We start from the raw sequence: 576,716 nt of genomic DNA, 5'->3' as shown, positions 1-576,716 counted from the left end.
CAAAAGTTATTTTAAACAGAAAATGAAAAATTATCTCCTAGGAAACAACTTAGAAAAAAAAGGAATTGGATTGGGTTCTTTGTGTTTCCTGTTTACACTTTGCCATTCCCCCTTTTCTTTTAACTATTATAAATTAATGTATTATGTATGGTCTCATTTTGTTTTCTGTATATAATTGGATTATTTGGGTTGTTACCAACATATGGTACATTTACTGAGAAAAACGTTGCTTTATTAAATACCTATTTTGCCCCGCTGTATATATGAGACCTGATTCTAAGGTTCACTCTCACTAGAGGAGATAGGAGGACACAAGTAATCCTATAAACCTTGCCTGGATTTCTTAAAAGAAACAAGAAATAGGTGCCTATAGAAATACCTTTAGAGAGATGTAGGTGGTCAAGTATGGGTAGGCCCTTACTATTACCCTGAATAATAGGACCTCTTTTTTTTATCTTATATGAAATTTAGAAAATCCTGATGGATTCTGATGGTGACCCTAGATAAAAAAAAACAAAAAACTGTAGCCTCTGTTGTGGTCAGTCACTATAAAGGAGCTCTCGGTATCTTCAGCAGGATGTGAACCTATAATCCAATACTGGATGTTCAACCTAATGTTGGATAGTACGGCAATGCACAATAAACCAAGGGCAAGCTAAAATGCAAAGAATACCTTTATTGTGCACTTCACTATTTGCCTATAATAAATCAAACAAATGCTTCTGGACCACTTGAGGTTCCTCCTCTCAAGGATATGGGTCATCAAGATGTATAATTGTAATTATACACACAAAAGAATTTAAAATAATAATAAAAGAACATTAGACCTTAGAACAATGAAGGATTCCTTTGATTTAGTTACTTGGCATGTTGACCCCTTTGGACCATTGGGTCATACCAGGGTTGCTAAAAGGTTACTGAATTAATGGGTAATAGTAGTCATGCTCATTCATCCACAACAAGAACTTGTTGTTTGAAGTAAATATAGGCTTTCTTGGTCTTATCAAGAACAGTTATCAATAGCATGCATGGCTTTGCTCCAGATACTCTGGTCATCTTGTACACCTCAAAATCACATTATAGATTACTTGAAACCAAAGTGAGATACTTATAATGACCCATAGTGCCAGGATAAAGCCCCCCCCCCCCCTCCATAACATGACTGGAAGAAACTAATTTCCCTTGACCTTTAAAGAATGTCAGCTGGCCCTTTTAATTGAAGCATGGCTCAGGTCAATTACACTTTGCCTCAGTCTTTTAGACTATTGAAAATGTAGATGTACAGTTTTTCCCATAGGTAACCCCTGATGGTAAGTATTTAATCATCATATGATCAGTTTCTATTGTACATGTATATTTCTAGGTCACTTTAATGTGATCATGCAGTGGGAGAGATTCACTCTTACCCATTACTGGTTACTGTTTCACTTGCAAGTCCAATGATTCCTAAGTGGTCTACTGGGAGGGAGCACATATTTATTGGAGAACAACCACACCTGGACTGTATCAACTAAGGTGATAGTCACAAGTGCAATTCCCATAAAGTCCATACTGGCAGTTGCCCACTTAGGCAAACAAGAAACTTGTAAGAGCCAGATCTAATTATTACAAATATACTTATCCCTTAACAAAGCACATTATGTTTCTCCCCTCCCTTGGGTGCCCTCCTGCCCTTTTTCTAATACATTTTCTTGGTAGAGGAATATTGTGATCTCAGTGATGGCAACAGTGTCCTCAAGACCTGTGTAGCATCTCCATTACTTATAATTATTGCCTTTATATAAAAAGTACGTATTCAGAGATTTGCAAACTCCTGATTGGCTGCCCTGTTAACAGATAAGTCACTGGTGGGGGTTCTCCCCAGGGACGGATCAAGACCAAGTTGCGCCTGGGGCAAGGTCAGGTTTTGGAGCCTAAAAGTCAGGTTTTGGCGCCTAAAGGTCAGGTTTTGGCGCCTAAAGGTCAGGTTTTGGCGCCTAAACTGCCATTCATTTTGCCGCCTTTTTAAGAATTCAACAAACTGCGCCTGGGGCAAGATACCCGCTCGCCCCCCCCTAGATCCGTCCCTGGTTCTCCCTTGGGATAATACCAAAATCAAGTCAATAACAGCTACATATTTTCACTATATTGGTGTGTCACAAAGTGACACAAGTGAAGGTGTCTGCTTAGTGCTTACATATCAGTACATGCAGTCTACATTATAGGAGAGCAGTACTACCACAATAAACTCAGCTTTTTATTCAAATTCATAAAAAAATGACAAACTGGCAAATCATATAAACAAGTTGATAATATCTGTAATAGTTTGTGCCACTCCATCTGTTTTTCTGAAGTGAAGTCAGCTGGAAAGACATCTGAAAATAGGTCCAAATTAACAGAGTAGCTCTGAGTTTTTCTCCTGAGTTTTCTCCCAGGATATAAAAACAAGGAACACCAAGAGCCCCAATAGTGTAATATGTACTGGTAAATGGTTACTAGATAGAGTAAATATTAATACTCACAAACCAGGGTTACCATTAGGAAACCACTGTAAAGGCAGGTGGGGAGATTTTCCTGACCCCACTCAGGAATAAGAAGTCGCTCTCTGTAGATGAGAAAAAGGGGGTTCAGCCCTCCACCCAGGGTAGACTCAATATTATGCAGGAGAACAGAAGTGCCAAAAGGATAAAAGGAAGCTAAATGAGCTTAAAAACCAAATTCTTCGATCAAAGAATTAGCAAACCAAAAATCTCCAGGACCTGACGGATATCCGGCAGAGTTCTTTAAAATATTAAAGAAGGATGTTGCAGAGCATCTCACTACACTATTTAATCATATTATGACCAATACGCAGTACCCTGATACAGGGAAAACAGCTTATGTAAAATTAATTCCTAAAGAGGGAAAAGAACCAAGCGAAGCAACCGCCTATAGGCCCATATCCCTTATAAATCAAGACGTCAAGATTTTATCAAAAATTTTAGCAGAAAGGTTATCCCACATAATGCCCAGTCTCGTGCACCCAAACCAGGTGGGCTTCATAAAAGGGCGTGCAGGGGTCACAAATGTTAGAAAATTTCTAACAATGATTGAGCATGTGCGAGCATATCCACACACATATAAAAAAGCAGCAGTCTTTGTGCTGGACGCCGAAAAGGCCTTTGATAGCGTGGAGTGGGACTGGATGCTGGGAATAATGACTCAGATGGGATTTACAGGAAACTATCTCCAGGCAGTTAAAGCAATGTATTCCAGTCCAAAAGCCAGAATAGTGACCCATGGTTTCATATCAGAAGCCTTTCCAATGCAAAGAGGGGTGAGGCAGGGATGTCCATTGTCTCCACTACTATTTAATCTGGCTTTGGAGCCTCTAGCTGTACTTCTTAGGAGGCAAATACAAGGAATAAAAGTGGAGGGGGTTGAGGTTCAGCAAGCATTTTTTGCTGATGACATGCTCCTTTTTATCAGAGACCCGATGATCCAGATACCGGAAATTTTCAAAATATTATCAGAATTTTCCAGACTATCGGGGCTAAAAATTAATAAAGAGAAGAGTGAAATAATGCCACTTTCGAGACAGGCAGACACTAGACAATGGACATCCCTGGGCCTCAAAATATCCCATACCCAAGTAAAATATTTAGGAATTAAAATCCCAAGAGACCCTACCCAATTATATAACCTAAACTATACACCTTTATTCCAACAGTTAAGGGAACAATTAGATAGATGGGATAAACTTCCCATAGGGCTAGCAGGGAGAGCAGCACTCATAAAAATGACTACGATGGGGAGACTACTCTATCCTATGCAGACAGTCCCACTTCTTATCCGGCACAAGGACATTCAGATGCTGGAGACAGCTTTCACCAAATTCCTTTGGCATGGAAAGAAACCCCGAATAGCACTGAAAAAACTTCAAATGTCCAAACCTTTGGGAGGCCTAAATCTACCTGACATTCGAAGATATAATTTGGCAGCACTACTTCGCCATGTACAAGACTGGGTAAAGGGAACCTGCAAATACTCTAATAATACCCTAGAAACGGAAATTGCAAAGCCATGGTCGCTCCTGGGCCTGCTACATTCTAAACCTACTGAACTTCCCTTGAGACTCAGACAAAATGTCATTTTCAAAGATACTATATTGACATGGAGAGCTGTGAGGAAAAAACTAGGCCTTCACTGTTTAATTTCTAAATACATGCCCATATGGGGAAACCCACATTTCCCAGTAAGTACTACTCAGCAGTCCTTCTCAAACTGGGACCAAAAAGGTATTACCAAACTGGGGAATCTTTTTCACTTAGATAAGGGTACCTGGGTATCCTTTGCGGAATTGAGAAGAGTATACTCCATTCCAGCAGCAGATTTTTTCCCGTACATGCAGATCAAATCCTTTGTGAAAGCACATATTACGACAATTTCAGATGTAGCGCTACCAGATGCCTTTGACAAACTAATAAGCCCGGGGGGACCTATTAAATCATTATCAGATTTGGTACAGGTGATGGTGGGAATAGAGGGGCCAAAACTAGCTCACCTTAGCTTTAAAGGGTGGGAAAAAATCTTTAAAGATGAAGACTTAGTAGAACATATCATACAAGGGTGGTGTGAATTTAGATCACACATACAAAATGAGCAACACAGAACATCACACTTGCTATTTCTCCATAAGGCAAAATACGCATTTAACATTAAGTATGCTCACCCCCCACCGCACTACACCCCAGCCTGCCCAAAATGCTCCTTGCCTAATGCAAACTTGATACACTGTGTGTGGGAGTGTTATGCAATTGACCATTTTTGGGATAGAGTATTCGAATATGCAAACAAGATGTGTAAAAAAAAAGTTAAGAAAAATTATCAACTTTGTTTATTTCACTATTGCGATAATTTAAATAATGATAAGCAGGAAAGCCCCTCAGCACTCTTTCATATTATCTTAGCTATGGCAAAGAGAATAATTTTTCAAGTCTGGATTCATCCGCAATTCCCTACACTGGATATGCTCCAAAAATAAATGCTGTCAGCTTTTGCTCTGGAAAGACTGCAAGTAACCCAGAGCTTGGAAAAAAGAGCTAAGAACTTCTTTAAAATTTGGAGAAAGTACATTTTGGAAACTTTCACACCAGCAGTTATAAATTACTTAATGGGAAACTTTGTACTTACCTCGTGGTATTGCTTAGAAGACCTCAGTGGGTCTCTGGGTGCGCTCAGACACTACCCACAGGGAAGTGTGAACTAACTGGGATAATAGCTTCATATAGTTTTGAAGGACTATAGTTATATGTACGAGAACTGCAACTACCTAGATTTAGGAAGCTGAATGCGGAGAGAGCTTTATGGGGTTAATTTTGGGGAAGGGGCGGGTTATAATTTCTGTTGGGATCTACGATACATATAGGTACAACTGTGATCTATGTCAAATTCCAATTTGAGCCATGCTGTATCTCCTGTTTGAAGATTCACTTGAAATGTTCACTGATCCTAATGTTTTGTTTTTATATGGGATAAAACTAAGAAAATGCTAATAAAATATTTTACAAAAAAAAACAAAACCAAATTCTTGGTAAATAGAGGAGGTAGTGGTGGACTTACCTCCTCCAAGTAGACACACAACGACTGTCTTAAAGACAGTCAATATATTTTATTTATGAACTCCAAATATGAAACGCGTTTTGCAGGTTTGATCTCGCTTCATCAGGCAATAACAATGGAGCAATAGCCTATGTGGTCAGTAAAAGAGCCAGGCACCTCTGTCAAGATCAAACCTGCGAAACGCGTTGCATATTTGGAGTTCATAAATAAAATATATTAACTGTCTTTACTACAGTCATTGTGTGTCTACTTGGAGGAGGTAAGTCCACCACTACCTCCTCTATTTACCCAGAATTTGGTTTTTAAGCTCATTTAGCTTCCTTTTATCCTTTTGGCGCCTCTGTTTTTCCAGGATATAACTTTCTATCTAGCCACACAATAATTTTCCAGCACCTGGCAACTGGAAAAGTTCTAAAAAGTAGGAAAATAAATTTCAAACTTATTTTATACAACAATACAATACAATACAATAAAATGTAGGCTCTCCTACAGGACTCAAAGTTCATAGATATATCTCAATCAATACATGGTTGTAGGCTGGACTGTATTACAGAGGAAATAGTCAGGCATTTGTAAATGCCAGACAAAACCGGTGGCTTTTCAGTTTGGATTTAAATGCTCCCAGGGATGGAGATGTCCTGATTGGTTGTGGCAGGGAGTTCCAAAGTGTGGAGGCAACATGACAGAAGACTCTGTCACCAATGATTTGAGATGGACACTGGGGGTGACCAAGTTATTACTAGATACTTTTTTTTTATCTAAGATTGGGTGAGGTGTGATGCAACTGCTACAAATTTCATCGGATATCCAGGGCCCAGATTGTGCAAGGATTTGAATGTTAATAATCTTAAATAGAAGTCTCCATTTTATTGGTAGCCAGTGGAGTGAACAAAGGATTGTGTTATGTGGCAACGGTAGGGTTGGCTTGTTAACAGCCTTGCAGCAGTATTCTGTACTAATTTCAGGCAGTTCAGGTCTTTGCTTGGAAGGCCAACTGTGATGTGATGAAGGCATGAACTAGGGTTGGAAGATCTGCTGTGTATGAGGTGCTTAATTTTTTGCAATGTGCCCCAGGTGAAAAGGAATGTTACACAGCAGCTGAGAATGTATTCCTGAAGCTTACTCTTAACTCCCCATCTATCAGTACACCCAGTGTGTGCACAATGTCTCAGCTGTTCAGGTCTGAACTCCTTATTCTAAGTGGTGTTGGCTGAGAGTGGAACTTCTTTGCTGTGGAGCACTGACTTTTTTTTTTCTTTATAGTTTTAGCCCGTTATTATTCTTCCACTCCTGAAGCTCAGCTAAATACATGTTTGTTTGTGGAGTAGGGTCTGTGACGCCAGGTTTGAAAGATAAATATAGCTAGGTATCAGCAGCAGAGCAGTGTTAAGTCAGGCCATGTTTTTGAACAAATTTTCTAAGTGGCGGCATGTATATGGTGAACAGCAAAGTGAACAGTATCGCGCTCTGGTACACCATATTTTACAGGTGTATGGTTGGAGAGGGAAGGTCCCAAGGATACCCTGTGTTCTGCCCGCTAAGAAGTAGTTCAAGCACTGGAGGGCTAAGCCATATATGCCACAGTAGCCTGTCAAGCAAGATTTTGCAATCAACTGTGTCAAAAGCCCCTGAGAGGTCAAGCAAAATCAGGATGGAACATTGGCCTCTGTCTTTTGCAATGAGCAGATCACTGGAGATCATAGAGAGGGCTGTTTCACACCAGTGATGTTTTTTGAAGCCGGATTGCAGAGAGTCAAGGATGTTGTTTCTTGAGAGCCTGGCTTCAAATCGGAGATGGACAGCCTCTTCAATATCTTTCAGTAGAAATGGGAGGTTAGAGGCAGGTCTGTAGCTGTTTAGAGCATCTGGGTCTAGAGATGGTTTCTTGAGTAGCCATTGATGATTGCTTCTTTCAGACAGGTGAGAAACGTCCATATTTGTAAGGATCAGTTGACTATTTTGTGGAATGCTGGTCTAAGTATCTTAGGGCATTTCAACATGAACTTAGTTGGGCCAGGGTCCAGGTCACAGATGGTCTGGTGTATGTTTAAGGGGATATCTAGGATACCTTCCTCAACAATTACCTTGAAATCAGACCATGGCGGTAGGCTATTTTTACTTCCAATCTATGGCCCTGCATAGCTTTTTGGTGCTATAAATTAAATGGCAGATCGTATGGAGGAAACTTTGTTTGAGAAGTGGGCAAATTTCTCAGGTCCTGTGAAGGTCTGATGCTGGGTTACCTGCAAGATGGAGAGCTGGAGAGTTACCTGCAGAGATACACACCTAGCGGCTCAATCCACTCCTCCAATGAACTTCGCCTGACCGTCCCCCACATCACCCAGTCCAATTCACACCTCCAGGATTTCTCAAGAGCCACTCCAACACTATGGAACTCCCTACCTCCACCCATTAGGGCAGCCCCCTCCTTCAACATCTTCAAGAAGGCCCTCAAAACTCACCTTTTTCACTCTAGCCTACCACCCCTCACAATTGCTCTAAACCCACAGCTGAACTCGTGTCCCTACCTCTCCCTCTAAATTGTAAGCCTTTGGGCACGGTCCTCCTCCTTTTGTGTCCTACCTGATCATGCACCTCCATTACTGTAAACCCATGCTATGCATTTCAGTGAACCTAACTTGCCTAATCTCCATCCAGTGACTGACTAAGCATTACCTCGTACTCATACTGTGCTGTGTGATCTGGTTTTCTTGTATTCCTGTATTGCCATATTGCTGTATGTCACCCCTAAATATTGTCTGTAACCTAAATTAATTTCCAGTGCTGCGTAATATGTTGGTGCTTTATAAATACAATAAATAAATAAATAAATAATGGGTTGCAGAGATCGTTAACTGTGCAGAAAGATGGGCAGGTATGTTGGCTGCATTTGAAATCTTCTGAGACAGGAATAAGCAGGGGCGTAACTAGGCCCCACCGGGCCCCCCTGCAGATTTTCTGAGCGGGCCCCCCCCCCCCGGGGCCCGCTCGCGGCCGTTTTGTGGGTGCTGGAGGGGTGGCAGCATGAGGGGAAAGCCTTGCCCACAGTCGGCGGGGAGAGGGGTAGTTCCCCCCTCTCCCTCGCCTCGGGGCTCTCCCCTCTGCGCTCCCCTCCAGCTCGTAAGTGTCTGTGGGGCTGTGGTGGGCAGCGAGCGGCGGGCAGATACATACCTGCTTCCGTGCGTTCCATCGGAGACTTCTCCCTCTAGCGGCTGACGTCACTTCCGGAAGTGACGTCAGCCGCTAGAGGGAGAAGTCTCCGATGGAACGCACGGAAGCAGGTATGTATCTGCCTGCCGCTCGCTGCCCACCACAGCCCCACAGACACTTACGAGCTGGAGGGGAGCGCAGAGGGGAGAGCCCCGAGGCGAGGGAGAGGGGGGAACTACCCCTCTCCCCGCCGACTGTGGGCAAGGCTTTCCCCTCATGCTGCCACCCCTCCAGCACCCACAAAACGGCCCCGAGCGGGCCCCAGGGGGGGGGCCGGGCCCCCCTGCGGGCGCAGGGGCTGCAGGGCCTATTCCTACGCCCCTGGGAATAAGGACTTTTTCTTGTTGATCGGTATTTAATTTTTTTTAGTGAGCAATTAGGGAATGTTTGTCTTCAGAGGACTGATGATTGTGCCTTTGTCATTCCAGTCTGCAACCCTCTTTCTTTGTTCCTTTACAGAGTTGCCTAACCAGCGAGCAGGATGTAGCGGTGTAGAACGTTTAATGCATAAGGGAGCTATAGAGTCAAAAGCAGCTGAGACATAGTGGTTATATTTATAGGGAAACTGAGGTGAGAGGGAAATGGAGGCTGCCATATTTATCTCCTTTTAAACAATTGCAATAATGCCGAATGATTGCACAGGGAATAAACAGAAGCAACAATTGTGCCCATTAATAGGTAAGTACAGTAGATAACTACTAGATATCAATTACGTATACAATGGTTAAAATAGTTTAAAAACAGCGAACATGAGGTAGACTGTGTACAGGCGACTGTCTTTGCTGACCCCCCCCCCCCCCCACATGCAATGCTCAGGACAGAGCTGAAGCGCCCGTAGCAAATGAGGTTTAAATAGGTAGCAACCCGAATTTCACTCCTCAATGGGTGTGTCCAGAACCACCCCCACGTCCAATGCTCAGTGCGTACCTGTAGATTGCAGCCCATGTATGCCATCAGGGTTCCCTGTGTTCCCTTTATGTTGGATTCCTGCATGCTAAACTTCAGGTGGCGTTGGCCAGATAATTCCCCGCCCCACTCCATTCAAACAGGTCAGTGCGTGTAAGCACTTCCTGTATAGATCAGTGTGTAGCAAGCACCCAGGGTGGAAAAATGATGTGCTGTGACTTGTAGTGCCTCTGCACACTCCGACACCTCAACGTCTTCTCCACAGTCAAGTCAGCACCATCCGAAAATATTCAAGCTTTTATTGATAAAAAGGTAGCATAACAAGCATAACAGCGCAGCAGCGCTGTTTCAGTCCACAGACCTTTTTCAAGCTGTATCAACATTGCTTGATACAGTTTGAAAAAAAGGTCTGTGGACTGAAACAGCGCTGCTGCGCTGTTATGCTTGTTATGCTACCTTTTTATCAATAAAAGCTTGAATATTTTCGGATGGTGCTGACTTGACTGTGGAGAAGCACTTCCTGTATAAACGCCAATGTAATTGTAGGGCTGGACTCTTGCCAGAGGAACCAGCTACGCCTCCATAAACAGCAGCAGCCAGCCGTTCAAGTTGGTACAGATGCGGGCAGCATTGCTAACATACTACAATATGTAAACCCGCAGTATGCAATGGCAGCCTCCTATACATAAATAAATAAATATATATACATGGCAGATGGCAGGCATGTAAGTGCCCACGAGAAAATAATTTGTGGTCTAGCCTATAAGCAGTAAACACCCCACACTATTGAGCCACGTCACCACAGACATAGCAATATTGCTCATTTAATTTGCCACACAGACAAGGAATACAGCTCAGGCCATACAATCCGGCCACTATAGAGGTGCATAGGCTGTCTGCCCACAGATTCATACATGCAAACACATCACATATTTATCTCCTTTTAAACAATACCAGTTGCCTGGCAGTCCTGCTGACCCTGTGTCTCTAATACTTTTAGCCATATACCCTGAACAAGCATGCAGCAGATCAAGAACTTTGACTCAGCTGGCTTAGGTTTTACTGGATTAGCCATATACTTGTTCCAGGGTTTTGACTCTACCTATACCATAAGATTAACAGGGTTGCAAGGCAACTGGCATTGTTTACAAGGAAATAAATCTGGCAGCCTCCCTATCATTCTCACCTTGGGTTCCCTTGAAGGACCATGGAGTCAAGGTCTAAGCTGTGATTTGTCAGCCCATCAAGATTGATGTTGTTCTGAAGGAGTTGGGGTGACAAACCTTTCAAGGAATGAAATGTTATTAGTTCTTTCGCCTGGTGTTTTACAACTATTGCTGCTAGCGAGAAGTGTATGGTGTGGTGGTCTGACCAAACTATTGGATCAATTTCCACACTGAATATTAAATATTCTGAATGGAATATGAGTTCCCCACAGTAAGTGTGGACTTCAGACTTACTTTAAAGAAAAGTTCTAAGGTTATTGCCACCCAGTTGGCAGGATATCACCAGATTGATTCAGCAAATGATAGAAAACAGGGAGGGAGTTGTGCAGGTTTTACATTTGTAGGGCTAGAGACAGTAGAGAAAGAGCTCAGGGGAAGAAGTTGGCATACAAACTGTTTAGACGCGAAAGTCCTTAGATATCAATATTTAATGCAGTGGAACCTTTGGGATTTAATGGAAGAAATTATTTATCTGTTTTTATCTCACATGGTTGACTAGCTGTCTAGGTTAAGTTTGTTTATATAGTAGATCTTGTGTATTCTATCTATCTGTATTCATGAAATCATGAAATCAAGACTTGTGTCCTTTTAATTTTAAGGCACCAGAAAGGGCTGAGGGCCCATTCACACCTAAATTTGCTAAACGCAAGCGCTAAGCAATTTTCTGGTGTTTTCCAACGTTTTTTATGAGAGCTTTCCAAGCGATTTTTCACTGTATAGAAAGCGTTTTTTCAGTGATTAGCTAATAGCTAATACTTAACATTGAAACGCCAATCGCTCAGAATCGCTCAGAAAATGCTGCATGCTACGCGTTTGCGTTTCAGCTAAACGCTTAGATGAGAACAGAACCATAGACAATACATTGAATAAGCGCTTTTTGAAACGCTAGCGCTTTTGAGCGATGCTGAAAGTGCTAGTAAAGCGCACAAGTGTGAAAGGGCCCTTAAAGCTGTGGGGGAGAAGGTTGGGGTTCAGCTTGAAGAGCAGGGACTTTGTTACCCAGAACAGTAAAAACTAACCATGTGTGTAAATACCAGGGATCTGTAACCACAAATATGAATGTAGAACAAGAACAATCTCACCCCCTAAAGCAGATACAGCCACTGAAGATAACACTTCTTTTTTCCCAAGTAACAGGTTAACAATACTGGATAACAGTGATGGATGCACAAACAAAATCCATCCTCATGGCTGGGTCACATGCAAAATGCCTTTTCAAAGGCTTTGGTCACTGTGCACAGGTAGTATTACCTTCAGTGACCAGATCTGAATGTGCTTTGGGCTGAGATTGTAGAAAGAATAATTGTATTCCAAGGATTACTGTAGCTTTAGATAATCTACATCTATTCAGAATCAGAATCAGAATCAGAATTTATTTTGCCAAGCATGACTGGGTCATGCCCGGAATTGGGTTTGGCACAAATACATAGCTCCAGACAGGTACATAGGCAAAAGCAGGAGAAAGCATCATATATACAATAAGGTTGTGGCAGAGATAGAGAAATACACAGATGCACAGTACATTTTGGCGTCAGTATGCATTTTCCGGAACAGAAAACATTTTATTTTTGCAGTACACTACCTTGCCAGTGGTGGTGCACTGATAGAAGGTGGAAGAATGTTAAGGGAGTTCAGGAGACTAACGACCGAAAGGAAGAAGGGGTTTCTGTGCCTGGTGGTCTTGGTGGCAATGGCCCGAAGTCTACGGCCCAATGGTAGTGGGGAGAAAAAACAATGGCCTGGGTGAGAGGGGTCACTTGCGATCTTCAGTGCCCTGGCACGCAGTCTTGTGTTGTACAGGAGGTCAAGTGGGGGCAGAGGTCTCCCAATGATCTTCTCCACTGACCTGATAATCCTCTGTAGGGTATGCCTGTCGCTAGCGCTGGCTCCTGCATACCAGACCAGGATGGAGGAGCAGAGGATTGATTCAACGGTGGCTGAGTAGAAACAAGTTAAAATCTCTGTTTCTCAGTTGGCGGAGGAAGAAGAGACTCTGCTGGGCTTTCCGCTGGATTGCCGTGATGTTGGCTTTCCAACTGAGATCGCAGGAGATGGTAGTTCCCAGGAGGCGGGCGCAGGGCACTCTGGTCACCTTCAATGTAGATGGGAAGCGGAGGGAGAGCAGACCTCCTAAAGTCGATTATTAGCTCAACGGTTTTGGCTGTGTTGAGTACCAACCTGTTCTCCTTGCACCAATGCAAAAGAAACTGATAGACTTAGTACACACATAACATTGATTAGTGTGATGATTTGCTCAGCTGCCTGTGCAGGCAGGCAGCTTTCTGACCATTGTGTAGGTTTGCATGCTGCAGGACTCTGGAAAGAAGAGCTTCTGTCAGTTTTGCAGCTTGTGCTTGCAGAGGAATTTGCATACGTTGTCATGCAAATTGCCTGGCCACATTCATTGGAGGCGTGTACTATAAGTACTATGTCTTTCCCACAATGCTTCGCTGGTCATAAGGATTTCGTCCTATGTAACACTCCTGGTGGGGTGTCAGCCTTACTCTCTGTTTGAAGATCAGCTTAGAGTAATTCCTGAATCTGCGCTAGGCAGGTTTTCCCTAGTGCAGTTAGGATTGTTTATCTGTTTGTTTGTTCTGTTGCCATTGTCCTGTCCCAACGGTGGTCGACAGGAAATGGTTCTGATCTCTGTTCTTGGAGTATAGCTGGTGCAGCGGTTGCTACCAGCTATCTCTTCTGATCTGTCTCTTTGGATCGCGCTAGCCACTTCTCGCCGGCGCTGTGGATCCTTCTGTTCTGTCTCCTTGGATCGCGCTAGCCACTTTTCTCTAGCGCTGTGGATCCTTCTGTTCTGTCTCCTTGGATCGCGCTAGCCACTTTCCGCTAGTGCTGTGGATCCTATCTCTCGCTTGTCCCTGTTTTCGTGTGTCTGTCATGTCTGCTACGCTTGCTGGAGGCTCGGTGAGGTAACCGTTAAGCAAGCGCTCGCGTCCTCTGTTTCATGTTTGTCTGTTAATGGTTAGTTAGGCGTGCTTGTCTCTATTGTGCTTATCACGTGGAGACCGCGCATAACCGCGTGCACTGTTGCGAATGAGTGCGGTGTTCGCGGTTAGCTAGCGTTTGTTATTTTCCGTATCTCCTCATTGTATTATTTGCTGTGCCTTTGCTAACCTCGTATTCTGTCCTGATCTGCCTTGTGTCACGTCTGGCGATCGCACCTTTAGCGATCGCGTTCCTGTTTCATATCTGCTGTTGTGTGTGCACTGTCGCGGGGTGGCGACCAGGTTGGCGCACACACATACAACCTGTCCCTTTGCTCGTTCTCATTCGCAATCGCCTCTCTTGCGATTGCGTTCTGCGCTTCGTACAAATTCCTGTCTGGCATTTGTGGAGGTACAGAGGATTGGTTCCTCTGCACTTCCCAGCGCCATCTGCCGACAGGAATTTTTCCTCTACGGGTGCGTAGCACCTTTTGCAGGGTGCCTGCAAATATACGCTTGTGGAGGATTTCCGCCGTATCAGCGCACGCGTTGTGCGCTGATCACGGAGAAAGTTCCACAATCGTTACAATTAGGGAACATAATATTACAAACAATCTCTGCATTCAACCACTTACAGCTGCCCTTTCTATACAGCTTTGCCTAGCAGCTGGCACGGGATATGGCAGGGAACGCATGTCACTTTAAAGCCTTTGACTAGGATAAAACGAGTGAAAATGAATTACTTTAATTTTGTGCTTCTAATTGCCTGTATCTCTGTAAAGGGGTGAAAATGACCATAGATTCCGAATTTCAAACTACTGCGCATGCACACATTCACATGCATACAGGGACATGCTGAAAATGTGCTTGCTAGGGCTCATGTCACTAGAGCATTTTAGCCACGTTTTGCAACAACATAATGTGATGAGATCTGTGGTGACATCAGTAGTGCATAGATTGCATCGTCTGATGTTCCCATTCATGTATTGCAATTCACTGCAGAATCATAATGCACGGCTGCTGATGAATTACTGCAGATGCATTAAGGTTTCCATTCATTACAATGATTGATATCACAATCACATTGCACTGCTGTAGAAATGTGCACACATGTGGGAACAGTCCTCTTTTTGGCAGTGAAAAAATGTCATCAAAGTGGATAAAAAGTTTACCAGTGATATTGATGTTAAAGTTGTTAATCTTTTGAGATTATATTTAAATCACAGAATTGAAAAATAATAAAAAAAAACTGTTATGTAGGTTACCATCATAAGCTGAGGATCCTTCATATTAATGTGGTTGCATCTTATGTATGGTCTGCTTGGTGCGGATGCAGGTGGCTTGGATTGCCTGATGATACTATTTGCTTATATTCAGCAGTGATGCACTGGGAGACATCTCAAGCTCACTCCAACCTGAATTATTGCAAATTCTTTCTGTTTTAAGAAAGCAAACTTTTGTTTTCCTGATGATAGTAAGTGAGCAATCACACTATTTCTTTCTGGAGCTTAGTTAATCAGATTGAGTCTGCCAATGATGAACTCCTTTTGAAAAACTGATTGTAATGAACATTATCTGCCTATAATATGTTCTAACTCACTAAGCTACAGCCACACCTATAATTGCTATTAGGCAGCTTGAGTTATTTCTCTCCGCTATGCATATCCATTCACCTGGTCTTACAGATCTCTGTGATGTCTGGCATTGACAGTCCATCTCTTTTAACACATAGTGAAGGCTAAATATATAAAAATAGCCTTTTGTTCCCCAGAATATTTATTTTATTTATTTATTGTATTTAAAAAGCGCCAACATATTACGCAGCGCTTGACATTAGTTAAGGTTACAGATAATATTTAGGGGTGACATACAGCAATAAGACAATACAGGCATACATGCAAACCAGATCACGCAGCACAGTATGAGTACAAGGTAATGCTTAGTCAGTCACTGGATTGGTGCATGGAGATTAGGCAAGTCGAGTTCACTCAAGAGTTCACTCAAATCTATAGGATTGGTTGCAGGCGTACATTTTAGTCCAGGGGGGGCGGTGTGCGCCACAGCGATTAACCATTCAATTGTACAGTATTGGGTCAGGGATGCGCAGCCTTCTACCTATATTTTGTATGAACAGGTAATGCTTAGTCAGTCACTGGATAGGTGCATGCAGATTAGGCAAGTCGAGTTCACTCAAGAGTTCACTCAAATCTATGGGATGGGTATACAGTAATGGAGGTGCATGAACAGGTAGGAGATGTCAGGAACCGGCCCGCGGCACGCCTGCGTATACGGTTCCCGACTGCGGGTTTGACCAGATCAAGCGGGAAGCAGCCTTATTCGAGCTACAAACAAGGCTATGACCCCTCAAAAGCTCCTTACTGCCACCACTAGCGGTTTGCTAGATACGTCCACTCAGCTGTCGAGTGCTCAGCACGCAATCCGCGTTTTCGTATTCGGGTCAGCTTTGTGCTTTAGGCCGAATACGGGAATGCCACGCACACACACGCACAGTTGCAATCTTACACTGTCGTGAAGCAAAACCACTAACAGTCGTTCCGAACGATACTTTTAGCCACTCTGCTGTCGAGCTACTCGCAGTGGCGTTTTCGTACGTTGGGTCAGCTGCGCGCCTTAGGCCAACGTATGACAAACGCCCCCACACACAATGCAATTACAATCTCATACGGTAGGGTTGCTCAAACGTACAATTAGGCATAGATTTATACACAGTTGCACTTCAGTCTCTTCTAGGCAGGGCCGTTTCTTGCCCCGTTCAGCCGGTTCTGCTGAACGGGGCGCCGATGAGAGACAGATTGGGGGGCGCCAGGCAGAAGGAGAAGGATGTGACGTCACCAGGTGGGGTGCATGCAGGTATGGCTTGTGCTATGGGCGCCATACCAGCCACCAGCCGCTGCCACCATTGCCTGCACCCCCCTCTCGCAATAATCCGATCAGTCAGTGCCGCCCCCGCCGCTTGAACATCCACGTTATTGCAGGCAGTATCTGCGCATAAGCAGTTTCAGAAGGACGCACGCTACTCGCGCACAGTGTACACCACATGCGGAAGGGACTAATGACGTCACTTCCGCATGTGGAGTACTCTGGGCGCGAGTAGCGTGCGTACCTTCTGTCACTGCTTACGCGCTGATACTGCCTGCAATAACGTGGATGTTCAAGCGGCGGGGGCGGCACTGACTGATTGGATTCATCAGCGGAGGACTGGTCGCCGCAGATCTGAGGTCTGTAATAACACCCAGTCAGCACCCAGCCCCCGAAGCAAGCCTGCACCCAGCCCCCCCCCAGCAAGCCAGCACCCAGTCAGCACCCAGCCCCCCCCCAGCAAGCCTGCACCCAGCCCCCCCCCCCCAGCAAGCCAGCACCCAGTCAGCACCCAGCCCCCCAGCAAGCCTGCACCCAACCCTCCAGCACCCAGTCAGCACCCAGCCCCCCCAGCAAGCCTGCACCCAGCCCCCCAGCGAGCCTGCACCCAGTCAGCCCCCCAGCAAGCCTGCACCCAGTCAGCACCCAGCCCCCCCAGCAAGCCTGCACCCAGCCCCCCAGCAAGCCTGCACTCAGCCCCCCAGCAAGCCTGCACCCAGCCCCCCCAGCAAGCCTGCACCCAGCCCCCCCAGCAAGCCTGAACCCAGCCCCCCCAGCAAGCCTGCACCCAGCCCCCCCAGCAAGCCTGCACCCAGTCAGCACCCAGCCCCCCAGCAAGCCTGCACCCAGCCGCCTCCCAGCAAGCCTGCACCCCCCCCCCCAGCAAGCCTGCACCCAGTCAGCACCCAGCCCCCCCAGCAAGCCTGCACCCAGTCAACACCCAGCCTCCCAGAAAGCCTGCACCCAGCACCCAGTCAGCACCCAGCCCCCCAGCAAGCCTGCACCCGGCCCCCCAGCAAGCCTGCACCCAGTCAGCACCCAGCCCCCCAGCAAGCCTGCACCCAGTCAGCACCCAGCCCCCCCAGCAAGCCTGCACCCAGTCAGCACCCAGCCCCCCCAGCAAGCCTGCACCCAGCCCCCCAGCAAGCCTGCACCCAGATCCCCCCAGCAAGCCTGCACCCAGTCAGCACCCAGCCCCCCCAGCAAGCTTGCACCCAGTCAGCACCCAGCCCCCAGCAAGCCTGCACCCAGTCAGCACTCAGCCCCCCCAGCAAGCCTGAACCCAGCCCCCCAGCAAGCCTGCACCCAGTCAGCACCCAGCCCCCCAGCAAGCCTGCACCCAGCCCCCCCCCCAGCAAGCCTGCACCCAGCCCCCCCAGCAAGCCTGCACCCAGTCAGCACACAGCCCCCCCAGCAAGCCTGCACCCAGCCCCCCAGCAAGCTTGCACCCAGCCCCCCAGCAAGCCTGCACCCAGTCAGCACCCAGCCCCCCAGCCAGCCTGCACCCAGCCGCCTCCCAGCCAGCCTGCACCCAGCCGCCTCCCAGCCAGCCTGCACCCAGCCAGCCTGCACCCAGCCTGCACCCAGCCAGCCTTCACCCAGCCGCCTCCCAGCCAGCCTACACCCAGCCGCCTCCCAGCCAGCCTGCACCCAGCCGCCTCCCAGCAAGCCTGCACCCAGCCCCCCAGCAAGCCTGCAGCCAGCCCCCCCCCCCAGCAAGCCTGCACCCAGCAAGCCAGCACTTTGCCCCAGCAAATCTGCACCTTGCACCCAGCCCAAGCCATCTAGCACTCAGCCCCAGCAAGCCTGTACCCTGCCCAAACCAGCCATCACCCTGCCCCAGCAAGCTAGAACCCAGCATCAGCAAACCAGCACCCTTCCCAAGCCAGTCAGCAACCTGCCCCAGCAAACCAGCACCCTGCTCAAGCCAGCACCCTGCCCCAGCAACCCAGCACCCTGCTTTAGCAAACCAGCAACCTGCCCAATCCAGCCATCACCCTGCCCAAGCCAGCCAGCACCCTGCGCTAGGCAGCAGTCTGCCCCCAGGCAGCACCCTACCTCAGCCTGCACTATTCCTCAGGCAGCCAGCATCCTACTCCAGGCAGCTCCCTGCCGACAGCCCTCAGCAAGCACCCTGCGCCAAGCCAGCAATTAGGGGACAGCTATGGCTACCTAATATCATGGGGATACATCTTGCAACCTAATACTAATACTGTATATGTGCACGTGGCTACTTAATTATTTTATCGGGGGAACATGGCTAGTTAATTTGTTTATGCAGGGCAAACTTGGCTACTTAATCATTTTATCTTGACGCACCTGCCTATGTAATTTGTTTGTTGTGAGACACCTGGCTGTTTCGTTATTTTATTTGGAGGTGTGTAACTACTTCACTATTTTATCTCGATGATTGTGACAACTTTATTTTTATTTTGCGGCACATGTCTACTTATTTTATCTGGAGGCATGGAAGTATTTGATTATTTTATCTGGAGGCATGGAAGTATTTGATTATTTTATCTGGCGGCATAGAATTATTTGATTATTTTATCTGGAGGCATGGAACTTATTAATTATTTTATCTGCAAGCATGTGACTACTAGTTTATCTGGAAGCAAGTGACTATTTAGTTTTGAGGCACACGGCTAACTAATTGTAAAATCTAGAGCACCATGGCTTCTGAATCTCTGTATCCTGGGGTGGTGGTGGGTGTGGGCATTTCAGTCTTTGCCATAGGCGCCATATTACCCAGATACGCCTCTGGGTGACCCCAGCCGCTTCCGTGGACCCCCGCCCGGACCCCCACTGATCCTGGCCCAGCGCCTTTTTCCAGAATCCAGTTCCACCTGCCATGATGGTGGACAACATCATGGTAAGTAGGCAGGCAGTCTATGAGTACACTGCACTGCCTCTCTCTTTCTGACGTGGCTGTTGGGGGAGGGGAAGGGGGGCGCTCTTTTTGCCCTGGGCTGGTGGTCAGAGCCCACCATGGTGATGGTCTGACAGTGTGACTCCCTGGCTGGGGGTAGGGGGTGCTCTTTTTGCCCTGGGCTGGTGGTCAGAGTCTGACCACCAACCAGCCCAGGGCAAAAAGAGAACCCCCCCATCCCCAGCCAGGGAGTCACAGTCAGACCATGGTGGGCTCTGACCACCGGCCCAGAGTCTGACCACCAACCAGCCAGCCCAGGGCAAAAAGAGTACCCCCCCAGCCAGGGAGTCACAATCAGACCATGGTGGGCTCTGACCACCAGCCCAGGGCAAAAAGAGTACTCCCCCTACCACCCACAGCCAAGGAGTCAAAGTCAGACCATGGTGGTCTGACGATCAGACCACCATGGTCTGACTGTGTCTCCCTGACTAGGGGGGGGAGGGGGCCGCTCTTTTTTCCCTGGGTAGGTGGTCAGACCACCATACTGTGACTCCCTGGCTAGGGGGCGGAGGGGGTCGCTCTTTTTGCCCTGGGCTGGTGGTCAGACCACCATACCACCATGGTCTGACTGTGACTCCCTGGCTAGGGGGGGAGGGGGTCGCTCTTTTTGCCCTGGGCTGGTGGTCAGACCACCATACCACCATGGTCTGATTTTGACTGTGACTCCCTGGCTAGACTGTTAAGTTATCTAAGCGGGTGGCTGTGGAGTCAGACCAGTGTGATTGCAATATGTACTGGGAGGGGGGTTGTGGGGTCAGGCCAGTGGGGGGGGGGGGGGCATATTTTTTACTCTCGAACTGGGTGAAACTTAGCCTAGAAACTGCCCTGCTTCTAGGCTATGAGTGTTAGTTTAGTACAGCAGAAGTCAACTTATTTAAATAACAATAAAATTAATATATACAAGAGATGTACAAAAAACAAAGTAAAAAAAAAGTTACATAGTTAAAGTTACAAAAATACACACAAGGCTATTTGCTTACCAATAACAGGGATCAAAATAGACGAATCTTGGACTTGGGTTCTGTGGACAGACACCGTTCTGATTGGATCAGGAGCCAACTTAGCTTAGACCGGGAGTCCGGCTCCAGCTACCGTCAGGAGTAGACTGATTTTAGGTATCTGCCCCCTGCTTTTTATGCTGGAATATCTGCATTGAGGCTGCAAGCCTGTTTGGACGGGGGGAACTAGTTTTCATTACATCCTCAGACATAATTTGATTCCCAGAGATCTAACATCCACACGTGAAAAGTGTATTATAGCACACACACACCAAAAGACTTCCTTAACATCCAATTTCCCCAGGTTAAAGGTGACAATTGATTAAGGCTTTCACATTGCAGCAGGATGTCATATGAGTCAGGCTGGTGTGATCTGCTTCAAAGCATACTGCAGCCAGTCCAGGTGACAATTGCTCCCAAACACAATACACCTCTGAGACATTATTCAGACAACATGGTCTGACCACCTGTATAGGCTTCACAGCAACTGTCTAATTAAGGGTTTCCTAATTAGAAGCAGACAATGATAGAGGTAATTTACATTTTATATGGAATTCCAGGAAGCTAGTTGCCAGCCTTCAAAGCCAGACTGGCTAACAGACAATCCCATATGATACAGTCAGAAAAATGAAAGAAATATGTTCCTGTATTCCTTACATCATCAGCCTCATAACTAGCTGCTATTTTCCTGACACAAGGAGGAGGACCCTGCCCAAAGGCTTAAAATCTAGAGGGAAAGGTAGGGACATGAAAGGTAGGGGACCAGAGTTCAGTTACGGGTTTAGAGCACTAGTGAGGGGGGGTAGACCAGAATGAAAAGGTGAGTTTTAAGGGCCTTCTTGAAGATGTTAAAGGAGGGGGAAACCCTAATGGGGGAGGTAGGGAGTTCCATAGTGTTGGAATAGCTCTTGATAAGTCCTGGAGGCATACATGGGATTGGGTGATGCAAGAGGGCAGTTAGGCGAAGTTCATTGGAGGAGTGGAGTGAGCAGCTAGGTGTGTACCTGAATAAGATCAGAAATGTAGGTTGGACAGGTTTTGTGTACAGATTTTTAGGCCAGACACAGTATCTTGAATCTTATTCTGGACTGGATAGGAAGCCAGTGGAGAGATTCACAGAGGGGAACCGCTGTGGTGGAGCAATGGGAGGAGTGGATGCCTGTAAACTCTGAGGTCAGGTTACCACCAGTACTGTGCATGTCTATCCGCATAGGTACTCCACAATTGACATCACATTTTGTGTAAATAACTTCAATATTGACATTGGTCTGGGGGTCAGCAGTATCGGAGGAGCATGAGGCTTCTTCAGATAGTCCTGAATCCAGACTACTGGTGACACTGAAAGTCAGAATCACCAGAGGGGGTCCCTTCTGTCGGCTCTGAGTTCACGCAGCTGGCCATAGTGCTTGTAATGGCCAGAAAATGTACAGCATAATTTATATCACAAGTACCACTGACACCTGCATCTTCATTAGCAATAATAGGTGCAGCAATAGATAAAGGAGAGTCAGTTGCTGGTACATTTAAATCTCATAGTACCTCCTGCCTAGCTGCATTAGGTACAGTAGAAATACCAGGTAAGGTGTTTTTATCCTCCTTTTTCCCCAAAGGCTTGTACAGTACTTGATGTGGGTCAGGGAGTCCTGCTGGGGTCTCCTGCATGTCAGCAGGGAATTTTGAAGGGCACACAAGCGTGCCTAGATCAGTGCCAAGCACAGCAGAGGAAGGAATCTCAGCAACAGCCCGCTCTTGAAAACCCACCACTTTCTCTGTGGCAGGGTTGGAACAGACCATGAGGACGTCCACTTCCGAATCACTGGATTTCAGAAAAACAGGTGCCTTAACTGCTATGGCTGTGTAGCAAGCATTAGCACCTTTCTGTCTCTGACAGAGATGCGCTCATGCTTGCTACACAGCCACAGCAGTTAAGGCATCTGTTTTTTCGTTGACCCGAGGAAGCGGGAAAGCACTCACAAAACGCATTGTCAATTTTATGTACTCAAATAAAAGACCGTTTTCAATAAACTGGTCAAAGATCCTCAAGACAGGTAAGATTACCTCTTTGTTTATAAGGTTAAAAGCTTATTAGCCTATTTTTTATGCATTGGGTGCCTCCACCCTTGTTTTAAGTTTCTGTCATACCTCTATTAAAGGTGATAGTTTTTTAGTTGTCCTAAAGAACTTCTGGAGTGCGACCAGACCACCCAGTTCCTGTCACAGACCAGGAAAACCAAGCGGGGATGGTTAATTTCCCGCCTGCTCTGACGGTGGTTGCAAGGATTTGCAACCCACCTTTGTGAGTATATACATCCTTAGCAATTTGCTTTTCTGAATCAAACACGTTTCTACACCATTGGCCTCCTGGTCTCATTTTGTATTTTAGATAAACCTGGGGTTGTTACAATCACAGGAACCATCGACCTCTCTTCCATGACAGGACATTTTGCTGTGGGGGTCACGGGTAGAGGATGGCTTCTCTCCACCGAAGTACATGGGAAAGAGTGCAGATTCGCTTGGGCTAGCTGGGCCATCTCCAATTCATGTTGGAGCCATTGCACTTTTCTCTGGTGATCGAACTGGCGCAGCCATTCTTGGTGCTCTGCTTCTAGCCGACTCATCTCTGCCTCATCCTGGAGCTGAAGTTCTTGATCTTGGGACTCCAGGAAAATGCGCAGATCCTGGCCAGTCAGGTTTGGCAACCACGGCGGGCGTATCAGGACTGCAGTGTATGGAATCATTAAGCAAGGTGGTGACAAGCATTCCATCTCTGGGGTAATGCCACCTGCTCAGCCTTGTTTGTGTCGTAAGCAGCAATGCCGTGTGACTCGCAGAGGGTTTGCAAGTCAGGGACTGACCAATTTTGGTAATCCTGAACTGAATCAGACATTCAGAAGAGTACAAGAATGAGGGATAGAAAAGAAAAACGAAATGTAGACCAATCTATTCACTATCAATGTGTACCGTTTTGCGCCCGGAACTCTGGTTCCAAAAGACAGGATACTCAGTGACCACTGTCTTATTGATCTGGTTGCAAAGACTAAGTTTGTCAGATATTAGCTCTCTGATTTCCAAAAAGTGGGCTCTGCTTGGTTTTGGGTTGTGCTATCCCACCACTGCCACCAATGTGACAATCCCTGTGGTGTCATCTAAATCAGTGTTTCTCAACACGTGGTTCGCGGACCCCAGGGGGTACGCGAGACCCCAGCCGGGGGTACGCAGCCAGGAGGGGGACTCAGTGCAAAACGGGGGAGCATGCTCACACATAGCGGCGGGGAGGGGGTCCACTCCCCCCTCCCTCACCTGGGCTCCCCCGTCAGCGCTTTCCCCCTCCGACACATTAACACCGGCGGCATGGTAAAAGGAACGTGGACTTACTTCCGCGTTCCACGTCGGAGATTCTTCTCTGTTAGCGATGACGCTGCTTCCTGTTTATCAGGAAGTTGCGTCAGGCTCAAAGAAGATCGGACCTCCAGCGTGGAACGCAGAAGTTTGCGTTCCTTTCACCATGCCGCTGTAATGTGTCGGAGGGGGGAAAGCGCTGATGAGGGAGCCCAGGTGAGGGTGGGAGGGAGTGGACCCCCTCCCCGCCGCTATGTGTGGGCATCGCTCCCCTCATGCGCTGCGTCCCCCTCCTGGCTATACTTGGGGCACCCATGCCTGGCTATACTGGGGGGCACCCACACCTAGCTGTACTTGGGGGCACCTATACATATCTATACTGGAGGCACCCATGCCTGGCTATACTAGGGGCACCCATACCTAGCTGAACTGGGGGCACCTATACCTAGCTATACTTGGGCCACCTATACTTAGCTATACTGAAGGCACCTATACCTGGGGGAACCTATACCTAGCTATACTGGGGCCACCTATACCTTGCTATACTGAGGGCACCTATTCCTAGCTATACTGGGGCCACCTATCCTGGGGGGCACTTATACCTAGCTATACTGGGGCCACCTATACCTAGCTATACTGAGGGCACCTATACTGGGGGGCACCCATACCTAGCTATACTGGGGCCACCTATACCTAGCTATACTGAGGGCACCTATACTGGGGGGCACCCATACCTAGCTATACTGGGGGCACCTATACCTGGGGGAACCTATACCTAGCTATACTGGGGCCACCTATACCTTGCTATACTGAGGGCACCTATTCCTAGCTATACTGGGGCCACCTATCCTGGGGGGCACTTATACCTAGCTATACTGGGGCCACCTATACCTAGCTATACTGAGGGCACCTATACTGGGGGGCACTTATACCTAGCTATACTGGGGCCACCTATACCTAGCTATACTGAGGGCACCTATACTGGGGGGCACCCATACCTAGCTATACTGGGGGCACCTATACCTAGCTATACTTGGGCCACCTATACTTAGCTATACTGAAGGCACCTATACCTGGGGGAACCTATACCTAGCTATACTGGGGCCACCTATACCTTGCTATACTGAGGGCACCTATACCTTGCTATACTGAGGGCACCTATTCCTAGCTATACTGGGGCCACCTATCCTGGGGGGCACTTATACCTAGCTATACTGGGGCCACTTATACCTAGCTATACTGAGGGCACCTATACTGGGGGGCACCCATACCTAGCTATACTGGGGGCACCTATACCTAGCTATACTGGAGGCACACATGCCTGGCTATACTGGAGGCACCCATACCTAGCAGTACTGGGGGCACCCATGGCTGGCTATACTGGGGGCACCCATACCTAGATGTACTGGGGCACCCATGCCTGGCTATACTGGGGGCACCCATGCCTAGCTATATTGGGGCCACCTATACCTTGCTATACTGAGGGCACCTATTCCTAGCTATACTGGGGCCACCTATCCTGGGGGGCACTTATACCTAGCTATACTGGGGCCACCTATACCTAGCTATACTGAGGGCACCTATACTGGGGGGCACCCATACCTAGCTATACTGGGGCCACCTATACCTAGCTATACTGAGGGCACCTATACTGGGGGGCACCCATACCTAGCTATACTGGGGGCACCTATACCTGGGGGAACCTATACCTAGCTATACTGGGGCCACCTATACCTTGCTATACTGAGGGCACCTATTCCTAGCTATACTGGGGCCACCTATCCTGGGGGGCACTTATACCTAGCTATACTGGGGCCACCTATACCTAGCTATACTGAGGGCACCTATACTGGGGGGCACTTATACCTAGCTATACTGGGGCCACCTATACCTAGCTATACTGAGGGCACCTATACTGGGGGGCACCCATACCTAGCTATACTGGGGGCACCTATACCTAGCTATACTTGGGCCACCTATACTTAGCTATACTGAAGGCACCTATACCTGGGGGAACCTATACCTAGCTATACTGGGGCCACCTATACCTTGCTATACTGAGGGCACCTATACCTTGCTATACTGAGGGCACCTATTCCTAGCTATACTGGGGCCACCTATCCTGGGGGGCACTTATACCTAGCTATACTGGGGCCACTTATACCTAGCTATACTGAGGGCACCTATACTGGGGGGCACCCATACCTAGCTATACTGGGGGCACCTATACCTAGCTATACTGGAGGCACACATGCCTGGCTATACTGGAGGCACCCATACCTAGCAGTACTGGGGGCACCCATGGCTGGCTATACTGGGGGCACCCATACCTAGATGTACTGGGGCACCCATGCCTGGCTATACTGGGGGCACCCATGCCTAGCTATATTGGGGCCACCTATACCTAGCTATACTGAGGGCACCTATACTGGAGCAGGCACCTATACCTCGCTATCTATACTGGGGGCACCAATACCTGGGGGGTGTATACGCACGCGCACACACGCACACACGCACACACATGTGCGCGCGGCACTTGGTAGGGGGTACTTGGCTCAAACTGAATTGCGATAGGGGGTACTTGGCTCGAAAAAGTTGAGAAACACTGATCTAAATGACACCTAGATCGGGTGACAAACATGGGGGTGGGGTGGGAATTCTTCTTTCCGAACACTGCTCCTTTACACCGCTTGCACCTGCACCTTCTCTGGCTTTCTCTTCTTTTGAGGCTCATGCTGTCCGCATCTACTCCCCTCACCACTTCCAGGTTGCTGTCATTTACCGGCCTCCTGGACCAGCCTCCACCTTCATTGACCACTTTTCAACATGGCTTCTCCACTTTCTATCCACTGACATTCCTTCCATCATCATTGGGGACTTTAACATCCACATAGACACTAACTGTTCCACTACCACAAAATTCCTCTCACCTCATCCTATGACCTCTCCCAGTGGTCCTCAACCTCCACCCACAAAGATGGCCACACTTTGGACCTAGTTTTTACCCGGCTCTGCCCAGTTTCCACATTTAATAACTCTTTATTCCCCCTTTCAGATCACAATCTCATAACTTTTACAATCAGCCCCTTCCTGCCTCCTCCAGCTACCGTAGTGCAGCCATCACGCCTATGCAGGAATTATCGCAACCTCAACCTCTGCTCCCTAGCTGACTCTCTAAAAGCCCTGGGCTCCCTGTCATCCTACACTGACCCCGAGTCAGCATCCATCTACTACTCCACCACAGTCACCGCTGTCATGAACACAGCTGCCCCTCTCACCAACTTCCGCCCCTGCCGCATCAACAGACAGCCCTGGCTGACTGAACCCATCAAACAACTGAAAAGACAGTCCAGGGCAGCAGAACGGCAGTGAAGGAAAAGTTCCAATGCAGATGACTTCGCCCACTATAAAAACATGCTGCTCCAGTTCAGGGACGCTCTCTCACTTGCAAAGCGGTCATACTTCTCTACACTCATTTCTTCACAATCCCATAACCCTAAACAACTTTTCAACACCTTCAGCTCTCTTCTCCACCCCCCGCCTCCCCCTACAACCACAATCTTGTCTGCAGAAGACTTTGCAGCATATTTTGTGAGCAAAATTGAAACACTACAGAAAAGCTTTCAAAAGCAACCCTCTTCACCGGTCCAATCACCTCTTCCTTTTTCCTCTCTGCCCGGCAGCTCCCCTACTATCAACTATCCCTCTCCACATAACCACTCACCCACTCAAACCTCCTCCCCGCTAACGATCTTCTCCGCCTTAACTGAACAGCGTCTTTCTTCACTAATCTCTAAAGCTCATCTTACTACATGCGCCTCAGACCCTATTCCCTCTCATCTTATCCCCCAGCTCTCCTCCCCCCTCATTCCTGCTTTAACAACTGGCACTTCCCCTTCTTCATTTAAACAAGCTATCATAACACCACTAATCAAAAAACCCTCTTTAGACTCTACTGCCCTTTCTAATTACCGCCCAGTCTCTCCCCTTCCCTTTGCCTCCAAACTGCTGGAACGCCACATTTACTCTGAGTTGTCTAACTTTCTCTCTGCTAATTCCCTATTGGACCCCTTCCAGTCTGGCTTCCGCCCTTAACACTCTACAGAAACTGTTCTCACTAAGGTTGCCAATGACCTCCTAGCTGCTAAAGCCAAAGGCAGATTTTCGGTACTAATACTCCTAGATCTGTCCTCTGCCTTCGACACTGTTGATCATACCCTACTTCTCCAGACCCTCTCAACACTGGGAATCAAGGGCCTAGCACACTCCTGGCTCAACTCTTACCCTGGACGTTCTTTCATGGTCTCCTATGCCAATACCAACTCCTCTCCACGCCCACTGTCTGTGGGAGTACCACAAGGGTCCGTCCTTGGACCCCTCCTCTTTTCCATTTACACCCATGGCCTGGGACAGATAATAAGCTCTTTTGGGTTTCAATATCACCTCTATGCTGATGACACCCAAATTTATTGTTCTGCCCCAAAACTTTCCACACTACTATCAAAAATCCCTGAATGTCTATCCGCTGTATCTACATTTATGTCATCCCGCTTCCTTAAACTCAATATGAGCAAAACGGAGATTGTGATATTTCCACCTTCGCTCTCTGTTCCACCTCTCATTGTCACAATCAGTGTAGATAACACCCCAATAGCATCAACCCCCAAAGCTTGTTGCCTAGGGGTAACTCTGGACTCTGAGCTCTCCTTTAAACCACATATTAACACTTTAACTACCTCCTGCTACGTCCATCTCAAAAACATTTCCAGAATCCGTCCCTTCCTTTCACAAGAAGCAACTAAAATGCCTGTGCATGCCCTAATCATCTCCCGTCTTGACTACTGCAACACCCTACTCTGTGGTCTACCAAAAAGCAGACTGGCACCTCTCCAGTCCCTACTAAACTCTGCGGCCCGTCTCATCCACCTCTCTTCTAGATCCTCTGAGGCAGCCCCTCTCTGCCAATCCCTCCATTGGCTACCAGTTGCCCAAAGGATCCAGTTTAAACTTCTCACACTTACATACAAAGCTCTACACAAGCTATCGCCTCCAAACATTTCCTCTTTAATCTCCAGATACCTCCCCGCCCGAACCCTCCGTTCCTCACAGGAGACCCTTTTGTCCTCCAGCCTAGTCACCTCCTCTCACTCTCGCATCCAAGACTTCTCATGGGCTGTCCCTCTCCTTTGGAACTCCCTCCCGCAGCCGGTTCATCATGCTATGAGTCTGGAAACCTTCAAACGTACTCTGAAAACACACCTGTTCAGACAAGCCTATAATCTGCTATAGGCAGCACTGAAGGCACACTGGCTCACCCACTAATCCTTGTGTTTCCTTCCCTTTTGTTTCCTCCCCACTACCCTCTAGATTGTAATCCCGCAAGGGCAGGGACCTCCTCCTAGTGTTTCTCATACTGCTGTTATTTTAACATATGTACATGTACCAACTGCATATCAACTATGTATGTATCTGTATTTATTCTATTCAATGTCACGACTGTATAGTGTCTTGTATTTCTTATGTATATTTATTCCCCACTATTTGTTTGTACTATGTACAGCGCTACAGAAGATGCTGGCGCTATATAAATAAAAAATAATAATAATTAAAAAGACTGGTTGCTGGATCGCCAGGTAGAAATAACGTGATAATGCGCATCAATTCTATCTAGTATGCTCCCGTTACCATTCGGGGAAAAGTTGCACCCAATGGCTGGAAATACGGTGAGCAGACTGACACTAAAGATTGGTCGCAACGTTGCCACAGTTGCCATGCAGGTCTCAATGCACTAGATATTTTTGGAGGCGAATGCATGGTGAGCACAATAATTGGTTAAGATTAGATGATTGTGCCCATACATGTACAATTTCGATTGTATGTACAAAAAATATCTATTTTGTGTTGTAAATCGGGTCATTTCACTGCCACCACTCTTCCAGTTCTGAAGGGATGGAAGAGACTCTCACTTTATTTGGACGAATAAACGTTTATCTGTCACAGGCCCACAATGTGCCGGTGGTTACGCTGAGTGAGGCTCTCTATATCATTGATAGTTTCCCTCAGGTCTTTATTCTCCTGGAGAGCCACAGTGAGTTTGCTATTAGCAACTTGTAAGTCATTTTTTCAATCATTAATACATGTCTCCGCTTCGTCTAAGTGGTCATAATGTGCCTGAAGTTCTTTCGTAATGGCGGACAGGGAGCGCATGACTGCCGACTCCACAATCCCCTGCAGATCTGGTGCAATATGTGTGGCAACTTCCTTGGCTATTTTTCGGAAGTCTGCAGCTCTCAGATTTACCTGTGGCCGCTCCTCATAATCTTCTGGGTCGGTCTCCCAGCCACGAGCATCTGGATTCTCTTGTGAGGCTCTGGTCTGGTGTTTCTCCAGTGGCACCATCTTGGTTTTAGGTTCGTCAGTCTTCTTATTGAAGATAAATATGTGTGTATTGTTTTAATGGCTATGCTGTGCTGATACAATGTTGAAAATAAGGGACTGACAAAAATGAGTTAACTTTTAAATTAGAAAGTAGTAGATTAATTCTAGTTAGGAATTATGTTTTGTTTTCTTGCATAAAAAATAGGAAGAATGGACTATTTTAATTGTATTGTAAAGGTTACGAAAACTAGTATGTGAAAGCCCTTAACACTTAGGCCCTTGAGGCATTTTCCAGACTTTTAAGTTTTTGTCAGAACATTAATACACACATTTACAGATCGATAGGCGGAGGTCAGCTCTAAAAGTTCAAAATCAAAATCAGTGATATTTAGGACCAAAATTTGCACATAAATGAGAAATTGCAAATATTGTTAAAACCTGTTTATAAAAAAAAACAACAGGAAGCAAAAGTTAATGTAGCTACATTAATTTACAAATAGATCCTGTATACATTTATTTTCAAATGTGTTTTTTTTATATCTTCCCCATAGTATGTAGTGGTGCTCAGCAGAGCTCGAATATTCGAGTAGCTCGAATATTCGAGCTCTTTTTCAGCTATTCGAGCTCGGTATTCGAGCTCCGAATAGCTGCAGCTATTCGAATGGGCTATTCGAGTAAACGCGAATAGCCCATTCACTATTCGAGCTATTCGAGCAAACGGCGCTATTCGAGCTCGGGTACCGAGCTCGAATAGCGTCATAGCCCAGATTGATGTCCTTAGAGCCAATCAGAGGGCTCCCAGGCCCTCTGACGGCAGCCAATCACAGAGGGGGACCCTGGCCAGCCCCTACCCTATAAATAGCGGCCACCATGTTAGGTTTCTCCGTCCTTGCCTGAGACTTGCATAGAGAGAGAGTTGCTCCTTTGTGCTTTGGCTTAGCAAGAGCTCTATTGTGGTCATTTACCTAGCGTTTTTGCTCACATACACCTCCTATACACACACCTATATTGTTGTTAGTTAGATAGACATTGTATTTTAGTTAGTAGCTTTTGTGTTACATAGACAGAGACAGCTGCTGCAGGCAAGCTTACAGCTTTAGGCCTCAGGGCCTGCCTGTGTGGGCAGCTGTTCTCTCCTGTCCTCTGTTAGTATATTTCTCTCATCTATACCAGTATTTCTGCTGTCCTTTACTACTGATTGATTCTGTATTTAGTATTGTAGTTATACTGTACTAGGACACTCACTGTCACTGTTCATAGGCTAAGGCTAAGGCTACTAGCTCCTGCGTGTGTGCACTCACTGTCTTGTACACACACACTCTATTTCCTTCTGATTACTGATTGATTATTGTAATTAGTTGTACTTACTGTTACTACTTACTCTTACTGTACTAGGAGTCTAGGACACTCAGTCACTGTTCATAGGCTACTAGCTCCTGCGTGTGTGCACTCACTCACTGTCTGTGTACTGTAGTGTACACACACACTATATTTCCTTTTGATTACTGATTGATTATTGTAATTAGTTGTACTTACTGTTACTACTTACTCTTACTGTACTAGGAGTCTAGGACACTCAGTCACTGTTCATAGGCTACTAGCTCCTGCGTGTGTGCACTCACTCACTGTCTGTGTACTGTAGTGTACACACACACTCTATTTCCTTCTGATTACTGATTGATTATTGTAATTAGTTGTACTTACTGTTACTACTTACTCTTACTGTACTATAGGAGTCTAGGACACTCAGTCACTGTTCATAGGCTACTAGCTCCTGCGTGTGTGCACTCACTCACTGTCTGTGTACTGTAGTGTACACACACACTCCATTTCCTTCTGATTACTGATTGATTATTGTAATTAGTTGTACTTACTGTTACTACTTACTCTTACTGTACTATAGGAGTCTAGGACACTCAGTCACTGTTCATAGGCTACTAGCTCCTGCGTGTGTGCACTCACTGTCTGTGTACTGTACACACACACTCTATTTCCTTCTGATTACTGATTGATTATTGTAATTAGTTGTACTTACTGTTACTACTTACTCTTACTGTACTATAGGAGTCTAGGACACTCAGTCACTGTTCATAGGCTAGCTCCTGCGTGTGTGTGTGCACTCACTGTCTGTGTAGTGTGTACACACTACACACACTCTATTTCCTTCTGATTACTGATTGATTATTGTAATTTCTAGTTGTACTTCCTGACTCTTACTACTTACTTACTGTAGTAGGGACACTCACTCAGTCACTGTTCATAGGCTAGCTCCTGCGCGTGTTTGCGCGTGCGTGCACTCACTGTCTGTAGTGTACACACACTCTATTTCCTTCTGATTACTGATTGATTATTGTAATTTCTAGTTGTACTTCCTGACTGTTACTACTTACTTACTGTACTAGGGACACTCACTCAGTCACTGTTCATAGGCTAGCTCCTGCGCGTGTTTGCGCGTGCGTGCACTCACTGTCTGTAGTGTACACACACTAAATTTACTTGTGATTACTACTGATTATTGTAACTTCTAGTTGTACTTCCTGACTGTTACTACTTACTTACTGTACTAGGGACACTCACTCAGTCACTGTTCATAGGCTAGCTCCTGCGCGTGTTTGCGCGTGCGTGCACTCACTGTCTGTAGTGTACACACACTAAATTTCCTTGTGATTACTACTGATTATTGTAACTTCTAGTTGTACTTCCTGACTGTTACTACTTACTTACTGTACTAGGGACACTCACTCACTCAGTCACCTCACCCACCAACCCACTCCATTAAAGTACCCCACTTTTAACCCGCCCTTTTAAAAAACTTTTGTCTTTACGCCCAAAACATCGAAGATGTCTGGAAGTGGCAGCCAGCGCGGTTTGGGCAAGGGGAAGGGCAGCAAGGGAATCAGGAGGAGAGGGAGCAGCATTGTGGCAGGCCGCGGCCGCGCCACCATGCACAGTTCCGCAGCAGCAGCAGCAGCAGCGTCAGTGGCTAACATTCCTCCCATAGCCACTGGCCGTGGACGCCTTGGGCGCCGCCCAGCAGGAGCATCTGCAACTCACGCTGCAGAGACACAGCAGCAGCAGCGTGTAGCACCTGCTCTGATTTTCCTCCAGCCGGGTCGGAAACGTCCCATTGAGGAAATGCATGCAGACACTGTGGTGCAACTCATGACGGAGGATGAGCAGCCCGCCATCAGCTCTGCATCCGAGGCCTCCACCCTCACCACCACCACCACCACCCCTGTTCGCAGCAGCCGCCCAGCAGGGTCTGGGGAGGAGGCCAGTTCACCGTCACAAGTTGGCGACCTGTCACTCAGCAGTATTTTTACCCCAGGCACCATCAGAGTATTGTCTGCTGTTGTTGGCGATTTGGAGGAGGAGATGCTGATGGGCACTTTGGGGGATGAGGGATTGGACAGCAAGACTGTGGTGACAGTCAAGCAGCCCATCCATGCATCAGGAGAGGAGTTTGGGGGGGTCATCATCCCAGCAGGACATGTTTCAGGAGGGGGAGGATGATGATGACCCGGTGACAGACAGAGACTGGGTGCCACCACCTCCAGGGGATGTCGTCCTCAGCAGCTCTGAGGAGGAGGAGGAGGATGCGCTTGTGGGCCTTGCAAGGAGGCGCATCATTGCAAGCATTGGCAGCAGTAGGCAGGTCCCACAGCCTGCTGGTGTCTCAGGCTCAGCAGCAGCAGCAGCAGCATCTGCCAGTACCACCACCAGCCGCACCCAAGCCCCCCCCCCCCAACCACCACAGGGAGACAGGCGGCAGCAGCGCTTCCATGCCGTAGGGGGATGTTTCTGTCACCAATCTGGCGATTTTTCACCATGCCCACTGTGTACAGCAAGTACGCCACTTGCAACCACTGTCAGCGGAAGTTGAGCAGAGGTGCAGACCCCTTAAAGTTCAGCACCAGCTCGCTCATCAACCACCTTGCTGCGAAACATTTCCACCAGCATGAGGAGTTCCAGAGGCTGAAGGCATCTGGTGCTGGCAGTGGCACCACACCCATCACTGCACAGCCTTCAGCTGCAGCAGCAGCAGCAACAGCAGCCACCCGCCCTCCTGCTCCTCCAGCAGCACCAGCAGGAGTGCGGAAACGCACTGCTCCTCCCCCCTCTGCAACTCCTGCCGCCGACACTGAGGCCTGTTCTGGCAGCCAGTCCTCAGTGGCCTCCTCCGCTGTGTCTGCTGATTCCCGTGCCAGCAAAAGGCCACGCCAGAGCCTTTTGAGCGAGTCCTTCCAGGGGGTGGTTAGGGCTCTGCCTCCCAGCAGCCGTCGCGTGCGGCAGCTGAACGGCTTGCTGGCACGGGCCATGTGCTCCCAACTCCTGCCGTACACGCTCGTGCAGGAGGGGAGCGACATTCGTGCGCTGCTTGCTTGCGCAGCCCCAGACTGGCAGCTCCCCAGCAGACACTTCTTTGCCCGCAAGGCCATTCCTGCACTGCACCGCTTTGTGATGGCCAATGTGGAGCGAGGGCTGGAGCACGCGGTTGGTGAAAGGGTCCACGTCACCATGGACTCCTGGAGCAGCCGCTTCGGGACAGGCCGCTACCTGTCCTTCACTGTCCACTGGGTCAGCTTGGTGGAAGGGGGTGATGATGGGAGAGCAGCAGCGGGCACAGCAGCAGCAGCAACACAGTGGGTGGTGCCACCCCGCAGGGTCAGGGGAACTGCAGCAGGTTCCTCCGGTCCTCTGCCATCCTCCGGCACACCTGGCCAAACCCCCCGCCTCAGCAGCAGCGTGAAGGCCCGCCACTGCCAAGCGCTGCTGCACTTGGTCAGCCTTGGGAAGACCAAGCTGACGGCAACCCATGTATTGGCCAAACTCCAGGAGCAGGAGAGGATTTGGCTGACCCCCAGAGGCCTCAGAGTCGGAGAGGTGGTGGCCGACAATGGGGCCAATCTGGTTGCCGCAATAGACAGGGGAAACCTGACCCACATCCCCTGTCTTGCCCACGTGCTGAACCTGGTGGTGCAGAAGTTCTTGCGCACCTACCAGGGGATGGGCGAACTGCTGGAAACGGCAAGGAACGTTGTGCGTCACTTCCGGCGCTCGGCTGCAGCCTGTGCGAGCCTGGAAGACGTGCAAAAGGAGCTGGATCTGCCACGCCATCGGCTGATCCTTGACGTTCCGACTCGCTGGAACTCCACCCTGGCGATGTTGGAGCGTCTGGTTGAACAGAAGCACGCTGTCAACCAGTACCTTGCCCTGGCCACTGTTTCCGCCGCTCAGAGAAGGGACAAGACCAGCAACATCCCGTCCATCGTCCCCGATGATGACTGGAGGCACATGCAGCAGGTGTGCTTAGTGCTGGCTCCCTTTCTGCAGGCCACTAACATGGTGAGCAGGGACCATGCTATGGTCTGCGAGTGGGTGCCCCTGGTTTGTCTGCTGAACAGGGCCCTCGATGCTTTGCTGGAACAGGGAGCGGCAGCCTTGGACCAGCAGGAGCGGCAAGCAGCTGCACAGTCCACCTCTGAGGGGGAGGAGGAGGAGGACTTGGTGGAGGTCCCTGACCTTGCTGCTGATGAGGGGGAGCAGCACAGTGCAGCTGAGTTGGTGCGGGGGTGGAGAGAGGATGAGGCTGACGAGGCAGAGGAGGAGGATGAGGACAGCAGCACTGCCGTCGATGTGCCAGCAGACATGGCCCGCCTCTTCCCAATGGCAGCGCACATGCTGACGTGCCTGCGCAGGGACCCCAGGGTGATCCAGATGAAGCAGAGGGAGGACATCTGGATCAGCATGATGTTGGACCCACGCCTCAAGGGGAAGTTGAGCCAGTTCCTGCCGCCTGCAGGAGGAGACCCAGCGCAACAAATAAGGAGCTTGCAGCAGGCCCTTGTTGAGCGCTTGGAGGAAGCCTTCCCCCAGCCTTCCACCCCCACTGTCCAGCAGCCAGCACAGAGGCAGCAGCAGGTGCCTGCATCCAGCAGCAAGCGCCCCACAGACCTGCTGTCTCTCAGCCACGAGCTCTACAGGACTGTAGAGGCTCCGGCAGCAGTGACTAGAGAGGAGGTGCATGCAGCAGCATCCTCCTCCGGTCACAGCCAGCGCCTGACCCGCATGGTGGCTGACTACATGGGGTCCTACAGCGGGCTTGACAGCGATGCCCCTGTTGATCCCATGGAGTATTGGGTCAAGCGCCTGGAGATCTGGAGCGAGCTGGCGCAGTACGCCCTGGAAGTGCTGTCCTGCCCCCCTTCCAGCGTGCTGTCCGAGCGCTGCTTCAGTGCAGCTGGTGGTGTGGTCACCGAGAAACGCTCACGTCTGTCTCACAAGTCTGTGGACAGACTGACGTTTCTCAAGATGAACCAGGCGTGGGTGGAAGGCGAGTTCCTGGCCCCTGTTGTCGGCGAGAGGGGGACATGAACTGGCTAAGAACCATCGTTAATATGCCTTACCACCCTTTACCACCTCCTGGCTCCTGCTCACTAAGCCAGCCTGGTTCACTTTGACTATTACGTCGCCTGCAGCCACACATTTTACACCTACAGTGGGCTGCTGTGTACTGCCCTTCTGCTGTCTGTCTGTGTTTCCCACTGCCAGGGTACACAGATTTACCTTCTGCTGCCACTCTGCCACCAGCTATTACGTCAAACAATAGCTATATATCTGTGTAATTTGTTTTACAAACAAAACCAAAAAACCATTAAAAAAAAAAAAGGTTTAATTTTTCTGAGGTGCCCGGGTTGAAAACTGTTGTCCCAGTTGTGTATTGGACACGATGTGGGCTGCACGACTGCTGTCTGGGACCTCCTGTTGTGTTCATTTACGGCCTGGTATCACCGCTAGGTACCAGGGCTATTATGTCACGCTGCCTGCCTGCTGCCACACTCACACTACTCCTCCATTCCTCCTGCTGCTGCTGTCTGTCTGTGTTTCCCACTGCCAGGGTACACAGAATTACCTTCTGCTGCCAGTCTGCCACCAGCTATTACGTCAAACAATAGCTGCACACATAATTACTCCTCCATTCCTCCTGCTGCTGCTGCTGTCTGTCTGTGTTTCCCAACGCCAGGGTACACAGATTTACCTTCTGCTGCCACTCTGCCACCAGCTATTACGTAAAAAAATAGCTATATCTGTGTAATTGGTTGTAAAACCAAAACTACAAAACCATTACAAAAAAAAGGTTTAATTTTTCTGAGGTGCCCGGGTTGAAAACTGTGTTGTCCCAGTTGTGTATTGGACACGATGTGGGCTGCACGACCGCTGTCTGGGACCTCCTGTTGTGTTCATTTACGGCCTGGTATCACCGCTAGGTACCAGGGCTATTATGTCACGCTGCCTGCCTGCTGCCACACTCACACTACTCCTCCATTCCTCCTGCTGCTGCTGTCTGTCTGTGTTTCCCACTGCCAGGGTACACAGAATTACCTTCTGCTGCCACACTGCCACCAGCTATTACGTCAAACAATAGCTGCTCACATTACTCCTCCATTCCTCCTGCTGCTGCTGCTGTCGGTCTGTGTTTCCCACTGCCAGGGTACACAGAATTACATTCTGCTGCCACTCTGCCACCAGCTATTACGTCAAACAATAGCTATATATCTGTGTAATTTGTTTTACAAACAAAACCAAAAAACCATAAAAAAAAGGTTTAATTTTTCTGAGGTGCCCGGGTTGAAAACTGTGTTGTCCCAGTTGTGTATTGGACACAATGTGGGCTGCACGACCGCTGTCTGGGACCTCCTGCCTGCTGTGTTTATTTACAGCCCTGGTATCACCGTTAGGTACCAGGGCTATTATGTCACGCTGCCTGCCTCATTGACTGCCTGCTGCCACACACTCATCCTCCTCCTCCTGCTGCTGAATTTACCTCCTGCTGTCTGTGTGTTTCCACTGCCAGGGAGCACATACAATGGCGCTTCCAACATGCGTGCGCCACCAGCTATTTGTTACGCTCAAAAATAGCTGCATTTCTTTAAAAAAAAAAATTGAAAAGAGAAATAAGTGAAGAAGAAGACGATATAGAAGAAGATGAAGAAGAAGTAGATGAAGAAGAAGAAGAAGAAGAAGAAGGAGAAGAAGAAGAAGATTAAGATGAAGAAGATGAAGAAGATGAAGAAGATGAAGAAGAAGATGAAGAAGATGAAGAAGATGAAGAAGAAGATGAAGAAGATGAAGAAGAAGATGAAGAAGATGAAGAAGAAGAAGATGAAGAAGAAGAAGATGAAGAAGGAGAAGAAGAAGAAGATGAAGAAGAAGAAGATGAAGAAGATGAAGAAGATGAAGAAGATGAAGAAGAAGATGAAGAAGATGAAGAAGATGAAGAAGAAGATGAAGAAGATGAAGAAGAAGAAGATGAAGAAGAAGAAGATGAAGAAGATGAAGAAAAAGAAGATGAAGAAGAAGAAGATGATGATGAAGAAGATGAAGAAGATGAAGAAGAAGAAGAAGACAATATAAAAGAAGAAGAAGAAGATATAGAAGAAGATATAGAAGAAGAAGATATAGAAGAAGAAGATATAGAAGAAGAAGAAGAAGATATAGAAGATAAAGAAGAAGAAGAAGAAGTATATACAGTACTGAACAAAATTCTGGACACAACTTCTCTTTTCACCTTTTTTTTTTTAAAGGAACATCCCCACATAATCACTTGCTGTTGTTACTTGGAAAAAAAGATGTTTCTTGCATCATTCACCCTCAAAACAAGTGTAGGAAGCTATTTAAGGCCAATTCGAATAGTCAGCTCGAATAATGAGCTCGAATACCGCCTCGAATAGTGAGCTCGAAGTCCGAGGTCGAATCGAATAGTAAAATTTATTCGACTCGAATATTCGACTGACCTCGAATAATTTACTATTCAAATTCGACCAAACTCGAATTTTGAAAAGGGGTATTTGAGCACCACTGATAGTATGTAAGAGTGGCATAGCAACAGAGGATGCAGACCTAGGGTCCAACTTCAACAGGTAGTAGGTATATGCAGTGATGGGTATTACAATGTGCACCTGTCACACACAGACAGGTACCGGACAGGCACAGTGACACTGCGTGTGCTCATGTAGGTAGGTGGGTCCACTGTGAACAACAGGTAGGTATATGCAGTGATGGGTATTACAATATGCACCTGTCACACACACACAGGTACCGGACGGGCACAGTGACACTGCGTGCGCTCACGTAAGTAGGTGGGTGCATTGAAGTGAACAACAGGTAGTAGGTATATGCAATGATGGGTATTCCAATGTGCACCTGTCACACACAGACAGGTGCCGGACAGGCACAGTGACACTGCGTGCGCTCACGTAGGTAGATGGATGCACTGAAGTGAACAACAGGTAGTAGGTATATGCAGTGATGGGTATTATAATGTGCACCTGGCACAGCAGTAATTATACCACCAAGGGGCCAAAGACCAGCTGCGACTGACTGAAGGCTGTATATAATGCAAGTGGGCCACACACACACAAAAAAAAAATAGATCACAAGAACAAGATTTACTCTTAAAAGAGCTGTTGAGGGGTGCTTTTTTAGCAATAAGAGTCAGCAAGGAGCAAGCTAACGAAGCCTACAAGATCCTAACTAAGCTTTCCCTATAGGTCTCTGCACAGCAGCACTCCCTTCTCTTATTAATGCAGGCACATGAGTGAGTGAAAAGCCTGACGCTGCCTGCCTTTTATAAGGGGGGGGAGTTGCTCCAGGAGGGAGTGTAGCCTGATTGGCTACAATGCGCCTGCTGACTGTGATGTAAAGGGTCAAAGTTGACCCTCAAGATAATAATAATAATAATGGCAGTATTTGTATAGCGCCTTTCTCCTGTCGGACTCAAAGCGCTTGCGAGGCAGCCACTAGAGCACACTCAGTAGGCAGTAGCAGTGTTAGGGAGTCTTGTCCAATGAACTCCTTACTGAATTACTGGCTTACTGAACAGGCAGAGAAGAGATTCGAACCCAGGTCTCCCATGTCAGAGGCAGAGCCCTTAACCAGTACACCATCCAGCCACTGCTGGATGGACTATGGGGGCGAACTGAACTTCGTGAAAAGGTTCCAGTTCTCCGCGTTCGCCGAACCCCGGAAGTTCGCCAGGAACCGTTCGCTGGCGAACCATTCAGGCCATCTCTATTGGTGGCAAAAAAAACAAGGTATAGATTTTTTATCATTTTGTTGTGATAAGTAGTGATAAAGTTATTTGGGAATAAAAGGGAGGAATGAACCAGGTGGAAACAACCCATGGGCTGAAATGGTTAAATGAAACATTTGAGTTTAACCACTTAAGGACAAGCAGGCATATTAAAATGTCCTGCTAGAGCCTCTTAACGGCTCCAGGACGTTTTTATAAGTTAAGCAGCGCTGCTGCCGCTGTGCACTTGCACGTAAGCGCAAGCAAGCTCTCGCACGCGCGCGCTCCCGCGCGTGCACGTACGTTCCCGCGAGCGTGCACGTGAGATCAGTAAAACAAAAAAACACAATATAGAAAAAACACACCTTTATTTCCAAATAATATATTGTCACCATACTCTGTACTAGGGACATAATTCAAATGTTGTGATAACCAGGACAAATAGGCAGATAAAATGTGTGGGTTTTATGTACAGTAGTAGTGTTTATAATAAAACTATAGGGGATGAAGTTGGAGAAATAGTGTATTTTTTCATTTTTTTCCTTTTTTTTCCCTTTAAAATGCATAGAAAATAAAGTAATTACTGAAAACAAATATCAACCCCGAAATGCCTAATTGGTGGTAAAAACCACAAAATATACTGTAGATCATTTCATTGTGATTAGTAGTGATTAAGTTATTGGCAAATGAAAGGGATGAGCACTGAAAGGTGAAAATCGCTCGTCCGTTAGGGTAAAGACCCCTTTGGGGTGAAGTGGTTAAACTCCTCATAAATTCCATCCATTGAGTGGCTCCCCAGTTTCCTAATCCAGTACCCATCTGTCTTCCCACTAGCATCATAAGGGGGGTGCAGGGGGTGCGACCCACACCGGGTGGGGTGATCGATTGGCAGAGCAGGGGTGATGTCTGCCATGGGGGCCAGCGGGCAGTTCAGGGCTGCTAGTGCTTTGTGCATTTACTTACTGTGTGTGCACTTTCGCCCACTGCTGCTAAGTTACAAGCACCGCCCCCTGCTGGTTTACATTGGGTAGCGTGCATCACGCACCCGGCTCTGCTGCCTCCACCGGGACCTCATGCTGGGTTGCAGGGAATAGCGCCGCCCTCCAAGTCTAGCATGTGCGGCACATGATGTGCCTCCAGTGCGCTCTAATTGGCGAAGCGTAGGCTGCCTGCGTTGTCATTCACAGGCAACTTTGTACTGGCTGCCTAACCTGTGAGTGACCTGGTGTGTGTGAGAGCGCCATGGATCCTTGCTGACTGCCCGCTCAGTGGACATAACACACTAGATGCCACATTGAGGGAGGTCCACGCCAGCAGCAGCAGGTTATATTATCAATGTGAGTGTCTTTTCTTTTTTTGTTGTTGTTGTTGTTGTCACCTCATCTGGCTATTTGTCCCACTCAGTGTCACCCTCCTTCTGTACCATGCCCACTTGCCCAGTGTTACCCACTACTTCCCACCCTGTGGCACCCTCCCCCGTACCCCTACCCTGTGTCACCAACCTCCTGCACAGTGTCCCCCTCCACATGTACCCTGCCCAGTTTCACACACTACCTCCCCCCCTAGTGTCACCCTACCCACAGACCCCATCCAGTGTCACCCATTTCCTGCCTAGTGTCACCCTCACCATGTACCCCACTCAGCGTCACCCTCTTCCCGCCCAGCGTCATCCTCACCACGTACCCCACCCAATGTCACCAACTTCCCGCCCAGCGTCAGCCTTCCCATGTGCCCAGCCCAGTGTCACCCACTTCCCGTCCTCTGTCACCCTCACCACGTACCCCACCCAGTGTCACCTACTTCCCGCCCAGTTTCAACCTTTCCATGTGCCCTGCCCAGTGTCACCCACTCCCTGCCCAGTGTCACTCTCACCCCGTACCCCACCCGGTGTCATCCACTTCCCGCCCAGTGTCACCCTCACTACGTACCTCACCCAGTGTCACCCACTTCCCACACAATGTAATCCTTCCCTCATGTACTGCCCTGTTTCACCTACCTCCCACCCAGTGTCACCATCCGCACATACCTTGCCCTGTTTCCAGGACTGTAGAGTTGGTACAAAAATCACTTAACCCCAACTCTGACTCCTCAGTTTATGAAACCTCCAACTCCAGGTACCCAAAGCTTGCTCCGACTCTTCGACTCTGACTTCACAGCCCATGCAGGGCTATGGAGTGGGTACAAAAATCATCCGACTTCGACTCCTCTGTTTATGCAACCACTGACTCCATCTCCACAGCCCTGCCTGTGTCACAGACCTCACACCCATTGTTACCCTCCTCACGGACCCCACCCAGTGTTATCAACTTCCCACCCAGTGTCCCACTCCCCACAAACCCCACCCAGTGTTGCCCTTCCCACCCAGTGTCACCCCCCCCTAATCAGCGTCACCCTTCTCCCATCACCCTCCCCACCAATTGTCACCTTCCCAGCAGCATCCAGTGTCCACAGCATCCACTATCCCACCCATTGTCTGAGGTATTGCTGCATTTCACATGTAGAAGGCAACGGTTGCTGCATTTCATGCGTGGGAAATAACATTTGTCTCATTGCATGTGTCCGAGATAACGTTTGCCTCATTGCATTGCCAGAAGTATCTTTGCTGTATTTCATGTGTCAAAGGTAATGTTTGCTGCATTTCATGTGTCAGAGGTAGAGTTTGCCTCATTGCATGTGTCGGAAGTAGCGTTTGCCTCATTGCACGTATCGGAGGTAGCGTTCGTCTCATTGCATGTGTCGGAGGTAGCGTTTGCCTCACTGCATGTGTCGGAGGTAGCGTTTGCCTCATTGCATTTGTCGGAGGTAGCGTTTGCCTCATTGCATGTGTCGGAGATAGCGTTTGCCTCAATGCTTTTCTCAGAAGTACTGTGTGCTGCATTTATTATTTGATGGCCATAGTGCCTGCATTTGTTACTTTGGGGTTATTGTTGCAGAATTTTGCATTTTGGGAGCTTATGATCACTAAATGTTATGCTAATAACTTAGCCAAAAGAAATATAATGACAGAAAAATGTACATATTTTGCTGGCCACTTTATTAGGTACATCTTTCTAATTCTGAGTTTGACCCCTTTAAAACTGCCTTATTCTTCATGGCAGTTTTGACATGATAGCATCAAACAGTTTCTGCAGAATTATAGTCTGCATATCTGTGATGGGAATCTTCCGTTTCACCACAACATGGTGGAGACACTGCCTTCTTATGTGTGTGGGGAACATCGTCCAACTATCTTTAGGGTAATTTTGTTGTGTTTTGGGAGCAAACTTGGGGCTCTGCCTAAGGGCTCGTTTCCATAGCAACGCAGTTGGCCATGCATAAGCGCGTCTCTGTGCTGCATCACCTGATTCTCCAAGGCGGTGCTTGCATTATAATGAATGGGATCGCGGGCGCATTCACTCCAAAATGCTTGCAACCATATGATGCGATTCAGTGGTGAATTGCAGCGCATGTATGGTAACATCAGACAGTGCAGTCTATGCACCCTGTGATGTCCCTGTGATCGTGTTTCTATAAGCATGGCTAAACGCATGCATATGAAAATGGGCCCTTAGAATTAGACCATTACGTCACTGCTCCGCCCACTCACTCCTTTCCTTTTTATTGGGGGGGGGGTGTCGGTAAATTATCTGCACCGGGTGTCAAATACCCTAGCTACGCCACTGTGTCTGCCATAATGTGGGCCTCATCCTTCTGGAATCCTTACTTCCTCTAACTCTAGCTACCTCTCAGCTCATCTGGTTCTCCATGTGTAATCTTTACCGGAAATGCTACAGCAGAAATGATTCCCTAGATGTTCTTTCCTGGCCTCAAGTATGGATAAGTGATGGTCAATGCAGATTTATGCTAATCTTTGTACAAATTTGTCCAGCATGGCCCCAATTCATCATTGTCTTTGAGATAACTTTTTCCAGTTTGTTAAATTAACGAATTCGGAGTTTATCAATTTCTAGTTGTATTCATCAAGGTTTTTCCGCATTTGGTGTGAATTCGATAAAATATCGATAACAATTCGGTAACCATTCGCTAATGTGTCAATATTTCCATTTTACAGAGGTAATTTAACACAAGGCCATAAGATTTCCATGGAATTGTGGGTAAAAGGCAGTCCTTTGAACACTACATAGCAACATTCTGAATAGGGCTTAACACCTGGACCAGGATTCTGGAAGTGGCTTGGGACAATCCCACAATTTCGCCAGCTGCGGCTTGATAGGAGCCTTTTCTAAAAAAAATATAGTGCAGCTAGAAAATCAGTTATCCCTGGCACCGCCTGTGTTCTCTTACAAGATGATTCAAGAGAAATGCAGATGTCCTGGTATAGCAAATACATCTATTCTCTTGCGAATTGATATGGTTCTAGACCTTTTTCTTGCCCTTCTGCACCTTTGAATCACTCTCAGCTGATACAGAACCACTTCAAATGGCTCCATCTTCTCTGTCAGCAATGATCTGACAGGAATAACGACAGAGCAGTGAAGGAGATAACTAATCCTCAATGTAACGCTAAACCACGCCCACTTTCATTTTCATGAATTGCACTTTCTTCCGTTTTAACGCATCACTAACGAATGATTACCAAATTATTACCGAATGCTCACTAACAGCTGTAGATAAATTTGATGAATCCTGAAATCAACTTAACGAATTCGGTATTTTACCGAACTGTCGTTAACGAATTTGATAAGTCTTGATGAATCGAGGCCCATGAAAGTTAAAAGCCTCGATTCATCAACACTTAGCAAATTTGTTAACAACAGTTTGGTAAAATACCGAATTTGTTAACTTCATTTCAGGATTCATCAAAGTTATCTACAGCTGTTAGCGAACATTCGTTAACGATTCGGTAACGAATCGCTAAAACGGAAGAAAGTGCAATTCATGAAAAAGAAAGTGGGCGTGGTTTAGCGTTACATTTAGGATTAGTTATCTCCTTCACTGCTCTGTCGTTAATACTGTCAGATCATTGCTGACAGAGAAGATGGAGCCATTTGAAGTGGTTATGTATCAGCTGAGAGTGATTCAAAGGCGCAGAAGGGCAAGAATAAGGTCTGCAACCATATAAATTTGTAAGAGAATAGATTTATTTGCTATAACACGACATCTGCATTTCTCTTGAATCATCTTTTAAGAGAACACAGGCAGTGCCAGGGTTAACTAATTTTGCTAGCTGCACTATAATTTTTTAGAAAAGGCTCCTATCAAATTGTGGGATTGTCCCAACCACTTCCAGAATCCTGGTCCAGGTGTTTAGCCCTATTCAGAATGTTGCTACTTAGTGCTCAAAGGACTGCCTTTTACCCACAATTCCATGGGAATCTTATGGCCTTGTGTTAAATTACCGCTGTAAAATGGAAATATCGACACGTTACCGAATGGTTACCGAATTGTTATCGAATTCACACCGAATGCCGAAAAACCTTGATGAATACAACTAGAAATCGCTAAACTTCGAATTTGGTAATTTAACAAACTGGAAAAAGTTATCTCAAAGACAATGATAAATCGAGGCCATAGGCCATAGGAATTGTGGGTAAAAGGCAGTCCTTTGAGCACTACGTAGCAACATTCTGAATAGGGCTTAACACCTGGACCAGGATTCTGGAAGTGGTTGGGACAATCCCACAATTTGATAGGAGCCTTTTATAAAAAATTATAGTGCAGCTAGCAAAATAAGTTAACCCTGGCACTGCCTGTGTTCTATTACAAGATGATTCAAGAGAAATGCAGATGTCGTGTTATAGCAAATAAATCTATTATCTTACAAATTTATATGGTTGCAGACCTTATTCTTGCCCTTCTGCGCCTTTGAATCACTCTCAGCTGATACATAACCACTTCAAATGGCTCCACCCTCTCTGTCAGCAATGATCTGACAGGAATAACGACAGAGCAGTTGTAACGATCGGTGAAGCACAGAGAGGATCTGATTACCAGTGATCTGCAGAACCACTGGGAATACAGATGTATACCAGATTATACATGATCTGCAGTATCACTGATAATCCGATATACTAGCTAACCTCTGTTCACCTGAGTAGAGTGTAGTGTTTTGGTGTAACAGTAACACTTAGAGGACAGGGCCTCAGTACAGTAAGGCGTACTGTACAGATTCCTTCCGCAAACCTGAGCTCTCCAAGGCGGGAGGAGTCAGGCTGCCAGCGGGAAGGATATACTGAAAGTAACCCTCTGGCGGAAGGGTCACTTAACAGAACGAGGAACCGCCTCTAACAGTAAGGTCGGTTCTCGAGGTCGGACAAGCCAGGTCGTACACACACGGACAGATAAAGTACAAGATCAGGAGGCAAAGGCGGAGTCAAAGTACAGGCAGGGTTCAGCAACGGGGTATCAGAAATATCGGGGTACAAAATCAGGAGGCAGAAGCAGAGTCAAGGAACGAGCCGGGGTTCGGCAACAGAGTATCAGAAATATCGAGGTACAAGATCAGAGTTCAAAAGGGTAGTCAAGGCAGGCAAAAGTCATAACAAATAAATACAATCAAACTAGTACTTTAGCTATCAACAGAATCTAGCTAAGTGTAGGATTACAGCTCCAGCTGGTCCCGGCACACTTGCGGATCTGACTACGGATCTGGGTGCTCCCACATATGTGATCGCACGCCAGACAAAGAGCAAGTGAACAACCAGCAGTATATATACTCTAGGACCTTTCCAGGACCTCCCTAATTGCTGGTCCAATGAGAGCAGTGGAATTTGTCAGCTGACCCAGCTGGTCAGCCGACACCCTTCTAACTGCTATTTAAACTCTGCCTCTGTGCTCGCGCGCGTGTAAGTCTGAATCTTGGTGGACTATCAGTCCCAGCCACACCAGTACTGTCATGCAATGTATCTAGTGCGGGGGCCGCCTCTGATGCGGATTCCGCCGTTACCAATGCGGATTCCGCTGCTCTGCCTAAGCGGCATGCGGCGGTTTTTCTGCGTTGTGACGCGCTGCTGAACGCGGAAACAGCCGCCTCATTGTGAGAGACGGCGGCTCTTCCGCGTTTCCTCACAGTACCCCCCTCCCGAGGAGTGGACTCCGGACAACTCCCACCAGGTTTCTCTGGATGTGAGGCATGAAATTCTCTCCTTAATTCGTCTGCATGCATGCGCGTCCCCGGTACCCATTGCCTCTCCTCAATGCCGTACCCTTTCCAGTGTACGAGATATTGTACTGAGTTTTGCACAACACGTGAATCTAAAATCTTTTCCACCTCATATTCAGGTTGGTCATCTACCAACACAGGGGGAGGAGGAGCGGAACCCACCTGGACCGCAGGTTTAAGTAGGGACACATGAAACGACCTTACGCCCCGCATGCTGGCAGGAAGATCAATGGCGTAAGTCACGTTATTGATTCTTTTAGTCACTGGGAATGGACCCACAAACCTGGGACCCAGTTTGTTAGAAGGCTGCTTCAGGGTCAAGTGACGTGTGGACACCCAGACTAACTCCCCTGGCTGAAACTTCCATTCCACGGATCGTCTTTTGTCTGCTTGACCCTTCTGACTCTGGAACGCCTTCTGCAAATTCCCCTTAACAATTCCCCAATTGTCCCTAAGTGATCTCTGCCAATCCTCCAGTGCTGGAAATGGGGATGACACGACTGGAAAAGGGGAAAATTTGGGTGATCTCCCTGTCTCAATCTGGAATGGAGAGAACCCAGATGAGGAATTCTTCAAATTATTTTGTGCAAATTCCGCGAAGGGCAAAAATTTTACCCAGTCAGTCTGTGCTTCCGCAACGTAACATCTTAGGAATTGTTCCAAAGACTGGTTGATACGTTCCGTCTGCCCATTAGTCTGTGGGTGGTAGCCTGACGAAAAAGACAACTTCATGCCCATTTGGCGGCAAAATGCCCTCCAGAAACCAGAGACAAATTGGACTCCCCTATCCGACACAATGTCTTCCGGAATGCCATGTAGCCGGAAGACGTGAATGATGAACAACTCGGCCAGTTCCTGAGCCGAGGGGAGTCCTTTCAGGGGCACAAAATGGGCCATCTTGCTAAAACGGTCGACTACCACCCAAATGACCGACATTCCTTCAGACCTGGGCAATTCTCCCACAAAATCCATGGACAAGTGGGTCCATGGCTCACTCGGGGTGGGCAAAGGCTGCAGCTTACCTACAGATGCCAGCCGGGAGGGTTTACTCTTGGCACAGACCGCACACTCCCTGACATACTCTTTGCAATCTGTTGCCAAAGAAGGCCACCAAGCACACCTGGCAATCAGATCCTGCGTTCTAGCAGCTCCAGGATGACCAGCATTCTTATGGGCGTGAAAGAGGTGCAGGATTTGTAAACGAAAGGGCAAAGGGATAAACATAACCCCTTCGGGTTTTCCCTCAGGAACGTCCTGCTGAAATGGACCCAAAACCTCCGTCCAATCCTCCCAAGTCTCTGTTGTGGCTAACACTAGTTCCCGCGGGATGATAGACTCAGGAGCGGGTGGCTGTGCCGTTTCTGGTTCAAAACACCTGGAGAGGGCATCTGCCTTGACGTTTTTGCTGCCTGGGGTGTACGTGATTATAAACATAAACCTTGTAAAAAACAAAGACCATCGGGCCTGACGGGGACTCAATCTCTTCGCCCCCTCGATGTATTCCAAGTTCTTATGGTCGGTGTAAACTGTGATCGTGTGTTCTGCCCCCTCTAACCAGTGGCGCCACTCCTCAAATGCCAACTTAATAGCCAGAAGTTCCCGGTTGCCTATATCATAATTTTTTTCTGCAGGTGAAAACCTGCGGGAAAAATAAGCACATGGGTGTAATCTGCCCTGCAACCCAGACCGTTGCGACAGCACCGCCCCCACCCCAACTTCTGAGGCATCATCCTCCACAATGAAGGGAAAGGACGTGTCAACATGCCTCAAAATTGGTGCTGAGCAAAATAATTTTTTCAATAAAGCAAATGCCGCCACGGCTTCAGGAGACCAGTGGTTGGTATCCGCCCCTTTTTTCGTGAGACTGGTAAGGGGGGCAACTAAAGTGGAGTATCCCTTAATGAACCTCCTGTAATAGTTCGCGAACCCCAAAAATCTCTGCAGGGCCTTCAACCCCACTGGCTGTGGCCACTCCAACACGGCTGTGACCTTAGCAGGATCCATTGAGAGGCCCGAGGTGGAAATTACGTATCCCAGAAACGTGACCGTGGTCACTTCAAATATACACTTTTCCACCTTCGCGTAGAGCCTATTCTGTCTTAATTTGTTTAGGACAAATTTTACGTGAACCCTGTGTTCGGAGAGGTTATTGGAATAAATTAGTATGTCATCGAGGTATACCAACACGAATCTACCCAAAACCTCCCGGAATACCTCATTGATTAATTCTTGGAAGACGGCTGGCGCATTGCACAACCCGAAGGGCATCACTAGGTACTCGTAATGCCCGTCGGGTGTGTTGAAGGCCGTCTTCCACTCATCACCCTCTCTGATGCGGATTAGATTGTATGCCCCCCTCAGATCCAATTTAGAGAAGATCTTTGCGGCTGTGACTTGTGTAAATAAATCGTCTATCAAGGGTAACGGATAGCGATTTTTTATCGTGATCTTATTGAGGCCCCGATAATCAATACAAGGTCGGAGACCCCCGTCTTTCTTTTTAACGAAAAAGAAACCGGCCCCAGCAGGCGACCGGGAGGGCCGGATGAACCCCTTGGCTAAGTTATCACGAATGTATTCCTGCATAGCCATCTTCTCTGGACCGGACAAGTTATACAGGTGACCCCTAGGAGGCATACAACCAGCACGGAGATCAATGGGGCAATCGAACGGGCGATGAGGGGGTAACTGATCAGCAGACTTAGGACAAAATACATCAGAGAACTCTGCATACTCTTCGGGAACCCCCTCCACAAGAATCTTGGTCCGACCCAATGTCACCTTCCCTAAACACCGTTGGTGACAATGATCGGACCATCTGGTTACCTGACCCGTAGCCCAGTCTATGTGCGGAGAATGGATTTGCAGCCACGGCATGCCTAAGATAATAGTGGAGGTAGACATGCGTAACACAAAAAATCGTAACTGTTCCCCATGCAGTACCCCTATGGCGACCTTCACCTCCGGGGTCTGTGACAGTGGGCGATCCTGTTGCAGAGGGGAATCGTCTACTGCCGTGACCTGAATGGGGGGACTTACTGGAGTGAGGGGAATACCCAACTCCTGAGCAAATTCAAGATCCATAAAATTAGCCGCTGAGCCAGAATCAACAAACGCTTCAGTGGCTACGGACTTATTCTCCCATGTGATAGTACAGGGGAGAAGCAATTTTTTCTCTTTAAGGGGTGAAAATTGTGTGCCTAGGGTGTAACACCCCACTACTCCTAGGCAAACTCGTTTCCCGACTTGTTAGGGCAGTTTCGCACCCTATGCCCTGCTGCTGCACAATACAGGCACAGCTGTTCCGTCATTCTCCGCCGTCGCTCCACCTGGGTCAACTTCGAACGACCAATCTGCATTGGTTCGGGCGGAGGCAAGGCCGGAGAGGGTGAGACAGGCGGAGAAGGTGTTACTAGGGGTGTAGCGGATGGTGCCGCGTAAGATGTCACCCTGACGCGGTGACTACCCCTAACCTGCTTCTGATGGCGTAACCTACGATCAACTCGAATGGCCGATGATATGGCCTCATCGACTGTCTTGGGCTCGGGTACAGTTAACATTAGATCAGAGACTTCCTCCGACAACCCAGACAGGAAGTAATCCATCAGAGCAAAGTTATCGAATCTAGCGGTGACTGACCACCTACGGAACTCTGCCGCATAATCCTCGACCGAGCCTCTGCCTTGCCGCAAAAGTTTGAGCTTCCGCTCAGAGGACGCGGCAAGGTCAGGGTCGTCATAAATTATGGCCATGGCCTTAAAGAATTCCTCCACCGAGGTCAGGGCAATATTGGTAGAAGGCAGGTTGTATGCCCATGACTGGGAGTCACCAGCCAGCAAAGTTTTAATAAAGGTGACCCGTTGGGTCTCAGTCCCCGAGGATCGGGGTCTCAATTCGAAATACGATAACACTCTACTCCTGAAATTCCGAAAGTCAGATTTGTGGCCGGAAAATTTATCAGGTACAGGCATGCGAATGTCGTCACTAGGAGGGGATCGCACTGAATCAACTGACGTCTGGAGGGTTCGCACTGAGCCTGATAGGGCATCGATTAAGGCTTTGTGCTGGCCCAGTGCTTGATGGATACTGTCCACCGAAGTGGCAAGCACAGTCAGAGGATCAGCGCGTGATTCCATCTGTTTTTTGGTCTGGCGTTCTGTAACGATCGGTGAAGCACAGAGAGGATCTGATTACCAGTGATCTGCAGAACCACTGGGAATACAGATGTATACCAGATTATACGTGATCTGCAGTATCACTGATAATCCGATATACTAGCTAACCTCTGTTCACCTGAGTAGAGTGTAGTGTTTTGGTGTAACAGTAACACTTAGAGGACAGGGCCTCAGTACAGTAAGGCGTACTGTACAGATTCCTTCCGCAAACCTGAGCTCTCCAAGGCGGGAGGAGTCAGGCTGCCAGCGGGAAGGATATACTGAAAGTAACCCTCTGGCGGAAGGGTCACTTAACAGAACGAGGAACCGCCTCTAACAGTAAGGTCGGTTCTCGAGGTCGGACAAGCCAGGTCGTACACACACGGACAGATAAAGTACAAGATCAGGAGGCAAAGGCGGAGTCAAAGTACAGGCAGGGTTCAGCAACGGGGTATCAGAAATATCAGGGTACAAAATCAGGAGGCAGAAGCAGAGTCAAGGAACGAGCCGGGGTTCGGCAACAGAGTATCAGAAATATCGAGGTACAAGATCAGAGTTCAAAAGGGTAGTCAAGGCAGGCAAAAGTCATAACAAATAAATACAATCAAACTAGTACTTTAGCTATCAACAGAATCTAGCTAAGTGTAGGATTACAGCTCCAGCTGGTCCCGGCACACTTGCGGATCTGACTACGGATCTGGGTGCTCCCACATATGTGATCGCACGCCAGACAAAGAGCAAGTGAACAACCAGCAGTATATATACTCTAGGACCTTTCCAGGACCTCCCTAATTGCTGGTCCAATGAGAGCAGTGGAATTTGTCAGCTGACCCAGCTGGTCAGCCGACACCCTTCTAACTGCTATTTAAACTCTGCCTCTGTGCTCGCGCGCGTGTAAGTCTGAATCTTGGTGGACTATCAGTCCCAGCCACACCAGTACTGTCATGCAATGTATCTAGTGCGGGGGCCGCCTCTGATGCGGATTCCGCCGTTACCAATGCGGATTCCGCCGCTCTGCCTAAGCGGCATGCGGCGGTTTTTCCGCGTTGTGACGCGCTGCTGAACGCGGAAACAGCCGCCTCATTGTGAGAGACGGCGGCTCTTCCGCGTTTCCTCACAGCAGTGAAGGAGATAACTAATCCTAAATGTAACGCTAAACCACGCCCACTTTCTCTTTCATGAATTGCACTTTCTTCCGTTTTAGCGAATCGTAACCGAATCGTTAACAAATGTTCGCTAACAGCTGTAGATAACTTTGATGAATCCTGAAATGAAGTTAACAAATTCGGTATTTTACCAAACTGTTGTTAACAAATGTGCTAAGTGTTGATGAATCAAGGCCATTATAGTCCCTTCCAGGGGACCTCTTTCCCTAATCAGGGGACCCTTACATAATAACCCTCTCTCAGGTGAATAAGCAATCAGGGTCATTTTTAAGCCTAATCTTTTTTTCATACAGAATTTAGAAAAACAAATATCAGTAACAATATTTTATTTGAAATAAAAACACTTTCTTTTAATACTGAAATACAAATAAAAATCTCATTTTTTCAGCTGTGTTCTTTTCTTCTGTATCCTTCTTTGTTTCTTTCTGTATATGTCTTTCCTGTTATCTGTATACAGTACGTCTGTTCCTTTGCAGCATACTTTCATCTTCTGTAATATTTGTTCTCTTTCTTTACATTTTCTGTTATTAGTTTGCTTCCATTATTTTTCTTTCCTTCTATTCTCCTCCTTTTATACATTTTTAATTTTTCAGTCAGCCTGCTGCTCACAATCTGTACGCACTGCATTTCACCATAACATTACACAAGAGTGTTCTGCAAAGTGGGGGAAGGCCTTTCCACCTCTCTTTAGCAGGGAACATCCTAATGTACCAAGCAGGGTACCAGGCAGGCTGGCTTTGCACAGGGGATGACGATTTTACGTAATACTGGCATGGGGCATTGGGGGTAATAAGGGTGTGTGGGGGGTACATTGCTTTTAAAATGCTTTTTATTTAAAACAAAGTTATAAAAAAATCATTTTCACTTTTTAGACATGGTGCATGTGGACATGTGAGTGCCATCTCTATAATATGATTGATGTGTAGGAAGTGTGGGCATGTCTGTCCTGTCCCCTATTCCATTCAGTGGAGCCATATGAGGTTACAGTATCAGCTGACACAATGCCTGACACAATGCCAGGTATGCAGAAAAGTGAGATAGTTTGCACTTCCTGTATAAAACAGCCATTCACTTGCATCTTAGTCATTTTCAGCAGAACTAATCAGAGACTGAGATAGTCTTGGTTTGAGTCTTTGGTGGTTCAGTGATTGTAAGATGACTGTAAGCATCACTCATGGATGGAATATTAGCAGAAATTGGGACAAGTGTGATATGGGCGGCACTGGAAACACTTTTTAGTACCTTGGAACTGGGTTGTAATGTTTTCAGGTGTTATTGTTTCTGTATTTCTGGTGTACACAGTCTTCTATTTCCTGTCCTAAAATGTCAAGACTTTTAATAAAAAAGGAAACTGTTACAGAGAAGGGCATATGTCTGTTTTATTTAATGCTATGTTTCCATTTGGGTACCTGCTACCATTAAGTCAGCGGTTACCATGGCCACCAATGTAAAATACAGTTTTTCAGACCGCTTCTGGTAAAAAAAAACCATAAACTTCTTTGTGTCACAAAAGATTAATAGTGACATTAAATGAATACTAAAAATACAAAATAGATTTTATGAGTACCAGTCACTGTGAAAAATTGTAGTGCATCGATACGATCAAATGATTAATGTTTAATTTACATAATTAAAAGCACAGTGCATCATGTAATGAGTTAATGTTCAGTAAACATGCTTCATACATAATGAAATTTCGTAAAAACTAAACATAAATTTCATCTCTGGATGTTAATCAAACATGTCATGATTGAAAGTATTCAGAGATCATGCAAGAATTGTCTTAATTTCCAGGGTTTCTTCTGTCTTAGCTGAATGACACACTTGCATAAGTCATAAGAATTCTAATCAGTGCAATTGTGTTTGAGTTATTGTGTGGTCCTGATGAACAAACTGGGCAATGCAATGAGTGACTCATCATCATCACACAGTTTCTTTTATGTATTCATGGACAAGGTCACCTATGCTGACATACTGAAATATGTTTTTTACATGAATTACTATGTTGACAGGGTTAGAACCAAGAGTACAGTTTGGTAGATGAAGATGAGATTCAGTACCAAGCAAGTACACTATTTTATTGTATTAAAGAGGACTTACATTGAAAGATCATGAAAACTGTTATTGCTACCCTTGATTTAGAAAAAAAATGCTGCAATTAATTATTTCTAAGTCACTAACTCAGAGTCAGAATTTAGAACTGGTGTTTTGTCTTCACAGTGCCCAGATGCATAACTAGAAATCTCTGCAAAGCTTTGGATGGAGCCCCCTCCTGCCAACACTTACATCCCCCATTCCTTTCTGCACAGGTAAACTGAGATCCAATGTTATTAAATTGACTAGTGCACACTGGAATGTGTTTTCCCGATGCAGATAAAAACAGACAGCAGTGAAGCACTGCACACATTTTCTCTATCAATTACATTAGCTTCTGTGATAAAACATGCATGTTTTCACACATACAGACACACATACTGTGCAAAAAGAACAGCAGTAGAACAGTGCTGTACACAAGACCATGCTGAACACTGAATAGGGACTGTCTACAAATCTTTGTCTGCAAAATTGTGTTTGATTACTTATCAGTGGCTGAGCAGATGCAGTCATTAGAACAATTGTGCAGAGAGCAGAAACAGTTTTCTCTCCTTGCCCTTTGTTGTCAGTCTCTCCGGACGGGGCCCCCTGTGGCTTCTTGGCCCCCATGCGGCTGCATCCCTTGCAGGGTGTATTGTTACGCCCCTGACAATGCCAACCTGTGCCTACAAGAGCTGCAAGCTTATTGCATGTGTGTGACTGATATTACTAAAACCAGAAGATTACTGTGAGACTCAAGCAATTAGTATTGTTAGAACCATGTGATCAATAGTAGCTTTCATAATCTCTCAATTGGTACACTTTAAAATGTACTTTTGAGCATATCACAGGTCAGAGTATAGTGCTGTGTGTAGGTAGCTGTTCAGCACATGTGTCAGTGTACAGTGTGTGCCTTAAGAACAGGCTTGGGAAACAGTGATGTTGACTGTGTGGGTACATGTATAGAGCATGTGTACAGAATGTGGATACGTTCAGATCTTTTTCACATGTACAATACATGTGTGGACAGAACATGAGACAATGTACAAAGTGCATGTGCAGAGTGTGGATACATGTACAGCCCATGTGTGTGTAGAGCATAGATATATGTAAAGCATGTGTGTGCCTGAGCATGTGTACATGTACAGTACATGTGTAGGCACAGCATGAGTGCATGTACAGCACGCATATGAGTGTGCAAGTCTGTGCTGTCTGCCAAAATGGCCACGGCCATATCCTCTAAGTAAATGTTCTATGTCATATAAACAGTCCCATGCCATATCCTGACAATAATTGTCTCATACCAGAAAAGCAGTCCCATGCCATATCCTCAGGATTGAGTCCCGCAGCTAAAAAATGGTCCCATGCTCTATCTGTTGGAGGGTAATATTTGCAGGAGCTACAACAATGCCTAAGACAAAAAATGAGAGAAGTGAAGACAGAAATAAAGGTCCTTCACTGCACACCTAATCTCTATTTTTGAAAAATCTCTCAACATAATCCATTATAATTTCTTCACAAAGAGGACAGGACTTTTTGTTCACAATAACCTTTTGCCGACCGCCTAAAGCAGGATGGTTGACGGCAGAGAGGCTCTGTTGTTCCTCCGTGACACCATATGGCCAGGGGCATAACTAGGAGCCACCGGGCCTCCCTGCAGAGATTCTGACGCCCCCTCGGGTGCCCGTTCAGGGCCGTTTAAGAGGGCTGGAGGGGTCACAGCATGAGGGGAAAGCCATGGCCATACATCGGCGGGGAGGGGGGATGGTCCCCTCTCCCCTCCAGCTTCAATAAGTGTGTGTGCAGGTGGCGGGCAGGGGCTGAAGCCCCTATTGTTACGCCCCTGCATATGGCGTCATCTCGCGAGGAGTGACTAGCGTGCTCTCCCGTCACTGCACGCAGGGGTCTCCAGCAATCGGCCTGCCAGCCAGTGAACAGAGCTGGCAGGCTGTTTTTTTTTAGTATTCACTTATTATTTATTTATATAGCGCTGATATCTTACGCAGCACTGCACAGAGTATAGTCTTATCACTTAACTGTCCCTTGGAGGGGCTCACAATCTAATCCCTACCACAGACATATGTCTATGTATGTGTAGTGTAGTGTTTGTATCTTAGTCTAGGGCCAATTAAGGGAGAAGCCAATTAACTTATCTATATGTGCATTTTTTTATCAATTTAAATTATTTTTGATTAAAATTAAAAAAAAACTACAAATAGCAGCAGCAATCAAATACCACCAAAAGAAAGCTCTATTTGTGAGAAGAAAAGGAGGTCAACTCCATTTGGGTGCTAAGTTGTATGACCGAGCAATAAACTGTTAAAGCGGATCCGAGATGAAAAACTAACTATAACAAGTAACTTATCTATATATCTTATCTAAAGTTTAGATAGTCTACACAGCAAATCTAGCTGCAAACAGCTTCAACAGAATATGATTATTTCTTCCTGTGATACAATGACAGCAGCCATGTTCTGTTTGTAAACATTACACACAGGCAAGCTGATCTGCATCTCCAGCCCTCAGCCTGTGAAAGCCTAATTCCCCCTCCTCCCTCCTCCCCTCTGCCTCTGAAATCTCTGGCTAGTAACACCTCCCCCTCCTCCTGCCCAGACTGAGCTCCCATAAGCCCTTGCTACTGTCTGAAAATGCCAAGGCACTCTTAAAAGCTGTGGGCAAGGCTTGTTTAGTTTATAGGGAATTATTAAAAAAAATATAGGGAGTATTAAAACTAAAACAAAAAAGTATTTATAGGGCTTGAGGAATGCCCTATAAACTATATGAAAGGAACACAATTATGCAATGAGTAAAAGTTTATCTCGGATCCACTTTGAGTGCCGAATTGTAAAAAATGACTTGGTCACTAGTGGGTATAAACCTCTGGTCCTCAAGTGATTAAAAGCACCCTATTTTCTGGCATTTAATAATTATAATCCTTATAAGTGGGAACCAAATGGTAGCAGGGGCAGGTCCTTATATGCAAGCAAATCCTGATTGGCTAGCTGGTTTGCAGCAGTGAACTAATATAACTGTGTCACCTTATTTTCAACACTGTTTTACTTAGTAGGTGATGGAATCGTCTATGACAACAAAGTGAAAAAAACAAAACAGTTAAGCTGGCCATACACTGGCCCGATTTGCAGCCGTTTCGACAGCAGATTCGATCACTGGGATAGAATCTGCTGCCAATCGTTCACACTACACGCCGAATTTCGATCCATTTCGTCCGATCCCGTCAATCGCTCCGTGCGGAAAATTACCGTCGATCGCCCGCGGGTAGGGAGCGCGTCGCTAGCGGCGTTCGAGTGCCCGACGACCGACGCAATAGAGCGGCAATACATTACCTGCTCCGCCGGCGCGACTGCCCCCGGTCACCGCTGCTCCGTCTCCGCTCTGGTCTCCGGCATGCTTCAGTTCCTCCTGCCCGGCAGGAAGTTTAAACAGTAGAGGGCGCTCTACTGTTTAAACTTCCTGCCAAGCAGGAAGAAGTAAAGCATGCCAGACCTGGAGACCAGAGCGGAGACAGAGCAGCGGTGACCGGGGGCAGTCACGCCGGCGAAGCAGGTAATGTATGCGGCGGGGGAGGGGAGCGGCGGCAGCAGCACCACCACCACAACAGATTGTGAACGGTTTCAGGCTGAAATCGGTTCACAATCTGTTTGCAGTAAAGGTAGCCATACGATCCCTCTCTGATCAGATTCGATCAGAGAGGGATCTATCTGTTGGTGGAATCTGATGGCAAATCGACCAGTGTATGGCTACCTTAAGGTGTGATAACTAATGAAACACACTCACACTGGAGTACATCAGACCCCATGGGCAGACAACTATCACTAGTGTTAGGTGATATCAACAGCTGCAGAGGATAATAAATAGGTGAAAGTATTTCCATTATGTAATTAGGAAGTCTGGTGCAGAGAGGATATATTTCTGCACAGCAGTGGTGGTAAAAAACTCACCTTACGATAAAATAGATAATAATAAGTGCTAATTAAAGGGACTCAGAGCTGAAAGCAGTAAAAAGATTTATACATACTGTATCTGGGGATTCCTCCGGCCCCATCCGCTTGGATCACTCCCACGCTGCCGTCCTCCGCTGCCTGCAGCTTCGGGAACCGGGTCCCTTCTCTTACGTCAGTCGGAGCCAGTCTAACGTAAGAGAAGTGCGCTGTTTGCTTATCTCTCCAGCAGCTGCTGGAGATATATGTAGAGGGTACACTTTTCCTGCGTAGACGGGAGGCGGTTCCCGAAGCTGCAGGCAGCAGAGGACGGCGGCGTGGGAGTGATCTGAGCGGATGGGGCCGGAGGAAGCCCCAAGTATGTATAAATCTTTTTACTGTTTTCAGCTCTGGTACACTTCAAGTTAATGCTGACAAATGTGTGAGACCTTGTTCAACATTGAAAATGAAGGCCGAGTTTATTAATAATTTGATGATAACAGTGTAACCAAGCAGCTCAGGGTGACCCAAAACCACTAGGAAAGTATAGGAGACTAAAACAGACCAAAAAACCCTCCTACTAAAAAGCATTGCTTGGTGTGATTTGCCTTCTTAAAACAGGCGAATAGGCCCGTTCCTATGGCGGAGCCAGGGAAGGGGCGGGTTTACAAACAGGCAGTCAACCTGCCAACCAGTGTCCTCACAGCTGCTGATACCATTCCTCATAATAATGTAGTGCCGTGTTTGTCTGCAGCCGCCCCCTGCTTAGCTCTAAACACAGGAGCATGTCTCTGTGTGTGCAGCAGCAGAGGCTACAGACAGGGTACAGAGCAGGCCGGGCAGCTTTACTAATATGAGTGTGACAGGAGCAGTGGCTGTATCACTGAAGCCATGCCCGCTGTCATTCTCTTAGACATCAAATGTTAAAGGGAAGGTTCAGGGAGGGGATTCAAAAAATAAAAATAAATTTCCACTTACCTGGGGCTTCCTCCAGCCCGTGGCAGGCAGGAGGTGCCCTCGTCGCCGCTCCGCAGGCTCCCGGTGGTCTCCGGTGCCCGACCCGACCTGGCCAGGCCTGCTGCCAGGTCGGGCTCCTCTGCGCTCCATTTCCTGGGACTTCTGCGTCCCACGACGGCGCGCTGACGTCATCGGACGTCCGCCGGGCTGTACTGCGCATGCCTAGTCTACACAGCAAATCTAGCTGCAAACAGCTTCAACAGAATATGATTATTTCTTCCTGTGATACAATGACAGCAGCCATGTTCTGTTTGTAAACATTACACACAGGCAAGCTGATCTGCATCTCCAGCCCTCAGCCTGTGAAAGCCTAATTCCCCCTCCTCCCTCCTCCCCTCTGCCTCTGAAATCTCTGGCTAGTAACACCTCCCCCTCCTCCTGCCCAGACTGAGCTCCCATAAGCCCTTGCTACTGTCTGAAAATGCCAAGGCACTCTTAAAAGCTGTGGGCAAGGCTTGTTTAGTTTATAGGGAATTATTAAAAAAAATATAGGGAGTATTAAAACTAAAACAAAAAAGTATTTATAGGGCTTGAGGAATGCCCTATAAACTATATGAAAGGAACACAATTATGCATGCGCAGTACAGCCCGGCGGACGTCCGATGACGTCAGCGCGCCGTCGTGGGACGCAGAAGTCCCAGGAAATGGAGCGCAGAGGAGCCCGACCTGGCAGCAGGCCTGGCCAGGTCGGGTCGGGCACCGGAGACCACCGGGAGCCTGCGGAGCGGCGACGAGGGCACCTCCTGCCTGCCACGGGCTGGAGGAAGCCCCAGGTAAGTGGAAATTTATTTTTATTTTTTGAATCCCCTCCCTGAACCTTCCCTTTAAGGCTGGCCCGCCCTCGCTTCCTCCCCCTTCCTCCCCCTTGCTCGTGTGCCCGGGCCACCTGAAGCATGCAGGAGCTCCGTGTTCAGCAGTTACAAAAGTAACAACAAGAGGCTCTATTCCTCCTCAGCCTCTTTTCTACATGGCTGAACTGAAGGAATGTATGGCTGCAGATGCACCTAGTCTCACATCCAGCGGTAAGGAAGTGAGAGAGCACATAGTATTTCAGTGGAGGAAGGGACCTGGGACAGTGTGAGTTGAAGATGTACACATTCCTGAGATTTCTTGCAGCTCCCCATAGTGTTCTTGTTCTTGCCACTAAGTTCTTTAGGACTCCTCTCTGTCATATTACTATCACCCCTCCTAAAAAGCTGTGACACAGCTAAGGCACATGCAATGACCTGTGTGCACAGCACCTCCTCAATCAAGCTCTTCAGCATCTGTGCACAACAACCACAACCAGTAATGTTCTGTGCGATTTTTATTTTTTTTAAACTACGCATGAGCAGAATACTCTGGGCCACAGCCTTCTTGCCGCTTGGAAGCATAATTTAGGAGACTGCATGCACCAGTCACAGCTTTTTAAAGGCGAGGTCCAAGTTAAAATAAAAATCAAAATACACTTACCTGGGGCTTCCTCCAGCCCCTGGCAGCTTTCCTGTGCCCTCGCCGCAGCTCTGATGGCTCCCGGTCTCCCCCGCTGCAGAAGCCGACCTCAACAGATCGGTTTCTTGTGCACTTCACGGCGTCGGTCACGTGGTCTAGCTGACGTCATCAGGTATGTACTGTGCAGGTGCAGTACATAAATGATGACGTTGGCTAGACCACGTGACCCACGCCGTGGAGCGCAAAAGAAGCCGATCTAGTGAGGTCGGCTTCTGCAGCGGACACCGGGAGCCACCGGAGCTGTGGTGAGGGCACAGGACGGCTGCCAGGGGCTGGAGGAAGCCCCAGGTAAGTGGAATTTGATTTTAATTTTTGCTTGGATGTGTCTTTTAACCACTTGAGGACCTAGGGCTTTCTACCCCTTAAGGACCGGCCACTTTTTTTCCATTCAGACCACTGCAGCTTTTACGGTTTATTGCTCGCTCATACAACCTACCACGTAAATGAATTTTGGCTCCTTTTCTTGTCACTAATAAAGCTTTCTTTTGATGCTATTTGATTGCTCCTGCGATTTTTACTTTTTATTATATTCATCAAAAAAGACATGAATTTTGGCAAAAAAATGATTTTTTTAACTTTCTGTGCTGACATTTTTCAAATAAAGTAAAATTTCTGTATACATGCAGCGCGAAAAATGTGGACAAACATGTTTTTGATAAAAAAAAACCCATTCAGTGTATATTTATTGGTTTGGGTAAAAGTTATAGCGTTTACAAACTATGGTGCAAAAAGTGAATTTTCCCATTTTCAAGCATCTCTGACTTTTCTGACCCCCTGTCATGTTTCATGAGGGGCTAGAATTCCAGGATAGTATAAATACCCCCCAAATGACCCCATTTTGGAAAGAAGACATCCCAAAGTATTCACTGAGAGGCATAGTGAGTTCATAGAAGATATTATTTTTTGTCACAAGTAAGCGGAAAATGACACTTTGTGAGAAAAAAAAAAAAAAAAAAAGTTTCCATTTCTTCTAACTTGCGACAAAAAAAAATGAAATCTGCCACGGACTCACCATGCCCCTCTCTGAATACCTTGAAGGGTCTACTTTCCAAAATGGGTCATTTGTGGGGTGTGTTTACTGTCCTGACATTTTGGGGGGTGCTAAATTGTAAGCACCCCTGTAAAGCCTAAAGGTGCTCATTGGACTTTGGAGCCCTTAGCGCAGTTAGGCTGCAAAAAAGTGCCACACATGTGGTATTGCCGTACTCAGGAGAAGTAGTATAATGTGTTTTGGGGTGTATTTTTACACATACCCATGCTGGGTGGGAGAAATATCTCTGTAAATGACAATTTGTTAATTTTTTTTACACACAATTGTCCATTTACAGAGATCTTTCTCCCACTCAGCATGGGTATGTGTAAAAATACACCACAAAACACATTATACTACTTCTCCTGAGTACGGCGATACCACATGTGTGGCACTTTTTTGCACCCTAACTGCGCTAAAGGGTCCAAAGTCCAATGAGTACCTTTAGGATTTCACAGGTCATTTTGAGAAATTTCGTTTCAAGACTACTCCTCACGGTTTAGGGCCCCTAAAATGCCAGGGCAGTATAGGAACCCCACTAATGACCCTATTTTAGAAAGAAGACACCCCAAGGTATTCCGTTAGGAGTATGGTGAGTTCATAGAAGATTTTATTTTTTGTCAAAAGTTAGCGGAAAATGACACTTTGTGAAAAAACACAATTAAAATCAATTTCCGCTAACTTGTGACAAAAAATAAAATCTTCTATGAACTCGCCATACTACTAACGGAATACCTTGGGGTGTCTTCTTTCTAAAATGGGGTCATTTGTGGGGTTCCTATACTGCCCTGGCATTTTAGGGGCCCTAAACCGTAAAGGAGTAGTCTTGAAACGAAATTTCTCAAAATGACCTGTAAAATCCTAAAGGTACTCATTGGACTTTGGGCCCTTTAGCGCAGTTAGGGTGCAAAAAAGTGCCACACATGTGGTATCGCCATACTCGGGAGAAGTAGTACAATGTGTTTTGGGGTGTATTTTTACACATACCCATGCTGGGTGGGAGAAATACCTCTGTAAATGGACAATTGTGTGTAAAAAAATCAAAAGATTGTCATTTACAGAGGTATTTCTCCCACCCAGCATGGGTATGTGTAAAAATACACCCCAAAACACATTATACTACTTCTCCCGAGTACGGCGATACCACATGTGTGGCACTTTTTTGCACCCTAACTGCACTAAGGGGCCCAAAGTCCAATGAGTACCTTTAGGATTTCACAGGTCATTTTTGTTTCAAGACTACTCCTCGCGGTTTAGGGCCCCTAAAATGCCAGGGCAGTATAGGAACCCCACTAATGACCCCATTTTAGAAAGAAGACACCCCAAGGTATTCCGTTAGGAGTATGGTGAGTTCATAGAAGTTTTTATTTTTTTGTCACAAGTTAGCGGAAATTGATTTTAATAGTTTTTTTTCACAAAGTGTCATTTTCCGCTAACTTGTGACAAAAAATAAAATCTTCTATGAACTCACCATACTCCGTACGGAATACCTTGGGGTGTCTTCTTTCTAGAATGGGGTCATTTGTGGGGTTCCTATACTGCCCTGGCATTTTAGGGGCCCTAAACCGTGAGGAGTAGTCTTGAAACCAAATGTCGCAAAATGACCTGTGAAATCCTAAAGGTACTCATTGGACTTTGGGCCCCTTAGCGTACTTAGGGTGTAAAAAAGTGCCACACATGTGGTACCGCCGTACTCAGGAGAAGTAGTATAATGCGTTTTGGGGTGTATTTTTACACATACCCATGCTAAGTGGGAGAAATATCTCTGTAAATGACAATTGTTTGATTTTTTTACACACAATTGTCCATTTACATAGAAATTTCTCCCACCCAGCATGGGTATGTGTAAAAATACACCCCAAAACACATTATACTACTTTTCCTGAGTACGTCGGTACCACATGTGTGACACTTTTTTGCAGCCTAGGTGCGCTAAGGGGCCCAACGTCCTATTCACAGGTCATTTTGAGGCATTTGTTTTCTAGACTACTCCTCGCGGTTTAGGGCCCCTAAAATGCCAGGGCAGTATAGGAACCCCACAAGTGACCCCATTTTAGAAAGAAGACACCCCAAGGTATTCTGTTAGGAGTATGGTGAGTTCATAGAAGATTTTATTTTTTGTCAAAAGTTAGCGGAAAGTGACACTTTGTGGAAAAAAACCCAATAAAAATCAATTTCCGCTAACTTTTGACAAAAAATAAAATCTTCTATGAACTCGTCATACACCTAACAGAATACCTTGGGGTGTCTTTTTTTCTAAAATGGGGACACTTGTGGGGTTCCTATACCGCCCTGGCATTTTACGGGCCCAAAACCGTGAGTAGTCTGGAAACCAAATGTCTCAAAATGACTGTTCAGGGGTATAAGCATCTGCAGATTTTGATGACAGGTGGTCTATGAGGGGGCGAATTTTGTGGAACCGGTCATAAGCAGGGTGGCCTTTTAGATGACAGGTTGTATTGGGCCTGATCTGATGGATAGGAGTGCTAGGGGGGTGACAGGAGGTGATTGATGGGTGTCTCAGGGGGTGGTTAGAGGGGAAAATAGATGCAATCAATGCACTGGGGAGGTGATCGGAAGGGGGTCTGAGGGGGATCTGAGGGTTTGGCCGAGTGATCAGGAGCCCACACGGGGCAAATTAGGGCCTGATCTGATGGGTAGGTGTGCTAGGGGGTGACAGGAGGTGATTGATGGGTGTCTCAAGGTGTGATTAGAGGGGGGAATAGATGCAAGCAATGCACTGGCGAGGTGATCAGGGCTGGGGTCTGAGGGCATTCTGAGGGTGTGGGCGGGTGATTGAGTGCCCTAGGGGCAGATAGGGGTCTAATCTGATAGGTAGCAGTGACAGGGGGTGATTGATGGGTAATTAGTGGGTGTTTAGGGTAGAGAACAGATGTAAACACTGCACTTGGGAGGTGATCGGACGTCGGATCTGCGAGCGATCTATTGGTGTGGGTGGGTGATCAGATTGCCCGCAAGGGGCAGGTTAGGGGCTGATTGATGGGTGGCAGTGACAGCGGGTGATTGATGGGTGGCAGTGACAGGGGGTGATTGATGGGTGGCAGTGACAGGGGGTGATTGATGGGTGATTGATAGGTGATTGACAGGTGATTGACAGGTAATCAGTGGGTTATTACAGGGGAGAACAGATGTAAATATTGCACTGGCGAATTGATAAGGGGGGGTCTGAGGGTAATCTGAGCGAGTAGGCGGGTGATTGGGTGCCCGCAAGGGGCAGATTAGGGTCTGATCTGATGGGTAACAGTGACAGGTGGTGATAGGGGGTGATTTATGGGTGATTGATGGGTAATTAGTGGGTGTTTAGAGGAGAGTAAACGCTGCGCTTGGGTGGTGATCTGATGTCGGATCTGCGGGCGATCTATTGGTGTGGGTGGGTAATCAGATTGCCCGCAAGGGGCAGGTTAGGGGCTGATTGTTGGGCGGCAGTGACAGGGGGTGACAGGGGGTGATTGATGGGTGATAGGTGATTGGCAGGTGATTGACAGGTGATCAGTGGGTTATTACAAGGAAGGATAGATGTAAATAATGCCCTGGCGAATTGATAAGGGGGGGTCTGAGGGTAATCTGAGCGTGTAGGCGGGTGATTGGGTGCCCGCAAGGGGCAGATTAGGGTCTGATCTGATAGGTAACAGTGATAGGGGGTGATTGATGGGTGATTGATGGGTAATTAGTGGGTGTTTAGAGAAGATAACAGATGTAAACAATACATTTGGGAGGTAATCTGACGGCGGGTTTGCGGGCGATCTAATGGTGTGGGTGGGTGATCAGATTGCCCGCAAGGGGCAGGTTAGGGGCTGATTGATGGGTGGCAGTGACAGGGGGTGACAGGGGGTGATTGATGGGTGATAGGTGATTGGCAGGTGATTGACAGGTGATCAGTGGGTTATTACAGGGAAGAACAGATGTAATGAATGCACTGGTGAATTGATAAGGGGGGGGTCTGAGGGCAATCTGAGCGTGTGGGCGGGTGATTGGGTGCCCGCAAGGGGCAGATTAGGGTCTGATCTGATAGGTAAAAGTGACAGGTGGTGATAGGGGGTGATTGATGGGTGATTGATGGGTAATTAGTGTGTGTTTAGAGGAGAGAATAGATGTAAACAATGGATTTGGGAGGTGATCTGATGTCGGATCTGCGGGCGATCTATTGGTGTGGGGGGGTGATCAGATTGCCCGCAAGGGGCAGGTTAGGGGCTGATTGATGGGTGGCAGTGACAGGGGGTGATTGATGGGTGATTGACGGGTGATTGACGGGTGATTGACAGGTGATTGACAGGTGATTGACAGGTGATCAGGGGGGATAGATGCATACAGTACATTTGGGGGGGGTAGTCTGGGGGGGGTCTGGGGAGAATCTGGGGGGTTGGGGGGTGATCAGGAGGGAGCAGGGGGCGGGGGGGGGGTATTAAAAAAAATAGCGTTGACAGATAGTGACAGGGAGTGATTGATGGGTGATTAGGGGGGTGATTGGGTGTAAACAGGGGTCTGGGGGGTGGGCAGGGGGGGGTCTGATGGGTGCTGTGGGCGATCTGGGGCGGGGAGAAAATCAGTGTGCTTGGTGCAGACTAGGGTGGCTGCAGCCTGCCCTGGTGGTCCCTCGGACACTGGGACCACCAGGGCAGGAGGCAGCCTGTATAATACACTTTGTAAACATTACAAAGTGTATTATACACTTTGTATGCGGCGATCGTCGGGTTAACATCCCGCCGGCGCTTCCGTATGGCCGGCGGGATGTTGCGGCGAGTGAGCGGCGACAGGCGGAGGCGGAGGATCGCGTCACGGATGATGCGATCGCTCCGCCCATGCCCAAACAAGGACCGCCGCATTTTGTCAATACGGCGGTCCTTGCGGCGTCTGCTTCCCGGCCGCCATTTGTCTATACGGCGGTCGGGAAGTAGTTAAGTGTAGATGGAGAGGAGTCTAAAGGAACTGAGGGGCCACAAGCAGTATCCTTCCCTGTGCCACTGGAAGAAGCCCCAAGTATGTGTAAATCCTGTTTTGTTTTTGCTTAGATCACATTTTCTGGAATTGTGTGTCAGTTTTTTTTTATTCTTTTAATCACACTGGAGCTGTGCTTTAAGTGATCCTAAGACAAATACTAATAAAAGATTTATACATATCTGGGGCTTCCTCCAGCCCCTCCACACCGATCGCTCCCATACCATTTTCACCCACCTTCTCGTCCTCCCGTTAGCAGCCCGTAAGTTTGGCCAGTCAGCGCATGCGCTGTGTGGCTCCATGTGCCCCCCCGTCTCGCAGTAGTACTGCGCAGGCTCAGAGTGCTTCCGGCCACAGCGTGGCAGGGTGCGCACAGTGCACCACAATTCGCCAAGCTGTCAGGGCTACTAATGGGAGAATAAAGAGGCGGAGGACGGTGGCGTAGGAGCGTTCCAAATGGATGGGGCTGGAGAAAGCCCCGAGTATGTATACATTTTATTATTATTATTCATCTCAGGGTCATTTTAAACCTATACACTTTTACTTACCTGGGGCTTCTTCCAGCTCCCCGTAGTTCGTGAGGTCCCATAGCATTCTCTGGGCCCCCTTCATTCTCCCTCTGTAAGTTTGGCACTCTAACTGCACAGGCACGGTCCCATTCATGCACCCTTCTCAAGTATGCCCCCATTCCATCCTGGTCCTTTAACCCACACTGTGGCCCCCAGTTCTGGTCCTCCCATCCCCCATAATGCAGGGGTGGGAGGGGGGTAATTTGGTTGCCTATACTAAGGGGAGGCAGTCATACTGCTGCCCAAGACCCTCTTCCTTTCCTGTGTGTACACACACAACTGTACTGGGCATGTGCAAGTACATTCCCAGTAGCACAAAGCAGCTTGTACAAAGAGGAAAAGGCCATGCACAAGTGGCTTTGTGCTACTGTGAATGTGCAGACCATACTAGTGCATGACCAGTACAATAGGCTTATGCACAAAGGGAAGTGCAGCCTCGAGGAAGAAGAGGGCACCAAGCAGCAGTGGTGGGGTCTGAATATGCTCAGAGGGACCCAGCAATGGAACAGTGGGCCCCAAGAGGATCTACTATGGTATGGTTCACTTTAAGGCTATATGTTTGGGGGACAAGTGTGTGCAAGTTGAGGGGTGGGGTTGGTTGAGATGATGTTGGTCAGATTAGTTGGGAGGGGGGGGGGGGGGGGTGGCTGGTGACAGTGGGCCTTGGGCGGTAAAAAGTAGAAATCCGGCCCTGCTTGGGATAGTTCAGCTTTAAGTGAACATCTGTAATGCAAGCCTGGCTTCAGGGGCATAAAGAGATAATTGGCATATTCAGTAGCGATGCATTGTGGGTAACCACATATTTTACTTAAAGGGAACATCCAAGATCAATGCTTAAATGATAAAAACTACCTTGCTATGTTGTTTCTTCCCCGCTGTCTCAAACCGCAATGACACATGTCCCCTTACTCCCTCCAATTGGGAGTAAATCGCTCCAGTAATTTGCCATAACCCGGAAGTAGTTTCAGGACTGACTTCCTTTAGTCATTTTCATGCGGCACACAGGCGCAGAGTCTCTTGGGCTTTTGGGCAACGCCTGCGCACTGTGTATTGGCTGTGGGGAGGAGGCTGGAGGAAGGGCGGAAATTACATCACTGAACTTCGAGGGGACAATGCACAGGTGCTGCCTGCATTCCACAATCTTGCTGCGCTGTGTTCCATGAAGAAATAAATCATGAACTGCGCCTGCGTTCCCACACAACACCTGACCTTGGCGGTTGGAACAGGAATCACAGCAGAACGCTGCAGTTGTGGGGGAATTAAAATGCACAGGTCAGGAAGGCCGAAGATAAGCTGCTGGAAAAGGTAGGACTGAAAAAAAAAATCTTCTTGGACCTTTCCTTTAAAGCTGAATTATCACAAGTATCTTCTGTTTTAAGAAGGCAAATCACAACAAGCATAATTTTATGATAATTGTATGCAAATTTATGCTGCTTGGAATTGGACCAATGAAATGCAGCAGCTGTGGATTTTGATTCGTCAAATTCCAGGATGCATCAACTCAAAATGATCTCACAGGCTATCCCTTGTTACTTACTGCCGATAACTGCCCATCATATTTATTTGAATTATGCTTAAAGTGGAATAAAACTCTGACATAACATTCAATAAAAATGTGTTTTCCTACCTTTTATTTCCCATTCAGCTACCATATTTAGTTTTGTGCACAAGTAATATTGTCTGTTTACAAATTACAAGGTCCCAAACTACAGTCTATTTGCTCTGAAAGCTGCCATTGCATTTTATTAATATATTTTAATAGATAAATATAGCAGCTATCTAGTGAAATATTCACATTTCTCTTCTTGCGAGCTCCGAGCAGTTATGCTTCACTTCCGTGGCTGGCTGTAACTAATTGTAACAGGGAAATGTAAACAAAAGATAATGATATCACTTTTGGAGATTTGGATCATAAGCTGAAGGAGCTTTCTACTGCAAAACAAAGTGCTGTGTTTAATTGTTTGAATGCTGCTCTGCTACAATTTCTTTTATGGTAGTAGGTTTAAGGCTGAAAATAATCTTTGAGTGCAAAGAAGAAATGCATATTTTCAGACGACTTTAAAGTAAACCTGATGTCTCTAGGGGACAAAAAGTTACATACTTATCTGGGTAGAGGAAAGCCTCTGGATGGTCCAGAGGCTTCCTGTCTCCTCCTCCACATCGACCAGATGCTTCCCTCTTCCTAGATAAGTACTAAATTTTTTTTGTCCAAAAGAGACTACAGGTTTACTTTAAGTAGGGGATTGCGTTAGGTAGGAATATGTTACTTTTTAAAAAATAGTTTTGATTATGCAATACTCGTGTACATTCTGACATTTATCATTTTCTACCTGAAATAACTGTAAAAAGCCATTCAGATACTTAACTGGGATTAACCAACCTGACTGTACCTAGTGATAGTTCTTGTATGCCGGCATATCTTGCTGGTCCTGTCTTGATTATCATCTCATTAAGTTCTAAAATCTATCGCTCGCTCTACCTACCTACCTGTCTATATATCTATATTAGTAAAAAAGGCCCGCCTGTTAAAAAACGGCGCTACGCAATGGCCACTACCACCCGCAATGCAGGCACAGACGTGTCCCACTTGATCATCCCCCACCGCTGTCCGAAGTATTTGCACACAGGGAGACGTCGCTTGCTTGGCAGTTGGAAAAAGCTGTTATTTTCCACAATGCAATGAGTTTCACAGACAGCAAACTGTCAAGTCTGGAAGCAGGGACTCACACAGACACACACACCCACACACACAGACACACCCACACACACACACACACATCACATCGTATACACAGACACACACACAGACACACAGACACACACACACACACACAGACACACAGAGACACAGACACACAGACACACACACACACACACACACACACACACACACACACACACACACACACACACACACACACACACACACACACAGGGACAGGACACAGAGACACCGGGGTTTTATTATGTAGGATGTATTTTTTTTTTTACAATTTTAAACTGTATACTTGTCAAGGATGGCATTAGAATGTCCTTTTTACAAGCTGCTTGCACTGCCTCCCACTTTTCTTTCTTGACGATAAGGCTGACATTCATTTTAAGTACACAAACAATACAGTAAAATCCTTGAAATGAAAATATTGCTTTCCATGAGTTTTTATGATGTCATCCCTCACACAGTATACGTGGGAGAACGATTCTTATGTTGACCTAAATGGTGTTTCTTATAAAAATATGGCTAGTATCGTAAAAAAAAAGATGTCCAAGAATCTATACATGCTGAACAGAGACTGTTTTCCTTGCGCTACTGTGACCTTGGCAGAAGAATAATATGAATATAAAAACAAAGTATTGTTTTGCAGCCAACCTACCATGACAACAGTAAACAGAAATGTATAGTGTAAAGCATGTAAAAATGAATGATAAATTATTATTATTATTTTCCTAATTTTGTTTTGTTAAATATAATACACAAATGGTAAATACTGTGAAGGCACTGATCTAAATATAATACCATTTCATACTTTAGTTGAATGTGCATAAACTTGAGATGAAATAAAACTTCTGAAGTTAAAAACCCAGGTTTAAAATTATTTTACACGTCCTAAAGCAAATGCTGATTTGTTCACATAAGAGCAGGACAGAGCAGAAGAAATATGTTGTCTGACTAACTCCCTGCCTCTCCCTGCCTCTCCTGCACCTGACATGGACATTCCCACCCACATATTATAGTGCTGCCATCCTACAGTGAGTGATTGCTTCCCCACTCAGGCTGCATTTCCACTTGTGCAGTGCGAATCGCCGCGGTTAAAATTTTCATGCGCATGGATGACGATGTATGCGAATTTAACCATGGCAGTACTGGTGTGCTTTTCCATTGTTTCTATGCAAATTCGCATGAAAATTCGCATACCCAAACCTCATGCGAATTTCCTATTAAATACATTGTATGCGATTCGCATGCGATTCGCATAGCGATATGTGGTATGCGAATTCTGATGGCTCTGCCATGCGAATTTTTTCTGCACAGAAAAACGCAAAGGAATCCTGACAAGTGGAAACAGTCCCATTCACTTGTATTGCTATGCGAATTTGCATGCGAAAAACGCTTGCGAATTCGCGATAGTGGAAATGAGCCCTTAGGCTAGGTGCATGCTATGCTGAGGCTGTACCATGTATTGGTAGATATGCTGTACTGCTGGCAGGGTTTGTTGCTGGGTCCACTGCCACTCCGGAATGGCAACACAATCTGTGTCTGTAAAAATGGATGATGTTGAACTATTATAATTCAGAGCAGCTTTCATAGTGATACACTAAACAGCAGTAAAGTTGCCATGTACAGGTAGGGCATGGCAATGTACTGATGCTGGGTGAGCACTGCCCTTTAACACATTTGTGCCACACACGTGCTATGTTAATGTGTGTTACGCCATGCGTTACCATAGCAATGTGTTCATTATCGCTAATTATTAACCACTTCACAACTGAGGGGTTTTACCCCTTCAGCATCCGAGCAATTTTCTCCTTTCAGCGCTCCTTACATTCATTCGCCTATAACTTTATCATTACTTATCACAATAAAATGAACTATATCTTGTTTTTTTCGCCACCAATTAGGCTTTCTTTAGGTGGGACACTATGCCAAGAATTATTTTATTCTAAATGTGTTGTTTTTTTTAAAGATTCTTTTATTTTCAGAACAAAATTTTGTAACAGGTGAAAAATACATAAGGACAACAGGTATATATTACTATACAAGGTATAGACAGTATAAGAGTCATACAATCATTGTTAAGATGTCTGATAATCAGCCCGTAATGCTAGGTGGTGCACAATAATCGGTCTAGCTTATATATGACTATCTCAAACATTAGCAGGCCAAAAAATGATTCCAGTCAGACTTAGAGTCTAGGTATAGGAAGGGGGACTCCAAGTTCATACAGTCAGATTACAGCGAGCAACCAGGGCCCATAAGGGATCATACACCTGGATACTCAATATCCTCTGAGCAGTGTTGGAGCCTATTTGAACTGACGGGATATGTTCTGGCGTATCTCATGTATTCGTCACACACTGTATATATATAATCAATAATTGTCTGAGCTATATGTAGGGATAAAGTATGATATACAGAGAGAGAGGGAAAGAAGAGAGGAGAAGTGAGAGCAAGAGGGAAGGAAGATATGAAAAGTAGGGGACAGAGAGAGATCTATGTCAATGCCTGACGCCACTTCAAGATTCAGTCGAAATGCCATGAGGGTGTATTATACACGAGGTGTGCAATCTTTTATCGAATTGGGGAGTCAAGTGGCTTGGGTGGACGTGAGAGATGCATACCGTGGTGTTTCAATAAACTCAAACCAGGCGTACCATGTCTTCATGAACTGGTCCCGCCTCTCCTGCATAGTGGAAGTGAGATCTTCCATCTTTTGTATCCAGTCAATTTCCTTAAGCCAGTCTTTAATCGTAGGGGGCTCCGTAGATTTCCAGCGACGTGCAATTAAGGTCTTGGCTGCATTTACTAAATATCTAGTGAGGGTCTTCTTATAGCGCCTAGTTGACCAGTGGTTATGATGTAGTAGGAAAAATTCGGGAGAGTCAGGTGGGAGGTAGTCTGTCAGGGAGTGCATGAGCTCTCTCACATCCACCCAAAATTGTGTAAGTTTACAGCAGGACCAGAAAATATGAATCAATGTGCCTTCTTCCATTCCACATCTCCAGCACAGGGGAGAGGTGGAGGGGTACATCTTATGGAGTCTAGACGGAGTCAGGTACCACCTGGTGAAAATTTTGTATCCTGCTTCCTGACTTCGGGAGGATAGGGAGGATTTGTGTGCAAAGATTAGGATTTTTTGCCATTGTTTATCCGTGAAGGACTTACTCAGATCCCTTTCCCATTTGGTCCTGTACTGTTTGCAGGGTTCATCAGTGGTATTGAGAAGAGAGTAGACCATAGAGAGGGTACCCCGAATGTGGCCCTCTCCTCTACATGTCTGTTCAAATGGTGTAAGGGCTCTATCGAATCCTATTTTAGTACCTTGGGAGCGCAGAAAGTGCCTGAACTGGAGAAGGCTCCAAGTGTCTAGGGACGGGGAGTTTAGTGAGAGTTGGAGGTCCTCAATTGTCTTCCAGTTTCCCCCTGATATCAAGTGATGTGCCCGCAGAGGAGGTCCCAAACGCCAGAGCGGGTAGCTCTTGGTATTTAGGCCTAAGGGAAAGCTTATGTTGCCCAGTATGGGCATCAATGGTGAGGGCCATGGAGAAATGAGCGTGGATTCTCTATACCTGGCCAGCGTGCGGAGAGTCTGGTAAGGGACCTATGCCGCCGTAGAGGCTTTGGGTAAGGGGCGAGTGGCCCAGGGCATATCTTGCAATGTGCTTTCTACCACCTCTTCCTCCATACTCACCCATCGTTTGAGGGACCCGTGTCTATGCCAGTCAATCACTCTAATTAGAGTGGCTGCTGCATGGTAGAGGCGTGGATTTGGGACTGCCATACCACCTAGCTCTTTAGGGGCGGTCTGTATAGTGTATTTCAGTCTAGGTTTTCGCCCATTCCAAATAAACTTGGAGAACACTCTCACTAGTTGTTGAAAATAGGCTGAGGGTATAAAAATAGGCATTGTCTGAAACAGATAGAGGAGACGGGGCATTATCGTCATTTTAATGATACAGTTCCTACCGAACCAAGAGAACTGGGGTTTGTCCCATCTCTCCAGGTCTTGTTTAATACGTTCTAGGGCAGGTGTGAAGTTAGAGGAGATGAGATCTCTAGGGTTAGGGGTGATTTGTATACCCAGGTATTTCAGGGAGCGGTTAGGCCATTTAAAGGGGAAATTACTTTGTAGAAGTTGCTTAAGGTCACCAGGGAGTAACACACCCAGTGCCTCGCTCTTGTCGTAATTAATGGACATGTTTGAGACCTCTCCATAGACCTTAAATTCGGCTAGAAGATTGGGCAGTGACACATGTGGGTTAGTGAGAAAGAACATAAGATCGTCCGCATAAGCAGCTACTTTATGGGATGACTTAGGAAAGTCAACGCCCTGTATATCTGGGTTGTTGCGTATCGTACAGAGGAAGGGTTCCAGGGACAGTGCGAAGATCAGGGGTGAGAGGGGGCATCCCTGTCGGGTTCCGTTGAGGATGGGGAACGTGTCAGACAATGCGCCATTCACTTTTACCCTAGCGTTTGGACAGGAATAGAGGGCTAGGACCCGCCCGATCATATTTTCAGTGAGACCGATATAGCGTAGGGTGCCTTCGATGAGATCCCAGTCCACCCTATCGAATGCTTTCTCTGCGTCAGTTGATAGCAAGAGAGTGGGTTTGGACCGGGATCTCACCCAGTGCAAGATGTTTAGGGTTCTAATGGTGTTGTCCCTAGCTTCTCGGCCCATGACAAAGCCCACCTGATCGTAGTGAACCAGAGAAGGGAGGAGCGGAGCCAGTCTGTTTGCCAGCATTTTTGCAAAGAGCTTCAGGTCCACATTAAGTAGAGATATGGGTCTAAAGCTCTGGCATTGAGTTGGATCTTTCCCCTCCTTTAAGATCACCGAAATGTGGGATCCAAGCATCTGAGATGAAAAGGAGTTTCTCTCTGAGGACGGGTCAGCAATGATATTGAATGCCTTAAGCATATGAGGGAATAGTATCTGCTTAAATTGCTTATAGAATTCGGGGGTATATCCATCTGGTCCTGGTGCTTTGCCAGAGGGAGTTTGGGACAGTGCTACGCGTAGCTCATCCTCTGAGAACGGCTCTTCTAGTGCTTTAATGTCGTCTGGGGACAATTTGGGCATCTGCGATTGTTTGAGGTATTCCACTATCTTTCTTTGCTTAGATTCTTTAGAGGTGGCAGAGGGATGGCATGGTAGATTGTACAGGTTAGAGTAGAAATCTTTGAAGATTTTCGCAATGTCCTCATATTTATGGTGCATCACTGATCTCCTATCCTTGATACAAGGAATATAGTTGGAGGATTGTTGAGCTTTTAGCGCCCTAGCTAGGATAGAGCTACATTTATTACCGAACTCGTAAAAGGTTCGGTGACAGCGTAGGGCTGCATATTTAACCTTAAAGAATAAGAGTGATTTAAGTGTCTCCCTCAATTTCGTGAGTGAGGAAAGTGTTGTAGGGGATCTGTCTCGTTTGTGTTTTTGCTCTAACTCACCAATTGATATTAAGGTATCATTAATTGCTTTGTCTCTCTCTCTTTTTTTCCTGGCACCTTCTCTAATCAGGAGGCCTCTTGTGAAACATTTATGCGTTTCCCATATCAGAAGGGGGGAGGAGTCTTCTTTTACATTTAGTTCAAAGAACTCCTCTATTTCCCGTTTAACCCTTGAGAGAACCTGTTTGTCCTCTAGGAGTGAGTTATTCAGCCGCCAGCAAGCAGGGCCTCGTCTATGTTCCCCAATAGCCAGTTCCACAGTAACTGGTGCATGGTCGGACAGAGAGATGTTGCCAATGGATGGGGCTGCTGAAACCGAGAGAAGATTATGGGAGATGAAGACATAGTCGATTCTAGTGTATGTGTTATGGGGGAAAGAGTAGTATGTAAAATCTATCGACGAAGGATTATGTAACCTCCACACGTCTACTAGCTGCATGGAGCGTAAGAGCGATCTGCATTTTCGTAAGACTGCATGGGAGACAGAGGACTTCCTCGAGGAAGAGTCTAATTCTGGATCTAGAGTGAAATTCAGGTCTCCCCCCAGTAATACACTGCCCTCAGCAAATGAATGTAACTTAGATAAGAATGTCTGGAGAAAGGTCGCCTGCTGAGAGTTAGGTGCATAGAAGGAGCCAATGGTGATCTTTTGGGTGTATACTGTACCCTTGATCAAGTTGAACCTGCCTTGTGGATCTTGATATTGATCAATCAGGGTAAAGGGTGTATCCCGTGAGATCAATATGGCAGTTCCTTTGATTTTTGACATTTGAGGAGAGCTAAAGAAAGCTGTTTTGTAATATCTATTTAGAAATTTGGGAACTGTTGGGCCCTTAAAGTGTGTTTCTTGGATACAGACTACATTGGCTCGTTCCTTATGACATAAATGGAGCACAGACGACCTCTTTTCAGGCACATTCAGCCCTCTGGCATTTAGGGATAGCAATTTAAGTGACTGCTGGAATGTCCGCAGTCAAGAAGCAGCATCGGCACGACACAGAGCTCATCTCAAAAGGTAAGACTAGAGATAGGGACAGTATAAAAGAAATGTATAGCAAGTAGAACAGAAAATAAGGAAGCGTGTAAGAAACCACGCAGTACAAATGTGTAATATGTAAGCTGAAATCATATTACCTGGTCTGGATTTAACCAGATCTAGAGTGAGCTTTCGCTCAGTTATCTGGGATCTTAGAGGATTCCCAGTTATCTTTGGCGATACGCCCTGGGGTAAGAAGGCCCGCAACAAACCAGTGGGTGAGCCTCCAACCCCCGGGTTACCGCATGTATAACTATAACCAGTCAACAAAGGGTATAACATCCTGTCAGTGGTATGTATGGTGTAAAACAATATGTTAAATAATTAACAAGGCATAAGGCAATCTATAAAACTATATAACTGAGGTATATCCTATAGTATATAAAAGATCAGTAGTGAACTTTACCCCTCAGGCAGATCCGCTTCCCCCCTCCCCCCTCTCCCCAAAGCTAGCTTATGAACTTTCGTGCATTACAAGGTTCACGTCTGTGGGCCTTCAGTTCCTTCCACTCGTCCATCTCCATAGTCAGGGCCCCCTCCCCGGTATCCCGCGGGTTCCCAGTGGGGCATACCCACCCACCTCCCACATCCCCCCCGGTCTAGAGCCAATACCCACCACCCCCAAGCCATTCACCCCGGCCGCTACAATACCATAGCAGTGCATTTACAGAGGGATATACGATAGACCTTATAGTAGAAACAGACATGTGTTAAGTCTGGCCATCCAAGCAGGTTACGGTAGATGAGACATGTTAGGGCCCAAGTATCTGGGAGGGGGGGCGGTGGCTCATCCTCGAACAAGGGGGGGGCATGGAAGTCAGGCGGCACACACCACCCGCTGGATTGGGCCCCAAGCAGGAGTCCTCGGGTGAGGGGACTTCGTCCAGAAAGCAAGTAGTTAAGGGTATGGGCGTTGGTAGGGGAAGGAGAGTCCGTTCCTCCGTGTGTCTATTCGGGGAGTTCGGGAGGTGAAGAGGGGGGGGGGGAAAATAAGAGTACTTACAGCCAGGAAGACTCTAACGTCTTTTCTTGGGTTTCTGTGGACGGCCAAAATCAGGCGAGTCCGGGTCCCACTCTGTGAGGTCGACTGCTGGCAGCGACATTGTGTCCATAAATGAAGGGAGGTCTCGAGGATGGCGTAGCGTGCAAGACTTGGAGCCCTTCGTGGCTATCAGCTGGAATGGAAAGCCCCAGCGGTAGGAGATCCCCTCTTTCTTCAGGGCTTGTATAAGGGGGTTCAGTGCCCTGCGCTGGGCGAGAGTAAAGGGCGCCAAATCTTGGTATAGCGTAACTTGGGCTCCATCACAGTCCAACGGTCCCTTATCATGTGCAGCAGTCATGATGTCTTCTTTATCTCTAAAGTTATGCAGGCGGCATATGATGTCTCGTGGCTGCTCTTGTTCTGCAGGCATAGCCCGTAGGGCTCTGTGCGCTCTATCAAATTTGAGCTTCTGGGTCTCCGGACGGTTCAAAAGGCCATTGAAGAGGGACCTCAGAGTAGGCAAGATGTCTTCCGCCAAAATCGTTTCAACCCTGATGTTGTTGCGGCGGCCTCTATTCTGGAGATCCTCCATCTGCGATCTCATGAGCTGGGAGGAAGCCTGTTGCTTCTCACTCGTCTCCCTTAAACGAGCCACTTCAGCACGTAGTTGTGTGATATCAGCTTCTGCTGTGGTTACCCGATCTGTGAGGCCTGAGATGTCTGTACGGATGGTCGCAATCTCCGTTCTCGTGGAGGAGACAATGCGCTCAGTTTGTTCATCGAGATCATGCTTGGTGGGGAGAGTTCGGAGATACTTCCAAATATCCTCCAGGTTGCTCATGGCTGCTTGTCTAGGAGGGGTGCCCCGCTGCGGAGACGAGGACTCAAGGTCCGCCATGTTGGAGGCCGCAGGGCGCGGGGTGGCCGTCTGAAAGTAGCGTGTCACAGGCCGCTGGGAAGGGGTTCGAGGCTGTCCGTGTTTGCCTTTACCTTTTTTCTTTCTATCCATACCACTTGGAGCGAAGTTAGTGGCTGGTAAGTGGCATATATTTGCTTCAGTAACATGCGGGGCCCGGGAGCTCGGCAGGCACACGTCTTCACTCCTCCATTGCTGGCTCCGCCCCCCTCATTCTAAATGTGTTTTAATGGGAAAATAGGAAAACATTTGGAAAAAAAAACATTATTTTTCAGTTTCCCGCCATTATAGTTTTTAAATAATGCATGCTACTATAATTCAAATCCATGTAACTTATATGCCCATTTGTCCCAGTTATTACACCGTTTAAATTATGTCCCTACCACAATGTTTGGCGCCAATATTTTATTTGCAAATAAAGGTGCATTTTTTTCAGTTTTGCGTCTATCCCTAATTACAAGCCCATAATTTATAAAGTAACAGTGTTATACCCTCTTGATATAAATATTTAAAGATTTCAGTCCCTAAGGTAACTATTTAAGTTTTTTTTTATTGTAATTTTTTTTAATTTATTTTAATATTACAAAAGAAAATATTGGTAACAATTGGGGAGTGTGGGAGTTAATGAGTTAAAATTAATAGTGAAAACAATGCATGTGTATGTGAAAAATGTTTTTGGGTGTAGTATTACTTTTTGGCCACAAGATGGCATTTTTTTTCAGGCGTCCTACAAGCGTCGAAAGGATGCTTGCAGGAAGGGAGGCTGGGAAACTGAGATTTTTCACAATGGTCGTGCTGCTTCTCATAGAAGCATGCCGATCATTGTGGGGGCAGAGATCAACGAACGAGAATGGATTTTCCCATTCATTGATCTCCGGGCGAGCGGGCGGCGGCGTGCACAATCGCGGGAGCGTGCGAGCGGGAGCGCGGACAGCGGCGGCAGCGGCGGGGGGTGCGTATATCTACGCTCCGGGCGGGGAACTGAAGTCCAAAGAAGCGTAGATATACTGTACCCGGGCAGCGAAGTGGTTAATACATGCCTGTCACTGAAATCTACCAATCGCTACCTTCCTATCCCCAGGCTGTATCTGCCTGCCACTAGAATCTTACTATTAGTATGTGCTTTTCACTAGAATCTATCAATGACTATCTGGCTGTCAATAAAGTCAAATGATTACTACTGCTTACCATTAGACTCTAGCAATAACTACTTGCCTACCTCTAGTAAGAATCTACCCTTCATCACCTGCCTGCCAATAGAATGCAACTATCGTTACCTGTCTGCCATTAGAATCTACTGATCACTATCTACCTGCCCCTAAAATCTACAGATTACCAACGGCCTGGCACTAGAATCTACCATTCATTACCTGGCTGTTACCAGAATCTGCCTGTCATTGGGCCACATCCAATTCATTTTTTGTGCTGATTATTTTCATCTTCTGGTTAAAATAACTTTTCAACACTCTGCAAAAAGACTTCCAAAATTAGGTGAAAAAGTATTGTCGAAATTATGCTGATAAGAATCTTGCTTGTTTGTGGCTTAAACAGGCAATTTATTGACATGATGTGAAATTATCCCATAGGAGAAAACCTGGGAGAAAAAGTGAATTTTATCTGACCCATTACCTCTCTACCACTGGAATTACTGTTATCACAGATCACCTGATACTAGAAAATTACTATCGATACCAGCCTTTCCATTGATTCTACCAATCTCTATCTTCCCATCACTAGGAGCTACCTGCATGCCACTAGAATCTGACTATTTGCTTGTGCCTTTCACGAGAATCTACTGTTCAGTACCAGCCTACAACCATAATGTACTGATCAGTACTTGCATGGAACTAATATTTACTGATCACTAGCTGGATGTCACTAGAATCTATCTGCCACTGTCTTCCCGTGGGAGCAGTTGAAACAGTCGGGGCCAAAAATGGGCACAATTGTTATTTATCCATATATGTGGGCGCAATGGTTATTTATCAATATATGTGGGCATCATTGCTATTAATTGTAATATAGAAAGACTTTACTCTATTAAGCACTGCAGACGGCTGCAATTAAATTGAAATTTATCGTATTATTAGTAGTAGGGATCAGGGGTTAAGGTTAGTTAAGGTTAAGCACCACCAGGGGGGTCTTAGGGTTAGGCACCACCAGGGCAGGGTCTTAGGGTTAGACACCACCAGAGGGGTCTTAGGGTTAGGCACCACCAGGGGGGTCTTAGGGTTCGGCACCACCAGGGAGGTCTTAGGGTTAGGCTCGACCAGGGGGGTTTTAGGGTTAGGCAACACCAGGGGGTGTTAGGATTAGACAACACCAGGTGATCCTAGGGTTAGGCACCAACAGGGGGATCTTAGAGTTAGGCACCACCAGGGTGGTTTTAGGGTTAGGCACCACCAAGGGGGTCTTAGGGTTAGGCACCACCAGTGCACTTATATTGTTATTTACCGATAATGTTAGTAATATCAGTATTTAACATCGCGCCTAAATTATCTTGCAACGTTTTTAAATGTATGCCTTCCTGTCACTGGTATTATTTGCCTGTGATATCATCTACTTGCCAACAGTAATATTAGCATGTTATCGTTATATGCTTATTTATTTATTATTATTGATTTATAAAGCCCCAACATATTCCGTGTGCTGTAAAGTAAGTAACAAACAGGTGGAACAAAATAATACAGACAATGGTATACACCAATATTCAAAATATAGAGTTGGTACAAAATACAGAATTGGTACAAAGTACAGAATTGGTAATAACAGTGACAAAAAGCTAAAAGTGCTTATCAATTTTTATCTGTATGTCATTGGTATCTCCTTCTTATATGTGTCTGTCTTACTTTCTTCTAGTGAACTACAGTACTATATTTTTGGTGCATTTTTCCCATTTACATTTTTGCAAGTCTACACCTTGATGCTTGCCCAATAATATATGTGTAAATAGAATATGACACTTTTAATATAGTGCAGCCTTAGCTCACATACTTTTATATTATAATGCCCATAGTTTGCCCACACTCTAAATTGTTTTTCATTGTGTGGCACGCAATGCCCGTTCTTTGGTGCCCAGAATAAAATAGTCTAGGATCCTAGCAACACAGCTATCAAACGTTCAGAGGTTAGTGCTTGAACTGGGAAGTAATTCTGTCTTTGTACCATTATTTTGTCTTAAAGAAATTCTGTTTTAATCGTGGAGGCCACATTTTTTTTTGGACAGGTAATGTTTTATTGATTTTAACCACTTCACAACTGAGGGGTTTTACCCCTTGAGCACCAGAGCAATTTTCACCTTTTTCAGCGCTCCTTTCATTCGTCTATAACTTTATCATTACTTATCACAATGAAATGAACTATATCTTGTTTTTTTCGCCACCAATTAGGCTTTCTTTAGGTGGGATATTATGCCAAGAATTATTTTATTCTAAATGTGTTTTAATGGGAAAATAGGAAAAAATGTGGGAAAAAAAATCATTATTTTTCAGTTTTTGGCCATTATAGTTTTTAAATAATGCATGCTACTGTAATTAAAACCCATGAAATGTATTTGCCCATTTGTCCCTGTTATAAAACCGTTTAAATTATGTCCCTATCACAATATTTGGCACCAATATTGTATTTGGAAATAAAGGTGCATTTTTTTTTCAGTTTTGCGTCCATCCCTAATTAGAAGCCCATAGTTTATAAAGTAACAGTATTATACCCTCTTGACATAAATATTTAAAAAGTTCAGTACCTAAGGTAACTATTTATGTATTTTTTTTATTGTAATTTTTTTTTTTTATTATTACAAAAAATAATAATTGGGGAGTGTAGGAGGTAATGAGTTAATTTTTAGTGTAAAACTAATGTATATGAAAAATGCTTTAGGGTGTAGTTTTACTATTTGGCCACAAGATGGCCACAGTAACCTTTTGTTTATGTGACCTGCAAGCGTGGAAAGTACGCTTGCAGGAAGTGTTATGAGGCTGGGAAACTTTTTTTTTTCACAATGATAGCGCTGCTTCTCATAGAAGCAGCCGATCATTGCGGGGGGCTTAGATCAATGAACGGGAAGGTTTTTCCAGTTCATTGATCTCTGGGCAAAAGGGCGGCGGCATGCACGAGCGCGGGGGCACGCGCACGAGTAAGCGGGAGCGCGGACAGAGGTGGGAGCGGCGGGAGGTGCGGATATCTCCGTCCCTGGTGTTGACAGGGTGGAAAAAGGGATGGAGATATCCGCACCGCTGGTGGTAAAGTGGTTAAAGATAACATTTAAAAAAAGACAACAGAAAACAATATGTCTGATGCACGAAAAGATGAGAAGAAGAGAGAAAGAAAAAGGAAGAATATCCCCTCAGTAAAGTAAAAGAGAGGGGAATCAAGAAAAAGAAGAGAAAAATGGGCAACATATCAAAATATAACATAGCATGTAAATTGTAGGTAATATAAACCATCAATCAGTCATAGATGACCCTGAAAAGTTCCACAAAGAAAACCAGAAGTTTGTGAATCAAGAGATATCCAATTACTCAAACTGCTGTCAATGATTCCAATATCAGGAAGTCGGCCAGCCTGCACCTGGATCCTCAAAAGTGCTCAAGTGTATAACAAGGAAGGAAAAGGGAATTGGTCTCAACCTGGATTTCACAATAATAGCTTAATGTATTTGTACCATAGCAACAACATAGCATCAAGTGCTCACTTGATTAAAGCTTGCGGGCCAAAATATTGTGCTATGTTGGGGCTATGGTACCAATAAATTAAGCTATTGTTGTGAGGCCCGGTCCCTTTTCCTTCCCCAGTGAATCTAAAGGTGGCCATACACTGGTCGAATTGCCATCAGATCGACAAACAGATAGATCCCTTTCTGATCGAATCTGATCAGAGAGTGATTGTATGGCTGCCTTTACTGCAAGCAGATTGTGAATCGATTTCAGCATGAAACCAATCACAATCTGTGAAGCTGCCACCGCCGCCCCCCGGGCCCCCACATACATTACCTGCTCCGGCCGGCGCAAGTCCCCCGGTCTCCGCTGTCTTCTTCTCCGCTGGGTTCCAGGCCTGCAGCTTCACTTCTTCCTGTCGGGGGAAGTTTAAACAGTAGAGGGCGCTCTACTGTTTAAACTTCCTGCCGGGACAGGAAGTTCAGTGAAGCTGCAGGCGTGGAGCGCAGAGCGGAGAAGAAGACAGCGGAGACCGGGGGGACTCGCGCCGGCCGGAGCAGGTAATGTATTGCCGCTGTATTGCGTTGGTCGTCGGGCATTCGAACGCCGCTATCGACGCACTCTCGACCCGCCGGCGATCGAGCAAAATCTTCCGCACGGACGGATCGACGGGAATCGATGGGAACGATTGATTTCGTATGAAAATCGTTCGTTCTGTCAGCGTTTGTGCAATGATTTCACAGCAGATTCGATCACAGTGATCGAATCTGCTGTATATCGGCGGGAAAATCGGTAGGTGTATGGGCCCCTTAAATCACATCTTAGTTCAGGCAAAGTTATTCACGCATCACTTTTTGTAATCTGTCTGTTAGCGGCCTGTGACTCATTATGGTTTTCCTAATGCTTTGTTTTCTGCATGTTCAATTTCATATGTAATTGAATCCAATAAAGCCATCTCACTTTAATTCATTGAAGCACCATCCTTTATGTCCACAGCTGAGTGACACGGCTGTTTCCATCCTCATATATATATCTAACCAGCTTGAATGCTAATTTATGTTAGAATTTGATCTTTGACCAAGAGCTTGTTAGGATATGGTTTACCAGAATGCATTTTCATTAAGGGGTTGATAGGAATAGAATATACGCAGGATTTATAAGGAAGAAATTAAGTGACATTAATCAAACAGCATTCTGGTTGCACAAACAAGAAATAGCGGCGCATTAGAACAGCTTTCCTGCCCCATTTTAATTTTAGTCAAAGCTTTAATTGAAACTGTGTTCTGCTTTGAATGGGAGCACCTGATTTTTCTTGATTTTCTAGAACTATTGAACACCAGGGAGCAAACGAAGTGAGCTCTAAACTGATGACAACGTTCAGTATAATTTTCAAAAAATCATTCAGGCTCCTAAATTGTGGGAATTAAATGTGTTTGCATAAATGCAGTGCTTGTACATTTTGCTACAGCTGAGGCTGATTGTATTATTGCATTATTTCCAATTCTCCTATCAGGCATTTAAGGCATGACTGGAACCCGACAATCTTTTGTTTCTGCCTTTTTAGTACATTTAAGAACATGTTCTGTTTCTTTTTCACAGTTTGGCAGCAAAATAGGAACAGACTTGTAATTATGTAGTAACATTCTGGAACACAGCAAATTATACAGGTGTTCATTTAGAGCTGCTGTGCTTGCATAAGGATTTGACGATATGTATATTTCATATGCATGAAGCAGATTGGAGCAGAATACATATTACATGCAGAATGTTCACTTTTTGTGCTATACTAAAATCTGTGCAGGTCTTCAAAATGTTTCCCATCAAAGGTGAAATTTAAAGTAAAATGCTTCCATCTTCCCATCGCACAGCTGTCTTTCTGAGGTGTGGTTGTAAGGAAGAATCATCTCCATTCCAGTACCACTACTTTGTGACCATGTGAACCCCTATACTTCCAGGCTGTCTGCAGAATGTTTCTCCTTCCAACATGAATTGGCTAGTCAAGTAACCAATCACTAGGCCTAAGCATGAGCACGTGGCAGTAGGAGTGACTATTCAAATCCCTAATGTGGTGACAGCTGCAGGAAAGGAGGAAAGGGGCATGTAAGAAATTTCTGTTAAAGGACAATTGAAGTGAGAGGGATATGGAGGCTGTCATATTATTTCCTTTTAAGTAATACCAGTCGCCTGGCTAGCCTGCTGAACCTTTGCCTCTAATACTTTTAGCCATAGACCCTGAACAAACATGCAGGTGTCAGGTGTTTCTGACATTATTGTCAGATCTGACAAGATTAGCTGCATGATTGTTTAGGGTGTTATTTAGACACTGCTGCAGCCAAATAGATTAGCAGGATAGCCAGGCAACTGGTATTGTTTGAACAGAAACAGATTGTAAGCCTCTGGCAGGGTCCTCCACTCCCTAGTGTAATCTACAGGATCATGTGCTGCTGTCCTATGACAGACTGTACTTGTATTACTGGGCCTACCTAACCAGCCCATATTGCATGATCATGTATTTTGTACAATTTGCATGTATAACTTTGTTCTATGTGTATAACCCTATGTATGTCATCCTTGTATCATTGTATATATTTATTGTCCAGCGCTGCGTAATATGTTGGCGCTTTATAAATACAATAAATAATAATAATAATAATAATAATAATAAATATGGCAGCCTCCATATTTTTCTCACTTCAGTTTGATAGATTGCTCAATATGTTAGACCACACTATCTATGCTCGATGTATGTTGGGTTAGAGTTGTCAAAGTGAAATAAAAATGATTAAAAATAGTTAAAAAAAAAAAAAAAGATGAGGCAATGGTAAACTTACATTCTCGTGGGGAAAAAAACTCAATGGTGAAGTTAAGAGCTGTAATTTTATTGATATAAATAAACAAAACTCTCTCTATTAACCTCACCATTGAGCTTTTTCCCCAAAAGTAGGTAAGTTTACTGCTCTTTACTGCAGTAAAGTATAATTATTCACGTCATCTTATTCTCTGTGTCACTAACTTACTACACTATATTGGCTCTTGGTTTTCTCCCATATTTCCCTCCCCCTTTTTTTACTTATCTATGCTCATTTTAAAACGTCCATTTTGCATTCCTGTAAATTATTTTTTCTGTCATATGTGTCATCAGTGAGGTAAGTGGTTCGGTCCGCCTCCTTCCAGTGACACCAATGACTGGTGTTTAGCCAAGCGAGTCACTCCTGGCCCTAATTAACATCCCTGTCTTTTCTTGGAGGTCGACCGAACTAGAGGAAGCCTACACACTCCAGAGGGTGGATGGACCCACCGCACTCAATGCTTTTACTGTGGTTGCCGTTTTGTAAGCTGGGATTGTGAGTACCACACTTATCCACAGACTTTTTAGTTCCCCATCAATGTTAAAGTGAATGTTTACCAATTAAAAAATAAAAATGTCAGATACTCACCTAAGGAGAGGGAAGGCTCGGTCCTAATGAGCCTTCCCTCTCCTCTCCCGGTGCCCAGTCCCGCGCAGGATCCCCCGTAGCAGTATTCGACCAGTTCGGTCAAATATTGCTACTTCCGCAGCCAAAGGGAGCTTTCGGAAGCCTTCGGGAGCACTCGGGCTCCCGAAGACGGGCCGCTCCATACTACGCATGCGCGAGCGCCCTCTATGACGCACTCGCACGTGCGTAGTATAGAGCGGCCCGCCTTTGGAAGCCCGAGTGCTCCCGAAGACCTCTGAAGTCCTTGCGGTGGCGGACGCGAACGGGGGAGCCAGCGCAGCACCGAGGACACTGGGAGAGGAGAGGGAAGGCTCATTAGGACCGAGCCTTCCCTCTCCTTAGGTGAGTATCTGACTTTTTTTATTTTTTAATTGGTAACCACTGGCTTTAATTATACTGAATAGTTTTAGAGTTATGTGCTTTCATCATGTTCCAGCCTTACCCTCCTACACCTAGCAAGTAGCAATCATAGCTGTGAATGCCCTTCAAATTAATTAAAGCACCCAAAACCCTTCTAAAAGCAATCATAAACGTTGCCATAAGTATTTCTTGTGGTAATATATTCCTTAACTGCGAGGTCGGCGGCTGCTGCAGAGGGGACCCCGAGAGACTGAGATTGAAGCTGCGGCGAGGGACGTATAGGCTTCCAGGGGCCGGGGGAAGCAAATCTGATTTTTTTTTACGTTGCCAGATGTATCCTGTAAGGTGCATACAAATGCCCAATAACTGTTGTCTGTAGAAATCAGGAGCCGCCTGCTAAGGTGAGTTTTGTGAGTGGCACGGATGTTATACAGACGCATCACTTGGCTAAAGCTGAGCAACATGTACTTTTTCTAGAGAGAGAAGGAGCGACAACAGCCCAACATATGATTGAAAAGCTTCTAGTAGACAGCAGTGTTGCTTGCGAACTTTCACTAAAGTCATTTTCGCATAGAAAATCCTATTTTCAATTTGAAAAAATTGTTGCAAAAAATTGATAGCGTCTAAAATCTGTATTTTTACAGCAAAAATTGATATATTTACAGCTAAAAAGTGATAAAACAATATTTTTACTGTGACTCTTTTTCCACAAAAAGTCGGTATTTTACCGCAAAAATTTGCAAAAACCATGAAAAATAGTGATAAAATTTTTGACAAAAAATTGAATTTAACATTATTTTCATGAAAATTAATGTGAAAAGAATATTGTCCTTTCTGCTCATCACTGGTGGGCAGATTAAGGAGGGGAACAATTCTTGCACTCCACTGTTATTTCCAGATCAAGCACTCCAGGTCTTCAAACAATGTCAGGAGTGAGCAGTACACTTGGTAGAGTTTCATGCGAAACTGTCTGAATGGCAACCCACTTTGGGCGGGTTCCCACTAGTGTAGTGTATAAGAAATTCCAACTATAAAACACTTTTCGAGCAGAAAATGGCTTCTGAGAGCAAGAAAGAGATAAAAAGAGGAATGTCTTATCAGTGAGGGTCACACTGTAGTCACTTCCTGTCTGAGTCAGGACTGAGTCAGCCACTTCTATACCTGATATTTAACTCTTTCAGGCAGAGAAAGAAAAAAAAGAACACAGTATATTTATTAGTGTGCTAGGCACTGTATATACACATGTCTATCTCATCATGTCACATGTCACTTTGGGTATCCTTTAAGAGACATGTGGTACCCTTCTCAGATTGTGTTTTTAGTAAAGTGCAATGGAAATGCAATGTTGGTAAAGGCCAAGGATGCAAAAAAAAAGTCAGTGCAATGAAGTAAATGAAGTTGCAGTCCAAAAGCCTGCAGCACTGACTTGCTCAGGGCCAGATTTACCATAAGGCACTGTAGGCATGTGCCTACAGGCGGCTGATGATGGAAAGGTGGCTACTCCCCTCCCCAAGTGCCTTCCTCCCTCCTTTCTTATACAGAGTCCTGATGAGAGTGTAAATGAAGGGTTACTCACCCGGCTCTCAGCATTCCACTGACAATATAAGTCAGAGGCCCCACTAGCTACTTAAGTTCCTCTAGCTACTTCGGTTAATACTGAGGTTCCTCTAGCTACTTAATACTTGGGGGCACCCTAGCTATTTAATATTGAGGGTACTTCTCGCTAAATAATACTAAGGGGCACCTGTAGCTACCTATGATGGGCAAGGTCAGTAAGGGAGAAGTGACAGCTGGGACAGCCAGCACATTTACGGCACAGTTCTGCGGGGGTTTCATGGAGGGCAAAGTCCAAGGTGTCAGGACATATGTGCCTATAGGCTACTGTGGGGTAAATCCGGGCCTGGACGTGCGTTTACATTTCCACAGTATGCATCATTCTGCAACTGTTGCAATACGAGAACGGATTGCCCTTTTCTCTGAGCCCAGATTTAGTTTTGGGGAAGACCTCTGCAAGGATCTGCTGTCTGATCTTTCAGTCTTCCATGTGCTGCAATTTCAAAGATATAGTATATCCCAGAAGGCTGAAGCGCTATTCTTTAGTTCCTATGACAGATGCCCTCTGTGCAATCCTTCTAGTTGCTATTCATCTAAGAAAAAAACATTTTGTCCACTTCAAAATGTTAAAATAAGGTTTTCTTGGGAGCACACTAATGCACAGCTACTGCTGTTTGCTAAACTGACACCAGCTGAGTCTCATTTTACAAAAGAAAAGCTATTTGATTTGACTGATATTTCTTTAAAAAAAAATTTATTTAATCCTTTTGATGTTGTTTACAAAGGTATAAAACCAGTTTGGGATATAGAGCAAAGTGATTCTTAACAGCATATGCACTATCTTAAAGATATCACAAAGCTATACATTGGCGGATTTGTATATTTTCCATATTAGTAGCAGTAGGGTATTGTATCCTGATTCAAACTTTCTTGTGTATATTTTCCATGTTGTCTTTGAAGCAACATAAAATGGTCCATCCTCAACATTAAACATATCTTCTTCCATCCTCTTTAATCATGCTCCTAAGCCACTTACTGGGTTTTCCAAGCCATTTTGTTTTTAATTGGCTGCTTTACCTACCCTGCAGAGGTCCAAACAAACCATCAGAATTATTTCTCCTTTGCTTTTGATAGGATTCAAAATCCAAACATTTTATCCTATTCTGCAAAACTGTCCACAAATTTGAACAGAGAAATATTCTAGCAATACTGTTAATGAGTTAGTAATCCAGAAAAGTCCAAATAAATTAAAAGTCTCAACCTCTATATTATTTTCTGATCTCTGATGCACCATACATTTAGTCTTATGTGTCTATGGAGCTGTATACACAAAGAAAGTTGCGTTATGTGCCCAACACGCATTACGTTGGTGGCATAAATACTGGTAGAATTTTACCAATGTTTAGTGAATCAAATCAAGCCCTTTGAGGTTTTTTTTTATATATAAAAAAGGAGTTATTTCCCCATAGCAATCATCAAGATTTTAACTTCACATTTTTAATTTTTTAGAAATTGAACTCTGTTTTGGACACTGCATAGTCTTCTTCTATTGCAAGTGCTATTTACATACCGGTACTTCATAACCTGAATAATAAAGAACAGTTAACTTTGCCAGTCTGTTTCAATATATCCTGGCAAGGCAGGTGTTTTACCTATCTTGATAAAATCACGATGATAGGGTTCATTTGCAGTTTGGTTCTATATAATGTGTGTTATATACACATGTATTGTATCCTATAATGTATCCTGTTTATACCTAATTTAGGAACATGAAAGGCCCACTGCATTTGGAATGTTCTAATGAATATGTCTTGTTCTGAAGGTATATATATCCAATTTAGCAATATCTAGCACTGGAAGAGCTACGTGGGTTGAGCTTTGTATATAAAGAGTGGTTTTAAATATAGCAGAAGTGTAGTAGTCTATTTTCAAGAATTTAAAAATGTATCCTTTGCTATAGTTATCACACTGACTCCACATACCTCCAAGTGAGGCATGAGCTACAGACACAGTACCAGATATCAGACATTGCTGGTGCTTCATCTGATCATATAATATGGTCTACAAGCCCTAGATAAAGGTCACTGCTAAATCTTATGGGCTGCTGGCTTCTCCTCTCTGTGACATAAATAACAGACACAATCAAATTCTCTTGTTACAAGATTTCCCATGGTTAACTGTGGGTGAAGTGGACAAGGTTTTAAAAGCTAACTCTAATTATTGTACAAATTACTGTACAGTATTCATAGAGTATACTTGGCCTGTGCTCAGATGGCTTAGTATTATTAGGGCTCCAGCTGTTAAAGAAATAGCATGTTTTATTAGCTTCTGCAATGTGTAAACGTGCGTGCCTTCTGATTGGAAGCAAGTCCAAATATTTTCAACATGACGATTCAGGACTGGCAGTTAGACAGATTTTCATAAAGAAGTTGGCTAAGATTTTTTCTTCATTTTTACATGACTATCCTAGCAACCTTTCCCTCAACCAACACTTAAAGGAACTCTACATTCTACAAAAGCCTGTCATACTTACTCGCTTACATACCCAGGCAAAATCACAAAGGCCACATCAAACAACCACTTCCAACCTGGGTTCTGATTCTTTTGGAAGGTATGCTGCCACATCATTGCAGTGACCTGATATCCTGCAATGCCCTCCAGAAGAGGTGTGGTGAATGCTGCAAATCATCCTTCCTTTTACAATGGGAAGGGGTGTGGCAACAGGATGACTTCCAAAGTTGTACTGGGATGTGTTAAGGTCTATTGTTGGCGGTATAACCATTTGAAAGGAAAAGGGTTTTGCCACAACAGGAAGGCTGTCAGCTAACATGGGATGGAGTATGTGAGGTAGCCACATGAACCAGAATGGTCAGAACCCCAAGTAGTGGGATTCCGTGGATGGTAGTCCTCATATCTTTCAGGGTAGAGAATGAAAAATCCTGGACAGGGGATTAAAATATGTTTTTCTCTCATGGACTAGTGAAATTTGACAGAGAATGTATGCACATAACATTATTAATAGCTCATCCACAGCCAATAACTGGTAGGCAGCAGAATCACCCTCACCACATGACAGCCAGTGCACTAGAGGGAGTGACAGACATTTATTTCTGTGAATTGCCTGATGTCCTTGCAGAATGTGCCATACACTGCAAGAGCATTTATACTCTCTCTCTTTACCTTTTTCACTCTCTACAAACTTTAAAGCCTCATACAGAGACTACAGTTGTGTACTGTTAAAAAAAACTATTTGCAATTATTTCAGGTGACAGTCTGATGTCTGTGAAGGTGTGTCTCCTCCTCTGGACCTTGCAGCTTGGTTCACACTGGAGCCAGAAAACAGTAATTTTTTTGGCCATTTTATGGACTAGCATTGTACATGTCAACAGTTTCAATGTTATTAATAGGATTTGTTCACAGTTGTCCATTTGCAGAGGATCTCTTGATTCAGAAGCAGGCCAAAAAAGAAGTCTCAACCTACACAATTTATTTAATTTAAGCGGATGTGTTTCCCATAGAAGTCAAGCAAAAGTTTGCTTTCTTAAAACAGAAAGAATTTGTGATAATTCAGGTTGGAGTGAGTTTGAGATGTCTCCCAGTGCATAACTGCTGAATATATGCAAATTAACCATTGTACCCTTAGAAGCTAAACACACCTCCAGAACCACTGGAATGCAATGATGTGTCAGCTTGTTAATTTGTACAGAGCCATAATAATCCAACATGCATACGGACTGTTTCAGATTGTTTGATCCTCATCAGTGCATGGCATGGATTAATTTGGCTCTATGCAGTAGGGCTTGTAACACCGAGAGGGACAGACTAACCAGCAAGCTCATGGTGACCCAGAACTCATTGGAGTGTGTAAGGGACTACAATGACATCTCAAACTCACTCCAACCTGAATTATCGCAAATTCTTTCTGTTTTAAGAAAGCAAACTTTTGTTTTTCTTACATCTTAGTCAGGGGGCTTTTAGGACCATTGTAGTCCCTTACACACTCCAATGAGTTCAGGGTCACCATGAGCTTGCTGGTTAGTCTTCCCCATAGAAGTCAGGGATGGAAATGCACCCACTCTGGACTCTACAAGGACCTCATCAAAACACCAGAGTGGAGCTTCCACTGTCCACTGTCTGGCTGGCCATCTGCAATCAAGCCCCAGTGTGGGCCGAGCCTAACTTACTTAACCACTTCAGGATTCTGCGTACGCTTAAGTACGCCCCTGAATCCTGAAGTGGATTCCATGGACACGGCCGTTCCATGTTAGTTCACGGAGGGTGTCTCCGTGAACACCCTGCGAGCCGCCGATCGCGGCTCGCAGGGTAAATGTAAACACACGAGGAAGATCTTCCCCGGTGTTTACATATATACGGCGCTGCTGCGCAGCAGCGGCATAGAGGAGATCGGCGATCCCCGGCGATTGGCCGGGGATTGCCGGCATCTGATAGGCTAAAGCCTATCCCATCAGGCGCAGGACGGAAATCCGTCCTGCGCCGCTCACAGGGGGAGGGAGAGGGAGGGAAGGAGGCCAGGAAGCGCTGCGGAGGGGGGCTTTGAAGAGCCCTCCCCGCAAGCGCAAGCAGCCGGCGGCAATCAGACCCCCCCCAGCAGGACATCCCCCTAGTGGGGAAAAATGGGGGGAAGTCTGATCGGCCTGGCTGCTATCTGATCGGTGCTGCAAGCTAGAGAGCCCACGCAGCACCGATCAGCAAAAAAACCACGTGGTACAGAAGTGGTTAAAGTTAACCTTAAGCCAGAATAAAAAAATGAGTTTTACTCACCTGGGGCTTCTACCAGCCCCCTGCAGCTGTCCTGTGCCCTCGCAGCCACTCTCTAATCCTCTGGTCCCCCGCTGCCAGCTAGTTTTGTTTTTGCCAACAGGCCCGTCAAGACTGGCCACGCGTTGCTTTTTCCACATTCCCGACTGTAATTAGCGGTGTTGCGGGCCGCAACACGTACAAAAATACGCGTTGCCGCATATCTATGCGTTTGTAATGCGGCAACGCGTATTTTTGTACGTGTTGCGGCCCGCAATAGCGCTAATTACAGTCGGGAATGCGGAAAAAGCTACGCGTGGCCAGTCCTGACGGGCCTGTCGGCAAAAACGAAACTAGCTGGCAGCGGGGGACCAGAGGATTAGTGAGTGGCTGCGAGGGCACAGGACTGCTGCAGGGGGCTGGTAGAAGCCTCAGGTGAGTAAAACTAATTTTTTTTTCTGGCCTAAGTGACCCTTTAAGAGAAAGCAGTCATGATGTTTTCTTTACTTGTCTTATTGCTGTTGTGTTTCACTACAAAAGGGTCCTTTCTTCTCTTCCCTTCTTTCAACTATACATGCTATTTCACACAGAGCCAGACAAAGATATGTTTACTGAGATCACTGTTACTCAAATTGACCTGAAAGATTACTTTGAGTGACAGAGCTTTAATGTCTCTACGTGCTACTATAGGGGTTGGCGCAGCACTTATGTAAATTGTGGATGGCATGGGCGATGATCTACCATGTGCACCAATGAGGTCGACACCTAGCAGGAGATTCTTGATCCACACCACGTGTTCATAAAACACAAAATTTTATTGCAAAAATATTCAAAAGAACTTGCTGTTAGGCAGCTACAGCTCGCTTTTTCAGGTATGTTGCCCTGTGTAACTTGTAAAAGGGCAACATACCCAAAACAGCAGGCTGTAGCTGCTTTAAAGTATATTCTTTGAACTATTTTTGAAATAAGATTTAGTGTTTTATGGAGATGTGGTGCGAATCAAGTATCTTCTACGTGCTTCTATGTCTTCTAGTTACAAGGTTCTAGTGCAATGTTCAGTTTGAGGGCCCAAAGTGGTCATACCGCCTAGGGCCCTGTTTGGCCTTAATTTAGCTCTGCCTTCAGGGGCAAGGATGTCGAGAGATAACAGCTAGGGAGAGAGAGAGGGAGACAGAATGGCAGTTGGCTTAGTGTGCATTTGCAGAGTCTGCAGTACAACTGTAAGTAGTGCTTCCTGTGCACAATATGATGAAGAGCACCTACCTGCTTGGCAATAAAATGTGAGTATCAGTTTTGGTCATCGGTTAGGGATAGGCATAGATTAGGAGGACTATTGGCAGGAGGTTGGAATAAGGGGAGGTTATCTTTAGCTGCAAGCTTTAGGACAGGGGTCTCAAACTCAATTTACCTGGGGGTCGCAGGAGGAAAAGTCAGGATGAGGCTGGGCCGCATAAGGAATTTCACAATCACGGCGCATTGCCGCCTCTGCCCGCCCCTCTCACTCTTCACAGAGAGGGGCGGGGAGAGGCGGCGATCTGTGCGGCGATTGACATCAGGAGGGGCAGAGCTGAAGCTGAAAGCTCTGCCCCTTCCAGGAAATGCCGGCGGATTGCCCCCCGGGCGATTTGGGGGCTCTGCAGCCCTTGTTTAGCGGTGGGGATTCAGCGGATTACTTGGGAGCACTGAAGCGAACTATAAGGAAGCTTTTGCCAGCGAGGGCCACAAAATATTGCATCGAGGGCCGCAAATGGCCCGCGGGCCGCGAGTTTGAGACCCCTGCTTTAGGAGATGATGGTCAAGGATCAGGAAGAGTCTCTGTTAAGGAAATGTGAAAGAGAGGGGAGGATGAGGATAGGGCTAGGTATCAGGAGGGGATTACCAGAAGTGGAATGTCAATATTATGCATTGGGAAGGAGTTAATACTAAAAGGGAAGACTAGGGTTAGGCTTAGTATTGGCTACCTTTTTGTTGATATGTCAGCAATCATTTTGCCAAATTTAGCAGCACTGAATGTACATGTCACATGTGGGGTTTGGGCATTTCTAATGAAAAAACAAAATATAATAAATAACTATGAATAAAAAAGGATCCCTTATACTTCTCTCAATTTATAGAACCTTCAAATATCTTTTCCTTTTTTTTTTAAACAATTATCTCCCTCAGTTCTGACAGCTGTCTTTGAAAACGCCTTGCTTGCTGTGCTGCTTGCGCATGTCTGGATATTAATCACTGAATTTTTTTATGGCCTCGGATAAAAAAAATATCTCCAAGTGTCAGTCTTTTTAGTTTTTTTTTGTTACCCTCTTTACACTTGATGTTACTTTGCTGCTGCCATGCTAATACACAAATGCTATTTTTCTCCTTTTAAACATAATTAATCTTTTAGCAAAGGAATGCTGTCACAACAGCATGCATAATTGCAAAAGACTATCCCAGCTCCTTTGGAATGTGAGAGGAAGCACATAACTGGCTTGCCTGTGCAGCTGTAATTGCCACCTATGTATCACAGTATAGTGAAAATGGAAGCTGGTTTGTGTATTTATAGAGATATGTGGACTGAAATGCCTGTTATTTTCCTAATAATGACCTCCTCTATGGAATAGTCACAAGTTGGAGAGAAACATTATTAATTTACGGAAAATTGTTGGTAATTTGCTGCACTGTTGTCACACCCTGTTAAAGGATTTTTTCCAAGGAAATTATTTTTTCTGTTTCACGGCCTCAAGGGTCTCTATGCCTGTGAAGTTGCAATTCTTTATACTTTGCTATGGTGTTGCTGGAAAAACTGGAAAAACAAAATGATTTGTTTATCAAAAAATGATTTGTTTCTTTACATTTATTAGAGTTATTTATTATTATTACTAGATATTATTGTACATTCTTATATGTAACATCTATCTATCTATCTATCTATCTATCTATCTATCTATCTATCTATCTATCTATCTATCTTTCTGTCTGTCTGTCTGTCTATCTGTCTATCTATCAGGCCCATACCAGCCCAGCAGATCTCAAGATTTCTAAATGTGGCCATACATCACTCACTGTGCCACCAGATCGACCATCAGATAGATCCCTGTCTAACTGAATCTGATCAGAGAGAGATTTATTGCCTGATCACACACTGCAGACAGATTTCATGCTGAAATCTATTGGAAATCATCCCAGTGCTGCCGGGGTCCCCCCCCCAGAAGTGTATGTGTCTCCCCCTCATGCCCATGCTCAGTTAAACACTCACCTGTCCACTGGCGTGACTCCTGGCCTGTTCCATGGTACTTCATGCTACATGTGCCAGTATCACATGGAAAAGAAGCTCAAGGAGAAATGCACACAATGGGGACAATTGGAAATGAACAAAAGTTAAATGTACATAAGAAAGGAGAGTTGCATATTATGAGTTCTTCACATAGGTGGGAGGAAAGTCAATTTAGGACTGTACAACCAATTATAGATAATCCATTAAGAGTGCGGTACAGAGAATATAGTTGGCCCAGAAGAAGGTTCAGCATTCTCAGGAATGTAGATTACTGATGTTATTGTTTTGTACTGCATATTACACTGGTTTGTTTTGGGTTTGAACTGAAAATACTACGCAACACAGCATTTAATGAAGTTCTGCTGTTGCTAGCACTTTGAGGAAAGGATCCTGGGTGTGACCCTTAAACACTGAATGCATTATTTGCATTAATCTGCATTCCTGGCTGTGGAAAAATCCCTTTATTTATTTCATTTTGCAAAAGCTTGTGCATCTGCCGTATTTATGAGGAGCATAACATTTATCACTAGAGGAATCTGTCTCATTTTTAACCACATAATTTTTTTGTCATTGAAATTCACTTATGCAATATTAATGGTTTTGTTGACTTGCAGCACTTAATGTTACACAGATTCTGTACAAATCTGATTGAAAGGTAATCAAATGCCACAAATTGTTACCACTCAATGGATCAAAAAGCTATGTGACCATCAACAGGGATGAGAGTGAGAATACTTAGTTTGATCTCGCTGTGAATTGGGCTTTTCTCACTTCCCAAAGATGTGTGCGAGAGGTCCCAGTGATTCCCCGTGTGGTCCTTTAAGTATAAACTGCAATTACTTTTAAGCCTGCAATCTGTATTCTTTAGTATAGACTGCCCAAATAATTTCCTTTTCCTGTATGAATTCTTAGCCATATAGAGCAGCATCACACCTGCTTGGATACTCTCTTTCTGATGTCTTCCATTTGGAGCACTGTAAAATAGCTGTATCTTTAAACAAATCCTCACCTGACAGCACCCTGGTAGATAGTACCGGACTTTTACCTATTTATTGTGGGGAGCAACTGCATATCATGCGAAAGATCCACCTCTAAAGGTAACCAAAGCCCATACACCACCCTCCAACTTGTTGCCATAGCAAACAATCTGCACCTCTCCTTCACGGACAATACAATAAAACAACAGCAACAGTGACACAAGCAGAAAAAAAAAAGGTATATACAATGGCGTAGCTAAGGAGCTGTGGGCCCCGATGCAAGTTTTACATTGGGGCCCCCCAAACACTTTATACATAACAATTGATACTGGGAACCAAAACCTGCAAGGACAACCACGGTGTCAAATCTGCAATAAGGGAATGGGAAGCAGTTTGTTAATGATCACCACTATTCAAAGTATCTATAGAAGTTATTATTATGAGCACAGGACCAATAGAGAGCTAATACTGAAGTTGAGGGAGGGCCCTTCGGGGCCCCTCTGGCCCAAGCGCCCTGATACGGTCACAACCTCAGCACCCCCTATTGCTACGCCCCTGGGTATATATAACCTAAACTCATGGATGGCTCATAGTGAGTTAAAATGTAATCTTTATTGCACATCAGAAATACACGCATGTATAGGGAAAATCAGCAAGGCACTGGTGCAAAGTGATACCCGAATAAAAAAACACTTCTACCTGAAACCTACCCTAGCAACGGGGCACCCTCACACTAACATCAGGTCACATCACCTCATACAAACCACCACAACCTCACATCATTACCTCAGCTGTAAAAACTGTATAGTCAAGTCTTTAGGGCCCGACATGTAATGAAGCTCTGTGGTGAGAGATGGAAATAGCACAATAAACACAGCAGCATTTGAGGGGAGAAACAATGATGGAATGCTGTATCTGACCCTCCTCTGATTGCAAGCTGTGTGCAGTTCAGAACGCCAGATCCTAGGCTGATCCAATTGTGACATGTGGTGCCTGTGATAGAATCTTCATACAGTCTGTGCTCACCATACTGCTGACCATGGTTAGACATTAAATAACACACCTGATTTTGGCAATATACAACACAAGAGATAACCTTATTGGAGGACACTAAATTTAAAAATTAATTTTTATTAAATATCTTAAAATACTAAGTATAGTGTTTTAAGATATTTAATAAAAGTAAATTTTTAACTTTTGTGTCCTCCAATAAGGTTATCTTTTGTGTTGTATATCACGGTTAGACAAGACAGCTGTATACTCCATCACTTGGCCACCATGTGATTCAGCCGGCTGGCATGCAGAGACCAATGGGTGAAGGGTGCTTACTCTGAGCTTATAGATGATAGGTATGGGATGCAAGAACGGCCACTACTACATGTTTCGCTCAGCCAATCCTGAGCTTTCTCAAGGCAAGGAGAAAAAGGGGTCGGCAGCTCTTAATATAGAATGGCCACCCTGATTACCGTCACTGGTACGCCGATCCTCCATGGGCTATGAAGACCCAATCACTGCTGCCAATACATAGTAGCTCTGCCCTTTTGGTCACACTGTCATCATCATTTGGTCATCACTGTCATCTCCACCTATCAAGGAGTCATGGCAATGGTAAATGCAAAAGAGCTCACCTCTTCTATGTCCATCACCATAGTGTATCCTGGATGACCCACTGCAGTCACCATGTGTTACTCAAGTAATTTTAAACATCCACGCCGGCATCCTGTGCTGGCAATAATAATGCAGGCATTCGACAAGTTAAAAATAAGAGCTTCTAACAGTCTGCGTCTAAACAGTGCTGCTGGTTTCAAAACAACAGGTTCTACTCTCTATACTTAATATAGGAGTAATTTATCATTTAACAGTGCATTGCTTAATGCCATACCAAATCAATGATCCTAGTGTGCCCTCCCACTAAAATCGGATAAGTTATCCTGTCAGATGCAAAAACGGAGATCATAGTCCCTATTGAGAGCACCTATAGTGTCCTGTCTCCATATCAGACCAACCTCCCTCCTTAGAAGCTCCCTATCTTTATCTCCACCTCTCTGATCACTAGGGACACCATCTATAACTTAAACACACAAATGTGCCAATCTATGCTTAAACGCTGAACCTTCATATGCACATAAACAAGGTAAGCAAACTGAAATAATATTTACCATTAATCCTAGCAATATTTAGCGCTGAACTAAAGGGATTGCTTACTTTCCAGAAAAAAACTGAATCTTTCTTTGAAGACACGTCACACACAGTTACTGCTGCTGTTGGTATATACCCTATTGGTGTCATTAGTTGTTGCTTACCATCAATGTTAGGGCCCTTTTCCACTAGAAATCACTAGCGTTCACGCTGAATGCTAGCGATTGTTGAATCGCAAAGTGCAGGAAAGTTCCGGCACTTGCGTTCACGATTTTGCTATGCACTGTAGTGCATAGCAAAATCACGGCAAATATCGCTCCGCGGCGCGATCGCGTTTAAGGCAAAAACGAATCGCGGTAGTGGAAATAACCTACCGCGATTCCTGTGTTATTTAGCAAACCCTAGCGATTTTAAAATCGCTAGCGGTTTGCGATTTTGCGATTCAGCTAGCGCAAACGCGCTAGTGGAAAAGGGCCCTTAACACTACCAGGAAAAAAAATACTTTGTGTAAAAAGCTTCTAAACAATTCAAGTGTAACAACTGCTGCTGATGCTGTCCATGGACCTCCTGATGATGGGTTTATCTAATGCCTACAAGTAATGTACCAACATAAAATAAACTTTTAGAATTGCTGCAGATTCAGCCCCTTTTTTCACAGCTGCTGCCAGTGATTATTTCACTCCCTATGTAGTGTAGGTTTATATTAAATTCTTTATGTGCTTATTATTACAGTTGTGTACATTGTAGAAACTCACATACATTGTAGATGCTTACATATTTAGCACATTTCCTTATTGTAATTTACCAAAATGCCATACATGATTTGCATATTCGCTGTTTAACACATGGGAATGAATTAAAATAAAAGTCAACATCGTAAGCTGCCATATAGAAAACAATGTAAAACAATCCCTCCAGAGCACCAGCAAATACTATTACATACTGTAATTAGCATACTATGAAGTCCTCTAGGGGAGAGTCACAAAAAATAACAATGCAATCCCAAATGAAATGTGCAATATAATTAGCCAGTGAAGTGGTCAGGGGATAACCCATCTAATGTTGTCATTCTGACTAATAAGTGGAGTCATTATTTATGTACTTTAATGTGGAATTCAACATCCAGAAATGCCATACAACATTAGACTTCTACCACTGTTGTATAGCCAATTACATTCTGCCACTGCATGGCACTGCTGGATATTGAATGCTGGCCAATACTTTCCATTTAGCAGCTAATAGTCATACAGAATTATTTGTTTTTGATCACTTAAAAGGATCCTAATGGTAGTAGTTATGCCAATTGTATGCCTGCAGAGTAAAAAAAATCATCATGAGTGCTGACTGAGTCTACTTCAGCTACAATTTTTGTTCTCATTATTGAACTGATGGCCTTCCCTCTCCCTCTAGACTAGCATTATAGCTGTAAAATTGTTCAAATAAAAGCCTGTGCATGTTACACCCATGTTACAAATAAATGGCGATGACTTACTGTGTGTTCTGATGCATCTGTTACTGGAAGATGCTAATTCTGAAGTCCATATACAAAGAAAAGCATGTGCACTTTCCGTCCATTACTTTGCGTGTTTATTGGCAAACAACATTCCAGGACAATTTACATCACACCAATTTTATGATGAACAGCGTGTATAGCGGCTGCGGGAGTGGAGGTGGGTGGTGGGCACAAAGAGGGGGCTAGCGACGGCCGTTTTGCGTCAACAGATGCTTGGTCAAGCTGCATACCACCCCAGTGTACAGCCATCTCCACCAAGCATAAACTGTGGCAAATATTTTCCTTTCACAATCCACTGAAATCCATGAATGCCTGACTTTACATATGCAAACCTTATTTAGGTGATTTTTGAGGTCACTGGGATCAGGTGGAGGTCCTGTTCTATCTTAGGTGTAGCTAGAAGTTCTTTAAAGTGTTCTTAAGGTGCGTAAACACCTTTGACAGATGTGGCCCATCAGGGATCAGGACCTGATCCCCTTTGGCAATATATCGCTGGGCTGCACACACGTGTGTCGGCTGTGTAGCTGACGACACACTATGTTGCTGTGCATGGGGTGGAATGACGATGAGTAGCATGTGCATGACATCACATGATGGAGCGACACACCTTTGGATTTTTCCAGACACCTGAGATTCGCCATAGGAGGTCAAGCTGGCAGAGAATCACCCCAAATTAATTTCAGTAGCCATTGGAGCCAAAACACAGATTCAGAAGGGTGACTATGTTTGTTTTTCCTTTGATAAACTTTAATGCCGCAATAAAACAATATGTTAATCTTTCAAAATGCTAAGTATTTTATTCAAATCAAATGTAGAAGATTCTAATTAAAATCACTTTAGTTCCAGACCGTAGCACTGCAACACTGTAAAATGTAGAAAGATGAGGACATATATGGCAACAGGCAAACACAGTACCATTTAATAATTTAGAAAGCAAAGTGCCCAAAAGTTACCCTTTGTGTTTCAAAGGAGGTTTCTGAATGTAAATTCCGTGTTTTATAATTATAGTCATGTGAAACAGACTCTTAAGGTGCCCATTAGTGTATTACTATACGACTACTAACTACTGTTAACAAACAATCGTATTTTTGATCCGATTATTCAGATTGTGTGAAAATAGAGAAGTTGGTGGGCCCAATCGAGTCTGAACGATCACTTTTTCAATTGCTTTTGTAAGGAACTGGTCACTCGAGGTGGCAAATATTTTTCATGGATACAATCGTAACTAATTGTAATATCAGAATAGTTAGCTTCTTTAGTGCTGCAGATTGAGTAAATATGACATTTCTTTCAGTCTGATGATCTTATTGAAAACAAGATTTTTCAATAAAAATGGCACAGTGAATGGGCCCCTTTAGAATTAACCTGTATGGCAGTTGCATATGTGTTATTTTGCCGTGCTTGAGCTGGGCACAGGGTGAGCCAAATTATGGCTCACCCTGCTGCCGCTCAATACCCTGGCGGCAATAAATTCTATTCCCCCTCCAAGGTGTAGCAACTTGGAGGGAGATCTAATTTGCGGTCTTGCGATTGCCAGAGCCGGAGTTACCCTTGTTCAGTGTGCTCAGCATAACACTAGTGCTATGGCTGCGCCCAGCTTCAGTGCGGGCACCGAGCGCTGGGCGCTGAGATTACCTGATTCGTAGCAGATAGCGTTCTGTTCAGATTACCAATCCTTTTTCTGCACATACTTATAACCATTGATGGGAACAGGGAATTTCTAATGTCATTATTAGACATGTGGAAAAAGCATACAGCTATACTATTTTGAACTGTCATATCTTTACTCGTTCTAGTTTTCTATGCCCTACCCAGTTACCACTGACCACATTGGGAATTATTTTTTCAAAATTCAACATGCATCATCATCAATCCATGCCATGCACTAATGAGTAGCAAAAAACTCAGAAACATGACTGTATGCATGTTGGAATGGGGTGGCTCTTACATAGTTACATAGTTACATAGTTATTTTGGTTGAAAAAAGACATACGTGCATCGAGTTCAACCAGTATAAAGTGCAACACCATCCTGCTCCCTCACATATCCCTGTTGATCCAGAGGAAGGCGAAAAAAACCCTTACACGGCATGGTGCAATTAGCCCCTAAAGGGAAAAATTCCTTCCCGACTCCAGATGGCAATCAGATAAAATCCCTGGATCAACATCATTAGGCATTACCTAGTAATTGTAGCCATGGATGTCTTTCAACGCAAGGAAAGCATCTAAGCCCCCTTTAAATGCAGGTATAGAGTTTGCCATAACGACTTCCTGTGGCAATGCATTCCACATCTTAATCACTCTTACTGTAAAGAACCCTTTCCTAAATAAATGGCTAAAACATTTTTCCTCCATGCGCAGATCATGTCCTCTAGTCCTTTGAGAAGGCCTAGGGACAAAAAGCTCATCCGCCAAGCTATTATATTGCTCTCTGATGTATTTATACATGTTAATTAGATCCCCTCTAAGGCGTCTTTTCTCTAGACTAAATAAACCCAGTTAATCTAACCTTTCTTGGTAAGTGAGACCTTCCATCCCACGTATCAATTTTGTTGCTCGTCTCTGCACCTGCTCTAAAACTGCAATATCTTTTTTGTAATGTGGTGCCCAGAACTGAATTCCATATCCCAGATGTGGCCTTACTAGAGAGTTAAACAGGGGCAATATTATGCTAGCATCTCGAGTTTTTATTTCCCTTTTAATGCATCCCAAAATTTTGTTAACTTTAGCTGCAGCTGCTTGGCATTGAGTACGGTTATTTAACTTGTTGGCGATGAGTACTCCTAAGTCCTTCTCCAAGTTTGATGTCCCCAACTGTATCCTATTTATTTTGTATGGTGCTAGACCATTAGTACGTCCAAAATGCATGACTTTACATTTTTCAACATTGAATTTCATCTGCCATGTATGTGCCCATATAGCCATCCTATCCAGATCCTGTTGCAATATGACACTATCTTCCTGAGAGTTGATGATTCTGCACAATTTTGTATCATCTGCAAAAATAGCAACATTGCTCACTACTGCATCTACTAGGTCATTAATAAATAAATTGAAGAGCACTGGACCCAGAACAGACCCCTGTGGTACCCCACTGCTAACAGTCTCCCATTTTGAGTACGATCCATTGACCACAACTCTTTGTTTTCTGTCCATTAGCCAGTTCCCTCTCCATGCACATAGACTCTTCCCCAGTCCTTGCATCCTCAACTTTTGCACCAGACTTTTGTGGGGAACAGTGTCAAAGGCCTTTGCAAAGTCCAAGTATATCACATCTACAGCATTCCCAATATCCATATTAGCATTCACTACCTCATAAAAGCTGAGCATGTTAGTCAAACAGGACCTGTCTTTAGTAAACCCATGTTGATGCTGAGAAATACGATTCTTTTCTGGTATGAAGTCATGTATAGTATCTCTTAGTAACCCCTAAAATAGTTTGCATACAACTGATGTTAAGCTTACAGGTCTATAATTTCCTGGATCTGATTTTTTGCCCTTCTTAAATAATGGGAAAACGTGGGCTGTACGCCAATCCACTGGGACTCTGCCAGTTGAAAGAGAGTCACAAAAGATAAGATAAAGGGGTTTATCTATAACTGAACTTAATTCCCTTAGGACCCAAGGATGCATGCCATTTGGGCCAGGTGCCTTGTCTATTTTTAATTTATTTAGTCTTGCCTTCACTTCTTCCTGCGTTAAGTATTTAGTATTACAGTTAGAAGATTGAGACTCTTCTGCCTCTGTAATTTTCAACAGTGCTGTTTCCTTTGTGAAGACAGAAGCAAAGAAAGCATTTAATAACTCTGCCTTACCTTGGTCATCCACCATTGAGATCCCACCCTCATCCTTTAGGAGTCCTATACAGTCAACCTTTCTTTTTTTAGAGTTAATCTACCTGTAAAACTTTTTTGGGTTAGATTTGATATCCCTAGCGATTTGTTTTTCAGCTTCAATCTTTGCCTGCCTAATTTCTTTTTTACAATTTTTATTGCACTCCTTATAAATGCTTAGTGCAGCCTCGGTACCCTCCTGTTTTAAGACCTTATAGGCATCCTGTTCCTCTTCATTTTATCTTTAACCTTTCTATTCATCCACAGAGGCCTTTTTTTATTCCTAGATATTTTGTTTCCATATAGGATATACATACTACAATATTGATTGAGTATAAGTTTAAAAGCTTGCCATTTCCCTTCAGTATCTTCCCCTTGTAGTACATTATCCCAGTTCACCAAACTTAGTGCCTGCCTAATTTGATTGAACTTTGCTTTTCTAAAATTCATAGTTTTAGTGGTCCCGCTGCCCCGTGGCCTATCAGACACCAGATCAAACGTTATCATGTTGTGATCACTATTTCCCAAATGTTCTTGAACCTGCACATTTGATACATTATCTGGTCTATTAGAAATGATCAGATCCAGTAACGCATTCCCCCTTACAAACTGATTAACTATAGGCTTGGTATACACCAGTGTTTATGGATGTGTGCTGGGTTTATTAGGAACATATAGAATGATTTGCATATTTGGCAATGAGAGGAGATCTTACCTGCTAACGTAAGGCTAAATTATTGCAAGCACCACCCATTTTATCAAAGAAAAATGATGGCATGTTTTGAAATAATGTGAGAACTACCAAACTCATTAAAACAAGACCTCTCAGTGCATCCACATAGCACACACATCATTGCTCTGTGTTGCTTTTACCTGATTTTTAGGCAACCTCTCTGATTACCTTTACTGTACACATTCGTTAGTCTGGCGAATCACTGCTGCTTAATGTTAACACTTACACCTGTTACATAACTCACCATGCTTCACACTTATTCCCTGACTCTTCTGTAATAGGCAATGGCAACAAGTACTATCAGGCAATGGATGGCAATGCAGTACAGGCTATCTAGTCTACATATTCTCTTCAGGCCTCCAAGCAACTAAAACTAAAAGAGGAAGATTGAGATATTGTGTATGGCAGTAACAGAAGACAGATAAGACAAATCTGCCTGCTTGTACATATGCTATAGGGACTGTGCTCCTATGGCTATTTCTTACAGACAGAAGTGCAAACATGTATTTATTTATTTACTGCAGATTGGGCCTTTTATAATGCAATTTTTTATGGACTGTTTACAAATATACTGACATTTGGCAACCCTGTATTAACCATTTAGGGACAATGTAACGCATTAAAACGTCATGTTCGCCGCTATTAATGGCAACAGGACGTTTTAATGAGTTACATTGTAACTCTGCTGCTGTGTGCGAGCGGGCGCGCTCCCGCTGCGCGTGCACGTCGGGTCCCGCGGCTTGGTGATTGGACCAGGGAATCACATGGTCCCTGGGCCAATCAAGTGCCAGTAACAAGGCAGATCATTGTTACAAGCCAGTAACAATGATCTGTCCTGTAGTGTCAGTAAACAAAGTTGCTTTCTCCCTCCCAGCTCATCTGTCACCTCAGACTGATGTCAGACAGCATTCAGAGGTGACAGGAGCTGTGAGGGAGAAAGACTGTGATTGTGGTAGGATTTTTATATTTTTAAATAAAATTTTATCCCCATACTTTTTTATTAACCCCTTATCCTCCCCCTCCTTTGCCATTTACTGGTTTTCTGTTTTATTTTAGTACTTTTTAGTACTTCTTAGTACTTTTCTGTACTTCTTCACCCCTCTTTTACCCTTTCTCTGATATTTCTATCTATACTTTCTTTCTATCTATATCCTTTTTTTCATCTTCATAAAAAAATAAATAAAAAAAAAATCTTTCTGTTATTGATCAATCGCTCGGTTGATCGATCGATCTGTCTGTCTGTCTATCCCATCCATCCATCCCATCCATCCATCCATCCATCCATCCAATCCATCCATCCATCTATCTATCTATCTATCTATCTATCTATCTATCTATCCATCTATATATCTATCCCCTTTGCTTACTATGGCGAGGAGACTGTATTCTGTTGAGGAGGCAGCCGCTTTCCTCCAGCAGAGCAGCAGCAGTGGGGACGATTCAGGGAGCGAATGGCACCCAACGAGCAGCAGCTCTGAGTCAGATTCTGACAGTTCAGAGAGCGTTCGGCAGCCATCTCGCCGCTTCAGGAGGGATGATGAGTCCACTGTTCAGGGCCCTTCAGAATCCACCGCAGGGGGCTCGGTGGGTAGCACAGCTGCAGCTAGCAGCACAGGCCAGATGGGAACCACTGTCCAGGGCCCTTCAGATGCCACCGCAGGGGGCTCAGTGGGTAGCACTGCTGCAGCTAGCAGCAGAGGCCGAAGGGGAGCCAGGCAAAGGCAGGTACGCCCACCGGTACCTGAGGACATAATTCGGGGCACCTGGTCACCCGCTAACCTTGTAGCACCCAACATCCCGCCTTTTACAGGGGTAAGCGAAATATTAGTGCCCACTGACAACTTCGGGCCTGCTGACTTCTTCCAGCTCTTTGTGGGTGATGATTTGCTGCAGCACATTGTGGAGCAAACTAATTTGTTTGCGCAGCAGTATATTGCCCAGAAGCCCACCTGCTATTTGGCTGAGAAATGGGAGCCCACCACCATACCTGAGCTAAAGGTGTTTCTGGCCCTAACACTACACATGGGCATACTCCAACAGCCAGAAATAAGACTGTACTGGTCTAAGGACTTTATGCATGCAACACCCCTGTTTCCAGCTTCCATGAGCAGGCAGCGCTATGAGGCTCTTATGAAGTGCCTGCACTTTGCCGACAATTCGGACAATGTCCCCAAAGGTGATCCTGCCCATGACAAGCTTTTTAAGCTGAGGCCCATCCTCACCCACCTCAGTACAAAATTTAGCGAGGTGTACACCCCAGAGAGAGAGGTTGCAGTGGATGAATCCCTCCTACCCTTCCATGGCAGATTAGGGATAAAACAATACATTCCAAGTAAGGCTGCCAAGTATGGGATAGCATTTTATAAACTTTGTGAGAGCAGCACTGGCTACACCTATTCTTTTTTCCTGTATGAGGGCAAAGATAGCCATTTGCAACCAGCTGGGTGCCCACCATACATGCCAACCAGTGGAAAAATTGTGGTGGAACTAGCCAACCCACTCCTCCACCAATTCGTATCATTTGTACGTGGATAACTTCTACACCAGCATTCCCCTTTTCAAATTTTTATATTCTGCAGAGACTGGTGCCTGTGGGACAGTGAAGCCAAACCGCAAAGGCCTCCCACCACAGGTGGTTAATAAAAAATTATCCAAAGGGGAAACACACAGTCTCAGAAGTGGTGAGCTCCTGGCTATAAAATTCAGGGACAAGAGAGACGTCATGGTCCTGACTTCAATTCATAATGAAGAAGTGGTTCCTGTCACAACCTCCAGAGAGCGGATCGAGAAGCCAGGGGCATTGGTCGACTACACAAAAAATATGGGTGCGGTGGATCTTGCGGACCAAATGCTCTCCTACTACTTTAAAAAAAAAAAAAAAAAGAGGGCCTGGTACAAAAAAGTTTTTTTTTACCTCCTGCAGATGGCCATGCACAACGCATTTGTGCTTTATAAAAAGAAATGCCACGGTGACAGCTACCTCCCGTTTATGCGACAAGCTTTGAGATCGCTGATCAATGAAAGCGTAAACCTTATGGAGGAATTCAATCCAATGCAACTGGATGGAGCAGTTCGCCTAAGGGGAAAACATTTTCCTGCCCTGATCCCCCCGAACCCAATTAAGGCGAAGCCACAGAAGCGATGCCGGGTGTGCACCAAGCACAAGAGGCGGAAAGACAGCAGATACCACTGCCCAAAGTGCCCCTCACAGCCGGGACTCTGCGTTGCCGGCTGCTTTGAGGCATACCATACTCTCAGCAGCTATTAGACTTTTTTTTTTTCCCTTCTTCATTACCCTAAATTTTCACTGGACTTTTTCCTCTCTACTTTTATTTGCCACTTACTGTCCCTCAAAGGAACTCACAATTACCACTAGTTAACATTACCACCTTTTTTGGGGGTGTGGGAGGAAACCCAGAAGCTTAGAGGAAACCCAAGACTCCTACAACCTGCAAATAGTTTTTTCCCATTTGGACTTGCTGCTGCAAGGCGAGAGTGTTCGCCACAGGACTTTACTCTGCAGACTACCCCCCATCTTCTGACCACTGGCTTTCCTTGGCGTATGACCTCTGGCCTTTCTCCATCCTGCTAGACCTGCAATGGTGAGTTCCAATGTATCTGTCATTAGTGTTATGGATAGTGATTTAGGCCTCACTTAAATTATTCTATTTGCAACTGAGTAGGCCTGAGTCTCTAGTTTTCAGAATGGTAACATTTGTGTCTTTTATTGAATGGTCTTACACTCCTGGGGCTTTGAGAAGAAAGAATTACATTGTTGCATTTGGTAAAAAAGGGCCTTAAAAAATACATTGGCGCTGCTCATGATTAACAGTGTATTATGTGGCCAAAACACTATCTGATTATGTGTATAGGGTATCATTTTAACCGTGACAAGCAAGAGAAGAGAATTTGGGGTGTTTGAGAGATTATGCATATGTCATTTGAATTGTTGTTGTGTGCCAAAGTAAAAAAAAAATGTCAAAAAATACAATTTTCTAAGTTGCGGTGCAATTTCAGCAAAACCGTACAAGTGCAAATGTTACAAAATATGTATATTTGGGTAGGTCTGGTTCTCTAGTTTTCAGAATGGTATCATTTATGACCTATATCAAATGTTCTGAGACACCAGGGGTTTTTCTAGGAAAGTATGACTGTATTGTTTCTGGTGCAAAAAATGGCCTTGAAAAATACATTGGCGCTGCTCATGATTAACAGTGTATTATGTGGCCAAAACATTATCTGATGATGTGTATAGGGTATCATTTTAACCGTGACAAGCAAGAGAAGAGATTTTGGGGTGTTTGAGAGATTATGCATATGTCATTTGAATTGTTTTTTCATGCCAAAGTAAAGAAAACTGTAAAAAAAAAAACATTTTCAAAGTTACGGTGCAATTTCATCAAAACCGCAAAAGTGCAAATGTTACAAAATATGTATATTTGGGTAGCTCTGGTTCTCTAGTTTTCAGAATGGTATCATTTATGACCTATATCCAATGTTCTGAGACACCAGGGGTTTTGCTAGGAAAGTATGACTGTATTGTTTCTGGTGCAAAAAATGGCCTTGAAAAATACATTGGCGCTGCTCATGATTAACAGTGTATTATGTGGGCAAAACACTATCTGATGATGTGTATAGGGTATCATTTTAACCGTGACAAGCAAGAGAAGATAATTTGGGGTGTTTGAGAGATTATGCATATGTCATTTGATTTTAGTTTTTTGGCAAACTGAATGAGAAGCAATAAAACTGTTATTTCCATATACTCTGTACCAAAATAAAACACTTGTAAAAAACACCAAAAGTGACAGAATTGAAAACCGAATGCATAAATAGTTACCTTAGGGACTCAGCTTTTAAAATATATATGCTATGAGGGTGAACTACTGTTATATTTGCAAATAAGGGCTTGAATTCATTGGTAGTATGCAATGAGAAAACAAAAAACACAACATAGGAAAAATACACCTTTATTTCCAAATAATATATTGTCACCATACTTTGCACTAGGGACATAATTTATATATCGTGATAACCAGGACAAATAGGCAGATAAAATGTGTGTGTTTTATGCACATTAGCAGTGTTTATTTTAAAACTATAGGGGATGAAAATGGAGAAATTGTGTATTTTTTCATTTTTTTCCTTGTTTTTCCCTTTAAAATGCATAAAAAGAAAAGGTATTACTAAAAATAAATATCGCCTCCAAAAAGCCTATTTAGCGGCAATAAAAACAAGGTATTGATCAATTTGCTGTGATACGTAGTGAAAAAGTTATTGGTGAATGAAAGGGAGGAGCGCTGAAAGGTGAAAATTGCTCTGGTCCGTTAGGGTAAAAACCCTTGGGGGTGAACTGGTTAAAAACCATCACAAAAAAATTTGAAAATAAAAATGTAAAAGCCACATTACAAAGTCAAATCTTAACTTATATCCAAAATGTTAAGAAAAGCTATCTACCCCCCAAAAATTGAGGCTAATGTTATGTATAGCGCCACCGAACAATTGAACACTCTTTATTAATGTCACAAGGGAAATTGGACCTGTAGTGGGGTCCAGGCAGCAACCACTGGGGACAACTTATTGCTACTATTGTATCCTTTGTTCATAATTGTATATGTGCATGAATTATTGTTGTATGCTAAACAGGGACTACTTATGGATTTTGTAAGTGTTTTTTTAATCAATTATTGTGTGTATATATGATATATATTTTCCCTTATGATATTAATAAAGATTGTTCAATTTTTCAGTGGAGTTTTGCTGGGAATACACCATGGATATTTTGGCAGATAGATGGTTCAATAATTTCCAACAGGTCTGATCTTATTTTTGAACGTTTTTTCTGATCGATTTCTCTTAGAAGTGAATGGAAATTGATAAGAAAAACGATTGGAAAATTGATTGAACAATAAACCTGCTGAAAAATCTCAGTGTATTCCCAGCATTAGCTTTTCTTAATGGTTATAGAGACTAATAGCATGCTGGTATTGTACTCGTGCGGATCTGTAACCCTTTTTACATTCAAAATGTAGGATAACTAATATACTCATTGAAAATATACTGCAGTTATCTTTAAGACCTACTATATCTCTCACAGAGGCTGGTAGCTCTATCCACAGCCTTTACTGTGCATACTTAGGGTTAATAATGACTAACGGAAAATAAATTAGTATGTGAGGAAATTACGAGAGACCAATCCAGAAGCTGAAGTAGCTGATTTAGCCAAATTGAATACTGATTAAATAAATTATCCCTCAGAGGCCCTTACACAAACATAACATTTTAGGCTGTACAACAGGTAAACTGTAAATGTCTTGAGGGAAAAGGGAGTAAACAGAGCTTGAAAGAGACTAGAGGCCTTTTTTCTAACCTAAAGAAAATCAAATGAGCTAATGGGTTCAAGTTTGTATTTTAGTCACTTTTTGTAGTTACATTTTTATATATTTGTAACCATTTTTTTTATCATGATTACTTTCTTGAGCTATCAGCTTGTGAATATGTATACATTCCTACTACAAAGGTCATCCAGCAAGAAGGGAAAACCACAGCTGCCTACAAACATGTCAGTCACCTGAGAATGACCAGGTCCAACAACATCATGTCCTAGAGTCAAGTGGTTGATCATAAGAGTTATAAATCTTGTCATGTTTTTTTCTTTTTTTGCTGTGTGCAACACACAACATTGGCAGTATCAAGGATCTCTTCACCATCTTGTTTATGTGTCTACATCTAATGAACTGGAATGCTTTTTTGGAGTGAGAGTTTGGATTATTTAGTACAGGCAGCTGAACAGCTGCTGGGGATTGATTGGGTAATGTCTATTTTCAAAATTATTTATAAAATCTTTGGAGTGCTGCAAGCACACATTCAAGAACAGTTACAGTTGAAAGTACATCCTAAGTGTACTTAGAAAGGAAAATTTGGTGGTACAACTGAACTTTATACATTCTCCCAAGCTTACTGGATAAGATCATGGATTGCATCTGGTCCACACCACACCACACACGGCTCACTTGTATTGGCATGCATCTCATGTACAATCTGGTGTCTGTCTGCCACCACAGGAGCCATTATGGCTGGACTTCCACATCTGGAAGATTAGAATATTTAGGAAAACAAAAGAAGTTGTCGGAAGTCCTATTTTATGAAACCAACAACACAGGCAAGATGATAAAACTGCCCATTATGGAGCATATCAACAATTACAATTCGTTCAATACACTCCTGGTGTATGGTTTAAATGGGACCAAGATCAATATAACTATACACTTTAAATGCATTTTAAGATTGGATTGGTTGTAAATAATCTCTGTTGATGGGCACAATTGATTACAAACGATTGGATTTTTGTCAAATCAAAATTTGGATTTTTCTTGTTGGTTGTGATAGATAGGAAGCAAAGATTGGTTCGTTAAAGGTGTAGTGAACGACTTTTCACTAGAAATTGGATTGCTAGTGGCCATCTTTAGTTATGGTCCCACTTTAAGATATAAGCAGAGTGACATGATATACAGTACAGACCAGCAGTCCCACTGGCCAATTTCACTGCTGTGCTGGCACACTAAGTACTGGGAAATCCCCTCACACCTGTCTCTAATGTATTCCTTGTTGTGCTGTCCATAAATCTGTCTAAAGGTGGCCACAGACCATAGAATTAAAAGATCCAATTTTTCACCAATTCAATAATTTAGATTGGTTGTCCCGAAAAATGTAAAGCTTTTCTTTGTTTTCGATCGAATTTCCCATTTTTTTTTTCGATTTTTGGAGATTGGACATGTTTGACATTTCAGACCAACTTTAGCAAGAATTGTATGGTGTGTGATGGATTGTCAATTACTTTAAATACATTTCCAATACATTTTTTCTGAGCTTTCAATTATTTTATTCAGGATTGGGGAACAATTGAACATAGGTGTGTGGTATAGTGGTCAGATTTTTGAATTGTTACCATCAGTCAGAAAAATTGATTGCTATTCTTGAATTGAACAGATATTTAAAAAATTGTATGGCGTTTGGCCACCTTTAGGCCTCTTGCACACTGCAAGTGATTCCGATTCCGATTCCGCTTTTTAATCAGTTTTTACATCCGATTCCGATTCCGATTTGCAGTGTGCAGGGAGCAAACTGCAAATCTGAATCTGATGTAAAAACTTACACTGTAAGTGATTCCGATTCAGATTCCGCTTTTCAATCAGTTTTTACATCCGATTCAGATTCCGATTTGCAGTTTGCTCCCTGCACACTGCAAATCTGAATCTGAATCGGATGTAAAAACTGATTAAAAAGCGGAATCTGAATCGGAATCACATGCAGTGTGCAAGAGGCCTCAAAAGCGGAATCTGAATCGGAATCACTTGCAGTGTGCAAGAGGCCTTAAGTGTTCATGTTGCTGAAAGATGTAGAGCTCCATCCCAGAACGTTTCAGTTTGCTACAGTGAAGGGAACTTTTTTCTTCCAGTATATGTCATAAATTATCTTACTGTGTTTTTGCTTATATATTTTTTAATAATGTACATACATGTACTTTCTAGCTCATATGGGCAAATATTAAGCAAAACAGAAGTTTGCCTTCTTAAAAAAGAAGGTTTTATGGATAACTCAGGTTGGAGTGAGCATATGATGTCTCCCACAATGCATCACTGGTAGCCAAATATCTAGCTATGAGGATTATAATATTTTAGGCACAGTATTGGTTCTGAGGAAGGGGGATCTGACCATGAAATGCGTTGTCTGTTTGCTGTGCCAATACATTTGCCACATTAACCTGGTGTACATCATCTGGGAAACGTAAGTCAACACTAACGCGTCTCTTTCTTTGTGTTCCCATCCGCAATACTGTCCTGCGCAGGATGCTTTTGTGGACAGGAACGCAAAAAAGACTACGCATTGCCGGGCCTGTCAACGAATAGAAATAGCTGGCGGCAGGGGACTGGAGGATCCGTGAGTGACTGCGAGGGCACGGGAAGGCTACAGGGGGCTGGTAGAAGCCCCAGGTGAGCACAACAGTTTTTTTTCTCCCAGGCTTAAGTGCCTCTTTAATAATTACTCTGTAATTCACTGCTACTGTGAGAATTTATGGTATGTACAAATGTGAAACCAGGAGTAAACAGAATAAATATGCTTAATGCCTGCAAACTATTGCATTTGTACCATTAAAGCCTATTCTATTGAACTACTTTTACCTTCGTTCTTACTTTATGTCTTTCTACACGATTTTTTGCATTCCTCCTTTGATTTGGTCTGCCTGACCACAGTATAGCAAAAAGGTTCACAACCACTCTGGACACAGATAGCACTGGCTGCCTCACCAAACTTGTAGTGTCCTCCGTTGATCTTGGATATGAAGAATTTGCAGCTTAAGTTCATACCTCCACTTCTTCACTGCACAAGTGACCAATTGCTGGAGTCAAGGCTTCAGAAACTGTGTAGGAAATGCAATGGTCTGTGGAGAACACAAAGATGGATTAAGATGAAACAGGGCCCTAGGCAAGGTAGTAACTTTGGAGAGGAGTCAGAGAAGGTAGCAATTGAGCCCTTTGACAGCCACTAGGCCCCAGGCACCTAGCACCTGCCTACCTTGCCTTGTGGATCATCCTGCTCTGGGAGAACAATACAGGAGAGAAAATGGTGAGTGTCTGTTATGGCTACTCATTTCTGAGTGAGCTTATTCTGAAGTCAGAGTACCATGAACAACTATTTATGGGGATTTATTGCCAAATGAGAGCTATGGCATTTGCTGCATGTATGCTCTAACACTGACAATTAGAAGATATGGTTTATTTTTATGGAAATCTGATATAATATAAGAACAGAATATACTGGAATGCCAGGACAATCTATAATCGCTACAGATTTCTTGCCTTTGCAGCAAATGCATCCTAATCACCTTGTTGTGTATATTCACACTGTTTATAATGTTAATAAGTTAGTGTAATCAGCAAATAAATTTCACTCTCAACAGCCATGTCAGGGAAGTTATCAAACAAATTAAGGAGCATTGGACCAAGAAATGAACTATGCGATAGCTACATTTATAACAGTAATCTGTTTCCTGTATCTTTTCCCATCAGTTTTATACCACTGAGCAAGTAGCCCTCTGTGTTATTGGTTGCTAACTATAAACCGTAGGTAATTTGCTAAAGAAGGTACCTGCTAACTGAAGTGCAGTCAAATGATTTGGCATTCAATGTGACTCCATATTTGAAGTGACCTTAATTTGATTAATTTGATGAACAAGAACTCCATGAAGACTCATTGGATTGTACATTGAATAATAAAGTTATGTGGGTATTACTCTTTTTAAAACACTTTTTTGTTTTTACAAAGTTAAGTTAGCTGTCAAAAATGAATGTCCATTAAATTGTCTACAGTCAACTCTGTACCAAGTAATATTTAGAGAACTGGCTAGAGAGACTGATTGCTTAACTGGCACCTCTAAAGGCATTCACCTTCAAAAACAATGTACTAGGTGGACCTTTCTGATTGTTAATCCGTTAGGGAAAATGTAACTAAAATTCTTAGCCATTACATGAGTTGTAGCAACTTGTGCTTCTTCTAAGAAGACATAACTTAAGCCTCATACACACATATGAGGAAAGTCACCAGCGAGGGAGCAATGCTAAATTCCTTGGGCAACAATATGGGGCCAAAACTTTACAGATGCATCACTGGCCTCTAGGCTGGCAACATTTTCTGTTGCTATGTGGGCGAGAGGAGGGCCAATGGAGCAGCTCATGAGGTACATCACATGGTAGGTGCAGTGCGTAAGGAGAATGAAGCTCTTGGCCAGTGATCGGCCAACTTGATCTACTTGGCGGATTGCTGGCAGAGGGGCCGATGTACACATGCTAGATTCTCGGCCGACATGGTCGTGTGTATATGGAATATGGAGCTTTAGACACAAAACTGTCTTCCATGTTACAAACACTGTGTTTTTACACTCACATAATTATATTTATTGTTTAGTTTGACTTATTGCACTTATTTGAATATACTACTAAAGAAGTTAGTATGCAAGGGAAAACACCTGTTTTGCATAATCCAGGCTAATGTTTGTCTGATATATTTCTGGTAGTTGTGCAGCATGTGGAATATGCCACAATATCCATGTTCTCTGAAACAGCTGTTTCTTTATCCTCTGTAATCAAGCTTGAGACTTTTACTGATCTGTATGCAGCTTTTGGCATATAATTGACCTTTGAAAAATGAAAATGTACCAGATCTTGATTGTGTGATGTTTTTACATCGCAAATAACTTATGTAACTCAAAATATTTTATTTGGTATTGATAATAAACTCCTGTAGTGAAGATATGTCTGGATAAGCTTCCATTTCAAAATAAGACTATATGAATTCTTACCTCCTGCCAAATGTAAAGAAGCAGGGGGGTAGAACTACCAGTCACCGAGGGCTTCTTCCAGGGGTGTAACTAGAAATCACTGCCAAACTTTGGATGGGGCCCTCCCCCCACTCACCCTTACGCATACAGTTAAAAATGGCGCAGAGTTAAAAATGGCGCACCGTTCCACCGATCATAAAACGCTATTTACCGTTTTAATGTAAATACATAAAAATGGTAAATAGCGTTTTATAAAACATTTATAAGCAGAGCGGTGCGCCATTGAAAAATGCAGGGTGGCTAGTGAGGCAGCGAGGGTCGGGGTGGAGAGGCAGCGGGACACTAGGCAGCGGGGTGGAGGGAGTAGGATTAGGTGGAGGGAGGATTAGGTAGCATTGGTATACATTACCTTGTCCCAGCCGGCGATCGCTCCTTCACTTCATAGTTAACTTGCAGAAGTCCTGCATCCAGCCAATCACCATGCGGAAACTGAAGCCGCATGGTGATTGGCTGGATGCAGGACTACAGCAAACTAACAGAAGTAAAGGAGCAATCACCGGCTGGGACAAGGTAATGTATACCAATGCTACCTAATCCTCCCTCCACCTAATCCTACTCCCTCCACCCCGCTGCCTAGTGTCCCGCTGCCTCTCTCCCCGATCCCTGCTGCCTAACATTTGTTAACATATAAAACGATAAATATTGTTTTATGTACATTACTGTGGCGCCACTTTAATACCATTGGTGCTGTGCGCCATTTTTGCCTGTTCCGACCCTTACACCCCCCCCCCCGCTCTCCCCCCCCACACACACACATTAGAAAGGCAGGCCAGGCAGGATATTTTAAAAAAAACATACTTACAGTATAGGTAGCCAGGTGTATAGGTGCCCCCAGTATAGGTTAGTCAGATGTATAGGTGCCCCCAGTACAGGTTAGTCAGGTGTATAGGTTCCCCCAGTATAGGTTAGTCAAGTATATAGGTGCCCTTCAAGCATAGGTTAGTCAGGTGTATAGGTGCTCCCAGTATAAATTAGTCAGGTATCTATACAATATATTAGTATATAGTATATTAGTATATTACAGTAATATATTAGTAAATTACATTATATTAGTCAGATGCCTCCATTATAGATTAGTCAGGCATATACAGTAGGTGCCCCCAGTATAGACTAGTCAGGTGTATAGGTGCCCCCAGTATAAGTAGCCTGGAGGGGGGAGCAGTGCAGTGGGCACACAGAGAAGGGCCCAACACCCCCCTCCCTCACCTGGGGCCCCCCTTTCAGCTCTCTCCCCTCCAGAAATCTCAGCAGCGGCAGTGGGCAGGGAACTTCGTTACTTCCACGTTACAAGCAGTGACTGCATTCTGCGTGTCTCCGCCTTCTTGTCTATAATGCAGCTGATAGAAAGTGGAGTCAGCGGCATTAAAGACAAGAAGGAAAGCTCAGGAGAGCTCAGTTGCCGCTTGGAACATTGAAGTTAATAAGTAAGTGCCCAGCCTGCTGCTGCTGCCAATTTTGGAGAGGAGAATGCTGAAGGGGGGGGGGGGGGCAGGTGAGGGAGGGGGGAGTTGGGCCCCCGTCTCCGCCACTATGTGCCCACTGCCCCATCTTCCTGCGCTACAACCCCTCCTGTACCTTAAACCAGAATTGGGCAGGTCCCCTACCAGTCTTCACCACGCATGAACATGCCCCTCCCTGCGCCTGCATGCCTCTGATCTAAAGACCCCCTTCTTGCAATACCACCAATAGATGCTGTCCACTTCCCATTTATAATTCAATAAAAAGAAGAAAGAGTTGATTGGCACAAGATGCTTGCAGACTGTAGACAGGCAGGGGGTAGCAGGTCACTCTAGCTGTGCCTCCAGACAAATGAGACTATAATCCACAGGAATAGAACAAAAAGCATCCTAGGCATTGCACTTGTATGTCATGCGGTATGGGGATGGAATAAAGGTTTACTAAGCATCATTGCTGCTGCTGGTGCCCGGATGCTTTTTGTTCTATTCCTGTGGGCCACTTCCCATTTATGCAGAATTCCACAGTCCAGAAGGTGTATTACAGACCACCAAAATCAGCTTTCCAAGGACAGCCAGTGTGTGAGAGAGCAGCAAGCAGGGGGAAAGGAATGGTTCTTTAATGATTTTGACCATTCAAAACACATAAAGAGGTGATAATTACCACTATAGTACAATAAAGAGATTTTGCAATGTTATTGTGTAATGGCATGCAGTGTTTCATAGAGAAGATGCAGCCAGAGGGAAAGAAGATGGGCAGTACGGAGAGAGCTGAACACTGGGACAGGTGAGTTGCTATGCTGGAAAAACTTTGCAGGGATCCGGTGAGCTTAAATCATAGAGATTTTTACACAAGAAATAGAGAGCAAAACGCCCACTACAAGGGCAAAGGCCATGGACCTGTTGGCTCCTATAATATACAAAAAAGCGTCCATCTAGGCAACCATTACAGGGAGTGCAGAATTATTAGGCAAATGAGTATTTTAACCACATCATCCTCTTTATGCATGTTGTCTTACTCCAAGCTGTATAGGCTTGAAAGCCTACTACCAATTAAACATATTAGGTGATGTGCATCTCTGTAATGAGAAGGGGTGTGGTCTAATGACATCACCACCCTATATCAGGTGTGCATAATTATTAGGCAACTTCCTTTCCTTTGGCAAAATGGGTCATAAGAAGGACTTGACAGGCTCAGAAAAGTCAAAAATAGTGAAATACCTTGCCGAGGGATGCAGCACTCTTAAAATTGCAAAGCTTCTGAAGCGTGATCATCGAACAATCAAGCGTTTCATTCAAAATAGTCAACAGAGTCGCAAGAAGCGTGTGGAAAAACCAAGGCGCAAAATAACTGCCCATGAACTGAGAAAAGTCAAGTGTGCAGCTGCCAAGATGCCACTTGCCGCCAGTTTGGCCATATTTCAGAGCTGCAACATCACTGGAGTGCCCAAAAGCACAAGGTGTGCAATACTCAGACACATGGCAAAGGTAAGAAAGGCTGAAAGGCGACCACCACTGAAAAAGACACACAAGCTAAAACGTCAAGACTGGGCCAAGAAATATCTCAAGACTGATTTTTCTAAGGTTTTATGGACTGATGAAATGAGAGTCAGTCTTGATGGGCCACATGGATGGGCCCGTGACTGGATTGGTAAAGGGCAGAGAGCTCCAGTCCGACTCAGACGCCAGCAAGGTGGAGGTGAAGTACTGGTTTGGGCTGGTGTCATCAAAGATGAGCTTGTGGGGCCTTTTCGGGTTGTGGATGGAGTCATGCTCAACTCCCAGTCCTACTGCCAGTTTCTGGAAGACACCTTCTTCAAGCAGTGGTACAGGAAGAAGTCTGCATCCTTCAAGAAAAACATGATTTTCATGCAGGACAATGCTCCATCACACGCGTCCAAGTACTCCACAGCGTGGCTGGCACGAAAGGGTATAAAAGAAGAAAAACTAATGACATGGCCTCCTTGTTCACCAGATCTGAACCCCATTGAGAACCTGTGGTCCATCATGAAATGTGAGATTTACAAGGAGGGAAAACAGTACACCTCTCTGAACAGTGTCTGGGAGGCTGCGGTTGCTGCTGCACGCAATGTTGAGGTAAACAGATCAAAACACTGACAGAATCCATGGATGGCAGGCTTTTGAGTGTCCTTGCAAAGAAAGGTGGCTATATTGGTCACTGATTTGTTTTTGTTTTGTTTTTGAATGTCAGAAATGTATATTTGTGGATGCTGAGATGTTATATTGGTTTCACTGGTAAAAATAAATAATTGAAATGGGTATATATTTGTTTTTTGTTTAGTTGCCTAATAATTATGCACAGTAATAGTCAACTGCACACACAGATATCCCCCTAAAATAGCTAAAACTAAAAACAAACTAAAAACTACTTTCAAAAATATTCAGCTTTGATATTAATGAGTTTTTTGGGTTCATTGAGAACATGGTTGTTGTTCAATAATTAAATTATTCGTCAAAAATACAATTTGCCTAATAATTCTGCACTCCCTGTATAGATAAGTAAGCCACCAAAAACATTACTATACTAAGTGTCAAAAGTCAAATTTATTAAGGATGTATCCCAAGCAAAGATAAAAACAATTAAAACCATACCATGCACGGGTTAGCAGATATCTCCATAGATCTTAATAATATAGATGTAATAGCCTGATAAACTGCAGATGTGGGTATTACCAAAAGTTTAGGCAGTTGCTTTGAGTTCAATGCACCTTGTCAAATGACACAAATAGTAGACGTACGCAAAACAATTGGAATAAATATACATTAAAATGTGAGTCTTACCCAGTCCTGCAATTCCTACGGAGATGCTGCCTGTCCGTGCCCCCTCACACGTTCCGTGACACCGTCACTTCTTCTTCCTTCCTTATTAAATTTGACTTTTGACACTTAGTAATGTTTTTGGTGGCTTACTTATCTATAATATGCAGGAGAACAGAGGCGCCAAAAGGATAAAAGGAAGCTAAATGAGCTTAAAAAACCAAAAACTCGGTAAATAGAGGAGGTAGTGGTGGACTTACCTCCTGCAAGTAGACACACAACGACTGTAGTAAAGACAGTCAATATATTTTATTTATGAACTCTCAGAGGTGCCTGGCTCTTCTATTGACCACATTTGCTATTGCTTCGTTGTTATTGCCTGATGAAGCGGGATCAAACCTGCGAAACGCGTTGCATATTTGGAGTTCATAAATAAAATATATTGACTGTCTTTACTACAGTTGTTGTGTGTCTACTTGGAGGAGGTAAGTCCATCACTACCTCCTCTATTTACCAAGAATTTGTTTTTTTTAAGCTCATTTAGCTTCCTTTTATCCTTTTAGCGCCTCTGTTTTCCTGCATAATATTGAGTCCACCTGGGTGGAGGGTTGAACCCCCTTCTTCTCATCTACAGAGAGCGACTTCTTATTCCTGAGTGGGGTCAGGAAAATCTCCCCACCTGCCTTTACAGTGGTTGCCTAATGGTAACCCTGGTTTGTGAGTACCCAAAAGCACAAGGTGTGCAATATGCTAGTAACCATTTACCAGTACATATTACACTATTGGGGCTCTTGGTGTTCCTTGTTTTTACTTATCTGCAATGGTTGCCTAGATGGATGCTTTTTTTGCATATTACTCAAATCATAGGGGGGGGGGGGGGGGGCTGCAGCGCTTAGGGGCCCTGGGGCAATTGCCCCCTTTGCCTCTATGGTAATGCCGGCCCTGCTTGAACTCAGGTGTCCACAAATGCTAGTTTGTGGCTTTGCCGTTCCACTGGCGAACCAAACTGCGAGACATTCTCCATCCACTATGCATGTTCACTGACGATGCAAAAGTGAAGCATTATAGGAGCAACCTTTTGATTGTGTGAAATTCAATAATTGCAAATCTCTTCTGCATTAAACGGCAGTATTGTACTCGATATCATGTAAGATAGGTGCACTTACTTACCATATAACATTTTGTTCAAAAACAGAATTTCTGTGCTATTACTCCTATGCGTGGTTGATCTCTCCAACAGATGAAACTGCCTTCAGCAGGACAAAAAAGTGATGTCAATAGCAAAACAGCCTTTCCCTCTCATATTTTCATATCAGTTCAATTTTACAGATAGTAGGAAGGACTATCCTCTTCTTCCCTACCAAAACCCCACAGAAAACAACAACCACAAAATGGATTTTACTTCACATTCATCAGAATTACGGATTCAGTAAATTTTGCTTTTTTTATGCTCAACACTTCTAAGGTAGTGTCAAAACGCCTCTGTGTAGCTGGAATAAAACCTGGCAATAAAACAATTTATTAACAAACACAGCATGTTTTTTTCTGTGCACTGTTTGAAATTGATTATGATTTTTGGAGCCCGGGAATCTTAGAAAACTGGAGACAAATGAACACTAAGCTCAATCATTTATTTTCATTTAGAAGTTAGGAAAATGATAGCAAGTAATATATCTTCTGCTGTAACGTATTTGTGTGCTTACAACTGACTCCAATATATTCCCCTTCCTCAGTTTTTTTTACTAACTACACAGTAAAATATTCAGTTACTCTTTGCAAATATTTAACTGTTTAAAGGGGTTCTTCCGCGAATGAGGAAAAAAAAAGTGGTTTGTGCATAAACTATTAAACATCCTTCTAAAATAGTGTAAAAAGTTATTTTTAAAAAAATGAATGGTTTCATCAATACAACATGTAATGTAATCAGTGACGGATGACGGCTGGGAGGCTAATCCATTTGTTAGGGGTGGGTTTTTTTTTTTACTTTCTTTTAACCACTTCCCGACCGCCCACTACACAGGGGCGGCGGGGAAGTGGAGCCCTTCAGGACGGCCTCACCCACAGAGGCGGCGGTCCATTTAAGGGCATGGGCGGAGCGATCGCGTCATCCGTGACGCGATCCTCCGCCGGCGCCTGTCACCGCTCGCTCGCCGCAACATCCCGCCGGCTATACGGAAGCGCCGGCGGGATGTTAACCCCGCGATCGCCGCATACAAAGTGTATAATACACTTTGTAATGTTTACAAAGTGTATTATACAGGCTGCCTCCTGCCCTGGTGGTCCCAGTGTCCGAGGGACCACCAGGGCAGGCTGCAGCCACCCTAGTCTGCACCCAAGCACACTGATTTCTCCTCCCCCTGCCCCAGATCGCCCACAGCACCCATCAGACCCCCCCCCTGCCCACCCCCCAGACCCCTGTTTGCACCCAATCACCCCCCTAATCACCCATCAATCACTCCCTGTCACTATCTGTCAACGCTATTTTTTTTTTATCCCCCCCCCCCTGCTCCCTGCCCCCTCCTGATCACCCCCCACCCCTCAGATTCTCCCCAGACCCCCCCCCAGACCACCCCCCCCTGTTTACTGTATGCATCTATCCCCCTGATCACCTGTCAATCACCTGTCAATCACCCGTCAATCACCCATCAATCACCCGTCAATCACCCCCTGTCACTGCCACCCATCAATCAGCCCCTAACCTGCCCCTTGCGGGCAATCTGATCACCCCCCCACACCAATAGATCGCCCACAGATCCGACATCAGATCACCTCCCAAATCCATTGTTTACATCTATTCTCTCCTCTAAACACCCACTAATTACCCATCAATCACCCATCAATCACCCCCTATCACCACCTGTCACTTTTACCTATCAGATCAGACCCTAATCTGCCCCTTGCGGGCACCCAATCACCCGCCCACACGCTCAGATTGCCCTCTGACCCCCCCTTATCAATTCACCAGTGCATTAATTACATCTGTTCTTCCCTGTAATAACCCACTGATCACCTGTCAATCACCTGCCAATCACCTATCACCCATCAATCACCCCCTGTCACTGCCACCCATCAATCAGCCCCTAACCTGCCCCTTGCGGGCAATCTGATCGCCCACCCACACCATTAGATCGCCCGCAAACCCGCCGTCAGATTACCTCCCAAATGTATCGTTTACATCTGTTATCTTCTCTAAACACCCACTAATTACCCATCAATCACCCATCAATCACCCCCTATCACCACCTGTCACTGTTACCTATCAGATCAGACCCTAATCTGCCCCTTGCGGGCACCCAATCACCCGCCCACACGCTCAGATTGCCCTCAGACCCCCCCCCCCCTTATCAATTCGCCAGTGCATTAATTACATCTGTCCTTCCCTGTAATAACCCACTGATCACCTGTCAATCACCTGCCAATCACCTATCACCCATCAATCACCCCCTGTCACCCCCTGTCACTGCCACCCATCAATCAGCCCCTAACCTGCCCCTTGCGGGCAATCTGATCACCCACCCACACCATTAGATCGCCCGCAAACCCGCCGTCAGATTACCTCCCAAATGTATCGTTTACATCTGTTATCTTCTCTAAACACCCACTAATTACCCATCAATCACCCATCAATCACCCCCTATCACCACCTGTCACTGTTACCTATCAGATCAGACCCTAATCTGCCCCTTGCGGGCACCCAATCACCCGCCCACACGCTCAGATTGCCCTCAGACCCCCCCCCCCCTTATCAATTCGCCAGTGCATTGATTACATCTGTCCTTCCCTGTAATAACCCACTGATCACCTGTCAATCACCTGCCAATCACCTATCACCCATCAATCACCCCCTGTCACCCCCTGTCACTGCCACCCATCAATCAGCCCCTAACCTGCCCCTTGCGGGCAATCTGATCACCCACCCACACCAATAGATCGCCCGCAGATCCGACATCAGATCACCACCCAAGCGCAGTGTTTCCATCTATTCTCTCCTCTAAACACCCACTAATTACCCATCAATCACCCATCAATCACTCCCTATCACCACCTGTCACTGTTACCTATCAGATCAGACCCTAATCTGCCCCTTGCGGGCACCCAATCGCCCGCCTACACGCTCAGATTGCCCTCAGACCCCCCCTTATCAATTCGCCAGTGCAATATTTACATCTGTTCTCCCCTGTAATAACCCACTGATTACCTGTCAATCACCTATCAATCACCCATCAATCACCCCCTGTCACTGCCACCCATCAATCACCCCCTGTCACTGCCACCCATCAATCACCCGCTGTCACTGCCACCCATCAATCAGCCCCTAACCTGCCCCTTGCGGGCAAACTGATCACCCACCCACACCAATAGATCGCCCGCAGATCCGACATCAGATCACCACCCAAGCGCAGTGTTTCCATCTATTCTCTACCCTAAACACCCACCCATCAATCACCCCCTGTCACTGCTACCTATCAGATTAGACCCCTATCTGCCCCTAGGGCACTCAATCACCCGCCCACACCCTCAGAATGCCCTCAGACCCCAGCCCTGATCACCTCGCCAGTGCATTGCTTGCATCTATTCCCCCCTCTAATCACACCTTGAGACACCCATCAATCACCTCCTGTCACCCCCTAGCACACCTACCCATCAGATCAGGCCCCAATTTGCCCCGTGTGGGCTCCTGATCACTCGGCCAAACCCTCAGACCCCCTTCCGATCACCTCCCCAGTGCATGGATTGCATCTATTTTCTCCTCTAACCACCCCCTGAGACACCCATCAATCACCTCCTGTCACCCCCCTAGCACTCCTATCCATCAGATCAGGCCCAATACAACCTGTCATCTAAAAGGCCACCCTGCTTATGACCGGTTCCACAAAATTCGCCCTCTCATAGACCACCTGTCATCAAAATTTGCAGATGCTTATACCCCTGAACAGTCATTTTGAGACATTTGGTTTCCAGACTACTCACGGTTTTGGGCCTGTAAAATGCCAGGGCGGTATAGGAACCCCACAAGTGACCCCATTTTAGAAAAAAAAGACACCCCAAGGTATTCTGTTAGGTGTATGACGAGTTCATAGAAGATTTTATTTTTTGTCAAAAGTTAGCGGAAATTAATTTTTATTGTTTTTTTTTCACAAAGTGTCATTTTTCACTAACTTGTGACAAAAAATAAAATCTTCTATGAACTCGCCATATACCTAACGGAATACCTTGGGGTGTCTTCTTTCTAAAATGGGGTCACTTGTGGGGTTCCTATACTGCCCTGGCATTTTAGGGGCCCTAAACCGCGAGGAGTAGTCTAGAAAACAAATGCTTCAAAATGACCTGTGAATAGGACGTTGGGCCCCTTAGCGCACCTAGGCTGCAAAAAAGTGTCACACATGTGGTACCGCCGTACTCAGGAAAAGTAGTATAATGTGTTTTGGGGTGTATTTTTACACATACCCATGCTGGGTGGGAGAAATTTCTATGTAAATGGACAATTGTGTGTAAAAAAATCAAACAATTGTCATTTACAGAGATATTTCTCCCACTTAGCATGGGTATGTGTAAAAATACACCCCAAAACGCATTATACTACTTCTCCTGAGTACAGCGGTACCACATGTGTGGCACTTTTTTACACCCTAAGTACGCTAAGGGGCCCAAAGTCCAATGAGTACCTTTAGGATTTCACAGGTCATTTTGCGACATTTGGTTTCAAGACTACTCCTCACGGTTTAGGGCCCCTAAAATGCCAGGGCAGTATAGGAACCCCACAAATGACCCCATTCTAGAAAGAAGACACCCAAAGGTATTCCGTACGGAGTATGGTGAGTTCATAGAAGATTTTATTTTTTGTCACAAGTTAGCGGAAAATGACACTTTGTGAAAAAAAACTATTAAAATCAATTTCCGCTAACTTGTGACAAAAAAATAAAAACTTCTATGAACTCACCATACTCCTAACGGAATACCTTGGGGTGTCTTCTTTCTAAAATGGGGTCATTAGTGGGGTTCCTATACTGCCCTGGCATTTTAGGGGCCCTAAACCGTGAGGAGTAGTCTTGAAACAAAAATGACCTGTGAAATCCTAAAGGTACTCATTGGACTTTGGGCCCCTTAGTGCAGTTAGGGTGCAAAAAAGTGCCACACATGTGGTATCGCCGTACTCGGGAGAAGTAGTACAATGTGTTTTGGGGTGTATTTTTACACATACCCATGCTGGGTGGGAGAAATACCTCTGTAAATGACAATCTTTTGATTTTTTTACACACAATTGTCCATTTACAGAGGTATTTCTCCCACCCAGCATGGGTATGTGTAAAAATACACCCCAAAACACATTGTACTACTTCTCCCGAGTATGGCGATACCACATGTGTGGCACTTTTTTGCACCCTAACTGCGCTAAAGGGCCCAAAGTCCAATGAGTACCTTTAGGATTTCACAGGTCATTTTGAGAAATTTCGTTTCAAGACTACTCCTCACGGTTTAGGGCCCCTAAAATGCCAGGGCAGTATAGGAACCCCACAAATGACCCCATTTTAGAAAGAAGACACCCCAAGGTATTCCGTTAGGAGTATGGTGAGTTCATAGAAGATTTTATTTTTTGTCAAAAGTTAGCGGAAATTGATTTTAATTGTGTTTTTTCACAAAGTGTCATTTTCCGCTAACTTGTGACAAAAAATAAAATCTTCTATGAACTCGCCATACTCCTAACGGAATACCTTGGGGTGTCTTCTTTCTAAAATGGGGTCATTTGTGGGGTTCCTATACTGCCCTGGCATTTTAGGGGCCCTAAACCGTGAGGAGTAGTCTTGAAACGAAATTTCTCAAAATGACCTGTGAAATCCTAAAGGTACTCATTGGACTTTGGGCCCTTTAGCGCAGTTAGGGTGCAAAAAAGTGCCACACATGTGGTATCGCCGTACTCAGGAGAAGTAGTATAATGTGTTTTGGGGTGTATTTTTACACATACCCATGCTGAGTGGGAGAAATATCTCTGTAAATGGACAATTGTGTGTAAAAAAAATTAACAAATTGTCATTTACAGAGATATTTCTCCCACCCAGCATGGGTATGTGTAAAAATACACCCCAAAACACATTACACTACTTCTCCTGAGTACGGCAATACCACATGTGTGGCACTTTTTTGGCAGCCTAACTGCGCTAAGGGGTCCAAAGTCCAATGAGCACCTTTAGGCTTTACAGGGGTGCTTACAATTTAGCACCCCCCAAAATGTCAGGACAGTAAACACACCCCACAAATGACCCCATTTTGGAAAGTAGACCCTTCAAGGTATTCAGAGAGGGGTATGGTGAGTCTGTGGCAGATTTCATTTTTTTTTGGTGCAAGTTAGAAGAAATGGAAACTTTTTTTTTTTTTTTTTTTCTCACAAAGTGTCATTTTCCGCTTACTTGTGACAAAAAATAATATCTTCTATGAACTCACTATGCCTCTCAGTGAATACTTTGGGATGTCTTCTTTCCAAAATGGGGTCATTTGGGGGGTATTTATACTATCCTGGAATTCTAGCCCCTCATGAAACATGACAGGGGGTCAGAAAAGTCATAGATGCTTGAAAATGGGAAAATTCACTTTTTGCACCATAGTTTGTAAACGCTATAACTTTTACCCAAACCAATAAATATACGCTGAATGGGTTTTTTTTAATCAAAAACATGTTTGTCCACATTTTTCGCGCTGCATGTATACAGAAATTTTACTTTATTTGAAAACTGTCAGCACAGAAAGTTAAAAAAATCATTTTTTTGCCAAAATTCATGTCTTTTTTGCTGAATATAATAAAAAGTAAAAATCGCAGGAGCAATTAAATAGCACCAAAAGAAAGCTTTATTAGTGACAAGAAAAGGAGCCAAAATTCATTTAGGTGGTAGGTTGTATGAGCGAGCAATAAACCGTGAAAGCTGCAGTGGTCTGAATGGAAAAAAAGTGGCCGGTCCTTAAGGGGTAGAAAGCCCTAGGTCCTCAAGTGGTTAACAACCATAACTCCTGCCTAAGTAGTTTTCAGTGGTAGAACCCACTTCTAGCAGGAATGGCCATTACAGCCCTAACCGCTAAACTCAGCTGAGCTGCTGAATATATGTTTACTTTGTTGCTAGGCAACCAGAGAGTGCAGAGACTCGTTTGTGAAAAAAGAGTCATAAGCTGCTGGGAGAATGAATCAGTCCCATCTACACCATATGATTCTTTGTCAGATTCGATTCAATTTGATTTGATTCATTGATTTGATTTGATTCAATTTGACATGTCCGATTCATGATTCGATTCAATTCGATTCAAATTGAATCGAATCATGAATTGGACATGTCAAATTGAATCAAATCAAAGCATATGGTGTAGATGGGACTGATTCATTCTCCCAGCAGCTTATGACTCTTTTTTCACAAACGAGTCTCTGCACTCTCTGGTTGCCTAGCAACAAAGTAAACATATATTCAGCAGCTCAGCTGAGCTCAGCGGTTAGGGCTGTAACAGCGATTCCTGCTAGAAGTGGGATCTACCACTGAAAACTACTTAGGCAGGAGTTATGGTTGTTAAAAGAAATTTAAAAAAAACACCCCTAACAAATGGATTAGCCTCCCAGCCGTCATCCGTCACTGATTACATTACATGTTGTATTGATGAAACCATTCATTTAAAAAAAAAAACTTTTTACACTATTTTAGAAGGATGTTTAATAGTTTATGCATAAACCACTTTTTATTTTTTTCCTCATTCGCGGAAGAACCCCTTTAAAATACTTCTGTTTTTTTAAAACACTTCTGGATTTTCAAAGTGTCGATTGCATCATTTACAATACCTGGGCAATGATCTCAAGTATAGCAGAGATTTTTTTTTAACTCAGCAAGTAATTTTATTGGAAGAGTTAGCAGTTGAAATACACAGACATCCTCTAAATAAGAAGAAAGTAAACGATTCATCATACAGAAAAAGTTGCCCTGTAGCAGAGAAAAGATTCTAATATATGATCCTGCTGGACCGCAGAAGGGTAACAGCTAAACAGAGTAACATGTAAAGTTACAACATCTAAGTTAAAAGAAAAATAAATAAAATAGAAAAGAAAAAATTAAAAAGAAAGGAAAAGAAAAAAAAAGGAAATATCCTAGGCCCCGCCAGGCCAATTACATCCAGAGAGAAAAAACAAGAAAAGGGTTTAGGGTTATGTGTTTATTGCCATAACAAGGGGGAGATCAAAGATGCATTATATGAGTCCAGGGGTCCCAGATAAAGTGGTACTTGGCAACTGCCCCGCGCCTTTGGTATATGGCTTCATGATAGGGGAGGGTATTTTTTACTGATGCAATCCATTCTGCCATTGATGGTACAAGAGGAAGAATCCAGTGCTTAGTTCGAGTTCTACGGGCAATTTGCAGGACATAAATAATCAATTGAGTAGTATATTTATTATATGTGTTTGGGGGAATAATATTAAGTAGGCAGATTTTGGGGTCAAGAGCCACAGAGCAGCCCATCTTGTCATGGAGAAATTTTGTTACTTGTTGCCAATACAAATTTACCTTGGGACAGGACCACATCATATGATAAAATGTTCCTTGGTCCAGAGCACACTATGGGCAGAGAGGGGAATAACCTGGTTTGAATTTAGATAGGCGCACCAGAGTTAGATATGCTCTATGCAGTACATAAAGGGCGAGCAACATATCAGGGATGTGAGGGGATACCTTAGGAATATTGTCGAGAGCATCTTCCCAGTCCTCATCAGTTAGTTCTCCCACATCCAGTTCCCATGTGGATTTTTTAAGATAGGCCCTACGAGTGGAAACCTCTATCATTATAGTGTTGTGGATTGTGGATATCAGTTGGGTAGATGAGGTGCCTTTGACTATGGATAGGATTGGTGAATCTGAAAAGGCAGCCGGCAGAGTTAAAAATTGAGCCTTAATTGCATGAGTAAGTTGGAGATAGGCAAATCTCATGTGAGAGGGAAGGTTATATTGAGTGAAAAGTTGTTTATACGGGATAAGGTGGCCAGAGTCTACTATTTGGTGAAGGTAGAGGATACCCTGGTTAATCCAGAGCCTGGCGTTTAGTAATTTCCGCAGTTCAGGAAGGCTGCGATTTTCCCATAGCGGGGTATATTTAAGGGGATGTTCAAGACGTAAGTATTTGTGGGCTGTGTCCCAGGCTTTTAAAGTTTGGATAAGAGTAATCGGATAATCTTCAGCGTGATAGAAATTTTTAGCTCCTATAAGTATAATGGTAATGGGTTCAAGTTGTTGAAGTGCTGGGGAATCCGACAGAAGTCCCACCAACCTATCTTTCTGAAGAGTAAGATCAAAGTAAATGTGAGAAAGCTGGGCAGCCAGATAATAGACATGGCAATTAGGTACTGCTAGACCACCAAGGTCCTTAGGGCATTGTAGTGTTTGGAGTGGAAGACGGTGCCTACCCTTATTCCATATGAATTGGGTGAGGAGGGTATTTATTTTAGAAAAGAGTGAGAACGGGAGATACAGGGGGGCATTCTAGGAAATGTATAGAATACGGGGTAGTAAAATCATTTTAAAGAGATTCGCTCTACCGGCCACATTAATCGGCAATTTACACCATGCCTGGAGTTTGGATTGTATGTACTGGACTAATGGAGACCAGTTAAGAGGGATGAATTCTTGAGGATACCTGGAGATGCGTATACCAAGGTAAGTAATCTCTGATGCCCATTGGAGAGGAGTAGAGGCCTGAGGCAGGGATGAGGGGAAGATATCTAAGGGAAGGATAGAGGACTTTGACCAATTAATGCGAAGGCCAGAGTAAGAACCAAATTCCTCAATAACTTGTAGGGCACGTTGAAGGGAATGGCCAGGATCAGACAGATATAAAAGCATGTCATCTGCATACAAACTGATTTTGTCCACATTAGTTCCCTGGTGAAGCCCGTGGATTTCACTGTCGTTCCTAATCAAAGCTGCGAGGGGTTCGAGGGCCAAGTCAAAAAGGAGAGTGGAAAGGGGGCAACCCTGCCTCGTGCCTCCAGCCAAAGGAAGGGCATCAGAGATCCAACCATTAATTCTTATTCGAGCATATGGATCAGTATACAATAGCTGTACCCAACTTATAAATTTAGGTCCAAATCTTTTGAGAACTATAATTAAAAAATCCCATTCAATGGTATCAAAAGCTTTAGCAGCGTCTAGGGATACCACCACTCTGGTCCCTACTGTATCGTGCAAGGACTGCATAGCCAGGTGTAATCTTCTTATATTGAGGGCTGTGGACCGGCCTGGAATAAAACCAGACTGGTCGGTATGGACCAGAGAGGTTATAACTGTGTTCAGTCTAAGGGCAAGAAGTTTTGCGAGAATTTTAACATCTACTTGTATAAAAGAAATAGGGCGGTATGACTCGCATTGCAGCAAGTCTTTATCAGGATTTGGGATCAAAGTTATGAGTGCCTCATGCATTGTGGGGGGAAAAGTTCCACTTTCTAAGGCTGAGTTGTAAAAGTTTAGTAGTTTAGGCACCAGGATAGGTGAAAAGGATTTAAAGAATTCTGCAGGGAGGCCGTCTAAGCCAAGAGCTTTAGATGAGGGGAGAGCAGCAATCGTGTTTTCAATCTCTTTAGTAGTAACGGGTGCATCCAGCAGTACAGTCTGAGGTTCTGTCAAGGAGGGGAGGGGTATTTTTTGCACGTACTCTACAATCTGATAAAAAAGACAAAAGACAAACACTTATATTGCGCTTTTCTCCTGGCGGACTCAAAGCGCCAGAGCTGCAGCCACAAGGACGCGCTCTATAGGCAGTAGCAGTGTTAGGGAGACTTGCCTAAGGTCTCCTGCTGAATAGGTGCTGGCTTACTGAACAGGAGGAGCCGAGATTCGAACCCTGGTCTCCCGTGTTAGAGGCAGAGCCCTTAACCATTACACCATCCAACCACCTGATAAGGTAATTTAGAGGTAGATTTGGTGTAGAGGTCAGTGTAAAATTGAGTAAACCTGTCTAAGATCGCGAATGGCGAGTTGAGTATAGCTCCATTAGTATCTGCAATGCGGATTATTATTGGAGGGGAGGTTTGTTCTCTGGATATTTTAGCCAAAAGAGAGCCACATTGTTTTCCTAGCTCATATACCCTTTGTTTAGTAAAGAGAATTTTCCTGTGTGCCTTGCCTGTAAGAAATTGTTCATATGCATTTAGTTTGAGTCTATGATTTTTCTGGGAGTGCTCGGTTGGATTAAAGGATAATTCGTTTATGGCTTGTTCTAAATCTAAGGAAAGTTTTTGCTCCGTTTGAGCTGTTTCAATTTTAATGCGTTTGATTTCAGACGATAGATACTGTCTGACGAAGAGCTTAAAAGTCTCCCAAATTATCGGAAAAGCAGTGGATTACGCCTGAATTTCAAAAAAGATTTGGACTGATTCCTGGATCTTAGTGATCCAGAATGGGCTCAGTCTCCAGGTAGGAGACTGGTGTGAAGAATGCCATGTGAAGTGGACTACATAAGGGGAATGATCTGAGAGCAAGGATGGTAAAAAGTAGGCCTTAGTTAAACTAGGAATCAGACTTTTAGTGGAGAATATATAATCCAACCTGGAGTGAGTCTTATATGAGGCTGAGTAGCACGATACAGCAGGGATCTCTGGATATAGGGTGGACCAAGTATCAAAGATGGCGACATCCGAAAATATTGTATATAGTTTAGTGTCCCTAATGGAGGTATGTGAGTCAGCTGGCTGGGGGATTTTATCAAGTCTAGGAAAAATAATGTAGTTAAAATCCCCGAGCCAGACTGAAGGCAGGTGAGGGTGTTGGGATATATAGTCCAGAGCCACCTTAATAACTGAAAAGGAGAAAGGTGGTGGTATATATAATACGAGCAACAACAGTGTAGAAAAATGTACTGACCTTCAGGATCTATAACATTACTAATAAATTGAAAATGAGTAAGTTTAGATATGAGTAGGGAAACACCTCTGGAATGAGATGAATGGGTAGAGTGATAATCCCATCCTATCCAAAAATGGCGAAGAGCCTTGGGTAAATCTCCATCCAGGTGTGTTTCCTGCAAAGCAATGATGTCAACTGATTTCTTACATAAAAATTCTAGGACAACCATTCTCTTGACCTTGTCTCTTAAGCCCCTCACATTCCAAGTCAGAAAAGATAGGGAGTCATGTGGGGGTCGAGAGAGTGCACTCATTATACAGGCTTGTTAACACATATAGCACTAATATGAAAAAGATAAGACAAATTAAAGGTAATAGTGGCCTGGCGGGGCAAGAACAGATAACAGTAAAGGTTAACAAAGTATAAAACCCAGCTCATGGCCCTAAACGTAGGGTCTGAGCATTTACCCATAACGCAACAAAGTTCAAGATAGCTGCGGTGAAGTAAGCTATCGTGGAATAACTCCATGAGAGTTGTTGCAGACAAGTGCTTGATGCATGTTGCAGCTACCTGAGGGTGTGACATCTGAGGAGCAGGTGTCACATATGGCCTGGCACACTTCTACACACAGGGCGGAAGGAGTTATGCCCATGCAAGGGTTAAATATTTGCATTTTTACAGGAGAAGAAAACGCATATGGCAAGTAACAGGGGGAAGGCCTCTGCAATTCAGTTGCAAATGAGAAAAACGTAGCCTAGAGTTTTCAGTCTTGCCTTTCTGTGTGGGAATCGTTCTTAGTGTAGTAGGTTTCCAGCCAAGAGAAGACCTCTGAGGGAGATGCAAAAAATTAGTCTTACCATCGGCAACCACTTGCAATCGAGCTGGAAAAAGCATGGCATACACCAGGCCATTCTGTTTAAGCTTACGCTTGGCATCTTGAAACCGGGCCCTGAGTCCAGATAAATCGAAATAGTAGTATTTCCAAAGTTCAGGTTACCTTTATCCCTGGATAAGCGAAGTACCGTGTCACGATCCTTATAATTGAGCAGCTTAGCGATAAAAGTGCGTGGCAGGGCACCGGCAGGATTAGGCTTTGGTGGGATGCGGTGTGCTCACTCCACGGAGAAGGCTTGTGTGAAGACCTCTCGGCCGAAGTGCTGGGTGAGCAAATCTTCAAGGAAAGAGACCAGATCATCCCCCTCCGCCTTTTCCGGTAGGCCTACCAGCCGAATGTTGCATCTCCATAGCCGATTCTCCATATCTTCTTGCCGAGAGACAAAAGCTTTAAGCTGTGTTTGCATAGTTTTCATATCGGAAGAGAGTGGATGGATGTCATCTTCTAGCTGGGATATGCAGGCCTCTGCTGCTGTGACTCGCTCACGCACCACACGCACATCTTGACGGAGAAGTTGGAAATCTGCCTTCACCTCGTCGATTTTAGTGGTGAAAGTTTCAGTAAGGGATGTTTGGAGGGCAGAAATGGCTTCCAGAATAGTTTGAGCTTCTGCCGAGTGAGTGAAGCGTGTCTCTGAAAGGTGATGGTGCGTCATCTCCTATGGGGCCGGCGCCATCTTGGTCTGTACGTCGATACTTGTCGAGCGGGCCTACAGTTTTTTCCGGCTTGTCATTCTTCTTAGGCGGCATTTTAGCAGCGGAGAGCAGGTTTCCCAGATGCAGGAGAAGTAGGGCAAGAGTGCACGTACCCAAAGAGGCTCGGATGTGCCTTGCAGGGTATATTTGATGGATTAATGTAGCCCGTGTGCAGAGGAGCTCAGAGAGATGCTACCGCTCACATCCTCGTTCTGGCCACGCCCCCATAGCAGAGGATTTTTAAATATATATATATATATATATATATATATATATATATATATATATATATATATATATATATATTTTTTTTTTAATATTAAATACATTTCTGAGATGTTTGTTCATAAGGTGCATAAAGTGTGAAAGTAACCTTAGCCTCCTGAGTTCTGGGAAAGGCGGTGATGTCATTAGATTTTTGCAGGTGGCAAAAGGACAAGGCATTGATGTTGATGAACCATAAATCTATGGGACATGACTCTACGGGAGTGCAATTGCAAGATGCGCACGCTGCACATGCGCAGAAACTTGTGAATAGAGATGGCCCGAACGGTTCGCTGGAGAACTTGTTTGCGCAAACTTAGCTGGTTCGAGTTCGCGGTGAACCGCGAACACTTAGCGAATTTGACCCGTCCCCCTATACTACGTCATTAGGCTAAACTTTGACCCTCTACATCACAGTCAGCAGACACATGGCAGCCAATCAGGCTGCACTCCCTCCTGGAGCCCCCCTCCCCCTTATAAAAGGCAGCAGCATAGGCCATGTTTTCCCTCAGTGTGCTGCTGTATTAGTGAGAGAAGGGAGAGACATTGGAGAGATAGGGAAAGCGATAGTTAGGTGGTCTGTTATCTTGCTCCTTGCTGATATTTGTTGATGAAAAGCACCCCAAAACTGCTCTTTTGAGAGCTAATGTTCTTCTGATGTGTTTTTTATGTGTGTGTGTGCTACTGATCTGCATATACAGCCCTATCTGTCGGAGCTGGCCCTTGTTAATTGCTGTACTGTGCCAGGCCCAGCACATTCAGTGCATACCTTTCACTGCCTCTGTGTGACTGCACTTTGTATTTTACCACCAGCAGTCAGGTCAAAAAAGTGTTCAGTACCTCACCTTTATCAAAATGAATGAGGCATGGATCCTGGAGGGCTACTGCCTGCCCGAAGACTAAGTCAGTCCCCACACACAGCATCTCTGCCTGCACGCCGTGTGACTGCCTGCCTCAAGACTAAGTCAGTCCCCACACAGCATCTCTGCCTGCAGGCCACTTGATTGCCTTCTCCACCACCACCAACAGGGCCCAGGACTCTAGGTGGATTCCTGAATTTTATGGCCGCTGCTGCTAGCAGCGGCTGCTACCAAACATAATAATAATTTTTCTGGTGCATGTACATGCCTAATTTTTCTGGCTTTACTGCAGCTGCATCAACAAAACAAAAGTAGAAGAAGTAGAAGAGATCAGCAGCACCACATAGATCTATTTAAGCTCTTTATTGCATAAAGATAAAGCCCAGGGACAGCGACAGACGCTGTTTCGGAGGCAAACTCCTTCCTCAAGCTGTATAGGCTCACTCAAACTCAACAAAACAAAAGGCATGTACATGTGTCAATTCACCAATCGGATCAACTGGTGTACGGAGAACAAGTGAATCAGGTACAAATCCTGAATGACTGCCGGTGCCTTGTCTCAGCCGGCTTGCTCCTACGGCTAATGGAAACGTCCAAACAACAAAAAGAGACGGCACACCACTGGCTGCAACAAATCTTGTTGTATTCACGAAGTGCACACTACATGTTACGAAATATTACATCCTTCATCAGGTGATAAACAGCAAGTGAATGAACAAACACCAATATATATATACTCATGTATAGGCCACCACACCCCTGGTGACTCCGCCCCCTCATCAGTTAACCCATTGTCCGGAATTCAAAGTTTATGGTCATATGGTACTCCATTACGGCTACCAAGCAATAAATAAATAACTGACCGTGATCCAGGCACTTCCACAATGGACTGCCACTGACCCACCTAAAAAGGGGACAAATAAACGATAACATGTAAACAACCTCTACTTAAAAATGCAAGTTATGTAAATACAAAATATTGCATCTCTAATCATTATTGCACTATTAGCCCAAATAACTTATTCTATAAAAAACACTTTAGAGGTAACCTCTCGTTCATGCCTCTAGGGGCAGCCACATCCATATCATGGATCCACTTTGCTTCTTTTTGCTTTAACAACTTTTCCAAATTACCTCCTCTATTTGAAGGATCCAAAGCCTCCAATACGCACCACCTCAGCTGCGCTGCACCATGGCCTGCCGCACCAAAGTGCCTCGCAACTGAGGTGTCGTAGTTCTTTCTTTCTCCCATTGCATACTTTGTAATTGCTCTCTTATGTTCCTGGATGCGTGTTCTAATTGGTCTCGTGGTCTCACCTACGTACATTAGCCCACATGGGCATTTAAGCCCATATATAGCCCAAGGGGTAGAACAATAGTGTCTCCCCCTAATGGCAATTTTGCGTCCAGTGTGTGGATGGCAAACGGTTTCGCCCTTTATTATGCCACTACACACATTGCAATTGAAACATGGGTGAGTCCCTGCTTTTCCCTTAATGAACTCTTTTTTATTGGGAGCAGTATCAGTATGTCTAACTCTATCTTGAATGGTCCTGCCTCTCCTAATGGAAAAAAGGGCTCGTCTTTAAATAAAGGTCCCAATTCCTTGTCCGTGCTCAAGCGGGGCCAAAATTACGTATAGAGTTTTCTATAAGCATTGTGTTCTTGCCTAAATTAGTTACAAACGGTTCCCTCTCTGACTTTTGATTCTACCTGTTTTATGCAGCAATCTGGGCCTGTCAAGGGTTAACACTTCCTGTCTGATTTCTTCAATTTTGTTGGCATCATAACCCTTTTGCACAAATTTGCCACTTAATGTGCAACTAGCTTTCATGTACTCCTCATCACTGGTACAGATCCGCCTGGCCCTGAGGAATTGCCCCCTCGGAATGGCTTTTACAACATGCCCTGCAAGGTGGCTATCATGGCGCAATAAATTGTTGCGATCCGTCGGTTTGCGGAATAACTTGGTGACAAACCGACCATTGGATATCTTTATGGACACATCCAAAAAATTGACACTCACTCTGGATGACGCTAAAGAAAATTTGATGGTAGGGTGCATGTGATTCACCTCGTCCACCATTTCGAGGAGCAACTCCCCAGGGCCTTTCCATAAAAGCAAGACATCGTCTACAAAACGAAAATACTGGAAGATATATGATTGATATTTTGTGTTATTCAAAAACATAGCCCGCTCCAGTGACTCCACAAAAATATTCGCAATAGATGGAGCAGCCGGAGAACCCATTACTCGCTCCCTGTCGTTGTACATAGAAGTCCTCATGGAACTTAAAATAATTGGATTTTAATGTTAGTTCTAAATAATCCATCAAAAAGTATATTAATCCATTGGACAAGATTGTCTCCAAAAGTCTCTCCTCAATCACAGATATTAACTCCTCCTGAGGAATTGCCGTGAACAAACTTTGAATGTCCAAATTACAAAATATAATGTCATCAGGTATTTCAGTGATGTTTTCTAACCTTACCAGTAAGTCCGTAGTGTCTTTCAGGCAATGCACAAATGTAGATACAATAGGTTGCAAATAAGTGTCCAGGAACCCTGCTAGTGGATACAGGACCGAACCCCGACTGGACACAATGGGGCGTCCTGGAGGGTCTCTCAACTGTTTATGAATTTTGGGCAAAAGATATAATAATGTTACCCGCGGAAATTCAGTCATGAGGCCCCTTGCCACCTTGCTCTCTATGACTCCATCCTCTACTGCTGAAGCTAACAAAATGTCCACTTTCTCTTTAATTTTAGGGGTGGGGTCACTGTCACATTGCATGTAATGTAATTCATTGTGTACCTGTCGGAATCCTTCCCTTAGGTAATCCAGAAGATCTTGAATGACAGTGCCCCCCCCTTATCTGCTTTTGTGATGATGAAGTTCTCACTTAATGTCCTAAGGGCCTGTTTTTGTGCAAAGGTCAAGTTAAAATGTGCATATTTGGTACTGTCCCACCTCTGTTTTATGTCACGTTTTACTGCCTTTTCAAAGAGGTCAATAGTAGGGAAATGCTCGTCAGGACACCAATCCGATTTCTGTAAATACTTAGACAGTCTACTTTCAATACTGCTATCATTTGCTGTCTCTTTAAAGTACGCCTTCAATCTAAGCCTTCTGGTGAATTTAAACATATCAACTTCCCAATCGAACATAGTCACAATGAGTGGGTACAAATTCAAGTCCTTTCTCAAGAACGGATTGTTCAATAGGATCTAGTGTGTGTGAGTAGATATTGATAACATTGCTCACCTTATCTAATTCCTCTTCCTCAGATTGTAGTATTCTCTCTGTTGATAAGGTGCTTTCTTGCTGGGACCCCCGCTGCCCCTTCGTTTGTCTGCCCCGTCTAACGCGCCCCCTGTATTGGGGACGCGGGCCTGTTGAAAATCCTGCTGACTGTCCGAGTCTTCTGTCATAGAGCCAGCGGTGTCCCATTCTCTTTTTGAAAATCCATGTGGTAGTCTATCTCCACGCGGTTTTCCTCTCGCTCTAATGCCTCTCCTCCTATTGCCCCGTCTTTCTCTCAAAACCGGAAGTGCGCCTCTGCCAGCCTGTCTGTGTGTAACCGGAGCCACCCAGGAACCATCTCCTTCGTTCCCCTCAACGTCATCTGTGTGAGCCGGCTCATTGCCTCTTCCTAGCTGGCGCTCCTCTTTCCAAGTATACACCCGGTCGGCGCTATAATCCTCGGCGTCTCTCTTCAACTTAACCTGTTTGCGGGCAGCAATGGTGCGCTGTACCAGTGATGAGGAGTACATGAAAGCTAGTTGCATATTAAGTGGCAAATTTGTGCAAAAGGGTTATGATGCCAACAAAATTGAAGAAATCAGACAGGAAGTGTTAACCCTTGACAGGCCCAGATTGCTGCATAAAACAGGTAGAATCAAAAGTCAGAGAGGGAACCGTTTGTAACTAATTTAGGCAAGAACACAATGCTTATAAAAAAACTCTATACGTAAATTTTGGCCCCTCTTGAGCACGGACAAGGAATTGGGACCTTTATTTAAAGACGAGCCCTTTTTTTCCATTAGGAGAGGCAGGACCATTCAAGATAGAGTTAGACATACTGATACTGCTCCCAATAAAAAAGAGATGATTAAGGGAAAAGCAGGGACTCACCCATGTCTTAATTGCAATGTGTGTAGTGGCATAATAAAGGGTGAAGCCGTTTGCCATCCACACACCGGACGCAAAATTGCCATTAGGGGGAGACATTATTGTTCTACCCCTTAGGCTATATATGGGCTTAAATGCCCATGTGGGCTAATGTACGTAGGTGAGACCACGAGACCAGTCAGAACACGCATCCAGGAACATAAGAGAGCAATTACAAAGTATGCAATGGGAGAAAGAAAGAACTACGACACCTCAGTTGCGAGGCACTTTGGTGCGGCAGGCCATGGTGCAGCGCAGCTGAGGTGGTGCGTATTGGAGGCTTTGGATCCTTCAAATAGAGGAGGTAACTTGGAAAAGTTGTTAAAACAAAAAGAAGCAAAGTGGATCCATGATATGGATGTGGTTGCCCCTAGAGGCATGAACGAGAGGTTGCCTCTAAAGTGTTTTTTATAGAATAAGTTATTTGAGCTAATAGTGCAATAATGATTAGAGATGCAATATTTTGTATTTACATAACTTGCATTTATAAGTGGAGGTTGTTTACATGTTATCGTTTATTTGTCCCCTTTTTAGGAGGGTCAGTGGCAGTCCATTGCAGAAGTGCCTGGATCACGGTCAGTTATTTATTTATTGCTTGGTAGCCGTAATGGAGTACCATATGACCATAAACTTTGGATTCCGGACAATGGGTTAACTGATGAGGGGGTGGAGTCACCAGAGGTGTGGTGGCCTATACATGAGTATATATATTGGTGTTTGTTCATTCACTTGCTGTTTATCACCTGATGAAGGATGTAATATTCCGTAACATGTAGTGTGCACTTGTTCGTGAATACAACAAGATTTGTTGCAGCCAGTGGTGTGCCGTCTCTTTTTGTTGTTTACATGTGTCAATTCCCCTTTGTGATCGTTACCTTGCCACGGTGAAGGGGCTTGCGTATCACAATGAAGCAATGACCTGACCCAAGATAATAAGGTCGTTGCTTCATTGTGGACAATTGTTCTGTCATTGAGCTACCTCAGCCTGACCATATGGGCTTGAAAACCACCATCGCCTGCACTCTCGCCATCGTGCGCACCAGTCCAGCATGGCCATCGCTACACAAACAGCTGTTTGCGGTGCGTTACACAGTGAGTTTGGTCTTTCAGTGTGAAGCAGTACACTACTTACCCTAACTGCTGATCCATGTATACACATGCAAGATGTTATCAAGCACTTTAGACCTCCAATTTAGCAATGCAATGTGATTTCTGCCTTCTAGGGATTATAACCCTGCTGTGCGTCAAATCCATAATTTTCCCCGGGACTTTTGGCATGTATGCCACTCCGCCATGCCCCCCTCCAGGTGTTAGACCCCTTGAAACATCTTTTCCATCACTTTTGTGGCCAGAAACAGTGTTTGTAGTTTTTCAGGTTTGCCTGCCCATTGAAGTCTATTGTGGTTCGAAAAGTTTGCAGGTTCGCAAACTTTTTCGGAAGTTCGAGGTCGAGGTTCACGAACTGAAAATCGGAGGTTGGAGCCAACTCTACTTGTGAACACAGCTGTGGTTAGTGATGTCACAGAGGGGCTAGCGGCACACTGGAGGGCAGCAAAACTACAGTGCTGGACCAGATAGATTTCTAGGGGCTGGAAGACGCCAAAGCCCCAGGTAAGTAAAGCTTAGCTTTTTTTTCCAGCTCGGATATACTTTTAAGGTTATGCGAGACAAGCAATACAAATGCATGCATGAAAAAAGGGCGCTGTGAAAAAAGGGCCCGGCTGGATAACAAAATGGCCCCGGTGGATAACGAAATCGTTACCTTGCCACGGTGAAGGGGCTTGCGTATCACAATGAAGCAATGACCTGACCCAAGATAATAAGGTCGTTGCTTCATTGTGGACAATTGTTCTGTCATTGAGCTACCTCAGCCTGACCATATGGGATTGAAAACCACCATCGCCTGCACTCTCGCCATCGTGCGCACCAGTCCAGCATGGCCATCGCTTCACAAATAGCTGTTTGCGGTGCGTTACACAGTGAGTTTGGTCTGTCAGTGTGAAGCAGTACACTACTTACCCTAACTGCTGATCCATGTATACACATGCAAGATGTTATCAAGCACTTTAGACCTCCAATTTAGCAATGCAATGTGATTTCTGCCTTCTAGGGATTATAACCCTGCTGTGCGTCAAATCCATAATTTTCCCCGGGACTTTTGGCATGTATGCCACTCCGCCATGCCCCCCTCCAGGTGTTAGACCCCTTGAAACATCTTTTCCATCACTTTTGTGGCCAGAAACAGTGTTTGTAGTTTTTCAGGTTTGCCTGCCCATTGAAGTCTATTGTGGTTCGAAAAGTTTGCAGGTTCGCAAACTTTTTCGGAAGTTCGAGTTCGAGGTTCGCGAACTGAAAATTGGAGGTTGGAGCCAACTCTACTTGTGAACACAGCTGTGGTTAGTGATGTCACAGAGGGGCTAGCGGCGCACTGGAGGGCAGCAAAACTACAGTGCTGGACCAGATAGATTTCTAGGGGCTGGAAGACGCCAAAGCCCCAGGTAAGTAAAGCTTAGCTTTTTTTTCCAGCTCGGATATACTTTTAAGGTTATGCGAGACAAGCAATACAAATGCATGCATGAAAAAAGGGCGCTGTGAAAAAAGGGCCCGGCTGGATAACAAAATGGCACCGGTGGATAACGAAATCTGATAACGATAAACATTGTTGTCAAACTTGCTTAACAATAAATACCGTTGTTAAAACAGACGGGAAATAATTATGAAAAGATATTAATTTTAAAAAATCATTACATAATTCAACAATACAGTTTACCCCAACCCTACCCTCACACAGAACCCTCCCCTGGTGGTGCCTAAAACTAACCACTTCCCTGGTGGCGCCTAACCCTAACCACCCCCCAGTGGCGCCTAACCCTAACCACCCCCCAGTGGTGCCTAACCCTAACCACCCCCCTGTCGTGCCTAACACTAACTCCCCCGGTGGTGCTTAACCCTAACCACCCCCCTGGTGGTGCCTAACCATAACCACCCACCCGGTGTTGCCTAAAACTAACCGCCGCTCGGGTGGTGCCTAACCCTAACCAGTCCCTCTGCAGAAACACCCCTTTTCACATAGAAATGATAATATCTTTGATAACGTAAAATCTGTACATACAAACAAAATAATATCATAAAAACTATAATGTTGCAAGCTTCAAAAATGATAACATACTTAAAAAACTTTAATAAATAAATAAATAATAATAATGTTCTAATGTTGTTAACAATATTTATCGCAGTGCCCTTTTTTCAGTTTTTTTTCGCCGTATTAACGATAATTGCATTAAAGTTTATGGCAGTGCCCTTTTCGTCCACCCTCAGCCGGTGCCATTTTTTCCTGCTACCATAAAAACTATCTTTACTTACCTTGTGCTTTTTCCAGCCCCTAGAAGTCATGTGTGTCCCTCACCTCAGCTCTGGTCTTCTCCAGGGTTCCGCTGGCAGCCTGAAAGGATCTCTGCCCTATGGGTCGGCGTCTTCTACGCATGTGCATCCATGTCATCGGGAGCATAATGCACCTGCTCAGTACTACTGTGCAGGTGCAGTACGCTCCCGGTGACGTTGGCGCATTCTCGCAGGGGTGGTCGCATGCCTGTGCATGCGCAGAACACACTGACCCACTGGGGGTCATTGATCCTTAGCGGCTGCCAGCGGGACCTTGGAGAAGACTGGAGCTGTGGCGAGGGTCACAAATTACTTCTAGGGGCTGGAAGAATTGTTATGTATAGAGTACTTAAAGGGACCCAATGTAAAACTCCCACTAACTGTTTTAGAGTATTCTAGAGCCAGGAATATGAAAGTTTCCCTGACAAAAGAATCCTCAAATGCACAGAAGAGTGTGCAGAGAATTGGCTAGTCTGAAAAGCAATGCTACTGAGCTTGAATAGTTTATTTTTTACAGTTGCCATAGACAACAACCTTGTAGAGTTCATGATGATGACTGTTTCAGTTAAAGGAATAGTTATTAATTTGTTGCTGAAAAGTAACATGTTTGTTCACAAACTGAAAGAGAAGCCTTGAGGACAATAACCAGAAACAGAGAGGAAAGTTGTGTTAGTAATAAATCCGACCTTACAATAATATACTACTTGCCTTTGTGACACACAGTCTCTACCACGTTTTATAAACATATAATGCTTAGCCAAATAGAACTTCATGACTGTGGGTTGTCTCTGCCATTTTTATGTTTATGATCACCAGGGCACAACATAACCAAATTTTTTTTTTGTCTACGTTAACATTTTTCAAAATTGGCTCTGGATATTTTTGTATGCAACCGTAATTTGCAAAATGTGAAACGATATAAAGGGTTTTTTTTTAAATCTTTTTACCAAAAAACTTTGCACACTTTTTTCATGAATGCATTTTTCAGAATAAGGTTACAAAGGAAGGAATACAAATCCTTTGGAAAAACAGAAAAAGGAAAAAAAAGAAAGTCTCATTACAGGTTCATGTATGTGACTCATAGGGCTCCTTTCACACTAAAACTGAACAGAAAAAATGTAACATGTGGCCACCTGAAGTCTAAATTTTCATCTGCCCCACTGTGGTCTAATATGATCTAGGCAAAAGTAGCGTAATTTACCACCTCATAGTAAACAACATTTAATAAATCCAGACCAGGTTTTCGGGGTCTCTGTTGTTCCCCTAGGGTAGAGTATATTGGAGAACCTAAGGGTCCTTTCACACTGTGTACTCTGTATTTCAACGGACAATATAATTGCAACCCAATGCAATGCAATTTTATTTCTATAGTCCGTTCACATCGGTTACAGTGTGTTACCTTAGAGTAACGCACAGCATGCAGTGGGTTTACTGGACAATGTGCTTATTTACAGTGGCAGTGAGGCCTTGTTCACATTGCGTTCGGCTCGCGTATCCTTACGCGATGGGCTTATTTTAAGGCGATTTTTCTTTCCGATTCCCAGCGCCTAGGTGGGTGATTCTTTTTTGTGGTTAGCTGTTTCCGATGCGTTTTTCCCGAGTGTTTTGGTAATTCACTCCCTGACGCCAGTCAGGAAGTGAACTCTTTGATCCGCAAAATAATAAATACAATGTATTTATTCTTAAAAACGTGAACGCAATCACTCTACAGAGCGGCTTTGTGCGCGTTTTGCGTATTTCCTATACCTTCTATTGAGACAGAATCGCCTCAAAAATGGCTCAAGCGCCGCTTATCTAAACGGATCGGAAACAAACTGCTTAGATATGAACTATCTAATACAGAATCATTGTGTAAGCGCTTGCAGCGTAATTTTGAAAAATCACCCGCGCTTAAAAAATAACAAAAACACCTGCAGTGTGAACAAGCCCTGACGCATACTTTCAGTCTATTGTATGCTTAATTGTATGTGTTGCAATGTGACTTTTCACCACTGTTGCATTGCAGTCTTATCACAGCGCAACATATATAGTGTGAAATAACACTAAGGGGCCGTACACACTTGTCCTTGAGAAAAAGAATGTGATGTTTCTACATCTAATTTCTAAATCTATTTTACATGAAAATACATCTCATTAACTGAAAAATTTCATGTGAATGCTTATGCCAATTTTCCCATTGACTTGCATTGAGTCATGAATCACAACAGAAAATAAGCAGACCCACCGTTTGTATTTTGAATGCAGAGAATTCACTAACGCAAATTTGAAAGTACAATTCGGTGTCAATACCATACATTACATGTGCATCAAATGCATTTAGGCAAATTTGCAAATCGGCACAAACTTAAATAAGTGTTAGGGCTGGAACCCACTAGAGCGATTTTGTGAGCGTTTAGGGAGCGATTCAGAATGCTAGCGATTTCCCTAAACTCTCAGCTAATGTTAATGGATGGGCCAAATTCCACTGGAGTGATTGCGATTAGCAAAATCACACACGCAGGACATGCAGCATTTTTAGCATTAATCGTTAGCGGTTATCGTTTCTGCAATGTAAAGTATATAAACACTGGCATAAACGCTCGTCAAAACCTACACAGAGAGATTTTGCTAGCATTTTTTATCCTTCAGTTATGTTGCAGTCCTAGTTTTACAGTGTGAAAGAACACTAAAAGGTAACACAATGCAATTATATGCAAATGGCGTTAGCAGTGTGGTGTTGGCCTAACGTGAGGCATGCTGTTTGGTAACAGACAATGGGCTCTATTCCAAAAGCATTACTGCATTTGGTAATGCTTTAAACAGCTGATCACCTTCCCAAATTACAATTCACTAAACCTATCTCCGTACAGAAAATCACAGTTTCCGACTAGTGAGCTAAATTACCGACTTGTGTGGTAATTACCTCTGGAAATGTGAAGAAATGTCAATTCACAAAGCTTTCCACATTTCGATTACCGACCAAAAGAGTTCGTTTTTTTTCTCCAGCTCACAGCAGACGATAACTGGCTGTCTCTGTGCGGTAACTTGACAGACAGCTTTAGGGAGAGCCAGGCAGCCAATAGTGAGAGCCACACACATGCTTCTCACGCTGATTGGAATGCGACAGGGATGCTAGTGGGTCTTTTAGTGTATCAAAGCAGAAGAAACTGAAATTTCTGCGGGCATCCCTGCATCCCTTTAGATGTGCGTATTTGTGTTATAGCACACAGAAGAGCTCCCCCTGGTGGCTGCAGCTCATCTAAAGGGATGACAGTATGCTCAGGAAGGAAAACCTCAGAGTCACAAACAGCTCCCTGCCAGCTGCCTTGCTAGAAGGCTGGTAAGTGACACTTACCGACAGGGCCGGATTTGTACTCTTTATCGCCCAAGGCCAATTTCGCCAGCCGCTCCCTTTCAGTATAGGCAGCGAGATGACCTCTCCCCCTTTCCCTCCAGTATAGGTAGCCACATGAACCCTCTCTACCTTCCCTTTAGTCTTTTATATGTTTGCACTTTTTCTGATGAAGGGGACCTCTTAAGGCCCTGAAACAATTGTCAATCTGTGCTGACAAATGCAATAAAAGGAAACACTGCATCTTGAGACTGGTGTGCAGACCTGATCCTACTAGCACTTGATGACTGAATGGTGACGTGGCTTAACACCCAGGTCCAGCATCCACTATACGGGTAAGGTGTACCACATCAGAATCTGAATGGAAATTCCCTCTAGTATAGGTAGCCTGATGACCCCCCTCCAGTATAGGTAGCCACATGAACCCTCCCTTCCCTCTAGTATAGGTAGCCTGATGACCCTCCTCTAGTATAGGTAGCCACATGAACCCTCCCTTCCCTCTAGTATAGGTAGCCTGATGACCCTCCTCTAGTATAGGTAGCCACATGAACCCTCCCTTCCCTCTAGTATAGGTAGCCTGATGACCCTCCTCTAGTATAGGTAGTCACATGAATCCTCCCTCCCTTCCCTCTAGTATAGGTAGCCTGATGACCCCTTCCCCACCCGTATAGGTAGCCTTATGACTCCCTTAATCCCTCCCTTTTCCACTTCCCCTCTTTCAGTACAGCTCGCCTCCACACTTCAGCAGCCATCACTTCTCTGCTCATCTCCAGTGCAGAAGTTTCCTCTTCCCCTCAGTCTCCAATGCTGCCCAAGTCTGTAGCTGCCCGCCACAAAGCCAACGTGCTCAGAGAGCGAGGTGGCCGCTGCACAGGTGGCTTACAGCAGGGAGATCAGGTGCTCACCTGTATCTCCCTGCATTGATTGCAGCATTTGCAAGCTTGCAAATGCTGCACCAGTTTAGCCTGTTGCTTTGGTGCCCCTGCTCCTGTGGTGCCCTAGACTATGGCCTAGGTGGCCTTGGCCTAAATCTGGCCCTGCTTACAGACAGGGCTTAGTGAATTGAGGCATGTTTGTTTGGAAAATTACTGAACTTCTGCCTCATGGGGAAAATTTTAGTGAATTTGGAAAAAAGTGCAAAATACCGCAGGAGGTATTTTACCATCCAAAATGCTTTTACCGAACTGCTTATTGTGAATAGAGTCCAATGTGTGTGTGTGTGTAGTTGCAGTGAAGCATACTACTGATGAACTGTATGTATCACACATATTCCGCACGATGCAACTTGTGTTGTAATTACAGTGTGAAAGGACACAAAAAGATTTTACTCGATTCAAAAAATGTCAAATTTTCAAAAAATGGAATAGTAAAAGATCTAATTTAAATTTTATAATAATAATAAGCAAATGATGCAGTTTGAAAATGGACCAGTTAAATGCAGTAGCAAATTACATGAACAATGCTCACAATATAATTCCAGGCTTGCATACATCATTTAATGCAAATTGTATGCAGCTTGGAACTGGACCAATCAAATTTGGGAGGAAGTTCATTTGATTGGCCCAGTTTAAAACCGCATTCAATTTACACACGATAGAATAATTAGCATCTTATTGACCATCTGAAGCCAGCAGCAAAAATGTAGGTTACTGCTAATTTGTCCACAGGTCAGACATTTGTCAAAACTTTAATTTATGACTGCTTTAACCAAGATAAAATATGTTCATATAGCTGGACTTTGAAAATAAAATGCTGTGTAACTAATCGCAATATTACTGCAAGCCAATGGGTGCGTGTTATTAAAATTAAAATTATCTAATGAGCTAATGAATAACATGCTGCCAATTATAGACAAGCAAAGCAGTGAAATGGTTAACCTGCAAGAGCTACCTCATTGCATACAGCTTTTAATTCTCTCATTTGTATATGTCACTTTTACAGTTTGAGCAATCCATTCTAGGCTGTGTCAATACCCCTGTTTTCCATGGGAAACTCAGTTATTAAATAGCAGTCTTTTGTCTGCAATACAGAAGAAACAGATTGTGTAATTTACTGAGTAAAAAAAAAAAAACAACAGAAAAAAAGATGATGGAATACATTGCCTGCATTCTGTTTTGATAATTGAAATAAAGTCCCTGGACGAATAGACTTCACTGTAAACACATGCACAGTGATACACAAAGGATGCAAATACATGAAGCTATACAGTTATAAATTAGAGCGAGCAATCTTCAGAAGCTGCATAACAGAAAAATGGTTTGTGTGTAAAATGCATAAACTAGTAATATCCTTCCTCTTCCCAAACACAGCAGGAGGAGCATCTGTCATTGTATGTGTTTCAGTGTTCAGAAGCAATTACTTGCACACTAAAGCACACAATATGCACAACAATGCAGGAAATAGTGACATTGAAATATAAGGTTAATGGTAGTGTGGATCAGCATATTCAGATATCATGATATAGGCTTTCAAGTGAAACAGAAAATATTTTTTAGAGGTATTCTGCACTATTGACTATAATACTACAATTCCAAAAAGCATCCTGTGACTCAAATGCTAAATAAATGATACACCATATTTTATTCTCAGTAGTCTCCAATTCCTTTGGATGACAGTTCATATAATCCATCGTTAAACGTCAATAATGTTTCAGATCTGCTAACCTGGGGAAGCCAAGAAAGCCAAATGGTACATCTTGTTCCTGAATGACTGCTGTTTCTTCAGCATACTGTGAGTATCATCTCATTGTGGATGGCTGACAGGTAGGGATGGTCAGATTAAGCAAACTGAGTTTTTGTTGGAAAAGATTTATGATCCAAATTCTGCTTTAAATTTAAATTTTTTATTTTGTTTTTGGTTGTTCCATGTGAAATAACAAAAGCAAGCTATATGAATAAATAAGCAACATAATAGAGAGAGTTCTGCACCTTATGTACCCGTTCCCACTGTTATGTAAGGGTGCATTCACACTATGCATATTGCAGTGCATGATATCATAAGTTATATTCGCACAGCAATGTGCTGTATTGTCTCACAATGGTCCCATTCACATCGTTGCTAGGTCTGTGTTGCGTTGGCTCTCATCATAACATGAACCGAGTTGTGCACTTGGTTGTTGCACCTGTGGTTCAAATGTACGGTGACAAGGTAGCGTGCGTTGCGACTCACATTTTACCGTGTCGCAACGCACCACCCTAGACATGCACATATCAATGGATGAAGTGTGAGCTGAGTCTAAGGCCACATACAGACATCAGACCATAGTCTTTGGAAAATGAAAGATCACAGACCAATCTTAGCACCCTTCATGTAGTATGAGAGCCATACTCTACTCAGTCTTTTCTATGGAGCTGAACTCCACATCAGGAAAAAATCTCTGCAAGATGCTGCACACACAGATGCTGTACAGACACAAAAGATCAGTATCTGCAAAATATCTGTTCCTGCCAAAAATCCATTCCTGCAAATTGCAATGATAGTCTATGAGATCTGCAGATCATCATACACACATGATTTAACTGACATTCATCTGCAGATCTGAAAATCCATCTTGGTGGATCTGATCTGCAGATGAATGTCAGTTAAATCATGTGTGTATGATGATCTGCAGATCTCATAGACTATCATTGCAATTTGCAGGAATGGATTTTTGGCAGGAACAGATCTTTTGCAGATACTGATCTTTTGTGTCTGTACAGCATCTGTGTGTGCAGCAGCCTGCATAGATTTTTTTCCTGGTGTGGAGTTCAGCTCCATAGAAAAGACTGTGTAGAGTATGGCTCTTATACTACAGGAAGGGTGGTAAGATTGGTCTGTGATCTTTCATTTTCCAAAGACTATGGTCTGATGTCTGTATGTGGCCTAAGGATTGGCGAACAAGGACTTGTATAAGTCCACCAAACTCTATACAGAGAATGGGAGGGGATGCTGCTCACTAAAGGTGCTTATTGAGAGCATTAAACAAAACATATTTTTAGTAGTGCTTAATATGTTTAACCTCCCTGGCGGTAAGCCCGTGCTGAGCACGGACTATGCCGCGCAGGAGGATTTCTCAGGCCCTGCTGGCCCGATTTGCATAATTTTTTTTTGTAACACGCAGCTAGCACTTTGCTAGCTGCGTGTGCACTCCGATCGCCGCCGCTCCGCGCCGATTAGCCGCCGCTCGCCGCGTCATCCCGCCCCCCCAGACCCCGTGCACTGCCTTGCCAATCAGAGCCAGGCAGCGCTGAGGGGTAGATCGGGACTCCCAATGATGTCACGACATCGATGACGTCAGTGATGTCATACCGCCCATCGCTATGGCGACGGGGGAAGCCCTCCAGGAAATCCCATTCTTTGAACGGGATTTCCTGATCAGAGATCGCCGGAGGCGATCAAAGAGGGTGGGGGGATGCCGCTGCACAGCGTCTATCATGTAGCGAGCCCTGGGCTCGCTACATGATTTAAAAAAAAAAACTGCTCTGCTGCTCCCCGGCGGGTTTTAACCTCCTTGCCGGTTATCCCGAGCTCAGCTCGGGGTAACCTGCGCAGGAGGATTTCTCAGGCCCCGCTGGGCCGATTTGCATAATTTTTTTTTTCCTACACGCAGCTAGCACTTTGCCACCCGCCGCGCCGAGCTGCCCCCTCCCCGCCCCAGACCCCTGCGCAGCCTGGCCAATCAGTGCCAGGCAGCGCTGAGTGGCCGATCGGGGTTCCCTGTGACGTCCCGACGTCCATGACGTCATCCCACCCCGTCGCCATGGCGACCGGGGAAGCCCTGCAGGAAATCCCATTTTCAACGGGATTTCCTGCATACTCTGATAAAAAAAAAAGTGCGGCGCTGCCTCCTTGGTGGATTTTTTAGACCGGCAAGGAGGTTAATAGACCGCCAGGAGGGTTAAGATAATATTTTATTTGAATGAGTTCAGGCATGGTAGTGGCACTGACCCAACCCTTTATGCTCTAAGTTGTCAATGCTTAGATCATCAGTGATTTGCACATTGGCATTCTGATTTACCTTTACAACAATGGAACTGCTGCACACCTCATACTCAGCTGTTTATCTCTTTACGTATATTGATGTGTACACTGAAATACTAAGTAATATATATACAGTATATCTATCCATTTTGTCCTCGACTGCTGTGTGAACCTTCTGAATGAGCGGACAAAATTCATGTCAGGTGCTTACATCTTATGTCTGTAATTATCTAATGAGGATGTTGGATTACTGGAACCTAAATGTGTAATTGCTTGCCATTAATTGGATTTAATAGGTGTGTGTTCTGTATGCAACACTACTAGTACATGGCTTTATCACGTCACACTCAGGGCCCTTTTCCACCAGCGCGTTTGCGCTGGCTGAATCGCAAAAACGCAAACCGCTAGCGATTTTCAATCGCTACGGTTTGCTTTTTAACATAGGAATCGCGGTAGGTCATTTCCACTACCGCGATTCGTTTTTGCCGGGAACGCGAACGCGCGGCGGAGCGATATTTGCCGCGATTTTGCTATGCAGTGCATAGCATAGCAAAATCACAGCCGCGAACGTCGGGGAATCGCCGGTAATTGCGATTCAGCAATCGCTAGCGTTCAGCGTGAACGCTAGCGATTGCTAGTGGAAAAGGGCCCTATGGCTGAACCTGCCTCACAGCTGTACCCTAGATTGTTATGGTGACTGTGTCTGACGAAATGCTAGCATATTGTATGATTGCAAACCAGTTCCTTCTGTGATGCATGCATGTGATGACATAGTGATGTTTTGGGCAAAACTGACCTTTTTTAAGTCATTGCTTTTTATTTTATGAAACAATGTTTAACTTTTAATATGCTAAGTAGCATTAGAAATTTTCAACACTTTCCATAGCTAGAGATAAGTTAAAAGGTCAATATTTATAGAACTTATACTGCAATGGCCAGTATTTTTAGCAAGGCCTTTCATTATCTAATTGCAAAAAAAATAAAAAAAAATATAATAATAAATTAATTTGTTTTGTCATTCTTTTTGGAGATGGATTAAGATTTGTGAGAACTGTGAAATATGTCAGAATTACGGTATACACATGTACTGGATAATAACCAAACACCATGATTGCCAAATATACTTGAATGTAATCTGATTTGAGTATAAACTGACCCCCAATCTTTAACTGAGAGAAGTGGTAAATATGGTTAAATTGACTATAAATTGAGTTGGCTTGTATCACTCATGTTGGTTTCCCATCATTTGCATTTACTTTTATATCACATGTTGGTTTCCCATCATCTGAGTTTACTTTTATACCACATGTTGGATTGCCATCAGTTCTGCAGCTACTCTTGCTTGCCTCCAGCCACTTCAGTGCTAGGGGTTAACCTCTTCCTCCACCTGCCCTGCAGCTTTAGGTGCTCTCCCTGTAGTGTATTTAAACATACAAAGTGCACAGTGGAGTGTTGTTGTTTATTTTGTTTTATTAAATTATTCTTAGGAATATTTTCAGGCAGGCAACATGCAATCAAACAAAAATTTCTTGAGAAATTAAGGAATCATTTCCACGGACAGTTGAGCTGTGTGCTCAGCAATAAGTTACCAGGTGGCAGAAAGCAGTTACCAGGCAGCAATCAGTTGCCAGGCACCGGCAAGCAGTTGTGAGAGTTTGAGGGGCTTTTCACTGCCTATCAACTGCCCATGGAAGTGAGGCCTAAGGCCTTGTTCACATTGCATTCTGTTCGCATGTCCGTCCGCGCTTGCTGTTTTTTGGCGCGTTGTTGTAAAGCGTTTTTTTTTTTTTCATTTTTCAACATTGAATTTCATCTGCCATGTATGTGCCCATATAGCCATCCTATCCTGATCCTGTTGCAATATGTCCCTATCTTCCTGCTATATATTCAGAAAGTGTTGTCAAAATAACGCTTTATTTGGCATGTTTAATAAAAAGTAACATGAAAAATTTGTCCACACATTTTTGATAACCTTTTGGCACGGCTATGGAACAGACTACTAAGGAAAACAACCTCTTTGCGAATGCCAATCGGTCCTTCTCAACGCGTATTAATCACTCTAAGGTAAAAATTACCCTACATTATCTATACTGCAATTAGCAAACAACCAAATGTGTGTACTTCTATGATAAAATGCAGAAAAATTAAAATCTAAGTAGTAATCCTCACACTTGAAGGTCATGCAGGGAAAAAAAATGAAGAAGTAGTATTGAATGAAAAACTAGTGATATCAGTGTGTGCTCACACTCTGCACCATACATGCATGTAGCCTTCATCAATGTTTATATAAATGTTGCCTTTTTTTAGTCTTGTAGTGCATTATTGGTTCACAGTTTGGACAATTACATAAACTATCAAAAGTGTTAAAATCAAACGTTTTGAAACAAACTGTGTTGGCAATGTCTTTCTTGCCTTACAAATTTTAATATAAAATAAACATTCTACACTGAAGTCAGTAGGCTACAGTAATCAGGGGCGTCTCTAGCCATGTTGTCACTCCAGGCGAGAAAATCTGTGCGCCCCCCCCACCCCCCCCCACGGCGCCCTTCCATGGAAATAATCATAATGCGGCAGCGTTTCATCTGAAAAATTCGCAATGCGGGCAGTGTTTCACCAGAAAATACACGTAATGTAAGGCTGCAGAAGTGAGCATACGGGCTGTGGGCCAGTGAACTGATGCGGCGTCTATTTGATGCCGCAAGCCTGTTCACCACCTGGGGACACAACATCTGCACAGCACTCATGCCGGCCTGGCACCCTCTACAATGGGTCAGAAGGAGGCACAAAGGGGAACAGAAGGAGTCACAGGGGGGACTAAAGGAGGCACATAGGGACAGATGAAGGAGCAGGGGACAGAGGTGGCACATGGGGACTGAAGAGGCACATGGAGACAGAAGGAGGCACAAAGGGATACAGAAGGAGGCACAGGAGGACAGAAGGAGGCAGAGTCGGACTAAAGGAGGAACAGGGGGGCAGAGGTAGCACAAGGGGACAAATAAAGGCAAAGGGGACATAAGGAGGCAGAGATGGCACAAAGGAGGAAAGAAGGATGCACAAGGCACAGAGGTGTCAGCTGCCTGCAACTTACGCTAAGTAGATTCAGCAGAAGCAAGTAATAGAACAGCCACAGGGGTGTGGCTTAATCTTGGGTGGGGCTTAATTTGGGGCAGGGCTTAATTATGCAACATGGCGCCCCCCAGGACCAATGGCACTCCAGGCAATTGCCTGTACTGCCTATGCCTAGAGGCGCCCCTGACAGTAATGCAACTCTGCCTTTAGAGCTCAGGAGCAAATAACAACGGTGACATACCCTGTGTGCCACTTGAAGTTGAGTTTGTATCAGAAGTTGTGTTCCCACTCTGCTGTATACTTAGGTCTGTAAAGACTGGAGGTTCAGAAGGGTTGTCTAGTTGGCTATGAGGTCTGTGGCTCCTAGTTTGTGCCATTTGATCATAGTATCAGCTTTCGGGCCTATGAGTTGGGTGCTGTATTGGTGGCAAGGAATAATTTTGGTGCTCATACAGATGGTTACTGTAATATGTTTGCTGAACTATGGGCCTTTATGGGATGATGGGATGGCATACGATTGTAGCTATGTTAGTATGGGTCTGGGGGAGGAGGAGGTGATTCTTGCCTTTTAAAGTGTTCTATAGCCTCAATGATAGTACGCTGCAATGCTAAATGGGTTTCTTGTGGTACAGTGCTTAAAGGGACTCCGAGCTCAAAATAAAAATGAAATGGGTACTCACCTGGGGCTTTCTGCAGCCCAGTGTAGGTAGGGAGGTCCCACGATGGCGTCCTGGCTCTTCTCCTAAGCCCGCTCTGAAAAGGCTGCCCGGTGGCTCCCGGCGACACCGGGCCCGAGTGTCGGGCTCCTTCTTCCTCATACATCACATCTGACGTCACCACGCCGGCCACCTCGCGTCATCACGGCGGCTGGCGTGACAGTACTGCCCATGCACGATTAAAGCGCGCATGCGCAGTACTGTCACGCCGGCCGCCGAGATGACGCTGTAACAATTTATACATTCAACATGTCTTGGCAACCCAATTAACATATCTAAAAATGTCCAAGCATGTCTGTTTTCCAACAACAATTATTGGAACCAGTGGTTGTGATGTAAAAACATGCACCATGTATTATAGGCTTGCAACCTGACCACCCAGCTATGCAGAAAAAACATTCTAGGCAGTATACGGATGTCTACATTTTCAAAAAATGTTAAAAATAAGTCTGTATACTTACACCCCGGTCTCTGTATGTGGCCTCAGAAACTCCATAATATCAGTGAATTTATACTTTCGGCGGTTGTTGGCACCAGCACCACTTCGTGGCTAATTTTTCTGCTTTTCAAGCTCTTTCTTGTAATTATCACAAACTGGTTTCCATCTTCTTTTCAGTTGTTCAGCTGAAAAAAAACAATACATACAAGATGCTTACTGTTTACTTTCAGATTTCTGGCAACAGGACAAACATATGCTGCTTTGCACTTTGAATTCTGGCTGGGAAAGTCAACTATTCAAAATATAGTCCTGGATACCTGTGGGAGCATCTGGAGTGAGCTACAGCAGGAATATATGCCATGTCCTGATGAAGCGAAATGGGAAAGGAACGTTTCCTTATTTTGGGAAATCCACAATTTCCCAAATTGCCTGGGTGCTGTGGATGGGAAGCATGTGAGGAAGGTGATGCCTGATTTTTCTGGAACACAGTACTTTAACTACAGAAAGTTTTTTTTTCTATAGTACTGATGGCTGTAGTCGATGCTGAATACAAGTTTGACTACATAGACGTTGGGGCCTATGGCAGCAGTAGGGACTCTGCTGTGTTTAGGCACAGCCGCTTTGGGACGCGACTGCAGCTGGGCAAACTAAATATTCCTGGACCACGGCCTTGGCCCAATACTACCTCACCTCTTTATCCCTGCACCTTCATTGGTGATGAGGCCTTTGCCCTTTCACCACATGTGATGAGGCCTTTCTCCAGACGAAGCACTGCACCAGATAGAAAGTGTTTAACACCCGCCTCAGCGCAGCCAGGAAGGCTGTGGCGTGTGCCTTCGGCATACTAGCCAATAAGTGGTGCATATAGCACACAGCAATCCAAATGCTGCCAGGCAATGCAGTCACTGTGTTAAAGGCCACATGCATTCTTTCAATATGTGACAAGCCGGGGAGGACATATTGTGGAGGATGATGTAATCCCCTCCACTTTTCAGAGTTTGCCAGGGTGTATGCTGAGGGGCACAAACACTGCTCTGACCATCAGAGAACAAATGGCTCTTTACTTCATGAGGCCAGAGGGTACTAACCAACTCTAATTTTATTTTATTGTCCTGTACACGCTCTGCTATGTTCTTTTGGTTTACCTTTAAAAAATAAACTTTGTTTTCTATATGTAAATCAACTTTCTGTTTACACTGATTTAAAAAAATAAATAAATAAATAAAAAACAGACAGCATTGCTAAGCTATTCACATTCCATTACTAACATCACCTATCTCAACACTTATCATACATATACACAACACAGAGGCAGTATGTCATTGTAAACAGTGTACTGTCAGCATTACATGCTACTTACATTTCTCAGCCTTTGCTCTGTCAGATAAGTCATTCCAAACTTCACCCACAAACTCTTCTGCAATGCCAGCCCACAACAAATCAGTTTTGCTGGTCTCTTTGTAGCCAGGATACCTCTTGTCATAGAATTCTGGGTGCTCCTGCACCTTGATGATGAGCTCTTCAGTGCTGAACCACTTTGCCCTGGACATGCTGCTGTTTTTATGTCGCATTAGCTATTCAAACAAACAGGAAGCAGCATCTAACCCGGAAATACTTCACATTTAAATAGTCTGAAAAAAAAAAAAAAAGCCAGAAAATGCATATCTGCCTAGCTGCCAAAAGAGTGATAGCGGGCTCTTGGAAGACCCCTTAACTTCTTCAAAACTAATCTGAGCCATGCACTTTGCTTCGAAAAAATGAAGGCCATTCTTGACGACTCTCTCTCACAATTTGAAAAAGTCTGGATGCCTTATTTTACTAACTACTCACATTAGCTCCCGACCTTGCTTACTGCTGTATAATACTCATATCAGATACCTTGAGGTGTTAGTGTGGCGGCGAACGACACTCCCTTTTTCATTCCTTAATTTCTCTGTCCTTCCGTCTCATTCCATCTCTCTCCTTCGCTGGATGGTTCTATCCCATCCATTCGCAAATTTTAATAGACCTTTGTAGTTGGGCTAACGGAAATGGAGGATACTATCCCCCCTTAAGTATCTCTCCAGATTTATAATCCTTAAAGCACTATATTAAGATACAAGTTACCAACAGTCAAGAGCATTCAAGCCACCATACCTGCGGTGGCCCGGGTAATAATCTCTGACATAAGCTAACTGTTGACTTGTTGGGGTGTCGGTATATGTTGATTGTGCTGCCGACATCTATTTTTACATATGTGGAAAATACCTCTGTTTATGCGGTCGCTACTGTACCTTAATTTTTTGCACGTATCGCTTGTAACAATTGTGGCAGCTGCAGCAAACGGCACCGCCGCCGCAGCTGCCTCCGGCTTCCTACCCTATGCCGCCTCCGTGCCTCGGGGGTATCACTGTCACACTCCGGGCCGCATTGACGCGCGTGCGCGCGCACCGTCATGAGATTTATGCGGCCAGGAGACGCATCAGCTGACCTCCGAGTCGGCTGACGTCATATTTGGCGTCCACCGCTACTGATTGGCTGGCGGCAGGGGGGTTTGTCTCAGGATCTCCTCGGGCTCTTAAGCCCAGAGGAGTCAGTAATCCCCTGTCTGCTGTCGTGAATACATAGCGTGTTAGCGCTCAGACCTTAGACTAGTTCCCAGGTGTTGATGCCAAGGACTTCACACCTAGACTAGGTTATTGCTTGTATTGTATTGATTTCCTGTGTATGACTCTTAGCTAAAACTCTGACTCTGATCCTGCTTTCTGATTCTGTACTTCTGCCTATCTGCCTTATTAGTTGCTGAACCTCTGCCTGATTACCGATTACTCTCCTGCCTCACGATTCTGTACCGATACTTACCTCTCTGTTGCTGAACCTCTGCCTGATTACCGATTACTCTCCTGCCTCACGATTCTGTACCGATACTTACCTCTCTGTTGCCGAACCTTGCCTGTCAGACCATTCTACTCACCAGTGGGCCCTCGCCACTGGTGAGGTGCTAGCTTCACCAGCTCCTCTGGTGAAGTCATTCTTTAGTGCAGTACTATTTGCATTTTCTGCTCCTAGGCTGCAGTACAGTCTGAATCACCTGCTTCTCAGGCGATCATTAGTGCAGTACTGTTTGTGTCTCCTGCTCCTAGGCTGCAGTACGGTCTGAGTCACCCGCTCCTCGGTTGATCACTCGGCTGCAGTACACTCTGAATCACCCGCTCCTCGGGAGATTCGGTCTCTTCAGTATTGTATCTCCAGCCTGCTGGAGCTTGAACTCTAGTACACGGTACCGATAGTACCTCACCAGCCCCTCTGGTGAGGTCTCATAAAACTATTAAAGTTACGGTTGCACCAAACACTACACACTCAGCTCTTTGTGTTGCTATACAGGTATTATTGGTGATTCTGCAGATCACACATAATCAGGTATAGCGTCTGCATTATTGGTGATTCTGCAGATCACCAAATAATCAGACATCCGAGTTGCGACACCCAACCGTTACATCGCTGCTGTTATGTTCCTAAATGTTCTCTGGAAATCATTTAACTTGTTATCTGTTTTTATTTATTTTTTTAAAAAAAAGCCAAAAAACTGCAGAGAAAATGGCTTTTCAAAGCATTTTGCGCTTTTCCTTATACCTCCCATTATAGCAAAAACTCCCCGAAAATTGCTCAGGCACCGTTTTTTCTGACCTGAACGTGGATGGAAAGTCTGTGTGAGAATAGGGAGAGGTTAGGTCATAGTATAATATCTGTGAATATTACTGATATTTTACTATATGAATGAAGTAGTAGAATATGGGTACATTTACTGGTATTCTAATACTTGCTATTTCCTGCTGCCTTTTCAACTGGCGCCTTTATGGAATATAAGCACAGTGGTGGGAGGGCGCTGAGTGCAGATACTAGTTGGGGAGCTCTTTAATCAAAGTCTAGAGGATATTGTCATGGGATCATTAATTAAAGGTAGGGTTTTCTATGTAGTTTAGATTTTCTTTCTTTGTGTGGTGTCAGTCTTTTTACTTAACCCTCAGTAAAAATAGGTAAATAGTACTTAAGTACCCCTATACCTATATCACTTAGGAGGGGGTGGACATCGGGGCCCCCCTTTAATCTTAAAGGGTTCCATCAGATACCATCATAAGTTCTCTCCCCCCAGAGCTGTGGGAGTCAACTACTTCTGGTTTGTTACTTACAGTAACTGTGTTCACTCAATCTCACAAAATGGCAATCAAAAGGATGATGGGAAGAAGATACCCCCACCCCTTAAACTTAAATTCATTATTTCTCAGAATTTGGCCATTATAGTTTGAAATTAAGACCTGCTACCATAATTAAAACCCATGTATTTTATTTGTCCATTTGTCCCGGTTATTACACCATTTAAATTATGTCCCTATCACAATTTATGGCACCGATATTTTATTAACAAATAAAGGTACATTTTTTCAATTTGCGTCCATCACTATTTACAAGCTTATAATTTAAAAAAATATAATAATATACTCTCTTGACATGCATATTTAAAAAGTTCAGACCCTTATGTAAATATTTATGTTGTTTTTTTTTTTTATTGTAATTGTAATTTTTTTTTTTTATAAAAAAATGTGTTTGGGTAATATTTGGTGTCAGAGGTAAACAGCTAAATTTAAATGTAAAGTAATGTAATTATTTAATAAAAAATGTATGTGGGTGCAGTTTACTATTTGGCCAAAAGATAGCCACAGCCAAAAAAGTCCTGGAAGCGTACGATCACGCTTGCAGGAACTAGAAAGAGGACGGGGAACTTTTTTTTTGCAGAAAAACCTGTACCTCTGATAAGAGACCTTCGTTTTTTCTGGGGGGGGGGGGGGGACTTGGATCTATGAATGGGAACTATATTCCCATTCACTGATCGGGGGGCTAACGGCAGGCAGCGGGAGCGTGCGTGATCGCGTGCCCCAGGCAGCAGGAGCTGCGCAGTCTATCTGGACGGATATATCCATCCAGACAGAACGAAATGGTTAATAATTTCATGAAAAGGCAATGCATTTAAATAATGATAGGTTACATTTTGTGGCTGTAAGGCTGGTTTCACACATTGGGCTTGATTCACTAAACCGTGCTAACTCAAAGCACGGCCGCGCCAGCGTTTTTGCATGCGGTTTTGTGTACAATCGTGAATTTCCAAGCGCAATCATGAATTTTCACATGCATTTGCGTGTGAAAATTCGTGATTGCGCGCGAAAATTCACAATTGTGCGCGAAAATGTGTGCAAAAACGCTAGCGCAGCCATGCTATGATTTAGCACGGTTTAGTGAATCAAGCCCATTGTGCGGTGCAATTTTCCTGTGGCAGGAGAGCCTGAGGCAGGACAATTGTACCGCACCATTCCCAGCAGTGTGTGCCAACAAGTTAATGTGCATAGCTCTGGCCTTTTCAGGCTCCCTGCTGGCAGGAAGTACATCACTGTTTTTAGCTGATCGCTGCATTCGAGCCGCACCGCCACCACACTGCAGTGCCATAGACTTCAATTCAAATTTCCGCCATGCAGTACTGCGTGCTTAGCAAAGAGTCATTCTGACCACTTCTGTCACATTGTGTTGCAACACGGGTAGTCATGTCTCATTGACACTGTCTGCCACAGGGGAGCGGTAGGGGAGTGTACCTCGATGCGATGCACTACTCTAAGTGCTAAAGTACCCTCAAAATTTAAGGTCAGCATGTTGGTGCTTAGATGTTTGCCCAGTACCTACAGCCTGTCATTATGGGGAACTGAACCATCACCAATGCTGGATTTATACTTTTTGTTGAATGAAGAGAGGTGGATTACGGCACGTGATACAAAAGGCACTTTAATAGAACACAGTGATGAGTTACAACAGGATTGCAAGACTGCCAGTGTCGCCAGCTGTTTCACATCTTTCCACTCCTCCTCAGGACACACAGACTGTACTTTTTGTGCCCCTACACCAAATATGCTAATGTTCTCCTCTTTCTTGAGCAGCAGCATCTTTCCCATTCCATGTGCGCCTCTTCCATGTGTATTATCCATGTACAGCACCCCCTTTCTTTCTTGAACATCTCTCTTGAGTTCCCCTTTTTCATATATTGCTCCCCATTTTCAGCCTCCTCTTTCATATGTAGCAACCAGTATTTCATGTCCGGGTGCCCCCTCAAGATGCATGTGCCCAAGGCCTGGGCCTATGTGGTCTTTCCAGAAACCCGGCCCTGACCATCACTGGCGCTAGTCACAATAATTCACCTTGACTTGTGGACAAAGAGAACATCATCCCAGAAAGGCAACTCATTGTACCCAACAAATTCAGGGACTCCTTATTCAGAATGCCACAAGAAATTCCTCTCTCAGACCACTAGGGAATCACTGACAATTAAGGGCTATTTATGAATGCCAGCTGTAGTTGTCTGGAGATTTAAAGAGACACTGAAGTGAAAAAAAACATTATGATATCATGAATTGGTTGTGTAGTAGGGGTAATTACTAGAACATTGGTAGCAAAAAAATATTATCATATTTTTATTTTCAGTTATACAGCTTTTTTTTTCCTTTCTTTTTTTTTATAACATTGCATCTGTAATGCTGGGGGGGGGGGGGGGGGGGGGGGGGAATGGGGTCATACTTTCTGACCACTCAGCGCAACAAGGCTAAGAACTGGATAATGGAAGAGGCTCCACAGATGGACACAGGAGTAATGAACAAGGGAGCAAGATTGCCCAGAGCAAATGCAGCTCTGGGCCGCCTATCAGGCTAGATGCAATGTGATACAATACACAACAGATGTAGTCGGTAACAGATTTGGGTCATACACGTTAATTTAGATATGTCGTATTGGAAGGATTAGGCAGATTTGTAGTCGCGAGGCAGGCAAAGGTCGGTACACAATACAATATTACAATAGTTGTTACTTCAATAACATTACTGGAATATTACAAATAAATTACAAGATATATAACTACAAAGTACAAGACTGACTGACTAGAGTACATATATACCGTGCTGATGCACAATATATGAAATGTAGCTCTCAAATAACTCACTAGTTAAAGCACAAGTAATGATAATTAACAAGACAGACAACAGACAGACAGAAGGAATGCTTAGCCAATCTAGTCGCTGTTTCAGCGACGGCGACATTCACACTGAGATAGACAAGACAAACAGGTAGCAGCATAACTAATGGCAACCGCTGCTATAGTTCGTACTCAAGAACAAGGCTAGAAGGAATACTACCAGTCACCAACGTGGTGCTGGCAGAATCTAACTATCAGGATCAGAAGGACTTCACTGACCCCCGCAGGTCAGCAAACATCCAGCAGACATGACAATACAGAGCAAGGCATTATACATCTACAGATGACTCGCACAGACAACTCACACAGACGTTCCCTGCCTGCTCAGATGCCTCGCACAGACGACTCACACAGATGGCTCTCTGCACAGATGACTCACACAGACTTCGGCTCCCTGCACTTTGCATTGTTAACACCTCACTAGAGGTGTCGGTAACTTGTTAAGACCTCACCAGAGGTGTCGGTAACTATCGTCAGGCTTACCGCTTGTTGAAGGCTTTAGGAATTGACATTTGCTGACAATTTACTGACATGTGTTGGAGGTAACTACTAGTGTTGGGCGAACATCTAGATGTTCGGGTTCGGGCCGAACAGGCCGAACATGGCCGCGATGTTCGGGTGTTCGACCCGAACTCCGAACATAATGGAAGTCAATGGGGACCCGAACTTTTGTGCTTTGTAAAGCCTCCTTATATGCTACATACCCCAAATTTACAGGGTATGTGCACCTTGGGAGTGGGTACAAGAGGAAAAAAAAATTTAGCAAAAAGAGCTTATAGTTTTTGAGAAAATCGATTTTAAAGTTTCAAAGGGAAAACTGTCTTTTAAATGCGGGAAATGTCTGTTTTCTTTGCACAGGTAACATGCTTTTTGTCGGCATGCAGTCATAAATGTAATACATATAAGAGGTTCCAGGAAAAGGGACCGGTAATGCTAACCCAGCAGCAGCACACGTGATGGAACAGGAGGAGGGTGGCGCAGGAGGAGAAGGCCACGCTTTGAGACACAACAACCCAGGCCTTGCATGAGGACAAGAAGCGTGCGGATAGCATGCTTTGTACCACCATGCAGTCATAAATGTAATAAAGATAAGTGGTTCAATAAACAGGGACCACGCGGCAACGCTAACCCAGCAGCAGCACACGTGATGGAACAGGAGGAGGCGCAGGAGGAGAAGGCCACGCTTTGTGAGACACAACAACCCAGGCCTTGCATGAGGACAAAAAGCGTGCGGATAGCATGCTTTGTACCGCCATGTAGTCATAAATGTAATAAAGATAAGAGGTTCAATAAACAGGGACCACGCGGCAACGCTAACCCAGCAGCAGCAGCAGCAGCAGCACACGTGATGGAACAGGAGGAGGCGCAGGAGGAGAAGGCCACGCTTTGTGAGACACAACAACCCAGGCCTTGCATGAGGACAAAAAGCGTGCGGATAGCATGCTTTGTACCGCCATGTAGTCATAAATGTAATAAAGATAAGAGGTTCAATAAACAGGGACCACGCGGCAACGGTAACCCAGCAGCAGCAGCAGCAGCAGCAGCACACGTGATGGAACAGGAGGAGGCGCAGGAGGAGAAGGCCACGCTTTGTGAGACACAACAACCCAGGCCTTGCATGAGGACAAAAAGCGTGCGGATAGCATGCTTTGTACCGCCATGTAGTCATAAATGTAATAAAGATAAGAGGTTCAATAAACAGGGACCACGCGGCAACGGTAACCCAGCAGCAGCAGCAGCAGCACACGTGATGGAACAGGAGGAGGCGCAGGAGGAGAAGGCCACGCTTTGTGAGACACAACAACCCAGGCCTTGCATGAGGACAAAAAGCGTGCGGATAGCATGCTTTGTACCGCCATGTAGTCATAAATGTAATAAAGATAAGAGGTTCAATAAACAGGGACCACGCGGCAACGGTAACCCAGCAGCAGCAGCAGCACACGTGATGGAACAGGAGGAGGCGCAGGAGGAGAAGGCCACGCTTTGTGAGACACAACAACCCAGGCCTTGCATGAGGACAAAAAGCGTGCGGATAGCATGCTTTGTACCGCCATGTAGTCATAAATGTAATAAAGATAAGAGGTTCAATAAACAGGGACCACGCGGCAACGGTAACCCAGCAGCAGCAGCAGCACACGTGATGGAACAGGAGGAGGCGCAGGAGGAGAAGGCCACGCTTTGTGAGACACAACAACCCAGGCCTTGCATGAGGACAAAAAGCGTGCGGATATAGCAGCAATGCTTTTTGCCGCCATGCAGTCATAAATGTAATACAGATGAGAGGTTCAATAAACAGGGACCGGAAACGCTAAACCATCCCAGATGTTCATCGGTCATGTTACTTGGTTGGGGTCCAGGAGTGTTGCGTAGTCGTTTCCAATCCAGGATTGATTCATTTTAATTTGAGTCAGACGGTCTGCATTTTCTGTGGAGAGGCGGATACGCCGATCTGTGATGATGCCTCCGGCAGCACTGAAACAGCGTTCCGACATAACGCTGGCTGCCGGGCAAGCCAGCACCTCTATTGCGTACATTGCCAGTTCGTGCCAGGTGTCTAGCTTCATGCCCGGTTTCAGGTCCAGCGGTGCCAGCCACAAATCCGTCTGTTCCTTTATTCCCCTCCAAATTTCCTCCCCTGTGTGCTGCTTATCCCCAAGGCAGATCAGCTTCAGCAACGCTTGCTGACGCATGCCAACAGCTGTGCTGCACTGCTTCCACGATCCTACTGCTGCTGGTGCTGGGTTAGCATTTCCGGATGAGGTACAGCTTTGAGATGCGTTGGAGGAGAAGGAGTCAGAGAGGTAGGTGCTGCTGTTGTTATCCAGCTGTTTGCGGCGTGGGCAACACCCGCGCCGTAGCAGGTGAGGAATCGCTGCCAGGCTCCACAAGGTTCACCCAGTGCGCGGTAAGGGAGATGTATCGACCCTGGCCGAACGCACTCGTCCAGGTGTCAGTGGTGAGGTGAACCTTGCAGGCAACGGCATTCTTCAAGCTTCGGGTTATTTAGCTGACCACGTGCTCATGCAACTCAGGCACTGCAGAGCGCGCAAAGTGGTAGCGGCTGGGAACCACGTAACGTGGGATGGCCACTGACATCATGCCCTTGAAGCTGTTTGTCTCCACCACTCGATATGGCAGCATTTCGCAGGCCAGAAGCTTGGCTATGCTGGCTGGCTGTTACTGCCACGGCCCGGGGGTCATTTGCTGGCAATTTCCTCTTGTGCTCAAACATCTCAGAAACAGACAACTCAACCGTAGCGCTGCACACCGAAGGGCTGTTGGTTGTTGTGTTTGATGAACACTGGGAGACCTCAAGAGCACTAGTCCGGAAAGTGACAGTGTCAGCATCGTCTGATGTTTGTGAATGTTGTGAACCACGCAATGGCTGGGCTACTGCTGCTGCTGAGGCGGGTCTGGTGGTGAGTCTGGTGAACCCAAGGGAGGCAGTGTTGCTGGTGGTACCCTGTCCTGCCGCGTTTGCCCACAGAGTGGGATGTTTGGATAGAATGTGGCGGCTCATGCTGGTGGTGGAGAGGTTGTTAATACTTTTCCCCCTGCTCAGGCGGGTCTTGCACACCTTGCAAATCGCCATGGTAACATCCTCAGTGCAGTCTTCAAAGAAAGCCCAGACTTTAACTGGCTGAGGACTCGGACCTCGTGCGTGATGTGCTGGTGCTGCTTAACCCACTGCTGGACGCTTGAGAGGTCATCCAAGTAATTATCTGGTCCTGTTCTTTTGGATCTGTGAGGGTTGTTGTCCTGGACAACATGGGCAGTATTGAGTGGGTTTTCTTGGGTGCTCCCCTGTGGCCTGTACGTGAACCGTCAGGGGAAACACCTCTTCCCTTGCCCCTCCCTCTTTCACCGGATTTCTTCCTCATTTCACTTATCCTTAAAGTACACGCTGACTGGCAGCAGTACAGTGGCAGTACAGAAATGCTATACAGTGGTGGGTGAGCGGTGTACCACTATTGTCAGCAGTGACACAGAGCACAATGCTATACAGTGGCGGGTGAGCGGTGTACTACTGTTCCCAGCAGACACAGAGTGGAAGTAAACACAATGCTATATAGTGTGGCTGAGCCGTGTACACAGAGTGGCATTAAACACAATGCTATATAGTCTGCTATATAGTCACCCCGAACAGGGTGATGTTCTGCAGAACCCGAACAGTGGCAAACACTGTTCGCCCAACACTACTGGGAGGGAACGCAGATTTTAGTACCTAAACACACGATACAACATGTTTTCCGGGGTCGGACTCTGAGGCACATACAGATGGTCCCGATCATCATCCTCATCATACAACTCTTCTCCTGAGTCTGACCCACCCACCACCTCTGCCACCCCAACATCCCCAGACACAGACCCCTCATCGTCCTCAACATTAACTTGGGATGCTGGCCTGAGCCAGACCTCCTCCTCCACATCAGGCCCCATCATCTCCTCAATGGCAGCCCTCATTAATCGCTCTGGCGACGGACTGATGGACACAACGTTCTCCTCCGGGGAGGGCTGCTGCTGACCACTGGCTGCTGGGGTGGATGTTATAGCTTGCGTGGGGCGTTGGCTGTTGCTGTTGTTGGGAGTGCTGCTCACAGCGGAGGTCTCTGGGGAACTCATGTTGAGCTCATATAGTGGTTGACGGTGAGTGGAGTATTACTGATCCCAGCAATATACACACTGACTGGCAGAGTACGCAATGCTATATAGTGTGGCTGAGCGGTGTACACAGAGTGGCAGTAAACACAATGCTATATAGTCTGGCTGAGCGAGCGGTGTACTACTGTTCCCAGCAGAATCAGAGTGGCAGTAAACAATGGTATATAGTCTGGCTGAGCGGTGTACATAGAGTGTCAGTAAACAATGGTATATAGTCTGGCTGAGCGAGCGGTGTACTACTGTTCCCAGCAGAATCAGAGTGGCAGTAAACAATGGTATATAGTCTGGCTGAGCGGTGTACATAGAGTGTCAGTAAACAATGGTATATAGTCTGGCTGAGCGAGCGGTGTACTACTGTTCCCAGCAGAATCAGAGTGGCAGTAAACAATGGTATATAGTCTGGCTGAGCGGTGTACACAGAGTGTCAGTAAACAATGGTATATAGTCTGGCTGAGCGGTGTACACACAATGCTATATAGTCTGCTATATAGTGTCAGTAAACAATGGTATATAGTCTGGCTGAGCGGTGTACACAGAGTGTCAGTAAACAATGGTATATAGTCTGGCTGAGCGAGCGGTGTACTACTGTTCCCAGCAGAATCAGAGTGGCAGTAAACAATGGTATATAGTCTGGCTGAGCGGTGTACACAGAGTGTCAGTAAACAATGGTATATAGTCTGGCTGAGCGGTGTACACACAATGCTATATAGTCTGCTATATAGTGTCAGTAAACAATGGTATATAGTCTGGCTGAGCGAGCGGTGTACTACTGTTCCCAGCAGAATCAGAGTGGCAGTAAACAATGGTATATAGTCTGGCTGAGCGGTGTACACAGAGTGTCAGTAAACAATGGTATATAGTGTGGCTGAGTGGTGTACACAGAGTGTCAGTAAACAATGGTATATAGTCTGGCTGAGCGGTGTACACAGAGTGTCAGTAAACAATGGTATATAGTCTGGCTGAGCGAGCGGTGTACTACTGTTCCCAGCAGAATCAGAGTGGCAGTAAACAATGGTATATAGTCTGGCTGAGCGGTGTACACAGAGTGTCAGTAAACAATGGTATATAGTGTGGCTGAGTGGTGTACACAGAGTGTCAGTAAACAATGGTATATAGTCTGGCTGAGCGGTGTACACAGAGTGGCAGTAAACACAATGCTATATACTCTGGCTGAGCGAGCGGTGTACTACTGTTCCCAGCAGACACAGAACAGTAAACAGAATGCTATATAGTGTGGCTGAGCGAGCGGTGTACCACTATTCCCAGCAGACACAGAACAGTGAACAGAATGCTATATAGTGTGGCTGAGCGAGCGGTGTACCACTATTCCCAGCAGACACAGAACAGTAAACAGAATGCTATATAGTGTGGCTGAGCGAGCGGTGTACCACTATTCCAAGCAGACACAGAACAGTGAACAGAATGCTATATAGTGTGGCTGAGCGAGCGGTGTACCACTATTCCCAGCAGACACAGAGTGGCAGTAAACAGAATGCTATATAGTGTGGCTGAGCGAGGTACACAGAGTGGCAGTAAACAGAATGCTATATAGTGTGGCTGAGCGAGCGGTGTACCACTATTCCCAGCAGACACAGAACAGTGAACAGAATGCTATATAGTGTGGCTGAGCGAGCGGTGTACCACTATTCCCAGCAGACACAGAACAGTGAACAGAATGCTATATAGTGTGGATGAGCGAGCGGTGTACCACTATTCCCAGCAGACACAGAACAGTAAACAGAATGCTATATAGTGTGGCTGAGCGAGCGGTGTACCACTATTCCCAGCAGACACAGAACAGTGAACAGAATGCTATATAGTGTGGCTGAGCGAGCGGTGTACCACTATTCCCAGCAGACACAGAACAGTGAACAGAATGCTATATAGTGTGGCTGAGCGAGCGGTGTACTACTGTTCCCAGCAGACACAGAACAGTACACAGAATGCTATATAGTGTGGCTGAACGAGCGGTGTACTACTGTTCCCAGCAGACACAGAACAGTACACAGAATGCTATATAGTGTGGCTGAACGAGCGGTGTACCACTATTCCAAGCAGACACAGAACAGTGAACAGAATGCTATATAGTGTGGCTGAGCGAGCGGTGTACCACTATTCCCAGCAGACACAGAGTGGCAGTAAACAGAATGCTATATAGTGTGGCTGAGCGAGGTACACAGAGTGGCAGTAAACAGAATGCTATATAGTGTGGCTGTGCAAGCGGTGTACTACTATTCCCAGCAGACACAGAGTGGCAGTAAACAGAATGCTATATAGTGTGGCTGAGCGAGGTACACAGAGTGGCAGTAAACAGAATGCTGAGCGAGCGGTGTACTACTATTCCCAGCAGCGACACACAATGACTGGGGGGGACCCTGGCTAGCGTGGCTGGAGCGCGAACTACCCTGCCTGCCTACCCAAAGCTAAACCCACAGACAAATGGCGGAGATATGACGTGGTTCGGGTATTTATTTACCCGAACCACGTGACAGTTCGGCCAATCAGAGCGCGTTCGGGTCCGAACCACGTGACCCGTTCGGCCAATCACAGCGCTAGCCGAACGTTCGGGGAACGTTCGGCCATGCGCTCTTAGTTCGGCCATATGGCCGAACGGTTTGGCCGAGCACCGTCAGGTGTTCGGCCGAACTCGAACATCACCCGAACAGGGTGATGTTCTGCAGAACCCGAACAGTGGCGAACACTGTTCGCCCAACACTAGTAACTACAGCCAAGTCGGTAATTTATCTCCCTAGTCGGTTATGTCAGCTTTTCATGCGGTAACAGCCTTTATGAATTGACACATTGCTAAGTGCTCGGTAAAGTCTGCTGTTTTCAGCATTACTGCATGAGGTAATGCTTTATGAATTGAGGCCATTGTGTCATACTATGATTGTTGCTAGATTTAGTCAGCTGTTATTTTACCTCTGGGGGCCATGTCTGAACAGAGATTTAGTTGTGTCTACTAGTTTCTGCTACATGTTATGCAGCTGTTAATAACTATTTCACACAATAGCAACTATCTGCTGCAGTTCTATTGTGTCATAGTTGTTAGCAACTGCACTGGATAGCATTAGTAGCAGCTGCTTAGCCTTTCATCAGCTGTTAACTAAGTCTCTTGTGTGACATGGCCCTAAGGACACCCTCACAAATATGTCCAGAGAACAATAAAAATAAGAAAAAAACAAGAAACAAAGACATAGTAGTGGACACAGAAATCATATGTGTTTTGTACTGTACAAGCCTTTAACAAGACAGAAAATATCATCTGAGTCAGCAAGAATGGATCACTGCATCTGCAAAATACTTGATCATAATTTTTGAAATGTGCAAATGGACAAAAAACTTACAGAACTTCTGTATGGCCAGCATATGGTCTGTGAAACTTAAAATTAGAATCAAACATTTTATAGAACTTGGCTTTGCCCCAATATAACGAGCTTTAGAAGTGATAAAACAAATCTGGAATTAACCACTTCAGTTTTAGAACCCAAAACTTCTTGAAATGTGATATTTTTTGTTTTTTAAATGTGTGTGGGCTACTCAGGATGGTCATTAAGATGCAAATGATAATGAACGTATGCACAATTCTCTAAATTCTTATGTACAAATGCATCTTGAAAATGACTGATAAAACTACAGCTTACAGTGCACGGAGCATCTTTCGAATGGGCTTCTGACTGGAGCACCTTTGGCTTCTTCTACTTCTCATTGGCCTCTTTGATAAGGTGAGGTGGTTGCATGGATCCAGAGGAGATGACAGCCATGCCTCTTTCCAAACACAGTGGGCCAGATTTATCATAGCATTACCAAAATGTTTTCTTCTTAAACAGTTCTACCCAACATAGGGGCAGTTCTGCATGATAATAAGAAACGTCTTAAATCCTACTTAAAGGAATATTATCAATTCACATATTTTTTTTTCAATTGACACAGGAATTGTTTGGGAAGTGCTGCTAAGTACTGGTGTATACATTTTAGTAGCAACTTCTTTGTTTACTGTTATCAAAATACATTCAAACTTTACTGACACCAAAACTGACGCTGACTGAGCCATGAGGAGAGGGGAAATTCTCCTCACACTTGATCAGTTAACTCTATGTGTAGCTCTGTGTGTGACAGAGAAGAGATCTCCCAACAGCTGCAGCTCCTGTGTCCTGTGTTTCTGACTGACATGTCTGAAGAGAGCAGAGGAAATGTAACTAATTGTCACAGCTTTTTCATACTGTTTTTGCTTTCAGAGTTTGATATGTTTGATATTTGCTTTCTGTAGTCTGATATGCAACTCTGGCTGTGCATTGAAGCAGACACCCCTTCTGCAATTGATTTGTCCCAATATAGCTAAATCCTACCCTCAATAAATTACAGCTTTTGCCTCTGATATTTAACATGAAAAGTAGGAAAATGTTTACACAGCTACTTAGACATGATTTGCACACTGTCATTTTAGAACACTTGTGTAGCGATAGTATTCCTTTAATAGCGGCAGTTTAGCGTGGATTTCTAGAGCTGAACTACAGTTAAGAAAAGTGCAAATCCATCCCTAAACTGTCGCAAATTAAGAAGTGCTTAATAGCAGTTCTACAGTGCAGCAGTGCAGGCTAGGCATGACTTGTGAATTGCTCCTCCCCCTGCTGAATTCCTCACTCACAGCCTACAGGTATCAATAAAGCAGACGTGTTGGTTACCTTGGCAACAGCAATTTCTCTCACGCACTGCACTGTCTGAGAAACCTTCTCAACTCCTCCTATTTTACAACAGTTCTAGAGGGAAACTGCACTAGGGTTTTTTTTTATATATGTCTGAGACAGTTCTGCATGGATTTCTAAAAACCTACCAATATTTTGTCTCAGACACTCTTGATAAATGTCCCCCTGTGTTCCCAAACACTTTGCAGGCCCTAGCTCCCTGACTTGATTGCTCTATGGATGACCTTGCTCTGCTTCTCAGTCACTGTTGACAGTTGTCTGCTGCCCTGCACAATGATGACCTGGACAGCTGACTCAACATGGACAAAAACTGCAATGAGTTTATGTGGGCCAGTTCACATATTTGTGCTTCATTTTCGTCTGTTTTGTTTGACTGTCATGAGGAGGAGTGTGTGAGAGAGAGAGTGAGGGGGAGAGAGGGAGAGAGAGAGAGTGAGGGGGAGAGAGGGAGAGGGAGAGAGAGAGTGAGGGGGAGAGAGGGAGCAGCAATTCTGCATTATGCTGGGAAGAATTTCTGCAAAATGTCCACCAGGTAATTCTTTTATGTGTAGGACCTAACAATTAGGGTGCATGTGTTTCCAGAGCGGTATGGCCCACCCCAATTATATAAACCATGTATACCACCTTCAGGAGGAAATAGCGAAGACAGGAATCCTAATCCTAGAACAGGATGTTATCATTACACCATTAGTTCCAATCCATTAATATGAAGGGAAAATGCATTGCTCCACAGATATCAATGAAATAAAATGGAATACAAGAAATGAGAGTTATAATGTAACTATACAGAAACACTCTAACATAGTGTGATCCCAGCCTTACCAGCTGTGTACATGTAGAAGAGGTTGGCTATTATATATCTGTACTTCAGATATCAGTGGAGGCAGTAGTGGGAATGAGTATGCAGCTCCAAGAGTTTATGTAACATTACCGTTATTCTAACTATCTGCAAGAATTACCCGCTTGATCCGGTAATTAAGCGGGTAATTCTTGCAGCTAGTTAGAATAACGGTAATGTTACATCGGTAATGTGGGTCTTCACACTAACCCACCCGACCTATGCTTAACACTTTCCCCCCTCCACCTATACTTAATACTACCCTCCACTACCTACTGTATGCCTATCACTAACCCCCTACCTATGCCTAAAACTAACTTTCCTATTTTCCATGCCCAACACTAAACAGGATCATAGCAAGTGCCGTCACAGCCAACTAAGTGCCCCCGCTTATTCACCCACACTGCTAGCACTGCTTTCTGCTGGTACCCGGGTCATTATAGCCAAACCCTAGGTGCCCGATTGCTCAAGCCTGCTGCTAGCCTCTCTCTCAGGTATGCGGTGTTCAGCTACATGATAGCTAAGCTCTTGGAGCTGCATACTCATCCCCACTACTGCCTCCACTGATATCTGAACTTCAGCTATATAATAGCCAAAATGAGTCAGCGTCATCAGAACCACTAATTACATTGGGATCTACTTTGATCTATTTGCCCAGAACCACATGGAAAAAAGAGAGAATGTGAAAAATAGGATTTTGTGTTAGCCAGAAAACATAGGTAAAAAAAGAGGCTATTGGGGATTTTTTTTCTAAATTCCATTTTCCCATTTTTCTTGATTAGGATTACAGTAAATTTGTCTTTTTCTTTCAAACCTGACCTTGCTTTTATTCCTATCCTTGTCTTTATATTTCATTTTGGCTCTGATGCTTGTCTTTCATTACCCTTGGCACTGACCTCTGGCACAGATCCTAACTTTATTCTTGACTCTTCTGCTTCCATATATGACACCGCTCTGGTTTGACTCTTGCCTGTACATTGATCTCTTTGTGTTCTGCTGTTTGCTGCAGAGTTGATTGTCTATTAACACTTAGGCCTCATGCACATTTGTGATAAATGTCCCCTGAAACAATCATTCCTGCATAGCAGATCCTCATAGAAACCCTCTACGCAGCTTTCTTCTGAGCAGCATATGCTGCCATATAGAGAAGGGGGTGGGACAACTGACAGGAGTAAGCTGCAGCATGAAAGAATAACAGTTACATAGTTACATATTTAGTTTGGTTGAAAAAAGACATCTATTCATGGAGTTCAACTAGAAAATAAGGTACAACTCTAGCCTGCAACTGTAACTGGGACAAATGGGCAAATAAAGTGTGGGTTTTATCCACAGTAGCACATTTTGTTTTAAAACTATAATGGCTGAAACTGAGAAATAATAAAAAAAAAATATTCTTATTATTCCTATTAAAATGCATTTCAAATAAAATAATTCTTAGCAAAATGTATCACCCAAAGAAAGTCTAATTGGTGGCAAAAAAGAGTGCTGAAATATGAAAATTGCTCTGGCCCATAAGGGGAAAAATCCCTTAGTGGTTAAACACAGATGCATAATTTTCCATAATTATTTTGGTTAAATATTGCACATTTTAAGCACTCTTACTGTAATGAACAGTGACCAGGCAAAGTTATGCATGTCTGCACTGTCATCTGCAGCCCCCGTCTAATCCCTGGTCTGGAAATGTCCACCTTAGGGCCGGTTCACACTTGTTTCAAAACTGTATCCATGGCTCCGTTTTAATGCCCTGGACAAAAACGGAGCCACGGATACCAATGTTAAAAATAGCGTTCATCTTCACTCACTTCAAAAAATGGATCGGTTTTAGAAAACTGAACGGAGAGTCTGGATTGTGCAGATTTTCACGGAGCCTGGATACCCGCGGAGGCAATGAAAGGCAACACAAAAATGGATCTCCTTCTACCCAGAGAACTTTGCACACAAAATGGATGCCAAAGCAGATTGCCTACTGCCTGTTCCTCTCCTCAGTGTCAGCTTTGCAGACCTCTTTGTACAATAGAAACACACAGGAAGGAAGGACATGTTTTTGACATATGTTTAAATGGACTGGAAATATATGCTGCAAAAGCACAGCCTTTCGAAAAACAGATCAGTTTTAGAAAAAAACTGATCCGTTTAAAATGCATTCCAATCTGCAACCTGACAAGTGTAAAACCAACCCTTACCAAGGAACTCAAGTCTGCTAAACTTAAGTCAAGCAAGTTTACCATAAAGAAGGCTGCCTGTAGCTAAAATACACTGTAGTAGTACTGTAGGTTAGAAGCTTCACATGGGGATAAATGTTGCCATAAACCTTCTTTCTTGATCGCTCCAGGTGACAGTTCACCCTTGATCAGTATAAAAGTGAGCTGCTGGGATCTCTGTTAAGCAGCCCATTCTTTTCTATAAAAATGGAGGAGTAGGAGTAGGAGCAGGAGATGTCCTGCTGCTGCTGGCACCAAAAACAATACTTGGAACCGTAGTAGACAATTCTGCGGATTACTGTAAGGGTGCCAATGTTGGACAGAGGGGGTACACCTTTACTTATATTTGGTTTTCCCTCATGATAATTGTGAGTGATCATTCTGGATGACAAAAATTAGGCATGTATGGAGCTATTATACTTGAGATGGAGACAACCCAACCCTTGTAAATCACACTGCAGGTACTATGCCTACGACTGTGGTTGAAAGTCACAACAAGGTGTAGTCTTATAGCCAAATCTGTTCCCTGCTGTTCTTCACAGTGAATGTGTGGGCAGATAGGGAAATGATTGTCAGTAAACCCACCTGAACTCTCTTGCCTGACACTGTTTGAGGAGAAAAGAAACAAATGAGTTTGTATTTGTCAGTCAATCTCTTCCACTTTTCTTGAACAAAGTCTCCTCATTCTGACCCACTTCCTCAATAGGATATTATTGTACTTGAATCTTAGACTTGTAAATAACTGTTGGTTTGGCATTAGTTGAAAGGATGTAGATTAAAGGATGTCAGTGCCATTTGTTGATCTTGGGAGTTGCTAAATTGCCTTTCAACATTAGCCTCCCCTATTGAGATACATATTTATGAAATGCCTATAAGGTCCTAAAACAGGAGGGGACCGAGGCTGCACTCAGCAATTATAAGGAGTGCAATAAAAATTATAAAAAAGAAATTAGGCTGGCAAAGATCGAAGCTGAAAATCAAATTGCTAGGAATATCAAATCTAACCCAAAAGAAAGGTTGACTGTATAGGACTCCTAAGGATGAGGGTGGGAACTCAATGGTGGATGCCCAAGGTAAGTCAGAGTTATTAAATGCTTTCTTTGCTTCTGTCTTCACAAAGGAAACAGCACTGTTGCAAATTACAGAGGCAGAAGAGTCTCAATCTTCTAACTGTAATATTAAATACTTAACGCAGGAAGAAGTGAAGGCAAGACTAAATAAATTAAAAATAGACAAGGCACCTGGCCTGGATGGCATGCATCCTCGGGTCCTAAGGGAATTAAGTTCAGTTATAGATAAACCCCTTTATCTTATCTTTTGTGACTCTCTTTCAACTGGCAGAGTCCCAGTGGATTGGCGTACAGCCCACGTTTTCCCATTATTTAAGAAGGGCAAAAAATCTGATCCAGGAAATTATAGACCTGTAAGCTTAACATCAGTTGTATGCAAACTATTTGAGGGGTTACTAAGAGATACTATACATGACTTCATAGTAGAAAATAATCTTATTTCTCAGCATCAACATGGGTTTACTAAAGACAGGTCTGTTTGACTAACATGCTTAGCTTTTATGAGGTAGTGAATGCTAATATGGATATTGGGAATGCTGTATATGTGATATACTTGGACTTTGCAAAGGCCTTCGACACTGTTCCCCACTAAAGTCTGGTGCAAAAGTTGAGGATGCAAGGACTAGGGAAGAGTCTGTGTGCATGGATAGGGAACTGGCTAATGGACAGAAAGCAAAGAGTTGTGGTCAATGGATCGTACTCAAAATGGGAGACTGTTAGCAGTGGGGTCCCACAGGGGTCTGTACTGGGTCCAGTGCTCTTCAATGTATTTATTAATGACCTATTAGATGCAGTAGTGAGCAATGTTGCTATTTTTGCAGATGATACAAAATTGTGCAGAATCATCAACTCTCAGGAAGATAGGGCTCGATTCACAAAGCGGTGCTAACCCAGTTAGAGACTTTAGGCATGATAACCATTGCACCATGCTGGTGAAAAGCCAGTTAAGGCGTGATAAGTTTAGGTGTGATAAGTTTAGGTGTGATAAGTTTAGGCATGCTAAGTTTAGATAAGTGTAGATAGCGTGCAAAGTCCCGCAAGCAAAGCAGCGCCATTAAACTCTATGCGAAGTGCACCAGACTTTGCTAGCGCAAAACTTTTGATCAGCTGTGCACTGCAGTGCTAACGCAGTTGGTGCTTAAACTTATCATGCCTAAACTTATCACACCTAAACTTATCATGCCTAAACTGAGTTTAGGCGTGATAAAGGGCTCTTCACCAGCGTGCTAACTGTTAGCACCGCTTTGTGAATCAGGCCCATAGTGTCATATTGCAACAGGATCTGGATAGGATGGCTATATGGGCACATAAATGGCAGATGAAATTCAATGTTGAAAAATTTAAAGTCATGCATTTTGGTCGTACCAATGGTCTAACACCAAACAAAATAAATGGGATACAGTTGGGGACATCAAACTTGGAGAAGGACTTAGGAGTACTCATCAACAACAAGTTAAATAATCATACTCAATGCCAAGCCACTGCAGGTAAAGCTAACAAAATTTTGGGATGCATTAAAAGGGAAATAAAAACTTGAGATGCTAGCATAATATTGCCCCTGTTTAACTCTCTAGTAAGGCCACATCTGGAATATGGAATTCAGTTCTGGGCACCACATTACAAAAAAGATATTGCAGTTTTAGAGCAGGTGCAGAGACGAGCAACAAAATTGATACGTGGGATGGAAGGTCTCACTTACCAAGAAAGGTTAGATAAACTGGGTTTATTTAGTCTAGAGAAAAGACGCCTTAGAGGAGATCTAATTAACATGTATAAATACCGTACATCAGAGGGCAATATAATAGCTTGGTGGATGAGCTTTCTGTCCCTAGGCCTTCTCAAAGGACTAGAGGACATGATCTGCGCATGGAGGAAAAACGTTTTAGCCATTTATTTAGGAAAGGGTTCTTTACAGTAAGAGCGATTAAGATGTGGAATGCATTGCCATAGGAAGTTGTTATGGCAAACTCTATACCTGCATTTAAAGGGGACTTAGATGCTTTCCTTGCGTTGAAAGACATCCATGGCTACAAATACTAGGTAATGCCTAATGATGTTGATCCAGGGATTTTATCTGATTGCCACCTGGAGTCGAGAAGGAATGTTTCCCTTTTGGGGCTAATTGGACCATGCCTTGTAAGGGTTTTTTTTGCCTTCCTCTGGATCAATGGGGATATGTGAGGGAGCAGGCTGGAGTTGTACTTTGTACTGATTGAAATCGATGGACATATGTCTTTTTTCAACCAAAATAACTATGTAACTATGTGTGACAGACCACTACATCAATACACTCGTTCATGAATTGGTATGATGTCTGATAGACCAATACATCAATATACTCATTCATGCATTGGTATGAGGTCTGATAGACCCCTAAATCAATACACTCGTTCCATCATTGGTATACTGTAAGGTCTGATAGACCACTACATCAATACACTTGTTCATGCATTGGTATGAGGTCTGATAGACCACTAAATCAATATAATCATTCATGCATTGGCATGAGGTTTGATAGACCCCAACTTCAATACACTCGTTCATGCATTGGTATGAGGTCTGATAGACCACTACATCAATACACTAATTCATGCATTGATATAAGGTCTGATAGACCACTACATCAATACACTCGTTCACGCATTGGTAGGAGGAGAGATGGACCAATACATCAATATACTCATTCATGCATTGGTATGAGGTCTGATAGACCACTACATCAATACACTCGTTCATGCATTGGTATGAGGTCTGATAGACCACTACATCAATACACTAATCCATGCCTTAGTATGGTTATGTGGTCTGATAGATCCCCATATCTATGCACTGAAGAAGATACAAGTGTATTATTACATGTTTCTGTGTATTAAAGCAAATTTGAACTAAACTTACCTTCACATGATGTATTTCTGCCATCTATATACCTAAATTACATTATTTTACTAATTCACAGAATCATCTCACCTTGCTGGTCAGAGCTGCACAATTCTGAAAATGACTTCACCTGCATCAGAGACTCTTTTTCTGAAGTGGTTATTAACTTCATCTAAGCACTAGCAAGTTTGTCAATACATTTACTGCATGTGGGTTAGTTTGTATTCTACATTTCCATCAGATTTTTGTAAGAGAAAGAGTTTATGAAGTATCCGTGCAATGTTTACTTATTTATTTTAAATTCACTGTAAAGTAAACTTATATCATAAGAAGAGGAAGGCCCGCACGTTGTCCTGAGCTATGATTAAGGACCACCTGGTCTGAAACATGTCAGCTGGAGATGTGTGATTGTGTGTGCTGATTCTTTGGATACGTCCATAATAAAGGACTTCGTTTAGGACAACGTGCGGGCCTTCCTCTTCTTCTGCTATAGTTTCAAGGATCTGGCCATCCTGGTTCCAGCACTGTCCGGTTCTGAGTGAGCGGTGTTTTCGAGTGTCTTTCTACAAACTTATATCATAATAGTATTTAAAAAAGGTGTGAGAGCAGCACCACCCCCAGATTCATCAACCATCAAGGGATTAGCAGGGTTTGGGAGGAGGGGCACTTTTTAAACATCTATTTTAATTAACATAATAACAACAACATAATACAGTAACAATAAAGCTGGGAAGTTATTTGTCGAATAAAATTGCATTTTCATTTCAACAGGCAATATTATCTTGATATATGTATTGCAAAATAAGTACGTATAAAACGGTGTGCCTTTATGCAGAAATGTAATTTTACCATCATCTGCATTTAGAAAGATGGGAGGCTGAACTAGGCCTTTAAAGAGTCCTTAATCAAGCCGTATTGATTGAAGCAAAACAAAAAAAAACAAATTGCCAAAAGCAAAAACAGGAATTTCAATTATAAATTGATTTTCGGCAAAATGCCTGCTCATTTAAACTGGAAAATACTGCTTGATTTCTATTGATGCTCCATCTCTAAGTGGGCATCAATGATATCTGCACAACAACTCGCCAGCCTCTCTCTATAGGAGTAATAGCATTCTGTTTAGCTGATTGCCTCTGTTCTATCATTGCGATGTTGGGCCCTGGCAGTGTAAACGCACAGCAAAGTTGGACATGTAAGCATGATGTGATCATAAATGCAGTGTTATTTGCTGAAGAGTAGCATTAATAAATATTGAAGCTGTGAACTTTCACAAGTGACAGAATGCCTTAGCGAAAACAAAGCTCTATATGAACATTAGCCTTTCATGTTTTTGACAGGTATAACATGTTCTATACATGATGTTCCCAGTGTAAGATAATGTCTCCTTTGTGCACCAATTTTTAGATTAGGCTTTCAGTATTAATCTTGGAGTGTTATCTTGTGCTTGTCAGCTTAGCCAAACTGGATAAAGCCCATTAGAAATGCTTCCCAAGTCGAAATTGTCTAATTCAATTCTGAAAGAGTAAAGACTTTTTGTTCAATCAATAACTAGGAGCTGAACTGATAAGCAGAGCAAATTGTGACAGGCATTTCAGTGGCAGACAATAGGAGGCTGTCACTTGTCACCATTGCTCTGAACTATGGACTGCTATTGTTAGCATGCTGCTATAAAGAGGCTTGTCATTAATGTTGCAAGCTGCTTACCTTGCACATTACTTGAATAAACAAGACTATATATAAGACTGTATATATATATATATATATATACATGGATTAATTATTTAATGATTTGCCGTGCCTTTGCTATAACAACAAATTGCCATGTCTACATACTTTGTAGTCCATTATCTTCTTTTCTTTAATGTTACTGCTGGCAGAGTTTATGCTCTCTTTTATTGTTCTCACATCAAGCGCTCTCCAGGTGTGGGAAGTGATCTTCTTAGGGCAACCACAAAATGAACAAGGACAGCAGTGTCAGCGGAGATCGGTACCACAGTCAGCCTCATTTTAATCGGAGATAGAGTGAGGCAGGCACTCCTGGGAAAATACTGTGTGCTTTCTTCTGTTTCATAGTAGAATGGCTTTGCTTCAGGCATGCTGCTAAGCAAGTCGTATGCTGGGAATACACCACGCCATTCTACGCCAGATAGATGGGTCGATAGATAATTTCAGTCCGATCTGATTTTGATAATTGTTCTGATTGATTTTCTGATCACTTCTATACAAATCAATAAGGAAAAGGATCGGAAATCAGATCAGACCTGTCAGAAATTATCTATCGACCCATTTATCTGACGGAAAATTGCATGGTGCATTCCCAGCATTAATCATGCACCAAAGCTGCAACTGGTTCCTAATTTTTGGGGGTCTTTGATTATATCAGTGAATCTATACTGTAAATGTGTCCAAAATGATTTACAACATATTTACATTTTTAAATGTACATCAAAATTTTAAACCATTAAAGTTGACCACCAGTGTAAATTGCACATTCCACAGGTCCTCTTATAATAGGAAGTTATATTTACCTGCTGTGGTTTTTCATCTCGAATACCTCCCCGCGCTCCATATCCGTGGGCTTCCAGCGTGTAGCCCTATCCCACTGCTGAAAATCCCCATGGGGTTGTCTCTATCTCGAATAGAGAAAACACCATGGCATTTTTTCAATAGGGACATAAGTGGTTGGCAAAGATGGCCAATTAAGGCGCGTACACACGCCTGATCTCTTTAACTACTTAAAGACCGCCCCACGCCAATGGGCGTGGTCACGGCGGCAGCCCCAGGACTGCCTAACGCCAATTGGCATCAAGTCCTGGGGCTCTAATTTACATGAGCTTGCACGCTGCGCGCGCATCTCATGCTTGGAGGGCGGTGTTCCGCCCCCTCTTCAGTCTCCGAGTGGCAATCGCCGCTCGGGAGACTGTTAGACGGCGTGATCGCCGTCTATTTACTTTTACAGCGCTGCGATCGGCAGCAGCGCTGTACTGGGGACAGCCGTGTGACACGGCTGTCCCCTCCTGAGGCTGCACAGTGATCGGCTGTCAGGCTGAAGCCTATGACAGCTGATCACGCTGATTGGCTGGCGGGGGGAGGGAGGGATCGGGGGACAACACACAAACAAAAAGCATATTTTATTAAAAAAAAACACAAATATTTATATAAATAAAAAACACTGGGGGGGGGGGGGGGGGTCGGTGATCAGAGAAAAAGGGGGGGGGGGAGGAATCACTTGTGTGCTGTGTTGTACGGGCCTGCAGCTATGCCTTAAAGCTGCAGTGGCCCATTTAGTTAAAAGTGCCCTGGTCCACTGCAGTCCTCAAGTGGTTAAACGACGCATTCTGCCAACAGTTTCCCCGTGTGTACAGTCTGTTGGCAGGCGGATAAGGCTGGTTTTGACTGATCCGCTCGCATGTCGGTCAAAACCAGCCTTATCAGCCTGCTGACAGACTGTACACACGGTGAAGCTGTAAGCAGAACAGCCATCCTGCGTGCGAGTCTGATGACCCATTGTTCAAAGAGATCAAGCGTGTGTACGCGCCTTTAGATGCTTATAATTTTGAGTAGGTGTAGATTTCTGTTGTGTGCAAATTTTGGGAGCTTGGCATTGCGCCAATCAAATTTGATTGATTTGATACTAAACTGTATAAATCGACCATCTCTAGTGGCAGGGAATAACATTTACATCTATAAACAACTTATGGAGACAAGCCTGTGTAGATAATTAATACCAATAAAAAGGCTGCATCAAACAGCAAACCATGCAAAAACATAAGGCTATAAAAGATGCAAGTGGCTCAATAGACTTGATGGTCCATTTGCAATTAACTTTTTCTCCTCAGTTATCTCAAGACAAGACAATATACTCTGTGCAGCGATGCAGAAGATGTCGGTGCTATATAAATACCAAATAATAATAATGCTATAATGTTTCTAGCCAACCTAAAAGTTGGAGATCCCTCTTTCCCACTACCTGAGGTGCACTGATGGATAGCAGATAAAGCAATTCTAAACATGGACAATTCTTATATGGTCTCTTGTATATTTGTAATTTCACTGAAACACAGTACATTTAACTGAAATAATAGTAGCTAGAATAAAGTTAAAGACTTTGCAGTCATTCCTACAATGGTACACCACAGTCCTTTGTGGTTGTGAGGATTGACTTACTCCTTAGATAAAATATTTAGTGAATTATTATATATAATTCACAGCAAAATATAGCACAAGATGATCATTAATGCTAGTTAATGGAGAGATACAATTTGATAAGGTTTAGCTACAGTTAAAAGCAACACTGGAAGCACAGGTTATTCATTACAGAATCTGAATGACATTGCTATTGGTCTTTTTAAAGTGGTGGCAAGAAAACCTCTAATATAAATGTAGCCATTGTAAGACAAATAGTCTGTTGCATCTATTCAGTGGCTGTGATTTATTAAAGGAAGGGGGCAATGAAGTGAAGCTGTCTGCACTTCATATATCCAGTCATGCCAGAGATTATGAAAACAAAAGAGAATTTTTCTATACATGATTGGACATTGAAATGAGCACAATTTCACTTCATTGAATATATACTGTAGTAACTCACCCTAGTATATTCAGACTCATCAAACAGTGATTAGATGTTGATTACAAAAGGTCATTTCACCTCTGCAGAGGGTGATAATCAGTAGATCAGGATTCCCTTTGTGTTAAAAATAAGAAGAATAAGGAAAAGTGTAATCATAGGTGTCAAAAAGAAGTATTTGCCTTTGTAATGAATATATGCATGACCTTTATGTGCAGCATTTCCTGTATCAGCTGACAGCAATGTTACATTGCTGTGAATGTGAATTAGAACTATTTAAAGGACAACTGGAGTGCAAAGAATATGGAGGCTGCCATATTTATTTCCTTATACCAGTTGCCTGGCAGCTCTGCTAATCAATTTGGCTGCAGTAGTTTCTAAATAACAACAGAAACAAGTATGCAGCTAATCTTGCCAGATCCGACAATGTCAGAAACACCTGATCTGCTTCATGCTTGTTCAAGGTCTATGGCTAAAGGTATTAGAGCCAGAGGATCAGCCGGGCAGCCAGGCAATGTGCATTGTTTAAATGGAAATCAATATGGCAGCCTCAATATCCCTCTTGTTACAGTTGTCTTTTAACCGATTCAGGTTTCGTGGTTTTCACGTGAGAAATGTTCACCTCCCATTCATTAGCCTATAACTTTATCACTACTTATCACAATGAACTGATCTATATCTTGTTTTTTCCGCCACCAATTAGGCTTTCTTTGGGGGGTACATTTTGCTAAGAGCCACTTTACTGTAAACGCATTTTAACAGGAAGAATAAGAAAAAAATGGAAAAATTCATTATTTCTCCGTTTTCAGCCATTATAGTTTTAAAATAATACATGCCTCCATAATTAAAACTCACGTATTGTATTTGCCCATATGTCCCGGTTATTACACCGTTAAAATTATGTCCCTATCACAATGTATGGCGACAATATTTTATTTGGAAATAAAGGTGCATTTTTTCCATTTTGCATCTATCACTATTAACAAGTTTAAAATAAAAAAAATATAGAAATATTTCATCTTTACATTGATATTTAAAAAGTTTAGACCCTTAGGTAAATATTTACATGTTTTTTTTTTATTGTAATGGTTTTTTTTTATAGTAAACATTTTATTTGGGTAGTTTTGGGAGGGTGGGAGGTAAACAATAGATTTATAATGTAAATGTGTGTTCATTTTAATTTATTTTTACTTTCAGTTGCAGTATTACTTTTTGGCCACAAGATGGCGGCCATGAGTTTGTTTACATGACGTCACTCTAAGCGTAATACACGCTTAGAGTGACGCATCGTGAAGGGAACGGCCAGAAAAGGCGCAGCTTCCGAGAGAAGCTGTTCGCTTTTTCAACGGGGGAGAGGAATCAGTGATCGGGCACCATAGCCTGATACATTGATTCCCTGGCTACCAAATACGTGGCCGGGAGTGCGCGTGCACGCGCGATCGGCCGCGGGAGCGCGCGGTAGCGCGCATGGTTCCTGGACGTAGTTTCTACGTCCAGGAACCAAAATAGGTTAAAGAGACACTGAAACGAAAAAAAAAATGATGATATAATGATTTGTATGTGTAGTACAGCTAAGAAATAAAGCATTATGCTGGGTACACACTATGAGATTTTCTGGTCGATTTACTGTCAGATCGATTATTTCCAACATGTCCGATTTCCGCGCACTTTAATAGGAAATCGATCGGAAAATGCTCGGAAAACGATCGGAAAGCAAATCGAACATGTTGGAAATAATCGATCTGACAGTAAATCGACCAGAAAAATCTCATAGTGTGTACCCAGCATTAGAAGCAGAGACAGAAGTCTAACATTTGTTTCCAGTACAGGAAGAATTAAGAAACTCCAGTTGTTATCTATGCAAATAGCCATTGAGTTCTATGACTTTGAAAGTCGCAAAGAGCTCTGACTTCTGATTAGGTTATCTCAGCTGTATTGTGTTTTTCTTTTGCAGAGAACAGTTCAGGACAGGTCAAAAGTTCACTGCCTGTTCTATAAAAACATTTAGAATGCTGAGTAATGTGTAAATGCTGTATAAGAAAAGCTGTATAACTGAAAATAAAAATATGAGAATATTTTTTTTGCTACCAATGTTCTAGTAATTACCCCTACTACACAACCAATTCATTATATCATAATTTTTTTTTTCGCTTCAGTTTCTCTTTAAGTCTTGTAATATCTTAATGTAGGCATTCACCATTGGACATGTTTGATAGATTAGATGTTCAATTCAATCAAAACTGTGAATCCAACAAAAATCTACTAAAAACTAAGACTGTCTCGATCAATATTTGATTAAAATATCAATTTGCAACAACAACATAGTGATTTTCTCCCATGGGACTCAAAACATGTAAACATGTTTCAAGCCAAAAATTAGTTGCCGGATGGACTCTGCTGCAGAGGAAAAAAATCTACATATGGACTACACAGGTAGACTTCAATCTGGATTTAAACACCTTCAGGGATGGAGCTGTTTTGAATGAGTGTGGTAGGGAGTTCCTGGCTCCAGAGGTTTTAGGTGTACTCTGGCGTGACCTAATTATTTGATCCGGCTGCTCTGAGTTGGTTGAAGGTTTGGAGCAATTAAAACAATCATATGAGTATCCAGGAAATATATTGTGAAATAATTTAAATGGTAGTAGACCAGTCTTGAAGAGGATACTCCATTTTCTGGCTAACCCGTAGAGTAAGTGAAGAATTGGTGTTATTTGGCAATTGTTTAATAGAGATGGCTCCAACCTCCGATTTTCAGTTTGCGCGAAGTGTAGCGAACCGCAATAGACTTCAATGGGGAGGCAAACTTTGAAAACTAGAAACATTTATGCTGACCACAAAAGTGATTGAAAAGATGTTTCAAGGGGTCTAACACCTGGAGGGGGCACGGATGAGTGGAATAGATGCCAAAAGTCCCAGGGAAAAATCTTGATTTCACGCAAAGCAGCGTTTTAAGGGCAGAAATCACATTGCATGCTAAATTGGAGGCCTAAAGTGCTTTAAAACATCTTGCATGTGTATATGTTACGGCCAGAACCCGAAGTGTGGCCACTTCTAGTTCTGGCCGGCCACTTCGGGTTCTGGCCGGCCAATGTGCGAAGTGGCCGCAGCGCAGCGACCAATGTTAGAAATGGAATGGTACGCCGTCTCGCTGCGGCCAAATTGATGACAAGTTGCTTAATTTAATGAAATATAGCCGGCGGCAATGTAATAGATGAAGCCGCTGGCTTTCGCACTGCCTCTCTCCTCTCCCCGATCGCCCCCCCCTCCCCCCGCCTCCCATACAATAAGTAGCAGCCGGCGGGGACACGCGTGTCCCGAGAGTCGTTCGGCGCGGCAGGGGAATCCTGCCGTTCCTGCAGAGCGGGTGCTGGCAGAAGCAATGTCTGGAGCCTCCCCGCTCTGCTGCCCCTGCTGCGACGAACGACTCTCCGGCTGCATGTTCCCGGCTGCTACTTATTGTATGGGAGGCGGGGAGAGGAGGGAGGCGGGGGAGGAGAGAGGCAGTGCGAAAGCCGGCGGCTTCATCTATTACCTTGCCGCCGGCTATATTTCATTAAATTATGCAAGTTGTCATCAATTTGGCCGCAGCGAGACGGCGTAACATTCCATTTCTAACATTGGCCGCTGCGCTGCGGCCACTTCGCACATTGGCCGGCCAGAACCCGAAGTGGCCGGCCAGAACTAGAAGTGGCCACACTTCGGGTTCTGGCCGTAACATATACATCAATCAGGTCGTGTAATTAGTGTACTGCTTCACACTGACAGACCAAACTCACTGTGTAACACACCGCAAACAGCTGTTTGTGTTGTGATGACCGTGCTGGCGATGGCGGTTTTCAAGCCCATATGGTCGGGCTGAAGTAGCTGAATGACAGAACAACAGTGACTGAGTGTCCAGCTGATCGAATTTGGTCTGTCCACAAAGAAGCAACAACCTTATTATCTTGGGTGTGCCCCCCCTCCTCCCAAGACACTCATATAGCTGGCGGTCATTGCTTCATTGTGATACGCGAGCCCCTTCACCACGGCACGGTAACGATCACGAAGGGGAATTGACACATGTACATGCCTTTCGTGTTGTTGTTGCAGCTGCAGGCAGCAAGAAAAATGAGGCAGGCATGTACACGCACCAGAAAAATTATTATAGTGGCCGCTGCTAGCAGTGGCCTTAAAAATTCAGGAATCCTCCTGGAGTCCTGGACCCCGTTGGTGGTGGCGGAGAAGACAGTCAAGCGGCCTTCAGGCTGTGTGGGGAGCGACTTAGTCTTGGTGCAGGCTGTCACACGGGGTGCAGGCAGAGATGCTGTGTGTGGGGACTGACTTAGTCTTCGGGCGGGCAGTAGCCCTCCGGGATCCATGCCTCATTCATTTTGCTAAAGGTGAGGTACTGAACACTTTTGTGACTTAGGCGACTTCTCTTCTCAGTGACAATGCCTCCAGCTGCGCTGAAGGTCCTTTCTGACAAGACGCTTGAGGCAGGGCAAGACAGAAGTTGGATGGCAAATTGTGACAGCTCTGGCCACAGGTCAAGCCTGCGTACCCAGCCAGTAGTCCATCGCTGCTCATACTGTTGATGGTTCTTTCTCTACCATTGTTAAAGAAAGCGTACGGCCGTGGAGTCAGGGTTCGATCCCGGTCTGGAGTGGGAGCCTGAGAAACAACTACCACCACACATCCAAGGAAGGCAGCAGGCAGGCTGTGGGCAAAGGAGCAGGAATGGCTACCACCACACATCCATGGAAGGCAGCAGGCATAGCATGCAAGTCCCGAGGTAGTGACAAAAACAACAATACAGGAGGACTTTCAAAGCCCTGCTGTATATGAGACTAATCAACTTTAAATCCTTCAATGAGAATCTGTTATGGAGGGCAAGTCTGCCATCCATTCAACTGTGTGACTGATAAACAAGTTTCCATATTACTTTCTCAGTACCATGGTGACCACGGGTAATGGCCGGTGAATCAGGGTTCGACTCCGGTCCGGAGTTGGAACCTGAGAAACAGCTACCGCCACACATCCAAGGAAGGCAGCAGGCATGGCATGCAAGTCCCGAGGTAGTGACAAAAAATAACAATACAGGAGGACTTTTGAGGCCCTGCTGTATATGAGATGAATCAATTTTAAATCCTTTAATGAGAATCTGTTATGGAGGGCAAGTCTGCCATCCATTCAAGTGAAAGGTATGGACTGACTGCCAGGTATAATACAATGTGCAGTCACAGATGCAGTGAAAGGTCCTTGACTGGTATTGCAATACAATATGCAGCTGTCACACAGGTGCAGTTAACAGGCATGCTCGGAGTGGTATATTACACAGCGTGTGTTCACACAGGTACTGTGAACAATTATGCAATGACTGGTATTACAAATGTGCACCTGTCATACACACAGACAGGTACCGGACAGGCACAGTGACACTGCGTGTGCTCACGTAGGAAGTTGGGTGCACTGAAGTAAACAACAGGTAGGTATATGCAGTGGTGGGTATTACAAATGTGCACCTGCCACACACAGACAGGTACCGGACAGGCACAGTGACACTGCGTGTGCTCACGTAGGTAGGTGGGTGCACTGTGAACAACAGGTAGTTATATGCAGTGATGGTATTACAAATCTGCACCTGGCACAGTAGTAATTACCACCGAGGGGCCAAAGGCCAGCTGCGACTGACTGACAGGGCTGTATATAATGCAAGTGGACCACACCAAAAAAAATAAAAAATTAATAATAGATCCCAAGAACAAGATTAGCTCTCAAAAGAGCTGTTGAGGAGTGCTTTTTTTTAGCAATAAGAATCAGCAAGGAGCAAGCTAACAAGCCTACAAGAGCCTAACTAAGCTTTCCCTATATCTCTCTGTGCAGCGGCTCTCCCTTCTCTAATTACTGCAGGCACACAAGTGAGTGAAAAGCCTGACACTGCCTGCCTTTTATAAGGGGGGGGGGGGCTCCAGGAGGGAGTGTAGCCTGATTGGCTACAAAGTGCCTGCTGACTGTGATGTAGAGGGTCAAAGTTGACCCTCATGATGCACTGTGGGGGCGAATCGAACTTCTGGTAAAGTTCGCGGTTCTCCGCCATCGCGAACCCCGGATGTTCGCTGGTTCCTGTTCGCCGGCGAACCGTTTCGGCCATCTCTATTGTTTAACATGTAGGTTGTTTAACAGCCAGGCAGCACACTAACTACTAACTGCAGGCAATGTAGGTCCTTCCTTAGAAGGGTTGTATAAAGATAATTGCAGTAGTCCAGCCATCATGTGATGAAGGAGTGAACTAGCATTGGAAAATCCTCTGGGGGTATTTGGTGTTTAACCACTTCAGGATTCTGCATACGCTTAAGTACGCCCCTGAATCCTGAAGTGGATTCCATGGAAACACGAGCGGCCGTTCCATGTCAGTTCACAGAGTGTGTCTCCGTGAACACCCTGCGAGCCGCCGATCGTGGCTCGCAGGGTAAATGTAAACACACGGGGAAGATCTTCCCCGGTGTTTACATATATACGGCGCTGCTGCGCAGCAGCGCCATAGAGGAGATCGGCGATCCCCGACCTCTGATTGGGCGGGGATCGCCGGCATCTGAAAGGATAAAGCCTATCCCATCAGGAGCAGGACGGAAATCCGTCCTGCGCCGCTCACAGGGGGAGGGAGAGGAAGGGAAGGGGAAGGAGGCCAGGAAGCACTGCGGAGGGGGGCTTTGAAGAGCCCCCGCAAGCACAAGCAGCCGGCGGCGATCAGACCCCCCCAGCAGGACATCCCCCTAGTGGGGAAAAAAGGGGGTAAGTCTGATCGGCCTGGCTGCTATCTGATCGGTGCTGCGGGCTGGAGAGCCCACGCAGCACCGATCAGCAAAAAACCACGTGGTACAGAAGTGGTTAAAGAAAACCTGAACTGAAAATTAAAAGTCAAAATAAACATACACAAGTCATAATTACCTCCTGTGTAGTCTACTCCTCAATCTATTTTTCCTCTCCTGCGTCCTGTTTGTCCACTGTGATCAATGGAATTCTCCGTCCTCCATTTTGAAAATGGCCATTACCCCATAACAGCTTCCCGATCAGCACACTGTTAAACTGTAACATCGCCCACTTGAGCCATAGGGAAACATGGACACATCAGTTCTCCTCTCAGCTGTAACTGACAGCAACTGATATATAACTGGCAGCAACTGATATATTTCAGTTCTGACAAAATGTTGTCAGAACTGGAAGGGATCACTGTAAGAAGAAAATGGTGAGCTTCTGAGAGGAACTGATGGCAAGGTAACTATGTAATGTTAATTTGAAGTTACCTCATGTGTTTATTTTAAATAATTTTACTCAGTACAGGTTCTCTTTAATCAAAAAAAGTCAATGGGTTATTGATGCAACATAGTTTTTTTCAGCTTTGAGTGCTACAAAGCTAGCTGTATTAACATTTAATCCAACTTTCGATTTTGATTTCCAATCAATATTGTGTGGCACAATGTGGCTAATAATTTAAACAGCTGATGCAAGGGAATAATTAATGAAGCATGCATCTAAGAGTGCATATCATGCTTAACTTAGATTCAGGTAATGAATTTGGCAATCTGCTGTGTTTTTTCTTCAGCCACTTCTCATTGAATTCCCTACCGTGTGCGATTTCCTTCTCCTGTTCCAGAGACTTTAAAGCCACATACTGATGTGTGGCTTTTCATGGTAGAGATGTGCATTCATGCTCCCTTTGGATTATGGTCTGATGGCAAGCATTGAACATACATGCATATTCATGACATAATGTCTTGTGAAAAGGGGGAGGCAAAGGAGAGACAAAAGTGTCTGGGGACAAAACAATCAAACAAATCACATTGGGGTTGATTCACAAAGCTTACTTGTTTTTCTCCTTAACTGTAATACACACCTACCAACTATCTGTCCAACTATCTGCCAAACTTGTCTCCAACCTAGAATTGAACTTCATCCCAATCAGTAGCTGATACCCCCTTTTACATGAGAAATATAATGCTTTTCACAAACAGACCATCAGGGGGCTCGATATGGCTGATTTTGTGCTGAAACCCCTCCCACAAGAAGCTCTGAGTACCGCGGTACTCTGGGCAAACTGCCACAATGTAACAATGTTCACAGACAGGAAATGGCTGTTTACAGCTGTCTGTAACAGCCAGAACAGCTGGGAGCAGCTACATAACCTGCCCACAGTAAAAATGTCACCATGTAATAAATGTCAGAATGTAAATCGGGAGAGGAAAGATTTTACAATGAGCAAACACTGACTAAATCATTTATACATAATTATTGTAAAAATGAAGCACTTTTTTTACAACATTATTTTCACTGGAGTTCCTCTTTAAGCCCCATACACACGCTCAACAGCGATCTTTTATGCAGCACAATTGTCAAACAGCTTTTGTTGTGAAACAAGCTGAAACAACTAAAAAAAGTATTTTGCTATTGATAAGACTGATAAGAAGTCAATCCAACAGTTGGGTTGACTTCTTATCTGTCTGATCAGCTTTTTGAACAATAACATAAGACTTCTTTAGTTGTTTCAACTTGTTTCACAACAAAAGTTGTATGGGGCTTAACAGACAAGTTTGGTAGATAGTTGGACAGATAATTGGTAGGTGTGTATGAATCTTAAGGAGAGCTAATGCATGAGATAAACAAGTAGGTAGAAATAATTCATGAGATAAACAGGTAAAGGGCTTGATTTATTAAGCTGTACTGCTAAAGCTCCGCAGCTTAATGTGAAGGAGCACCCGATGTGTTGCTGCTATGTAAGGAGCGTGCCTTCCTTAGTTACATAGCAACGTGCGTAACTTTAAATGCAGGCAGTCCTGTGAAATATCACTATACTTCACTAGTGGCCACTACTACCGTATGTTAATTAACATAGTAACTATGTTAAAGGGGCACTACAGTGAAAAACTGTAAATTTTAAAATAGGTGCAAACATAACGCTAATAATAGGAGCCACATAACGCTGCATCCGGTTGTACAGAAGACAACCGGAAGTACCTGCAGAGAGATGCGAGGCAATGCGGCGATCGCCTCGCATCCAAAACGCTAGTGGAAAAGGGCCCTCAAAGAAAAACATTTCTTTGTTACAGCAGACAAAAGGTTCGTTGTGGAACCAGACAAAGGGTTATCATCCTTTACATACCAGCTGTGTCTGCAGGGAACTGACACATTTTTGTGCTGACACAGCTGAGAGATCAAATTACACTTCTAATTGCTTGACAATGAGTGGGAATTAGATTAGATTAGAGCTCTTCTCTCTAAAAACACCCAGGGTGCATGTCTTTCTGTGTTTTTTTGTGTGTCCTGTGCAAGAGTTCAGGAGAGATTGTGAGTTAAAAAGTAAGGATAATTCAACAGAAATGCTCTGTGTGTCAGCCCCATGGTGTCATGTGCAGAAGATAGAATGGGCCTGTTCAAAATGACAGCTGAAACAATCAACGGCATTAGACACCAGAAGTTTTATATGTGTATGTTTGTTTAGATAAAAACATACAGATATGTTATAGACAAAGTGGTAGATAGAGTACTGTAAGTTGGCACTGCAGTGATTGGAAGTGTACTGGATGGGGGTAGTTGGGGTGTTCACTCTGTACCTTGTGTAAGCAGATTCAGCATGCTCTGGGAAGGTTAGATGTCTGAACAGCAGAGAATAGAAGGGAAAAGCTGACACTGCTGTTACTTGCTTTATTCTAACACGTATAAAAACATGCGAATCACAGGATGCATAATACATGCGCTATTGTGGAAGTGAACATACCAGTACAAGGTGGTGATTGGTGGGTGCCGGGCACTGATAGAGAGATAAGTTAATTGGCTCTCCCCTAAAAATTGGCCTTGAAGGACAATGGTAGGGATTAGATTTTGAGCTCCTCTGAGGAACAGCTAGTGACATCCATCATACATAAGCAGAACATGTGAATTCGGCAGCCGCGCTTGCAATGGTGTGCAAAGTTAAATTGAAATTACACAACACCGGGGTGGTGAGTTCGGCCGATCAAAAAGTAGTTCACTGATTGGTTATCACTTGCCAATTGGCTACTGCATCAGTTAGCACTTTCAGGTAATACGAGTTAATACTAGCTGAACAGCTAGTACTTCAGTAAATAGTTACTTTGGGTGCTGGATTGTCTGTGTGTTAGTATTAGGTCAATGTTAGGCATTAGGAGGGAGGATATTTTTAGGCATTAAGAGGAACTTAAACCTTGGATTGAACTTCATACCAGTCAGTAGTTGATACCCTGTTTCCCATGAGAAACCTTTACCTTCTCTCAAACAGATCATCATGGACCACTGTATTGATGATATTGGAGCGAAACCCATCCCACAGTGTGATGTTAAGTCCATGGCCCTGACAGTTCCTGTCTGTGAACCTTGTTGCATTGTGGGAAATAACGTCTGTTTCCATCTGCCAAGCATACAGTATCTCCCTTTGCAGAATGTTGTTTACTGAAAGTTCTATACACAGACATCGCCTGGCAGGACTAAAGATATCGCCACATGTGATGAAAGATTTTGCAATTGGCAGACACTAAGTAAATATAAATTAATATTGTAAAAAAAAAAAAAAAAATTTATACATATATATATATATATATATATATATATATATATATATATATATATATATATATATATATATTTCATAATGTTATTTTCGCTATAGTTCCTCTTTAGGAAGGAAGATAAGTGTGAGAAAAAGGGATAAATCAATAGTAAAGTAGTGTGTTACAAACCCCACAGGACATGCACATGTGATCGTTGCTTACAGCAGAATATAATGAGCCGGAAATAAGCAAATGGTGTTTATTGAAGACCATCTATCAAAGAAACTGTTCTTCTGTAAACCACACATACTTATAGAGGTTTTAGCCAGCAACAATAGAAAGTTTTTCAGAGGTCTCTCATCACAGCCTGTGTGAAAAAAAGGCTGTTTGTAATGCCCACTGTGAACACTGTTCACTGTAAATGTCACATTTTCTTCACATAAAACATGAAAAGATGAAAAAAAGCCTTTGTATTGCTATTTGCTAGTAATAACTGGAACTATTTGTGGCATATAGAATTTTAGTTAACTTTGATAGTTGTGCTTTAAGCACAGCCACACAGTGTTTATACAAACAAGTGACTAGTGCAACCAAAACCCTAACTAGTCTAACTAAGAACTAACGCACAAATATACAGTACAGTATAAACACTTGATTGTGGAACAACACCCACCCACACAGAAACAATATACAGGATATATATATATATATATATACTGTATATATATATATATATATATATATATATATATGTGTGTGTGTGTGTGTGTGTGTATATATATATATATATATATATATATATATATATATATATATATATATATATATATATATATATATATATATCAGAAGTACACAGTACACAGTACAAGATCCCAAGGCAGAGCACAGAACAGGGCAGGACTAGGAACATAGGAACACAGGAAACCAGAGTTCCGCAAGCACAGGGACACAGGGAGAGCTATCTGATTTTCTGGCATTTGCTGCAAGGAGAGCTGGTCTTATATAAGGGAAGAGATGGGTGTGTCCCAGGGGCAAACCCAGGATTTTCAAGGGGGGACTTTTTGAAAGGTCTCTCTCAGCCACGCACAATGCAGTATAATAATATGGTAGGATATCATGCTGGGTACACATAATGCAATTTTCCGTTCGACTGACAGGATCTGACAATTATATCCTAAATGTCCGATCTCAACAACAGAAGCAGTTTGGATACAAATAATAATGAGGACAGCTGACATTGCTAATAAAGGGGAAAGTGAAGCATTCACACGCCAGGGCTGTGCTCATACCTGGCTCTGTTAAGTCCCCCAGAGCTGCTTCATGTTCTGTACACACGTTGCTGCTCCATCCAAAGTCAACTGCAGCAGGGAAAGAAAGGGGGCAGTGCTGTGAGCTGCAGAATACCTGCAGATATTCTGGTGTCTTAACTTATGCTTGTACTGGTCTGAGGGAAGATTCTGGACAGCTGACCCCCCCCCACTTTGAATGGCTGGTGCCTGTTGTATCATAATCTATTCTACACGAGCAAGAGATCATGTGTCAGAATATTTTCCCAGCCAGACATGTTCACGCAGCTGCTGGTAGAAGATCTGTGATATCTTGCACTTTGTCATCCAATGTTTTCTTTGCGAATGGAAACGCAAAGAAAAAAATTCCAGAAGCTGAAGGAGAACTCTCAAGTAGTCACATCCTGAACATGGTGGAGCAATTTACTCATCCCAACTGATAATGTAAAAAAATCTGTAAATCACTTTTATAGGATACATGCTCTCCTTTATATTACACGCTTCTTCATATGTCTAGCTTCCTCACCGTTACATTGGGCCTGCACATGTGTGGGCCTGCCTTTGATCCACATCTGCATTCCTAAAGCCCAGCAGACAAACCTTTTTTCACAGAGCATCCTACTTTCATTCCACAACCCATATTGAAGAATGATCCATGTGAAGGAGAGCCCACAGCTGATGGAGTAGTGAGAGGGTATAGGAACACTGTTTTTTTTTTTTGTTTGTTACATCTCTCTGACACAGGTAAGACTCAATTACACCATTTATAGAGAATCTGTAGGTTCTCCAACAGTGGCAAAGATGAAAACCATCAACATGTTTTTTTTTCTAAAGCGTGGGAGGTCTAAACTCCCATGAAGATTTTATTTTATGTTAGTTGCATCCCCTAGGTGCACCAGGATTTGTAGTAAGCATTGGAGCTCCATGGAGGTTCCAGGTACAAGAAGTGTGAGAAATTTCCCTAGGGGCTCAGTCACACTATGTGCATTGCTGTCAGTTATGATGCACCACACATTGGGCTCCATTCACTACAGCGTGCTAACACTTAGCACAACAGTGATAAGCCGCTTTGCACGTGATATCATGTGCTAAGTATCATTATCATGTGCTAAGTATCATTATCACGTGAAGTCACTGCAGATCACGCAAACGGAATGTAGATCATGGATTATTACTGTATACAGTACATAAAGCGACGCGCGTTCATGTGCACAATGGGCTCGATTCACTCAAGCATGATAACTCAGTTATCACGTGTAAAGGCTTTGCACATGCAAACGCACATGTAAAGCATTGTGCGCGTGAACAGTTTGCAACGTACGGCACTTCGCACGATCAGAAGATAGAGTTTGGTAATGAAATCAACAATGGTGCTTACATTAACATGTGCGTTAATGTAATACGGTGCATGCAAAGTTTAACTCGCGTCGCTTTATGTACTGTATACAGTAATAATTCATGATCTACATTCCATTCGCGTGATCTGCAGTGACTTCATGTGATAATGATACTTAGCGCGTGATAATGATACGATGCACGTGCAAAGCTTTTACACATGATAACGGATATCACACTTTAGTGAATCGAGCCCATTGTGCGTGATCCTCATGGTATTATTATTATTAATTAGTATTTATACAGTCAGGTCCATAAATATTGGGACATCAACACAGTTTTAACATTTTTGGTTCTATACACAACCACAATGCATTTGAAATGAAACAAACACAAGGAGCCTGATTCACAAAGCGGTGCAAAGTGTTAGCACACTGGTGAAAAGCCCTTTATCATGCCTAAACTCAGTTTAGGCATGATAAGTTTAGGTGTGATAAGTTTAGGTGTGATAAGTTTAGGCATGTTAAGTTTAGGTGTGATAAGTTTAGGCATGATAAGTTTAAGCACCAACTGGGTTAGCACCGCAGTGCACAGCTGATCAAAAGTTTTGCGATAGCAAAGTCTGGTGCACTTCACATAGAGTTTAATGGTGCTGCTTTGCGTGCGGGACTTTGAGTGTGATCTAAACTTATCTAAACTTAGCATGCCTAAACTTATCATGCCTAAACTTATCACACCTAAACTTATCACACCTAAACTGGCTTTTCACCAGCATGGTGCAATGGTTATCACGCCTAAAGTCTTTTAGGCGTGCTAACTGGGTTAGCACCGCTTTGTAAATCAGGCCCAATGTGCTTTAACTGCAGACTGTCAGCTTTAATTTGAGGATATATACCGTACATCCAAATCAGGTAAACAGTGTAGGAATCACAACAGTTTGCATACAGTATGTACCTCTCACTTGTTAAGGTACCAAAAGTAAAGGGACAGGGTAATAATAATAAATCAGACTTGCACTTTTTAATACTTGATTGCAAATTCTTTGCAGTCAATTACAGCCTGAAGTCTGGAACGCATAGACACCAGACGCTTGGTTTCATCCCTGGTGATGCTCTGCCAGGCCTCTACTGCAACTGTCTTCTCTTCCTGCTTGTTCTTGGGGCATTTTCCCTTCAGTTTTGTCTTCAGAAAGTGAAATTCATGCTCAGTTGGATTCAGGTCAGGTGATTGACCTGAATCCGATTTAGGGGGAAGCCAACTAACTTATCTGTATGTTTTTGGAATATGGGAGGAAACTGGTGGGTTTAAAGGAAACCCACACAGACATCAGGAGAACTTACAAACTCTGTGCAGATAGTGCCCTGGCTGGAATTCGAACCGGGGACCCAATGCTGCAAGGCGAGAGTGCTAACTACTATGCCAACTTTCAGTCCATAGATTTTCATGGTGCCATTAACAGTACACAGTGTAGTGTTCCCACACATTGTGATGTAATGCATCTGGGTACAGTTTATCGCACAGTGTGCACAATTTCCCTTCGGGTTGTATTGAGTTGCGGCCACCAACATCCTTGTTATAACCTACCTGGCCGCTAATACTGTGTGTTGGTAAACACATGCACAATATCGCATTTTTGCATTGTATAGTGTGAATGCGCCTTAATGGAAATGCAAATGGCAATAAGTCTCTAAATGTATCTGTTACCAAATTTACAATATCGAAAATAAAAATATTTTTTTTCTATGAACTGGGGTTTAAATTAGTCTGCAATTTTATCTAATAAAAATCAGAAATAAAGTTTGCTGTTGAAAAATATCAGATTTATATACAAGGAAGCAAATAAATTGTGTATTGCTTCCTTTTCTTTTAAGATAGATTCTGGGAGCATCAAAAAATGTATTTAATGGTTTATTGACTCGTGCGTATTACAGGTATAGCATCTCTGTGCGTTATATTTTAAAATAGAACTCTGTTAACTTGTACCCATGTTAGTCAAAAGTTTGCTATCTAATCATACTGTATATGGTGCAAGACAATCCTTTAACAGATGGAGCTTTATGAGCCATGAAGTTTATTAAACATAAACAGCCAAGGAAAATGACATTTTGCTGAAATTCTGTTTCTTCCATTTTTTTAAAGCTCTTAAAGATTTTATAACAAATGGTTTATTGGTATGTGTCATATTTTGCCCACAAGCAGACATTTGCTGCTTTTGTTGAAGAACTTTTTCCCCCGTGTTTATGTATTTTGCTTTCCGTACATCCTGCGTGGGAAAATATAAATACAAAAGTACAACACACATACATATTCATGTGATTTCATTTTTACTTCAACACTGGCAGACAAATTCACAAACTGAAAAAAACATTTGGACTATTATTCGCTTGTTCTTAAATACTGTTTTGACTGGCATAATGGGAACTGATCTAAACAACTTTCTCTGAGATACCCATGATAACGAAAACTACCATTGTCCAACTGCCATGCTGCCTGCTGCTTCATTTCCTTATGCAAAGCAATGTTGAAGCAGTGTTACTTTGCTTAAAGCAGCAGGGACAGCCATACTATTCCAGGAAAAAAACACATATATTATATTAAATACTTGTTCTACTTACATAACATATGTATTGTACTGTCAACGTTTTTGATTTCAGTGAATTTTATATAGTAAACAAAGAGAAAACTGTTTCCAGGCATTTTCCATCTTTACTGCCTCCGAATGAAGCCAATCCTGATGTAATTTCCACCCCTACTCTTTTTTTTCTCTCCTAGAAACTACAATGTCATATCTAGCTTGCTTTGTAAACACACGTGAGCACATTAGAGATTGTATTTCAGCAGCTTCTGCAGAGGGGAGAGGTGTACTTCCATTCTCAGCCTCCTGTCCCACTGTGAACTACCCTTAGCCAATCAGTGAGGAGCAGGAATGTGTGTGTGTGTGTGTGGGGGGGGGGGGGGCAAGCTTCGTTCTCCCCAGCAATGTACCAGAATAGAGCCTGACTGAGATAAGTTTCATTTCAGCAGACACATTTATGATTATATTGGAATGCTTGCAATGCAGGGGCAGGACGTAGACTGCATGATAAACACAGAGCAGTGGGTAAATGGAATTTGATTTTGGGGCTGACAATCTCGCTTTAAACTAATTAAGTCATATGCAAACTGATACGCCACTGATGCCCCTCTGCATTTACATTCTGCTGTTACTTTTGCTTCCTGTTTTAGTCTCTGTGGAAAACACTGATGAAGCTGTTTGGGTGGAGAGGAAACTGCATTATTGGATATCACAGATAGGCATGGTCAATGAGATGCAAATAATTGTTGTGCATTATTTATGCTAATTTATGTGACTGTATGTACCTTGGAAATAGACCAATCAAATTCAGCAGTTGATGACTGTGATTGGCCGAATGCTAAGTGGAATACATTTGTATAAAATGATCACAATCAGTGCATGAAATATTAGCTTCTTATTAACTATCTGCTTTCAAGCAACTTTGCATCTTATGGGAGGAAAGCGCTGATTTGTTTTGGCAATCAGTTACATTTACTTATAGGCTAGGTTCACAGTGGAATGTTGCACTGTGTTCCCTGTATAACAGGAACTCAACGCAACAGAACAAAAAAGTGCCACTGCACATGGCATACACTTAAGCATACAGTCAATGAATGGTATGCTTCACTGCCTCTGTTAATGCACACCTTATGCAGTAATGCATTGCATGCAGTGCGCTGGGATACTGTAGTGCGTTGAATACAAACACAACGCATGCACTGTGAATGTTCCACAGAGTTACTATTGCAGTGCAACTTTCTGTGTTGAAGGGATCTTGGCAGCTACCAGTTTCAAATAGCTGAAAGGGCTGTCATGTTCAAGAAATTAACCCCCCTGCTCCCTTTTCACTGCCATTATCCAGGCCAGGTGTGAAATTCATCAGATGTGACTAGTGTTAACTGTTTGAAGCATAGTAGGGAAGACTCATCCTCCTCCCTAATGCTTAATGGGTTTCTTTGATCTAAGCTTGTGGGTAATTAGGTGAGTTCTTATTTGCCTTCCATCTTCTGTTGCTTGCAACTGGTGGACAGACAAAGGAAATACAGGAAGTGGAAGGATTCTTCCTGTAATTGACCCTTAAATGTAAAAAATGAGCTAAAATGAAAGTGTTTTTTTTTAAATAATAAAGTACATTTTAGCATGCATTTTTAATTTGCCATTGAGCTGCCCTGGGAGTTAAAAATGATGATTGGTTCCCTTTAAAGAGAACCTAAACTGAAAATAAAAAGTCAAAATAACCATACACAGATCATCCTCAACCTCCTTCTCCTCTCCTGCGTCCCGTTTGTCCACTGAGATCACTGGATTTCTCTGTCCTCCATTTTAAAAATGACCACTACCCCATAACAGCTTCCTGGTCAGCACACTGTTAAACTGTAATATCACCCACTTGAGCTATAGGGAAATATGGACATTACCTTGCACATTCAGTTGTAACTGACAGCTGCTGATATATAACTGACAGCAACTGGTATATTTCAGTTCTGACAAAATATTGTCAGAACTGGAAGGGATCACTGTAAGAAGAAAATGGTGATCCTCTGAAAGGAACTGATGGCGAGGTAAGTGTGTAATATTCATTTGCAGCTACGCCATGTGTTTATTTTAAATAATTTTCCTCCCTTCAGGTTCCCTTTAAGATGCCCCTATAAAGTTGCACTAGAATGTCCCACTGTGAACCTAGGCATATAGTCCTAATGTGAGCATTTAAATCTCTCTAATGCCTTTTATTAAATTTATGTGCACATAAAGGATGTCTATCTTTTATCCATGCATCGCCTCATTTTGAGTCCAATATTAAAAAATATAACAGTAGAGGAACTATGCCATGTTTACATAGAGCATCTGTAAGCCTCCCTCTTAAGTACAATGGTGATGGGCACCAGACGAGAAGATTTAAAGTGACATGGTTTAGCTAATCTTTACATGTTAATACCTTTCTTTCCTCATAATGCTATTTTTCTTGAAACCTATATTTTAATATTGTGTAATTCAGGTTAACAAATAAAATCAACAGAAGTGAAATTAAAGAGGACTGTAATGACATGTAATTGAAAGTTATAATTTATTAAGGATACCTATTTTTACCTTAATTTTCCTGGTGTCAGATTCAGAAATGCTTCTTATATCTATACAGTATATTGCTATGTGACCCTGCCTTTCCAGTGATATTTAGCCTGGGTTATGATGCTATTCAGTCTTCTGCCTAAGAGCACTCTGGGCGATCAGGCAGTATTTCTGCACACTTCACAGAGGAAAACATTTTCACAGTGATTTGGCTCGCTAACAGTAAAGATGCCGGCATCACTGATAGGGCTTGATTCACTAAACCGCGATAACTGATATCACGGTCACGCTAGCATTTCGTGTGCAATTTTCAAATTTCCACGCGCAATCGCGTTTGCGTGCAAAAATGTGCGATTGCGTGAGAAAAACGTTACATGCATTATAACGCGTGCAAAACGCTAGCGCGACTGTGATATCAGTTATCACGGTTTAGTGAATCAAGCCCATAAATTGAAGAATTTTAATCCTGGTGAGGAAAGACTTTACTAGGGGCAAGCTCAGACTAAATCATTTATAAATAATTATTGTAAAACAAAACCAAAAAACTAAATTTTATTCAGTAAAAATTCCTCTTTAATCTTTTAGATTGATGAATAAATGAATAACTAATTAACTTCAAATGAATGACTAGTTTATTTATCCTAAATTAATTTGAATAAACCTAGTCCTGTATTATCTTTGCATAGTGGTTAGAAGTTTGTTTGTCTTATCTCAAGTGGAGGCAAAGATGTTATAAACTTTTGCAGTCAACTCTGAAAAGAAATAAACGAAAACACTGTATTAAATGAATCTTCTTCCTATACCTGCTTGATTGAAGTCAATATGTGTTTAGCTGTATACTATAGATACACATCAGGATGGTATAAGTAAGGTTGAAAACTTGAAATGTGCTGTTGACATATAGCTGCTGAAAGCATTATAACAGGCGAGTGCTTCAATGTCATTTTCCTGGAAATATTTACACTTCTGTAAGATGGGGAGGGTGATTCATTATAGCACTGTAAAGGTAAACTAAAGTATGCATTTCTACTAAGCAAAAACCAGACACCAGCAAGCATGGGATGGGACCCTCAGTAGCTGTACACGAATTTGTTAAATACAATCCTGAGGAGATCTGCCCTGACATTTAGAGATCTTTTGAGATGAACTGCTCAGATCGATAATATATTTTCTTCTGCCCAGCCTAAAGCCTTCAATGTCAGTCTTAAGGTGGCCGCTAATGATACAATTTGCTGAATGATCAATTATGAACGATTCTTCGTATGAGCTATCGGAAATGGTAGTGGACAAAAATCTCCTACCCAATTCAATCAGATTGATGGGATTAAACCAAAAATCGGATCAATTTCATTAAGCTGATTGGATTGGTTAGGGTATTTTTGTCCTTTAGTGGTCCCAAAAGTTCATTTACGATCGTTCATACAAAGAATGGTTGATAATCGACCATTCAGCAAATTGTATCATTAATAGTCACCATTAGATGTCTTGTTGAATTCATACCTCCCTGTCTGTTTTTATAGGACATGACTGAATTGGATGCTTGATGTCTCCTTAGGAGATCTGCCTTGACATTTAGAGATCTTTTTAGATGGACTGCTCAGATCAATAATAGATTTTCTTCTTCCCAGTCTAAAGTCTTAAATGTCAGACTTAACCTCCTGAGCGTTACGTCAGAAGGTTTTGCAGCTAGATTCCCCCCATAAATATAGTAAAAGATTGAATGTCCACACAAGCTTTAGCTAGCACTAGGCTAGCTAGCATAAGTAGCCAGCACCCTCTGATCGCTGCGATCCCCCCGATTATACTTTACCCAGCCTGTATCCAGCGATCAGTGCAGCCTCCCCGATAGAGGCCGATTCCCGATAGAGTTCATGCTGAAATTGATCCAGAATCGGCCTTGTGTGTCGCATCTGTCGCCTCTCCACCCCAACGCTTCCCCCCGTTGAAAAATGTCCCCACAGTACCCCGTGTAAAGTGTACATTACCTGTCCACGGCCTCCACTTGTCCCCCGCTGGCTTCCGGGATTCCTTCTCTTGCATACACGCGCACCCCACTTGGTTTCCTAGTAATGGTGAACAGGTTTGACGTCACACACACGCCCTTACTAGGAAACCTTACTAGGAAACCAGTGAAGCACATTGGTGAAGGCGCCCAAAAGTATGTTGTAGCAACAGCTAGATAGTTTTACTCATAAAATTAGATAAATAAAAATAATTATAAAAATAAATAAATAAAAATATATGGTACGATGAGGAGGTCTCTTACCTCCAAAGAAGACTCACGTGGGTAGAAAAAGGAGTCTTTATTAAAATAACGGTTATACTGTAGACAACGAGTTTCACGGGACTCAGCCCGCTTCCTCAGGTCAATAAAACAGATAACCTTAACAATAGCCGTGCGGAGCTCGGGCGCATAGATCAAACTGCAACCTACCTTTGTGAGTATATCTTATTCACAAATTTACACCTCCAATTTATACTAACAATACTGCACCATAAGGGCTCCCGGTCTCACCTTTCCTACAGGTCAAGGTTAACCCTCTCCATTCTGAAGGGAGCACCCGAGACCCACACAGATACACTTACTAGGAAACCACTTGGCGCACATGTAAGGAGGAAGGAGTTTACCCGGAGACAGCGGAGGGACAAACGCAGGCCACGGGCAAGTAATGTATACTTTTCACTAGGCATTCGGGGGGGGAGGGGTCATTTTTCATTGGGGGGACAGCGCGGGGGTTTTGTCATGTTCGTCGATTGTCTCAAAATTGCACGCTGTTCCCACCCACACCCGATCGAGCAAGGAGGCCCAACATTTTGCAGCAAGCGTGATCGACAATGCAACCAATTTTCATCCCCAAATTGGTCGCATTGTTGGTCGGGCATGCACTTGGCAGCACCAATTAACATCCAATTCAATTATAATAATCAAATCGGATCAGCCGCCAAGTCACCTGATGTATCACCACCTATAGATGTCGTGTTGACTCTTGTACCTCCCTACTTGCTTATGTAGGAAATTACTGTAGTGTTGTCCAATCAGACTTGAACAAGGTGTTTTCTTCCCCAGGCTGCTGACCTGATCAGGGCTTTCTCCCCTGCTTGCAGTTTTCTGAAATTTGATGACTCTGTCCTGATCTGATCCAACCACACTCACTACAAATAAGGACTTTCCGTGTGTGCTGAATAGCCTCACATCGGTTATGAATATCTTCTTCACTGAAAGTTTTCATAACCTGCCTTGTATCTGACTTGTCTTCTCCATCCACCAATCTAGGGATCGTTTTATGGCATTTGGAACTGTTATAATCTCTTCTAAACTGTCCTGATCCTTGTTCCAGTTGTAAATGAGCCATTGTTGTAAGATTATCTTGTTTGTTTCATTGCCTAGTATACTGCCAGAGCTTTGGAAGTTAGAAGACCTAACATAGACCTAACAATTTTTCACTTGAGTTTTCTCCTAGGAGATAATTTTTAAAATAGATTTTCAGCATTCTGTAATCAAAAAAGTATCAAAATCATTTTGAGTATTTTTTTGCTTGCTGGTGATTTAAAATGAATTTTACTGACAAGTTTAAAAATATCACCTAGGAGAAAACTCAGGAGCCCATATGCAATTCACTTTTTCTCCTGGGTTTTCTCCTAGGTGATATTTTCACAACTTGTCATAAAAAGCCTTTTAAACCCCTAGCAAGCAAGAAAATACTCAAAATAAATTTGAAAGTACTTTTCACTAACTTTTGGGTACTTTTTCAGTTGTAAAGTGCTGAAAATTTAGTTTAGAGAGGATAATTATGTCCTAGGAGATAACTCGGGAGAAAAAGTTAATTGCATATGGGCCACTCTTTCTCCTGAGTTTTCTTCTAGGAGATAATTTTTATTCTTTTCTTTAAAATAACTTTATAGCACTTAGAAATTTAAAACGTATCAAAAAGTTAGGTGAAACGTGCTACCAAAATTATTTTGAGACTTTTCTTGATTGCTGGGGGTTTAAAAAAAAGGAGTTTTATTGACAAGAGAAAATATTACATAGAAGAAAACTCAAGAGAAAAAATTAATTGCAGATGGTCCATACGGGTTGTTATTACTGACTGAACCTTCAAGATATTCTCTTCTGGCAGACAGTAGGCGCTTGGCTCTGAGACTAACACAGCATCGTGTACCTCCAAATTTTGATTGCCTGATGAAGCGGGCGGTTGACCCGTGAAACGCGTTGCATACTTGGAGATCTTGTAATAAATTTAATTGTCTATTTACAACGACTCGTTGGCTGTTCAATATATACCTGAGGGTGGCGTCCACCTACCCCCCTCCTTTTAAACGGTTTTTAACCATTTTATTCTAATTTGGCGCCTCTGCTACAACCTGCTATTCGAATAGTCTTTGGGTAGGATATTCTATTCTGTAACCCAGAAATTAGTAAATTTGATTTCTGATAATTTACTATTCAACCTGTTGCTGCAGGACCACTTGCCTGTGTTGTTTTAGTTGCTGAACATTTTCCATCACTATTAGCAGGTCGTCTAGATAGAGAATAATAAGAATTCCTTTTGATAACATGAATCCAACTAGTACCCCATAACTTTTGTAAATATCCATAGAGCAAAAGTTATTTCAAACAAAAGACATCAGAAGTGATAGTGTCTTAGACCACTCTTGTCTTTGACATTGATCATAAGAAACTTCTGACTTGCTTCTCTGATGTAATTGGTGTAATTGGTATATGCCAATAAGTGTCTGTCAGGTCTATATTGACCAAAAAACAGTTTTCATTTAATACATTTTTCATTGAGAATACTGTCTCCGTTCTGAATCAGCTGTACTTGATGAAAGTATTGTAATAGTTTTACATTTAGGGTTGAACTGATCTTCTCTGTGGGCTTTCTGACTAAACTAATGCTGGAGTAAACGCCCCGGTATTCTTGCTCTGGAGGGACTTTTTTCACTACCTTGAGAGATATCATGTTCTGATCTGGACAACAGTTTTGAAAATGAGCGTTTTCCACGTCTTTCGGTATCTTTTGCCATTCTGTAAGATACCTCATAAATTTACAATGCACCTCAAAGTGACACTGAGGCGAAAAAAACAACAACTTATGATCTTATGAATTGTATGTGTAGTACGGATAAGGAATAGATCATTAGTAGCAAAGAGTCTCATATTTTTATTTTCAGTTATATAGTGTTTTTTATAGCATTGCATCATATTGTCATATTTGCAGTTTGCTCTGTTTTACAGTTTAAATACAGAGTGTGATTTGCAGAGCTAATGACCCTTTGAACTTTTCTGAAGTAAAAACCTTATTCGAAGCTGTCTGTCACTGTTTCTTTGATGTATAGCACTCCAGAAATCAGCTACCCATTTGGGTCGTGGCGCTCAGAGAATCTCTTTTGCATAGATAACAAATGAAGTTTCTTAACTCTTCCTGTACTGGAAACAATATATGACTTGTTTCTTTGCTATTAATGTTCTTATTTCTTGGCTGTACTACACATACAAGTCATTATCTCATAAGTTTATTTTCACTTCAGATTCCCTCTAATGCTGGGAATACACGTTTCGTTTTTGCCTTCGTTTTAGCCTTCGTTTCGTTCGGTAAACGAATCGAGTGTTGAAAACGTATGTGAAAATAGTCATAATCTCATTATAGTTTCGATTAATAGACCCCAAAAACGAACGACTAGTGATCGAACATGTTTGATATTATCTCTCTTTATCCATCTAATCGAACCATTGGTAGGCTTGATGGCTGTTCAGATCGATTATATATTCGTTTATGTTAGTCCGTCCCTGTAAAAAGGGATTTTCGTTTCGTTTCTTTGCAGCCTTCGATCATTGGAAAAACGAAACCATCAGAATCGGAAAAAAAAACGAAACCGTGGGTGGTGATATTAACCGTATGTTTGATTATTTCGGGATCGAGAAGGACAAAAGGCACAATCGAAACGAAGGTTTAAACGAAGGCAAAAACGAATCGTGTATTCCCAGCATAAGTCTGGTGCCTTTGAGGATTAGACTATGATTTTAGACTTGGGGCCTTTCTGGGCTTTATGCTGGGAATACACGGTTCGTTTTTGCCTTCGTTTAAACCTTCGATTCGTTCGGTAAACGAATCGAGTGTTGAAAACGTATGTGAAAATAGTCATAATCTCATTATAGTTTCGATTAATAGACCCCAAAAACGAACGACTAGTGATCGAACATGTTTGATATTATCTCTCTTTATCCATCTAATCGAGCCATTGGTAGGCTTGATGGCTGTTCAGATCGATTATATATTCGTTTATGCTAGTCCGTCCCTGTAAAAAGGGATTTTCGTTTCGTTTCTTTGCAGCCTTCGATCATTGGAAAAACGAAACCATCAGAATCGGAAAAAAAAACGAAACCGTGGGTGGTGATATTAACCGTATGACTGATTATTTCGGGATCGAAAAGGACAAAAGGCACAATCGAAACGAAGGTTTAAACGAAGGCAAAAACGAACCGTGTATTCCCAGCATAACAGGCTGTAAGAGGTAAACTTTCTCTGAAGGCTTTAAAGGTTTCAATCATGTCCTGCCTCATTGCTCTCATAAAGTCCTTACAAAAGGCAGTGTTATAGTCACTAACAATGTTTGCAATACACTTTTGACAGGATTATTTAGTCCAGTCCTGCAGCAGTTTTACATTACATAAACACCTGGACCTAATCTTATAGCTCTCAGAAGAAATATTACAGCTTTCAGGAAAAAATATCAATACTGTTAATTGATAAAATTAAATGAACAAATCCACAAGTATCAGAAGCCCAGTGTGACTAGCCATAGTTTGGGGAAAACTAAATTGTGTTCCAATTTAATGTGGCTCCAAGAACACAGGTGATCAAACATGAAACTTATTAGATGTTTAAACTCATGTAGCCAGTGATATCTGAGGCATGATCTAGTAGTAGTAAATCATTTATTGCATGTGTGAAGCTGTTTAACATTGATAAAGTAATCCAGCACTTAATATTTCCTGTCCAAGTATATATGGTGGTCATTAGAAGTGACTCTATAAGCAAGTGTCTTCAGATCACAATCAACAGACTGCATATGTTGTAGATATCTATGGCATCCAAATCAAGCAATGTAGGTGATTGCAAGTAAGGATGCCATGGATAATCTTTTAGAAATGTGATCACATATTGCATGCAATAAAAGCTGGAAAATCCATTCTTGTCCTGATGATGCTCACCATCACTGAAATAATATTAGTACTCCTGAATTAATATTACTATTTTTTATTTACGTGGTGCCAACATCTTCCATAGCACTGTATAGTACAAAACAAATATCGGAGAACAAATATACATGAGAAATTCAAGACACTGTAAAGTCATGAAATTTAATAGTAGAAATACAAATACATACATAATTAAGTTTGAGATATCTCTAAAGTTGGTACATTTGCATATGGTACATTACAGCAGTATAAGAAACACTAGGAGGAGGTCCCTGCCCTTGTGAGCTTACAATCTAATAGGTAGTGGGGAGGAAACAATAGGGAAGGAGAAATGCTTACACTAAGCAATGCTTTTTTAGTAAGAGGGCTTTTCGGTCTCTTTTGGTCCCCTATACTTTCCTAGTATTTTTGGGTTACCCCGAGCTCCTTGGTTATTCTGAATATAGAAAGTATCTAAAAACCCAGAGATATGGGAGCTTGCAAAGTACATTTGTTCTCAATAACATGTTGGAGTAGAAGTGGTGATATAACTACCAGATACGACCAACATAACATATGGCAGATACACTAAATAAGCTCATTTACACCCAAGTAGATATTCACCATAATGCCAGTGTTGACTTAAAGAGACTCTGTAACAAAATGTTCAGCCTTATTTCTTCTATCCTATAAGTTCCTATACCTGTTCTAATGTGTTCTGTCTTACTGCAGCCTTTCCTAGTTGCACAGTGCCTGTATTATCTCTGTTAAATAAACTAATCTTCTTTCCTCTGACGGCTTTGTCGGGCCCAGGCACTCAGGCAGGAATGTGTTGCACTGCTTGTTATAGGCAGAAGCTATACACACCCTCTCCACGCCCCCTGCAGGCTCTATGTGAGTCACAAACTGAGCTCCTCTCAGCCTATCACGTCATGTCTTTTGTTTGTAAACACTGCCTAAAACTGGCAATTACATGCCAGGATTGCAGCAGGGAGTGGCAGAAACAGCACAGCGAGGCCCAGGAGAACATAATGAATAGAATGGTATGCTTTTTATTGTAAGAATTTTAGAGTACAGATTCTCTTTGAGGCTCAGTAAGGATGTAAAGCCGCACAACCTACGCTTTGTGCAGTAAAGAAACATGCTGCAGATAATAGATCTATTGTTTCATCCATAATGAAACAGGTATGCATAGATGGGGATCAAAAACATCAACAGCACAAGATGGCCACCAGTTATACAAACCCTTTATAGTATTGCCTCAATACACTATTCTTGAGGTACCATAAATAGTGTTGTAGCGAACATGAGTCCATTTTTCGGCAAAAGTTAACGAACGGGTGAACTGGGCGAACCGCCATAGACTTCAATGGGCAGGCGAATGATGGAAAAGTTGCTTAAAGGGGCCTAACACCTGGACCGTGGCATGTCGGAGGGGGATCCATGGCAAAAGTTCCAACTAAAATGACATAGTTGACGCAGAGTCATGTTTTAATCTCTAAAGGGCAGAAATCACAGGACATTCCTAAATTTGTGGAATTAAGTGCTTTAAAACATCCAGCGTATGTACACGGCGATAAGGTAGTGTAAGGGTTAGGCCCAGTTCACACTGTAAGGGTTAGGCCTGGTTCACACTGACATATGAAACGCTGTGTTTAACGCACAGCAAACAACCGCAAAGAGCTTTAGTTATAATGTCAGGTGAGAAAATCATTGTTTTTACTAGTTGACACCCCCAGGACATAAATGTTAGTCCTCTCGGGGGCAATCTTTGTGTAGTGGTGTGTAGTGGCCGCCGTGCTTGTGCACATGTTCGCGGGAGTGCAGGCGATCACAGTTTTCCAGCCCCTATGGTCAGGCTGAGGTAGTTCAATGACCGTTAAGTGACCAAGAAAACCCCACTGATTCTGCACGGAGGCCTTATACAGGGGACAGTAGTGGATACTAGATTCCAGTAGTGGTTCTGGTGTTTGTTTGTTTTTAAACTGAATGTCACTTCACACAGGTCAGGTGACAGATAGGTTTATGCTATATGCAACAATCAACTCAAAATATAGACCCTGTCAGTGAGGCCTTATGCAGGTCAGTAGTGGATAGTAGATGCCAGTAGTGGTGGTGAAGGATTATTGGGTTATGGTCGGTGCACTACTAGGACAAGCAGACCTGTCTCCAACAGCTAACATGGGCACTGGACTCACAGAACTGCAATATAACAATAGCAAGAAAAAGAAAAATAGCCTTTAGAAGGGATATTGGGTTATGGTCATTGCACTACTAGGACCAGCAGACCTGTCTCCAACAGCTAATGCATGCACTGGACACACAGAACACCAATATAACAATAGCAAGAAAAAGAAAAATATCCCTTAGAAGGGTGAACTACTGTAGCACTAAGCACTGACTGCACCTGTCTGCAACAGCTAAAGAGCACTATGTGGACATGTGGACACATCGAACAGCAATATCACAATAACAAAACACAGCCCTAAGAAGGGCTCTTGGGGTTATGTAGATGGTGAATCGGTACTGTAGAAGCAAGAAACTCCACTGGGGACACAGCACACAGGCTTACCTACTGCTTTCCCAAGCAGCAGCACACCTCTGCCCCTTACACTCCTTCACAGCAGCTACAGACAGAGTGTAAAATGGCTGCCGTGCTGGTGTTTTTATGGGGGGGGGGGGATGTGGTCCAGGAGGGAGGGATAACTAATTGGCTGCCATGTGTCTGCTGACTGATGTGAGTGGTCAAATTTTTGCTCCATGATGTGATGTATATGGGGCGGGTCGAACATGCCATGCGTTCGCCTGCCAACACGAACACCCTTTGTTTGCAAGGACCTGCCCACTATCCCTAAACATATATAGTCCAATATACATTAATTTAAGTATAAACTGAGCTCTCTGTTTTTTTTTACTTGAGAAAGCAGGTAAAATTTAATTACTGATCTGTATACTGAGGATACCCCATCAGCCCTGCCCCCATTCTGGTCCTTCTGTTGGTCCCATTGCATGTAGAGAGTACAGATATGAAGCATGCTAGAGGGGATTTGAATAACTAACTTTCCTCACCACAACTGTTGGCTTTCCTCCAGCGACTGCCCACCCAAACTTCCTTTTTGTTCAACTGCATGCAGTATTCAGATTTGCTCTAGGTTCCTCTGTTTGCCACTGTCATTCAGCCTCATTTTGGATCATAGCCCACAATGTGGCTTAATGGGGCAATGGGCAATGCAACCTGGAAGAAGGCTGGATGACAGCAGGAGGATCCAGAAGACACTGTGGTAAGTGAAAGACATGCAGGTAAGCAGCATCTGAATGGAGGTGACACAATAGTTGGATTCAGGAAAGATAGCTATATCAATATCACACAAACAACCCGAGATTATATAAAATTTTATACCGCAGCAAAGGTGCAGTATTAGCGCCTCCTCACTGTGTATTTTACTGGATTGTTGTGATGACATTAGGTATCAATTAAAGTTATTTTGAAGTGAAAAAACAAAACAAAACAGAATTTAACAGCCAACGTATTCAAAACCTGTGAAAAGAGATAACAATTTTGTAAACTGAAAATATTTTAAAGAAAATATATTCTATGTACAGTATACTAAGAATGTTAAAATGAATATAAAGAAAAATAAATGTATGCTCTTGAATATATTATATTGCTTTTTAGAGTTCAAGGAAGTCATTTTATTTTTTTAAACATTTTTAGTATTTCTTTACTTAATCACCCTGTAGAGTTTTACGCTTTTACCATGTATTTAGATAATTTTTGGAGTTTTGAATCATAATGATTCCATTTATTAGCTAAGTAAGAGATAAGTAAAAAGTAAGCCTTCGGCTAATACGCCTTCTTCCGACTTCCATCCTGTTTATTAACAAGATGTTAAAACACACCGCTTATATACACTGGTCATACTGAATGTCCTGTGTATATAAGCTGTGTGTTTTAACATCTTGTTAATATACAGGATGGGAATCTGAGGAAGGCTTATTAGCCTAAAGCTTACTTTTTTTTTACCTCTAAGTTAGCCAATAAATGGAATCATCATGATTCAAAACTTCTTGCTTTTACTGATGGCCAACACGATACAACACTATACTGCTTTTAGGTATGTTTATTGTAGGCTATATTTATCACTTCCGGATTGTAAGGGAAAATAGTCTTATTAAATAATTCCTTTACCTTGTGATAAGGGGTCTGAGGAGGTAAATCAGAAATATTGAGAATGAAGTAGAAAATAGGGTTTTTTGGTCTGCATGATCAAATATCCATTATACATTTTTTTTATTGATTATGTGCTCTTATTGGTAAAAAATCTTCTTTAATTCCAAGCTCTTCCGCCCCCATTGCTGTAAGTCTCTGCCTCACCAAGCTGTTTTGCAGTAATCCGTTTGCGATGACATCATCCTGCACATGCATTCGCAGGACAACAGGGCATTCATACAGGAAGTAGTTGGTTAGCAGCATCGAGAAGACGGCATAAGACTTGGGCTAACAGCCAGGGTTGTACAATAATGCCAGCTTATACCAGTCTTACTGAAAAAAGAGAGTTGTTGGAACGAAGCGTTCTAATTTTATAGTTAATATTATGTACATATTTGCTTCAGTAATGCATTTGAATTAGCATACTTTAATCATTTACTCTCATTTTCCTTACTTAGGTTAAATAAATAAGTATTGAAATGTTAGCTGTTTTCTTAAACCTTATACACGTTCACTGATTTCAAAGAACAGATGTTTCAGAGCTGGGAAAAAAAAATCTCAGTATACAGATTCTCTGGGTGCTAATTTAACATGGCAATGAGGTGAGAGCTGGACTCAGGCTAGTTTCAACATCAGAGGATTGGAATGCATTCTATTTAGCATGGAAGTCAAACAATCCATTGACAATAGATTGCTTTTCATTTCAAGATCTGCTAAATAAATAGAAAACTAATTAACAGTGCAGTACGACAGATGTAGTTGGTTTGAATTTCATTACAGCTCAACCAGGGACCGAGTCTCAATGAACAATTTTCACGTACAGCATTTTTGATATGTTGTTCCTATATTTTTTAATCTCTAGAAGGAAACAGTACTTCAGTGCTTATTTTTCTGAATTATTTGCATGGCTTGTCTCTCTTCCTCTGAGTTGTACCGCTGCAAAAGTAGCTTAAAAGCAAACAAAACCGAGCTCTTGAAATAAGTCCAGTATAAAGAATTCCTTTCATTTTTTTCTCTTTTACTTTTTTTTCCTTAGTGAGGGCTTAGCCAGTTCTAGTAACTGTTCAGAATTGCTGAGAATTAATCCGATATATTCTTTGTTATGTCTTGTTGCAAATGTGCTCAAATGCAAGTTATGTATTTCATTTCACAAAAGGATTATACAAATAACGACAAAGCAATTCAAAGTTGAACATTAAATGCGATAAAATAATTTAGAAAATAATCTAGAAAGCTAGATCTTGTTTTAGAATGTTTTGCATTTTTGGTCTATGCAGAAACCTTACTGAGACTGTTGTCAGTCTATTTATTCATCCGTCCATCCCTTGCAATTAGGATCAGGTATAAAGTGCATTCCTTACAGCTAGGTTCAGGTACATGGTACATTCAAAAAGTGTACAGAGAATTACTTTTATTTTGTTGTGTTAAATAGCATTATGGCTGCATCTGAGCAAATTATTTTTTGCTGAGATGTAGCCTTCACTGTTACATGGGAAGGAGTGGAGAGAAAAGTTTTTTACGCATGTAAGATGGTTCTTGGTCAAAGTGGCCATCTGGCCGTTTAATGGCGGACTCAGCTGAGAATCTAGCTTATGTACAGCAGCCTTTGACCCCCCCTTCATGCTTTTTGTGGATCAACTCAGCCAGGCACTGGTCGAGAGTCTTGTTCTCTACCTCTTCCACCCGCCACGACATGTACCGCGCTGTTGACCCTCCTCCCCTCTCCGTAGCAACAGAACATGTTGCTAGCCAGTAGGCTAGTGATGCTCCTGTACAGAACTCTTCCTGAACTCTCTTGAGATCCCTTCAGTGTGTACTGAGCTTAAAATGTACCTGAGACTAAAGGCTGCAAAAGTTTTATATATACCTGGGGCTTCCTCCAGCCCCCTCCATGCAGATCGCTCCCTCACCACCGCCGTCCTCCACCTCCTGCATTGTTTAAGCTAGGTTATGGAAAACATAAAGATGAAAGGAACCGGGCACTGTCCTGTTAAAGCATTTATTCACAACTTGCAGCCAGTGACATGTGGTGATGAACACAATCATAGCATCAAACCTGTCAGATGTCTTGCATCATTGTTTCATAGATACATCCAGTGAGGCTTGCGAGGGTATGCGGTGACCAGGGGATGAGGGATGTGCACAACAGCCGTTTCGCGCTCTGTAGCGCTTGCTCGCGTGCGTATCCGGATACGTACATGAAATGTACATGAACATAGCAGTGCTGTAACTGTATATCCAATAGGCAGTATTTCACATAAATAAGCCCCTCACCTGGCTTCTGTCTTGTTTTCGGCTGGCTGGCAGGCTGGCTGGCGGTGATGCTGTGCTGGCCTGACTTTGCTGGGCGCTGGGCCTGGGACTTTGCTGGGGGATTTGCTGGGGGCTTCACTGGGGTGAGGACATTTATGGGCGCTTTGCTGGGCTGGGGGCTTTACTAGGCTTTTCTTGGCTGTATTCTTTGCTGGGCTGGGGCCCGGAGGCTTTGCTTTGCTGGGGGCTTTGCTAGGCTGAGGGGTTTGCTTTGCTGGGGGCTGTGCTTTGCTGGGCTGGGGCCCCAGGGCTTTGCTTTTCTGGGCTGGGGGCTTTGCTTTGCTGGGCTGAGGCCCAGGGGCTTTGCATTTCTGGGCCCGGGAGCTCTGCTTTGCTGAGGCTTTGCTAGGCTGGGTTGGGGCTTTGCTTTGCTTGTCTGGGGCCCAGGGGCTTTACTTTGCTGGGGGCTTTGCTAGGCTGGAGTTGGGCTCTGGGTCTTTGCTTTGCTGGGCCCAGGGGCTTTACTTAAGCTTAGGTGGCTAGGTATAGATGCCTTCAGGATAGGTAGCTAGGTATTGATGTCTTCAGTATAGATAGCTAAGTATAGGGGTCTTCAGTATAGGTATTAGGTATAGGATCCTTCAGTATAGGTAGGTAGGTAGGTATGTGGCATTCAGTATAGGTAGGTAGGCATGGGGCCTTCAGTATAGGTAGGTAGGTAGGTATGGGGTCCTCAATATAGGTAGGTAGGTATGGGGTCCTCAGTATAGGTAGGTAGTTATGGAGCCTTCAGTATAGGTAGGTAGGTATGGGTAGGTATGGGGTCCTCAGTATATGTAGGTAGGTATGAGGTCCTCAGTATAGGTAGGTAGTTATGGAGCCTTCAGTATAAGTAGGTAGGAATGGGGTCCTCCGTATAGGTAGGTAGGTATGGAGCCTTCAGTATAGGTAGGTAGGTACAGGGGCCTTCAGTATAGGTAGATGGGTATGGGGTCCTCAGTATAGGTAGGTAGATATGGGGCCTTCCGTATAGGTAGGTAGGTATCGGGTACTCAGTATAGGTAGCTAGGTAGAGGGGCTGCCCTCTTCCTCCTTCCCCTTACTCATCCCCCCGCACATCTACAAGCAGCGGCTTACCTATGCCTCGATTCCAGCGTGGAGCCTGGAGTGCACAGCTGCAGACCTCTCTCTCACTCACTCCTGTGTGTTTCCCCGATGCTCGGTTTCTGCTAATGACGTGATCAGCGTCATTAGCAGAAGCCGGTCACTAGGGGAACGGTCAGGAGGGATAGAAAGGTCTGCGGCTGTGCGCTCCAGGCTCCACGCTGGAATCGAGGCATAGGTAAGCCGCTGCTTGTAGATGTGCAGGGGGACGGGACAAACGGCGGAAGGGGGGAGGGAAGGGCGGATGGAGTCGACACGATCTGAGGTCTGGACTGGCAGGGAGGGAGGCTCACGGGGCACCCAGCCTTAGTTGGATCCGTGGCATCATAGCGACAGGTTCAGAGCGGTGCCGGGGATCAAACCCCTTAGCGACGCCACTGGCACTCTGATAAAGCTGACCTTGCATGTGTTGTGTTGATTCTAACTACATTTGCTACTTAATATTTACTTACTTACCCAGAGTGAGAACACATTTGAGGTCTCACATTATATGATTTGACTGTCATTTGAAGAGGCCAGAAATGTCAGGAATTAAACCACATGGCAGAGGCCTGCAGCGGATCGGATACCTGCGAGTTACCCGAAATGCGGGTCCCCGAATTGATTAGACCTGCGAGTGTGGGTCGGGTCGTGGGTAGCAAGTTGCGGGTGAGGGTCGAGTAGTGGGTAGTGTGTTGCAGGTGCGGGTTGGGTCGCGGGTAGTCAAAACAAGAATAAGAAAATTCTGTATCTTTTGCCTTCCCAAAATCTGTGATGAATGCTGGCACCAAAATACTTTCTTGATGACTTGTTTGCTGCTTCTCATCTTAAATGCCAGCAGACTCCTTCCTGCTCTCAAGCTGAGACCTCCCCCATGCTAGTGCATATAACTGGGAACATGCCAGAGAATGTGAGAATGAAAATGTGTTTTTCATGGAAGGCCAGAAATCACTGGGGTATGCTCTGTTAGAGGAAAAGGTGCAATAGGAAAGCTCTGTCTTTTAGTGACAGACTGGGGATATTTGATAGGACAAGAGCTAGAGAATGTTCTGGCATGTTCTCTAAAGCTGGAGGGAGGAGGCAGAGAAGCACATGGCAGATAGAGAAGCACATGCCACATGTATTATCTGCTAACAGACAGTGTAGCCGCATCCACAGCCATCTAGCACACACAGGTATGTGTTTGCTGCATATGACAAGAATAATTAAATACAGGATTTTATTAGCAGACAGGTACAAGACAATGGGGCAGATTTATCAACACAAATGCATGCAAAATGGAGGAAAATCTATTGCAAAAGTGAAACAATTGACGTGTGTGCTGCTTTTTATTTTCTTTTGGTTGTGATAAATATGCTTCAATTAGCTTTGATTCTGATTGGTAAGTCATGAGTAAGTGCGCATATACAGTATATTTGTTCTCCCTGCTTAAAAGCCTTGTTGTACTCTTATGCAATCCTGATTTTCTTAATGAATTACCATTTATTTTGCTGTTGTGCTACTGTAATGAAGAAAAGATTAGGGTGTATATACAAATCCAATTTTGATTGTCCAAATTATCTCCCAATTTTACATCTCCTATGTAGTATGAGAGATTACCTACTCAATTTGCTCATTGTCGTTACAGCCGCACAACACAAAGCCTAGACCACCTAATTGCACACACTCGTACCCATGTCGTTACAAGACAAGTTAATTTTGGCACATAATATTTCTTCTCAAGCCTACACGTTTTTGCTCAGGTAGATCTGCCAAGCACCTTTATTCAGCAGTAGCTCATCATTAACAAATAAAGGTTCTAACAGAAGTAATTGCACTTTGGGTGCATACACACACACAATGTTAATTGGCCGATTTTGATTGGCCCTCATACCACAAGGAGGATCAAGATTGTGTGTGTATATGCACCCTTAATTCTGAAAATTATTTATATGAGCCTGGACGCTGTGTCTATTCCTTGCAACTCATAGCTGCAGCGGTGGAAGTGTCACCCTGGCCACCAGAATGCATGCTGGGAGATCTAGTACATTAATGTGCCTACATCTCCTATGATTACATTAATGTACTACTGTACGTCTCCCAGTGTGCATTGCAGTGGCCTGGGGGGGGGAGGGGCACTTCCAATAGATGCAGTGAAGATGGGGAGCAGCCTACAGCATACAGGGACAGGGATGTGGGTGCTCTGGTATTTGTTGTTTGAGCAGGACTGTTACTTCTCCGGTTTTATTGATTTAAATAAGAGTAGAAAAATCTTTAAAACACTTCTTTGGATTTGGTTTGTGTGTTTAAAAAAAGGTTTTATTTACTTTACAGCCCCCCAATGTTGCTTTAAATGTGTACTTTAACAGACAATGGAAAAAGCGGGTTGCGGGTCGGGTAGCGGGTCTGCGGGTGCAGGTAGTGGGTCTGCGAGGGCTGGTATGAAAAGTTGGACCCGTGTAGGCCTCTACCACATGGTACAACATAAACAATTAGAAGCTCAGGAAAATCCCTGCTTGTCCTAAAAGGCTGGGTATTCAGTGCTTCCAATAAAGATCAGAGGTAAGTCTAAAACGGTAGAATTGTCCGTAAAACCCATATTGGCTATAGAAACAGTATATTAATTGGTTATACTCTCTATGCAGCCCACTTTTTGACACTAATATTAGAGCATGTATTAGACTCCGTAGCACCTCACACCCACTGGACATTCAGTAGCTGATCTGCTACTTGCAAACCTGTTTTTCTCTTTGGGAAAATCTGTACACAAACTTCATATTACAGTGTTTCCCTATGTATGTGCACCATAAATCTGTCAGCGAATAGGAAGGGAATATAAATTTGATCAAAGGTGACCTCATAAAGTCAGCAAACAATTACTCATTCCTCTATTCAGGCAAATTATAATGTACAAGCAACAGCACTGGCATTTAAAACCACAGGGACCCGGAAGCTGACAGGGAAAGTGCTGGCTTTTATATCCAGCTCCAGCGAGATTATAAATTGCTAAAGGGGTCTTATAAAGACTTGCTATTTTTAGTAAGCGAAGCAAAATTGACAGAATTTCATTCTTTATTAGACTGGGATTGCCAAATCAATGTAATTTATTTTGCAACTGCAAAATCAATTTTCATACAGAATGTGGACAGATCACTAGAATCAATGTTTCTGTTACTAAAAAGTATACAGCTATTCTCATTGGTTGAGATGTTAACGCTGATTGGATTTCAGGATTTTGGTGGACCAAAATTACACATGTATCCTCAATGAATTGGAAACATTAAAAGTGTAACTACACTTTAGTACAAAAATGTGTGTAACTTAGGTCATTACTAATAACATTTCATTCGGTAACTGAAGGCCAATAATTATTATCTTTTGAAGTCAACTTGCAACTCCTAAAACTTTGTCAAGAAACATTTTGAAAACCATGGCAACAATATAAAGCTTGTTGATAGTCAGAATTTTCTTCTCTTCCTCTCATTGTTTTTTAGTCTGCAAAAAGCAGAAAGTAAAATGTATCTCATGCCTGCTGTCTGGTTATTACCCTGAATTCTGCATTGTCCTTCACCTCTGACATCCAAAATGTTACCTGGTCCTGCAGCTTCCACCAACACTCTTTTTTCTGGCCTTCTATGACCTATCCACTTCAGAATCAGCATCAGGACTTGTGTTTGGCCTACAAATCCATCCACAAGTCTTACCCAAACTTCAGAGGTACACATCTAGCAGCTCACTCCAATTCTCTAACGACCTACGCCTGGCTCTGCACATTACCCACTCCTATGCGCAACATTAGAATTTTTCTAGGGCTTCACCTATTCTCTGAAACATCCTTCCACCCCATATTTGGCTCCACTTTCCTTCAACACCTTCAAACAAGCCCTCAAAACGCACCTGAAGTGATACTGAAATGGTCCTCACATCTGGATATTGGCTATGCATACACAGAAATATTAATCATCCCTACCTCAGTAGCAGGTGGGCAATGCAAGACCGATTTCCAACTGACGCATATAGAGGAGTTCAGAAAAGACACATCGCAGTGATCACAGCAACCTGGTGCTGACATCACACTGTGGGAGGAGTTTAACCACAATATAAGCCATACAGAGCCCCCTGATGATCCCTTTGAGAAAATTAAAAGTTATCTCATGTGAAAGGGGGTATCATCTACTGACTGGGTTGAAGTTCAATCCTTGGTTACACTTCCTCTTTAAAGGACCTCTGTCGCGAAAATCTCAAGATTTAAAATATATGTAAACATATACAGTTAAAAGGTACGTTTCTTCCAGAGTAAAATGAGCCATAAATTACTTTTTTCCTATGTTGCTGTAACTTGCAGAAGGAAGTAGAAATTTGACAGAACCAACAGGTTTTGGACTAGCCCATCTCCTCATGGGGGGTTCACAGGGATTTCTTTTCAACTGCCAAAAAAGTGTGCAGTGAGAAGGGAGGCTGGCCAGCATCTTTGTATAAATATTTTTCAGGGAATGTCTTCAGGAAATGTCTTTATAAATAATAAAGGCCATGCTGAGAATCCCCTATGGAGAGATGGACTAGTCCAAAACCTGTCAGTAATGTTGGATTTCTACTACCTCCTGTAAGTGACGGCAACATAGGAGAAAAGTAATTTATGGCTCATTTTACTCTGTAAAAACGTACTTCTTATTTGTATGTGTTTTAAGATTTTTGTGGCAGTTCCTCTTTGAGGTGCAAGAAGGAGATGGGAAACAGTGTGTTAATGATAACTATTATTCAAAGCATATCATATAGAAGGGATTATTACAAGCACAGGACCAACAAAGAGCTAATAGTGTGGTTGAGGTGGGCCCCTCTAGCCCAAGGGCCCGATGCAGTTGCTACCTCTGCACCCACTATTGCTACGCCTGTGTGTGTTTGCCAAAGCCATGATGTACTTATAGGAAATACTGTCTACATAGCTTGGTATTTGACACGTACAGACTACTCTAGTCAGCCAAGTGTGTAGCAAAAGTTTATTTTTAAATATCTGTATGGTTTACAGACTGTGATGATAAAATGATTTTGGGTCAGCTGGACAGACACTGTGTAATCTATTTTTGTACATGCAGTAATTACTGACACTATTTATACTAGCTTTAGCCATAAAGTGTTAGTAGTTGATTTTATTTATCCATCTTCTGTAAGTAGGCCAGTATTTGATGAACAAAAACAACTCTGCTCAGTTAGGTACACACTGCATGATTTACTCTTTTTTGCTTTATACCAAAACCTATTTTGTTGCTAAAGCTGAACTATGTTATTTGGCCAGCAGAACAGTATTTTTTTCCATTTTGCCTTGCAGGTTAATGTGCCTTGCAAGTTAATAAGTTTAGTGCAAACAAGAGAGATGCAGCACTATGTCCAATTCATAGTCAGTGCTGTGTCTATTTCATAGATTCACTTACAAGCTCCTGGATCCCACTATCAGGCGGATGTACAGGCAGCCGGGTGCTGGGGCATAAACCGGAACAACTCACAGCTGTTTCACATCTCCAGATCCTTGCCCATAGCTATTACCGGGAAAGCCTTACATTTATTTGACGTATCTGATATAACACAAAGCAGTAAAAAGTGTGTTGGCAGCAACTTTAAAAGCATTTATTTATTCATTTATCACTGACATGTTCCACAGGGCTTTACAGAGTACGCGGTTAAGTTGCTAACTGTCCCTCAGAAAAGCTCAAAATTAATCCATACCATAGTCTATACTCATGCCTCTACCATAGACTAAGACACATTTTTGTAAGAATGTATTAACTAATCAGTGTATTTTGGGATATGGAAAGAAATCACAGTGTCCATTTGGGTGGAATGGTAGGTAAGTGGCCATCAACCCTGTCTTGCAGTTTTAGAGTCCAAGACATATTACTACCAGCCTGCCATGACTCTTGAGTATCTTGAGTAGGTGTGGCTACCCTCTGGGTGTTGTTTCCCCGTACAGCACAGAAATGTACAGATAGGTTAATTGACGCCCTCTTACACTCACTCACTCACCCACCCACCCTCCCATTGGCTCTGGAGTGTGGTAGGGACAGTACAATGAGTGGTTCAATATGTGCTGCTAAAATTTGAAGAAAATGTTTTGGTAAAGCAACAATCCAAACACCATTTGTAGTACAAGAAAAAAATAACTTTTCATGTTGTCATCTGGTAGGCAAATATTGTATCTCTTCCTATTCACAAAAGAGAAATAGGATGTTTCAGGCAGTTGGAGCCAGAGCATCCTCAGCCTCGGTTTCATAGCAACTGGTGGATGCAGAGGTTGTGACCACACCGGGGCCTTTGGGGCAGAGGGGCTCACTAGGGGCCCTCCTTCATCCATCTTATTAGCTTTTTATTGGTGTTATGCTGATGATGAATAAGTGCATTGAACAGTGGTATTCCTTAAAGTGGACCTGAACTCTTGCACAGGACAGAAGGAAAACATAGAGAAATGCCTGATAGAGTTTAGCTTGTTTAATTCCATTCATTTGTGTCTAATCACAAGTTGTAATTTGATCTCTCCCCTGTGTCGCATGACTGCCATGGCAGAGATGGCAGATAAGCTCATTTGAAAGCACAGGATGTTAACAGTTTATCTGCTTCAATAAATCAGGAAGTAGAAATGGTGCAGATTTATTTTAGGATTTGCTTCAGCTGTAACAAAGAAATGTTTTTGTTTAAAGGTTATTATGCTGTTGTGTATCTTATAGAGCAGAGAGGAGGTTCTTAGTTCAAGTCTGCTTTAACAAGCTATTTTACACCTCTCTGAAACTGCACCTGTCCTTGGTAGGTTTTGGGGCTCCATATCAATAGACTGCTTGGGACCCAGGGCCGGCCTTAGGTTTCACTGCACCCTGAGCGAAACCGGATTTTGGTGCCCCCCCATCCTCTTTGCGCGCATACACTAATACACACGCACACACACAGGCCCATATATAGCACCAACAATTTGCAACACTCGTTATAGCTGTGGTGCGTCCCTCCCCAAAAAATGCCCTCAGACTCAGTATAGGTAGGTAGGTAGCCAGGTATAGGTGCCCTCAGTGTAGGTAGCCAAGCATAGGTAGTATAGTTGCTACAGTAAAGGTAGCTAGTATAGTAGCCCTCAGTATAGGTAGTATAGCCCCAGTATAGGTAGCTAGTATAGTTGCCCCCCAGTGTAAGTAGCATAGTTGTCCCCATATAGGTAGCATAGCTGCCCCCAGTGTAGGTAGTATGCCCCCAGTGTAAATAGTATGCCCCCAGTATAGGTAGTACGCCCCCGAAGTAGGTAGTATGCCCTCAGTGTAGATAATATGCCCCCAATGTAGGTAGTATGCCCCCAATGTAGGTAGTATGCCCTCAGTGTAGGTAGTATGCCCCCAGTCAATCCCCCGCCTTCTGCGGCAGCGGCCCGGGCAGAGGCTGACTCACCTGACTTCCATGCTCCAGCGCCAACGTCACTCTTCTCTCCCCGACTCCGCTCCATCTGTAGTTAGAGCAGGGCTACAAGAAAATGGCCGGCTGATTGTCCGCATTTGTGGACATCGGCGACCATGTTCTTGTAGTCCTGCTCTAACTACAGACGGAGAGGATGCAGGGAGAGACAGCAGGGCGGCAAGGGGCGACAGGGCGCATGCGCCCTTGAGAGTTGGCGCCCTGAGCGACCACTCCTGTCGCTCATATCAAAGGCCGGCCCTGTTGGGACCCCATGTGAAACTCGCACCGGGGCCCCAAGTAGTTACGCCACTGCTCAGCCTTTATCCTCTTTATGTGTGTACCAGCATTTTCTCCCACATAAGTTAGCTGCTGTCTCCATTACTATCTAATTACACTCTTTTAATTTATAGCCAGGGCCAAAGAAAAAAAATCATTTCAGAGAGAAAGAGTAATTTGTCATTTTCACAAAGTGATTTTTATTTCATAGTGGAAATCCTTATAGCCTTTATCAGTAATAACAGAAGTGATGGAAGTCATATATGGGATTGCAGTAAGCTACAGTACCCTGCACATACATTGCCACCAGCTACCCCGCTCTCTCTCCGTGTCAGCTGTTTGGGGTGAGAAGATATCGGCACCTGGTCCTGGGGGGTCGGACAGACATCGGCTCTTGGGGGGGGGGCGGACAAACATCGGCACCTGGTCCTGGGGGGGGGGAGAGGGGGTCGGGCAGACATCGGCACCTGGTCCTGGGGGGGAGAGGGGGGTCGGGCAGACATGGGCATGCTCTGCATGCTCTTCAGTATCTGTTATGCGGCTTTGCGTCCTCCTTAGGAGCTTGGAGAAAAGGCTGAATGATAGCCACACAGTAAAAAAATTAGATTGCTTTTTAACTTCAGCATTGCCTTTTTGGCTCCCTTACAAACTATTTAACACATTGCAATAGAGATTTAAATTTGATTTTATTGGGCTAACAGTTACTCTTTAAGCATGGAGGTTCCCTTTCTCTTGTCACTTGCTTCTATGGTCATCAGCAGTGGGTTGTACTGCCTTCTAATAAGGAAAAACACAGCTTTCCTTACCTTGCAAACAATTGTGCCTCCTGCTGCTGAACATGGGAGATCTTCAGACACTCCCTGACCTGGTGGGGAGCCTAGTAATAGTGGCAAGGGTTTATGATGCTTTCCATTGTACCACAATTAGAGAGATCAGATAAGCACATTCTTCCCCACTAATGCATGTGAATCCAAAGTGTGTAAATGTCAGTAGCATTAGTAAAAGTTTTTCAGACACAGTATTATTATCTTTAATTTGCTGGAAAACTTTCAGGTACTTAATGGGGACACCCATATTGCTCAGCTGATTGATTGCAGACTGGCTCCTATCCTGTTGCTGCCAGACTTCTGGATTTTTATTGAATTCTCTTCAGCCTGCTTGAACAGTCTCTGGAGGGAGGTCTATAAGCTTAGAATCTTCCACTCAATGGATTCCTGCCAATGGTTCCACTTATAATAAATAGACAGACCTTAGAGAGAAACTACCTCCTTAATTGGATCAAGCTATCACTTTCCCACACTTACCCATTATAGCTGTGAGGAAAGCCTCCAAGCCTCTTTGAAATAAAAATATAGCACCCACCATATCTACTTCCTGTACTACTGTACTCCACATTTTAATCATTCTTACTGTGAGTAACTCTAAAAATCTCCTATACTCCATGCATAGTTCTTGTCTCTCTCATTTATAAAGACCTATGGATAAAAAGTAAAATTTCCAAGCTGTTTTATTGCATTAGGGTATATTTACACATTTATTAGATTGCCTATAAATCATCTCTTTACCAAGCAGGTTTCCAAGTCCAATTTATGTAAACTTTCTTGGGGAGGCCTTTCACTCTTGAGATCCATATAGTTGCCAATTTTTGCACCACCTGTAAAACTTCAAAGTTCTCCCTATAGTGTTGCACTGAAAACTGTATCCCATGCTCCAGATGTGGCCTCATGGGGGATTTATACAGAGGAAGTACTGGTTTTTTTGCACTATAAAGGCCCATACACACGTCGGATTTGCGCGAACGACGGGTCGTTTGAACGTTCCGTCGTTCGCACGTTTCCGCATGAAATCCGGCGTGTGTACAGACTATCGTTCGGGAGATAAGACTGGTTACTAACGATCCGCCGGGCGGATCGCTGGTAACCAGTCTTATCTCCCGAACGATAGTCTGTACACACGCCGGATTTCATGCGGAAACGTGCGAACGACGGAACGTTCAAACGACCCGTCGTTCGCGCAAATCCGACGTGTGTATGGGCCTTAAGACTCACTTTTTCTCACCAAAAAATGGGAAAAAAGTCACTGCTTCTTATAGTCCAAATGCAGGGAGTTCCTGACTTGTAAACACCTGCCAATATGAGCCTCTAACCCACAGCAATGTCGGGGACTTACTATACTGTGCCCATGCAGAGGAGGACACATGGGGAAAACGGAGGACACAGGGGACACAAAGGGGCATAGAGGAGGACACAAGGAGGACAGAGGCAGACACATGGGGGACACAGGAGGACACAAGGGGGACAGAGGAGGACACAAGGAGACACAAACGGTCCAAGGGAGCATGAGGTACAAAGGGGGCCTCTAAACCTAGGTGTGTCTTATGGTCAGGAACATCTTATAGCCCAAAAAATATGGTAGTACACTAGCCCTTCCCTGAGAGGGAATTGGACTGTAGGATGCCAAAGCCAAAGATGAAGCCACTGTAGTGTGTACTATTACAACAGCACAATAAAAGTGGTTGCTGCTCCATTTAAGCACGGTATAACAATAGTCAAGACTTCTGGTACTCATTTAATTGTTCTTCTATAGACCCTGACCCCTCTGTAAACTCTTATATAGAACAAAGATGCTGGGTCTCTACCTGGATTTAAGGCCGGCTGGGCAATTTTATTGCAAGTACCACAGTGCAGAGCACAACGTTTCGACCACAAAGGTCTTTCTCAAGTGCTTACAGAACAAAAGTGCCAAATCCTATTTAAAGGACATACAATTTGCATAAAATACACCCCGGAGGGCGGGCACAAAACTTAAAGAGACAGTTGATACAACAGGTAATGCAAAATTACTCATAGAAAACATTTAAAGCTATATGCTTCATTCATCCCATTAGGGGTCAAAGTTCCGAAGTGACTGATCCATCTGCATTCACTCCGCAGTAGTAAGATCTGCGGGTCAACACCTTCAATATCGAAAACCTTTTCCAGCACACACCATCTCAAATCACCGACTTTATGCTTGCGTTGATGAAAATGTCTGCCTACGGGAGAATCAAATTTGTCTTTAGGCTTTTATGTTCTAACCTTATATGTTCTAATATTACTTCTGTGCTCATTGAGCCTGGTTCTAATGTCACATGAAGTCTGTCCGACGTAACCCATCCCGCAAGGGCACTTTAACAGATAGAAGACATTAGTCGTTAAGCATGAAAAATTCCCACAGATCTTCAACTTAGTTCCTTTGCTATGAGTAATTTTGCATTACCTGTTGTATCAACTGTCTCCTTAAAGGAATACTTAAGTCAGCTAAAAAAAATGACTTTTACTCACCCGGGGCTCTCCTCAGCCCCCTGCAGCTGAACGGTGCCCTCGCCGTGTCCCTCCTATGCGCCTGGACTCGCCGGCGGCAAATTCCGGTTTGGCCATCACCGGCCAACAGGCTGGGAACGCGGCTGATTAGCCGCGTTCCCGGACGCAATAGCCCCCTCTATAATGCTATTGCGGCCTGGAACGCGGCTAATAAGCCGAGTTCCCAGCCTGTCGGCCGGTGACGGCCGAACTGGAAGTGGCCGCTGGCGAGTCCAGGCGCATCGGAGGGACACGGCGAGGGCACCGTTCAGCTGCAGGGGGCTGAGGAGAGCCCCGGGTGAGTAAAAGTCATTTTTTTTAGCTGACTTAAGTATTCCTTTAAGTTTTGTACCTGCCCTCCGGGGTGTGTTTTATGCAAATTGTATGTCCTTTAACCCTCCTGGCGGTATAAAAAAATACGCCAGGAGGCAGCGCGGCAGTTTTTTTTTTATTTATTTTTTTCTATATCATGTAGCGAGCCCAGGGCTCGCAACATGATAGCCGCTGCTCAGCGGCATCCCCCCGCCCTCTTCGATCGCTTTCGGCGATCTCCGATCAGGAAATCCCGTTCAAAGAACGGGATTTCCTGGAGGGCTTCCCGTGTCGCCATGGCGATGGGCGGGATGACGTCACCGACGTCACTGACGTCGGGACGTCATTGGGAGTCCCGGGCCACCCCTCGGCGCTGCCTGGCACTGATTGGCCAGGCAGCGCACGGGGTCTGGGGGGGGGGCCGCGCGCCGCACCGGATAGCGGCGATCGGGCGCGCGGCGGCGGCGATCGGGGTGCTGGCGCAGCTAGCAAAGTGCTAGCTGCGTCCAGCAAAAAAAAAATTAAACAAATCGGCCCAGCAGGGCCTGAGCGGCACCCTCCGGCGGCTTACCCCGAACTACGTTCGGGGTTACCGCCAAGAAGGTTAAATAGGGTTTGGCACTTTTGTTCTGTAAGCACTTGAGAAAGACCTTTGTGGTCAAAACGTTGTGCTCTGCACTGTGGCACTTGCAATAAAATTGACCAGCCGGCCTTCAATCCAGGTAGAAACCCAGCATCTTTGTTCTATGTGTGGAAGTAACCCTATGGTGGATGAGGGGTTTTGCTGGTTGACTCCCTGGTGCTGTCAATTATTGGGTTGCAGCTTTGGGATATCTGTATCCTTCTGTAAACTCTATCACCTGCAATCCTCCTCCTGCAACAAATTCTGTTCTTAACCCCTTCCTAATTACTGCCCCCCAATAGTTTAAATTTTAGCATAATATTTAACCTTTAAGCGTTAGTATACCTACACTTATAGTATGCATGAAAAATCTTACATTGCATTATTAACTTCCCCTTATTTATATGACACTGGTATGTCCTCCTCAGTGTGTACACTATAAGCAGTTACTCTGTGCCTATACTGATAGCACAGTAGCTACAGTGTGTAGTGTTATTCTCAAATCAATGTAAGTATTCCATCTTGCCCCCCTTGCTGTAAATAGTCTCTCTCTACCTGTTCTCACCACTGTGTAGACATTATCAGCTCTCCATTAGACACTGAATTCTGGCTACCAAATGAGTGATATGTCTATTTTAGCATGCCTGTACAAAAATAATGCAAGTATACTGCATTGTTGATCAGATGATCATGTTAAGCTCACTTAAGTATAAGTAAACAGAGAGAGAAAGCTAAAAGCATTTACTATGCAAAAACCAGCCACATGCACATAGCGTAGTGCTTGCAATGTCTGTAGAGAAATTTGCAAACTTCATCCTGGTCATTGCAGCAGCACAGTGCTTCCCTGCTGGATAGCAGAAGATGCTATACTGATGCATTTGCAGTGTGCGAAGATGTATGGTAAACATTTCCACGTTTATATGGGCCAGTAGGAATTTTCAGTGGCAAATTAAAATGTTAAATTACCCATTTTCTATCAGTTTACAGGATGGACCATTAGTAAGTCCCAGTGGGAAATTCAGACTGCCAATGGGGCTCTTGATCATGTTAATGGTGGGCTGACTGAGGTGGGGACAGATGGAGCATGGCGGGCTGCGATCCACATAATACGAGAACAGAAGAATAGAATGGAAGGATGCAAGAACAGAAAAATAGCATAACCTGAAGGATAGCGCACACAAGAATAAAGAAGACAAAAGAACCATGAGGGTGAAAATGTTGACAAAAGAAAAGTATACAGGAAAAAAAGGATGTCAAGGGAAACGTGTACAGGAGAAGAAAGGTTTTACAAGTGAAAGAGGAAGTACTGTATACAAAAAAAAAGGATGTGAAAAGATACAGATGTACAGGAGAACAAAGGATACAGATTAGAGACGGCTCGAACCTCCGATTTTTGGTTCGCGAACCTCGAACGCGAACCTCCGCAACCTCCGAAGTTTGGTTCGCGCGAACTTTTGCGAACCGCAATAGACTTTAATAGGGAGGCGAACTTCGAAAATTAGAAACATTTATGCTGGCCACAAAAGTGATGTAAAAGATGTTTCAAGGGGTCTAACATTGGAGTTTTTGCATGGGGGGTGAGATACACGCCAAAAGTCCCGGGAAAAAATCTGGATTTGACGCAAAGCAGCGTTTTAAGGGCAGAAATCACATTGCATGCTAAATTGGAGGCCTAAAGTGCTTTAAAACATCTTGCATGTGTATACATCAATCAGGAAGTGTAATTAGAGTACTGCTTTACACTGACAGGCCAAACTCTCTGTGTAACGCACCGCAAACAGCTGTTTGTGTAGTGACGGCCATGCTGGACTGGTGCGCATCATGGCCAGAGTGCAGGCCATGGCGGTTTTCAAACCCATATGGTCACCGGGCTGAGGTAGCTCAATAACAGAACAACAGTGACTGTCCAACTGATCAAATTTGGTCTGTCCACAATGAAGCAACAACCTTATTTTCTTGGGTGTGCCCCCCCCCCCCCCGAGACACTCATATAGCAGTCGGTCATTGCTTCATTGTAATACGCAAGCCCCTTCACCGTGGCAAATTAACGATCACGAAGGGGAATGTACATGCCTTTTGTTTAGTTGTTGCAGCTGCAGTGCAGCCAGAAAAATTAGGCAGGCATGTATACGCACCAGAAAAATTATTATAGCGGCCTTAAAAATTCAGGAATCCGCCTGGAGTCCTGGACCCTGTTGGTGGTGGCAGTGAAGGCAGTCAAGCGGCCTGCAGGCAGAGATGCTGTGTGGGGAGTGACTTAGTCTTGGGGCAGGCAGTCACACGGCGTGCAGGCAGAGATGCTGTGTGTGGGGACTGACTTAGTCTTCGGGCAGGCCTGACCGTGCTTTGCAGACCACGTGGTCAGATGGACCCTTGACCCAACGCTGTGTGCCAGAGATTACACCACTTGCCGTTCAACATCACGGTACAGTTTGGGTATCACCTTTTTTGAGAAATAATTGCGGCCTGGTATCTTCCACTGCCGTGTGTGGCTTTGCTTTTGTGTCCTGCTTTTCATCAGGTGGTCATCCCATTGCAATTTGTGCTTTTACATCATGTGCCTTCATAAGGAAGTTGTCCCTACATGGGTCTTGGTCTTTCCAATGCTCAATTTTTGTTGGCAGAGAGTAAAGATGGCATTGCTCTCATCTGAGGCAGACACACAAAAAAATGTCCACACCGCTGAGCCCTGGGGTGATGGCACTTTGGTGGTGGTGGCCAACTGAGTGTTAAGTGGGGTGCCAGAATCACAGCAGGAGGAGGAAGATATGTCACGGTTCCGTGCGAATGCTGAGGAAGATGAAGTGTTCTGTGTTAAATAGTCAACTACGTCCTGACAATCTTGGGGGTTGATGGCATGCTCCTTCTGAACACTGTAATTTGGTCCACGGCCGCACGAAATCACGACAGCACGACCTCGAACAGACCTTGCAGGTGGCCTGCCTCTGCCTGCTTTGCCCATATTGGGGGGGATGAAGTGAAAGGTATGCACTAAGTTGACTAATACAATGTGCAGTCACACAGGTGCAGTGAAAGGTATGCAGTGACTGGTATTACAATACAATGTGCAGCTGTCACACAGGTGCAGTTAACAGTTATGCACGGAGTTGTATATTACACAGCGTGCGGTCACACAGGTACTGTGAACAATTACGCAATGACTAGTATTACAAATTTGCAGCTGTCACACACACAGGTACCGTGAACAGGTGCAGTGACACTGCGTGCACTCACGTAGGTAGGTGAAAAACAGGTAGGTATATGCAGTGATGGGTATTACAAATGTGCAGCTGTCACACACACACACAGGTACCGTGAACAAGTACAGTGACTGGTGGTATTAAATATCACACTGCTTGCGCTCACATAGGTAGGTGGGTGGGTGCACTAAACAATAGGTAGTTATATGCAGTGAAGGGTATTACAAATGTGCAGCTGTCACACACACTCACACACACAGGTACCGTGAAAAGGTACAGTGACTGGTGGTATTAAATATCACACTGCGTGAGCTCACGTAGGTAGGTGGGTGCACTGAACAACAGGTAGGTATATACAGTGATGGGTATTAAAAATGTGCCGCTGTCACACACACAGGTAGTCACTGAATGTGCTGGGCCTGGCAGTGGCACAGTAAGAATTACCAAGGGGCCAAGGTCCCACCAGCAGCTGCAACTGACTGACAGGGCTGTATATGCAACACAAGTGTCTGTGGGACACACGCACAAAAAAAATAGATCACAAGAACAACATTAGCTCTCAAAAGAGCTGTTGAGGATGAGGAGTGCTTTTTAGCAATAAGTATCAGCAAGAAAGAGCAACCTAACAAGCCTAACTGTAGCCTAACTAAGCTTTCCCTAATGTCTCTGCAGCACCTCTCCCGTGGCGCTTTGAGTCCGCAAGGAGAAAAGCGCAATATAAATGTTATTTGTCTTGTCTTGTCTTCTCTAATTACTGCAGCCACACGAGTGAGCGAAATGGCTGAAGCTGCCTGCCTTTTATAAGGGGGGGGGGCTCCAGGAGGGAGTGTAGCCTGATTGGCTACCCTGTGTCTGCTGACTGTGATGTATAGGGTCAAAGTTGACCCTAATTATGTATTATAGGGGGCGGGTCGAACCGCCATGAAGTTCGCATTTGTTCGCAAACACGAACCACCGAAGTTTGCGCAAATAAGTTCGCGGGCGAACCATTCGGGCCATCTCTAATAAAGATGTGAAAAAGAAAGTATACAGAAGAAGAGTGAAGGATACAGATGAAAACTGAAGACTACAGATGAGAAAAGAAGGATATTGTTGTTGTTATTATTTTTAATGAGATACTTTATTGTGTTTTTATTTCAAATATTATTGACTATTATGAATAGGTAGTGGGTCAAACATTCCCCATTTACCTTTTTAGCTGAGTGGGGTGGACATCTGAGGTCTTTTTTTTTATGCGCTTTGGGTCCTACAGGAGAAAAGTGCTTTTCAAATGTATTGTTGTTGTTGTTGTTATGAGTAAATAGGGCTCCTGGGCTCAATCATGCATCCACCTCCCTCCCAGCCTTAGGTAATTATTGTTATAATGTTAACAAAGTCAAGAAAACCATCTTGACGTCAACAAAGAAGTGTGGCAAGTACTCGTTTGAAGAGTCACTTGTGAAGTGCCTCCAAGTGTCTCCAAGTACATTAGTAAATATGCTCCAAATCTCATAATGTGAATTGTGTGCATACTTATTATTAAATCATTTATTAACGTACCCTTAAATTTCTCGTTCAGGCTTTATGCAATTAAATTAAATATTTGGGAACAGTTAAAAAATGTGCAGCAACTTAAACGGCTGATATCAGATGCTGCAATGCAGGTGGGTGGGGCACTGGGTGTCAGGATTTTGGAATGCCTTGCCTTTGAAGTAAGGACCAATTTTCAGCTTGCTTAGTATGCAGGTTAGTGGTAGTAGTGGTGTGGATTGCACCAAGCCAAGGTAGTTTATCAGCCCCGTAACTCAAACACTGCCCAGCTGGTGGGAAAATTCTTCCATAGTAACATTAAAATTGGACCTTATGCAATGCTGCATAAATATTGCAGGGGTGTACAGTACATTTAAAAAAGGCGTCAGTTAATTTGGGTGCCAGATGTCGCAGATAGTTAGAATATCGGTAATGTTACCTATTTTCGCGCGACAAGACTGAGTTTGAGCGATCCGCCCGGCGGATCGCTCAAATTCAGTCTTGTCACGCGAACGACAGTCTGTACACACGCCCGATTTAGCGGGCGAACGACTGAACGACGGGACGTTCAAACGACCCATCGTTCGTAAAAATCAGACGTGTGTATGGGCCTTAACCCTCTCCTATCTATGCCTAACACTACTCTTCCACCTACCTCTGCCTAACTCTAGCCTACCCACTATGTCTAACACTAACCAATAGCAAGCACCGTTCCGCATCCAATGTGGGGCTTGGCTACATAATGGGTGAACTGCGGGCATTCAATTACTCACCCTGACACTGCTTCTGCTGATATCCAGAGTTCGGTTACATGAAGGCCAAATGCTTACTGATCCCTGCTGCCGATATCTTGGGTTCGGCTTACAGACCTCTGCCGCTATTGGGAGTTCTGCTACAGGACAGCTAAAGTCATTGCGCCACTTCCACCTCCGCCGTAATGAAGCAGGTATACCGCTAGTGTCTAGAAACTAGTCACAGCAGCCAGTGACAAAGTGCAGTAACTGGTTGCTGCAACCAAGTCTTCTATGTTAGATGGTAATTACTGACAAAACAAAACACAGAACATTTATATCGCACTTTTTTCCTGGTGGACTCAAAGTGCCAGAGCTGCAGCCACTAGGGCACACTCTAGGGCAGTAGCAGTGTTAGGGAGTCTTGCCCAAGGTCTCCTACTGAATAGGTGCAGGCTTACTGAGCAGGAATAGCCAAGACTCGAACCCTGGTCTCCTGTGTCAGAGGCAGAGCCCTTAACCAGTACACTAACCAGTCAGTATTACTGCGGGCACAAACAATATAAGTATGACAGGCATTCTAACCCTTCTCCCAAAATATAACTGGTGTTACACTAAAGTGATACAGACAATGCCTACACATTATCCACACCAGCAATCAATAATTGTATGTTATCTGGGAAGATTTATTAGTAAAACAGCTAAATAGAATAATTGTATGTATGACAAAGTGCTGAATGGAGAAAGCGGCCTGATCACAAGTAGTGAACACTGTCAATGGAAATGATTAGCCTAAGCTCTCCTGTTCACTGACAGCACTGCAATATTATTTTCTTTGTCAAACATGATGGTAACAAAGAATGCAGGCGAAACAAGTAGTTTCACGCCCCTGGCATGTACTCCTGTACAGTGATTAGATATTGTGTATGTTTCTGTGAGCGCATGCATGCTGGATGTTTCACTTCTGCTACACTTTGGTCGCATTGTTGAGGGATTTTTACAGATTCATTTACACGCTAAGGTTTTTTAGCAGACGCACACTGAGGAATTTTATCTACTTTACATTCCACAGTGGGTGCCAGAACTATCTATGTATCACACACACCAGATATAATACAGCACTGTGTAAATCTGCTAATACTGCGATAATGTTTCTTCATGTGAAAAGGCCGAAATTCTAGCGTACAATCCTGTTTTACTGAGCATTGTATGTGAGTGTTGTCTCTCGCTGTATCTTTGCTGGGATTCATAACAATCAACAAAATGGTCTATTGAAAAGAAGGAATGTGCTGACATTTATGTAGGTGGTGTGGGTACAATGCTACACTACAAATGAATGATTTATGACTACAAAGAAATGATAATTATCATGAAAATATTTGATAATTGAATTATCTAGAACATTGTCAAATGATAACATTTTACACCAGACACTTTTGAACATACCTAAATCACGTAGCAAGCCATTGAGCAGGGCTGACCACATTCTGACACTTATTTTCCACATATTCTATCTATCTATCTATCTATCTATCTATCTATCTATCTATCTATCTATCTATCTATCTATCTATCTATCTATTTCAAACACTCATACCACAAGCACATACGTTGGAAAAATCAGCACCCTCTTCAAAATGTATACATTTTGATGCCTGATATTATACCTGAAATGAGAGGGATATGGTGGCTTATTATATTTATGTTATTATTATATTTATTTCCTTTATAACAATACCAGTTGCCTGGCATCCTGTTGATCTTTCATGCATCAGTAGTGTCTAAATCACAAATCCTGTCAAACTTCAGACAAACATCTGATCTGGAAAAAGAACAAGGAGCATTCTATAGTGCCTTCATTTATTAGAACTGCGGTAAAGCGTAAATCATTTACAAGATAGTAGTTTGTTCAAGCTTTTCACAAATCATGTGTGTACAAGATCCCCCTCAGTGCTATACACCTCTCTCACTCTCTTTGCCATGGCTAGCCAGCAGTGTTGCTAGGCCATTTGATCTGGGGCACTGCCCACAAACCTGTTGCAATGGTGCCCCGGATCTATTATGGCCCCCGTGCCCCGTGAGCCGCTCTCTCCTCCTCAGACCTCTGATCGTGGCGACTCTGCCCGCCCTTCACTCCCTCTTACCCCCCCTCCCGCTGGTCCCCCGCATGTCCCCCCGCCCGCTCGCTCATCTACAAACAGCAGCAGCTTACCTCTGCCTGGATTCCAGCGTGTAGACTGGAGACCACAGCCGCAGACCTCTCTCTTCCTCCTGCTGTTCCCCCTAGTGACCGGCTTCTGCTAATGAAGCTGATTGGGTCATTAGCCGAAATCTAACATCGGGGGAAAAGCAGGAGGAAGAGAGAGGTCTGCGGCTTTGGTCTTCAGGCTCCACGCTGAAGTCCAGGCATAGGTAAGCTGCCGCTGTTTGTAGATGAGTGGGTGGGGGGACCAGCGGGGGACCAGGGGGGGGGGGGAATGGGGGGCAGCCCAGCCCCTCTACCTATACTGAAAGCCCCTACGCCTATACTGAAAGCTCCATACCTAGACCTACCTACCTAAACTGAAAGCCACATACCTGCCTACCTACCTATACTGAAAGCCCCATACCTACCTATCTATACTGAAAGCCCCATACCTACCTACCGATACTGAAAGCCCCTATACATACCTACCTATACTGAAAGCCCCATACCTACCTACCTATACTGAAAGCCCCATTATCTATACTGAAAGCCCCTCTACCTATACTGAAAGCCCCATTGCTACCTACCTATACTGAAAGCCCCATACCTATACCTACCTACCTATACTTAAAGCCCCATACCTACCTACCTATACTGAGGACCCCATACCTACCTACCTATACTAAAAGCCCCATACCTACCTACCTATACTGAAAGCCCCTCTACCTATACTGAAAGCCCCATACCTACCTACCTATACTGAAAGTCCCATACCTATACCTACCTATCTACCTATACTAAAATCTCCATACCTACCTACCTATACTGAGGACCCCATACCTACCTACCTTTACTGAAAGCCCCATACCTACCTGCCTATAATGAGGACCCCGTACCTACCTACCTATACTGAAAGCCCCATACCTACCTTCCTATACTGAAGGCCCCATACTTAACTATACTGAAGGCCCCATACTTACCTACCTATACTGAAGGCTCCTAAACCTTCTACCTATAATGAACATACCTATACTTAGCTACCTATAATGAACTAAAGGCCCTTATACCTACCTACCTATACTGAAGGCCCCTATACCTACCTACCTATCCTGAAGGCCCCTATACCTACCTACCTGCCTATACTGAAGACCCCTATACCTAGCTATCTATACTGAAGGCATTTATACTTAGGTACCTATCCTGAAGGCAACTATGCCTAGCTACCTATGCTGAAGCAAAGCCCCGGGCCCTCAGCAAAGGTAAAGCCCCTGGGCCCCAGTCAAGCAAAGCAAAGCCCCCAGCCCAGCCTAGCAAAGCCCCAGCAATGCAAAGCCTCCAGGCCTCAGCCCAGCAAAGCAAAGCCCCCAGCCCAGAAAAGCGATGCCCCAGGGCCCTAGCCCAGCACAGCCCCCAGACCAGCAAAGCAAAGCCCCCAGCAAAGAAAAGCCTCCGGGCCCCAGCCCAGCAACGCATACAGCCAAGCAAAGCTCCCAGCTCAGCAAAGCCTAGTAAAGCCCGCAGCCCAGCAAAGCGTCCAAAAATGCCCTCACCCCAGTGAAGCCCGCAGAAAATTGCCCAGGCCAGCAAAGCCCCCAGCAAATCACCCAGAAAACCCCCAGGCCCAGTGCCCAGCAAAGCCAGGCCTGCACAGCACCACCACCAGCCAGGCAGCCCAGCATGACCACCAGCAAGCCCAGCATAACCGCCAGCCGAGTACAGCACACAGGCCAGCCAGCCGAAAACAAGACAGACAGAAGCCAGGTGAGGGGCTTATTTATGAGAAATACTGCCTATCGAATATATTTAAGTTACACCACTGCTCTGTTCATGTACATTTGGCTCCACCTATGACCACACCCACTTTCTGCGGCATGACCATGCCCATTTTTTGCCGTTGCACAATCTTTTCCTCTTGGTGCCCAGGGGTGCCCCGGATCTCCCAGGGACCTAGAAATGCCCATGTGGCTAGCAGTGTGGATGTCCTGAATGATGGAATGGACCGGGGCTAGCGGTGGATGTAGTGGGCGGGTCATGCAATCAACGTGCCAGCAGCATCATTACACATTCACCAGAGCCTTCACCAGATCTATTCTAATACATTGATTAATGCACTATCGAGTGATCCTTTATCCTTTTCTACACACTCCATTTTCCTACAGCACCTATTGGTGATGCATAGTTGATATTGGTCCCTGGATATATCCTTGCTTGAGCGCGCTGTACATTATGTAGAGAAAAGCAATTTGCATTGTTTAAATATGGCAGCCTCCATATACCTTTCACTTCAGGTGTTCTTTAACCTCTCTGGCATTATGATTATTTCAATTTTTTCACAAGCTTTAAGGGCCCTTTTCCACTAGCAATCGCTAGCGTTCACGCTGAACGCTAGCGATTGCTGAATCGCAATTAGCGGCGATTCCCCGACGTTCGCGGCCGCGATTTTGCTATGCTATGCACTGCATAGCAAAATCGCGGCAAAAGTCGCTCCGCGGCGCGATCAAGTAAAAAACGAATCGCGGTAGTGGAAATGACCTACCGCGATTCCTATGTTAAAAAGCAAACCGTAGGGATTGTAAAATCGCTAGCGGTTTGCGTTTTTGCGATTCAGCCAGCGCAAACGCGCTGGTGGAAAAGGGCCCTTAGGGCTGATTCACACTACAAGAGCTTTTTAAGTGCTAGAGGTTTTAAAAGCCTTTGCTATTGCAATGCTATGGGGAATTTTTACAAAATCACATCATTCCAATGTGCGCACACATACAGGATAACATTAGCAGGAGCTTTTTAAATCACAAGCGCTCAGAAAAGCTCTCATAGTGTGAACCAGCCCTTAGACCCTAAAAATCATACTGCTAGATAGGTCTGCGGCAGCACTGCACATTACACATCTCCCATGGATCCAGCTCAGGGTTACTGCTCTGAGCTGCGGATTTCCAGCCCGAGCCTGACTCGGGATACCGCTAAGGAGGTTAAGGCCCCTTTTACACATGCAGGTTAAACCTGCATTGCATTACCCTATTTTTCTACAAAGGGAATACAAAAGCAGCAAAAGTCTATGGAGACTTCACACATTGCGGTCCCTTGCGGTGCGCCAGAAGTATCCGATCCGATGCAAGGGCAACAGCTCATTATTGTAAGCACTGCTCTTAACTTTACTGTGCACCTGCTGATTGATAAAGCCTTTGAAGTCTCCTGACGTCTGCCTGTCCATAACTTTATCTCTGTGAATTTTTGACAGTGCCTTGGCACCAAAAGCTCATTGTTTGCTTTAGGTTGCACTACCAATCACTGATATGCTTCAGGAATGGCTGCTTTTATGCTGAACCAATCACAATGATTACAACTGGTGTAATGCCTGGTACACACCATGCAATTTCCCATCATGTTGACAGGTCCGATTTGATTACTGATTATTTTTCATATTGATTTTCCAATCACTTCTACACAAGTGATCAGAAAAATGATTGGAAATCAGATCAGACCTGTCAGAAATTTTCTATTCAACCCATCAATCTTACTTGAAATTGCATGGGGTGTGCCAGGCATACGGTAGAAGCCAATTAGCTTGGTATTTGGAGAAAGTGATTAGTTAAACCTAATTGTGTTTACAATTATTATAATTATTTATCCATTCCACTGATTCTACTTTCTTATACTTTTTATTTTATAAGTTTTTTTATTTATTTTTTATTAGAACTGTTACTATTATGTCTTTAATTTGGTTGTTATAAGCTGCATTGAGTACATGCAGCAGGAGTCTTCATTTCCACTGTCAGCCACTGTCAATTCCAGAGTCCAGATTATCCCAAACTCCACCAACTGGAAGTCTTAACTATCCACCTGTTAAGCAGGGGAACCATGGGGGCATGCTTATCTCATTATGCAAAGGGGCGCACAATAGAAACCACTTCCAAAACTTCAGAGCACCAGTCCTCCTCACTTTCTGCAGCTGCCTGCTGCTCTGCTGCATCTTTGTATGGCCCCCAATGTGTCACCTGACCCACATCTGGTCACATGCACGCATCAGGAGCTGTGCAGAGGATGTGGTAAAGCAGCAGTTTTTGTTAGTGGATTCCATTGTGCGCTGCTCTGCATTTGCTTTGTGGGGGGAGATAAATCTTATCTTTCAAGGGGCCTAACACCAGGACCGTAGCATGCTGGAGGGGGATACTTGGAAAAAGTCCCATCAAAAATTATGTAGTTGATGTTTTAATCTCTAAAGGGCAGAAATCACAGTACATAACTAAATTTGTGAAATTAAGTGTATTAAAACGTCTGGTGTGCATACACGGTGATAAGGTAGTGTTATGCTTAGGCCTGGTTCACACTGACAGACGAAATGCCGCGTTTAACGCACAGCAAATAACTGCAAAGAGCTTTAGTGTTAACGTCAGGTGAGCAAATCATTGTTTTTACTAGTTGACACCTCCAGGACAAAAATGTTAGTCCTCTTGGTGGCAATCTTTGTGTAGTGGTGTGTAGTGGCCACCGACCTTGTGTGCATGTTGCAGAAGTGCAGGTGGGAGGCATAGCTGATTGGCTGCCATGTACCTGCTGACTCTGGGGTAAGGGGTACATTTTTGGCTCCATTATAATGTATAGGGGGCGAATTGAACATGCCATATGTTTGCGAATAGACATGAACGCGAACACGCATTGTTCACCATGAACTATTCGCTGGGCAAACAGTTTGGGCATCTCAAATGGTAACATGCAGTAAACCACATGCATTCCCCCGATAACATGCACATTGCGCTAATAGTAAAATGCGCACTACCCCCTGGCATCAGCCCTGGTAAAATTTCCATGCGTTGTCCGCTCACAGAAAATGTATTGGCATTTCCTGCATCAGGCCCTATTTTTCTGAACCCAGAAGTGGTAGTTGTACTGGACAGGCAAGACATTCTCAGGATATAGATAATGGTTAAAGCTGTTGACAAATCAGAGCTGGAAGGGTTACAAGGACAATATGGATGCTCATTCGGATTTCACAGAATTGAAATTTCCGCATTTCTGATTGGAGATGGGCTTACCACACCGGTAATTGGAAATTGGTCTCGGAAATCGAAATTCGGTGGAAATACCGCATTACCGCAACTTTTGCACAATTACAGAGCTCAAAAGCATTGGACCATTTATAGGCTACAAAATGTTTCCGTGGAAATTAGAATACCATGGAAATTTTAGACCAATCACAAGACTCAGTAAAACTCGGTAGTACCCGTGTCTTGTGATTGGTCTAAAATTTCCATAGTATTCTGATTTCCACAGTAAACTACCACATTCTCTGATTGGTCCAGTATTACTAAATATTTCCAAATTCTAAATGTGGCGATTGGCCTAAAATCAAACATTTTAGGCCGGTCACAGGACTTAGAATACAAAAAAATGATAAAGGGCAATAAGGATGCACATACTGTATAATAAGTGGTAAATATACTGTAAGTACAATGGCATCTGGAAACAAGGCATCCTGCATGATTTATGTATTCAGAAACAGGCTGTAAGCGTTATGATCACAGGGTGGGATGTCCCTTGCCTATCACTACTGTTCATTTCACATGAAGTTTACATTGATTGTCAGTCCATCTTTGTGGATTAGGCCTGTAACCTGTTTTACCTCAGCAGAGTCATATTTGCTCCAGATTGTTTGGAGAAGAAAATTCCATGCAATGTAAAAAGTCTGCAGTCTGCCAGGGCGTCAGCATACACTGTATAGAGGGAGATCAGAAGGGAGAATATGCTCCCTCCAGTACTGGCTGACCCTCTCCTTTCCAAATGTGGATGTTCGGCTGTGGAATGCATCCATATTAGGCAGAAATGTATTATAAAACATGTTTTCCTGAAATGCTATGTTTCAGATGTGATAACAATTTGCAGTTTTCATCCATATTGCAAGTTGAGAGACCGTTATTAAAATACATTTAAAGTTTTAAGCATTGTGGAAATGCAGTCTCTGAAAATAAATTGTACTCATTGATCTGGCATTGCATGCACTGATTTCCATGAAATTCTGCCCACTGGCATCAACTCTGTTTCTGCTAAGAACATTTCCCTGCTTCCTCTTTACGTATTTATTTTGCAGAGCCAAAAGCTGATGAAATGGAACCTAAAATAACACCTTTTGTTTGTAGAGTATGTAGCAACGTGTCTCCTTCTGCTGCAAAGTGAGAAAGAACTATGGTACGTTTAGAATAACATTTAACAGTATAAACCAGACCAGCAGAATGGATTGGATTTCCTGAATATGAAGAAAAAACATGCATTGCTTTATGTAAAGAGAAGATATTTACATGTTGTCACTTCCATGACACATTCAGAAATCCTCCTTTAACTACAGTATGTGGGAGTAACCTATAAAATGCATTTCTTTATGCCCCAGTAGCCAACTGTTTTCGCAACTGTTGGTTTATAGTGCACTTAAGGCTCAAGATGTAGAGCTATTTGTCCAATGCACATATAGCTATTTCAAGCTTGTTAGCCCTTGTCAATGCAAGATAAGGAAAGCATGACTTCTGTTGAGTAGGACTTGGAGGATGAAACAGTATAACCAGTCAACCATTAACGTACTGTCACGTACAGCATCGCTGCCTTAAAACAGGAATTAATTAAATACCATCATTTTCTTTATGATGACATGTTAATACTTACTTTTTTCAAAGCCCATCTCCAGGAATAGATCTAAATATACCATCTAGTAGATTAGCAACCAGAGATTTTATACGCTACTTTTTTTGTGTGAGATGCGGCTTATGCATTTAAAACATCCTGTCCTTTACATTTAATCACAGGGCCAAGAGCACCAAGACACAGTCAGTTTCAAACCTGTGGCTGTAGCTGATGTTTCTGCCTTGATTGTATCTTTCATATGGTTCAAACTGCAAGGGGAAATACACAATCATCATAGAGGAGTGGAAGAGGAGGATTCCAGTGGCAATCTGTGAGGCTCCAGTCAACACCCTGCCCAAGAAAACTAAGGCAAGGCTGGAAAATAATGGTGGGCACACAAAACACTTTGGGCAATTTTGACATTCTTCACTTAGGGTGTACTCAGTTTTGTCAGCAGTTTACCAGAGTTGTGTGCTGAGTTATTTTAATGCCCCCTCGTGTGTGTGCAAAGTCGGACCGGAGAGGAGAGACACATCAGGCTGTGCATTACAGGCACTGGCTCTACGCTTACCTCCCTCTACTTCCTCCAAGACAGCATCTCCTCCTTGCTGACCTGCTGCTGCATCTGATCTCCAGAATGCCAGGTATGTGCTGCATCGATGCTGCTTCACTCACCCGCTCTCAGCAGATTATCCATGGGATCACCAGCCACACGTGAGGTCCTGCTTCCTCTCTGACTACTGTGGCACCTCATGTGACCCAAAGGTATGTAACAAGTCATATGAGGTATCGCTGTAGCCATGGATACAGGTCGCTGGATGGGTGGATGGAGAACCCATTGCTGGAATGCTGAGAGCAGGTGAGTGAAGCGGCGCCACACATCTAGGAAGGGGGAGATGGGAAGTGCGTGGAGGGAGAGCCACCTCTTGCCACCCTCTAATTGTTGTTACTCTGAAGCATGTGATTCACGTTGCTTTATGGAAGAACTGCCCCTAAGTGCAAAGCAGTTCATTTTCTCATGTTTACTGTAGGAACTAATGAACATCTATTACCCTGACAAAACACACGGAAAATATTTCTGTAGATGGGGTAATTTTAGCATTGGTGTTTGTTTTTTACAAGGCTAAATAACCAGCGGTAGACATTTCACCTTTGGGGGTTGACTTTGCCAAGCAGTATTCAGATATTGTATAGTGGTTAAGACTACAAAAGATGAGCATGTGCTTAGGTCAGGGGTTAGGTTAGCTGTTGATAAGGAGGGTTAGAGGATAGAGTTGAGGATGTTAGTTTTATCAGGTGGTAGAGGAGGTTAATGTTAGGTGCAAGCTCCTGCTTCTATAGTTTCAAACAGGGCAATTGCCCAGGGGCCTAGAGTCTGTAGTCCCCAAGTCTCCCTTAAAGGGCATCACTATCGGAGCATGGGTATGCAGCATGCACTAAGTGGTGCCATCAGAGGGGTGACAACTGAGGGTTAATGCAGAGTGCACAGCTTAGCAGGTTCCCTGGAGTTGTCGGGAGGGGGGCTAGGTCAGAGATATAACTATTTAACACTGCCTTCTTAAAACAGGAGGTATTTGCAATAATTAACTTTAAATGAGCAAGTGTGGTTTTCATTGATGCATCACTCCTGAATAATTTATAAACAGCATAGTTGAAACACCAGTGGGCACTAAAACTACCTAACCATGATGTATCTGCATGTACATCCAATGCCAATGTGCACATTACCTTACAATAAAACTTTTATTTTTAACATGTAGCTGATGGATACTGGACTTGTGACTGATTTGTGGCCTATCCACAAAAAATTAATTAGCACAACACCTACCTAGCATGTGCAAAGGGGGATCATTCTCTAACGCAATTTGCACAGAAAAAGGATACTATAAAACCACCCTCCTGCTTTTGTACATTTGGCGCCTACTATGAATACTTGATCATCACAGACAAATCCAAAATGTCAATAAAATCATTTAAAAATACATATATGTGATATACTTATATCATTTTAATTATATTTAGTATTTTAAAGATAATAAAAATGCATTAAAAATAAAGATGGAATATACTGTATAAGATTTGGGACAACCACAATTTCTCTACATTTACGAAACACAATGTATGTTTTCAGGATATTATGTAATAGATTTGTGGTTTGACTGACCTTACCTTAAAGGACATCCGAGATGAAAAAAAACTGATGAGAAAAACAATTTTATTTATCCTCCTCCTCCTAAAAATGACTTTTTTAGATATCCCACAGTTTTATTTTATATTTAAATCTAGTTTTTAAGTTTTTACTATTTTATTGTCTCTGCTCAATGACACCTTCATTGACGAATGCTAGAGCTCAAATCTATGAATTATTGACCCTTTTTTTAATCTCTTTCCTGCTCTGAGAAGCCATTTACTGACAGGAAAGTATTTTATGGCTGTAATTACTTATCAGTAAGGGTTACGCTATAGTCTGACCCAGTCTCACCCGGTTTCCGACCTGGGCAGAAACTGTCACTTGCATACCTATTGTTTAACTCTTTCAGGCATAGAAAGAAAAAAGGAACACAGCCTAGTTAATTGTGTGCTTGGCACTATACATACACATGTCTATCTCATCATGTTACATGTCACCTCAGTTGTCCTTTAAGGTTTCTACTGCAAGACAACAGGGCCACAGCTGAAATAAAAGTGGTTGAAGTTACAGTGTTAAATAGAACTAGGCCTTATTTCTATTGGATAGATCCTTACAGAAATATTTGGGCATGTAGAACAGGCTCACCACTGTTATAGCGGTTTTACTAACAATGTATTTTTATTTATAGAAAGTAGGGTAATATTATCCATGGAATATCATCAGAGTAATACAGCAGCAAATCATTCCTGGAAATAATTTAACCTGTTGGCAGCATCCATGTGAGTATGTGCTGCATAAATAAATTTATGGACAAAACAATACAATTTCAATTACTTTTTCATTTAGGCAGTGCATACTCATAGATGCCAATTGCCAAGATGTTAAAATCATTTCCAGCAAAAGCATGGCTGCTCAGTTTGTACACCTAAACTAGACTGTCTTTGGGAGAATCATAATTTGCTTTATGTCCAAAATGACAAATTCACTAAAGTGGATTTGGTTAAGTACAGTACATCACTGCATTTTGATTCTTCCGTTAAAATAATGTTAGAGTACATCTCTACTTTTACATGAGAAAGATGATGTAACATACACTGCATAACTCATTTTTTAATTTAAAATTAATGGTTCAGTTTGCTATAATTTTCAAAAGTGGGCAATGTGTGTAGGAAAAACAAGATATTGTAAAAATAATTTTTTACTATCTTATTAGAAACTGTTTCAATTTGATACGTGTCACTCAATATGTGTAAGGATACCTCCTGTGGCACGTTCTGTCCATTGCGGTGGAGCCGCAAACGGACAGTTCTGGCTTGTCTGCCTACATTCTGTTGTGCATTCGCAATGAGTCACAATCATTTGCAATTGCTCTGCAGTTCTGGGCAGCTCAGGATGCTGTCATCATTCCACCCATGGCTTACTACAGCTGAACTGCAGCCAGATAGCCCTGGGTTTTCTGCATGCATGTTGTTGCATAGGACTGCATGCATTGGTACAGATAGTCTTTCAGCTAGCAAATGATAACCAAGCCAGCTCAGGATTGAATGATTACCATTCAGCTGTGTGGAGATTTGCATGCTTGCATCCATTGGTCAATGCCGGCATAAAAGTCTGTCTCACCTTTTAGACCTCGCCCATCATAGCGATCACTATGCTGGTCTGCTGGGCACTGTGCTACTCGGTATAGTTCTGTTATTGTAGTTTAATGCAACCTTATTACTTGTGCTTTAGCTAGTTCTTGATAAATATATATGCAGACTTGCTAATATATATTTATCCATTAGTTGAGCCGTTTATTATTTTTCTGTATTATTGTTTATTGCCTAGTTTCCATGCCTGATGGACGTTCATTGCATCCGCAGTGGGTCAGTGAAGTCCATTATTCTGATAGCTTGGATTCTGCCATCTCCACGTTGGTGACTGGTAGTATTCCTGCTACTCTAGTTCTGTTTTTTGCCTAGTAAGGTTTTTTGCCTTCCCCTGGATCAACAGGGATATGTGCCGGTTTAGGATGGTGCTTTATGGGAACATGGGAACATAACTATAGTCTGCGGTTGCTATTAGTTATGTTCTTTCCTGTAGTTTTGTCTTTGTGGATGCTTGCTGATGATTGTTGTTAGCCTGCTTGTTCTGCTTCTGTGGACGTGACTGTGAGCTGTGGTTGCTACTAGTTACGCTCCAATCTAGTCCTGTCTTGTACCTGTCTGAATGCTTGCTATCGCTAAGGCAGCGCAACATTGCATTGCGCTGCCATTGTGTCTTACTTGTCTAGTTACACTCCAATCTATAGTCCTGTCTTGTACCTGTCTGAGTGCTTGCTATTGCAAGGGAAGCGCAACATTGCACTGCGCTGCCATTGTGTCTTATTTATAGCAATATCGGAAGTCCAGAGCTGCAGTTGCTCTGGGCAGCCTGTGTAGCCTCTTCCATTAATCAGCTACCAGTCTTGTTGCTCTGGGTGGTCAAAGTTTAACCCCCAAGCATTACACTTGTGATTTGTAGACAGACAGTATTGCTTATGCACACAAGCATTACAATATGATTGTTAGGATTGGGTTGGATCACGGTGTAAAAATGGACTTACACTAAAAGCCTAATTTACTATAAATTAAGGTCCTTGGTGGCAGATAGGCTTATTTACATTTTTTCAGATAAAAATTCCCCCAGCAGTAAATTGAAATAAGACACTGATGGGGCTCCTGATCATTTAAAAAAAAAAAAGAAGTAAATGGAAGAAGATGGCAGAAGAAGAATACAGTTTACAAAAGAACAGAAAGAGAATGGTGGGTAAAGACCAAGATAAAGACATATACAAATGAAAAAAGAGGACAGAGGAAAAAAAAACTTCAAATTACTTTAGTGCTTTACTTCAAATAAAATATTTTCTATTTTTTTTTTCTTTAATGGATATTTGAGGGGAAAATAAATATTAATGTCACAAACCTATATGGGGTTGAGCAGAGTTTGCAGCAATACAGACACTATGACCAGGAAATAAGGTGTAAACTAAGGTTATATTGCAAACCAATATAATGCAAGCATGCATACAAACGTGAATGCAAATAAAATGCAACCACATGCACAGCACACAATATATACAGATAACCCGGGAATCCAGTGACACAATATATACAACACCCAGCCTAATCTATCTAGCTAAGTACACCATAATATAAACAGATGATATATACAAACATAAACAACATGCAAATATCATATGCAGTACCAAAGGATCAGGCAGTATCAGAATCAACAGAAGAGCAGGGTCAGTAGTAGGTAATCAGATAAGTGCAGTACCAAGGATAAGGCAAAATCAAGGTCTTAGACAGAATAAACAGAGTTTGGCAACAAGGAGGCAAAGACAAGGTCTAGGACAGGGAAGCAGGTACCAGTTTATCCAGAGACTCAGGCCTGGGAGCACAAAGTTCTGGCAACTGGCTGGAACAGAAGTCAGTCCTTAAATAGTCCATGTGATAAACAAGATGTATTTGGTGGATTCCAGAATATTCAGGGCTGCTCAAAGTCCACAGAGCCCTTAGCTGGTGGCACAATGAAGGTCTATGAAAGCAGAGGCGTATCTGATGGGTTGCACATAGGGCACCTGCCATAAGCACCCCTTGTCATCCACCTCCCCAGGGGGTGCATCAGTGAGAAGTATGTGACTCATCCCTTCCTGCCCAGCCAGGACGGAGTCAGCTTCGCACGATCACACCTCCTTATTAAGAAACTGCTACAGTACTTTGTGTACCGATCACCTCCCCATACACTCTGGCCCGGCAGCAGTGCAGGTGCACCTCCATCCATCTCATAATGATGAATGGCAATGTTCACTATGTTGGCGCCACTTGCTGATTGTGTGCCGGGCATCCCCTCCTGTGATTGGCCGGCTGCGGCATTGAGTCGTGCAAGCATGCCACTGGGGCTGATGGGTTGGGAGAGGAGATCTGTTGCTGCACCTGCGCATGCCAAATGGCGGTCCTCACACTTGCTGGACTGGAGTTGCTGAACAGTGGAGAGAAAGGGAGGCAGAGACACATGGCTGATCTACTGTATGTTGAAGGTGAAGGGAAATTAAAGTGCTTGAGGATCGCTCATTAAATGTTCATGATTGCCATTTCTAGTTCCCACAGCTCATTAAATGTGACCAACTTACAGACACTTCAAATTAAATATCAATATATAATATATTATATGGCATTCTATTACACTGTATAAAAACTCAGATAGATTGATTTGGTTTTTTTACAGTGGTCACTATTCTTATTAAGGTCATGTAAGATTAAAAAAGAAGTGTGAGCAGCAACAAAGCATTCCTTACTATAAGCAGCTTACCCAAGTGATTGATGTTGATATGGTTTCCTTTGAAAACATATACAGGGGGCTTTTGGATACTTAATTATTTATTCTTGGTGCACCTACCTATTTTATTTGTTTATCTTGAGGCACCTGGATACTTAAAGTTGGTAAACGTGATTCAATTTTCCCATTGGATCAATCAATAATTACCAGCATGTTCAATCTGCTTCCGGTCAAGAACAGGAACAATTTTGTGCAGTACTGATCTGAAAATCGATCCCATTCTCAGTCAGAAGCAGATTGAACATGCTGGAAATTATCGATTGACCCCTTGTGTGTACCAGCAAAGAAAACTTGTAAGAAACAAAAGTGCCCCTGGGGGGTACTTACCTCGGGAGGGTGAACCCTATTGAGGCTTCCCCCGTCCTCCTCCATCTCACGGTGGTCTCGCTGTGCCCCTCTGAACAGCAAGCATGTAAATATTTACCTTGTCAGGCTGTAGCTCAGGCGCAGTAGCACCTGCAATATTTACCTTCCCCGGCTCCAGCGCAGGTGCAGTAGTGGCTCGCGGTTTGGGATCTGACAGAAATAGCCTGCGCAGTAGAGCAGACCGACTGGGATCAGCTATTTCTGCCTGATCACAAGCCGTGAGCCGCTACTGTGTCTACGCTGGAGCCGGGGAAGGTAAATATTGCAGGTGCTACTGCGCCTTCACTACAGCCTGACAAATTGTCGGCTGTGGCTTTGGAGGGGCCCAGCAAGACCACCGTGGGATGGAGGATGGGGAAGCCTCGATAGGATCCAGAGGTTTCCCAATCCCAAGGTAAGTACCCCCCAGGGACCCTTTTTTTGATACAGGGTCTCTTTAATTACTTACCCTATTTAATTATTTTATGTGGATGCTTGTGACTTAATATTTTATTGGGGGGTATGTGACTACTTAATGAATTTTCTGGATGCATGTGACAACTTGATTCTTTTTTCTGATCTGGAGACATGTGGCTATTTGATTCTTTTATATAGAGACATGTGACTCAGGGGCATTGCTAGGATCCTAAGAGATCTGGGGCTCTTTTGGGCAATCCAACTGGAAAATGGGTTTGGCCATGCGCCAGAATATGGTTGGGGTCATGGGGGGGAGCCAAATTTACAGTGTGTAAGTAGGCCTGCCCAGCAAAATGTTGGATGAAGTTTATAATAAAACTATAGGGGATGAAATTGGAGAAATTGTGTATTTTTTCATCTTTTCCTTTTTTCTTCCATTTAAAATGCATAGAACATAAAGTAATTACTGAATACAAATATGAACCCCAAAAAGCCCAATTGGTGGTGAAAAAAAAAACAAGATCTAGATCATTTCATTGTGATTAGTAGTGATTAAGCTATTGGCAAAAGAAAGGGATGAGCACTGAAAGGTAAAAATCGCTCTTGTCCGTTAGGGTAAAAACGCCTTTGGGGTGAAGTGGTTAAACATAGCTAAGCATAGTTACCTGGCTTCTGTGCTGGCTAGTCTGTTGGGCGGGTGGGCTGGCCTGCCGCCAGGTATGGGGCAGTTCCCCCATAGCATTCCCTGACCTTCTAGTGGACCCGCTCTCATGCTCCCAAGGGCCTCCCATTGAGGCTCCACAACTCCCAGCATACCCCCATAGATGAACCACAGATTCCTGCATGCCCCCATAAAGACATCATAGTGCCCAGCATGGCACAACAGCAACCAACATACCCCCAGTTGATGCACCACTGCTCCCAGCATGCCATTGAAGAACCACAGCTGACTCTACCTCGGGGACATCCGGGGCAGCGCATAATAGATCAGGGGCACGTGTCACTGATCTTTGGGGCTAGCAACGCCCCTGATGTGACTATTTGATTCTTTTATCTGGAGGCTTGTGACTATTTGATTATTTTATATGGAGGCATGTGACTACTTGATTCTTTTATCTGGAGGCATGTGGCTATTTGATTCTTTTATCTGGAGGCATGTGACTACTTCATTCTTTTATCTGGAGGAATGTGACTATTTGATTATTTTATATGGAGGCATGTGACTACTTGATTCTTTTATCTGGAGGCATGTGGCTATTTGATTCTTTACCTATCACTACATCCTGTATTAGGATAGTCCACATCTTATCTACCCTTACTGTGGAGAGACCTTTTCTTAGATGGTAAAATTTCCTTTCCTCCGTGTGCAGTTTACGTCCTCTTGTCCTTTGTGCAGATTTAGGGATAACAAGCTCTTTTACCAAGCTTTTATATTGCCCATGGATGTGTGTTAATCAGGTCACCACTAAATAATGTTTTTTTCTAAGATAAATGAGTCTGGTTTTGAAAAGAGATGACTGAGAAGTAACATAATGTGGACTATATATGTACTTTCATAGCATGAATTCCAGTCATGTGACCAGTCCATTTCTCTTCCACTGAGTCTCCAGGCACTAGAGGTTGGACGCTGTCATTGGATAAAGATGCAGTGCCCCATTGCCTTATGGGAAGAAGCATGTCCCGGACCTCCATGGTGCCAATCATTGCATGTCATTCCAGAAAAGAACATATGGAACTGAAATAATGCTACATTTTTTAACTTATTTATTTATTTTTACTTGAAATTACAATTATATGAAGCCTTTGTAGAAACAGTACTACTATTAGTGTACAGTATGTGGGTGCATCAGTCATCTTTTTAGTTTGACTGGAACGCAATTGTAACATCAAACATGTTTAAAATTGTCTTGCAGAAAAATTCTGAAGGTAAAGGAGCATGAAAGAAGACTACTTACTTTCAGAGACCCTGAAGCAAAGTCCATCTTCTATTATAGTTACCATTACATATGTAGGTGTGTACTGTAAAGTGTACAGATGAAAGGTGGCCGCTACATGCTTTTTAGACATATGCTTGCTTTTGCATCTTAGCATTGCACTGCACCCTGTAATGATATACAATTTGCAGTGAAACGTGTTGATTCATGTTTTAAAATACTGCAGTTCACAAAAATATGGTTTATATGAAGATTTTGGCCCCTTATGAAAGAATTGTATTACAAGTTGCAAGTTATTAGCACTTTCCATGTCCTGGCTAGTCTGTCCAAATAGCATTTTCCTATATTTCATTGTGTATAGTTAGTATACAGATTACATATTGCTGTGCTTATAGTAATTTCATGTTGCTTGTTGTTCTACTGTTATTGTCTATTTAGGTTTTGCTTGCTGCCATATTCTGATAGTTGGGTATTTTTCACTATTGTTTTCAACATCACTGATCCTCATTTATCTTCATCTATGTCTTCATAAACTCTACTCTTGAATTTCTGTGTTTGAAACTAATCTTTGTGCATTGCGAGAAGCTTGTCTCATACAGGGTTCCTACAGAAAAAAAAACGACAGCATCTCGTAAGCCTTGTCCACATGCTAGAGTGTTCTCAGCCAATGTGGCTAGTTGAGAGTGTCTCTGGTGAGAATCTAGCATGTGTATAACTTTCCTGACACATTGCTGAGAGATCTGTAGTGCTGGATTGTCTTGGTTGAGTGCGTCGTTCCCCTCCATACCCCTAACACGGGAAGGCTCTCCATCATGCACTGCAATATTGTCCCTCAAGAGTAACAGAACATTGATTTATGGTATACAGGTTCAAAATGCCACCTGAAGGTTCGAGTCACAATCCCTGCAGCAGCAATATTTGTACTGGTGTATACGCATTTACGGGTAGATAATTATTATTTGCTTGACATGTTTCCTGCTTCTAAGCTAAATTATATACTTTGGCAAATACTTCTTTAGTTAAATAGACTGTGTGGATGTATAGAATGTAAAATATACATACTGTATACTAATCTTAGCAAATTAGTGAGACAATAGTTATAGATAATTGAACTCCTTGGTTCCTGTTCATTTTGTCTGCAAGAGTTTTAATATAGATTCATGTCTTATACGGCGAAAAATATGGTACACCATTGTAGCAACACCCGGAGCTGTTTTCAGTGTGCTGGCCAGAGTTCTGCTTTAACCACTTCACCCCAAAGGCGTTTTTGCCCTAACGGACAAGAGCGATTTTCACCTTTCAGTGCTCATCCCCTTCATTTGCCAATAGCTTAATCACTACTAATCACAATGAAATGATCTATATCTTGTTTTTTTTCACCACCAATTGGACTTTTTGGGGATGATATTTGTTTTCAGTAATTACTTTATGTTCTATGCATTTTAAAGGAAAAAACAAGGAAAAAATGAAAAAATTCACTATTTCTCCAATTTCATCCCCTATAGTTTTAATATAAACACTGCTACTGTACATAAAACCCACACATTTTATCTGCCTGCTTGTCCTGGTTAACACAAGATCTTAATTATGTCCCTAGTACAAAGTATGTTGACAATATAGTATTTGGAAATATAGGTGTATTTTTTTCTTTGGTGTTTTATTTTTCACTATTTCCACGTGCACGCGAATGCACGTGCGAGGCGCGTACGTGCACGTGCACAGCGGCAGCAGCACTGTCTGACTTATAAAAATGTCCTGGAGCCATTAAAAGGCTCTAGCAGGACGTTTTTATAAGTCAGGTTGTCATTAAGTGGTTAAACTGTAAAAGGCTTGTCATTTTTGGACAATGCCTAACCTTTACACAGTATTAGAAGTACAATAATAGTAGTATAAAAATAAATGATACAAAGGGCTTTCAAGATTTTGGCAGATATGTTACACACAGTAGTTTGCTGATATATAATACAATGAACTCATATCGTGAACAGAAAAGGTGTGCAGTGCATAATCCACAACAGCTAATCAGCTTTTCACTAAGGGCATTTAGAATTGTAATGGGCATCTGTTAGCAGGAGACACACAACAGCACGTCTACGTTAATAATGTAAAGAGGAAAAATATTTTGCAATGATTAACACACAGTTAGCTTTTGACGTTTGCCAACCTCACTTTTGATATGATGTTTAAAAAAAATCAATGGAGTAAAAATTAAGAAATAAAAAGAGGTTTGATAAATAATACAGGTGAATTTCCTTTCTCCGGCGCATAAGACATATCTGAAATGGATTATTTTGTTGGCAAAGAGAAGAGTAATTTCTAGAAAGAAGTCCCAACAATAAAAGCCTGATTAAGTACTATCATGTATGTACATTATTTTAAATGCATAAAATATTCAGCACTCAAGCATTTCTTTTATACTGATACATTGTAATGGAAATGTATCTGGGAATCACACATACACATGCAGGAATTCAGTGTTGCCTTTTTCCTGGAACAGTGCACACATTTGTGTCACTCTTTATCTGTTTGATAACGGATTTGTTTGGTACAAATTATTTCTATGGCATACACATGCTGTGGCTAAGCAAACAGAAACCCTCCCCCTGCAGTAAAGGGAAGCCCTCCATTGCTATAGGCATATGCGAAAACTAATGAATTACGCACATGCAACAGGTAGTGCACTTGACTTGATATGGAGCAGGATATTAAGCACTAGCTTCAGGTGAATCGAGGTAATCATTTATATCCATGTCATTAAAATATCTCCTACAAGAAATACAGTAGGGATGCTCAATCGGATTCCACGAAAATGAAAAATCTGCATTTAAGATCGGAACTCGGAAATCAGAAATCGTATTTCTGTGGAGATACAGCATTACCGCAATTTAGCCAATTCACAGAACTCGGAAGCATTGTACCAATTGGAGAATGCAGAGTCAACTCGGAAGTATTTGTCCAATAAGAGAATAAGAAAAATTAACAAAAAAGGCTCTTTGGAAATCCATGGAATCGTTAATCGGCATTGATGGAAATCGGAATTTCCATGGAATCAGAAATCGGCATTTCCAACTACCCCTAAAACTAAGCCCTTAGGCTTTTGGAGGTATTTTGCAGTTTAGGTCATACTGAGAGGTCATTACGTAAAAGTTTAGTAACTAAAGTAGCAAGCATAAATGGGGTACCCAGCCCCCTGCGTTACATTCTTAGCTGTGTAAAAACACTAACATTTTTGGTATTAGTGATTATCATCTTGGGTGTAAACCTAGCATTGGCTCTTAGGACAAAACAGTGATTTGCTGTATTGGAGTCTTCTTGTCTGAGTACTATTGTTGTTCTGTTGTAATTCCTACAAAAGGTTATGGCACTTCCTACTTTTGCTACTCCCTCTTCTCTCCCTCTTCTCTCTATAGAACTAAACAGGCTGCTAATCAAACAGCCAGAGCAGTGTATCTGTGCAGTTAACATTCCTAGATTATCAATTGAAATAATCACTACTGATCATTTTAGATGACAGTAACTGAACACATATGCAAGCAAAGGCTTGTTTCACTCTAGGCCCACAGCCTTGGATCTTGTCCTCTTTGCTTCCACAATGGAGAAAACAAACCAATTAATTTTTTTCCATTCTGTTTCATTACAGTTGATGGAAATATGGATGGCATCATGTAGGTGTAGGTGCTAATTGTGACAAAGGAGACGAGGGCATGGCTTTGTAAGGCATGGCCATGTCTGCTGCTCGCCCACCCGAGTATAAGCAAAACTCTAAATTAGGTTAATATATGGTCAGGTGGATGGGCATTGGGTATGCCTACAGTCATCATAGCACCCAGAGTCCTTTTAGGGCTCCATTTACACCTTTTGACAGCTTTGTAAGTATGTAATGTAAATGAGCACTGCACAAACACTGCAAAGATTGTAGTCATGCATTTATTGGTTGATGTGCCAGCTTTACACAAGTTCATTTTAGGCCTCTGATTATGAATTGATATCAGAAACTAAATAAAATTGCATTAGTACTGTTCGTCTGTTATTGGAGCTGAGTAATATTTCCTGGCTACCTCATGCCTTTCAGGTGCTGTGTAAATCATACAATTTATGAGGGTTATGAGACTCTGGGACCAATGCTGAGCTTCAGTAGAAGAGGGAATGACTGTTAACCAATTATTCCTAGATGTAGTCTTTGAAACCGGGAGAAATTAACTTACGTGGAGCCTAATGGCCCATACTCACGGGATACAATTGTCGCTGCAACCACGTGGCACGCGCGTGTTGCGGCGACAGGTCGCCCGTGAGTATGAGGCGCGCACCCTGAACCGTCGCTCATCGCTGCTGTCGCCAGGCGATTGGCGGTGGTCAATCGCATGGCGACAGTTGCCACCGCAACTTTGCCGCAACTGTCGCTAGTCCGCGTGAGTATGCGGACTAGCGACAGCAACCAATAAAGAATTCACGGCACTTCCGGCAGGGGGGAGGAGCATCGGCGACAGCTTCCGTCGCGTCAGTAATCCCTCTTCCGCCGTGTGTATGCGGAGGGACCCGGCGACAAACCGTCGCTCGTCGCTGCTGTCGCCAGGCAATTGGCGCGGTCAATCGCCTGCCGACAGTTGCCGCCGCAACTTCACCACAACTGTCGCTTGTCCACGTGTGTATGCGGACTAGCGACAGCAACCTCATAGCCGATACACGGAGCTTCCGGCGGGGGGGGAAGGAACGTCGGCGACAGCTTCCGTCGCATCACTCGTCCCTCTTCCGCACTGTGTATGCGGAGGGACCTGGCGACGAGCTGTCGCCGAACTGTTGCGCACATGCTCCCGTGTGCTAGCCACCAGCTACATTTGTAGCTGGTGTGTATGGGCCATTATAGACAGCTACAGCACATTCTGTAAATACAAATTGTCCTCAGTGTTTACCATGGTCATTTATTTTCTATATATATAGATTGTGATCCTTTTGGCTGGTCATGTAGCTGTTCTTAATCCCGGTATTTTTACATGGGCACCCTATTGCTTTATTGTGTTGTCAACTTTCCCTTTAAAAATGTACATAATTTCCATGTATACTTTTTTGCTGTTTGTACAGCATGGTAACCAAAACTCAGATGAGAGCAACTGTTAGCTTAGAGGCACTCACCCACACCATAAATCAGGACAGACTAGATCATCCACTGCTTTCGGAAAGATCAAACTAAGGGCACTATTCAGTATGCAGTCCATTTCTGACAGCTGAAACAACATGTAGATCATGTATCAAAGGGAAAGCAGGGCCTGGCGCTAACAGTTCCAGTGTGAAGACACTTCATTGCAAATGACTACAAAGGTGCACAAGGTTGTCAGATAAAAGGTGGACAATAGCCATTTCATATGTATCGCAAACTATTATTATACACACTATTTCTAAGAGTGTATAGTCAGTGGCTAGCTTTTATTGAAAGGAATGCGTTATAACCCTTTGTTGTCTTTTCTATGCATTGTGCTTTAAACATTTCTCAAACATGTTTTACATATTCCCCTACACCTAGCTTCAGAAAACAGCTTCAAGTAGACCTTTAAAAAAAAAAATATTTAAATAACAAAGACTATCTAGTCATTGTCTAATGTTTAAAACCATTACTTATGGTACCAAAAAAAACCAAATCTAAGTCATACTACAGTTTATAGTACAGTTTAATATTTTAATTACAAAACATTCAGCCTCTTCATGTATTTTATCTTATAAAAGCTTCAGGTTGTGAAGTAAGAGCATTCAGAATATAGGGAAAAGGGGGAAAAGAAGTGAAAAAGCAGAGGAGGGATAAAGAAAGAGATAGTGAGAGAAAGAGAGAGTGAGAGAAATCTGAATCCATTGTAATGAATTCATTTTTTCTTACTACTTTATAAATAATTTATTTAGTGTTTGCCCATTGTACCCTGTTTTACATTCTGAAACTTATCACAGGTGGGGAAATATTTACTGCTGGCAGGTGAATCACTGCAGAATGTTTGTTTCCAACGTTAGTAGAAATAATACCTGATGTCCCAAAGGGCACTGTTAGAATAATTCTGCATAATATACAGCCTAGGCTGTGACATAGCTGGGAGGGTGGGATTGCAATGGAAGCGGTAAATCTGGGCCCATAAAGCAAGTGGACAAAAAGGGTGCCGCCACTGACTCTCATATTAAATATTGTTTGACGGGCGCCAAATGGGGAATTTAGGCGCCCGTTGAATAATAACATTTACAAAAGCGAAAGGTGAATAATGACGTTTACAAAAGCGCCCGGTGAATAATGTTTACAAACCTACTTACTATATAATAACTCTTAAAAACATACTTACCATTTGTAATGACTAGTAAGTTGGCGGCTGTGGGTGAGCAAGCTATGACCACAGCCGTCTCTGCTTCTGGTTTGCGGGGCTTGTTCTGCCTCTCGGCGTCTAGCACGTCGAGGGCTGTCTTATCTCCAGCTCATAGGGTGTCTGTCTCGCGCGGGCGCGCGCGGAGACAGGACCTTTATGCGAGCAGAAGGCACGTCAGCTGACCTGCCGGTCGGCTGACGTCATTGGTGGCTCTCGCCACGCTGATTGGCGGATTCCGTGGTGGGAGTGGCTGGAAGCGTTCCTCCGCTTCTTAAAGAGACTCTGTAACAAAAATTGCATCCTGTTTTTTATCATCCCACAAGTTCCAAAAGCTATTTTAATGTGCTCTGGCTTACTGCAGCACGTTCTACTATCACCATCTCTGTAATAAATCAACTTATCTCTCTCTTGTCAGACTTGTCGGCCTGTGTCTGGAAGGCTGCCAAGTTCTTCAGTGTTGTGGTTCTGTGATGCATCTCCCCCCAGGCCCCTCTCTGCACACTGCCTGTGTATTATTTAGATTAGTGCAGCTTCTCTCTGCTCTATTATCTTTTACAAGCTGGATAAATCCTCCTCTGAGCTGGCTGGGCTTTCACATACTGAGGAATTACATACAGGCAGAGCTGTCTGCACTCTGCAGGAAGAAACAGCCTGACACTTCAGTGGAAGATAGCTGCAGGGGGAAAGAAACACACAAATGATCTCTTGAGATTCAAAAGGAAGGGTGTATACAGCCTGCTTGTGTATGAATGTATTTTCTATGTGTGGGCATACTGTACATCAACCTACTTCCTGTTTTGGTGGCCATTTTGTTTGTTTATAAACAAACTTTTAAAAACTGTTTTTAACCACTTTTAATGCGGCGAGGAGCGGCGAAATTGTGACAGAGGGTAATAGGAGATGTCCCCTAACGCACTGGTATGTTTACTTTTGTGCGATTTTAACAATACAGATTCTCTTTAAGCCTCTATTCTTCATTCATTCCCTGTCTGCTGTCGTGAATACTTTGTGTTAGCGCTCAGACCTTAGACTAGTGCCAGGTGTTGAAACCAAGGACTTCACACCAAGACTAGGATTGTTGTTATATTGTATTTGATTACCTGTGTATGATTCTGGCTATACCTCTGACCTTGCTTCCTGCTTTACGCTTCTGTACTTCTGCCTATCTGATTAGTTGCTGAACTCTGCCTGATTACTGATTACTCTTCTGTCTCACGATTCTGTACTGATACTTATCTCTCTGTTGCCGAACCTAGCCTGTCTGACCTCTCTACTCACCAGTGGGACCTCGCCACTGGTGAGGTACTATTGTCTCACCAGCTTCTCTGGGGAGATAGTTTCTTATTGCTCCATTAGTGACTGATAGCACCTTTCCAGCTCCTCTGGAAAGGTCTGATCAAGTCTATACAGTCACTTTCACTACTAGTACCTGACCAGCTCCTCTGGTAAAGTTCCTCTCTACTATTAAAGTTACGGTTACACTAATACACAACTCTGTCAGTATCTTTACCAGCTATACTTGCATAATTGGTGATTCTGCAGATCACCACATAATCAGGTATAGTGTCTGTATTATTGGTGATTCTGCAGATCACCTATAATCAGACGTCTGAGTTGCAGCACCCAACCGTTACACCATTATTATTGTTTATATCTACATAAAGTTTAAAGGGAACCTTAACTGAGAGGGATATGGATGTTTCCTTTTAAACAATACCAGTTGCCTGGCAGTCCTGCTGATCTCTTTGGCTGCAGTTGTGGCTGAATTACACACCTGAAACAAGCATGCAGCTAATCCAGTCTGACTTCAGTCAGATCACCTGATCTGCATGCTTGTTCAGGGGCTGTGGCTAAAAGTATTAGAGACACAGGATCAGCAGGAGAGTCAGGCAACTGGTATTATTTTAAAAGGAAAAATCCATGTCCTTCTCAGTTTAGGTTCCCTTTAATAACTAAAACAATATTTTCTGGAAAATACAAATACTCTTCAAATAACTAAATATATATATCGATTTTAAAAAAAATTGATAAATGATGTGGAAGTTTTAAAGTAAGCACTACTAGGGAGTTTTAAGGTTTCACCCAGTGAATACTAATGTTTACAAACATACTTACTATATAATAACATTTACAAACATACTTACCATAGCTATCATTTCTATCTACGTAAAGTAATAACTAAGACAATATTTTCTGGAAAATACAAATACTCCTCAAATAACTAAATATATTCATTTAAAAAAATAATTTGATAAACGATGTGGGAGTTTTATAGTTAGGCACTATTAGGGGATTTTCAAGATTTAGTCACCACCAGGGGAGTTTTAGGGTTAGGCACTACCAGGGGGGGTCTTAGGGTTAGGCAGCACCAGGGAGGTCTTAGGTTTAGGCACCACCAGAGGGGTTTTAGGTTTAGGCACCACCAGGGGGGGTTAGGTTTAGGCACCACCAGGGGGTCTTAGGGTTAGGCACCACAAGGGGGTTTTTAGGGTTAGGCACCACCAAGGGGGTCTTAGGGTTGGGCATCACCAGGGGGGTCTTAGGTTTAGGCACCACCAGAGGGGTTTTAGGGTTAGGCACCACCAGGGGGGGTTAGGTTTAGGCACCACCAATGGGGTTTTAGGGTTAGGCACCACCAGGGTCTTAGGGTTAGGCACCACAAGGGGGTTTTTAGGGTTAGGCACCACCAAGGCGGTCTTAGGGTTGGGCATCACCAGGGGGGTCTTAGGGTTAGGCACCATCGGGGGGAGTCTTAGGGTTAGGGATAGGTAGAGGGTGGGTTCTGTGTGAGAGTAGGGTTAGGTTTAGTTGTAGTAAAATGTTGGTAATATTTGCTAATGTTTTACTATAGTTATTACGAATGTACTTTTTTTCATTGTCATAAACAATATTTTAATATTAAAATATTATATATTTTTTTAGTAAAAAATAGCCTGGTCACTAGGGGGGGGGGGGGGGGGGGGGTTAACACCACAGTCTTTAGGTGGTTAAGCTAGCCACACCTCCAGATTTGCTGAAGTGCAATGTGTCAGCTTTTTAATATTACAGAGCCACAATAATCCAACATGTATACATATTTTAGACTGGTTGGTCTTCATCAGTGCAGGGCATGGATTAATGTGGCTCTATGGGATAGAACCTGAAACACCCAGAGTTACAAAGTACCCAGCAAGGTGAACCAAAACTCCAAGGAGTGTGTAAGGGGCTACAATGGACCAAAAAACCATCTTACTAAAATGCTATGGAAAACAAAAGTTTGCTTTCTTAACCCTCTGGGCGATACAATTATATCGCCCAAGAGGTGGCGCAGCACTATTTTTTAATTTTTTTTATTTTTTAAATCATGTAGCGAGCCCAGGGCTCGCTACATGATAGCCGCAGCGCAGCGGCATCCCCCCACCCACTCCGATCGCCTTCGGCGATCAGAGTAAGCAGGAAATCCCGTTCAGAACGGGATTTCCTGCTGGGCTTCCCTGGTCGCCATGGCGACGGGGCGGGATGACGTCACCGACGTCATGGACGTCGTGACGTCATAGGGAGTTCCGATCCACCCCTCAGCGCTGCCTGGCACTGATTGGCCAGGCTGCGCAAGGGGTTGGGGAGGGGGGGGGGCTGCGCGGAACGGCGGGTAGCGGCGGATCGGCGGCGAGCGGCGGCGATCGGAAGTTACACGCAGCTAGCAAAGTGCTAGCTGCGTGTAACAAAAAAAAAATTATGCAAATCGGCCCAGCGGGGCCTGAGAAATCCTCCTGCGCGACATACCCCGAGCTCAGCTCGGGATTATCGCTCAGGAGGTTAAAGAGTAACTGTCAGGCTGCAGAAGCTAATTTAAACCTCTAGTCTCCTGTGTTAAACAGTTTAGAAGGAAGCCAAAAAGACATTACTGAAGATAAAGATCTCTCTAAGCTTTGCTGATAAGCACACATCAAAGGTAAGACCTAAGCAGGACGCAAGCCGCAAACCATACTGCAAAGCATTCTGGGGCCCTCCCCTCGGCTGCTAAGGAGAAGACGGGATCAAGTTTCAGCAGCTTCTAAAACTCAGTCCAGCCACAGCACAGATAAATCTCGGGGCAGCGTACACTGCAGGAGTCCGCTATTGTTCCTAGCCACATGGCTCATTAATATTCACTGCAAACTAGTGTTATTCAGTATGAGCTTTTCTGTGATCAGAAGCAGGCAGGACATGACGACACATTTGGCTTCACAAACATGGAACCTGCCATGAGCTGTCAGGAGCATCATTCTCTGCATATACTATATACAAATTCTGTGAAATCCAAACGTGGACAGTGAAATGCATATGTAATGTAAGTACAGCCAATCTTTAGCTACTGATATATGTGTTTATTTTCTCTGAGACCTTATACCTAACAGCTCCTCTTTAAAGTAGAATGTATTTGCAATAATTCAAATTGGAATGAGGTCCGAGATGTCTCCCAGTGCGTCACTGCTGAAATATGCAAATTATCCATTGTTGTCCATTTAAGCTAGCCACACCTCCAGATCCGCTGGAATGCAATGATATGTCAGCTTGTTAATATTTTAATTCAGTGTATTAAAATATTTACAATTCCTTTTTTTTCAGCACCAGCATTGCAATTAAAAATACTATATTTACAGGGATACACATGCAGGTTTATTTTATTTAGTAAATACTTTTTCTTCTTCCCCAAAATTTTCATGCATTTAAGTGTCCCCAGTACAGCACTGCCATGGATCGCAGCGCTGCACAATCTAAATAGACGGTGTTTCGCCGTCTAACAGTCTGCTAGTGGCGATCGCCACTGGTAGATTAATGACGGAGCGGAGTTCCATCATACAAGCAGGGATGCGCGCACATTGGTGCGCACATCCCCTGAAAACCACTCCTCCTGGACTTAAGACCAACTGTCGTTATGCGGTCCTGGAGGAACTGCTGCGTTCACGCCATGTGTGGCACAGTTCTTAGGTGGTTCAAGGGAACCTGAAGCGAGTAAAATTATTTAAAATAAACACATGGTGTGGCTGCAAATAAATATTACACACTAACCTCACTGTTAGTTCCTCTCAGAAGCTCATCATTTTCTTCTTACAGTGATCCCTTCCAGTTCTGACAATATTTTGTCAGAACTGAAATATACCAGTTGCTGTCAGTTATATATCAGCAGCTGTCAGTTACAACTGAATGTGCAAGGTAATGCCCATGTTTCCCTATGGCTCAAGTGGGTGATATTACAGTTTAGCAGTGTGCTGACCAGGAAGCTGTTGGGGAGTAATGGCCATTTTTAAAATGGATGACGGAGAATTCCATTGATCACAGTGGACAAATGGGATGCAGGAAAGGAGAAAGAGATTAAGTAGTAGCATACACAGACAAGACAAGACAAGACAAATTACGTTTATATCGCGCTTTTCTCCTGGTGGACTCAAACAGACCATACACAGGAGGTAAGTATGACCTGTGTATGGTTATTTTGACTTTTTATTTTCAGTTCAGGTTCTCTTTAAGATCTCCAGGCATCTACCAGCTGTTACATGTGTAGAGTTTGCCTGATGTATACAGAGGGTGAAGGATGGGAGGAGCCATTATACACATGTAGAAAAAGGCATTGGGGTGCATTTCAGTCAGTCTCTAAAATCTGCACTCATGCACTTCAAATACTTCAGCTTATGTGGGATGAAATGTACCTGCGGCTTTCAAACAAAAAAGAAAATATTGATCTGTCAATCACACTAATAGCCTGTATGTGATGAGCTAATAAGGTAGGGCACTTTGTCACAAACAGCAACATTTTTTACAACATTCTTTTATTTTACGAGAACAGTAAACTGAATAACAGCTGTGCTATACAGAGTGATCTGACAAAATGCTTAGTTTCTGTATCTACTTATAAATAATGAGAAATATAATTTCATAACTAATAAGAAAAAACATTAATGTGTGAAAGGTACGCTTGGAATATTAAGAAGCCTATAAAGCTCTGCATTTCATTTTGCATCAATGGACTAGGAATTAAACAAAATGTATATATTTTTAACACAGTATTCCAATGAATTCTGAGACTATCACATTTCCTAACTCTGCTATTTTTTATATCAAATAATCTCTCTAAGTGTAGTTGATAGTTAATGTTACTTTTGAGTTTTTGTAACGAGATGTATTTATGTGTAATCCAATGCCAAATGATTGCTGTCCTTGCAGCTATTAAAATATGAAACACAATTAACCTTTGGGATGGAATAAATAGTTCTCAATCAAAATGCAATAACACCTTTAGAAGGGTTATGGAAAAGGACTCTTTAGTATTTTATATACAGGGACTGATTACTCCATAAGTTATAGTGTGTCCAAAATATGTGATATAATGTCAAAGTCCTCATTCCCAAATATTGCTAATTTCCATGAAGTTTCATACTAAGGCTAGAGTGTCTGAAGGGATGCAAGACAACAGTTAGCTGTCCGTCAGTACTGTAAACGTGACTGTCTGATCATCTGCCCTCATTGCCAGTACATCAGTTATACAGTTTGATTTCCAACAGATCTGCCAGAAATCTGTGTAATAACACGGCCAACCAATCTATATTTTGAAAGGGTTTTACCAAAAACTGATTAAAACTATCAAATAGACAGGCCATACAATCTTTAGAAGTAAGCAGGCCAGGAGTCAGGGCCGGAGCTACCATAGGAAAAAATGGGCAATTGCCCCAGGGCCCCAGAGCCGGTAGGGGCCCCCAAAGTGTCCCTCCCGCATCTTAACTGTTGCTCCCCAGGGACTCTGCAGAGTCTGTTAAGTTGGGAGGTGATTGGGGGAGGGTCAGCAGCCAGCTCAGGGGCCCAGGAGGGAAATGTGGCTGCAATAAAGGGCCTCTAATGACGCCTTTTGGTTGGGGGTGGTTGGGGGGCCCCCAGGCTAATTTTGCCCTAGGGCCCAATTGTTACTTGAACCGGCCCTGCCAGGAGTGGCACACCTTATCCAGGGTGGGTGCTTAACCACTGATGTGAAGCAACATCAGGTACAGTTCGGACAGTTGAAAGGACTGGTGAGACGACCTTGCACTTTTTTTACACATGTTTTGAAGAATAAAGATTGAATTGCTTTGGAAAAGCTGGAGTGCTAACCAGTCCTTTTGACTGTCAGGACATAAAATCTTGATTGACGGGGGGAGGGGGGGGGGAAGCAGTTGCCGATTGACGACTGCATCAAGCAATGCACCACTGCGGTTCTATCGATTTTCATTATATTTCATGCTTGGTTGTGGTTGGTTTCTAGTTGATTTTGTTAAAATTTTGAGTTGGTGCATCAAAATGCTGTATTTCTACCCCCCCCCCCCCCTTCTTTATCCAGTATCGGGCTCATGGCCATAAAAAGCGAGTTACTTTTGCCTGATTTTTTAATCATCCATTATCTTCTATTGGTAGCCACAATTTTCGCCTTTACTTTTGCACATTTGCAAATGTATAGGCAAAGCGAAAGTAACTACTTCTACTCATTACTACTGAGGAAATGAATGCCTTTGTTTCATCAACCATGTTTAGCAATGTGTTATATTTTATGCCTTACAAGTACCCCAATAGTTGTTGGGGTGACCAATCTTACGGTGGCTCATCACCTCTATTTGGGCACTGACAATACATTATAAAAATGAATGGTCGTGACACAATGAGAATCTTGTCCCCTTGTTTCCATTATTTTATAGAGTGGATTTGAATGTACTTGCTTTTATGTGTAATATTTGTTTGAACCATGCAGGCAGCAGGCTCTCCCCAGCTGGAAATACAGTTTGCTTCACTTTTTCATTAATGTTGTGATACATTAAGAATACATTTTATGATGGTCTCAACCTTCGCTATTAAAGTACCTCCAATTTAGTGTTTTCTCCTATGTAACATTAGGGATACATAGGTATTATTATGACATTAAGATTAATGTAATTATGTATGTACTTTAGCTCTTCTTTTTACCCATCTATATTGATATATTTATACTTTTATTACTGTCATGTTGTACAGCAAATTTATGGAAAGCCAGAGGATTAAAAAATCCACTAAGACCAGTGAACTGGAGTCATCCTGGTTAATGGGCTACATTACTGGGTCAGGTCAAAGAGCAGCAAATATTGAATAACTGTACAGGAGATAATGAACTTAGCAAGTTCATTGTATTTATATTGAAGTAAATAACACTAACAGTACTTATTGCTATCAAATAATTAGGACAACGTATAAATGCAAACTACAAGTATACAATAAAAAATGATTGATCTTAGTCAAATTAATTATTTCTAAGAATAATTATATCCATTCATTAAAAACGACAAATTCCTTAATAACTAAAGTAGATACAATTTTAATACAGCTCTAAATCTTATTAAGGACATACAAAAATCAAAAAGCCTCTTGTTTAACAGAAGCAAATAAAAGACCAGGCAGCTGCTATTAGGTATAATCCTCCCCTAGCCAGCTTTGGTGACTTTCCATAATCCATAAGAGCAAAGCACAGCATGTCACTGGTTTTCCTTGGTGCAATTGTAGCATTGTAATATGCAGCCTCTATCCACCATTCTATTTACACAGCAGACCCTTTGCACCCTGAGGGACAGAAGCTGCAGTATATCTCTTAGTAACGCATTTTGCATGATAATGTGAGGCAGAAACACTAACTCCGAATGAGCCAAATACCTGGAAGTAAATGTGCTTTATCACAGGTGGAGAGCTGACCACTCCTGAATATAAATGCTGTGGAGTTAAGGTGGCCACACCATACAATTTTTTAAATATCTGTTCAATTTAAGAATTGCAATTAATTTTTCTGACTGATTGTAACATTCCAAAAATATGACCAATGTACCACACACGTATGTTCAATTTTTCCCCAATTGTGATAAAAATGAATGGAAACTCTGAAAAAATTGCTAGGGTGTGTATATTAATAAATTGACAATCCAACACACACCATACAATCTTTAGAAAGTTTTAAGAAAAATATCTGGCATTCTGGATCGAAGAAAACGGGAAATCCGATCGGATTTTTCAGTCGAATAAAAAAAAGCTTTCGATTTTTTGGGGAAATCCGATCGTTTTTATCGAATTGCCGTAAAATCGGATCATTTTATTGTATCGTGTGTGGCCACCTTTAGACTTGTTTGTAAGTGAACCCCAGGTTGCAGATCTCAGTTGTAAACTGTCAGGCAGCAACAGTAGTTTACTGTAAGACATTAAAACTTAGTTGGCTTAAAGAGGAACTCCAGTAAAAATAATGTAGTAAAAAAAGTGCTTCATTTTTTACCATAATTATGTATAAATGATTTAGTCAGTGTTTGCTCATTGTAAAATCTTTCCTCTCCCCGATTTACATTCTGACATTTATTACATGGTGACATTTTTACTGTGGGCAGGTTATGTAGCTGCTCCTAGCTGTTTTGGCTGTTAGAGACAGCTGTAAACAGCTAATCCCTGTCTGTGAACATTGTTACATTGTGGCAGTTTGCCCAGAGTACCGCGGTACTCAGAGCTTCTTGTGGGAGGGGTTTCAGCACAAAATCAGTCATACAGCGCCCCCTGATGGTCTGTTTGTGAAAAGCATTATATTTCTCATGTAAAAGGGGGTATCAGCTACTGATTGGGATAAAGTTCAATTCTAGGTTGGAGTTTCTCTTTAACCACTTGAGGACCTAGGGCTTTCTACCCCTTAAGGACCGGCCACTTTTTTTCCATTCAGACCACTGCAGCTTTCACGGTTTATTGCTCGGTCATACAACCTACCACCTAAATTAATTTTGGCTCCTTTTCTTGTCACTAATAAAGCTTTCTTTTGGTGCTATTTGATTGCTCCTGCGATTTTTACTTTTTATTATATTCATCAAAAAAGACATGAATTTTGGCAAAAAAATGATTTTTTTAACTTTCTGTGCTGACAGTTTTCAAATAAAGTAAAATTTCTGTATACATGCAGCGCGAAAAATGTGGACAAACATGTTTTTGATTAAAAAAACCCCATTCAGTGTATATTTATTGGTTTGGGTAAAAGTTATAGCGTTTACAAACTATGGTGCAAAAAGTGAATTTTCCCATTTTCAAGCATCTATGACTTTTCTGACCCCCTGTCATGTTTCATGAGGGGCTAGAATTCCAGGATAGTATAAATACCCCCCAAATGACCCCATTTTGGAAAGAAGACATCCCAAAGTATTCATTGAGAGGCATAGTGAGTTCATAGAAGATATTATTTTTTTTGTCACAAGTAAGCGGAAAATGACACTTTGTGAGAAAAAAAAAAAAAAAAGTTTCCATTTCTTCTAACTTGCGACAAAAAAAAATGAAATCTGCCACGGACTCACCATGCCCCTCTCTGAATACCTTGAAGGGTCTACTTTCCAAAATGGGGTCATTTGTGGGGTGTGTTTACTGTCCTGACATTTTGGGGGGTGCTAAATTGTAAGCACCCCTGTAAAGCCTAAAGGTGCTCATTGGACTTTGAACCCCTTAGCGCAGTTAGGCTGCAAAAAAGTGCCACACATGTGGTATTGCCGTACTCAGGAGAAGTAGTATAATGTGTTTTGGGGTGTATTTTTACACATACCCATGCTGGGTGGGAGAAATATCTCTGTAAATGACAATTTGTTAATTTTTTTTACACACAATTTTGCACCCTAACTGCGCTAACGGGCCCAAAGTCCAATGAGTACCTTTAGGATTTCACAGGTCATTTTTGTTTCAAGACTACTCCTCACGGTTTAGGGCCCCTAAAATGCCAGGGCAGTATAGGAACCCCACTAATGACCCCATTTTAGAAAGAAGACACCCCAAGGTATTCCGTTAGGAGTATGGTGAGTTCATAGAAGTTTTTATTTTTTTGTCACAAGTTAGCGGAAATTGATATTAATTGTTTTTGTTCACAAAGTGTCATTTTCCCCTAACTTGGGACAAAAAATAAAATCTTCTATGAACTCACCATACTCCTAACGGAATACCTTTGGGTGTCTTCTTTCTAGAATGGGGTCATTTGTGGGGTTCCTATACTGCCCTGACATTTTAGGGGCCCTAAACCGTGAGGAGTAGTCTTGAAACCAAATGTTGCAAAATGACCTGTGAAATCCTAAAGGTACTCATTGGACTTTGGGCCCCTTAGCATACTTAGGGTGTAAAAAAGTGCCACACATGTGGTACCGCCGTACTCAGGAGAAGTAGTATAATGTGTTTTGGGGTGTATTTTTACACATACCCATGCTAAGTGGGAGAAATATCTCTGTAAATGACAATTGTTTGATGTTTTTTACACACAATTGTCCATTTACATAGAAATTTCTCCCACCCAGCATGGGTATGTGTAAAAATACACCCCAAAACACATTATACTACTTTTCCTGAGTACGGCGGTACCACATGTGTGACACTTTTTTGCAGCCTAGGTGCGCTAAGGGGCCCAACGTCCTATTCACAGGTCATTTTGAGGCATTTGTTTTCTAGACTACTCCTCGCGGTTTAGGGCCCCTAAAATGCCAGGGCAGTATAGGAACCCCACAAGTGACCCCATTTTAGAAAGAAGACACCCCAAGGTATTCCGTTAGGTGTATGGCGAGTTCATAGAAGATTTTATTTTTTGTCACAAGTTAGTGAAAAATGACACTTTGTGAAAAAAAACCAATAAAAATCAATTTCCGCTAACTTTTGACAAAAAATAAAATCTTCTATGAACTCGTCATACACCTAACAGAATACCTTGGGGTGTCTTTTTTTCTGAAATGGGGTCACTTGTGGGGTTCCTATACCGCCCTGGCATTTTACGGGCCCAAAACCGTGAGTAGTCTGGAAACCAAATGTCTCAAAATGACTGTTCAGGGGTATAAGCATCTGCAAATTTTGATGACAGGTGGTCTATGAGGGGGCGAATTTTGTGGAACCGGTCATAAGCAGGGTGGCCTTTTAGATGACAGGTTGTATTGGGCCTGATCTGATGGATAGGAGTGCTAGGGGGGTGACAGGAGGTGATTGATGGGTGTCTCAGGGGGTGGTTAGAGGGGAAAATAGATGCAATCAATGCACTGGGGAGGTGATCGGAAGGGGGTCTGAGGGTTTGGCCGAGTGATCAGGAGCCCACACGGGGCAAATTAGGGCCTGATCTGATGGGTAGGTGTGTTAGGGGGTGACAGGAGGTGATTGATGGGTGTCTCAAGGTGTGATTAGAGGGGGGAATAGATGCAAGCAATGCACTGGCGAGGTGATCAGGGCTGGGGTCTGAGAGCATTCTGAGGGTGTGGGCGGGTGATTGAGTGCCCTAGGGGCAGATAGGGGTCTAATCTGATAGGTAGCAGTGACAGAGGGTGATTGATGGGTAATTAGTGGGTGTTTAGGGTAGAGAACAGATGTAAACACTGCACTTGGGAGGTGATCGGACGTCCGATCTGCGGGCGATCTATTGGTGTGGGTGGGTGATCAGATTGCCCGCAAGGGGCAGGTTAGGGGCTGATTGATGGGTGGCAGTGACAGCGGGTGATTGATGGGTGGCAGTGACAGGGGGTGATTGATGGGTGGCAGTGACAGGGGGTGATTGATGGGTGGCAGTGACAGGGGGTGATTGATGGGTGATTGATAGGTGATTGACAGGTGATTGACAGGTAATCAGTGGGTTATTACAGGGGAGAACAGATGTAAATATTGCACTGGCGAATTGATAAGGGGGGGTCTGAGGGCAATCTGAGCGTGCAGGCGGGTGATTGGGTGCCCGCAAGGGGCAGATTAGGGTCTGATCTGATGGGTAACAGTGACAGGTGGTGATAGGGGGTGATTACAAAATATAGGTAAAAGGCTGCGCATCCCTGACCCAATACTGTACAATTGAATGGTTAATCGCCGTGGCGCACACCGCCCCCCCTGGACTAAAATGTACGCCCGCATCCAAACAATGCAATACTGGTCTATGGAGAAATTTTAGCTTCCATCATAGTTTTGCATGCAAAAATATAGATATACTGGACATCTGCACCAACGTTGAGGTAAATCTCTAAGGCAGATGTCCTAACACTAAACTGACCTAAGTTAAAAGCTGCTGCCAGGGCAAAGACATTTGCTTTTAACTTAGGTCAGTTTAGTGTTAGGACATCTGCCTTGGAGATTTACCTCAACGTTGGTGCAGATGTCCAGTATATCTATATTTTTGCATGCAAAACTATGATGGAAGCTAAAATTTCTCCATAGACCAGTATTGCATTGTTTGGATGCGGGCGTACATTTTAGTCCAGGGGGGGCGGTGTGCGCCACAGCGATTAACCATTCAATTGTACAGTATTGGGTCAGGGATGCGCAGCCTTTTACCTATATTTTGTTTCCACAGTCCTGTAAGGGCCTTTTTCCACTAGCCTGCGATTTGCGATTTGCTTCTGATCGCAAATCGCAAGGTACATTAAACTAATGGAAACTGCAGCAGCAATTTCCATTAGTGCGATCCGATTGCAATGCGATTTTGGTCAAAGCGCAATCGTCGTCCTGCCGCGTTTTGTATGCGATTGAGCTGGACTATAATGAGTATAGTAGCTCAATCGCAATCGCAATCGCATGGTGGAAATTGAAACGCGATTGCGATCGTGATCGGAATCGCGATCGCAATCGCGATCGCATTTCATAGTGGAAAAGAGCCCTAACTACCAGGCTAGCAGCACCCATTGTGCTATCCTGTTTTGCATGGTAAGTATTTAGTTTGCATATGTTTTGCATCTGTCTGATTGCTGAGTGTGTATTTGAGCTATTTAAGCGGTGCATATGAGGTGATGAGTCATTCAGATGCGGCCCACATTGGTGAGCGCTTGCTTTGTTTTCTGCTGATAGGGGGTGATTGATGGGTGATTGATGGGTAATTAGTGGGTGTTTAGAGGAGAGAAGAGATGTAAACACTGCACTTGGGAGGTGATCTGATGTCGGATCTGCGGGCGATCAATTGGTGTGGGTGGGTGATCAGATTGCCCGCAAGGGGCAGGTTAGGGGCTGATTGATGGGTGGCAGTGACAGGGGGTGATTGATGGGTGGCAGTGACAGGGGGTGATTGATGGGTGATTGACAGGTGATCAGTGGGTTATTACAGGGAAGGACAGATGTAAATAATGCCCTGGCGAATTGATAAGGGGGGGTCTGAGGGCAATCTGAGCGTGTAGGCGGGTGATTGGGTGCCCGCAAGGGGCAGATTAGGGTCTGATCTGATGGGTAACAGTGACAGGTGGTGATAGGGGATGATTGATGGGTGATTGATGGGTAATTAGTGGGTGTTTAGAGGAGAGAATAGATGTAAACACTGCACTTGGGTGGTGATCTGATGTCGGATCTGCGGGCGATCTATTGGTGTGGGTGGGTGATCAGATTGCCCGCAAGGGGCAGGTTAGGGGCTGATTGATGGGTGGCAGTGACAGGGGGTGATTGATGGGTGGCAGTGACAGGGGGTGATTGATGGGTGATTGACAGGTGATCAGTGGGTTATTACAGGGAAGGACAGATGTAAATAATGCCCTGGCGAATTGATAAGGGGGGGTCTGAGGGCAATCTGAGCGTGTAGGCGGGTGATTGGGTGCCCGCAAGGGGCAGATTAGGGTCTGATCTGATGGGTAACAGTGACAGGTGGTGATAGGGGGTGATTGATGGGTGATTGATGGGTAATTAGTGGGTGTTTAGAGGAGAGAATAGATGTAAACGCTGCGCTTGGGTGGTGATCTGATGTCGGATCTGCGGGCGATCTATTGGTGTGGGTGGGTGATCAGATTGCCCGCAAGGGGCAGGTTAGGGGCTGATTGATAGGTGGCAGTGACAGGGGATGATTGATGGGTGATTGACAGGTGATTGACAGGTGATTGACAGGTGATCAGGGGGGATAGATGCATACAGTACATGGGGTGGGGGGGGGGTCTGGGGGGGGGGTCTGGGGAGAATCTGAGGGGTGGGGGGGTGATCAGGAGGGAGCAGGGGGCAGGGGGGGGATAAAAAAAATAGCGTTGACAGATAGTGACAGGGAGTGATTGATGGGTGATTAGGGGGGTGATTGGGTGCAAACAGGAGTCTGGGGGGTGGGCAAGGGGGGGTCTGATGGGTGCTGTGGGCGATCTGGGGCAGGGAGGGGGGGGAATCAGTGTGCTTGGTGCAGACTAGGGTGGCTGCAGCCTGCCCTGGTGGTCCCTCGGACACTGGGACCACCAGGGCAGGAGGCAGCCTGTATAATACACTTTGTAAACATTACAAAGTGTATTATACACTTTGTATGCGGCGATCGTCGGGTTAACATCCCGCCGGCGCTTCCGTATGGCCGGCGGGATGTTGCGGCGGGTGAGCGGCGCCAGGCGGAGGCGGAGGATCGCGTCACTGATGACGCGATCGCTCCGCCCATGCCCCTACAAGGACCGCCGCCATTTGTCTATACGGCGGTCCTTGCGGGGTGCACTTCCTGGCCGCCATTTGTATATACGGCGGTCGGGAAGTGGTTAACATGAAGTCAAGGAATCCAACAAAAAAAGCCAAAGGTTACCTCCATGTGTCAGAGCGCAACTGGAGGCCCATACCAGGACAAACAAGTAATATCATAAACAATAGTAGCACCGGAACAGCAAAAGTCACATCCGCAAGCAATAGCTATCTATCTATGTATCTATCTATCTATCTATCTATCTATCTATCTATCTATCTATCTATCATTGCTACTAAGTTCCTGCCTTTGCCCATAAAAAAGAAAGCAGGTGTTATGAAATAACATATTTCTTCAACATATTACCCCCAAGGACCCTTTTCCACTACCATTGTTTTATGATCCAATTCCAATTGCTGGTGGATCACAAAATGCTAGGTACTGTAAAATCAAATGTAAACCATGCAACCATTTCCATTAGTGTGATCCGTTGTGGCACGATTTTCTCCTGAGTGCTCTCGTCCTCCTATCATGTTTTCTGTGCAATTTAGCTCCTATACTTTGTAATTGGAGTGCAATAAAATCACACAGCAATTGCGCCGCTATACATTCCATCCACCTCCCCATGATTCACCACCAAAAATCAGACTCCATCTCGCACAAAATATCTATGGCCAAGAACAGAGCAGTTCAACTCTTTCACACTGTGGAAACACTCTGCAATCCTTAATGCCTAAAATCTCCAACCACATTCGCCAGGGAAAGATGTGAAGAATTATCTGCCTTCTTCCGTTCACACCAGCACTACACAAAGTCACTCAGTGCTCTTTGCAAAGAGGGCTATGCCCAGATGCACCACATAAAGCAATCATAAAACCCCTCTTGAAGAAACCATCCCTGGTCTGGATCCTGATTCTGTGTTCAGCTACAGACCTGTGGTAAACTTACCATTCCTGTCAAAAGTTATCAAGAAGGCAGTCACCAACTAGCTAGAAGCTAGTTATGCTGGTGCTGGGTATCCCATAGCAATCCAAATACAAGAATCAAAAAGGGGATCCGCACACAGACTTTGTCTGTTTGTGTCTTGACAAAGGGGACTTATCTGGCCTCGAAACGATCGTCTATATGTGTGCATTCGGACAATAAATGTAATTGTTCCTTAAGGAGTCTATGTGCGGATCCCCTTTTTGAGTCGAGGTTTAAGGAAAAGGCACGGCACTGATACGGCACTAGTTCGGGTACTGACTGATCTACTCACAGCAAGGCTCCAGGGTGTGTGCTCATTTCTGATTCTAAGGGGTGCTGCCGGACAGTACTTCCTGTCTGGTAGTGGCAAGAAACAACAAGTGTGCCTGGGTACCCACTACTTTAATTTGCTGCCACTTGGTTGTGCAGTTCCACAGGGTTCTGTGCTTTTACCATTACTCTTTGCAGTCGACATGCTCCCAGTGGGCTAAAGCAAGTCCAGAGCTAAAGGCTAGGATACCATTGTTATGCAGACCAGGGCCGGCACTACCATAGAGGCAAAGGGGGCAATTTCCTCAGGGCCCCAGAGCCTGTAGGGGCCCCCATCCTATACCTGCCTGCAGAGAATGAGGAAAAGAGGGGTTGGTGGGGAGAAGTTCAGAGTACATTGCTGCCTCGTGTCCTGCCTGGATTATGTAACACTCCAATGTGTGTAAACTCTGAATTTGTAAAATAAAGAAGAAGGGGAATAATGAGAACCCAACAATGATTTTGGGGATATATGATGGACACCAAATGGTTTTGTGTGGCTGGGAGGGTGGTGGGATGGCTCCTGGGAGCCGGCTCGTGGCTGCAGGGGGGTGCTGCTAGGGCCCCCAAGTTTCTTTTGCCCCAGGGCTCCATTGTAGCTAGAACCGGCCCTGATGCAGACGGCACACAACTTTATCTGTCTTTCAAGGCCGGCACACAAGACCCATCATGTATGTAAAAATTGCACCTGACTAACATTGGATTACAGTTGTAATGCGATTTTTGAAGTGGAAAAAGCATGCAATTTTGACAAGTGTCATCCCAACCTAATTAACCATCTCCTCCTGTTTGTTTACTATGTTTTCCTCCTTCTCACTTGGTTCTGCTTGCTATGTTTCAAATCCTTCAGGGAAGGTTCACACTTGTCAGTGGAGAAAATTCACGCATATTTCCACATGCCATTTTCAAACACACACTATGTGCATTTTTGTGTGTTACAGCATGCACGTTTTTCCACAGAAGCAAAGTGATTGTAAATGAGAAAATGCACGTGATGCTGAACTACTGTGAGTTTTTCTTGCATGCAAAACTTGCATTTAACCCCTTCACTACTGAGGGTTTTTTCCTCTTTTGTACCAAAGCAATTTTCACCTTTCAGTGCTCCTTCCATTCATTCACCTATAACTTTAATTATTACTTGTAATGATTGGGGAATTCTCTCCGTGGTCAGCGCACAGGACGCACGCTGACACTGCGGAAATCCTCCACAAGCGTATAATTTGAGAGAACCCAGCAAAAGGTGCAACACACCTGTAGAGGGGAATTCCTGTCGGCAGATGGAGCTGTGGAGTGCAGAGGAACAGATCCTCTGCCCTGCCACAGACGCCAGACAGGAATTGTACGAAGGGAAGAAATGCAGGGCAAGATAGCCCTGAAAGAGAGAGATCAAAGCGACAGAGGGTATGTGTGTCCACCAATCTAGTCGCCACCCTGCGACGATGAACACACAACCATGAAGATCAGGTGAGAAGGCAATCGCAAGAGATGGCGATTGCTAAAAGCGACACAAGACCGAATAAGCACAGATGAGGAATGTATGTATGTCCACCAATCTAGCCGCCAACCTGCGACGGTGGACACACAACAGAGGAAACCAAGAGAGAACACAATCGCAAGAGAAGCGATTGCGAATGAGAATGAGCACAGGGACAGATTGTATGTGTGTGCACCAATCTAGTCGCCATCCCACGACGGTGCACACACAACAGCAGATACGAAGTAGGAACGCAATCGCGAGAGAGGCGATTGCCAGAGGTGACACAAGGCTAAAGCAAGACAGGGCACGAGAGTAGCAAAAGCACAGCAAATCATACAATGAGAAGATAAGGAAAATAACAAACGCTAACTAAACGCGAACACTGCACTCATTCGCAACAGCGAACGCGTTTACAGCGCGGTCTCCGCGTGTTAAGCACAACAGAGACAAGCACGCCTAACTAACCACCGACAGACAAACACGAAATAGAGGTCGCGAGCGTTTGCTTAACGGTTACCTCACCGAGCCTCCAGCAAGCGTTCGTATCAGACAAGACAGATACACGAAAACAGGAATAAGTGAGAGATACGATCCACTGCTCATTCCACCAGAGCGAGTGCGTTCCAAGTAAGGCAACAAAGCTAGCAAGATCCACTGCTCTTTCCACCAGAGCAAGTGCGATCCAAGTATAGCAAGACAGCTTAGCAGGATCCACTGCTCTTTCCGCCAGAGCGAGTGTGATCCAAGTATAGAAACAGAGCGAGCTGGATCCACTGCTCTTTCTGCCAGAGCAAGTGCGATCCAAGTACAGCAAGAGAGTAGTGGATCAGGAGGATCCACCGCCGCTACCGCTAGAGGCTAGTGCGATCCAAGCACGACAGACAGAACAGGCAATACAAATAATACAATCCTTACTGCTCTAGTAAGGATGCCTAGTGCAGTCCTAAGAATTACTCTAAGCTCATCTTTAACCAATAAGCATGGCTGACACTCCAGGAGTGTTTCACAGGACAAACCCTTATGACCAGCGAAGTACTGTGGAATCACATGGTATTTATAGAGCAAGCCTACAAAGGATGTGACTAGGCAATTTGCATAACAAACGTATGCAAATTCCTCAGCAGCAGCAAGCTGCAAAACTGACAAAAGGTCTCTTTTCCAGAGACCTGCAGAATGCAGACCTGAACAGTGGTCAAAAAGCTGCTTGCCTGCGCAGGCAGCTGAGCGGATCATTACATTACTACTGTATCTTTTTTGTTAACCACCAATTAGACTTTGTTTGGGTGGTAAATTTTGCTAAGAATTTTTTTATTCTGAATGCATTTTAATGGGAAAAATAAGAAAAAATGGAAAAAAATAATTGGAATGGAAAAAAAATGGAAAATAATTAATTATTTCTCAGTTTTCAGCCAGTATAGTTTTAAAATAATACATGCTACCGTAATTAAAACCCACACATTTTATTTGCCCATTTGTCCTGGTTACTGCAACATTTAAAATATTTCCCTAGTACAATGTATGTCGCCAATATTTTATTTGGAAATAAAGGTGCATTTTTTCAGTTTTGCGTCCATCACTAATTACAAGCTCATTTTTTCAAAGGTAACAGTAATATACCCTCTTGACATACATATTAAAAAAAAGTTGAGTCCCTGGAGGTAACTATTTATGTATTTTTTTGTCATTTTTTTTAATGCAAAAGTTTTATTTGGCAACTGGGACATCCCCGTTTTAACAGGCGGTGATGAGTACCCGAGCGAGCCCGGGAGCATGCGGCAGCCATCTACCACAATAGATGATTATCTATACCCCTGGGCAGGAACTGAAGTCCAGCAGGACATAGATAATCTGTCTGAAACCACAGTGGTTAAAGTAAACCTTGGCCTTCTTCCAGTCCCCCCTTAGCCTCTCAGGTCCCTCGGTTTCCTCCCCCTCTGTTATGCCGATTCCCCCCCCCCCCCCCCGAAAGATCACCTGTCAAGGGCTACTGTGCTTATGTGGCCCAGACCTCATGCCTTCAAGATTGTGCTCCCATAGCTGGGAGGGTTCTGCATACATACAGAATGCTCCCAGCTAAGGGAGTGTGATCGGGATGGCATGTGGCTCAGACCCTTACATGCGCAGTAGCCCACAACTGGTCCCGTTGGTGAAGTTTGAGGGGCACAGAAGCACAACAAAGGACCTGGGAGGAAACAAAAAGACCTGTAAAGCTATAGGGGCTGGAGGAAGCCCCAGGTAAGTAAAATATAACTTTTTCCCCAATTTCAGGTATTTGTAAGTGTGAACAAACGCATTGACTTATATTTCGTTTTAAGTTCAAATGTGAATTCACATTCAGGAAAAAGCATGCGATTTTGACAAGTCTGAACCCTGCCTCAAGCAAGGGCTACACTTGTTGAAATTGCATGCATTTTGATGTAATGTGAAATCACATGCAAAAAAGCAAGTAATGCTTTCCTGCAGGGCTGCTGCGATTTCAGGTGCCATCTGAAATTCTGTCTAGTGTTTAAAAAAAAAAAAGATACAACCTGCACTACTTTTCCTCACAACGCATGTGATTCCTCATTATAATTCACTGCCTACTGTATGACAAAACACCTGCATTTAATTGTAGACACATGCACATATTGTACGGAAAAATGCTTGTGAGGAACGGTCTGTGATGCCTCCGTTACAGTACATTTACAGTGGTGCATTGCGGTGTGACATAATGGCCGCTTCGTAAAGCAGCTTGCTGCACTGCAATACATCCCCTTTGTGATGTTCAAACCACTGTGTGGTGACATTCACCTTTATGCAGCTGGTGCACTGTGGTATACCAGTATGTGGCATCCAAACACACTGCATGCAGTGCGTTACCACAAAATGTGCGTTCACAGTTACAGTGAACACCATACGTTTAATTTGTATGCTTCACTATAGACTATGCAATGCACACATAACATGCAGCGCCACTTTCCCGATTTATTTTGTGGTTTTCCTGCTGTTAAAGGGAACACAACACAATGCCCACTGTGAACCTAGCCTTAGACATTACCCTTCCCCACAACAAAATCCTGAGGAATAAACTCTATATGCCATTTTCTTACATCTCCCAAACCTCCCACTCCAAGGAATGAGAAATAAAGACAAGTTGATAGCTTTGGAATGCCAGTATTTTCCTTACACGAAGATCAAAATCTCTAATACTGACTTAAGATACACTTGTTTGCATGTGACCTAACATAATTATATGTGATATATTTTACAAATAGAGATGATCACAGAATGTATTTTTTTTTGTGGCCGGTTTTGGTGTGTGCCGTGGTCTCTCCCAAGATATGGCATGGGACCATTTTCCTGGCGTGGGACATTTAGTCATAGGATGTAACAAGCAACTCTTTTTCTGCTATTGGAAATGTATTCTGGGGATGCTGCCAGCAACAGGGATAAAAGTGCTTGGGAGGAGGAACCCCACATTGTCCATTTCTTATGTATACTGTTAAACTGAATTTATATTTTGAAAATTTGACCAATTGACTTGGAAAAAAAACTATTGTAGATCAAAGCATGATGGATCTAATGAGTTAAAAATTGTTGCACTGCCATGTGTAAATGTTAAAAAGTTGCTGTAGTAGTTTTGGCCCTAGGGATTGTTGCTAGTAGAATTTCAGTAAAACTACCGATAATCCACCATTGGGCAATGGGTAATACAATATTAGTATATTGGTCATTTTTACAGATATTTTACTATTTTTTAACCTAACCCTATACTCCCTTGGACCCTCCCTCTAACAATGCCTAACCCTAACCAACCAAAACCTCCTCCCACCACATTTTCTTCCAATATCTGAGCCATATCTGTCACTAAAACCCCCTCCGACGATATCCACAACACCTAAAATTGACATTTATCAGGTGCTACTAGCTCCCAAATTACCCCCTGGATGCAGCTATAGTCACAATTAACATTATAGTCTTTGCGGCTCCCATTTTATCGCAGTGCCACCAGTGCGCAAACTGGCTGTTTCCCTCTGCCAACCCCTGCTGGGTTTAAACGTTTTTTTAATTAATATTTAATGACCTTGCTTTGCCCTTCATTTCAAATTTGTAGACATCAGCATGCTTGGGGGCTTTGCAATTCGTGTAGAAGTTCCACCATGGGTAAAACAGACTCAATCAAAATACGAATTTGCCAATTTCAATCATTTCTAATTGCTGCATCTGAACATGCGACAATCAACTGAATTCAGGTGATCAACACGACTATCTTGATGTGACACTGTCTTTATAATGGGAAGTTTTAAAATAGGCTTGTCACATGTTCATTTTTTGTTTACTTGATTATTATTTTTTTGAAATTCCTGTGAAAGCCAGCACAAAGATTACAAACAAGATTTATTACAGTTACTAGTAGATATTAGTGCTGTTATGGATGCTAAGATATTGTTAGTATTGTAAATAACTTTTAACCACAAAACAGAAAAGTTCACTACAATTGCTGGAAATGAAATACAGAATCACAGTTTTAAATAGTTGTTTTAAAAACAGTATTTTTCTTTCTTTCTTTCTTTCTTTCTTTCTTTCTTTCTTTCTTTCTTTCTTTCTTTCTTTCTTTCTTTCTTTCTTTCTTTCTTTCTTTCTTTTAAGAATAGGTTTAGCTGAAATCCTTTTCCCCTCTGTTATAGAGCACAGTAGTATACAAGATAGACAATACAGGCCAATTAATCAGCATTACGCTACCTTGTTGTTGCAGCTTGCATAGTATGTCATTCTTGGTAGTTTGATTTAGGATATATTTCAGACCACAACAAGACAATGTGCCATTTTTCAGTGTCTGTGTATGATATATGCACACAGTATAATATGTTATTTCATGTTTTTATTGTGTGCCAAAAAAGCTCCCAGTTCTTGGCCTTCAAGAGCCAGTAGCACATTATGAGGTAATACTTTCTCCATTATTCTACAGCCAGGACTCTGGCAGCAGTTGTTTCACAGACAGATACTGAGAAATGTTAGCTATTCACTTCTTTTCTAGGCTTCAAAAAAGTAAATAAAATACACCAATGCCCTAAGTTTAGTGCACTAGCACATCAGCTTTTGCAGATCAAATAAGCAAAATACCCAGAGAGCACTGCATTAGACAATGGCCTCAATTTACTAAGATCATGCTGGAGATAATAAGGCAAGAGAAAACTTACCTCCACACAGTAAGAGAGTAATATTATCTCTTCATTCCTTACGTTACCTCTTCTGTAGTTAATTTACCTCCTCTGTAGTTAATTTACCTCCTCTGTAGTTAATTTACCTCCTCTGTAGTTAAGTTACCTCCTCTGTAGTTAAGTTACCTCCTCTGTAGTTATTTTCACACGCAGTTAATGAACAGCCTGTCTTTAACTCTGGAGTTATTTTAAGGATTAAAAAGTTAAGTTAAAGACAGAAGAGTTAACTTTAGGTTTTCCTGAGGTAAAATGTTTGCTGAATACTACATGCCTTATCACCATGGTAACAACTCTAGAAGAGTTACTAAAGACAGGAGATAAGGTTAGTGAATTAAGGCCAAAGACAATTATACCCAAATCTGTGCGTATCTAGAGATGATTAGCAATCCTATGTACCAAAAAAGGAGAAAAGCATCCCACAATGCACCAGTAGGTCATAATCAAAAGGGATTAATCTTTATTTTGTATGAACAATAGTAATTAAAATCATCACATACAAAATCATGACACAAATACAGTACAAAACAAGGGCACAAGATAAAACTAGGGGGTAGGCTGCATAATAACAACAAGTCCAAATGGCGGTGGGGGCCTTGTCAATTATGAAAAAAAGTTTTAAGCAAAATGTGTACATGTGAACTCACATAAATGCTTATAATAAATCACAGGCATACCAGTGCTAAAAATACAAAATTGTGCAAAAACGGATGCAAAATTGCATCTGTCACATGAGCGGCAGAAACACAATTCAAGATACTTTGTGCAAAAAATGATACCGGTATATACAAAAGAATAGCCAAACAAAATTTGTGTTTTTGTATCACAGTAGCGCTTTTTATTTTTAAACTGGAATTGGTAAAACTGAGAAATAATGTGTTCTTTTTATTTTTTTCCCTTGTTTTCCCATTAAAATTCATAGAAAACAAAATTGTTCGAGGGAAACAATTGCATACAATGAAAGCTCAGTTTGTCTTGAAAAAAAAACCCCAATATATATTTCATTTCTGTGTCATAAGTAGGGATAAAGTTATTTCTGATTAAATAAGGACATAGCTAAACTGTCAAAACTGCTCTGGTCCATAAGTGGGAAACAAGGTCTGGATGCAAAGTGGTTAAATAATAAACATTTGTAAATGAAAATGGGAAAATGTCAAAGAATGTTGACAAAAGGTTATAAACTGGAAAAGCCTGTTTTTTTCAGCATGGCATCATCACATTTATTTCTTTTACTGAGATTTTCTTTTTATTAATAAAAAATGTCAAAGATATTTATGTTTTGTTTTTTTTCTCTCTTCATGAATAGAGTCTGAAAAAGGATTATTGGCCAAAAGCTTACTCTTTTCCTTTTGGGTGGATCATTTTACACTAAATCAGTTGCTGTCAGTTATAACTGAACAGAGAACTGAAGTGCAAGGTAATGTCCACATTTGCCTGTGGCTCAGTTCACATTAAATGTGTTTTAACTGGAAGCTTTTTACAATGCACTGCTATGGAAAGGATTAGAGCATTCATGTAATTGAAAAAAAGATAGTATACAAAGCTTTTTGTTGTGGTTGTTGTATGGGTAAATATTGCCAAGAAAATCTACACCTCTATCTATACCTTCCAACTTTTTCAGATACAAAAGAGAGAAACTTTTAAGACACACCTCTGCTATGCCACATCCCCTTCACACCTCTTTTTACACATACCTTTCTATCTTCATTCATTTTTGCAAATAACTTATATATCCGTTTGGAGGATATGGCTACTTTTAGAATCACATAAGCACATTTTTAAAATGAAAATGTTTATATTTATAGAGATCTGATGATCAGTCCAGAAAGAAGGACAGAAAATGGACTGTCCCACCAGAAATGGGAAAGTTGGGAGCAATGACCACTCAATTGTTGAAGGTAATGTGAGGCTCTAACTTGTTGTATACAAAATGAAAGAACAGACCTAACAAATTATACAATATGATTTATGTCTTCTTCTATATTCAATAAAATATGAAAGTCATAGTGTAGAGTATTTAACGCACAGCCATGTTAGATTAGTTGAAAGTCAGGAAGAAATGTCAACATTATCTTCCCTCCGTAGGGATTCTATTTTAACCACCCTGGTGTTCTATTAAAATTGCCAGGGTGGCGGCGCAGCAGGGTTTTTTTCAATCATGTAGCTAGCCTAGCGCTAGCTACATGATAGCCGATGTGCAGCGGCATCCCCCCCACTCCTTCCGATCGCCTCCGGTGATCAGAGCAAACCGGAAATCCCATTCAGAATGGGATTTCCTGTTTGGCTTGGGATGACGTCATCGACGTCATGTCGTCGGAGGGAGTCCCGATCCACCACATAGCGCAGCCTGGTGGTGATTGGCCAGGCTGCGCAAGGGGTCTCGCGGCGGGTAGTGGCGCATCGGTGGCGAGCGGCGGCTATCGATCACAACACGCAGCTAGCAAAGTGCGCAAATCGTCCCTCCAGGGCCTGAGCAATCCACCACGGCGGTAATGGATGAGCTGTGCTCGTCATTACCGCCAAGGTGGTTAAGCAGAACAATACCTTAGGGCCCAATCACACTCGGCAATTAGTGGGTATTTACCGCTAATTGCCGAATCCCTGGGATCGCTAGCGCAAAATGCGCTACATGCAGCATTTTTTAGTGTTCTTTGAGCAATCATGATTGCAATGTATTTCAGTCGCAAACCGCAATCACTCAATAACGCAAAAAAGTCCAGTGATTTTTATGCATTAATCGCGTAAAAATCGCTGCTGCAACATACTAGCACTAATCGCTAGAGTTTTACGTTTGTAAGTGTGAATTGGCCCTTATTGTAAGCCAATCACCAACATTTATATTACCAGTAAGGAAAGTGACTGATGCACCCATTATTTGTAGGGACTCGTTGACTCTTGGCCACTTTGTCGTTCATTTGTTTACTTCTTTAGGTTTTTTTCCTCTGGAAGGATGGGGGAAGTGTTGTTTGTGCATGTGCAATATGCATCAGTATTCTTTATTAAAGAATATATATATAACATTACCAATTTTGTTTACTTGTTTGTTTCCTTGCTCAGATCTAGAATAATGTTGCTTTCTTTTGCTGTTGATGTAAAACTACCTAAATACACTTGCACATTCAGAGACTGGGGAAGCTGCACAATTACTCAGCTTAATGTACTTGGAGAGTGTTGTTTTATGATGATATAGTAAAAGCTTCCAACAGATCACATTCTCTAATAAATCAACATATAGTATTATCCATAAAAGACTCTATTTCTAAGTAAGCTTATACGTGATGCACTTTTTCTTGCAAAGCAAACAAGAAATGCCACTGCTGTATTATTTTTAAATGATTGTTTCACATTGCAAATATAATAAAGGGTTAAATATGATCATTTTTGTTAGGTAGTATTAATTTAAAGACATATTTACATATTATACTATGGTATGTAGGTTTTACCTGTACAAAGATGATTCTATAAATCTAATAATTACACTGCATTGTGACCTCTAGCATTGGCTTTTTATCAGCTACATAGAAACATTCAAGTTATTATGCCATGCCTTCATAGTATGCCATGCCTTTAAATCCCATGACAACTTATGTTCCATCTGTATTGATGACCTCACGCATAAATGCATGCTCTGAACAACTAATGGTATCCTTACTCCTCATCTCTACCTATGAATGGTACAAGATTTCTCTAGACTGGCACCCATTCCTCTCCCTAGGTTTTTCTCCACCTGTAACTGGTTCCAACAGATCCTCAAAATATACATTTATGTAAATGACCCCATGGCTCTTTCTTCTCCTCTTCCCTACTTTTGCTAAGTGACTGGCAACTAACTCCCACCACCTTTTGCTATGGTTTAGTTTGGCAATTATGATTCTTAACCACTTGAGGACCACAGTCTTTTCGCCCCTTAAGGACCAGAGCCTTTTTCTCCATTTAGACCACTGCAGCTTTCACGGTTTATTGCTCGCTCATACAACCTACCACCTAAATGAATTTTACCTCCTTTTCTTGTCACTAATACAGCTTTCTTTTGGTGCTATTTGATTGCTGCTGCGAGTTTTAGTTTTTATTATATTCATCAAAAAAGACATGAATTTTGTCAAAAAAATGATTTTTTTTTTACTTTCTGTGCTGACATTTTTCAAATAAAGTAAAATTTCTGTATACATGTTTGTCCAAATTTATTGTGCTACATGTCTTTGATAAAAAAAAAATCCATTCAGTGTATATTTATTGGTTTGGGTAAAAGTTATAGCGTTTACAAACTATGGTGCCAAAAGTGAATTTTCCCATTTTCAAGCATCTCTGACTTTTCTGACCCCCTGTCATGTTTCATGAGGGGCTAGAATTCCAGGATAGTATAAATACCCCCCAAATGACCCCATTTTGGAAAGAAGACATCCCAAAGTATTCATGCCTGAGAGGCATGGTGAGTTCATAGAAGATTTTATTTTTGTCACAAGTCAGCGGAAAATGACACTTTGTGACAAAAAAAAAAAGAAAAAAGTTTCCATTTCTTCTAACTTGCGACAAAAAAAAATGAAATCTGCCACGGACTCACCATGCCCCTCTCTGAATACCTTGAAGTGTCTACTTTCCAAAATGGGGTCATTTGTGGGGTGTGTTTACTGTCCTGGAATTTTGGGGGGTGCCTAATTGTAAGCACCCCTGTAAAGCCTAAAAGTGCTCATTGGACTTTGGGCCCCTTAGCGCAATTAGGGTGCAAAAAAGTGCCACACATGTGGTACCGCCGTACTCAGGAGAAGTAGTACAATGTGTTTTGGGGTGTATTTTTACACATACCCATGCTGGGTGGGAGAAATATCTCTGTAAATGAGAATGTTTTGATTTTTTTTACACGCAATTGTCCATTTACAGAGATATTTCTCCCACTTAGCATGGGTATGTGTAAAAATACACCCCAAAACACATTATACTACTCTCCTCATTGCGGTGAACAAGCGCTAGCTGCGCGAAACGGACGACCGCAGGGAGACATAGACCTGGCACCCACTCTTCCGCTTTGCATCTGACCTTGCTGACTGTAAGTGCTTTTGTTTTTACTGCTTAAATAAATTACCCTAATCGCAGTGCTGGCCTCATCTCATCTCTCCTCTCTACACAAGTTCGTTTACTGCCATACAGCCTGTGCACGGTTTTTAAAGGGGATTATACTGTTACAGTCTCATGCTTAGTGGAGTCGAGTCCAGTCCCCTGCTGTAATTTTGAGAGTGCTGGAGCCTCATCTCTCTTGCCTTGAATTGACCAGTACTTGCCGCCGCCCATTGGCTGTGGGTGGTCGGCAAGTGGTTAAAGGACACCTGAAGTGAGAGGGATATAGAGGATTATAGATTTATTTCCCTTTAAACATTTCAAATTGCCTGACAGTCTTGCTGATGATCATCTGCCTCAAATGATTTTAGCCATCAATCCATAACAAGTATGCAGATCAGATGTTTCTGACTAAAATCTGACTGAGTTAGCTGCAAGCTTGTTTCAGGTGTGTGATCCAGCCACTATTGCAGCCAAATAGATAGGACTGTCAACAACTGGTGTTGTTTAAAAGGAAATAAATATGGCATCGTCTATGTCCCTCTCAGTTCAGGTGTGCTTTAAACACCTGGGGTGGACTCCCTGGATTACTTGGCTGGAGAATTGTGGCCTTTCTCAAATATTACATAATTTTTGATTTTAGTATGTGTTAAGCTGGACCACATGATACTGTTAATATGGAACCTGAATCTCCTTTGTTGTTACTCTCTATTTGTTCTCATCGGGAATCTTTTGGCGTCTTTAAGCTGTTGATTTGTTCTTTATTGTTTTGTTTTGTTTTTTATGTTACTCTCACCTCTGTGTGGGTTATTTGGCGTTTTAGCCATGGTATTTCTTTGAAAAACGCAATAAAGGTTTTTGAAACATAAACACCTGTGGTGGGGTGTGATTAATTTACACTAGTTACTAGAAATAAAGGCTTAAGAGTAGCCCAACACATATGTATCTATATTCACATGGTACAATTAATTAAAAATTGCTAGAATTACCCAATCTATTAAAAAAAAAACCTTGTGAATAATTAAGATGTTTTTCACTGACAAAATATTCTTTTATTTTGATACAATAGTAATTTTAGATGAGAAAAGCATTCTTTAATTACAAAAATGGGGCGGATACGATTTAAACAATTAATCTGATTTACCCAGCTGGTTACATATATCACTCAGCTCAGACTGATGCTTTTTCCACAGTTTGTTTTTAATTTTTATATTTTTATTATTTCATTTCAAATTAAAAAAAAGAATAGCCCTATCTACCAAGCTGGTTGAAACCCTATCCCACATGTTGGCTGGCATTGCTAGAATAGATAAGCTGACCACACCGGGCTCTGCCAATTATACAATATCAGCCCTAATATCATGGTCCTTAAAATTGGGGGTAAGTGTTGGCACAAATGATTACTCCCCTCCCTTGCAAAGCATCTTTGTTCATGTCAAAGACCCATGCAGGACTGGCGCTACCATAGAGGCAAAGGGGGCATTTGCCCCTGGGCCCTGACCTCTGCTGAGGCCCCCGCAGCGCCGACACTTCTCCATTCTGCCTGCTCCCCCCGCTCCCCGGGGCCCCTGCAGCTATAATGGCAGCCATAATTAACTATAAGTACCGGCGGGTGAGCGGGCGGGCAGCGGCTGTACTCTGAGACACGCTGTCTCCCTCTCACTCTATGACCTGGCGCGTGTTTACAAATGACGCGCCGGGTCATAGAGTGGGAGGGAGACAGCGTGTCTCAGAGTGTAGCCACTGCCCGTCCGCTCACCCGCTGGGACTAATAGGTATTTATGGCTGCTTGTGGGGCCCCGGGGAGCAGAGGGGTAATAGCGGGCGGGGGGGGGGGAAGTTTTGCGCTGGGGGCACAAAATGCTATAGTTTGCCCCAGGGCCACAGGGCTCCTTAAACTGGCCCTGGACCCATGGCTACGCATGCATCAGAAGGGTGAGGGGTAACTACCTCCACAATTTACACAACCAGGGCGACTTATGCTGGAATCATTCCAGATATCGGCACTTTCCCAGGAGTTTGGAACAAGTATAGGGATATATTAGTATTCATTTTCAACTCCCACAGAGTTAAATGTAAAAAAAAGATGTCTAAATAAAACACAAACATTTCAAAAAACGGACATTTCCTAAAATAAAAATAATAAAAAACGTTTTATTTCCCACCCTGTAATTCTCCCCTTCCATTGCATCTAAAAGATGCACATTATACATGGAAGTACACCATTAGCATTACTTATACAAGTGGTTTCAAGATTTATATTGTTCCTTGAAAAAGAGAACCTTGCTGGTCTCAAAACACTGATAAAGCAATACTCAGGCCTTGTTCACATCATCAAACGCAGATGGGCGTGTGATCGGAACGCAACGCGTACGAACACATGCCATCTGCGTTTGTATGCATTGCGTGGCTGATCCCATTCACTGAAAGTGAATGGGTCAACCGCATGTTTTGTTAAAAAATGCGTGCAGCATGCGTTTGCGGACCGCACTGGTCCGGAACGCATGCAGTGTGAACATCAGACAGTGCACTCTATGCACTTTCTGTTGTTGTGCGTGTCTGCTTCCTGCACCCATTACCGGAATCCAGATGGCAAAGCGTGCAATGTGAACGGGGCCACATACAACAAGTTTAAAGGAGTGCCAACTAAATTTGTATCAGTTGTGCACACCTTTCCTTTCTAAAACATGGCACTGAGTAGTGATAAATAACATTTTTGGATAGTAGTGATTTTACATGGACATTCACAATTACAATGCAAAATGGTAATGCAAAATGTCAAACTATTGCAAAATTCATCTTGCACATAATTGTAATTAGATGTGTAGTTTTGCATTGACTTCACAAAAATATACTTCATTAATCTATATGAAAATGCCCATTGATTTCAAAGTATTTTGTGAAAATGTATCTTTGCATGCATGCCCATACATTTTTGCACATATTTTCATTTATCAGAAAATATGTTCCAAACACCTAAGTAAATACTGTAAATGTAATTTTGCATAATTTGCAGAAATTACAGGAAATCAAGATTGCATACAAATTCATAATTACAATCAAGATTGTAATTGCGAAAATTTAACAAAAGAGAAATGATCCATTATAGTCAACATGAGGCCTGAGTCCCTGTAGCAAGGCATTGTGATCACTCGCTTCATGTGGCATGGTTCTGGGGTCACCTAGTCTTTGTATCACGTCACTGTGACAAATAAATGACTCTTGTGAAAATCTTTTGTGTATCAGTCTCTGTAGTATGTCTTATAATGGCCCATAAGCATTAAGTGTTAGCTCTGGCCTAATACAGGGTCAAATATTAGCCTGGTGGCAGCACTAACCATTATGAAGTTAAAGAGTTTAAAGTTAACTGAGCAACTGTAATGATTTTTTTCAAATGAACTTCTCCATAATGGAAGTTTCTTAATGGTGTGCTGTTAAAGGGTGGAAGTTGGGGTGAGCATCATTGCTTACCTACGGGGGGTTGCTCCTCTGGCCTCTCATCCCTACGGTATGCACAATCTTCTCCACAGACCGGCTGCACTGTGCCATATTTTCATTTTATTTAGCAAAGGGGTGTGTGCACATAAGCTGCAATGCATGCCTGGAGATGTAGTGAGTAGATGCGAGTACATCTCTATACTCGCATCCATGGACTACATTCCCTGACATGCATTGTGGTGGAAATGCATACACTCCTTTGCTGGGAAAAATGTGGCTCAGTGTGGCCGGTCTGTGGAGAAGATGGCTGATCCCATAGGGACAAGAGGCCAGAGAAGCAGCCCACTGTAGGTAAGTAATGACGCTCACCCCAAACCCATCCCCTCAGTGGGACACTGTTACAAACCTACTGGTAGGGGGGTAATTTAAAAGAAAAATTTCATTCTTTGTGCTCAGTAGCGATGAGCGTACTGACCTAATTATGATTATGCCCGTAATCGAAAATTCGTAATTTCATGAAATTACATGAAATTTCACGTTTATGCGGGATTTCGAAATGACGGTCATTTTTTTGTAATAATGATCGGTTTCGTAACGGAAACGAATTGGAATTTCATGTATAACGCAGAAATGCGTCCATGCTCAAAATTGTGTTTCCAGTCCAGAGCCTCCTGATAAACCAAGTGTCTCAGCATGCGTGACCGCTAAGTTCACCTTTACAAAGAGCACCTGTACTAGAAGTGGCTGCAGGTAGAGCTTCCTGATACATTTAAAGCAACAGCACATGCAGGGGCCTTTGCATTATCATATATTGCAAGGCCCAAAACCAAGTGTCTCAGCATGCATGACCACTAAGTGCACCTTGGCAAAGAGCACATGCCTTAGAAGTGACTGCAGGTAGAGCCTCCTGGTGCAATTAAAGCGATAGCACATGCAGGGGCCTTTGCATTTCAGTAATTGCAATCAATGATTGACTTTCCTGAGTTTAGTAGTTACTTAAATTTGCATAATTACTATTACAAATGAAATTACATCCATTTTCGTAATTAAAATAACTGTTTCTATAGAAAACATGAAATTATGAAATTTTGAGTTAAAGGAGTACTGTAGGGGGTGAGGGGAAAAAGAGTTGAACTTATCTGGGGCTTCTAATGGTCCCCCGCAGACGTCCTGTGCCTGCGCACCCACTGACCGATGCTCCGGTCCCTGCCTCTGGTTTACTTCTGGAATTTCCAACTTTAAAATCTGAAAACCACTGTGCCTGTGCGGCCAGGCCCTTGCCTCCGCTGACGTCACCAGGAGTGTATTGCACAGACCAAGTACGGTCTGCACCTGCGCAGTATGCTCCGGGTGATGTCAGCAGAAGAGAGGACACGGCCGCGCAGGAGCAGTGGTTTTTAAGGTGGGAAATGATAGAAGTGAACCGGAGGAAGGGACAGGAGCATCTCTTTTTCCCCCTACCTCCCTACATTGGTCCTTTAAACACGAATTTGCGCTGAAACGCTGAAATTACGTTTCGGACATTTCGCTTACTGAATTCTGAATTACTGTTTGTATGGCAATTATGAAATTACAAATTTGCAACGTAGTGGCAAAATTCACGTCCGTTATTACGGAAACACGAAATTACGCAGATTTTGGCTCAACACTGGTGCTCAGTTCAAATTAAGCTCTTTAACTTTCATAATGGTTGGTGCTGCCCCCAAGCTGGTATTTCATATTGTCTTAGGCCAGAGCTAACATTTCATACATATGGGTTATTCGGAGTCAAATATAAATGGCTCAATCTCACCTTTAATGAAGCATTCTGCTTCCAATATAACCTTAGACTGCTTACACCAATATTTCCCTAGGAGGAATACAGATTCCTTACTTGCCCATCCACTACAGTCAATTTACCAGTTGATTATCTATGATAATCTATTTAAGTTGGTAAATCTTCCATACATTATTTTTTTGCCTATCTAGTGTTCACAGTGCAGTGCTGGCTAACAGACTTAGAAAGCAGTTACGTGATAAGCAAAGAAACTATGCAGCAACTAGATCACTTGTTCCTTAATTTGTGGATGGGAGACAGCAAGTCCTAAGGAGGAGGTAATACTACGACTGTGAAATGTTATTTAGGATAGTGATGATTATAAATACCTGTATCCTTTGTGAATGAATACCACTTAGTCCATATCCATGGGTCTTTATTAGTGTCATCTAACAGCAGAATGGAACACCAGCTGTAGCACAACTCTCTGATCACACAAGACAGGTGGCAGCTCATTCTGTAGGGGCTGAAAGAAGGGAATGCCATCCATGACTGAATGGCATCCCACAGACATTTCTTGTAAAAGTGAGGGAATGACATCTGTACCAAATGTAAACTTATACTTTACATATATGGATAGTCTGGAAAAATGGGAGCATGTGACACATACAACACTTGTGTAGTTGTCTAAGTTTATTGTTCTCCACCTGCCACTGCAAACTTTTATTGTCCTCATTAAGAAAGTGTGAAAGTCTTTGCATCCTTGAGGTTTGATGATACCCTAAACTATCCATAAACTATAAAATGCTTTTTCTTTATTGTGTCATAAAAAAAAACACGTGGATAAAATCTAAAAAAAAAGTGCGATTAGAAGGGGAAAAGGGAATAAAACTGGATACTAGTAGTTTAAAGCTAACTATTATGTTCAAAAGTAACAAAGTCTGCAACAAAGTGATAGTTAAAGCTTCTCTCCCACTGTTTGATAGACTGGGAAAGGAGGCTTCTGTTACTAAAAATCCTTTCTTTAAAATGATTTCACATGTCATGAAAAGTGTGTCTCATCCTGCTGGTCAGTCTGCTAGGGGAAAGGCACAGGGTGAACCTCTGTGAGAACATTGGAGCCTGTAAAATATATAAGCCATAGGTTCCCTATATGCCAGCTGTTCTGGATGTGCATGACTCCTAGTGGTTTTCAGTCCCCATGAGCTAGCTGGGTATTCTTTAGAATCATACATGTTTTTTTAAACTAATACCTCAGTATTTTAAGTATTTTAATTAGTTTTGGGGCAGGCATTGTATTTTGAGTAGACTGCATTTTTTTCAGCCATTCTGCAATAAGCCTATGTGTACCAGTGTGCAAACAGTTAACCTATTTGATTGATTTAATGCACCAATGAGGGAAATGAGCTTATCTCTACATTTTTCAGGATTTACTCTTGGTAATATAAAAAAACTGACTTATATTTTTAATGAGATGGACTGATCTTGTAGACATCATGAAAATGCTATGGTTTTCTTTTATTGTTTTTTTTTTATAAATTCAGGAATAAATGATATTTTACTTTAAATAGTCTTTGACATTTTTGATATGCAATGGGCTGTGTCAAAATAATTTGGAGCTGGTGTATGTGTGTTGTTTGCTGACAACAGCAGGTATTGATTACTGTTTGAAACATTCATGGAAGCAGGAGAAAAGTCAAAGATAACCGTTCCATTGCCATGAATGATGCTGTGAACTCTTCCAGTGTTAGTAATACAGGATAACGATCCAAATAGTGCTGGGATTATGATTAAACAGGAGGCTGATGTCCTTACTATAACTTTTATTAAGCTATGGTAGTGAGATTATTTATCAGAAAAAAATCTTCAGTTTCCATCTTACCACTTTTCCTCTTGAAGCTTTTCTATGCTGCTTTGATGGATTTAACTTTCTTGGAGGTACCACGGCTTCAGAGACCAGTGATTATTTCCATCAAAATGCTTCAGAAGACACACTGGATTTGACCTTTCAAGAAATACACTATAAAGAGTATAAAATCCCTGTTGCCATTCCAAGGCCCATCTGTACGTAATTGTCTTCAAAAGCCAGTGATTATTTCAAAATGCTACAGAAGAATGTTTGAGTTAAGTATACAAGCAATACAACATACGTAGTGTAAAATCCCATTTGTTCTTAGAAGTGTTTAATGTAGAGGATTGCAAAAGGAAGCTGAGTATTTCAATCAACTATACTATGGAAGTTGAGGGTTAAAAAAAGGGATCTGGAAGCAGCAAATATAATATACTAAATGAAAACAGCATTTGTGATGAGTAAAGATTGTGTGTTAAAGCAGGAGACAAAAAGGGCTTTCACTTCTGTTTCATCATCAAAAACATAAATCTCATAATGTTTTGTGTCATTGAAGGGACCCTGTAGGGGGGAAAATTTAATTAAATCAAACACATCTCGACCTAGTTAACTGCATTTACTCACAGTCATTGCAATTAGTTACCTTTCCTTGAATAGTATAGTGCAGTATCCCCAATGCATGCTCCAGATCAGCAACCTGGTTACATGGAATACTGCCATCTCTCTGCCCATATCCCATTTCCTGTCCCACTCATCTTAAAGCCCATACACACGGGGCACAACTGTAGCTTGTTACACGTGGCACGCGCCTGTCCGTGCGACAGTTCGCACGTGTGGATGAGGCGCGCGCCACGGACTGTCGCCAGGTCCCTCGGCGATTGAACGGTTCAATCGCCGGCAACTTCTGCCTCAAGAACCGTCCCTAGTCTGCCGCGCGTACCGACGTGTGTATGCGGACTAGGGACTAGAGACAACAGGCAGTGAAGGGAACATCAGGCGGGGGGACGAACCCTCTGCAGACAGCTTCTGCCACATCTCTGTCTCTCTGTGCTACGTGTGTACAGTTGTCGCACAGAGGGACCTGACGATGAACTGTCGCTGCTTTGTCTCTTGTCTGCTTGCAACTGCAGACATTTGTGCCTCATTTATATGAGGCTTTACTCTTGCCAGCCTCTTCATCTAATAATAAAGATCTTAACCTCTTATACTGGGGTTACCTATGTGACTACATCCAGTGGACCTCTGTTTTTTTCTGGAGAGAACCAACATTGACCCAACCGAGTCATTAGAACCTCATGGAGAAGGTCTTTCTCCACATTCCTGAAATTGGGGTTGCCTATAGCAACCCATGTTTGTCAGTAGTTCTTATTTCTTTTTCATTTCCCAGAAATACCACACTATTAGTACTCCTGCTCCTGGTGCTCTTTTTTCTCCTTTTCTTACTGGTACCTGGATTTTCAAACCTGAAATTCATCTACCGAACATCCCAGAACCATCTCATGAGATGATCTACTAGGCATCCACCCAGACTGATAAGGGTATAGAATCACATGCCTGCATATTTGAAATTTTCAGTACTTAGATTAAAGTTCCAGATAGTAACCATTCGCTAATACTATATATCCACTATAAAATTGTATCACTGGAACCAACCTGTCTCAATATAGAGATAGATCTAAATTGTTATATAAGCAATAGCTAAACACATGGTGGTGGATATATTAGTGAATGGTTACTGTCTGAAGCTTTAGTCCATTTGATTTTCAGCAAGTAATTTGTTTACACTTTCTTTGAGGAAGCATTGTTTTCTATAGTGGATGTGGTAGTTGTGTGTCAGGTAGTGACAACTCTGCTTTATGCATCACTGGAAGATGCTGTTATCAGCAGTGATATAAATAGGATTTGTGTACATAGAGAGCTTCGGGGGCAGAGATGCTTTAATTCTTATTGTTGTTGATCATAATCTTTGGTGACCAAAACAGGTAATTTGTGCAGTGGCTGCTGATTCAGGCTTCACCGGAGACTGCAATGTTAATTTGTGGCTATGGCAGCACCCAATGTTTAATTTGGGTGCTGGCAATGGCTGAAGCCCGAATTACATTAAGAAGGGACAGATAGTGGTAAGCACAAAGTTTACAGTAGGGGCTAGATTAGGAAGTAGCTAGAGGTGAAATTAATGTAGGTCTATTTAACAGCCTTAGCAGAATATCGGCAATATTGCCTATACTCCCAAATTACACTGCGCCTTTTTCCAACATACACTTGGTGACAGCTTCAATGTTAGTTAATATGTCAATCTGCAAAATCTGGGTGCTCATAACTAGGATTCTTTTTAAAACATTTCATATGAGGAATATATAGCAAAAGTTTTTGACAACTATTCACTTGAAACTTAGCAAAAACTCGGTATACAAAGACGCCAAAGTAGAGTAAAATGTTTTAAAAACCGCTTAAAAGCAGAGGGGGATGTTAGGGTGGACTTACCTCTCTCTTACAAAAAATAAAACTCACTTAAGTCTTGATAAAACAGAATTGACAAATCATTTATTCAACTCAACAAATGCGACGCGTTTCGCGGGCGTGACCCCGATTCCTCAGGCAAAAATGGGAGCACAACTCAGTGGGTCAAGCAATAGGTTTGAGGGCCATGCTGGAAACTTTGGGTGGAAACTTCGATGGTGAAGAAGGGAATTTCTGTCAGTGACCGTTTTATGTTTTGTGATGACGTTTTTGGTGGTCCCCAGGTACCGCTGTAATATCTTTAAATTTCACCCACAATCTTATATAACTATATTGTCGCATGTGAGTGGAATTTTTCCACGTTAGACGTGTACGGATTTTCCACGTTAGACGCGTACGGTTTTTACGCATGCGGACCTTCTTATACGTATGCATGGTTTTGACGTCGGGATGATTTTCCGCGTATAATGCGTACGGTTTTCCGCATCCAGATGGCTGTATACACATGCGCTAGGCGTTAGCAGGACTGGGAGGTGTGTTGTTGGTGATGTCACTTTTTTCAGTTCCCCATCAGGTCCACAGCCCTCCTGAGTGCTCTCATTGGCTAGCAAGATTTTAAATTGATTGGCTAATCACTTGTATAGTTCCTATTTAAGGAGGAGCTGTTTCTCTGTTTGTGTACATGGCTTCTGGCTTTGAAAAAGAGCTACTGAGCTTGAAACAGCGGGCTGCCAGCCGCTAAAGCCATTTTTATCGATGACTAATTTTTTATGACTTTTCCAATAAAGAGCTACTAAATTACTGAAGGTGGTGCCTGCTTCACTTGGATCTGCATCTCTTGATCATTGGTACAGTGGTCTTAAAGCTACGGCACACCCCATATCCTTTTACATGGGTGCTCCTCCACTTCTGTCATTTTTGTTATAAGTGGTAGTAGGCATTATCTTAAATCAGATGATTAGGGTAATTTCTACTGCTATCTCAAGGCACAGACCTTAACAATGTTTATTAGAGATTTTCTGCATTCTTGTACTGTGACAAGCAATGGATGAAGATTTCCTATCTAAGTTTCCTTGCAGTAGAAGATTTCACACATTATGAATAAAACATCTCCCTGGGAAACCTTAGGAAAAAAGTTAACTGAAATAGGGCCCAGGTCAACCTTAACACTATCTGAGTGGACTTTAAAGGAAAGGTTCAGGGAGGGTGGGCAAAAAATAAAAATCAAATTCCACTTACCTGGGGCTTCCTCCAGCCCGTGGCAGGCAGGAGGTGCCCTCGCCGCCGCTCCGCAGGCTCCCGGTGGTCTCCGGTGGCGCGCCCGACCTGGCCAGGCCGGCTGCCAGGTCGGGCTCTTCTGCGCTCCAAGGCCCGGAACTTCTGCGTCCCACGCCGGCGCTCTGACGTCATCGGACGTCCTCCGTGCTCTACTGCGCATGCGCAGTAGTTCTGCGCATGCGCAGTAGAGCCCGGAGGACGTCCGATGATGTCAGAGCGCCGGCGTGGGACGCAGAAGTTCCGGGCCTTGGAGCGCAGAAGAGCCCGACCTGGCAGCCGGCCTGGCCAGGTCGGGCGCGCCACCGGAGACCACCGGGAGCCTGCGGAGCGGCGGTGAGGGCACCTCCTGCCTGCCACGGGCTGGAGGAAGCCCCAGGTAAGTGGAATTTGATTTTTATTTTTTACCCACCCTCCCTGAACCTTCCCTTTAAGGAAACCAGAGACGAGTCTAACTACAAGTTTTAAACGTACCTGGGGCTTCCTTCAGCAGCAGCTGGAGAGATACGTAAAGGGTGCACTTCTCTTGCACAGACTGACCGCGACTGGAGGAAGTTATGGGACCCGGTACCGAAGAGGGAGAAGACTGAGGACAGCGGCGTGGAAGCGATCCATGCACATGTAGCTGGAGGAAGCCCCAGGTATGTATAAAACTTTTAGTTAAACTTGTCTCTGGTACACTTTAAGACTCATAACAAGAGGAATACAGAGGCACCAAAGGATATAAAAAACTTTAAAAAGAGATTGTTGTGGACTTATCTCATAAATGTTAGTCACGCAAATATGCAACGGTTCTTTCATTCTTGATTTCAAAAAAGGAGATAAATACTCTGTCATATGCGACTGAAGAAGATGCAGTTGTGCCAATGCATAGACATTTTGAGAATCCTTTGTCTTTCTTGTTTACCTCTTTTTGAAATGTTTTCAATTATTTTACATTATTTGACACATCTGTATTCTTCTAGTTTTGATTGTTGATCCACCATTGATGGCGGGTTGCGTTTGATTGCTGATCCACCATTGATGGCGGGTTGCGTTCTCAGCCCTTCCCACAGAGAGAAACTATTTTAACCCAAGTGAGGTTGGGTTTGCTCTCTCTGCCCTGTCTGCACATCAATTGGCTGCCTATTGCTGTGACCACCTTTGTGAGTATACACCTATATTTTATTAGTCATGGCTTCTGAAAAGATACTACACTATATTTGGCTCTTAACAGGGATGCTCATCACGACCTCGGAATCACGGGTAACCTGTGATTATGGGCTGATTTGAGCAATCACAGGCTCGAAATTGTAATCCGTGATAACCTGCAATCACGGATGGCGACTTCGAATGCATCCGTAATTTCAACCACATTCGACCTGTAATTCCAGTTTATGGCCGTAATCACGAGTCGGAATCTGTAATTACTTTAACGGTTAATAGCAAAGCCCCCATACATGCTAGAAACACCAAATGTGCAGGGTATGTTAAGAAGAACAGTGGGAACAAAAGGAAAATAAAAACACAACAACGAGTAAAGTCCTTTATTTTTCGTAATTAACCAGAAATACCTTTACCTTTAAAAAAAAATCCCCATGCCAATATCCTCGGAAAAGTCCCAAGCCAATATCCTCTAATCTTGCAAGCTTCTCCTTGATTAAACATCTCTGTCGCACACCCGCCGCCACACACTGGCCTTCCCCGCGCAGCTCTAGCTATACTCTGTATAGCTAGAACTAAAGCATCTTTAAATTTTAGCTCCTAGGCTCCCCATTGGTCTGTTTGCTATTAACGGTTAAAATAATCACAGGTTTCGACTCATGAGTACATATGTAATGTGAAATTCCGACTTATACCGCATTCAAATTCGAAGCTCTGATTCTATTTGTAATCATGATCACGGACGAAGCGGAAGTGGGTGAAGCTGTGATCAAAACCACTTTAATCCAGAATCGGGTGCATTTGAGCACCACTGGCTCTTGGTCCCCCCCCATCCCATCCTACCATCTCCACAATTACATGTTGAGTAGAATTAAGGCTTTACTTAATTAATATTACTTGAAACTTGCAACCACTGTGGCAGTACTTTTATTAGTAGCTGTATATATCAACAACAATGCTGCTTCTGGCTGGCTGCTGCCAAGGGGGAATCTGGCATAAGGAACCTAGATCTGGGCAAATGATTTACAGTATACATTAATAATAATGAATTATTTTTGTTATTATTTTTGCTTTCAATTGTCTAATTGTGGCATTTCTGCATCTACAACCAGGCAATTGGCGTCTCTGTGTTATTTATAAGGAAATAAATATGGCAGCTTCCTTATCCCTCTCACTTTTGGTGTATTTTAACATATGCTTTAACGGTATAAATGGATGTCTCTCACTACGTGTTTCTAGCTACCACCTGATACAAACAAGACATTCTGATTATAAGGTATTAGCTAAAAGCCTATAGGAGAGAGTGGTGTATCAATAAGAGCTTCCATTCAGCATCAGAGCTCACAGTAACGATGACAGGCTAGAGCACTTATTGTATTCAGAGTCATGCTTAGTATGCTAATGCACAGTATGAAATGTATAGCACTAACTGCAAATGCAGCTTCAGTTGTGACATTTTAAAGTGATGTAGTTACAAGGAAAGTGACGTAAATAATCAAAGTGATAAAAAATCAACCATTTGTGCCCAGATAACACTGACTTGTCCAACACTATGTGATATGTGTACATTTAATTAAGGCACCAAGAAATTTGGGCACGTGGTAAAGCTGAAAAATGTCTCACCCTGCTCCTGCAAAAGTCCCGTTGGCGTTAATTACTATTCCCCCTCCAGGCTGCCATTGACACTGAGGTAAAGCATAATTCGGCAGCCGAGTTACACTGCTTTTATTGTAATTTGTGTTCCGTGTGCTGATGCCGCCCAAATTACTGACTGAGCGCTTCTATGGCCGTAATTCACATTGCAGCCTTTGGCAGTGCCGCTCAATTTTCTGGCCTGAAATTTTTGCCTGACTCGCCCTGATATGGACTGCATGTTTTTCTGCAATACTAACTTTTACTAAGATTGTGGATATTGTACTAAAGACACAAATAAATCAGTGCTTTTTCCATAATAGCAAAAGCTTTTGACATTTATAAGAATACTGTAATCTGAGGAAGCTTTTAAAGATGGTGCAATGAGAGGTTAGCATTTAGCAGTTAACAACCTGCAAAGTGCCTCAATGAAAAAAACAAAACAAAAAATGAAATTGATAGTTATTGCGGCCACCAGTGCTTATAAAGGTGCGTACACACGCCATACTGTCGCCAACGATGGGTCCGTCAGATCCTCCCGCTGGGCGGACGTTCAGCCAACTGTAGCACGTGTGTACCCACTGTCGGCAGACTGATCCGGCTGTTTCTAAATAATCCACTCAGCGGAGCGTTCAGAAACAGCCTTATCGTCTGCCAACAACACGTACACATGTGCTACTGTTGGCTGAACGTCCGCCCAGCGGGAGGGTCTGACGAAACCGCCGTTGGTGGAAGTAGTGCGTGTGTATGCACCTTAATACAGTATCAATTCTCCCATGTACATTTAAACACAATTAAGGGTTTGTAGGCATATGATCTGCGGCATGATTAAATAATCATACAAAGGCATGATTAAACAATCATGCAAAGCAGATGTAAATAATCAACAAGATAACATGAAGGTTCAAACACAATCGGTAAATCAAACAGGATCAGCAGTGTGAATTAAATGGGGGAGGAAAAGTCACATAAATTAAACAAAAATGTAAGGAAGGGAGGGTGATAGGAGCAGGGTGTTAATTACAAAAGTGCAAATTTCTTTGTTAGCTGGTGAAAACAAAACACAGCTTCACACGTCAATTAAAAATCTGATAACTTTATCAGTGCAATTACAATGAAAAAGAACATACAGTAAACACATAACACTTAAATTCAGTAAAAATAATACAGCTGAGTCACCCACTGCCAATGCTGTTGAGGGTTCAGAGCATCCGTAAGTTCTCAGGGTTTCACTGTTTAATGTACAGGTGAAACTCAAAAAAATGGAATATTGTGCAAAAGTCCATTTATTTCAGTAATTCAGCTTACAAAGTGAAACTAATATATGAAATTGAAACCCTTTGCAAGTGTTTTGGATTAATTAGCTGATTCGATTCTGACACTTTGAGCCTAGAATATTAAACATTTTCACAATATTCTAATGTCTGAGATTTTGATTTTGGGGTTTATCATAAGCTGTAAGTAATAATCATCAAATTGATAACAAAAAAGGCTTGAAATATCGCACTTTGCATGTGATGAGTTTATTTCATACAGTATATTAGTTTCACTTTTTAAGTTGAATTACTGAAATAAATGGACTTTTGGATAATATTCTAATTTTTCAAGTTTCACCTCAAGTCTTCTGTTAGATCTTGCATAGTCACAGCCACGTCAGTAGATGCCAGCATCATGTTTGAAAAGGTCAAGTTGTCAGAAAATTACAGGTGTGTGTGCACGTTTCACCTGCTCAAACCCACAGGCTTCATCAGGACAATTAAGGTTATTTCTTTGTGCTCTATAAATAGGCTTCCGAACACAATAAGTAACGAACCAGCTCTTCAGATCACTTAATACGGCCTCAAACCACTATTCATTTTAGTAAAGGCTTCTACCATTAAATCTGTCCTGGCATAAACTAAATATTTTATTAAAAAAATTATGCTACACTATTATTATACTGGCAATTAGACATTCAGTTGCACCTGTTATACTAGCTACAAACATAAGCAAAGCAAAAAAAGGCTAAAACAAGTAATTCACAAAAAAGACCACAGGGAGAAGTTAACATCATGCATTGTATATTCATACAGGCTCATGGCCGGGACATGGGGACTGAGTTTACTATAGCCAGAGGTTTACTTTAACAAGAACCTACTGTGGTTGTAGGCATTAGGAAAACTCCATGACATTCTTTACAAGTTGTTGAGTATACTGTATATAGACATAAATGCCATTTTCTGAATCGATATTAGCAAATAATGATTAAAAACTTTGCATATTTAACGTATTTGTAAAGTGCCTAAATCAAAAATCTAAAGTGTACATAAAGTTAACCTAGTGATAAGGAAAGCCGCTGTATTCTCCAGAGGCTTCCCGAGTTCTCCTGGAGACCACTGTTGCCATGGATCCCCTGTCTGACAAGAGCTTGTTGGGTATGTTATCGTAGTCAAACTCCCCCGTATTGTGCGGCCGTACTCTGCCTGTACGAGTATGGCAGCACCTGCGTAGTAAGTTGGAGCTGCTTGTCCATGAGCAGCTCCATGCTACTGTGCAGGCATGTCCCTGCTCACATGGGTGCAGCACAGACACAAACTTCAAGAGGGTCCTGAGCTGTGGTTGTTGTCTTGAGGAGGACACGGAAGCCTCTGAAGGAGTCTATCTTCAAAGATAAGTATCTATTTGTTTGCATTCAAATCGCCTCAAATTTGCTTTACTATACGGATTTAACCATCCAGTGAGCAACAATACCAAAAGACTAAGCGTCCAATGTACCAGCTTGGAAAGAACTCGGTGAGGTTCCAGCAACTTTCCATTGTGTGAGAGGGAGGATAACTTTATGAGAATATGTATGTTCTCTCTTCTGATTTTGTCTTGTTCTTCTCTTGACCAAAATGCTTTACAGCTGTCAGTTAGAGTCATTGACTGAGTATGGAAAGTTGTGCATACAACATACAATTTTCAAAGGACTATTTCCTTTCAGTGAACTCACATAAAGAACTTAATGATGAGAATGCATTTTACATGGAAATGTTGTGCTGTTGTCACTGACTTTTCTTCTGTACATGGTCAGTCTTGCAGTACATGTTTTAATTGGTTCTATCAACATCCACCATATTAACCTTTTTGTTCCAAATTTAATTGCTTTCAATAAGTTTGAAAATAGTTTGTTGTAGTTAGTCTTGGCTTGAAAATGTCTAATTTACCATGCTGTTTTCATTAGTAAGCAAGAAAGAATATTCCCTGTGGATAGATAAAACCTTCAATTAAACTATTATTGCATGAGGTGCTTTAATTATATTCATTAACACAGGTTTATGGACCACCTATAGCAGAAAATATTGTTTCAGGTACCACCAAGCACTGCATTATATTGAAATGTTTACCTGCAGATTCATCCAGACTATTCATTGGCATTAATAGTTACTAAACAGAAAAATAAAAACTGCACTTTCACAAAAAACACTGTGTTACAGTAGCTTTATAAACAAAAAAAATGAATGACGTTGTGGTAAAATGCTAACAACATATGAAAATCAGATTACTAGTTTAGAAAAACTTTAGATTTCTTTAAGTGATATACAGTACATTTTCATAAATATACTTAAAAGGAAATTGCATCACTTGTCAAAATAAGAATCATTTTCTAGCTCATAAATGGAAGAAGATGGACAGTAACTTTACAGCCTTGAGTGTATGCATGAAACTTCCTTATGCAGAATATCATGCGCTCAGTCTTACTGCACGATGAGTAGAGCATCGGTGGTCAGCGCTCTACTTGCGTAATTCTACTTAATGCAGTTTAGTGCATACACATCCTTGTGTTTTAGAACATCCCATTAAAGTTTTAGCGATGTTAATGTTTGGTGAACATATAATACCAAAGTCTTTGCTCTTATCTGGCCATTTATTTCTGAATTTATATCAAAACCCCAAAAGAGAATTTAGCAACTTCCTATTCCCCAAATTTATTTCATGGGTAAAAAAAAAAAGGTTGGAAACTCTACAGGAGCAGCAATAAGATTATTCCTGTCACGATCTACGTCTGCTGGTGATTTTGTGAATTACTTGCATGAACTTCCTCCTTTTCACCAGCAGATGTCAGTATTCTCCTCAGAAGATTTCACATCAAGAACTTCTACCTGCCCACCAGCAGAGGGCCCTCTTCTTCAAGAACTGTGTTTGTTATAGACTATTGCTGGGAGGAGATCGGTCACCTGACCTTCCAGCAGCAGTATTTAAGGCCAGCATTAACTATGCTTCAGTGCTAGTTCATTGTATCTGCGTAACTGTGTTCTAGCCATCTGAGGCTGAGTTTAGCGGTCTTGTATCTAGAATCCTGTTCCTTTTGCTTACCCGTGTTTTGACATGTGCCTGCTTGTGACTATTCTCTGCCTAGCGATTATCTTGTTATGTATGATCTCCTGGTTTATATTCTGCTTGTATGACCATCCGTTTGCCTGTTGCCTTTAGTACTGCGAATTATCTGTGTATTGTTTATAATCTGTATATTGCTTGTATATATATCATCTTGGGTTTGGGGTTTGTGTGCACACATTTGTATATACACTGGGTTACTCTGCATTGTTACCTTATGCAGAGTAGGCTAATTGTATGTACTCCAGGTTGCAAGTGTATGCTTACAATACATTTGTCTGCAGGGATATTGTATTGCATATCTCAGTTTGCATGTGTATGCATTTAATGCACTTGCTTACAAGGAGATTGTCTCATATTACTTCTTGTATATTTTTGCATGTTTGTATGTTGAAGTGCATGAGGATTATGCATGCAACTTATTTATGTTCCCTGCATTTGTTAATAAATTACCTTATTCATTTATTCCTGGCTTGATCGCTCAGTTTTTCCTCATTAGTGACATTTCCTGCATTATTGCATCTTGCGCATTGCCCATGTTGTTTCATGTGCAATGCATAAAGGCAATCCTTACAATTCCATTTTGTGCTGAATATGAAGGAACAGCACATCTGCTTGGCTGCAAAGCCATCAATTCAACAATACATTTGCATTTCCATAGCTGTACACCAACCTCTTTTCTTCTTTGTGGTCTTTGGAACACTATGATGAAAAACTGAAAAATTTAAAATACATGTGTACACATACGTATAGGATTTCCATTTGTCCCATAGTAAAATGCACTGACAATTACATTATTTTTAGGTAGTTGTCACTTACAGTAATTGTTTTTAATCTGATGGTTCTAACCTGCTACTGAAATGTGTTGGACTAGTCCATCTCATCATGGGAATTCTCAGTGTTTTCTTCATTACCAAAATCCTTACTGGACAGCAAATGCTCAGTCCAACTGCCAATAATAATTTGTGAGCAAGTAGGATGACTGACCAAAATCTTTGTAGAGATTATTTAGCCCCCCCTCCCCCCATTTTACTCCAGTACAAATGTACATCTTATATGTACGTATACATATGTGCTTTAAATTTTATCAATTTTTATCTTAGAGCACATAAAATGAAACAAACACAAGCAATAGAACACAGCAGTACATGCATCCAGCTACATTTGAAATTGGTTAGCAGGTGCTCGTCAGCCAATCAGGATGCACTGTCATACACCCTTTACCTGCCATACCACATCTAGCAGCCATTAGCATTCAGGTGGGAGGCTTCAGTTGGACGCCATCGCAAGATTGCGTCGCTAGCAGGACCGCCCCGTGCAGGCATCCCTCCCACAGGGGTCCCTCCCTAACCGCTCACCTGTCCGCCATGTCCTAGAGCTGAAAGAAAACGTTTAAAAACACACGATTGGTTCACACGATGGCCAGGGGCCCCGGGACCTCTCTCACTGGCCGGGGCCCCAAGGCCAACACGTGATACCTGGAGGGGAGTGCAGGTGGGCCTGGACCTCTTACACCCAGGCTCTGGACCTCTCACATCCAGAAAACCCACCAACACTGCCTCCATACTGAATGCTAAATTCAACACACACAAGCAATAGAACACAGCAGTACATGCATCCAGCTACATTTGAAATTGGTCAGCAGGTGCTCGTCAGCCAATCAGGATGCACTGTCATACACCCTTTACCTGCCATACCACATCTAGCAGCCATTAGCATTCAGGTGGGAGGCTTCAGTTGGTTGCCATCGCAAGATTGCGTCGCTAGCAGGACCGCCCCGTGCAGGCATCCCTCCCACAGGGGTCCCTCCCTAACCGCTCACCTGTCCGCCATGTCCTAGAGCTGAAAAAAAGTTTAAAAACACACGATTGATTCACACGATGGCCAGGGGCCCCGGACCTCTCTCATTGGCCGGGGCCCCAAGGCCAACACGTGATACCTGGAGGGGAGTGCAGGTGGGCCTGGACCTCTCACACCCAGGCTCTGGACCTCTCACATCCAGAAAACCCACCAACACTGCCTCCATACTGAATGCTAAATTCAACACACACAAGCAATAGAACACAGCAGTACATGCATCCAGCTACATTTGAAATTGGTCAGCAGGTGCTCGTCAGCCAATCAGGATGCACTGTCATACACCCTTTACCTGCAATACCACATCTAGCAGCCATTAGCATTCAGGTGGGAGGCTTCAGTTGGACTCCATCGCAAGATTGCATCGCTAGCAGGACCGCCCCGTGCAGGCATCCCTCCCACAGGGGTCCCTCCCTAACCGCTCACCTGTCCGCCATGTCCTAGAGCTGAAAGAAAATGTTTAAAAACACACGATTGGTTCACACGATGGCCAGGTATCACGTGTTGGCCTTGGGGCCCCGGCCAGTGAGAGAGGTCCGGGGCCCCTGGCCATCGTGTGAACCAATCGTGTGTTTTTAAACGTTTTCTTTCAGCTCTAGGACATGGCGGACAGGTGAGCGGTTAGGGAGGGACCCCTGTGGGAGGGATGCCTGCACGGGGCGGTCCTGCTAGTGACGCAATCTTGCGATGGCGTCCAACTGAAGCCTCCCACCTGAATGCTAATGGCTGCTAGATGTGGTATGGCAGGTAAAGGGTGTATGACAGTGCATCCTGATTGGCTGACGAGCACCTGCTGACCAATTTCAAATGTAGCTGGATGCATGTACTGCTGTGTTCTATTGCTTGTGTGTGTTGAATTTAGCATTCAGTATGGAGGCAGTGTTGGTGGGTTTTCTGGATGTGAGAGGTCCAGAGCCTGGGTGTGAGAGGTCCAGGCCCACCTGCACTCCCCTCCAGGTATCACGTGTTGGCCTTGGGGCCCCGGCCAGTGAGAGAGGTCCGGGGCCCCTGGCCATCTTGTGAACCAATCGTGTGTTTTTAAATGTTTTCTTTCAGCTCTAGGACATGGCGGACAGGTGAGCGGTTAGGGAGGGACCCCTGTGGGAGGGATGCCTGCACGGGGCGGTCCTGCTAGTGACGCAATCTTGCGATGGCGTCCAACTGAAGCCTCCCACCTGAATGCTAATGGCTGCTAGATGTGGTATGGCAGGTAAAGGGTGTATGACAGTGCATCCTGATTGGCTGACGAGCACCTGCTGACCAATTTCAAATGTAGCTGGATGCATGTACTGCTGTGTTCTATTGCTTGTGTGTGTTGAATTTAGCATTCAGTATGGAGGCAGTGTTGGTGGGTTTTCTGGATGTGAGAGGTCCAGAGCCTGGGTGTGAGAGGTCCAAGCCCACCTGCACTCCCCTCCAGGTATCACGTGTTGGCCTTGGGGCCCCGGCCAGTGAGAGAGGTCCGGGGCCCCTGGCCATCGTGTGAACCAATCGTGTGTTTTTAAACGTTTTCTTTCAGCTCTAGGACATGGCGGACAGGTGAGCGGTTAGGGAGGGACCCCTGTGGGAGGGATGCCTGCACGGGGCGGTCCTGCTAGCGACGCAATCTTGCAATGGCGTCCAACTGAAGCCTCCCACCTGAATGCTAATGGCTGCTAGATGTGGTATGGCAGGTAAAGGGTGTATGACAGTGCATCCTGATTGACTGACGAGCACCTGCTGACCAATTTCAAATGTAGCTGTATGCATGTACTGCTGTGTTCTATTGCTTGTGTGTGTTGAATTTAGCATTCAGTATGGAGGCAGTGTTGGTGGGTTTTCTGGATGTGAGAGGTCCAGAGCCTGGGTGTGAGAGGTCCAGGCCCACCTGCACTCCCCTCCAGGTATCACGTGTTGGCCTTGGGGCCCCGGCCAGTGAGAGAGGTCCGGGGCCCCTGGCCATCGTGTAAACCAATCGTGTGTTAGCACATAAAATGACTCAAGTTTGTCCAGCAATTTTAAAGAAGACTGCGTCCTACAATATCTAACAGCATGAGAGACCAGTGTGCATTATATAGTGTAACTGGCTTTGAAGATGGTTTAATATTGCTTGGCCCTCGATTCTCATTAGATACAGTAGATGCACAAAGCTTTAAATAAAATAAATTGCATGAATGTTCATGAGTTGAAGGCATCCCTTAGTTCTCTCTAACCTTTTTGACCGGTGTTGTGTTGTGACTCACAACACCATTTACTTTTTCATTGTTTCTTGGTACAGGTTTTGTGCTTTTGTGCATCTTAAGGTCCGTACACACGCCGGACTGGAGGCATCGACGGGTCCGTTGTCACCTCCCGCTGGGTGGGCGTTAAAGCGACAGTCCGGCGTGTGTACAGTCTGTCTGCAGACTGATACGGCTGTTTCTGAGCGATCCGCCCGGCGGATCGCTCAGAAACAGCCGTATCAGTCCGCCGACAGACTGTACACACGCCGGACTGTCACTGGAACGCCCACCCAGCGGGAGGTGACGACGGACCCATCGTTGCCTCCAGTCCGGCGTGTGTACGGACCTTTATACTAGGTTACAAGTCATTGTGCATTGGCCTTGGTTACAAGATGTTTTATAATTACAGCCATAGCATACGTTCCACATTCATGCAGCATATAATTAACATGTCATGTATAGCATACAGATATTGTGGCCACACAGAAGCCGTTGTCCCACTGAAGCATTTATGGAAATTTGTACTAGCCAAGAATCCCTATTATTAATATGTTGTTAGGAACATGTTTTTGTATATGCTTTATTGTCTGTGGAGGGATAAAAAAAAAACTAGTACATATAATTCTGGCGCTGTTCAGTTCGGAGCAGGGAGAGCCAAGTGACGGCTCTCCCTGCTGTTGCAAAATTCAGAGATAAATACTATTTCCCCTCAGAGTTGTCGCAACTCGGAGGAAGATGTAATTGGGGGTCTGGCAGCCACTAGAACCCCAAATGACCGTAATGTGGGGTGCAGCATAGCAGTGCTGCTATGACGGCGCCCAGCTTCGGGACACATGGCACTCAGCGCCGCACACCAAAATAACCTGCTTCGATAAAAAATGACATACTGCATGTGATCACACTCTCCACAATTTTAGGAACTTAATATTACTGAAGATAAAATGGATACATCTTTTTACCTTAGCTAATGGATTGTTCTTCCAAACAATTTATCACTTTCATTTACTGCAGTAGAGCAAGGTTCTGAGACTGAAAATGCTCATATTCAGCTCTATTCACTCCTGATAGATGAATATTAGCACTTAAAGGCAAATAATTTGCTTGACTAAATGCTAGACTAAACAAAGAATGTATGATATTCACAGATCTGTGCATTGCATACACCTTCTTTCTCTCTTGTCTATTTTGAGTACATATAATATATAAAGCTCTGTTTCCAGCTCTTGCCATGAATTACTTCTAAATAGCAGTGATATTCCATGTATTATATTCAATTAACATTATTGCTCTCTTTGTGATTGTTCAGAAACATAGAACGTTGTGTTGATATCCCTGTGAGATGTTGGAACAAAGAATGTACTCTTGTAATGCACTGCAATTGTTTGTACATTTGTAATGTAATGTTTTATTTATGTTTATAAAGCCACTTATTATGACTTAATCTCTTTTATTCATAGACCAACCATAAAGGATGTCACTTTGCTCCTTTTTGTAATTCTTTATTTTTCACCTTCATTGGCATTTGCATCACTGTGTGTATTGCTAAACTCTTTTGATCAGCTGTATGTTGGACAGAGAACTTACCCCTGGATCACTAGTGTGGACTTGGTAAATATAACAGTGTTCCTTTTGCTACTCGGCACAACAAGGGGAGGGAGGAGGACCGGGTCCCTATAGCACCTGTCCCCCCACAATCCTATGGGCCACAGGGGCTATTTTTATTCCAATGCTGACAATGCTTAATTTCAATGGCTGTTGTATTTCTGCTAGCTATTTTCTGACAGTACGGTAACTGACTACCGTTGTTATTTCAAAACACGAAGGTTGGCCATATTTATTTTTATAGCTTCTGCAGGAAAATACCGAAAGTAACATGCAAATAAAGTACAATATCTTTAACCAACTTTACGCATGCAGCATTAGGGTACAAAATATTTTGTGCCTGGGATTGCTCTTTAACGTCTTCCTTAAGGCTCCTTAATGTAGTAGTGTAAAGGGTTTGTCAGTGAATGAGGTCTGCTCTCTCTTACCACAATTCAGGTTGCTTGAAGCAATGGAAACAGTCATGGTTCTTCCCCTTTCTTAGCCTGGAGAAAGTGGGCAAAGTGTCATCACTCTGTACTGCCTTGGTGTCATTAGGGTTTGTCTAGCATGGGAAATGTCCATTAATCTGTTTATTAATATGAACTTTAAATAAAGATGTACGAGTTTGTATAACATGAAGAGGTACAGCTATAAAAAGTAGAAACTGTGTCTTTTTTCATAGTGTCCTTTATTATACCATGACTACATCCTGACACTAATCCTGCGGCTGCCTATTGCACCAGTGCAGCTAACACAACATAGAGGGAGATATATAGAGAAACTTTACTGAATATAAATTAATGAATAAATCAGCTTTATTTTTTATTTTTTTTACAGTATTACTTGGGATTGGTATTAAATGAACAGAATCCGCTGGGGCAGAATGCTGTGACATCATAGCTTAGGTTAAAACATCATTGAAAGGCAAGGGTTAAATGTAGGATGAGTCTCTGATGCTGAAACAAGGATATTTAACATAAAAATGTCTATCCTGAATTAAAGTATATATTACATTTTACTATATGTCGTTGCAGTGAATCTTTAATGCTGATGGTGAAGTCACAGGAAATTGAGGGCTCGGCTCACTGATATAGGTAGACCACTGACATAGCTCATGTGACAATCATTTACAACTCAAAATTCTACTATCTTATAGGCATGCTTTTTAAGATGGCCTTTCATTAAGGTGAGTACACATGCAGGCTCCTCAGCAGCGGATCTTTCAGAAACAGCCTTATCAGTCTGCCGACAGCGGGTACACCCGTGCTACTGTCGGCTGAACGTCTGCCCAGCGGGAGGATCTGACGGACCCGTCGTTGGCGGAAGTAGTCCGTGTGTACGCACCTTTAGAAATTCTGGTGATGGTGACTAAGTAAGCCATTCATCGGTGACTTAAGTTTTTGATTCAAATATGTATGCTTTAATAACCACTTCCTGGTCACCCAACACTATTATTTAGCAAATGAGCTGAATGTTGCCTGACCTGCAAACTTTGACTCATTTGTAGTTGTTAAAGAGTGAAAAGAGAAATTCATTTCATCTCTTATTTTTACACCATGCTGTATCAGTGCCGTTTGTAGGAAAAGCTGTACTTATTTACAGTCTCTGCAATCTGCATGACTAGGATTCATTTTGGTATTAACTGTATAGTAATATTAAACATCTCTGTGCACATCATCCAGCTGGTGCAGTCATGCTTGCCTGTCATAAAAACACATGTTTGGCCTAGTAAAACAAAAAAATACATGCACAAAAATTATTCATTCAAGTAGAATTAAAAATCTAGTAAAAACGGTTAACCATATAAGTTACAGTAGTAGATAGGTTTTAAGTTTTACCTTTTAAAGGGTGGCAGTTTTATGGTTTTGTCCATTTACAGATTAAGTAGTATGTCTGTGACAGCGATAGGGTGCTGGTGATGCACCAAAACTCTCTTTTTTAGCTTGAGTTTCCATTGCGAGAGAAGTCCCACTTTTATGAGCAGCAATGATATCTCAGCATAGCTATCATCCATCTCATTGTTCTCCACACAGTGGTATATGCAGCACATACCACTAAAAGGACTTTTCTTCTACTGCACTGAATGGACTTGCCTTTAAAGGAAACCAGAGAGGAACGGGGGGTGGAAAAAGAAAAAGATTTTATACATACCTGGGGCTTCTTCCAGCCCCATAAGCCTGAATCGCTCCCACGCCGCCGTCCTCAGCTTCCTGGATCCGCCGGTACCGGGCCCGTCACTTCCGGCGGACGCGGCCAATTGTCCGCATCACAGGGGTTCCCTCCATACATGTACGCATGCGGCTGCGCAGTAAGCAGCCACATGCGTATCTGTATGGGGAGAGCACCCTGTGATGCGGAGAATTGGCCGCGTCCGCCGGCCGACTTGCCGACTCGCGGCAATGACGGGACCCGGTGGCGGCTGATGCAGGCAGCGGAGGAGTGCGACGTGGGAGCGATCCGTGCGTATGGGGCTGGAGGAAGCCCCAGGTATGTATATCTCATCCTCTCTGGTTCCCTTTAACTAAGGAGAAATATTGCAGGGTTTACAAGGTTTCCGTAGAACTGCATTGTAGAAGGGTCTTCTCACTCTAGTGCCAAATATATAGTGGCACATATAGATAGGATCATGGCAACAATCTTTCTATGAACTTGTGTGGTTTTCAATAGACACATTAGAAAAGACAAGTATAGATGGATGGAAAATGTGATCCTTTCTAATAGCACCCAGAAGACATTAAAGAGGAACTCCAGTGAAAATAATTTAATAAAAAAAAGTGCTTCATTTTTACAATAATTATGTATAAATGATTTAGTCAGTGTTTGCTCATTGTAAAATCTTTCCTCTCCCAGATTCACATTCTGACATGTATTACATGGTGACATTGTTACTGTGGGCAAGTTATGTAGCTGTTTCTAGATGTTCTGGCTGTTACAGACAGCTTTAAACAGCCATTTCCTGTCTGTGAACATTGTTACATTGTGGCAGTTTGCCCAGAGTACCGCGGTATTCAGAGCCTCTTGTGGGAGGGGTTTCAGCACAAAATTAGTCACACAGCGCCCCCTGATGGTCTGTTTGTGAAAATCATTCTATTTCTCATGTAAAAGGGGGTATCGGCTACTGATTAGGATAAAGTTCAATTCTTGGTTGGAGTTTCTCTTTAAATATAGAGGGTGTCATGATCGCTTCTGCAGCATGTACTGCTGGCTGCAGAGGTACTGCAGCCAAGCAGTTCTGATTCCTTACATGCAGTTGCTAGCATAGTTCTGCATGCATTGCATGTGATAGTCTGTCAGCTAGGGAATGGTTATCAAGCCAGCCTGCTTGTGACTGATTACCATTCACCTGTGTGGAGATTTGCATCTCTGCTCTCATTGGATGACTTCAGTATAAAGGTTTGCTTCCTGCAAGTGTGCTTCACCCATCATAGTTTCAGTCAGTCAAGGCTGTTACTGGGTCTCTGACCACTGTGAAATTTAGTTCCTTGTATTGTTACTTTCTAGTTCAGTTTCTTGTGGAGTTACGTTATATATTTCCCACGGGGACATATATACGTACTCCTTCTAGTATAGAGCTGTAGTATTGTATTACCTAGCTTAGTTGCTGTATTGCTTCAGATCTAGCTAGTCTTCCTGATTTATGTTATATATTGGTTTATCGCCAATATATACATATTCTAGTCAGCGTTCGTTATTTTCCATATTGCGTTCGCTGATTATTGTATCACATTGATAGCTGTAATTGTAAATTCTTTGTGATACTATTGTGTGAATTATTTGTGCTCTGGTACTCTGCTTTGTGGGTTGCGCCAATCTCCTGCGAAGGAGCGGTGAATCTTTCCAGTCCTATTCTTGCCAAGTAAGCCATCGCTGCAGTCTCGATTGGCTGCTTCATTCCAGTCTCTCCTGTCTGTGGATGCTTGCTGTCACTGTGGCAGTGACTAGGTTAGCAAGCATTCATTCTGTCTAGTCTCGTGGGTTGCGCAATCTCCTGCGAAGGAAAAGCGAACCTTTCCAGTCCTGTCCTTGTGAGGTAGCCATTGCTGCAGCTGCTATTGGCTACCTCACTCCAGTCTGTCTTTTATCTGTCTGTATTAGGGATGCTCGCTGGATTCCACGGAATTGTTAATTCAGTGATTCCGGCCAGAATTAGGTCAATTCCGATTCCAGCAGTCGGAACGGAATTGCTACACCTCTCAAACGGAATTCCGCGGAAATTGTTTTATTTCCGCGGAATTTTCCGGAAAACACAAAAATCTTTCTCTCTCCTCTAATGCAAGGCATATTTGAGCAGCAATGCTGCATGAGGCAATGTTTACATTAAAACTGCATAGTGCCTATGATAATATTTTGAAAGCATCCTTTGACTGCTGCTGTCATGCAACTACCGATATTGGTTTGCCACTCAGCTGTCCCTGTTTTCCTCTTCCACATAACATGTATTTTGCCTGCATCCTGTCCTCTCTATTGGTACAGAAGGCAGAGTGGTGGTGCCTTAACACCCTGGCAGTCCTAGCTGTTCTTTCTAAATGCCATGTGCAATGAATGAGGAGGACCAGGCATGGAAGGGGCACGCAAGACATCCAAGGACATGATTGAAGGATATTACATTGGGAGGAGTTAAGTAAGGGAAGTGCATTGAGGTTTGTAAGGCCTCTTTTACATGAGCAGCTGAAGGTGGCACATTCGCTACCTGTTAGTTGCTGTACAATGGGCAGTTGTTAGAGTTTGGCAAAGGCAGTGGAGAGGAGTCTGTTGCCTGAAACTACATTTGAGATTGCCCACAGCCACTGTGTGTCAAACACTAACACAAGTAGTGTTAACTTTTGTGGGATTGAATTGCAGCTGGAAGGCAATCAGTGGCCAGCTGATCAGAGGCTGAACTGTGTGTGAGCAGGCAGCTCAGCTTTCCACATAAAAGAGGCCTAAGGCCAATGGAATGCAGGCTTATTGGAAATAAAACTGTGCATGTGGATTTCAACATACTTTAAGTTCACCGGATCCTCATCATGTTATTGTCTTAATTCTGGCCAAAAAAAAACAAACAAACACCAACTCTGGAGTTAATAATTCTCATCAACCAGGTACAGTAGCTCATACATGTGCATCTAAACAGTGAGTTACACATACACTCACATTAGAGGAATTTCCTCTGAGTGTGTATTTTTGCTGTGAAGTCTTGCCTCACTATTTGAAAGCTTGAACAGTCTCTTGTAATACAAGCAAATATGTGCAGATTTGATGTATTGTGCGTACCCTTCTTCTACTATTTTCATGCTTTAGGCAGGTTATGCATGATTAAGAAACCTAGTGAATGACTGTACAAGATGAGAGTTGTGTATATAAAAGTATGTTACCTGCCAAAAGCGCTATTTCACCCTGACATACTGCACCCTCATTAATGTCATGTTTTTATATAATTTAATACATCTTACTTTCGGCAATCATATTAAATAGATGGACTGCCTTATGTATAATGGTCACACATGGCTGCCCATGCACAATTTTCTGCATAGCGGGATGACTTATCTAAAGAGAAACACATTACCTTTCCCTTGCAGATACTACTTAGAAATTGTTATTTTATCCAGCAACAATAACAAGAAAACAGATCTCTTTGGTGGAACAGTGTTTTATGGTTCAGTTTATTTGGACACAGAGGAAATTTTGTAGGTTAGTTTTACATAATATCTTTCATTGTAGCAGCAAACCTAAACTAGGCAAAAACAATTATTTCTAGAAAACAGGTAAACATTTCACCAGCAGGATGTATTCAGTGCTTACCCTCCTTTTCCATACCTAGCCTGAAAAATGCCCATAGTAAAAAGAAAATGTGGCTAAAGATATCACAGCAGAATTTAGCATTTTACAAAGAAAACTTTATTCTGTTGAGGAACTGACATTTCTATTACAAAAAGTACGAGGATGCTTTGCTCTAACATTAGTCATTTTATAATATAGCATGATCCTCAGTACTCAGTTATAGCATGTGATACATGTATGATTAGATACTGGTGCCACTGGGTTAGTTGGGTGCTGGTTAATTCCCATAGTGAACATATCCGTAATCTGCTCTTACTGATATTTTACTTTTGACTTGCCTAGTGCCCATTCTCACAGTAACTCTGGTGCATGTAAAAAGGGTGCCAGGAAAAAAGGTCCTGGCTGGATAACAAATTGGTGCTGATGGATAATGAAATCTCAATAACGATAAACATAATTAATGAAATTGGTCAACAATAAATACCATTTTAAAACGGAAGGGGGGGTGTTTGATAAGGAAAAGATTTTAATGTTAAAAATTGTTACGTAATTCAAGAATACAGCTTAACACAACCCTACTCTTACACAGAACCCTCCCCTGGTGGTGCCTAAACTTAACCACTCCCCTAGTAGTGCTTAACCCTACCCCCCCCCCCCCCGGTGGTGCCTTCCCCCCATGGTGCCAAACCCTTATCACTCCCCTAGGGTGCCTAACCATAACCCTCCCCGGTGTCGCCTAACCACCCCCCCCAAATGGTGCCTAACCCTATCCACCACCCCCGATGGGGCCTAACCCTAACCACTCCCCCTGCAGAAACACCTTTACACACCTAGAAATGATAATATCTTTGATAACGTAAAATCTGTACATACAAATGAAATATTATGACAAAAACCAGAACGTTGCAAGCTTCTAATACAATAACGTATTTCAAAAACTTTAATGTTCTAATGTTGTTAACGATATTTATCAGGTGCTTTTTTTCTGCTTTGGGAACCGTATTAACGATAAACACATTAGAATCTATAGCAGCTCCCTTTTCGTCCACTAGCCAACAGTGCCCTTTTTTCCTGCTTCCCACTATCCCTCCCACCTAATGCATAGCACTATCTCACCCATCCTAGTGCTTAACACTAACCACCTCCTACAATCTACAGGTACCATTAGGTGCAATGTGGCCAACAGCCAATCGACTAGTATAGAATATATTATCATTTTTGCGGCTGTTTTTTGCAATGGGGACAGTTAAGGTTAGGCATTGGGGTGTGATTATGATTAGTTGTGTTTGTGTGCAGGGGGGGGGGGGGGGGTGCTTAAGGTTAGTTGTGGCTAGGAGGTGGTTAAAGTTAGGCAGCCAGGGGGTTGGTGGTTAAGGTTAGGTATCATAGAGGGAGGGTTCTGTGTGATAATAGGATTAGGTTTTGCTATAGTAATAAAAATTGTATTAATGAAAAATACCACTCTGAAATAGTAGAATATTGGTAAAATACCAATATTCTACTAACGGCTATTCCCAGGTGCTCAAATTTCATGGCAACTCTATTTCATGGATGCAGTAAGTCACCTATATCTCCAAATAGTCATTCAGGATTTTTTTTCTTTCTTTCTTATTTTTTACTGCATGCATTTTTGAAGGATTCTTTGTAAGCATTCACACACCCACCACAAATCACAAGAAATGTAGTTTATGATGGTTCAACAACAAATCAATGTTGAGAAACGAACAAAATAAAGAACTAAAATAAAATAACTTAAGCTTTCCTCAAAAATTCTCTTAAAGTGAACCTAAAGGCATAAAAAAAAAATGAGATGAACTCACCTGGGGCTTCCCTCTGCCCCCTGCAGCCAATCGGTGCCCTCGCAGCTCCGCTCCGATGCCTCTGGACCCGCCGGCGACGACTTCCGGTTTCGCTGTTACCGGCCGACAGGCATGGGAACGCGAGTGATTGTTCACGTTCCCAGCCTGTATATCGCCCCCTATGTTGCTATTGCACCGATCGGCTGCAGGGGGCTGAGGGAAGCCCCAGGTGAGTTAATCTAATTTTTTTTTTTTGACTTAAGGTTATCTTTAAGCCTTGTGAGTTTAGTCAAAGACAGAAAAGTCATTCTTGTTTCAGTCTGACTTGATTGGTTGACAAAAATGATTATGATTCATAGATCACAACATTTTCTACCTAGTATGAATTAAACATAAGACCAGATATTCATATTTGGATTGAGGTAGGGACAAAACATGAGACTAAAAGGGCTTCAATTATAAAGATTCTCCTGAACTGGTGAACAAATAACACTGGGGAGTAATCTAGCAAACCTGGGCTTGACTTTTTTGGCAGTTTTTTCTCTATTATATAACTAAAACCTCTGGTGATTAAAAAAAATAACTAAAGATGAGTAGTGTGTAGGGTTAGGGGTTAGTGGTTAATGCTTAGCGCTGCAATTGAGAAGGTTGAGATTAGAGGCTAGGGCAGGAAGGTTATGTCTAGTTATTAGGGTTAGGAGGTTAGGGTTACTTTAGTGGTTTGAGTTTCATATCAGGTAGTGATTTTTGTTAAGGGGTAGTTTAGGGCTTGGCAATAGTAAATTCATTTTAGGTTAGAAGGATTACTTAGGGTTAGGTGAACATGAGGGGTAGAACATCAAATGCACCAGAAAAAAAGCATAGAAAAGCTGATAGAGTATATGTAGCCATATCTTTACTGATACTCTAGGGTAGACAGAAGATTAAAATCCCAATGAGTCATGGGTAACCATTAACTTCACAAGCAGAACACAGTTGATTGATTTATTTTATTTATAACAATATCTACATCAACTTCACTTACATGCTAGTATTTAATGCAAAAGGTTTAAATGGAATTTTCTTTTAAGGTGGTAATATGCCTGACAGTCTTAATTGCACATTCTTGCTCACTCTCATTACATTTCTATAGCATGACATATGTAGGCGGTTTAGTCTAAAGTAAAGAGATCATTGTATAAACTATGTCTTCGATGTGTAAGTGTTAAAGAGGAACTATAGTGAAAATAAAGTAATACATAATATTATTATTATTATTTTTTTATACTGTATAAAATATTAATCTATAAATTACTTGTTTACCACAGAAAAAAAATCTTTCCTCTCCCTGATTTACATTTTTAAATGTATCATATGTTGCAACATCGTTAGTACTTGCAGGTCATCACTGCAAAAAATTTTTTTTTGCTGAAGCCAGTACAAACTTTACCTGGTCCCCAGAATGCTGGGGGTGGGGGATTCTGCATATCTAACCAGCCTAGGATAAACCACACTGGGAGGGCAGGGCTACATTCAGTGTACAAGTGGGTATCCTAAATGATTGATTGCATTCTACTACATGTCGCTCCAGTTCCTCTGTAGCTAAAGTTCTTGTTGTTGTTCTCGTTATTGTTATTCCATTCATAGGGTCAGTCCTCTAAAATTGGTTTTAAGATGTTTCTTTTCCAAGGTTCTGGAGAAAATCATCTAGTCTGAGCTGCTCTTAAAATAAGCCTTGCTTATAGAAAGCTCATCAGCATGCAGGTGTACTCTGCTCATTTGTGATTCAAGGCACTGCATAATATACATGGCAATTTTGATTTTTCATATCTTTCATTTTATAAGTAAGATACACAAATGCATGCTACTGTCATCTGTTTTAAATCATGAGAGATAATTAAAATTGAAGAAGGTTATTTATCTAGATATCAAAATGTTGAAGGAGAAGAAAGGAAAATTAAAAGTATGCAGTAGTCGTTAATTAAAAGTTGTGAAGTTGGTAATTTGCTTGACTTTTTCACGGTAGGCTTGCAGAATGACACCAGTTACATGTATACTATAAGAAAATCCTCACTGGGCTGGAAAAAAAGATTTTCCTACACTGATTTATCTTACATATTGAAAAAATGCCATTATGTACTGGAGAGATGCAAACTAAGTATGTTTTATTTTTTATTGAAATACAATGTTATTAACACATGAAATGATAACGTTGTAACCACAGTGACACTGTTGCAAGTTTTCTATTCCGTTCAGCTATCCCTTGATTCACAAGATTATATGCGGTAGTTATTATCTCTTTGAAATCATCACTACAGTTTGCATTATAATATAATTTAATTTTCTAGTTATCAATAATCATAAAATGATATATGAAGTTGAATAGTGTTGCTTGAATGTTTCCATGTTTGATTTGCCAATTGTTCAGCTGAATAGGCCTAAAATCAGCATGTCAACATTCATGACTTTCAGGAGGACTGACATTTTGGTGGTCACATTAATTAATTAAAACTCAAACATATACTTGCTTTAAAATAATCCCAGCAATATCAGTAGTGACTCCAGCAGCACCAATCATGTTGTATCTATCAATGAAGTCACCTGTAAGTATAAATCCAGTGTCAAATACTATGACACATTACCTGCTGCTGTACACAACCGATGACACTGACATGAAGTGACATATTGTAATATAAATAACCAATATGCTGGTGGCTACCTCTTAGATTTTTTGTATCTCTTGCTCCCCCTCCTCATAGCCCTTATTCCCACTAGAGATGTCGCGAACGGTTCGCCTGCGAACGGTTCCAGGCGAACTTTGGGGGTTTGCGTTCGCCTGCATCAGGCGAACTTTTGCGGAAGTTCGATTCGCCCCATAATGCTCTATTGAGCAAAACTTTGACCCTCTATATCTCTGTCAGCAGACATATTATTGCCAAACACACTTCTCTCACTGCTGGAGACCCGCCCACCCTCCCTCCTCCAAGCAAGGTCCTTATACCATTTGACTCAGTTGTCTGCCTACACTAATTAGTTATGGGACAGCTGCTACACACTCTGCTAGGGAAATTTTAATTAGCCTCTAGTGGGTCTCCCTCCTCCCTCCTACCCTTCTACCTATTCCCTCCTCCCTCCTACCGGAGGGAGGAGGGTCTCTTCTGCCAGGGAATTATACTATTTTAAACCAGTATACATCATACCATGGCTGGGAATTGAACCCAGCTCTCACTGTGTGGTGGGCAAGTCACCCTAACCACTGTACCACTACAGTAGTACGTGAAGCTGGCCTAAAAATTACCATGTATGCTCAATGCAATAGAAACAGGTTGCTTACAGGGAACCTTAACTGAGAGTGATATGGATGTTTCCTGTAAACAATACCAGTTGCCTGGCAGTCCAGCTGATCTTTGTGACTGCAATAGTGGCTGAATCACACCCTGAAACAAGCATGCAGCTAATCCAGTCTGACTTCAGTCAGAGCACCTGATCTGCATGCTTGTCCAGGGGCTGTGGCTAAAAGTATTAGAGACACAGGATCAGCAGGCGATTCAGGCAACTGGTATTATTTTAAAAGGAAAAATCCATATCCTTCTCCGTTTAGGTTCCCTTTAAGGATTTGTAGCATAAAAGCCAACTCACATTGGCTGGGATTTGAACCTGGGTCTCACTGTGTGGTGGGCATGCACCCTAACCACTGTACCAACTGAATCTGGCCTAAAAATTACCATTTATGATCAATGCAATAGAAACAGGTTGCTTACAGGGAACCTTAACTGAGAGTGATATGGATGTTTCCTGTAAACAATACCAGTTGCCTGGCAGTCCAGCTGATCTTTGTGACTGCAATAGTGGCTGAATCACACCCTGAAACAAGCATGCAGCTAATCCAGTCTGACTTCAGTCAGAGCACCTGATCTGCATGCTTGTTCAGGGGCTGTGGCTAAAAGTATTAGAGACACAGGATCAGCAGGCGATTCAGGCAACTGGTATTATTTTAAAAGGAAAAATCCATATCCTTCTCCGTTTAGGTTCCCTTTAAGGATTTGTAGCATAAAAGCCAACTCACGTTGGCTGGGATTTGAACCTGGGTCTCACTGTGTGGTGGGCATGCACCCTAAACACTGTACCAACTGAAGCTGGCCTAAAAATTACCATTTATGCTCAATACAATAGAAACAGGTTGCTTACAGGGAACCTTAACTGAGAGTGATATGGATGTTTCTTGTAAACAATACCAGTTGCCTGGCAGTCCAGCTGATCTTTGTGACTGCAATAGTGGCTGAATCACACCCTGAAACAAGCATGCAGCTAATCCAGTCTGACTTCAGTCAGAGCACCTGATCTGCATGCTTGTTCAGGGGCTGTGGCTTAAAGTATTAGAGACACAGGATCAGCAGGCGATTCAGGCAACTGGTATTATTTTAAAAGGAAAAATCCATATCCTTCTCCATTTAGGTTCCCTTTAAGGATTTGTAGCATAAAAGCCAACTCACATTGGCTGGGATTTGAACCTGGGTCTCACTGTGTGGTGAGCATGCACCCTAACCACTGTACCAACTGAAGCTGGCCTAAAAATTACCATTTATGCTCAATACAAGAGAAAAGTTAGACAAGACAAATAACATTTATATCACACTTTTCTCCTGGCGGACTCAAAGCACCAGAGCTGCAGCCACTAGGGCATGCTCTATAGGCCCTGTAAGCAACCTGTTTCTATTGCATTGAGCATAAATGGTAATTTTTAGGCCAGCTTCACTTACTACTGTAGTGGTACAGTGGTTAGGGTGACTTGCCCACCACACAGTGAGAGCTGGGTTCGACTCGATGATATAAGGACCTTGTTTGGAGGAGGGTGGGTCCTCCAGCGAGTGATGTGTATTTCACTCAATCAGGTGTGCCTCCAGGTATTAGAGCCCTTGAAACATTTTTTCTAGCCAGGAGAATTTTTTAAAATTTTCAAAGTTCGCCTCCCCATTGAAGTCTATTGCGGTTCGCGAACTTTTTCGCGAACCGAACCTTTCGCGGAGGTTCGCGAACCGAAAATCGGAGGTTCGCAACATCTCTTCCCACACCCCCATTGTTGCTAAAATCCTCCCTTTAGCTACATTTTTACCCTAGGCCTAGCCACCTGAGCTAAAGCTTGAATAACCAAAGTGGCTGTGATTGGTCCTGCTTTAAAACTTTTAACTTGTCATTTCCAGTGGACAGTGAAGCCCCTGGTAAATTCTTATTTTGTTTTCTTTAGCACTATTAATATAAATTTCTAGAGGTGTCCAGGGAATCCTTTGTATTATTTAACCACTTCGCCTCCATTCATTTGGCAATGACTTTATCACTACTTATGACACCTAAATGATCTATACATTTCATTTTTTTCACCACAAATTAGTATTTTTTGAGTGGTACTTTTTGCTAAGAATTATTTTATTTTATATGTATTTTAAAGGGAATAAGAAGAAAATCATTATTTCTCAGTTTGCAGCCATTATAGTTTTAAAATAAAAAGTGTTACTCTAGATAAGACTTATCCCAGTTATTACATTAAAATTGTGTTTCCTTGTGTTTTTTTTGGTTTTCTCATTGTACTCTATCAACAATTACAAGCCCTTATTTGCAAAATAACAGTAATTAGTATTTATATAGCGTCAACATCTTCTGCAGCGCTGTACAGAGTATATCGTCTTGTCACTAACTGTCCCTCAGAGGAGCTCACAATCTAATTCCCTACCATAGTCCTATCTCTATGTATGTATTGTGTAGTGTATGTGTTGCAGTCTAGGGCCAATTTAGGGGGAGCCAATTAACCTGTCTGTATGTTTTGGGAGGAAACCGGAGTGCCTGGAGGAAACCCACACAGACACGGGGAGAACATACAAACTCCTTGCAGATGTTGACCTGGCTGGGATTCGAACCGGGAACCCAGCGCTGCAAGGCGAGAGCGCTAACCACTACGCCACCGTGCTGCCCAGTAATATATATTAATAAGGTTCTCCTCAAACAGCACACCTTCCTTGCCTTGGTAGTGCACGGTCTAGTCTCTGTGGCTTCCACAGACTTGTAGAATCCAGAAGAAGGAGGGACCAGAATAGGATGGTTCAAACTGTTGGTTTATTCACTTTCACAGCATGAACAACATCAGCCCAGACATCCAGCCACAATTCAGGATGTGACTACAGCTCTTAAAAGTATTCATAGCGCTTGCTGCATACAGTAAGTGAAAAACATACTCTTTGAATTAATCTATGTCCACACTGCAGCCAGGTCTGCTCACAGACCTGTAATCTGGCTAGAAATGTAGCTAGAAGCTTTTAAAAGTGACACTAGTGGTGTGTGTGTGTGTGTTTGTGTGTGTGCGCGTGCGCGCATATGCGCGACGTATAAGTGTATAATATGCGCAATAAGCATACAATATATGCACAACAGCAGGTATAGTTGGGAAAAAAGCTTTATGGAGACTGATGGATTGGGGAAGAGAGCTCAAGTGGAAGGAGAGGGGCTGGCATAGGGAGACAAGGTGTTAACTGAGCTTGCTATGGGCAAATCTTGTAATCTGGCTAGAAATGTAGCTAGAAGTAGATTTGTCATTTTCTATTACCTTCAGATGACTTTTATAGCAGCAGTAATATGTAGGTTTGTCTTCTTTGTACACTTTGAATGAATGGTGACTGTTCGCAGGCTGGTACAATCATTATTCATTACATGTGACACTTTGATTGGCTGGGGGAACTCTTGTTCACATTTACCAATCTTCACTATGGGGTTTTAAGAAGTAAACAAACCCTCTGATTGTCTGCCTTTTCCATAGAAAAGCTACTTATAGGCCAGGGTATCATGACCAAACAGTAGATTAGATGGCAAAAGGTAGCTAGTCTGAGGCACAAGTCATAAAAGTCAGAATGCAATGGGATAGTCAGCAGCATTAGAATCGTAAAATTGGCTATACAAAGGTTCAGATTGTGTCCTAATCAGCAATGTAAATGAGGCCCTTAATTGCATGTTATACCATGCAACTAACCTGAGGGAGCTGTACTATAATTTGAGTGGAAAACACTGAGAAGAAAATAGAGTCAAACATAAGACCTCACTTAAGATGATGGTATTGCATCACTATATTAATATCCAAGAGCGCTGATATCAAGTGATGCACTGTGGGACACTTCTGAGCTCACTACAACCTGAATGTAACGATCGGTGTAACACAGAGAGGGTCTGATTACCGGTGAACTGCAGTATCACCGAGAATGCAGAATATACCCGATTATTGGTGATCTGCAGTATCACCGATAATCAGATATATATTCTAACCTCTGGACACCTAAGTCACGAGTGAGTGTTAATGCAACAGTAATACTTTGAGTACACAAAAGGAATGTTCCTTCCATAGGCCTAGACTAGGCTGAAGGTAGAATCAGGAGACAGATACAGAGTCCAGGAACGAGCAGAGTTTGGCAACAGGATATCAGAAATAGCAAGGTACAGAATCAGAGTTCAGGAGGATAGTCAGGCAGGCAGAAGGTCATAACAAATAATACAGTTCAATATTCCTAACGCTAAGGTGTGATGTCTGTGATCGTCAACACCTTTGGAAACTATGCTAGAACACAGATACAGACAAGGCCTGAGTGCTACCACGTAGTGATCGCAACGCCAGACACCAGAGGAATGCCCAGCACCCAGTATATATACACCAGTGCTCTCCAGCACCTCCCTAAGTGCTGGACCAATGAAAGTTGTTGCAATTGTCAGCTGACTGGCCTGGTCAGCTGACCCTCCTCTGACTGCCATAAAGGCCCTGCCTTCCTGCGCGCGCACGCGTCCTCCTAAACCAGTGTGGACTATCAGTCCCAGCCACACCAGTCATGTGTTGTAAGGTTGTTGCTGTATGGGATGCGGAATCCGCCGCCACGCTGTCTGAGCATGCGGCGTTTCCTCCGCATACTGCCTTACTGAGAGAAGCAGGCCTATGCGTACAAACAGCCGCCTCCTCTTGCGTCCATGCGACGGCTTTTCCGGGTTTCTTCACAGTACCCCCCCTGAGGAGTGGACTCCGGACAGCTCCTTCCAGGCTTCTTAGGATGTAAAGCGTGTAATTCTCTTTTCAGTTTGTCCGCATGCATGCGACCTTCAGGTACCCATGATCTCTTCTCAATACCATACCCCTTCCAATGAACCAGATATTGTACTGAGTTCTGAACTATGCGTGAATCTAAAATTTTCTCTACCTCGTACTCAGGTTGGTCATCTATCATCACAGGAGGAGAAGGAGTGGGACCCACATGGACTGCTGGCTTAAGCAGAGACACGTGAAAGGATCTTACGCCACGCATACTGGCAGGAAGATCAATGGCATAAGTAACATTGTTGATCTTTCTAGTTACTGGAAATGGACCCACAAACCTGGGCCCCAACTTGGCTGAAGGCTGTTTTAAGGTTAAGTGACGTGTGGATACCCAGACTAAGTCTCCTGGTTGAAATTTCCACTCTAAGGAACGTTTTTTGTCAGCTTGACCTTTCTGACTTTGAAACGCTTTCCCCAAATTATTTTCCACGATCCCCCACACGTCCTTAAATGACTTTTGCCAGGCCTCCAGAGCTGGAAATGGAGTGGAAGTGATTGGCAATGGGGAAAATTTGGGCAGCTTCCCAGTAACTATCTGAAATGGACAGAATCTCATGGACGAACTTTTCAAATTATTGTGCGCAAATTCTGCGAAGGGCAAAAACTTGACCCGATCGTTTTGCGCTTCAGCAACGTAACACCTCAAAAATTGTTCTAACGATTGGTTGACCCTTTCAGTCTGACCATTGGTCTGTGGGTGGTAGCCCGATGAAAATGACAATTCCATGCCCATTTGGTGACAGAATGCCCTCCAAAATCTCGAAATAAATTGGACTCCCCGATCTGACACAATGTTTTCCGGAATGCCATGCAAACGGAAAACATGGATGATGAATAAATCGGCCAACTCCTGGGCCGAGGGGAGTCCTTTTAATGGCACAAAATGGGCCATTTTACTAAAGCGGTCGACCACCACCCAAATGACCGACATGCCCTCAGACCTACCAAACACACAAATGGAGAAACTCACTCCCAAACAGTTCTCTGCTGCTTTATAAAGCCTGCAGGCTGCTTATAAGCCAATGAGAAGTGCACACATATAATACACCTAGCTTGCAGTGATTAATCAAGAAGAAGCTGAGCAAGTCAGCCAGTCAGTTGGAGAGGGCTTCAGTTGCATATAGACAATGGCTATATGACCAGCAGGAGGCACCAGCGTGCAGGATATTCCCTCTCATCTGCCCCCCTCCTAACTAAACTGCATGGGATACTACAATAAAATTAAAAACAATGGTGCATGAGCCAGCCTGGGGTTTCAGAACCAGCATTTAACACCATATGTGAGCGCAGCCAAACCCTTGGAGCTGCCACCCCCAAGGCCTGTCTCCTACTGCTCTAAAACTTACCAAACACACAAATGGAGAAACTCACTCCCAAACAGTTCTCTGCTGCTTTATAAAGCCTGCAGGCTGCTTATAAGCCAATGAGAAGTGCACACATATAATACACCTAGCTTGCAGTGATTAATCAAGCAGAAGCTGAGCAAGTCAGCCAGTCAGTTGGAGAGGGCTTCAGTTGCATATAGACAATGGCTATATGACCAGCAGGGGGCACCAGCGTGCAGGATATTCTCTCTCATGCCCTCAGACCTGGGAAGTTCACCCACAAAATCCATGGACAGGTGGGTCCACGGCTCACTCGGGGTGGGTAAGGGCTGCAACGTTCCCACAGGTGCCAGCCGGGAGGGCTTACTTTTTGCACACACTGCACATTCTCTAACAAACTCCTTACAATCCGTTGCCAGAGAAGGCCACCAAGCGCACCTGGCAACCAGATCCTGTGTTCTGGAGGCCCCAGGGTGTCCCGCATTCTTGTGTGAATTGAACATTTGTAAGATCTGGAGACGGAATGGCAGTGGTATAAACATAACCCCTTCAGGCTTCCCCTCCGGGGCGTCCTGCTGAAAGGGCCCTAAGGTCTCCGTCCAGTCTTTCCATGTCTCAGTTGTTGCCAGTATCAGTTTCTGTGAAACAATGGTCTCTGGGGTAGAGGGCTGTGCTGTCTCTGGCTCAAAACATCTGGACAGGGCATCTGCTTTAATGTTCTTGCTACCTGGAGTGTACGTAATTATGAATCTGAACCTCGAGAAAAACAAAGACCATAGAGCCTGACGGGGGCTTAATCTTTTAGCTCCCTCCATGTATTCCAAATTTTGGTGATCAGTGAAAACTGTGATCATATGTTCTGCTCCTTCCAACCAATGACGCCATTCCTCAAAGGCTAACTTAATGGCCAGGAGCTCCCTGTTGCCTATGTCATAGTTTCTCTCTGCCGGAGAGAACCTAAGAGAAAAATAGGCGCATGGATGTAATCTACCCTGCAACCCTGATCGCTGCGACAGCACAGCCCCCACCCCGACCTCCGAGGCGTCCACCTCAACAATAAAGGGGTAGGAAGTGTCGACGTGTCTCAGGATGGGTGCAGAGCAAAACAAGTCTTTTAACGTGGAGAATGCTTGTAAAGCTTCTGGAGACCGGTGGGTAGTATCTGCCCCTTTTTTAGTGAGACTAGTGATGGGTGCAATGACTGTGGAGTACCCCTTTATGAACCTTCTATAGTAATTGGCGAATCCTAAAAATTTCTGGAGAGATTTTAGTCCCACTGGCTGAGGCCATTCCAGAACAGCAGAGACCTTGGCAGGATCCATAGAAAGGCCCGAGGTGGAAATTATGTACCCCAGAAAAGTGACGGATGTTACCTCGAAGATGCATTTCTACAACTTAGCGTAAAGCATGTTCTGCCTTAGTTTGTCCAAAACAATTTGGACGTGTGTCCTGTGCTCCGAGAGGTTGTTGGAAAAAATAAGTATATCATCCAGGTATACTAATACGAATTTGCCCAACACCTCTCTGAATACCTCATTAATGAGTTCTTGGAAGACGGCCGGGGCGTTACATAGCCCGAAGGGCATCACCAGGTACTCATAGTGCCCGTCGGGCGTGTTAAAGGCCGTCTTCCATTCATCACCCTTTCTAATCCGCACCAGGTTGTATGCACCCCTTAAATCTCATTTTAAAAAGATTTTAGCGTTGGTAATTTGTGTAAACAGGTCATCTATCAGGGGCAAAGGGTAGCGATTCTTTACCGTGATTTTATTCAGGCCCCGGTAATCTATGCATGGCCGCAGACCTCCGTCTTTCTTTTTAACAAAAAAGAACCCTGCGCCAGCGGGCGACCGGGAAGGTCGAATTAACCCCTTGGCTAAATTCTCACGAATGTACTCTTGCATGGCCACTTTTTCTGGCCCAGACAAATTGTAAAGATGACCCCTTGGAGGCATACAACCAGATCGGAGATCGATGGGCCAATTAAATGGACGATGTGGAGGTAACTTATCAGCAGCCTTGGGACAGAACACATCTGAATACTCGGAATACTGTGCTGGTACTCCCTCCAAATGAATCCTGGTCTGGCACAATGTCACCTTCCCTAAGCATTGCTGGAAACAATGTGCTGACAAGCTAGTTAACTGCCCAGTGGTCCAATTGATCTGTGGTGAGTGAAGGTGCAATCATGGCATGCCAAGGATAACTGTGGAGGTGGTCATGTGTAATACGAAAAACTGTAATCTTTCGGTGTGTAGTACCCCTATAGTGACTTCCACTTCTGGTGTCTGAGAGAGTGGATGATTACCCTGCAGGGGGGAATCATCTACTGCCGTAACCTGAATGGGTGGTTTTACCGGGGTGAGCGGAATACCTAATTTCTTTGCAAATTCAAAATCCATAAAATTTGCTGCCGAGCCTGAATCAACAAAGGCCTCGGAAACCTCGGTTTTATCTTCCCAAGTAAGAGTACAAGGAAGAAGTAACCGTTTATCTTCTAGGGGTAAGAGACACGCGCCTAGGGTGTTACCCCCTACAACTCCTAGGCGGTAGCGTTTCCCGACTTATTGGGACAATTACGCACTCTGTGACCCCCCTCTGCGCAGTAAAGGCACAGCTGCTCAGACATCCTACGTCTCCGCTCCACTTGAGATAGTTTTGACCGACCAATTTGCATGGGTTCGGGTGGAGGCGAGACAGGAGGAGGTGGAGTTACTGGAGGCGCAGCGTAGGACACCATTCTTAAATGACTACTACCCCGGGTCTGTCTCTGGTAGCGTAGCCTGCGGTCAACTCGAATGGCCGATGAAATGGCCTCATCGACTGTTTTAGGTTCAGGCAGACTTAGCATGAGATTGGAAACCTCATCTGACAACCCTGATAAGAAGCAATCTAAGAGGGCATAAGTGTCCCACCTGGCTGAAACTGACCACCTCCTAAATTCAGCTGCGTAATCCTTGACCAGACCCTTGCCTTGACGCAAAAGCTTGAGCTTCCGCTCAGAAGTCGCAGCAAGGTGTGGGTCGTTGTAAATTACTGCCATGGCTTTAAAAAATTCATCCACAGAGGTGAGGGCTAAGTCTCTGGTGGGCAAACTGTACGCCCACGTCTGAGAATCGCCAGAAAACAACGTCTTAATAAATGTGACCCTTTGGACCATTGTTTCAGAAGTTCGGGGTCTCAACTCAAAATAAGATAACACTCTACTTCTAAAATTTCGGAAGTCAGATCTGTGACCAGAAAATTTCTCAGGTACAGGTAAGCGTATATCAGAACTAAGAGGGGATCGCACCTCATCTACTGCTGTCTGGAGGGTTTGTAAAGAACCTGACAAGGCTTCAATCATAGTCTTGTGAGTACCCAGCACTTGATTGATGTTGTCCACCGAAGTGGCAAGTGCGCCCAGACGGTCAGAGTGTGCATCCATTTGGATCTTGGTCTGGCGTTCTGTAACGATCGGTGTAACACAGAGAGGGTCTGATTACCGGTGAACTGCAGTATCACCGAGAATGCAGAATATACCCGATTATTGGTGATCTGCAGTATCAACGATAATCAGATATATATTCTAACCTCTGGACACCTAAGTCACGAGTGAGTGTTAATGCAACAGTAATACTTTGAGTACACAAAAGGAATGTTCCTTCCGTAGGCCTAGACTCTCCCGGGGGGAGGAGCTAGGCTGAAGGTAAGAAGGACAGAGTGTGAGTGACACCAGAGGGAGGGTGTCACTAACAGATCTGGGAACTGCCTCTGACAGTAAGGCTAGTTCTCGAGGTCAGCCAAGCCAGGTCGTAAACACACAGACAGATAAAGTACAGAATCAGGAGACAGATACAGAGTCCAGGAACGAGCAGAGTTTGGCAACAGGATATCAGAAATAGCAAGGTACAGAATCAGAGTTCAGGAGGATAGTCAGGCAGGCAGAAGGTCATAACAAATAATACAGTTCAATATTCCTAACGCTAAGGTGTGAGGTCCGTGATCGTCAACACCTTTGGAAACTATGCTAGAACACAGATACAGACAAGGCCTGAGTGCTACCACGTAGTGATCGCAACGCCAGACACCAGAGGAATGCCCAGCACCCAGTATATATACACCAGTGCTCTCCAGCACCTCCCTAAGTGCTGGACCAATGAAAGTTGTTGTCAGCTGACCCTCCTCTGAATGCCATAAAGGCCCTGCCTTCCTACGCGCACACGCGTCCTCCTAAACCAGTGTAGACTATCAGTCCCAGCCACACCAGTCATGTGTTGTAATGTTGTTGTTGTATGGGATGCGGAATCCGCCGCCACGCTGTCTGAGCATGCGGCGTTTCCTCCGCATCCCGCCTTACTGAGAGAAGCAGGCCTATGCGTACAAACCGCCGCGTCAGACGCGGCGGTTTCTCCACGTTCTGCTATGCCAGCCGCCGAAACAGCCTCCTCCTCTTGCGTCCATGCGGCGTCTTTTCCGCGTTTCTTCACACTGAATAATCACAAATACCATTTGTTTTAAGAAGGCAGACTTCAGTGATTATTGAAATATCCTTTTAAAGGGAACCTAAACTGAGAACTATATGGATTTTTTCTTTAAAAATAATACCAGTTGCCTGACTCCCCTGCTGATCCTGTGTCTGGACTTGCAAAAGAGACCATCAGGAGTGCCAAGCAACTGGTCTTGTTTAAAAGGAAACATCCATATCCCTCTCAGGTAAGATTCCCCTTAAAAGATACCACAGTCGAAAAAAAAAAGGTTGCAGCAGTGTGTGGGGGGTTAAAATTACATACCGTTATCCAGTCCTGCCCCCTCCGTCTGCCGCCGTTAGTCTCCTATAAGTCGTTAGTCTCCTATAGCGTCACATGCTAATCATGTGACGCTAAGTGTAATGGAGCGCACACGCAGTGCAGGGGAGGCAGAGGAATGAACGTGCTTCTGAGCCGATCGTCATGCGCCGGCCAGAAGTGAAGAGGGGAGGACATACTGCGTGCACAGGGCACAGTATGTCCGGGTGGGGGGTCAATCAAGTCGCCGGGCACCGGGACTTATAGGAGACTAACGGCGGCAGATGAAGGGGGCAGGACTGGATAACGGTATGTAATTTTAACCCCCCACACACTGCTGTAAACTTTTTTTTCGACTGTGGTATCCTTTAAGGACATGTGAAGTGAGATGGATATGGAAGTTGGCATCCACATTTCCTTTTAAATAATGCAAATTGCCTGGCTGCCCTGCTTATCCTCTGCCTTTAATAGTTTTAACCATAGACTCTGAACAACATGCAGATCAGATGTTTCTGATTGCAGTCTGACTGGAAAAGCCACATACAGTACTTGTTTTAGGTGTGTGATTCAGACACTGAGGTCAGAAAGATCATTAGGACAGCCAGGCAACTGGTATTGTTTTAAAATGAAATAAATATGTCAGTCTCCATATCCCCCTCACTTCGAGTGTGCTATAACATGTTGAAACCGAGGTTTCAGACTCAGGAAAGTGACATTGTTGTTTTTGGTTAATTTTCCTGAGCAGTTTTTATTATTGTGATTTGACTTAAAGAGAACCCGAGGTAGGATTCTAACATCAGTATTAGGACACATAGGCACATTCGGCATACAATGCCGAGCCTCTGTGTCCTTATAGTGCGCTCCCAGGCCCCCCCTGCACTCTGATGTCCCCCAATATAAAAACCGTCAGGCTAGCGACAAGCAGATTGTCACTAGTCGGCTGTTGACCTTTCTGCTGCCATTCACCGCCGCTCCCCCGCCTCCTCTATAGCACAGCTCCCCTCCTGTGTCCCTTCCCTCCCTGCCTCTGTAAGCAGACTGGGGGCTAGGAGGAAAACGAGTTGAACTTACCTGAGGCTTCTAATGGTCCCCCGCCAACGTCCTGTGCCCGCTTACTCACCAATGCTCTGCACTCCGCCATCAGTTTACTTTCGGAATGTGCAGCTTTAAAGTCACAAACCCACTGCACCTGCTCAGCCGTATCCTCGCTCCCGCTGACATCACCGGGAGCATACTGCACAGGCACAGCCCATACTGCCATTAGAAGCCCCAGGTAAGTTCAACTCTTTTTCCCCTTAACCCCCTACAGCATTCCTTTAATGTCTATAGATTAGCTCATAATTTAACTTCTTCCAGACCACTCAAAGCCAATTGGCGTGAATGCGGCAGCAGCCCCAGGACCACTCAACGCCAATTGGCGTGAAGTCCTGGGGTGGGGTTTTGCAGGAGATTGCGTGCACAAATGCACTGCTCCATCACCAGTCTCCCAGCGACGCTCGCCGCTATGAGACTGTAAGACAACTAACCTGTCGTCTATTTACAATGTACAGTGCTGCGATCTAAGACAGTGCTGTACGGGGGACAGCCGTTTTACTCAGCTGTCCTCTGGGGAGGCACAGGAGCGATAGGCTGTCATAGGCTGATGCCTATGACAGCTGATTGCTGTGATTGGCTGGCGGGTGGAGGGACGGGTATTAAAAAAATAGTGATATTTATTGAAAAAAACATGCCGGCAGGGATCAGAGTCCTCCAACAGAAAGCTCTGTTGGTGGACAGAAAAGGGGGGGAATCACTTGTGTGCTGAGTTGTACGGCCCTGCAGTGAGGCCTTAAAGCCGCAGTGGCCTTAATTGTAAAAAATAGCCTGGTCACTAGGGGGATGTAAGCCTACGGTCCTCATGTGGTTAAGACAATATCAAAACTTAGCTGTTATGCATAGAAGCTGAAATAATGCAACCCGGGGCAGACCTTGTATGACGCAGCCTGAACCATGTTCGTCAGACAGCATCATGCAAGTGGCAGCATCCCCCCCCCCCTGGCATCCAGCCTGCTTTCCTCCCCGGCCACCCCTCCTATACAATGTCCCCGGATCCTCCTCACTTTATTACCCGGCGTGTGTGGTGCATACTTCAGAGACCCCAGACCACAGTGGAGATAGGAGAGTGGTGCCTGTAGTAGTGATGCGTATACAGGAAGTGCTTACTTCCTGCATATGCACTGCTGCTAGGGGCATTATAGTTATTATGCAATGCAATGTTATTATGCAATATTTTGCACAACCCTTAAATTACATTGCAATTTGAGATTTGTAAATACAAATTTAAGAAAAAATGTGTTTGTGTCATTAATTTAGAGCTATTTCTATAGGAAGAAATTAGTATATCTCTCTATATATTAGTAATAACACTCTATAGTGTTATTTAGTGCAATTACAGAATCTGCACCACTTGGTATGGGAAGTTTTCATGATCACCACCTGTTGTCTCCTAAAGGTATAAATGAAATATTCAAATGTAAAGTTTCATGTTTATTGATTAAAAAAACATTATTTGTATATTTATAATTATAGGAGCAAAAAACATTATTATCAAAAACACCATGGACACAATGCAGAGGTAAAATAAAGGGCACAGATCAGTATACAGGAATGTGTCAAAAAGTAATTTAACATAAAAGCCTGTGTTTATCTATAAGCCCATACATACACTAAAAGAAAAAAGATGGTAATTTCTAGGTTTAAAAGTCAAGTTTAAAGATAGCTGTTCATCTGAACATACCGTCCATTCCATTACAGAAAAATGGACCAAGGTGACTTTTGTTTGATGTTGCGTCCTACTGTGAGAAAATGTCAATCTTCTTTGTTGTTTTAAAGCTGTGCTATGCTGGCTCTTTTTTTTTTTTTCGTAAGCAGTTCAACGTCTTAACTGCAAAGTAGAGTACAGTATAGAAGATGGTATCTGAAATGAAAGCTTTGAGTTGTTTATGGCATGTTACTGTGCAACTGGGCTCTGTATAACTTACATGAAACATGATAAATCTTCTGGACGTGGCTTTCTGAAGCTGTATAATAGCTTGACTAATTTGTGCTCACTTGTTTAAAAGCTGAGTCCAGTTACCGTATATTCCAGCGTATAAGACTACTTTTTAACCCCTGAAAATATTCTGCAAAGTGGGGGGTCGTCTTATACGCCGGGTGTCAGTTGCGGGGTGTCAGTATTTGTTCCAGGCAGAGCTTTAAATTACGTACCGGGTGCAGCCAGCAGTCCTCTCGTGTCCTGGGTCCCCCTATTTCCTCCACTGTCCCCCTGCATCATCCATGCCTCTGTCCCGTGATGCGTGCGTAGTCACCAGTCAGGTGACCCGGAACCAGGAAGCTGCCCTGTTACCCACGCGAGCGGCTGCTCGCAAGATGCTTTCCGGTTTGCAGCTTTCAATGGATACAGATTTTTCAAACACGGGACACAGGCATGGATGGTGCAGGGGGACAGTGGAGGAAATAGGGGGACCCAGGACATGAGAGGACTGCCAAGGCTGCTGGAGGACATAGTGGGACCCAGAGAGAGGACCTTTCCACCAAGACTGCTGTACCCGGTATGTAATTTAAAGCTCTGCCTGGCACAAATACTGACACCCAGTTCTATCAAAAGCACAGCCCAATCTCTTTTCCCTCCCCTGGATGACTTGTTATCCCAGTGCTATGTTCTTTACCATTTTGAGGATGGAGGAGCAATGTTTTGCAGAGGGGTAGTCTTATACGGCGAGTATATCTCAAACTCTATATTTTAACTGGAAAAGTTGGGAGTTGTCTTATACGCCCAGTCGTCTTATACGCCGGAATATACGGTATTAGTATAAAAACATATATTTTTTTTAATAGCCTGTTAAGAAACTTGAAATTGTGGGCAGTGGCATAACTCATAAATCATGCCCCCCTGTTTTTTTGATGGGCCCCCCAAATGTTCACATTGTTCCCCTTGGTAGCACAGGGACAGAATCTCTTGGGACTGAATGTTTACCATCATGCTTTGCTAAGCACAAAATATTGGGAACACCTGTATAGACCTCAAATTAATGGAAAAGAATCACAAGCAATTATTTTGGTCATCAAATGTTTAAAGGATACTCGAGGTGACATGTGACATGAGATAGACATGGGAATGTACAGTGCCTAGCACACAAATAACTATGCTGTGTTCCTTTTTTCTTTCTCTGCCTGAAAGAGTTAAATATCAGGTATGTAAGTGGCTTCCTCAGTCCTGACTCAGACAGGAAGTGACTACAATGTGACCCTCACTGATAAGAAATTCCAACTATAAAACACTTTCCTAGCAGAAAATGGCTTCTGAGAGCAAGGAAGAGATAAAAATGGTCAATAGTTCATACATTTTAGCTCTGGCATACTTCAATGAATGTATCATTGAGCAAAAACAATAAAAAAAAGTTTAAAGTGGACCTGGGATGAACTTTTACTCATTGCCAAATTGTGTTCCTTTGCTATTGTTTATCGGGCGTTCCTCAAGCCAAATACTGTTTTGTTTTAATACTCTTATTCCCTGTAAACTAAACAAGCCACGCCCACAGGTTTTCAGAGAGCCAAGGCAGTTTCAGGCAGTAGCAAGAGCTCATGGGAGCTCAGTCTGGGCAGGAGGAGAGGGAGGTATTACTAGCCAGAGATTTCTGAGGCAGAAGGGAGGAGGAGGGGGGATTAGGTTTTTGAGTGCTCAAGATGCAGAAAAGCTTGTCTGTGTGTAATGTTTACAAACAACATGGCTGCTGTCATTGTATCACAGGGAGAAATAATCATATTCTATTGAAGCTGTTTGCAGCTAGATTTGCTGTGTAAACTTTCTAAACTTTAGATAAGATAGATAGACAAGTTACTTCTTATAGTTAATTTTTCATCTTGGATCCACTTTAAACTTAAAAAGTAGATTTAAACATAAAATAAAACTGTGGAATATCTTAAAGTAATTTTTAGGAGAAGGAAGATCGATACAATCATTATTTATTAGTTTATTTTTGCCTCGGGTGTCCTTTAATATTTGTACATATCTTTACAAGCCAGTTGATTCAACTCTATTTTCTTCACTGGACTTGAAAAAGGTCAGACATATGCAGCACAGAGTAGTAAGTAAAGGCAGCCTTACTTTTTCTTTCAAATTTTTTTAACTGATTAGTTTCACTTTAACCCCCTTGGCGGTATGATTCTTTCCGGATTTTAGGGTCTAAAAGTGGTACAATTCTTTTGCATGTTTTTAGACCCTAAAACCGTAAAAAAAAACATTCTGCTAGGGAGATCTGCAGCAGCCCAGCACTAACTCACCTCCCTGGGAGTCGGCGCTGCAGTTCTCCCTCCGTCCTCCGAGTGGCACTGTAACGTCATTACGACAGACGGCGATCTCACCAGGAGGAAGCAGAGCCTTGGAGGAGAGGAAGAAGAATGGCGTCCGACGTCGGGATTCCCCAGGCTACTTCGAGTTCAGCTCAGGTTACCGCACCTAGCATGTTTTTTTCACCCCGAGCTGGACTCGGGATTACCGCTAAGGAGGTTAACCACTTCACCACTGAGGGGTTTTACCCCTTGAACACCAGAGCAATTTTCACCTTTCAGCGCTCCTTCCATTCATTCGTCTATAACTTTATTATTACTTATCGCAATGAAATGAACTATGTCTTGTTTTTTTCGCCACCAATTAGGCTTTCTTTAGGTGGGACAGTATGCCAAGAATTATTTTATTCCAAATGTGTTTTAATGGGAAAATAGGAAAAAATGTGGGAAAAAATAATTTTTCAGTTTTCGGCCATTATAGTTTTTAAATAATGCATTCTACTGTAATTAAAACCCATGAAATGTATTTGCCCATTTGTCCCGGTTATAAAACCATTTAAATTATGTCCCTATCACAATGTTTGGCGCCAATATTTTATTTGGAAATAAAGGTGCATTATTTTCAGTTTTGCATCCATCCCTAATTGCAAGCCCGTAGTTTATAAAGTAACAGTGTTATACCCTCTTGACATAAATATTTAAAAAGTTCAATCCCTAAGGTAACTATTTATGTTTTTTTTATTGTATTTTTTGTTTATTTTAATTACAAAAATAAATAAATTGGGGAGTGTGGGAGGTAATGAGTTAATTTATTGTGTAAAACTAATGTATTTGTATATGTAAAATGCTTTAGGGTGTAGTTTTACTATTTGGCCACAAGATGGCCACAGTGAGTTTGTGTTTATGCGACCTGTAAGCGTCTGGAAGGACGCTTACAGGAAGCACTACGAGGCTGGGAAAATCACAATGATCGCGCGTTTCTCATAGAAGCAGCAGATCATTGCGGGGGCTTAGATCAACGAACGGGAATGGATTTTACCGTTCATTGATCTCAGGGCGAGCGGGCGGTGGCGTGCACGAGTGGCGGGAGCGTGCACACGAGCGGCAATAGCGCGGACAGCGCCGGTAGCGCGGGAGGTACGGATTTCTCCGTCCCTTGGCTTTTTAGGGGGGGAAAAAGGGATGGAGAAATTCATACCGCGGGGGTAAAGTGGTTAAAGAACTTCAAGCAACTATCCAAAGGCACAATCGAATGTGACACAGTATAGCACATAAAAAATTAAGTTTTTGATAAAAAAACAATTATATCTAAACAAAAGATTGGTTGACCTCCTTTGTTTCATCCAAGCAATTCAAGTTAGATAGATGAAGCCACCAGCAGACAAACTACATTTCCCATCCCATTATCTTTATGCTGCATACACATCGCATTGTAATTCGCAATTATGCATCGTAATCGTAATGCGAATTTAACTTTTCATGTAATTGTAAGTACTCATAATTTCACGTCATTTTTCACATCATTTTGTGCCACCTTTAGCGATTAACAGCAAAGCCCCATACATGCTAATGTCACCAAAATTGCTACATATGTTTAGGAGAATAGTGGGTATGAGAAAATCGACTTGAAATTCGACGTGAAAAATGCAAAGAAAAATGGTTTTTAAAACTTTTATTTTTCTGAGTTTAAAAATCATTTTTCTGTGCATTTTTAAAATTGATTTTCTCAGAAACCACAAGGGCTTTTTGAAAAATTCTTTTTTTTGGCTTCTACCCACTAAACTTCTTATTATACAGTATGTAGCAATTTTGGTGGCAATAACACGTATGGGGCTTTGCTATTCACCACCAAAATCGGCATGAAATTATGCAAAAATGAATGCGTAATTATGAATGAGTATACAAAATCAATTATATTAACAATTAGTAATTACACATAGGCGTAATTGCGATGACGATCATCACTGCATACACACTGAGGATGCTGGTCATTCAAAACCGTAATTCCTCATTTGCTCACCATTTTGGTTAAAGCTTGTCAATCCTACTATGTTTACTTGTAAAATAATAACATCTTGCTAAAATAAAAGCATAAGCATTACGACATAAAGAGATAATAAAACTGAAGGCTTATATTTATTATAAAACTAGAACTCTGAAGGTCAACTGTGCAAATGCAAGTGTGCATAACAGTAAGGTACATCCATATATCCTTGTATCATCTGAAAACAAACTGCGGTTGTAGACACAGGAGCATTTCCATCATAAATATCTTAGTCTATAACTGATGTTGCCATGTTAAGAAGTAATAAAACTGGATATGAAACACCTATTTGAAGGCTGTCCCTGATGCTATGGATGCATGTTATGAGCACGTCAACACGTTAACTGTATAAAACTGTTGATAAACATTAGTATGTGTCAGCAGGCTTGCATTTAAAGGGAACATAAACTGAGAGGGCTATGGATGTTTCCTTTTAAACAAGACCAGTTGCCTGGTAGTCCTGCTGATCTCTTTGACTGCAGTAGTGGCTGAATCACACACCTGAAACAAGCAAGCAGCTAATCCAGTCTGACTTCAGTCAGAGCACCCGATCTGCATGCTTGTTCAGGGGCTGTGGCTAAAAGTATTAGAGACACAGGATCAGCAGGAGAGTCAGGCAACTGGTATTATTTTAAAAGGAAAAATCCATATCCTTCTCAGTTTAAGTTCCCTTTAAAGTTCATGCTGCTTCAGGGTCATGGTACTAATGATGCCTCTCCAGGGCCAGTTCTCTCATGAAGCAAGGTGAAACATTTGCATCAGGCGCAGAGATTACGGGGCAGCATGTAATATTGATAGATTAGGAAGAAAGATTAAAGGATTAGACAGAGAGAGGATCACGTCATCAGCATATAGATTAATTTTATGCTTTATCCCATTAATGCTTATACCTTTTATGTCAGATTGGTTTCTAATCATGGCCGCCAGGGGCTCAATAGCCAAAGCAAATAGCAATGGAGACAACGGGCAACCCTGGCGAGTACCTCTCGAGATGAGGAAACGTGAAGATTTAAAACCATTGTATTGGATAAATGCCTGAGGACCAGCATACATAGCTTTGACCCAGGTCAAAAAATGAGGACCAAATCTCCAAAGTTCAAGCAGGTGAAAAAGATATTTCCAGGACACTGAGTCAAAAGCTTTCCGTATGTCTAGCGACAGCAGCATTAGTGGGAACTTTTGGTTATGGGCAGCATTGATTATATGTAACAGGCGTCGCACGTTGTCTCCAGTCTGTCTACCCGGCATGAAGCCAGCTTGGTCGCCATCTATCAGGCTTACTATTATATTGGATAACCGAGTGGCTAACACCTTAGCTAGCAGCTGTAAGTCGATATTTATGAGGGAGATAGGTCTATGATTTGTCCACTGTGTTAGGTCAGTCCCTGGTTTGGGAATCATGCATATACTAGCTGTATTACTTTCACCTTTAAAATGAGCTCCTTGTAATATACTATTGAATGCATCACATAAAGGAGCTTCCAAAAGATCAACATAAGTTTTAAAATATGAAGCGATGAAACCATCCGGTCCAGGCCTTTTATTAAGGGCCAGGGTTTTAATAGCGTTCTTGACCTCTTCACGAGTGATATCACCCTCTAGTCTGTCTCTATCAACAAGTTCTAACTTGAGAAGGTGAAGCCCACTATAAATGTAGTGTACAAGATACAGAGGCGCCAAAAGAATAAAAGGTAATTAAATGAACTTAAAAAACCAACTGGTTAAACAGAGGAGGCAGCGGTGGTCTTACCCCCTCCAAACAGACACAGGCAAGGACTGCGATTCAGACAGTCAACAATTTATTCGGAACTCCAAAACATGTTGTTAAGCAAGTTGGTGTTGGCATCGTCGGGTCTGTTATATAGACGCATAAGGTTCTCTCTAAAGATTTCCACAATTTTAGCTGCGTTAGAGGTACAGGAGGATTGCCCGTTTTTGAGGCAGATCAGGGTTTTTTTCAGTTCTGGGAATTTTAACCTTCGAGCTAAAAAGGTGTCAGGCTTGTTGGCTTTAAAGGCAAACTTACATTTCTGCCATTGTAGTTGTTTTTCAGCTTGTAGAGAAAAGGAAAGATTGTAAGCTTCTCTGGCTCTGTCCATTGCAAATCTATCGTCATCTGCCCCACATTGTTTATATTGCTCAGATTTGTCTAAGAACTCTTTTTCTAAAGCCAGCTGTTGCTTTGCCATCTCTCGTTTTTTCCCAGCTGCAACCTGTATAAAATGACCTCTCAACACAGCCTTATGGGCTTCCCAAATGGTCAGGTGCGAGAGGGTCTCGTCCGTTTTGTTAAATTTAAAGTACTCAGAGATTGCCTCCCTAATTTTTAATTTGATGGTTGGATCCGAGAGCAAAGCTTGATTCAACGACCAAGAACGCTCTGAGGGTCTAGCTATGACTGAGTTCAGGGTTATCAGAATTGCGTTGTGGTCGGACCATGGAACCTGCAGTACTCTGGAGGACCGCAATTGTGGCAATAGAGCAATATAGATAAAGCCATGGTCTATCCTGGAAAAGGATTTGTGAGGGGCAGAGTAATGAGTAAATCCTTCTTTAGTTGCATGTAATTCTTGCCAACAGTCCGCAAGTTTATGTGCCTTCAGAAGATTCCTCAATAATTTGGCATTTCTACACCCCGAAACGTCCAAATTATTTAAATCTTTCGGGTATCTATCAATGAGAGGGTTAAGACACATATTAGAGTCCCCACAGAGCACCACAGGTCCCTTCGCATGTATATTAATCATATGCATTAAATTGTTGAAGAAAGGGATCTGGTTCTTTTTAGGAGCATAATATGTCACAAACGTAATGTCGTTGTCCAGTATTGCCCCATTAAGAATTATGAAACGGCCACTTGGATCTTTGATTTTCCTATTACAAATAAAGTTAACGGCTCTTCGAAATGCTATTAGAACACCTCGTTGTTTCACATTATCACTGGCTACATACAGTGGTGCTCAGCAGAGCTCGAATATTCGAGTAGCTCGAATATTCGAGCTCTTTTTCAGCTATTCGAGCTCGGTATTCGAGCTCCGAATAGCTGGAGCTATTCGAATGGGCTATCCGAGTACACTCGAATAGCCCATTCACTATTCGAGCTATTCGAGCAACTCGGCGCTATTCGAGCTCGGTACCGAGCTCGAATAGCGTCATAGCCCAGATTGATGTCCTTAGAGCCAATCAGAGGGCTCCCAGGCCCTCTGACGGCAGCCAATCACAGAGGGGGACCCTGGCCAGCCCCTACCCTATAAATAGCGGCCGCCATGTTACGTTTCTCCATGCTTGCCTGAGACTTGTACAGAGAGAGAGTTGCTCCTTTGTGCTTTGGCTTAGCAAGTGCTCTATTGTGATCATTTACCTAGCGTTTTTGCTCACCTACACCTGCCATATACACCTATATTGTTGTTAGTTAGATAGACATTGTATTTTAGTTAGTAGCTTGTGTGTTACATTAGAGACAGGCAGCTGCTGCAAGCTTACAGGTTTAGGCCTCAGGGGGGCCTTGCCTCTGTGGGCAGCTGTCCTCTGTTTATTTCTCTCATCTATACCAGTATTTCTGCTGTCCTTTACTAATAGTATTGTAGTTATACTGTACTAGGAGTAGGACACTCACTGACTGTCACTGTTTATAGGCTACTAGCTAGCTCCTGCGTGTGTGCACTCACTCACTGTCTGTGTGTACACACACTCTATTTCCTTCTGATTACTGATAGATTATTGTTAGTTAGTTGTACTTACTGTTACTACTTACTCTTACTGTACTAGGAGTCTAGGACACTCAGTCAGACAGTCACTGTGTTCATAGGCTACTAGCTCCTGCGTGCGGTCACTCACTGTCTGAGTGTACACACACCACCCACACTCCATTTCCTTCTGATCGCTGATTGATTATTGTAATTAGTTAGTTCTACTTACTGTTACTACTTACTCTTACTGTACTAGGAGTCTAGGACACTCAGTCACTGTGTTCATAGGCTACTAGCTCCTGCGTGCGGTCACTCACTGTCTGAGTGTACACACACCACCCACACTCCATTTCCTTCTGATCGCTGATTGATTATTGTAATTAGTTAGTTCTACTTACTGTTACTACTTACTCTTACTGTACTAGGAGTCTAGGACACTCAGTCACTGTGTTCATAGGCTACTAGCTCCTGCGTGCGGTCACTCACTGTCTGAGTGTACACACACCACCCACACTCCATTTCCTTCTGATCGCTGATTGATTATTGTAATTAGTTAGTTCTACTTACTGTTACTACTTACTCTTACTGTACTAGGAGTCTAGGACACTCAGTCACTGTGTTCATAGGCTACTAGCTCCTGCGTGCGGTCACTCACTGTCTGAGTGTACACACACCACCCACACTCCATTTCCTTCTGATCGCTGATTGATTATTGTAATTAGTTAGTTCTACTTACTGTTACTACTTACTCTTACTGTACTAGGAGTCTAGGACACTCAGTCACTGTGTTCATAGGCTACTAGCTCCTGCGTGCGGTCACTCACTGTCTGAGTGTACACACACCACCCACACTCCATTTCCTTCTGATCGCTGATTGATTATTGTAATTAGTTAGTTCTACTTACTGTTACTACTTACTCTTACTGTACTAGGAGTCTAGGACACTCAGTCACTGTGTTCATAGGCTACTAGCTCCTGCGTGCGGTCACTCACTGTCTGAGTGTACACACACCACCCACACTCCATTTCCTTCTGATCGCTGATTGATTATTGTAATTAGTTAGTTCTACTTACTGTTACTACTTACTCTTACTGTACTAGGAGTCTAGGACACTCAGTCACTGTGTTCATAGGCTACTAGCTCCTGCGTGCGTGCACTCACTGTCTGAGTGTACACACACTAAATTTACTTGTGATTACTACTGATTATTGTAACTGCTAGTTGTACTTCCTGACTGTTACTACTTACTTACTGTACTAGGGGACACTCACTCAGTCACCTCACCAACCAACCCACTCCATTAAAGTACCCCACTTTTCACCCGCCCTTTTACAAAACTTTTGTCTATACGCCCAAAACATTTAAGATGTCTGGAAGTGGCAGCCAGCGCGGTTTGGGCAAGGGGAAGGGCAGCAAGGGAATCAGGAGGAGAGGGAGCAGCATTGTGGCAAGCCGCGGCCGCGGGCGCGCCACCATGCACAGTTCCGCAGCAGCAGCAGCAGCGTCAGTGGCTAACATTCCTCCCATAGCCACTGGCCGTGGACGCCTTGGGCGCCGCCCAGCAGGAGCATCTGCAACTCACGCTGCAGAGACACAGCAGCAGCAGCGTGTAGCACCTGCTCCGATTTTCCTCCAGCCGGGTCGGAAACGTCCCATTGAGGAAAAGGATGCAGACACTGTGGTGCAACTCATGACGGAGGATGAGCAGCCCGCCATCAGCTCTGCATCCGAGGCCTCCACCCTCACCACCACCACCACCACCACCCCTGTTCGCAGCAGCCGCCCAGCAGGGTCTGGGGAGGAGGCCAGTTCACCGTCAGTCGCCGACCTCTCATTCAGCACTCTTTTGACCCCAGGCATGATGAGTCAATTGTCTGCTGTTGTTGGCGATTTTGAGGAGGAGATGCTGATGGGCACTTTGGGGGATGAGGGATTGGACAGCAAGACTGTGGCGACAGTCAAGCAGCCCATCCATGCATCAGGAGAGGAGTTTGGGGGGTCATCATCCCAGCAGGACATGTTTGAGGAGGGGGAGGATGATGTTGATGACCCGGTGACAGACAGAGACTGGGTGCCACCACCTCCAGGGGATGTCGTCCTCAGCAGCTCGGAGGAGGAGGAGGATGCGCTTGTGGGCCTTGCAAGGAGGCGCATCATTGCAAGCATTGGCAGCGACCCACAGCCTGCTGGTGTCTCAGGCTCAGCAGCAGCAGCAGCAGCATCAGCCAGTACCACCACCAGCCGCACCCAAGCCCCCCCCCCAACCACCACAGGGAGACAGGCAGCAGCGCTTCCATGCCGTAGGGGGATGTTTCTGTCACCAATCTGGCGCTTTTTCACCATGCCCACTGTGTACAGCAAGTACGCCACTTGCAACCACTGTCAGCGGAAGTTGAGCAGAGGTGCAGACCCCTTAAAGTTCAGCACCAGCTCGCTGATCAACCACCTTGCGGCTAAACATTTCCACCAGCATGAGGAGTTCCAGAGGCTGAAGGCATCTGGTGCTGGCAGTGGCACCACACCCATCACTGCACAGCCTTCAGCAGCAGCAACAGCAGCCACCCGCCCTCCTGCTCCTCCAGCAGCACCAGCAGGAGTGCGGAAACGCACTGCTCCTCCCCCCTCTGCAACTCCTGCCGCCGACACTGAGGCCTGTTCTGGCAGCCAGTCCTCAGTGGCCTCCTCCGCTGTGTCTGGTGATTCCCGTGTCAGCAAAAGGCCACGCCAGAGCCTTTTGAGCGAGTCCTTCCAGGGGGTGGTTAGGGCTCTGCCTCCCAGCAGCCGTCGCGTGCGGCAGCTGAACGGCTTGCTGGCACGGGCCATGTGCTCCCAACTCCTGCCGTACACGCTCGTGCAGGAGGGGAGCGACATGCGGGCGCTGCTTGCTTGTGCAGCCCCAGACTGGCAGCTCCCCAGCAGACACTTTTTCTCCCGCAAGGCCATTCCAGCACTGCACCGCTTTGTGATGGCCAATGTGGAGCGAGGGCTGGAGCACGCGGTTGGTGAAAGGGTCCACGTCACCATGGACTCCTGGAGCAGCCGCTTCGGGACAGGCCGCTACCTGTCCTTCACTGTCCACTGGGTCAGCTTGGTGGAAGGGGGTGAGGATGGGAGAGCAGCAGCGGGCACAGCAGCAGCAGCAGCAGCAACACAGTGGGTGGTGCCACCCCGCAGGGTCAGGGGAACTGCAGCGGGTTCCTCCGATCCTCTGCCATCCTCCGCCACACCTGGCCAAACCCCCCGCCTCAGCAGCAGCGTGAAGGCCCGCCACTGCCAAGCGCTGCTGCACTTGGTCAGCCTTGGCAAGACCAAGCTGACGGAAGCCCACGTGTTGGCCAAACTCCAGGAGCAGGAGAGGATTTGGCTGACCCCCAGAGGCCTCAGAGTCGGAGAGGTGGTGTCCGACAATGGGGCCAATCTGGTTGCTGCCATAGACAGGGGAAACCTGACCCACATCCCCTGTCTTGCCCACGTGCTGAACCTGGTGGTGCAGAAGTTCCTGCGCACCTACCAGGGGATGGGCGAACTGCTGGAAACGGCAAGGAATGTTGTGCGTCACTTCCGGCGCTCGGCTGCAGCCTGTGCGAGCCTGGAAGACGTGCAAAAGGAGCTGGATCTGCCACGCCATCGGCTGATCATTGACGTTCCGACTCGCTGGAACTCCACCCTGGCGATGTTGGAGCGTATGGTTGAACAGAGGCACGCTGTCAACCAGTACCTTGCCCTGGCCACTGTTTCCGCAGCTCGGAGAAGGGACAAGACCAGCAACATCCCGTCCATCGTCCCCGATGATGACTGGAGGCACATGCAGCAGGTGTGCTTTGTGCTGGCTCCCTTCCTGCAGGCCACAAACATGGTGAGCAGGGACCATGCTATGGTCTGCGAGTGGGTGCCCCTGGTTTCTCTGCTGAACAGGGCCCTCGATGGTTTGCTGGAACAGGGAGCGGCAGCCTTGGACCAGCAGGAGCGGCAACCAGCTGCGCAGTCCACCTCTGAGGGGGAGGAGGAGGAGGACTTGGTGGAGGTCCCTGACCTGGCTGCTGATGAGGGGGATCAGCACAGCGCAGCTGAGTTGGTGCGGGGGTGGAGAGAGGATGAGGCGGCAGAGGAGGAGGATGAGGACAGCACTGACGTCGATGTGCCAGCAGACGTGGCCCGCCTCTTCCCAATGGCAGCGCACATGCTGGCGTGCCTGCGCAGGGACCCCAGGGTGATCCAGATGAAGCAGAGGGAGGACATCTGGATCAGCATGATGTTGGACCCACGCCTCAAGGGGAAGTTGAGCCAGTTCCTGCCGCCTGCAGGAGGAGACCCAGCGCAACAAATAAGGAGCTTGCAGCAGGCCCTTGTTGAGCGCTTGGAGGAAGCCTTCCCCCAGCCTTCCACCCCCACTGTCCAGCAGCCAGCACAGAGGCAGCAGCAGGTGCCTGCATCCAGCAGCAGCAAGCGCCCCACAGACCTGCTGTCTCTCAGCCACGAGCTCTACAGGACTGTAGAGGCTCCGGCAGCAGTGACTAGAGAGGAGATGCATGCAGCAGCATCCTCCTCCGGTCACAGCCAGCGCCTGACCCGCATGGTGGCTGACTACATGGGGTCGTACAGCGGGCTTGACAGCGATGCCCCTGTTGATCCCATGGAGTATTGGGTCAAGCGCATGGAGATCTGGAGCGAGCTAGCGCAGTACGCCCTGGAAGTGCTGTCCTGCCCCCCTTCCAGCGTGCTGTCCGAGCGCTGCTTCAGTGCAGCTGGTGGCGTGGTCACCGAGAAACGCTCACGTCTGTCTCACAAGTCTGTGGACAGACTGACGTTTCTCAAGATGAACCAGGCGTGGGTGGAAGGCGAGTTCCTGGCCCCTGTTGTCGGCGAGAGGGGGACATGAACTGGCTGCCGGAACCATCGTTAATGTGCCTTACCACCCTTTACCACCTCCTGGCTCCTGCTCACTAAGCCAGCCTGGTTCACTTTGACTATTACGTCGCCTGCAGCCACACATTTTACACCTACAGTGGGCTGCTGTGTACTGCCCTTCTGCTGTCTGTCTGTGTTTCCCACTGCCAGGGTACACAGAATGACCTTCTTCTGCTGCCACTCTGCCACCAGCTATTACGTCAAACAATAGCTATATTGGTTGCAAAACCGAAACCAAACAAACCATTAAAAAAAAAAAAGGTTTAATTTTTCTGAGGTGCCCGGGTTGAAAACTGTGTTGTTCCAGTTGTGTATTGGACACAATGTGGGCTGCACGACCGCTGTCTGGGACCTCCTGTTGTGTTTATTTACGGCCCTGGTATCACCGCTAGGTACCAGGGCTATTATGTCACGCTGCCTACCTGCTGCCACACTCACACTGCTCCTCCATACCTCCTCCTGCTGCTGCTGCTGCTGTCTGTCTGTGTTTCCCACTGCCAGGGTACACAGATGATTTACCTTCTGCTGCCACTCTGCCACCAGCTATTACGTCAAACAATAGCTGCTCGCCTACTCCTCCATTCCTCCTCCTGCTGCTGCTGTCTGTCTGTGTTTCCCACTGCCAGGGTACACAGAATTACCTTCTTCTGCTGCCACTCTGCCACCAGCTATTACGTCCAAAAATAGCTAAATTGGTTGTAAAACCAAAAACCAAAAAACCATTAAAAAAAAAAAAGGTTTAATTTTTCTGAGGTGCCCGGGTTGAAAACTGTGTTGTCCCAGTTGTGTGTTGGACACAATGTGGGCTGCACGACCGCTGTCTGGGACCTCCTGTTGTGTTTATTTACGGCCCTGGTATCACCGCTAGGTACCAGGGCTATTATGTCACGCTGCCTACCTGCTGCCACACTCACACTACTCCTCCATTCCTCCTGCTGCTGCTGTCTGTCTGTGTTTCCCACTGCCAGGGTACACAGAATTACCTTCTGCTGCCACACTGCCACCAGCTATTACGTCAAACAATAGCTGCTCACATAATTACTCTCCTCCATTCCTCCTCCTGCTGCTGCTGCTGTCTGTCTGTGTTTCCCACCGCCAGGGTACACAGATTTACCTTCTGCTGCCACTCTGCCACCAGCTATTACGTCAAAAAATAGCTATATATCTGTGTAATTGGTTGTAAAACCAAAACTACAAAACCATTACAAAAAAAGGTTTAATTTTTCTGAGGTGCCCGGGTTGAAAACTGTGTTGTCCCAGTTGTGTATTGGACACAATGTGGGCTGCACGACCGCTGTCTGGGACCTCCTGTTGTGTTTATTTACGGCCCTGGTATCACCGCTAGGTACCAGGGCTATTATGTCACGCTGCCTACCTGCTGCCACACTCACACTGCTCCTCCATACCTCCTCCTGCTGCTGCTGCTGCTGTCTGTCTGTGTTTCCCACTGCCAGGGTACACAGATGATTTACCTTCTGCTGCCACTCTGCCACCAGCTATTACGTCAAACAATAGCTGCTCGCCTACTCCTCCATTCCTCCTCCTGCTGCTGCTGTCTGTCTGTGTTTCCCACTGCCAGGGTACACAAAATTACCTTCTTCTGCTGCCACTCTGCCACCAGCTATTACGTCCAAAAATAGCTAAATTGGTTGTAAAACCAAAAACCAAAAAACCATTAAAAAAAAAAAAAGGTTTAATTTTTCTGAGGTGCCCGGGTTGAAAACTGTGTTGTCCCAGTTGTGTATTGGACACAATGTGGGCTGCACGACCGCTGTCTGGGACCTCCTGTTGTGTTTATTTACGGCCCTGGTATCACCGCTAGGTACCAGGGCTATTATGTCACGCTGCCTACCTGCTGCCACACTCACACTACTCCTCCATTCCTCCTGCTGCTGCTGTCTGTCTGTGTTTCCCACTGCCAGGGTACACAGAATTACCTTCTGCTGCCACACTGCCACCAGCTATTACGTCAAACAATAGCTGCTCACATAATTACTCTCCTCCATTCCTCCTCCTGCTGCTGCTGCTGTCTGTCTGTGTTTCCCACCGCCAGGGTACACAGATTTACCTTCTGCTGCCACTCTGCCACCAGCTATTACGTCAAAAAATAGCTATATATCTGTGTAATTGGTTGTAAAACCAAAACTACAAAACCATTACAAAAAAAGGTTTAATTTTTCTGAGGTGCCCGGGTTGAAAACTGTGTTGTCCCAGTTGTGTATTGGACACAATGTGGGCTGCACGACCGCTGTCTGGGACCTCCTGTTGTGTTTATTTACAGCCATGGTATCACCGCTAGGTACCAGGGCTATTATGTCACGCTGCCTGCCTCATTGACTGCATGCTGCCACACACTCATCCTCCTCCTCCTGCTGCTAAATTTACCTCCTGCTGTCTGTGTGTTTCCACTGCCAGGGAGCACATACAATGGCGCTTCCAACATGCGTGCGCCACCAGCTATTTGTTGTTACGCTCAAAAATAGCTGCATTTCTTTAAAAAAAAAAAAATGAAAAGAGAAATAAGTGACGAAGAAGACGATATAGAAGAAGATGAAGAAGAAGAAGAAGATGAAGAAGATGAAGAAGAAGATGAAGAAGATGAAGAAGAAGATGAAGAAGATGAAGAAGAAGATGAAGAAGAAGATGAAGAAGATGAAGAAGAAGATGAAGAAGAAGAAGAAGAAGAAGATGAAGAAGATGAAGATGAAGAAGATGAAGAAGAAGATGAAGAAGATGAAGATGAAGAAGAAGATGAAGAAGATGAAGATGAAGATGAAGATGAAGAAGATGAAGAAGAAGATGAAGAAGATGAAGAAGAAGATGAAGAAGAAGAAGAAGAAGAAGATGAAGAAGAAGATGAAGAAGATGAAGATGAAGATGAAGATGAAGAAGATGAAGATGAAGAAGATGAAGAAGAAGATGAAGAAGATGAAGAAGAAGATGAAGAAGAAGAAGAAGAAGAAGAAGAAGAAGAAGAAGAAGATGAAGAAGATGAAGATGAAGAAGATGAAGAAGAAGATGAAGAAGATGAATATGAAGAAGATGAAGAAGATGAAGAAGAAGATGAAGAAGATGAAGATGAAGAAGATGAAGAAGATGAAGATGAAGAAGATGAAGAAGAAGATGAAGAAGATGAAGAAGAAGATGAAGAAGAAGAAGAAGAAGAAGAAGAAGAAGATGAAGAAGATGAAGATGAAGAAGATGAAGAAGAAGATGAAGAAGATGAAGATGAAGAAGATGAAGAAGATGAAGAAGAAGATGAAGAAGATGAAGATGAAGAAGATGAAGAAGAAGATGAAGAAGATGAAGAAGAAGATGAAGAAGAAGAAGAAGAAGAAGATGAAGAAGATGAAGATGAAGAAGAAGATGAAGAAGATGAAGATGAAGAAGATGAAGAAGATGAAGAAGAAGATGAAGAAGATGAAGATGAAGAAGATGAAGATGAAGAAGATGAAGAAGAAGAAGAAGAAGATGAAGAAGAAGAAGAAGATATAGAAGAAGAAGAAGAAGATATAGAAGATAAAGAAGAAGAAGAAGAAGAAGTATATACAGTACTGAACAAAATTCTGGACACAACTTCTCTTTTCACCTTTTTTTTTTTTAAAGGAACATCCCCACATAATCACTTGCTGTTGTCACTTGGAAAAAAATATGTTTCTTGCATCATTAACCCTCAAAACAAGTGTTGGGAAGCTATTTAAGGCCAATTCGAATAGTCAGCTCGAATAGTTAGCTCGAATACCGACTCAAATAGTGAGCTCGAAGTCCGAGGTCGAATCGAATAGTAAAAATTATTCGACTCGAATATTCGACTGACCTCGAATAATTTACTATTCGAATTTGACCAAACTCGAATTTTAAAAAGGGGTATTTGAGCATCACTAGCTACATACACTTGTGAGAAGGATTTGTGGAAGGATTTGGGTGTATTATTACGTAACAGATGAGTTTCCTGCAGACAGAGCACATCTACGTGCGCTGACTGAAAGAAATTAAATGTTTTAGTCCTCTTTACAAGATTATTAATGCCCTGAACATTAAAGGAAGAAACCTTCAACCCCATGATCTATACTGTGCAAGATCCTGCGTCTGGTTCTTATAATGTGGGATTTGAAAGTCAACATTCCGATAGAGTGAAATTAGCAAGAGCTCAAGCCCCCGGCAAGCCCCGAAGAGTGAAAGTAAAGAGAAGACGGAAAAGAAGAAAAGAAGAAGAAAGAAAGACACAACAGGTGAGATAATGATGCTGTCTGCTTCCCCTCGCCTTTGCAGAAAGCAGAGAGTCCCACATAGACCCTAAATATAGGGTCAGAGTTGATGTCAAGAGACATCAAATTTCCTCCTAAGTATCCCATGGTCAGGGAGACTAGTGAGGGTCCTGAGAGGCATGTTATCTTGGGGAGCAAGAACACATTAAAGGCTCCTTTTTTATTTTGTCGTAACAAGGAAGGGATACCAGGGCTCCAGCCCCCCGAACAACAATCCTGGAGGACACCAAAACAACCTGAGCCTCCAGCTATTAACTGGAACCTAAGATAACCTTTGTGCATCCCTATATCAAGTTGCACTCGCTGCAAGTTAGGCTAATTATTGGTCAATTGATCACATGCACATTCATTATCTGTCTATGCACACAGCATAGACTGGACTGGGCTAGCAGTACAGAGGGGGGAGGGTAGAGGGGAGAAGGAGGGGGGGGGGGAGTAGAAGCAGGAGGAAGGAGGGAAAGAGGGGGAGGGGGTGAAAGGGTCGGGGGAAGAGGGAGGGGAGGGACAGGGGAGAGAGGAGGGGGAAGGGAAACGGTGGGAATATAGAGTTTACATTACCATGGCCAATTGAAAGAATGGCATATAACCATAACAGTTTCTTGCTATTAAGGTAATAAGGTCTACTCACACCTAGTATTTTCCACAATCAATAGTGCTATGAGGATTAAACCAAAAATTCAGCCTAACTTGGCATCTCTACGTGTAAACTGATTAAATGTGAACAGCCAACCAGAGAGCACCTACTTCTGTGCCTATACCACAGTAAGACCCTTAATGGGTCCCCTAAGCAAAGTGCTAAACATTAGCTTTAATAGGTAAATTAAGTCATACAGACAAGTCCCATACTCCTGCGAGGCAGTTACGCTATATGAGCCTTTTCCTATATGTCCCATCATATATATTAAGAGGCAGTAGACTGATTAATGAGTGAACCTTTCCGTAGGAAACTAGTTCAAGAAGGCACTGTCAGAAATATGGTGCAATGATCATTGTTCTTGATCTTCAGGCCGTACAAATATAGTACTGTCTATGATTGCCTTTATCCTGCGAAAGCCGGTAAAAAGAACAAGTCCCTCTATGAAGGGCTAGTTCCACAGAATTGGGGCATACATCAACAGAGAGCAGACATTGTGGAACGTACATCAAAACATCAGTTCAAAAATAGGGCAAATTTTTGAAGGCTGGCCAAAATCAAAGTATACTCATCTGAGAGACCCAGTAGTGTCAGCGAGCATCCCGGAAGACTTGCGAGGAAAGTTGCTGTAGGGCCTTGTAACGGTCCAACTTCTGACTCTGCGAGGGACCATGTGTCACGCTGTCCGAGGCCTGTGAGGTCTGTGAATTTTGCAAACTTGGGGTTGTGATTGTAGTGGGAGGCAGTTGCCAGCCGAGGAACAAAAACTTTTCCCTCGCTTCATCCAGGGATCTTACAGAGTGTACTTTCCCAGCATGTGTGAATTGTAGCTGAAATGGGAATCCCCAATGATACAGGATGCTTTTCTCCCACAGCACTTGGAGGTAAGGTCGGAGTTCCCGCCGCTTCTGCAGTGTGATTAAAGCAAGGTCAGAGTACACTTGGTATTGAAAGTCTTGATACTGGATCTGCTGTTTGTTTCGAGCTGCCAGCAGCAACTTATCTTTCGTTTGGTAATAGTGAAATTTAATAACTATATCCCTGGGTACTCCGTTTTGAAGCTGTCTAGTCAGGGCCCGGTGAATCCTGTCCATCTCCAAGCGCTCCACCGGTATGTCTGGGGCTAGCTCTTGAATTATGGCGGTCACCACACCTGGCAAATCAGTGACAGTTTCTGGTACTCCTCTCAGGCGGAGGTTGCCACGGCGAGCACGGTTCTGAGAGTCCTCCATCTTTGACTTAAGATCACTCAGCTCTGCATTGAGGGAGGTAACATCCTCTTCATGCGCTACCAACACGGTTGTGGCGTTGTCCATGCGCTCTTCCAGCCCCGCTGCTAAGCTGACAGATTTCTTTCAGCAGTTCCGAGCATAATTTTTTGTTGATGTCAGTAACTTCTTGCCTGATCACCCTGCGGAATTGCTCTAGCTGTGGGTCTATAGGAGGGGAAGAGTTACGCCTGGAGGAGGATTCCGAAATCAGGGTATCTTGGCTGTTGTCTGAGTGAAGCCCGTCGATCTCCGATTCCTCTGCAGGCTGTTCCGCCATTTTGAGACTACCACGCGGCTGAGATTTCTTGGTTTTATCTTTGTTTCTTCCGCGTTTTCTTGTGGTCATAATGTGACCAATCTAAACTCCTGGTATTCCCCTGTACTTTTAGCCAAAAATTGCCATGCAACTAGCGATCAGAAAGTCTTATAGCTTCTATTAGCTTCACAGTTCAGCGCAGCGTCTGGATTAAGCCACCATCCTGGACGCCGCGCCCATGCGCTCTCCGTCACTTTTATTTTAATCCATTAAAAGACATAACAACATCATGCATGTCAAAGGATAGAGAGAGGTACAGGCAAATGAGAGCGGTCTACAGCCGTTTCGCGCCGTCAAAGACTGTGGCGCATCATCAGGACCTGCGCCACCGCTTGCTTTTTCTATATTGAACTGGTTACTAGGATTGGTGAGTTGCACTCCATGGTATAGAGCCTGCTACCTGTGCATAGCACCTTGCTCTCATTTTGCTACAGTGCAGTGAATATTAATTAGCCATGTGGCTAGACACAATAGCGGACTCTCCCCTCCTCCTCTCCTGACATACATTACTGAGCATGTGCAAGCAGTCTAACGCAGCCACATAGGAGTATAACGGACAGCATGCTGCACTTTCATTTAACGTGCAGCGTTCTACTCATATGCAACGTGGGCACTGTGAATAGCCCATTGATTTTTAATTGCTGTGAGTTGGGCTGCGTTGCAGGCTGCTGTAACGTGGGAAAGGTGAGGGGAAAGGGCATGCATTTTTCAATCTGGCAGAGGCGGTGTATGACTGTGCGATTAACCATTCAATTGCAACATGTGTTTAGGGATGCGCAGCCTTTCCCCCCCCACCTTTCCTTAACTTTGTAACTATGTAACGGTCAGGTTAGCTGCTCCCAGCCCCTCCACCTGAGTTTCCTGTGTGCATGATAAGTAGTAGCAGATTTGCATATGATTTGCATCTGAATTAAATGTGAATTGTGCAGAAAATCTATTTAGGTGATTCACACTGAGCTGGTGGTCATGTCAGATGCAGCCTTAGTGGTATGCGCTGGCGTTCTCCTCGCTGCTGTAACGTGGGACTTTAACGTCCCACTGTGAAAGCAGTCGGAAAGATCTTTTAAGTTTTGGACTATTCAATTTCCTTTTGGGGATTCTCAGTAGAGATGGGCCAAACATCAAATTTAAGATTTGCAAACAGCGAATGCAAATCTCCGCAAAGATTCGCAAACAGGCGAATCTGGCAAATCTTTAATGGGCTGGTGAATTCTAAAACCTACAGGGACTATCTCTGACCACAAAAGTGATGGAAAAGTTGTTGTTTCAAGGGGATGGGGGCATGCCTGAGGGTGATCCATGGCAAAAGTCCCACCAAAAATTACCTAATTTACACAGAGTCGTGTTTTCATCTCTAAAGGGCAGAAATCACATTACATTCCTAAATTGGTGGAATAAAGTGTTTTAAAACGTCCGGTGTGTGTACACGTCCATCAGGTAGTGTAAGGGTTACGCTCGCTTCACACTGACAGACCAAACGCCGCGTTTAAAGTACCACAGTCTGCAAACAACCACAAAGACAATTAGTGATTATGTCAGGTGTCAAGGCATATCTTTGTTTTTACTAGTTGACACCTCCAGGGTATAAATGTTAGTCCTCTCGGTGGACATTTTTGTGTAGTGGTGTGTAGTCGCCGCTGTGCTTGTGAGCACAATCATGGGAGCAGGGCCGGATTTATACTTTTTACCGCCCAAGGCCACTATCACCAGCCGCCACCTGACAAACAGCTAGCGCCCTACCACAAACACACTGTTATTGGTCCCAGTAATTAGTGTTTTTAAAGATGCCTATTAACTATGTCATTTTACTGAACAATCAACCTTCCGCTTGATTGGATTGAACAGTGTTGATAGTGCCAATCGACTACAAATGACCAATTGTCAATTGTTTTATCAGACTGTTTTGTGGACCGGAATGGTCTGAAATGATTGGAATGGTAAATAATTTTGATTCCATTTACGGACCAAATCGATACATTCTGCTCTGATAGGTTGGAGCTGGTGGAGGGCGGAGTTGGAATCGTAAAGCGATGAGTGACAGTTCAGGTCACAAACAATAAGCTGTTCATGTTTGCTGCTCCTTCACTCCCTGAGTTCCAGACACTTGCCCAACTGCTGCAGTTCACATGTTGGCAGGTTGACTGCATGAGTGTGCCAGCCTGCAGCCCGCCCCTTGCTTCCTTGTGCCCTAGGCCATGGCCTATGTGGCCTTGCCTGAAATCCGGCCATGCATGGGAGTGCAAGCGATCGCGTTTTTCCAGCCTCTATAATTAGGCTGAGGTAGTTCAATGACAGTAAAGTGACCAAAAAAAAACACTAATTCTGCACTAAGGTCTTATACAGGGGGCAGTAGTGGATACTAGATGCCAGTAGTGGTAGTGAAGGATTATTGAGTTATGGTCAGTGCACTACTAAGACCAGCAGACCTGCCTCCAACGGCTAACTTGTGCACTGGACACAGAGCATCAATACAATAGCAAGAAAAACAATGTAACAACCCTAAGAAGGACTTAGCTGTTCAGGACAATGTGGTAGCAGCAATAATCTGCCCTGAGGACACAGAAGACAGGCCTACCTAACTCTCTCCCTATCTGCAGCGCACTCTCCCTGATCAGCCTAGCACAGAAGCCAAACACAGACTGCAAAATTGCTTCTGTGCTGGCTATTTGATAGATGAGGGGCGGCCCAGGTGGGAGGGATAGCTGATTGGCTGCCATGTGTCTGCTGACTCTGGGGTGAGGGGTCAAAGTTTGGCTCCAATATATTCTATAAGGGATAAGTTTTCCATATGAGGAGATGGATTGGTCTAAAATTTGTCAAATCTGAAATCTTTTTACTACCTACTGTAAGTGACAGCAACATAGGAGAAAAGTAATGTACAGTGCATTTTACTCTTTGCGCAATGTACATTTTATATGTATGTTTTTTTTACAATTCCTTTCTACATATTTTACAGTTTTAGTTTTTTTATTACATACATCCTGCCTACATGCTTATTAGAATGACATAACCAATTATACTTGTGGTATTTTGATCTATGTCCCCATCTTTGAGACAGAAAGTTGTTTTAATTTTCTTCATATTTTAATGTTTTATCTTCAAATCATTTACATTTTATATGAAATGTAATGATTAAGTCTGCACATGCTTCTGCATGCAATTTTTTCTTTTATCTGTTCTGTATTTTTTTCCTTCATTTTATGACTTACTAGTGGACCTAAGCCCATTTAAAAATGGGCTAGGTCTTCATTGCGCATGTGCCTGCCGCGCATGCACCCGAACTGCGCGCGCCCCTGTCGTGCGCGCATGCCTGCCTGTCGCGCACGCCCGCCTGCCAGCCCGTCCGCCCGTACCTGGGCCGTGCGGCTTGCGTCACTCCCCCTCACTGTCTCTGCGTCCCTGCACATGCGCAGAACGCAAATGGGACACTCACAGGGACACGGGACGCAGAGACAGTAGGGTTTTATTATATAGGATGCACACATTCATGCTGTTTAATAAATCTACTAAAATTGAAGCATTTATTTAAAAATATTATTTCTAATTCTTTTGTACAAAAAAAAAAAAAAATACACTGCTTACAGCAAATGAAAATAATGTGATTAGCAATGCTTAGTCAGGAAACAATTTTCATCTCATTTGCAACTGATTAAGCAGGTGCTATAGCAATAAAATCTATTGCCTATTCATAAAAAAGTTTAGAATTTTTAATGAAGGAATGAAACCCAGCACTGATTCTTTAGTCTAAAAGATTATTTAAAGCATATTATATACTACCACTTTTTTTTTTCTTACTAGAACAGCATTCAAAGGGTTAAACACAGGACTTTACAAGTTCCCTACCGGGAAAGCTGGACGCATCCGAGCTGGAGATAATGTTATCTTGTGTCTACTTAATTGTATCAAGTGAGGAATGTGACACATTCTCTGACTGTGCAGACTCTCCTGAACACAGACAGACACTCAAAAAGTACTTCTGCTTAAATGAAAAGATGAATAAACTTGTTATGAATAAATCGCAAAGTCAGCTTTCAGAGCAATAAAAGTGTATTTTGGGAACTTGTAATTTCTAAATGAATAATAACACCTATGCACAAAAGCAATTATGATAACCGTATGGCATATAAAAAGTAGGAAAACTTTTTTTTATTGAATATCATGTCAGGGTTTTATACCGTATAAAACAATAAATACCTCCCCACAGCTTGTGAAATAAAGTAGGGATGAAAATCTCCATTGTAGGAAGTAATATAAAATGTTTTGATTTTCAGTCCTATGCACTCCTGACCTGCCCATTAACAATTAGTAACCCACTAACTGGACCAGAATAGAAACAAATGACTACGTTTCCACAACACTGTTATATGGAACATTTTTTAGGGAAGTCCAAAAGGTGTACCAAGTAAAGGGAATGTTATTTTTTTTCTTTATACATGAATCCAAAAATAAAAGAATAACAAAGCAACATTATGAGGCTAGGAACACACTAGGCAGAAATGCTAGCGTTGTGGAAAATGCTAGTGTTTTTTGCCGCTAATGAAAGTCTATGGAGCGCAAGTAAAAATTCATACAGTATATGTACATTTATATTATACATTGTTGAAAATGCACAACGTGCTGCATATTTTTCAAAAACGCATGAAAAACGCACATAATGTATCTCAATGGAGATGCAGGAGAATGCATTTTACATGTGTTTTTATGCATTTTTTTTAAATATGATACTGTACTGGCTGGCAGAACACAAAGGGTAGCCTTAGAGCCTTTCGAGCCCAACCCTGTACAACTAAAATATGGTGTGCCCCAGGGCCTGATACTATCACCTTTATCGTTTACCATGTACATGCTGCCACTCAGAAAGATCATCAAAAAACACGGTCTGACATACCATTGCTATGCTGCTGACCCCCAGCTATATTTGTCAGTTACCCCACATGACAGACCCTATTCCAAAAATAAACGTAGGCTCCCTGCACACTGCAAATCCGTTTTGCGATTCCGTTTCTGATTCCAATTCCGATTTGCAATTCGGATTTTCCCTGAATACAATCAACAGAAAAACGGAGGAAAAAACGCAGCATGCAGTAACGATTAAAAATCAGAATCAGATGTAAAAACTGATTAAAAATCGGAATCGGATGCAGTGTGCAGGGAACATTAAACTAAATGCTGACAAAACTGAGGTTCTTGTCATTGGTGGTCAGCGCCTAGCAGCAAAGCAGCTCCAGACACTGTCAACACCACTGAGGGTAGAGAACTCAGACCTTACTAGCTCCAACACTGTGCACAGCTTGGATTTACTGATTGATGGGAAATTGAACTTCAGATGTCAAATTTCAGCTATTGTGAAACATTCTTTCACCTAAGGAATATTGCAAAAATTAAGCACCACATTCCTTCAGAGGATATCTCTAGATAACTCTAGTTCATGCCTTCAGCACATCACAGCTGGGCTATTGCAATGTCCTCTACACTGCCTGCAGCTAGTACAGAATGCTGCCGCAAGACTGTTAACAAGCTAACCCCGCCATTGCCAAATAACACCAATCCTTTGCTCACTACACTGGTTACCCATAAAATTGAGAATCTGTTTCAAAATTGGCATGCTAACATTCAAATCCCTACATGACCTAGGCCTTGGATACCTGAAGGATTTGTTGCAACTGTGTCACAGAACCCACAACCTCAGATCAAAAGGATCCAATAACGTGACCATGCCCAGAGTCCAACTAAAAACCTTTGGAGCCAGGGCTTTCGGTCATGCTGCCCCTACCCTGTGGAATGCCTTTCCAAAATTAAGACAGCTGCAACTCTGGACATGTTTAAATCAAAACTGAAAAGCGACCTGTTTAGTCTGATATTTATGATCACATAACAGTTTCCTCTGATCACATCACTATGTACTGATCTGAGACAAGCTAATGTGCTTTAGGTCCTACAGGAGAGAAGCGCTTTACAAATGTTTCCTTTTTGTTGTATTTTACTCCATTGATTATGGAAAATAATAAAAACCAAAAACACCAAAAACACATGAAAAATGTGAATCACTAAACACAATTGTGCAAACAAATACAAATGCATACAGAAACATTTGCTCCCAATCTCAAGGGAAAGGTGCTGTCATTTTTCTGGCTGAAGTGGCTTCTCCATGTACTTTAAGGTGCTCATCGAAAATATGATCTTGATGGAAGTAAAGCTGCTATCCAATTCGATCAGATTAATGAAATCAATCCATTTTTCGGATTGATTCCTTCAATCTGATAGGATTGGTTAGCAGCCATTAGTTTGCCTGAACAATCGTTTCCAATTGATATTATTGATCACATAGGACGATTGATTGCCCGAAGAAAATGTATGGTTAATGGTCACCTTAAGCTGGACAGTATGTACAATTTTCAAGGTTTTATGCTTGTGTGCTTCTCATCACATTACAATAAATAGCTCACGTATGCAGAAATAAAATAAGCCCAAGTAACTTCTATACACCGTAAAATCCTGGTCACATGACCCGTTAGCACAAAGGGGTTACCTTCCACAGCTTTGTGAGCTGCTCTTTTGCTCTGCCTACTTGGGTAGGTGAGGGGAGGTTAAAGTGATCTTAGGCTCATCTTCTGCTTAAGGAGCATGTAGACACAAATGCACTTTATTCAGGAGAATCATACAGCTATACAAAGCATTGTTCAGTGTCCTTCTCAGCCCGGTGATTAGTATGAAAGGGCATCCGCCGAGCAGGTCATGTGCTTTTGAGTCTGTTTTGGCTCAAAATGCTGTTAAGTGTCACACCTTACATGCAACTGCAGATTTTTTGCTGTGTTTGGTATGGTCATTTATTTAGGAATGCGCAGGAGCAGTGTGTAAATAGATATACCCATACACAGACTTGTCAGTATAAAGGCCAGTCTCTTTAGTGCTGTTGGTTCTCTTCAGCTCTGGTTAGCTTAAGCACCTGTGTTTGGCCCACCCACATTGATACTGACTGTCTTCCTGTGTTTGACCTTGGCCTGTATACCAGACTACAATTGATATCTGCACGCCCTGACATTTGGCCTGATATATATATTATTGATTGAACTCTTCCTGCCCTGACCTCAGCTTGTTTCTCTCTTACATCTGATCGCAGCCTGCCCTCAACCTCCAGCTTGTTACTAACCACAAACCCCTCATTCCAGTGTTCCTTGTACTCCAAACCACTGTTAGGATGTCCTGGGGTGCAACTTGGTGGGCTCTAGGCACTAAAGTCCAGCGACCACTCTGGTAAAAACTCATGGTCACTTAGACTGTGCACTCTGGGAAGCCCTCATCTCAGTGTAGAGGCCAATAATATACTCAGCTCACAACATTTGCTGTCAGTCAAGGTAGCACTTCTCCAACACTTTTCCCACAACAATCACAGGCTCTGATTAAAACTATAACATGCAACTAAATTTCATCCTTGCAACACTGAAAGCTACAGAATCTAATTTCTGTGACTGAGATACACGTTAATGATTAATGACGAGACAGAATTTGAAAATACATTTTAGATCACTCAGGTTCTTTAGAGCTTTGCTTTTAATTGATAAGTTGCTTTTTCTTTGACATTCCACTACAGATATTTTGCTATGACAAAGGCAGTTTTTGAAAAATGTATCATAAAATCAGTATAGCAACTTTCTAGCCATTTGTCTCTGGAAAAGGATGGGGACCTGTTCATGGTTATTGCTCTGCTGTGTCTAAAGAATTTCTATTCTTATTAAAGCGGGTTTGTCATGCCAAAAATAAACCACACAGGTGCCTTTAAAATAGGAAATAAGCATTTGTCAAGATGACTATGTGCAAGAAACTGAAATGAGCTTTTGTCGTGCCATTCCCATTCATAATCTCAAAGCTTCAGTGAAGGAGGCCATCATTCATTTCACACTACTGAATACCTGCTGAACTGCTGGAAAGCCATGCATGCTGGAGGTATTTGCTACATTATTACATTAGTGCTGCCAAAAAAGATTGGGCAAAGCAAGCATAGGAAAGCAACATAATCAGTAAGATACATAAGTGATATGTAAATGACAAAAAAAAATGACACCTAAAAATCATATGTTTGTTTTTAATCATTCCTCCCTGTGTTGCTTGGTTGATCAATTATTTGCTGCCAATTTATTATCTACAAACACCCGGGAATTTTGACCAAGCCAAGGTGGTTAGAATGGATCTGAGGAGTTATTTCCAAAGTTACATCAAATCAGTACATAAAGTATAACTCAAAATACACACTAAATACGTCTAACAGATATGGAAGCAATATTATACAGAAACTTTGTGATTCCCCAGGATCATTTACTGTAATAATGAATAAAAACCAATGAATGGCAGACCAGATATACTGTAATGTTGCTTACATTTACCTAGCAGTATCCTTAGAGTCTATTGTATAATTTACAATCAGTAAAGTTTCTCTTTAAGGAACATATAATTAAAGATCCATATTTAATCCTTTAATTTGCTCAATGTTTTATATATTTGTTTTTATTTCCAAAACAACTTACATACAACAGTCTTTGTAATATGTAAAAACATTCTGTAAACAGAAATATATCAATTAAATTAAAATTACTATTTCTATAAATGTGTAAGAAAAGAAACCCTCATTACTAAGCTGCCTACCTGTTTTGTCCAATCAGCAGACAGAGGGAGGTGCCTTCCTAGGCAATACTGCTCAGCTACAAAGTAAAGGTGCTGTGTGAAGGCTGGTTGACACTGCAAGAGCTTTTTAAGCACTAGTGAAAAGCTCTGGCTAATACTCTATTGAGAACACAAACATAGCATTACATTAGCAAGAGCTTTTCAAATCACAAGTGAGTAGAAAAAGCTCTTGTGAACCAGCCCTCTGGTCTTTGTGAATAACTAGAATAGCATGGTAGAATTACAAATAATATGCTTGATAAAACATTGCATATTTATTATACTTCATATGAATATTTTGGCTTAGACCTGATGGTCAGATTTATCTGGATTAGCCAGAGATGAATTTTCATTTCTGAAATCTTGTATTAAACTGGATCTACTGGAATCTTGTATTAAAATGTACTTTCCCATAGCATACTTTTAGTTATTTGTTACAGTTTTTAGTTGGGGCACTGTTTCTCTACTAATTAACCTTCTCTTCTCATTTTCTCTACTTTTCAAAAGATGCTTGATGGATTGTAGATCTGTGATGTGTATAATAGCAGTCATTTAAATATTTAAACAGGCTAGTGAGGTCAATGGAAAGTTTCTTACGCAAGGTTTCACTTTTTGGCACCAAATTCTGAATAAATGATTACAAGAGGGAATAAAGCCCACTTTTGTTATTTAGAGCCTAATTTACATCATATTGCAGAGCATGAAACAATAAGGTTGCTTGCTAGGAGCAGGGTCTAGTTCCATTTTCTTAACATTTTAATAGAAACATACAGTGAGAGGGATCTGCTTTTCAAAATGACATTTGCCTGAATGTTGTGCCTGACATACCTTCTAAGATACTGGTCAAGAATGAATACACCAATTAAATGTTTTGACTCTTCTGCAGGCATATTGCAGGTGTTTGATTCTTAATCTACTGAAACCAAAAGGTCAGCACTCAGCATGCCAGGCAAACAACTGATATTTTTTAAAGTTTTAGTTAAAGCATAAATGTTTCCTAGATTGCATACGTAATAAAAGGACGCCTGGAAATTTGGTACTAGTTGATAGTAGTATATTGGCAAACGTACCGACTAATATTCTGCTATTAAAATGTAAAGAATGATTGTAAAATATCAGTTTTAAATACCAATAATTTACTATAGCTAATCCTAACCCTATTCTCACACAGAATGCTTAACCCCAATCACTCCCCCCACAAAGACACAAACACCCTTCCTGATGTCTAACCCTAAACACCCTCCATCTTCTGCACAAAACCCTACCTGCTGTCTGCCTACACTTAGGCCAATTTCACACTATAAACAGGCGTCAGTAGTGCGGTGTGGCGCGCTTGCTGCACTGCCAAAAACAGGCTTTCAGGGAACACCACATTAGTACACAGTGTTCCCTGTCTGGCTACCAGCCAAGCAGGAAGTGACGCGCTCTTGTGGTCACTTCCTGCTTTGGGAATGCGGAAATGTGCGGAAGTGTATTGTAAACATACGCTTCCGCCCATGCGTCGCCATAGACTAACATGACTTCCAGGCCGGTGCAGATCGCCACAGGTCGCCACATATGCTGTGCGGTTATGTAGTTTTGCGCTAGCATTAGATCGTGCACTTCTGGTGCAGTGTACCGTAATGTGGAGAGTGTGAACTCCCCTATGTGGATACATTAGGCTGCGGTAGCAGTGGGTAAATTTTTCCACACTGCACTAGTGTGAAAGAACCCTCAACCATTCCTCCCCCCACCGCACAAACACTCTACTGACACCTAACTCTAACTATTTCCCTCGCAAAAACATCCTACCTGGTGCCTAACGCTAACCTTACCCCTGCATCAACACCCTAACCTAACCTTAACCCCCCCCCCCCCCCCATGCCTAACCATAACCTGCCCCTGCTTCCAATCGCCTGCCCCCTTTCCCCAATCACTGCAAAAAAAAAATCAAACCATAATATTTCAGATGCTGCCATAGACACCCATTGAATTAGCGGCATTGAGGGGTCATTTGGATGTTTGCGGTGCACGATAAACATTGGGCTCTAGATAATGTTATTTTAATGGGTGTCTATGGCTGCACCCAAACTTCGGCCGCTGGCAGGTCGCCCATATTTCCTGTTTCCCCTAGATTACTGTGTTCAGAGCTTGTTTGTGTTTAAAATCCACTTCATAAGTTGCTTCTAAATAGAAAAAAAATAAACAATACATAAAAAAATATAAAAATAAAATAAATCTTGTGTACCTGTTTAGCAGACCAGACACGATGACCACTTCCTGCACAAAGATGTCTGTGCTTTAAAATGTATTTTAAATTTTTTTCTGAAAAAGCGATATTTTACTCAAAAAAGTAATGTTTGAATATTCTCATTACTAAGCTATTACAGAGGAACTGAAGTGAAAATAATATAAATAATAAAACTGCTTATTTTTGCTTATTGCTTATTTATGTTCATTTATAAATGATTTAGGCCTGGAACCCACTACAAAACACTACCGCGTATCGCAATTGCGAGCATTTTTAATGAGTGGTTTGTAAGCGATTTCATGAATGATTGCTGGCGATTTTGGTAGCGTTTTTAAAAAGTGTCAGATTTTTGCCAACAATTGTGTAGTGATTAGCGATTAGCATTTTTAAATCTGATTGGTGCTTTCAATTAATATTAATTTTTTTACAGTGTGCAGTAATGTAAAAACGCTAGCAAAATCGCTCTGTGTAGGTTTTGACGAGCGATTATGCCAGCGTTTATACACTTTACATTGCAGAAACGCTAACGCAAATGCTAATCGCTAAACGCTAAAAACGCTGCATGTCCTGTGTTTGCGATTTTGGTAATCGCAATCGCTCCAGTGGAATTTGGCCCATCCGTTAACGTTAGCTGAGCATTTAGGTAAATCGCTAGCATTTTTAATCGCTACCTAAATGCTCACAAAATTGCTCTAGTGGGTTTGAGCCCTTAGTCAGTGTTTGCCCATTGTAAAAGCTTTCCTCTCCCTGATTTACTTTCTGAAATTTATCACAGCTGGCAATATTTAGTTCTGTCAGGTGCATCGCTTTAGAATGTTCTTTTCTGAGATTTCCAAAGCCAGTGAAAATAATGCCTGGTCTGCCAGTATGCTTTAGGGGGAGAATTCTGCATAGTTAAACAGCCTAGGCTAAACATTACTGGGAGGATTTGGCTACCTACCAATATACAGCAATATATAGATATAGGAAGTGTTTGTGAATGTGATTTGGAAACTTGGAACATTACTGTAAAGGCTGGTATCCTGAATCATTTACTACATTCTTCTATATGTCTCTACAGTGCCTCTTTAAGTAAAAATTTTAGGTTTGTGCCGCAAGAATACAGTACTTTAATAAATCGTCCAACTTTGACTTTTCTAAACTATTCAAGAATGTTGAATTTTACCAGCACACAAATATAGTCAGTAAAAGCACAAATCCATACACCATAAAATGCATGATTTTTTTTTTCTGCTAAGGCATTTTGACTTTGTCACATAGCTTTGTGTTTTTACACTGCTATGTAATAAGAATGTTTAGAATGTTAACATTCTTTATGTCAGCCATGATTAGTGTTGGTGTTTGAATTTGGGTCACCCTCATGTTTGACCTAGACATCTATCATTTGAGCCGAACCAAAGAACCCTGAATATTGCTGATATTCAGGTTTCTGTGTTCGGATGGCTGTTTAACCATTTGATGACCTCCATTGCCCTCCATTCATATCTGCATTTCAGTGTGTTTTTGTCTATATTTAACAGAAGCATTGAAATGCAGATACTCAAGGATTACATGACAACAGATAAAAATGTGTTAATGGAATTAATAAAAAACAGGAAACAGACACCAATGTAAATCAACAGAAACCACTGTAGCACGTCAGTAGAATTCATATTTTTTAGAATTCATAATTGTTGTGATTAATTAAGATGAACTGAATCCATTTGGAAATGAGGCAATTTCAACTAACACGACCTATGATAAAAGATGTTTCTACTCCTTTTTGTAACGCACTTCATCACAAAGCTTGATTCAGTGTATTATTATTGGGAAATTATTTGTGGTTTACGATGCTGCTATTTGATCATCTTGGACCTTTATTAAAACTACGTACTGAACTGTTTTAAATCAATTTGTAGGAAAATATTCAAATTAAAATCCTTATGGAACAAGTCACTACCTCATTCAAGAGCATAAATGCCAAAATTCATTGTGTTGGCTTACAGCAGAAATAGTAAGAACAAATGTGCTTTATCCATAAACCTTGTAATCATCTAATGAAGAACAGCACTGAAAGCACCAAAGCATTGTACTTTTATTTTGTTTTTCAACTTGTTCACAATAAACTCTCAAGGATCTGAAGCAGAGGTCTCTGTGTCTGCTTTTGTTTATGTAACAGCAGAATTAATTTCTTGAGCATACAAAATTCAGCTACTTGTTCATTTGCATATTGAAATAAGTGTTATAATGACAGAACACTGTACAGAAAAAAATTGCTTTCCTTATGAGAATGAAACTCATTTTTCCTTTATGCCTAGACCAGGGGTCTGCAACCTTTAAGACATAAAGAGCCACTTGGACCCGTTTCCGAAAAGAGAAAAAAACTGAGCCGCAAAACCATCATAAAACAAATCTAACACTGCATATATTGTTTCTTACCTTAATGCTATATACAGGATCAGATATGACCCCAATATGCCCAAATCGTTAGCAGATATGACCCCAATATGCACAAATTGTTAGCAGATATGACCCCAATATGCACAAATCATTAGCAGATATGACCCCAATATGCAAAAATCATTAGCAGATATGACCCCAATATGCACAAATCATTAGCAGATCTGACCCCAATATGCACAAATCATTAGCAGATATGACCCCAACATGCACAATCCTTCAGCAGATCTGACCCCAATATGCACAATCCTTCAGCAGATATGAAAAGAAAAACCCATTTACTCACCTAATCAGAAGACCTCCTGTCACGATCTCCTCCTGTCCCGACCTCCGCTCCCGACCTCCTTGTGGTGCGCAACTCCCACGATCCTCTTCCTTCCCAACGTCACGTCCTGCCTGCATTACACTGCAGGGCTACGGGAAAATGGCCGCCCTAAGCCCTGCACCGGTCCGGCGGCCTCTCTGATAGGCTGCCGGCCAGCGGCAGCAAACGTCACACACACGCCGCAGCCACTGTCACACACTACCTGAGCCGCGGCAAAGGTGAAAAAGAGCCGCATGCGGCTCTGGAGCCGCGGGTTGCCTACTCCTGGCCTAGACAATATAACATTCTGTGTTTATAAAAGGGTTTGACTTGTCAAGTATTTACCCTTGATTCAAATTCACCTTCCAACAAAATACCAACTTTTTATAATGTTTTTACTGATAGGGTTTACTCCGTCACCCCTTTTAAAGCGGGATGAAACTTTTTATATGAAAATACTACTGTCTCATGATTAGCCAATTAGGCCAAATTTGCAAAGCCAGATTTGTCAGGTTTAACTTGGTGATTGATGCACACATAAAATTCTCTGCTGTAGTGTTTCCACATTTCTTTCCTTTGGAGGCGGGTGGTGGATGGCTTGTTCTAGGTGGTGAGAGCCCTGTAGCGAGCTGTCTGCGCCTGTCCTCCCCCCTGGAGTGTTTGCGTGAAAGCCAGCTCTGAGCTCTAAAGCTTGGGGTGGCCCATGCTTCACTCCTTTCTCATGTGTTGCTCCCAAGTAGTGCTCATGTAGCAGAACGCAATGGATGTAAAGGTAAGTGCCTGTTTTTAAATTTTGGGAGGTGGATGTGAGCGGCTCTTCCCGGCGCTGGCCACGCTTGGAGGGGTCGCCTGCACCTCCTAGCCTCCCCCTTCGGGGTGCCACTGTGTGGTTTCAGGCAGTGAGCCACAGCAAGTGAAGCACTTTTAAAAGATAATCCAGGAAGTGAGCTCACAGGTGCAAACAGCGATGGATAGCACATATTGGATACTAGATGGCATGGGAACATCTAAAGGTCCTAGAAGGGAAAACAGTTTTGTAGAAAGAGTCCTTAACTGGTTGGTTGACATGGGTAACCACTTGCTGAGGCATGACAAATTGGATGGCACACATCATAAACTTGCTTCACATTGCTAGAGGGATTTAGATGCGTCTCGCATCATAGTTGTACTGGCATCGCAAGAGGCAGGCCATGCACAGTGGAAATGGACTCCTACTGAGGGAAATGCAGTTGCTTTCAGAAAACAAAGTTTGGGCATTTACTCTGCAGTCACTGCATGGTTTTAATATAGGACACTGTTTCATTTATGTACTCTTTTCTCTTACTGAGTATTTTCCCTCTAAGTACAGATTTATTTTCCACTTATTTTGGGCCAGTCGATAGAGATGCTTCTTGTATCCAGATACAGAAAGGCAGCTCAAAGTGAGGATCCAAGATAATTGTAGGGAATTTCAACTGTTATTATAGAGGAATGAGTCCTTATGAAAGATAACTATTGAACTGTTGTAAAAAGATCGGTTACTAAGGTTACTCCTAAAAGTCCATCAGACATCTGTAGTTAAGAAACATTTTTACTCATATAAGAGAAACATATAATTGTGAAGTAATATGGATGATCACAGTTAAAAAAAGAAAAGAATTTTCCTTTGTGTCAATTCCTACCTTTGCTGTAATTCTAGCATTGATTTTTCCATTATTTTCGAGCTGAGTGTTTGATTTTATCCAGTAGTTCTTAGTGTCATTTAGTTGTCTTAAAGTAAGCATCAAATAAGGTTTTGAAAGTGCCTAAGCCTTCAATGTGCAGCCGTCATTATAAGGTGCCAGCTGTTATATTCACTCACCATTTGGACTCCGGTAAAATGGGCACCGCCATGGGTGGATATACTATATTAATAGCCACACTTAGTGGCTGTTACAATTAATCTGGGCACCTATGGCATTGCCTATATTATCGTCGAGGGGCAGGGGATCAGAGTTAGGCAGGCATCCGGGCGTTAGTGCTGGGCATCAGAAGGGGGTGTAACATTTCTGTAAAATTTAAAGCTATAGGCGTGTTATACACCAGCAGTTCTGGATGTAAGTGAACATTTGTGGTTATCCACAATGCATCTCTACTGAATATGCCAATTATCTCTTTATGCCCTTGAAGACAGGCTTGCATCCAGAACCTCTGGTGTATAGCACGCCTATAGCTTTAAATTTTACAGAGCCACATCAAGCCCACATGTAGACAGTCTGTTTCAGACTTTTGGACCTCCTCAGTACATGGCAGGGATTGATATGGCTGTATGAGATAGGGATTGGACCAGTACAACAGAGTAACCAAGCAGCTTGGGGTGACCCAAACCACTATGCTATACACCAGACGTGCTATACACCAGCGGTTCTGGATGCAAGCCTGGCTTCAAGGGCATAAAGAAATTATTGGCATATTCAGTAGCGGTGCATTGTGGGTAACCACAGATGTTCACTTAAAGTTGAATTATCACAAGTACCTTCTGTTTTAAGAAGGTGAATCACACCAACAACATTATACAGTACATATAAAAAGTTTGCTTTACTGTAACTGTTAACACTCAACTTGTGGGAGAAAATTATCACATTACATGCATTTAATTGGTTAATTCAAGTGCTAATTTAACACCTGTGATGCAGATTGGAATTTTAATTCACTTCATGTTAAAACAGTTGGCTCAAGCAATAATGCTTTCAGGTAGAATGGTCAGTAATTTCTTTTGGCAAGCTGTCTTCAATAACACAATTCTCTTATCACCTGCAGTTTGATTAGATCTAGTTATTCTTATTTTTATGTTAATAAATATATAAATATTAAACATAGCATGCCCCTCATTTCTTACCAGATCTTTTTAAGCCCTTATCACCTACGCAGGACAGAATTGTCTAGAATGTGGGGCTACACAACCAGAATTACACCAGTTCACTTGGTTTATCACATTGGGGTCCAGAGTTACCCTCAGACAGTTAGCTTTAAGAGTTGAGTTTATTGGAGTGTTTTGTATATTTATGATAACCATAGGTGTAAGTGTGTGTGTGTGTGTGTGTGTGTGTGTGGGGGGGGGTCTGAAAATATCACAATCTCCGTCTTTTTCATGTTACGTTTGAGGAAGTGGGAAGATGTGAATGTAGGAACAGCAAGTAAACCATCAGCGAATAAAAGTGTACAGAAGCCAGGAGGTGAGAGATAGATGTTGATGTCATGGGTGTACAGGTGATACGGGAAACCAAAAGAGGATATTAATTGTCTCAGACCATAAATTTTAGATGAAGAAGATCCAAGAACAGAGCCTTGTGGTACACCGACAGGCAGTGGATGTGGAGAAGAGTTAGTATTGGAGTGGGAGACAGTGAAAGAGCATCCAGGGAGGTAGGAGCAAATCCAAGAATGTGCTAGGTCCTTTATATTTAGTGATGAGAGAGTCTGGAGAAGATACGAGGCAGAGCTACCTAAGGTGAGCGGCACGCAGAGGTATGTTCATGGTGGATCCACATAGTTCTCTACATTGTCTGCTCTCCCCTTTTCCCCAGTTCCCGTAATCACTCAATGGAAATTTTGACTTTTGGCTTAAGTCTGATTTCTAGAAAGGAAGAGAATCCTTAGCACAATATTTCATCCTATCACATTCCCTCCTCTTTCCCATCCCAGATTCTCATCTTATTCTTAATGGGCAGAAAGAGGAAATGTGGCATGTGGATCCAGCATGAATATACCTTATCTTAAGCAGTTTTGCCTTGGATCAGGTGTCCTTTAATGTCCTACAGACATGCTACATGTTAATTTCTGTGGATCATACATGAATGCAAATTGATCAATGGCATACAGTACAACTGACTACCAATTTTTATTTGGGGGCTAGCCAACCTAATTAATGAAACATAATAACACAAATAGTTCTGCACAAAAGTGCAAAAAGGTGAGAGCATCTGTGAGACCTGTATTACTAATAAATGCAGCTTAACCAACTGGAGGGAACCAGCACTAAGATGAACTACTGTAGGATCAGTAATCAAACCTAGATGTGAAGAAAGACATATACAGCTTAGAAGAAAAAGTTACATGGATGGAAAAAGAAGAAAACAAGAGCAAACACATGAAAACAAAAGAATATTCTTTTTAAAATGTATTTATGAACTAGGTGTAATACCCTCCCCCCCACCTCCCTCTGACTCCCTTCAACTTTCATTTTCCCCCTCAAACAATTCCCCTTTCCCCTTTCTTTTCCCCTCACAAATACTGGGTGTTGCACGGCAGTTTGGTGGCTGTTGTTGACATTCTTGCCATACTGTAGGTACTAGAATGTTGACTTATTTGGTAATGTGGATATATTTTTGTATTTCTGTCCCACTTCTTCTTCTGTTGAATGTCCATGGATTATCCATGCTATACTATTGATATTTTTCTGGTTATATATTTGTCCTTCTTGTAGATGTACATTAAATCTTGTTGTCAAGGACATGTTACTACAATATTTCCTCTGAGGAAGAGGTCCTTTTGACCACCAAGAAACGTGAGTCAGGATGTTTATTATAATTGTGTGCATTTTACCATGACAACTTCACTTTTAATAGAATGAACACCGACCTTCGGTAAAATATTGATGCGTTCCTAAAAGTAATCTTTTAGAATTTGTATAAACCTTGCCTCTGAAAATCCTCCTGTTTCTTTTTTTTGTGCTGCATTTATGCTTATGTCTTTTCACGTGCAGTAGAGGTATAGAAGCAAAAGGGAGAAAAGCTGTGCTGCCTGCAGAGGTAGCAAGGGGTGAGTAGGGTAATGATGGTAGGAGGGAACATCACTGCTAAAGATGGCCCGAACCTCCAATTTTCGGTTCGTGAACCGTGAATGCAAACCTCCGCAAACGTTCGCGAACATGCAAACTTTCGCGAACCGCAATAGACTTCAATGGGGAGGTGAACTTTGAAAACTAGAAACATTTATGCTGGCCACAAAAGTGATGGAAAAGATGTTTCAAGGGGTCTAACATCTGAGTTTTTGCATGGCAGAGTGGGATAGATGCCAAAAGTCCCAGGGAAAAATTTGGATTTGACGCAAAGCAGCGTTTTAAGGGCAGAAATCACATTGCATGCTAAATTGGAGGCCACACTTAAGGCCAGGTAGTCGGTTACCTGCCGGTCGAAGCATTGGTGGAGGGTGGATCTGGAAGGGCTAAGGCGAGGCTTTAGACTAAAGAATGTCTGCATGTCCGACATCACCATGAGATCGCTGGAGCGTCCTGTCCTTGCCTGCATGGACATGGGAGGAGGATTACTGGCAGTGGTACTTTTACTCCGTTGTGCTGTGACATCACCCTTTAACGCACTGTAAAGCATAGTTGCCAGCTTGTTCTACATGTGCTGCATCCTTTCTGCCTTCAGGTGAGTTGGTAACATCTCCGCCACTTTGTGCCTATACCGAGGGTCTAGTAGCGTGGCCACCCAGAACAGCTCATTCCCCTTGAGTTTTTTTTATACGGGAGTCCCTCAACAGGATGGACAGCATAAAAGACACCATCTACACAAATATGCATCCAGAAGTACTATCCATCTCCTCTTGCTCTTCCTCAGTGCCTCTTGCTCTTCCTCAGTGATGTCAGATAAGTTCTCCTCCTCCCCTCAGCCACCAACAATACCACGGGAACGTTGAGCAGCACAAGACCCCTGCGACGCCTGCTGCGGTTGTTCTTATGCCGCCTCCTCCTCCAAAAAAAAAACCACCTTCCTCATGATCTGAGTCTGACTCCTCCTCCCCACATGACTCTTCCTCCTCCTCCTCCTCCCCCCTCTGTGCCCCTCTGTGCTGCCGCAGGTGTTGAGGAAACATCAAGTTCTGATGAGAATTGATCCCACAACTCTTCCTCCTGTTCCTGGTCACACTCGTCCTTCGCTTGTTTCACCACTCTACACACGGCACGCTCCAGGAAAAAAGCATACGGGATCAAGTCGCTGATGGCGCCTTCACTGCGACTCACCATGTTTGTCACCTCCTCAAACGGCCGCATGAGCCTGCATGCATTTCGCATGAGAATCCAGTTGTTCGGCCAGAACATCCCCATCTCTCCAGACTGTGTCCTTCTACTGTAGTTGTAGAGATACTGTGTGACAGCTTTATCCTGTTTTAGCAGGCGGTCGAACATTAGAGATGGCCTGAACGGTTCGCCAGCGAACTTCCAGGGTTCGCAATCGCGGAGAACTTTTCCGGAAGGTAGTCGGTTACCTGCCGGTCGAAGCATTGGTGGAGGGTGGATCTGGAAGGGCTAAGGCGAGGCTTTAGACTAAAGAATGTCTGCATGTCCGACATCACCATGAGATCGCTGGAGCGTCCTGTCCTTGCCTGCATGGACATGGGAGGAGGATTACTGGCAGTGGTACTTTTACTCCGTTGTGCTGTGACATCACCCTTTAACGCACTGTAAAGCATAGTTGCCAGCTTGTTCTACATGTGCTGCATCCTTTCTGCCTTCAGGTGAGTTGGTAACATCTCCGCCACTTTGTGCCTATACCGAGGGTCTAGTAGCGTGGCCACCCAGAACAGCTCATTCCCCTTGAGTTTTTTTTATACGGGAGTCCCTCAACAGGATGGACAGCATAAAAGACACCATCTACACAAATATGCATCCAGAAGTACTATCCATCTCCTCTTGCTCTTCCTCAGTGATGTCAGATAAGTTCTCCTCCTCCCCTCAGCCACCAACAATACCACGGGAACGTTGAGCAGCACAAGACCCCTGCGACGCCTGCTGCGGTTGTTCTTATGCCGCCTCCTCCTCCAAAAAAAAAACCACCTTCCTCATGATCTGAGTCTGACTCCTCCTCCCCACATGACTCTTCCTCCTCCTCCTCCTCCCCCCTCTGTGCCCCTCTGTGCTGCCGCAGGTGTTGAGGAAACATCAAGTTCTGATGAGAATTGATCCCACAACTCTTCCTCCTGTTCCTGGTCACACTCGTCCACCGCTTGTTTCACCACTCTACACACGGCACGCTCCAGGAAAAAAGCATACGGGATCAAGTCGCTGATGGCGCCTTCACTGCGACTCACCATGTTTGTCACCTCCTCAAACGGCCGCATGAGCCTGCATGCATTTCGCATGAGAATCCAGTTGTTCGGCCAGAACATCCCCATCTCTCCAGACTGTGTCCTTCTACTGTAGTTGTAGAGATACTGTGTGACAGCTTTATCCTGTTGTAGCAGGCGGTCGAACATTAGAGATGGCCTGAACGGTTCGCCAGCGAACTTCCAGGGTTCGCAATCGCGGAGAACTTTTCCGGAAGTTCGGTTTGCCCCCATAGTGCATCATGAGGGTCAACTTTATATATATATATATATATATATATATATATATATATATATATATATATATATATATATATATATAAAGTTATATATACAATATAATCCTAAACTGAGGTGTGACGTCCTTGGTATCAACACCTAGGGACTGAGCTAAGGTCTGAACGTTTACACCTAAGTATTCACGACAGCAGACCACTTGCTACTGACCAGCAAGTCCTATATGTAGCCAGAGAGCTACTCAGCGCCGCCCCAGAGCCCCAGCCAATCCACACTTCTGCTGGAGTCAGCTGACTGGCCTGGTCAGCTGACTCTCCTTCTGGAGGAATAAAGTTCCTGTCTCCTCGCGCTTGCGCGTGTAATGCGGAGACTCTGAGTCGGCGAGAGAGCGGGCGACCCCCCAGGCAGCAACTGTGCGGTGGAGTCCGCCGAGCTCACGGACTCCGCCGCCTGCTCTACTCCACCCGCCGGCAAGACTGCTTGAGATGCGGAATTCGCCGCCACGTGCGTTCTGGCGGCGGTTCCGCTACCTCTTACACCAGTGCTTTAAAACATCTTGCATGTGTATAAATAAATCAGGGAGTGTAATTAGAGTAGTTCTTCACACTGACACACCAAACTCACTGTGTAACGCACCACAAACAGCTGTTTGTGTAGTGACGGCCGTGCTGAACTGGTGCGCACCATGGCCAGAGGGCAGGCCGTGGCGGTTTTCAAGCCCATATGGTCGCCAGGCTGTGGTAGCTCAATGATAGAATAACAGTGACTGTCCAGCTGATCAAATTTGGTCTGTCCACAATGAAGCAATGACCTGGAACAAGGAAGGAGCAAACGATTGTTGTTTAGAGGTAAAGACTGCTCGCCTAGGGTATTACCTCTGACTACACCTAGGCGGCAGCGTTTCCCGACTTCTTAGGGCAATTCTGGACAATGTGACTCTCCTCAGCACAGTATAGACAGAGTCTTTCTGACCTTCTGCGATTCTTTTCCACTTGCGTCAACCTTGAGTGTCCGATTTGCATCGGCTCGTGCGGAGGTGACGAGGGTGGAGAGGAGGCGTAGGAGACAGATCTTACAACATTTCTGCCACGGGTTTGTTTCTGATAGCATAAGCGGCGATCTACCCATACTGCCAAAGAAATTGCGTCGTCTATGGATTTGGGCTCAGGATGTCCTAACATCAAATCAGCGACTGCATCAGACAATCCTGACAGAAAACAGTCTAGCAATGCATATTTTCCCCATCTAGCTGAGACAGCCCACTTCCTAAACTCCGCAGCATAAACCTCCACCAGATTACGACCCTGCCTGAGGGTCTTTAGTTTCCTTTCAGCAGTGGTTGCAATTTCCGGATCATCATATATAATGGCCATGGCCTTAAAAAATTCCTGAACTGAGGAGAACGCCTCATGCTCTGAATGAAGACTATATGCCCATGTTTGTGAATCTCCTTACAAGAGGGTCTTTATAAATGTTACCCACTGGTGCTCTGTACCTGACAAGTTAGGCCTCAACTCAAAATAAGATAGCACACGATTCCTAAAGTTCTGAAAGTCAGATCTATGCCCCGAAAACTTCTCAGGTACGGACATGTGTGACTGGAGGGGATCGCACTGTATCAACAGCCGTTTGAAGTACCCGCACTGTCCCAGACAGTTGTGTGATCTGAGTCTGTTGGGTATTAATAACCCCGATAAGATTATTCACTGAGGTGGCCAGGACTTGGCTGCACAGTGCGTCCATAATGTTTGGTCTGCTGTTCTGTAACGATTGGTGTCAGCAAAACAGATTTTCTGATTATTAGTGATCTGCAGTATCACCAATAATACAGATGCTATACCTGATTATGTAGTGATCTGCAGAATCACCAATAATGCTAGTATAGCCAGACACAGGACAACCAATGTGAGATAGTGTTTGGTGCAACAGTAATGAGTAAGAGAAGATCTCCCGAGGAGCGGGTGACTCAGACAGTACTGCAGCCAATGATCACCTGAGGAGCAGGTGATTCAGACTGTATTGCAGCCAGTGGACACCTGAGGAGCAGGGACCACTGACTGTGCTGCAAGGATAATCACCTGAGGAGCAGGCGATTAAGACTATACTGCAGCCAGTGGACACCTGAGGAGCAGGAACCACTGACTGTGCTGCAAAGGATAATCACCTGAGGAGCAGGCAATTAGGACTATACTGCAACTAGTGGACACCTGAGAAGCAGGTGTTACAGACAGTGCTGCAAAGGCTGATCACCTGAGGAGCAGGTGATTAAGACTATACTGCAGCAAGCGGACACCTGAGGAGCAGGTGTTACAGACAGTGCTGCAGCTGAGCTTCACCTGAGGAGTAGGTGAAAGCTACTACAGATCCCTCACCAGTGGCTAGGCCCACCGGTGAGGACAGAAAGATCAGACAAGCAGAGTAGGCAATGTACGGACAGATAAAGTACAAAGACAGGAGGCTGATTCAGTGTCAAGTTCAGGCAAAGTCGGCAACAGGAATCAGATGGGCAGAGGTACAGAATCAATAAGCAGGAGAATAGTCAAAGGAAGCAGAAGGTCATAACAGATAATACAATGCAGTTAGTACTTTAAGCTATCAACAGAATCTGGCTAAGTGTGGATCCCCAGCTCCAGCTGGTTCTACCACACTTTGGGATCTGACTAGGGTCTAAGCGCTAACACGTTAGCATTCGCAACAGCAGACACGGGGCAACTGACAGACTAGTACTATATATACAGAGATGCCCCGCAGCGCCGCCCCCATCACTCAGCCAATCCAAAGTACCGTTGGAGTCAGCTGACTTCTCAGATCAGCTGACTCCCCTTCTATTCGCATAAAGGTCCTGTTGCCTGGCGGGCACGCGCGTAGCCCTCAATCTATGTGCAATACAAGGACCAGGCAGAGCAGCAGCATGTAACTGCGCGGCAGAGGCCGCCGGCTGATACGTGGAGATAGCCGCCATGCCGCTTGCCTCTGTGGCGGTATCTCCGCTATCTATTACACATAGCAATTAGAATCAGCAAGGAACAAGCTAACAAGCCTACAAGAGCCTAACTAAGCTTTCCCTATGAGAGTCTGCAGCAGCTTTCCCTTCTCTAATTACTGCAGGCACATGAGTGAGTCCAATGCCTGACACTGCCTGCCTTTTATAAGAGGGGGGGCTCCAGGAGGGAGTGTAGCCTGATTGGCTACAATGTGCCTGCTGACTGTGATGTAGAGGGTCAAAGTTGACCCTAATGATGCACTATTGGGATGAATCGAACTTCCGGTAAAGTTTGCGGTTCTCCGCGATCGCAAACCCCGGGAGTTCGCCGGTTCCCGTTCTCCGGCGAACTGTTCGAGCCATCTCTACTCACTGCAAGCCTGCTTCATCCTGTTTGAAAATTTGACTTTCGGAAGGTTAAATTTTCAAGGAGTGATTACAGACACTCTGGGAAATGAGGAGAGGAACATACAATGCACAGAGGTATCTGGGTCCAGCATGGACATACCTCAGCGCTTACTATAAGTAGCTTTGCCTTAGGTCAGTTGTACTGAACAACTACAACTACTACTACAAATACAACTACAACTGGAATTAGAGTGATATGGAACTGGGGGTGGAGAAGCCCCAAAAAATAGGTAATGTAATGAAAAAAAATAAACAAAAAATTTGGTGGAGGGAGGTGTCTTTACCACTCCAGATGGAAGAACTCAAACCACAGGGTTAATGTAAAAAGATGAACTTATTTATTCAGCACGATTAAAAGGACAACCCTTTTCACAGGTCTCAGCTCGCTTCTTCAGGTCAATACAAGTGCCTTTAAAATATGGCGTCCATGCTTGTGACCAAATTTTAAAGGCATTTGTATTTAGAGTTGTCTCGAACCTCCAATTTCAGGTTCGCGAACCTTGAACGCGAACATGCAAAAAAAGTTAACGAACCCAGCGAACTTCGCGAACCACCATAGACTTCAATAAGCAGGCGAACTTTCAGGCAGGGAACACACTACATGCGTTTTTGCGCGTTTTGCCGCGAACGGCAAAACGCGCACGATTTTAGAGGCTATTGAAAATAATAGCCTAGCTCGGGAAACGCTGCGCCGCATGCGTTTGTGCGCGTTTGCGTTCGCGTTTTTTTCCGCGTTTTGTAGCCGCACAGTTTTCTGCTTTTTTCCGCACATTGCATGACTACATGCCATGCAAACGCAGAAACGCAGAAACGCACGCGGAAAAACGCACGCGTTAGACGCGACCGCAAAACCCGACGGAAACCTGGGAAACGCAGGGGAAAACGGCCCTGCAAGTGTGTTCCCTGCCTCAAAACTACAAACACTAATTCTGGCCACAAAAGTGATGGAAAAGATGTTTCAAGGAGTCTAACAACTGGAGGGGGGCATGGCAGAGTGGGATACACGCCAAAAGTCCCGGGGAAAAATCCGGATTTGACGCACAGCAGGGTTTAAGGGCAGAAATCACATTGCATGATAAATTGGAAGCCTAAAATGCTTTAAAACATCTTGCATGTGTATACATAGCAAGAAGTTTTAAATCAGGATGATACCATTTATTGGCTAACTACAAATGAATAAGAATAAACAAGCTTTCGGCCTTGCAGCCTTCCTCAGGTTTATATCCTGTTAGTTTGCAGGCTGGTGGTACAGACAGCTTATATACATGCAACATCAAAAGGAAAAACAGATATTTTTTTCAAGCATAAATACATCATTAAGATGCCTTAATACAAACAGACCATCTAAATGGGGTAAGATAAGGATCCTTGTTTACTTTATTGCTCACAGACCTGGTATTAGGATTGACCCAGAGGTATCGTAAATTCTTAGTTCACAAGTTCAGCTAGGGTGGCTGAGACAGTTCATATATCATCAATCTCATACCAATATAGAAAGTTGTTGTCCTTATTCAGACCCTTCTGCACAGCTTTGAAACAATTTATAAATTTTGTTTCTGCTATTAATCGGTCATTTGACGTTTTGAAGCCGCCCTTCAGGGCAGTGACACGAAGATCATCCATGCTGTGTCCGTTGGACCGAAAGTGTGTAGCAACTGGGAGTCCAGATTTGGTATCATTAATAGTGTGCCTGTGTCCATTCATACGTTTGCGCAGAGTTTGTCCAGTTTCTCCCACGTACATAACATTGGGGCATTTAGCACACATGATCAGATATACCAGATTGGTGGACCCACAAGAAAATTTACCTTGTATTCTGTACTCCTGTTGTGAACCTGGTATCGTTACCCTGTCAGTGGAGTAAATGTGTCTCCAGGTCCCACATATTTTTTGTCGGCAGGGTGATGTTCCGTTTTGTTGAGGCCTATTCAAAGAGCTCCTGACAATCATCTGTTTTAGATTGTGTGGTTGCCGATATGACAAGAGTGGAGGTTTAGGGAATATCGTTCTCAGTCTGTGATCCTTGTGTAAAATGGGATGAAGTTCCTTAGCAATCCTCCTTAAGATTTCCAGGTGTGGATTGTAGGTGACAACCAAAGGGACACGTTCCTCTTTCTGGTTTTGCTTATATTTCACGGATCAGGTAGTGTAATTAGTGTTCTGCTTTACACTGAGACTAAACTCACTGTGTAACCACCACAAACAGCTGTTTGTGTAGTGACGGCTGTGCTGGACTGGTGCGCACCATGGCGAGAGTGCAGGCGATGGTGGTTTTCAAGCCCATGTGGTCGGGCTGAGGTAGCTGAATGACAGAACAGTGGCTGAGTGTCCAGCTGATCGAATTTGGTCTGTCCACAATGAAGCAACGAGCTTATTATCTTGGGTGTGCCCCCCCGAGACACTGATATAGCCAGCGGTCATTGTTTCATTGTGATACGCAAGCCCCTTCACCGCGGCAAGGTAACAATCACCAAGCGGAATTGACACTTGTACATGTCTTTTGTTTTGTTGTTGCAGCTGCAGTGCAGGCAGAAACATTACACACAAGAAAAAAAGTATCCCTCATTCATAGAGTCCAGTAATCAAAAAACTGATTCATATGCATTTATCAGATTGTAAAAAATTCTCTTTATTATAATTCCACAATCACAAACATTTAAAATTGATAAAATGCCCCCATGTATTAGTGTTGGGCGAACAGTGTTCGCCACTGTTCGGGTTCTGCAGAACATCACCCTGTTCGGGTGATGTTCGAGTTCGGCCGAACACCTGACGGTGCTCGGCCAAACCGTTCGGCCATATGGCCGAACTAAGAGCGCATGGCCGAACGTTCCCCGAACGTTCGGCTAGCGCTGTGATTGGCCGAACGGGTCACGTGGTTCGGACCCGAACGCGCTCTGATTGGCCGAACGGTCACGTGGTTCGGGTAAATAAATACCCGAACCACGTCATTTCTCCGCCATTTGTCTGTGGGTTTAGCTTTGGGTAGGCAGGCAGGGTAGTTCGCGCTCCAGCCACGCTAGCCAGGGTCCCCCCTGTCATTGTGTCACTGCTGGGAACAGTAGTACACCGCTTGCTCAGCCACACTATATAGCATTCTGTTTACTGCCACTCTGTGTACCTCGCTCAGCCACACTATATAGCATTCTGTTTACTGCCACTCTGTGTCTGCTGGGAATAGTAGTACACCGCTTGCTCAGCCACACTATATAGCATTCTGTTTACTGCCACTCTGTGTACCTCGCTCAGCCACACTATATAGCATTCTGTTTACTGCCACTCTGTGTCTGCTGGGAATAGTGGTACACCGCTCGCTCAGCCACACTATATAGCATTCTGTTCACTGTTCTGTGTCTGCTTGGAATAGTGGTACACCGCTCGCTCAGCCACACTATATAGCATTCTGTTTACTGTTCTGTGTCTGCTGGGAATAGTGGTACACCGCTCGCTCAGCCACACTATATAGCATTCTGTTTACTGTTCTGTGTCTGCTGGGAATAGTGGTACACCGCTCGCTCAGCCACACTATATAGCATTCTGTGCACTGTTCTGTGTCTGCTGGGAATAGTGGTACACCGCTCGCTCAGCCACACTATATAGCATTCTGTTCACTGTTCTGTGTCTGCTGGGAATAGTGGTACACCGCTCGCTCAGCCACACTATATAGCATTCTGTTTACTGTTCTGTGTCTGCTGGGAATAGTGGTACACCGCTCGCTCATCCACACTATATAGCATTCTGTTCACTGTTCTGTGTCTGCTGGGAATAGTGGTACACCGCCCGCTCAGCCACACTATATAGCATTCTGTTCACTGTTCTGTGTCTGCTGGGAATAGTGGTACACCGCTCGCTCAGCCACACTATATAGCATTCTGTTCACTGTTCTGTGTCTGCTGGGAACAGTAGTACACCGCTCGCTCAGCCAGAGTATATAGCATTGTGTTTACTGCCACTCTGTGTACACCGCTCAGCCAGACTATATACCATTGTTTACTGACACTCTGTGTACACCGCTCAGCCAGACTATATACCATTGTTTACTGACACTCTGTGTACACCGCTCAGCCAGACTATATACCATTGTTTACTGCCACTCTGATTCTGCTGGGAACAGTAGTACACCGCTCGCTCAGCCAGACTATATAGCATTGTGTTTACTGCCACTCTGTGTACACCGCTCAGCCAGACTATATACCATTGTTTACTGACACTCTGTGTACACCGCTCAGCCAGACTATATACCATTGTTTACTGAAACTCTGTGTACACCGCTCAGCCAGACTATATACCATTGTTTACTGCCACTCTGATTCTGCTGGGAACAGTAGTACACCGCTCGCTCAGCCAGACTATATACCATTGTTTACTGACACTATATAGCAGACTATATAGCATTGTGTGTACACCGCTCAGCCAGACTATATACCATTGTTTACTGACACTCTGTGTACACCGCTCAGCCAGACTATATACCATTGTTTACTGCCACTCTGATTCTGCTGGGAACAGTAGTACACCGCTCGCTCAGCCAGACTATATACCATTGTTTACTGACACTCTGTGTACACCGCTCAGCCAGACTATATACCATTGTTTACTGCCACTCTGATTCTGCTGGGAACAGTAGTACACCGCTCGCTCAGCCAGACTATATACCATTGTTTACTGACACTATATAGCAGACTATATAGCATTGTGTGTACACCGCTCAGCCAGACTATATACCATTGTTTACTGACACTCTGTGTACACCGCTCAGCCAGACTATATACCATTGTTTACTGCCACTCTGATTCTGCTGGGAACAGTAGTACACCGCTCGCTCAGCCAGACTATATACCATTGTTTACTGACACTCTGTGTACACCGCTCAGCCAGACTATATACCATTGTTTACTGCCACTCTGATTCTGCTGGGAACAGTAGTACACCGCTCGCTCAGCCAGACTATATACCATTGTTTACTGACACTATATAGCAGACTATATAGCATTGTGTGTACACCGCTCAGCCAGACTATATACCATTGTTTACTGACACTCTGTGTACACCGCTCAGCCAGACTATATACCATTGTTTACTGCCACTCTGATTCTGCTGGGAACAGTAGTACACCGCTCGCTCAGCCAGACTATATACCATTGTTTACTGACACTCTGTGTACACCGCTCAGCCAGACTATATACCATTGTTTACTGCCACTCTGATTCTGCTGGGAACAGTAGTACACCGCTCGCTCAGCCAGACTATATAGCATTGTGTTTACTGCCACTCTGTGTACACCGCTCAGCCACACTATATAGCATTGCGTACTCTGCCAGTCAGTGTGTATATTGCTGGGATCAGTAATACTCCACTCACCGTCAACCACTATATGAGCTCAACATGAGTTCCCCAGAGACCTCCGCTGTGAGCAGCACTCCCAACAACAGCAACAGCCAACGCCCCACGCAAGCTATAACATCCACCCCAGCAGCCAGTGGTCAGCAGCAGCCCTCCCCGGAGGAGAACGTTGTGTCCATCAGTCCGTCGCCAGAGCGATTAATGAGGGCTGCCATTGAGGAGATGATGGGGCCTGATGTGGAGGAGGAGGTCTGGCTCAGGCCAGCATCCCAAGTTAATGTTGAGGACGATGAGGGGTCTGTGTCTGGGGATGTTGGGGTGGCAGAGGTGGTGGGTGGGTCAGACTCAGGAGAAGAGTTGTATGATGAGGATGATGATCGGGACCATCTGTATGTGCCTCAGAGTCCGACCCCGGAAAACATGTTGTATCGTGTGTTTAGGTACTAAAATCTGCGTTCCCTCCCAGTAGTGTTGGGCGAACAGTGTTTGCCACTGTTCGGGTTCTGCAGAACATCACCCTGTTCGGGGTGACTATATAGCAGACTATATAGCATTGTGTTTAATGCCACTCTGTGTACACGGCTCAGCCACACTATATAGCATTGTGTTTACTTCCACTCTGTGTCTGCTGGGAACAGTAGTACACCGCTCACCCGCCACTGTATAGCATTGTGCTCTGTGTCACTGCTGACAATAGTGGTACACCGCTCACCCACCACTGTATAGCATTTCTGTACTGCCACTGTACTGCTGCCAGTCAGCGTGTACTTTAAGGATAAGTGAAATGAGGAAGAAATCCGGTGAAAGAGGGAGGGGCAAGGGAAGAGGTGTTTCCCCTGACGGTTCACGTACAGGCCACAGGGGAGCACCCAAGAAAACCCACTCAATACTGCCCATGTTGTCCAGGACAACAACCCTCACAGATCCAAAAGAACAGGACCAGATAATTACTTGGATGACCTCTCAAGCGTCCAGCAGTGGGTTAAGCAGCACCAGCACATCACGCACGAGGTCCGAGTCCTCAGCCAGTTAAAGTCTGGGCTTTCTTTGAAGACTGCACTGAGGATGTTACCATGGCGATTTGCAAGGTGTGCAAGACCCGCCTGAGCAGGGGGAAAAGTATTAACAACCTCTCCACCACCAGCATGAGCCGCCACATTCTATCCAAACATCCCACTCTGTGGGCAAACGCGGCAGGACAGGGTACCACCAGCAACACTGCCTCCCTTGGGTTCACCAGACTCACCACCAGACCCGCCTCAGCAGCAGCAGTAGCCCAGCCATTGCGTGGTTCACAACATTCACAAACATCAGACGATGCTGACACTGTCACTTTCCGGACTAGTGCTCTTGAGGTCTCCCAGTGTTCATCAAACACAACAACCAACAGCCCTTCGGTGTGCAGCGCTACGGTTGAGTTGTCTGTCTCTGAGATGTTTGAGCACAAGAGGAAATTGCCAGCAAATGACCCCCGGGCCGTGGCAGTAACAGCCAGCCAGCATAGCCAAGCTTCTGGCCTGCGAAATGCTGCCATATCGAGTGGTGGAGACAAACAGCTTCAAGGGCATGATGTCAGTGGCCATCCCACGTTACGTTGTTCCCAGCCGCTACCACTTTGCGCGCTCTGCAGTGCCTGAGTTGCATGAGCACGTGGTCAGCTAAATAACCCGAAGCTTGAAGAATGCCGTTGCCTGCAAGGTTCACCTCACCACTGACACCTGGACGAGTGCGTTCGGCCAGGGTCGATACATCTCCCTTACCGCGCACTGGGTGAACCTTGTGGAGCCTGGCAGCGATTCCTCACCTGCTACGGCGCGGGTGTTGCCCACGCCGCAAACAGCTGGATAACAACAGCAGCACCTACCTCTCTGACTCCTTCTCCTCCAACGCATCTCAAAGCTGTACCTCATCCGGAAATGCTAACCCAGCACCAGCAGCAGTAGGATCGTGGAAGCAGTGCAGCACAGCTGTTGGCATGCGTCAGCAAGCGTTGCTGAAGCTGATCTGCCTTGGGGATAAGCAGCACACAGGGGAGGAAATTTGGAGGGGAATAAAGGAACAGACGGATTTGTGGCTGGCACCGCTGGACCTGAAACCGGGCATGAAGCTAGACACCTGGCACGAACTGGCAATGTACGCAATAGAGGTGCTGGCTTGCCCGGCAGCCAGCGTTATGTCGGAACGCTGTTTCAGTGCTGCCGGAGGCATCATCACAGATCGGCGTATCCGCCTCTCCACAGAAAATGCAGACCGTCTGACTCAAATTAAAATGAATCAATCCTGGATTGGAAACGACTACGCAACACTCCTGGACCCCAACCAAGTAACATGACCGATGAACATCTGGGATGGTTTAGCGTTTCCGGTCCCTGTTTATTGAACCTCTCATCTGTATTACATTTATGACTGCATGGCGGCAAAAAGCATTGCTGCTATATCCGCACGCTTTTTGTCCTCATGCAAGGCCTGGGTTGTTGTGTCTCACAAAGCGTGGCCTTCTCCTCCTGCGCCTCCTCCTGTTCCATCACGTGTGCTGCTGCTGCTGCTGCTGCTGCTGCTGCTGGGTTACCGTTGCCGGTCCCTGTTTATGGAACCTCTTATCTTTATTACATTTATGACTACATGGCGGTACAAAGCATGCTATCCGCACGCTTTTTGTCCTCATGCAAGGCCTGGGTTGTTGTGTCTCACAAAGCGTGGCCTTCTCCTCCTGCGCCTCCTCCTGTTCCATCACGTGTGCTGCTGCTGCTGCTGCTGCTGCTGGGTTACCGTTGCCGGTCCCTGTTTATGGAACCTCTTATCTTTATTACATTTATGACTACATGGCGGTACAAAGCATGCTATCCGCACGCTTTTTGTCCTCATGCAAGGCCTGGGTTGTTGTGTCTCACAAAGCGTGGCCTTCTCCTCCTGCGCCTCCTCCTGTTCCATCACGTGTGCTGCTGCTGCTGCTGCTGCTGGGTTAGCGTTGCCGCGTGGTCCCTGTTTATTGAACCTCTTATCTTTATTACATTTATGACTACATGGCGGTACAAAGCATGCTATCCGCACGCTTTTTGTCCTCATGCAAGGCCTGGGTTGTTGTGTCTCACAAAGCGTGGCCTTCTCCTCCTGCGCCTCCTCCTGTTCCATCACGTGTGCTGCTGCTGGGTTAGCGTTGCCGCGTGGTCCCTGTTTATTGAACCACTTATCTTTATTACATTTATGACTGCATGGTGGTACAAAGCATGCTATCCGCACGCTTCTTGTCCTCATGCAAGGCCTGGGTTGTTGTGTCTCAAAGCGTGGCCTTCTCCTCCTGCGCCACCCTCCTCCTGTTCCATCACGTGTGCTGCTGCTGGGTTAGCATTACCGGTCCCTTTTCCTGGAACCTCTTATATGTATTACATTTATGACTGCATGCCGACAAAAAGCATGTTACCTGTGCAAAGAAAACAGACATTTCCCGCATTTAAAAGACAGTTTTCCCTTTGAAACTTTAAAATCGATTTTCTCAAAAACTATAAGCTCTTTTTGCTAAATTTTTTTTTCCTCTTGTACCCACTCCCAAGGTGCACATACCCTGTAAATTTGGGGTATGTAGCATGTAAGGAGGCTTTACAAACCACAAAAGTTCGGGTCCCCATTGACTTCCATTATGTTCGGAGTTCGGGTCGAACACCCGAACATCGCGGCCATGTTCGGCCTGTTCGGCCCGAACCCGAACATCTAGATGTTCGCCCAACACTACCATGTATGTCCTACAAATGTGTGGACCGCCAGTCCATATAGATATCACAAATAAATAAATAGATCGGTAAATCACTATATAATCGTAATTCCACAGGTGCTGACTATTACAAAAAAAGTGCTCAGTGCCAAAGATAGTTACATAGTTACATAGTTACATAGTTATTTTGGTTGAAAAAAGACATACGTCCATCGAGTTCAACCAGTATAAAGTACAACACCAGCCTGCTCCCTCACATATCCCTGTTGATCCAGAGGAAGGCGAAAAAACCCTTACAAGGCATGGTCCAATTAGCCCCCAAAGCGAAAAATTCCTTCCTGACTCCAGATGGCAATCAGATAAAATCCCTGGATCAACATCATTAGGCATTACCTAGTAATTGTAGCCATGGATGTCTTTCAACGCAAGGAAAGCATCTAAGCCCCCTTTAAATGCAGGTATAGAGTTTGCCATAACGACTTCCTGTGGCAATGCATTCCACATCTTAATCACTCTTACTGTAAAGAACCCTTTCCTAAACAAATGGCCAAAACGTCTTTCCTCCATGCGCAGATCATGTCCTCTAGTCCTTTGAGAAGGCCTAGGGACAAAAAGCTCATCCGCCAAGCTATTATATTGCCCTCTGATGAATTTATACATGTTAATTAGATCCCCTCTAAGGCGTCTTTTCTCTAGACTAAATAAACCCAGTTTATCTAACCTTTCTTGATAAGTGAGACCTTCCATCCCACGTATCAATTTTGTTGCTCGTCTCTGCACCTGCTCTAAAACTGCAATATCTTTTTTGTAATGTGGTGCCCAGAACTGAATTCCATATTCCAGATGTGGCCTTACTAGAGAGTTAAACAGGGGCAATATTATGCTCGCATCTCGAGTTTTTATTTCCCTTTTAATGTATCCCAAAATTTTGTTAGCTTTAGCTGCAGCTGCTTGGCATTGTGTACGATTATTTAACTTGTTGTCAATGAGTACTCCTAAGTCCTTCTCCAAGTTTGATGTCCCCAACTGTATCCCATTTATTTTGTATGGTGCTAGTCCATTAGTACGTCCAAAATGCATGACTTTACATTTGTCAATGTTGAATTTCATCTGCCATGTATGTGCCCATATAGCCATCCTATCCAGATCCTGTTGCAATATGACACTATCTTCCTGAGAGTTGATGATTCTGCACAATTTTGTATCATCTGCAAAAATAGCAACATTGCTCACTACTGCATCCACTAGGTCATTAATAAATAAATTGAAGAGCACTGGACCCAGAACAGACCCCTGTGGGACCCCACTGCCAACAGTCTCCCATTTTGAGTACGATCCATTGACCACAACTCTTTGTTTTCTGTCCATTAGCCAGTTCCCTATCCATGAACACAAACTCTTCCCCAGTCCTTGCCTCCTCAACTTTTGAACCAGACTTTTGTGGGGAACAGTGTCGAAGGCCTTTGCAAAGTCCAAGTATATCACATCTACAGCATTCCCAATATCCATATTAGCATTCACTACCTCATAAAAGCTGAGCATGTTAGTCAAACAGGACCTGTCTTTAGTAAACCCATGTTGATGCTGAGAAATAAGATTATTTTCTACTATGAAGTCATGTATAGTATCTCTTAGTAACCCCTCAAATAGTTTGCATACAACTGATGTTAAGCTTACAGGTCTATAATTTCCTGGATCTGATTTTTTGCCCTTCTTAAATAATGGGAAAACGTGGGCTTTACGCCAATCCACTGGGACTCTGCCAGTTGCAAGAGAGTCACAAAAGATAATATAAAGGGGTTTAGCTATAACTGAACTTAATTCCCTTAGGACCCGAGGATGCATGCCATCCGGGCCAGGTGCCTTGTCTATTTTTAATTTATTTAGTCTTGCCTTCACTTCTTCCTTTGTTAAGTATTTAATATTACAGTTAGAAGATTGAGACTCTTCTGCCTCTGTAGTTTGCAACAGTGCTGTTTCTTTTGTGAAGACAGAAGCAAAGAAAGCATTTAATAACTCTGCCTTACCTTGGTCATCCACCATTGAGTTCCCCCCCTCATCCTTTAGGAGTCCTATACAGTCAACCTTTCTTTTTTTTAGAGTTAATGTACTTGTAAAACTTTTTTGGGTTAGATTTGATATCCTTAGCGATTTGTTTTTCAGCTTCAATCTTTGCCTGCCTAATTTCTTTTTTACAATTTTTATTGCACTCCTTATAATTGCTTAGTGCAGCCTCGGTCCCCTCCTGTTTTAAGACCTTATAGGCATTCTTTTTTCTCTTCATTTTATCTTTAACCTTTCTATTCATCCATAGAGGCCTTTTTTTATTCCTAGACATTTTGTTTCCATATGGGATATACATACTACAATATTGATTGAGTATAAGTTTAAAAGCTTGCCATTTCCCTTCAGTGTCTTCCCCTTGTAGTACATTATCCCAGTTCACCAAACTTAGTGCCTGCCTAATCTGATTGAACTTTGCTTTTCTAAAATTCATAGTTTTAGTGGTCCCGCTGCCCCGTGGCCTATCAATCACCAGATTAAACGTTATCATGTTGTGATCACTATTTCCCAAATGTTCTTGAACCTGCACATTTGATACATTATCTGGTCTATTAGAAATGATCAGATCCAGTAACGCATTCCCCCTAGTTGGTTCAGTTACCATTTGAGTCAAGTAATTGTCCTGTAGTGCTGCCAGAAATCTGCTGCTTTTACCAGAATGGGTAGCCTCAATACTCCAGTCAATGTCTGGAAAGTTGAAGTCGCCCATAATTATGACCTCATTTTTACTTGCAGCTTTTTCAATCTGCTGTAGATAGAAGGTATATCACAGTATACTGATTATGGTTGTGGACTGCAAAACACACCCGAAATCAGGATGTGTGTCACAGACCACAACTCCCATAAAGTGCAAAGAATTTCAAACAAGGTGCTAACATTAAAAAATACAAACAGACAATGTGCAATTCATAACAGTAAAGTGCTTCATATAGTCAGAACTCTGAGTATGCTTACATGTATATCAAATGATGCTGGCGTGGGGGTTGCTGCAACCCCCACGCCAGCATCATTTGATATACATGTAAGCATACTCAGAGTTCTGACTATATGAAGCACTTTACTATTATGAATTGCACATTGTCTGTTTGTATGTTTTACTGTTAGCACCTTGTTTGAAATTCTTTGCACTTTATGGGAGTTGTGGTCTGTGACACACATCCTGATTTCGGGTGTGTTTTGCAGTCCACAACCATAATCAGTATACTGTGATATACCTTCTATCTTTGGCACTGAGCACTTTTTTTTGTAATAGTCAGCACCTGTGGAATTACGATTATATAGTGATTTACCGATCTATTTATTTATTTGTGATATCTATATGGACTGGCGGTCCACACATTTGTAGGACATACATGGGGGCATTTTATCAATTTTAAATGTTTGTGATTGTGGAGTTATAATAAAGAGAATTTTTTACAATCTGATAAATGCATATGAATCAGTTTTTTGATTACTGGACTCTATGAATGAGGGATACTTTTTTTCTTGTGTATAGTGTTTAGCTATATCCCTGTAATGGAGAACCATGCTTGATAATACGGTAGTGCTCGCTAAATAAGTCAGTCAGAAAAATTAATCAGGCATGCACACGCACCAGAAAAATTAGTATAGAGGCCGCTGCTAGCAGCGGCCTTAAAAATTCAGGAATCCACCTGGAGTCCTGGACCCTGTTGGTGGTGGAGAAGGCAGTCAAGCGGCCTGCAGGCAGAGATGCTGTGTGTGGGGACCGACTTAGTCTTGGGGCAGACAGTCACACGGTGTGCAGGCAGAGATGATGTGTGCGGGGACTGTCTTCAGGCAGGCCGGACCATGCTTTGCAGACCAGGCATCCAAGGTCAGATGGACCCTTGACCCAACACTGTGTGCCAGAGATGACACCACTTGCCTTTCAACATCACGGTACAGTTTGGGTATTGCCTTTTTTGAGAAATAATTGCGTGATGGTATCTTACACTGCGGTGGGATGACCACCTGAGGAAAAGCAGCACACAAAAGCAAAGCGCTTTTGTGTGCTGCTTTTTCTCAGGTGGTCATCTCATTGCAGTTTGGGCTTTGTAATCATGTGCCTTCATAAGGTAGTTGTCCCTACACGGGTATTGGTCTTTCCACGGCTCAATTTTCGGTGGCAGAGAGTACAGATAGCATTGCTCTCATATGAGGCAGACACACAAAAAAATATCCACACCGCTGAGTCCTGGGATGATGGCACTTTGGTGATGGCTGCCGACGGAGTGTTAAGTGGGGTGCCAGAATCAGAGCAGGAGGAGGAAGATATGTCACACTTCTGTGCAGAAGCTGAGGAAGATGGGGTGTTCTGTGTTAAAAAGTCAACTACGTCCTGACAATATTGGAGGTTGCTGGTACGTGCCTTCTTCTGAACACAGTACTTCGGTCGAGGGCCGCATGAAATCACAACAGCACAACAGTACGACCTCGAACAGACCTGCCGGGTGGCCTGCCTCTGCCTCATGTTTTGTCCTCATTGGGGGGGATGAAGTGAAAAGTATGAAGTGACTACTGATACAACAATGTGCGGTCACACAGGTGAAGTGAAAAGGTGACTGCTGGTACAACAATGTGCGGTTACACAGGTGCAGTGAAAGGTATGCACAGACTGGTATATAAAACAGCGTGCGGTCCCACAGATCCAGTGAAAGCTATATAGTGACTGCTATATATAAAAGCATGCGGTCACACAGGTGCAGTGAAAGGTATGCAGTGACTGGTATTACTAATGTGCAGCTGTCACACACACAGGTACAGTGAACAGGTATGCAGTGACTGGTATATAAAACCGCGTGCTGTTACACAGATGCAGTGAAAGGTATGCACGGACTGGTATTACAAATGTTCAGCTGTCACACACACAGGTACAGTGAACAGGTATGCAGTGACTGGTATATAAAACTGCGTGCTGTTACACAGGTGCAGTGAAAGGTATGCACGGACTGGTATTACAAATGTGCAGCTGTCACACACACAGGTACAGTGAACAGGTATGCAGTGACTGGTATATAAAACTGCGTGCTGTCACACAGGTACAGTGAAACAAATGCACGGACTGTGCTGGGCCTGCTACAGTATAGCAATAAGAAAGGGCCAGCTGTGGCACACAGGGCTGTAATATGCAGTGCCAATGGCACAAATGTGCAGGTACACACACAGGTGCTGTGAAAGGTAGGCACTGAATGTGCTGGGGCCGGCACAGTATAGCAATCAGCAATGGCCAGCTGCAACACACAGGGCTGTAATCTGCAGTGTCAATGGCACAAATGTGCAGTCACACACAGATGCAGTGAAAGGTACTGACTGCTTGTATAATATGTGCAGTCACACAAACAGGTGCAGTGAAAAGGTAGGCACTGAATGTGCTGGGCCTGGCACAGTATAGTAGTTAGCAAGGGCCAGCTGCGACACACAGGGCTGTATAGGCAAGTGTCAGTGGGCCACACACACAAAAAAAATAAAAAACACATCACAAGAACATTAGCTCTCAAAAAAGTTGTTTTGGTGGTTCTTTTTAGCAATAAGAATTAGCAAGGAGCAAGCTAACAAGCCTAACAAGAGCCTAACTAAGCTTTCCCTATGTCTCTGCAGCAACCTCTCCCTTCTCTCACTACTACAGCAGCGGACAGAGTGAGATCATGGCCGACGCTGCTGCCTTATATGGGGGGGTGGGTGGGGGGGATCCAGGAGAGAGTTCAGCCTGATTGGCTGTCATGTGTCTGCTGACTGTGATGTATAGGGTCAAAGTCTAGCCCAATAAAGTAGTATAGGGGCGAGTAGGACTCGCCATAAAGTTTGCGTTTCGATGCGAACACGAACCAGCTTGCGGCCGAACCGTTTGGAACAACTCTACTTGTATTGACCTGAAAAAGCGGGCTGAGACAAGCATGCAGCAGATCAGATGTTTCTGACATTGTCCGCTCTAACAAGATTAGCTGCAGGCTTGTTTCTTATGTTATTCAGACACTACTGCAGGCAAATAGACCACAAGGGCTTCCAGGCAACTGGTTTTGCTTAAAAGGAAAGAAATATGGCAGCCTTCATATCCCTCTCACTACTGTTATCCTTTAAGAAATTTAGCTGTTAGTGTTAGTTAGTGTATTTAATCTTAGTAGTTTTTAAAATGCCCTAAAATGAAGCCCTGCCTATAATAATAATAATAATAATAATAATAATAATAATAATAATAATAAAGAAATGATGCAATACACATGATCACTGATTACCCCTTTCCCTCATACACTTTCATTAATGTTTTATGCTATCTAAACAAAATAACAAATAAGTTTAAATGTAACTTCTGTTGTAAAATACAGAGAGTGTAAATGAATATTTATATTAATTTATTTGAAGGGCTAATTACTATTTGCTGCCTGCAACGACAGCAAAGTCTGCAAACAAAAATTTTGTTGTGAGATATTTTTGCACTATAGAGACAGCTTGATTTGATTGTGACAGAAGTGTGGAAATTCCCAGAGATATGAGACAACGATATAGCAGGAATAAAGCACCTGCTTGCTGAAGGGATGATTTAGCTCACCAATGCATAGTCGTATGTCTCACACTCCCCACTTTTCCCTTGTGTTACATGAAGATGTCAGACTTAATAAGATAGCAAATGCTTTCTAAAATAGGTAACTCTGCACAATGTTTATCACACTGCTTTCAACCTTCTGTCATTAAGGTCCTTCTCCCTTCAAATCCTTCCACTGGATTTACAACACTCTAAAATAGTGCATTTGACTGAATGATGTTGACCATTTGTTCCCCGGGTGAAATAAAAATTCTAATTGTGATTTTTTTTTACAAGTTGCTGAATTTTGTTTATTTCCATGCCACATGCTTCCTTTGTTTTCACAAGTAGAGGCAGATCCTGTCTCAAAAGTAGAAGTGCACAGCACCTCATACTAGATGCTTTGACTTAACCTACATCTCAAACAACATGCTTTTACTTAAATGACACACTCTCACACCTACACACACTCTCATACCTACACACACACACACACACACACACACACACACACACACACACACACACACACACGCACATACACACACACACACACACACGCACGCACGCACGCACGCACGCACGCACACACACACACACACACACACACACACTCTCTCTCTCACACACACACACACACACACACACGCACATACACACACACACACACACACGCACGCACGCACGCACACACACACACACACACACACACACACACACACTCTCTCTCTCACACACACACACACACACACACACACACAATCATTACACAAATATACAGTACATACATAAAGACACACATAACAAAGGATCTACATACACTCCAAGAGACACGCATGCAGGCGCACAAGCTCAAGAGCTGCATCCACTAGAGGCATGCTCAGTAGGTAGCAGCAGTGTTATGGAGTCTTGCCCAATTTCTCCTTACTGAAAAAGTTCTGGCTTACTGAACAAGAAAAGCTGAGATTCAAACCCTGGTCAGAGCCCTTAACTAGCACACCATCCAGCCACTGGAATTAGGACACCCCATGAAAGTGGGTTTTGTAATATTCCTAAACATATGGATATCTCACCTCAATGTTAACAATATTGGAAGAGTCAAGTAATAGAACTAAACAAATGAGACAAAATGTAATTCTACAAAAATGCAATTTCTGGTAAGGAATACAGTAAATCAGGACACCCCCACATGTACTGTATTTCCATTTAAAATGGATCAAATCACACACTGGGGATTTACATCAGATGCACATGATTAGAACATTGTTATTGAGCATTTTTAAGAGATTTCCTGTTTAAACCTCCGACCAGTTTGAGGTCCTCCTGACTGTTGAGGTGAGCGTGAACACCATGGTGAGATTGGAATAGCTGTCTGAGGTTCTCGGAAAGAAGTTTGTAAAAGCTTATAAGTCTGGTTAGGGATTTAAAAAAAGCTCAGAAGAATTTGAAATCGGTTTTTCCACTGTCCAGAAAATGCCTACAAGTGGAGGACTTTCAAAACAGCTGCCAACATCCACAGGCTTGGCCATCGAAGCTAGATATCTCAAAATTCAAAAACCACCACAACAGATGCAATCCAGAAAGAGGTTGTGAGAACCATAGTAATGACCGATCATACTGAGATCGGACAAGTGTTTACACATCTTAGTGCTATGGTAACTGCAAGGCAGAATAGAAGGAAACAATGCACATTTAATATAATTGTAAGCGATATCCTGAATTTGTCCCCTATAATGCAAATATAGGTTCTATAAATTCTGGATCAATTCCTAGAATGATGCTTTATACTCATTTGAGTTATGGCAGGGGTAACCAAAATGTTCCTCCTAGTGCATACTTTGAATGCTCTATGTTATTATTATTATTATTATTATTATTATTATTATTATTGATTTATATAGCGCCAGCATCTTCTGTGGTGCTGTACAACAGCATACAGGGTATAACAATAGATAGTAAAGAATACAACAGGTATCAATACAAAACAATGGTGGAGTACAACTGATGCAGTGAATAAATCAACTACAGATATGCACACACATTACACAGCATTGTGAGACAAAAAGGGAAGAGAGCCCTGCAAAAAGGCCTTATAGTCTAAAGGTTTAAGGAATAGAACAGTAAGTGAAGGGGAGCTGTGTGTGAGATGGCAAAAAGTGGTGGTCGGTGGCTGCAGTGTCCTAGGAAGGAGAGTATGCTTGCCTGAAGAGGTGAGTTTTCAGTGTGCACCTAAAAAGTGTAAGGCCTAATTCACACTGCAAGAGCTTTTTAAGCGCTTGTGATTTGCGTGTGCACATTGTTGGGTGTGTGCTGGATTACTGGCTACCAGTAAGGTTTTTTAAATTTATAAGTTTATATTTGATTTATATTTATTTATATTTATAGACAAAGTATATATTTTTTTTTTATTAAAATAGCATTATCCTCTCTTTTGCTGCCCATACTCCTCTATTGTTTTACCTATGCATGTTGGTGGCACAGGAAAAGCAAAAAGTGCTCACCTATGTATACAGTGGCTTGCAAAAGTATTCGGCCCCCTTGAAGTTTTCCACATTTTGTCATATTACTGCCACAAACATGAATCAATGTTATTGGAATTCCACGTCAAAGACCAATACAAAGTGGTGTACATGTGAGAAGTGGAACGAAATACTTACAGGATTCCACACATTTTTTACAAATCAATAACTGCAAAAAGGGGTGTGCGTAATTATTCAGCCCCCTGAGTCAATACTTTGTAGAACCACCTTTTGCTGCAATTACAGCTGCCAGTCTTTTAGGGTATGTCTCTACCAGCTTTGCACATCTAGAGACTAGAATTCTTCCCCATTCTTCTGTGCAAAACAGCTCCAGCTCAGTCAGATTAGATGGACCGCATTTGTGAACAGCAGTTTTCAGATCTTGCCAAAGATTCTCGATTGGTTTTAGATCTGGACTTTGACTGGGCCATTCAAACACATGGATATGTTTTGTTTTAAACCATTCCATTGTTGCCCTGGATTTATATTAAGGGTCGTTGTCCTGCTGGAATGTGAATCTCCTCCCCAGTCTCAAGTCTTTTGCAGACTCCAAGAGGTTTTCTTCCAAGATTGCCCTATATTTGGCTCCATCCATCTTCCCATCAACTCTGACCAGCTTCCCTGTCCCTGCTGAAGAGAAGCACCCTCAGAGCATGATGCTGCCACCACCATAGTTGACAGTGGGGTTGGTGTGTTCAGAGTGATGTGCAGTGTTAGTTTTCCGCCACACATAGCGTTTTGCATTTTGGCCAAAAAGTTCCATTTTGGTCTCATCTGACCAGAGCACCTTCTTCCACATGTTTGCTGTGTCCCCCACATGACTTGTGGCAAACTGCAAATGGGACTTCTTATGCTTTTCTGTTAACAATGGCTTTCTTCTTGCCACTCTTCCATAAAGGCCAACTTTGTGCAGTGCATGACTAATAGTTGTCCTATGGACAGATTCCCCCAACTGAGCTGTAGATCTCTGCAGCTCATCCAGAGTCACAATGGGCCTCTTGACTGCATTTCTGATCAGTGCTCTCCTTGTTCGGCCTGTGAGTTTAGGTGGACGGCCTAGTCTTGGTAGGTTTACAGTTGTGCCATACTCCTTCCATTTCTGAATGATCGCTTGAACAGTACTCCGTGGGATGTTCAAGGCTTTGGAAATCTTTTTGTAGCCTAAGCCTGCTTTAAATTTCTCAATAACTTTATCCCTGACCTGTCTGGTGTGTTATTTAGGCTTCATGGTGTTGTTGCTCCCAATATTCTCTTACACAACCTCTGAGGCTGTCACAGAGCACCTGTATTTGAGGGTGCTTTGTCTTTGGTTCACTTTAAGCCCCTCTGATAAATGGGTAATAGTGGATTCTATGATGGTGAGCTGGCCTAGTATTCCTGCAGCAAAGCATTCCTGAACCATAACACGTTCACCTCCATGCTTTACAGTTGTTATGAGGTTCCTTTGCTGGAATTCTGTATTTGGTTTACATTACACATTTCCTCTGTTGTGGTGTCCAAATATTCAATTTTACAGTACACTTAACTGTCTGAAGAGCATGGTTTCAGAAGTCCTGGTCTTTTGTCTCTGTTACATTTCAAAAACTTCACTCTTGCCTTGATGTTTCTCTTAGAGAGCAAAGACTTTTTCCTTGCACACCTCCCATTCAAGATAAAACTGTGCAGTAGTAGAAGTAAAAAAGTAAGAAGGCTCAATAACCTTTATGTCAACAAAAAAGAGCTTAATATTAACTCTGGTGATCTTAATATGAATGCCGGTATACAGTGGCGTGCAAAAGTATTCGGCCCCCTTGAAGTTTTCCACATTTTGTCACATTACTGCCGCAAACATGAATCAATTTTATTGGAATTCCGTGTGAAAGACCAATACAAAGTGGTGTACATGTGAGAAGTGGAATGAATATCATACATGATTCCAAACATTTTTTACAAATCAATAACTGCAAAGTGGAGTGTGCATAATTATTCAGCCCCCTGAGTCATGACTTTGTAGAACCACCTTTTGCTGGTATTACAGCTGCCAGTCTTTAAGGGTATGTCTCTACCAGCTTTGCACATCTAGAGACTGAAATCCTTGCCCATTCTCCTTTGCAAAACAGCTCCAGCTCAATCAGATTAGATGGACAGCGTTTGTGAACAGCAGTTTTCAGATCTTGCCACAGATTCTTGATTGGATTTAGATCTGGACTTTGACTGGGCCATTCTAACACGTGTATATGTTTTGTTTTAAACCATTCCATTGTTGCCCTGGCTTTATGTTTAGGGTCATTGTCCTGCTGGAAGGTGAACATCCGCCCCAGTCTCAAGTCTTTTGCAGACTCCAAGAGGTTTTCTTCCAATATTGCCCTGTATTTGGCTCCATCAATCTTCCCAACAACTCTGACCAGCTTCCCTGTCCCTGCTGAAGAGAAGCACTCCCAGAGCATGATGCTGCCACCACCATATTTGACAGTGGGGATGGTGTGTTCAGAGTGATGTGCAGTGTTAGTTTTCTGCCACACAAAGCGTTGTGCATTTTGGCCAAAAAGTTCCATTTTGGTCTCATCTGACCAGAGTACCCTTTTCCACATGTTTACTGTGTCCCCCACACGGTTTGTGGCAAACTGCAAATGGAACTTTATATGCTTTTCTGTTAACAATGGATTTCTTCTTGCCACTCTTCCATAAAGGCCAACTTTGTGCAGTGCACGACTAATAGTTGTCCTATGGACAGATTCCCCCACCTGAGCTGTAGATCTCTGCAGCTCGTCCAGAGTCACCATGGGCCTCTTAACTGCATTTCTGATCAGCGTTCTCCTTGATTGGCCTGTGAGTTTAGGTGGACGGGCTTGTCTTGGTAGGTTTACCGTTGTGCCATACTCCTTTCATTTCTGAATGATCGCTTGAACAGTGCTCCGTGGGATGTTCAAGGCTTTGGAAATCTTTTTGTAGCCTAAGCCTGCTTTAAATTTCTCAATAATTTTATCCCTGACCTGTCTGGTATGTTCTTTGGACTTCATGGTGTTGTTGCTCCCAATATTCTCTTAAAGGGGAACTTCAGCCTAAACAAACATACTGTCTTTAAGTTACATTAGTTATGTTAATTAGAATAGATAGGTAATATAATCTTTTACCCACCCAGTTTTAAAAGAACAGGCAAATGTTTGTGATTCATGGGGGCTGCCATCTTTGTCATGGGGGCAGCCATCTTTTTGGTTGAAAGGAGGTGACAGAGAGCATGAGACACAGTTCCAACTGTCCTGTTTCCTGATAACCCCTCCCAGTGGCACACACTAGGCTTCAAATGTCAAATTCAAAATGTAAAAAAAAAAAAAAATTGCACCAAAACAGCAGAACGAGAACAACAACATCAGAAATCCCATCATGCTTTGCACAGCATAAGGGGAAAACTGCCCGGCCAGTTTTCTTCTGTTTAGCTAAAAATGAGGCTTGTATAAGAGAAACAAAGTTCTGATCATGTGAAACTGTTAAAGAAACAGCACACCTTTTCAGTTCTGCTGAGTCGATTTTTAGTCTGGAGGTTCACTTTAAGGTGGCCATACACTGGTCGATTTGCCATCAGATTCGACCAACAGATAGATCCCTCTCTGATCGAATCTGATCAGAGAGGGATCATACGGCCACCTTTACTGCAAACAGATTGTGAATCGATTTCAGCCTGAAATCGATCACAATCTGTGGAGCTGCCACTGCTGCCGCCCCCCCCCCCCCCCCTGCATACATTACCTGTTCAGGCCGGCGCGAGTCCCCGCTGTTACCGCTGTCTTCTTCTCCGCTCCGCTCCAGACCGTTCCTGCAGCTACTGAACTTCCTGTCCAGGGGAAATTTAAACAGTAGAGGGCGCTCTACTGTTTAAACTTCCTGCCGGGACAGGAAGTTCTGTGTAGCTGCAGGAACGGTCTGGAGCGGAGCGGAGAAGAAGACAGCAGTGACTCGCGCCGGCCGGAACAGGTAATGTATACCCGCTGCATTGCGTCGGTCGTCGGGCATTTGAACGCCGCTATCGACGCACTCCCGACCCGCCGGCGACCGAGATCGAAACGGCTGTATATCGGCGGGAAAAGCGTTAGGTGTATGGGCCCCTTTAGACAACCTCTGAGGCCGTCACAGAGTAGCTGTATTTGTACTGACATTAGATTACACACAGGAGCACTCTATTTAGTCATTACCACTCATTAGGCAATGTCTATAGGCAACTGACTGCACTCAGACCAAAGGCGGCTGAATAATTATGCACACCGCACTTTGCAGTTATTGTTTTTTGTAAAAAATGTTTGAAATCATGTATGATTTTCGTTCCACTTCTCACATGTTCACCACTTTGTATTGGTCTTTCACGTGGAATTCCAATAAAATTGATTCATGTTTGTGGCAGTAATATGCCAAAATGTTGAAAACTTCAAGGGGGCTGCATACTTTTGCAAGCCACTGTATGTTACTGCACAAACCCATGCCAACCTGTGCATTCACACATGCCCTGCAAAAATCTGCATCTTCTTAGCACTACCTTAAAAGTCTATAAGGTGATGTGCTTTATAAATGAATAATAATAATAATAATAATAATAATAATAATATGTTCAAGATGAAGAGCCCTTTTGCCGACAGGAACCACACAGCCACCAGTTGTAACCTAACATGCAGCCACAGTAGCTCACTGTGCCAGTGCCATTGGAATATTGTATTTCCAATATAAAGCTTGTAATTTTCTATTCCTTTGGTTTATTATACTTACAACACAAGCCTCTTCAGTGCACCTGGTGCAATTCAAACAATCCTTTATTCATCACTTATATGTGAAGTATGTAAAAACCTCCACAATGGAAAATGATTCTTCACGAATACACTCCTGTAAGATCACTGGATGCACCTCAGATCTTACATATTCAATTTAGGTTTATCTAACACTCAACCGACTGTCCTTGAACACTGACTATAGTATGCAATATATTATATAGAACAACTGTCACTATGGTGGATACTTTTATACATTACACATAGGAGTGCTAAGATAATAAACACTCAGACAGCAAAGCAATAGCAACTAAAGGCTTGTGAGTAGTAGGAGCTCTGAAAGTCAGCCAAAGAAAGCTGCCCAGCATATTACAGTAATTGTAATTACAATGTTGAACATTTTATCCTTTGAAATAATCCCGCTTTGAAGGTATTGTCTAGAAATATGTTTGGTATTATACTTAACTCAGTGATAGAATCAGGATAAGAGATAGCTGCACTGGTAGAGTACATGTGACCTGCCACAGCCATGACTTCCTAGCAGCACTGGAGAGCGCACACAGGACGATGAGACAGCTGGAGAGGCTGTGATAGTGCGAGAGACCTCTGCTGTCCCAGGAAGAGGATGAGACCGCACAGAGTGAAAGCAACAAAACCTACCAAGCGAGGTGGAAGCGGAGAGTGCTGATATCCGGTGGTTGCCAGAGAGGCTGAGGGGTGGCCTATACCCCTAAGGCGATATCGGGCCCAGTTAGGCCATAAAGTCTGGTGAGTCTCTTCACGCTGGGGGGGGGGGGGGGGCATGTCCCATTGATGTTATATTGTTGCCAGTATTCACTGAATACATATACAGATTACAGCAGAGACCTTCTTCCTGAGCGCTTATCCAATTTAACTGTATTTCAAAAAGCTATTTCACAAATAGTCAGGCAGCGCTCCACTGTTTTCTGGACTGGTGTCTTTAAGGCTCTTAAGACTGGTGTTTTTAAAAGTGTCTTTTCATGCCTGTGAGTGAATTGACTTTTATGCTGTAATTCTGTTTCTGGATGGGTGTGAACATACAGAACCCCTGTGACTTTATTATTGCTACCAGGGATGGATCAATGGGCAATGGAACCCTAGACAAGATAGTGGTATGGGCCCACACCTGCTGGCTACCTGGCTTTTTGGTAAGATTTGGTGGAGGTCGGGGTCTTACAGGCTCTTTGACAATTGCTAGGCCCTACGCACCTGGCATAGTTGAGGGAGTAGGGTCTAACTGATATTTTTTAACAGGGACACGCACATAAATAAAAACCTGACATTCTACTAATAACTCTCTAGAAAATGCTGCTTTATTGCTGTCTACTCCCTGTTGTAGAGTTTCCCATCACTTTCTCTTGCAGATACATTTTGAGAGCAAAAGAATGTGAGTGAAATGTTCTCCAGAGTGCACCAAGAAAGTAATAAAAGCATGCTGTTCCTCTCCATGCAGAGTAGTACAGCTACACTGGATGAAAATATTATCACATTCAGCATCTGGTCCTGCTTTACAGTGCAGCTGCTGCCACCACCTCTATACTGCACCTAAACCTTCCCATGTGTTGCACACCTAAGAAGGCCTTAAAACAGCAGGACAGTGGTGAGTGACAGCAGATAGCTGCAATGAAGAGGGGTACCGTACGAGGAAGGAGATAATATAGGTGTAGCATCACGAAAGGGACAGAAGGATCTTATGGTGGTAGCACTTGTGGGTGGGGCAGAAAAGAACTAAGATGAAATGGGGCTCTAGGCAAGATAGCAGTTTTTGCCCCCCCCCCCCCTTTCATGATAGTTACCTGGATTTTTTTTTATAATGTTAGGTAGAGGCTACCATCCGCCAGGCCTCTAGACTCTCTCCAGGCCCTAGGCAACTACCTAGGTTTGCCTTGCGGATTATCCGGCTCTTGATGGGGGTGTTTCATTGTGGTCACACTTGCTGGGAGAGAGTGGAAAGAAGGATCTCATGGTAGCTGCATTGGATTTGTGGGGCGGATGCAACATTCTTATGATGGGTGCACCTTGGCATTTGGAAACTATGGGAGACACAAAGAGGGGGCTGTTCCATAAAATTTTTCAAGGAGGACAATGATTTTTCGTTTCACTCTTGTTGATCACTTCATCTATTTTGTGATTTTGCTTCAGCTTGGAAGTTGTTAAGAAGCCAATACCATATTAGTTATTGTTATTATAATTATTACGATTTATGTAGTGGCAATATAATCCACAGCATCATACACATTAATATTTTTATAGAAAAGTGAATTGGCAAACAAGGAGATTATACATCATAGCACAGATTATACATCATAGCACAGATTATACATCATAGCACAGTTGTATAGCACATCCTGTGCTACTGTAAGTAAACATAAATTAGTCAGTCAGCAAATACAGCCAAATAGGAGTGAGGGGCTTGTCCATGTGAGCTTACAATCTAAGGGCTATAATTCAAAACAGGAAATTGGGAGCCAGCAATTGGCGGTAGTTTGGGTGCTGCCATAGGCATCCACATATATTGTGGCTATGGGGGAGATTTGGACTACCGATTATCTCACATATTTATTGGGCATCTAAATTTCCCCCATAGCCACTATTTATATGGGAGCCTATGGTGGTGCCTGAAAATTTGCATTTTTTTTCTGGTAGATTGGCCGCTGTGGGGGGGTGTCAAGGTTAGGTTTGTGGAGGGGTGTTTAAGGTTAGGTGTGTGGGGACTATTAAGGTTAGGCACAGGAGGGGTTAATCTTAGGCATCAGGTTTAGGTTTAGGAGGGTTAGGTTTAGATGTAGTAAAATACTGGTATTATGAAGTCGATGTGACGACCAGCACTGAAGTTTTCAATGATGGATTTATTCACATAAATAGCGACCATCCAGCAAACATGACAAGATGTAAACAGGATCCGAATCAAATCTTTATTTCGCCAAGTGCGACCGAAGTCGAACCCAGAATTGGTTGCGGTACACATGGCATTGGCAATAAAGCAGAGACAGAAATTGACAATAAGACATTAACAGTGAAACAGAGCACAATAAGACAGGCTGGCAATACACACAAAGATAGTCAAAAAGTCAATGCTGTATGCGGTGGTGGCTGGGTTAAGCGGGGCTGGGCTCCAGCGTGCCACGTCCCTAAGCTGAATGGGGCTAGGGTACCCCTGAGGGGCTGGAATTTAGCAGTAGGGCTGCTTTGGGAAAAAAGGTGTCCCTTCGCCTGTTGGTTCTTGGGCGGATGGTCCTATAGCGTCGGCCCGAGGGGAGGAGCTTGAAGAAACGGCAGCCTGGGTGGGAGGGGTCCTGGGAAATCTTGTTAGCCCTTTTCTTCAATCTAGCAGTGTAGAGGAGGTCAAGGGGTGGCAGAGGAGAGCCGATGACCCTTTACGCTGAGCTCTCTGTAATTATAGCTCTCCACTGCTTGCAGCATAGATAGGCACACTGAGGAAAAAGCTGTATTACAACGGTTGGTATTATTGCACTTGACAAAGAACGGGTAACCATTCAAAATGTTGACAGTCCATTGTGTTTTTGTTTAGCTGCCATATAGACACAGATCTATAATTACAGAGAGATATGATTACACCCAGTCATGTTTTCTAGATGTTGGCTACTTATGTGAATACATCTATCAATGAAAAGTGCTGGCAAAACATTGGCTTCTTGAAGCCTAGGGTCTATTAAAGAGACTATGTTTAAAAAAAATGCCTCTGAGGGGTAATCAACTCTGGAGGGGGAAGCTTCTGGATCCTATCGAGGCTTCCCCTGTCCTCTTCCGTCCAACGGTGGTCTCTGTCTGCCCCTCGGAAGGCACAGCTGACAATTTGTCAAGCTGTGCAATATTTACCTTCCTTGGCTCCAGTGGGTGGTGCTGTTGTGGCTCTCCTCTCGGAAATAGATGGAAATAGCCGACCCCAGTTGGGTCCGCTCTACTGCGCAGGTGCAGGAGACTTGCGCCTGCGCAGTAGAGCAGACCCTACTGGGATCGGCTATTTCCACTACTGTATTTTGGAGCTGAGAGCTGCTACTGCACCTGTGCTGGAGCCTGGAAAGTAAATATTTACATCCCCACCATTCGGGTAGCTGTATCGCTGCCACCGTGGGATGGAGGAGGACAGGGCAAACCTCGACAGGATCCAGAGGCTTCCCAGTCCCGAGGTGAGTACCCCCCGGGGCGTTTTTTCTTAATACAGATTTTCATTAAGTCATACATACTGGACCATGCACGAAGATCTGTTTGCAAGTGAGGTGTGCTGTTCAAGAAGTGAAAAAGTAAAATATCAGTATCTATTACCAATATTTTATTATTATCATTAGCACTGCAAGTGTATAATATCAAAGGAAAATTCAACTAACATTTTTGTACACAGTAGGGAGAAATGGTAGCACATCCAAAACCAGGCTGCATCTGAATGACTTAACAGCAAGAAGGTGTGCAGAGCACCCAATTGTATCTGAAACAGGTGGTACAATTTACACTAATGGAGGATGTTTGCTTCCAAAACAGTTTGCATGCAAACCCATGCTGCCCCCTTCCTCTACTTTAATGGCTAGCTGCTCCTAGGTCAAACGGACGTTTGCATGTCATTTTCTGGTTTAAAATAGAGCTTATGGTCCCTTCCAATAGGATGACCTCACTGTTGTGGAAGGGCCTAGGTCACATTTTTTTTTTTGCTTACAAACTGTTTTGGAAGCTAACATCCTCCATTAGTGTAAATTGTTGCACCTGTTTCAGATGCAATTGGGTGCATTTATGCCTCTAAAAGGCTCTGCACACCTTCTTGCCGTTAAGTCATTCAGATGCAGGCTGGTTTTGGATGCGCTGCCATTTCTCCCTAAAGTATATATTGGTAAAGTTACCGATATTTTACTCTCAGCTATATTTGGGTGCCCAAAGATTGGGCTGCCCTGTTTTTATGTATGTCTTTTACTTGTTTTGAAAGACCTACCTATATCATCAACAGTCCTTCCTTTTCTTATTTTTAAAAGTGGTTCCTTTCCTTAGAATACTTTTTTTTTTTTTAGCTAAGTCAATCCTATATGACTAAATAGCAGATATAGCTGTCTCAAGAAGATACTGTATTTACTGATGAAGTATTTCATTGCTCAGCTATACTAAAGGCACTTTCATTTTTCTCCCCCCAAGTTTTCAGTGAAAAAAAATCTTTGTAGAATTCAGCTGCTAAGCCTAGAAGCTTGGGAATAAAACCACTGAAGAATCTGGAAAATAACCTTAACAGGAACCTAAAAAGCTTTCTCATGGTGAATAAACACATTAAGGGGCATATCCTTAGCTTGGAGCAGTACAGAAAAACAGTTTATCGACTGTAAACCTCACAACATAGAAGTACTGTGCCACAGAGCTGCATGTGAGCAATCGCTTTTCCCAGAGTGTCAAACAGAATGCGAAAGGACTGCGTAAGTATTGTATCTAATGCAATTTAAATGCTTAACCAAGTTAAGTGGATTAAGAAGAAATTGTTTTAAAAATACATTCCACCATGAATATGACACATGGACAGCAATCAAGAATTCCTTTCAGAAACATTCTGTTTCAACTTGACTAAGAAACAATTTATTTGCTGTAAAGGCAATCAGATTTCTCAGGACTATTGCATGTATTAGTAGGAGATTGGCAAACTGTATTGTAAATTTATACCTTCTCCTGTTCGCTTATAACACAAACATCGTTTTTTATGGGCTACCAAGATTTTGCTGGCTGAAATGAACAGCTGTTTTATCTGAGTAAAGTCTGATGTCTGTTCAGTCCTTTAGATTTGCACAAGAACATTATAGAAAAATGTTAAAAAATATATATTTACTGAAGGGCTGATAGGCCATTTGTTATTTTTAATACGTTTTTGTTTCTCAGAGAATTAAAAATACAACTTAATTAACTCTTCAAAGACAAGAGTACATCTATGTCCAAATGAGAAGCACATTATGGGGCAAATTCACTAACCAGCAGTAAAATTGTTGTACTCAGGTAGTGTATGGAATTGCATAACTAGGATGGTCCGCCTTATCTGGGTAAGGGCCGTATTGATAGTGTAGCAAGGACTTCACAAATAACACAATGCATGCTACATTAGCCTTTACCTAATGTCAGTGGTCACAGGCGTAGCAATCACCCCTGCAGGGGATGCAACAGCAGGGAGGCCCAGAAGGGTAAAGGGACTCTGGAGCCCCCACAACCCACTCGTATGCGTTAATGAGTGGGCTGCCGTGGAAAACACTTTTTTTTACCCCATGATGACATCTGGAGGGCACTAGGACCTGGAGGCAGCTGGCAGACATCTTCCTTGCTTGGCCCGCCCGGCCCCATCAAGCACGCAGGAGGACGCAGGAAGATGCGGCACTACGTCTTGCTGCCAGGAAGAAGTAGTCTGCCGCTATTGTGACAGTCTACCTGCAGTTGCAGCTGTCTCTGGGGCTAGGGGCAAAGTGGCTGAGGCTGTGACGGACCAGAGGGACCTGGGACTCGGAGACAGGACTGGAGTCTGGAGAGTGAAGAGAGTTGTGTAAGTATAGTTTTTGTTTTAATTGTAACCCTGCTGCTAAATGATGTTTAGAAGAGGGAGGGGGAATGAGGTGAGAGCCTGCCCTGCATGTCCCTGAAATGTGTGTGTGTGTTTTTTTTGGGGGGGGTGTGGGGGGGTGCCTGGTTTTTGTTTTGAGGAGGGAGGGGGATAAGTGAGCATTTGCCTGTCACTGATATGTTCTGGGGTTTTTTATTTGTTGGGGGGGAGGGTGCCTGCCAGTTTTCTGGTGTGTGTGTGCATGTACGTGTAGGGGCGCCTGCTTTATTTTTGTTTTTGGGGTGCCTTCCTGATTTCTGTTTTTTTGAGGGGGGCAGGAGGGGTGTTGGGTTTGGATGGGGGTGGGGGGTAGACCCGAGGGGGGGGGGCCCATCCAAAGTTTTGCAGGGGAGCCCAGTGACTTCTAGCTACGCCCCAGTCAGTGGTGTAAGTACTGGTAAAATTGTGGTGCAATTTTGCTCCAGGTTAGAATATACCCCTATATCACCTGTCTTGGCAGAAATTAGCATTCAATTGTTGGGCGAAAAGTACACACTCCTCTTCCTAGCTCTCAGTGGCCTTCAGTTTTTTTTTCATAGTGAGAATGAGCCCATAGGGTTTTATTACACTAGCGCTTTAAAAAGCGCTAACGTTTGAGCGTTTTGCCAAAATCACAGGCAAAACACTCTAGTGTGAAAGGGGCCTAAGTATCTTCTTCCCCATTTCCCTGGTTGTGGAGGTGTGTGAAGGAAGGGGTTTCAGGTCCAGGATGCTAGTTTGTCAGCAGAGACAGCCCTGACTGGCTGCCCCTGCCAAGTTTAGGCTAGCGTGTATGAGACTTAGGGTTGACTAAAAACGTAAAATAGGTGAACACTTTGGATATGCATGCACAAATGTGAACACATTTTCTCATGGGCTCAGGAAAATAAGTGAAACTAAACTGTGGGAGGAACACAGTAAGGGATGTAAAAAGGGAAATAGCAAAGGTTTCCTTAGGCAAAAAATGTGTGAAAGTCTCGTCTTACATAAATTTGGCAGGTTTGGGGCAAAAAGGCATTTTTGAAAATTGTCTGCTCCTTCATTGCAAAAGTGTGACAAATGGTTTTTTTTTGTGGTTTGTTTGTTTATTTTTTTGCTGCAGTTCACTGTAAAAGTACACACACAAGTACCATTAGTTTCACCTGTAAGGATTGTGCTTGATCCTGTTGGCGGCATTGTGGGGTAAAATCTCTGTACAGATGAGTTACTCGGTTGCTATGGGGCGGAGATGATTGCTTGCGAGATGATGGAGATGCACAGGTGTTTTGCCTCATGGGAAGGGTTTTTAAACCCTCTAACTTCGCTCACCACCGTAGTGGGTAAATGCATTGCAGCAAAACATGAGGAAAGGTTCAATAGTAATATTTATTGAGCTACAATCCTGTTATAATAAATAATTATCTAGGTTTGCAGAATCATAGTTACATTGTATTTGAGTAATTAGTGAGGACCAATATTCTTACCAAGTATTGTAGCATCACCCAGAGAAGATCAGGGGACCTCAGCGACCTTGGAAGGGAAATACCTGGCGACGGCATGTCAGCTTGTCCTTCGAGAGTCCCAACTCGAAAGTATTTTCCCTCCTTTATATAGACAGAATTCAATAACTGCGCAGGCGTAGAACATGTTTCATCAATGTGCCTGTGCAGATAAGGGTGCATGATCACCATTTGCTTGTATCAGTGCACCTGTGCAGACAAGACACATGACTGCGTGATCACAACGTGCTTTAGAAGCGTCACAGAACATGTCTGACTATTGTTGCTTATGTTAGAACTCCGCACAACATCTCATATTTTGACTAGTGTTGTAGATAGCAGCATTCTCATGGTCAGTTGGCCATGAGAATGAAAAAACATGTTTACTAAAATAACCACTAGTGTTGTGACTAGCAGCATTTCATGGTCAGTTTTCGATGGGAATGAACAAATGTGTTATTTTGAATCATAACTGCCAGTGTTGTAATGAACCATCATAGAACATTCAGTACCAAAAGAAGCTAACATATATACCGTGAACAGTAATGTCTTATCAATCAATCAATCAATCAATCAATCAATCAGACATTCATGTCACTTTTGTATCTCAATAGGCCAGGGAAAACGGCCTATTAGATGTCATATGAGATATAATTTTAACCATGAAAAGCTGAAGTATTTTTTTTCCAGTATTTCATACCAGAGGTACCTGTGTCCTAATAAAAATGTTTAGCAACTAACTAAAACCAACACTTTAAAAAAAGGTCACTGTCAAATCAATGGTAACACTTGGGGAAATTCCAGCAAAACCACAGGAATGTAAAAGAATTGTCTTGCATTGTCTACTTTTCAAAATGGTACCATTTATAGTAATCATTTGCTGTTCAGTCACATGCACAAGGTGAAAACCTTACAAGGCTTGAACCCCCAAAAATTCCTTCACAAATCTGATAAACTCCCTGGATCAATACCACCAGAAATTAACTAGAAATGTTACCCCCTTTTGAGTGCAGACGTACAATTTGCCATAACTACTTCCTTTGTTAAGATATTCCACATTTTAACCACTCTTACTGTAAAGAACCCTTTTCTAAATAGATGGAAAACATTTTTTTCCTCCAAATGCAGATCATAACGCAAGCCCAGGGACAAAAAGCTGATCTGCTAAGCTTTACAAATCTTTTTATTGATTTTTTAACATCTGAACAAAACAGACAAAACAAACACAGAGAACATTGTCCCCAATCATTGACAGTGAGCAAAAGGTACAGTTGTATAGGTTATACAGCTGCAGACTTAGATTGCGAGAAACAAGTACATATTGATAAAAGGCTCTATATAATACAGGTAAGCGTCCATGGAATGAATTAGAAAGCATTAGGCAAGCATGTATATAATAGAATCAGACATGTGACAACATTTGATGGAGCAAAACCAAACCCTTCATACCCGAAGATTACAAAGTGTCTAGAATATGTGGAGTAATCTACTGCTGATTCTGAGGTATCTATCCATTTCTTCCACACTTTGTCAAATTTAGCTGAAGATGTTAGTTTATACAGAGGGAGAGCATTGTTAATCAGTTTCTTCCATAGGTTGAGGGGGGGAGCTGAGGACTGTTTCCACTCAAGAGCGATCACTTTCTTGGCGTAAAAGAACAGCAGCCTAACCAGGGTTGTTTTGTGCTTACTCAGAGGCCAGTTATCTACCATGCCTAGTAAATAAGCCTTATATGAGGGTACCATAGAGATTCCTAACATATTATTCATAAAGAATGCTATCTCCTGCCAAAACGTTTGTATTATAGTACAATCCCAAACCATGTGCCGAAAGGTACCGGGACTATGTCCACATCTCCAGCACACATCGCTGGCACCCCTAGCGAATTTCGAAATTTTAACTGGGGTATAGTATACCTGGTGAAACCAGCGTAGTTGAATACGTTTATCCCTAGAGCATATAACTGTCCTCATGTAGGTTTCAGCAAAGTCCGCCCACTCTTCCCGTGTTATTTCCTCTCCCCAGTTTTCCCACAGTGCTCTAGACTTATTTAGACGGAGTGAGTACTTATAAGTGACGAGATTAGAGTAGAATTTAGAAATTAGTCCTGCATCATCTTTGGCTAGTAACCAGCTTTCTATGATGCCTGTAGTTAATTGTACTTGTAAGGATTTAAATTGGGATATAGCTGCATGCCTGATTTGAAAATACCTAAATTTAGAGCATCTGGGCAACTGAAATTCAGATACCATTTGGGACCATGTTTTAAATACACCACCCTGGTAAAGTTGATGTATGTATTTAACCCCTCTTTGGATCCAAAAATCAGCTCCGTCCATATTTGAGAATTCTGATAGACGCTGATTACACCACAGTGGGGAGCTAGGGGAACATTTATCAGTTTTTTCACCTACAACCTTCATGGATTTATAGAAGATCTTGAGGGAAGCCTTCAAGATTGTATTGTCCCCAGGAATAACTGTGTCACCCCTGTATATAACGTTACATAATGATTCATATGAAGTGGCTATATCAGCTTCAGTGTCAAGGGAGGCATCATCTCTGACACAGTGCAACCAGCGTCTAACATAAGTAAGTTGGGCAGCTAAATAATACATTTGGAAGTGCGGCAAGGCCAAGCCTCCCTGCCTGGTCAATTGGCATGCGCAAGGTATCTAGTTATAGTCTAGGTGACTTGCCTGCCCACAGAAAGCGTTGTACTAGAGCATTGATATTACGGAAGTAGGATTCATGAATCCAGCAGGGTGCCATTAACAGAATGTAAAGAAGTTTGGGAGCAATAATCATTTTGATTATATTCACTCTTCCGAGCAAGTCCAGGGGCAGCGTGGACCAACTTTTTTGTTTCCCTTCAATGTTGTGCAATACTGGAGCAAGGTTATATTTTATATAGTCTTCATTACGTCTTGAGATATTGATACCTAAATATTTAAATGAGGGAACAATTTGCAGAGGTTGATCGTGTAACATTGACTCAGGGGGCACTGGGTCTACGTGGAATAATATCGACTTTGTCCAGTTAACCTTTAATCCAGATACACTACCAAACATTTCGTAAACCTCCAGCACTCTCCGCAGCGAGGGACCTGGATTATCAAGATATAACAGGACATCGTCCGCGTATAAAGAGATTTTCTCATGTACTTTACTTATTATCCACCCACCAATACCTTGATCCTCCCGGATATATCCAGCCAAAGGCTCTATTGCTAGTGCAAAAAGAAGCGGCGACAGGGGGCAACCCTGCCGCGTGCCTCTGTTTATGGGAAACCGGTCGGAGAGTTGGTTGTTTACAATAACACGTGCCGAGGGATCAGTGTATAGAAGTTGTATCCACTTCTTAAAGGTGGTGCCGAACTGAAAGGCATCCAGTACTGTCCATAGGTATTGCCAGGAGACAGTGTCAAAAGCCTTGTTTGTATCAAGTGCTAAAAGGGTCCTAGATCCCAAATTACAATGTGAGTGCTGGAGGTTAACAAAAAGTCTTCTAAGATTCAATTTAGTGGATCTGGCAGGGATGAAGCCCGTTTGATCCTGAAATACCAATTTCCCAATTATTAATTTTAGGCGGTTTGCTAGAACCTTGGCGAGTATTTTCACATCCGAATTTAATAAAGATATGGGCCTATAGGAGTCGCAGGTGTCCGGGTCCTTACCTGGCTTCAGGAGGAGAGCAATATGTGCTTCCCTCATGGAGACAGGCAAACAACCAGAGTCGAATGCCCCATTAAAAGTTTTAAGTAGTGCCGGGGCAGATATTATTTTACTCTTCGAATACCACTCTGCCGGTATCCCGTCAGGTCCTGGAGTCTTGTTGGGTTTAAGATTATTTATGGCCAGTACAATTTCATCAAGAGCAAGTGGGGCATCTAGCAATAGTCTGTCTGCATCATTTATCACTGGCAGCTGGCAATCGCTTAAAAAATGAGATATACAGACCCTATCTGGGGCAGAGGGGCTCATGTACAGGTTACTATAGAATTCTTTAAATTCTCTCAAAATTTCTGTAGTAGTAGTATAGAATTCACAACCGTTAGCAGAAAGAATTCTGGGGATTGCAATAGAAGGAGATTGAGTTCTTACTAAATTAGCTAGAATTTTGCTAGACTTATTGCCCCATTCGAACAATTTTTGATGACCTATACATTCTTTACGTTTTGCTCTATTTAGTAATTTCAGCTCATGAGCTCGTCTAGCCCCAACCCAAGCCCGATAACTTTCCGTTGAGCGAGATAGTTCAAAGGTTTTCCTTGCTGCCAGCATCGATGCTTCAGTAGAGTTTATGTAAGCTTCATCATTTTTAAGTATGATCCCCTTTATGTGCCCAAAGTGACCCCACAGAGTGGCCTTCGAAGCATCCCATACTATATCCATAGAGGTAGATCCCTGATTCAGATGCCAATATTCCGCCATTTGAGTTTTACAGTGCTCTAGTACTGTTTGATCTTGCAGCCAGTTAGCACCTAGTCTCATACCCCTAATCCCAGGACCTGAGCAAGCTTGTAGCGTACCAATCAAAGGAGAGTGATCTGAGATTCCATGTGGCAGGTAGTTAACACTATTAATTTTATAGAGTAGATCGCATGTGCCAAGCATCATATCTATTCGTGACATGGATCTAGAGGGGTCTGAGAAACAAGAGAAGGTGGTTTTATTTGGGTTACTCCAGCGCCATATATCCTGGAGACCGTGTTTCTGAACCCAGTCTTTAAAAGAGCTATAACCCCTCTGTTCACCAAGACTGGATTTGTCTAAGGTGGGGTCAAGAATATTATTAAAGTCCCCACATAGGAGAATAGGAGCAGGGGGCATATCATAAATATGCGAGAACATTTTTTCCAAGACAGAGATATGAAATGGAGGGGGAACATATACAGATACAATTGTCAGCATGCGGCCCTCCATGGATCTGCTAAGCTTTAATATTTACCTCTGATGTATTTATAGATATTAATTAGATCTCCACTAAGGCATATTTTTTTCAAGACTAATTAAAGGAGAACTGTAGTGAGGGGTATAAAGAGGCTGCCATATTGGATTCCTTTTAAGCAATACCAGTTGCCTGGCTATCCTGCTGATCCTCTGACTCTAATACATTTTGCCCTAGACCCTGAACAAGCATGCAGCAGATCAGGCATTTCTGACATTTTTGTCAGATCTGACAATATTAGCTGCATGCTTGTTTCTGGTGTGATTCTGCAGGCAGATAGCTCAGCAGGGCTGCCAGGTAACTGGTATTGCTTAAAAGGAAATCAATATGGCAGCCTCTATATACCTCTCACTACAGTTCTCCTTTAAGCCCATTTTATCTGACCTTTTCCTGGTAAGTGAGATCTTCCATCCCTGCCTGTAATCAATTTTGTGGCTCATCTCTGTAACTGCTCCAAAACTCCAATGTCCCTCGTGGAATGTGATGCCCAGAATTGTATTCATTATTCCAGATGCAGCCTTACAAGAGAGCTAAACAGAGGCGATATTAATCTAGCATTCCAAGTTGATATTTCCTTTTTTATGCATCCCTAAACTATATTTGTTTTAGCTGCAGCCACTTGCCATTAAATATGATTATTTAACTTGTCAACCAGTACTCCTATGTTTTATTTCCACGTTTGATGCCCCCATCTGTATCCCCTTTAGTATGGTGCTAGACTATTGGTGCAACCAAGATGCATGACTTTACATCATTTAATTCCATTTGCTATTTACTTACATGTATAGCCATCATATCCAGATCCTTCTGCAATATGTTACTATCTTCCTGTCTGGTGATAATTTTGCATAACTTTGAATAATACTGGGAATAATAAATTGAATAATACCAACTGTGTGACCCCACTGCTAGAAGTCTCCCATTTTAAATATGATCCATTGAGCACAATGTTTTGCTTTCAGTCCAATGACCTGGATGTCCTTATGATCTGTGTGCTTTAGTAGTGGTCAAGTCAAGCACCTTAAAGAGGAACTCCAGTAAAAATAATATAATAAAAAGTGCTTCATTTTTACAATAATTATGTATAAATGATTTAGTGAGTGTTTGCCCATTGTAAAATATTTTAAATCCCTGATTTATATTCTGACATTTATCACATGGTGACATTTTTACTGCTGGCAAGTGATGTAGCTGCTGCTTGCTGTTTTGGCAGTTGGAAACAGCTGTAACAGCTATTTCCCACAATGCAACAGGGTTCACAGACAGGAAACTGCCAAGAGTACGTACTCAGAATTTCTTTGTGGGAGGGGTTTCACTACAATATCAGCCATACAGCGCCCCCTGATGGTCTGTTTGTGAAAAGGAATAGATTTCTAGATGTAAAAGGGGGTATCAGCTACTGATTGGGATAAAGTTCAAATCTTGGTCGGAGTTTCTCTTTAAACAAGAATGCAGCTAGTGTGGTCACACCCTAATCAGAGCAACTGATCGACATACTCGGTCTGTGTCAGTGACATAAAATCAACAGAATAGTCAAAAATTGGCAATGTTTAAAAAGCTATAAAAACGGTAGCCCCCAATTGCTTCTTACTACAAAACAAAACAAAACAAAACAAAAAAACAACAACAAACAAACAAACAAAAACGGTGGAAGTTGTTGTTTTCTAACTATTATTTTCTGAAACAAGGTCAACCCTAAAAAGACACTTGTAAGAGAACATATGTTAAAAAGGAAAGTTATTATAAAGTTTTGCCAAATATGCCGCTGCTCTGGAAGACCATTTCCTACTTTCATTTCCAAGTCTTCCTATTTAGAATGGAGGATTTTCCTCTATTCAGCAACACCTGGAAGCAGCATGTTTTTATTAGACTAATGCAGATAATGTCATGTCTCAGTGAAAGAAATATGTATAGAGCGAGTAGTGTGAGGACTGAGGGGAACACACTGATAATTTATGTTTAATAGAAGTATATGAACAATAGGAGACTTTAAACAATTCAGCTTCTAGTTGATTACAACAGCTACTTTCCAGTGCGGGGGATAATATATTGCTCCACAGAATATGGATAATGCCTTACTTTAAGACTGCCTGTGACCACTGTACTATAAATCATATTGAATGACTGCCTGAATAATTGAACCAGCTGAATGTCTTGTTTGTAACTGATATTACTACTGCACTCTGAAGACATAGGCGCTCTCTAAAGATTAGATAAGACAAGGAGAGAGTGTTTTATTTCTATTGGGTCACTGTTCCCACATTCCTCTAATCACATTGAATGAGAATTATAGCGGAAGGAATGGATATGAATATGCACAAGTGCATTTTGGGTTCATTTTCTTGGCGACCTTGAGAATTCAGCTAAATCATCCTTAGAATTATAAATTCCCAGTCCAAAGTATGGAATTAAGGATGTATGAAAGGACTGCATGCCGTTGGAGAAGATTAAATAAACATTCATGGCTTTCCAAAAGAGTTTACAGCACAAAATTAAATTACATGAACCAATCACATCTATTTGGCATTTCGTTTCCTGAAAATTAAACAGGACTGTTTGTACAAGTGAGTTCTATTGATCAAGTCATTAAGCTGATAGAAAGCTTTTTATGAAGGGAATCTCCCATCTGAATTTATTGACAAGTCAAATGACAGTTGTATATCGTAAGCAATAATATAGGAATGAGGAAGAGGGGCAGTGATACTAGTGAGCATAAAATGAGAAAAACAGCTTATATTGTGCCATATATATATATATATATATATATATATATATATATATAATGTACTGCAGTTATTTTTTGTTGACTGAATTCATTATTGATTATTACGTTAACTAGTTAATTTAAAAAAATTACAAATTTTTAGCAAGTAACAATAATGCTACAATTGAACTATATACTGTAATGACAGTATCTAGAAAAATGATTACTTCGCCTGCTGCAAGGATACTAATTCCATGCTGATGGAGACAGAGGGAGGCACTGGAGGCATGGGGGGGGGGGGGGGAAGGCGCACAGTGTTCTGACTTACATACAGCACTGTATTGCATTGTCTGTTGTGGAGATATTAAGTACATGTTACCAGTGGCATAACTAGAGGCGGCCCAGATCTATGGATGGCCGCAACTACTACTTCACTTCCTCGGATAAAGGGGTCCAAGCTTCAGATCAGGTGTTTTTTGTAGCTACACTTGTTATGGGTGTGAAGATCATGATGGCCACAATTGTTTTATGACCCTTGAGAGATGGCTCCTAAGGCTGTGAAGGGCACCAAGGGGAGGCAAGGGAAGGGGAGTGAACATTGGGGGGGCATTGAAGTTTTGCTGAGGGCCCCATGATTTGTAGCAATGCCACTGCATGCTACATGCTAGATACAACTGTCAGGAACCGACCCCATGGCAAGCCTGCAGAGACGGTTCCCAACTGGGGGTTTGACCAGATCGCGAGGGGAAGTAGCCTTATTCAAGCTAACACAAGGCTGTCACCCCTCAGAAACACTTCTCACTGCCACCACTAGCTGCTGCTAGACACTCCAACAATTCCCAATCTGCTGTCGAGTGGCCTGCACTCAGTCCAGCAATTTCGTATTTGGGTCATCTTTGCGATTTAGGCCAAATACGGGAACGCCACACACACAATACAATCACACAGTAGCAAGGCACAATCAGGCACTGAACTTGTAACGCAAATTACACTGCAGTCTCTTCCCAGACTTTGAGTTTTTGCTAGTACATCAGAAGTCAAGCTTATTAAATAAATATTTAATATTCCAGAAAAAAAGTGGAACAGTGCAGAAACAGGAAAACTGTATACTTACCTTTCAGCAGTTTTCCTTTCCTGGTGCAACTCCATGACAGCATACAAATGGGCAGTTCCTCCTCCCATCTGCCCTACAGGACCTCCCTGAAGCTTTTAAATGTATCCCCCTCCCATATCCCAGCATTCTTTAACTTTGAACACCGAGACGGCCCAGGGTGGGTTCGTATGCTGTCATGGAGTTGCACCAGGAAAGGAAAACTGCTGAAAGGTAAGTATACAGTTTTCCTGTTTCCCTGGTGCCTCCATGACATCATACAAATGGGCCTTAACTAGCATACGAACAAAAAATGGGAGGGAAAACACTTATGATGCTGACCACACTTTAATATGAAATCAAAATTATTCCACTTTTTTTTTTTTTTAACCATTATTCACACCAAAATTAACAGTTGAGAGAGCCCCCGGCTCTATTTTATAATGTGAAATAAAAGTATTACTGGTAGCCCAATTGGCCGCCTTGCAAATTGTCTCAATAGACACTTGTCCATAAGCTGCCCACGAGGTAGACATCCCTCTAGTGGAGTGTGCTGATATTACCTGCTGAATCTCAAGTTCAAGAACCCTGTAGGCTCTTTGAATAACTGTCACTACCCATCTAGCAATAGTTCTAGTAGCAACTGCCTGACCCTTCCTCTGTCCAGAAGTTACCACAAACAATCTTTCAGTCTTTCTGAAGGACTTAGTTCTTTGAATATACTCTTTCAGAGTGGACACCGGATCCAAGGGATGTAAACAAACTGAATCTTCAGGGTCTTTAAACTCAGGTAAAGCCCACTCCTGATTGAAGTGTTTTGCTGTTGATTCCTTAGGTATAAAAGCTTGCACAGGATAAAGGATTACTCTATCTCTGAAAAATACTGTGAAAGGTTCCTCTGAACTAAGAGCTTGCAACTCTGACATTCTTCTCCCAGACACTATGGATATAAGGAAGGCAGTTTTCAAGGTTAGATTTGTTATAGAACAGTCCTGCAACGGAAAGAAGGGTTTAGTAGAAAGAAACTTCAAGACTAATGGCAAGTCCCATTTTGGAAATCTTGGTACTCTGGGAGGCCTGATTTTCAATATTGCTTTAAAGAATTGCCTAACCATTGGTTCCTCGGCCCAAGAACCACCAAGAATCGCTGACAGAGCAGACACTTGCCCTTTAAGAGTACTGTATGCCAGTCCCATCTTTACTACTTTATCAAGGAACAGCAATATTTCTCCCACTTCTAGTTGAAATGGATCAAACTTCTGTGCTTTAGCAAATTCAGCGAATTTTTGCCACACTCTATTGTATGATGACATTGTAGTAGCTTTTCTTGCTGCCAACAAGGTAGAAACTACCTGTTGGGGACACCCAGATCTTAAGAGCCTATCCCTTTCAACCTCCAGTCCATGAGTCGTAGTCTTTGTGGATTTGGATGAGCAAATCCTCTCCGCAGAAGATGATCTATCCTGCAAGGCAAAGGCAGAGGTAGTTCCAGGGCTAATAACTTCAGGAGAAGAAACCATGGTCTCTTGGGCCAGTAAGGGATGACTGCTAAAACTACTGCCTTCACCCTTTTCAATTTCACCAGAAATTTGTGGATTAGAGGGACTGGGGGGTATGCGTAGGCCAGGCTAAAGTCCCATACCCGGCATAGGGCATCTACTGCCAAGGCATTCTTCGTCGGGTACCTCAAAAAGAAGAGTTTTTCCTTGTTGTTGTAACTGGATGCAAAGAGATCTACTTGGGGGCACCCCCATCTCTCCAGTATCATGTTGTAAACCTCCTGATTTAGAGACCACTTGTCTATCATCACTTGTGACAGAAGATCTGCTTGACCATTCTGGTGTCCTAGGAGATACACTGCTGTTAAATTTGCCAGATGTTTCTGAGCTAATGTCATGATTGGAAAGACTTCTTTCAAGAGCTCCCAACTGTGAGTTCCCCCTTGCTTTGCTATATAAGCTACGGCTGCACAATTGTCCATTCGAAGCATAACCGACTGACCCTTCAATCCCAGAAGGAAGGCTAATAGAGCTTGCAAGGCCGCCCTCAGCTCCAGAGTATTGGAGATCAGACGAACAGTAGCGAATTCCCATTTTCCTTGTATTGCATGATCTCCCCAGACTGCATCCCAGCCTGATTGACTGGCGTCTGTTATGACATTCCAATCTGGTGTTTCCAGTGCGTGACAGTTGTACAGATTCTGTTGACTGGACCATCAATGAAGACTGGACTTTATGTAGGGCGACAGAACAATCTGCTGACTCAGATCCTTGAGAACCCACTGACGCAACAACCCCCACTGGAGGGGCTGCATGTTCCAGTGTGCCCACTTTATTAGTGGAATTGTTGAAACCATAGACTGTAGAACTTCTAAGACTTGCCTGCGTTCTAACATCTGTCTGGACTGAGCTAGAAGAAGGATATCGTGCAGGATACGAATTCCTTCTTCTCTCAATCGAGCAATAATTGGGAGAAGAACTTTTGAGAAAGTCCTGGGCGAAATACACAGCCCGAAGGGTAGGCATGTAAATTGCAGGTGGAGATGACCCACCACAAAACGTAAATAGACTTAAAATGAAGGATGGACGGGCATCCCGTCAAAACGACTTCTGACTTTGCCCAGAAGACTGAGAACTCTTATGCTTATCAAGTTTCAAAAAGTTAGACTGTGTCCCCTTCCAATCTCTCCTAAAAGGTCTACCAGGCTTATAGCTTTTAGCATCTCTAAAAACGTTTATTATGTTGTCTTCTACTTGGATTGAATCTTTGTATAACAAAATTTTCTATCCTGAGGGATAAGACCGGACTTGCCCCCTGTTACACGAGAAACTGCCTTGTCTATCTTAGGACCGAACAAATTCTCTCCATCATATGGAATCTTAGTCCAGGATTGTTTGGACGATGGATCTGCTGCCCAGGGTTTGAGCCAAAGCGCTCTCTTCGCCATAGTCGAGAACAACATTGCTCTGCCAACACACCTCAATGTTTCTACTGCCACTTCTCCTATAAAATCGGCAGCCAATTTTAACTCATCAAGAGCAGCTATTATCAACTTGTGATCCATATTCCTTGTAACAGCAGTCTCAATATTACTAGTCCATACTTTGCAAGCCTTGGCTACTGAGGATAAAGCAATGACTGGTTTAGCAGCTTCTCCAGCTGCCAGGTATGTTCTTTTAAGTTCCATGTCTGTCGATCCATAAGGTCCCTAAAAGGGACAGCATCCTCCAAAGGCAAGGTTACATTTCTAGCTAACTTCATGATAGAGGCTTCAAACATTTGAGCATCCTGTTCAGACATAGGATATAATTTCTTAAGTCGATTTTTCAAAGACGGTTTCTTAACTGGATTCAGCCATTCCTGCAACACAATGTCTTTTATCTCCTCCATCAGGGGGAAAGACAGTATCTTCTTATTTAAATGTTTATAATATCTCCTTCTTTTAGACTTAGAGGGAACATCATCCTCATCCTCCCACTGCAGTGCTTGTTTAACCTGGTGAACAAAAGACTTCGCTAAGGCAAAATCAAAACCAGTTTCATCATCAGAAAACTCAGAATCATCTGAAGCAGAAGTATGATCAGACTGATTCGCTGCAGAAGGACCTGCCACTGCCTCCTGAGCATGCTCCAACATTGGCTGACTGATTACTTGGCCAGCTTTATTTGCATTCTCCAAATATTCCTTAGAGATATCTTCTAAACAGTTCTCACAAATCATCTTTCCAGGTAATCTAGGTTTCCCACAAACCCAGCACTGTCCATCTCCTGGTCTATCAGGACAATTAGGAGGCAGATTAGTAGAAACTGCAGAAGGTTGTGATACTCCCAGCAAATCTGGGGACATAGTTTTAGGCTGCACACTTGGAGATCTGCTCCTGGATCTGTCAGATGCATTTGAATGTTTAGAAATAGATCTTCTAGCTCTGTCTGGATTTTCATGCTTAGAAAGCTTGCTATGATCTTCCTTTCTATGGGAACCTTGCTTCTCCCCTTTGCCAGCAGAGGATGAACTAGAAATAAACACATAAAAACCCAATCAGAATCACTTGTCTTCACTAAGACATAATGCCTCTTTTCTGCAATACTCACCACCCTTACCTCTTAGATTTGTGGTGTTCTTTATTAGAAGAGGGCCCCATAGTAGCATGGAAGCTGCAAGATAGAGCACAGCCTATTAGGTAGTGCTCAGGAGACAGAGCTCCTTACACAAAAATATAACAGCAACTGAATACAGACAAAGCATCCCTTGCCTGCAGAGCTAATCACCATAAAACAGCAATAAATGAATGACAAGATCTTTAAAACACAGTTACTTACTGTGCAGGAGAGGATCTGTGTGAATCCAGCATCCATCGGCTTCCAAACAGCTACAAACTCAGTGGGCTGGGCTGCAGTTTAAATCAGCATCAGGTCCGCCCATATCCAAGATGGCCACCGCCACACATTGCCCACAGTGTGACACAGCTGCTCTTCCAGCCCTGATTGGCTACAGCAGCCTGGCTGCCAAATAGCCACTCCCCACTGCACACAGCACTAGGTGCAGAGAACAATTAGGCTGATAAGGCACAATGAAGCCGTGGATGTAAAGCAAATCCCTAATTAGGGATACAATGCGACTCCGGGAACACCAAAAGGAGTCTTCCTGCCTTATAGATACATTTAGTACCCGAAGGACAGGAACTCTAGCCAGGAGAGGCATTACAGAACCGGGCTAGTATGCTACCATGTAGCAGGTAAGGGAAGCATCCAGGGAACCTGTCTGGCCGGCGAGGACACAAAAAAGAATGCTGGGATATGGGAGGGGGATACATTTAAAAGCTTCAGGGAGGTCCTGTAGGGCAGATGGGAGGAGGAACTGCCCATTTGTTTGATGTCATGGAGGCACCAGGGAAAGTAATATATACAAAAGTGTTACAAAAACAAGGTAAAAATTACAAAGACACACAACAAGACAGTTTTCTCCTAAACAAAATAAAAACGGGAATAAAATGTTACCGGCATACAGATCAGAGCGTTGTTTGCGAGGAGCACACGGTCGCTGGTCAGAAACCAGGATCGTCCTAGCGTCTTTGCTATCTCCAAGGAACTACCAGTTGTGAAGGTCCTCCATGGACTTTTATAGCAAGCAGAGTATCCCCAGGGTACACGTCTAGATATAATTAAATTTCCCCAGAAGGTTTTCACAGAACGCATGTCATATCCTTGCTGGCTGTGATATGCAAACTTCAAAGGTTCCTGTTTTAGCTTCCAACTTTCTAGACTCAGTTAGTTCGGATTGTATATTGGGTCAACAGGGCTGTTTACATGCACACACAGTTCAAAGCAATGCAACACCTTTTCAGCAGATTCAGTACAAAAGAGGGGACTGTTATATAATTACTTGTTTCCTTGCAGGAGGCCGCAGTGTCCAGTGGAAACTGAATGCAAATGTACTTTACACGGCCATACAGACAATCAAATTAGCAGCTTCCTTCAGCCAGGTGACAATTATACCCCAAAAGCCAGACAGCTTCTGAACATACATACACATCTGAAATAGTACACAGCAGACAAAAAATGAAAAATATGGCTTCTGTACTATATGCAATATCACCAATGGCTCACTAACAACTACTTAGTGAGGTTGAGCTAGCGGAGAACCTAACCAGAGAGTGATAACTGGGTTTGTCCACAGATGAACTGCTCAGATTTTGTGCAAACAAAAAATTGAATTTGTTACTCCCCCAATAGTGTACTGCTGCAAGTAAGCATGTTTCAAATCATCTGCCGGGTCTATGTACTCATATCTGACTACATAATAAAACATAAATGATGATATAAAATTACAAAATGGCTTGGGTTAAGCTGATAGGTGTCATGGTTTACAAACGTTCATGTTGCCCATGCATGGTAATATCATTTTTTTGTGTTAAAACTGATTGATGTTATAAAGCTCTTATCAAGCTCTTGAAAAGAAACCCATAACATAAATGCAAATATATCATCTTTAGAAATAGTCTAAGCTAAATGTGCATCACAGGAGCTTATGCTGTTGGTACATCACATCATTCTCATAAAGATATTTTTTTAATGATTTTTTTTAATAATGCTATTAATTATAATATTCCCCTCTATGATGCAATACCAATACACTGTTCAGAAATCATAATACGCCTTTAAAAGTTAGAATACCCTCATCAAGAATGCAGTTACTTCATTGAGTAGCCTTGCCTTTAAATTGAAAATGCACAAATAGTAAAAGAAGATGGCAACACAATAATCAGAAAGTAGTTGGTAAGCATGATGTCTTATACTACGTCTTGCCTCGTAAAATGCTCCTAGCAGTGTTCTGACACACTATGCTTAGCTCAGTGTATATCTATCCATAAAGGAGCTCAAAACACCTAAGCCTCCCCCCTGTTGTCTACCTAACATGTGACACAAAAGGTGTGACTAGGCAGAGATAATAGTCAACCACACAAATGCAGAGCCTAAAGGAAGCAGATTTCCCAGTAATGCATTACAAAGTATCAATAACACTTCTGTGGGATACAGTGACCAGTGATGTCACTTCCTACAGAGGAGTGACTCCACATTATTTAATTAGAACATTCAGAAAAAAGGCTGAATAATTCAATGCAAGTTGAAAAGTGGGGACAAAACCAGCCCCAAGTGCTTCAGGGCCCCATAGCAGCTGCTATGCTCCTATGACTTTTCTAAGCTCCTATTTGTTTTCTCTGTCATTAAAAGTAAGTTGAGAGCTGGCATTTTTAAATATGTTTTTAGATTTATAAACTTGAGTATTATCTGACTCTGGGGGCTAAACTACTCAGAAAGAGTGGTATACTATTGCCCATCGAATTTCCCTCTGGGATGGCTTATTTTCTATGTTTCACTTTTGACACACTGACCAATGTGCAATTAACTTTTTCTCCTGAGTTTTGGCCTAGGTGATATTTCACACCTTGCCAGTAAAATGCCTCTTAAATCATCAGCAAGCAAGAAAATAATAGTACTTTTTCATCTACTTTTTGATACATTTTCAGTTGAAAAGTGACGAAAAGTTATTTTAAAAAGAAGATGAAAAATTATCTCCTAGGAGAAAACTCAGGAGAAAAAGTTAATTGCATATGGGCCACTGAGCATGCCCAGGAGGATGCTTTAAAATATGACAGATCTTTACATTGCACTGCCTGGGCTTAACAAGAGGTGGCAGGTGTTAGCCTTTGTGTAACTTTACCAAGGAAACTGAATAATACATCATATTGATTTTGGGTCTCTTAATCACAGTCGCAGAAAACAAAAAAGAAAACATATTTGCCCTTACATGTCTGTTCCACAACGTTGTAATAATTTCAGAAACTTTACAATAATAACTAATTTACTTTAAAGTAGAATAGAAAATGGGGTTTGTGTTTGGAAGAAGGGATAGGGAAGACAGTTGTCATAGTAACAACAGCCAACATCCTTATTTTACTGAGGGGATATTTTTTCCTCAGGGGATACCAGCAGCTGATCCTTAGAGATTCAGTGGCCAGGATACATAGCTGAGCAGGGTTGCAAAAAAATCCAAATATCAAGTACATATTTATTTTCTAGCAAGGGAAATGGAAAGAAGAAACACCTGTTGATTGCATATGCTTGTCCTCAATTATGTTTGTTTATTGATGTTATTCTGGAAGATGCAAACATGGTACCTGGAAATAAAGTACAGGGTATGAAGCAGCGCTGCTGTCCAAAGTCCTGTGTGCACTGTATCCTGACAATATAGCTGTGACAAGACACCTGTAACATCTGTTATGAAATCTTTATCCATTTGTCCATAAATAACTAACCCTCTCTTATGTACTCAATTAGCCCTGTTCTTTAAAAAAATGACATTTTTTGCGGTGACTTAACTTTAAACTTTTAACTCCATATTTTCTTTTTTTTGCTTATAAGAGGTTTTATTCTTGATTTTGTAGCAAGCACAGTGCATTAAAAGTAGTCCTTCCTTACTAAATATAAAGCATAAGATCAGATTTGCTTGTCTATCTATTTTTTTATTATCTCAATAAATTGTTGCTCCATAATGTAATATTCTGAAACTGAGGCTGTTTTGCTGTGACATGTAGTGACTTTTTATTTGACATAAAGCAAAAAGATCGAACTTTGTGCATTTGATGTCTTCCATATGTAATTTTCAAGCATTTTACTGACATCACTCAAACCTGTGATTTACAGTACCTATTTTAAACACCCATTAAAGATGTTTTGTATTTATTTCAGTACCTAATTATGAACATACATTTTTTACATGTCATAATAGACCATCTCATTAAGTATTATCAAATGAATCCTGACAGCATTTCAGCTGTCATTTCATTCTTGCCTGGCTTGAGGTCTAAGCAGAGACCTGCATGCAGCATGCATCCACTTATTATCCACACCAGAGCACTGTTAGGCCAAATAAACATTTCTACAGCCCATTTTCTCTGCAGCTATATTAGACATCACAAGTAAGGAGATACCTCTTAACTCTGCTTCCAAGTTCATACTACTGTCAGCAGTAGGAGAGAGATGCCTTCAAAGGAGAAGTGTCAAAGCTGTCAATTACAGTGGTAAATTGAAATAAACCTCCAATAAGGAGGGCTATAGCTGAAGTTGTCCAGCTCTGTTACCCACTGCATCACTTGGGTAAGTCCACAAATATAGTCAAGCTCAGCAATGGTACAGTGGTTGAATGGAGTAGATTAAAGAGGATGGGCCAAGGACTCAGAAATCAGGGTAGAAACCTGCAACATGGCGCCAGTCTGCAAAGGAGCGGGGAGTGAAGATGGGGATCTTGGAGAAGAATCCATAGAGGTGTCCAAAGAACTCTGTTCCCATATGCAGTCGGCATGCTCCTCTTTGCAAGGTCCTCACGCTCAACCCACCCATTGCTTACAGCTGTAGTAGCTGCTAAACAGAGCTGCAGTGGGGGCCACACTTTCAAGATATCTTTCTGCTCATTTCCAATTTCCATTTCCTATAGCTAGCGGGTAGGCATTAGATAATTTTAGGGGGAAAGCTTCACACTGTTTTATTTTTATATTTTATATTTTCCTTCGAGGTGTTCAGCGCCCTGGTAACTTCCTGTCATATGGTAACTGAGCCAGAATGCTCAGAAAAGGCACAGGAAGTAAAGAATGGTGCTAAGTTATGATGCAGTAAACTATGATACCCAGTAGCAAAGAATGTGCTGAAGTACAGACTAGGCTTACAGCTTTATTGATAAATCACCCATTTAAATGATCAAATTTACAGTTTGTTTGTTGACCAGTGGGAGAGGAAGGCTATATTCCACCTTTGATGGCAATCTATTTATGGAAGGGGTTTTGCAGTAAAATAAAAGTTTAGTAAGGCTGGCACTTATGATATAGCAACAGTAACAATAGTTTTCACTTGTGTATGAATAAAAATACAAAAAAGTAATACAAATAAATACCTTACAGTTACCTTAAAAAAAACTATTTGAAAATTATAACTGACAAATATTATCAAAAGCAAATGAGCAAAAAAGTATTTTAAAGGTGGCCACTAATGATCAAATTTCTAGCAAAAAAAATCATTCGAGCGATCAGATAATTCTGATTGAAAGAAAAATTGTTCACTACACCATCAATGAAACAATCTTTGCTTCCTATCTATCATAACCAACAAGAAAATCCACATTTTGATTTGACAAAAATCCAATCGGACGTCTATTTTTATAATCGTTTGTAACCCATTGTGCCCATCAACAGAGATTATTTAAAACCAATCAGATCAGAATTTCTGATCGCTCAAACAATTTTTCGCTATAAATTGGGCAGTGGCCACGTTTAGAGAGATCAGAAATTCTGATAGGAAGTGAAATCGTTCATTACACCATCAACGAACCAATCTTTGTTTCCTATCTATCACATCCAACAAGAAAATCCAAATTTTGGTTAGACGAAAATTCAATCGGACGATTGTTTTTATAATTGTTCGTAATCGATTGTGCCCATCAACAGAGATTATTTACAACCAATCTGATCAGAATTGCTGATCGCTCTAACAATTTTTCGCTAGAAATTGGACCATTAATGGCCACCTTTACTTGTGAAATTGACTGATGGCACACCTGACTTACCCGTCCTGCAGTAATCCTCCCTGTAAATGGGAGTATGTCAATTGCCTAAATGAAAATGCAGGTGGAATCTTATGGAAATAAACATGGTGCAGACAGGCTGAGAAATGACTAATACACAGGAAGTAGGGAAATTGCAATGGATTTTGAAATGTCTATGTTTAATATACTGATGGGAAGATAATACAGTGAAAATAACCATGATCCAGGCAGGGTGCAGTGGTGACAGTGATGGGTTAAATGGATGAAGAAATTGGTATCAAATTCACTTAATTCCAACTGGTTATTAATAATTTTTTATGAAAATGAAGATGAAGACAGCCCAGGAATAATACAGTCTACATGGTTACAGTTTTAAAACAATATAAAGCATATGATTGCAAATAGCAAATTTAGGTGTCATCAGAACTTCAATTTTATAATCTAAAATCCAGTTTAAATGTATACTTTGGACTAATTTGACTAAAATTAATTTAAGTTTATAGAAAAGTTAGAATTGTGGTATTTTTTGAGGAAAACACGTTATTATGTTGAGTTATAGCATAAATATGCAAAGAGCGAGATCTCTATTAAAATGTCATGTTTAATAAAACATTCATTTTCAGTGTTGAAGATAAGTAAAAAGATAGCGTGTAACAAAATTAAATGTAAGCAACAAATAAATTGTATTTAGTGTAACAACAAAGGAATCTGACAAAGACATGTCCCTCTGACAAAATATTATGAACAAATGTTTTATATAGATAGCGGGTATCACAAAAATATAAATATTTTTTTAATTGGTGCTAGGAAAGTCAGGCCAACTGTTGCTAAACCTCAAGCGTTCACCGAAATTAAGTATTTTAATGTATTGCTTTAAGTGCTATACGTTTTCAGATGTATTGTTTAAATGTAGTTATTTCACAGGGTTCTGAAAAATATGGGTACAAGTTTACAAAAGTAACACGACTCTTGGTAAATCTCCATGTCTTGTGGAACGCTATACTTTTTGAAATCCCTGTTAAAACTATCTCATTCTTTTAACTTCATTCTAATTTCTTTTCCCCAGGATGTAATAATGCCCACCAATAAATGTCCACCCATTTACAATACAGCTAAAGTGAGAGGGATATGGAGGCTGAGATATTTATTTCCTTTTAAACAAAACACATAACCTGTCTGTCCTGCGGATTCTCGGCCTCTAATACTTATAGCCTACTTGTTTCAGGTATGTGATTCAGACACTACTAATGCCAGAAATATCTGTAGGATGCCTGGTAACTAGTATAATTTAAAAGGAAATATGTATGCCAGCCTCCATATACCACTCACTTCAGGTGACCTTTAAATCAAACCCATGATGCAGTACTGCTACATCCTAATCTTGAATTACTCTTCCTCTGCACCAGATAACCAAGGCCAATGAACATTATTTACTTGTCACACCCCATGCCCTTCTTAATAATATGTTCTTTTTTATATGTTCTTTTTAATTGTTCTTTTTAATAGTATCAACAATAATAGTCAAATTAGAGTATAGAGGTAATACAATTTATAGGTCCACTATAATCATTTTGAGCTGCAGCATAGAATATAATTTACTTTGTATGGTTTTGAAGAAAATATTTTCATTGTGTCTTTGTAGGTTGTTCTAGGCATCTTCCAATTTTCTCCTTCTTCAGTGAATATGCAGTTTGCTGAAATGTGTATAGACTGAGGGACACAATGCAAAAATGCAAAAAAATACAGGTGGTCATACATGCTCCCTCTAGATCTGATGATGTTGTCATGCCTTTATTGACACTAGACACCTATTGTGACATCTCCTCCATGCTCCCTTTGGCATAGGCATAAACACAAATGACCTACTTGTAAACTGATCGATCCTTGGGAAAAGAAACATTGAAGTAATGTACTAATAACAAATAATAAGGTACTAATAACACAATATGAAAAAACAGACTTTCCCAGTACTACATCTGTGAGCAAGGGACAGTATGTTACAGCTACGTATAAAAAGATCTACACTTTCAGTTTCATAGATGTGTAAATATAGAAACCATATGTCAATGTTACTTTATGTCATGCACATCTACTCTACAGAAATTCCAACAGTGGAATAAGGATAGGGCCTAATTTAGTCATTTAGTCTACAAGGTAGAATATTTGAGGATGTCGAATATCCTGTAAACCTGTCCTGAAATTATTTAAAATAGTGTCTGCTATTGGCTGTCAAAAGTTTGCAACTTTAACTTAAAGAGAAACTCCGACCAAGAATTGAACTTTATCCCAATCAGTAGCTGATGCCCCCTTTTACATGAGAAATCTATTCCTTTTCACAAACAGACCATCAGGGGGCGCTGTATGGCTGATATTGTGGTGAAACCCCTCCCACAAAGAAATTCTGAGTACGTACTCTTGGCAGTTTCCTGTCTGTGAATCCTGTTGCATTGTGGGAAATAGCTATTTAGTAAAAATGTCACCATGTGATAAATGTCAGAATATAAATAATTAAAATATTTTACAATGGGCAAACACTGACTAAATCATTTATACATAATCATTGTAAAACCGAAGCACTTTTTTTATTACATTATTTTCATTGGAGTTTTTCTTTAAGTCATTTTGCACAGATTGAAGAAATGTCAGTAAAAGAACGGTTTTGCTGCTATAGTCACACTCAAATCTAGAACTTTTTTCAGAAACCCATGGCAGCCAAGTTTGTGCTGCAGGTGTGTACACACAATGGCTAAACTTTCACCAATCTAAACTGTGGCCTGATATCACTCAGGTGATGAATGCAAACTATTACCGCTTGAAAAGTATAGGCCATTCTAGTTGTGCCATTTATGTATATTTTTCAGCTCAGAATAACTGTAGTAAATCAAAATAAAAGTATTTGGGGTTGTGTAGATGGATTTTTGACTTCAGTGCAGCTGTCCTTTTAACATTGCAGTCTACCTGTGGTCGACCTGAAGTCAATCTGTATTGAAACTAGAGTGAGTGAAGCAGAACTGCAGGTTGGTTGAAGTTTCACTGCAGTTTGAAGTCATTTACTTATTTTTTTCTGGTTTACACAAATATTTTTCTTTTTCTAACTTGAGCTCAGGCTAAAGTTAGAAAGAGAAAAGTATTAATGCTCTCCTAGGGTACAAAAATCATCACTGATTACCTTTATTAGAAAAAAAAAATCACAAACAGGAATTGTTTCCTCGTGTAATAAAACCTTTAAAAACAAAAGGTGATAAATATAAAACAAAATGCACCAACTGTGCTGCCTGTAAGTAACCGTACTATTAAGATTGGTGCTTTTCCATAAATCTATGTAAAAGTATGTATAAAGTGAGTACAATTAAATTCATGTATGGGAGCTGTAAAAAAGTATTAATAGTTAAACCCCTTTTTCTTGGGGGTGGGGAGGTGGGGGTGTGAGGTACAAGTTGCCTGAAGCCACACATATGCTGCCTTAAGCCACAAAAATATGGTTGTGACTAATGCACTTTCCATAAAAAAAGATGGCATCTGAGGACTGTGTGTGGCCACTCTGATGGAAGCTGGGCTCTGGGTATAAAAGGACGTTCCCTTCTTCCCTTAGCCACGTCCTGATGAAGTCCAATTTGGTGAAACACATTGATGTGCAGAGCCTGGACAGCAGGGCAGATTTGAGCCTCTGCAGCTCATGCTGACCCCCATGAAGCACAGAGCAGTTGAAATGGGCGCAAGATGCGTCTTGTTTAAAAGGGTGCCCGTTAAAATAGTGAGTGCAGGGGCTGCTATTTAAACTGTGGCTATTACTACTTCTTTCTAACTTTCTAACTATTTGAACTTTAACTTTGAGTGTTTGTTTCTGCAATACAGGTGTAATGCACTATGGGGGGCATACTTTCTGAGTCAGCGTGCGTGCTCAAGACTATTTAGCTGGGTAAAGGAAGAGGCTACACAGGTGGCCACAGGAGTAATGAACAAGGGGGCAAGATTGCCCAGAGCAACTGCAGCTCTGGGCTTCCGATACCGCCTATCACGCTAGATGCTATGTGATACAATACACAACAGACGTAGTCGGTAACAGGCTAGGGTCATACGTGTTAGATCAGATGGCAGTGGTACAGTGGACTAGACAGAATCAGAGTCGGTAACAGGCTAAGGTCATACACGTTAGATCAGATGGCTGTGGTACAAAGGACTAGGCAAGAGAATGGTCAGTAAAACTAAGGTCATATCCAAGTCAGCCTGGCAGTTGCATTGAAATACAGTAATAGAGTAATGAAAGTCACATTAATATACAATGGCTGCTTAGTGCGACACCGCACTAAGCCTCAGGCTGAGTAACAAGACAAACAACAGACAGACAGATGGAATGCTTTGCCAATCTAGTCGCAGCCCCAGCGATGGCAAACATTCACTCTGACATAGACAAGACAAGCAGTAGTAACTAATGGCAACCGCTGCGATAGTTACGTCCTCAGGAACAGACTAGCAGGAATACTACCAATCACCAACGTGGCGATGGCAGAATCCAAGCTATTAGGATCAGAAGGACTTCACTGTATTCCCACAGATACAGCAAACATGCAAGCAAGAAATAAGGTTAAACAATGCAATATACAATTCACATGAATGACCCAGCAACAACTCAGGGAGCTGTACCCTATGTTGGGCGGAGTCTGAAATGGGAGGCAGACTTTTATGTCGACATCAGCCAATGGATGCAGGCATGCAAATTCCCACACAGCTGAATGGTAATTACTCAATCCTGAGCCAGCTTGATTACAAGCTGCTAGCTGAAAGACTCTTATAACAAATACATGCAATATTATGCAACAACATGCATGTAGGAAATCCAGGGCTATGTGGCTGCAGTTCAACTGCAGCAAGCAATAGGAGGAGCCATGACAGCATCCTGAACTGCAGAGTGATTGCAAATGACAATGAGACTTATTGGAAATGCGCAACCAAATTGTTAGGAACCTGTTCAGGACTTGATCTACCTGCTAGTGGCAGTGTGTGCGGGACTTATGTACTTTCTATATCCACCACCAGGGGGCTGTGCACTTCATGTGTTCAAACTTGCAATCCTCAGTCTCACCTGCAGATGGCATCAGACTCTGGAGTTTCCTGGGACTTCCACTTCCTGCCAGCAGAGGTCAACCTGCTTGAGACTTTGCAGGCCGATCTGCTGACACACCCATGGCTTCCCTTACTTAAGACCAGCTCTCATTACAGCAGGTGCCAGAACATCACATAGCTTCCCCTGTGTTTGTTGAACTCTGGTCTCCTGTATTTCTGATCCTATCCTGATTATCTGGTATTTTGATTTATGACTAGCCTCTGACCTTGCTTCTGTGTTGCGATCTTGTACTGCGATCTGATGTGTGTGTGTGTATATATATATATATATATATATATATATATATATATATATATATATATATATATATATATATATATATATATATATATACATATATATATTGTATAGAACCTGTATACTGTTCCTGTGTGTATTCCTCATATAAGTGTATATACTGTATAGTTGTATATGACTTCTTAGTTAGACTAGTTAGGATTTTGGTTACTCTATTCATTTGTTTGTATATACACTGTGGTTGTGCTTAACCTCCCTGCCGGTTATCCCGAGCTCAGCTCGGGGTAACCTGCCGCGGAGGATTCCTCAGGCCCTGCTGGGCCGATTTGCATAATTTTTTTTTTGTTACACGCAGCTAGCACTTTGCTAGCTGCGTGTAACTTACGATCGCCGCCGCTCCCCGCCGATTCGCCGCAACCCGCCGCGACAGAGGGTGTCCCCCCCCCCGAGACCCGTGCGCTGCCTGGCCAATCAGTGCCAGGCAGCGTCGAGGGGTGGTTCGGGACTCCCTCTGACGTCACGACGTCGATGACGTCGGTGACGTCATCGCGCCCGTCGCCATGGCGACGGGGGAAGCCCTCCTGGAAATCCCGTTCAGAACGGGATTTCCGGATGGGTATATGCGCCGGCGGCGATCGGCGCATTCGGGGGGACGCCGCAGGGAGGGGGGAAGCATGTAGCTAGCGCTAGGCTAGCTACATGCTAAAAAAAAAAAAATAATGCGAAAAAACACCCTCCCTGCCGTGCGCAGCATTTTTTTATAACGGCAGGGAGGTTAATAAACACCATTCACTTATTTCTGTGTTCAGTCTCCTTATATCCTGCTGCAAACAGTGATCACCTGTGCTTACTCTGTGGGGTTTGTAACACGAAATGCAGGTAGATAAGTCAGAACTGCCCGATTGCAGTTCCACTACAACCGACAGAACATGCTACAGGGGAGATCCTGACAACAGGTAGGCCATCTTCAATATGGGGGGGGATAGGAACGATGCATGAGAGGTGTAATTTTTCTCCCTCAAACTAAAGCTCTGGAAAGTTACTCTGTACGCATAGAGCATGAAGTTAGAAAGCGACCTTTAGGCCTGGGCCACACTAGCTCCGGCTGCGGGACGCATCCGCGGTCCGGGCTCCGATTTTCAAAACCCGGAACGCAAACGGATCCGTGCTGCCTTTTTTGCAGCACACGTTTTGGATCCGCTTGCGTTTTTTTTTTTTTTTTTTGCTAGAGGGGGTAGCAGCCAGGACGGGGGGCTGCGGGCAAAGCGGCGGCCAGGGGGGTCACATCCCCCCCCCTTGCTCACCTGGGTGCCCCCCGTCCCCGCTCCCCCTCCAGCTCGCATATAATGTAATAATTTGTACCTAATGAAGTTCGGCGAGCCGGGCACTTCCGCCCACACCGCTCGCCGTCACTTCCTGCAATGTCGCCCTCTGTATTTCAGTGGGCGGCATCGCAGGAAGTGACGGCGAGCGGTGTGGGCGGAAGTGCCCGGCTCGCCGAACTTCATTAGGTACAAATTATTACATTATATGCGAGCTGGAGGGGGAGCGGGGAGGGGGGCACCCAGGTGAGCAAGGGGGGGGGTGGATGTGACCCCCCCTGGCCGCCGCTTTGCCCGCAGCCCCCCGTCCTGGCTGCTACCCCCTTCAGCATGGCGGCCCCCTCCTTCACCATGGGACACTGGAAACTGATCCGTTTCCAGTGTCCCAAAATGTCAGTGAAGAGGGAGGCCCGTTTCCCCATTGATTTTCACTACCCGTACGTGTATACGGGTCCGTGAAAAATGCTGCAAGTCCGGACTCAGCGTTCCGGGTTTAAAAACGTATTCCGCGGATCGCACGCGGATACGTTTTTAACTTGAGTGTGTGCTGTTCCTATTTTTAACATTGGTATCCGTGGCTACGTTTTTCGTCCGGGACAAAAAACGTAGCTACGGATACGTTTTTAAATTAAGTGTGAACTAGCCCTTACCTGAAAGCAGGCTAACTTAGAGCCTACATCTTTCTACCAAAGGCGTATCAACATGTGTAGACAAAGGCAGATGACATATATGCTTTACATTTTCAACTTTGACACAATTTTAATGAACATTTAAGAAAATAGGAAAAGTTAGAACATTGTAAACCACAAAACATGTCATATTTTTTATGCAGAAGATAAAAAACCTGAAGGATCGTGATTGATAGTTCTGGTGCCACAAGCCTGTTATCTCAGCAGGAGATTCGAAGAATGAATAGGCTTTGTGCATGTATTCTGCACTGTATTCTGCTATTTGAAGCTCAAAAACTGAACAAAGGAAAAATCTGATATACTGCAAAACACAAAAACGAATTGTTGCTTAGACAAATAGGGTGATCAGTAAATTGCATACAAATGGTTTCTTATTGTTCACAACATTCAAAATAAGGGACAGAGAAAAATTGTTCCAAACAAGAAAGCCGAATATAAATTCAGACATGCTGCCAGATGTACAACATAGAACATTGTACTTATAAGCTTAATATAGAACTGGCCATTCACTGTCACACAGTATATGGGATACAGATCAACAAAAAAAGGATCTTGTTAATAAATATAGTCATCATTAAATCTGTCCATAAAGGGAACCTAAACTGAGAGGGATAGGGATGTTTCCTTTTAAACAATACCAGTTGCCTGGCAGTCCTGCTGATCTCTTTGGCTACAGTAGTGGCTGAATCCCAGACCTGAAACAGGCATGCAACTAATCTAGTCTGACTTCAGTCAGAGCACCTGATCTGCATGCTTGTTCAGGGGCCGTGGCTGAAAGCATTTGACACACTGGATCAGCAGTATATTCAGGCAACTGGTATTATTTTAAAAGGAAAAATCCATATCCTTCTCAGTTTAGGTTTCCTTTTACTACTTTATTCACCACTACAGTATAGCTATGTCCTCTGTGACTTCATCCAAGCCACGAGGACGTAGATATACGTCTTGTAGCAGAAGCAGTGCTGTTCAGGACTGGGTTTGTTCCTGCATACTTTTTTTTCTGCATTTTCTGATGCAGCACTAATTGGTGAAAGGGAATATATGTTACCTGAGCTAATGGGATTGATTTTTACCATGAGAAATACTCTTATTTTCTCAGTTCATAGTGAAAAATACACACTGTAGCATTGTTTTAGAATCAAATATCTTCACCATAGGAACAATAACATAATCTAAGTTTTGTGATAAACAGTAGAAATAGCCAAACAAAATGGCCTTGTAACGATTGTGGGATAATTTTGTCGGTCAGCGCACAACGTGCACGCTGACACGATGGAAATCTCCCACAAGCGCTCAGACAGATGGCCCCAGTGCGATGCAAATGCACCTGCGGAGGGAAATACCAGACAGCAGGAGGAGCTGTGGAGCACAGAGGACAACAGCTCTGAGTGCTCCACAGATGACAGACAAATATTGCTCAGTGCAATTAGCAATGAGCAATACCGAACAGCACAGAAATAATAACAGTCCGAATGTGCGTATATCAACGTATTGATATATCTCCACGATTTGAATACAAGAAAATAATGACAGCATGCGCATATATCGGCGTAACCGATATATGGCGCAAGTACTGACAAAATAACAAACGTGTACTGTACGTCCTAACTAGTGTGTACGAGTCCCTGGTTTCCTCCCAGTTCGAGCGTACAAGGAAAGCTAACTAGGAACACAAACAAACAGATAGCAATCACGCTTACCAATCGGTTGCCTTACAGCAGGCAACGGGAAGGGTTGCTCAGACAGACAGACAAACATGTAACAAGGACAGGTCAGATGGGATCCACCACTCTCACCGCCGGAGCGAATGCGATCCCCAGGCAGAATGAAGTAGCCAAACGCAACCGCAGCGATGGCTAGCTTCGCAAACGGAATCAGAAGGATCCACAACCCTTACCGCCAGAGTAATGTGATCCACAGACAGACAGAATGAACGCTTGTACAACAAGCGTTCAAGACAGGACAGAACAAAGTGGCCAAACGCAACCGCAGCCAAGACTCCCTTCGCAAACAGGATCAGAAGGATCCACTACCCTTACCGCCAGAGTAGTGCAATCCACAGACAGAACAAAGCAAGAAAACAGAGGCAAATCATAAACGCTAACTAAACACTACCTAAACGTGGTCGCTGCACGAGAAGCGCAACAGCGACTAAAACAAGTTGGGAGTACGGTCACTGCACGCGAAGCGCAACGGCGACAAAGCGTACTATCTAACTATCCAAGAACAGAGGTCCTGAGGTCCTAAGCTACTGCTAGTCAGGCTAACATGGAACTATGTCGGACAATGACCACAGCAGGAAGTGAGACTTCATGCTGAAGTCATTCAGAGGGAGTGGACATGCAAATCTCCAAACAGCTGCAAGGTAATCAACACTCAATGAGAGTGCAAGCAAAGCCATGCCAGCAAATGTATAGAAAGAAATCAAAGACTGCCTGGCTGCAGAACCAGTGCAGCCAGCAGTACAGGCTGCAGAAGTAATCATTACAGGCCTTAATTCACTAAGCTTTATAAAACACTTTACCGAACGTTTGATAATTTACCTCATGGGTAAAATCTCATTTTGAATTCACTAAGGTGTTATAGATTTATTGAACGTTTTATCGATAAAACATTCGATAAATATATAACACCTTAGTGAATTCAAAATTAGATTTTACCCATGAGGTAAATTATCAAACGTTCGGTAAAGTGTTTAATAAAGCTTAGTGAATTGAGGTCAATGTGTGTTTTTTATCTACAGTAGCTCTTTTAATTTTTAAATTGGAATTGGTAAAACTGAGAAATAATGTGTTTTCTATTTTTTTTCCCCTATTTTTCTCATTAAAATGCATAGAAAAGAAAATAGTTTGAGTGAAAAAATACCATACAAGTAAAGCCTAGTTTGTCTTGAAAAGAAACCAATATATATTATGCAGTTATTATTATTATTATTATATTATTAATCAGTAATTGCTGATTAAATAAGGACATAGCTAAACTGTCAAAACTGCTCTGGTCCATAAGGGGGAAACAAGATCTGGATGAGAAGTGATTAAACAACAGCTTCTTAAAGGGAACCTAAACTGAGAAGGGCATTGATTTTTCCTTTTAAAATAATGCCAGTTGCCTGGCAGTCCTGCTGACCCTGTGTCTCTAATACTTTTAGCCACAGCCCCTCAACAAGCATGCAGATCAGGTGCTCTGAGTGAAGTCAGACTGGATTAGCTGCATGCTTGTTTCAGGCGTGAGATCCAAATACTACTGCAGCCAAAGAGATCAGCAGGACAGCCAGGCAACTGGTATTGCTTAAAAGGAAACATCCATATCCCTTTCAGTTAAGGTTCCCTTTAAGGAGATATTCTTCCTCAGAGATCAGATCATGTGTTAGAAGTTTGTTGTATATTTTCCCTATCATGCAACAGAAGCAACTATTGTAGCATAACGTAATTTAGCAGCACACGCAATGGCTGCATAGCGTGCGCTGGAGATTATAACACTCGCTGCTGTCAATAAGCTGCACTGCTGTAAATTTGAAATACAGTCAAGATACTGAGAAGAATGCAGCTGGTTCAGGAAGTGGCCAGTATCTGGACTTATGACTTTGTACTTTCAAAGTAATTTATTTGACACCAACTGATCAACAAGATTCTGTACTGATAAAAAGTTATCTTAGTTATTTAACTAAGTGCCTGCACAGATGTACTTGAATGTTTGTGCTTAAAACTTTCCTATCGTGTGGCTTAATAAAACTCCATATTATATGATTGTTGAAACCAACGCTCCAGTCTCTTTCATAGTATCGTAATAACTGTTTAGTGAACTGCAAACTTTATTTTTATTAAAGTTAATAAGAGGAATAATGATGGGTGAACAGTTATTTCCTCTCTGGCTAGCAGCCTGTAAAAGGATTCACGCAGAAACCGCTAAAGTGCATGCAAACATAAAACTCATAATTCAGGTTCTCAAAATAGACCAAACCTTTATCGAGACTGTTGCACCTTTTTCAGGAATTTCATCTGAGAAGGGAAAATGTTGTTATTAGAAACAGAGGAAAAGATCAAAAGGACGGTGAATTATTAAGTTCCTTTAAATAAATACAGGAAAACATGCAAAGGGGTTTTCTAATTTTCTTTGAGATTAATGAAGAATTACCCACTGAGGTTTATGTTAATCTGTCTATGGGGGGTAAGTGTATTTATGGAATCATTTGCTCAAAAAGGTACTCTTTAAGACCTGCAGTTTTAAGTAAAAACAAGCGAATTCGGAGACAGTATGTTGTGCGGTTTTGGTCTGGACAGTAATAATATGAATATAATAAGATTTGAATTTAAAGTTGCACTACCAGGGAATGGAAAAAGAAAGCTTTTTAAAGAGGACCCCCCCCCCAACAAAAAAATCTCTCTTTGCCCATATTACACCCACAGCATTACAAATAGAAAATAAAAAAAAAATACTACCTAGTAATTTATCTACAATTGTTTAAAGTGGATTGCTGCATCAAATTTAGGGCTGAGCTCTCAGATTCCAAATTTCGAGTTTGCCATCAGAATTTGGCTGTTCCGAGTAAACACTCGAAAACCGAAAATTCTGCAATTCCGAGTACCGAATTTGCGTTTACATTTAACCTCTTGACGACCAGCTAACGCCGATTGGTGTAAACTGGTTGTCTGAGGGTCTCCATGGAAACGGCCGCTCGTTCGAGCGGCCTTTCCATGTCAGTTCACGGAGGGTGTCTCCGTGAACAGCCGGAGAGCCGCCGATCGCGGCTCGCCGTCAAAATGTAAACACGCGGGGAAGAAATCCCCGCTGTTTACATCATACGGCGCTGCTGCGCAGCAGCGCCGTGACGTAGATCAGCGATCCCCGGCCTCTGATTGGCCGGGGATCGCCGGCATCTGATAGGCAGAAGCCTATCCTATCAGCCGCAGGACGGATATCCGTCCTGCGCCGCTCAGAGGGGAAGGGAGAGGGAGGGAGCGGGCGAGAGGGCGGAGAACACTGCGAAGGGGGGCTTTGAAGAGCTCCCCCCACTAAGCAAATGCAGCCGGCGGCGATCAGACCCCCCCCAGCAGGACATCCCCCTAGTGGGGAAAAAAGGGGGGTAGTCTGATCGCCCTGCTGCACTCCTGATCGGTGCTGCGGGCTGCAGAGCCCACGCAGCACCGATCACTGAAAAAATCCCTGGTTGTCAAGTGGTTGAGTCAATAGTGCTAAATTCCGTGGTTAATTGTGAAGCCGCTGTACATGCTATCATCACCAAATTTGGCATGTATGTTAAGCAGATGAGTAGGAACATGGTGAAAATTTTTTTTGTGAAAAGACCTTATAGTTTTTGAAAAAATTGATACAGGGCACTGCATTGTATACATATTGTATACATTTCATGAAAACAGACAACGTGGAGTCCCCCCTCTTGAGCCTCCTTAACCCCTTGTCCCCCATACAGGCTGAGATAGCCAAATTGCAGAGTCCCGGCCATGTGGGGCTTTGCACCCTGAGCTATACCAGCCCGCATGGTCCATGGTATAGGGGGGCTCTGGAGGAGAGGGGCGGCCAAGCCTTCCCCTCTACCCCAGAGCCCTTGTCCAATCCATGGACAAGGGCTCTTCCCCACCTCCGGTGCCCCAGGAGGAGGTGGGGGCCGCAGACGTCCTGGGGGGGGGGGTTCATGTTGCCATCCAGGGGTCCCCTTCAACAAGTGGATCCCCGGAGGCTGCCCCCTCCCCAGGAGAAATGAGTATAGGGGTACACAGTACCCCTTACCCATTTCCACAAAGAGTTGAAAAAAGAAATAAAAACATGACAACGAAAAAAAGGTCCTTCATTGTTCTAGATTAACCAGGGATACTTACCTTGTAATAATCCCACGCCAGTATCCTCAGAAGTGGTCCCACGCCAGTATACTCTAGGACATCCCATCACCCTCCCACACCGATGAACTCCCGCCACTGAATGGTCACAGTCAGCCTCTGCATCTGTATAGCAGAGGCTGGGAACACGAAAATTTTGCCTTAGAAACAAGAAATTTCAGCAAACAGTGATGCAAACAAAATGGCCGCTGGGAAATCCCCAATTGCTGGTGGCCACACTAGAGTGGTGAAACAAGCCACTACATAGATGGTGGGTCCAGGTGACCCGAGCAGGAGGTGCCCTGGTCCCCTGGACCCACCCATTCATGTGAAATAACGCTCATTCTGACACTCTGAAGTGGCCTCTGGGGAACAGGGATTCCCCAGCAGCCATTTTGTTTGTGGCACTGTTTGCCAAAAATTCTTGTTTCAGAAAACAATTTTCATGTTTCTAGCTTATGCAATAAAGATTGCAGAGGCTGTCTATAGCCATTCAGCCCTGGGAGTGCGGCAGGATCGGCGGGTGCGCAGGACCTCCTAAGAGGATACTGGCGTGGGACCACTTCTGAAGATACTGGCGTGGTATTATCGCAAGGTAAGTATCCCTAATTAATTTTGAACAATAAAGGACTTTTTTCATTGTCGTGTTTTTATTTCTTTTTTTTTAACTCTCTGCTGAAATGGGTAAGGGGTACTGTGTACCCCTATACTCATTTCTCCTGGGAAGGGGGTGACCTCCGGGGATCCGCTTGCTAAAGGGGACCCCCGGATGGCAACATGAACCCCCCAGGATGTCGGCGGCCCCCATCTCCTCCTGGGGCACCGGAGGTTGGGAAGAGCCCCTTGTCCATGGATTGGACAAGGGCTCTGGGGGATAGGGAGAGTCTTGCCCCCCCATACCCATGGACCATGCGGGCTGGTATAGCTCAGGGTGCGAAGCACCACGTGGCCGGGACTCCGCATTCTCGCTATCCCAGCCTGCATGGGGGACAAGGGGTTAAGGAGGCTCAAGAGGGGGGACTCCACGCTGTCTGTTTTCATGAAATGTATACAATATGTATACAGAACTTGGAATGCAGTGCCCTGTACTGAAGCAAGTGTCATTTTACACAGTTTAAAAAACATTTTTCCTATGAAATTTTAAAATCGATTTTTTTAAAAAACTATAAGGTCTTTTCACAAACTTATTTTTTACCATGTTCCTACTCATCTGCTTAACATACATGCCAAATTTGGTGATGATAGCATGTAAGGGAGCTTCACAATTGACCGCGGAAGTTGTCACCATTAAATTCAATAGAAATGCACTCGGAAAACGAAAATTCGGAACACGAAATTCGGTTTTCGTTTGCGGTATACCGAATTTCGGCGAAATTGGAATTCAGCTGTTCTGATCAGCCCTAATCAAATTCAGGCTGAAAAAGGCAAACCCATGTGACTTTTCTGCAAGTCAATTTCTGTTTGTGATTCTGTGAGCCTGTGTAGTAGTTGTCCCAGCATGAGCAAGATCATATCTAGGCAGGATTACAAGGGAAAGAGGCCTACACTTAACTGAGTGTTTAAACTTAAAACATAGAAAAAAGCATTAGTGAATAAATAAAATAGTTATAATTATTCGCTATTAGGCTTAGCTATTCTGGCTATACCAACATGCATAGAGACGGGGATTTAATGTAAGGTTTAAAGAAGGGGCATGCCTTTTTTTTATATTTTTATTTATTTATGTTTATCAAAAAAAGAAAAGAAGCATGTAGCCCTTTCTCTTCCCCAAAGGTTTTATTAACCTTACTCATCCATGCAGACTGGTAAGAGCAGGATAGCTAAGCCAACCCATTTGGGGCACTGCCATACTAACCTAGCGGTGAGGTACATCAATAGGCAGGAAGCAGAAGCCTGGGTGCAACCCTTCAGTTAAGAATGAAATGAAAGAAAAAGGTAGAATCAGAAAACAGGAGAAAGAAGGTGAGAGATGAAAAAAAGTAGTGTAAAACAGTTTTTTTTAGCAAAGTTTTTTCTATGATTAACACTAAATAGGTATTGAGACAAAAATGACCGCTTTTGTGTATTTACAATGTAAAGGATGGGCATTTGGGGGTCTTCTTATTAAAGAAGGCTTCCACATAAACTCATAAGTCCCCCCAATACCTATTTCCACACTAGTGGGGGTAGTAACCCCAGCCTTTAATGCATAGAGTTGTGGCTAAGCCCCTTTTCCATGGTATGGACAGTGCTATGAAGGAGAAGGAAGGATTTGCCACTCCTCCCTTACAAATCCCTCCATATAATGTACTATGGCAGATATAGATTAGTATGGCAGAGCCTCACATGGGTCAGCTCAGCCATCATGTCTATATCAGCCTAATAATAAAAGAAAAAAAGCTGGTGGTAGGTGAGTGATAGGGACTTTTAGCCTTGCTCCAAGGAAGTGGTAAGTTCTCGTTCAATTGCCTGTTGAGTGAAAACTACAATTGCATCACGTGACAGTCACATCACCTGATTTTAGAACTCGCTAGTGCTTATAGTTGTGTAATTGCAAAAGGTCCTTTGTGTGTTACATTTTAACTTCTGTAGCTTTACTTATATGCTTGGAACAATGTTGCTATCTGCTCTTCACAATGAATGACACCACATAACCCTCACCCTCCCATATTAGTAATAACTTTACTTGGAGTGGTGAAAATATCACAGAGCCTGGTGTCCACTTCATAGACAATATCAAAAGATATGTGGGCTGGTTGGGTCAGCAGGTGTGGGGGCACAGCTTGCTTGCTGTCTTTCTGAAGAACCCTGTCCTCCATGCCTGCATGCTGGACTGACAGTTAGGCATCACTTGAAGGAAAGCTATTTTTTATGGGCTTTCTCTCTCTAAATTACCAAGCTTTAACTACTATGAAACCAGTAACTGAAGCAAGAAACATGACCTCCTTTCAAACTTTTTATTAAAAGTTGAATTTATATTCAACCCAAATTAAAATTTGAAGTGCATAATGGAAACTTATTAAAGTCCATGATCCCACCCATCACAATACACATGAATACACAAGGTTTTAAAAAATTGTGATGCAGCCAGACTTCCATATCACAACACAATTACACTGCACATAATTGAAATGTTTCCATTCAATCATAATTTTCTAAATTTGATTGTAGCATCAGACTGATTTGAAAAGTAGATTTTTGCATTAACTAATAATAATAAACGTATTGTTACTCTTAAAAAAAATATATGTATATATATATATATATATATAATTTTATCAAATCAAAAAATGACTTACTAAAATAAACTTACTAAAGGTTGAGAAGAGTATCATAATAACATTTGAGACAATTTATTTTTTAAATAAAGAAAAAAATACATTTTTTCATGAAACTTTCATGAAACTCTTTAAGAACACCTGTAGTGAAAAGAGGGATATGGAGGCTGTTGCCATATGTAATTCCATTTAAACCATTCAAATTGCCTGTCTGTTCTGCTCAACCATTGCCTTTAATACTTTTAGCCATATACCCTGCATTGATCAGGTGTTTGACTGAAGTTTGACTGGATTAGCTGCTTGCTTCAGATGGGTGACTCGGACACTATTGATGCAGGAAAGATGAACAGAGTGCCAGGCAACTGGTATTGTTTAAAAGGAAATTAATATGTCAGCCTCCATATCCCTCTCACTTTAGGTGTCCTTAACAACGAAACATTCACTACTTATTTATAAAACTGATTTTCTAATTGCTGTCTCTCATATTCTCCACTTACTACTACTGTACACTGCACAGCTGAAAAGCTTTACAATTGTATTCTTACTGGCTCTTGACAGAAATTGTGCATTGTACAGAAACCTTTCTTTGACAAGTACAAGGAGTTCAGAAACATTAAAGCAGAGACTTTCCTTAGATTTGCTATATAAAAAAAAAAGAATCACAAGATTACATTTTTAAATCTTACAAAGACTAAAGATTGAATACTGTTTGGCCATTTTTAAAAAAAACATAGAAAAAGACAGCTTCTAGCTTGCATTTTTTTTTAATAAATACGTGTTCTTTCTGCCAGGAATTTAAATCAGCTGTATTTTTCCGACTTAATCAGATACTTTTGATTTGTTTGTAACAAGCAAGAATATCACCCCTATTATTTCCATTATTTTTTCAATTTTGAAGAATGTTGGAAATATACTTGTGTAATGAGGATCCAATGATAGGAGCTGGACAATTCATGCTGCAGAGTACAATACACCTGTGAAACATATTTCAGAGAAAAGGCTCGATTCTATAGATAATGCTGAACTTCCTTTGTGCAGTGTTGAGAGGTATGTGGCCTTTGCCTTGCGCATGACGCAGTTAGGTTTCAGAGCTTCCAAGCTCAAGGCAAGTTTTTAGATGAATAGGAAGCCTCAACCAATTAGTTTGGCTAGATGGAGCTGTTTCAGAAGAATGGGGAAAGTTTGAAACTTCTTACAAAAGAATTCCAAAAAGCAATAGAACAGGATATTTTTTGTAGCAATCATTTACTGCTTGCACATTCTAACAATTTTAATTCTATAATGAGTTTTCTACAAGTTAATAACAATAAAACAACATATTAAAAGCTAGATTAAATTTTCTGAAGCTTGTTTTACCATTGTGGACCTCAGCTAGAGGCTATAGCACTTTCTGCTGTATGATCCATGCTATAAAAAATAATAGGATATGTAAAATGTATATTAAAGCGGACCTGAACTCAGAACTTCCTCTCTGCTCTAAAATATACTCAACAGCATAATAATCTGTAAAGAAAAAAAATTCTTAGTTACAGCTGATACAAATCCTAAAATTCATCTGCAGTGTTTCTACTTCCTGCTTTCATGGTAGCAGACATATTGTTAACATCCTGTGCTTTCCAATGAGCCTATCTTCCTTATCTGCCATGGAATTCAACAGATACTATGGGGATTGTATTGCTTTTAGATACCACAACAATGTTGTTATGGCCAAGGCGTTGCGGCTCAGATGGGGTTTCCAGGGGGGAAACCCCATCAGTAAATTCATTGCTCTTTCTTTTGATATATGTAAATTAACACTACCGTTAGGTTTGCTACATTATCTGTTATTTACCGCATTTAAATGTATACTTTTTTTTCCTTTGAAAATTTAAATATATTTTCTCAAAAACTATAAGGTCTTTTAGAAAAATGTGTTTTTTCCTCTTGTACACATTGTCCCTGTCCACATTCCCTCTAAATTTGGTGTTTCTAGCATGCTATTAACTATTAAAGTCGGCAACTGCTCGCCTTCCATTAAAGTCTATGGGAAAAATGTTTTGTTTTTAAAAAAAATTGCGTTCTACGGAAATGGCGGATGGGCCTTTGTTGGCAGAATACTGCTCACAGGTGAACTGTTCAGGACATCTCTAAACAACTAAAGCAATAGTGATATGGAGGCTTCCATATTTATTTCCTTTAAAGCAATACCAGTTGCCTGGCTATCCTGCTGATCCTCTGCCTCTAATACTTTTAACCACAAACCCAGAACAAGCATGTGCAGATCAGGTGTTTCTGACATTATTGTCAGATAACAAGATTAGCTGCATGCTTGTTTCTGATGTGATTCAGACACCACTGCAGCCAAATAGACCACAAGGGCTGCCAGGCAACTAGTATTGTTTAAAAGGAAATATATATGGCAGCCTCCATATCTCTCTCAGTTTAGTTGTCCTTTAAGGAACTGTGTTGCTTTTTAGGCTTTTTTAAGTTATGTATTACTGAGCAGAACCTTTAAGTTTGATCTTTGTCAATGCTCTTACATTGCTCAATGTTCTACTTTACAGAAAATGGCTTCTACAAACTATAAGTGAGCTTCTTCTTTTTATGTCAGCAGCCAATGCCAACCAGTACAGACTGCTGCTTTTCTAAGATAAAGGGTCCTGTCCCTACCCCCTTAATGTTTTCAGTACTGCTTAGCCAATAATGTGACTTTTCTTAGAGCGACATAAGTCAGATTTTTTTTTTTTATCACGGTGCATTCTGTAGTTTGGTTTACTTTAACATTGATAGCGTCTAATTTGGAAAATGACTTTTATTTTATAATAACATTGCACAAAATAAATTAGCTTCCACTGATTTGCAGTCTGAAAGTGTTCATCTTGTGGGAGTTCAGAGTCCACAGGCCAACTAAAGGATTTTAATGCAATATCTCTATTGTGTTTTTAATTATATTAACCATTTCACAACTGAGGGGTTTTACCCCTGAAACACCAGCGCGATTTTTCCCTTTCAGCGCTGCTTCCATTACTGTACTGATGTACTATGATTGGTTATTGGGGACTGGAGAGTCCCCATAACCAATCATTGTACTGCAGAGCCGGGGTGTGTGCGCGCGCGCGGGTCGCGGGGGCGCGCGATCGCGGGCTGCAAGTTTGTTTACCTTGCATTGTTTTGAATGAAGACGGCATTTGATTGAAGCCGTCTTCATTCTACTCGCAATCGGCGAGGCTAATTGGATTTAGGAACGCTTGTTCCTAACATCCAATTAGTAACCTGCTGTGCTGGCTGGCTGGAGTGTGCGCGAGAGTTCCCCGCCCACTCCCAGCCAGTAAACAAACAAGTGCGCCTTTCTCCGTCCCTGGGGGTGAAGCGGTGCGCAGAGGGACGGAGAAATTTAGCACTGGGGGGTGAAGTGGTTAAAATGTGTGTAGGCTTTTCCTAAGCAAAGAGATATTTCTGGAGGTGGTGGTTTTTGCAGCTTCAGACATCAGCGTCTTTCACAATTCACAAGCCTTAATTCAACTCCCATCACAGAGCTAAGTAATAATGCAGAACTAGCAGTAAATGGATATATTAGGCTTTTATCAGATAGTCTACTAACTTTGACATAAAAGAATGAACTGCATAGACATAATGAAAATAATCCCCATTATCAAAACCTTTCTGTTTAAATATTCTTGTTGAGGTGTTGCTTTTTATAGGGAAACACATTTCTACAATGGAAACAAAAATGATTCTTTAGAATTTAAGAACATATTTTGTATGAGGGATGCGACCTACCTTTGACAAAATAAAGCCCGTATTTTATGGTACAGAAAATGAAAATGGGATAAACAGAATTCTGCAGCAGAATTCAAAAAGTCATTGCTCTAGGGCTTGCAATACTTAGTCCAGGGCTGGGAGTGGGATTGACGTGTGTGACACTGTTCGCTGGTCATCGGGGCTGGGATCAACACATTCAGCATTCACCGCTGTTCATCCAGTATCGAGAGGATATGGAGCTGAATCATTTCTGAGGATACTGTCATGCGAGTTACAAAAGATAAGAGTACTTTTTCATGGTTACGTTTTTATTCTATTGTCTCTCACATATCTTTGTGGAAATGTTCAGAGTGTAGGAAATATGTGCCAATGAAGGAAACCTTGTCAAATGTGAAAGAACTCACAATGGTGAGACCCCACTTTCATGTGCTGGGTGTGGGAAATGTTTTGTACAAAAATCACAGATTGTCAGACATGAAAGATCTGAGTGTGGAAAATGTTTTGTTTATAAATCACTTGTTGTTAGGCATCAGAGATCTTACACTGGTGATAAACACTATTCATCTGCTGAGTGGGGGGAATGTTTTGAACAGAAATCCGTTCTTGTCACACATGAGAAGTCACACACTAATGAGATGCCTTATTCATGTGCTAAGTGTGGGAAATAATTTGGTCATAAACCAAACCTTGTCCTACATGAAAGATCTCACATTACTGAGTATCCCTATTCAGGTGCTGAGTGTGGGAACTGTTTTGGGAGTAAATCAAACTTTGTCATGCATAAGCAATCTCTCACTTGTGAAAAGCCCTATTCATGTTCTGAGTCTAAACGGGGAAATGGTTTGCCCAGAAATCAGACCTTGTCACATATGAGCGGTCACACACCGGTGAAAAACCTATTCATGTTCTGAGTTTGAGTTTGGGAATTGTTTTGTTTGGAAATCACATCTTGTCAAACATAAGAGATCTCACACTGGCGATAAACTCTATTAATGTGCTGAGTGTGGGGAATGATTTGTGATTAAATTCAACCTTGTCATTCATGAGAGATCTCAATACTGGTGAGAAGCCCTATTCATGTACTGTGAGTGGGAAATGTTTTGCACTGAAATCATAAATTGTCAAACATAAGTGATCACACACTGGTGAGAACTGAGAAGCCCTATCCATGTGCTGAGTGTGGGAAATGTTTTGCACAGGAATCAGACCTTGTCCATGCACACTGGACCCTTGCTGCATAAAATTGCCTATAAGGTTTCAGCACTAACATCAGTCATGTGCACCTTATATCAGAGAGACAGAGAGACTTTAGGAGATATGTTCTACTCCTAAAGTTACCAGAAACAGTTTCTCTGATATAAGATGCTCATGACTGATGTTAGCACAGGAACCTTACAGGCGATTTTATGCAGCAAGGATCCAGTGTGCATGGACCCACAATGTAAAGTGTTTGTTTTAACTGATGTTCAGTTTTTAAATAAAGTGTCAGCCTTCTGTTATATTAGATACTGAGCCTGTGTTGTGGTTTGTACCCTTGGTGGTGGCCACAGTTTCTTTATGAGCACAGATTATCATTTTGCTTACTTTAAAAAAACATATTTTTTTATTTGAAGTATACAAAATCCGTTTCACTTAATGCATCTTAATGACATGCATTTATGCCTGAAAAAAAATCTATGTATCCCCTTTTTGATGTTGCGTGCATATAGTTGTCTGTTCCAACATTTTGTGAGCAAACAGGATTGAAGCATGACAAAGGCTATACAGCTGAAAGCTTGCTACTATTATTCTTTTAAGTTAGCTAATAAATGGTATCCTGATTCAAAAATTCTTGCTTTTTCTCAAAAACTACAATAGGAAAATCTTTTTTTCTTCTTGTTCCCACAGTTCTCCTTAACATACCGTGAAAATGTGATGATTCCAGCATGTATGGGAGTTTTGCTATTAAAGCGGACCCAAACCAAACTTTTTTTTTTAATTCAAAATATTTAGTTGCACCACTCTGACACATACAAATATAAATAAACACTACTTCAAGTCTATGAGCATTTCAGTGCATGCTTTTCACCCTCCTCTTTGCATAACTAGGGTTATACAGGTGGCAGCCATTAGCAATTCCTCCTTTGCTGGACACCATCTACTCCACCAGTTTGCAATATGAAAGGGTTTCTCCAATAAATGTAAAATATTTTATATTTGTCATCATGCAGCTGAAAAAAGGCTGCTATTAATTATTATAATTTAGCAAATAGATTTTATTTCTGAAATCTTGTATTTTTTAGTTTGGGTGCACCTTAACTGCTAAAATCGGCGGCCATTGACTTCAATGTTAAATGGGAATGCAAACTTCTCATGTGAAAATTTGCAGTAAAATGTGAACAGTTGTTACTCGCCAGGAACTGTTCACCTGGTGAACTGTTCTGCCATCCCTACAAACTCCTAGAGAACTAATTAATTATGAAACAAAGTAGATAATGTTCTCTGCTCCCCCCTTGCATACAGCAGAAGCTTTTCTGCCTTGTTTACACAGTGTATAAACTTCCAGCACAATGTGATAGTTATGTCCGGCAACGGCAGACATATCAATTAGCAGCTAAATGAAGTGTAATGCCTGGTACACACCATGTAATTTCCCATCAGATGGATGGGTCGAATTGATTATTTTCTATAGGTCAGATCTGATCACTTCTAAACAAATTTGAACAGAAAAACTATCAATGGTATCTAATGGTAAATTGCAAGTATGTACCAGCATAAAGCATGAGTTTTAATCCTTGAAAACAAGTCTGGTGGTTTTAGCTGTTAATGTTATGCTGTCTTTACTGCTTTAGACTATAGACAACATTTTATGACAATAACACTTTAAAAATCTGACTTGGGACTGGGTGGATGAAACAAATGTTACCTCCTGGTACATGGACAGCTTTGTTTGCATTAAGATTGTCATATATGGGTCAAGATTGTTGGTAGAATTGGTCACGTTTATCAAATATTCCTACAATTTATTTATGCCTGGAGGTTGGATCGCTTTTAGGTTGCTGCCTGGATTTGGACTCAGGACTCTGTGTTGCTGTCTCAGCATGCACTGCTGATAAGCTGCAGGTTCTGCTGAACTACCTGATACTTTTCAGCATCATTGGTTCTGGCTGGGTGTACACCTAACATAACGTGAAAGGCTGCATTTTATGTCATGTTTTATGTTAATCTTGTGTGTGTTTTTTTGCATTTTTACTGCGCTTTTGGTGCGTTTGCAGGTTTTTTTTACGCAGATGCGTTCTTCAAACATTTGCATGCATTTTAAAGCGTTTGTGGTTCGCATATATAAAACACATATGCGTTTTATATGCGTTTTTGACAAGAAAAAAAAACAGTGTGACCCTCCTCAAAGTCATTTTCACTTCTTATTCAACCATGCAGGTTAGGTGAACAGTTGAAGATAGATGAACAGTCTGCAACATGTAGTGTAACATGTCTCAATGCAAGTTGAATTGCAACAAGCCAGTGGTGTACCACCTCTTCTTTCTATTGCATGCAGGTTAAGTAATTTCAAGGAGTAAGCAAGATGCCAACAAGTGTATAAGCCATAACATAACCAGCCCATATTACCTAACATGGGGAGGGGGAGCTTGCAAGGGGGTATTTGAACCTCCCTACCAGCAAAGCACTATTGTCGCAATGATGTAGACCAGGGGTCTCAAACTCAATTTACCTGGGGTCCGCAGGAGGCAAAGTCAGGATGAGGCTGGGCCGCATAAGGGATTTCACGTGTCCCTGCCGCAAAACAAGGGCTGCAGAGCCCCCAAATTGCACGGGGGCAATACGCCAGCATTTCCTAGAAGGGGCAGAGCTTTCAGCTTCAGCTCTGCCCCTCCTGACATCAATCGCGGGGGATCGCCGCCTCTGCCCACCCCTCTCACTCTTCCTTCACAGAGAGGGGCGGGGAGAGACGGCGATCCGTGCGGCGATTGACGTCAGGAGGGGCAGAGCTACAGCTGGAAGCTCTGCCCCTCAGCGCAGTCGTGGATGTTTGCCCGGGGGATTTGGGGGCTCTGCAGCCCTCGTTTAGCGGCTGGGATGCGACAAATTACTTGGGTGCACTGAAGCGAACTATAAGGTAAAATAGGCAATAATAGTTCGCTTCCATGTCTCTTTTGCTTTTGCCGGCGGGGGCCACAAAATATTGTATCGAGGGCCGCAAATGGCCCGCGGGCCGTGAGTTTGAGACCCCTGATGTAGACTATACCTTCTGGGTTTTTTACAACCAGTTTTCTTTTTTTTTTTTTTATAACACATTAAAGAAACACAAAGCAAAACGCACAAGCTCAGGCCTGCAGATTAGTTTTTGGGGTGTTGGCTTACTAAAGTGACGTATGGTAGGGTGACTCTGTGTCCACATGACATATACAATAATGCTAGGTACATTAAAAAATACAATTTTTATAATGCAGCTGGGGACATACATGTTTGTTTGTGGCTGTAGAGTGATTATAATTGTGTGTATTTTTAATATTTTATGATTATTTATTTATTTGTTGTATTTATAAAGTGCCAACATATTACGCAGCGCTGGACAATAAATAGGGATACATACAATATTCAGGGGTGACATACAGCAAAATGACAATACCTGAATACAAGAAAGATCAGATCACGCAGCACAGTATGAGTACAAGGTAATGCTTAGTCAGTCACTGGATGGAGCATGGAGATTAGGCAAGTTAGGTTCACTCAGATGCCTAGCATGGGTTCACAGTAATGGAGGTGCATGATCAGGTAGGACACAAAAGGAGGAGGACCCTGCCCAAAGGCTTACAATCTAAAGGGAGAGGTAGGGACACGAGAGGTAGGAGACCAGAGTTCAGCTGTGGGTTTAGAGCACTTGTGAGGGGTAGTAAGCCAGAGTGAAAAGGTGAGTTTTGAGGGCTTTCTTGAAGCTGTTGAAGGAGGGGGATGCCCTAATGGGTGGAGGTAGGGAGTTCCATAGTGTTGGAGCAGCTCTTGAGAAGTCCTGGAGGCGTGCATGGGACTGGGTGATGCGGGGGGCGGTTAGGCGAAGTTCATTGGAAGAGCGGAGTGAGCGGCTAGGTGTGTACCTCTGAGTAAGATCGGAAATGTAGGTTGGACAGGTTTTGTGGACAGATTTGTAGGTCAGACACAGTATCTTGAATCTGATTCTGGACTGGATAGGAAACCAGTGGAGGGATTCAAGGAGGGGATCAGCCATGGTGGAGCGATGGGAGCAGTGGATAATTCTGGCTGCTGCATTCATGATGGACTGCAGTGGGGCTGTTCGGGTCATAGGGAGACCAGACAGCAGGGCATTGCAGTAGTCAAGGCGGGAAATTATGAGGGCATGGATGAGGAGTTTGGTGGTGGCAGAGGTCAGGAAAGGGCGAATCTTACAGATGTTATGAAGGTGGAAGTTGCAGGACTTTGTGAGGTTCTGGATGTGGGGAGTGAAGGAGAGTGCGGAGTCCAGGGTGACACCCAGACAACGGGCTTGAGAGGTAGGGTGAATGGTAGTGTGGTTAACAGTGACATGCACATCTGGGAGGTTTATGGATGTCCGGGGTGGGAAGATCATAAATTCGGTTTTGTCTAGGTTTAGTTTCAGGAACCTAGCGGACATCCAGGAGGAGATGGCTGATAGACAGGAGGAGACCTTGTCCATGGTAGTGGTGGATATGTCAGGGGTGTGGAGGTAGATCTGGGTGTCATCTGCATACAGATGATAGTTAAAACCCATGGAGGAGATAACCTTGCCAATGGAGGATGTGTATAGGGTGAACAGTAGGGGGCCAAGGACCGAACCTTGGGGGACTCCCACCGAGAGGTGGTTGGGGGTGGATGAGGACTCATTGAAGGCGGTCGTGAAGGAGCGGTTGGAGAGGTAGGATGAAAGCCAGGACAGGGCAAAATCATGAAAAACTGTAAATAGTTTCTAGATGATGCCTAAATCTTTGTCATAGAATACCATTTTTAACTGGATTTTCCTATTTCTCCCCCACTGAAATAAATAAATAAATAAATAAATAAATAAATAAATAAAGATATCCTTAATAATTTCCAGTATTTTAAGGTTATTAAAATGATAATCAGGATAATAAGGATAATGCAGGATTAAATCAACTGCTAAAAAATAAAGATGAATATCATTATTAGCATATTTTGGATTCATTTTTCCTTACAAATCTTATTGTTTATCATTTTCAATTTAATTATCTAAGTTTCCACTCAGAGTAAGTAGATATTTAATTTAAGTAAGTGATGCCATTTGCTGCTTCTTTATGTGCATTGTAATAGCTGGCAGAGAATTTATGAATATAGCGAAGGATTCAAGCTAACTTGGTGGAAGATAAATACTGTCTGTCATCGTCGCAATGAAAAAAAAAGTTTACAATATGAATAAAACAAGTGTATGCGAAAATATTAATATATGCAGTCTACGTGAGAAAGATTGTACATATTATTCACACAATAGAGTAGGATGAAGAAAGAGGGAAAAAATTCTAATATCCTGGAAACACTTAATAAAATGGGATAATGGCATCTCATAAGCAAGGAAAGCCTCTTTTAATAAGTTATCTGTCTATCAAATTAACAGATGAGAATAGTACTGGCTCTGTGATTAATAACAATGTACAGTATGAATAAATGATAACAAGTATAGCAATATGATGTTGCCTGGATCACGGTAATACTTATCTTCCTTTATATCAGTAAAATTCTATTTTCACTGCCTGATACATTTTGTTGAAATCTCTATCATCAACAATGACACAGGGTTAACCATTATTATTATTATTGATTTATAAAGCGCCAACATATTCCGTGGCGCTGTACAAAGTAAGACACAAACATGGGGTATATAATAATACAGACAATGGTGTACACCAATATACAAGATACATAATTAGTGACAAAATACAAAGAATGATACAAAATACAACTTATCGAAATGGTAATGACAGTGATAAAATTAACATGATGAATAAAATGTATAATGGTTACCAAGACACAAAAGGGGGAGAGAGCCCTGCCCTTGCGAGCTTACAATCTAAAGGGAATGGGGGGGGGGGGGGACAGGAGGAGGGGTAGTATGCAGCAAATATATAGAGGCTTTGTGTTTTAGGATACCTAGTAGGAGTGCAATTTGGTCTTAGTACAAAGGGAAGTGGCCTAAGGTAGAGCATATGCTTGTCGGAACAAGTGTGTTTTTAGAGAGCGTTTAAATGTAACAAAGGTTGGCGAGTGATGGATGTGTTGTGGGAGGGCATTCCAGAGGAGGGGTGAAGCGCGTGCGAAGTCTTGTAAATGTGAATGTGAGGAGTTGATTCTAGAGGACAAAAGAAGATCATGTGCCGATCTGAGATTGCGATTGGATTTGTATCTGGAGATTAGTGAGGATATGTACCGGGGAGAGAGATTGTGGAAAGCTTTGTAGGTTAGGGTTAGGAGTTTGAACTGAATCCTCTGGTTAATTTGCAGCCAGTGAAGAGCTTGACAAAGAGTGTCGGCAGAGGAAGATCGAGAAGAAAGATGAATGAGACGAGCAGCTGAGTTCAGTACCGACTGGAGCGGGGCCAGTTTGTTAGATGGTAGTCCACAAAGTAGTACGTTGCAGTAGTCCAGACAAGAAATTATGAGAGCATGTATTAACATTTTAGTTGTGTCTTGAGTGAGAAAGGGACGGATGCGAGATATGTTTTTGAGTTGGAGATGGCAGGAGCTGGTTATGGAGTGAACATGAGGAATAAAAGAGAGGGAAGAGTCGAATATCACCCCCAAGCACCAAGCTTTGGGAACTGAAGTTATGGGAGTGTTATTAACATTTATTGTAACTTCAGGCAGGGAGGTGGACAGAGACGGTGGAAAAATTATTAGTTCTGTTTTACTCATAATCAGTTTTAGGAAGCGAGAGGACATGAAGGAGGATATAGCAGACAAGCAGTCAGGAACACGTTTAAGGAGGGAGTTAAGGTCTGGGGCAGAGAGGTACAGTTGTGTATCGTCTGCATAGAGGATAAAATAACATGCATGGGATAAAATAACACCAGTCAAAGCTTGTATTATTTTTCCCTGCATTTTATTTGCATGTTATTCATTAGTTATGGTTTTTTGTATTTAATTTACATCATATTTATTTTAATTCAGTCAGTTTGTAAAAGATACAAATGTAATAATTTGCACATCTGACCACAATCTGGAATATGTAGGACGCTTTAGGAATACTTTCTTTTACTGCAATTCCCAGTGGTTGTGAAGGCAAATCACAGTGAGCACCTATAGACTATCTCATAATACATCCAAATCAGGCAGCAGCTCGAGAGGTGCTGAGAGGTGCCGGCCTTTTGTTGTAGCGCTGTTAGAGTGGCCTGTGCCACCCTTCCCCTAGTCATGGCAGAGTCATGAGTGGAGCAAGAGCAGTGAGTGACATGGGCCCTGTAATCTTGCCTAACATTGGTCACACGCTGTAAACCAGAGGTGTCATACTCTCACCCTTGAGTCCCCCTCGAGTTTCTCAAGACAGCAGAGCCCCCCCCCCCCTCCAGCCACAGTATGTGCACAGTAGTGGTGCATTAGTAGTCATGCTTCTCTCACCTCCTCAGGGCTCACTCCATCCTTTATAGTGGGCGCTCACTCTATTACTTGGTTCACCTCATACACATTGTGTGATTTTGTGCAGAATGAGGAGAATGAGATGGGCAGGGAGCTTTATACTGTAGGGAGGGTCACTAGGCACAAGGATACAAAATAGGGCAGGGAAGAAAATGCAAATGCCTATTCACCCCCACCCCCCGATGATATAGCAGAGTGCAGCAGTGGAGCATTACACATTACTAACTTCCAGCAGAAGAACACATCCTTCACACTCCGCTCTTTAGCTTTGTCATACCGTCCACCTCCTTGTGGCTTCCATCCTTGCATGTCATGTCATGTGTAACTCCGCTGGAAGCTGTAATGTATTGACATTCCGCTCCTGCACTCTGCGCCTTATCAGGAGCGGGTCCCCTAAGCATCCAGTCCCCCATCCCCAAAATCTGGGTTTGCATGTTTTCTCTGTGTTACAGAGAAATTTCACCATGGTTGAGATAGGAGAACAAGTCTATTCATTTTGTGATCCAAGATCCAGATAAACAAATGCAATTATACAGAAAACATGCAAACTTATTTATGACAACTGTACGGGCTTGTATTTAGCAGTGAGGTGTCAGGATTCAGTGATTTCAAGCTAATTGTGTTAAATAAGGTGAAAAAATGACTTCATTGCAGGCAAAATGCAAATATGTTAATGACAGATGTCCTGGCTATTTTAGAAGCAGGGTGTTGGGAGTCTAGCAGACTGAAGTCATTTAATTTAAGCTAATTATGCTAAATAAGGTGTCATACCACCTCCACAATTTAGACCCTCTGTCACCATGTTGAACGTTTTTTTTTAAACTTTTATTATCAAATTGTCTTTCTAGATCTTTCTAATTTTGAAATCATATTTAAGCAGAAACACTTTCATATCGAGCATGCTGTGGCCTGGTCACAGAAGTGAGGACCCACTGTGGTGTTGATGTTGATTCACATTGATATAAAACCTGCAATGTTTCATTCTTGAGTACAATTTCATTCCTCTGTCTCCTTACCATTGCAGGGACAAATTACCATTCATGCAATATTAGATGCAAAGGATAACTAATATGGTATATGCAGGAACTGCTTTGAGTTTGAAATTCGTTTTTGTCTCGTCTACAAGATATACAGGCAGGTCTCATGTTCTCTATTATTGCAATAACATTTATTGTTATCTGTGTCTTCATTTCATTGTGAAGCTAATTCTTGAAGAAGAAGCACGGACTCCAGCACTCTGCAAAAGAAGTCTTCATTTATTGAGGCCACAAAGAACAGGTACAGCAGAAAAGGCCCTACTGTCTACAGCTGTTTTTCTTGAATGTCATGCTTCTTCAGGACACGTGAGGCCTGTCACCCTCACCTCCTACCTCACCTATATGCAGGTAGACCCTCCCACCACCTCTCCTCTCTCCAAGGGGAGGGGGAGACACCAAACGAGGAGTGAAAGTAACTGTGTAGTATAAATAAAATTCCCACCTAGACTTTTATTTAAAAAAAGCATTAGCTTCATCTCTCTCATTAAAAACCAGATTCCCCAGAGCATCAGTACAAGAAATTATCCAGGCCTCTCTTCTTGAGAGTCTATCATCTCTTGATCCGCCCCTCCCATCACATTGTATTATTTCCAATCCAGCAAAGGAGAGACAACCAGCATTGCCCATATGGGCCCAATTCTTGACTTAATTCCAAGGAAACAAAAAACAATAGTAACTAATAGTGTAAAATGTAAACTGTAAAGGGAGTGCCAAACTCATAATGGAATAGTCACAAAATTGGGCTGTATGGGAGTCAACCAACTACAAGGCAGATATGGATCACAAAACCATCCATGTTCGTGTCTTTGCAGGTGAGGTACAAGTAGTTGCACTTTAAAGGATAAGAAGGAAGGATAAAAAATCCAAACCTACCATCAAGGTGGGCTTGCTGTAATTGTATATAAGTAGATGTCAAAATAATATAAAATACCGTATTTTTTGGACCATAAGATGTACTTTTTCTCCCCAAAGTGTGTTGGGGGGGGGAGTCTTATGGTCCGAAGGTGCCCCCATGAGTGCCCACTCTGTCCTCCTTTGCACCTGTGTCCTCCTGTCTCTGTCCCCCTGTGTCTGGACCAGCTAATCTTGGAGACGGGAACATAGGTCCTTCATTGGGCCAATCACTGCTCTTGCTTAGTTGCAGCTAGTGAACCATGAATACACCAAGTTTAGCATATTTTTTTCTTTACCCTGGTTTTTTTGCCCTCTAAACCTTGGTGCGTCTTATGGTCCGGAGTGTCTTACGGTGAGAAACATACGGTATTTAAAAACTTGTTAAAAAGAGTAAGGGTGGTGGACTTACTACTTCCAAGGATGACAACACTAGGTTATAAAAAGCTTAATTAGCCTCACAATAATACACCACCATTCATGCACAAATACTACATTGGGGGTGGTATGAGCAAGCCCAGGGTACTGCCAATGTTAACTGTCTCATAGAAGACTAAAATATTCATAGGGTTTGCTATTGACAATGAACTATTAGACATCTTGATCACCTCCACCGTTTAGACTAGCAGCTTATGGATGGGCCGGTACAGCTAGAGATCTGTACGTATGTAAGAGGTGAAGCATAGACCTACAATTCTTGAGACTTGACCTTTCAGGAAGATTTCCCTTCTATAACATTGGAATTCAAATGGTGATATAGTATCTGTTTGTTAACAGGTACCCTACTTTATTGGTTCTTGGGATGGTGAAAAATATGCAAATAATTCTGAGTTAATGTGAATATGCTAACTGAATGCAATTGTACATCACTTGAAAATGGACCAGTCAAATGCAGCAGCAGTTACATTTGATTGGTTCAGCTGCATACATTTGCATAAATTTAGCATAGCATTTAAATCGCCTCAGATGCAAAAACACAAATCCCATGCACCATCTGCCCTGGCCAAGATCTGATCCTGGAAACGTAGCACTGCAAGGCTATAGAGATAACCAGCAATGGAGCATTGAATTGCAATTCACTAATGTTTATAAACTGGTCCACAAGGGATTTATTTTGTAAACTATGCAGTATGTTGAATTTATTTGCAAGATTCCACTGCAGAATGAAGTGCTGTGCTAACTGTTTCAACAGATCTGCCAGGTGGTGACTTGGACATCCCCCTCTACCTTCTTGAAGCACTATAGAGTGGAGGTCTTGTCGTAAGAAGATCAGACTTTATCAGAAAGGTGCTCCAAGCTGTGGACCCTCCCTAAGTGAGTCAGTTGACTATTTGTTTATATCTCCAGTTGTCCTATATGACGGCTGGAGAAAAGCTCCAGTTAGACTTACCGGTAACTGTATTTCTTAATGTCATATGGGACCAGGCCCGGATTTACCACACAGGAGCCTATAGGCACAGATGACCTGGCACCTTAGACTTCACCCTCCATAAACCTACAAACCACCACCAAACTGTACCATGAGTGTGCTGGCTGTCCCAGCTGTTACTTCTCCTTTACTTTCCTTGCATATCATAGGTAGCTATAGGTGCCCCTTAGTATTAGGTAGCCAGAAGTACCCTAAACAATAAGTAGATAGAGGTGCCCCCAAGTATTAGGTAGCTAGAGGAACCTCAGTATTAAGTAGAGGTGCCCCTGACTGAAGGGAAATCTCGTCAGTGGAATGCCAAGAGTAGGGTTAGTAACCTCTCATTTACACTCTTATCAGGACTCTGCATAGGAAAGGAGGGAGGGAGGCACTTTGGAAGGGGAGTGAGCTGCCTTTCCATCATAAGGCGTCTGTAGGCATGTGCCTACAGTGCCTTATGGTAAATCCTGCCCTGTATGGGACAATATCTATAACCCTTCCCTTGGGGTCACACTTTTCTTGATGTCTTATATTATTTAAAATGTGCTTTGGGAAATCTTTTCTGCCACTCCTCTGTGTCTGGTTTACACTTTTTACATTCAGGTGCACTGAGGAATGAGGGAGAGGGCTGGGATTTTACTCTTTTTTGGTGTTGTGTTTGCTAAGGGAGGGGGGAAGCAGATGTCTTCCAGTTGTCCCATATAAGGTCAAGAAATACAGTGACTGATAAGTCTAACTGGAGCTTTTTCTTACTCCAGTAGCAGCATGTGTGCTTTGTGAACAATGATAGGGTATACAGTATACTTGGGTATCAGAATTCCAACTACCTTTTTTGCAGCTCATGAGCATGCACATCCAGTTGCTCCTCCTTCGTCTCTGGTAACTCATATAACAGCATTTAGGAAATAAATCCATCAGTAATGTTTGATAAAATATTTGCAAAGCTCATAGTTGTCCTGGTTGGACACATTTATTTATTTTTCCCTACAAGACTGGTGCCACTGTTGAATACTGCCTTTCAAAGTGACCGTTTTCTAGATCTTGAAGAATATAAATCTTGAGTAGCTGTACATTTTTATGCACCGCTTTGTGAATCAAGCCAAATATTAACAATAAATGCATGTCTAGTGGATTTACAAAATTGGATGAACACCAGCTGGCTGAGGCTGAACTCTGACAAAACCGAGGTGTTGGTGGTAGGTGGTCCACACATGATGGATAAAGTTAAAAATGCTCACCACCTCAAACTAGCAATTGGGGGAGATACTGTACAGTATTAAGACTCTGCGAAACCTTGGGGTGATCCTGGATGGAAATCTAAAACTTAGACAGCAGGTATCAGCTGTCGTCAAGTCTTCCTTCTTCCATCTAAAAAATATAGCAAAAATCAAACACCTTATCCCAGCTGAAGACCTACCTGTCCTGGTTCATGCATTTGTATCCTCCCGCCTAGACTACTGCAAAGCCCTGTTCATCGGATCTACAGAGAAGGTTCTGCACCCCTTACAGCTAGTACAGAATGCTGCAGCCAAACTCCTAGCCAATGCCCCCCGCAGCTCACACATCACCCCAGCACTGCAAACTCTTCACTGGTTGCCAGTAAAATGGAGAATCAATTTTAAGATCTGCCTGCTGACATTCATGGCTCTACACCACATGGGACCCAAATACATAGCGGATCTATTGGAACTTTATGCCCCTCCACGCACCCTCCGCTCTGCCAACAAGATGAAGCTGGATATTCCCAGGATACGCTTAACATTTGGTGCCCGGGCCTTTTCCTATGCAGCCCCTACTCTATGGAACTCACTTCCGCAATCAGTACGAGAGGCTTCCTCTCTGGACAGCTTTTAAAAAGGCTAAAAACTCACCTCTTTTCCCTAGCCTTTGAGACTGCATAATGCAGGGTCACAGCGCTTTGAGTCTCCAGGGAGAAAAGCGCTATAAAAATATTATTGTTATTGTTGTTAACAATGGCATATTGAGAGCAATAACCTTATTCACAGACTAAAACATCAAAGATCATTTAGCCATTCCTCATTATTCATATCAGAAACGTATTCAAATGCATTTGTCTTTTTCTATAAAAGACTATTCTGAAAAGTAAGACTGTAAACGTTGTTACTGTGCCTCTGCTATAGGCTCGGCCATTTTGATAGTGGAGAGTTACATTTTGAGAGCTACAGTAAATAATGAAATCTCACTTCAGTTATAAAACTATAAAAACCCTCAACAAAGTAATAATAAACTAAAGCAGAGGAGAACAACACCTACATATGAGTCATTATACCATGGCAGCTTCTAATGAACCTGTCATAAATAAATACTCCCACATGGCAGAATGTCCTTCATTTTGTTAAGCTAACTCATGTTTAGCTCATGGATTCTACTGTAGCACACAATATAAAGTATTTTCTTAAATTGGGTTATTAGTCTGTCCCAATATTGTCCCTTTTTTTGTAAATACCTTTGTTTTTTTAACACTAAAAAGTTTAAATATGCCTTGCAGCGCAAAAAAAGAAATAATTAAATTAAAAAAGGCAAACTAATTACATGTGCCTATTATGTCACCGTTCTAATGTGAATAAGACAAGACAAATAACATTTATATTGCGCTTTTCTCCTTGCGGACTCAAAGCGCCAGAGCAGAGCAGCAGCCACTAGGGCGCGCTCTATTGGCAGTAGCAGTGTAAGGGAGACTTGCCAAAGGTCTCCTACTGAATTAGTGCTGGCTTACTGAACAGGCAGAGCCGAGATTCGAACCCTGGTCTCCTGTGTCAGAGGCAGAGCCCTTAACCATTACACCATCAGCCAATTGCTATAAGAGCTAAACCATTTTTTGTGCACACCCTCAGTCTAAAGCACAACAGAAGTGAGAAGGATATGGAGGCTGCCATATGTATTTCCTTTTAAACAATACCAGTAGCTTGGCAGCCCCGATGATCAATCTGGCATCAGATCTGCACACCTGAAACAGGCATGCTACTTATTAAGTAAAAATAAATTAAGACGAGCCAGTGCAGACTTAAGCCATCAATTTCCAAATATTCAACATCAATTGAACATGAGCAGCCCTCTGCCTCTCCACTGCAAAGTGAGTACACCTCTAACATTGTTGTAAATATTTTATTATATCTTTTCATGTAACAGCACTGAAAATATAGCACTTTGACAATGTAAATTTGCTGTCCCATTGAAAAAAACAAAAAACAATCAAAAAACAAACAAACCACCACACACAGCCATTCATGTCTAAACTGCTGGCAACTCAAGTGAGTACACCGTTAAGTGAAGAATGTCAAAATTGTGTCTTTATTGTGTATCAATATTGTGTGTGTCCTCTAGCACTGTCTTAGCTCTCTTGGGCTCTGAGGGATTCACAGATTTTCACTGGAATCCTCTTCCATTCCTCCATGATAAAGCTAGTAGATGTTAGAGACCTTGCACTCCTCCATCTTTCCTTTCAGGATGCCCTACAGATGCTCAATAGGATTTAGATCTGGGGAAATTCTTGGCCAGTGCAGCACCTTTACCCTCCTTTTCTTTAGCAAGACAGTGCTGCATGTCCAGCAATTGTGATTTTGCAAATCGCAATTGCTACTGAGGAATTTTTCCCATCCATTTACATTAGCGGAGCAGTCAGGCAAAGCGCTAGCGATTTAAAGCAATGCCTAAATGCTCAAAAAGGCGCTCTAGTGGGTTCCAGCCTCAGTCTGCCACTGATTTGAGACTGGGACGGAGGTTCACCTTCCTAAAGGATGATGACCTAAAGCATACTGCTAAAGCAACACTTGAGTAGTTTAAGGGGAAATGTTTAGATGTGCTGGAATGGCCTAGTCAAAGTCCAGACCTCAATCCAATAGAGAATGTGTGGTTAGACTTGAAAATTGCAGTTCACAAGCAAAAAACATCCAATGTGAAGGAGAACTCTTACCTTATGGAATGGGCAAAATCCCAGTGGCAATATGTGGCAAGCTCATAGAGACTTATCCAAAGCAACTTACTGTAATTGCTACAAAACGTTACTCCACAAAGTACTGACATTAGGGCTGTGAATAGTTTTGCACACTGAGGTTTTGAGTTGTTTGTCCTATTTGTAGTTTGCTTCACAATAAACCAAATAATACACCTTTAAAGTTGTAGGTTTTTCTGTCAGTTAAATAGTGCAAACTCTCAAACAATCCATCTTAATTTCAGGTTGTGTGGCTACAAACATGAAAAATGCCAAGGGGGTGAATACTTTTGCATGGCACTGTATTTTGAAAAGTTTGAGGCATGTGCGTCACAGTGTTTCACTAAGCGTGGTGGAGTGTTGCTAAGGTGGTGAGTTTTGTGCATTGGTGGTAATACACTATAGAGCAAGATCGATGTATATATGTACAATAAAGAGAGTACAGCAGCATCCAACCAACACAACAAACAGAAAATCTGTGCTGCAATCCCAGAATTATACAGGATCAATGTGTGAAGTGATTAGCATGCTACTGACTTTTTTTGTTTGTTTTACATTTACTATTAATCCATACATTTTTGTCATTTTATATAATTTTAAAATTCCTTTTCTATTAGAATTTCCAGCTGCTATGGCCATGTGCTAAAATCAAATTAAGCTTGCGTGAATTGGTGGCAACAGTATATGGCCAGACAAAGAGGAGTTTCCAGAACTCTTATATCTCATAATCTCACTATGGCCCAGTGCACACCAAAACCGCTAGCAGATCCTCAAAACGCTAGAGGTTTTTGAAGCTGATTTTCAGAGTGATTCTAGGCATGTTTAGAGAGGTTTTCTAAACATGCCTAGCGTTTTCTGGAGCTTTTTTGTGTAGCAGATTTCATAAATTGTTACAGTACAGCTGTCACTGAACAGCTTCTGTAACAAAAACGCCTGGAAAACCGCTCTGATCTTTGTTTTTTCAGAGCGGTTTGCGCTTTTCCCATACTTTACATTGAGGCAGAAACGCTTCTGCAAACCGCAAAAGTGCTGCAGGACCCACGTTTGCGATTTGCTAAAAACCTCAAACCGCTGGTGTGCACCAGCCCATCAGGGGCGCCTCTAGCCATTTTGTCACTCCAGGCAAGAAAACCTGTGGCGCCCCCCCCCCCCGTGGTGACTCCCCATGACAATAATCTTAAAGTACACCTGACCCAGACATTGGTCCTGATATTTTTAATATCAATTACGGTTATTGGTGCGGTGCGACTAGCACACAGCACCATCCTCCCCTCCTGTGCCCCCTGTAGACCCCATTCTGCTCAGTCGTAATCTTCGACTGAGCAGAACGTCAAATATGGACGGGGAGGAAGTGGCAGTTCCTCATCCCCTCTGCCCATCCATAATGCAGCCCCTTCACCTGGCGCTCTAGTTCCGCTCATTAACCACTGCAAACAGGAACCACAGAGCTGCGCTGTGTGCGGACTTGTGATTATCGAGGTCGGATATCCTTCCAACCTCAATCACCACAAGACCGCACACAGCGCAGCTCCCCTGCGTGCTGTGTGCAGCAGATCATAACGGGAACTGAAGCAGCAGGTGGAGGGGGCTGAGTTGAGGACTGGCACAGGGAGGAAGAACTGCCACTTCCTCCCTGCCCATATGTGATGTCAGAACGGGGGCCGCAGGGAGTGCTGGAGGTGGGAGGATGACGCTGTTTGCTAGTCACACAGCACCAGGGAGGAAAACATATTAAAAATTCTGGCGTCAGGGGTACATTAATGCTGCAATGTTTCACCATAAAATAATCATAATACTGCAATGTTTCACCATAAAATAATCCTAATGCAGCAATGTTTCACCATAAAATAATCCTAATGCAGCAATGTTTCACCATAAAATAATCATAATGCTGCAATGTTTCATCAGAAAATAATCTTAATGCAGCAATCTTTTACCAGAAAATAATCCTAACGTGCAGTATACGTTACCTGTCTGTGTCCGCCAATGGCTCTGTCTCCGCATTGCCTCACATACACATGCCCCGCCTGGTTACCAGCGTATATGTGGGTGCCTGTGTGATGTCACATGCACACCCACATATACACCGGCAACCACGTAGGGCACATGTATGTGAGGCAGAGACAGACACTGCCAGGTAACCTATACTGCACAGGGAACCTGGGGAGTGGGACACAATTTACATTAGGGGATAGCGTCGGGCGGTCAGATGCGGCATCACAAGACCAATTCCTGATCAGTTTCAGCATGAAAATGATCAGGATTCAGCCAGTGGTGTATAGGCAGCTGACAGATCTCTCTCTCTGATCAAATTCGTTCAGAGAGAAATCTGTCTCTTGGTTGATCTACCTATCATGGCTAGATGTATGGGCACCCAGAGCAAAGTCTTAGATAGTTGGGCAGCACGGTGGCATAGTGGGTAGCGCTCTTGCCTTGCAACGCTGGGTCCCCGGTTCAAATCCCAGCCAGGTCAAAATCTGCAAGGATTTTGTATGTTCTCCCCGTGTCTGCGTGGGTTTCCTCCGGATATTCCGGTTTCCTCCCACATCCCAAAAACATACAGATAAGTTAATTGGCTTCCCCCTAAATTGGCCCTAGACTACGATACATACATAGACATAGGACTATGGTAGGGATTAGATTGTGAGCTCCTCAGTGAGACAGTTAAAGAGAACCCGAGGTGGGATTTTATTATGCTAGTGGGGCACAGAGGCTGGTTGTGCACACTAACACCAGCCTCTGTTGCCCCATGCTGTGCCTCCAAGACCCCCCTGTGCGCCGCTATACCCCCGCAGTGCTGGCGACACGCAGCGTGTCGCCAGCACAATATTTACCTAAGCGCTGTCTGTCAGCGCCGCTCCCCCGCCTCCTCCGTATCGGCGCTACCCGCCTGTGTCCCTTCCCTCCCGCTGTTTGGAGGGAAGTGACGCGGCGGGTAGCGCCGATACGGAGGAGGCGGTGGAGCGGTGCTGACAGACAACGCTTAGGTAAATATTGTGCTGGCGACACGCTGCGTGTCGCCAGCACTGCGGGGGGTATAGCGGCGCACAGGGGGGTCTTGGAGGCACAGCATGGGGCAACAGATGCTGGTGTTAGTGTGCACAACCAGCCTCTGTTCCCCACTAGCATAATAAAATCCCACCTCGGGTTCTCTTTAAGTGACAAGACAATATACTCTGTACAGCACTGCGGAAGATGTTGGCTATATAAATACTAAATAATAATAATAATAGTTGCTCTAAGAGGCATAGCAACAGGGGGTGCAGAGGTAGTGACCGCATCGGGGCCCTTGGGCCAGAGGGGCCCCGAAGGGTCCACTCGCTATCACAGTATTAGCTCTCTGTTGGTCCTGTGCTGGCAATAATCACTTCTATAGATGCTTTGAATAATAGTGATTCCAAAAACATACGGATAAGTTAATTGGCTCCCCCTAAAATTGGCCCTAGACTATAGTACTTACACTACATAATAAAGACATATGGCAATGGCAGGGATTAGATTGTGAGCTCCTTTGAGGGACAGTTAGTGACAAGACAATATATATATACACTCTACAGCGCTGTGTAATATGCTGGCGCTATATAAATACTTAATAATAATAATAATAATAATAGTGATCACTAGCAAGCTGCTCCCCATCCCCTTCTTGCACCTTTGGTTTTGGTGTGCATTATCAATTGTTATGTATAGAGTGCTTGGGGGGCCCATGTAAAACTTGCATCAGGGCCCACAGCTCCATAGCTACGTCACTGCTCTGACTTGTGTGCCCATGTTTACCTTCCCCCCACTGTTAGCATGCTGCTTTTTATTGCTTCCCCTCCCCCCAGCAGGTGCCGGTCAGACAGTGTTTTTATCAGGAGTGAAGATCTCCTGGCACCAGTGCTGATTAAAGCAGGGGATGTGTGAGTCTCCGGACAGGCAGCTGTGCACTATGAGCTGCTCAGAGCTGTGTATATCAGCATCATCATTCAGCTCATATGTTACAATGCCGATATACACAGCTCTGGGCTCACACAGTGCACAGTCAGCTGCCTTGTCCTCCTGTCTCCTCGGCACTTATCAGCATTGCTGCGCTGATTCCAGTCTCCCCCTGCAGCTCACCCTCATCTCTGCCTGCTCATCACACAGGGGGCACAGGAGAAGCATGGATGGATCAGACAGCGGCAAGCCTGGGGACCCGAACTTCTAGCTGGCGGGGGCGGAGTTAGAGGCGGCGCCACATGCAGCAGTAAACAAATCGTGTGGCTGCTGCTAGGGAGAGGGGCGGGACAGGGGATTAGGAGGAGGTGGAGTGGGTGGGACTCTAGTGAGAGGTTCCTGGCTAAAAGTCTATTGGCTGGGCCTGGGCGGGGGGCGTGTATACAGGCGGCAGAGTGTAAAAGTACGATCGGACGGACACAAGCGCAGCTGCAGCTGATTGCAATAGCGGCGATTAGCTGCAGTCTCCCCCCACAGCAGCGCGCCCCCCCCCTTCATGCCGCTCCAAGCAGCTGCCTTTAATGCCAGTGGCTTTAGGCGCCCCTGCAGCCCATTAAGATACATTAGCCAAGCATTTTCACAGGCGGAAGCGGTTGGCGAAATGCTTGAATAACCACTCGGTGTGCACCAGGCCTAACACGGGCTCAGGGCTTGCACAGTTATCTGCACAAATCAGGAATTTAACTTCCAGCATCTCAGTGTCTCTAACTTTAAAGAAATTACACATTCATTACACAGGGAACAAGAGTATACATCTGTGCAGATGCCTGTTTGTAGAGATGCCCTTTTTTTCTGTACACGCTAATCCCTACAACTCTTCACTTCTTGCCAGAAAGTTAATTTGGGGTATTACATGGTCTCCTGCAAAGCACCTTCAGTATGTCTGTTTGATGCAGCTTGTTAACATTACGATGCCTAGGTGTACATATGTTCCGGTCACTTGTGATTTGAGCACAAGGAGAAACCAAAGGATGGCTCTCCCTGTGCTAGGACATCTCTGGGAATATATTAATTATATCCCCCTACTGATAAAGTAATTTGATCCTCTGGACATGAAATTCAGGGACTGGCTATTGCCCACACCTGAATTACAGTAATTGTAACGAAATCAAATCAACACCACTATAGCTATAATCAATATTACTGTCTATGGCAGCTCCCCAAATCAGGCATTGCATGGTGCCAAGGGGATGCTGAGTTGACCTTACTCAATGCCAAGGGTTGGTCCTTAGCCAGAGATGCCCAAATAGTCAAAATTATCCATTAGAAATAAGTCCTAGGTGACTCGACTTTACTTACTGTTAAGGTGGCCACTAACGATCCGATTTCTAGTGAAAAATCGTTCGAGCGATCAGATCATTCTGATTGGAAGAAAAAATGTTCACTACACCATCAATGAACCAATCTTTGCTTTCTATCACAACCAACAAGAAAATCCAAATTTTGATTTGACGAAAATTCAATCAGACGACTATTTTTATAATCGTTCATAATCGATTGTGCCCATCAACAGAGATTATTTACAACTAATCCGATCAGAATTTTTGATCGCTCTAATGATTTTTTGCTAGAAATTGGACTGTTAGTGGCCACCTTTAGAAGTACTGGTAACTTGGTAACAATTTTCTAAACATAATGTAAATGCTATAAACATAATTTGCACAGCGTGAATCATGTGTCAGGAGTCAAAATTAGTTCAAACATTGATTTTATTGTAAATACAATCTTTATTAGAATATGTTGCTTGCATCTGAGACCTTTGGTATCAATTGTAAATGTGAAAAATAACACATCAACACAAGTTTGAGGAACAATATTTACACTTTTAAAGACAAGGGTCGTTTAGGATTTCCAATTAATCCTGGTAAATACAACTTATTTGAAAGTGTATACCGTTATGCAGCAATCATTTTCTAAGAAGCAATACAGCTGTTACAGAAAAAATTGTTCTTTTTTCCTATTTTTTTTTTTTAACGGGATTGTAAGGCCTATTCTTCACTTCCACGGTGCAGGTAACGTAGGTGGCTGTCGAAATTAGTGATGATCGTAATCAGCTAATTATGGTTACGCAAATTTTCACATACATTTTCACAATTTCACCTGTATGTAATTACGATTTGTGCATTTAATTGATTTTGTGTAGTCATTCGAAATTTTGCGTAAAATTTGGCATACTTTTTGCATAATTTTGTGCCCACTTTGTCAGTTAATAGCAAAGCCCCCATACATGCTATTGACACCAAAATTGCTACATATGTTTAGGAGAATAGTGGGTACAAGTCAAAAAAACACTTTTTTTAAAAAGTCCTTGTAAGAAAAAATGGTTTTCAAACTTAGAAAAATAACAGTTTAAAAACCATTTTTCTTTTTAAAATTGATTTTCTCAAAAACGACAAGGTCTTGAAAAATTATTTTTTGACTTGTACCCACTCCTTAACATATGTAGCAAATTTGGTAGCAATAGCATGTATGGGGTGTAGCGATCGGTGTAACACAGAGAGGGTCTGATTACCGGTGATCTGCAGTATCACCGAGAATGCAAAATATACCCGATTATTGATGATCTGCAGTATCACCGATAATCAGATATATCTACTAACCTCTGGACACCTGAGAGAGAAGTGAGTGATTGGGTGCAACAGTAACACTAGTGGACTGTACCTAAGGAGTAGGTACAGAGGCAGTAAGAAATACTGCACAGAAGTATGCTCCTTCCGTAAGCCTAGACTCTCCCGGGGGAGGAGCTAAGCAGAATGCGGAAAGGACAGAGCGTGAGTGACACCAATGAGCGAGTGTCACTAACAGATCTGGGAACTGCCTCTAACAGTAAGGCTAGTTCTCGAGGTCGGCCAAGCCAGGTCGTCAACACACAGACAGATAAAGTACAGAATCAGAAGGCAGATATGGAATCCAATAACAGGCAGGGTCAGGCAACGGAGAATCAGAATAACGAGGTACAGAATCAGGAGGCAGGTACAGAGTCCAGGAACGAGCAGAGATTGGCAACAGGATATCAGAAATAGCAAGGTACAGGATCAGAGGAATAGTCAGGCAGGCAGAAGGTCATAACAAATAATACAATTCAATATTCCTAATGCTAAGGTGTGAGCTCCTTGATGTCAACACCTTTGAAAACTATGCTAGAACACAGAAACAGACAAGGCCTGAGTGCTACCACGTAGTGATCGCAACGCCAGACACCAGAGAAATGACCAGCACCCAGTATATATACTATAGCGCTCTCCAGCGCCACCCTTAAGTGCTGGGCCAATGAAAAGTGGTGGAAATGTCAGCTGACCAGCTTGATCAGCTGACCTTCTTCTGGCTGTCATATAAACTCTGCCTCTCGGCGCGCGCGCGCGTCATTCTGAACCTGTGTGGACTATCAGTCCCAGCCACACCAGTCACGCTTTGCAATGTCTCTGCTGGCCTGCACGCGGGGTGAGACGCACCGCTATCTGCACATGCGGTGGCCTCCCCGCGCCTGGTCAGACTGTCAGTAGCAGGCTTGTGCGCGCAAACCGCCGCGTCAGACGCAGCGGTTTCTCCGCGTTCCGCTGTGCCAGCCGCGGAAACAGCCGCCTCATCCTGCGTCCATGCGGCGGCTTTTCCGCGTTTCCTCACATGGGGGCTTTGCTAATAACTACTAAAGTCGGCACAAAATTATGCGAAATTTTGCACAAATTACACAAAACATTTACACAAAATTATTAAATATTAGTATTACATCCGAAATGAATTATGATTTTCTCTGAAATTTCGCATTACGATAACGATGAATAATTGGGAATTTCGGCCCACCACTGGTCGGAACACATTGCACTTGTGTTGGTATGTGCTTTTGGCCGGTGTGGTTGTGATTCCATTGATTATAATAGCGCATGGATGGAAATATCTGTCATTGCAGTCTGTGCACTTCTAATATCCCTGTGGATTGCATACCTGTACATTGCTGAAACATTAGCAGCAGTTCACAAGTGGAGAAGAGGCCCAAGGTGGCTCTTTACAGTGGCCATCCATTCCTGGTCACTTATGCAAAGCAGGCTGCAGTGCTGGAAGATCTGAAGAGTCTGGCAGTAGAAGACACACTTTCTGAGAAAAGTCCAGGAGGTATACGGCTGCAGTGTACAGAGGCTGATTTGGGATCAGGCAGATTTCATCATTTAGATTTAATCTTCTTGATATCTCCTGCTTTCACCCATATCAACTGATCATTTTTTTGCGGTTTTTAACCGCACAATTGATTGGGATCACAAAGATCTGGATCACCTTGCTGGAAGTTCAGCAGTGAAACAATGCTTTTAGAAGTACACTGAACAGAACTATACATATTTCATCATCTCCAACCATATTTCCAGTGAAATCTGATCAGAGTTCACTACTCCCCAGTCAGTATGTTGATCCTGAAGCATTGATCAGGGATAGGGTGAGCTTGCTGTCTGGCAGAGTATTGTTAGTTTAATTGCTGGGGATTATAGTTTCTCATCAAGCATAATCAGGTTGTATTACTCAGCATTTGATATAGGGTAAATCCATCACATAATAGTATGAGTTTACTGCTGTATCCAAAATTCCTTCTTTGATCCTAACACATAATTTAATGTTCCCCTAAACTGGAATATATATTCTTTATTATACTTTGGAAAGGAGTCTGTGTCCCCTAAAGCCCTAAAAGACATACAATATTGTAAACTGTACCCTTTTCATCAGATCTGTAATGTGCCTCCAAAACAGCTGAAGCTGCTGCAAGTGGCTATCAGTCCTTTGTTCTGCAGAATGCAGCTGTCATCCGATGACTCTCACAGCCGGCATTTTTATCTTATGCCCAATCCTGGCTTATATTTGGCATCTGAAAACAGTTAAACAGGAGTCGGTATGGGCACTCAGTAAACATGTTGGCTTTGAAAGGCCTCGGATAACAGCTGCATACTGAGGAACGCATGAAAAGGATGACATATACCTGTGGCAGATTCAGCTGTTTTCTGCCAGCACACTAGAGATAAAGCAGAAAGGGAAGTGTATGTGACATGAAACACACTTGAGCGATGTGCTGAGTGTTTTCCCCATACTATGGAATAAAAGAAACTGATATCAAAGTCTTCGCCAGTGCATTGATTCACATTTGCTATCTGCCCATTCTTAAAGGGACTATAATAATCCAAATTCCTGATCGATCAGTTGTCCAATCCATTAATTGCGGTCAATCGGAAATGATCATTGCGGACTAACAGCATGGATTATAGATTAGTAATGTGTTTTAAATTCGCTTACATATAATTTCTTGTAAGATTTTGCGATTAGGATGTACACGTAATTACGATTTTGAAATTGAATTAATTATGGGTAATCCATTTGTAAATTTCATATGTTATGCAACATTACAAACACGCCAGTCATTAGCAAAATGTTTCTTTCAAAAAGACCTTGTAGTTTTTGAGAAAATCAATTTTTAAAAAATTCAAAGAACAATTGTTTTTTAAAACTCTGTAAAATTATGTTTTGCTGTTGTACCAAAACATTCCAAAATGTTCAAAATAAAGGGAAGTTGGACCAGGATGGATAGGATCAGCATGGACAGCCCCTGACAGTCAGTGTGTTCAGACTTTTAACCCCTGCACTCCTGCAGGCAGGTTTGAAATGAGAGAAGGGCAGACTTTGCTATCTGATCCAGTTCTGCCCCTTTCATTAGAGAAAGAATCAGTCTGAAATATGAGGCAATATCATAATATCAATATCATAATTCTTTGCAAATACATCCGCCAAAGAATATGATTATACATTTTGGTTTATCATGATCTCTGGTGTTCATACATATCAAGCACTGGTGGTTCGTCATCTTTCATAACAGAGAAATCCATATCTCCATGGCAGAATATGTTACAATGAGGGCTTACATCTTGGGACATTCATATTTTACCCAGTGACAATCCCACTCAGTTTCATATGACTGGCATAGATGAAGATATAAAATTATGATAGAAAACCTAAATAATTTATTTCTTAGGTTAATTAGGGTTGACATTAAATCCAATTCCTTCAGCCCCTCCTGGTATCTGTTTCCTACTCTCTTGGATGTTGCCAAAGGACGAGATTTACAGCACCTGTTCTGCAAACCCATGAGCTTATGATACACGTCTGTATCTACAAGTTCTGGTAGAGGGTTTTCTATAGTTATATTGGCCCCTCTACAGTGAAAGAAGCACATATTTGTTGACCAGGATTGCCCCTCTAGTAAATAGCCACTTCCTTGGTAAAGGCTTGGAATGTCATTTCTGACAGAACACTTTCTGGTTGATTTTTTAACTAAGAAATTAAGTACAAATTTGGTAAAATTTTGCATCCTGATTAGGGATGCTCATACAGATTCTGTGGAATTGAAATTTCCACATTTCTAATCGGAAATCGGAAAACAGTAATCGGATTTCCGCGGAAATACCACATTACCACAACTCAGTAGTTTTAGCTCAATCACAGAAGTCAGGAGGCATTCGAACAATCAGAGAATGCAGAATTTTTCAGTGAAAATCGTATTACTATGGTAATTTTACCAAGCACAAGACTCAGATACTACCTATGTGTGGCCTTACATTTCTGTGGTATTCCAATAACTGCAGTAAAATTCTGCATTGTCTGTTTGGTCCAATACTTCTGTCAACTGGACAATTCAGAGAATGCAAAAAAATGACAAAAAAAACCACTCCTCAGAAATTGTGAGTTTGCAGAACCGGTAATCGGCATTGGCATTTCTGCGGAATTGGAAAGAAGGGTGCTCTCAGGGTGCTCTACCTGTAATAAATTAATAAAACGCGAACACTGCCAGGTATTATGAGTCACCAATCTACAATCCTAAAATGAACTAACAATCCAACAAACAGGGGAAATACCTAGAGCATAAGCCGCACCGCCCCCACTCCCCCCTCACACACACACGCACACACTCTCTCTCTTTCCCTAAAAAAAATAGATTACTTGAGACATTGGTATGATATGATATTCTGATATATAACGATGAAAGTGTGCATACCATTAAGTTCCTGTATGTAATGCATGGGCTATTCATGGTGACAGAAGTGTAAGTATAGGATTATGCTTGTACCACATAGCTGCTGTTTGCTATTATGTGGGTGGTATCCATCTGCCCCCCATCAGAGCCGGAGCGGCATAGCTGAGGCCCTGCCTCCCCCTGAGTTGTGCTTATATTAGAGCAGATTATTTTCCTTCTACTTGGGCTGTGTGCTGTGGTGCAATCCTCTGTGACAGAGCACATGCTGATTGACAGTCAGACTGAGGTGATGACTAACTGCGCTGCTCCCACCTGCTGGCTGCTGCCCAGGCCTCCACCGGTACTTTGCTTCTCCTTTTCCTGTAGTTTCTCTGCTCCCTCTCTTCTTCTCCCTTGTGCCGCTCTCTCCTGCTGTCAGCTGCTTGGATCTTGGGTCTCGTCGGGACCTGGCTTGTAGGCTTATTGCTATGACACCTGCAGTCGTGCATGTTGTGAGAGGCACCACTAGAAGACATCATAGCAATAAGACTAAGATGGTTCCTGGCAACGCACTCTGTCCCAACAGCAGCTGACAAAGTGAGAGCACAGCACAAGGGGGCGGAGATGGGGAGCAGAGAAACTACAGAAGAAACAGAGTGCAGACAGAGGCCCGGACAGCAGCAGCCAGCAGCTCACTCTGCCAATTAGCATACGCTTTGTCTCTGTCCCGGAGGGACTCCTGTATTATCCAAGACCCCCACTTTTGGGCTGCCTTGTTGGGCCCAAAAACTCGGCTTATACTCAAAAAAAAATAATTATATATATATATATATATATATATATATATATATATATATATATACAGTAATAATTAGCAAATGGTCAGATAAAGAGTTAACTAAACAATTATCAGTTAATGACCCAGAAAATAACAATATATACAACTCCCAATATATCAGCGAAAAAAATTACACAGAAAATGCACACAAGTCCATATAGTGAATAACATGCACGTAAACTAATATACAATTCAACTAGGGTAGGTTCATCCAAAATGAATGGGTATTTAAAAATGAAAACCTAAATGCAGCCCATTGGGGTTCCATTCAATCACAGGGAGAACATGGTACAGCAAGAATTTCTGCTGGCATTCATCCAGAACCATATAACCCAATTGTGTAGCTCAGAAAGGTGATACCAAGGGAACACTCACCATCAAACGCCAACCAGAGAAGACTCACCAAATTTTAAGACCTGGTGAGAGGTCTAAATGTGCTTGGAAGGTACTTGTGGTGACCTCCTGCCTTAATGATTACTCCAGCTAGGCTTGAGCCAAAGGGCTCCCCAATTTTCATCCAATAAATTACACCTGAGCAAAAAGACTTAAGATAGTGTAAAATTGCCTTTATTTCAGCATAAACCGTAATAGCAGGTCAGGAACCATTATGTTTGTGTACAAGCATCTGAGACTACTATCCCCAATTTAGATATAAATATATCTGGTAAAGATCTGCTGCTGTAATTTTGAGTAAATATTTGCTGTTGAGTGTTATTCATAAACTTTGCTTACAGTGTCTGGCCAAAGGTGATACCTCTTTGTACCTTGCTTTCTTCAGTGCGTTGCTATGAATGTGACAATGTCAACTTTTGGCTGTATTCTGCTTTGGATTGTCCTTTGTTTTTTAAATATTTTTATTTGTTGTACCTAATGCAACATGGTAGCATCTTATGTTAAAGATTACAAAAAAAAAAAACACCTCTTAAAAAAAAGACTGCTGTGCAGCTGCCTGGAGCCAATATATCATACTGGAACCATCTTCTGTCTTAAATTGTATTGTTTCTTATGCTAGATAAGGGCTTTTAAAGAAAACAAAACTTCCAAAGTGCCACACCATTACCATGTAAGGCCCCGTTCACACTTGCGGTTTTGTAAAAACCGCACCGGATGTCCGGACCGCACCGGAGCCGGATCGGACCTGATCCGCACGGTTCCGGTCCGGATCCGGTCCGGATCCGGTCCGTTTGCATCCGTCTTCCGTGCGGTATGAACACGGTTGCGGTCCGGATCCGGATTCTTAAAGAGATAACAACCTGTATAAATACCTGGGGTTCTGGGAGGTCAGCAGAAGCTCTGGGGTCATTGTTGGAGACAGCTAGACGTGTGGAGACCATCCTTGGATACAGAGACAGCAGTTGGGACCATGGATCCAGTCATTTTTTACTGTTATTACCTGGGAATTCTCTCCTTCCTGTTGTTTACCTACTACTATGTGGGGAGTAGGCGTGCTCCTCGCAGGAGATGGTGGGTACACCCTCTACTAGCCAGGAGGCAGAGGAAGGGAGAGTTCCAGGCCCTCTACCGGGACCTCAGACGACACCCACAGAAGTTCTACAGCTACACTCGGATGTCTATTCCCCTGTAAGTATAGGCCTAAATACACCAACCCCCACCATCCCTAAACACCCCACCCTCACCCCCACAACACCTCATCCCTGTATACCTAGCTAAACACACCACCCTGACCCCCACACACCTGTATACCTAGATATACACTACACCCCCACCCTCCACAACACTCCCAAACCTCTGTAAACACACCTCCCCCATCCTCCACCCAACACCTTGTCCCACAACATACTTTACAGCTTCTTCCTTTCCATCTCCTGACAGGTTTGCTACCCTTTTGGAGATGGTGAAGGATGACCTTAGGAAGAAGGATACCACGTTCAGGAGAGCAGTCACACCACAAGAACAACTACTCATCACACTGAGGTATGTAAAAACAAATTTCTTTATTGCAAAAACAACCACTTTCCAACATGAAAACATTCTTCCAACATGGAAGACAAAAAATAACATATCTATGGTATAGCCCGGTCAGTGTTATTAAGGAACACCAACCACCAACTTTGTGCTGGAAGAGTTGCAGGGCATAGCTGCCCAAGTGTCTTTCGGGGACACCAGTCCCTAATATTAAAGTGCTTCAAAAACCTAACCACTGGCACAGGACCCTCTGAGCCATGGATGAAGGACACAGGTCAGTGAAAAGGCTAGGCCTCTCACCGACCAGTCAAGGTGTCCTTCATCCATGGTTCAAAGGGTCTTGTGCAAGTGGTTAGGAACAAGAACAAAGTGAGGAGCAAGAGGAACCGATGGCAGAGGTGCAGGACTACAGGTGCAGTGCAACAGGCACAAGGTTGTGACCCAGGTAGTGTCTTTCGGGGACACCAGGCCCTAAAATTGAAGTGCTTTCAAAAACCTAACCACTGGCACAGGACCCTCTGAGCCATGGATGAAGGACACAGGTCAGTGAAAAGGCTAGGCCTCTCACCGACCAGTCAAGGTGTCCTTCATCCATGGTTCAAAGGGTCTTGTGCAAGTGGTTAGGAACAAGAACAAAGTGAGGAGCAAGAGGAACCGATGGCAGAGGTGCAGGACTACAGGTGCAGTGCAACAGGCACAAGGTTGTGACCCAGGTAGTGTCTTTCGGGGACACCAGACCCTAAAATTGAAGTGCTTTCAAAAACCTAACCACTGGCACAGGACCCTCTGAGCCATGGATGAAGGACACAGGTCAGTGAAAAGGCTAGGCCTCTCACCGACCAGTCAAGGTGTCCTTCATCCATGGTTCAAAGGGTCTTGTGCAAGTGGTTAGGAACAAGAACAAAGTGAGGAGCAAGAGGAACCGATGGCAGAGGTGCAGGACTACAGGTGCAGTGCAACAGGCACAAGGTTGTGACCCAGGTAGTGTCTTTCGGGGACACCAGGCCCTAAAATTGAAGTGCTTTCAAAAACCTAACCACTGGCACAGGACCCTCTGAGCCATGGATGAAGGACACAGGTCAGTGAAAAGGCTAGACCTCTCACCGACCAGTCAAGGTGTCCTTCATCCATGGTTCAAAGGGTCTTGTGCAAGTGGTTAGGAACAAGAACAAAGTGAGGAGCAAGAGGAACCGATGGCAGAGGTGCAGGACTACAGGTAGTGTCTTTAGGGGACACCAGGCCCTAAATTAGTGCTTCTAAAACCTAACCACTGGCACAGGACCCTCTGAGCCATGGATGAAGGACACAGGTCAGTGAAAAGGCTAGGCCTCTCACCGACCAGTCAAGGTGTCCTTCATCCATGGTTCAAAGGGTCTTGTGCAAGTGGTTAGGAACAAGAACAAAGTGAGGAGCAAGAGGAACCGATGGCAGAGGTGCAGGACTACAGGTAGTGTCTTTAGGGGACACCAGGCCCTAAATTAGTGCTTCTACCTAACCACTGGCACAGGACCCTCTGAGCCATGGATGAAGGACACAGGTCAGTGAAAAGGCTAGGCCTCTCACCGACCAGTCAAGGTGTCCTTCATCCATGGTTCAAAGGGTCTTGTGCAAGTGGTTAGGAACAAGAACAAAGTGAGGAGCAAGAGGAACCGATGGCAGAGGTGCAGGACTACAGGTAGTGTCTTTAGGGGACACCAGGCCCTAAATTAGTGCTTCTACCTAACCACTGGCACAGGACCCTCTGAGCCATGGATGAAGGACACAGGTCAGTGAAAAGGCTAGGCCTCTCACCGACCAGTCAAGGTGTCCTTCATCCATGGTTCAAAGGGTCTTGTGCAAGTGGTTAGGAACAAGAACAAAGTGAGGAGCAAGAGGAACCGATGGCAGAGGTGCAGGACTACAGGTAGTGTCTTTAGGGGACACCAGGCCCTAAATTAGTGCTTCTAAAACCTAACCACTGGCACAGGACCCTCTGAGCCATGGATGAAGGACACAGGTCAGTGAAAAGGCTAGGCCTCTCACCGACCAGTCAAGGTGTCCTTCATCCATGGTTCAAAGGGTCTTGTGCAAGTGGTTAGGAACAAGAACAAAGTAAGGAACAAGAGGAATCAAAGGCACAGGTGCAGGACTACAGGTGCAGTGCAACAGGCACAAGGTTGTGACCCAGGTAGTGTCTTTCGGGGACACCAGGCCCTAAAGTTCAAGTCCAGCAAAAACAAAAGTTCCCTGACATGGTCATCTGAACACCTCTGAACCTTGGTTGAAGGAGATGGGGCAGGGAAAAGGTTGGGCTAAAAAGCCCTGGGATGGTATCCTTCCTCCGAGGATCGGAGGTATTCAGAGGAGCATGTCCAGGAACAATATGACTGTTTTTTTCAAATTTGATCGGCACCACTACTAGAAAAGGTGGGAGTTGCTGCCTGGAAATCTGGACTCTCTTGGGTGCTGGTCGTGGATGAGCTGGACCCTGACAGCGGTGGCCCATATTGACTGCCTCTGTAGCCGGTGTACATCTGTGATGATTGCCAGGGGGGCACCGCTGTAGGTTGTGGGGGTCTAAAAATTGGTGGTTGCAACAATGGCGTGTCCATGTGTTGTTTGATCGTGTCCAGCAAAGTGGAATGGCACGCCATCATGTTTTGGGAAGGCACCTTTTCCAAATATGGTAGTAGAGACATCACAGTGTGAAAACACGGGTGTGCCTGCAATTTCAGCAGTTCCTTGCTTTGTTGATGCATTTGCTGCATCATGTTCTGCAGCTGGCCCACCGACTGATGATGCTGCGCACGCAGTTGGTCGATTTCTCCTCTGTGCATCTCATGCATCATTTTCAGCTCGTCCCTGTAGTGCCCATGTACAGCTTCGAGCTCACATTGCAGTGAAGTGATGTGGGACTTGTACTGCTCCATGATATGGCCCCTGTCCTCATCTTGCAACTGCCGGGTTATGAGAGTTTGGTGGCTCTGCAGAATCCCGAGAAGTCCGGAGACAGCCCCGGACATCTCGGACTCTGTCTCTCTCCTTGTTGGGGGGAGGGTACCTCGACGCCTCACTGGTGGGGTGTTCCTCACTGGTGGTGTGGCAGCATCTTCCCGTCCTCTGGCCTGCGTCGGGGTTGCCCTGCGCGCTGGTTGTGCTGCAGTCTCTCTGTGCTCCTCTCTTTGTTCTTGGTCCCCTGAAGCTTCCATACCGGTCGATTGTGGAGGTGCAGCTTCTGCCACACTCGGTCCTGCAACCTCAACATCCAAGCTCTCTTCTCCCAAGTCATCATCAAAGCCGAGAGCTTGGATAGCGAAGGACTCCCTCCTCCTACTCCTCTCCTCGGGGCAATAGGTGACATCGGCGACCTCATCATCCAACACGCTCTCCTCACTGCTGAAGCGTGCCTCCTGGGTCGGTTCCTCTTGCTCCAAATTGTCTTCAGTCCTGTAGATAAAAAAAAAATATTTATTGGTGTGCCAAACAGCATGTGGCGTCAATTCACAGAGCTAGCAAACACTAATCAAACACTTTATCAACCGTTTCTACCAAACGTTTGATAAAGCTTTTGAGAAAAGTTCGCTAAAGCCATGGGAATTGAGGCCAGTTCAATACATGGCCGAAGTCATGGTAGTTGTCTGCTAAAATGAGTTCTCAGTTCCTGCCCACAGTAGTGGTACTTACAGTCTAGGTTCCAAGCTTTCATTGATGAAAGATAATTGCTTGGCAAATTGGTAGTCTTTTGGTCGCTTTCCCCCGCCACTGCCACTTCGTTCGGCAAGTTTTTTCTTCCGTAACCATTTTACGTATGCATCACGTATATTGCGCCACCTTGTCTTGAACCTTTCTCCTGTAACGACATGAAAAATTGATTTCGATTATTTCTCTTGTAGGTACATCGCAACTGGACAAACATATACATCGCTACATGTGACATTTCGTATTGGGAAGAGCACGGTGGCAGGCATTGTCGTGAGGACTTCGAGGATCATTTGGACGCGACTGAGGGCCAGATACATGCCTGTGCCAGACACCAAGAAATGGGAGGAGATCGCCCAGGGCTTCTGGACCGAGTGCAAGTTTCCTAATTGTGTTGGCGCACTGGATGGGAAACACATCAGGATTCAGAAACCCGTGGGGAGTGGCAGCCATTATTTCAACTATAAAAAGTACTTTAGCATTGTTCTAATGGCAGTGGCAGATGCGGACTACAAGTTTGTGTACGAGGATGTGGGGTCGTACGGTAGTTCCAATGACTCTGGAATTTTCCAGCGTACGACCCTTTGCCGGCTGCTGGAGGAAGGCAGACTGCGTCTCCCCCGTGACAGACCCTGGCCTGGGACAAGGGCACCGGCCTACCCCTATGTGTTTGTGGGGGACGAGGCCTTCGCCCTGTCCGACCATGTAATGCGTCCGTACCCAGACAGGGGACTTGATGCCAGCCAGCTACACTTCAATGCTCGGTTGAGCCGTGCAAGGAGAATGGTGGAGTGCACATTTGGGATCCTGGTGTCAAAGTGGAGGGTGTTCCACACGCCCATGCTGCTGAAACCGGCCAACGCAGTTGTCGTGGTGAAGGCAGCATGCATCCTCCACAACTTTGTGCGGCAGGAGGAAAGAGACACTCCGGAACCCCCGAATGTGCTTCCACTAATGCCCCTGCGGAGGTATGCAAGCAGGCCAAGGGTAGTGTCACTGCGGAACAGGGACCAACTGAGACTTTATTTTAATACACCACCAGGACGAGGGTGAATGTTTGGTTTTTAATATGTTTTGTTGAAATGTGTTTATTTTGTAGTTTCAAGTTTTTAAGTGATTTTAAATGTGTTAATTTTTTACAAGAAATAGATGTTTAATAATTGGTCATTGTGTATGTTTTATGTGCACAGGTGGGGTACATCGCAGGTGGGTGGGATACATCACAGGTGGGGTACAGGTGGGTGGGATACATCACAGGTGGGTGGGATACATCACAGGTGGGGTACATCACAGGTGGGTGGGATACATCACAGGTGGGGTACAGGTGGGTGGGATACATCACAGGTGGGTGGGATACATCACAGGTGGGTGGGATACATCACAGGTGGGTGGGATACATCACAGGTGGGGTACAGGTGGGTGGGATACATCACAGGTGGGTGGGATACATCACAGGTGGGGTACAGGTGGGTGGGATACATCACAGGTGGGGTACAGGTGGGTGGGATACATCACAGGTGGGTGGGATACATCACAGGTGGGTGGGATACATCACAGGTGGGTGGGATACATCACAGGTGGGGTACAGGTGGGTGGGATACATCACAGGTGGGTGGGATACATCACAGGTGGGGTACAGGTGGGTGGGATACATCACAGGTGGGTGGGATACATCACAGGTGGGTGGGATACATCACAGGTGGGTGGGATACATCACAGGTGGGGTACAGGTGGGTGGGATACATCACAGGTGGGTGGGATACATCACAGGTGGGTGGGATACATCACAGGTGGGGTACAGGTGGGTGGGATACATCACAGGTAGGTGGGATACATCACAGGTGGGTGGGATACATCACAGGTGGGGTACAGGTTGGTTGGATACATCACAGGTGGGGTACAGGTGGGTGGGGAACAGGTGGGTGGGCCACGGGTGGATGGGCAACACGTGGGTGACACAAATCCATAGCAAAAGTGGAATACATCACAAGCTAACCACAAGCCCCCCCAAAAACTTCTAGTCAACATACCCTCTGTGCCTTGCTGTTTCTTGCTCAAGTGCTCAAAGTCCTCCACATACAGCTTGGCAATTTTTTTCCACAGGCCTCTGCATTTTTTGATGTTGCTGTGGTCCGCATCCCCCTTGTCCCACAGGGCTGGTACCTGCTGCACCTGTAGGATGAGGTCTTCTGCTGTGTAGGGCCTCACCCCCTCGTTATCAGACATATTGTCAGACATGTTGCTGCCAAAGAGCTCCAGCTTGAAGTCACTGCTGCTCCACTCTGTGAACGCTGGGCCCATGTGGTCCCCATCCAAAATGGCCACCATACCATAGAGAAAGCATAGGAAGTGGGGTAGAACGTCCAGTTTTTATAGCCAGTGTGTTGTGCGCTCTCCGGTCCTCATTGGTTTCCATTGGCCGGATGCAACAGTCCGGCTCCGATCCGGATACGTCAGCCGGAGGAGCCGGACCAAAAAATAGCGCATGTTGGAACGGACGCCGGAGTTCGGATCCGGTCCGGCTCCGGTCCGGACGAAACGGACGCATGTGAACGGTCGCATAGACTTTCATTGCTATGCCGTGCGTCCGTTTCGTCCGGTCCGCATGCGGTCCGGCTCCGGCACGGCGATTCCGGATAGCAACCGCTAATGTGAACCGGGCCTAAGGCTCCTTTCACACCATGAATGTTACGTTGCAATGAGATCACGAAGTAGCCACCGAAAAATCGCATTACGAGGTAGTATTGCGTTGTGACCATACAGTGAGGCATGCAGTACAATGAAAGTATATCTTACTGCCACTTTAACTGTGCTTGTTGCCCTCTAAGTGCTGAGTGCTGACCCGATGGAACATGCCGCATCGCAATCAATGTAATAGCCCCATAGGGATATCATTGCATTGCATTGTGATGCAATAATTTAGTCCATTGTGATGCCACACAATGGAGCTCTAGCCAGTGATTTGCAAATGACTGATATTTGTGTTAAAGTGTACCTGAGCTGAAGCTCAGTACAAAATTAGATTCTTAGCTAAAGAGGATCCTATTGAGGCTTCCCTCCCTGCTGTGCTGTCCCCAGCGCTGAGCACAGCCCTCCAGAAGATTAGCGACAATGCATTGCCGCTAATCCTATCAGGGCTGCGCAGCCTTTCTTCCTCCAGCGTTGCTGAGCAATAGCCGACCCAGCCCGCATGTTCAGTAAGCCAGAGCTGCGGGCTCCCTGGTACTGCGCATGCTCAGGAGATCTAGCGCGGCTACTGCATGGCCCTGCTTCAGAGCGATGAGTTGAGGGGCCCCCATGTGGAGGGGGCTGCATTCAGCAACAGGGACTTTAGATCAGTGAGGGAACCCACAATATGATCTTGAGGATTCCCTCTCTTAAGGGGAAGTCTAAATGATCAGCAACATTAATTTAGACATTAACATTATTCATAGAGCACTGTATATCATTTTTAATAAAGAGACTAAATGCAATGCACAAGTATTTTTGAATATATTTATATTTACATACATGCAGTGCATAGTGTGCTAATAGTACTAGCACTCTTTCAGCACTCATAGTAATTAGGCAGCAGGGCACATGATATGGCACAGCTGTGAAGGAATCACAACTGCACTGTTACTTCTTTTCCATGACAGACACTTATTAAGCAGTCAGAGCAATCCCTCATTAAAACCTCTGACATCACCCTAAGGGCAAAAGAAGACAGAGCAGCAATTCCTGGATTGCATATGAAAATTATAGTTTCATTGTCTGTACAACTGAAGACTTAAATCCAGATCTCATTTCAGTCAGCTTGGCTATAAAGAGGGTATTCTTTCACAGTACAAAAAAGCACAGTGCACCATTGTAACATAGCAAACAGTTACTGTTTATGTATGCGATAGCTTTGTTCACAATAGTACTAACAGTGAAATGACCCAGAAGATCCAATTTCAGCAGCTGTAAAGGCAGACAGTCATACATTTAAAAAAAAAAAAAAAAAAACATGCTTCAGATGGATATATAATTTAAAAAATAAAAACAGAGCCTTCATTTCCAATAATTGTATTTTCTTATGGTTTTGACAAGATTCACAGGTAGGCACCTTTCATTTTATATTCATGAAAGATTTTTTTTCCGCTATGATCCTCAGCTTTTTGTAGTGTTCCCTGAATCGAATGCCCAATATTTCATGGTTTTTGCTAGCTGTAGTCAATACCATCCCTAGGATTACTGCATAAAGAAAGCGGAAACTGTTAGCATTTGCATTGGTGTCCTGCAGTGCAGTGTACTTACTAATGATAATTCTGAGGTCTGCTAAACCAAAATATTAGGGCCAACTTGTATTTTTAGATCTATTTTAACATTTATTCACTCATGTATATGTTATCATTATGCTGTGCAGAGCACATAAGAGACAATTACAAAGTGAAATGCAAGGTTTGGATTGTCTTGACAAAATGAAACACAAGTACTGCATTGTTGTTGACTTTTCTTCTCTCCCATACACTCCCCTTCTATTTTCCTCCCTCCCCTCTCCAATCTTCTTGCTTTCTCTCGCCTCGCTTTTATTATTATTATTATTATTATTATTATTATTTTATAGCTTTACAGAGTATATAGTCTTGTCACTGTCCCTCAGAGGAGCTCACAATCTAATTCCTACCATAGTCATATATCCATTGTAGTCTAAGGCCAGTTTAGGGGGAAGCCAATTCACTTATCTGTATTTTTTGGGATATGGGAGCAAACTGGGGTGCCCGATGGAAACCCACGCAGACAATGGGAGAGCTTACAAACTCCATGCAGATAATGCCCTGGCTACGATTTGAACCGGGAACTCAGTGCTGCAAGGTGAGAGTGCAATCAACCGTGCCAGGGGCACCCAACATAACATAATGGCTACAAAAAGCAGATGCTTGCTTAGTGCACTTAAGGTTAGGTGTTGGTTTGGGGGAGCTCTTTTAAGGTTATGCATCAGTGTTTTTCTTTTAAGGTTAGGCATTGGAGTATGTGTGTGTGTGTGTGTGTGTGTGTGTGTGTGTGTGTGTGTGTGTGTGTGTGTGTGTGTGTGTGTGTGTGTGTGTGTGTGTGTGTGTGTGTGTGTGTGTGTGTGTGTGTGTGTGTGTGTGTGTGTGTGTGTGTAGGTGTGTGTGTGTGTGTGTAGGTGTGTGTGTGTGTGTGTGTGTGTGTGTGTGTGTGTGTGTGTGTGTGTGTGTGTGTGTGTGTGTGTGTGTGTGTGTGTGTGCGCGCGCTAGGGTTCGACTTCAGCGGGGAAGGGGGTAGTCGTTAGGGTCAGGCATTGGGGGGAGGATTCGTGATCGATATAGGGAATGGCCTGGGTGAGAAAATGGGTTAGGTTTATCTATAGTAAAATTGAAATCTGCACTGCAAAATAGTAGAATATCAGCAAATTTACCAATGCTCTACTGGCGACCATTTTATGCACCCGAATTTCCGGGGACCCTTTTTGCATTTATGCTGCGTTATGCCCTCATACACAAATGTATTTGCAAGTTAACTTATACTGTGAATAGATGGCATTTAATCCCATTTCTAGGCATAAATGTTTTCAAATGCTGCTCCATTAATTATGCAAATAGTTCATTAACTAATGTGTTACAATTTTTAGACCTTTCCTGATACCTTAAAATTGGCTTTTAGCAAACACATATTTGTGCTTCTGCTGGCCATTCCCTCTTTTCTCTGGTGGTAGTGCACTTCATATTCACATAACTGTGCTGCCATTTCCCTTCCTTCCCACTTTCATCAGTGTAGTGGGAAGATGACCAATGCATGTGTGGCATTACTTACAGGTAGTCTCTTAGAGAGTGTATGCACAACATCTCTGCTAGTCAGGGCAGGGACAAGGTTATCCTGCATTCCAGATTCCAAAGTGCACCCCAAATGTGCCCACCCCAGTATCAAATGTGCCCTGAGTATTAGGCAGGCCCTCCCCCTAGTATAGGTAGCCAGATCTGCTCCTGGTATTATGTAGGTTGCCACCCCAGTATAGTAAGCCAGATGTACCCCAGTATTAGGCAGCCACCTCTCCAGGTTAGATAGCCAAATGTGCCAATAGTAATAGGGATAAACAAAAAGAAGGGTGTGCTCTAAAACACTGTTGCTGGTAGGGTGATAAAATATCAGGATAGGTCTCACTCGTTCTCGATGTGGCTGGACAGAGTGTGCAGACAGGAAGTGCTTGTGTCCCTCTTAGGTAGCCGGAGACCGAGCTGTCCAAGCTACCGCTGTGGGTCACGTGGTAGGCACTGTCACACGGGAGGCATCATCACCTGGTATCGCCTCCCCCCAGTATATATTGCCAGATGTGCCCCACCAGCGGTAGCCTGCCACCAGTATAGCTGGCCAGTGTGCCCCTCATTGTTGAGTTGCAATTTCCTCACAGTACTAGGTAGTCTTCCTCCCTCCAGTATACACAGTAGATAGCCGGATGTGACCTCAGTATTAGGTATCCTTCCTTCCCTATGTATAGATAGCCAGATGCACCCCAGTGTTATGTAGCCTCCCCTCTCTTAGTATAGATAGCCAGATGTGCCCCTCAGTGTTATGTAGCCTCCCCTCTCTTAGTATAGATAACCAGATGTGCCCAGCAGTGTTAGGAAACCTTCGTTTCTTAGTATTGATAGTGAAATGTGCCCCCCAGTGTTAGGAAGCCTTCCCTTTCTTAGTACACAGTAAATAGCCAGATGTGCCACCCAGTGTTAGATAGCCTCCCCCCAGTATAGCTATCCCCCTCCTTAGTATGGATAGCCAGATGTGCCCACTAGTGTAAGTTAGCCTCACTGACCCCTCCCACCCCCATATGCAGAGTGGTGTGGAGCATGCGGATACAAATCACCTGTTAGTACCACTGGGAACTTCAGCATTTCACACAGTTCAGTGTCTGACTCCTCCAGTGGGGCAGTAATCAGAGAGGAGACACTGAACTGTGCACCATGCTGAAGACATGGTGAAGGTCTCAGTGGCCCTGACAGGTGAGTTGTACCCTCATGCTCCTCTCCACAATGTTGTGTGCATATGGTTAGGCGAGTAGAGCACTCAGGTAGGCACAGCACATGTCCACCCTTTGGGCTCTGCAGCCTGAGGCTGCTGGCAGTAGCATTTAAGCAGGAGTGCGAGTTACATGGTTATACTAACAGTGGCCTGAATTAAAGTGTCTGCAAATTATAGAAAACATAATACGTACTGCATGTTAATGGAGTCTTTCAAAGATCAGAGGAGTTTAAAAAATGAATTCCTCAACAAATTCCCTGTCCGCTCTGCTTCCACTCGTCTGCCCATCTGCTCCTGCGTCAATCACATCCACCAGTGACCCGTATGCATTGCTGCTCACCTTTCCCTCCAATGCGCTCGGTTCATCCATATTCAGCCCGGAGGCCAGCAGTAGCATGGGGATCTCCATAGACTGCAGCAGGAAATTTTCCATAGAAACAGAGAATTTTCATTGGTCCACTATGAACCAATGAGACTTCTCCCTGTTGCTGAGGACTCTCATTGGTCTTTTGCAGCCCAATGAAGATCCCCATGCTTATGCAAACCACCAGGGTATGTAGGAGGGACCGATTGCTGAGCTGCAATCAGTGACGATCGGCGACGGGACACGTAAGTTTTACATCATGGCAAAGCAGGAGCGGCAACTAGCCTAGTGAGAACGGACAGTGCCCATTCTCATGCCCATGCCCATTCTTTCATTGCACACGTTTTCCCATCCAGTAAGGGAAAATGTTCCAAGTTCGGACTCTGCGTTACGCTTAGCATTCCGCTTGCGTGGTGTAGCTATTTTTAACATTAGGATCTGCTTCCTGCGCTAAGCGGGGCTTAAAAAAGTCCCAAACGGGTACGTTTTTTAAGCAATTGTAAACCGTCCCTTACTCAGTGCATACTGTACATACCTAATGTTCACTATCTAGCTGCTGCAGGTACAATACGTTTCATTGCTTCTATTGCTCCTGTCCTTGTTGGGCTTCACCTTCTTGTTGAAAAGTCATCAGGAACCAACCCAACGTCAAATAGTCAAAGGCTGTTTGAAATCTCTTGCTAACAAGACACTGTTTTCCCTATATGTGTGATTCCAATTATTCATGTAATTCAGCTAAAACTTTTAAACCTAAGCAGACAGCCCCATAGATTTCTCATCAGATCATGTCTCCCTTATACCTAAAATATATTATACATTTGGGCCTAGTTTACTATTACTATGCACTCACCTGTCTTATTAAGAGTTACTTTGCAAGCAATGACATCCACAGCTCAGACCTAGGAATTCTAGTCTGTAAATGAACCACAATTTATTCTTGTCTCTATAGTGTCTTGGGAAGTGCCTATGAATTTTTTAAATGCAGCTAACACCAAATATAGATTGTCAGCTGCAGATTTAATAGATGCTTAGACTGGCAGCTATATAAGCACTTTGCATGCATGAGCCTGAGCCATGTGTGTGTGCTAGACATGTGCTGTTTAATCCCAGTTCCTAACCACAATCCTTGCTGGCTTTATGAGAGCTTGACAATATATCCAAACATGTAAGCTGTAATAAAACAAACTCATTTTCAGTCTACACATTTACAGCTTCTTTAAAAAAAATCCAGTTGACACAGTTTTCATGGTCCAATTTCATGTTGCTGAGCCAAACTAGCATGGCGAGCTGAAGATAAAAAATCAGGGCATAACAATTTAAATCGTGCAAGTGACTGATTTGCAATGAAAAGTACCATTTGTCAGTTCAATCTGTCCTACCTAAGTCTGCATAATTTACAAGACCTATGCATATTTAAAGTGCTATGTAGAGTTGTTGAAAGTGACCCCAGAACCAAAGAGAGGAACTGAAGAGTGTTAACCATACAATAAAAGTACAATCATGAAACAATGTATTTTATTCTGCAATTTATTTATTTTTTTCAGCCAAGGGTGCAGCGAAACGTAGAGATTTCCTACTTGCTAAATACTTTAATTTTCCTTTCATTAACAGCTTCTTATTTACTAAAAAGTCTGCTGTTAAATGACATGGGTGTGCTAAGAGTACATTCTGTGAACTGCCACTGTAAGTGAGGGCCATATTAATTCTTAGCTGTCCCAGATTCTTTTTATTCTCCTTTCTGCCCCAGTTATGTCAGGTGTTGTGTTTTACTATTTCCTAGTATGGCGGCTTTCTCGCTGTTCACAGACCCATCTGTAAACTGAGAAGAAAGAAATGCTGCCCACACATATTTCGATGTGATTGTACAATAAATCCAGCACTTCAATAAAATCATATACATTAAAAGTCAGTGGGGTTGATACAATAAACTATGGCGATATTGCTGTGCGCAGAGCACGTGGCAATATTACCGTTACTACCGGTAGTGTGTACCACAAGTTATGTTATTAGCGTAACCTGCGGTACTTGAGTACTGCCAACTTTGCTATGGTAATGCGCATTACTAATGGTAACGCTTGTTAGTAATGTGTGTTACCATAGCAACGTTTGCCCTACACAAGCACCGCGATCGTGCTAATAGCGTAATTCATGATACACACTGCCAGTAGTAACGGTAATATTGCCATGCAGCGTATAGTGCATCAACCTTAATCTTTCAAATAAAGCAAATAAAGGCAATTTTTCAGCAAATTTGGTGACTTTATCAAACTAATGTGTTTTACTGTTGTCTGTGCCTGCATTGAGAACAACTCACGTCACTTCCAGCCCAGGGATGTAATGTGGCTTTAATACTAGCACAGAGTGCCACGTGGAAATAAAGCGAGAGAGACTTGGCAGCAGTGGCATAGCAATAGGGGATGCAGAGGTTGTGACCACACCAGGGCCCCTGGACCAGAGGTGCCCATTACGGTTCCTCCTTCATTCATCTTTCAAATAGTGCTATGCTGGTAATGAACACCTCTATATGTGCATTGAATGGTAGTAATCCTTAAAGAGACACTGAAGCAAAAAAAATATGATATAATGATTTGCATGTGTAGTACAGCTAAGAAATAAAACATTAGCAGTAGAGGTATGAGTCTAATATTATTTCCAGTACAGAAAGAGTTAAAGGGAACCTAAACTGAGAAGGATAGGATATGGAATTCTACTTTTAAAATAATATAAGTTGCCTGACTCTCCTGCTGATCCTGCAATACTTTCAGCCACAGCCCCTCAACAAGCATGCAGATCAGGTGCTCTGACTGACGTCAGACTGGATTAGCTGCATGCTTGTTTTAGGTCTGTGATTCATCCACTACTGCAGACACAGAGATCAGCAGGACAGCCAGGCAACTGGTATTGTTTAAAAGGAAAAAATCCATATCCCTGTCAGTTTAGGTTTCCTTTAAGAAACTCCAGTTGTTATCTATGCAAAAAAAAGTAATTGAGCTCCACGACTTTCTTCTGAAGCTTATTATCTCAAGTGTCTGGCACTGTATTGTTTTTTTTCCTGCAGAGAACAGTTCAAAAGTTCACTAGCCTGCTCTGTAAAATCATTTAGAATGCTGAGCAGTGTGTAAACTGCAAATATTATAGAATTATGCAATGTTATTAAAAAAAAACCCATACAACTGAAAATCAAAAAAGATGAGAATATTTTCTTTGCTACTAATGTTGTAGCAATTATCCACACTACACAACCAATTCATTATATCATAAAAAATGTTTTCACTTCAGTGTCTCTTTAACAGTTTCTTTACACCTCTCTGACACTACAGCTGTCCTTGTAAGTTTTCAGGCTCCATCTTAATAGAATTCTTGAAGCCCCTTGTAAACCTCGCACTGGGGTCCCAAACTCCTTAGTTACACCACTGCTTGACAGTGATTCTACCCTGTACCAAAATATATAAAAACATTTTGTTTCCCTTCTTTCAGAGAATGTCTGTCATATTTCCTTTCTGTCAGAAGACAGGTGCATCTCAACAACAGACAGAGTAGGAACAAACAAAATCTATTTGGTATCACTGTAAGCTGTGGCTGTGTCTGCAATATGAGGAGAAAAAAATATTATAAGTTGGTGTGAAAAATTTCAGAAACTTTTCATTTTTTATTTTATTTTTTCATTTTTTTCTGTGTGTGATCTAATCTGGGAGAAACAGCAACACATAGAACTTGATTTGATGCAGTGGGAAAGAGCCATTTATAGTCTATATCTTGTCCTTGTGATCATCAACAAAATCATCAAGTGCTATGGAGGATCCTGGGACAGAGCAAATTTTTCTCCTAGTAGCTGGCTGATCCCAGGTGAGACAAGCGACAGTTAATGGTTGTTCTTGCACTGCAATGTGATAAACTGTTCACTTCCCTACTCTCCTTCCTGTCCAGATCCTTCCACTGCTAATGCTGGCTTTCCCTTCTCTACAGTTTCTTGTAATAACATCATTGAAATGTCTTAACAAAATGAGTTGGATAGGAGCTTTGTGAGAGTTAACTTATCAGAATGTCAGGATAATTTTATTCTGTCAGTCACATATAAGATTTTCATTACAGAATTTGTAATATCAGCATTTTTCACTGACGGTCATCACTTTAAAATATATCTATTCAGATTTACTACCAAGCTATGCAAATGCTCTAGTATTTAAGGTAGCAGAATGCTCAATGCAATCTTACATTTTTGCACTTATCAACATTATTTCATTCTACATGTTAATACAGGTGCAGACATACTGTATATAAAGACTAAAGAAAAAAAAAGGGGGTGAGTAGTTGCTATGGATTAACAATTCAACTTCTTTTTTCCTTCAGTTTTTGTACAACAGTCTTGCTGTACTAAACTGTAAAGCCTTTTTGCTTCTTGCCTTATGTATTGGTACTCATTCTTTTGATACTATTCACAGGCAAACAGTAAAGTTAAGGTGTCCATACATCAGGCAACTTTTGCGGCTGATCGACTGACCAATTTGATTTTTATTATCGAATTGGTTGAAAATCTGTGCCGCCAAATGCAGGCCCGATTGACGATGCGACCAATTTTGGACCAAAAATGGTCACGTTAGTCTATCATGCCTGGTGCAAGATGCTGGGTCGAAGTTGGCTGATCGGGTGTGCGGCGGTACAGCGCACGAGCGATGAAACAACAAAACCCCATCGTACTGTATAAATGTGTCCCCCATGTGTGCATTTATATATTACCTGTCCTGTGTCAGCCTCCGCCTCCACTCCTCACTACCATGGTCTCGCAGAAGCTTCACTCCCTATCAACTCAGCTCCCCATCACCTACACCAGAGCAGAACTCTTATGCTGGATACACACCATGAGTTTCCGCGTCGAATGCGTCCGTCGATACGCGTCGATTCGATTATTTCCGAGCATTTCCGAACGAATTTTGATGATTTTTAGGTCGATTGCCATGTAAAGTATGGCAAATCGACCTAACGATCCATCGAAGCTTAAATCAGACATGTCAGAAATAATCGAATCGACGCGTATCGACGGCCGCATCGAACGCAGAAACGCATGGTGTGTATCCAGCATTAGAACCATTGCGTTGCCCCATGGGACACAGTCTAGGCCCACATCGAATGCAAGTGCCTGCTATTTGTAGCCTTATTTTCACCTGTTGTTTCTATCCATATCTGCTATTTCTACGGGTGGCTTTGGTGGTGCCACAGCTCTCGGGTGCCCAAATTTCCTGTTTTCAGCTTACATACACTGGGACAACATTACTGCTCCTTGTGTCTTTGGCTCATATTCAATTACATTTCTCTTTGCTTTTTCTCCCAGAAGATATATTTACACCTTATCAATAAAATACTTTGAAGCCCCCAGAAACCAAGAAAAAAAATACTCAAATACATCAAAATTGGTTTATTAATTACTGTGCAATACTTTTTCAGTTGCCAAGTGATGAAAATAAGTTTTTTTTTTAGAGGAGATTTTTTTTTTCCTGGGAGAAAACTCAAGAGAAACGTTAGTAATGCTGGGAATACACGGTTCATTTCTGACGTGCGTTTCTCCTCTCAATTGCTTTTGCCGCTCGATCCTGCAGTCGATTCTCCTATCTTCTGCTTGTTTTTCTTATCTTTTTCCATTCACTTCTATCAGAAATCAAGCGGCAAAAGAATCGAAAGGGAGATCGGACATGTTAGAAATGATCTATTGAATGTAACGATCGGTGAAGCACAGAGAGGATCTGATTACCGGTGATCTGCAGAATCACTGGGAATACAGATGTATACCAGATTATGAGTGATCTGCAGTATCACCGATAATCCGATATACCAGCTAACCTCTGTTCACCTGAGTAGAGTGTAGTGTTGGGTGTAACAGTAACACTTTGAGGACTAAGCCTCAGCGCAGTAAGGAGTACTGCACCGATTCCTTCCGAAGACCTGGACTCTCCAAGACAGGAGGAGTCAGGCTGAGAGTAGGAAGGATTGTCTGACAGTAACACTCTGAAGGAAGTGTCACTAACAGAACAGGGAACCGCCTCTAACAGTAAGGTCGGTTCTCGAGGTCGGACAAGCCAGGTCGTACACACACGGACAGACAAAGTACAGTATCAGGAGGCAAAAGCAGAGTCTAAGGACGAGCCGGGGTTTGGCAACAGAGTATCAGAAATATCAAGGTACAAGATCAGAGTTCAGGAGGATAGTCAGGCAGGCAAAAGTCATAACAGATAATCACAATCAAACTAGTACTTTAGCTATCAACAGAATCTAGCTAAGTGTAGGATTACAGCTCCAGCTGGTCCTGGCACACTTGCGGATCTGACTACAGATCTGGGTGCTCCCACGTATGTGATTGCACGCCAGACAAAGAGCAAGTGAACAGCCAGTGGTATATATACACAAGGACCTTTCCAGGACCTCCCTAATTGCAGGACCAATGAGAGTGGGGAAAAATGTCAGCTGACCCGCCTAGTCAGCTGACTCCCTTCTAGCTGTTATTTAAGCTCTGCCTCTGTGCGCGCGCACGTGTCACTCTGAATCTAGGTGGACTATCAGTCTCTGCCACACCAGTACTGTCTTGCAATGTATCCAGTTCCAATGCGGATTCCGCCGCTCCCTATGCGGATTCCGCCGTTCCCAATGCGGATTCCGCCGTTCCCAATGCGGATTCCGCCGCCCTGCCTATGCGGCATGCAGCGTTTTTTCCGCGTTGTGACGCCATGCTGGGCGCGGAAACAGCCGCCTCACGTTGAGGGGCGGCAGCTTTTCCGCGTTTCTTCACAGTACCCCCCTCCCGAGGAGTGGACACCGGACAACTCCCACCAGGTTTCTCTGGATGTAAAACGTGAAATTCCCTTCTTAACTCATCCGCATGCATGCGAGTCCCCGGTACCCATTGTCTCTCCTCAATGCCGTACCCCTTCCAATGCACTAGATATTGTACCGAGTTCTGAACAATGCGTGAGTCCAATATTTTTTCCACCTCGTACTCAGGTTGGTCCTCCACCATCACTGGAGGAGGAGGAGTAGGACCCACATGCACCGCAGGTTTGAGTAGGGACACATAAAACGACCTTACGCCCCGCATGCTGGCAGGAAGATCAATAGCGTAAGTGACGTTATTAATTCTTTTGGTCACTGGAAATGGACCCACGAACCTGGGACCCAGTTTGGCAGAAGGCTGCTTCAGGGTCAAGTGACGTGTGGACACCCAGACTAAATCCCCTGGCTGAAACTTCCATTCCACGGACCGTCTCTTGTCTGCTTGACCCTGCTGACTCTGGAACGCCTTCTGCAAGTTCCCCTTAACAACTCCCCAATTGTCCCTGAGTGACCTCTGCCAATCCTCTAGTGCTGGAAATGGAGAAGAGACAACTGGAAAAGGGGAGAATTTGGGTGACCTCCCTGTCAGAATTTGGAATGGAGAGAACCCAGATGAGGAATTCTTCAAATTATTTTGTGCGAATTCCGCGAAGGGCAAGCATTTTACCCAGTCACTCTGTGCCTCCGCAACGTAACATCTTAGGAATTGCTCCAAAGACTGGTTGATACGTTCCGTCTGCCCATTAGTCTGTGGGTGGTAGCCTGACAAGAAAGACAATTTCATGCCCATTTGGTGGCAAAATGCCCTCCAGAATCCAGACACAAATTGGACTCCCCTATCCGACACAATGTCTTCCGGAATGCCATGCAGCCGGAAGACGTGAATGATGAACAACTCGGCCAGTTCCTAAACCGAGGGGAGTCCTTTCAGGGGCAAAAAATGGGCCATCTTGCTAAAACGGTCGACTACCACCCAAATGACCGACATTCCTTCAGACCTGGGCAATTCTCCCACAAAATCCATGGACAAGTGGGTCCATGGCTCACTCGGGGTGGGCAAAGGCTGCAGCCTATCTACAGATGCCAGCCGGGAGGGTTTACTCTTGGCACAGACCGCACACTCCCTGACATACTCCTTGCAATCTGTTGCCAAAGAAGGCCACCAAGCACACCTGGCAATCAGATCCTGCGTTCTGGCAGCTCCAGGATGACCAGCATTCTTATGGGCGTGTAAGAGATGCAGGACTTGTAAACAAAAAGGCAGTGGGATAAACATGACCCCTTCGGGTTTTCCCTCAGGAACATCCTGCTGAAAGGGGCCCAAAACCTCCGTCCAATCCTCCCAAGTCTCCGTAGCGGCTAACACCAGTTTCTGCGGGATGATGGACTCAGGAGCGGGCGAGTGTGCTGTCTCTGGTTCAAAACACCTGGAGAGGGCATCTGCCTTGACGTTTTTGCTGCCTGGAGTGTACGTGATTATAAACCTGAACCTCGTAAAAAATAAAGACCATCGGGCCTGACGGGGACTTAGCCTCTTCGCCCCCTCGATGTATTCCAAGTTCTTGTGGTCGGTGTAAACTGTGATCGTGTGTTCTGCCCCCTCTAACCAGTGGCGCCATTCCTCAAACGCCAATTTAATGGCCAGAAGTTCCCGGTTGCCTATATCGTAATTTTTTTCTGCAGGTGAGAACCTATGGGAAAAGTAAGCGCACGGGTGTAATCTGCCCTGCAAGCCAGACCGTTGAGACAACACCGCCCCCACCCCAACCTCCAAGGCATCAACCTCCACGATAAAGGGAAAGGACGTGTCCACATGCCTCAAAATTGGTGCTGAGCAAAATAATTCCTTCAAAAGAGAAAATGCTGCCACGGCTTCAGGGGACCAGTGGTTGGTATCCGCCCCTTTTTTGTGAGACTGGTAAGGGGGGCAACTAACGTGGAGTACCCCTTAATGAACCTCCTGTAATAATTCGCAAAACCTAAAAATCTTTGTAGGGCCTTTAACCCCACTGGCTGTGGCCACTCCAACACAGCTGTAACCTTGGCAGGATCCATTGAAAGGCCCGAGGTGGAAATTACTTACCCAAGGAAAGTGACAGTGGTCACCTCGAAAATACACTTTTCCACCTTAGCATAGAGCCTATTTTGTCTTAATTTGTTCAAGACAAACTTCACGTGGACCCTGTGCTCGGAGAGGTTATTGGAGTAGATTAGTATATCATCAAGGTATACCAGCACGAATCTACCCAATACCTCCCGGAATACCTCATTAATTAATTCTTGGAAGACGGCTGGCGCATTGCACAACCCGAAGGGCATCACTAAGTACTCGTAATGCCCGTCGGGTGTGTTGAAGGCCGTCTTCCACTCATCGCCCTCTCTAATGCGGATTAGGTTGTATGCCCCCCTCAGATCCAACTTAGAGAAGATTTTTGCGGCTGTGACCTGCGTGAATAAATCGTCTATCAAGGGTAACGGATAGCGATTTTTCACCGTGATTTTATTGAGGCCCCGATAATCAATACAAGGTCGAAGACCCCCGTCTTTCTTCTTAACGAAAAAGAAACCGGCCCCAGCAGGCGACCGGGAGGGCCGGATGAACCCCTTGGCCAAGTTATCACGAATGTATTCCTGCATAGCCATCTTCTCTGGACCGGACAAGTTATACAGGTGACCCCTAGCGGGCATACAACCAGCACGGAGATCAATGGGGCAATCGAACGGGCGATGAGGAGGTAATTGATCGGCAGACTTGGGACAAAATACATCAGAGAACTCAGAGTACTCTTCGGGAACACCCTCCACACAAATCTTGGTCTGACCCAATGTCACCTTCCCTAAACACTGTTGGTGACAATGATCGGATCATCTGGTTACCTGACCCGTAGCCCAGTCTATTTGCGGAGAATGGACTTGTAACCACGGCATGCCTAGGATGATAGTGGAGGTTGACATACGCAATACAAAAAACTGTAGTTGTTCCCCATGCAGTACCCCTAACGTGACTTTCACCTGCGGGGTCTGTGACAGGGGACGATTCCGTTGCAGAGGGGAATCGTCTACTGCCGTGACCTGAATGGGGGGACTCACTGGAGTGAGAGGAATACCCAACTCCTGAGCAAATTCAACGTTCATAAAATTAGCCGCTGAGCCAGAATCAATAAAGGCCTCAGTGGCTACAGACTTATTCTCCCATGTAATCGTACAAGGGAGAAGCAATTTTTTCTCTTTTAGGGGTGAGAAAGGTGTGCCTAGGGTGTCACCCCCCACTACTCCTAGGCAGACTCGTTTCCTGGCTTGTTAGGGCAGTTTCGCACTCTATGCCCCACTTCAGCACAGTACAGGCACAATTGTTCAGCTATTCTCTGCCTTCGCTCCACCTGGGTCAGTTTTGATCGACCAATCTGCATTGGCTCGGGTGGAGGCAGGGCCGGAAAGGAAGAGACAGGTGGAGATGTCGTTACTAAGGGTGCAGCGGAAGGTGCCGCATAAGATGTCACCCTGACACGGTGACTGCCCCTAGTCTGCCTCTGATGGCGTAGCCGACGGTCGACTCGAATGGCCGATGAGATGGCCTCATCGACTGTCTTGGGCTTGGGTAAGGTTAACATTAGGTCGGAGACCTCCTCCGATAACCCAGACAGGAAGTAATCCATCAGGGCATAGGTGTCAAATCTGGCGGTAACTGACCACCTACGAAATTCTGCCGCGTAATCCTCGACCGAGCCTCTGCCTTGCCGCAAAAGTTTGAGCTTCCGCTCAGAGGTTGCAGCAAGATCAGGGTCGTCGTATATCACTGCCATGGCCTTAAAAAATTCCTCTACCGAGGTCAGAGCTGTATCTGTGGGAGGCAGGTTGTATGCCCAGGACTGGGAGTCACCAGTTAACAAAGTTTTAATAAATATGACCCGTTGGGTCTCAGTTCCTGAGGATCGGGGTCTCAACTCGAAATATGATAGCACTCTACTCTTAAAATTCTGAAAGTCATATTTGTGGACGGAAAATTTATCAGGTACGGGCATACGTATGTCATCACTAGGAGGGGATCGCACCGAATCAACTGACGTCTGAAGGGTTCGCACAGAGCCTGTTAGGGCATCAATTAAGGCTTTGTGCTGGCCCAGTGCTTGATGGATGTTATCCACCGAAGTGGCAAGCACATTCAGAGGGTCAGCGCATGCGTCCATCTGTTTTTTGGTCAGGCGTTCTGTAACGATCGGTGAAGCACAGAGAGGATCTGATTACCGGTGATCTGCAGAATCACTGGGAATACAGATGTATACCAGATTATAAGTGATCTGCAGTATCACCGATAATCCGATATACCAGCTAACCTCTGTTCACCTGAGTAGAGTGTAGTGTTGGGTGTAACAGTAACACTTTGAGGACTAAGCCTCAGCGCAGTAAGGAGTACTGCACCGATTCCTTCCGAAGACCTGGACTCTCCAAGACGGGAGGAGTCAGGCTGAGAGTAGGAAGGATTGTCTGACAATAACACTCTGAAGGAAGTGTCACTAACAGAACGGGGAACCGCCTCTAACAGTAAGGTCGGTTCTCGAGGTCGGACAAGCCAGGTCGTACACACACAGACAGACAAAGTACAGTATCAGGAGGCAAAAGCAGAGTCTAAGGACGAGCCGGGGTTCGGCAACAGAGTATCAGAAATATCAAGGTACAAGATCAGAGTTCAGGAGGATAGTCAGGCAGGCAAAAGTCATAACAGATAATCACAATCAAACTAGTACTTTAGCTATCAACAGAATCTAGCTAAGTGTAGGATTACAGCTCCAGCTGGTCCCGGCACACTTGCGGATCTGACTACGGATCTGTGTGCTCCCACGTATGTGATCGCACGCCAGACAAAGAGCAAGTGAACAGCCAGTGGTATATATACACAAGGACCTTTCCAGGACCTCCCTAATTGCAGGACCAATGAGAGTGGGGAAAAATGTCAGCTGACCCGCCTGGTCAGCTGACTCCCTTCTGGCTGTTATTTAAGCTCTGCCTCTGTGCGCGCGCGCGTGTCACTCTGAATCTAGGTGGACTATCAGTCTCAGCCACACCAGTACTGTCTTGCAATGTATCCAGTTCCAATGCGGATCCCACCGTTCCCAATGCGGATTCCGCCGTTCCCAATGCAGATTCCGCCGCCCTGCCTATGCGGCATGCGGCGGTTTTTCCGCGTTGTGACGCCATGCTGGACGCGGAAACAGCCGCCTCACGTTGAGGGGCGGCGGCTTTTCCGCGTTTCTTCACATTGAACCATCTAATCACCTAAAAAAGGAACTGTGTGTTCCCAGCATTACATAAAGGCATATAATATGTACATCAGATTGCATCAGTGCTTATCTGTGCAGCTCTGTTCAAGTCCTGGAAATGTCCCTGTGTTAGACATCCACGTGACTAGGCTAGTGCACTGATAGCATGAGTAAGCCCATATATGGAGATCCTAAAAATCTGATTCAAAACCACTATAAGTAGTGAAACAGGTTAGCAGGGAGACATGAGGAAGCTGTCAGGACAGCAGGCAGAAGGATGTAGTAATGTGTTGTAGACATCTGGGCTAGTGTTGCTTGTGATCCAAGGTTTCTCATTGACTTACAGTGAACCAGAGATGAAAATAAACGAATGAGATAAACAATTGGATCTGTCTTTCTACTCCTAAAATGACTCTTTTAGATATCTCAAGGTTTTATTTTATGTATAAACATTTACAAAGCAGATTTAATGTTTCATAGTCTATGCTCAATTGCAGTGTCTCAATAGTCCCAGAGTGAAAACACATGAACTATTGACCTTTTTATCTTCTCCTTTCACAGTAAAAAGCCCAGGTACCTGCTTAGGAAAGTGTTTTATAGCTGTAATTTGTTATCAGTGAGCTGACTGAGTCCTGACTGGAGAAAAACTGTCAGTTCCATAGCTGATGATAAACTCTTTCAGACAGGGAAAAAAGAAAAGGAGCACAGTAAAAGTGTGTGTATGATTGCCACTGTATATGCACATGTCTATCTCACCATGTCACATGTCATCTCTGGTACACTTTAAGAACCGAAATAGAGCAATCCCAACACTACTACCCAAACCTTGTTGCACCAGGGAGTCGACCAGCTTATCCCCTCATCCACCACAGGGTAACTTCAACAAAAAGAAAAGATGCTGGGTCTCCACCTGGATTTAAGGACTGTCAGCCTATTTATTGCAAGTGTCACAGAGCAAAGCACAACGTTTCGACCGCAATGGTCTTTCTCAAGTGCTTACAGAACAAAAGTGCAAAAACCTATTTAAAGGACATACAAATTACATAAAACACACCCAGAAATGGGCAGGCACATAACTTAAAGAGACAGGACAATAAATGCAAAAACTGAATGGATCATAGGAAACATCTCAAGCTATATGCTTTGTTCACACCACTAGGGGTCAAGGTTCCTAAGTCACTAATCCATCTGCTTTCTCTGCGCAGTAGTAAGGTCTGTGGATCCACCCCTTCAATGTTAAACACTTTTTCCAATACTCACCATCTGACATCCCCCACTTTATGTCTGCATTGATGAAAATGTCTGCATACAGGGGAATCAAACTGATCCTTGGTCTTTTCCGATTTTTCTGCCTTATATGTTCGGATGTTGCTTCTGTGTTCAGTTAACCTGGTGCGAATGTCACGTGAAGTCTGTCTGGCATACCCCACCCTGCAAGGGCACTTCAGCAAATAAACAACATTCACCAATAAGCACGAAAAATTGCCATGGATTTTTAACTTCGTGCCTTTTGTGGTGTGCCTTACGAAATTGCCTCTGATAATTGAGGAGCAATTCTGGCACCCTAAACATGGGAACAGACCCTTACGGCGAGGAATAAACATCTCACCAGTATTTCCTGGTTCCCTAATGTCCGCTCTCACCAAATAGTCCTGCACGCTTTTACCCTTCCTGTACACAGTACGGGGTGGGGAAGAAAAAACTTTGGCCAGTAACGGGTCAGATTGTACGATAGACCATGCACTCGTCAGGCATTTCCTGATCTCATTGGCATGGTTATCGTATGTCAAAATAGACTGCACTCCATTGCCATTCTCCTTTCTATGCTTCTTGTGTCTCAATTCAGCTCTGTCCATTCTCAGTACATCCAATGCAGTTTTTTCTACTTCCTCCCTAGAATAACCTCTCTCTCTACATAGTCTTATATCATTCTTTTTGACTTCCTTAGGAAATTATCATCATTGCGAGCCCTAATCAATTGACTTTTAGGTAAGCCCCTTTTCAGGGCAGGAGGATAGCAACTGGAGGCTAGTAGTGCAATATTTCTGTCAGTGCCCTTGTGTTACAGATCAGTCATAAACTTCCCATCCCTAATATTGACATCCACATCCAGAAAATGCAAATCAGTGGCCTTGTGCTCTAGCGTAAATTTCAGTGGAGTGGGAAGTGGTATATACTGGATGAGATGGCAGTGTGAGGGGATACTTGGTCTTGAGAAAGCCCCAATCGAGGGGTGAAACGATCGTCGACCACTACATCCTCCGCACCTCTTGTACAACTCTGCGCCCTATTGCTGCTTTGCTGCCAGTGCAATTTGATAAGTATTATATGTCTTTTACAACCTGTTTATATTTATGAGGAATTAAATTAAACGTTTGGAATTTTAATGCTATAGCAAGTTGCTCCTGGAATTTTTTTTTCTACTGTGGATACAGTAAATTTCAGTGAATCGTGGCAGAGGTTGAGGCCGTTAAAAAAATCAATCAACAAAAACTCTCAGGACCTGTTTAACAAAAAAACAGGTCATCAATATATCTGCAAAAACCTTTGCCGTACTTCAAAAAGATTTCATTTTTCAAAATGAATTCAGCCTCAAACTCCGCCATGAACACATTAGCCAGGCTTGGTGCATATGGTGCCCCCATGGGAACTCCCTGTAACTGCAAAAAGAAATCCTGACCTACCCTAAAATAATTGGACCTAAGGCAGAGCTCTAACAATGTTAACGTAAAAGACAGCAAATCAATATTCACATCTTTCTTATCCAAGAGGATCTTTCTCACTGCTGCTACTCCCTCTACATGTGAAATGTTAGTATATAAACTAACTACATCTAGGCTAACTAGAAATGTCACATCACAGGCTTTCAGTCTTTCCAGATGAGTTAGAAAATTTGTAGTGTCCTTAAGGCATCTTGAGTTCCGCCACACTTCAGGTTGTAAAATAGAATCAATGAAAATCCCCAAGGGCTCTAAAAGTGAGTTCACGGCCGATAAAATCGGTCTGCCTGGGGGATGTCTCAGATCCTTGTGAATTTTTGGAAGTGTATACAACACCGAAACTCGATGTCTTTTTTTTAAGTGACGCTGCCAAATCAGCTGATATCAAGCCATCTTCAAAGGCTCTCATTAATAATCCTTCAATCTCATCCTTAATTCGGCTGAAGGGGTCACCAGGTAGTCTCTTATATGTGCTGGTGTCATTAATTTGTCCATTAATCTCCAACATATAATCAGTCCTGGATTGTACCACCAATGCTCCCCCCCTTATCCACTTTTTTGAAAACAAGATGTAGATCAGCCCCAAGTTTCTGCAATGCCTGTCTTTCAGCTAAGGACACATTGTACATAGTTGCATATTTCTCCTCCGCCCATATTTTCTCTAGTCTATTCAAAAAGACGTCCAATGCTGGACAATTCACTGGTGCTTCACTCCTTCTTTTGCTTCTAAGCTTGACAGGAGTATCACTATTCTCTGTAATCACCACACTTAGACTGTTCACAGGTTTCCTTAAGTAATGCCAGACTTTCCATTTTAACTTCCGCACCAACTTATACACATCCACCTTTAAATCAAAGAGGGACTGGCAAATGGTAGGTACAAACCTTAGTCCCCTATTCAAAATAGACCTCTCAGCCTCACTGAACTCACGGCCACTGATGTTAAACAAAAGGTCAGTCTACTGGCATGCAGCCTGTATACTCACTGCTGCACCCATCTCTTCAGTGGTGTCCGTCAAAGCTGCTGTGTTTGGCTCCTCGTTATGACACCAGATGCTGAGGGAGCCGCTGGAGCTGCTCTGGGGATTGGGGCACCTCTTCTGGGTCCAGGTCTCTGAGGCTGTCTGCGCCCTCTGCCTCCACGTCTCAGTGGCAAACCCGCTCCGCTGCTGCCTGTGCCGCCTCCGCCTCCTCTTCCGGAGGCCTGCAAAAAAACTTCTGTCAGGTCTCTGCTCAGTTTCAGACTCTGAGCTCAACTGATTTCTGTATGGCTCACCAGCACCCCCTCTGTCCTCATGTCTCTGGCGTCTTTGCTGTCTGCAGATAGCAGACCAAGTATAAACCTGGTTATTACTATAATCCTTTGCGTCCCTCTGGAATTTTTGCAGCTTGACCTGAGAGATGTAATCTTTTGGATCTTTCAAAGTTGCTTCAAGCTCACTTTTAAATATCTCAATACTTGCTAACTCCGCTTTTGACAATAATTCAGCCTGCAAACGTTCAATTTCCTTTTTCAAGGTATCAACTTTGGGATGCAAATATTGAATAGTGGGAAACATTAAGTTTTTAGAACACTGATTCAGTATCCCATACCATTTTTTTAGGAACTCAGGATCATCCTTGCAGAAAATACGAGTAATAGTAATCCTCAAGCCTCTCGGAATGCGGTCCACCTTAATGTATTCAACCAAAGTAGATACTGTATGCGCATTGATAAGTTCAGCTCCTTTCGAGATAGTTCGTTGATCTGCTTCTTTAAGCCATCAATCGGATAGGTGTCTTCTGAAGTGAAAGTGTATCTCACAGAACCTCCCAAATCCAATATCGCCTGTCTCTCATCTGAAAAACTGTGATACTCCACTTGTGATACTGAATCCAATGTCACTGATTCCTCCTGTGACATGTTCAGCAGTAGTGATTGTATCAGCGGAGCGTTGACTTTAAGAACCAACATTAGTAAAACATTACAATTGCATATTATTTAAAGCGATGATCGTAATCAGCTAATTACAATTATGCAAAATTTTGCGTACATTTTCACAATTACACCTATACATAATTACAAATTAATTCAAATGATTTTGTATAATCATTCGGGATTTTGCATGAATTTTCCATTAATTTTTGTGTAATAATGTGACAATTAGGCAGTGAATAGCGCAGCCCCCATACATACTATTGTAACCAAAATTGCTACATATGTTAACCGGTTCAGCGCCACAGTGTCAAAAACCTCATGCATTCGAGCAACGTTCACCTCCCATTCATTTGCCAATATCTTTATTGCTACTTATTACAATTAATTGATCTATATCTTGTTTTTTCCGCCACTAATTAGGCTTTCTTTGGGTAGTACATTTTGCTAAGAATTCTTTTTTTCTAAATCCATTTTCTAAATCCAACAGAAAGATTAAGAAAGAAATGAAAAAAAATCATTATTTCTCAGTTTTTGGCCATTATAGTTTAAAATTAATATACGCTACTGTAATTAAAAGTCATGTATTTTATTTGCCCATTTGTCCCGGTTATTACACCATTTAAATTAATTCCCTATCACAATTTATGGTGCCGATATTTTATTTAGAAATTAAGGTGCATTTTTTCAGTTTCCAAGCTTATAATTTAAAATATTATAATAACATACTCTCTTGACATGCATATTTAAAAAGATCAGACCCTTGGGTAACTATTTATGTTGTTTTTGTGTTTTTATTGTAATTTTTTTTATTAAAAATGTATTTGGGTAATTTTTGGTGTGGGAGGGAAATAGCTACTTTTAAATGTAAAATGATGTAATTGTTCAATAAAAAATGTATGTGGGTGCAGTTTACTATTTGGCCACAAGATGGCCACAGTCAAAAAAGTCCTGGATGCGAACGATCTTGCATCCAGGAACTACAAGGAGGCTGGGAAACTTTTTTTTGGGCAAAAAGACGGCGTTCTCTAATTAGAAAGCGTCGGTTTTTCTGCGGGGGAGTTAGAATATCGGTGAATGGGAATTATATTGCAAAGAAATATTATATTTGCAAAATGAAAAGAAAAATGTTTTTATACTCAGAAAAATTACAGTTTAAAAACATTTTTTTTTTCATTTTTTTTTTTACTTGTACCCACTATTCTTCTAAACATATGTAACAATGTTGGTAACAATAGAATGTATGGAGGCTGTGCTATTAACCGCCAACATCGGCACAAAGTTATGCAAAAATTACACATGAAAAAATTACGCAAAAGTATGAATGATTACAATTCCCAGCTAAATTAATTATGATTTTCCCTGAAATTTCTCATTACGATTATGATGTATAATTCTGAATTATGATGCGTAATTATGCATAGGCTTAACTTCTGTTCATCACTAATTATTTACATGATCCATGAGGGATAAACTTTGTATGGGGCTGAAGGAGTAACTCATTCACTCATTCAGGAAGATGCCTCAATGTCAAACTATTTCCCTTTTTGATGAGAGGATGCATAGTTAGCAGCCACTGGAAACAGAAATAATTCAGATTACAAAGTGCACTACACACAAGAGGAGCACAAGTGGTCAAGATGACTAGATGCCCAAATTACCAGACAAGGTTTTTGAAGGCCCCAGCATACCACTGCAACTTATGGTACCTGTGTAGTGCTGACCTATTTAGGTATGTGTTTTTGAGTAAGCTGTCAGTTTCACTTTTAGATATAGGCAAGCATATAGACAGAAGCAAATGAGCCAAATTAGGAGCAAACGCTGATGTAACTAAAGGTACCTGAAATAAAGGAAAATCTGAATCCTGAACAGATTCAGAGTACACAATTGAACATTTAGAGGCAATTCTAAACCGAAGTGCTTTCCTCCCAGTTGCATTGTTCTTTACAATTGTCTCTGCTTAACAGTATATCTCCGACTAGGACACTGATATGCAGTTACATATTTATGATTGTGTGTAATGTATAGTTTATCAGTTTACAGCGTAACCCCCACAACAGCTATTCCTGTAGCGTGGGGTCACAGAGAAGAAAACACATCTTTGATAACATTCCACACAACTCCCAGTCCGCATCAATAATTAATAAGTAATGATTTGTCAGCACTGTTCTAAATTTGTTTGAGCAGAGGGTGCTTTAAAGCTAAATCAGGCAGAAAAGGCAGAAAATGCAGACAAAAAAAAAAAAAAAAGAACAAGAAAGGTACAGTATTTTCCTTTTGTGAAGCAGCTAAAGAGGTTTGTTATTGGATTTCTGAAATGTCCATCAGCTAAAATGTGATGGTATTCTCTTCCTTCAAGAATAAAATGATCTCTTAGCTATGATTTTTCTAAAATGGTCAGCTTCACACTGAAGCCATCTGCCAGTAATGGCATCTCGCCCCTTGTTACTCCAATTAGGAAATATTTCAGCTCAATGAGAGATGATTAGAGATAAATTTAGTAAAATAGAGCATTGGCTTTTGTGTCAGGCCCCGGGAAATTTGATCAGTCACCCTGATTCCTCTAGAATACCCAGTGTTAATTATGCAGTCATCTTTCGTCCCGTTTAAGAAAATTGATACTTGTATCCAAGGATTTCCTGAGATGCCTTCATAGATTTTAAGATTGATATACAATACATACTCTTTTCAATGTGTATTAGTAAGTCTTTCTAACTATAATTTGTGATTATACATAGCATGTACTCTGCAGTTAGCTTCCACGCATATTTGTGCTTCACAGCAGTCCCCATCACCTCATTTATTCTGGTAATTTTACACACACAGGGTCTATCTAATTTAAAGTGAAACTTAAATTTCATTTAAATAAATATACATTCGTGCTTCAAAACTGTTTATGTAGTTCAATGTTGTTTAAAGGATACCCGAGGTGACATGTGACATGTGACATGATGAGATAGACATGTGTATGTACAGTGCCTAGCACACAAATAACTATGCTGTGTTCCTTTTTTTCTTTCTCTGCCTGAAATAGTTAAACATCAGATATGTAAGTGGCTGACTTAGTCCTGACTCAGACAGGAAGTGACTACAGTGTGACCCTCACTGATAAGAAATTCCAACTATAAACTACTTTCCTAGCAGAAAATGGCTTCTGAGAGCAGGAAAGAGATAAAAAGGGTTAATATTTCATAGATTTTAGCTCTGGCATACTTCAATGAATGTGTCACTGAGCAAAAACAATAAAACAGTTAAAACTTAAAAAAGTAGATTTCCCCCATTCCCCCTTCCCCACTCCTCCCTTCACCCTTCCCAAGCCCCCTATCCTTGGTCGCACTGTGCACTGGGGGTGCACCGCGGGCTCCGGCGCGCATATGGTTAATCCCATCTATGCGCAGACAAGGGGGGCGTGCTCAATGGGCGTTGATTACGCCCGTCGGCCGGCCTCCCCACCAGTTGTCTGCGCATGTCCAGCCGGATCCCTTGGCGGCGCAGAGGGCATGCGCGGGCCGATTGGCTTCCGGCGGACCCGAGCTGCCTGGAACGCACTGACCGCGCCTCACTTTGGTTGCGGATGACGTGCTTCCGGGTGAGACGCCTCTTATGGCGTGGGGCGCGCCGGAGATGTTATACTCAGCAATCACACGGGCTGGGGTCCTGAGGAGCCGGATTACCGGCGAAACCGGTCGACAACTTAGCCCACCACAGCTCGCAGCTCATATCCCTGGATGTTTCCCCCATGCTTGTGGACCTTTATTACATCTTATTCTTCAATCTCAGATGGACAATCTGAAGCGGTGCATGGATGTGTGACGCATGGAATCTTTCCAGGAGTGGTAGCTATAAAACAAAGTTATTGCATGAAGTTGGAACTTTCCTTGCCTCACGAATATTTACATGGATGTTGCGATTGGACATCTACAGGCTTTACAGTTCATTACTTGTTACAGAGCTGGAACTTTTGTTGCTTGTTGAAAATCTATATGGATGTTGTGATTGGACATCCACAAGCATTCTAGCTGACAACCGAATAGTGGGATTGATTTCTTGCAATGTGCTATCTACCACCATACTTTTGAACCAATGGACATACTCCATTACCATCCATGAAAGTGTATACCTATATATACTCTACGCCTATACAGGCTAGCAGGCGACCTTTATCGCTCTAAGGGGATACTATTACATCCAGGTGGTCACCATAGGGCATGCTGAGTGGGCTTACAGACCGTTGTATTCTTTTCTTTTATATTCAATGCTGAGTTGTATATTTATGTTGATCCATTTATCCCAATATAGGGAGTTTTAATGTAAAAAATAAAAAGTTTTTCTATTTTTCCATATACATGACTCATTGAGTGCTTTGGCTCGCAGATGGGTTCTGCGGTTTCTTTGCACAAATACTACTTTTTAGCCAGACCACTCTGAGCCATGAATGATACTTATTATAAGATAATACCATAAGAAACGGTAGTGTGTTGGTCTGGGACGTGGTTTACAGTAAAACTGTGGAATATCTTAAAAAGTCATTTTAAGGAGAAGGAAGATTGATACAATCGTTTATTTCATTTGTTTATTTTCGCCTCGGTGTCCTTTACATTATTTTTTATTCCATTTTTTTTCATTTAGCATTCATATAGCGCTGACATCTTCTGCAGCACTTTACATAGTTATATAGTGTTGTCGCTAACTGTAAGTCAGAGGGGCTTGCAATCTAATCCATGCTTTAGTCCATGCTTTATGTCTCTGTCATAGTCTAAAGCCAGTTTGGGGAAGGCAAATAATGTATTTGTTATCTGAATGTTTTGGAACGTAAAAGGAAACCCACACAAACACAGCGTACTTACAGACTTTGTGTAATGTCCTGTAACACCTGCATCCAAACATACATTTTCTGTCAGCTCAGATTGAACCTCTTTGCAAGTTTAAAATCTGCATTTTCTCTGGGGTATAGAATGCTTAGAACTTCCCATCTGCCTACTTAAAGGGAACCAGAGATGAACGTTTCACACAAAATAAACATATCAGTCGATAGCTTGTAAAAAATTATGCTCTACCTGATAATTTCACCACTCTGGTGTGCCTTTTTTGAGTGTTTTTTACGCTTTATAGCTCCAAGAAACATCCAATATGGCCACTGGCTCATATTCCTTCTGCTTCCAAAATATGAGCTGTTCTGGATGTGCTGTCTAGGCTCTATGAAACTATAGTCAAGCAGGGCTGCTGCTGCAGACTTTCATCTGTGTGCTTTCAACTTTATTATTGTGGTATGCTGTGTGGCTGCCTGTAGGAAGTGTCTCTCATAGAAATGAAACTGCATACAGTAGCTAATAATGATTAATGGCTGCACAGTGCACACAGATCACACAGCCACACTTGTCTGTTTCAGAGCTTCTTTCTGCAGGAGCAGTCCCTCCCATGTCATCAGCTCTGAGTATGCAAAGCACGAAAGCTGAGCCCGGAGGGGGCAGGCTTGGGCTTGAAATGACTCCACAGAAGACTGGTCAAACCTAGACTGAATGCTCAGTAGGGGATTCTTATCACAACTGATAACAGACAGATTAAGTAGAGAAGAATGAAACTAAAAGCAGGGTAGGTGTTTACTGTCATGTTCCCACTGATAAACGTAATAAAATACATGAGGGTGCTTCGTCTCTGGTTCTCTTAAAGTAATGAGCTAAACAATGCAGGAGCCATTGTCACTCATTCTTACAACATCAGCACTACTCTAGGGGTTGGCGGTAGGCTTGTAACTCTCTATCTACTAGTCTCCTTCTGGATATTGAACAGTTGTATTCTCCTTGGCATTCCAAAAACATACGGATAAGTTAATTGGCTCCCCCTAAAAAAATTGGCCCTAGACTACAGTACTTACCCTACATAATATAGACATATGGCAATGGTAGGGATTAGATTGTGAGCTCCTTTTAGGGACAGTTAGTGACAAGACAATATATATATATATATATATATATATATATATATATATATATATATACATATATATACACTGTACAGCGCTGCGTAATATGTCGGCGCTATATAAATACTTAATAGTAATAATAATAATAACTGCCATGGCTTAAATGTCAAGGTCAAAGAGATGTTCATTCCTGCTTACCCAATCAGTGCCTAGAGGCAGAGCTTCACTCCTGGATCTCGCATCTGCCCACCTCTGCCTGATTGGCAGAGAGTACAGGAAGATCCCAGGCCAGGAAGACACAGAATACAGAGGCAGAAATGGTAGAGGACCCAGTTTGCTCCACTGAGCTAGCCAGGACACCAGGTACACTTACCAAATTGGGATCACTGCCCAGGACCACCAACACCATGCCAGGCCTTGCATCTATCATCAGAAAAGTTCCAAACTACTGGATAGGTGACACTAGGCTTCCCCCTACATGAGCAAACAAATTAACCTTGCTATGTGTGAACACGGGTGAACTGGGAGTGTAAGAAAGAGTCCTATAGTCATACCTCAGGTACTGAGGTTTTTAATTTAATTAATTTGCATTTCTTTCCATAGGGAAGGGGCCAATCTTACTCTCAAGAGGATGAACCATCCTGGAAGACTCTCCAAAGCACTGCTACCGGTAAGTAGCTGGGACTTTATTATGCTCATGATTGAAACAACCAAGCTAGCTGCAATGAGATTTACTATAACGGATGATGGTATGTATAGGGACTTTGCTATCAACCACTACAATGCCAAATGACTAACATGCAAAATTCATGCTCATCACTAGCGGTTAGTGTTAGGCAAAGATAGGGGAGGGTTTGTGTAAGAGTTGGGGTACAGAAGGGCACAGTAGAGTATCTGTAAACAGCGGCAAACCCAGGTTTTTCAAGAGGGAGGTTCCTGAAAGGTCTCCCTCAGCCACGCACAATACAGTATAATAATAGTAGGACATCATGTTGAGTACGCATAATGCAATTTCCTGTCGGACAGACCAACAACGGGATCGATCAGGAGCAGTTTGGATACAGGTAATAATGAGGACAATGTAGGGGAAAGTGAAGCATTCACACAGCAGAGCACAAGGCTGTGCTTATACCTGACTCTGTGTTAAGTTCCCCAGAGCTGCTCCATGCTCTGTACACACACTGCTGCTCCATCCAAAGTCAACTGTAGCAGGGAAAGAAAGGGGGCAGTGCTGTTGGTGTCTCAACTTGTGCCTGTTCCCAGACACTGTACTGGCCCTGGTCTGAGGGGGGATTCTGGGCAGCTGTAATCCCCCCCCCCCCCGTGTTTGTCTATGGTAAAATTACAGGTATTCTACTATAGCGAATAGTAGAATATTGGTAAAATTACCAATATTCTACTATAGTGGATAAATAAATACTATATAATAATTGGTGAAATGTAACGTTGTATTAAATTACAAAATAGCTTGCATAGCAATGACAAATGTCCTATTTTTAATGAAAATGGAGATTCCCTTTAACATTGATTATTGATGGAAATTCATACATATCGAGACTCATGCTGTAGGCAGCGGTCACTGAAAAAACATAACTGCACAAATCACATTATTAGAATATGATGCATTTATTAAATAGTGTCTGAGTCTGCCCTTGTCAGTAGGTTATTACAACTGCTCTCCATTCCCCAACATTTCCGTATGCAATGAATTCATTTTAAATGGTTGCCAGTGACAGAACTTTTTAAACACCATTCAGAGAAGCAGACTAACTGCCCTGCCAGTTTTCTGGAAATAATGAGCTACATTTGAATACTGCACATTTTAATAGCACAAAACCCAGTGTGTAGACAGAGAGAAAATATATAGTTCCTTGCAGTACGGTAAAAATGCTGTAATGCTATGCAGAGTGGAAAGAGACATTATGCTAGCTGAACTCATTTTCATAAGCTTACATCAAATAGCCATTCAGAGTTGTATTTTTCTTACCTATGCAGCCAGTTCGCTAATGATAACTAGGCCAGAGTTAAGGTGACCAGTTTCTTTACAATATCTTGTTTATAGACAGTTTTGAAATCTGCTGATTATCCCAAAAGATGATCAATGATGTTTAATGAATTCCCAGGAAAGCTACAGATGAATGTCTGTTAAACAAGGTGTGTATGAGGATCTGCAGATATCATAGACTATGAATGCATTTTGGAGGAACAAATCTTTTGCAGCAACAGATCTTTTGCAGATACTGATCTTTTGAATGTGTACAGCATCCGTGTGTGCAGCATCTTGCAAAGATTTCTATCTGATGGGGAGTTCAGCTCAATAGAATAGACTGTGTAGGTATGGCTCTCATACTACATGGAAGGGGGTAAAATTGGTCTGTGATCTTTCATTTTCCAAAGACTATGGTCTGATGTGTGTATGCACCCTAACAGTCAGGAGTGATGCATTGTGGGTGACCTCATATGCATACTCCAACCTAATTAATCGCAAATAACGGTACCTTCTGTTTTTGTAAAAAGAAAAAGAAAAAGGAAACCATGGAAACATAACATTCTTCAAATGGATGGAAGTCTTGGAGAAAAGTAAAGTTAGAATGATTGAATGTGTACTTTAGGAGTTCAGTGGTCTTTAAATTGCACCTAAAGTTTAGAGGGACCTCAGCCTAAACAAATATACTGTCATTAAGTTACATTAGTTATGTTAATTAACCACTTCAGCCTTCAGTCCTTTTTTTTTCACCCTATGCATCTGAGCAATTTTCACCTCCTATTCATTCACCAATAACTTACTTATCACAATTAATTGATCTATAGCAGGTTTTTTTTGCACCACTAATTAGGCTTTCTTTGGGTGGTACATTTTGTTAAGAATAATGTTTTTCTAAATGCATATCAATGGGAATATTAAGAAAAAAATGGAAAAAATCATTATTTATCAGTTTTTGGCCATTATAGCTTTAAAATAATACATGCTACGATAATTAAATCCCACATATTTTATTTACCCATTTTTCCCGGTTATTACACCATTTAAATTATGTCCCTTCACAATGTATGACGTTTGCGTGCGGAAACGTTTAATTGTGCACGAAAAATCGCGATCGCGTGCAAACGCGAAAATTCACGCGAAAATGGCCGTGCTAACAGTTAGCACTCTTTTGTGAATCAAGCCCATTTTGTGGACAGATTTGTAGGTCAGACACAGTATCTTGAATGTGGTTCTGGACTGGATAGGAAGCCAGTGGAGGGATTCACGAAGGGGAGCTGCCATGGTGGAGCGATAGGAAAAGTGGATAATTCTGGCTGATGCATTCATGATGGACTGCAGCGGGGCTATTCGGGTCATAGGGAGGCCAGACAGAAGGGCAATGCAGTAGTCAAGGCAGGAAATTCTGAGGGCATGGATGAGGAGTTTGGTGGTGGCAGAGGTCAGGAAAGGACGGATCTTGCAGATGTTACGAAAAGGTGGAAGTTGCAGGACTTTGTGAGGTTTTGGATGTGAGGAGTGAAGGATAGTGCGGAGTCCAGGGTCGGCGAATGGTAGTAGGGTTAACAGTGACATGCACATCTGGGAGGTTCAGGGATGGCCAGGATGGGAAGATCATAAATTCAGTTTTGTCTAGATTTATTTTCAGGAACCTAGCGGACATCCAGGAAGAGATGGCTGATAGGCAGGAGGAGACCTTGTCCATGGTAGTGGTGGTGGATATGTCAGGGGTGTGGAGGTAGATCTGGGTTTCATCTGCATACAGATGATAGTTAAAGAAGCCCATCGGTCTTTCTAACGTGGACTTCAATCAATGAATGAGAACTGTGTTCCCATTCATTGATCTCTAGGATAACGAGCGGCGGAACAGGAGTACACAGGCGTGCGTGGTCGCACTCAACACAGCAGCAGCAGCCTTTTGGACGTAATAGCAACGTCCAAAGGCCAAAGTAGTTAAAATAGATAGGTAATTTAATTTCTCACGCACCCTGTTTTAAAAGATCAGGCAAGTGTTTGTGATTTTATGGGGCCAGTCATCTTTTTGGTTGAAAGGAGGTGAAAGGGAGCATAAGACAGAGTTCCAACTGTCCTGTGTCCTGATCACCCCTCCCAGCTGAGTGCTAGGCAATGAGAACAACAACATCAGAAATCCCATCATGCTTTGCACAGCATTAGGGGAAAATGCCTGGGCAGATTTCTTTGATGGGGCAGAGCTTAGCTTCTGTGCAGCTAAAATTAGGCTTCGGTAAGAAAAATCAAGTTCTGATGCTGTAAAACTGTTGTTAAAGAAACACCAAGCCTTTTCAGTGCTGCTGAGTGGATTTTTGGTCTGGAGGTTCACTTTAAGAAAGTGTTTTTTTGTTGTTTTTTTTAACAACATTATGGCCGACATAAACATATCCTGTTAAAGGAGTTTTCGCAAGTAGACACATTGTCAGCTGGCACTTAGGCATGATCAAAACCAGAAGGCAAGTCATGCTGTTTTGTGCATCTTGGTGGGATGACATGCTGGACATGCAGGAGACGGCAGGACTTGAGCGTGCAGTTGCTGTATCTTATCATGCTTCCAGCTAGTATTTGCTTGTGAAGCATGAGGAGAGAAATGGGTACATGCACATTTGGACCTTAAGATGCAGTGACTTTTCTCCTCACTTTTGGGGAGTCTTATGGTCTGAAAAATACAGTGTGTGTGTGCGCGTGTGTGTGTGTGTTTGTATAAATGTATGTATATAGTGTATATGTATATACAGTGGCTTGCAAAAGTATTCGGCCCCCTTGAAGTTTTCCACATTTTGTCACATTACTGCCACAAACATGAATTCATTTTATTTGAATGCCACGTGAAAGACCAATACAAAGTGGTGTACACATGAGAAGTGGAACGAAAATCATATATGATTCCAAACATTTTTTACAAATCAATAACTGCAAAGTGGGGTGTGCGTAATTATTTATACCCCCTTTGGTCTGAGTGCAGTCAGTTGCCCATAGGCATTGCCCGATGAGTGCTAATGACTAAATAGAGTGCACCTGTGTGTAATCTAATGTCAGTACAAATACTGCTGCTCTGTAATGGCCTCAGAGGTTGTCTAAGAGAATATTGGGAGCAACAACACCATGAAGTCCAAAGAACACACAAGACAGGTCACGGATAAAGTTATTGAGAAATTTAAAGCAGGCTTAGGCTACAAAAGGATTTCCAAAGCCTTGAACATCCCACGGAGCACTGTTCAAGCCATCATTCAGAAATGGAAGGAGTATGGCACAACTGTAAACCTACCAAGACAAGGCCGTCCACCTAAACTCACAGGCCGAACAAGGAGAGCGCTGATCAAAAATGCAGTCAAGAGGCCCATGGTGACTCTGGACGAGCTGCAGATATCTACAGCACAGGTGGGGGAATCTGTCCATAGGACAACTATTAGTCAGGCAATGCACAAAGTTGGCCTTTATGTAAGAGTGGCAAGAAGAAAACCATTGTTAACAGCAAAGCATAAGAAGTCCCATTTGCAGTTTGCCACAAGCCATGTGGGGGACACAGCAAACATGTGGAAGAAGGTGCTCTGGCCAGATGAGACCAAAATTGAACTTTTTGGCCAAAATGCAAAATGCTATGTGTGGCGAAAAATTAACACTGCACATCACTCTGAACACACTATCCCCACTGTCAACTATGGTGGTGGCAGCATCATGCTCTGGGGGTGCTTTTCTTCAGCAGGGACAGGGAAGCTGGTCAGAGTTGATGGAAAGATGGATGGAGCCAAATACAGGGCAACCTTGGAAGGAAACCTCTTGAAATCTGCAAAAGACTTGAGGCTGGGGTGGAGGTTCACCTTCCAGCAGGACAACGACCCTAAACATAAAGCCAGGGCAACAATGGAATGGTTTAAAACACAACATATCCATGTGTTAGAATGGCCCAGTCAAAGTCCAGATCTAAATCCAATCGAGAATCTGTGGCGAGATCTGAAGACTGCTGTTCACAAATGCTGTCCATCTAATCTGACTGAGCTGGAGCTGTTTTGCAAAGAAGAATGGGCAAGGATTTCAGTCTCTAGATGTGCAAAGCTGGTAGATACATACCCTAAAAGGCTGGCAGCTGTAATTGCAGCAAAAGGTGGTTCTACAAAGTATTGACTCAGGGGGCTGAATAATTACGCACATCCCACTTTGCAGTTATTTATTTGTAAAAAATGTTTGGAATCATGTATGAATTTAGTTCCACTTCTCACGTGTGCACCACTTTGTATTGGTCTTTCACGTGGAATTCCAATAAAATTGATTCATGTTTGTGGCAGTAATATGACAAAATGTGGAAAACTTCAAGGGGGCCGAATACTTTTGCAAACCACTGTGTATATATATATATATATATATACAACCCTGTACAAATATATATATATATATATATATATATATATATATATATATATATATATATATATATATATATATATATATATATATATATATATATATATATATATATATATGTGTGTGTGTGTGTGTGTGTGTGTGTGTACAGGGTTCCAGGGATGGGTCCTGGATGGCAGACATATTCCATCTTATTTTAAGCAAAAGCCCCTTTATAACAGGTAGGAACTGGGGAAGGAGTCTGGGGTAGTTTGGCAACAAATGGTTACTACGTTTTAATTAGATTTCTTTGCAGGGTCCAGACTTCTGGAACAGGGAAGAAAGGTAGCTGGGTGGACCTCCCGTTCCACCTCAGTCCATGCCTGGTTTTGAAAGCAGCCAGACAGCAGGTATGCGGAGCTCTCTGAGCACAGGGTGAGCTGATTAAGAGTGCAACAGGTGTGCTGTGAGGTGGATGTGTGTTTGCCTCCTGAATTTTGATTACAGAGTGGATAGCTTATTCATTCTAACTGTTATTTTGCCAAAACGGAACTATTTTCTGGACTCTGAGATTCCTCAGACAGCAAGGACTGATTTTCTACACATTTTGATTCACCTGCGTTTCTACTTTTTTGCTAAAGAAAAGCATATCTCTGCTTGTTTGGGCCTAAATAAATGGGGCATTCTTATACACTATCAATCTTGTGCATGATGGCTGTAGACCCCACAAATCCCTAAAATTTTAATATATATTTATATATATATATATATATATATATATATATACATATTCTGCTTTAAGGAAGAAATATGTCAGTTTTCCATTAAAGAGACGCTGAAGGCGAAAAAACAATTATGATATAATGAATTGGTTGTGTAGTATGGACAATTACTAGAACATTAGTAGCAAAGAAAAATTCTCATATTTTTTTTTCAGTTATATAGTTTTTTTCTAATATTTGCAGTTTAGACACTACTTAGCATTCTAAATGATTTTACAGAGCAGCCCAGTGAACTATTGACCTGCCTTCTGCAGAGAAAAACATAATACTGTGACCAGACACTTGAAATAACAAGCTTCAGAAGACAGAGCTCTCTGCGACTTTGAAAGTCATGGAGCTCAATGGCTCTTTTGCATAGATAACAAGTGGCGTTTCTTAACTCTTCCTGTACTGGAAACAATATTAGACTTATGTCTCTGCTCCCAATGTTTTATTTCTTAGCTGTACTACACATACAAATTATTATATCATATTTTTTTCCGCTTCAGTGTCTCTTTAAGGTAACACATTCAGTTATCTGAAATGCCCATAATGCCGATACATTGGAATAGAACATACTTTTAACTGCTGAATAGATATTTTTTCTTTAGCCAATCCATCAAAACAGAAGTACAAAAAGGTTATAAAAAAGTAAACTGACACTGGTTTATAAACCACTGTGTCATGTCCCTGTACAGCTTCTGCAAGACACAATGCTATTCGCAGCAACATTTCTGAAAACCCCTGTCAGATGTCAAAGAGACACTGGGACACATGGAGAAGTTTTACGAATGATACAAGTCAAGTACAAATACACTTGTGATTTGCTCCTGAAACAAATACATTGAAATCAAGCCAGTATGACAGCTGTTATCACTATTTTCCATTCCCTGGAAACAGTAGCTGGGATCAAACAGAATCCTTGCCTACTTCACATTTTTATTGAAGTACTAATATGAAAACAAAGCCATTTTTTTCCCTGACAAATAACAGCGGGTGATATATTAAATCATTGTAAAAAAAAGAAAAAAAAAAAGGAGGGGGGGGGGAGGTTTTGGTGGAGGAATTGATATTTTTATCTGAGTTGGTGAGCAGATTTATTGCTGTAATAATAAGGTAAAACTTTCAAAATTGCTTGTGCAGCTAAGAGAGATCAATAATGAAACAAAGTAAGACTGAATAATGTTACATGTGCAGCCTCCACTGAAACAGCTACAAATAAGCTGAGCAATGTATGTGTGTGCCCGAAGATATTTCAACTGCTAACACAATGGATGGCCTAAATACTCTGAACAAGTCACCTTGCTGAAATTAAAACTCTGAAATGCACTATTTCTTCTAGGGAGATACAGTATTTTTAACGGGAAGAATTCTGCAGCTAATTTTTTATCATTTGTGAATCTCTAAGTCAAATATCTTCTGCCAGAACTGATACAGACTAGCTGAGAATGTTCCTTACACAATTTGAATTAAGGTGGATCTTTAGATAATTGAAAAAAGTGTCATACATCAGTATAAAGGTGGCCAAACACAATACAATTTGTTTTCATTTGAGAATCACGGTCATTTTTTAAAAATCGCAACTTTTGAAAAATCTAACCAATGTAACATATGTGTGTTACATTTTTCTCCAATTATGAAAATAAAAAATCAAACTCCCCAGAATTGCCTGGATCTATGAATCAAGAAATTTACAATCTATTCTGCACAATTCAATTTCCTGAAAAATGTGATATGATTTCCCACAACAGGCGATCAAAAGTGTTGACATTCAATCACAATCTCAACTGAAAATAAATCATTCAACAACAAATTTTCTGTTTTCTAAGATAGAAAGTCAAATGATTTATTGCATTATGTATGGCCATCCTAAGGCTCGAGATCCACTAGCAGCACTTTTCTAAAGGCTCATACACACGGGGCACAACTGTCGCCACAAAGACGTGGCACGCAGGGCCGGATTTGTGCTTTTTGCCGCCCTAGGCCGACTATCACCAGCCGCCCCTGCCCCCCCTCCCTCCCCCTACCGACCAACAGCACCCCTCACACACGCACATAATTTCTATGCACCTTTTCATCAGATTACATAATTTAATAACCACTTTGCCCCTAGATAAAAAAAAATAAGTAGTTATTAAGAAGTGTACCAGAGCTCAGTAAAAGGCAAAAATGTATATATACACCTGGGGCTTCCTCCAGCTCCATACACTCCAATCGGTCCCACGTCGCTGTCCTCAGTCTTCTGCAGCGCCGGTACCGGGTCCCTGCATTCCGTGAGTCTGAGCTAGTCTCACGTAAGAGAAGTTCGCCCTCTACGTATCTCTCCGGCAACTGCTGGAGAGATACGCGAAGAGCGCACATCTCCTGCATAGACTGGAGTCGACTGACGGCAGAGCGGGGAACCAGTGCTGGCGCTGCAGAAGGTCGAGGACAGCGGCGTGGGAGCGATTGGAGCGTATGGGGCCTGGAGGAAGCCCCAGGTATGTATACATTTTTGCCTTTTACTGAGCTCTGAGTCCCTTTAAGTAGCCATGGCTACAGGATGATTAGGATGCCCTGACCTGTGTGATAGTGTAAAAAGCTAAAGGCCCGTATCCACTACACTATTTTTCCGACAACTGGCAATTTTTTTGAGCGACAAGTGATCGTTTCGGTATCACGACACTGGTGCAGTTGCACGATTACATAAACGTTTGAGATGCGCAGCGACAATGTCTGTCACAGAGGATCAGATCTTTAAGCTTCAACAACTCCGGCGCAAAGTACAAAGATCTATTGAACTCTTGTTCGCGTTCGTGTGCCGTCGTCGCATGTACCAGCCAGCAGGAAGATGGATTGGAGAATGCTCGTGGACGTCTTTGTGAGCCATCTTCCTACGTAGTTAGGTGAGTATTCAGCTTAAAGGAATCCAGAGAGGAATAATTAAAAGTTATTTATACATACCTGGGGCTTCCCGCAGCTGCAGAAACCCTAATCGCTCCCACGCCGAGGTCCTCAGCTTCCTCCGTTCGCCGGTGCGGGTCCCGTCCTTCCAGGGGGCGTGGCCAGCCTACGCCAGTGAAGTGCGCTGTTTGCGTATCTCTCCAGCAGCCGCTGGAGAGGTACGCTAGGAGCGCACTTCAGCTACGATCGACTGGCCAGTCAGGCTGAAGTGACGGGACCCGCACCGGCGAATGGAGGAAGCTGAGGACCGCAGCGTGGGAGCGATTTAGGGTTTCTGCAGCTGCGGGAAGCCCCAGGTATGTATGAATAACTTTTAATTATTCCTCTCTGGTTCTCTTTAAGATCAGCAGTGGAAGGGTTACAAGACAAGGAGGGATGCAGCTGGTGGGAGCAGAGATAAGAGCAGCAGAGATCAAAGCTGGTCAGTGAGAAAATGACAAGTGGAAGCGAGGGGGGAGGAAGAGGGGGCCGTTTACCTGGCATACCGCTGGTGTCTGCAGGATGTCACTTGCCCCTGTATTAGCCTGTGCTTCCGAGAGGGAAAGGCAAACTGCAGCTGTCAGCCGACAACCAGAGATGCGAGCCTGGGAGTGAAAGGGTGGTTGGAGCTTCTGCACAGCCCACTACATAATAGACTGTCATGCAGCTAGCTACAGTCTGAATCTGGCGCCGGGGAAAAGGGGGAGGGCACTCACGGAGACAGCACCAATATGCCCGAATTGTGTGTACAAGCATGCTGAAAATATACAGGCACATTTGCCATGACTCACCTGATCACCTTATGCTGTATGATGATAGCAGCTTCCCTCAGTCTGCTGCCCCGCTCGCTGGTGGCTGTCTTCTTCCTTCTCTCTTGGTGTATTAGCTGGTGCTGTTATTGCCGGCTTACTCCCTGCTTTCACCTCCACTTGTCCGCCTTTAATTGAGACCCAAACTTCCCCTTGCTCGCTGCCCGGCTTTCCTCTATAAGACGTGCAGCAATCAGCGTGGCCCCCAGTGATGAGTCAGGCGAGTGGTGACCAATGAGGGCGCTGCATACTTCACACAAAGGAAGTGTGAAGTATACAGTGCTGTGATTGGTCACCACTTGCCTGACTCATCACTGGGGGCCACGCTGATTACTGCACGTCTTATAGCGGCAGCGGAGTAAGGGGAAGTTGCGTCTCACACATAGACAGACAAGCGGGGATGAAAGTGGGGAGCAAGCGGGCAGTAACGGTACATAGCTAGGGTTGCATAGCAGGCGCCCCAGCTGCCCCTTCCGCCCTAGGCCTCTGCCTAGGAGGCCTTCCCACAAATCCGGCCCTGGTGGCACGCGCATGTCTGGGCGACAGTTGCCCGGTGTGTATGAGGCGCGCACCCCGAACTGTCGCCAGAGACAGCAGTTGCCTCGCCGGCAACTTCTGTCTCCGCAACTGTCGCTAGTCCGTCACGTGTACTGTGTGTGTATGTACGGCCTAGCGACAGGTACTCACAGCCAGAAGGGAGCTGCCGGCGGGGGGACAAAACTTTCGGCGACAGCTTCCGCCGCATCTCTGTCCCTCTGTGCAATGTGTGTAAATCTGCCGCACAGAGGGACCTGGCGACGAACTGTCGCTGCTTTTTTTTTTTTTTGTCTCTTGTCTGCTTGCAACTGCAGACATTTGTGCCTCATGTGTATGAGGCTTTAGTGCTTGTGTTTTAAAAAGCTCTTGCTAATTTAATGTTATGTGGGATTTTTTTAAAAATTGCATCCCTCAAGTAGGATCACACATACAGCATTACAAAGGCGCTGCTAGTGGGTCCCAGGCTTTACAGTCATTAACCACTGGACCCCAACCGCCATTTTAAAACGTCTGTTGGTCCCTCTTAACGGACCACATGATGTTTTAAAATGACCTCCCCTGCCGTGACCGATACCATCCACGAGCGATCGCCAGTGATTATGAGGACATCTAGTGGTGAAAAAAAATGACATACAAAAGTAAAAAAAAACTATTTTAAACTACATTTTACACAATTTTAATTAAATAAAAATAAATGAATACCCCCCCTCCCTTGCCCCCTCCCTTCATAATTACCAAAATAAAACATGTGTAAAAAAAACAACAACAGCATTTAAAAAAAATACATGAATAGTTACGTTAGAGACTCTGCTTTTTTTTTTATTTTTTATACTATGTATGGAATAAGGGTATATTACTCTTTTATTTGCATATGATGGATGCAAAACTGAACAAAATGCACCTTTTATTTCCAAATAAAATATTGTTGCCATACATTGTACTAGGGACATAATTTAAATGTTTTAATAACCAGGACAAATGGGCAAATAAAATATGTGGGTTTTATTCACAGTGGCATGTTTTATTTTAAAACTATAATGGCTGAAACCTGAGAAATAATGATTTTTTTTCCATTTTTTTCTTATTATTCTTGTTAAAATGCATTTTAAAAAAATAATTCTTAGCATAATGTACCACCCAAAGAAAACCTAATTGGTGGCAAAAAAACAAGGTATAGATCTTTTTGTTGTGACAAGTAGTGATAGTTATTGGTGAATGAAAAGAAGGAGCGCTGACAGGTGAAAATTGCACTTGTCCTTTAACCCTCCTGGCGGTTTGCAAAAAAATCGCCAGGGGGCAGCAAATCTTTTTTTTTAAATTTTTTTTTTTTTTTTCATGTAGCGAGACAAAGTCTCGCTACATGATAGCCGCTGCTCAGCGGCATCCCCCCAGCCCCTCCGATCGCCGCCGGCGATCGGAGATCCGGAGATCCCGTTCAAAGAACGGGATCTCCCGGAGGGCTTCCCCCGTCGCCATGGCGACGGGGCGGGATGACGTCACCGACATCATCGACGTCGTGACGTCAAAGGGGATTCCGATCCACCCCATAGAGCTGCCTGGCACTGATTGGCCAGGCAGCGCACGGGGTCTGGGTGGGGGGGCGGCTGCGGCGCGACGGATAGCGGCGGATCGGCGGGTAGCAGCGGCGATCGGGCACTGCACGCAGCTAGCAAAGTGCTAGCTGCGTGCAGCAAAAAAAAAATTATGCAAATCGGCCCAGCGGGGCCTGAGCGGTGCCTTCCGGCGGCTTACCCCGAGCTCAGCTCGGGCTTACCGCCAGGAAGGTTAAGTTAAGAGCCCTTGTGGTAAGTGGTTAAGGAGCACCATACCTACTCTTCTGAAGAATTGTACTAAATGTATTACTCATGTGAACATAGTCCATTGTGGAAATATATATATATATATATATGTATATATATACATATATATATATATATATATATACAGTGTATATATATATATATATATACTAGCACTACAAATGGACGCCCCTTAAGTCTGTATGAAAGCGCAAATAGATATGTTTTACTTGTAGTATAACACTTTGTAGTACAGAAAACCTAGACAGCTCACGGTGAGTCGGTGACCCAGAAATTCCAGTACCACTAGAAAAGTATAAGAGGCTAAAAGAGGCTGAAATGCTCACTTAAACATTAGGCTCACTAATCACTATAGACCAATGGTTCTGGATGTGTTCCTGGCTTTCAGGGGCATAAAAAGAGGATTTGCATATTTGGGAGTGATGCCTCATGGGAAACTACAGTTGCTCACATAAAGCTGAGGTATCACAATTACCTTCAGATTTAAGAAGGCAACATTTGTTATCAGATGCTGTTGGATAATGGTAGCTGTATTGTCTTAAGCCTCGTACACATTTGTAGACTTCCCATGGGGGGATCTTGACTCGATTCCTTGGATGACTTTTCTAGGCCAAATGCAGTACAGATACATCACTAGCCTAGAGGATAGCAACATGTCTGTTTCTATGAAGCAAAAAAGAGGGACGATGAGCAGTGCACGATGGAGGGTGGAGCAAGTGGGAGAACTATGCCAGTTTCCTGGCTATCCTGTGTCTTGTGTCACTGATACTTTAAGCCACAGACCCAAGAACAAGTATGAACATCTGGTGCTGTGATTAAATTGAGGGCCACAAGTAGCCTCTGCTATAGGTACAGCTCTTGAGATAGATATCTCACCTGACCCTTTTCAACTCCTTCTAGGACACAAGCCCCAGAGGTGGAAATTCCCACAACATAGACTTGCCCAACATGTTGCTAAGGCGGCCCGCCTCCATATTGCTCGCTAGTGGCTTAAACCTACTCTTTCATATGAACAAGCAGATGCCATCATAATGAATATACTCATCTCAGAAAGATTGCTAGCAATAGTAAACGATACAACTTTGCCTTTCACCCGAACCTGGCAACCCTGGCTCTCAGCCTCGACTTCCCTAGGACTGCGGTCCTGCGCCCTCTTCTTCTAGGGGCCATACCCACCCATACGGTTGACCTTAACCACTTCACCACTGAGGGGTTTTACCCCCTGACCACCAGAGCAATTTTCACCTTTCAGCGCTCCTTCCATTCATTCGTCTATAACTTTATTATTACTTACCGCAATGAAATGAACTATATCTTGTTTTTTTCGCCACCAATTAGGCTTTCTTTAGGTGGGACATTATGCCAAGAATTATTTTTTTCTAAATGTGTTTTAATGGGAAAATAGGAAAAATGTGGGGGAAAAAATAATTATTTTTCAGTTTTCGGCCATTATAGTTTTTAAATAATGCATGCTACTGTAATTAAAACCCATGAAACGTATTTGCCCTTTTGTCCCGGTTATAAAACCATTTAAATTATGTCCCTATCACAATGTTTATTAAATTATAAATATTTTATTTGGAAATAAAGGTGCATTTTTTTCAGTTTTGCGTCCATCCCTAATTACAAGCCCATAGTTTATAAAGTAACAGTGTTATACCCTCTTGACATAAATATTTAAAAAGTTCAGTCCCTAAGGTAACTATTTATGTATTTTTTTTAATTGTAAATTTTTTAATTTTTTTTTAATTACAAAAAAAAAAAAAAAGGGGAGTGTGGGAGGTAATGAGTTAATTTTATGTGTTAAAAGTCATTTATTTGTATGTTAAAAAATGTTAGGGTGTAGTTTACTATTTGGCCACAAGATGGCCACAGTAACTTTTTGTTTTAATGCGACCTCCAAGCTTCCTTCCGGAAGCTTGGAGGAAGAATAAGGAGGCTGGACACGTGAGTTTTTTCTCACAATGATCGCGCTGCCCATAGGAGAGCAGCTGATCATTGCGGGGCTTAGATCAACGAACGGGAATGGATTTTCCCGTTCATTGATCTCTGGGCGAGCGGGCGGGGGCGGTTTTACTAGCGGCGGGCGGCGTGTTTACGAGCGGGAGCGCGGGCAGCGTCGGGAACGCGGAAAGTACGTGTTTCTCCGTCCCTGGTTTTTAAAGGATGGAAAAAGGGGCGGAGAAATACGTACGCGCGGGGGTAAAGTGGTTAAATATGGATAACAAAATAACCTGCATGTTTGTCTTATGTTTACCTATGTTTTCAAATGTTAAACTGATTGTCTGAAAAAAATCCCTTTGTTAAGGGACTGTTTAAAAGCTGTAAGTTTTTATTGAATATGTCTCAATAAAATACTTTGAAACTAAATTGCGGGCCAGATTAGCTACATACTTCTTTCAGGAGGGGCGTTTTAAGGCACATACACTACAGACAGTCAACTGGAACGCAGAGCTGTCTAGAAGGTGCTGTAAATTGTTTGGCAGTCCAGGAAAAAAAAAGTTTATGTTCCCTGTCCTGATGACGGAGAAATAAGGGTGTGGTGAGAAAAAGCTTTCTACTCTCTGCACAATTGTTCTAATGACTGCATCTGCTCAGCCACAGAGAAGGAATAACATAAAGGTTTGTAAACAGCCCCTATTCAGTGTGCAGCAGGGTATTGTGTACAGTGCCTCTCCACCCTCTCCCCAAGTTCTGTGTACTGTAGTGAATGGAGGAGTCTGCAGAGCCAGTTCAGCCCCAGCCTCTTCATCCCCTTCCCAAGTGCTGCTGTGTACTGTAGTGATACCAAAGGAGCCTGCAGAGCCAGTTCTGCTCCATCTGAGGAGGTCAGAGTGAGTGTAATAAAAAGCTGTGGCTGGGAGCACACTCGTCTTTCAGTTTTCTGTGTGTGTATTACTGTATGCATTTTATGAATACCACACGTGTCTGCTAATATACCGTATTTTTCGGACTATAAGATGCTCCGGACCATAAGACGCACCTAGGTTTAGAGGGCAAAAACTAGGGGAAAAAATATACTAAACCTGGTACATCTATGGTCCGGGGCATCTTGTGGATGTTCTCACCCCAATTATTATGGCCCTCTTGTACTTCTTGTGTTCAACTTTTACCTCTTGCGCCTCCCTGTGCCCTCCTCCTACCCCCCTTGTGTCTTCTGCTGTCCCCATCTGTCCCCCTGTATCCTCTGTTTGTGCCCCTGTGTCCTCTACTAGTCCCACTGTGTCCTCAGCTTGTCCCCCTATGTGCTGTGCATGTCCCCGTGTGCTATGCTTGTGCTGTTGTGTCCTCCTCAGCTTGTTTCCCTGTGTCCTCTGCTTGTCCCTGTGTCCTCAGCTTGTCACCCTATTTGCTATGCTTGTCCCCCTATGCGCTATGCTTGTCCTTCTATGTGCTATGCTTGTCCCCCTATGTGCTCTGTTTATGCCCCTGTGTCCTCAGCTTGTCCCCCTATGTGCTATGCTTGTCCCCCTGTGTGCTATGTTTGTCCTGTTGTGTCCTCAGCTTGCCACCCTGTGTCCTCTGTTTGTGCCCTGTGTCCCCAGCTGGCCCTGTGTCCTCTGCTTTTCCTCCTGTGTCCTCTATTGGCTGATGGTGTAATGGTTAAGGGTTCTGCCTCTGACACAGGAGAACTGGGTTCGAATCTCGGCTCTGCCTGTTCAGTAAGCCAGCACTAATTCAGTAGGAGACCTTTGGCAAGTCTCCCTTACACTGCTACTGCCAATAGAGCGCGCCCTAGTGGCTGCTGCTCTGCTCTGGCGCTTTGAGTCCGCAAGGAGAAAAGCGCAATATAAATGTTATTTGTCTTGTCTTGTCTATTAGTCCCCTGTGTCCCCAGCTGGCCCCCCTGTGTTCTATGCTTGTCCTCTAGCATGTCTTCCTCCACTAGCAGCCCCCACAGTATAATTAGAGCAGTATATTACAATTGCCCCCGCTGAGTAATTAGCAAGCAGCCAAGTATAAATGCCCCCCACAGTATAATTAGCATACATACAATGCTATTGCCCCCCGCAGTGTAATTACCGGCATACATACAATGCTATTGCCCCCGCAGTGTAATTACCGGCATACATACAATGCTATTGCCCCCCGCAGTGTAATTAGCATCATACGTACAATGCTTTTGCCCCCCGCAGTGTAATTAGCAGCCGAGTATTACCCGTTCCTGGAGGTCCGTGCTGCTCAGAGACCTCTCCTAAGCGTCATTCTTCCTCCTAGTGCCGGCTTTTCCTGAACGCGTCATTACAGGCAGCTGGCACTAGGAGGAAGAATGACGCGTAGGAGAGGTCTCTGAGCCGCGCGGACCTCCAGGATCGGGTAATATTCGGCTGCTAATTACACTGTGGGGGGCAATAGCATTGTATGTATGCCGGTAATTACACTGCGGGGGGCAATAGCATTTTATGTATGCCGCTAATTACACTGCGGGGGGCAGTTATACTTGGCTGCTTGCTAATTACTCAGCGGGGGCAATTGTAATATACTGCTCTAATTACACTGCGGGGGGCGACTATACATGGCCGCCGCTAAAAAATACACACAGCGGTTTTGCGTACTGCCACTAATTACAGTGGAGGGGGCAGGCGGAGAAAGACAGAGTGAGAAAGAGAGGACGTAGGAACTGCACAGGGAGTCCCCGACATTGCCGCGAAGCGGCGGTTTTGTATCGGCGGACGTTCGTATGTCGGGGACATCCTGTATTCGGACCATAAGACGCAGTGACTTTTCCCCCCCACTTTTGGGGGAGAAAAAGTGCGTCTTATAGTCCGAAAAATACGGTAATTGATAGAGACATTGCTTCATTCAACAGTGCTTCACTGCCGTCAGTTTTTATCTAAATGGGGAAAACACATTCAAGTGTGCAATAGCCAATTGATTAACCTTGGTTCTCAGTTTTTCTGTGCAGAAAACACACAGACAAGTGTTCTCCCAGCCTGAGGACAGGACAGCATAGTGAGATCAGGACCCAGGACTAGCAGCTGGGAGAGACATGTGCCCCAGCAGTGAGTCTCTGTGGTCTTCATAGTGACTTGCTGTGAGTGTAGCAGCAGGTTTGTGTTCTTATGAGGGCTCTGTCAAGCTCTTAAAGTACAAAGTACAATGTGAGAATTGTGTATGTTCTTTATATCATCAGATACTTTGGGGCCCCTTATTTTCTCTTGCCTGTAGCTGCCACTGTGGCTGTAGCACCCTTGCCTTGGTCAAGTTCCCCTACCATCTGTATGAGACTTGAGGGAAGGACTATGAAAGAAAACAAAAGTTGTTTATAGTGAAGAAATTGTATAGGAGGGATAAACAATAGATTTCTTTGAGTGGTACTTTTTACTAAGAATTATTTTATTTCTTATTTATTTCGAAGGGGATACAAAGAAAAACAATCTAAAAAGTATTATTTCTCAATTTTCAGACATTATTGTTTGAAAATAAAAAGTTCTACTGTAGATAAACACACACATTTTATTCACCCATTTGTCCTGGTTATTACAACATTTAAATTGTGTCCCTAGTACAATGTATGATGACATGATGTTTTTTGTTTTGACATTATACTCTATTAATAAATACAAGCCCCTATTTGAAAAAAAAAATAGTAATATATCCTCATGACATACATATTAAGAAAGCTGAGTCCCTAAGGTAATTACTTATGTTTAAATGCTGTTACTGTGTCACTTTATGGGGCAGAAGGGGTAAATTGCTATAGGAGATGTATTTTTAATGCCATTTTACTTTTTATCTACTAGATGTCTCCACACATTTTATACTGTGTACTTAGAACAGTTTTCTGATTTAAATGAAAATGTTTGTGTATTCTTATTTAATTTCAATGAATGATCATGGTTTCTGGCTGACATTCATTCATCAGTCACTTTGATTGGCTTTGTGTACACATGTTCCCATTCACCAGGCATTGCGAGGAAGGGGGCACTCATGCACATGTGGGCCTGCTTGCTGCAATACTTATATATATGCCACTGTTTTTTAAATGAAGCAAAAAGCGGCATATATTTACGATGCTGCAATTGTAAAGTGGTTACTAATCCCATGATGCAAACCACCAAAACCAACTTTCTAAGGAAAGCCAATGTAACACAGAGGTGACAGCACAGAAAAAGTAATGCTTTGGTAATTATTAGCACTATTCAAAGCACATGTTGAGGTGATCACTACCACTATAACATGAATATAGAACTTTAACTGGAATAGAACCACCTATGCCACTGTTTAAGATGATGACTTTATAATTGGGAGTGTTGTTGTAAAAATTGAGATCCAGATCTAGAATTCTTGATAGAATGCTAGATAACTACCTAAAGGCAAATCCTAACTCTGCTACCTTTGGGGTTGCATGAATTGGGCAAGTCATTCCCATTGGGTGTGGTGGAGGCTTTGACCTATCTGGCACTTTACCAGATTCCAGGTGGAACTCCACATCACTAACATTGTTTTGACAGCTTTGTGCCCAAAGTACAGCTAGTACTTTTACATTAAATATTCTTTTTAGCTGATCAGCAAGGACAAAGGCGTAAACAGCTTTTCCAGTGGATGAATAAAAGGTCTGTGGACTTGGGAAAGCAGGTTCATAATGTACAACAGGAAGGGCCCATTCACACTTACAATCGCAGAACGCCGGCGATTACCGCCGGCGTTCTGCGGGAGTGATTTTCCCGCGATTAGCGCGGAAAAATCACTGGACACTGCGGCGGTTTTGGAGCGATCGCGATTAGCGTGCTATGCACGCTAATCATGATCGCAAATCGCGGAACGCTCGTCGCCGGCAAACCGCTGCATGCAACGCGGTTGCGGTTATCGCTAACCGCAACCGCGGCAGTGAGAACACGGCCACTGGCTACAATGTGTAGCGGTTCTTGCAGAACCGCTAGCGGTTTGCCGCGAGCGGGAATCGTGCGATTCCCGCTCAGGTGTGAATGGGCCCGAAAAGTACAAGTGACCATTACAGAGAATAGTTACTATGTTGGTTATCAGATCTACAAACTTCTCAAATGCATACAAGCTTAAAAGGACATTCTGTTACAGGAAATGTAAAAATACATTTTCTCATTATTGGGTGGACATATCATAGAGGGGGGGGGGGGGGGGAGATTTATTTTAAATTAATTGAAAATTATCTATAATGCCATGCCATGTCATCTCTTATTATAGCCTGATTGTGAAATAGCATAAAGCTGTCTCTTTCTTTTTCTATAAAATGCAGAAGGGATGTGATAACAGATGCAGGTTGTTACATCAACATATAGCTCACATTTAAATATTTTTCTGTTCTGCATGCTAAACATCTCCTGGGTGTTTCGTCTGTCCCACATCACAGTTAACTAAGCATATTTGTTAAAGGTCCAATATTTGCTCATTCTTTTTTTCCTGTTAGCACCGTTTGTTAGCTGAAAGAGAAGGGTCACTTCTCCAATCAGAATGCTTAATAGGAACATGAAGTTGCATGCTGAAGGAATGCTTTCAAAACTACACATGAAAGTACTGAAAGGGCTGATGGATCGAGCTAGTCTCCAGAGAGGAGTTTGTGAATGCACAGACCCCCAGACTGAACACTTGTGCTTGTGAAGGTTAAAGTACTGGCAGCACTGGAAACATAAGTCTGCTATTTATCTAGGAACCAGGTATAGTGCAGACAGCTGCAATCTGATCCTTGTTTCAAAGATATCTCTATAACCTTAGCTGTGACCTCTGATGTTCACTGTCTTCTTCGGTACATATGTCATTATAAAAATTAGCAAACTGCCACTTCCAACCACGTTTGTCTTTTCTAAAGATAAAGATAGAAATGTCTGTGGAATTACATGTCTCTTGCTTGTTCCAGATACTGCATAACATGGCTACTATGCTCTGGTGGCTAAACATAGCTGACGGATAAACTGTGTTCTTTTGAAACAGTGTTAGGGGCATGCTGATATGTAGAGTCAAATGTAATTAGACCATTAGAAACTATGCTGATGAGGCTGCTGGCTAAAATTAAAAAGAAGGGGGGAGTTATTTTGTAGTCATAATAAACTAAAGATAAAAGAGGACATATTCACAAGCATCGGAGCACAGAGATGTTAAGTTGTTGCCCATGGAAACCAATCAGAATCTTTCATTTTTACAAACTAGATAAAAACTAATAGCTGACTGATTGCTTTTAGCAACATGTTCCAGCACTGGGGTATTTCAACAGAGGTGACACTGTTTTCTGATCATTCATGGCAGGAATATGTTTCAATGATTGCTTATTATGTTATTCCTCAACATTCATAAATCTTGGCTTGCATAAAAAAGAGAACTAGAGACAAAGTGTAAAGGTACAATCGTGCCAAAGTGTAAAATTAGGCCACATTTTTAATGGGGGGTACTTTTCTAGCCCCATACTGTATGCCGCACGTTGGATATTGGAATAAATTATAAATTACTGACTTTTTAAATTAAATTTTTGCTTAATATGTTAGATTTAGTACAAATTAGATTTTACTTTTAAAATGTCATATTTTTTAATCAGAAAATAGCAAAATATTAGAAAGCAGCATGTAGTATTTGATTGGAGCTTTCTGGTTTAAGTGGCAAACTATTTTAACCACTTGAGGACCGCCCCCAGCCGATGGGCGGCGGCAAAGTCCGGGCCCAAACGACCGCAATACGCCCATCGGCGGGGGCGGCTGCGGGAGTGGCTATGCGGCGATCGCGTCATTCGTGACGCGATCAGCCGCCGGGGACTGGCTCCGCCCACCGCTCGTAGTAACCCGCCGGCCGTTCGGAAGCGCCGGCGGGTTACTACCACCCGGATCGCCGCTGCACATATGTATAATAGGCTTTGTAATGTATACAAAGCCTATTATACTGGCTGCCTCCTGCCCTGGTGGTCCCAGTGTCCGAGGGACCACCAGGGCAGGCTGCAGCCACCCTAGTCTGCACCCAAGCACACTGATTTCCCCCCCCCTGCCCCCTGATCACCCACAGTACCCCTCAGACCCCCCCCTGCCCACCCCCCAGACCACTGTTTGCACCCAGTCACCCCCCTAATCACCCATCAATCACTCCCTGTCACTATCTGTCAACGCTATTTTTTTTTTATCCCCCCCCCTGCCCACTGCCCCCTCCTGATCACCCCCCACCCCTCAGATTCTCCCCAGACCCCCCCCCCAGACCCCCCCCCCCCGTGTACTATATGCATCTATCCCCCCTGATCACCTGTCAATCACCTGTCAATCACCTGTCAATCACCTGTCAATCACCCGTCAATCACCCCCTGTCACTGCCACCCATCAATCAGCCCCTAACCTGCCCCTTGCGGGCAATCTGATCACCCCCCCACACCAATAGATCGCCCGCAGATCCGACATCAGATCACCTCCCAAATCCATTGTTTACATCTATTCTCTCCTCTAAACACCCACTAATTACCCATCAATCACCCATCAATCACCCCCTATCACCACCTGTCACTGTTACCCATCAGATTAGACCCTAATCTACCCCTTGCGGGCACCCAATCACCCGCCCACACGCTCAGATTGCCCTCAGACCCCCCCTTATCAATTCGCCAGTGCAATATTTACATCTGTTATTCCCTGTAATAACCCACTGATCACCTGTCAATCACCTATCAATCACCCCCTGTCACTGCCACCCATCAATCACCCCCTGTCACTGCCACCCATCAATCAGCCCCTAACCTGCCCCTTGCGGGCAATCTGATCACCCACCCACACCAATAGATCGCCCGCAGATCCGACATCAGATCACCTCCCAAGTGCAGTGTATACATCTCTTCTCTCCTCTAAACACCGACTAATTACCCATCAATCACCCCCTATCACCACCTGTCACTGTTACCCATCAGATTAGACCCTAATCTGCCCCTTGCGGGCACCCAATCACCCGCCCACACGCTCAGATTGCCCTCAGACCCCCCCTTATCAATTCGCCAGTGCAATATTTACATCTGTTATTCCCTGTAATAACCCACTGATCACCTGTCAATCACCTATCAATCACCCCCTGTCACTGCCACCCATCAATCACCCCCTGTCACTGCCACCCATCAATCACCCCCTGTCACTGCCACCCATCAATCAGCCCCTAACCTGCCCCTTGCGGGCAATCTGATCACCCACCCACACCAATAGATCGCCCGCAGATCCGACATCAGATCACCTCCCAAGTGCAGTGTTTACATCTCTTCTCTCCTCTAAACACCCACTAATTACCCATCAATCACCCCCTATCACCACCTGTCACGGTTACCCATCAGATTAGACCCTAATCTGCCCCTTGCGGGCACCCAATCACCCGCCCACACCTCAGAACGTCCTCAGACCCCAGCCCTGATCACCTCGCTAGTGCATTGCTTGCATCTATTTCCCCCCTCTAATCACACCTTGAGAAACCCATCAATCACCTCCTGTCACCCCCTAGCACACCTACCCATCAGATCAGGCCCTAATTTGCCCTGTGTGGGCTCCTGATCACTCGGCCAAACCCTCAGATCCCCCTCAGACCCCCTTCCGATCACCTCCCCAGTGCATTGATTGCATCTATTTTCCCCTCTAACCGCCCCCTGAGACACCCATCAATCACCTCCTGTCACCCCCCTAGCACTCCTATCCATCAGATCAGGCCCAAAACATCCTGTCATCTAAGAGGCCACCCTGCTTATGAAAGGTTCCACAAAATTTGCCCCCTCATAGACCACCTGTCATCAAAATTTGCAGATGCTTATACCCCTGAACAGTCATTTTGAGAAATTTGGTTTCCAGACTACTCACAGTTTTGGGCCCGTAAAATGCCAGGGCAGTATAGGAACCCCACAAGTGACCCCATTTTAGAAAGAAGACACCCCAAGGTATTCTGTTAGGTGTATGATGAGTTCATAGAAGATTTTATTTTTTGTCAAAAGTTAGCGGAAATTGGATTTTTATTGTTTTTTTCACAAAGTGTCATTTTTCACTAACTTGTGACAAAAAATAAAATCTTCTATGAACTCACCATACCCCTAACGGAATACCTTGGGGTGTCTTCTTTCTAAAATGGGGTCACTTGTGGGGTTCCTATACTGCCCTGGCATTTTAGGGGCCCTAAACCGTGAGGAGTAGTCTAGAAAACAAATGCCTCAAAATGACCTGTGAATAGGACGTTGGGCCCCTTAGCGCACCTAGGCTGCAAAAAAGTGTCACACATGTGGTATCGCCATACTCAGGAGAAGTAGTATAATGTGTTTTGTGGTGTATTTTTACACATATCCATGCTGGGTGGGAGAAATCTCTCTGTAAATGGACAATTGTGTGTAAAAAAAATCAAAAATGTGTCATTTACAGAGATATTTCTCCCACCCAGCATGGTTATATGTAAAAATACACCACAAAACACATTATACTACTTCTTCTGAGTACGGCGATACCACATGTGTGACACTTTTTTGCAGCCTAACTGTGCTAAGGGGCCCAAAGTCCAATGAGTACCTTTAGGATTTCACAGGTCATTTTGAGACATTTGGGTTCAAGACTACTCCTCACGGTTTAGGGCCCCTAAAATGCCAGGGCAGTATAGGAACCCCACAAGTGACCCCATTTTAGAAAGAAGACACCCAAGGTATTCTGTTAGGTGTATGATAAGTTCATAGAAGATTTTATTTTTTGTCACAAGTTAGCGGAAATTGATATGTATTGTTTTTTTTTTCACAAAGTGTCATTTTCCGCTAACTTGTGACAAAAAAAAAAATCTTCTATGAACTCACCATACTCCTAACAGAATACCTTGGGGTGTCTTCTTTCTAAAATGGGGTCACTTGTGGGGTTCCTATACTGCCCTGGCATTTTAGGGGCCCTAAACCGTGAGCAGTAGTCTAGAATCCAAATGCCTCAAAATGACCTGTGAATAGGACGTTAGGCCCCTTAGCGCACCTAGGTTGCAAAAAAGTGTCACACATGTGGTATCGCCGTACTCAGAAGAAGTAGTATATTGTGTTTTGGGGTGTATTTTTACACATACCCATGCTGGGTGGGAGAAATCTCTCTGTAAATGGACAATTGTGTGTAAAAAAAAATCAAACAATTGTCATTTACAGAGATATTTCTCCCACCCAGCATGGGTATGTGTAAAAATACACCCCAAAACACATTATACTACTTCTCCTGAGTACGGCGGTACCACATGTGTGGCACTTTTTTGCACCCTAAGTGCGCTAAGAGGCCCAAAGTCCAATGAGTACCTTTAGGATTTCACAGGTCATTTTGCGACATTTGGTTTCAAGACTACTCCTCACGGTTTAGGGCCCCTAAAATGCCAGGGCAGTATAGGAACCCCACAAATGACCCCATTTTAGAAAGAAGACACCCCAAGGTATTCCGTTAGGAGTATGGTGAGTTCATAGAAGATTTTATTTTTTGTCACAAGTTAGCGGAAAATGACACTTTGTGAAAAAAAACAATTAAAATCAATTTCCGCTAACTTGTGACAAAAAAAAAAAATCTTCTATGAACTCACCATCCTCCTAACGGAATACCTGGGGTGTCTTCTTTCTAAAATGGGGTAATTTGTGGGGTTCCTATACTGTCCTGGCATTTTAGGGGCCCTAAACCGTGAGGAGTAGTCTTGAAACGAAATTTCTCAAAATGACCTGTGAAATCCTAAAGGTACTCATTGAACTTTGGGCCCCTTAGCGCAGTTAGGGTGCAAAAAAGTGCCACACATGTGGTATCGCCGTACTCAGGAGAAGTAGTATAATGTGTTTTGGGGTGTATTTTTACACATACCCATGCTGAGTGGGAGAAATATCTCTATAAATAGACAATTGTGTGTAAAAAAAATTAAACAATTGTCATTTACGGAGATATTTCTCCCACCCAGCATGGGTATGTGTAAAAATACACCCCAAAACACATTATACTACTTCTCCTGAGTATGGCAATACCACATGTGTGGCACTTTTTTACAGCCTAACTGCGCTAAGGGGCCAAAAGTCCAATGAGCATCTTTAGGCTTTACAGGGGTGCTTACAATTAGGCACCCCCCAAAATGCCAGGACAGTGAACACACCCCACAAATGACCCCATTTTGGAAAGTAGACACTTCAAGGTATTCAGAGAGGAGCATAGTGAGTCTGTGGCAGATTTCATTTTTTTTTGTCGCAAGTTAGAAGAAATGGAAACTTTTTTTTTTCTTTTTTTTGTCAGAAAGTGTCATTTTCCGCTAACTTGTGACAAAAAATAAAATCTTCTATGAACTCACCATGCCTCTCACTGAATACTTTGGGATGTCTTCTTTCCAAAATGGGGTCATTTGGGGGGTATTTGTACTATCCTGGAATTTTAGCCCCTCATGAAACCTGACAGGTGCGCAGAAAAGTCAGAGATGCTTGAAAATGGGAAAATTCACTTTTGGCACCATAGTTTGTAAACGCTATAACTTTTACCCAATCCAATAAATATACACTGAATGGTTTTTTTTTTATCAAAGACATGTAGCAGAATAACTTTCGCGCTCAAATGTATAGGAAATTTTACTTTATTTGAAAAATGTCAGCACAGCAAGTTAAAAAAGTCATTTTTTTGCCAAAATTCATGTCTTTTTTGATGAATATAATAAAAACTAAAACTCGCAGCAGCAAACAAATAGCAGCAAAAGAAAGCTGTATTAGTGACAAGAAAAGGAGGTAAAATTCATTTAGGTGGTAGGTTGTATGACCGAGCAATAAACCGTGAAAGCTGCAGTGGTCTGAATGGAGAAAAAGGCTCTGGTCCTTAAGGGGCGAAAAGACTGTGGTCCTGAAGTGGTTAAAGTGAACCGAGCACCTTTTTTTCACTCAGGACATTTCTATAGCACATGAAAAATGTATGCCGACTATCTGTTTCATTATTAAAATAAACTTTAATTTTACCTTGTATTTTACATTCAAAGTTGTTAAATTGGCCTGTTTGAGCAGGCCTGCCAACCGTCCCCATCCGCAGAGAGTTCAGGAACCTCTAATTGTTTTATTGAGCTAATTACCAAGAGGTAAACAATGCCTTTCATCAGCAAAGGGGGTGAATAATTAGGAGTGTGTCTTCAAAGCATGGTGTATGTCAATGTGTCAAGATAGCATCTCTGACTTCTGTAAATAAGGAATGTCAGAAGGGGAGGGGGCAACATGGCAGCTTCTATGTCAGGAGAGATTCCAGCGAAAGAGAATGTGGTCAGTTCCCTTTAAGAGGAACTGTAGTGAAAATTAGGCAATAAATGAAATCACTTATTTTTTATAACATTCATCTATAAATTATTTTGTCAATTTGCCCTTTGTAAAATCTTTCCTCATCCTTACCTCAATCTGATTTACATTCTGAAATGTCTCACAGGTGGTAACATCTTTAGTCCTGTCAGGTGGATCTCTGCAGAATGTTTGTATATTCAATGTTCTGAAATCAGTAAAAAAAATACCTGGCCACCCAAAATACTTGGTGTGGGGTGAGGGGCTGGGTTAAGCATCACTGGGAAGGTGGGCTTTCACACCAATATACTGCAATATATAAAATATAGGAAGTATGTGTGATGCTGAAACTGGGATATTATTATAAAGAGCGGGTGTCCTAAAAAATTTATTACATTCTATATATGTCACTACAGTGTCTTTTTAAGCAAAATAAGGCTTATGTTTAACATGTATGAAAAAATGAAAAAACGCATGGATATGACTAGTATGGTCAATGAGGTGCAAGGAATTCCAGCTTGCTTTGACTGACCCATTCCAAATCTTATACAATGTGCATCAAATTTTGCCTGAATGTTGAAATGATTTTCATCTCATAGGCCATCTCTTTCAGTTTCCAAGTCAGGAGTTGTTGCTGTTATGATGTTACAGACTTGCTTACTGTAGCAAGACCATTTTCTGATCACATTTTTTACTGTGTAGATTCATATGTTCCTGGCAAAAATAAATAAATGTAGATGTAATTTTCAGTAATGTTGTTAATTTTATAGACCATGAATAAAAAAGATCTGATTCAATTGCAATATGCATTTCCTTTAAAGTAATTAAACAGATAAGAGTTGGCTTGCAATAAACATTCACTCTTTTTTGGGTTTTTACAACCAATGCCAGTTGTAAAATCTAGGCCTACAGTGTTAGAAAAGTATGTGTTACATTTTCCTTATCTGCTTATATATAACATATCTGTAGGTACCTAAGACAAATACACATCTGTTTGTCCACATGTGAATAGCAATGTTTGTTGTACAACATTATTTGGACATCAACAAGATACCATATTTTAGGGACTATAAGACGCTCCTGACCATAAGAAGCACCTAGGTTTAGAGGACAAAGAACAGGGAGAAAAAAAATTACTAAACCAGGTGTGTCCATGGCGCAGCGGGTCTTGTGGATCTTCTCCACCCAAGCTGTCTGTATCTAACAGACTATAATATATATATATATATATATATATATATATATATATATATTTAGCAAACTGCCACTTCCAACCACATTTGTCTTTTCTAAAGATAAAGATAGAAATGTCTGTGGAATTACATGTCTCTTGCTTGTTCCAGATACTATATATATATGTGTGTGTAGTGGCTGGATGATGTAATGGTTAAGCAGGGTTGCCAAGCGTCCGTATTAGTACGGACAGTCCGTACTAATGACCCTGAAAATCCACTGTCCGTTCCTGTCCGTATTTTGCAACAAGCGTCCGTCCAAAAGTGCAGTTTCTGCAGTGCCTCAGCCTCACGTGCATGTGCGCATCGCTATAGAGAGACGCTCATCACCGTGCGGCTGAAGCAGGAGTCCTCATCTTTTCCTCCTCCCTCCAATCTCTGACAACCACCTCTCCAACCAATAGAAAGTGAGAGCCAAGCTAGCGTCACCCCCACAATGCCCATCATTCATTGCTTCCTGGAAAGGGAAAAAGCACTAGGCAGCGGGGGTCCAGAGAGATTCCGGGAGCTGCTGGACGCTCATCATGTGTCCTCCCCAGCCTCTCTCCCTCCAGCATGACACTGCTCCGCTGCTACGTTACTCAGTCAGTACAGCCGCTGCTCGCTGACTCTCTGACTGAGGATAAAGAATGAGAGTGATTTGATGCTTGAGAGGTCTTTCAGTCAGGGATGGAATGTGTGCCACGGCTAGTATTCACTGTATTCTCCTAGTCTCAGTTACTGATTTATTATCTTAGCAGCTAATAGAAGGGGAAACTAAGCCGCCCCTCCAGGCATGAATAACACTGCTAAAGGGAGAATCCGAGCAGGAGTCAGGACAGCTGATTTGCTGTCACAGGGCACTGCACTTTTTTCACTTTGGAAAATAATAATAAACCCCCCCCCCCCCAAAAAAAAAGATGAGCAGTGCACAACATGCTGCGTCAGGGACAGGCTGTCTGCGCCTGCAATGTTTTTGCACTGAAAGTGAAAAAGTACAGTGGTGACTGTGACAACAAATCACCTCTCCTGACTCGTGCTCTGATTCTACCTGTAGCTAGCTGCTGGATGTGGCAGGCAGTGTTTTCCCCTTCTATTGGCTTCAGAACTCACCTGTCCTTCTATGACATATTATTAAAAATAACCATTTTATATCCCCTCAGATCAGGGTTGATCAGTGATCACATCAATCAATGACAACCTCATTCCCTGATATAAAGTTATGCCTATGCATATCGCCTTTAATACATTTTTGGTTGTGCTGATCTACTTTGGGGGACCCAACAGGATAATTCATATGGAGATGCAGCTAATATAATTGGGTGAATGGCACCCGCTCGAACTGCTAGATTTCTAATAGGTTGTAGTAAACTAAGCCCACACTATTCCACCAATCACAACTCTTTGTGCTATAGAGGGTACTGTGATTAGAGAACTGTTCCCAATGAGGTTTCCTGCTGGTTCCCTAAGTAGTGCAGCGCTTTTTTCTTGATCCATGTAGCTTAAAAAAACATTTAAAAATGTGACCTTTCCCCGCCGAAAAAGTGCGCTGCTGACTCCGCCCCCCATGTCCGTCCAAAAGTTTGTGTGTCCTGCTTTTTTGGACCCTTTGTCCGTAAAAAATTAGAAATTAGGTTGGCAACCCTGTGGTTAAGGGCTCTGCCTCCGACACAGGAGACCAGGGTTCGAATCTCGGCTCTGCCTGATCAGTAAGACAGCACCTATTCAGTAGGAGACCTTAGGCGAGTCTGCTACTGTCTATAGAGTGCACCTTAGTGGCTGCAGCTCTGGCACTTTGAGTCCTCCAGGAGAAAAGCACAATATAACAATATAAATGTTATTTGTCTTGATATATATATATATATATATATATATATATATATATATATATATATATATATATACATATATATATATATGTGTGTGTGTGTGTGTGTGTGTGTGTGTGTGTGTGTGTTATTGCTATATCAATACCTACACAAAGCTAACATTCTCGGCCCTATTTGCAAGTTGTTTCAATTAAGGCACCTTAATGACGTATTTATGTTTGCAAAAAAAATCCAGGTATCCCCTTTTGATATTGCATGTACATACTGTAGCGGTCTGCTTTAACATCTTGTCAGCATACAGGAATCAAATCTGATGAAGGCTGAAGAGCCGAAAGCTTACTCTTATTCTTTTAAAGTGGACCTGAACTCAGAGTGTCCTCTCTGCTCTAAAATATATGCAACAGCATAATAACTGTTAAACAAAAAAAATATCTTTGTTACAGCTGAAACAAATTCTAAAATATATGGGCACTGTTTCTTTTTCCTGATTCATGGAAGCAGACATCCTGTACTTTCAAATGAGCTTATCTGCCTTATCTGCCATGACAGTCATGTTACATGGGGAAAGGTCAAATTACAATCATAATCAACTTGTGATTAGACACAAATGAGGGAGAATTAACCACTTGAGGACCACAGTCTTTCTACCCCTTAAGGACCGGCCACTTTTTTTCCATTCAGACCACTGCAGCTTTCACGGTTTATTGCTCGCTCATACAACCTACCACCTAAATGAATTTTGGCTCCTTTTCTTGTCACTAATAAAGCTTTCTTTTGGTGCTATTTGATTGCTCCTGCGATTTTTACTTTTTATTATATTCATCAAAAAAGACATGAATTTTGGCAAAAAAATGATTTCTTTAACTTTCTGTGCTGACAATTTTCAAATAAAGTAAAATTTCTGTATACATGCAGCGCGAAAAATGTGGACAAACATGTTTTTGATAAAAAAAAAACCATTCAGTGTATATTTATTGGTTTGGGTAAAAGTTATAGCGTTTACAAACTATGGTGCAAAAAGTGAATTTTCCCATTTTCAAGCATCTATGACTTTTCTGACCCCCTGTCATGTTTCATGAGGGGCTAGAATTCCAGGATAGTATAAATACCCCCCAAATGACCCCATTTTGGAAAGAAGACATCCCAAAGTATTCACTGAGAGGCATAGTGAGTTCATAGAAGATATTATTTTTTGTCACAAGTAAGCGGAAAATGACACTTTGTGACAAAAAAAAGAAAAAAAAAAGAATCCATTTCTTCTAACTTGCGACAAAAAAAAAATGAAATCTGCCACGGACTCACCATGCCCCTCTCTGAATACCTTGAAGTGTCTACTTTCCAAAATGGGGTCATTTGTGGGGTGTGTTTACTGTCCTCGCATTTTGGGGGGTGCTAATTTGTAAGCACCCCTGTAAAGCCTAAAGGTGCTCATTGGACTTTGGGCCCCTTAGCGCAGTTAGGCTGCAAAAAAGTGCCACACATGTGGTATTGCCGTACTCAAGAGAAGTAGTAGAATGTGTTTTGGGGTGTATTTTTACACATACCCATGCTGGGTGGGAGAAATATCTCTGTAAATGACAATTTTTTCATTTTTTTTACACACAATTGTCCATTTACAGAGTTATTTCTCCCACCCAGCATGGGTATGTGTAAAAATACACCCCAAAACACATTGTACTACTTCTCCCGAGTACGGCGATACCACATGTGTGGCACTTTTTTGCACCCTAACTGCGCTAAAGGGCCCAAAGTCCAATGAGTACCTTTAGGATTTCACAAGTCATTTTGCGGAATTTGATTTCCAGACTACTCCTCACGGTTTAGGGCCCCTAAAATGCCAGGGCAGTATAGGAACCCCACAAATGACCCCATTTTAGAAAGAAGACAACCCAAGGTATTCCGTTAGGAGTATGGTGAGTTCATAGAAGATTTTATTTTTTGTCAAAAGTTAGCGGAAAATTGATTTTTATTGTTTTTTTCACAAAGTGTCATTTTCCACTAACTTGTGACAAAAAATAAAATCTTCTATGAACTCACCATACTCCTAACGGAATACCTTGAGGTGTCTTTTTTCTAAAATGGGGTCATTTGTGGGGTTCCTATACTGCCCTGGCATTTTAGGGGCCCTAAACCGTGAGGAGTAGTCTGGAAATCAAATTCCGCAAAATGACCTGTGAAATCCTAAAGGTACTCATTGGACTTTGGGCCCTTTAGCGCAGTTAGGGTGCAAAAAAGTGCCACACATGTGGTATCGCCGTACTCGGGAGAAGTAGTACAATGTGTTTTGGGGTGTATTTTTACACATACCCATGCTGGGTGGGAGAAATATCTCTGTAAATGGACAATTGTGTGTAAAAAAATCAAAAGATTGTCATTTACAGAGGTATTTCTCCCACCCAGCATGGGTATGTGTAAAAATACACCCCAAAACACATTGTACTACTTCTCCCGAGTATGGCAATACCACATGTGTGGCACTTTTTTGCACCCTAACTGCGCTAAAGGGCCCAAAGTCCAATGAGTACCTTTAGGATTTCACAGGTCATTTTGCGACATTTGGTTTCAAGACTACTCCTCACGGTTTAGGGCCCCTAAAATGCCAGGGCAGTATAGTAACCCCACAAATGACCCCATTCTAGAAAGAAGACACCCAAAGGTATTCCGTTAGGAGTATGGTGAGTTCATAGAAGATTTTATTTTTTGTCAAAAGTTAGTGGAAAATGACACTTTGTGAAAAAAACAATAAAAATCAATTTTCCGCTAACTTTTGACAAAAAATAAAATCTTCTATGAACTCACCATACTCCTAACGGAATACCTTTGGGTGTCTTCTTTCTAGAATGGGGTCATTTGTGGGGTTACTATACTGCCCTGGCATTTTAGGGGCCCTAAACCGTGAGGAGTAGTCTTGAAACCAAATGTCGCAAAATGACCTGTGAAATCCTAAAGGTACTCATTGGACTTTGGGCCCCTTAGCGTACTTAGGGTGTAAAAAAGTGCCACACATGTGGTACCGCCGTACTCAGGAGAAGTAGTATAATGTGTTTTGGGGTGTATTTTTACACATACCCATGCTAAGTGGGAGAAATATCTCTGTAAATGACAATTGTTTGATTTGTTTTACACACAATTGACCATTTACATAGAAATTTCTCCCACCCAGCATGGGTATGTGTAAAAATACACCCCAAAACACATTATACTACTTTTCCTGAGTACGGCGGTACCACATGTGTGACACTTTTTTGCAGCCTAGGTGCGCTAAGGGGCCCAACGTCCTATTCACGGGTCATTTTGAGGCATTTGTTTTCTAGACTACTCCTCGCGGTTTAGGGCCCCTAAAATGCCAGGGCAGTATAGGAACCCCACAAGTGACCCCATTTTAGAAAGAAGACACCCCAAGGTATTCCGTTAGGTGTATGGCGAGTTCATAGAAGATTTTATTTTTTGTCACAAGTTAGTGAAAAATGACACTTTGTGAAAAAAAAACAATAAAAATCAATTTCCGCTAACTTTTGACAAAAAATAAAATATTCTATGAACTCGTCATACACCTAACAGAATACCTTGGGGTGTCTTTTTTTCTAAAATGGGGTCACTTGTGGGGTTCCTATACCGCCCTGGCATTTTACGGGCCCAAAACCGTGAGTAGTCTGGAAACCAAATGTCTCAAAATGACTGTTCAGGGGTATAAGCATCCGCAAATTTTGATGACAGGTGGTCTATGAGGGGGCGAATTTTGTGGAACCGGTCATAAGCAGGGTGGCCTTTTAGATGACAGGTTGTATTGGGCCTGATCTGATGGATAGGAGTGCTAGGGGGGTGACAGGAGGTGATTGATGGGTGTCTCAGGGGGTGGTTAGAGGGGAAAATAGATGCAATCAATGCACTGGGGAGGTGATCGGAAGGGGGTCTGAGGGGGATCTGAGGGTTTGGCCGAGTGATCAGGAGCCCACACGGGGCAAATTAGGGCCTGATCTGATGGGTAGGTGTGCTAGGGGGTGACAGGAGGTGATTGATGGGTGTCTCAAGGTGTGATTAGAGGGGGGAATAGATGCAAGCAATGCACTGGCGAGGTGATCAGGGCTGGGGTCTGAGGGCATTCTGAGGGTGTGGGCGGGTGATTGAGTGCCCTAGGGGCAGATAGGGGTCTAATCTGATAGGTAGCAGTGACAGGGGGTGATTGATGGGTAATTAGTGGGTGTTTAGGGTAGAGAACAGATGTGAACACTGCACTTGGGAGGTGATCGGACGTCGGATCTGCGGGCGATCTATTGGTGTGGGTGGGTGATCAGATTGCCCACAAGGGGCAGGTTAGGGGCTGATTGATGGGTGGCAGTGACAGCGGGTGATTGATGGGTGGCAGTGACAGGGGGTGATTGATGGGTGGCAGTGACAGGGGGTGATTGATGGGTGATTGATAGGTGATTGACAGGTGATTGACAGGTAATCAGTGGGTTATTACAGGGGAGAACAGATGTAAATATTGCACTGGCAAATTGATAAGGGGGGGTCTGAGGGCAATCTGAGCGTGTAGGCGGGTGATTGGGTGCCCGCAAGGGGCAGATTAGGGTCTGATCTGATGGGTAACAGTGACAGGTGGTGATAGGGGGTGATTGATGGGTAATTAGTGGGTGTTTAGAGGAGAGAATAGTTGGCAACACTGCGCTTGGGTGGTGATCTGATGTCGGATCTGCGGGCGATCTATTGGTGTGGGTGGGTGATCAGTTTGCCCGCAAGGGGCAGGTTAGGGGCTGATTGATGGGTGGCAGTGACAGGGGGTGATTGATGGGTGGCAGTGACAGGGGGTGATTGATGGGTGATTGACAGGTGATTGACAGGTGATCAGTGGGTTATTACAGGGAAGGACAGATGTAAATAATGCCCTGGCGAATTGATAAGGGGGGGTCTGAGGGCAATCTGAGCGTGTAGGCGGGTGATTAGGTGCCCGCAAGGGGCAGATTAGGGTCTGATCTGATGGGTAACAGTGACAGGTGGTGATAGGGGGTGATTGATGGGTGATTGATGGGTAATTAGTGAGTGTTTAGAGGAGAGAATAGATGGAAACACTGCGCTTGGGTGGTGATCTGATGTCGGATCTGCGGGCGATCTATTGGTGTGGGTGGGTGATCAGTTTGCCCGCAAGGGGCAGGTTAGGGGCTGATTGTTGGGTGGCAGTGACAGGGGGTGATTGATGAGTGATAGGTGATTGGCAGGTGATTGACAGGTGATCAGTGGGTTATTACAGGGAAGGACAGATGTAATTAATGCACTGGTGAATTGATAAGGGGGGGGGGTCTGAGGGCAATCTGAGCGTGTGGGCGGGTGATTGGGTGCCCGCAAGGGGCAGCTTAGGGTCTGATCTGATAGGTAACAGTGACAGGTGGTGATAGGGGGTGATTGATGGGTGATTGATGGGTAATTAGTGGGTGTTTAGAGAAGATAACAGATGTAAACAATACATTTGGGAGGTAATCTGACGGCGGGTTTGCGGGCAATCTAATGGTGTGGGTGGGTGATCAGATTGCCCGCAAGGGGCAGGTTAGGGGCTGATTGATGGGTGGCAGTGACAGGGGGTGACAGGGGGTGATTGATGGGTGATAGGTGATTGGCAGGTGATTGACAGGTGATCAGTGGGTTATTACAGGGAAGAACAAATGTAATTAATGCACTGGCGAATTGATAAGGGGGGGTCAGAGGGCAATCTGAGCGTGTTGGCGGGTGATTGGGTGCCCGCAAGGGGCAGATTAGGGTCTGATCTGATAGGTAAAAGTGACAGGTGGTGATAGGGGGTGATTGATGGGTGATTGATGGGTAATTAGTGGGTGTTTAGAGGAGAGAATAGATGTAAACAATGGATTTGGGAGGTGATCTGATGTCGGATCTGCGGGCAATCTATTGGTGTGGGTGGGTGATCAGATTGCCCGCAAGGGGCAGGTTAGGGGCTGATTGTTGGGTGGCAGTGACAGGGGGTGATTGATGGGTGATTGATGGGTGATTGACGGGTGATTGACAGGTTATCAGGGAAGATAGATGCATACAGTACACAGGGGGGGGGGTCTGGGGGGAGGTCTGGGGAGAATCTGAGGGGTGGGGGGGGTGATCAGGAGGGGGCAGGGGGCAGGGGGGGGGATTAAAAAAAAATAGCGTTGACAGATAGTGACAGGGAGTGATTGATGGGTTATTAGGGGGGTGATTGGGTGCAAACAGGGGTCTGGGGGGTGGGCAGGGGGGGGTCTGAGGGGTGCTGTGGGCGATCAGTGGGCGGGGGGGGCAGATCAGTGTGTTTGAGTGCAGACTAGGGTGGCTGCAGCCTGCCCTGGTGGTCCCTCGGACACTGGGACCACCAGGGCAGGAGGCAGCCTGTATAATACACTTTGTATACATTACAAAGTGTATTATACACTTTGTAGCGGCGATCGCGGGGTTAACATCCCGCCGGCGCTTTCGTATGGCCGGCGGGATGTTACGGCGGGTGGGCGGAGCCAGTTGCCGGGGGAAGCGCGCGTCATCAATGACGCGATCGCTCCCCCGGCATGCCTAAAGGACGCGCCGCCTGAAGGCGTATTGCGGTCCTTTAGGCGTCCACTTTGCCGCCGCCCATGGGCTGTGGGCGGTCGGCAAGTGGTTAAACTAAACTCTCAAAATACATACAGGGTGCATTACTCTACGTTTTCCTTCTGTCCTGTGCAAGAGTTTAGGTCCACTTTAAGTTAGCCAATAAATGGCATCATCCTGATTCAAACCTTCTTGGTAGCAACACAATTGAAATGCCAAATTGTCAGGAAACTTAATGAGTAAAAACCCCAGAACCTGAAGTGGTTAAATAGAAAGTAATTAGACCAAGTTGCAATCCCTGTGGTACACTACATTAAACTCTATAATATAAATTTCATTTACTAATGTACTGTGTTGTATAAGGGAAAATGGAACTTACTTTTCGAACCCGTCTGTACCAGACAGTTGTGAAAAACAGAACCAAAAGCTTTACAACATCTTGCATTACATCAATAACATTCTATGTATTCAAAGTCAAACTTACCTTACCACATTGACAAATTATGTTAGTTGAACAAGTCCTACTGTACTTTTCATGATCTAAGGTTTCTAGCATTACATTATTGTTGAATAAGCAGTTTTCATACAAACCTTTAGTGTACCATCAAATGATCATGCATAACAATTTTACTTGTCTACAGTTTCCTGTTTTTGACTTTTTGACCCTTCTTAAAACTGTACAATGTTATCTGTGCACCAGAGTTGTGAAACTGATCCATTGAAAAGAGTCAGTGGAAAATAAGATAAAACAAGATAAAATAAGCTACTGATAAAGAAAATAAATATCTTAATACAGAGGGGTGGACGCCAGTGCTTAATCTATACTAATGCTGGGAATACACGGTTCGTTTTTGCCTTCGTTTAAACCTTCGTTTCGATTGTGCCTTTTGTCCTTTTCGATCCCGAAATAATCGGTCATACGGTTAATATCACCACCCATGGTTTCGTTTTTTTTTTCGATTCTGATGGTTTCGTTTTTCCAATGATCGAAGGCTGCAAAGAAACGAAACGAAAATCCCTTTTTACAGGGACGGACTAGCATAAACGAATATATAATCGATCTGAACAGCCATCAAGCCTACCAATGGCTCGATTAGATGGATAAAGAGAGATAATATCAAACATGTTCGATCACTAGTCGTTCGTTTTTGGGGTCTATTAATCGAAACTATAATGAGATTATGACTATTTTCACATACGTTTTCAACACTCGATTCGTTTACCGAACGAATCGAAGGTTTAAACGAAGGCAAAAACGAACCGTGTATTCCCAGCATTAGCCTGTTTAGATATGCTCAGATTCCTTCCTGTGTTAAGCACATGTTGATGAATGTGATGTACTGCTACTAGTCAGTTCTCCAGTTTTCCAGATGTGTCATGTAAATAAGTAACAGAATAAAAAATTCAGTTAATGTTATTATGCTACATAGTGATACTGGCATCAGTTTAAGAGTATGTTTGTTTGTATGTCAGTTTTTCACACTTTTTTTCCCCTCACAAAATGTGATTCACAGAGTGAAGGTAGCTAAGGAATTCTGCAGTATTTGCCATGGTTGTGTAAGAGCGATGATAAGAAATCTTCACCTAGTTTTGGCATGGTTTCCTGATACTTCTGTCTGGCATAAGAGTTTATATCCTATGTTTGCTAAAATTGGATGCTTATGTTTATATACAGTTCTTAAAAATACATTCACTGTGAGGATTAATATTGATTGTTAAAGTGTATATTGTTTACATAGAATATAAGCATAAACAAAAGTACAAAGTACATTTTGCCCTCTGAAAAGAGAAGGTAATTTCAAAGGATTATGTCCTCTGGTCCCAGGGAGGACACCCACAATGCATCACATTAGGAAAGAGGGTGGAGGCATGCCTTTTCTAGCACACATAGACAATAAAAAAATATTGACAAATACATTTATAGCACACTTATGGCCCTCTGCTACATAGAGACATTAATCTAATTTCCACCCAGCAGTTGTGTGGAATTTTTCTTCGTGCAATTAATGAATATGGATGTTTCTGTATTTGTTAAAGGGACTTCGGACACCTCTCATGGGTATGCCTTTAAAGAGACTCCAACCAGTACTGCAAAGTACTTAAATATGCATACCTTTCTGTAGCTTGTGATCTCATCTTTCATTTGATGCCTCAATCACCATTCTACACCATATAGTTTTCATTCAATTTCAATTTAACAATCGCAGCTGCCATCTTGGCTATGTTATAACTTCCGGGTCACCCCTGTCTTCTCTGTTACAGAAGTGCATCACTGAATGAAGAAGGAAGAGGAAGTGGCACACATGGCCATTGCAAGAGGCTCCTCCAGAGGGCTCATAGCACGACTTTGTTGCAAGTCGTCTGGCTTAAAAGTATGCCCATGAGAGGTGCTCGGAGTCCCTTTAAGCCTAAGGGTATGCTTGCCAAAATGGCGAGCGGAAATTTGAGTCTCGGGTGAAGCTGCTATTAGAATACTGGCAATATTACTGATAGTCTATTATTGGGCAATAGAAAATACCAATAAGACAACGTTGGTAAAATTACAAATATTCCACTATCGCTTTACCTAACCTTCTTTTTACACTAACCCTCCCCCTTCCTAGTCCTAACACTACAAATCATGGACCCCCCCCCCCCCCCAGAAAAACCCTTTATGGGGCTTCCAATGTTCTCCCCCTTTCCTTTGCCTACCCTTGTTGACACTCACAATCTGGGTACACCTATCATTCAGGGGTCGTAAAACTAATGTGGCCATCATAATCTTCACACCCATAATAAGTGTATCAACAAAAACACCTGATCTGAAGGATGGACCCCATTATTGGTGAGGGAAGTTTAGTAGTGCCCCCCTCACAGATCTGGGCTCTCCTGCGGCTCCAGGGGCTGCTCCCTTATAGTTAAGCCCCTGGATGAGGGGTCTGGCTACATAATAGCCGATCCCTATGTGCTTGGTACGGGGTAATGGGACTCGCACTGCAATTGTGGCTGCAATGCTGCATGCAGCATTTTTGCTATTTTAAGCAAATTGCAAATGCTGCGGTTAAATTGGTTCCATAGAGATACAGTGGTGTGAAAAACTATTTGCCCCCTGCCTGATTTCTTATTCTTTTGCATGTTTGTCACACTTAAATGTTTCTGCTCATCAAGAACCGTTAACTATTAGTCAAAGATACCATAATTGAACACAAAATGCATTTTTAAATGATGGTTTTTATTATTTAGTGAGAAAAAAAACTCAAAACCTACATGGCCCTGTGTGAAAAAGAAATTGCCCCCTGAACCTAATAACTGGTTGGGCCACCCTTAGCAGCAATAACTGCAATCAAGCATTTGCGATAACTTGCAACGAGTCTTTTACAGCGCTCTGGAGGAATTTTTGCCCACTCATCTTTGCAGAATTGTTGTAATTCAGCTTTATTTGAAGGTTCTCTAGCATGAACCGCCTTTTAAGGTCATGCCACAACATCTCAATAGGATTCAGGTCAGGACTTTGACTAGGCCACTCCAAAGTCTTCATTTTGTTTTTCTTCAGCCATTCAGAGGTGGATTTGCTGGTGTGTTTTGGGTCATTGTCCTGTTGCAGCACCCAAGATCGCTTCAGCTTGAGTTGACGAACAGATGGCTGGACATTCTCCTTCAGGATTTTTTGGTAGACAGTAGAATTCATGGTTCCATCTATCACAGCCAGCCTTCCAGGTCCTGAAGCAGCAAAACAACCCCAGACCATAACACTACCACCACCATATTTTACTGTTGGTATGATGTTCTTTTGCTGAAATGCTGTGTTACTTCTATGCCAGATGTAACGGTACACGCACCTTCCAAAAAGTTCAACTTTTGTCTCGTTGGTCCACAAGGTATTTTCCCAAAAGTCTTGGCAATCATTGAGATGTTTTTTAGCAAAATTGAGACGAGCCTTAATGTTCTTTTTGCTTAAAAGTGGTTTGCACCTTGGATATCTGCCATGCAGGCCATTTTTGTCCAGTCTCTTTCTTATGGTGGAGTCGTGAACACTGATCTTAATTGAGGCAAGTGAGGCCTGCAGTTCTTTAGATGTTGTCCTGGGGTCTTTTGTGGCCTCTCGGATAAGTTTTCTCTGCGCTCTTGGGGTAATTTTGGTCGGCCGGCCACTCCTGGGAAGGTTCATCACTGTTCCATGTTTTTGCCATTTGTGGATAATGGCTCTCACTGTGGTTCGCTGGAGTCCCAAAGCTTTAGAAATGGCTTTATAAACTTTACCAGACTGATAGATCTCAATTACTTTTGTTTTCTCATTTGTTCCTGAATTTCTTTGGATCTTGGCATGATGTCTAGCTTTTGAGGTGCTTTTGGTCTACTTCTCTGTGTCAGATAGCTCCTATTTACGTGATTTCTTGATTGAAACAGGTGTGGCAGTAATCAGGCCTGGGGGTGACTACAGAAATTGAACTCAGGTGTGATAAACCACAGTTAAGTTATTTTTGAACAAGGGGGGCAATCACTTTTTCACACAGGGCCATGTAGATTTGGAGTTTTTTTTTCTCACTAAATAATAAAAACCGTCATTTAAAACTGCATTTTGTGTTCAATTATGTTATCTTTGACTAATAGTTAACGGTTTTTGATGAGCAGAAACATTTAAGTGTGACAAACATGCAAAAGAATAAGAAATCAGGAAGGAGGCAAATAGTTTTTCACACCACTGTACATTGTACACAGTGCTTTGAAAGTGCTTAAATGCAGTGTTGCTCACACATTTTCACCAGTCATTTTTTACTTGAAAATGGCATTTTCAATTTTAAGAAAATTTTTGTGAAAATAAATTTTTTATTTTCGCAATTTGGTGAAAAATCTTTTATCTCAAAAATGTGAAAAAATTGTTTATTTTTAGCATGAAAAATCAAACTTATTACAAAATGATTTTCTTTAGGACTTTTGCTCAAAAGCCGAATTTAACTTTATTTTCGTGAACATTAATGTGAAAAAAATAAAGGCATTTTGGCTCGTCGCTGCTTAAATGCTGCAGAAAAGCGTCCCAGTGTAAACCAGGCCTTACACAGAATCCTTATATAGTACAAATATTCTGTTAGAAACAATTCTTGCATCTACTGTAATAAATTGGCTAAAATGATGTTTCATAACTGTAACTACTACTATATATTCCAAGGAGGAAACTGTTTAACAGGCACTGCATTATTATAGAGCACACTGCTAGGAGATGATTAGCTTTGGCAGCTCTATAGAAAAAGAAGAGAAAGGTATTTCATTTTGTTAAAAAAAAAAAAATGATGTTCAGCACAAGCTGTGTAAACTTTTTGCAGTTTAACAAATACTCTGAAAGATGAACACTTGCCATTTTTGTTTGAAGATGCAAACTTATAATTATTTGCTCTTTGGCTTCTGGGAGATTAGACAAACACTTTCTAGGCCCCAGTTTCATATCTATTATCTCACAAGCATTAATTTTGCCGTTTCTTTTTTTTAAAAACTCAATTGCCTTTCTCCGCCAAACTCAGCTGAGTAGCAAATGATTTTCGATTCACTGGGCTGCAGAGACTTAAGGTGACCACATACTTTTAGACATATTTTTAATAGATTACAATTAAATTCCACGTAAACAATGAATGCAATGAGAATGTATTAAAAAGTAGATCCTCTTGATTAATGTTCAATTATTTTGTTGATTTCATATTGATCTGGAAAGGCAGTTGTAACGATTGTGGAACTTTCTCCGTGATCAGCGCACAACGCGTGCGCTGACACGGCGGAAATCCTCCACAAGCGTATATTTGCAGGCACCCAGCAAAAGGTGCTACGCACCTGTAGAGGGAAATTCCTGTCGGCAGATGGCGCTGGGGAGTGCAGAGGAACCAATCCTCTGTACCTCCACAAGTGCCAGACAGGAATTGTACGAAGCGCAGATTGCAATCGCAAGAGAGGCGATTGCAAATGTGATTGAGCAAAGGGACAGGTTGTATGTGTGTGCGCCAATCCAGTCGCCACCCCGCGACCGCGCACACACACAACAGCAGATACGAAATAGGAACGCGATCGCGAGAGGTGCTCTCGCCAGACGTGACACAAGGCAGATCAGAATAGAATACGAGGGTAGCAAAGGCACAGCAAATAATACAATAAGGAGATACGGAAAATAACAAATGCTAGCTAACCGCGAACACCGCACTCATTCGCAACAGTGTACGCAGGTATGCGCAATCTCCACGTGATAAGCACAATAGAGACAAGCAAGCCTAACTAACCATTAACAGACAAACATGAACCAGAGGACGCGAGCGCTTGCTTAACGGTTACCTCACCGAGCCTCCAGCAAGCGTAGCGGACAAGACAGACACACGAAAACAGGGACAAACAAGAGATAGGATCCACAGCACTAGCGAAAAGTGGCTAGCGTGATCCAGGTACAGAGTAGCAGAACAGAAGGATCCCCAGCGCTAGCGAAAAGTAGCTAGCGCGATCCCAGGAGACAGAACAGAAGAGATAGCTGGTAGCAACCGCTGCACCAGCTATACTCCAAGAACAGAGATCAGAACCATTTCCTGTCCACCACCGCTGGGACAGGACAATGGCAACAGGCAAGACAAGACAGAACAGGCAATACAGATAATACAACCTGACTGGGCTAGAAGGGGAGCCTAAAGCAACCCCCCAGGAATTAACTATACTAGATAGCAATGGCTGACACTCCAGCAGTGTCCATCAGGAACAGACCATGGAAAGGAAATGATCGGAATATATATCGGAACATGTCTCCACTGAGGAAGCATCTGAGTACGCTGGTAACCGAGGCACACTTGGGCTTTCTTAATCACAGAGCACATCGGGGTACACTAGTACAGGAGAAACCTCAGGACATGTCGGGGAACTGCCAACCTCAGAGTCCAACACGACAAGACCAAAACCAGTACCGGGCAGAAAATCATCACGAGTAAAGGTCACAGGTACTGGTCTTTCAAAAGAAGACTCGGACTCAAATTCAGAATTTTCTGTAACTGCAATATCATCATTGATTACACATGACTGAAGCTCAACCAGAGCTGAAAAGGTAGCCAGCAAGGCAGCAATGCCTACGGAAGAGGGCAACACCTCAGAAGGACTTGGGGGGCAGGAGACATCTCCTACAAGTTCTGCACCCTTTGGGAGGAACTCGGAGACCTCCAGAACATCATTTTTCAAGTTTTCTAAGAAGGATTCTGTACTATCCATGTTACAGGGCAAAACTGGAACTTTATTTTGTGAACAGGGCAGATGTCCCAGGGAAGATTCCACCACAAACTGAGACTGGATCTCATCATCATGAAGGGAATGTACAGCTATATTTATTGGAACACACACTGACTCCCTAACTTCAATCTCACTGCACCCGGAATTCTGCGTAACAGTCAAACTAGCTTGCAACTCCAAAACTGCAGAAAAACAGGTAAAAATAGCAGCAATACCTAGACGAGCCTCTAGGGGCAGTGCAGGAGATATTGTACAAGGCAATATTGACTCATCCAGAGTACAGGGTGGAGAGTCAGAACTTCCCTCAGAGCAAGAAAGGGGCTCACAAACGTCAGAGTGAAAGGAAAACATGTTTTTATTCATGGTACAGGGCAGGTTCAGAGAAAGCGTCTCTGAATAAGGCAAAGAGGGTTCAGCATCAGATTCGCAAAACCGAAGCGCTGTCTCACTCTTAGATTCGGCTAACAATGTCGAATCCGAGGAATCAGAACGCAAAACCTGCGAATCAAAATTCACTTTAGGTTGTGAAACTGACGCTTCTATAGCGCAAACATCCGCAATCTGCGGAGCAGACTGCAAGGCATCTAGGACTGAAACAATGGAGCAACTGTCCTCAGGCAACGGGCCCTTACAGGTGTGAACAGGGTGAGACAGAGACTCATCTGCAGAAGAAATAGTGACATCAACAGGACAAACTTTATTAGGCATATTTATTTTACTTTTGACGCTGCACAGTCGAGAAACTTTCCCAATAGCAGGGTCACAGATGGAAGATCTCAAAGATCTGTTTCTAAATGACAAAGGATCCCACACATCCTTGAGGAAACCGGCAGACTCATGCCGATCACAATCTGCAGGAACATCCGAGAAACAGGCATCAGATGATCGCACAGATTCAAACTGCACACTGTCAGGAGAGAATCCTTCAGGATTCGCACAGGAATCAACCACAGTGGCATACTCATTCATTTCAGATTGCACAAAGTCAAGACTCTCATGCTTTACCCCAGAAAGGCAGGAACAATCATCCAACAACGATGTCTCTTTATTGGAATCAATTGGTTGGTGTGTGTGCAACTCATCCAAAATCGTTTGCCATACATAGATCACCAGATCCACATCATCCTTGTCACATTCATCGGAATCAATCAGAAGGTACATAGAATCAAGACAAGCATTCAAGACATCTTCGCTTTTTGCGATGTAAAAATCGCAAAAGGCTTTCCAATCAAAATCGAATTCCTCCAGCAAGGCCCCAACATCCCAGGAAGCAAATTGGGGTTCAAACAGGCCAGTATCCAGGTAATCTCCATAGGGGTGGAGTTCAGGAACAAGAACAGATTTTTTAACTGCTTTAATGTAGTGTGCGATCCTACCTATAGCAGGATCCACATAAGCTTTGGATTGGGGCAAAAAACCTGGAAACTGATCAGCAGATGCATTATAAACATCATTATCATACTGCATGGTTTTGCCCATTTCAGACTTGACAGAAATAACCTCTCTATCTGTGGTTGCCATGGGCAACGGATCTTTCCGCTGGGAAGCCTTCCTAGATCTTTTACGTTTAGACTTAGAGGCTTTGGATGGCTGCTTTATGGATGAAAGAGTAGATGGAACAGCTGATTGAGCTGCTGACAACAACTCATTAAGGGGGTATGGTAATTGAGGTAATCTCAGCCAATTGTGAATTAAAAAGGCCAAGAATTCCAGGGGTCTTTGACTCAGGGTGGTATGATCTAACACATCATAACCCCACATTGACATTTCGCCCCCCAACAGAATGTAGACCATTTGGGGGGCCCAGGTAGACACTGGGGTGCTTTGGAATTCAGGGTTCGCTAACAGTTTCGTACACTCAGACAAAAATTCGTCTGCTGATTCAGGTTCAAGTTTTTAAATCTCTTAAAGGTACAAGAGCCATATTCGACAAAATCGTACAAATCGGAAATTCCGTCTACACTGGGGTTTTGGGTTGGGCTGGTCATTCTGTAACGATTGTGGAACTTTCTCCGTGATCAGCGCACAACGCGTGCGCTGACACGGCGGAAATCCTCCACAAGCGTATATTTGCAGGCACCCAGCAAAAGGTGCTACGCACCTGTAGAGGGAAATTCCTGTCGGCAGATGGCGCTGGGGAGTGCAGAGGAACCAATCCTCTGTACCTCCACAAGTGCCAGACAGGAATTGTACGAAGCGCAGAACGCAATCGCAAGAGAGGCGATTGCGAATGAGATTGAGCAAAGGGACAGGTTGTATGTGTGTGCGCCAATCCAGTCGCCACCCCGCGACCGCGCACACACACAACAGCAGATACGAAATAGGAACGCGATCGCGAGAGGTGCGATCGCCAGACGTGACACAAGGCAGATCAGAATAGAATACGAGGGTAGCAAAGGCACAGCAAATAATACAATAAGGAGATACGGAAAATAACAAACGCTAGCTAACCGCGAACACCGCACTCATTCGCAACAGTGCACGCAGTTATGCGCGATCTCCACGTGATAAGCACAATAGAGACAAGAACGCCTAACTAACCATTAACAGACAAACATGAAACAGAGGACGCGAGCGCTTGCTTAACGGTTACCTCACCGAGCCTCCAGCAAGCGTAGCGGACAAGACATACACACGAAAACAGGGACAAACAAGAGATAGGATCCACAGCACTAGCGAAAAGTGGCTAGCGTGATCCAGGTACAGAGTAGCAGAACAGAAGGATCCCCAGCGCTAGCGAAAAGTGGCTAGCGCGATCCCAGGAGACAGAACAGAAGGATCCACAGCGCTAGCGAAAAGTAGCTAGCGCGATCCCAGGAGACAGAACAGAAGAGATAGCTGGTAGCAACCGCTGCACCAGCTATACTCCAAGAACAGAGATCAGAACCATTTCCTGTCCACCACCGCTGGGACAGGACAATGGCAACAGGCAAGACAAGACAGAACAGGCAATACAGATAATACAACCTGACTGGGCTAGAAGGGGAGCCTAAAGCAACCCCCCAGGAATTAACTATACTAGATAGCAATGGCTGACACTCCAGCAGTGTCCATCAGGAACAGACCATGGAAAGGAAATGATCGGAATATATATCGGAACATGTCTCCACTGAGGAAGCATCTGAGTACGCTGGTAACCGAGGCACACTTGGGCTTTCTTAATCACAGAGCACATCGGGGTACACTAGTACAGGAGAAACCTCAGGACATGTCGGGGAACTGCCAACCTCAGAGTCCAACACGACAAGACCAAAACCAGTACCGGGCAGAAAATCATCACGAGTAAAGGTCACAGGTACTGGTCTTTCAAAAGAAGACTCGGACTCAAATTCAGAATTTTCTGTAACTGCAATATCATCATTGATTACACATGACTGAAGCTCAACCAGAGCTGAAAAGGTAGCCAGCAAGGCAGCAATGCCTACGGAAGAGGGCAACACCTCAGAAGGACTTGGGGGGCAGGAGACATCTCCTACAAGTTCTGCACCCTTTGGGAGGAACTCGGAGACCTCCAGAACATCATTTTTCAAGTTTTCTAAGAAGGATTCTGTACTATCCATGTTACAGGGCAAAACTGGAACTTTATTTTGTGAACAGGGCAGATGTCCCAGGGAAGATTCCACCACAAACTGAGACTGGATCTCATCATCATGAAGGGAATGTACAGCTATATTTATTGGAACACACACTGACTCCCTAACTTCAATCTCACTGCACCCGGAATTCTGCGTAACAGTCAAACTAGCTTGCAACTCCAAAACTGCAGAAAAACAGGTAAAAATAGCAGCAATACCTAGACGAGCCTCTAGGGGCAGTGCAGGAGATATTGTACAAGGCAATATTGACTCATCCAGAGTACAGGGTGGAGAGTCAGAACTTCCCTCAGAGCAAGAAAGGGGCTCACAAACGTCAGAGTGAAAGGAAAACATGTTTTTATTCATGGTACAGGGCAGGTTCAGAGAAAGCGTCTCTGAATAAGGCAAAGAGGGTTCAGCATCAGATTCGCAAAACCGAAGCGCTGTCTCACTCTTAGATTCGGCTAACAATGTCGAATCCGAGGAATCAGAACGCAAAACCTGCGAAACAAAATTCACTTTAGGTTGTGAAACTGACGCTTCTATAGCGCAAACATCCGCAATCTGCGGAGCAGACTGCAAGGCATCTAGGACTGAAACAATGGAGCAACTGTCCTCAGGCAACGGGCCCTTACAGGTGTGAACAGGGTGAGACAGAGACTCATCTGCAGAAGAAATAGTGACATCAACAGGACAAACTTTATTAGGCATATTTATTTTACTTTTGACGCTGCACAGTCGAGAAACTTTCCCAATAGCAGGGTCACAGACGGAAGATCTCAAAGATCTGTTTCTAAATGACAAAGGATCCCACACATCCTTGAGGAAACCGGCAGACTCATGCCGATCACAATCTGCAGGAACATCCGAGAAACAGGCATCAGATGATCGCACAGATTCAAACTGCACACTGTCAGGAGAGAATCCTTCAGGATTCGCACAGGAATCAACCACAGTGGCATACTCATTCATTTCAGATTGCACAAAGTCAAGACTCTCATGCTTTACCCCAGAAAGGCAGGAACAATCATCCGACAACGATGTCTCTTTATTGGAATCAATTGGTTGGTGTGTGTGCAACTCATCCAAAATCGTTTGCCATACATAGATCACCAGATCCACATCATCCTTGTCACATTCATCGGAATCAATCAGAAGGTACATAGAATCAAGACAAGCATTCAAGACATCTTCGCTTTTTGCGATGTAAAAATCGCAAAAGGCTTTCCAATCAAAATCGAATTCCTCCAGCAAGGCCAGAACATCCCAGGAAGCAAATGGGGGTTCAAACAGGCCAGTATCCAGATAATCTCCATAGGGGTGGAGTTCAGGAACAAGAACAGATTTTTTAACTGCTTTAATGTAGTGTGCGATCCTACCTATAGCAGGATCCACATAAGCTTTGGATTGGGGCAAAAAACCTGGAAACTGATCAGCAGATGCATTATAAACATCATTATCATACTGCATGGTTTTGCCCATTTCAGACTTGACAGAAATAACCTCTCTATCTGTGGTTGCCATGGGCAACGGATCTTTCCGCTGGGAAGCCTTCCTAGATCTTTTACGTTTAGACTTAGAGGCTTTGGATGGCTGCTTTATGGATGAAAGAGTAGATGGAACAGCTGTTTGAGCTGCTGACAACAACTCATTAAGGGGGTATGGTAATTGAGGTAATCTCAGCCAATTGTGAATTAAAAAGGCCAAGAATTCCAGGGGTCTTTGACTCAGGGTGGTATGATCTAACACATCATAACCCCACATTGACATTTCGCCCCCCAACAGAATGTAGACCATTTGGGGGGCCCAGGTAGACACTGGGGTGCATTGGAATTCAGGGTTCGCTAACAGTTTCGTACACTCAGACAAAAATTCGTCTGCTGATTCAGGTTCAAGTTTTTAAATCTCTTAAAGGTACAAGAGCCATATTCGACAAAATCGTACAAATCGGAAATTCCGTCTACACTGGGGTTTTGCGTTGGGCTGGTCATTCTGTAACGATTGTGGAACTTTCTCCGTGATCAGCGCACAACGCGTGCGCTGACACGGCGGAAATCCTCCACAAGCGTATATTTGCAGGCACCCAGCAAAAGGTGCTACGCACCTGTAGAGGGAAATTCCTGTCGGCAGATGGCGCTGGGGAGTGCAGAGGAACCAATCCTCTGTACCTCCACAAGTGCCAGACAGGAATTGTACGAAGCGCAGAACGCAATCGCAAGAGAGGCGATTGCGAATGAGATTGAGCAAAGGGACAGGTTGTATGTGTGTGCGCCAATCCAGTCGCCACCCCGCGACCGCGCACACACACAACAGCAGATACGAAATAGGAACGCGATCGCGAGAGGTGCGATCGCCAGACGTGACACAAGGCAGATCAGAATAGAATACGAGGGTAGCAAAGGCACAGCAAATAATACAATAAGGAGATACGGAAAACCTAGCTAACCGCGAACACCGCACTCATTCGCAACAGTGCACGCAGTTATGCGCGATCTCCACGTGATAAGCACAATAGAGACAAGCACGCCTAACTAACCATTAACAGACAAACATGAAACAGAGGATGCGAGCGCTTGCTTAACGGTTACCTCACCGAGCCTCCAGCAAGCGTAGCGGACAAGACAGACACACGAAAACAGGGACAAACGAGAGATAGGATCCACAGCACAGGCAAAATGTGGCTAGCGTGATCCAGGTACAGAGTAGCAGAACAGAAGGATCCCCAGCGCTAGCGAAAAGTCGCTAGCGCGATCCCAGGAGACAGAACAGAAGGATCCACAGCGCTAGCGAAAAGTAGCTAGCGCGATCCCAGGAGACAGAACAGAAGAGATAGCCGGTAGCAACCGCTGCACCAGCTATACTCCAAGAACAGAGATCAGAACCATTTCCTGTCCACCACCGCTGGGACAGGACAATGGCAACAGGCAAGACAAGACAGAACAGGCAATACAGATAATACAACCTGACTGGGCTAGAAGGGGAGCCTAAAGCAACCCCCAGGAATTAACTATACTAGATAGCAATGGCTGACACTCCAGCAGTGTCCATCAGGAACAGACCATGGAAAGGAAATGACCAGCAAAGCCTTCTGGGAAACATAAAGCTCGTATAGTGCCAGTCATCAAAGAAGGCAGGTAGGGGATTTGCATAACGAATGTATGCAAATTCCCCAGCAAGAGAACAGAACAGAAACTTGCAATGGAAAGACAGGTCTCTGTTCCAGAGACCTGCAGCCCACAGACTAGAGGAATGGACAAACAGCTGTCTGCCTGTGCAGCCAGCTGAGCAGATCATCACAGCAGTTCTGTGGGAGATCAAGCAGACAGGGGTGCAGGAGTGCAAGAGGAAGAGGACTGAGTTGTAGGGGAAGGTGGGAGTCACAAGCAGGAACTGCAAGAGAGCGGGGCTCCGTCGCTTTGTACTGTAGCAAGCAATACGAGCTTGCAACTGATATGTTGATGATTTAGATATGAGTAAAAGTAACATTTGAGCAAAGCTACTTTTAGCGTACATACTGGGGCAGCAGGTTAGTGTCTTAAACTGGGGCTAAAATCAAGAGCATTGCATTAATAATCTTTTAAAGCCTTTTAGAATGCTTCTACTTCTGTACAATTTAATCAAATACCTTAATAAAGATGATGTAAACATGATTTTTAAACACCTTAAAAAAATAGGTATTAGTCCTGACAAAGCGCTACATGCACTAGTATGAAACAGCTGTCGCCAGCTGTACTGGTTTGTTACTCTCCTCCATACTTGTGGTGTGATTATGATGTCTGTCGCTGCAACTTTTCAAACAATTGGAATAAAACTTGGAGTTTAATGGAGGATGTGCACTACTGTCTTGGCTTTCTTAATTTCACTTTGTGGTCTGCAAAATACGGTAACAGCACTCCCAAGTAATTTCTGGTTAACTTGTGCACCCCCTGTCTCTTTTGATTGCGGACTTGAGCTTTGTGGGCTGATATGGGCAAAACAGGGGTGTAATGGATAGCACTCTTGCACAGGGTCTTGGTTCGAATCCCAGCCAAGGCGCCATCTGCACAGAGTTTGTATTTACTCCCCGAGTCTGCATGGGTTTCCTCCAGGCACTCCATTTTTCTCCCACATCCCAAACACGTACAGATAAGTAAATTGGCTTCACCCTAAAAATGTGGACTTTGACTATGATGGACATATGACGTGGTAGGGATTAGATCGTGAGCCTCTCTGAGGGACAGTTAAGTAACCAGACTATGTACAGTGCTGCGGAAGGTGCCGACCCTATATAAATACTAAATAATAATAAGTCAATGCTGAGATTACCCTTTGTATTCTTCTGGAGGGGAAGACTATGTTGCTGTAACCTGTCATTGCTCCTGGAGAGGATTCCATGGAAAAGCAGCATTGTTCACAGGCGTTATATAGTTTTATTTTATTTTTATTTTTTTACAGGTTGTATTTTAACTCCCTGAAAATACAACCTGAAAAAAAATAAGGTACTGAGCAAGGTTTTCTTATAGTTTGTGCTTGTTATTGATGTAAAACATGTAATTTGCTTTCCTTATAACTTATTTGACAGAACTTAGCGACATGTTGAGGATTTATAATAAATTAATTTGTCAGTCAGTACCAGGTCTACATTGCGTATGTATTTCTGCACTGTGTATTATGTTGGTGCTTTATAAATACAATAAATAATAATATGTAATGTATAAATTAAGATTAGCCAGCAAATCAGATTTTTACATTATAAGGTACTTTTTTTACGAAATGATCAAACAAGAGTATAACTTTGTAATGATTCCCACAAGGTGACACATTGCTTTATTCTGAGCCAGAAAGTTAATTTGTTTTCATGGCATTAACTGCTATTTTAATGCAGGAGTGCTCGCAACTAAGATAGGGGATTTCATATTGCCTTAATCTGTCCAAACGCAATTGGCATACAAGTCATAATATGCTTGGAATGATTTTTCTTGGATTAAGTTGTATTCTTTGGAAATAAATGTCACATCCAAGATTAAACACATATGAAAAATCTTTCTTTTCCAGATTTTATGTCTCCTTTGTGTTACTTGCTATGGTAATAATGTTACATAATTACATTCAAAGATATCTATCAAATGGTTTCATATGTAATATGCTAGATTTAATTGAAAGTCCTATTTCTTCCACATATAGGATTTAATTATTTAAGTGATTTATAAAATCAACTCTTTCAGTAAGGTAGCATGAACATGATGTTCTCTGGAAGATAAATCTCATACATTTAGAAATAACTATGGACATAAACTAAAAACCTAAATATACCCAAAACAAGGTAAATTGTAAAGGCAGCCAGCATAAGTGAATATAAACAGCATTTATAAGGAACATGGTGCACCTCGCTGGCCAAATGTTCTTGCCGCTGTACTATAGTTTTATTCCTCTCCTCTCTGGATTGTTGGCGGACGGGTCAATCAGGTATGCCCATGTGACACCCACAGTAGTATTAACAGTTGCCAGATACAGTTCCCTGCATCTCCACATTATATTGGTAGTCATGTGTCTTGCATGAGTAAGAGGCCTTTGTGATTCACAAGAAGTAATACATTAGCAAATGGTTGACCTCAGCCTGATAAAAGACAACTGGTCACAAAACAGAGGAAGAACTTTAACCCAGGATTGAACTTTATCCCATGAGCAGCCAATACCCCCTTTCCTATGAAAAATCTTTACCTTTTCTCAAATACATCATCATTGTCTGTGAACCTCATTGCATTGTGGGAGGTAATGGCTGTTCCTAACTGCCAAACAAGCAACAGCTGTGTGTAAAACACTGATGAAGGCGCCCTTGATGATATGATAGTACTAGATGTTGTATATTTGAGAAGCGTGATTTCTTCCCTCCTCAGAAGAACTAACCATTATTTAATGGAAAAAGTAATGTTTATTATTATGCGATAGACAGCGCGTTTCATGGGTCTTGGCCCGCTTCACCAGGTCAATACAAGTGCCTGTAGAGCTTTTGGTCATGAATGTGAGTGCCTGAAAGTGCTCACATTAGTGCTGAAAAGCTCTACAGGCACTTGTATTGACCTGAGGAAGCAGGCCAAGACCTGTGAAACGCGTTGTCTACCGTGCATGAATAAACATTACTTTTCCCATTAAATAATGGTTTGTCTTTACGCTTCTCAAATATAACATCTAGTAGTATCATATCATTAAGAGCTCCTCTATCAGTGTTTTTTTAGCATAGTCCATACCCCATACAGGTTTTTTAGTCACAAGATCCTTTAGTCCCCACAACTAATCCAGGAGAGTGACCGACCAGCATCTGTGCCAACAGTCCTGGGACATCGAGTGGGGGCGGTTATATTCCCGCAGGCTCAGGCGGTGGTTGCAAGTTTTGCAACCCACCCTTGTGAGTATAAGACTTATACACATGTGCTTCCATCACTTTGTCTAACGATATTGCACCATTGAGCACCTGGTCTCTCTCATTCACAGAGACTTGGAGGTTACGGCCCGGGTAACCATAAAGGATCAAAACTTTTTCTAGCATCTGTGTGTGTGTGTTCGTTAGTTTTTTCCCTTTACTATCTTTCGGTAAAGTTCTTATATAACCTTTTATGGTTAGTACACAGTTGCAGGCAAGCAGAGCTGCACAGTGAGGTTTTGAATTTGGAGACATCTGTTCTAATACTCATAATTTACATTTATCAAAATAACTACTTTAAGAACTTGCTATTTTTAGTTGTGTAACTTAATAATTGGAGTCTCTAATCTGAAATTGCTGTAACACATGTAACAGATGTAACAAATGTAACTTCTCTTCAATAATTGTTCACTCAGTCATTAAATTGTTTTTGTGGTTTTCCAGATAAAATCTTTAAATGTTATATACACATAACATTACCTTACTTACTGTGAAACAATTGCTCAGAATTGATTTACTGAAAATCTAAAGAGTGTACAGGTGTCCCCTGATGTCAACAGCCTCCCTTTCAGCAATTGCACAAGACAGAAGAGCTGACACTACTGTAATTCCTGCAGCAAGATGCCTCTTGCTTGTCCTTTATAGAGTAACACATGTTGCTTGAACGCAACAGTGTGTCAAATGACTGAGGATAGACATTTAAAATGTATTTTCAGCTTTTCATCTTGATGGTCGAAGAGTCTTTATCTAGAAAGATTTTAGAATCCCATGCAAAGCCACGTATACACATACGAGGCATCAATATGGTATAAAGTTGTGAGAACATTTTGGCTTAACCTCCTTGCCGGTTATCCCGAGCTCAGCTCGGGGTAACCTGCGCAGGAGGATATCTCAGGCCCCGCTGGGCCGATTTGCATAATTTTTTTTTTGTTACAAGCAGCTAGCACTTTGCTAGCTGCTTGTAACTTCTGATCGCCGCCGCTCGCCGCCGATCCGCCGCAATCCGCCGCGCCGAGTCGCTCCCCCCCGCCCCAGAGCCCTGCGCTGCCTGGCCAATCAGTGCCAGGCAGCGTTGAGGGGCGGATCGGGATTCCCTATGACGTCCCGACGTCCATGACGTCGGTGACGTCATCCCGCCCCGTCGCCATGGCGACCGGGGAAGCCCTGCAGGAAATCCCGTTCTCAACGGGATTCCCTGCATACTCTGATCGCCGAAGGCGATCGAAGAGGGTGGGGGGATGCCGCCGCTTAGCGGCTATCATGTAGCGAGCCCTTGGCTCGCTACATGATTTAAAAAAAAAAAAAATCAAAAAAATGTGCGGCGCTGCCTCCTTGCCGGATTTTTTAGACCGGCAAGGAGGTTAAAGGACACCCGAGGCAAAAATAAACTAATTAAGTAATCGATTATATGTATCTTCCTTCTCCTAACAATGAATTTTAAGATATTACACAGTTTTATTTTATGTTGAAATCTACCTTTTAAGTTTTAACTGTTTAATTGTTCTTGCTCAATGACATATTCATTAAAGTATGCCAGAGCGAAAATGTATGAACCATTGAACCTTTTTATCTCTTTCCTGCTCTCAGAAGCCATTTTCTGCTAGGAAAGCATTTTATAGTTTGAATTTCTTATCAGTGAGGGTCACACTGTAGTCACTTCCTGTCTGAGTCAGGACTGAACCAGCCACTTACACACCTGATATTTAACTCTTCAGGCAGAGAAAGAAAAAAAAGAAACACAGCATAGTTATTTGTGCGCTAGGCACTGTACATACCAATGCCTATCTCATCATGTCACATGTCACCTCGGGTAGCCTTTAAGTATCACCACTATTCTACTTGCTCCTATTCCGGATAGCTCAATATTGGATATGTTACCAATACTCTAATAATGGCTATTCTTAGGTCTTCCTTTCAGTAACTTGATGCCCTTGTATTAATGTGACCTAATTAAGTTTTCCAAATCCTTTACATTTATACAGTTGTCCTGTAAAGAATTTCCATTTCTCCATTATTGCAGCAACTTTGGGGGGGGGGGGGAGGGGTACTAATTGTGGCTCTTAGATGCCAACTTCACTCCATGATGCTTTGTGCTTTCGTTCTGATTCAAGTGGCAAACTTAGGCTCCCATCAGTGTTGTGGTACATGTCCTCAGTGGCTGCAGAGATGCTGAAGGTCATATGGGAGGACAGATAAGTGCAGAAGGTGACAGAAGGTGACAAATGACAAGTGAACTAATGGACATGGGAATTGGGAAACAACTTAGAAAGAACAAACACTGCCTTTTCCCATATGCTTTAACTTTTTCCATAGCCATCCACAGCTTCTGCTGTGCTTGGGAAAGTTGTACAGGACCCGAGTTTGCATTCTGCTTTCACTGCAGCTTTAAATAGACACATTTAAATCAGACATGTCTGAACCACCCCAATAGATAACATAAGATCTATTGACTTGTGCATTTGTTCTTTTTCTGCTTAGTGGACAATTGAAAGTTTGTATGTGTAGTGTAAGCCTAGTATAAATCCTTTAGGCAGGGAACACAATTTCTAGAATATTGTAAGTTTTGCCACAGATGGCAAAACATGCACAGCTGCACTGGCCATTGAAATCAATGGCCCTGCTTGGGAAACAGACGTCGTTAGCGTCGTTAACATTTTCCATTCACATTTTTTCCCCACAATTTTAAATTGCACAGATTTATGCATTTCTTTTTTTTTGGCATGACACGCATGTTCAAAATTACCGTGTAATTTGTTTTAAATTACATCCACTTCCAAACAATTGTGGCAAGTATACAAAAATCATGTGTAGAAAATGTAAATGCTCTACAACGGAAACCCAGGAATCGCAGGGAAAAATGCCCCTGCAAGTGTGTTTCCTGCCTCACCCAGTTTATTCACACAGTCGTGTGATGTATACTTTAAAGCACACTACCAATCCTGCATTGTCTGGAAGCCTGTATGACTGTATTTGGTACCCCCTTAACAATGGATATGTCCTATATGCATAGCCAAAAAGAAGGGGGGGGGGGGAATGAGTAGTAGCTGGACCAATTCTCCAGAAATTACTGTAGGAGGGAGAACAGAAGATTGTACAGTGTCTCCTTTCCCTTCAGGCAAAGCAAGAGCAGGGTGCATGACCTTTAAAAATAATGCGATAAAGCAGTACCCTTATTAAAAAAAAGTGAATCATAGAAGCAGAAAGTGTGTCTAATAGAGGAAAACATATTCACCTGAATTTTTTTTGTTTCCAAATTTTCAGGTACTAAAAAATAATCTGATTGTTTACTTTCAGTATGTATACTTTGCATTTTAAGAGGGCTGTTTTGTGCTCATTAACATGATGGTTTTGGAATATGCTGTGGTTGCTTTAAGCGTGGAAGAGGTAAATGCTGCGTACAAGTCCAGTAAGCCGTACCTGTGTACCTTTTCACTGTGATAATACATTGGCACAAACTGTTATTATGTTTGTTGTTTCAGCAATAATCTTATTGAAGACTTCAGACCAAATTGTTTAGCTACTGTAACTCCTAATCATATCACTGAACATCAGCTTAAAGCACTGTGGCAAACCTGAGCAATCTAAACTGAGAATGAGATAAGACAGAAATCCATAATCAGTGGTTACTTTCAAGAAAAACTGTATTTCAAACCAATTTGTAGTTCCAGTGATTCCTGTAAATTTCAGCCAGTCAAAGGGAAAGTAAAGTGTGTTTATTTCTGAAGCATGCCTGTTGGTCAATGAAACCATGCATCACATAAGAGAAACAACAAATGTTTGGGAAGTTAAAATAAGATAAGCACAGTCATTATGGACCTTATTATTTTGATGTATATAGTGCCAACATCTTCTGTAGTGCTGTACATAGTACGAACCAGTTGGGAGCATACATACAGAGGTTCGAAACACTGCACAATAGGGACATTTAGCAGGATACACACAAATACCTACATGGTTGAAGTACGGTTTTAAACTAGTCACCAATGTAAATGTTAATGCTCGATTGATTAAATTAGGTCCACAGTAATTGTTACCTAAAACTATTTTTATAGATATTCCTATTCATATGTATTAATATTGGCATTGGCAATGTTGGCATTCTCCAAACTATCTACACAATTCTTTGATGGAATTTGTTGTCCAAAGACGTTCTCAAAATTTTCCATATATTAACAACATACTGATCTAAAATAAGTGTTTAAAAAATAGTACACTTGGGAGATTCAATTAAGTTTTCAATTAAGTTTTCTCCTTCGTATATCCCAAGAGTTTTTATTTTTTAATTTTATTGATAAAATGCATTATCAGCATCTTGCAAGTGTAAAAATGTACTATAAAGTAGGTAAGAAAAGTAATATGAAACTTAGCCTCTTTTGTAATTTGAGAGGGATTATCTATGTCCTGCAGGACTTCAGTTCCTGCCCAAGGATGTAGATAATCGTCTATGGAATCAGACGTCCGCCGCTCACTCCCACACTCACACCTGTGTGCGTTCTCCTCGCCAAGCGTTAGAGGGCATTCCCATTCATTAATCTTAGTCCCTGTGTCGATGATCACCGGCATCAATGAGATGCCTGCGGTCATTCCACGCATTACTTCCTGTTCACGTACGCTAAAAGTAAATAATGTGCAAGGGCATCTTGTGGTAAAATAGTAAAATTGCACCTACATACATTTATTTTAATAAAAAGACCCACGCTTACATTTAAAATGAACACTTTACTTCCCACACTATCCCATAATTACCCAAATAAAAATGTTGCATTAAACAAAATACATAAATAGTTACCATAGGGACTGAGCTTTTTAATATGTATGTCAAGAGGGTACATTACTGTTAATTTTGAAAAAAATGGGCTTGTAAATAGTGATGGATGCAAAAACTGAAAAATTGCACCATTATTTCCAAATAAAATATTAGGGCCATACATTATACTAGGGAAATATTTTAAACATTGCAATAACCAGGACAAATATGCATATAAATTGTGTAAGTTTTAACAACTTTAGTACCGAGCTAATTGAAATATACACCCTGCTTTGGTGGTCACCTGGTTGGCAGGGTGTAGATTTCAATTAGCCGCCGCTGCATGCATCCACCGTTTCCGTCACTCCTGACAATCTCGCCGCTGAATCCTGACCTCTCTTACCGCAGCTCACTTGCTCTGCCTGTCTCTATGACAGCAGAGCCCTGTGAGCAGGTCAGGAGCCAATTTCATTGGCTCCTGGCCCTGTCTTTCAATGTAAGCTTCACCCATTGGCTTACATTGAAAGACAGGGTCAGAAGCCAATGAAAGTGGCTCCTGACCCGCTCACAGGAACTCTGCCATCATAGAGATGGCAGAGTAGGTGGCCCAGGTTCCCGATGTGCGGTGGTGATGGCGGTTGTGGCAGGTAAGTGCGGCACTTCGTCATTATCCGTCGGGATTCTCTTGTTTCTGTACCAGCGGTCTCTGGTCCTTAAGGGGGCAGAGACTGCTGGTAGTTAAGTGGTTAATTATGGTATCATGTATTATTTTAAAACTATAATGGCTGACAACTGAGAAATAATGCAGTTTTTCAATTTTTTCTTATTTTTCCTGTTAAAATGCATTTAGAATAAAAAAAAAATCTTAGCAAAATGTACCACCCAAAGAACGCCTAATTGGTGGCGAAAAAAACAAGATATAGATTGTTTTGTTGTGATTAGTAGTAATAAAGTTATAGGCAAATGAATGGAGAGTGCTGAAAGGTGAAAATTGCTCTGGTACAGAAGTGGAAAACCCCCCAGTAGTGAAGTGGCTAAGTTTATATAGGAAACCATATTCTAAGTACATTTTTTGCTTACTGGGAGTTGAAAAGATATTTTGTTGTGATAACATCTCCTGCGAGAAAACTCAGAAGAAAATGTGTAGATAAATGTGGGAAAGCATTGGCCAAAAAGTTATATTTCAAAAATAGCAACACTTTTGTTTTAGCAGTCAATATACTTAGTGTTTCTCTCTCAGTTATAGCCTCTCACATTTTGCGGATAATTTTTATGAATTTCCTGTAAATGTATACAATTTAAATGTTAACCCCCCCCCCCCCCTCAGAATTTTCAACTAAGACTACACACCAACTTTTAGTAAACATTTATGAAATCCCATTCCAGTTTTAACCAAATCTGAAACCCAAGCAGAGGTATTGAAGCTTCTGCAATCATTGCATCAATCCCATCTGACCCTGGCAGCTTCACAGCTTCCTTTCTTCCTTCTTTAAAGCATTATTGAAGCTGTTCAATAAAAATGATTTAGATACTGATGTATAGAGAGGAAAGGCTCTGGATCCTATGAAGCCTTCCTGATCCTCTCTCTCTGTGCCCTTATTCCTGTGCTGTCCCCCAGTGAAGTTCTGCTACTTTGGGACTCTCTTCAGTCTTCGGAAGTACTGGGATGGTCGTAGTCAGCCAACTTCGCTACGCTGGAAATACACGTAGTTTTACGCAATTACGCTTCGCCAAACTACGGCTTCGAAATCAAATATTCGCTACATATGCATCTTGTAGACTATGCGTTTAAAATATGCAATTACGCGTAGTGTGAAGCGTAGTGAATGCGGATGCTTATGCCCGCATACAGAAAATATTACGCATTAATTCCTCTTTAAATACTTATACCGGGAACTCTTCTATGCGTACATTCCCCTTTCCAATGCGTAAATTTGTAAGCATGCAATCGCATGCGGAAAATTGGATGCGATTAACGCATTCGTAGTTCACTACGCAATACACATGTTAACTACGCATAGTGGGCGTAAGCTACACGTAGAGGTACTTCGCTACATGTAAATTCGTAAGCATAGTTTTGAAACTTTACCTACGAACTACGATGCGAACTACGATGCGTAAATTCACACTGGCGTAGTTTCTGCTCATCCCTGGTACTCACGTCCTTGAGTACTTCCCAAGATGGGCACACCGATACTGTGCATACCCGAGCCCGGACTCGCATGTGCAAAGTACAGATCCCCTAGTCTTTGGAAGAGCTTGGGGACATAAGTACTTACCAAAACTGCCAAAGGAGGGCTGAAGAAATATTTGACCAAGCTGGTCAAGCACCTTCACCAGGGCCCAGTGCTGAAAAATGGCATGAAGCTAGGACTTGAAAGGCTCTATGGGATCCAGAGCCTTTCCTCTCCATTGGTGAGTATCTAACTCATTTTTTTTGTGCCATTTCTTTATTGATTTAAAATGTTCAAGGCCCTGATTACTGCAGTTAAATTATAAATCTCCCCTGCCTGCCCCTTTCCCAAACAATTTCTAAAAGCACATTTTAACTCATTGCACATTGCAGTTCATCTAAATTTAGATATTCAATTCTATGCCAAGGTTATTGCATCTACGTTAATACCCTTGATCCCATCTTTCATGCATATAAATAAAATGTGCTATACGTACCAATTCCTCCACTATGATTGTGAAGGTTGAACAGTTACACCATAAATTAGTAGTAGCAGTAGGGTATTGTACCGTGTTAGCCATCAGTAAAAGCAAGAACTTTTAAATCACGATGATACTATTTATTGGCTAACTACAAATGAATAAGAATAAACAAGCTTTCGGCCTTGCAGCATTCGTCAGGTTTACATCCTGTTAGTTTGCAAGCTGGTGGTACAGACAGCTTATATGCATGCAGCATCAAAAGGGAAAACAGATATTTTTTTCAAGCATAAATACGTCATTAAGATGCCTTAATTCAAACAGACCATCTAAATGGGGTAAGATAAGGATCCTTGTTTACTCCATTGCTCACAGACCTGGTATTAGGATTGACCCAGAGGTATCGTAAATTCTTAGTTCACAAGTTCAGCTAGAGTGGCTGAGACAGTTCATATATCATCAATCTCATACCAATATAGAAAGTTGTTGTCCTTATTCAAACCTTTCTGCACAGCTTTGAACCAATTTATACATTTTGTTTCTGCTATTAATCCCTCATTTGACGTTTTGAAGCCACCCTTCAGGGCAGTGACACAAAGATCATCCATGCTGTGTCCGTTGGACCGAAAGTGTGTAGCAACTGGGAGTCCAGATTTGGTATCATTAATAGTGTGCCTGTGTCCATTCATACGTTTGCGCAGAGTTTGTCCAGTTTCTCCCACGTACATAACATTGGGGCATTTGGCACACATGATCAGATATACCAGATTGGTGGACCCACAGGAAAATTTACCTTGTACTCTGTACTCCTGTTGTGAACCTGGTATTGTTACCCTGTCAGTGGAGTAAATGTGTCTGCAGGTCCCACATATTTTTTGTTGGCAGGGTGATGTTCCGTTTTGTTGAGGCCTATTCAAAGAGCTCCTGACAATCATCTGTTTTAGATTGTGTGGTTGCCGATATGACAAGAGTGGAGGTTTAGGGAATATCGTTCTCAGTCTGTGATCCTTGTGTAAAATGGGATGATGTTCCTTAGCAATCCTCCTTAAGATTTCCAGGTGTGGGTTGTAGGTGACAACCAAAGGGACACGTTCC

The sequence above is a fragment of the Hyperolius riggenbachi genome, chromosome 4, assembly GCF_040937935.1.
Source record: "Hyperolius riggenbachi isolate aHypRig1 chromosome 4, aHypRig1.pri, whole genome shotgun sequence".
Lineage (NCBI taxonomy): Eukaryota > Metazoa > Chordata > Amphibia > Anura > Hyperoliidae > Hyperolius > Hyperolius riggenbachi.
This window is presented reverse-complemented; position numbering follows the sequence as displayed.